This window comes from Anopheles stephensi, chromosome 2 (assembly GCF_013141755.1).
Source record: "Anopheles stephensi strain Indian chromosome 2, UCI_ANSTEP_V1.0, whole genome shotgun sequence".
Classification (NCBI taxonomy): domain Eukaryota; kingdom Metazoa; phylum Arthropoda; class Insecta; order Diptera; family Culicidae; genus Anopheles; species Anopheles stephensi.
In genome coordinates this window covers 79,741,858-80,286,071 of record NC_050202.1, presented here as the reverse complement: position 1 = coordinate 80,286,071, position 544,214 = coordinate 79,741,858, and the positions used below count along the sequence as shown (strand labels likewise).

General features: G+C 45.8%; 45 protein-coding genes, 3 long non-coding RNA genes and 1 pseudogene across 108 annotated transcripts; 28 read left to right on the top strand and 21 right to left on the bottom strand.

The window, feature by feature from the left end:
- Window positions 1-4,035: 4,035 nt before the first annotated feature.
- LOC118505501 (angiopoietin-related protein 1-like) lies at window positions 4,036-6,894 on the bottom strand. Its single transcript, XM_036041362.1, has 3 exons — window positions 5,194-6,894; window positions 4,473-5,096; window positions 4,036-4,402 (listed from the first exon to the last, which is right to left on the bottom strand). The coding sequence occupies exons 1-3, from the start codon at window positions 5,667-5,669 to the stop codon at window positions 4,156-4,158; spliced, it is 1,347 nt and encodes a 448-aa protein (XP_035897255.1). The 5' UTR covers window positions 5,670-6,894; the 3' UTR covers window positions 4,036-4,155.
- A 59,743-nt stretch (window positions 6,895-66,637) lies between these two features.
- Window positions 66,638-67,598, top strand: LOC118505500. Its single transcript, XM_036041361.1, has one exon. The coding sequence runs from the start codon at window positions 66,716-66,718 to the stop codon at window positions 67,397-67,399; it is 684 nt and encodes a 227-aa protein (XP_035897254.1). The 5' UTR covers window positions 66,638-66,715; the 3' UTR covers window positions 67,400-67,598.
- Window positions 67,599-119,054: 51,456 nt separating this feature from the next.
- Window positions 119,055-122,388, bottom strand: LOC118505499 (nuclear RNA export factor 2). The gene is made up of 4 exons (XM_036041359.1): window positions 121,253-122,388; window positions 120,484-121,176; window positions 119,518-120,321; window positions 119,055-119,443 (listed from the first exon to the last, which is right to left on the bottom strand). Exons 1-4 carry the CDS (start codon window positions 122,282-122,284, stop codon window positions 119,249-119,251), a joined length of 2,724 nt encoding a protein of 907 aa, XP_035897252.1. The 5' UTR covers window positions 122,285-122,388; the 3' UTR covers window positions 119,055-119,248.
- Window positions 122,389-122,803: 415 nt separating this feature from the next.
- On the top strand, window positions 122,804-124,264 carry LOC118505498. Its single transcript, XM_036041358.1, has 2 exons — window positions 122,804-123,641; window positions 123,712-124,264. The coding sequence occupies exons 1-2, from the start codon at window positions 122,930-122,932 to the stop codon at window positions 124,062-124,064; spliced, it is 1,065 nt and encodes a 354-aa protein (XP_035897251.1). The 5' UTR covers window positions 122,804-122,929; the 3' UTR covers window positions 124,065-124,264.
- Window positions 124,265-125,559: 1,295 nt separating this feature from the next.
- Window positions 125,560-128,347, bottom strand: LOC118505497. The gene is made up of 4 exons (XM_036041357.1): window positions 128,204-128,347; window positions 128,058-128,119; window positions 126,859-127,987; window positions 125,560-126,781 (listed from the first exon to the last, which is right to left on the bottom strand). Exons 3-4 carry the CDS (start codon window positions 127,907-127,909, stop codon window positions 126,420-126,422), a joined length of 1,413 nt encoding a protein of 470 aa, XP_035897250.1. The 5' UTR covers window positions 127,910-127,987; window positions 128,058-128,119; window positions 128,204-128,347; the 3' UTR covers window positions 125,560-126,419.
- A 5,355-nt stretch (window positions 128,348-133,702) lies between these two features.
- LOC118505495 (Kv channel-interacting protein 1) lies at window positions 133,703-164,366 on the top strand. Of its 5 annotated transcripts, none has more exons than XM_036041352.1 (7): window positions 133,703-133,827; window positions 135,322-135,538; window positions 156,969-157,772; window positions 158,215-158,284; window positions 158,355-158,425; window positions 159,866-160,060; window positions 160,125-164,366. In XM_036041352.1, exons 3-7 carry the CDS (start codon window positions 157,617-157,619, stop codon window positions 160,248-160,250), a joined length of 618 nt encoding a protein of 205 aa, XP_035897245.1. In that variant the 5' UTR covers window positions 133,703-133,827; window positions 135,322-135,538; window positions 156,969-157,616; the 3' UTR covers window positions 160,251-164,366. The 5 variants fall into 5 exon arrangements, with proteins under 5 accessions (XP_035897245.1, XP_035897243.1, XP_035897248.1 ...); XM_036041350.1 differs by having other exon boundaries at window positions 135,107-135,538; XM_036041354.1 differs by lacking the exon at window positions 133,703-133,827 and adding an exon at window positions 133,880-133,897.
- Window positions 164,367-164,474: 108 nt separating this feature from the next.
- On the bottom strand, window positions 164,475-205,630 carry LOC118505492 (protein neuralized). Of its 2 annotated transcripts, none has more exons than XM_036041347.1 (3): window positions 205,172-205,630; window positions 166,785-168,547; window positions 164,475-166,693 (listed from the first exon to the last, which is right to left on the bottom strand). In XM_036041347.1, exons 1-3 carry the CDS (start codon window positions 205,194-205,196, stop codon window positions 166,442-166,444), a joined length of 2,040 nt encoding a protein of 679 aa, XP_035897240.1. In that variant the 5' UTR covers window positions 205,197-205,630; the 3' UTR covers window positions 164,475-166,441. The 2 variants fall into 2 exon arrangements, with proteins under 2 accessions (XP_035897240.1, XP_035897239.1); XM_036041346.1 differs by lacking the exon at window positions 205,172-205,630 and adding an exon at window positions 171,587-172,982.
- Window positions 205,631-206,041: 411 nt separating this feature from the next.
- Window positions 206,042-208,561, top strand: LOC118505496 (28S ribosomal protein S10, mitochondrial). Its single transcript, XM_036041356.1, has 4 exons — window positions 206,042-206,187; window positions 206,262-206,509; window positions 206,575-207,091; window positions 207,154-208,561. Exons 1-3 carry the CDS (start codon window positions 206,179-206,181, stop codon window positions 206,813-206,815), a joined length of 498 nt encoding a protein of 165 aa, XP_035897249.1. The 5' UTR covers window positions 206,042-206,178; the 3' UTR covers window positions 206,816-207,091; window positions 207,154-208,561.
- LOC118505493 (interleukin enhancer-binding factor 2 homolog) lies at window positions 206,169-208,577 on the top strand. Its single transcript, XM_036041348.1, has 4 exons — window positions 206,169-206,187; window positions 206,262-206,509; window positions 206,575-207,091; window positions 207,154-208,577. The coding sequence occupies exon 4, from the start codon at window positions 207,162-207,164 to the stop codon at window positions 208,356-208,358; it is 1,197 nt and encodes a 398-aa protein (XP_035897241.1). The 5' UTR covers window positions 206,169-206,187; window positions 206,262-206,509; window positions 206,575-207,091; window positions 207,154-207,161; the 3' UTR covers window positions 208,359-208,577.
- LOC118505494 lies at window positions 208,385-209,744 on the bottom strand. Its single transcript, XM_036041349.1, has 2 exons — window positions 209,607-209,744; window positions 208,385-209,535 (listed from the first exon to the last, which is right to left on the bottom strand). Exons 1-2 carry the CDS (start codon window positions 209,610-209,612, stop codon window positions 208,669-208,671), a joined length of 873 nt encoding a protein of 290 aa, XP_035897242.1. The 5' UTR covers window positions 209,613-209,744; the 3' UTR covers window positions 208,385-208,668.
- A 330-nt stretch (window positions 209,745-210,074) lies between these two features.
- On the top strand, window positions 210,075-211,248 carry LOC118505491 (proteasome subunit alpha type-2). The gene is made up of 3 exons (XM_036041345.1): window positions 210,075-210,251; window positions 210,322-210,654; window positions 210,746-211,248. Exons 1-3 carry the CDS (start codon window positions 210,211-210,213, stop codon window positions 211,074-211,076), a joined length of 705 nt encoding a protein of 234 aa, XP_035897238.1. The 5' UTR covers window positions 210,075-210,210; the 3' UTR covers window positions 211,077-211,248.
- A 25-nt stretch (window positions 211,249-211,273) lies between these two features.
- LOC118505490 (SWI/SNF-related matrix-associated actin-dependent regulator of chromatin subfamily E member 1) lies at window positions 211,274-213,928 on the bottom strand. The gene is made up of 2 exons (XM_036041344.1): window positions 213,853-213,928; window positions 211,274-213,724 (listed from the first exon to the last, which is right to left on the bottom strand). The coding sequence occupies exon 2, from the start codon at window positions 213,665-213,667 to the stop codon at window positions 211,379-211,381; it is 2,289 nt and encodes a 762-aa protein (XP_035897237.1). The 5' UTR covers window positions 213,668-213,724; window positions 213,853-213,928; the 3' UTR covers window positions 211,274-211,378.
- Window positions 213,929-214,703: 775 nt separating this feature from the next.
- Window positions 214,704-298,186, top strand: LOC118505486 (RNA-binding protein Musashi homolog 2). Of its 22 annotated transcripts, none has more exons than XM_036041313.1 (9): window positions 214,721-214,853; window positions 224,544-224,649; window positions 227,632-227,950; window positions 252,183-252,203; window positions 281,792-281,923; window positions 282,188-282,638; window positions 282,722-283,401; window positions 283,502-283,810; window positions 287,982-294,945. In XM_036041313.1, exons 2-9 carry the CDS (start codon window positions 224,637-224,639, stop codon window positions 288,004-288,006), a joined length of 1,950 nt encoding a protein of 649 aa, XP_035897206.1. In that variant the 5' UTR covers window positions 214,721-214,853; window positions 224,544-224,636; the 3' UTR covers window positions 288,007-294,945. The 22 variants fall into 22 exon arrangements, with proteins under 22 accessions (XP_035897211.1, XP_035897220.1, XP_035897216.1 ...); XM_036041319.1 differs by lacking the exon at window positions 224,544-224,649 and adding an exon at window positions 227,061-227,150 and having other exon boundaries at window positions 214,722-214,853; window positions 227,378-227,950; XM_036041312.1 differs by lacking the exons at window positions 214,721-214,853; window positions 224,544-224,649 and adding exons at window positions 215,536-215,679; window positions 226,953-226,976 and having other exon boundaries at window positions 227,736-227,950; window positions 287,982-298,186.
- LOC118505489 lies at window positions 254,159-303,609 on the bottom strand. 5 transcript variants are annotated; one of them, XM_036041340.1, is made up of 6 exons: window positions 303,242-303,609; window positions 301,476-301,548; window positions 301,318-301,404; window positions 281,529-281,617; window positions 281,390-281,450; window positions 254,159-254,686 (listed from the first exon to the last, which is right to left on the bottom strand). In XM_036041340.1, the coding sequence occupies exons 2-6, from the start codon at window positions 301,536-301,538 to the stop codon at window positions 254,594-254,596; spliced, it is 393 nt and encodes a 130-aa protein (XP_035897233.1). In that variant the 5' UTR covers window positions 301,539-301,548; window positions 303,242-303,609; the 3' UTR covers window positions 254,159-254,593. The 5 variants fall into 5 exon arrangements, with proteins under 5 accessions (XP_035897233.1, XP_035897235.1, XP_035897231.1 ...); XM_036041342.1 differs by having other exon boundaries at window positions 303,360-303,585; XM_036041338.1 differs by lacking the exon at window positions 303,242-303,609 and adding an exon at window positions 302,852-303,127.
- Window positions 295,343-301,235, top strand: LOC118505488 (glycine receptor subunit alpha-2-like). Its single transcript, XM_036041337.1, has 2 exons — window positions 295,343-300,573; window positions 300,647-301,235. The coding sequence occupies exons 1-2, from the start codon at window positions 300,300-300,302 to the stop codon at window positions 301,009-301,011; spliced, it is 639 nt and encodes a 212-aa protein (XP_035897230.1). The 5' UTR covers window positions 295,343-300,299; the 3' UTR covers window positions 301,012-301,235.
- Window positions 303,610-305,463: 1,854 nt separating the features above from the next.
- LOC118502474 lies at window positions 305,464-306,219 on the bottom strand. The gene has a single exon (XM_036034706.1). The coding sequence runs from the start codon at window positions 306,217-306,219 to the stop codon at window positions 305,464-305,466; it is 756 nt and encodes a 251-aa protein (XP_035890599.1).
- A 1,064-nt stretch (window positions 306,220-307,283) lies between these two features.
- Window positions 307,284-308,732, bottom strand: LOC118505484 (annotated as a pseudogene). Its single transcript, XR_004905427.1, has 2 exons — window positions 308,616-308,732; window positions 307,284-308,559 (listed from the first exon to the last, which is right to left on the bottom strand). The product of XR_004905427.1 is annotated as an uncharacterized LOC118505484 (transcript).
- Window positions 308,733-308,965: 233 nt separating this feature from the next.
- On the bottom strand, window positions 308,966-328,123 carry LOC118505483 (nuclear protein localization protein 4 homolog). Its single transcript, XM_036041311.1, has 10 exons — window positions 327,914-328,123; window positions 327,484-327,633; window positions 327,309-327,410; window positions 327,032-327,234; window positions 326,243-326,970; window positions 326,005-326,165; window positions 310,206-310,439; window positions 309,953-310,140; window positions 309,753-309,878; window positions 308,966-309,681 (listed from the first exon to the last, which is right to left on the bottom strand). The coding sequence occupies exons 1-10, from the start codon at window positions 327,932-327,934 to the stop codon at window positions 309,669-309,671; spliced, it is 1,926 nt and encodes a 641-aa protein (XP_035897204.1). The 5' UTR covers window positions 327,935-328,123; the 3' UTR covers window positions 308,966-309,668.
- On the top strand, window positions 312,083-325,531 carry LOC118505482. 8 transcript variants are annotated; one of them, XM_036041305.1, is made up of 2 exons: window positions 312,083-313,134; window positions 318,672-325,531. In XM_036041305.1, the coding sequence occupies exon 2, from the start codon at window positions 318,678-318,680 to the stop codon at window positions 321,267-321,269; it is 2,592 nt and encodes an 863-aa protein (XP_035897198.1). In that variant the 5' UTR covers window positions 312,083-313,134; window positions 318,672-318,677; the 3' UTR covers window positions 321,270-325,531. The 8 variants fall into 8 exon arrangements, with proteins under 8 accessions (XP_035897198.1, XP_035897201.1, XP_035897199.1 ...); XM_036041308.1 differs by lacking the exon at window positions 312,083-313,134 and adding an exon at window positions 313,154-313,471; XM_036041306.1 differs by lacking the exon at window positions 312,083-313,134 and adding an exon at window positions 313,501-315,941.
- A 300-nt stretch (window positions 328,124-328,423) lies between the features above and the next one.
- LOC118505485 lies at window positions 328,424-329,305 on the bottom strand. Its single transcript, XR_004905429.1, has 3 exons — window positions 329,263-329,305; window positions 329,053-329,145; window positions 328,424-328,983 (listed from the first exon to the last, which is right to left on the bottom strand). It is a non-coding gene; the product is annotated as an uncharacterized LOC118505485 (long non-coding RNA).
- A 1,065-nt stretch (window positions 329,306-330,370) lies between these two features.
- LOC118505480 (soluble guanylate cyclase 88E) lies at window positions 330,371-358,258 on the top strand. 4 transcript variants are annotated; one of them, XM_036041298.1, is made up of 13 exons: window positions 332,699-332,855; window positions 334,994-335,317; window positions 353,593-353,964; window positions 354,046-354,327; window positions 354,416-354,621; window positions 354,738-354,861; window positions 354,937-355,205; window positions 355,275-355,626; window positions 355,689-355,821; window positions 355,887-356,620; window positions 356,684-356,754; window positions 356,818-357,069; window positions 357,184-358,258. In XM_036041298.1, exons 3-13 carry the CDS (start codon window positions 353,797-353,799, stop codon window positions 357,443-357,445), a joined length of 2,853 nt encoding a protein of 950 aa, XP_035897191.1. In that variant the 5' UTR covers window positions 332,699-332,855; window positions 334,994-335,317; window positions 353,593-353,796; the 3' UTR covers window positions 357,446-358,258. The 4 variants fall into 4 exon arrangements, with proteins under 4 accessions (XP_035897190.1, XP_035897189.1, XP_035897191.1 ...); XM_036041295.1 differs by having other exon boundaries at window positions 356,818-357,485; window positions 357,563-358,258; XM_036041297.1 differs by lacking the exon at window positions 332,699-332,855 and adding an exon at window positions 330,371-330,945 and having other exon boundaries at window positions 356,818-358,258.
- Window positions 358,259-358,652: 394 nt separating this feature from the next.
- LOC118505481 lies at window positions 358,653-362,887 on the bottom strand. 3 transcript variants are annotated; one of them, XM_036041299.1, is made up of 4 exons: window positions 362,684-362,887; window positions 359,550-359,728; window positions 359,047-359,469; window positions 358,653-358,974 (listed from the first exon to the last, which is right to left on the bottom strand). In XM_036041299.1, exons 1-4 carry the CDS (start codon window positions 362,842-362,844, stop codon window positions 358,823-358,825), a joined length of 915 nt encoding a protein of 304 aa, XP_035897192.1. In that variant the 5' UTR covers window positions 362,845-362,887; the 3' UTR covers window positions 358,653-358,822. The 3 variants fall into 3 exon arrangements, with proteins under 3 accessions (XP_035897192.1, XP_035897193.1, XP_035897194.1); XM_036041300.1 differs by having other exon boundaries at window positions 362,740-362,871; XM_036041301.1 differs by having other exon boundaries at window positions 362,695-362,816.
- Window positions 362,888-367,161: 4,274 nt separating this feature from the next.
- Window positions 367,162-374,424, top strand: LOC118505479. The gene is made up of 5 exons (XM_036041293.1): window positions 367,162-367,832; window positions 371,841-371,950; window positions 373,342-373,472; window positions 373,554-373,837; window positions 373,904-374,424. The coding sequence occupies exons 1-5, from the start codon at window positions 367,763-367,765 to the stop codon at window positions 374,053-374,055; spliced, it is 747 nt and encodes a 248-aa protein (XP_035897186.1). The 5' UTR covers window positions 367,162-367,762; the 3' UTR covers window positions 374,056-374,424.
- A 1,106-nt stretch (window positions 374,425-375,530) lies between these two features.
- On the top strand, window positions 375,531-378,765 carry LOC118505478 (protein takeout). Of its 2 annotated transcripts, XM_036041292.1 has the most exons (6): window positions 375,531-375,673; window positions 376,115-376,393; window positions 376,882-377,000; window positions 377,914-378,169; window positions 378,233-378,385; window positions 378,464-378,765. In XM_036041292.1, the coding sequence occupies exons 2-6, from the start codon at window positions 376,312-376,314 to the stop codon at window positions 378,610-378,612; spliced, it is 759 nt and encodes a 252-aa protein (XP_035897185.1). In that variant the 5' UTR covers window positions 375,531-375,673; window positions 376,115-376,311; the 3' UTR covers window positions 378,613-378,765. The 2 variants fall into 2 exon arrangements, with proteins under 2 accessions (XP_035897185.1, XP_035897184.1); XM_036041291.1 differs by having other exon boundaries at window positions 378,233-378,765.
- A 2,180-nt stretch (window positions 378,766-380,945) lies between these two features.
- On the top strand, window positions 380,946-394,170 carry LOC118502473. The gene is made up of 10 exons (XM_036034705.1): window positions 380,946-381,615; window positions 385,953-386,040; window positions 386,127-386,367; window positions 386,446-386,579; window positions 386,647-386,796; window positions 386,876-387,021; window positions 391,701-391,944; window positions 393,127-393,219; window positions 393,299-393,633; window positions 393,714-394,170. The coding sequence occupies exons 2-10, from the start codon at window positions 385,965-385,967 to the stop codon at window positions 393,954-393,956; spliced, it is 1,662 nt and encodes a 553-aa protein (XP_035890598.1). The 5' UTR covers window positions 380,946-381,615; window positions 385,953-385,964; the 3' UTR covers window positions 393,957-394,170.
- A 6,548-nt stretch (window positions 394,171-400,718) lies between these two features.
- Window positions 400,719-411,769, top strand: LOC118505476 (protein takeout-like). 2 transcript variants are annotated; one of them, XM_036041289.1, is made up of 5 exons: window positions 400,719-400,786; window positions 403,728-404,021; window positions 410,315-410,689; window positions 410,773-410,922; window positions 410,996-411,769. In XM_036041289.1, the coding sequence occupies exons 2-5, from the start codon at window positions 403,946-403,948 to the stop codon at window positions 411,148-411,150; spliced, it is 756 nt and encodes a 251-aa protein (XP_035897182.1). In that variant the 5' UTR covers window positions 400,719-400,786; window positions 403,728-403,945; the 3' UTR covers window positions 411,151-411,769. The 2 variants fall into 2 exon arrangements, with proteins under 2 accessions (XP_035897182.1, XP_035897183.1); XM_036041290.1 differs by having other exon boundaries at window positions 400,731-400,839.
- Window positions 411,770-415,011: 3,242 nt separating this feature from the next.
- Window positions 415,012-420,454, top strand: LOC118505475 (MFS-type transporter SLC18B1-like). Its single transcript, XM_036041288.1, has 8 exons — window positions 415,012-416,076; window positions 416,137-416,418; window positions 417,618-418,266; window positions 418,356-418,521; window positions 418,589-418,684; window positions 418,754-419,089; window positions 419,204-419,329; window positions 419,445-420,454. The coding sequence occupies exons 2-8, from the start codon at window positions 416,308-416,310 to the stop codon at window positions 419,527-419,529; spliced, it is 1,569 nt and encodes a 522-aa protein (XP_035897181.1). The 5' UTR covers window positions 415,012-416,076; window positions 416,137-416,307; the 3' UTR covers window positions 419,530-420,454.
- Window positions 420,455-421,770: 1,316 nt separating this feature from the next.
- LOC118505465 lies at window positions 421,771-458,652 on the top strand. Of its 5 annotated transcripts, none has more exons than XM_036041270.1 (12): window positions 421,771-421,899; window positions 422,901-423,049; window positions 434,015-434,077; window positions 449,577-450,304; window positions 450,787-450,930; window positions 451,844-452,362; window positions 452,443-452,640; window positions 452,714-456,453; window positions 456,525-456,659; window positions 456,716-456,918; window positions 456,996-457,307; window positions 457,384-458,652. In XM_036041270.1, exons 4-12 carry the CDS (start codon window positions 449,706-449,708, stop codon window positions 457,756-457,758), a joined length of 6,225 nt encoding a protein of 2,074 aa, XP_035897163.1. In that variant the 5' UTR covers window positions 421,771-421,899; window positions 422,901-423,049; window positions 434,015-434,077; window positions 449,577-449,705; the 3' UTR covers window positions 457,759-458,652. The 5 variants fall into 5 exon arrangements, with proteins under 5 accessions (XP_035897163.1, XP_035897167.1, XP_035897164.1 ...); XM_036041271.1 differs by lacking the exon at window positions 421,771-421,899 and adding an exon at window positions 421,907-422,040; XM_036041272.1 differs by lacking the exon at window positions 421,771-421,899 and adding an exon at window positions 421,927-422,007.
- A 1,999-nt stretch (window positions 458,653-460,651) lies between these two features.
- Window positions 460,652-482,049, bottom strand: LOC118505466 (transcription factor E2f1). Of its 4 annotated transcripts, none has more exons than XM_036041275.1 (8): window positions 481,693-482,049; window positions 478,157-478,183; window positions 465,843-466,934; window positions 465,571-465,725; window positions 465,017-465,446; window positions 464,725-464,917; window positions 463,805-464,656; window positions 461,092-462,931 (listed from the first exon to the last, which is right to left on the bottom strand). In XM_036041275.1, exons 3-8 carry the CDS (start codon window positions 466,431-466,433, stop codon window positions 462,834-462,836), a joined length of 2,319 nt encoding a protein of 772 aa, XP_035897168.1. In that variant the 5' UTR covers window positions 466,434-466,934; window positions 478,157-478,183; window positions 481,693-482,049; the 3' UTR covers window positions 461,092-462,833. The 4 variants fall into 4 exon arrangements, with proteins under 4 accessions (XP_035897170.1, XP_035897171.1, XP_035897168.1 ...); XM_036041276.1 differs by lacking the exon at window positions 481,693-482,049 and adding an exon at window positions 481,278-481,465; XM_036041277.1 differs by lacking the exons at window positions 478,157-478,183; window positions 481,693-482,049 and adding an exon at window positions 476,257-476,431 and having other exon boundaries at window positions 460,652-462,931.
- LOC118505474 lies at window positions 476,820-478,273 on the top strand. Its single transcript, XR_004905426.1, has 3 exons — window positions 476,820-477,200; window positions 477,327-477,420; window positions 477,521-478,273. It is a non-coding gene; the product is annotated as an uncharacterized LOC118505474 (long non-coding RNA).
- Window positions 482,050-483,159: 1,110 nt separating the features above from the next.
- Window positions 483,160-484,320, bottom strand: LOC118505473 (protein archease-like). Of its 2 annotated transcripts, none has more exons than XM_036041286.1 (4): window positions 484,097-484,320; window positions 483,766-483,839; window positions 483,674-483,698; window positions 483,160-483,604 (listed from the first exon to the last, which is right to left on the bottom strand). In XM_036041286.1, exons 2-4 carry the CDS (start codon window positions 483,818-483,820, stop codon window positions 483,211-483,213), a joined length of 474 nt encoding a protein of 157 aa, XP_035897179.1. In that variant the 5' UTR covers window positions 483,821-483,839; window positions 484,097-484,320; the 3' UTR covers window positions 483,160-483,210. The 2 variants fall into 2 exon arrangements, with proteins under 2 accessions (XP_035897179.1, XP_035897180.1); XM_036041287.1 differs by having other exon boundaries at window positions 484,157-484,304.
- An 18-nt stretch (window positions 484,321-484,338) lies between these two features.
- LOC118505472 (protein SYS1 homolog) lies at window positions 484,339-485,409 on the top strand. Its single transcript, XM_036041285.1, has 2 exons — window positions 484,339-484,745; window positions 484,818-485,409. Exons 1-2 carry the CDS (start codon window positions 484,575-484,577, stop codon window positions 485,133-485,135), a joined length of 489 nt encoding a protein of 162 aa, XP_035897178.1. The 5' UTR covers window positions 484,339-484,574; the 3' UTR covers window positions 485,136-485,409.
- Window positions 485,410-485,563: 154 nt separating this feature from the next.
- Window positions 485,564-488,153, top strand: LOC118505470. Of its 2 annotated transcripts, XM_036041283.1 has the most exons (8): window positions 485,564-485,833; window positions 486,108-486,345; window positions 486,408-486,559; window positions 486,659-486,876; window positions 486,970-487,066; window positions 487,136-487,261; window positions 487,339-487,465; window positions 487,543-488,153. In XM_036041283.1, the coding sequence occupies exons 2-8, from the start codon at window positions 486,258-486,260 to the stop codon at window positions 487,671-487,673; spliced, it is 939 nt and encodes a 312-aa protein (XP_035897176.1). In that variant the 5' UTR covers window positions 485,564-485,833; window positions 486,108-486,257; the 3' UTR covers window positions 487,674-488,153. The 2 variants fall into 2 exon arrangements, with proteins under 2 accessions (XP_035897176.1, XP_035897174.1); XM_036041281.1 differs by lacking the exon at window positions 485,564-485,833 and having other exon boundaries at window positions 485,855-486,345.
- Window positions 488,154-488,494: 341 nt separating this feature from the next.
- Window positions 488,495-494,487, top strand: LOC118505469 (organic solute transporter alpha-like protein). 2 transcript variants are annotated; one of them, XM_036041279.1, is made up of 9 exons: window positions 488,495-488,726; window positions 492,589-492,723; window positions 492,809-492,960; window positions 493,028-493,134; window positions 493,237-493,362; window positions 493,480-493,576; window positions 493,655-493,780; window positions 493,869-493,995; window positions 494,069-494,487. In XM_036041279.1, the coding sequence occupies exons 2-9, from the start codon at window positions 492,615-492,617 to the stop codon at window positions 494,161-494,163; spliced, it is 939 nt and encodes a 312-aa protein (XP_035897172.1). In that variant the 5' UTR covers window positions 488,495-488,726; window positions 492,589-492,614; the 3' UTR covers window positions 494,164-494,487. The 2 variants fall into 2 exon arrangements, with proteins under 2 accessions (XP_035897172.1, XP_035897173.1); XM_036041280.1 differs by lacking the exon at window positions 488,495-488,726 and adding an exon at window positions 488,762-489,038.
- LOC118505471 (proteasome subunit alpha type-3) lies at window positions 494,469-495,889 on the bottom strand. Its single transcript, XM_036041284.1, has 5 exons — window positions 495,732-495,889; window positions 495,364-495,570; window positions 495,030-495,278; window positions 494,840-494,952; window positions 494,469-494,751 (listed from the first exon to the last, which is right to left on the bottom strand). Exons 1-5 carry the CDS (start codon window positions 495,750-495,752, stop codon window positions 494,580-494,582), a joined length of 762 nt encoding a protein of 253 aa, XP_035897177.1. The 5' UTR covers window positions 495,753-495,889; the 3' UTR covers window positions 494,469-494,579.
- A 148-nt stretch (window positions 495,890-496,037) lies between these two features.
- On the bottom strand, window positions 496,038-498,614 carry LOC118505461 (programmed cell death protein 2-like). Its single transcript, XM_036041263.1, has 3 exons — window positions 498,368-498,614; window positions 497,448-498,276; window positions 496,038-497,375 (listed from the first exon to the last, which is right to left on the bottom strand). The coding sequence occupies exons 1-3, from the start codon at window positions 498,473-498,475 to the stop codon at window positions 496,945-496,947; spliced, it is 1,368 nt and encodes a 455-aa protein (XP_035897156.1). The 5' UTR covers window positions 498,476-498,614; the 3' UTR covers window positions 496,038-496,944.
- Window positions 498,615-498,978: 364 nt separating this feature from the next.
- Window positions 498,979-501,944, bottom strand: LOC118505460 (polyubiquitin-C). Its single transcript, XM_036041262.1, has 2 exons — window positions 501,773-501,944; window positions 498,979-500,630 (listed from the first exon to the last, which is right to left on the bottom strand). The coding sequence occupies exon 2, from the start codon at window positions 500,621-500,623 to the stop codon at window positions 499,022-499,024; it is 1,602 nt and encodes a 533-aa protein (XP_035897155.1). The 5' UTR covers window positions 500,624-500,630; window positions 501,773-501,944; the 3' UTR covers window positions 498,979-499,021.
- A 277-nt stretch (window positions 501,945-502,221) lies between these two features.
- Window positions 502,222-503,632, bottom strand: LOC118505464 (polyubiquitin-B-like). Of its 4 annotated transcripts, XM_036041269.1 has the most exons (3): window positions 503,503-503,632; window positions 503,110-503,425; window positions 502,222-503,037 (listed from the first exon to the last, which is right to left on the bottom strand). In XM_036041269.1, exon 3 carries the CDS (start codon window positions 503,023-503,025, stop codon window positions 502,333-502,335), a length of 693 nt encoding a protein of 230 aa, XP_035897162.1. In that variant the 5' UTR covers window positions 503,026-503,037; window positions 503,110-503,425; window positions 503,503-503,632; the 3' UTR covers window positions 502,222-502,332. The 4 variants fall into 4 exon arrangements, with proteins under 4 accessions (XP_035897162.1, XP_035897159.1, XP_035897158.1 ...); XM_036041266.1 differs by having other exon boundaries at window positions 502,222-503,428; window positions 503,503-503,625; XM_036041265.1 differs by having other exon boundaries at window positions 502,222-503,425; window positions 503,503-503,625.
- A 776-nt stretch (window positions 503,633-504,408) lies between these two features.
- Window positions 504,409-505,987, top strand: LOC118505463 (polyubiquitin-like). Its single transcript, XM_036041264.1, has 2 exons — window positions 504,409-504,538; window positions 504,634-505,987. The coding sequence occupies exon 2, from the start codon at window positions 504,642-504,644 to the stop codon at window positions 505,800-505,802; it is 1,161 nt and encodes a 386-aa protein (XP_035897157.1). The 5' UTR covers window positions 504,409-504,538; window positions 504,634-504,641; the 3' UTR covers window positions 505,803-505,987.
- Window positions 505,988-506,106: 119 nt separating this feature from the next.
- Window positions 506,107-507,824, top strand: LOC118505457 (mitochondrial ribonuclease P catalytic subunit). The gene is made up of 2 exons (XM_036041258.1): window positions 506,107-507,366; window positions 507,436-507,824. Exons 1-2 carry the CDS (start codon window positions 506,144-506,146, stop codon window positions 507,758-507,760), a joined length of 1,548 nt encoding a protein of 515 aa, XP_035897151.1. The 5' UTR covers window positions 506,107-506,143; the 3' UTR covers window positions 507,761-507,824.
- On the top strand, window positions 507,817-510,894 carry LOC118505452 (DNA repair protein complementing XP-C cells homolog). The gene is made up of 3 exons (XM_036041252.1): window positions 507,817-510,078; window positions 510,147-510,517; window positions 510,577-510,894. The coding sequence occupies exons 1-3, from the start codon at window positions 507,944-507,946 to the stop codon at window positions 510,861-510,863; spliced, it is 2,793 nt and encodes a 930-aa protein (XP_035897145.1). The 5' UTR covers window positions 507,817-507,943; the 3' UTR covers window positions 510,864-510,894.
- LOC118505459 lies at window positions 510,546-511,664 on the bottom strand. Its single transcript, XR_004905425.1, has 3 exons — window positions 511,574-511,664; window positions 510,981-511,507; window positions 510,546-510,721 (listed from the first exon to the last, which is right to left on the bottom strand). It is a non-coding gene; the product is annotated as an uncharacterized LOC118505459 (long non-coding RNA).
- A 465-nt stretch (window positions 511,665-512,129) lies between these two features.
- Window positions 512,130-514,401, top strand: LOC118505454 (sodium-coupled monocarboxylate transporter 1-like). Its single transcript, XM_036041254.1, has 5 exons — window positions 512,130-512,684; window positions 512,764-512,883; window positions 512,953-513,107; window positions 513,168-513,798; window positions 513,866-514,401. The coding sequence occupies exons 1-5, from the start codon at window positions 512,196-512,198 to the stop codon at window positions 514,364-514,366; spliced, it is 1,896 nt and encodes a 631-aa protein (XP_035897147.1). The 5' UTR covers window positions 512,130-512,195; the 3' UTR covers window positions 514,367-514,401.
- Window positions 514,402-514,497: 96 nt separating this feature from the next.
- On the top strand, window positions 514,498-517,779 carry LOC118505455 (sodium-coupled monocarboxylate transporter 1-like). The gene is made up of 8 exons (XM_036041255.1): window positions 514,498-514,666; window positions 515,044-515,702; window positions 515,770-515,835; window positions 515,929-515,980; window positions 516,046-516,113; window positions 516,191-516,345; window positions 516,410-517,040; window positions 517,120-517,779. The coding sequence occupies exons 2-8, from the start codon at window positions 515,214-515,216 to the stop codon at window positions 517,528-517,530; spliced, it is 1,872 nt and encodes a 623-aa protein (XP_035897148.1). The 5' UTR covers window positions 514,498-514,666; window positions 515,044-515,213; the 3' UTR covers window positions 517,531-517,779.
- A 408-nt stretch (window positions 517,780-518,187) lies between these two features.
- Window positions 518,188-520,644, top strand: LOC118505453 (sodium-coupled monocarboxylate transporter 1-like). The gene is made up of 6 exons (XM_036041253.1): window positions 518,188-518,809; window positions 518,871-518,936; window positions 519,011-519,062; window positions 519,128-519,195; window positions 519,271-520,056; window positions 520,128-520,644. Exons 1-6 carry the CDS (start codon window positions 518,327-518,329, stop codon window positions 520,575-520,577), a joined length of 1,905 nt encoding a protein of 634 aa, XP_035897146.1. The 5' UTR covers window positions 518,188-518,326; the 3' UTR covers window positions 520,578-520,644.
- Window positions 520,645-520,711: 67 nt separating this feature from the next.
- On the top strand, window positions 520,712-523,417 carry LOC118505456 (sodium-coupled monocarboxylate transporter 1-like). The gene is made up of 6 exons (XM_036041257.1): window positions 520,712-521,367; window positions 521,465-521,530; window positions 521,606-521,657; window positions 521,734-521,801; window positions 521,863-522,648; window positions 522,725-523,417. Exons 1-6 carry the CDS (start codon window positions 520,906-520,908, stop codon window positions 523,160-523,162), a joined length of 1,872 nt encoding a protein of 623 aa, XP_035897150.1. The 5' UTR covers window positions 520,712-520,905; the 3' UTR covers window positions 523,163-523,417.
- Window positions 523,247-526,348, bottom strand: LOC118505458 (phenoloxidase-activating factor 2-like). Of its 3 annotated transcripts, none has more exons than XM_036041259.1 (5): window positions 525,259-526,348; window positions 525,099-525,187; window positions 524,922-525,009; window positions 524,422-524,521; window positions 523,247-524,108 (listed from the first exon to the last, which is right to left on the bottom strand). In XM_036041259.1, exons 1-5 carry the CDS (start codon window positions 525,346-525,348, stop codon window positions 523,375-523,377), a joined length of 1,101 nt encoding a protein of 366 aa, XP_035897152.1. In that variant the 5' UTR covers window positions 525,349-526,348; the 3' UTR covers window positions 523,247-523,374. The 3 variants fall into 3 exon arrangements, with proteins under 3 accessions (XP_035897152.1, XP_035897154.1, XP_035897153.1); XM_036041261.1 differs by having other exon boundaries at window positions 524,922-524,985; window positions 525,259-526,346; XM_036041260.1 differs by having other exon boundaries at window positions 523,254-524,108; window positions 524,922-525,000; window positions 525,259-526,347.
- Window positions 526,349-530,210: 3,862 nt separating this feature from the next.
- Window positions 530,211-531,464, top strand: LOC118502472 (putative odorant receptor 83c). Its single transcript, XM_036034704.1, has one exon. The coding sequence runs from the start codon at window positions 530,211-530,213 to the stop codon at window positions 531,462-531,464; it is 1,254 nt and encodes a 417-aa protein (XP_035890597.1).
- A 164-nt stretch (window positions 531,465-531,628) lies between these two features.
- On the bottom strand, window positions 531,629-533,026 carry LOC118502471 (odorant receptor 22c-like). The gene is made up of 3 exons (XM_036034703.1): window positions 532,704-533,026; window positions 531,880-532,642; window positions 531,629-531,806 (listed from the first exon to the last, which is right to left on the bottom strand). The coding sequence occupies exons 1-3, from the start codon at window positions 533,024-533,026 to the stop codon at window positions 531,765-531,767; spliced, it is 1,128 nt and encodes a 375-aa protein (XP_035890596.1). The 3' UTR covers window positions 531,629-531,764.
- Between the last annotated feature and the right edge of the window lie 11,188 nt (window positions 533,027-544,214).

Here is a 544,214-nt window from a genome sequence, read left to right as displayed (position 1 = left end):
CGACGGGGAAGAAAAGTCGACCCCACGGAAAAGAAGAGATTAAAATTTATAATCCTCCCCAGCCGGTAATTTACTCCCGCCGCTCCATCATTACCAGGGGGCCGTGATTCAATCCAAGCTTCAGGTCCGGGTTTGACCTTCTTTCCTGCAGACTGTACAAGCAACTGGCGAAGCGGCACAATGCGGTTGATCGATGGTCCGTCGCAGCGGCACGTCGGGAAAGTCGGAATATTGGACTTTGGGAAACTTTTCCCGCACAAGCTTGCCCCCCCCCTCCCCTCGCTCGCCGTCACCATCGTCTTAAGCAGCATGTTAAGCAAATTAACCTCAAGCGATTGCCTGCAGTCCAGTGGTGTGAACGGTGCAGGCCGAACGCTTGCCAGCGTACGGGCGATGGGAGGTGATGAGTTGGGTACATATTACATTATCCTGAGCCGGAGCGATAAATATTGCTGGGAGGGATGGGTGGATTTAAACTGTTGTTGTTGGTGTTGCTGCTGCTGCTGCTGCTGCCTTGATGTTTTATGGGCCGAGATGGAAAGTATTTGGAGTTGGGGAAAACTTAACGCCGCTGGCTCGGATGACCGGTGGAGCTAAAGATAAGATAAGATTCGAGCACAAGTTATTGTACATGAATAATGCATATGGTTGATTGAATGATTACATATTTGTATCCGAACTTTAGTGCTGGTATGCTCTGGTTGATGGAATAATTAAATTAAATTTCCCATAGCAAGACCATCATTAAGAGTAAAGCAATAAATTCGTGGAAAATATAGCCTTTAAATCGTTTATTGCAAAGTCATGTAGATGAATTATTATTCGATTGAATACACATGCTGATAAACTATTCGAAACCGTTTTAATAATTAAAACATGTAATTGCATACTTTTAGGCAACGGTCTTAAAAGACTAAGAAATGGAGAACGTTTTACCTAATGGAGCTCAAACAGTTCACAGCATCTATTTTCTTCTTCTTCTTCTTCTTCTGTGGCACTACAACCTCGAGAGGTCTCGGCCTGCCATTTCTGGCTTTCTGTGACTTAATTTTACCCGTAGAAAAGTAGTCAGCCTTTCGTACGGGGAGGCGGTCTGGATGGGATTTGAACCCCGGCCCTGCCGTGTGAAGACCGGCGCCGCTGTCGCCTCGGCCACCGGACCGCCCCTATTTTACGGAGCATCTATTTTACGGCTTTTAATTGTCTTAGGCCTCTTCAACCTATTTTTTACAAGCTCCGATCTATATTTAAAAAATTACAAATTCTTTTTACAAACCTCAAAAAGAAAGAAAATCATTGCACACATCATTAAAATAAATGAACACGACTACGAACGAGTGCGCGTCAATAAAAAACACACTACATTTTTTTCATCAAAAAAGACCAAAAGACAACATTTACCGTCACAGTTCACAAAACATTCGTCTCAAAAATATTCTTCAAGTCATCCAACGTTAACAACCATCCGTCGTGCCATCCATGTATATGCTACAACTCTATGTTTTCATGTAACAAGTCTGATTCCTTTCCACCGGCTGCCCAAAAACCTTCGTTAAACATGCTCATGCTTCACGCCGGAAAATTCCAACCTTTTAATGATTCTGATTTGCCCGGCCCGAAAGGCGCTCGGGCAAAATAGGAGCGGAAATAAAATTAAAATTAAATGTGCTAAAACGTGTGGCATTAAAACGAGTGAAAGAGAGAGAGAGAAACGTCCCACCTTCCGCCAACTATTCACTCGCAACCGAAACTTTCATACGACAGTAAAATCAAAACCGAAAATATGTGGGACTGGCGTGTGAGGCTCCAGCAACAACACCAAACACACACACACATACACACACAAAACAAGCCGGTACGACACGGAACAACATGCAGGAAAAAAAAGAAGTCTGTTCTCCCTGCGGGAACATAGAGCAAAGCACCGTTGCACCGGCTTTCGGGTTCTTGAGGTTTGTGTGCTGTGTGTGCCAGTGTTCTGGATTAACATAATTTGCTAAATGGAAAAAGTTTAAAAGCCAATTTAATTTTCAGCCATTTAATGTGTGTGTGTGTGTGTGTGAGGATGCAAAACTAACGGTAGGGGTGGTATGTTCTTGTATGCTGTGTCGTTCTGCATTCGATCTCGTCTCCCGTTTTGAGCCACGCTTTTGGGTGACGGTTGTCCAAAATGTTGTCGAAACTTTACCAAGCAAGACACAAAACAAAACAAAATAAAATTGAAGAGAAAAATCACACGACACAGAACAGGACGACTAGTCGAAAATGGTACCCAATCGCACACGCTTCGCTTCATTTTCAACCTGTGCCACGAGCCACGAGCTCCCTTGGTGAGTGGACCATACGGTGACGAAGCATCTGATGATGCAGACGATAATGATGATTATGTTGAGCGACGCTAGAGCAATGATAAGAAGTGCACACACGTACATATAAACAAAAATTACCACCACCGCACTCCAGCGCTCGGCCACACCAAGGGATCAACAAAATGCAACCGAAAACCTGATGCTCGGAGCATTTTGACGCTAATGCAGCGTCCCAGTTTCGTTCAACAGATTTTTCGTGCTTTCTTTCGTGCATTTCGGCCAGCAGCTGCAGAAATTGCAAAGCACCAGAAATGCACCCAGCTGACCCACAGTGCCAGTGTGAATGGTAGTGTGTTTGATCGTGAAAGGGAAAATTTCGTGCCCGGGTTAAAACATCAAAGTAAAACGCTCCCGAAAGCCACGGCTAGCCTGGCATTTGCATCCCTTTTCCGGAAGCTACCCGGTAAAGGACGTGAAGCATATTTCATTACGGAAAATATATTTCTTCACCAGGTTCGGTTGGGCGAAAAACCGTTTGCCTAATTTGGAAGTGGCATTTCGTTAAAAAGGTTCAAACAAGCTGCAACTGACGTTGAACGCTGTGAAAAGAGGTTATGCCGGTTTCTGTGCGAGGTCGCAGAACTTTGTACTTTTCATAAGGCATTTCGGGTTTGTTTTACTCATTGCTGGGTATATTAATACTGCAGCTGAAGTCCGTTTGCGAATTTGCACGTTTCATTTTATTCCATAAAATTATGTTATGAGCTGTAAAATTTACTAAATAACCCAGGACGTAAGTTATTGGCACCTCATTTGTGGTATAGATTTTCCAAATTAATAAACAATTCTCAATTGCGGCTCGCCCTTACTTCAATGAATTGATATTGACTCACTCAAATATTCCACAAATGGATTAATAGCCATTAATGCAGAAATGCATTTTATTAAAATTTATTTCCATTTCATTCCTTCTCGGAAACATCTTCTTCCCGCAAATAAGCGACAGAAGAAAAAAAAGCTCTCGTTCTACGCTGCTTCCGGGCATTGCTCCAAATAAATCACTGCCCATTTCGGAGTGGGAAGTGGGTTTGGGCGCAGTAATAAATAAAAATAATTTGAATTATTCACTCGAAATTCACCCTCGCCCTGGCGATCGCTTGGACCTTCCTCCTTGTGGCCTGTGTTTTTTTGATGCTGTCCGTGGTATGCGCCTGTAAATGTCAACCCCTTAAAACGACCAGTAGATGACCACAACATTGACGAATTGTGCCGGAGATTCGCATCGGAGCGATGGGCTTTACCAAGCACCGTACTTTGGTACAGTTTGGTATCATCAACCAATGGAAGGCCTGGGTTGGAGAAAGAATATTTATTATGACAGAAAATAAATTACACAATATTAATATATGTATTGTGCAACATTTGACTAACGCAATCGGTGTGAGACATCAGCGAAGGGAAAATATTAATTACATTATGTAAGCGAGCGGAGGTTTGGAGCAGCAAACACTTCATCAGTGTTAGCCGTACTGTCAATAATATCTACCATGGTAGCAGCATTATTTTGCTAATGAAATAATTACCACTTTTGTTTCGATTAATTGTCCCATTTTATCAACGAACTGAAAAGTCGAAAGCTCACTCTTGCAGCTTGCCATAGCTGCGTCCATTGCGTCAAGTGCAGTTGAAGTGAAATGAAAAACAAAACACGCACCTCACAAACTAATTGCATTGTATCAAGTAGTGTAATCGAAACAAATTTTATTGATGCAGCGCTTGAAAGCTTTCGGTGCTATAAATATGATAAGCAATATAAATAATTGATTCACGATTCCAACTCGTTGCCCTAGAACTCGACCTCAAAATCGGGCTCGAACTCTTCCTCCTCATCCACCTCTTCCTCACCATCCTCCACGTCTATTCGGTGGTAGCCGTGATGCTGATAGTGCGGTTTATGATGGTGTTGGTGCTCCTTCTTGTAGCGGATCATAATACGAGACCGCTTCAAGCTGTAGTTGAGCCCGCGGAACTCCTTCCAGAACATTCCGGTCAGATCGTGCGAGTACTCCTTCCGGTACGCACCGTTCAAGTTGCTAGAAAGTAAACAGCCCATGTTCAATAACTCCGCTCCACAATTCGTTCAATGCGGGCAAACCCTCCTACCTGTCACCGCACGCCCTGTACCACCAGCCACCGTGATTCTCCTGCGCACAGTTGGTCGGCGATTTGTCATTATCCCGATCGTACGCGGAGAACTTCATGCCCTCCGCATCCTGCAGCGAGTTGCCCGCGTTGCCAATGTAGCCGTGCAGCTTGGCCAGCTTGTAGTCGTCCTTTTCGCCCTCGATGCGGAAGTACTTGTACTTGGCGTACGCAAACTTACCATCAAAGTCTTCCAGCAGTATCAACAGCTCGTACTCCCGGCCCGACATCATCGTGTAGATGTTCTCCAGCCCGAGCCAGTACTCGCCGTACCCGAAGTACCCGAACCCAAGCTTATAGTGCTTCCACGGCCGGAAGAACGTTTCCGACCCATCGAAACGATTCTGAATCACCGTCCATGCGTTCTGGCCAAAGTCCAAGCTGCACAGCACGTACATACTTTTGGTGATGTTCACGTACACCTTGTACACGCCCGTCTTGATGATGCGCCGATCCTGACACGAGCTGTACACGATTTCGTCCTTCTCCTCCAGAGGCGGTGAGTCGGTGGACGTTTTCACCGGTCCTAGCGCTTCCACCAGATTCTCCTTCGTCACCAGCTGCACCACACCGGCCTTTGCTCGGCTGGATTCAATGAGAAAGAAATCGGGTAGAAACATCTCAATCTCTCACCGGAAAGTAGGTCAGTATAATCGCCTATCCAATTGCCCACCTAACCTACCTTAGCTGAAGTGAAATTGCATGCGTTTGATGTTCGAGGAAAGCGATCTGGCTCTCACTGCTCGCAACGTAACCTCCCAGCGTGGTCAAGCTCAGGTCGATGTTCTTCAGCATGTTCTTAATGTTGCGCAGATCTACCTGCACCTGCAGCAGCTTATCAAATGAGCTGACCACCGTCAGCACCTTCTCGCGCAGCTTCTTCATCTTCTGCACAATCACGTCACAGTTGCACTGCTCGTTCTCGTCCTGCAGCCACCGACCGTTCGACTCGAACGGATCGCCAAACCCGTACACCATGTTGTGATGGTGATGATGGCCGCTGTGCTTCTTCTTGTGATGGTGATGGGGCTGGTGATGATGGTGACCGTGGCCGTGACCGTGGTGACTCGACTTGATCGGTTCACCGTGCACGGTCAGCAGCATCGCCATCATCAATAGCAGTACCGCCCCGACCAGGAGCAGCTGTAGTTGCCTCATTTTCGTTCTGTTCCTGAAACACGACTGTCGACCACAGCAGCACGCAACCGAACCGATACCGATACCGACTCAATGCCCAGCTCACCCATACACGGCGAAATGATGCTTTCTAAACTATTCATTTGGCAACTTACCGAATCAACCTGCAAGAACCGTTAGATCGAGCGCTTGAACCAGCAAGGAAGCTTTCGCGGTATACTATAGGAAAAAAACGCAACACAACAGAGCACCACCAACAGGTTTGTCGTTTCGGACGACCCAAATCACGAATGCTAACGTCGATTGCCCAAACCAACCTGCCCACACTTTCTCGTCAGGAGGCGATGTTTGGTCTTGTTTTGCTTATTAACCCGTGTGAATCTATTTCTAGATTTTACGATTCTTCTTCTCTCGCCTTTTCTTCTTGCCGAGTAGCGGAACATCAACCTCACCAACTGATCGTTCAAACATCAAAAGCTCAAATTACAACGCCCAGCCGTATCGAAATCGGATGTCCGCGCTCGCAAAAGAAAGAGAAAGTGTGTGTATGCTGATGATTAAATAGTGTCACCCGAAGGAATCGAAACACCTCGCGATAGCAATTTGTCCCCAAACGGATCGTCGATCCGCAAACATCAACGCGACTAAACTGGTTTCTACGCATCTGAAATCAGCTCGACCCGAGCCACCCGAAAAACCAAAACACAACCACCACAAATCTTTAATTTGCTAATTCTCTTAGTGCCTGCTTTTTTGGGCTAAAGTCTTTTGCAGCTTAGAAAACCAGTTCTACCCTCAGCACCACACATCTGTCGGCAATTTATTATGTTTATCCTAACCCGCACTGGGCAGCCCGCATCGCCGAACGGTCGAACAATTTAATCACTCCGAAATGTAGATTGCTGACGGTGGTTTACATCAATATGCAAATTCAGGCACAAAGCGTGGTCAGCTGTACGCCAAATAGAAGAGAAAAAAATGAAAGGAAGAAAAGGAAACGAGAGAAAGAAAGCGAAAAAAAACAGGCCCATTCAGCATAAATATGGATGACACACAAACCGTTCGGCGGTCGATGCACCGACTTGACGTCAGTGTAGGATTTATGACGCGGTCGTCTTGTTCTATTAAAACTGTCTTTGATATTATGATATAAAAAGATGCTCCTGACCATAATGGCATGTCCGGATGTTAGTCACCAGAACCGTGTCTTTGTGGCATTTCCTTTGAAACATTTCTGTACCAACATCGATACCTGGTAGTTCTTATCAATCTGCTTCATTCTATTCACCCGTTCCACTGCTGTTACTATAAAAACATGCACTACGAAACAAAACCAGCTTCCTTTGCAAACACCGTCGCAATCACACGGTCATCAGGGTGATGAAAAGCTTCCGATACGAACTGCACAGTACAGTACAGTGGCTGCGGTTCGCCGTTTACCAAACCACAGAATGTTGGCAAAACGGATGAAAGGTAGCGCGAGAGAACTGTGCCACGCCACTACAGAATGTCATGAAAAGCGTATCCGTGGTATTTTTACTTTCAGCGAATGCATTTGACGAATCAGATCTATCTCTGCTTACCGGTACCGGTGGGTACCCTTTGATCAGTAGTTGTCGTTTCTTTGCCACATTTCCTGCAAAGCTCAGGCACTGGCGCCAGGGAAAAACATGCCAACCCGTCACGCTACTCCCTCGGGGGGCTGGCTAAATCGTAAGTACATTCGAAAAATTGATATGTGGCTTAATTTCCGGTTGTGTAAAAAAAATCGATGCAGCCTGTTGCTGGAATAGCTGGAGCTCAGAAAAAAGCTCCACTTTCCTAATGGGCATTGGGCGCTGAATGGATGGAACCCATCGGGTACCGGGAAATGACGTGCACGGGCACTACAAAGTACGATGTACAGGAATTTCTTGAGAAAGCCGAAGTGCTCTTACTCACGTTGTTTCTTGGAATGTTTTCTAATTTCTCTTGCTTTAGAAGTCGCTTGCTTTGTTAAGAGTATGAATAAGATTATGAGTGTTTAAAGCAAATCATAACTATGCATTATGGTGGAGGATTAAATTAAATATTCTTTGGGCAGTGAAGTGGCCGAGGCAAAAACAACACCGGTCTTCTCAAGGCAGAATTGGAGTTGAAATCCCATCCGGACAGCTTCTCTAGATGCTACGGTTTAAATCAAGTCACGAGATCTTTCAATGTTCCTGTACCATGATAGAAGAGGGAACGTCTTAAGATACTTTATAGCTTCAGAATGCAAATATTGAAAACAAACAAACACAACTCATAAATAAAGTAAACTTCTTTATATGTCTCTCAACACAATACAGCATACAACCGCTTGAAACATTGTTGAATTCCCCAGCTCGTTGAGACGATCGGACTGCGTCTGGTCTGACAGCTTAAAAAAAAAAAACACACACCCGACGTGAGACGGAAATAACTAATTAAACCTAAATATGCTCAAAAATTGGTACCGGCACGAAAAATATGTTCCTGCATGAGAATCTTCTTCGCCGGGACAAAGCAAAAAAGAACGCTTCATGACTCTCCTTGAAAGCCATGGCGCACTGAAGGCTATGTGCAAGTGGGAAGTTATTCACATTCCAGAACAAAATATAGTGCTACTATCTTGCATCTGCTCAAAGCGGCAAACCTCGGAGCAAAAGTCGTTCCAGCTGTGCTGTGTAGCATGGTAAAGCAGTAGGTCAAAAGTGTCCATTGCTCGGGACGACGTAATTGAATCGCATGCAACCTGGTACGGATAGTCAACTCCTTTCCGAACCGGGAAAAGAGATGTAACCGGGAACAGGAGGCATGAATAGGATTCGCTTATAAAGAGGGCATCCCGTCCAAGGTTCCAGTCCCTGGGTCGTGCTGCGGAGAGCGGATGGCAGAAGCGTGGAATAATTTATCGTGTCATAATAACTGTCGAAAACTGGACGCTTCCTTCATTTTTCCAATGGTTTCCATTGAATGTGGGGGACGGGACTTACTCGAAGGTCCAGACTCTGGATGGGCTCCAAAATGGAGGACCAGTACCGGTAGCATGTAACGAATTTGCATGTTCAGCATTCGCCGAAGGTTTACGGGAACGGTCAGACGATGGCTTCAGCAGGGTGGATGCGATTGGTAAGGCAGGGAGGTTTGCGAGTAGCGGTGCTACATGTACGGTGTTCGAGTTTCCTGACCAATGTCAGGTTCATGGATCGTTGCCGAATGCACACCGCCAAGGAAGTGCTGCTTCATGCGGTGGCATTGGAACAGATTCCATTTATTTTTACATTTGCAACGCTGGACTGGGAAGCACAAAATTCGCATCACCAGAGGGTAGGCAAAGTGCATTAAAATTAATTGATATGAGTCCCAAAATAGTTCACTAACATGTTTAACAATTCCATATCGGTTGATGTATCATCCTGGCGTGCAGATTTATACTTTACAAAAATCTTTTCCTTATTCTTCAGGATATTTCAGGACTTCAGGACCGAAGTAAAAATATTATATCACTTATTTAAAATGAAATCCTCCCTTTATTTAATAATGTTTTAAAAAACATATCCAATTTATATTCCAGCTTACCACAATTTAAAATAACTGTGCTCTTTATCTAAAACCCTCAACCTAATATCTATCACGATTCCGCTTCCCGTTTACTTTGTTATGGCTACCATTTAAGCAAAAGAGCTAGAAAATTCAATCCCATCACTCAGTTCCAACGATAAAACTTCGATTCAACATATTTCTACACGGTTCCGGTTTGACCTAATCGTATGAAACATTGTACCTGATTCGTAAGTCAATCTGAAAAATAGCGTAAAACATGCTGCATGCACAATACTGCACCGTGCACCTTCCACCCGATGGACCGTGCCCTTAATCGATTGCGCTGGCAGAGCTTTTGTTGCAGAAAACTTTGACCAATTGCATTACAGTGCAGCGTGTCTGGCAAAGGAGAAAAATCGGGCAAGACAAACTCCCTCAACCCTTAAGGATGCTGCTTTGTTCGCGTATGCATGGGGCGCATAAAGGGGGGCGAAAAATCGAATCGCCTTCGCATACTTTTTGGGCTATTAAACCACACTGCTACAGGAAGCACTAGACGCTCGAAAATGATTACATAAAGGGATGTAAGTCACAAGACCAGAATGTTTCCATTTCTTCTCTTTTTTTTTGTGGTCCTCTTTCCATACGCCTTCGGTGGCGACCAATTGTCCGCGGTAGGTATTTACCCTTGACGAACAAAGCACACCGTTCGGATTTTGAATCCATTTTCCGATGCCCGCTGATCTTCCCGTTCAGGCGACCACTCCTTAGCCCGACAACGTAAGCAAAATTGTGCTAGAAACGATTCCAACTGCTATTGCTCAGCTGCAACTTTGCTGGAAGAAAGTCCATTCACATCCTCTCAGTAAGATATCAATGCAGGTTTCGTTTTCTTGTTTTTTTCTCTCGCTTTTCAAACGACTTCTTCGGTGTTCTGGCAAACTTTTCCGACGAGCTGCTATTTTTCTGGTGCGACCCCATATCTCGATCGTCGTGGCGTCGTGGTCGATGACAAAAATGGAAGCAACCTCAATACCCACCATTCGCTAGCCCCGGTATGCAGACCGTTTCATTCCGCCGGTCGTCCATCTTGGGAAATAATTTTCCGCCATCCTTATCCACCCAGCACGATCTCTATGCAAAACAGCGTGCGATTGCGCTTGCAGTGAAGCGATAAAGACGATGATACTGTTATTAGGGAAGCGTTTCCCGGGCCGAAAAGGGACACACCGTGAAGAATGTAATGGGATAAAATAATGTCCGACGACGTAATCGCCCTGGTCGTTGTCAGCGCCATTCTGCTCCGGCCACCAGCAGCTCTCGGAGCACACGGGGCCGGGATGATCGTACGGTGGTGGCGTGGCCCTATACATGTGAGCCAGAAGTTTGCAGTAAATAATAGTCAGCTTCTTTTATTTTGGTTTTCCCTCGCAACCACATGCAACACGTTGTGTGTGTGTGTGGACAGTGTAACATGACGGTGCAGCATGGGAGAAGGAAAAGTATCGATAAAGGGAAACATAAAATGGAAAACTATCCCACCACGGGAGTAACAGTTTGATAGGAAATAAATGGTTTTATTGATTTAATTTCTAAAACTTGGTGCTGTGGTAGGAAACCTTAGTGGGAAAACTTTCGATCGGTCGTTAAATTTACACAATTGTGTGATTCGGTGGTCATCGCAAGAGCTGCTGATAGTGGTGAAATCGGTTGCAATGTTTATCGCGAAGACTGTGAATTGCATAACTTTAGGCGAGTTATATTTCATGGCTGGAATATACAGCTGTGTCTTATGCGTTTTTGTAGTAAGCTTCTGATACACTTCATTTGAATGTTTTAGTAACCTAAATTGTATGGCTTAGACCACTGAAATCAAAAGTGCATCGATCCCGGTATCGATCGAACCTCGAACGCATGTAACAGTTTGAAGATTTTATCGACCGATCTCTGTCCCCATAAACACGCTCGGCTAAATGAACGATAAAGTGGGAAATGTAATTTATCCAAAACAATAACAACTCCATCACAGCAACGTTCCACCGTCCGTACTGCACTGCGCTCAACGTTACTGCGCTCAACAACTCTCCAAACACTGTCGAGATGTTCCTTCGGAATTGGTGCCGCAGCTCGAATTGTATCTCATGTCCGCAAGAAAGCAGTAGCAGCTTCTTCTAGTCAACTCAAACAGCAGGATTTAAGGACGATTACTAGGACGATGGCAGCACGATGGCACGAGATATGCCGGTCAGAAGATGCACCGGATGAGATTATCGGGCTCAACACTTCGCAGCGACACCGAGCAACAGGCACCGGAGGCATCGCCGGCGAGGGATGGCAACCCGGTCGGTTGAGTGTAATTGAATATTTGATGCATTAACGCCCAGCTTCGATTGCGATGGGGAGCGTTAGTTTATTGATCGATGCTGTTTAGTTTTGACGGCTCGTTTGGTGTAAAGCGTCGAACCGGTTGTGAGTGAGTAACTCTTCAGTGAGGCAGTCGGTGAAGGTTGAAGGTTGCATATTATACGGGAAACCGAGAATTGTTTGATGCAATTCAATGGACGTTTGTTTCGTAACATATTTTCTCAAGAATTGATGGTCGTGTGAAAACAATTTCCACGTTAAATACATTCTGTTATTTTTCAACACTTATTTTGGGGACCTACCTTTACCTCACGAATATGATTAGTGTTGAGTTGTGAGCTACTAGAAGGGAAGGCTTCACCTCCAGTTCACTGAGGTCATTGTCATTTCATCTCGGAGAAAGGGATTCAAGGAACCTTTGAACTGGGCCCCTTGGAACATGCTTTTCGGACTAGGCTCCTTGAAAAGGTAATAGGCTTCTTGGAGTAAATCTCTTGGATTAAAGGGTCCAAGAAGTCTAGGTCTTTTAGACTAGGACTCAAGAACTATACCCTTTGGATAAGGCTTTTTGGAATAGGCTCCTTATACAAGACCCCTTACGAAAGGCCTCTCGAAACACGTCCCTTTGACTAGAGCCCTTACATTAGGGTCTTTGGAGCAGGTTTCTTGAACTAGTCACCTTTAACTAGGACCCTTGGAGCTGTTCGCCCTCACGAGGTAGCCCTTTGACCCCAAGAGGTCAAACTGTTCACACTCTTCAAACTGTTCGCCCTCAGTGAGCGCGGAACTACCGGATGCCCTCACCTCTCACGTGTTAGCGTGCAGCTGCCCTCTCTGAGCTGCTTGACACAACACAAGACAACACAGAACGTTTCTTTGTGACACACTTAACAGCGTTCCTTTCAACAAAATCGCGCCAACAAGCGCGCCATTTTCAACGAGAAGAATGCTTAGTGCTCTTTTAATTTGACTTCCAACTTGTGCCGGATGTTAGACATGCCGGAAACCGCACCGGGAGGGAATAAACATATCTGCCACACCAACACAAATGTAAACCCGCTACGTTTCGCTTACAGTGTGCTGCTTTAGCTTTACAACCACGTGCAGACAAACTAATAAAAGCTCGGAATGTTTAAAATTAATCTGAGTAATCGTGCTTGGTCGATTCGTTCGTCGGGAGTGCTGTAGGACGAGCTGGGGTGAACATTTTCCTGGGAACTTACAATGTCAGCTTATGTTTTCATATAAGTGAGGCGAGCACTGTACCCATAACCTGCCCAAGGTGTACAAGGATTGGAAAATGGGATAAAACTAGAAGATTTCTAAAACTAGAGTCTGTAAAAAAATAAAAGTAAATGTTAAAGATCAACGTATACTTTGTTGATAAAATAATCTTTTACAAAGCGTAATTTTGAGATGAATACAGTAAAAGTGTATGTTTGCTCACAAAGTTGTGGAATAACTCAAACCAGCCCCATCGAACGGGCTTGTAATGGCAATGCATTCATCCTAATACTCTAACAATTATTCCTGGACGTCGTAATTATCTCCCATTTAAAAACCCCATCACCGATAATTTCCGGACACCATCAGCAACAGTAGCGCAAGTGCCTGACCGTGTGTGGTTCAAACTCGTACTACAAACTACTAGGGTGGAACATTTAATTGCTTCGGCCTACCAGCCGTAATCCCAACGTCCGGACCTCCTGACCGAGCGTATAAGCTCCTTCTGCTGCTGCCCCTTACCCAACTCATCCACCCCGGAAGCATGATGAAGCCAATAAGACGGAAGCTGGTTGATGAACTAGCTGCGGAAGCGCACCTGAATCCAACGTAAGCGAGAAGTGCTAATGATCTTATTTTCCGGCCCGAAAAGCGAAACGGACCGGAATAACTGTAATTAAAATATTCTTTCTCCCTCTGGTGCCTTCTCCTGGGGCCAGTATTTATTGCTCCCCCCCGGTTGTAAGTATTTATTTATGGTGCATGAGGTTCGAAGCTTACGGCCTGTGGATGTCCAGCGGTACATGGGTTTTGTTTTTATTTCGCAATTCTTTTTATAATGCCGGTAAACGAATAAACTGGTGATGAATATAAATTGTTCACCATAGTCAGGTGTGACGTAAATGGTTTTCTTCTCTCCTGCACCAAATCATAAAAGGAGTCCAACGATTCCCAGTAGAAGGCCCCACAGTTTCATTTAAGCTTTGCCCTATGTTTACAGTCAAATTAAATACAGTTGATCGTATTTTTTCTCAGCCTCAAGTTGGCACACTGCACGAACTAAAACGTCATTATTATGTTTGTGCTTTTTTTTTTGCTTATCGAAACAGTGTCTGTATATCCTCGGAAAAGCCTTTCATCGAACGGTTGCCTTCGATGTCTGGTAAAAGTGTCCCTTTTGTGCCACAACACAACACGACGCTCTCGATTATCTACGGATCGTAAAATTAATTATTGCAGCATAAATCAATCATTCATGGTATTCCTAATTCATCATTCGGTTGGCTGTGCGTTGGCTGCTCTCATTATCATTTTACTGTCCAGATTCATATTTACCATCCCATCCATCCGCACAGTGGGCCACCCTTAGCTAATGAGCTGTTCGTGCTGTTGAGAACTTAAAAGAAATCGTTACGAAGTGATGGATAAAAAGCACAATACAAACACAACAAAAAACTGTCCCCTAACGAGACCCAACATGCACCGGGCGCCGAAAGCGCCCAGTATCGGTCGCTCGCATCGTACCGATCGCCCGTCAATAAGCCGTGCCTCGGGCTAATCAATCTGGGACGCACCATGTAAAAAAACCTTCTGGTCTGCAACCGGCTCTAATAAAGTTATTATGTCTCCTAATGAAAATGGGCTAACCGAATGGGTGTCCAGATAGCATCTGCTTTGGGTCGTAGTTTATGTGCTCCATTAGAGTGTGTTTGCTGAAAAGTTACTGCCTAGACACCCGTGTGGCACAGTTGGCACATTACGCACCAGATCGCTCGGTCAAGATTGGGGCCCGATTGTTGTTGAGTGCTTTGATTGCGTTGGGCTGCCCCGATCCTGGTGCCTGCTGTATCGTAGTATCGGTTGGCGTCAGACGTGCACGAATGATGGGAGTGGATTTTCGATTCATAAATCATGCAATGATTACTGATGTTGATCCAGTGGGCGGGAGCATTGGCATACACAGCGGTGCCTACGCTGGGTTAAGATTTATAACAGAAGAATACAACTCGAAGCAGTAATTAATTCAGGAACCGCTGTGATCGGGGTGATAATGCTCGGAAAAGGATAATTGAAGAGTCCTTAAAGCTTTAATCTTCTACCTACCTTTATGTTACTTCCCGAAATGAATTTAAATTATTTTATGGCAGTACAAGAACAAATTTAACTTAAACAATTAATGGTATTATTGATCCTTTATGTCAAATCAATGATGGAAAAGATGTAATGGATTTTTTTCATTGCGTACCTCAACGATGAAAGATGACACACGGGTCGTTACTACCTTTTTCTGGCTGTTAAACACATTTTTTCTCACGATCCCAACATTAATACCGTTACGCTGAATGTAACAAAAATTCTATCTGCATTCGTTACGCTAGGGATCCCATATACGTGTCCGCGCTACGTTAATATTTAGCATAAACCATGTTCCTGCTAATTGAACTTTCATAATTAATAAGTTTCGATAATGAATTACTTCATAAGTAGCGTAACAAGCGTTGGGCAAATTTATCTCGCAACCCTACCCCATGTAGCTGTAAGCTCGCACAGCACCCGAGCAGTATGCAGCCCGCGTTCAGCGGGATTTGTTTTACGATCCACAAGTCCCGAATCTCTATCCTTTATCAAACCCAACCAAAGCGAGTCATTATTCGACCCCGAAGGGTACACGTGCAAAGATATAATTTTCACCCACCAAAGCCCTGTGCAGTGCGTGCCCTCCACGGCGCAGTTGCTTATTATTCATCAGGTGTGCTGCTCTGCTACGTACACCTAGTACGCCGTCCGTCAGTCTCATAAGCATCATTACTAGCGGAAATCTTTCCACAATTTCGTAAGCCCGCACCGAAAGTGTGTGCAAACCAACAAACAAAACTCTCTACAAAGAAATGCGATTAAAATATTATGTTTATTTATATTAGCATAATTCATGCGATATTAACCACACAGCCTTTGCGGCGAACGCGTGAGTGGGGGCGTAAACGCAAAGCGAAAGCGACCAACAACAAAAAAATCCGCAACTCAAATTCTCCACATACGAACATCAAAACCGCACGAGCGATGTGAAAACACTTTTGTGCGAGTTTTGTGTTTATTCAATGTTTTATCCTTACCCACAGAGACCACAGACGCAACAACAACAACAACAACAGCGGCAAAAAAATGTCCACCATTTTCCTATACCTTAGCTGCCGCGACTCAATTATGCCTAGCTCAAGCCATCCTAGGCGGCTCGCATTAGATACGCGAGCTGGCACATGTGGTGGGACCTTGCGTTACTCGCCCCCTTTCCGCTTGCCGTGTTGCTCGCGCTCTACCATGTGCGAAGAATGTCTGATGACGGAACGCAGTGGTGGGAAAAATTGAAAGGCAAATAAATGAAAGCCCCCCCCCCCCCCTTTCTGCCGAGCACCAGGTACTTATGGCTTAATTCCTTTTAGTGGGGCAAAGCTTGTTATCGTGCTAGATTGTACGACGCGCGCGTGTCAAATGAAAGCAATGGTCGCCGGTCAGGTTCCGAGGGGAGGGGTCGCAAGTATTCATCACATTCATCAGAAACCCTCGCTCATTACCAGGTGTTCATGGATGAAGGGTTTACTTTATGTTTTAGCGACTCGGCCGGCGCGGTCACAGCTGTTTCCGCCCATTATTCCCTGTATGGGCGAGTAGATTGTTTGTTCCTTTTTTGCAACCGCGCGTTAACCGTCTGCCCTGGCAGGACCCATACCATCATTGCCAGCTACTCTCTACTCGGGTGGGAAGGCGTCGCCGGGTGATATGTGGAGGAGTAGAAAAGTATTTTAATTACATTCCTCACTCATACGTTTTCTTTAACAGTTACAGCTTTGTTGCGGATGGCGGATGACTTCAGCTGTTATTTTGTTGGGTTTTCTCTCTACGCTTTGCATCGTTCCAAAATTAGTTTGTATCTGTGTACTGTCAGTTCAGAGATGCCATATTTACCCCCTGAAAGTATGCTTTTGGCATCGCACAGTAAGTTAAATTTTGAAGATAATTTCCTATTTTATATTTTGTACAATCAGCAAGTCACAGGATCTCAAGGTTGTGGTTCTAAAAGAAGGAGAAGTCTTATCACAAAATCTTATCTTATCTTGTTGCACCAAACACGCTCGGCTATTTTAATCCCTGCGAGCCTTAATTATGCAAAGAAAGTGCTCAAATTAATTAAAACAGCCAACCTCCATCAGCATTCGCCGGGAAAGTTGGGCTTCACGTCGCCTCACGCACAATGCAGTCGCACCACATAAAACATCGCCCGGTTGACTAAAATCACACAATATCTGACATGCTGACGTTTCGTTGACTGGTTGGCATAGGAATTTGTCCTCGTGTGTGTGTGCGAGTGTACAATTAAACAAAAATGTCTACCACCTGCTGCTTTCATTACGCGAGACAAAAGCGCTGCTAGCGGGCACAAACAGATGCTGATGCATTATGTTTACGTGCTCACCTCGTACCCTGGCTATAACCTTCAGGTGCAGGTGACGTCCAGTGCTCTCTGCGGTGACCACAAGAACAATAAACAAGCTCAGACGCCGCACGGCACTCTGAATGGGCTTGCCTCATTCTTGTAAAACAGCGGTGAAAGTTTCTCATTTGCGTTAGAGTGGACCGAATGAATGCTGAATGTGGGATGTGGATATTTTCACGTGATTGCAGGGAAAGCTTTTATTTTCATTTTTCACCACAAATGTGGTTTATTGGACATGTTTTTAGCAAGAAACAGCAAAAACCATAACATTTAATCCAAGCATTATCTTCGAGAAGGAATTCATTGTAATTAAAAGAATTGAATACATCGCCACTTACGAATATTGCTATCTCAAATACATTATCATTAAAATTGTTGAGGTATAGAATAAATGTTGAACGTCTTTTAACTATCCTCTGTTAAGTAAGACACAATTAAATAAAAAAAAATCATCAATATTAAGAAACAAAACCGGTATAAGATTCCGTTAAATAGAAAACGCCTTAATGAATGCAATTATGCTTAATGATCAATTACTTCAGCAGAAACTTCTTTAAGTATTGAATTTGTTTTAAATGGTTGCTTATGTATGCTGCAAAGAACCAATTTCTTTATAAATCTACATGTTGTTAAACATGTTTTGATGTCAACGACAACATTCCTCAATAAACAGCCCTATTCAGCCCTTCCTTCCCACTGTATATCATTGTGCTTTGCACCTGACCCCCGCAGTAAGACTTACGTCAAAGAAGTTCCGTTTGAACTCGTGTTTCACCTTAAGCATCTTTTCCTCAATGCATTTGTTCCGTACCAACGGGGCATCGCTTCAGACAAGAAATGCCTCAAAAACACGGTCGTCTACGGCCACGTCAACACTCGCTCGCGATGATGAAATATTTATGATGATTGATGGCATCGTATTTTGTCATGCTTCGGCTGCCCCAAGCCAAGCTTCATTGTTCACCAGCCCATCGTCGTGTTTGTTTGATTTATTCAGTTATTTATTTATTTAGTTATGGTGGCCACACAATCATGTTTGCGTGGTGCGGTGCGGTTAAAGATGTGTGTTCAGGACGTCCATCGCGAAGGTCCAGCTCCGATAAGTGCTTCTTAACGGCTTTTCTCCGCACATGGATCATTTTAGACGGACGTAACGTTACAGCTGTCCCATCCTGTTAAAGCTTTATTTGTCTTCTCGCTGTCATCACACCAGCGAGCTGGAACGTGCAGCGAGTGACAGCAGACGCTAGGATGTAGAATCGTATCGTTGCAGGTGGCAGGTGTGGCATTTATTTCCAACTTTCAACACCGAATGCTTTCCACTTTTCCATTTTCCCTTTTTAATCCCATTGGTATGATGCAATTAATAATATATGTAAACTTTTCATACAAATTTACGGGCATTAACGCAAACGCAAATCTGTCGCAGAAAAAAAAAGTTTGATATTCAAATTTGCAGCTTACGAAATGCACGCGTGGAATAAAAAACAAGCTGTTCCCACATAAACTACATCCATCATGGCTCAAGCGAGCGAAAAAAAAGCGATCCAAATCCAAATACTACTCCATCAAAATAATTCCAGCTTATGACGAACCGAGGCAAAGCACACACTATCTCTTACAGGTTCCCATTTTAGTTTTTCTACTTCCATTTCGAAGCGCACTCATCCGTACTGTTTTAAATGCAGTTGCAATTCAAATGTATCCGTTACGTCCAACAAGTTTACCAACAACCATCTGCCAGTTCAATTGGAAGGTTGTAATTTTTTTCTTCTGCTGATCCATTGTGTGCGGCGGCCACCCGAACGCTGGAGCTGGCCGGGAACGATACCGTGTGTTCATGTTTGGTACGCTGTTGCTTGGTGCTTTTTCTCCCTTTTTCTTGCTGCCTAACGTAACCAACGTGTTCCATGTTCATTTCCATTTAAGCTAGCCCATCCCGGAGAAAACGCTACCTCACCTCACAGCGTACCTTCGTTCACATCTCGATCGTAAATTAGAATGTATAAATTTTCTATTCCTCGTGTAACACATTTTCCCGCACAAAAGTTCAATTCAAAAGGGCAACGGTGTGCCGGGCGGCTCGTAAAAGTGAGCAGTGAGCTTGATCAGCTGTACATGGCTTGTCGGTTGCTTGTCTGCAAAGAGTAGTTTTCGTTCGGCTGATGAGGCTTAGATGAGTTCGAGGTGAGCACATTTGACGAGCTAATGAAGAAAACTTAGGCGATAAAATTTTTTTTTTTAATTAGCTTACACAATAAAAATATTTTCCTGAGAATGTCAAATTAACAAGAACTGAACATTTGGTTTAAAATTTAACTTTAACGAAAGTAATAACATTTTGTTATTAGACAATTGTTTTTTAAAGTTATTTAATTTGGTCAAAATCAAATTTCGGACACAGTTTTTCCTTTGTACTTAAAACACTTAAACTTATTAATTATACATTCCGATCCTTTCAACGGACCATTGTGTCTCGACCAGCTTCCTCCAATATGTTGGGTTCCCTGTTTTCTACGAACAAAACCCAGACCACCACAACACCAATGTTCATGTTTCGGTGTGTATGTGTGTGTGTGGGAGGGGGAGAGGTGAGTTTCTCATAAAAATGAAATATGGAACGTTAGGTACCGAAACCGAACAACGTTGCACCGTACCGTACGCAGGAAAGTTTGTTCAAATTGTTAGACCCGAAAAGCCGAAGCAGACGAGAACATGCCTTACTGCCGGAGCAACATTCCACTCACCCGCCACACCGGGGAGAAGAATATTTGAAAAATTTGACAACCTACCTAATTTTGGTGGAAAATGGTCGACACTTACATGCATGGGATTCAGACACGGTTCAGACACTTGCCATAAAATATTTAGTGCGAAGTTTCTACTAATTAGTCCGCGGAATGTCAAAAATACAGTTCCGGTGAAAGAATGTGATCTCACTGGAATTTCGATCAATGCTGGATGCAAAATCAAAAATTTTTAATGATCATTCCAATGTTCTAAATGTGCAAACAGTCATCAGCAATCAGCAATTCGAACCAGATTAGAAATAAAAGTATAAGTGTTCCAAATTCACCATTTTTTTTGCAAAGATTCGATGATCCTAAGCATCCTCATTCGTTGTAAGAATGTTGCGTTAAATAGTGATTTATTGATCATTTGATTGCTTTAGTCATCTATCGAGTGAAAACCAACCCCTAATTAAGATCCTCACCCAGCCCTTAGTCCTTAAATTCCGGTAGCATTTTCATACAGTCAACCGGCTATACATTGTACGATGAAGCCTATCCACCTGACGTGTATTTAGATTGCGTTTGTAACTGCACCATTGATCAACGTCGAATCTCATGCTCTCGTTTACTGCGCTGACTAAGAACCGCACCACGACCGAAGTCGCATTCAATCCACTCGTCAGACCAAATCCACTACTTCCGGACACTTCTAATTAGATTGATTTGCATAAACCCTGTGCCGCGTCATCTGAACCGTGACCGTTTGCACGGATCTCTCAGCAAACACCTGACAGGGTGATGTCTTAGTTGCCTGCAGCTGCACCGTATACTCTACTGTTGTCTCAAAATTTCACCACCTGCATCAAAATCCTCCCTTTGTACCGATGCCTACGACGGCACAGCATTTCAATTGACGGCCTGGTCGTCAGCAGACGCCACAGGAGTGTTTCCACCATAAAATAGGATGAGCATAAAGCACTTTATCGCCGTCGCCTCAGGCAGACACTGCCCGAGCGCCGCCTACTATCCAGCTGCGATGACACGGATGGGCACGGATGTGTTGCCGACTTTCCGAACCGATTTGAGATTTAACTTCACCCAATACAACGCCAACACCAGCGCAAAAGGTTCTTCCCCAAGGTGAACATGTACCGAACCCAAACTGGCGGATAAAACTCTGTGTTGATGTGTGTGTGCGTGTGCGTGTTTAGTGAGTAACAACCATCGACCCCATCAGCTTTTCGGTCTGCTTTTTTTGTTGTCTTCCTACTATCAACGAGGTTTAGCTTTTAAGGATGAGCTACGAAAAGTCTCCACATCATGAAGAGTACACGCGTAGACGAACGGTCCAACAACACAAAAAAGGCACACACACACTCACACGTCACGGAACTCTCCGGCACGATGAGTCGTACTTTGCCCCGTTATGGGTGACACTTGCGTCCCAGTGCCGGAGGCAGCAGTTGTATGTTTACTTCAATTCATATCAAATTTATGGCCCACGGACCTGTTCACACTGTCGCAGTCCCAGCACCACATCACTAAGCCCGTGGTGCTGCAGGGTGGAGACAACAACCAGCAACAACAACAACAACAACAAAAACCCAGATCTGCCCTTCTAGCTCGTACTGTAAACATGCATCACAGGAACGCCTGTAACCGCGTCTAGTCTAGGCCAAGAGCTTTCGTACCGGAACCCGGTTACACAAGGACACAAAAAAATTATCTCAAAAACATACACCATTTGTGGAACGCGTAAAAATCCTTTACGGCATCCGAACGGGTAAGCTTGAGCGGGGCCGAAAACAGTACCAGCCCTATCTGTGGAGCAGAAGCATTTGGTAGACGAAAATCCTGTCATTTCTCTGCGCTTGGGAGCAGCAAAAAAACGCTGTGCAGTCACTGTACACTGTACAGGCTTATTCTAAAGCCTCGTCGACAGTCAGCCTGGATGGGAATGGCTGGCACTGCAGCCGAAAGGGATTATAAAAACTCAAATATTTAGCCCCGTATCGACACTTGTGCAATGCTCACGTGCTGCCCGGTAGTCTCGTCGTTGGGCTGAGTCTGGGCTGAGGTGTTGGAGCTTAGGCATCGTCACGATGCGTCACCGCCAGCGACACTAATTGTGACGTGACCAAAAAAAGTTTCGCCCAGACCAAGCTGCGAGCACACTGTTAGAAAGATATTGGCAATGAAAACACAAGTTGTCTCTCGAAAAAATGAGAGTCTCTGAGTTGTCTCTCGATGTATAAATAATACATTGAATCCATAAAATTACTTTGAACATTGAAATATATATTTTGCATAATATCACACACTGTGTCATGTTGACTTCAAATTGATAAAAAGCACTCAAAAGCTAACACTTGGTCCACAATCTACAATCCATTCCTAAGTCCTTCAAATACTTGAAAACACTTCCCACCAACACTACATCGCGCTTATCGTCCAGTGTTCTACGCCCTTGCCTTCTTCTTGCAACATAATCCCATACGCACATGCGTCAGCAAAGGAAGTGTCCTATTACGGCGTACATTGCCTCGCTCAGCTCCAGCCAACGATAATGCTCCCCTCGAATGGTCGTCAGTCAGTCACCGGGAAAGCTCTCGAAACCGTGAGTTCACTCGTGATGGGAACGTGATGAGTGAGATTTATTTCCCACGAAAACGCACTGCAACATTTCAACACTTCACCAAACCGGCCAAGTGGACAACGCATCCATCACACGACCATGCGCAATGCTGCATCTGCTTTTTTTTTTTGCGACCAGCCATCTCGTGCGCTCTTTTCACACCAAACTCAGGCACCTAACGATCCTTCAGACCACTTGGGCTGGCCAAACATGCCAACACACTGCAACGTGATTCGTTCCGTTTGACTTTGATGGGCATATGCAAATTTGTTTCGCTCGCTCTGCAGGCTGGGTTTGGGTCTTATCCTTTGCCGGTAAACACCTTCGACAGCTCTGGTGTGCGTTCACGATTGATCTAATTTTATTGGTTCAATTTTCATGCAGCACAACCGTAAGAGAAAATAGAAAAGCTTGATAGCAAATTGAGCATTTTTACTGCACAGCTGCGTTTTTTATTTATTTTGTAATTTAAATCGGAAATCAGCTTATCTCATTTAGGATTGAAAATCCAAAAGAGTGATCAATCAAAACCTCTTCTTTAACAAAACAAAACAATTTTGTGCTTCCCATCTCGTACTACTTGTAGTAAAATAAGAACTAGTATTATTAATGTTACACTTACAAAAAAAATTAAGAAAGGATAAGCCGAACCGAAGAAGACAGAACTACATTTCTGTACATTTATTCCTTCCCGCCCCCAGCCAACCGTGAATGGGCAATTTATGTGCAATTCACTCGGTTTGCCCGTTCGGCCTGTCATGTTTTCTGCTGCAAAACATTTTAATAGCCATTATTCTTCATTTTCCCACAGCGTACCGCTCGATGGAGGCGCATGGTCACCCACAATGGATGATCATTTGGCCTTACCTTTTTGCCTTAGCTTTCTCTCGCATCTTACATCATCTTGTGCCTCGGTGGAAAGCAGAAAGGTACATACACACACAAACAAAATCAATTTTCTCATTGCTGCAGGACATTCAGCTACTGGTCACTAGCATCATCGGCCACGGTCCGATTTTCCTCTTCTTCTTCTTTCGTCAGGTACTCCCTGATTGTTAGGTGAGGGTAAAAAAGGAGGATAAAATGAACTGCAAAAAAAGCACATACAATTCGCGTATTCAAACAAACAACATCCTGAAGAATAAAAAAAAAACAGACATGTACAGCGTGTATTCGCCAACAGCAACAAACTAACACCTTGACTGGACCCGAAAGAAAGCCAGCTTTTCCCGTGGTTCGGCGTGTGTGGGAATCCATGGCCCTTCAAACGCCACTGCACAAATTCACTCACCAACACATGGCCATTCATCATCACAGTTTTCACTTTGCTTTTCCGCTGGCCTTTGCTCGCCGCCCCATGACGTGAAGCAAATAAACAAAACCAGAAAAAAGCATCTCCCGAGATACACACCAGTATCTACCGACGGAAGAAAAAAAAATCTCCTTCTAGTCCCTATGCGCCGCACACAAACACACATACACACACTTGTGCCACCCATTTCACACCTTACTACCTTTGCCTTCGCTGCACGCCTCATCCCCGTGGAAAAGCTACAAGTCTCCCAACAAACCGTACTGATCCACGATAGTGAAGTGAAAAAGTGAAAAGCTGCAGCTGTGGCTTTAGGTGAAATATGGAAAATATTCTCCAACCAACCCATCCACGCGCGCACACCCACACACACACACATTCTTGCTGGACAAATAACCTTCACCACCGAGTGGTGTGAAGGATCCCGTTGGGAGCGGGGATGAAACTCCAAAATATTTCACTACAAAACTTTCAATCCCATACAGATGCGCCCACAAAAGCGCATAAACAAACGAGCGTGCATGTGCCATGGGGTGTGGTATGTATGGCACAGCTTACAGTGCGTGTCGTTTGTACAAGTGTAAATAATGTTTGTCATGTTTGCTAAGCACTAGTTACAAACACTCGAAATCTATCATAAACATCGTTTTAGCATAATTGTATCAAATAATTACATTTCAAAAAAACCTCAAACGTACATTTATTACCCGCACTGTACAGCAAAGTGAATTTTTGCAATTTTCAGTTCCTCGGTATTTTGATACAAACAACTTGCAAGTTGGGAGCGAAAAAAAGGTAAACCCCTCATTTTATTACCAGTACGCCCCGAAACCATCCATCCCCCTGGTACGCTTACATTCTAGAAACCTTTCAACGCACCGCTTGCCTACATTCAGGCGCTAGTTTTGCTACGAAAGCCAACCGGGCCGGTGTTCGGCTTGGGACGGGTTGCAAGAAGTCTAGCTCAGGCGAAACCACCGCAGTGCAACCAACGACTATTCGTTTAAAATAGCATACGATCATAAGCGGCAACGTATGTGAGTGTGCCCGCTGGGTGCCAGCTGAGTTGGGAGCCGAAGCCCTAGGTGCAGCTGGCAAGCCAACCCCTCGGACATCGTTCCCCATCGCTCTACCCCGACCGCTGCTGGTAAAAGGTCGGCAATGGAATTTGCCGTCTATCTTCCAGCACAACCCTTGACAAGCGCATACCCGTTAGCGTATTGCCGGGAAATGCTCGAACCGGGGCCACCTACGGGGGCCGGCAGCGGCGGCGACGGCGGTTGGATACGTTTGAACGCCATTTGACGCTGACGACCGACCGAAAACCACCAACCAGTCAACCGAAGGACGATGGATAGTCACGGTAAGTGACATTTGTGACAGTGCTGACAAGTGTGACCATTATGACAGCACCGCCAGCATCATGATGAATGGAGGCTCCCGGTTCGGCTAGCAGCCCGTAACGGTTGCGGTGGTGAGAGTATGGAATTTTAATCCCTCCCTAGCAGAAGGGGCGACCCATCCTTTGCACCTCGCCGGGTCTCGAATGCATATGGCTCGGCATCAATAGCATCGCACTGCGGAGCATGCGAAGGTAGCTTTTGCACATTTTTGTCAAATTAAACCTTGACAAATATTTGCACAGTGCCACCGAGTGCTGCTTGGTTGGACCCGTGAACAGGTGACATTGCGGCGAGTGTGACTTTTTCTATATCATCATCATGATTGCCTAGAAAAAAGAAGGTTTTGTGAAGCTCTCCAGTGGGGGAAAAAAGCGACACTTGCATCCCTATTGTCATTTTGTAGGAGTATGAGAATGTCGTAGGAAGTGATTATAAGTTGAAGATGGTTCGCCTAAAAGTATGCAAACTTCATAACAAGTAGCATTTTTAAGTGCTATTTTAAATGTTATACTTCGTTTACAAAAAACTGATAATTGTACGCAATGAATGCAATATTATATCTTTAGTTTCTTTAAAAATGTTCGCTCATAACATACTTTCTTTGAAGCTGAAAATGTTTGAATTAAACTAACATCTTTTATACATATTCAATTGTTAGAATGTAGCGGGTGCCTCATTTTTAACAAACGTATGCAATAATACAAATAGTTACTCGAGCAATTAAGCTTTCTTCCCTTTCCACCAATAGAAAATCATCTCAAATATGTTGCTCAAAGCCCTTCCAAATTGTTTTATCAAACAACAACAAAAGAAACCAACAAAAAAAAAACGGTTCACGAACTATTCAACAAACCCCCCTTCCGGTTTCCGTTTTCAGTTCAGATCGCTTTCACAAAAGGATTCGCTTCATGCTCAATTACCGCCGGCTTGATGGCGGTGAAAATCATGGGGATTAATGGATTAATTCAATAATCTGGCGCCTGGCAGGCGAGGAAAGTTCACAAGAAAACCCTTTCGGCAGCTGCGGCTTCTGCACCGAGCTGCTCCTTCCCGTCCACCCAGGACCCGGAGGTCGAATTGTTTGCTAATTGATTTGTCATCTTGCCTAACGAAAAACACACCTTGCACCGTACCCGTGTCTGTCGTGTGCCCACGAAACACCTTGCGCAAGGAGGCACTGTAGGCCTCGGGCGCCCGGCCATACCTTGCACCCAAGGTTGTCGTTTGTTCAGGGGTTTCGAGGTACGATTTTCTAGGCCAGTGTTGTTGCCGCTTGCTGTCGCAGTTGGCTGCTGCTGCACACCGAACCGGCTATCCCTCGGCAGAAGCAACGAAGATCAAAGGCATCCTTTCGGGGCTGAAGGAAAACAAACGCTAGGGCAAAGTTATCTAAACTTGATTTCAACCCATTTCGGTTGAAAGTTTGCGCTACCTTACCCGTGCGCGAAGGAACAGTCAGGGAAAGGTTGGGAGGGGCCGTCAGGCGCTCTAGGAAAGCGCTTCGGTATGTGAGAGCCGGCGTAAAAGTTCTTCTGGTACAAAGACCAGACCCCAAAGGATGAAGCGTTTTGATTCCAACCAGTTTCACTTTGATATTTTAATAAATGTTGTCGTGCTGCCTACAGTCACTTATCCAACCAATCAGTCCCCACCCTAGACCGCTTGTCTTAACGGACCCATCCAGCAGAGAAAATGTTTGCACAACGAGCTACACTCAACCGGAAAACGTATCTTTCAAACAGGTCCGTTGTGGCATGATTGAATTGCATTGAAGATACTGACATCAACATTCGCAACGATTGTAAGAAATGGCACCTTTTTGAAAGTGCATTCTTGAAATTCATTAAACTTTAAAAATACTAGCCGATTATCTGCCTGAGCAGAGACAATAAAAAACAACAACTTCAATTTTTTCATCTACTATTGCTCGGTAAATATAATTATCCTAACTTTCACACAATAAACACACCAAAATAAACTTTCCCAGCCAACGGAATGAACCATGCCAGATGCAAAAGTCTTAATTTGAAATTTAAAAAATCAACAAGCCCAAATGCAACGCCCCGACGCACGGTGATAGTTTTTCGGGTGCGCAAATCTTGCAATTTCTTCTTTTATGTATCTCTCTCTCTCTCTCTCTCCTTCTCACGCTCTTTTGCCCCATACAAACACAATACCACACCGAAAGCACACCCGAACGCACCCACAAAGACTGGCGGCGGTGGGCAGCAAAAGAAGTGCAAAGAAACACGACGATGAATGACAAAAACGATGATACGAAGAAAGTAAAATTAAATTATCTTCCACTCCCGTTAATGCCGGGGCTCTAAGCGAAGATAAATAAAAGTGCGATAGGATGCGGTTTCAAGCGCTACAACCCCGCGGCCCCCCCACCACGGGCACCTCTCCCTCTTATGCCACACCTTTTCGCCTGGCAAAGTTTTGTTTCTAGCCAACACGGCGGCGAAAAACGTGAAAAGCGCCCAGCCCAGCCTAACGAACCGGCATTCGTTCGGGTGACAGGCGTGCGGGAAAAGTTTTCCATTTTAAATTTCGCCTCCACTTGAGCTCATTTTCCTTCCGATTGGATACGTGTTTCATTATTCGTTCCGTCTTTTCCTCTTTCCCTGTGTGTGTGTGTGTGTGTGTGCCTTTTTTCTTTCCTTATTCCGGCACACACCAACAAGTGAACAAAGCGTGGTACGGGTAGGCAATATTAGGTGTGTGGCGCCCGATGGAGACGCCTGGTACGTGTTGCTAATAAATTGCAATACACTTCGGATTAGACCTTCATTGTTAAAGTTTTCCTTCGGTAGCAATCCCCTTACGGATTCGGGATTCGGTTGATCGTTGCCCCGTCGACGCTGGAGCGGGTCAGCTGAAGGGGAAGCCGTTTGTGGTTGCAGTTCGTCTGACCACCGAAACGACCGGGAAGTCAAAGGTAAACCGCGCACAGGCCCAAAATTTGCCTCAACTTTTGAGTTATGCACCAACCAATTCATGGTGCTGGTCATATTTTTACCCAGCAGCTTGGTCACTGGGATTTCATGGTGGAAACCGCACGCACCAAACGCGACGGCTCCAGCGTTCGGTGCCCCGTTTCTCGGGCTCAAGTTTTGTCGTAGTGTATAAATCTCTCTAATAGGCCATAAATTGCCCAATGCAAGCCAAACACCAGCGCGAGACCAATTTCGTCTTGTACCGATGCCAGTACACGCCATTTTGAAGGGGGGGCGAGCAGTTCGTGTGAGATGCATGGAACGCGAACTGCTGGTCCCCGCGGGTTCCACACGGGGGTACCAACCTTTCACCAGCGTGTTGGAGCTGGTTGGCGAGCCAGTTTATTTATTTCGCCCCGTCGAGCAGCTTCTGGGACAAGTAGGGGAGCCAATTTCGTGATACAGTGGAAAAGTTGATAATGTTAACTTAATTTTTTCGGTCGCTTGTTGGAGCATACCGGAGCGGCGGGATACCATGCCAGCGATCGGATGGGGCATCGGGAAGATTAATGGGCCGGCTAAATATTGTCCCAAGCGATTAATAGTGTATTTTATTACATATGAGCGTGCCTGTGAGTGTGTTTTATTTTATTTCTTTCTGTGGTGATGGGCGCCGAGATTGCGGTTTTGCATTAAATATGTAAATGGCCGATCAGAATGGTTCCATCCGTTTTTGTTTTATTTCAATTTAAAGAGTATCATCCCTTCATACGGTCTCTTGGAATTGTTATCAGAAAAATTCACTCCATTAGCCAATTGTTCCGATTGCTGGTAATGGAAGAAAGAATCACGAAAGGAAAACGAAGCAGCATTCATGTTTGTTGTATCTCTACATTGAGCTAATTATACTTCAAAGCTAAGCTTTAATGTACCATTAAAATGAATACAGCGTGGAACAAAGAACAAACTTTTTTATTATCATTCGTGAACCTTATTGATGGGTAAATTATAAAGCGACTATCTTGAAAAATGTATACCGTAAATAATTGATAAAATGAAACGGCTCCAAACAATACCATCAAAAATGAGGGAAAAACAAACTTCAATTACAACAAAATTAATGCTGATGGCCTCGATGACTGGAAATATTAAAATTAAATATTATTTTGCTTTCTACATAATTAAAAATACTTCAAAAAAGCTATTAGTATTATTATCAAAGCTAAATATTATTTTAGCTGGAATGAACAGAGGCGGATCATCCTAAAAGTGGAAGGAGCGGTCGCTCGAGGGTCTGGGGAGCCTCATCGGTGAAGGAAATCCTGTAGTTTCTGCCTCAACTGTCATTCCACTCGGGGCTTCCAAATATTTTGACCCACCACTGGGTATGAAATGTTATTGTCCAAAGCAAAATAAATAAAAATTTGAAGAAACACACAAACATAATACAATATGCAAGTTATCTCTTGTTACAAGCACACAAACGGGGAACACCCAAAGTCACTTCAACTTCACGTGTGCACTTCACGAATAGATGACTATCCGCTTGGTTAGTAAACTCCTTAAATCGCCCGTAGTAAACGTCAACATGTTATGCGCCGGGTTGATGCGAAACCAAGAAAAATCTCTCCCTATCTCACTCGCTCGCTCGCTCGTTCAACTCTACGCAATCAGTGGAACGTTTTTTTGAGAGGGTATGTGATTTATTACAGCTGATAACATTCCAAGCATATTTCAGTCACACGGCAACTTGGCTGCGATTGGAATTTTCTGATAAGTGATGAAAAAGGCAAACCAACAACCAGGGTGTGTGCGAGCGCAAGATTGAATGAATGTTTGGTGTGGTGTGGCGGTGGTTGCTACTTCTTGCCAGCGACCCCCGATGTACACCGGTGGCAGCGTCATGTGAAGCCGTCGAACGAATGTCTCCGTTTCCACGCAAAAACAGACTCACTCGGTTAAGAAACAGGCCCGCTGTTGATGCTGGTCGGTCCCGGTCGCACTATTCAACATGCGACCCAACATCAAAGCGCAGCACAACCTGCACGTTAGCCATGCTGGCGCGCTAGTGGTGCGCTGGTACCAGCTCTAGGCGTCTGCACAGATCCTACAACTTTGCTCGGGCCCGTTTGTGCCGGTGCTCTTTCCTAGCAACCGGTGAAACATTTTTGATGGTGGCCATTGCGATAAGATGAAACGATGGCCCCGGTACGGTACGGCTGGTCGTCACCTGACGCACCCGAGGACCGCACACAGGAACGGTCTTGAAAGGGAAACCAGCGCATTCAACGCGCCACCTCAACTCCACACCCACTCGGACCTGTGCGTTGACGCTATCGCGTTCGCAGTAAGATCATATTAAAATTAATTTTTCTCAACCTCTCCAACCCCAAACGCACACACTAAATAGCCCATGCCTCTGGCAACCCGGTCCCAACCACTGCCGGCACTCCGCCCTTGGTGCCGCTCGGTACGCGGCAAACGACCCACGCGGGACACAACCGAAACGACGACCCCATCACCATCCACGCTGGCTGGCGGGGTACGCTCTAATGTCAAATGGTTCCCCTTATCTGGCCGAACGTAAAGTTTGGGAAGATTTATACGATGAAATTATTTCTACGAGTGGTGGGCGCTTGCTTTGTATCACGCCACGATAGTCACCATTGTGCAGGCAGGCAAATGAACTAATGTCCATTTCCGAAACGGAAAGCGATGGCCCTTTTTTGTTGTATCAGGTTACTTTGGGCCGAGCGGAATGGGAACAACGAGAGCAACAGGGCGACGGGCTGACTGGGGGAGAGTTTCATTTGAAATTTGGATGGCGTGATCTGTGCGACTGGAGCGGCCTTGAACGCTTGCCATTTCGTGCTCCGGGAGGGTGTAGCCCTGGTAAGCCGTGGAACAATTAAGAGTGACGAAACAATTACAGCAATCGCGTGATTGCGTCTCCGCGCCAAGGTTTGCTACTGATATTTCAACGAGAAACACACAATCTTCTCCGGACCGGGCACGTGCAGGCGATGAATAAAATACTAATTATTTATGAGAAATGCTTTTGGGCACAACGGGAACGGAATGGTTCGGCGTATTAAAAATTCTCTGTTTGCTGCGAACGGTGCGAGATTTCCGATTGAGCAGTGACAATATTGGCTCAAATAATTAATCGCAGATTTGACAAAGTGCGAAGATGAGGTTCGTATAAATTAATCACTATTAAATGATACTTAGCTGTACGGCGTATAGCTGTCCGTGCTAGGGAATTAATTAAAGTCTGCAATTAGACTGAAATGGCTACCGTTTGTGTAGGAGTGGCGTCTGTGAGCGTCTCAAGAATTCATTTCATTATAACTAAAGAGAGACGAAGCATCAAAGAATAGCGAAAGAAAAATCGTTGTACTAAGCTAAACTCTACAGTCAGGATTTCAAATTGCATTTCCCCTTCGTACACAGGACATTGAAGGGAACATACTTATCTGAATTACCTATCAGGTGTTACAAGCGCTTTGCAGTCTCCACCTGTTGTAGAAGTCCTCGAACTCGACCACAGTGGATCTCAATTTGGACTTAATAAGCCTCCTCTAGCCATGTGGTATATAACGTTTTCGGTCGTCCTCGTCATTATCATGACCTGAACAGTTCACCGGACCTGAGCATGTTTAATTAGCAGCACATCGGTTAGGTGTAATATCTTCCTGTCGGGCGCTGCTCAAAGGATTTCATCAGCTTTGGACCAAATCCTTATCTTAGGAACTTGTGTTAGTACTGTGACTTTAAATGTTCTATCCCAGCTTCGTCCTCCGTGACAGAAGTTTTGAGTGAAGAAGTTTCCTCAAACTGCAGTATAACGTCACGCGATAGTTGCACTTGATGAGGATTAAACGCCTGTTCAATTCAGTTTGAAGTTGCCAGAGTTAACATCGATTAATAAGCGATCTGAAAGTTGAAGACAAAGCAGAGTTCAACAACGAGCGATTTCAGTCTTAGCAGTTAGTGTCTAAGCAGATAAAGAGAAGCTGTAAGCAGCAGTTAAAATTTTATATTATTTCTTTTCACTTGAATAATTTAACACGAATCGCTGTCTGCTTTATATTTGCTTTTACCTTGTACATTTATGTTCGCATTCAAATTCAAAGGCATTCAAATGTAAACAAAACAGCCCTTTAGCCGTTCCAGTAAAAAAGGGCAACCATCGTCACGCCGCGCTACTCGAGCCCGATGGCTCCATAACCGATTGGAACAGCATGAACCTGAATAACTTTACAGGCAGCACCAACATGCTGATCGATCGTCCACCCTTACTTACAGCAAAAATTATCCTCTCAACCATCCACAGAGGAAGCAACAAAAAACGGGGCCACAGAAATGAGCGATCATGCCAGCAACGGATGGTACGCTTTATGAACTCGGTGCGACCGAAGCACATTGAGCGAGAGCCCTCGTGGCTATTGCCTTATTAAACGCTTTCGGAACTCTCTTCCATTCCGTCCACCCGCGGCCCCACATCAACCTGGATGCCTTCCGGGTGTGGGCCCTGCTGGTGCCAAGCGTGTGGCTCACGGGCGTAGTGAAAAAAAAAACACTCCCAAAAAAGAGCTAAGCAAAACCATTGAATCATCTCGGCCGCACACTCGGCTGGCGTACTTTTGCCAGCCTGGCTGGGGGTCTTTCGAAAATCTAGTTGTAAAATAAAAACATTCCACCATCGGTTTACGCTGCCCACGCTTACCAGCTGCTTCCTACTTTCCCACAGAATCCGAAATCAGTAGCCACGCCAGACCGCCAGGCTTCCGATGGAACATTCAAAAGTGGAGAATTTATTATTCTTTCTCGCGATGCTCTTCGACATTGGGTTGTGGTTTAACGGTTTTGTTACCGTTTTTCTCGGGTTTTTGTTCGTATTTTACAAACCACCGTTCAGATAGATCTGCTTTCTATTCGCTCTCTCTCGCTCGCTCTCGCTTTCCCACGGTTTTCAACTTCACTGCCCGACTCCAGTCCCCCCCAGTTCGCCTTACTTCCTGATTGTCCTGCGTAACATTTTTGCCAAAGGGAAAATCGCTCGCTCGCTCAACAACGAAAACCAGTGCTTTTTAACGCACGCAAAACGCGGCCCAAGATGAATGGTATTTTTCTTTCGTACTTTGCCCTTGCTTGCTCGCTGCCTTCCTTCGGCACCAACAACACCACCGGCTTGTTTCGGGAGTGCAAATTCGTAAAACTCACCGAAGGGCGCCTTATTCTTGATTTACCGAGAACAAGAAAAACTCCATGTTAACAAGACTCTCCCGGCAAGTAAGATGGATGCGTTGCGTTTCCTCCTTTTTGTTACTTCCTTGTACCGCCTGTGCCTTTTTCCCTCTCTCTCTCTCTCTCTCTCTCTCTCTCTCTCTTTCTTTCTCCCTCTCAAAAACCTGCGGAACGGTCCAAGAAAGTGCGCTGTTCCTTCGCTCATCTCACAATGTTAAAGTGCTCGAATGAACTTAGTACCGGCATTAGCAACCGGCGAGAGACCAAAAAAAAGCATCAAGAGATCAGCCCTACGAGGTAAAATAACCATGGCAATGGTAGTGCAGCAACATCCAAGCAGCGAACAGTTAAAAGGAAAAGTGAAAACCAAAGAAACAAAAACGGCGACCCGAAAACAAAACACCAACAAAAAAAAACAGCCAACCATCAATTTCTGATCCTTCGACTTCGGAGGCTTTAAAAATTCACAACCCAAAAGTCAATAAATTCTAATCAAATAACAGCACCATCCGAGCCGAGCGTCTTTGAGTGTTTGTGCCACTTCCTGCGCCACTTCTCGATCATCGTCGTCGAGCATCGATAAGAAATTATCGCGTCGCGAACGCCCCCGTCGATATCGTGCTGGGCGACGGGGCGAAAGCAAAAACTCTGAACCGTGCCTAATTTAGCTCGAAAGCAATGCTCGCTCGAAGGCTGTCATGTGTAAAGGCATCAGATTTCCCAGAACGAACAGAAAACAGCAGCGAACACTTCTTACCCGAGCGAGATGTGCTTGCAAGTGGCACGGCACGGCGTATCTTCGATAGACGAGCATGTCAATTCTTAATTCCTGCACGGTGGATGTGTTTCGTGTTCGGTGCTTTGTTTACAATTGATGAGCCAAATTATTTATCAGCAACATGTGGTAGAGTAACGCTTGATGGATCAAAAAACATTACCATAGGGATAAATAGCTTTAAAGCAGAAGGGATAAAAATCTAAATAGATTACCGATTGAAATCAGATCAAGACATCAATAGATAAAACCTTTTACATGTAAATTTGTTTGATTTCGTTGCAACAGACTAATATTTCTAGACGTAAAACGCATCTTTTTTCATTTAAGTGTAATCATCTTTGTAGAGTTTTTTTAAAGTGATTTTGAGGGGTTTAAAACTTTTTTCATCTCATAAAAAATTATGATCATATCCATATTAAAGCTTAAGCATTATTTTCAACATAAATAAAAATCACCAGCACAACAATTGCCGAATTCAATTGTGCTCCACCATCAACCCCTCATCCCGTTCATCATTATTTATTGACATGGTGAAGTCTCTCGCCTTCTCTGTACCTCTATCTCTTCAACATGGCTCATCACAGCCTCCCTTTGCAACAACACTATTCTCCCAACAGTGGAACCACAGCCAGAGGGCGGCGGAAATGCCCTTGCCCCGTTCCGAAACGTTACGGGACGAATTACTCATCAAATTTGCAGCGTGCCACTATCGTTTTCTCACACCTCGTTCAATAATGAAATCATCGACGAAAGCGTCTCACCGATCGGTCGGGATCTCCCTAAACTATATAAAATTCCATATTGCTTCCAAGTGCCTTCTTTTTGCTGGCGTTTTTTGTTCGCCTTGCCCGAAGTTGCCCGGCGGTGAGGTGAAAGTTTTTCATCCCAACATCTAGGTTGAAGGAAAACCCAATGGAAGCGCGCTTTCGCTTCGTTATGCTGTCCAATTGATTGTTGTCCAACTGAGAATGAATTTCATTGTGAATTTAAGTAACGATTTTTATAACATTCAGACCTTTAACGTTTTCTGAACTTTGTTCAGGATTCAGTACACTGTTGAAAGTATTGTTCTTAAGCCTATTTGAACTGTTCGAAATCTAAAATCGTTTCAAAACCTTATTTTCAAATTATTTAAAAAAACTCATACATTTCTCCCAATAAACTCACTCATTGTAGAACGCTTTTTCATTTCACACTCTTTTTTTAGACATATTTTCATCAAACCAATACAACCGGCATACGACAAACGGGATCCTCTCTTTCTTGCACACACAACAAACAATCATACAGCAAGAACCCCACAGTGGGAGCTTCAGCAAATGAAGGCATGAATGATTGAATCAATCGGAATGAAAAATTCAACTCCACTGAGGTGTGTGCATGGCATCGCAGCGAGCATTCTGCCTGCCTTGGTGTGGCTGTCTTGAGAAAAACGTTTTGCTCCATTGCGATTGGCTGGCTGCGTTCGCAAGCAGAAGGGGAGAAAATTTAGCAAAACAACAACTACAAAAAGGGAAACGCCGCAGAAGAAACACATGGAGTGAAATTTCCCAACAGCAAACAAAAAAAGAGAAAACCTCCCAAGATGCGAGCTGATAAAACCCACGGCCTATGTCTGTGGCTCGCTGTTGAATCCTTCCGCATGCAGTGTGGCTTTTTTGCACCGACCATGGTTCCACTCAATACGGGAAAACTTTTACCGTCCGATAGTGCCACGCCGATAGCAGCATACAAATGGCACTTTTGTAAGCGTTCAAGCCGAGGACATTCTTCGCCCGTTCCAGGCTCCCGTTTCGATGTAAGCCGGAACTGGGGGAATGGAAAAGCAACAAAAAAAAAAAACAATAACCGCCCTACTTGTCCTTACGATTGTGTTCGCACTCGAGGAAAAATGGGGGAAAAACCCGCAGATAGCGAGAAAACGGCGAGTGTGCAGGCTCATCGACTCAAATTTTCCAACTATCGACATTGGCTGGAAGGAATTCCTTCATTTTGCCCTCACACCGAAGCCAGCGCTCAGACGATATGACGAGTGCATCACGGCCGCATGCTAGTGCAAGTAGGTCTCTCCGGCAGACGCAATATGAATAGTTTAAATAATTTGCGATCCTTGCCGCCATCCGTCATTTCCACTGTACGTGGTACAAAAGGGCAGCCACAGCTGAAGCGTTTCTTATTGTTCGGGTTGTGCGTATGTGATGTAAATATAAATTGCAAAAGTGCAATTCTTCATTTTTACACCGGCTTTTTTTATTTCTTTCAGTACATTGTCATTTAATGGATATTTTGAATTGAAAACATACATTTTCGGGTGAATTTTCATTATCAAAACATTTTTTCATTTTAAATGCATATGATATATTTTTAACAATTTTAAACCTGTGTAATGAATCATGTAATTTATCTCGATTTTTGTTGAAATATTTCAGAAAATCACTCAATTAGTTTGCCATATTAAACATTCCTTCAGCAAACATTGTATCGAAAATAAGTTCAATAACGAATAGGAACATTTTTATTTCATAAAACACCCTTATTGTCATGCACCCCATTAATTCGTCCGTTGTTTTCCATTACAAAAAAATCACTTAAAACACAAACATTCTACGCCAACGAAAAAGCGCGCACCAAAACGTGATAACCATGTTTCACATTTATCAAATCTTTTTCTTGCTTCACGACAAAACACACACACTAACGTCGCCTGCGCTAATAGCAAATCCATCCATCCAAAGAATCCCGAGAGTTTTTGTTTGTGTCAAATTGGTAAATTAATCAACATGCTACACCACTTTCCGGACAGAGAGCGAAGTTTGCGCGAGGTGTAGAAACTTTCCAAGAACTCCATTTTCATTCTGCACGCTTAATAAAAAACTTTGCAGCTGGCGGAGGAAAAATTTGCATGCACCTGATTATAATTTGCAAAGACACCTTCTTTGCATGTTGAGTGTGGCTGTTACGTGCCTTAGTTTGCAAAAAAAAAAAACAGCAGCTGCGCCCAGCCAACAAACACACCAAACAATGCTTGATCATTGTCTTTTGTGCGAGCATTATATTCAACGGACAATCATTAAATCCATTGCATGCAAAACATGACCAATACGTGTTTGGACACTTTTTTGTAAAAGTTTTACTGCCTAAATAAGGGCATTTATGGTTTATCATCTTAACCTAAAAGTATAGCCGTGCTATTTGAATATTTAATATCTAATTAACAGCCTAAAAGTATGCAATACTTTGTTCATATGTTGGCTTTGCCTGTGGAACTAGCCAAGCAGCCTTTTAATAGAAGTGAAAGCTTCACCAACACCCGATAAAAATCGAAAAGCTGCTTCTTGAGTGAATCCTGTAAGTCGTTTCAATTATAAATTTGCAGTCAACCGACATAACACACCGTTTCGATAGCTTTTCTTATGGGTTCACATTAACATCTATAAAGGTAACGATTCTATCTATAAGTACTTCCAGCTCGTTTGTATTTTTCTTATTTTTTCGAAGCAACAGTACACCTCCTTCCAAACATCTTTCTCCACACTATCCTCAAGACGCAAGCAAACAAAGCTTGCGAATGAGCTGTTTGATCACTGATACCGTTGCCACTCATAATGAAGAGACCATTTCTTCCAACGACCTGACGACGCTGCACTATCGGCAGCAGCCAAATGAAGTTAAAACCATTCTCCCGCAACCGACTGGCCGACTCCAGCCGACCGTCCCGCCCGATCGTTCCGTGCACTGCATTATATTACATTTAATTAGCTTCAATTAAATTTTACTATCTCCGGACCGACGGCAAACCAGAGCGGACCGGGCGCTCTGCGATGTTTTTGTCCGGAAGCAACGTACATTCTTATGCCGTCACAGCTCATTGGAACGGTTTCTTTGTGTGCGGCACGGTCGATAGCTTTCCACACTTTCCTCCGACATGGACCCCGAATGAGTCTGGTGTCTGTACGTGTGCTTGGATGTGCGTGTGGGTGTGTGCTGTAAGTCCAACCTGTCTGCACGGATCTGCGACGGTGAGCAACACTCAGGAGTCATCTTACAACGGCTGATGGAAGCCAGTGCGCATGGATATTGCGACGGATGTGCATTGGTCGGGCAAATCCGAATGCATCCTGAGCGTGGGGGGCACTACTTGCGCTCGATTCCAGCCGAATGATTATGCAGCTAATTTCAAAGTTCTTGTCTCTCGTTTGGCGTGGAGTAAAGTTTCACTTACAACCGTATCGCACCACATCCACATCTCGGGAGTTGAAATGGCTCGGGACTAATTCCAATATGTTCCCTTCTTGAATGAAAAGCTTCCACTCACACACACACACACATACGCACGGGTATATATTCCTGGAAGAGGGGCAAATTACTTTAATTGAGTGTTCGTGGAAATGGTTGGAAAAGTAATTTCGCCCGAGAGCCATCCTCGTACCGGGGTCTGCAAACAGTGTAAACAGATCATGTGTCGAGAGCGTGTGTGAAGGAGTGATTACCTCAGATCGCACCAGGGATGGTGTGTCATGTAACAAATTGGAAAAAAATAGTGCATCACAACCACCATAAATCAAATATACCTATTTACACTGTCCATTACACCAGCCGGGCAGAATGAACCGGTCAACGATTAAACTTCGAACCCGGTCACGAAGCTGATTGCTCAATGGTAAATCAATTAATGACTTACTACGTCACAAACATCTCAATATTGAGGTGTAATTTATCTGATTAGCCCCTCAGACATTACCAGTTGTTACTCCAGCAGCTGGAATCTCTGCCATCGTTGCTTTGGGTGCAGTGCTCTCTTCCTAATTGCTTCAGAAGCATTTGCTCGCTTACGTATGCATTTTTTATGCCGCTCACATCCCATCAGACTCACTACCCCGGTGCGTACGTACGACAAGCTGTTAGAAATTCATAACCGAGAACCCGGCCTTACCTTACCCCCCCGGCCACAACGCTGGCGATGCCATCCGATCCGATCGTTTTTCCCGAGCGCCTAGCGCCAAGCATAAACAGCCCATAAATTATCCATGTTGGGTAAATCGAGCCAGGAGTGCTTCTGCCGCAAGCACACGCAAGACCTTCGGGTGAAAGTTGTCGAGCGAAGCCGAGTAGAAAAATGGACTGGCAGTCTTTGCCCGCACAGGAACAGGAACTGCTGTCTAAGGACATCGGGTGCTTGGCCTCTGTGTCCTATCATTTCCTCCCCGCATTAGACCATTATCAATATGTGAATATGGTAAAAACCGTTCACCACACACACGTACGACGTTCCGATGCGGAACAAACACTAGCACCATTGATGCGTTTGCAGCATGGCTGTACGATGCGAAGAAAACAAGGGCAAAACGAAAAAAAAGCCGAACGAAGCTTCCTCGAATCAGCCCCGGAACTCGAACCACCACCGAAACCGGTGTGCTTTCACCGGAAGAAATGGCGTAAATAAATTTCAATTAAATTCAATTTACGTTATGAAAATATTGAGCCATTCTTCATCCTTCGCCCTGCAGGCACCGGAGTCGACAGTGGTGTGTCGTGTCGGTGTTGGTGTTCAGATTGACCCAAGCGATCCTGTGATATGGAACCGTTCGTTGCGTTCGTTCCCAGGGCAAGACGCATCGTCACACGGACCGTTTCTTTTCCCGGACGTTTGCTTACTGTCTTGCCCCAGACACATAATTTTACTTCTCCCTGGCTGTGCATGATATCTCTCGCATTGAGGCCAACTGGTGCGGACAGCAATGTTAAAAATCGTTTTGTCTAGCCACAGGAATGGGACCGTTTGCGTTTGTGTGTCACAACCACGCTCACACACACACGCCCGCTGAAGATGCATCAATTTAAATCATAAATGATAAGGTTGTAAGCGCACTGGGCTGTAGCTTTTGCGTGGAACTTTACTGTGAAATTATCATTCCCACCAAAATCGAGTAACATTCAACGTGCAACAATGTTAAAACTTTAATGGACAAAAACTAACTCGCTTTTAGATTGAACATTTAAGCAGTAATTTAACACACTTCAGTATGTTAGGATTTAAAAGCAATTAAAATCACACAAGACAGCAAATTCTGCAGACATTTTAATCAAACCTTGTATGTCCCGTCTGTACTACAATATCAACGATTTATTTTGTACATACTTCGAAAATGTTTGTGAAAGATCCTCTAATTATGAATGCCCTTAACTAGAATTTTACACTGTCGATCACATTCATAAAACTCTACATCCCTTGATTGCTTTTGCCGGCACTTTCCACTGAACATAAATATTCTACCGGATCAGATATGCCCTTAAACACAAAACAAACTAAACAGAACTTATGTTTTTTTCTCCGAATGGTAATCAATTCACACGGTTAAAATCACTCGATAAATTGGAGCATTCAATATGAAACGCGATAAAAATAGTTCCTTGAATAGTTTCACCAGTGCTGCAATTCATGCTGCAACCCAGATGTGTTTACTTTACCATTATTCGTAAATGATTTGCAAAGGTTCCATTTAATTATTCTCGGAATATAGTAGTGACCGTAGTTATTGGGAAAAATGTATGCACCTTCTTTCCGGGAAAAAAATACTCCAAAACACCGCTGGAAAACATTTTCGGTTCAGACAACCATCCTGCAATGTTCGACCGAAAAAGTGAATAACATTTTAATTAACAAAACATTGATCCTGTATTTTCGTCAGACATTTATCGGACGTTCCGTCCATATGAATGAAGCATTCAGACCCAACTACAATCCCGCTACGTGTGAACAGCTAATCAAGTGTGAATGTGTTGATTATTGTCTCACTACCGGAGGCATAAATATCAATCATCAAACAGCCTGATACCATTATCGGACCAAATCCGCTATCCTGGTCGATATTTGCTGATGCTGTTCACATGATTATATTTATCCTGCGTCGTGCCTTAATATGATATTTTTAATATCTGGTACCATGCCGGGAGATAGGACAGAGATATTTTTCCCCGGTACACTCTGTCCCCGAAACAGGTGTCCAACGCGAAAGCACAATGAGGTACGAGATAATCGCGACTCTCCATTGAGGCTCCCCATTCAACGCTAGCTGGGTGGACGCACCTGAACGTCACCCTTACATGCCATACCAACTTCCATGCTGCCGATCCGCCACCAACATCCGCTGAATAATGATGCCACCGTGTAAGTAGATTACTGCCACTAAGACGATTGTGCGCTACTTTCTTATTATGTACCGACCGGTGTTCCGGGTACCCACCGCCCATTCCGAGCAGCCAGCCTTCGAAGATTTAAGCCACGGAACAAGATTTATGTACCGAAACGTTTTTCTTGCGCTCACTCCGGGTACTGTACCGAGGCACTGAGGGTAGATGGGGAAGGACGCCTAAAGATGGATGGGAAACGAGCATAAGACGCTCGCCAACATGCTGGTTTGTTTTGGCGATGGCTGACTGGCGAGTGTATCTGTTGATTCGCGTTATGATAAATTACCCGCCGAGGCAGCTTTGGTGCTGATGGAAATTTATAATTCACCACTGTCCCCGGGTCTGATTGTCACGCTACCAAACGGACATTTTGCTAGGTACCGCTTGTCTTTCATTAATGGTGCAGAAGGACGGTTTTGTTTGTGCTAGTGCTTCTTTTAATCACTCACTTACAATTTGTGATGACGATTGTCAGCAAGTTGATTTAATATTTTATCAAGAAAATTTCTACTAAATTGGTTTTTAATAGTTTTCTTTGTGTGTGAAGGACGTTTATTATCGCAAACATTTTCAATAATCTAGGTTTCGCTTTTCGGTTTTTGCTCGCTCTAGGTTTTATTATTTATGCTAGCATTTGAGCTTTGAATATCCCAAGTATCCTTACTCAAAAATATATCCTAAACTAAGAGATGATATATTTTTCATAAGACCCACACTGACCGACCTTCAAAAACATTTTTCCTATCTAAACACCGATAAACTTTCCATCCCCAGAATGTATGACATTATCGAAAGCGGAACCATTTCTTGCGTACGGGACCTTGCCGATGATGTATGAGATGAGGCCAATGCGCGAAAAAGCTTCCGTAAAAATTGCTGCATCGGTACAAAACAACAAATACAACGACGAAAAAAAAAAGAACGGGACATCTCACCAACGGATCCGGATCCCATCTACCCGCACAACACTTATCACCCCAGAAAACCGTACTGATGCGAGTGCCATTTTCATCATTTGTCATGTCATCATTGTGCACGGACCACATGGACCGATCGTCAACAGGACCGCACACATAGGTGAAAGGAACGAAACGCTGGGGGAAAAAAAGTTCACACACGCACTCACCGAACGACCCGTCCGAAGTGTCCTCTAAACGGTGCCCCATCGGTTGCCCCATCATTCGCTGTCATCGTTATCCTTCCGCTTTCAAAGGTCCTTCGCGCGCCAGAAGCGGGTTCTCGCTATCCGGCCACCCTTCACATTTATGACCCTTTTTGGGCCAAGTGATGGGTTCCTTCTTGAGGCAGTTCCCCGTATGACGTCGGAGAAAAGAAAACATCACCCGAAAACTTGGCCGATGCCACCTTGGGTAGATAGGTGCTCGGTGGAGAAAAAGCATCCGGAAAAAATTGAACCATCCGGACGAGGTTCTTTGTTTCTTTGTACATCATTAGCAAGCGATTGTTCCGTGTTCGGTGGACGGATCTGGTTACGAGCGTGTGGGTATAAGGAAACGAGCCTTAAAAACACCGAATAAAAAAGTGCAACAATAGCACCAAACAAAACCCTAAAGGCCAAGTGAGTCGTCGTCTTATCCCAAGAGGCACGAACAGCAAGGACAGTAGGACACTGTTCGCCTGCCACCTGTACGGGGGTTCGGTACGGTGACCAACTTTCTACCCATTTCAGACACGGAACAGAACGTCGGGACGATCCAGGCCGCTAGCCGGACCCAGCCGGAGGACAATTTATGCTCGTTTTCCTCGCCTAACAAAGCATAAAACGATCAGTAAACGAGTCCGGCAAACAAAAACAAAACAGAAACCGTAAAAGGGGAAGGACAATCTTATTTGATGTTTGGTTGAAGCCCTCTTTTTAACAATATTTAGGTTTGCTTTTCAGTTTTTTTTTGTGCTGTACTTTTTGTATGCTGTAACAGGGTCGATGCCTATTTGCTTCATCAATAACAGTTTTCGTTGTTTTGTGTATCATTCTTGTTAAGGAAGGTTTATCGGTGATGAGCATATTAGTAACATGTCTCTTCGATTTGGAAAGGTATATTTGTTATAGTTTGAAGAGTATTCCGCCAACAGGAAACGTACTTTGGTTATACATTCATCCATTCAGAGCTTTTCTTCTAATATTTTCTCTGCATTAAAAAGTTTATACTGTAAAATCAAGAAAACTTTATAATGATTATGAATTATGGACATTATTCTTAGCTTCATACTGTCCACAACAATTTATCGTCCAAACTCTCTGCGTCTTTCAATCGAACGTCACCAGCATCGCTCTGCTAAGCCCGTCGATATGCGTTCGTTCAGTGCAGTCATTTATATAAAAACAACATCGTACCTCGAAGCGATGAGGCGGAAACAATTTATGGCTCAGAGTGGAGTGCAATTTCTGGCAGAAAGCTTTCGCAAAAGCTGCTTTCATGTTCCGCCTCGATCGTCTTACACTGACCTGTCCAAAGAGTGAGCTACCGCTCCATCAACTCCTCTTACTGGACTGCCACTTCCGACCACCGTACGACAGCGTGTCCCATAATGAAGAATATTGCTTCTGCGGGGAACATTCTACCAAGAACGAGGATTCATCTTTGAAAGCGTCAGCAGAAAAAGAAACCATCTGACCCTGGGGCATCGTGTGGAAGAAAACAAAAGCCGTCGGCACTGATCATACGCTTTAAAGCTTTCATTGATTTTTGTTTCGTTTTGTGTTTGGTAATATAGCACGCAAACGAACGGAAAGTCACATCATCGATGGTGCTTGCATTTTTTTTCTCTCTCGATACGATAGCCTTGCAGTACATCTGCATCGATGACAATGTTAATGCTTGAAAAACTTTCCAGGGCTCATTGTGGCAAAGATGGTAGAGCGAAAGGGAATGCAATGAGAAATGTTGATGCATCGATTTATTTGGCAGTTGTGATTGTATTAAAAATGCTGTAGGGGAATTCACGTTGAAAAATTTCTTGGAATCAAGCCAATGACTTGATTGTGCTGAGCAGATAACAATGCGATTGTTTAACAATCGCATCTTAAATCAGCAAGATTCATGGTTCTCGCCTTCAGTCAACACTGATTTACGTTTGAAGGAGTTCTTCAAGATGTCTTCAAACTACAAACTTTAAGAAAGATTGATGTCCAAAATTTATGATAATTAAAAGTAAAAAAGTAAAATAATCCTATGTATCTTAGTAGATGGACAATCGATTGTAGCATGCTCTAAAACGTCTCTTGAGCATCTTTCATTCATCGTGCAATCGTTTGTGGGCGTCTGTCATGCTTATCAACAAATAACGCTAGTGTGCTTATAAGCAATCTCCATTCCAGCACACAGCCACGGGGAAAGTGTTCTATTTTAATATCCGCATACAAAAATAAACGCCTGTCCGGTAGCATTTTCCTACCTCTGAAAAACGTCAGTGTCCAGAACATTTCTTTCCTTCAATGAAGTCTTAATCTTGTCCGCAAGCAAAAACAAAACCCCCAATGTTCATCCGAGAAAGCTTCTTCAATCTTGCGTTCCAACAGCACAAAGTGTGCTAGAGCAAGATGAGGAGAGTGATAGGGAAGAAGAAAAGCTATTTTAAAGTTTAATGAGTCGAATTAATTAATCATTGATATTATTTTTAAATTAGCTGATTTTTCATCTCCCTCCTGTGCAGTGGCAAGCCGTAGCAGTGGCTACGAAGGCGACATTGATAACCGCTCTGTCCGCTTCGGCGATGCGCCGTCCGATGAAGAATGCCAACCTTCTTTACCTTGAGAGATCCCTTCCCGTCCGCGCAACTAATTGACTGCTTCTTCGGTGTAGCGGTGAGCGTACCAGCAGAAGAAACGTCCCAAGATGGAAGATGGTAATGAAACTATTAGATTGAAATGTGATGCAAAAGCTACCTTAAACGAACACTTTTCCCTCCGACTCGAGCGAATGGTGGAGCTGCGAGATACGAGCAACAGAAGATAAAGGTGAAGAGAAACGTTAAACATCCACTACTGAAACAACGAAGAACGGAGAATGATCTTGATTTTGATGGCGCTCGTTTTTTAAATAGTTTTTTCAACTTCTTGCCGGCCTTTCTTCTTTTGTACCGTTCCGTTTGCAACCCTTTTCACTCTCTACTCTTACGCTTTCCCTAACCGTTAGGCGCTTTATCCTCACTGAAGGTGGTTCATAGTTTTTAGCTTCCTTGCCGTTTTCTGAAGACGGCAGCCCAAGGAGAGAGACACACAAAAAAGTGCCTAGCTTATCTCACCACGCTCGACGTACGTCACCTGCATAATTAACCGACGGAAATTGTGCGCTAAAAGCGCGGAAATTAAAACTGATAATTGAGACGGAACACTGCCAGCCAGATATATTCAGAATTAGCATAGTATTGCTTTCCGTGCCTGGTTTGTGCGGCGGCTGCTGGCAGGCGCAAGGAACCTTTCACGATGGTATTTCGTGGCGTGGAAGTTTGTGAATCTACTTGAGGCTGTTAAATTGATTAAGGCTACCGTAATCACATTCAGCCAATTATGTCTTTGATTTTAAAGTTCATCTCCTGTGATGAAAAACCACCGTGGGTCTGCGCTCTTCCTTATAACACGCGTGACGTGACAATACCTGACGCACTCTAAGCTGGCGATACTTTGATGCTTCGAAGCGACTTGAAAATGCCGTAACAGCACAAGATCACCAGCCCAACTGCGATCGGCACCAGCACAAGGTACGTTGTCAGCGCACTGTTCTGCAACGGCACCTGTATCTCTTCCATGTCGAGCGGCAGCTTACAGTTTGCCAAATAGTCGCACGTCTCATTCGCATTGCACTCTTCCGTCTCCTGCGGATAATACCACCAGTCATCGCGAAAGCCCGGAATCTTCATCGCCAGCTTCCGGGTGTCCTGCAGTATGCTGGCACGCTTCTCTGCCGTTGCGTTCTTATCGCCCAGTATCCAGGCGCCGATGACGATGGGAAGATGTTCGTCCCGCTGCCAGCACCCGTACACGAAGATGTATTCATTCTGCCGGTATGCGAAAATGTCCAGCGAGAGCCACCGTTCCACCGTTTGGCACTCTTTCGCGTTCGGGTTCGTGAGCAGCTTCAGCTGCCAGCGGTCATTCTCGAGCGCAATACTGAACCCGGGACATACCAACCCATCCCTGCTCACGGATGTCAGGTACAGATCGCCTAGGATGTACGAATCTTTGCGGCAGAAAAAATCAAAGTTCACGCAGTTCAGTCCCTGGTACGGGTTGTGGAACATCGTCATGCTTCTCGCACCGCCGGGGATGTGTGCCAGCGGAACGAGTCGCCACATGAACTGCCACAAGTCGCAGTCGTAGTCCGAGGTGTAAAGCATGGAAATCTCGGGACAGCTTTTCCAAGGCACAATGAGTCCGTAGCTGACCCGCTGGAGAAGCAGTATCGCGACCGGGTACAGTGTGGTTTTACCCATGGCGGAGCTGTTGTTTCGGGAACACTCTGTTGAAAACTAACAGCAAGGAGAAGGTATTTGGAAAAGAATCAAACTCAAGCCACCGGTATTTCAGTATTGCTACATCTTCTAACGACGTTGTCAAATCGTTAGTCGCAGCCCGTAACCGATAGCTAATCGTCATGGTTAGGAATGGAGCACACAGTTGCTTAACGCTCATTTAACAACAGCTTTAACAGCGTAGAAACCATCGTGCAAGCAGCACCAATCGCTACATATTTAATAATGGGGAGCACTTTCGACTTCTGCATAATTCATACGTCACCAGCATCCTGCGGGCTGGTAGCCGGTGCCCATTAGCTTTAACTGAACGGTTATAAAAGCTTGTACGTTGGCGGTGCTTCGATAGATCGTCTATATGTTTGTTCACATGAGTCGAATGGTGTCAAGATGGTCGAGGTACTGGTTTTGTCTCTTAAATCCTTGATAGAACTGCTGAATTAATCTCTAAATGTAAAAATTTAGCTTATAATTAAAACAACTAGTATTATATTACTAATAAGATTATTTTTTACGATTTCCATGCAAAAACTGTCAATTATCCCGTTTCTTCCATGGGAAACGAAAAAAAAATAATGAAATGTTCCTCACTACCCTTGAAGTGTTTATAATAGGGCAGAAAAACTGCGACCAAGACTGGCGGTTCTTCAAACTTTCAAGCTCACTTCTTCATAACCAGTGGAAAATTCTGTCGAAGTGGTTTTATGTCTTCTTCAATCCTTATTCAAAGAATGGATTGAACTCAGCTTTACACAATAAGGGAAAAAATACTCCAAACACACAAACACAAACCATCTCACACAGCACAACTTCAAACTGGGACGGTGCTGACATATCCTATTCTACTCCAAAGCACCGACACTGAAAACGGCGACCCAAAGCGCGAAAGTAGATAAAGAAAAGTTTATTTCGTGCCAAACGCTCACCATGCCTGTGTGTGTGAGTGTATGTGCCACCACAGTTCTGTTGCTAGGCAGCAGCTGAGTTCCGTGCAAAGTTGAGCTTATTTTTTCCCGCCACCACGCTCTTTCAACGGTTGGGAAGCCATTGCTTTTAACTTTTCATCGCTGGATATAGCGCCATCGCCACCAGCAACCAGCGCGCGCCCCCTTGAATCCTGCCCGCCGTGCCATATTCTTCCTTCGTCAGCAAGTACAACTTCCAGCCTTATCCGTGCTTCGATCCTGCACACCGGAAATCTCTGGACAGCTTCTTAAGCGTGCGTATGAAACAAGCAGGGAAAACAAGCGGTTGAACAGGCAAAGGAAAGAGAGCGAGAGAGAGAGCGAAAAAACAAAACTTTCGCCTAGCAAACAGAGCGACTCCCAACATTAGCGCAGTGCTGCTGCCGCTAAGATTCATTCGTCCCAGTTGACCCCCAGTATCAACAGCCCGGCATCAACCCGTTCGTGACCGTTTTAATCGCTTTAGAGCAAACAAAAAACCGATTAAATGTTTCGACGCACGCAAAAATTGTTTACCTTGTCAGTGTGAAGTGTTTACGCACGATTTATATCTGAGTAACATTGATGAGAAAGATCGTTTGGGCGGAGTTCGCGGAATCGGTTACGATCTTTAAAATGATTTTGATTTGTCTTGGAATTTTACTCTTTTTTTAATCAAACTTAGCGAATGAAAACTTGTACAAAAATAGCATTACTCGTACAATTTTCTTTCAAATTTTGCTGGTATCCCAAAATTGGTCAAACTATCATAAAATGAACCTCAAGTTTTGCTGATTATTCATTCTTTGAAAGAAAGAAACAGTTAATCATATCTATTTGACCATGAAAATCTGAAGTTGTTATTTTTTGCCAGGGCATTCTCATACGTAAGATGAAGTTCAGCTGCTTTGAGAAAACAATTCTTTTCGTCCGCATTATGTTAACTTCTCACTCGCCCAATGTTTACACCTTATTTCAACCACTCTTGCGTCAATATGCATATTCATACCGTCGGCGTACTCTACTTTAAGATGCATGTACTTATACGCATAAATTGTAGCCTCGTTGCAAATGTAAACCATACTCACAACACACACACAACGACTTGTACCAATCGATACGCACGATCATCGAGAACATCCGTGCTGGCGGGATATTCAGCTCAACCTCCGAAATTGCATCAAACCCAACCAAATACCGGTACCGAAATCGCCCGACCGAACGGGTACGCCAAACAGGGCACCCCGATATCCTGCTGGGCACTCACGGCACTCGGCCCAGGATGATCGTAATCGAATGGAAATGTTTGTATTTCAGCTTCGAGTCTCGCAAACCCGGCAAACGCACCGGGAGCCATCTTTTACGCCAGTCATTTCCATTCACCATCAATTTCTATGTAAATTCGCCCTCCCGGTGACCAATTTACCTGTCAACATATGCGTTTCGGCTATAAAATAAGCAATAAACATAAAAATCGATTTCATTTATAAGACCAACCGGGCTCCTCCAGCTCTATGGTGCGTAACCGAGTCTCCCGTCCAACCCACAATCTCGGCACTCGGAATGTGCCGATTTTCGATTCGGCACCGAGCACGCCACGTTTTGTCTCCAAATCGGTGAGGCGTCCGATTCGAGGACACTTTTTCTACACCTTCCCCGATCAGACCGAGCGACGATCCAGGCAAAAAAGGCAACACAAGAAACAAATCAGTAAGAAAAACGGCTTTCAGAGTGTAACAAATGATAAAACAAAAATACACATTCCATTCACACCAGCACGAGACCGTTCCAATCACTAACGCCCGGCAACATCCGTGGGGGTACCCACGCCACTAGTGTTCCGCTCACACTTCACCAACCAACCGACGCAACCGACCGGAAGATGACAAAAAGTAAAAAGATAAACACCCAGCAGCACGCGTAGGTACAGTTTCCGCCACCGCGGAGGGAAAACTTTTTCCCTGCACGCACTTCAAATCGCATCTGCTTGCCGCGTACGGCAGTGCTTGCTTTTGATTTATAGTGTCATTCCATTTACCGTGACATAAAAATTGGTAAAACTGCCGTCGCCGCTGTCGGTTTACTCTCTAAGGCAAATCTCGCGGTGGCACCAAAATTGGGGTTAAAGGCGCCCGTTCAAGTTGGCGGATTGTGCGTGAGCTGTGGGTTGATCAAACAGTTACTGGAAACCCTGTCTGAAGTGGGGGAAAAGCACAAACCGCGATATCGGAGTAAATAAACGATTTAAACGACTCGAGTCAAGTTATTTTTTTTTTTTGTTAGCAATACAGCCAGGCCATCCTCAACGAATAAAAAAGTGCAAGACAATAAAAATAATAACATCAACAAGAGTAATTCAAATAATTATATTTCATTTAAATTTGAAATATGTAACGCCTAAAGTTATGCAATTGCTTTAACTACGCTTGCTTCATACAGCCGCATTTAAATACAAACGCTTTCCTGTTACTTAAAACGAGTCTTTTTAACCAAACCTTTCTGCAATACAACGCACTGAACAATATTCAAGCCTTTAATCATGAACCGTCGTCAATAAATCAGTGAACGTAGTAAAACGTCTGCTAACGTCTCTTTTCATTCCACCCAACACCGTAATAATTCTTCTAGCGCCACCGCCATCATCAACTCCATCCTCAACGCTGCTATCCGGCTCCGTATCAGTGACCCACCCGCCCTGCTCGAAAAAAAAACCGGCACGCAACAACAAGAAACCGGCGGTAGACCATTTTTATGTAGATTATTTATCAAATTTTACGATAACAACAGCCAGCGCATGCCACTTATTTGCTCGACCGTTTTTCTTCGCACCAGGAGTGCGTCAGTCAGAGTCAGAGTCATGATTGAAATATGGCAATGGAATTGTTTTTGCATTTTTCATGCCCTCCAGCCATGCCTAGCTCCATCGTACGGAGCCAGAACGGTGGAGGATGTTGTGTCTTTTGATCCTTATGTGTCCTACCTACCAGTATCTGTGCAACGCACTTTGACGTTACTTTGAAAATGAGTTTCTCCAACCACTCGCTTCAAGAACCACATCGGAACATTGGCATTGGCTGTGTTGGTGGTGATGGTACGGTAACGGATTAAAAGCCCTATCTCCCCCCCTCTTGCAGACGATCGTCTGATCCGCACGTATCTGGCACACGGCTGTCCAAGATCTCTGTGACCGGGTGACAAAAGCGCTTGAGCTTTGTGAGGCAAAACTAAGCTTCGGCTTGGCCGTGCACAAAATTTCGGAATACGGTTCGTGCAGCCAGACGACATTCTTTTCCTTTCCAGCACAAACTATCGTCACTGGAGTGGGCTCGGTGCTACGACGAAATGGGCACGGAGCAATTGTCCAGTCTGCTTTATGGTTGCAAAAGGGTTTCTTTCGCTCACCCGTACCACCGGCCTTATGCATGACGGAGCATCCCTATGTGCAGCACACTTTGTATCGCAACGTTTGCTTCATGGACGGTTGCAGAGTGTGCTCCATGAAGTAGTTTTCTCCCTTTTTTCTTTTCCCATCCTGTGTGACGGAGAGAACTATTGCGATTGTGCTGAAATTTGGGAGACATATCCTGGAAAAGGCCAGCGTGCGGGAACGTTGCGTCCCTGCGTCCGGGTGCATTAAACAACAGTTGTAGCATGTAGAAAACTTTAACACACGGGAATGTCAAGGGAATGTTAAGCAGGTGAAAAACTTTTCAAACTTAACCTTCATTAAAGTTAGCCTTTCGGAAGCGGCAAGAAAGAACGCTCTAGACCCATTGAACATTCCAGAATGTTTGAGATAACTTCATATTAGGTATAATACATTTCTGATTGGTGTAAGTATATGAACTCTCATCACAACTTACTTGGTGAGATTGGCACACAACTTCAAAACTGTTAAGAATGGAAGACATGTTTAAAGATTCCCTTATCATGAAGGTACGTAGGGTTCTGTGCGACTAAAATTTATTAAGACGTCTATAAAGTGGTTTACAAATACTAGTTTAAGTGCTCTAAAAAACTAGTTTAGATACTAGATTTTATTAAGGTTCAAACAACATACGAATTTTGACTGGAAATAATTGATAATCTTCCAAACTAGCATTGTGAGCACATTCAAGGCATAACAACAATGATATTCACTCATTTAAATCATCATTCCGAAAAGGTCGTAGACCAAGAGCACAGAGCATAGAGGCCAGAGAAAGACACAATTTGTTTAGCAATTTGACAAGATCATCAACCACCGGGCGAGCAATCTCTGCCATAAAATACTAATCCTTACGTGCGTTACATCATGTACACACATACACCGACCGAGACTGTTATATGGCATCCCACACTTCCGCCCACCACACTATACATCCACCAATCTCATCTCCGCACGGCCATTAACCTTATGCCTTTGTTTGCTTCACAACTCGCCGTACACACCCAAGCGTCTCATCCTCCCGCTGAACCACATTCCGTTGATGACCACCGGCGCTGATAGTTCATTAGGTATAACTCAGGCTTCATTACGACCGCTTCTCGGAGGTGGTGTGTGGCTTGTATTCAACTAGTCGGTAACTTCTGAAAGTCACATTAATTAGAACCGAAATTACGACCGGTCCGTTCTCTTGGCGGGCGCGTGCATACAGCACCCGCGAAACTCCCGGTGCCAGTCCCGGTACGGTACTGTGGCTTTGCGTGGAGGACGGAAAAAAGCAATAAAACAATTCCTTTCCACTGTTTTGCATGCTTATCCCGGACCAACCATCCACACCCATATCGCTACAACACCAACACCCCCGGGCGGATTCGAAAGCAATACAAAATGGGGTAAAACCTGCAGGGGCGTGAAGAAGCTCGAGTCCGGCGCGTCCAGAGCGAACGTTTAAAAACTCGCCTAATGGGCCGGTGACCGAACGGGAAAGCCAGGTCGTAAATATAAAAGGGCACGCAGTGCCATAAAATACATATTAAAAATGTTCCCCGGCGAACGACTATTCTAATAGTTTCGGCGAGCTCGCTAACGCGTCCTGTTCCGACAAATCACGACCAGCCGGAAGTTAGGTCCACTTCCTAAGTTTCCTTTCGGGCTCGCTACAACAAAGCCAACACCCAGTCGTTCGTTGGTGTGTATGTTTTTTTTTTCTCTGCAGCTCTTGCCTTTGTCGGTTCGTCTTTTGTCCGGGATGAACTGTCCTGTCGTTGGAGCAGCAGATTATGAGGCCCAAAGTTGTGCCTGGAGGCCGACCATTCCATTAAAAGTTATGGGCTCTTGGGCGGACCCGTTCGGGTGGGGCCGGTGTTGCTCCTTCCCAAAACAGCTTGCCCGGTAGGGTTGTGTGCCTGTGTGGAGCGCAAACGGAAGTCATTTTCCACGTGCTTTCATCGTCCGCAAGACCATACACGATCAAATCTCGAGACTCCGGCTCAGGCTAGGATAGGATGGGATTACGAGCCTTTACCGTACCCGAAACCCGTTCACTGCGGTTCGTTTATTGCCATCTTGCTCCCCGCACTGCTTTGTGCGAAATGGGTGGAAAATTTTAAATTTGCTCATCCACAATCACAGTAGCACGGAGGAAGGCTGCACGGAGAAGCTGCCCAAAGCATCCCATACGTTTCTTGGCCGGAAAGAAAATAAAAGAATTTTGGAAATTATAAAACCGAAATCATTTTACACCGGCCCGAATCGGTCTGGCTCCGTAGTCTGGTCGCCCTAGCATTCGCCACCTTCAACGCACCATACACGGTGAGTTTCTTTTCCTTCAGCCATCCAGCAATCCAACAGCATATCCATTTCTGACACTGAAATCTCATACACAAATTGGACCGTTGGGAGGAGTCCTCCAAAAACCGGGCCTGCGTCCCTTTGAACCGTGGTATCCTAACGGGCCAACAAAGAGAAAAAAAAATGGTCGAATAAGCCCCATCTGATACCTCTCGCAACACAAACAGCAACAATGGCTACAAAAACTTCACGCCACCTCCGTACGTGCACACTTGAGACCGTGAGAAATTCGCAGCGCGATGGGAAATTCACGCCCCTTAAATGGATATAAATTACACACAGAGGGCGCACTCAACCGGTAGGAGCAGCAGCGAATGATCTGCCACACCGGAAAGAAGATGTACGTTAGGTCGGGTTTCACTCGCTCGCAAAAAAAATCGCCTGAACCTGAAGCTCAGTGACTAGTAGCATGCAACAGCAACAACAAAAAAGCACACTTCATCCAGCAACTGCACCAGATGAAAATAGTAAAATATATACACGAGCAAAAAACATCCTCCCGGAAACATCCGACTCATTTCCGGGTTCGAGCTAATGAAACTTTTTGCCAGCGGATGCCCTTTTAAGAGTGTGTGTGAAGCGGGAGGTTTTTTTTGTTTGTTCACTCCACCCGTCCGTTTGCTTCCCATATTAGTCCGCCCTTACTGTCATAAAAAGAGATGATTTTCCCGCGAACCTAGACAGGTGGTAGGGATCGGTTCTGGGATCATCAAACGAGCAACCCGGTACCCGGTTGGTGGGTGAGTCATCATATTTTGCCACCGGAACTGACCCATGCTTTTTATATACATATAAATACATGCCGTCTATGCGTGCAGCATACGGAAACATCCAGGGTTTTTCCTACCATAATGTGTATCATATAGCTAAAACTGTAAAACACGCAAAGCTACCTAAGCCTAACCGAGCACTAAAAGAGAGCCAGCAAAATGGAGACTCTTTTTGTTGACAGCTAAAATTTCTAACATTACGTTTCTACCGAGCAGTGCAAAACAAACATGACGTTTCCATCGACTAAAGCAAGTAACAAAAAGGCAACACACACACACAGGTTTGGATGCTGAGAGTGAGTGGGCAACTAATATTCCACTCGGCCCCCATCAGTGCCCACTTCATTGGAGATGATAGTGGTCAAACCGGCAAAATGGTAGGCCTGCACACGGCGAAATGAATATATGCCCGCCAACAACCAGCTCATTTCGCATCGGTTTCATTGTGAGGATTCGTTGAACTGTAAACTTTCCGCCACTGTAACGGGTGCAAATAATAATGGAGCGCCGAATGGAAACGGTTCCGGTTCCTGCCGACGGTGGAACGGTTGACCACCAACAAACATGACCACCACTATCAGTTACGCTAACAAGGCTGGTTACACACCGTTCCTGAGCAGGGTAATTGTTTTGCTCTAAACTTTTCAAGAGCTTTTCAGCCATTCGTTACGAAGTGAGCCGATGTATCGCGCACGGCATAACAAACTGCTTTTTCTGCTGCTGCTCGAGACAAAAGGGGTTTAGTTTGCTCGCTAGGATTCATTTAGCGAGCTGTTCAAGTCGTTGTTACACCTAACCAATTTTCTCGTGGCGGCAATCGCTATTGAGTCGTGTTGAAATGCTCCTAAAAGTAGGCAATTAAAGTATGTGGGAAAACGGTTTTGCTCTATGTGCGGAATGCAAAATGATGACTTGCACTCTTACGCTCCAGTCTTCCAATAGTTGTGTTAAAACACAAACGGGTTTTAACGAATTTATTTCACCATTTGAGCAACATTCACCTCTAATCATTTGTACATTAGATTATACCGTTGAAAGGTCCGTTTCAGTGGCGTATAATTTCAAACGCTCGCCCTATTTCCGCACCCGTACCATTACAATATATCACCAAACAATTAGCAATCCCAGCTCCGCAAAACCATTCGTCCGTAGCGAGCAAATCGCCAAAAACTACGCTTCACCATAATTCCGCAAATTCATTACTCATTAACACTTGATGAAGCGTTTACCGCAGGGTCGAATATCGCGTACGTACGCCAGAATATGATTTATACTCCAGCACTGGCTGTGCAGCAGCCGAAAGTTCGCATCCAATTTCCTAGCTTCGCTTTTTCGACCGAACGCTAATCGTACCGCTGATATCAAAACACGTACACACCATAGAGCATGCTATGAATTAAACGCTTTCAACTCGCACCCGAGCATGGAGGACATGCACACACACACTCACAAAAAAGAAGCAGCCATGAAAGTAATACTGAGATTTTGGCGGCGATTTATGCTCCGGACACGGGGAGGAAACAGTGTTGAATTAATTTAATCAATAACTGCACACCGCAACGTAACTGCAACCGCACAGCGACAAGGTGCATCCGTATGCAACTGGCGTATCTGTGCCTGACAGTAATGTACTGTGTAATGAGGTGCGTGTTCCTTGCTCGGGAAGTTTATGTGCCTTCTTCTTTTTCTTCTTTTCTTTGGCATAGCAATCTAGAGGGATGTTGGTCCGCCGATTTGGGATACTATGACTAGTGTTTTCCCCTAGCTAAATAGTTAGTTCTGTATATGGAGAGATGGTCCTAACGAGATTCGATACCAGGTTGCTCAAAAAATAAATTGACTTTATGGCTTCCTTAGCTTGATTGCATCCGTCACCCCATTTTATAATACTAATAAGAACGCGGTCTGATGTCTGAGGTGGTAGCGGGATCGGTCTCCACATGGTAAGACTTGTACCTGTAGAGCCAAAACAGAAAAGAATAAGCGAGAGAGAGAGAGCGGGAAAAGGAGAGAGAACATTTAGTCAAATAAATCTTAAAGTAGGCGTAGAAGAGTTAGCGACAACGTTGGCTACCAGAGATCAGGAAGAGTCTAATCGATCGGAGAACGGATTACAGACTTTTAGGCATTTAACCAAATTTTATTACAATTACTAACACCATACGACCCTAGCCCTTTTCTTATGAATTATTTCTATGTTACTTAATACTAGGGAATCAACACGATTGACATAAAACACCATAATTTTAAATTCCTAATAAATAACTCATGTTTTACACACAACAAGATAATTTGCACATTTCCTCCAAACCAGCACAGTGAAAATTGTAAAACATTTCAGAAACAGCTCCCTTCAGTTCTACACTCACCGAACCGAACCCCTACGGGCAGTTAGCACTTTAACTTGAACTGCAACAAATCAGAATACAAAACCGATACAAAAAACACCGTTCGGAAAAGTTTTCCCCAACGTTTTACAATCGCTTTTCAACCACCGCATGTACATGTTAAATCAAATCCCTTCCAGAAATGAACAATTGTAATTGCATAAATTTGCAACCAAACACTGCTGCGGGTAAGTTTGAGTTCGTTCGTTCGTTCATTCGCTTCGCTTTGTTCAGTTTTTTTTTCTCTCTCTCTCTCTGTTAATGCTCCATCCAGTTTTCCCAGTGTGAGCTTGCAGTTTCCTTGCAGTTCCAGCGAATGCACCGGTCCGGAGCTTTGAATTGGAAAAGAAAAGAATGAATTGAACTTTTGCAAAACGCAACAGCAATCCATCCCATCGCACCTGTGGTAGATCTGTGTGCTGTTGTCGTTATTTATACACCGATCGGCCAAAAAAAAAACAAGAAGCTCACAGCACACCGAAAAAGCTTTCCCCAGTGCGGGGGAAGTGGGTCCGGCTGGAGGGACCAAATCGTTGTCTCCCGGAAAGGATGTGGTGGCCATTTTTATTGCTTAACAACGGCCCAACGACACCCAACGGTACAGCCGCGTTAGTTCGCTGTTCTTGCACCATCCAGCAATCAAACCCACCGCCACTGCGACGATCCGGAGTTGTTATTTATTTGCTCTACTACACAGAACTTCTCCGTTTGGCGGTGCCCAACTCCACGCCCCAGTTCAGTTCATTGTTGCCACCGAGATGGGGCTGGGCTATTGCGCCTTTTTTTTTTGCTGCCCTTATTCCACGATCATCCGAGCCAAGCGCCCGAAGGGTTGTACACATAACCTCAAACGATGCCACATTGGGTTGCCAGGTGAGTTCCCATTATGAATAGGAAATAAAATGCTTCCACAAACGCTCGTATACCACCATTTGGATGGATGTGTGTGTGTGTGCGCCGTTTTTTCTCTTGCTTCCTTCCTTGCGTCCCGGCTTACCTGATAGACTACACGCTCGTTAGCTTTTTATTTTCGTTTTTCTTTGCTTTGTTGCCTCACCCGGACACTGCCGAGTTAGACAGATAGTTCATCCGTCGCAGCTTTATCCCATCCTCCATTGCATTGGACGAGACGGAACGCGACATGTGGGCGGGGTGGTAGATGTATTTGCCCCTAAGCCGGAGTTTACATCGGCACCGGGTTTCCATTACACCAAATGGGAAAGCTCTCGCTCCCGAGTGAGTTATAATTACGGTGCGCAGATGATGGGTCTAATAAAACATTTTATTCATGTGTGTGTGTGTGTGTGTGAGGAGTGGTTTTCGCCATGGTTTTTTGTGAGCGATGGAAGAATATAAAGTGCAAGCATGATAGATGCATTTGGTGTCTAAATTGCTATTTCAAACATTCTGTAGAGTATAAAAACGGAAAACATTTCTATTCGTGTCGGAGAATATGCACTTTAACCACTAATAGCTTTGTGAAAATAACAAACTATTCACGTGTTTGAAAACATCGATGTTTTCTTCAGTGTATGGGCAAATTTTCGTCATTAGTCGCAAAATAACTAAGAGACACGTTAGGTAAACAAAAATCCATTAATATAATTCAAAACTTTTTCAAATTAATCAGCCACTGTACTACACTGAGTCCTAGTTCACAAATCTAAATTTTAAACTGAAGTCATTACAAAATAGCCCCTCAATGTATGCAATCCACATAACAATGCTTGGCAACGCAGTCCTCTCACAAAAAATCATCTTTTCATTTGCACTCATTGATCAACAAAAGCTTAGAAAAAAATAGTTTTAGAAGTTTTGCTTCATTTTCTAAAAATTAAACTCATCCAAACGCTTTAGTCTGATGCGAGGTCGCGAATGCAATCATCATTGTACGTAAGCTCTAATTAAACAAAATACTCTTTTATCTGCTCCTTCGTACAAGCTGGCAAGCATTTTAAATCGTTTTCCTTAATCTTACCAAAACGTAAAACAAACTACACATTAACAAGTTCATTAACAAACACCCTGTTTTGATGGTTTCATGCAACCCAACAGCACAGGAACCAACTTTTCCCATGAACCTCGGACACTCAATTATGCGTTGGGCACATTCAATTTTCCACTTTCTCTCTCTCTCTCTCTCTCTCTCTCTCTCTCTTGCCCACTCAACGCGTTCGTGTTTTGGTTAATATGATCAAATTTAAAAATCTAACTAAATTTCCATTTTTACTTCTCCGGTCGATGGTACTAATAATATTTTCCATGTTCTGCACGTAAACCATCAACCAACGCTGGCTGGAAAAGTACCATTCTTAAAACCGAAGCCTACGAAAGATTTTTTTACAGGAAGTAGAAAATGCACAAAGACACGCAGTAGATAGAGAGAGAGAGTTGCGAAAAAAAACTCTGACTCATTTTCGTAATTGCTTTTCACACTGCCCAGCGCCGGAAACGAATGATCACGATGGAAACATGGCCAATTTAAAACGGAGGCCCACCATCAAGCAACACTGGAACTTTTGGGAACCGTATCTTAACACATACAGAGCCGAAACAAGAAAAAAAGGAAACATCATGCACACCGTACGGTTCGTACCACATTAGAACCATTAGAAGAATCCCATGCTAGCCATGGCGCTTTGAGCAATTTTGACCATATCCCAGTAAGCAAGTTTGTATCACACAAAAACCATTCCATGGCCACGGTTCCCCGTAACGCTGTAACGAAGACAAGCAAATCATCCGACCAAAACCGACGACAAGCAACAAGGGAAAAAATCTGTCTCGATGTCTGTTGCCCGGACAGACGAGTCCAGGGTCCCAGGGAACATGCCAAAAACAAAGCGGAAAGCAGAACCATCCCAACGGCCCAGAAACACACTACAGGCACACACCCTGCCAAATCATGGCTGATTAATTTTGTAGCCAAGTTTGCGCTTGCATGGGCGGACCTACGTCGGATTTGCTCGGGCGTGACCTCCATTCTGCACTTCTTCTTTTTTTTTCTTTCGCATGTCCATGTTCGCATCTTCCCGCGGGCAGAACTTTAAATTAAATTCCCCAAAGCAACTGCCACTCTGGTTTTGTCTCGGTGGAAAACGGGCCCCGTGGACAAAAGTTTCGACCGTGGTGCCCGCCTTGACGCCTTGAGTTTCGGTGCTCTCTAATTAATTCACTTAAGTTATTAATTTCTTCACGGAGCTTAAAGAGGTGGTGCCGAACGCCGGTCTCATTACGGCAGGAGGACACCGCCCGGTGACAACGATTTTCGGTTTGCTTTTGCGTTCGCCCGTTCGCTATTGTGTGTCACGCAACTTGTGGAAGCCACGAAAATGGGCCGGCCAGACGGTTCTTGGGGTAAAGCAGGTGCAACACGGTGAGATACCGGCCGCAGAAAACTTGTGCCCTGACCGCTGCGAGGGTAAACAAATTCACCGGGCGAAAAGAAAAGCTTCATTTGCTGGAACGACACTCATAACGGGTGCGTGAAAAGTTTTACGAGCTTTTAAACTAATAGCATCTGAAGGAAGAGAAGGAAACTCGATCTGAAAATTTTCTATTTAAAAAAATGTTAATTAGAATATTTGTTTTCATAGTTGAAGAAATAAATATTCTAATTAACTTTTCATCAACAAAATCTAAAAAATAGTAATTAGTAAATCTAAATAACCAAGCAATAAGAATAGTGGCTCAATTCCTAGAACGATTGTCACACAGTTGAAATGTTTAACTAAAATCGGAAAATTATCGATCAGAAATCTTCAGCCCCCTGCCCATGCTCTTTCACTGACATAAACCCAAACCAAATGAAAAAAAAAACCAAATGCATTCCATTGTACCGTAAAATGCCGGTAAAACATCCGGCTCCGATGTGTGTTTGCTCAATGTTGGCAAACAAAATAAAACATGAAAATAAATTCACGTTTCCCCCGTCCTGTCCCTGGCTGCCCGAACACCGGTGGACGATGCTGGAAAATGATAATAATAATATCGTTGGCACACGATTCATTGGTGGTCCGTGCGGTGCTGGATTGATGATTTTCCCACAGGATATATATATCCATATTACGAGGACTAACCATTCTGATGATTTTCTTGCCCACTTGTTTTTTCTTTGCTGTCACGCTATCTCTTTTTAAATATATTCCACCGGACTCGTACTGGGGACTCGCCGGGAAGAGCGATATCCAAATCGATACGTTTGCACGATATGTTTGCGCTATTTTATTGTCGGCATCAATCGGCACTCGATTTGCATTCCACTGAGGATCTGTTTGAGCACAATCACCTACACGTACTACAGGCGAAAGGGACGCCATTGGTCGTCGGTGCTCTAGCTTGCTGGTGAAATGCACTGGAGATACTAAAAATGGGAGAAATAGAGCGAGAGAAAGAGAGAGAGAGAGAGGGAGAGAGAAAACAAGTTATTGAAACCACATGCATCGGGGCAAAAGTTTGCATCGAAATGTAGCAAATGTTTGTTTGGCAGGTCAGCGAATGTTTTGTTTGCATACTATTTCCAAATAATACCTACTACTGTTTTCATTGAGTTATGGGCGAAATTGTGAGCGTGTGTTTTTTTTTACTCCCTTTTTTGCAGTTATCACATCCTGGCTCAAGCTAATAATGCCGATGCCAACAACAAAATGAAATAAACAGAGGGAAAAAAATTCCTCCACATCGAACGGGCTTTACAAACACAGAACTTCTCCATTTAAACCCGGCTTCCTGCATCAAATTGAAAATTCACCGAATCGACTCTATTTGGCAATCATCTAGCTCTGTTTGCGATGGTAAATTTGCCATGTCACAGGTGCAGTTGACGCATGTTCAACCGTTTGAACCGGTCTTTACCTTCAGGAAACGTCTGTTCATGTTGGAACATCAAAGTTCACCGGGTTTACGGTCAATCTTTTCCGGTCGAACGCACACACACCGAAACGATGAATCTGATCTAGTCGTACTGTTGAACGATTGGCAGCGAACCTGCTGGAACGGCCTATGCTCCCAGTATTCAACGCCGCCGGTATAAAGTTAAAGCACCCGTCACGGTCATTGCGAGCCGAATGTCATTGCCAAACAGTGCTGAAAGCAATCAATCGATTGTAGGTTGTAGTTGTATCCTAAACCAAAAAACCCATTTTCCCTAGGCTACAATTAGCATTGCACTTTTATAACACTACATCCCTGTCCATATCCTTCGATATCGCAATAGTTTAAGCTATACAACTGCATAACTATTCGTGTAACGACAATCGCCGCGCCACTACGCAAATACGTCCCATGCACTGGCGAAGGTCAATTCTGTTTGCCTTGTGCATCGTCGTTCGCACAAACATTCCGTCCAGCCGGCGACACCGGCATTCGATCCTAAGCGCTTCCGTTAGCCGTCCGCCGTACGCCGTCTCAGCATCGGGACCGGTATTAAAAAAACTCGTTGGCCAAGGACCGGCAACAAAGAAGATTAGCTCCCATACCCTGGACGGCCGATGCCATGCCATGGGTGTACCAGGCGCCAGGCAGCAGAATCGCTTGTGTCATGAAGCAGTCCAAGCCATCTTCACAACTGCATCATCATCATCTTGACGCCAAATCGTCAAGGCAATGGCAAACTGGCATAACGGTGTGTGAATTTATACTACGGATCAAGGAATATGGTTCACTTAAAAAAGAAGATAGGAAAACTAAAAAATCACTCTCTAAACATTTAAAAAAAAACCTACGATATCCACTCAACGCAGGAAACTGCTGCATAAGTGCTGTCGGTATGTAGGCGTTTTGCGTGGCACGAGAAAAGCTTGCTTTTAATCAATCAACATCAAGATTACTACGTCGATTGCGAGAGCTGTATCGTGTAAAATTTGTGTGCTGTTTTGCTCATGTTCTATCTCTAGACTAGAAAAGCCGAAATACTAACAATTGTCTCTTGGAAAATCTATTAGCATCCATAGGTGAAACTGTAATGAAAAAAAAAACCGATCTCTTTCATTAACATGCATGCAAACATCAACAACACATCCGATCCGAGCCACTCTAATTCATGCGGAAGCATTTTGCTCTTTCGCCAGCTTACGCCCGGCTATGCTAAACCCTTCACGAACAGTGAGCGGACTACGAAATTTGTGTACACTGCGCCACGAACAGGAAGCGGGTTCAGCTTCCATGCGGCGAGTTAGCAAGCGTTCCAAATCCTGCCCAAGAAGCGAAAAGCGATTAGATCGCGGAAAGGACCTCCGATTGATGATGTATGGCGTGTAAGACCACTTCCGCTTCGTCCCTTCGTTTGCGAACCGGCGCGAAAGGTTAAAGTGCGATGTGCCGTGGTAATGGAAGCTGACGCAGGATCATGACGCAGCGGACGTGATTCGGAACCGGGGGTCCGCTCGCTTCCTTCCCGCCCAGCCACATGCGGCATGTGGTGGTGATGGTGCAGAATTAGGGCCGGCGCTCCGTGCACTGAAGGGCTCGCGCTTATTCAGGCTGTCGTTAAAATTTCGCCATTTCGATTGCACCAAAACCCGGAACGACGATCCGGATCCGGAGATGAACTAGATGATTGAGCATGTATTTGGCGCGCCGTCGTCGTCGTCATCCGGCACCAAACAACGGCGAGTGCTGAATGTGAGCTGAATGACTGCCACTGAGGAAAAACACAAAATTATCTCTTTTTCCTCGTGCCCTGCTTGCCTCGTGCGAGGCCCGTTAAAGGGAGAATGGGAAAGGGAGGTTCAGTCTTTTTTTTTTTTTATTTGTTGCCTTCATTCGGATGTGCCAGTGCCTCAGATTGCGACACAGACAATCTGTCACCGAATGGATGATTTCAGTTGGCGGGATGCTTTTTTTTGTGCTTCTTTGCAGCAGAAAAGTAGGAGATAGTTTTTGCCCCTTGACGGTGGTAACAATGACCACAGTTGGAGGACTTTTCACTGAGGTCTGGCAACGGATAGAGGTTATGCTAAGGGGTTGCACGATGTTGAACGAACTGTGTTCCAAGTATGAAGGATGAACTCACGATCGATTTTCCATCGAAATGATGAGCGTAAACAACACTAATAGTTGTCGGAATGGTTGCACTAGGAGCATGGAAAAATCGGATAAGTTTTAGAGCAAGTTCAACGCACAAAAAACTGATATCATCTGCCACGATCCATTACCAGAGAAATTTATTTTAGATTATAGAGAACTAGCAAACTTCATAACCAATCAGCTCTCATTTAACATTTGTTTAAGCGAGTAACTTTAGCTTTATCAATACTATTCGATTCACAATAGCAATTATTATTTGTTTATGTTTAAAATTATGTAGCAAGATTATTATTCAGATTACTATTAACGATACAAACACTGTAAACACTACATTCACCAACTTATGATAACTGTCCTTAAAGCTCATCTGCAACATTGTTATCGTTGCCAGAAGCGTTTCTCAATCCCATCCCAGTGTTCAATGCCGCCTTCCAACCGGTACGCACAAGGGAACGATTAACGAACCTTCCCCCTTTGCTAGCGGACAACTAACAGCTGTCAAAAATTTAATAACGCTAAGTGATTTTTCCTCACTGCGACCACCGCCGGGCGAAGCAGCATTTCCGGGGCGAAAGGGTGCTGGTAGCGACAGCCGGTAAAAATGATTTTTGCCACAATGCCGGTCCCAATGAAACGATTTTTCACTGCAAAACGCGACGTTGTGCAAGCTAGCGCAGGAATGCAAGCGATGCAGCCATCGGTGCATCCGGGCATTCTGCCAAACGACGGCCGCGATAAGCAAACTCGAATCGAAGCGAACGCATTCACCACTCGGAAGCAACCCGCTAAGCTCGGTTCAATGGGATTTGCGATTGGGTGGTGGGGTATGCCGCGGAATGGTGGTGACAAGAGATCGCGAGTCACGCACTGCTCATTGCCACCACCAGCTGTACCGGGCCCAAATCCTTCCCGCAACCCCAAGCCCACCGAACCCACGGTAATGCCAACAGTCGGCGAATGTACCACTTGTGACATGAATATTAAACATGCCACTACGATTGCAACCCGTTTCGATCCGACCGCTTCACCCACCCACCCACCACCCGTGCAGTTGGACGGCACAGGCAGATTATCAACTATGCGTACGTTTCGGAACCGACTCAAGCCAGTGCGTTTTCGATTATAATTCGATTAAAGGTGAAACATTCGGCGCGACTTCACAAAGTTGTTCGGCCACTAAAAGGATGATTTTGAGAGGAATGGGGAAAGGGCAAAGGGCAAGATTTATCCCTTCGGCCTATCTTCATACAAAGAGCGGGATCAAGGCGAGACGCCAGAACTAATTACCAGCTTACATAGCTGCTGACCTTACACTGCGAGATTCTAGGCGAATAGGACTGATTCGATGTGTAGTAATTAAAAGGAAGGAAGTGTACTAGCATTTAAATAGGTCGTATAGAAACATAAGTTTATAAAACGCTAGGGTATATTGTTTAAATAATTGTGGTGAGAACATTCTGTACACTCAGACAGCAGAAGTAGCATGACATAATGAGTAACTGCAAATCTGCGCCTCTTAATTTAACGAAATTCTATCTTAGTTTATATCATCTCAGGAACTATTTTTACCTACGGAGATTTTGGTCTAAATTCACCAAATGTTTGGCGCGAGAATCACTCTCGAAGATAACCGTTGCTTGTCTTTTTGAACGATAAAAATGTACGGTTCCAGACATGATTTTTTATCTCTCTTCAATAAGCGAAATATAAGGTTTTCGGACTACGATTAACATTCCATAAATTGATTTGACTAATCGAATAGCAAGTACGACTGAAATGATAATTCTTTTAGCGTGAGTAGCAGAATTTGAAACAAAAATCCAGCTGTGTCTGCGATAAAATTCCCGCCCGGCATTGCATTTGCCCCAATTTGCACAGCATAACCCCCCGGTTGGCTCAAATTTGCAACTCAATTTAGCTCTTTGCTACACTTGCACAGGATGGTACTAATGCAAATAGACGAACAAAATATCATACAATTACGTTCATTTCTAACCTCCAATCAAACAACGTGTGTGCCAAACGCTAATCGGCATTGGCATTGCCCACTCCAAAAGCAAAAGCAGTCCCTCACTCACAGCAGCAAAAAAGTCCCTCACTCTGATCGGCATCCATCAGGCCGGTTGACAGATCGAACAGCGTACCGCGGACACCGGGCAGACCTCGAAAGACGCGTTTTATGGATGTCCAATTTTATGAGTTCATTTGCTTCCGCACACACACACACACATAGGCAGCACATCCAGCGATCACGGTCACGGCGCATGGGGGTCGCCGGGGTACCGAAATAATCGATGCGATGCGCTGGAAACGGGTTGGCCGAAAACTAAATGCGGCTAGCGGTGACCCTGTGGCCGAGGACGAACACGACCCGCTGCCCGGCAACTAAATGGGTCAGTGTCGATGCCGATGTGCCCGGCCAATGTCCTTCCGGTTGGTGGTGGGATTGATGTGAGGCTTCCCTTCCTTGCATACCTGCACGTGACGCAGGCCGGTAAGTACGCATGCAAAACGACCACAGCTGACGTTCGCACGCGGTAATTGCTTTTCGGTTGACACCGTGACACCTTCACACCTTCCCTTCGGTTTTCGGGGCGGGTGGGGATGGGCTGGCGATGCCACTCGGGGCGTAGCGTGCGAATCGGTTTAGTGGGCACCACAAAACATTCCCCGGCAACATATAAAAGCCGCCCGCACGGCGCTTAATCGATATCAGTTTCGGTTATCTCATCAATCAATTAATTTCCTGCTCCCTCAAGCGTGTTTGCACCCTTTCGCAAGAAAACATCATCACTTAGCAGCAGCATGATTCGTACCGTTGTCCTGTGCGCGCTGGTAGCTTTGGTGGCCGCCGAACCACCGTTGCGTTTCCGACCGCGAGCCGCCTTCGGCGTGCAGCGTCCGAACACTCGTTTCGCACGGCTTGAGGAAGCACCTCCGGCACCGCAGGAACCAGCTGGATACAATTATCCTAAGCCGATGTCTTCAGGTTATCACTATCCCAAGCCGGACCAGGCGTTCCCACTGCCCGGGGAGGAGATGCCGCCTTCCTTCACCACCGAACCAGCACCAGCCGCCGAAACAACGACCCAAGCACAGGAAGAACAGCCCACGACTACGGAATCCAGCGATGCAGTGACGACCACCGCTGCCTACGAAGATTACGAGGACTCTACTGCAGCGTTGGAACCAGCGGCCGATTCCGACACTAGTGCGAAACTGCGCCGTCGACAGCAGCTCAGTGCACGGCGTCCAGCTCCGCTAACACTCATCAACCGTCAAAGTCAACGTCTGGAGGACCTTCCGGCCGTGTATGTGAACGAGCAGCAGGAACAGCAGCTGGTGCGTCCAGTCTATCTCATCAATCTTCCCGAATCGACCCTTCAGCAGCTGGTTTTGCTTAACAACGCGCAGCTAGCCGGCCTGCAGCTTGCTCCCCAGCCCACCGTCTACCTGTCCGAGCTGGATTACATCTACAAGAAGAAGTAGAACCTCCGACGATCCAGCCTCCCAGATACCGGTTTCCCCGTCTTCTAATCCTATGCCCGTTTTCCACACGCTAGAATTAGTAACGATGCACCCGCGTGGGACCAAAGAGACGACCTTTACGGAACGCTACTGTTTCGCGTGATATCCGTGCAATACATCTTGTACCATAATAAAACTTGTTACCTTTCGTCATTGAATTGATTGTTGCATTCCTATACTCTCTTGGTGTCAGTATCAACGACAATAGACACATCACCATTTGATCCTATTTTTAGTATCAATTCCAAGAACGCATCGCTCCGGGTATTTCTTCAACACGATTTTCCAATATTTCTACAAAACAGATTCCTTCCGCGGGTAACACTATCTTCCCTCCAACACTCAACGCTCTATTTCGGTGGCTATTGAATTTGTTGCAGAAAATCACTCATCCATACCCGTCAAAAGGACACTTCTTAGCAAGCATCAGTCTACTCGATAGCAAAAGCACTCACAACGCTCTGTCACGATATTCTGTCAACTCACCTAGCTAATTGAAAATTGATGGTTCACCTAGGAGCGTGCAACTTGAAAGTCATGTCGTCCGTTGATCGCAATGTCCGCGATCCGAAACTGTTGGACGTATCGACGGAACATATTCCGACTCAACCTGGCAGGGGGGAAATGATTGGAACCTTTTGTGGAGGGTTGTTTGAAAATCAATCGGAAGACTCCCGCTTTTCTCGGAAAGCAACCGTGAAATCTTGTCCATTTAACACCCAGGAACCAGCACGTGGGGAAGGTTTTAACAACTAAACAGGACCGAATGGTCCCCGTGACGGTGTGAAAACTGTTTATCGAAGGTTCCCCACTGTTTATCTGTTGCAGAGTTATAAGGAGCAGTACCTTGCTTGGTTCTAGATCTTATAATCCGGCCCATCGGAAGGAAAGTTCGATCCAAACACTCTTTGTTACTTTTTCAACATGTCCTTTTCTTTTTTATATTTGTCCGGTAGAACATCGACATCTAGCGCAATACCCTTGTTTGTCTTTCATTTTTAGAGAGCGGTATTAAAAGCTCCGAGTGCTGCTTCGTTCGGCACTTTATTGCCGTGGGTAAGAAGCTAGATAAAAATCTAATCCGTTCATGGATTTCGTAAATAAATACGAACGTGGGAAGAAGAAAGTATTTTCTGTGAAGCAATTTGCAATACCGTATATTGTGTGTTAAATTGACGCTGCTCCTGCACACAGTCAGCAGGAAAATTTTCATCAACGTGCAAAATATTCCGAATTCGTCTCGCAATGCCTTTCTAAATCTGATAAAACCACAACTGTATCTTTCGATGCGACACATGTGCTCCTTAGGGGATCAAAAGATACATGGCCACTCGAGATGACTTAGCCTGCAGCTAAACAGTCCATTAGGTTAGAAAGGATTTCTCGACGGGAAAAATTGAACCTCGCACTACTCTAACTGCTTCCAGCAACGATTCCCGGATGGAGCCGGGTGCGAGCCACTCGAGGCATCCTGTGTTCCTTTGTCCTGTGGTGCTCTTTTCTGTGTACCAAACTAATGTCGAGTGTCCACGGTGATTTGTAACTACTGCTGGTGCTCTCGGGCAGTTGTTGGACTATTGCAGCAGTCGCATTGTTGCATTATAATTCCATTAGCCTTTCGCAGCATCCTTCACGCTATTCCAAATCCTGCCATCAAATTACATCAAACCTAATCCCGACGAATGTGTTTCCGTACCTAATGGGACACGGAACCGCAAAAGCATTCCCACAAAAACTGATCATAAACCTTCAACCGTTACTGTGTTACCCTTAATTCATACACCACTTCTTCATGCCAAGCCAGCACCATCGAGACACTGAATGCAATAAGTATAACATTATGATGCCTTCGCTTGTACTCCGCACAATATTGCACCGGACCGGAAGGAATCGAAGTTACAGCATTCGCCTATAGCTGCGTGCACAAAAAGGGCCGTAACGCAATCGGACCCTAATCATTGAGATAATAAAATTAATCTCATCGTACCAGACCGGATCGCTACCGTCACACTGGCATCACGCAGAGTTGCGCCACCATCATCGCGGCACGGCACGAAATCCAATTTCAAAGCGCGGTAATTCAAACAGGTGGATTACGGCGAAACAGGTGAATCAACGTAACCGTAACGAGGGACGAATCTTCGCCAGCCGCAAGGAGTTTCAAATTACGATCCTTTGCCGATATCGGATCGAGCTGATTCGGTTAAGAAAAAGGGTCTAGCCGGTGGTGTACAGGTGTCGGTTGGTTTGATTCGATTGATACGTTAGACCAGTGCCGAGCGTCCGTTGGGACAATACGGCTTGGAAAGGATGCTAATGCAGTTTTAAGCAGTCGATGGCACAGCAAACTCAACATCTATCACGTTTGGATCATAAATTCGGATACTTTTGGAAACATTCTCAACTAATAAAATTACTGTATATCTGCTACACGTGGCGATGGATGTTTTAGCACCCTTTTCCTGGTTTCCTTACGAACTTCATTCGTCTCTTCGTCATTATAACGTGCTTCGTAAGACTTACACTTTGCATACTTTTAGGCGTTTTTTGTTTCAGTTATCGATTTTGAGGTTCTGCAGTTGCATATGAATACATGTTTGATGTACATAACATTGAAAAAAAATCCTAAATAAAGCGTGTATGAAAGCATTGGTAAAAGACTCGAGAAGGCCCCCCCTAGAATCTTTTGTGTGCAGCACTGTGGCCTGTCATTTTTGTTGTACGGTGGGATTTCTGTATGGTTAAAACCCATTTGATGTAAACATTGTGCATTGTTCCTTAATACTGTTAATAGACAGCGAGTAAAACTTGATACAATACATTGTAACAAGTGGTTTGAGATTATGATATTCTTATGTTTCCTCCTTTGCTAAATATCAATGCAAGGTAACAAGTATTCATCGAATTACTGTTCCGTTACCGTCCGAGAACGCCGTGCATGTTTTAGGCCCGATTGTTCACCCCTAGTGCGACCGAAAATTAGTACGAAGCCCCTATAAGCCAAAATGAATGGTAGGGTTAGCGGAGAGGGGATTTTAATCAAATAATAACAATATTTTATTCGACTTTCTTCAACCAATTTTGACCACACTGAAAGCACACTGAAAGCTCACTGTGAAGCTTCCGCAACGTGTACTGCGGATTGCATACCTTTAGGCGTAAATCCTACAGCGCCTAACAAATTTTGTCAGGGGGGGCCTTCTCGAGTCTTTTATCAAAGCATTTATTGCATAGCTTATGATGATTCGAAAGAAAATGCTGTTATTGAAGTACATAAATTTTTCCATTTGTTAACTCGCTTGGTTACAAAATGTATTTTATATATTCTGACCTGTGCCACACATTAATTCAATCATTATTGATGCAACATTCCGTGCTTGGTTCGGCTTGGACCTTTGTTAATTGTAAATAATGCATCGATCATGAGATATGCTCATCGTTACACATTCGCCGCGGTGCATCGCCCGTTACTACCAGAGCTCTGCATACAGAACACGGTCAAACAAGTACAGCGAAGTACACCGAAATGTAAGTAAGCACATGGAAACCCGGCACAAAAGAAATCCGAATCGTAATCCGAACCTATCCGTTTTACGTTTCCCCGTTAACGGAACGAACGAGTTCGCGGAACAATTCACGTGCATTTCTGTGCGTAATCCTATCCCGATCGAAGCGCGCGATTCCAAATCTTGCCTGTGTCCGTGTCTCCGATGATCGAAACGTTGTTTGATATCCAATCCCCGAGGGTAGGACACGTAATCTGGTGGAATCCATGGGGACCATTTTTAACCGTGAACGAGCTTCACGTAGAGTGGTGGTGTTGATTTCCCCCGAAACAGTTTGCGTAACGGGTGAACTCGATATTTTGTATGGTGAAATTTTTCACGTGCGTTCAACTCGAAACAAACAAAAAATCAGTTCGTCACTATTCCGTTCCAAACAGTAAGATTTGAGCCTCAGGATTTTTTTTTTTTTTTGGTACTCACTGTAACTTCAAACATTTCGGTTGCTCGCTTGCGTCATAACTTAAACAAAGGTTGGCCTTTATTCAAAACATATAACTTCTTACACAAGTTTCCTTCATTTCTGTATGATGGTTCAAGTTCCAGTTTTTATTATATAAAACAAACACCCTTACTTTCATCCAATCATTTGCAAGGGCATCGTTGATCCGTAACCGTCAACGATTTCCATCGCTTTATTTGTTTGCCTTTCGATGGAATTAAAAGTGTTACGCTCAATTATTTTTATCCTACGTAAAACGTGAACAAATTAAAGTTAACATGAATATATAGCTGCAATTACAAACAAAAAACTACATTTTCTATATTAAAAATTGGATTTATTCATCGAATAGAAAGTTTAATGGGGTGTCGTGTTCTTCTGCTTGCATACATTTAGGCGTACCACACACACGCAGTATGAACAACTTGTTGTGCATCTCTTCATCCAATCGAAAAGGGGTTCTACGTTCATTTTGCCGGATCGCTATCGTCACACACGTACCATTAGCTTCAACAAACATTAACATTAATCGTGCATCGTAGATATGAAGCTACCTGATACGTTGGTAGCTTTCATCAGCTCGCTTAGCGGTGAACCATTTAAAACCGTACTGCCGTAGCGCAGAACACGGCCAAATCGTTTAATCCAAGCGCCCGTCAAATGTTTCGGAAATCGATAACATCCTTCACACTGCCTACAGTCAGCTCAGTGCCGGTGGTCGTACAGGATCTTCAAGGTAAACACGGTTCATTGATTATTCTATCAGCACAGCACTGTCCAGAACGCGCCGAGAAGGGGATTTTTTTGTTTTGTTCTTTTTTTGGGAGGGAGGGTTTTTACCAAAATGAGAAACCACCCGGGACTCAGGACCCGGGTTCTCCGAAGCGATAAGTGAATGGTTGCCTACGGGCACTACTTAAACCAATTAATTTTAACCCTTTTCAATAAACCTAGCCAGAACAACAGCAACTGCTGGCGGGATCGTAATTTGTAACGACGGCCGGACCCCATGTGAGAACCAATCCGTTTGGGCCATTGCGTAACCGGCCATAACAACTGTAAAACCTACACCCCGCCACACCATAGGAACCATTAGCTCGCGATGAACCATTCCTGCCGCTGCCGGAAGTTGCTGCTGGGTGAAAGGAAATCGAGAAAAACGACCAACTAAAACGTGCGAGTCTCCCGGTTGGCGATGGCAGATGGGACCTTACAGGGGTTAAAAAAACGCTTCCCCAGGAGCTGAAGTCATCACACGGAAAGGGCTAATCTACCCCTAATGAACCGACCAATCCCGTGACTCCCCGGGAACGATTAACCCGAAATTGAAAGTCATAAAAGAAGATCAAAAATTAAATTGAATCTTGCTCCACCGAGAACACGCGCCCGTCGCCCGGATGTGGGTTTTGTGTGAGTTTTTCAGATTTTTATTACCCTTCTGCCTCTGGACACAATTTCCCCTCCCCACTCCTAATGCAATGGGAGGCAAGCATACTGCTAACTGTTGAAGACTCACCTTTGCTACTTTAGTACAACACCCCCAGAACAACGCCCAGGCGAAAGTTGTACCAGACAGGCCGTACGGATACGATGCCGATTAGAGCGCCTGAAAAACGTGTCCACACACGATGCCGTACCGTGAAGCGCCAGTGCGCTCCGTTAAAGACCTACGCAAAAGGTGAACGAGACTCCATACATGGAGCGGAATGTGCCGGAAATTGCTCCGGTTTTTAGCTGGCCCAGCCGTAGGTTAGCGAGCCCGGCAGGAGATGAGTTTAATCCTACCACCACCATCAACACGAAACGCCTGCCCACTAGCAAACGATAAACCCGGACCGGACCGGAAAGCCTTGTTTTTACCAGCGCTCGATACAAATCCCCGAGACGAGAGCGTTTGCCCAAAGTCGGGTCCGAGATTCTTCCCTCGAAATTTGACTTTTATCAACTGACATAACATAACACCGAATCGTATACGACCCCGGGGTTGGATGCGAAATGTGCCGGTTCCCACCACGGCACGGATAAATTGTTGCGGCTCTGGCCGAGATTGGAGGTCGTGAAATGGTTGGCTACCAATTGATTTCGCCATATCGACGTGTCTACTACCCGAGATAAGCTAAATCCTTGCTCACCTGTGTCTGTAGCGGGTGGTGCTACGCCATTTTGTGCGATGGTTGGAGATCTTTCCCCACCATTGCCTTTCGTCCGCTATCCGGCCAACCTTAATCGGCCCGTTTCGGTCCATATGCCGTTGCTTAACCCGTTGCTCCCGGCACGGCTAATAGCGTTACTACCAACGATTTTCGGTGTGCTTCCGTGTGTGCCGTGCTGTGAGTGTGGAAAACATTATTGAAATTGCTACCATCCATTCGTTGACCCTTTGCGTCTCGCTGAGCAAAAAACAAAAAGGCACAAGACGAAACCGAACACACCGTTAATGTAAGCCGTATGCTTTATGCTTCCCATCGGCAACATCATTGCCGGAGAGATGAAATTAATTGTTATTTCTTTCCTTTCGCCCGGCTTGCCGTACGGTAAGATAAGAAATTGAGGCACCAAGAACGATTCCGGCAGCTACACCCGGGTAGTGTTTGCAGACAGGATCCCCCATTCACGGCGTGTGCACGGTAAGGTGTATTGACTCAAAAACACTCAATCTCAATCTTTGCAATATCATCAGCATACGCCCGAAGCGTACCGTTTCGGTACGATCCTAATCTCATTTGTGAGCATACATTAACATAATAAAACTGGCGTGTACCGAGGGAGAGGGTGAAAGGGGCCGAAAAAACAATGGGAGTCGAGGCAAGAAGCAGGAAGTTTATCGTCGACGAATCTTTACACACTTTAAACTGTTGCGCAACATACGAACACACTCATCCGTGCTCATACGGTACATACGTACCCTGTTACCAGTTTCAGGGTGCAGATGAATATTCATTTGCGTCTGCAAACGCCCGACGAGCTGCTTTGGAAGGGCTGGCAACACTGTAAATTAGCTGCTAAGTTAATCATTTACACCGGACGTAAACTTGAAGCAAAACTTAAAGCGTTTCAATCGAGCGTTGGAGAAAATAGACACGAATACTGATAGAAAGAAAAGAAAAAGTTGAGCAGAAAACAGTTAATTTTATAAGCTTCTAGGGCTTCTAGCTTCTAGGTAAATTACTCACACTATTTGAACGATCTCTATGCAACAGGGTTTATAATTACTGTAAACTGGAATTTAATTTCAAAGTAAAAGCCTCTAACAATTCTTTGAAAATGATTTCTTCTTACAAATCACATGTATGAAGGGATGCACATTTGCATTGTGGATTGCATACTGATAGGCGCGTAAGCAAAATTGGTTTTTAAAGAAAGCATTTTCATCAGATTTGTACTTCATTGGACACTCTAGTATCCTAAACCTCAACAATGAGTGACACCTTCCATTGAAACTATTTGGATAAATCTTGTTTGGTAAGATTCTCACAACTCGCTTACGTCCTTTAACAATCCTGTCATGTCCAGACCTATCCCTTGCCACAGTTTATCCAAATTACACAGCTCCAACATACACTCCTTCTCCGGAACGTTCGCAACATGAGAGCAATTCTAGCGCACATCATCACTTACTGCTAATCTCTCCCGTGCTTAATACTCATCACCTCTACAAATTTCACACTCAAAAAAACATGCAATCTCTGCTGCCAAGTGGCTCACACGTTCCACCGAACTGGGCTGGGAATTCAATTTGCTTTCATTCCACAGCTAACTACCATCAGCCACGGCCGCTCAACATCAACCATTTTCAACCCCAGGCACAACAATTCCCATTCGTTTCGGCATTTGCATAAATCGACTAAATCGCTCCGAATCAACAGCCCGGGATGAGTACAACTCCTTACCTTTCCGGGGAGATGGGCGCAGACGACCTCCCCCGAGCTGCCCGAAAGGCTAATATTTTAATTTCGCTATAAATTAAATCACCTAAATTTAATTTTTCACTCTGTAAAATGATATTTCATCACCGTTTTGCTCGGCGTTCGTTGCCGCTGCCACACGGCCAAGACTCAGGAAGTCGGAAGCGGTACTGCCGGAGCTTCCTCCGAGTCGTCGACATCCTAAATTTCCCTTCGGAAATCATACTCCCACTGGGAGGAGGAATCGGATGAAAAAGGCTCAAACCACCACGATTTGCATTCCTGGAGCGGTTTCGGGGACGGAGAGCAGCGAGGAACGGGAATGTTTATAATTTCTGTCATTCCATCCACTTGCCACCGCCAGCGCTACGAGGCCCTTGTCTCCTCATTCCAGCGCCAGAGCCGTGCCGGGCGGTGTGAAATCAGCAATGAATCTGGAGACGTCCAGCGCAACCCTCGGGACTCTCCGGTTCTCGAGAACTTTTCCAACCGCATCATCACATTTTACTTCCACTTCATGGCCCGCTTTTCTCAACCGCCCACTCTGCCAGCTCGAGGGTTTATCTGTCTCGGACCTGTTGGATGCGATTGTAGCCTTATTTGCCGCATCAGCTCGGCAGGATATTCACAGGTCATTCTGTCCCGATTTTATCCCGTCTCGGGCTCGGGCGCCGCACATTAGCCCACAGGACATCCTGCGAACCATACGAACCGCTCGATGAAGTCCCGATGAAAACCTCAATCGACATCTTGCCTTCCGTTCTGTCGAACGGGAAACCAACGTTGCGTTCATAAATTAAACACGGGCCACGAATTTTGCTGACTTACTACCTCCCACCGAGCCTTCGGCGTGACATATGCGTGGAAAAGTGTAGCACGAAAAATTAACAACCGTACACACGTATGACCACCGGTACCACGGTGGTCTACGGCGTGAAGTGGAAGCGGTTTTGGTTCCAATTTTGCAATTTAGTTGTTCTTTCTCGTTATTCTCCCAAACCTCGAGCCCCACGAATCCGAGTTTGAACCATTTTGTTGATGCTGCTTCCATTTGCATACATTATAATGTGATTAAAAGTAAATTAGTTCTCAGCGGCAGTGTAGCGCACCGTTGCCGGACCAGCGTACGGTTAAGTTGGGTTGGATGGTGAACGCTTCCCAGCTTCCGGCTAGCCGACCAAATTCTTATTTATCTTGCACCGGATGTGGTCAAACATTTTAACCATACGGAAGACGAACGGTATCCAGTTTAATGCTCGCATTCCAGCAAGTGTGATGCTGGAATGGTTGTTAAAATATCTGGTAAGCTGATGCGAAGAATGATCTGGCCCAAGAATGCCGGTGAATTTCTCAAATTAATTAACGAGCTGTTTTTATCATCAAATGCACCTAAAAGTCTTATTATGAACACGTTAAACAACTTGACTTTTTTTCTGAAAATAGATTACCTACATCAAGCTGCATTAAAAATATTCATCCTATAATTTCATGGCTGATAAGGAGAAAATGAGTGTTACATTCATTTGCATAACTTTAGGCTGAACCTAGGTAGATTTTTTATTAATTACAAAAAGGGGTAATTTATTTAACTCTTTCAAAGTAATCGGAGGGAATCGTAATTAAAATTATGACTTGATATATTGCACACGTTCGCAATAGTATGAACTGTATGTAACAATTCCTAATGTATAAAACTAAAGCCTGCAAAACATAACTTCCCGCACGGATATCTGTAACACGAGCAGAAAACACAACAAAACGTGCTGCTAGGGGAAACATACGATTGGACCACACTCACCCTAAGCCTCACACTACCCCCGAAAAGAGGCACCAACAAAAACACATCCGAAAGGTAAAACACAACACCCACCAGGCAAAGCATCAAACATTCACGACGAGTGTATCATTTGAAATTGAATAGAAATTTATTTTTGCTACCAGCCTCGGCCACGATCACATTTCCTCCGCTTATGTATACAGTTTTTGTCTTGTTGTTGGCCGTCGATTCGTTGGCAATACGGTTGTTGTGCCTTGGTGCACGCTATCGGAGCAAAATGAAAAGTCAAGCATTGCGAGTACGCGGAAAGTGAAGCAATTGACAATTGCCCGGGAATGCTAGCGAAATGTTTACCCACGGACGATGGGGCTCGGGTTTGATAGGTGCAAGAAACAGGATCATACCACACAAACACACACACACACACACACACACACACACACACACACACACACACACAACAAAACGAAATCATCCTTAGAGCATCGGATCTCGCTTTCGGTGGAAAATAAATAGTGAACAAACGGGATCGAGCTGCTAGCGCTACTGCTATTTCCTTCTCCGTTTTTTTGCTCTGGTTGCTGTTGACGAGGACTGTTGAATTTAGATATGGAATTATGTTTCCAAATCATGTTCATCCACTTTGCTCGTGTCGCGAACCGGGCCGGAATACGGAACGAGCGAATAAAATGATTTTGTGGAAATTTGTATTTTCGTGCTAGGGTTTTTTTTTTTCTTTTTCGTTCGCCGCATTCGTACCACTCATTCGCTTCTGCATTGACATGTTACGAAAGCCCACACTAACGTGACGTTGCGTTCCTGTGTCGCTCAAACTATCGATCGTTGATTAAGACGTCAGCGAATGAATGAAGCAATTGATGACGCTATCCGTTTAGTTTGGCTTTATCGTACAAAAAACAGGCTGACGAGTTCGCATGAAACAGATACTAAAAATGAAGCCTTTTGGGCCTTTTTTCTGTTCCATCCATTTGTTGATGAACAAAGTTAAGGAAAAACGATTGCCAAGCCGGTGGAAGCTATTTCAGGTTGATGTGAATGATTGGCTGTTCGATTAAACTATTATTCATGGAAGTTTTTTGAGTTATACTTAATAATAAAAAACTAATAATACTTGAAATGAAATACAGTGAGCGAAAAGGGTGGTCATAAAACGTTTAAACTCTTCCCAAACTGTTTGCAAGTTCTTAGCAACTGCTATGGTTACAGCCTGAAAGTATGCAATGCACTGCATGCATGCTGGGGAGCATCATATAATCGTACTAACTTAGTTGAAACTCGCTGCTACCATCTTTGACAGATGATTCAATCTATCGGATACATTCTTGCAACAGTTCTACATTGGTACCATCTGCGTAGGTTCATAATTTCCCTAAGCCATAATCTTGCCCCAAAGCTCCGGCATGAAAATCGATCAAGCATTGATGTTAACGGACACTTGCCGGACGGAAGTCAAAGTCAGTCGCCATGAAGCTGTCGTTCGCCTTGTCCCATCCTCTTCGCCTTTCCCCCCACGCCCAACTTACTGAACCGATAGCCCTCGTCAAACTAATTTGCGGTTCAAATGCATTCACCTCGCGTTAGAATGTTACGCCAGTCGCCAAGGATGTGGGCAGCGGGAAATTGTTGGTGAGTCTCTCTGCGCTGCATTTGTCTGCCGTGCATGCAAGCAAGCTGCATGATTAGTTAATGGCACTGTCGATGGGATTGTGAGCCCGAACGCACTCACTCAATGGCGTGCGTGGGCAAGCCAGTAGCGAACCATCGAACCACTTCTAAACCATCCCGCTCAAAGCGTCTAATGAGTGTGATTTTATCAGCTAGAGCAGCCGGTCGGCCGCCTGCAAAACCCATAAACACTAACCGGACCAACCGGCCGAACAGCCCGGATACTTCCGCCCGATTGACAGTCATATTCTGTCGGTTACATTATGCCGGGTGTATCGAACGCCATCGTGAAATGTGAAACCGCATTCGTCCCTCCATCAGCATCTGCCTCTCTCGCAGCTGCCCCGTAAATGTCCTTCGTTTTCCTTCCACCGTGTGCCAGTTCGTGTGACACGTTAGCACGTCTGTGGATACTGGCGACGAATTTATAATTATCGACTGTAATGCATCTAATGCATGCATCCATAATTAGTTCACGCTGCGCCCGCAACAGCAGCAGGAAAGAAGACACGCAAGAGAATGTGACATACGTGCCCAGGTACACGCAGCAAACACGGTAAACAATTTCCCTCGTCAGCAGCAACCTATTTGCACCGCACGGGTAGGTGGGTTTCGGGGAGGGAAAACGTAACAATAATTGAACTACTAGCAAATCGTTTTACGACCTGCAATAGTACGATTAAATGGATGACGCGGACCATTTCTGGAGCTAAATGAACGTTGACATAAAATGAGATGCGCTGTGGTCGAAAGCGGTCCACACTCATCTAAACCCATTAGGGCAGCACATAAAGCTCTGTCAGACGATCAGCTAGTTGTGCCAGGTATATAAGAAACGACTCTGTTGTGATGTATGCACTGGCACTTTAATTACTAAACACACCCAATGGATGTTCGTATTGATTCATTTTGAGGTAATTAAATTTAGAAAAAAATGTGATGCTCAAGGATTTACCCGCATTCCTTGATACATAAAGATAAATATACAATTTCACATTACCAAAAAGTTAAATAAATTAAATAAAATCGCATAAAGGAACGCTCGGCCAATTAAATCGATGGCTATTGTCACGTTCTTCTGCATCAAATATTTCCCCCAAACAAAGTCATAATCGATCGAATTTTCCACTTTCACATGCTTCAACCCGTATCTTAATTTTCATCTACCTGAAAGCTGTTGAACTTCACCATTACTCACTTGCCAAATCGTGTCAGAGGATGAAAAAGTAATTAAACAGATTGCCCTGTTGGGGAAACTTTTCACCCGTACAAGATATCACACCGGCCGAGAATAGAAAGATGAAGTCAATTTTTGCCAGCTCGCAGCAGAAAGCCACCACCCGAGAGTGGAGTTTGATTGAATTCTCATCCGCACGGGGTCGGATTATGTTCGAAATTTGCCAACCCAACCACATCAAACGCCGGCCCCGTTCGGCATCATTCAACCGGGTCCGATTCCGATTCAGCGTTCAAACTTCAAAAGAAAGTACGACACCACGACTGTTAAGCGCAGCGATATGTTCGATATCAGATCCACCCACCAAAAGATGGTGCTCCATCCATTGTGACCGAAGGGGATGGAAGAGGGAAAAAATGATCACCCGAAAAAAGAGGTAGAAAATCGGGTGAAGCTTCAACACCAAAGCATCCTTAGCTCGACGGATCCGACTGCTTGTTTCTGCTGGAACAGGCTTGCTGTCGGTTTGCTCCATGAATAATTTCCACCAATATTAGAATGCAACCAACGTTAGTCATCCCGCCCGGTACCGTACCAGCCACTTCCTCGTTCATTGTACAAGAAAAGCTCGCACATACACGAAAACCTCCCATCCCGCTATCCTATCCCATTACGAGCGTAGGGATAGGGATGTTTCCCACCCCGGCTCTCGGACACGGGGGGTAGGTGTCATGGCAGGCCGCTTTATCGGTGTAGGAAAATTACACTAGCAATTTGATATGAGCTAGCGTTGAGTGGGGTGGGACTCGCAAGTAATGTGCAAGAGATGAGAAACACAAACAAACTCGTTCGTCTGCTGCTGCCTGTCGTCGGGAAAAACGGAAGGATGAGAATGGGAATTTTTTCGCCCGAGTCCACTTTGCATTTTTTTATTTTTCTTTACACTTTAAGTTGTCGGTACATGGGAGTGGTACATGAAATTGAGCGTTGCTTGCCGGTGACGTGAGGAGTTATGGAAACGCGTCAGCCAGCCAGTGCATGGACTGGATATTAGCTTGTGTGGAATTTAGCAGAGTGTATTGTCCTTTACGCGAGGTAGTTCATAAAACCTTTTGCTGTTTGTTTTACAATATTCATAAAGGAGCCACTTCTTCCAGAGCGGGAGTTTCAATATTGTAAAGTAGAATTTAAGACGACAGTTTTATTTTGTCTAAGCTTTCGATTAACTGGTTTGAAATCTTCATACTTTTGTAAAGCAAATTGCATAGCTTTAGGCGATTTTGCCTGTTGTTCTTAGTTTTTTTTTTTGTTTTGCCTTTCCCACACTCTGCAAGAAAAGCACATCTAACCTCCGTGCTGTTGAAAAATAGTACCAGCAAGCTTGTGTTATGATCCCTACCAGGAATTGCCTTCACTCACCGTCTGTTGTGTTATCAACAAAGCTCACACTTGCATACCGCACACCACTTGTTAGACACTCCGACAAATAGTTGCAACAGCGGCCAAGGACAGAAGCAAATACCAGGAAAACAACGGCTCCAAAACATCAGCCCTGCTGCTGCCACCAACGTCTCGGCAGGTGCACGAAGGCTCCCACACGGTCCCGGTGTCATGCACATGTCCAACCCATCGGGCACAAAAAAAGCGGGACACACGAGACAGGGATATGGTGTAAGACGTTACAAAGAATTCCCGCCCGACCCGGATCGACCTTTGATGGTTGTTGGCCCGCACGAAGCTAACCGGGAAGCAAATAACCTGCCTCGCCGACGGACCAGACCGAAAGCAACAGCCAGGCGAACGAGCGGTACCGAAGCCGTAACTAGCCTCGGTCGGTTGCGCAAGCAACACCATGTCTCACTCGTCAGCTCGAGTGAAAACATATCGAGTGTAGGAAAAACACAACGGCAGCAAAGCACAGACGACAGAGCAAAAAAGGCGACCACTCAGCCAGCGCTGTGCACCATAACAGCAGCACCGTTGCCAATAAGGTACTTACAGGTAATGAAATTCTCCTCTAGGCCATCCCTTCCGGTGCCACACAACCGCACGTGTATGGTGACGCGAACGAACGGACGGACGACCGGGATGCTCCTAGCTGCAGCTAACGCCACATCGTACCGTACAAAGTGCACTACGACGACATGAAAATCGGCTGATAAAATTTACATTTTAAGACATACCCTTCAGCACCCGGGAGTCCTCATTTAGGCGTCGAGACTTCCGATCCAGCCTGTCAGCGACATCTTGCGAGCGACTCCGTGCGGCCAAAAAGCGTTGGTGCTGATGAGCTTTTCCTGGTCACGGCACCAGCTGCAGCGGTGTCATCATCACCAGCAGATAATTTACACGATGGACTTAATACTTCGCACTGGCTTCCTGCCCGACAACGCCCCACCACTCCATTGTGACACGCCATCGAAAGGGGCTTTAAGGATGCGTTTAAGTGTCAGACCCAAAGAATTAGGAACTGGTTGGAGATGGGTCTTCCTTCTTTTTTTTGGGGTTGGTTGGCTCTCGGTCACCACTCATTTTGTTTTTGCAGATGATGAAAGAAAACTTTTCCAATTTTACAGATAAACTCGGGCTTCCTTTGGATGTGTCTTCCGTTCCAGTGCGCGGCGCAGTACCAGTACCAGCCATTCGAAATCCTTTTTGCGACAGCCACAGCAAACAATCAAAACTGTCACCAGGATTAGCGAACCAGTCGTCAGCTCGTACACTCGATCGGGGCTAGTTAAAGGTGGCAGACCGAGTTGAAACTTTCACCAGCCCGGAAAGCCTCCCCCACTTTGCTTCCCATACCCCCCTTCCTCCGCTTCCACCCCTCGTGGAAAGGATGGAAAAAAGCCCCGGTTGGGAAAATAATCTCACATTGCGCTGGCTTACAAAGAAAAAGAAACGGAACGCAAACCCGCGACCAACAAACGCTAAATTCTGTCAATCTTCCATGTAATGATGCTTTAGCTAGAAAGTTAATTTCCAGAAAGTAACATTTCGAATTTCTTCGTCTACAACTTCGGCGGAAGAGCTGTTGCCGGAAGATCCTGTCGTAACCGGCCACCCGCGTCTCACCGCGCCGTTCGAACGAAATCCGAAAACTTTCTCCCTTCAACCGACCGTACAGTGCAAGCGTTGGGACAGCAGATGACCTGCTCCTCAGCCGGGGGTATCCCAACCCTCGATCCACCCCTCCCCCAACCGTTCGATTCCGACAAACCTCTCGACAGGAAGTAGCGTTTGTCTTCCGGTTCGCTTCATCCCGGTGGGACGAGCTTTCCCCCTCCCCTGGACCGAAGGGTCCAGGTTTTGTCGGCGCACTGTCCGACGATCATTGCCATCAACGCCATCGGTGCCATCAATTTCAATTCTGCAACTATTCAAGAAAAACAAACTTCGACACCCGAACTGCAAAACCGGGAGACGAACCGACGCGCACAGCCCTTTATCTTTCGCCTGGGAACGATTCCAAAAGTGCTACGCTCAACTTTATGATAAATGTTATTTTTCGTTCCCTTCTAGCTGATCGCCTTTTTTCGGGGTGGGGTTTTCTTTCAGGAAAGCAGACAAAAAACTGCACCAGCAGAAGGACAAGCGTATCCTCTACATTCAGCCGATTTTTAACAAAAAACGACTTCAGCCAATGAGCTTTACTATTTACAGCAAAAAGAAAATATAGATCTTGCAAGAAAATACAACCATGCTGAAGTTTGATTCGGGCAGGCGGAAAGAAATTGCTTGGCAAGGATTAGACCCCGTGCCGGATACAGTGTCCGCTCCGCTAGCGCGCTCCCCGCACGATCAAAATACGTGCAATGATTTAAAAGTGGATTCTAAGCAAATGTTGACGCAGCGTCTCCATTCGGTCGGCATTAGCATCAGCGCAAACATGTGCATCCGAGGCACGGCACTTTGAAAGCGTTCAACACTGCAGAAACTTTTCCAATTACAACCCATTACGAAGAACCATTTATTAACCATCTCTTCGCTAAAGGGCATTTTCTTTTGATGATCAACCCCTGACGATGAGAGGGAAGAGCAATGTGCTTGAATTATATTTTTATCGCTCTAGCGAAGATTTATCTCGAGATCACTTATCATCATAGATTGATTTGTAAGTTAGTACACGTATTATAAGTTTTAAATATGTTATGAAGCACTTGTCATCTTTCGATAGAAAAACATGTTGATAAACAAAAATCCCGAAAAAGCGTCATAAAATTGCATAATTTTAGGCGTTTTTTTCTCCTTATCCGTTTAAACAGCTGGTACTGTTCGCCTAAACCTAAGTGAATCTGTGTGTTTTTTCCGTATTGTTTAAACGTTTCCAAGTGTTTTAAGGAATAAAAAAAACTCAACGCCTAAATTCATTCACTATGCGTTGCAAAATAGTTGAAACTAACGCGTAACGCTCATCAATGCAGTTAAAGGGCTTGTTCATGCTACTACCCGAAGAACGATTCTAAGAAGATAGATAATTAAAATTGCTAACAAAATAATGGTGTTTCAACAAGACTGTCCTAAATATGTTTTGGCACATACGGCTTATAAACCAACATGTACAAGAACACATGCAAATGTATTTTTAATTTAAATATACCGATCAACGCTGCACTCAGCGCATTTATTGCATATTCTTGGAACTGACTACCCTTCCATTGCACGAAGCTTATTTACAAAATATGAACCGTAGTGAAATCAATTTCATCTTCTATCAATCAAAAACTAGTTATAAACCACCCCGGTAAACTATGCTCCGCTGTAGCTATAGCTTCTTCTTCTTCTGGAGGCCATGTAAGCCATTTTGTTTTTTTCTTTCTCCTTCCTCTTATGGCAATCTAAACCTGATTCAAAAAACACAGCGTTCGTTCAACCCACACTCAGCCCGAGGTTTATTTGAATGTTACCCGTTCACCTGATTCAATCGACTGCAATCAAGCAAGTTCCAGGAATGGGAGGAAAACTCCAGTCCATGGATTTCCTTGCACCAGAATTATTTGTTTGTTTTATGGGCATCGTGAATGCAATCGACAACGCTCAATTGTTTTCGAAGCGAACGGGATGAATTTGTTTAGTTTCATCTTCAAACTAGGCTTGATATTTCAAAAAAACACATCAAGCCGATGCCCGGTGGCGCTGGGCAAAGAAAGAAGTAATCCTTTTGTTGTATATCTATTTCTCTGTACGCTCTGTTTTTTTTCACCTTGCAACCTTATTGCCATGTTTTATGGTGGTAGCCTTACGGTGAATGGAAAATGGTAAAGTTTTTTTTCGTCCCCCCTTCAAGAAGCCACTGAATCAATTTCCTGTGTTTCCATAACCCCTCCACAAACACACACACACTCCTCACAAGTACATTTCCCCGCATACGGAAGACAGTCGACTCCAGCGCCGAGTGGTGCTGCGACCGTATTTGCAAAGCATTCATTTTCTTTCAAGAGTTCACCTCCTTTGGGCCGTTTGCTTGTCGTTTGGCCGCGCTGCTTGGCAGTTATGAAGCATAAGTTTTCCTTATTTTACTTCCAGTGCTTGCGCATCCCCGCTTCCCGGAAAAAAGCATGGCCCGATCAAAGATTTTCTCTTCCCGTAAGCCTTTTGACAATGGAGCGCCAGGCACAGGGCTCGGCAGAACGACGCTGCCGTGAGGGTGATTTTCGCAGACCAGGCCAAGGCAGAAGATACTGCAAACATCCAGAGGAATTCCATGAGCTCTTATATAGTCTTATAATAAAAGTACACACACACACACACACACACATTCACCACACTCTCGCATACGCACACGCCAACTCTCGGAAGGAGCGGGAACATAATGCGGATATCGATATGACAATGATGATAAAAGTTTTGCACCAGCTTCGGCACCAGAATCGAAATGGGATCGGTAAACAATAAGTAAAAGTTTGACGTTGACGCTAAATCGAACCACCGCTCAATAGAGGCAGCAGTACCGGCATTATAGCACCGCACCGGGTTCTTTCGGCCGTCTCGTTGGGAGTGGGTTGAAAAGTTTACGTTTCCTTCACTGCTTTTGCTATCCATCGTGTCACAGATTTTTCGCTACTTTCAGTTTAGAAAAGGCGTCCATCCGAAGCATCTCACCGAGAGAACAGCGCTGGTTGACTACAGGGTGACACATACGCTGGTATGTGCAAAAGGGAGGAAGCAACAGCAGCAACAGCAGCAGCAAGTAAGAAAAAGTATAATCGAGATGGCCACACGGATATATTTCGATCTTGCCTTCACTCGAGTGTGCTTCAGCGTTTCGGACCCGAGCTGAGGATGGATGAAGAGAAAATGATGCTCAAAGATAAACTACTTTCCGTCCTTCAACGGTGGTTTCAACAGGTTCCCCTCAGTATCAAGGTAAATCAGGAAAAGTTTTCCGATTCTCCCTCCATACGGCTTATTTGAGATGGGTAGTTCTAGCTTTCGCCATTATTACCGGTTTTTTTATAGAATTAAAGTTTGGTCAGGAATAAGGATACGAGATTATGAACTCAAAAACTAAAAAAAAAGTCTTATAAAGTCTGCATAAGCATTTATTATGTATTACATTTATTGTAGATATTCTGGAAAACTTCACTTCGGGAGATATTCAAAATTCAATCCTGACCTACCTGGTATAAAATATACAAAATTTATCATATCTTTCTCTAGGAAGCTTTTTAAGACAGCTGTCTAGAAAATATTAGTCGTTTAAACCATCGCACCCTTCTCATTAACTTCACTATCAGTCGCATTAGTGTCTTAATCAACTCTAAGTCATACACTGTTCACAAAATGTTTTATATCCCACTCTTCATTACGGATATAGGAAAAAAAATGAACCACAAAAACCATAAACGACACCACCATCAAACGTCCCAATTTTCACGCTGAAACTGACACAGAACGACACACAAAAAAACCCTCCCATTTCTAACTGGCTCAATGCTTCATCTAAATTTTAAATGAACGACCCTCCGACGACTGAACTAGCACCATTTCTCGCTAACCCATCAGTCGGTGGCAGAAAATGGATTGATTTTCCAACGGTTTCCCTCCTATTCGCCAGGCCTCTCCCATACACCCCCACCATTGGGCAGCAGTGGCAAAAACTACTCAACATTTCAAATCGTTCGATAGGTTCTTCCCGTGGTGCGCCAGCCCACAAACAAACGAACCTCGGACAAATGTCATTCAAATTAATGCCCCGGCGGGCAGCTGCCATAATGGGCCAGTTCATCGAAATGGGTCAAATTGATCGGTTCGAGATCCGGCGACCAATTTGCGATCGTTCTCCGAATGACATTCCGTACGCATCCGGGTTCGAATGCGAGAGAGAGAGATGAGTTTTTTTATGAGCAATCGCCATAAACACACTTGCACCGAACAGTGACAGTGTGATAAGCGTACCAACTCGTCATCCGCTAAATATGAACTCGGTGCCCCATCTCGGAACGTTGAGACGAGTTGACAGAGGAAAAGTAAAAAAAGAACTCACTCACACACACACACACACACACAAAACACTGGAAGCTGATTTTTAATTTATCCTGCTTCTCACCCGAAAAAGGATAATTCACACAATGAACCAATACCGGTGCCGGAGTGCAGAAAATGACAAAGTTGGCAGAAAATTTGCTGAAAATGAACGCGGGAAAAAAGGATGCTACAACCCGAGGGGGTGCCTTCTAGCCTTCGGGAAGGTGGGACAAAATTTGCTCACTCAAGCCATTTCAACCGCGCAGTTCCAAGCATTTTCAAAACTGCTTCTTCGCCTCGACTGGAACCGGGATGTGAGTAGCAGCAGCAACAAAAACAAGAAAAAAAAGAACTGAAAGCAAAAGTGTGCTCGATAAAGAAGGATGAATAAATTAAAATTTACTTTGCATAGATTAAAAATAGCAGCCCGCAGGAAGCCAACACTTCTGCCACGACAGACACACACACACGCTGCCTCGGGTGTGCCGCGTTTTGTCTTCAATCTCCAATTGGCGAACGGTGGTTGTCTGTTTTTGCGAAACATTTGCTCCGTTTTCCTCGCTAACGGGTGACGTTTTCATTTTCACGTTGGCACAACGGCGTTCACTGTTTCGGCGGTACTTGGCCGGGTTGGTTTTCGAGAATTTTTAATCAGATTTAAGTAGGCGTCACTCGATCGAAAGATGAACGGTTCAAGCAGTCTTTACTGGCGCTCTGTACACACTCACACTAGTTCGTTTGGGTGAAGCAAGAGAATAAAAAGCAAACACACACACACACAGCGGTGAACGAGTTTCAAAAGCCAGTTCCGTAAAGTTACTTCCCAGAAAAAATAAGGTGACATAAGATGCTGACCTTTGCGAAAGGATCAAGAGCGAAATGGAGTTTACTCGGCGGAACGATCTATGCCGCAGCGTGCTTATTATGATTGATATTCCCCCCGGCCGATACCGGTGGTTTTGTTGTCACTGGTTTAACGTTTGATAAGGGTGTCCGAATGTGGCGGTACGGATGCCGGCAACGATGATGATGATGATGATCCATCCATGTAATCTATCGCACCGTTGTGAAGGAGATACTCATGCTTCTTGATGTATTGTAATGAATGGGAAGCAATTCATCGACGCTGTAATCGAACGGCGTCTAGTCAAGTGATCGTACGTCACATTGCGGTCGTAAAAAAATGCTAGATGTCCTTAGAAAAATTTGGTCTGAAAGGAAGACCGTATATGTGACCCCTTGAAGACACCGAGCTTATTTATTATTGAACATGGACAAGTGTAAGCTGGACACTTACTTCTATGTTTAACACCTAACATTCATAAATGTTAAACCATATGTGATCGATTTTTGTGTCTATTTACCAGCCGAATCCACCAAATAAAAGCACGATTAAATGTTTATACCTGGCTGAACGATTACGCCACTCAATAGCGAGCCGGAAATTACGAAACACCCTGAATCGTACTGCAAGCTACTTCGTTTAACCCTGTCTTCCTATACTACCCCCGTGGATTGAATCGAAAATACCTCTTAAAAAAAAAATTTCCACTACTTATTCCTTATATGCTCTAGACATTGAACTGATCCTTCATCCTTTTACTAGCAAAAAAAAGACGAAACGCTTCAACAAAGCATACACTCCCGAAGCGCTAAGTGAAATCCGACACTGCATGGCAATACCCTTGGCACCGTATCGCGGATGCATTCAATTTCCTTTTCAGTCGGCCGTATTTAATATATTTACGACCAGCATCATCACTATCGCGTCATCACCATCGCCGGCTGGCATCGGGTGCAGTGAAGTGTGAGCAACCGCGTTTGAAATCAAACACCCGGTCACACCGGTCCTCGCATTCATGTGTGTTTGGGTGATCCAAGTGGAATAAAACGAATCTAAAGAAAAAGGATTATGAACAGTGGAGAATAAAAAAATATAAGCAATAGTTCGGTACAAAAAGGCCTTGTTACTATTTATTTTTACTTTAAGTTAAAAAGGAAAATCATAAAGGAACTAAAGCGTCTTTTTGTCAAACGAATTACTAGACTTTAAAAGGTGTGAAATGCGTATTGCATACTTTATGGCGTCTTTTACAATTTTCCTGTAAATAAGCATGATTATCAATGTGTTGTAGTACTTCCGAAATAAATTTTATACTACTCACTGTGCAACGAACACTAAATCAGTTTCTCCTTTTAGTTACCTTACTAAACGTTTTGCTATTTCCGATTGCACATTCCGCAAAACATCATCAAGTAAATACAAACAAAAAATACATCCAAACCACCACACCGAAAGTGGAGCACTGGAGTGGATGATGATGATGACGATTTTCAGATATTAATCAAAAATAAATCTCACAGCCCCGGGACGCTTTTCACACATAATCCACTGTTCATGGTCCACCCAAGTGCAACCGGCGATAGTGGCACTACGCTATCTGCCATTCCGATGTGGAATGTGCACATTACAGCGCATATGTTCGGTGGCACACGTACACGCCGGGATAGAGTGCAATGCCACGCGGAACGCAAGAACGCGAGAACGCGCTTAGCCTTTATGAACATGCACTCGCTAGGTATTTCCTGCTGCTTGCCCCCAAAATATAGCAGATAAAATATGGAATTGGAAGGAATGGCAAAGGGCAAACGGCGCCGCAGGGTGGCTGGGACAAGGAATGAAGGATATAATATTACGACGAAAGCTCCTTTTGCACCGTGCACAAGAATGTGCACGATTCGCAAGCACACACAAATAATTTATTCGATCCATTATCGAATTAAATTGTTTGCAAATAGCTGCTGCAGAGCCCCGCTCGGTAGAGCTCCCACCCGGCAATCGGTATGGAGCTGAACCATCATTTTGGGGTTGGCTTATTGCTATGGATGCTCTGTATATTCGTGGTCGCACCGTATCACACACACACACACTCACACCCGACCGTACCTCGGTGTTCGAGATAATCACTACAAGCTGATGGGGAAAATTTTGAATTGATTATGCTCTTCCAAGGTTAACATACTGTTTGGTTTGCAATGTAAATTGGTGTGCTGATTGTTATACTGTACATTTGGTGAGCAACTGCAGCAACATTATCTTTTTATTTATTAATTTGCATATTCTTCTGTTACGATAGAGAATCTATCAGTTTAAAGCTATAAATATTGCTTTAAATTTAAATTATTTTACAACCATTTGCATACTTTCAGGCGAATTATTTAAGACGAAACAGAGCATCTACACTATTTAAATGTAAATATTAGTTAAAATAACAAAAAAAAACTTTAACTGAATCCAAATTAAATGAATTTTCAATCAATCATAATGAAGTTACTAAAAAAAAACAAATGAAACGTGCTGCAAACACGGCTATCCCGGAGAGACATCCTCACCGACTGTCATGACGTTTCCGTAACATGTCGTTAATAATACGATTCAATTATCCACAGTCAATGAAAGTACCGCCACAGCGCCACCTTCCTTCCTCCCTATCCTGTGTGAAACTGAGTTCGGGTTTCGGAACACAATACACACATCCCGCCCACCTGATGACATAAACGGAAGCGACGGAATCATACATTAATGCGCGAAATGCAAACCTATAGTTTGGAAGAAAATTATCAGCTCGCAAGCAAACCCGACAAACAAAAGGATGAATGGCATTGTCTCGCCCACCGGACGATCGGGGAAGGGTGGGATACGGCAACGGCACCGAACGAATGGTGTCAGGAGGCCAGTATTCTTTTCTGCCGCTGCACATGCTGCTTCATTGTGCGTGCAAAGTGTTTTGCTTAATTTCTCAATTAACGCTGATTGAAGCGATAACGGCGATCGCTACACAGCATTTCCATTTGTGTGGTAATTTAATTCTCGCCCGGGTAGCTCGGCACGGACACTGGCGACTTGTAGGCTGGAGTACAAACGTGCAGCCGACAGTGGTGGAACCTTTGCATATGCGAAAGGAAAAAGGAAAATTAATTCATTGTTTACGCTTTCATTCGATTGATTAAACATTTGGTTTTTAGTGTATGTTTCGTTGCTTTTTCCTTGCTTTTTGAAACTATCATTGTGACAAATGTAGCCAAAATTATCGTCACTGGATAATGAAAATGCAGTTATTATCCACAGAAACCACCAAACTGTGCCATGTTTTTATTTTAAAATGGCTACCAACACGCTTCGAATGCTATTTACGCCTAAAGGTATGCAATACATATGCAATAACTTCGAAAAAGCTTGTTGTGCGTTGAATGCTTCACATGGTTGAAGTACATTGTATGACTGAGACCTGTCACACACTAACATTAGGAATTTTCGTACAATTAATCACGATGCAACAACATTCTTCTCTACTTGAATATATATGAAACCATTTTTTTTTCTCTTCCAATTTCAAATATTTTTTTTATTGTGCTTTCATAATACGTTGATTAAATTGTATGTGTGTGCTTTAAGTAAATAAATACACACTCATAAACAGCTCACTCGTTTCAAAGCCCACCTCCCTCCTCCCACAACACATGCTACACGTCCCCTTCTCTTATCCCTGCCAAGTGTTTATAACGTGAAATAAATTATCCACTCAAGGGCATTATTGACCATAATCGATTAAATATAGCCTGCACCGTACCTCATGTAAACCATTTTTCCTGGAAAAAGTGGTCCTTCACCATCGTTGCACCGGTTTTTTCATAAATAATCGCCCCGACGAGTGCATCATTTGTAAACCACTAAAATTATACAAATACCAGCTCCAAAATCCCATCCATCCTTATCGCAAACTACGAACCCCAAAAGGCACCCGCAACGCAATCACAACCTAATGGGCACCCGCTACACAATACCCACTACTGCTAGTGCAAAACATTTTTCATCGAAATATCTTCCCGCCTTTGCCCCTCCCATCCGGGCGCGTCTGTCGCAGCAAACTACAACTCATGGCTTTGCCCCCTCTGAAAGCGCAGGCAAATGGAAGTGGTTAAAAACGAGTTTCCCGACCCCGAAAAAGGTGCACGAGTGCTAATTCTCCTGTTTACCATCAATCATGTCAGGGCAACCGCAAATTACACCACTCGGTACGGAACTGCCGACCCAGAGCCTCCGCCAATCGGAAAGAACTCAAATCCTACGGCTAGGGGTTATGCATTTTTATGTATCCACGCACCGCGTATCGCGGAACCTCGGTACACGTAACCAGATTCGATTTGCACTCGAAATGCAATCGGTCCCAGGCGACCCGGATGCACAAATTCATCACCGGCAGCTAGTTGTTCGGTACGCCCTGCTTATCGATTCGTACGGTTACTTGCGTGAGCCGGAGACCGGGAGATAAGAGAGCCACTAATTTGAAATTCCCACTGCGGCAAGATTTTCTCTAACCACCTGACAAAGTCACTTCGGTACCGGGTACGGTACTCGCACCGATCGGAATTCAAATGTCTACGGATCGAGCCCGGGTGCATGATGATTATTAGTCACCGGCGCGCTGTTCCTTTCCACGATTGGCCGTTGTGGTACCGTGGGTGGTACAAATAAGTGCATCGCTGTGTCGTCCGCGCAAAACCATATTCGCACCAAATCGTACGCACCCCGTACGAACGCCGGCACCGCGGCAGACGACATCTAGCGGTGCGCGAAGGTGATGAATAAATTGAAGCACAACCTAATGCATAGGAAATATGTCGTGCATCGGGCGAGAATGCTAGCAAGGTGCCTCATGAATAACGGTTGAATGGGGCGGCCATCATTCTTCCTTAGAATGACAGTCACCGTTACGGGGACACCGCTGCATGTTCATGGTGCGAAAATGTTGACGGCTGATGTTTGATTTCGGACCCGGGTGCAAACTTAGCGGGAAAACGCATTTTAAGCGATATACATTACTCAACGAAATTTAATGCGCCAGGCGATGGTTTGCTGCACCACCGAAGGAATAAGACGATTATTAAGTGCGCAAAAGTGGTTTGCAAAATGCAGCATAGATTATTTTAATGTCTCGTCAATCGTTAAGTGCACTAAGGTGGGTAAAAGCTCCATCAAACGATTCATAGAATGTTTGTGATACGGCAGCGCCTAAATGCATGCAATCTGTAAGGAAAATTGTATTAATATTGCTCAAACAAGTTGCTTCCAGTATTTATTTCTTTAAACGCCCAACCTTTTTTACCTTTCAATACATTCTTTACTTAATTATAAGTATGTTTGAGCAAAACAAAGCAGAGATATTTCTTAAATTACCAGCAGCAAAGAGTACTCCAGCAGGAAATGTAAAGAGCATTCGTGTTGTGTTATTTTCTATTCATTCACGTAAGAGGACAACCTAAAACCGTTTCGCTTAGCATAACCCTTAATAACCCACCCCCACAATGTTGTGGACAAACACGCACACCCACAAACACCAGCCCGCTGAGCGACAGACAAAGCAGTGCGAATCCCGCACAGTCTGTTGGAATTATTTCGGAGAAAACCAAAGTCAACCGCCCCCTCCCCGCCAAAACCCGACAAGACAATGGCACACTGTTGATTCCGGAAGGGCGGAAGTCCGCAGGCCCAAAAACCGATGGCTGACTAACTCGGTGCCCGAGACTGCTCGGGAAAATGATGGTGCACGTAATCCGCCTGCCGCCCCCGGCAGTGCACCGTTGACTGCACCAGCGCAGCATGTGCACCCGTTTAAAAACCCTCTCCATTGGAGGAATGTGTTTATCTAGTGGGGGGGCTCGCTCGCATGCCGGATGGTCGGGACCGGTCGGGACGGCCTGCCAGAGTAAAGACCTGCCAGAACAATTCCATCCCGAACGGGACAGAGCCGCGTCCGTGGAACGGCACGACGACGAACGTTTCGCTGGAAGAGACGATTGTTTATGCATACAATAGAATTATGTTTCCAAATTTATTAGATGCAATTTATTTACCCACTCTGCGGATGCAAAACCCATCCCCTCTAAGCATTGTACGCGATGCACTCTCTCGCTCGCTCTCTCCCTCAAGGGATGATTTTCTTTTGAGGCAGTGTTTAAAACGGAGCTGTTACGGAAAGCAAACCCACTTCTACCATCGTCATCTATCTTCTCTCGGGACTGTATAGTGCCCCGGTCCGTTTTTTTTTCGAGAATGCATTCACTTAACGTTACCAACCGAAGTGCATTTGTAAAAGCGGTGAATTTAAATCTTCAAACGAGTACATTTCACTCTGCCACATAACACTCGAGCGCAGGCAAAGCAAGGGCATGCAATGAAAAACGAACGAATGTTCGCTTCCATACTCACAAACCAGCTGACTTCCCAACAGTGGCTCAGTGGAATCAACTATAAAACTAATCAAAATAAATAAACCCTTTTTTTCGTACCCGTCCGCTCGGGACAACAAAAACACAACCTCTCGTAAGGAATGTTACTTCGGTACGCAATGGTTCGCTGTGCATGCCACAATCTATTTGCGATTTATTTACATGAGAAACGTTTCCATGTTGACCCAGTACAGGCGGGAAAGGAGCAAATCCTTTTCAAAGACTGGAAATTTTCCGAGCTTTAACTAGATCTCTGCCTGGTATTCGCTGGAAATCTTCATCTCGAGCACGATACAAACTTGCCGCAGAAACAGCACTTCAACTTTAGCAACCAACCGGTGGACATCAGCTTACCGTTCGCTTACCGTCTGCAATCGATTGAATAAATGTTTTCCCTACCACGTCAGGCATATAGTTCTCTTCAAACAAACCGGACTCACCTTCCGTCTTAGCTCCCTTTTCCCCTGTGCCCTTCGAATGGTCACCACCACCGTGCCCGTGAAACGACCTGTCAGCGTCAATAAAGTCAGCGATTTAAACACAGCTAATCCTATCACAAGGCTACGGCCCTTCCGGCCTGCCCGCCTGCCCGTCCGCCGTGATCTTCCCTCGGGATGAATTGAGTTAATATTTTTGCACCAGGCCCGGGGGGCCTTTTGTTTGTCCTTTAGCGGTCCGCTGGTTGCGCTCGAGCTGCTCCGATAATTAGAAGCACTACTATTTATCTTTCATGCTCACTTTGATCCTTTTTCCACCTTTGCTGCAAACCGTGTGCCGCATTCGGCCGCCATCGCACCATTTTCGCGATGGCGCTCCAAAGTCAACAACGGGCGCGCCCGGTGGCCCGGTGATTCTGCACTGAAATTGACCTGTGCGCACTACAAACAGCACGCTACGAGATACGGAGCGGAGATTGATTAAACATTAAAATAACGTTAGCATGGCCGGTACCCTGCGTGCTAGAAGAATCAATATGATTAAGTGATTCTATTCTTTACGCCGCGCAACACGGCACTGCGCCTAATTAATTAAACAGTATGCGGTGTATGGTTGGCGGAAGGAGGGGATGGAGGAGGGAAGAGTGGACAGGGGTGTAATCACGCATTGCACACAGCCAGATGCATTAATCTGCATCGCCTTGTAACCGCGGTCGTGATTGGTGAAACGTAAACGGATGCATTCAGGCGCAGGATTTACTTGCAAGCAAGGTTTCTTTATTTGCTGATTGAGTTTAATCCTTTAATGTTTTTGTTCGGTAACAATGTCTGCCTTTATCTTTATCTTAACAGTTGACAGTGCAAGTTGATTGGAAGACGAAGAATCTGTGTACGAAATTAAAGTTAGAACTTCTCCGCCGAACTCAGCATAGTTCTGTTTAGATATGACACAGCCTGAAAGTATGCAATATCCAAGTAAATACCTCCTCAAGGAGCCCGTCGAGAGCACTGACTATCCAGCTATGTGTTATCCTTTAGTCTAGTAACCAATATCCAAAACATAGGTCTTTACGTTCAAACCGACTTGTGCACAGCTTTAAACTTAGTACCTAGTAAAAACAACAGTGCATTATCCAAAAGAAAAGCATAAAAGGAAGTAAAGCAACGCCAAAATATGTATTGCATTAACATCTTGCGCTCTGTTTGCCCTACAAAACCGACCAATAACTTCACGAGCCTCTCGAAAGCAACGATTCCTTATCATTGATTACCTTTTTATGAATCAATACAACCCTCATCATCGTTCGCTCGGAGTTTCGCTCAAGCATCGCTTCCTCAAACCAATCCAACTAGCGAACGCTTCCCGCCAACTCTACTGTGGAATGAATCTTTCCTATTAACTTGCCCTCTGCCAAGCACTTTTGTAAACCAGCATTGCGCATCATCATCCAACAAGGTCAGATCCCTTTCGCTTCCGTAACGAATATTTATCCAAAGGCAAATGCAAACAGTCGTGAGATTAAATCATATTCTCAATATCGCGATTCTGAATCTGCGGGTATCTTCAAAACTATCCCTCAACCAGGGCAACGGGGGCCGAGCCTTTCGCGCCAAGCCTCGAATAAGGGGCGAACGGAAGCTTTATGCCTCGACGAATCACTTGGGATTCGCTCAACGCAACTCGCGCAAAGCGTCTCCTGAACCCGATGGCCCCAAACCAAATTCTGTGCTCAGTGTTTGCCGAACAATCGATTAGTTCGTTATCCCTTCGAGGTACGTTTCGGCTCTCGCTGAATGCTAGTGCGATGACAAAGTTTCGCACAATTTCCCACTAGCCCACAGGTTCTCGTTTTGTTGCCCGAGACAGTCGTCTTGCCAGTCTCCTTAACGAAGCACACCGAAAGCGGATTCGATCCGCACGGACACAATGCTGCCACTCGACATGCGATTACAGTCGTCCATTAATTAGTGCTAATTAATTTGAATAGCGAACCGATCCCAGACACACTACTGACCGGCCCCGAGTGAGAATGTGAGCGATTCCGCATTCAAGTGCTGATGCTGGTTCCCCCGCCCCATTCATCCGATGCACATCCGGACGTATCCAGTTGCTTACTCCGACCGCTTGAGATGGAGGAAAAATTCCAACCAGCAGCTCGTCAACAACCACAGCAGCATTGATCAACTGCGACAGGACGTGTAAGCTTAGCTGCCCGCCCCCTGCTTGGTGTGTTTGTTCACGATAAGACAATAATAGAGAACCTTCCAGCAGCACTAAGGGCAGCAGCGCAGTAGCACACGGACCATCTAGCTAACCTTCAAGACATACGCCACAGTTTACATCTGTTTTCCTTCACCTCTTCCATGCTTTGCGGACAAGCTAAACAAAAGCATCAACCACCGCCATACCCGGAGGCTCTATTTCTGTTCCGCCCACCGAGAAGCTTTGCGCGATACAAACAATGTCGTCTTGCGCGCACGCACATCACCACTACCACCACAGCGCAATAAACAATAACCCTCGGGCGACTAACGTTCCGGACAATTTGTAACTACGGTGAAACCTGGCCCGCCAAGCAAGGTGTTTGGGAGTACGGAACCAACCACACGCAACAATGGTCTCGTTGCAGCATCTGACACGCTTTTACAACATTAACTTCCATCATTTATTTACTCACCGTCCTTGCTGCCGTTGCTGCGCACTCAGCTTTCCTCCCTCCCGTCTCGCGGAACGTGATGTGCGCTTTGGTCGCGAGATTTGTGGAAATCGGGAAAACGTGTGTAAATACACAACCTCAAACCGCACCGGGGCACAAGGCTAAAAGATCGGGCGATGGTGCAACGGTGCATCAGCAAGCGGTGCATTAGTGTGCTAGACGTACGCGGGATAATTGCTTGACAGATTAGTTTGAGGTGAAGATGAACGTTCGACCTGAGCTGAGGATAAAGCGCTGCAAAAAAAACATGACGGATAAGTTCGCTACAGAAACCATCTGCCGCTGTGCGTGGAAATGGGCAAAAAACTGATTGATATCTTTATTGAGCGTTTATGTGCGGTGGTGTCACGAACAAAGGCTTAGCCGGTGCTGATTTCCGCCATTAGAGCACAAGGCGACCATGATTGTTTTGTTTGCTATGCATTGCTTTGTGACGACTCTGATGTTGGTAGTTTACCAGGCTGAGAAGGCAAATATTTCCAAGGCCTTTTTGAGTCTAAAATTGTCTTCATTGTTCTAGCTTCTTTCTAACAGGGTTGTTGTATTTACGCCCTACTTAAAATGCAATTTAAATGCGCTAATTCGTCACACATATTTACCTACACTTAACACATTCTCAATTTATATGTTATCTTTTCTCCATCATCAGAATATATTTCCAGTAACATACCTCAAACAAAAAAAAATCTATGTAGCACACACAAAAAAAACATAAAACATGTTAACCTGCTAATATACACTGTACACGTTCCTCTTCAGCTCTACAATATCCGCAACGCCATGATCGTAACCAGAATTTCCATTAATTAGTCATGCAAAATCGTCACTTATAATTCCATCGCCTCCCTGTGTACGGAGAGCATACACTTTTTCAACCGCACTGACACTCGTTTCCGCATCGCAATCGTCCTTCGTTAGCTTTATCATGGTTTACCATAAAAGATTTTCTGTGGCCGTTCCGGATAATCTGCAACAGGCATCGCAATCACTCCTCAATCATTACTGCACGAATGGATGCAAATAACAATCCCCTTAGCGCCGAGAGTGAATGAAAACCTGGTGCTTACAGTTTTGTTGGGCAATGTGTTTTGTTTTTCATGTGTGCATTGCATCCGTTATTACATTAATGTCACTGTACCGTCCGTTGGATTCTCTGCCTATATTGGCAGCAAAACAAGCTCACTGCGACACTGGTGAGTGACGTGGCGCAGCATGATAGATGACAGCATGATACTCAATTATCTCTTTTTTAAAAGCAACAGCAGCAGCAGCAGCAGCAGCTCATAAAAGCACTGCATCACACATTGCACTCGGACTTCGGGGGAACAGACAGCGTGTAACTATGTTGCAGCTCTGCTAGCGCAAAACAGTATTTTAGTGCCTGCATATTGTACTGTGCGCTACGAAAATCATATCCTAATCGAATGTTTCAGTCATCCGTTCAATTAAAAGCTGATGAAGCAATTAGTGGCTATTAGTTGTGCACACTGTTGGCAAATCATGAATGCATTATTACTGTGAAGATACCATTGAAAACAATATTGATTGATTTACCGTTTACTTTAAGTTACTTTAAAGCTCTTTTTCTAATCATTTCAGATCTGGCTATCTCAAGAGACCTGTATTATTGAGTTTAAAATATTCAACTAACTCACCTTAAAATAACATCATTTCACCCTACGCCAACACACCACATCGTTTTTCTTCTGTATCGATAAACATCTCCACACCCATCTACTGCGGAAAAGTAACGAGATCATCAGCATACACCCCAAACGTGATCCTTTAGGGATGCACGTTTGTTAGCTGGAGGCGAAAAAAAAATACACACACGCGCGCACGAGCCCAACATCAAGCGTCTAGACGCGGTGTGTTATTTGCACCGGGCCAATTTATTCCTTCTCCCCAAGGTGACCGAAAACAGAGCTTACGGCGGGATGGCTGCTACTCGCGCGTGTCAATTCCCAAACTGCCACAAGCATACCGTTTAGCACCTGCCGGTACATTATTGGCACAAAACAGGTTCAGCTGACAACCGTTGGGGATCGAGCGATCGTGTAGGTGAAGAAGATTTGTAGCATGGTAGCTCCAATCGTATCTTTCGCCCCGACCGTATTGTGTTGTGTAAAGGAGCCCGACCGACACGTTACTTCCACACTGGTATTAAAAACTTATTGTGTAAAGAAAATAAAGCCGGTGACTCAATTGAAACCAGCTGGTATGGTTTTTCATGGCACGAAAACCACCGGGCGTCTCCATTCGGAATGAATCACCAGGCGTCTCCATCTGGTGCAAACTACCTACAGGCTCGCATTCGCTTATTTATATTAAACCTGTTCTAATCAACTGGCACCATCGTAGGTTTTAGGGGGTGAGCTTTCAAAACGGGAACCCTTTTCCTTGCCTTCGTTACATTTTCACAGCACACGGTGCTTGTGTGTTCATGGCGTGACACACGCGCACACACAGGTAACGCTTAGGGTGATGCTACAAAACCACAACACCCTTTTGGCCAGGTGCTAGTTTCCAGGAAGCCTTACTCAGTCTCACACAACTTACACGTTTTTATTGCCAGTGGTTTCTCAATAAAAGAGCACCGCAATGTGAGCTTGTTTGCCCGAAGCTGCGGTAAATTGATCCACACCGGTTAACAATGAACCAATCAACATGTTTCATTCATCCGTTCAAAAAAAACTCAAAACGATAACTGGAACAGATTATGTGATGTTTTGTAGCTTGATACGGTTAAGAAACCAGCCCCCCAAACCACAACAACCATGCACCAGCTTCAAGACGCTCGTAAGCATTTCAATCAATCCCTCTTTTGAACTGGTGAAACCACTAAAACGCAATACTGTCCATCACAATTATCTCCCGGCAATTTCATGTGTCCCGATGGCAGCCACCTGCTTCACCAGCATCCCTACCACCTCAACCGGTTGATGTTGATGTTTCCGTTGCGATTCCGTTCGCTCGATGCTTTCTGCTGCCGGCACGCAAGACATTGATTTTGCTCGCTTCCCAAGAGACCCTCTAAAGATGCAATTGCAGTTCACCCGGCAACATTAATGCAACAGCTCGCTGTTGCTACCTTCGACTCCTTGTTCCGCAAATGTCCGGTACCCAGAACTCATTGTTAAACCGAGCGATGCAATCAAGCAAAAACGTTATTTTATTCGATCATCCGTGGCGAGCGATGGTGAAGAAAATGCGATCCGGCCGGTACATCGGAAAGATGCAATCTAGATTGTGCAATAAAGCGTTCATTATTGTCGTTCGATTGAAATATTCTATCTTTCATATTTTCCGGATTTTATGCCGGTTCGACTGACAGAACGGTTCCAACGGCAGATTAAGTTCAATTGTATCGGTTTAATGAAACTGAATCGCAATTTTTTCTTTCTGTGGTTGTCGCAATCAACCATGCACAGGCGGTAAATGCAGTTATTATAACAAATGGAAAATCATATTAATTATTTAACTATTTTGCATTCAAAAACTTGCGTATAACCCTACAATAATGACTTAAACTTTTCCTTTTCAGCACATATTTATTATAACAAAACCCCGATTTATCCATTCGCTTCAAGCAAAGCACAATCCACATCATCCAACGCAATTGTTGGACAATTTTAATATAAAAATTGCAAAAACCATTACACATTGTTTCATATTAATCATGCGTATCAGACAATCCCGTCCCGTGTTTTTTGTGCTGTTCCCACACGATAAAGCAAATAATATGAAAAACACAATCCCGTCAACACAACAGCGATAAACAACAAAGGAAGCAAATCCTAACGCAAACAGTGAGACCGAACCTCGCTTCGCAAATGCTCAGTGGTGTGTATTTTACTGTAAATTAAAAAATTCACTCATCCACATCCACCGGTCACTAGGCAGTGCGCCGCGCCCATAGATGACCATGTATTTATTCGCACACCATTTTTTTTGTGTGTGCATATTCTTTACCGCTCTCTATTTGAATATCTTACATTCCATTGGGCAAAAAAAAATATGTTGCGAGAATACAGATTTGAACCGAATATTACTTTACCACGGTACATTTTGTACCGCTTCCATACGCGGAATCACCATCCGGCATCGGGGCTGAACTCATAATACCGTGTGCTTGGCGTTTTTTATTTCACTACTGCACGTACAGCTTAGTACCGGGCAATGATGAATTTATGACCAGACGGTGAAGTATCCCGGTATTGCTACGAAAAAAAAAACTGCGTAACTCGGTGCATTTGAGCAAATATCAGCGCTTACCTAACCATTGAACAGAATTCGTCGAACGATTCACAGCTGCAGTTACGACCCGGCACAACGTGTCGTGTTGCCTAACATGAATAAAATAAAATAAACGAAAAAAAAAACAAAGCAAAGCACCTGGGGACCATATTGTTGACTTTTGTAACGAAGACAATTCTAAGAATGTTAAACGGATGGTTTTGTTTTATATTGTTCCTAGAACACATGTCTTTTTCAAGAATGTTTTATTCAACTACTCGCGTCAGCAGATTAAAGGAGGTTTGCTCTGTGAGTTAATACATTTGTAACAGTTGAGAAAAAAATTTGATACGATTTTTTTTTAAATGTGTAATAATAAAAAATTAAAATTAGTAAAGAACATTTCAACCATTTTTTATAAAATAAACTATCAATTTATTATATTCGAAACCCAACCCAAACCAGACAACAAAAGAGCAGTTCTTACAAAATAATAAAAAACCATTTCTTTCGAACCTAGCATTCGATGTTAGTTTCACAACAATTCCTACCCTGCGTTGACCTTTCTACGGACCAAACAGGCCATAAGATGGATTTTTAACATCCGGCTTATGCTGTGCTTGTTTGACGGACAGGAAATTGGTCCAAAAACGATGCTCAAAAACACACACACACATACATGCGTACCGGTGTCGGTAAATTAGGTCTCAAAAAGTGAAGCTGCACAAAAAAATGTTAAACCTTGCCAGCGAAAAAACCATCATAACGCCCATCATGACCGTCGTGTGTGTGTGTGTCGATTTGTGTACCCTGCATAAAGCGAACGAAGCACGAAGTGGAGAGAAAATGGTGCTGTCCGGGATTTTTTTGTTTTTTTATGTTCTACCTTCCTGATCCTTCGGAGATTTTGAGCTGGTTTGTACCGTATATGTTCCTCTCGTTCTGATTTTTCATTAAAGAGTCGGCAATGTTCCTTTTTTTTCTTTATCTCTCTTTGTTTTGATTATCTTCCATTATTTACTCACGCGAAGCCGGACCGGACGCTAAAGCAAACTGAAACCTAAGCATTTTAATCTTTAAGCTATTTTCTCCTCACTGTAGGAGTGCCTGTGCGGATATTACGCGTAAACTGGAGAAAATAGACATGCACATGGCAACGGCAAAAACCTACTTCCGAGCGTACGAAAATGGTTCACGAATAAGCGCGTTTGAACTGTACTATTAAAATCCATATTGCAAAGCAGCTTTCATACAGGAATCGCAGTATAAAGGCATTGTTTTATGGAGGTGATCTTTGACCCGAAAACGAAAACAAAAGCATCAAATATCAACATCAATAAAGCGGGGTCAGAAACATATGCTCACACACGCACACACACACACAATTTGACGATCTTCCATCAAAGCCAAACGGGACACGATCCCTGCTGGTCAGCGTTTTACATCGGCAGCCTTAAAATGTTTATTGTTGCCTTCCGTTTTACGGCACAGGAAAGGTTCACTTCCGCGTCGTTATCCTTCCAGCAGAAGAAACATGCCCTCAAACACACGCGCAGATCAAGCAGCGAGGAAAGTAGCAGCAAAATCATGCAAAATGAACGATGTTTAAATCAGACCGCTAATTTGTTTTCCCTGTAAACATCCATCACGGTGCTCCGTCACGAGGTAGATGGATTATAAAACCCTGTGCGGGCCACGGGTCCACTCGCTATTATGAAGGTTCTTCTGTAACGGAAAAAATCCTCACCAGTCGTCCATTTTGTTTTGTTTCATACGTTCGCTCACCAAGAAGCGTACCGCGTGTGAGATATTCGGTTCGGAGCGATTCATTTGGGCCATGTTTGGTCAGCGCTGCTCGTGCGACGACTTCTGTCGCATTCAATACAATATTCATGTCCGTCATGGTACGGGAAGCACACACACACGCGGGAGTGTCCCATGGGTCCCATTGTGCATTGCACCCGAAGGAGTATTTTATTTTTTTCTTCGCAATATACGGCCATATAATGGGGATGGGCTGGTGAATAATTTAAACCACATTTGGATTATTTAATACACAAAAATAATGGACAGAAAATGTTTACGTCATGTCTGTGGCTGGAGTCAGGTTTTCAATATTTTCCAATAGAAGACAACACTGTTTACGGTTGACTATAAAATGTGTTATCTACTGCCATGAGAGGATCAATGCCACTCGGACGGTCGTCACGTACGCTAGATAAACTATCCAACTAAGGGTGTTTCAAGTAAAGGAAGCCAGAAATGATAGATAAAATTCTCCTGGGGTTGTACACTGAAGACAAGACTCAAGAAGAATACGTACGCGATAGTGTTTTATTCATACTTATTCGATTTTTTAGCGAAAAGCATTCCAATATTCACAACTTGTTCATCCACAATTTTCATAGCGTCTACACCATTTAATGGCTCTTTGATTCTTCTCGTTAATCTTGAATAACTCTTCAAATGTAAAGATACAGTAAAAGGCAATTTAAAACAATAATATTCTAGGTGCTGCATACCGCATCATATTGCAAAACAAAACCGAAGAATACAAACCAATGTTCAATGTTACGACCGAGCACAAGGCATGCTGCTGTTCTGTCCTTCCGGCAGTAAAAAAAAACAAACACACACACAAACAAAAACCAAACAACAACGAACAAAGATAGCGAGCAAGTGCTTAGTAGCTGTGGGGCAAAACAGCATCAACCAAACACAACCATAACTAACGGAAATGAATGACCGGTCAGACGAGGTCGCGCAAAACGAGAATTAGAGAAAGAAAACGAGTGAAAGAGAGAGAGAGAAAGAGAAATGGAATGCTGTCTTTTCACTCACCGGACCAGGTGGAGTTTGGGTTGGGCAACCATGCGTGACAGGACACAATTAGAAACACATGTTAACTGTTGCATGCGATTCCTCGGCGAGAAGGAAGAACGAAGCCCGCTCGGCCACGGTGACGAGTTTTGCAGAATGCGGAAGCAAAAGTGCCGTGCAAGAAACGGATGGAAGCGATCCAGAGGTTTGGTTACAGCGTGCAACATTTATCTCTATCAATTATGCACGACACTTATTAAAGACAATGGACAATTGGAAAGCGGAAACCAGAGGGCCTTGGAGGTGGAGGGGGGGGCATGTAGAAAACCACCCAAACAAAGAAGGCAACATAATAGGCATATGGGGTTTGCTTTTTACATGTCCTTTTTTTTCGCTTTCGCTCACACACACACACACACACCCTCGTTGGTCTGTCTCGAAGGATTGGGACGTCCCGTGCAAGTGGGCAGTGTAATATGCTCGATGCAGTTACCATACCGACCGAGTTTAACCAGCTGCATGCCATGAATCTCCCGGAAGCCAGGTACCAGAAGAACAATGCGCCCGGCGAGAACCAACATGCGCAACCACCATCGCCAACTGCACCGAGCCAGTTGCAGTTCTGTTTCCGGTCGGTCAGCCAACGGCGATGAATGCCGACTGTCTAGGCTTTGGGCCATCATGCAGGGAACGGTTGTGTTGCATGGCATCTCATACCCTTCCAACATGAGCACTCTCACACATACACACGTCCACCATATTAGACACAAAGGCCAGGCACAAAACGCCTGTGAGAACGCCAGCCATCCTGCAGTGCAATTGTAACACGTGCGCTCGGCTCCTCACGGAAACGGAACGAATACAACTATGCTGTCTATGGTCGCCGCAGGATAATTCTACTATTCTTGTGATTCGGATGTGAGCATACGTTCCACTTCCCACCGATGGAATCGTTCGCACCGCCCGGACGGTGCACGAGAGGTTTGCCCATTTTTATGAGCTTCCTCACTCTACCCGAGAAAGCTCGGTAGAAACGGCATAGAAACGGCCAGTGTGCTGCAGCAAGTTTGCGCACATGATAAGTAGCACCGGTAGGTGAACAATTGAACCCAACGGGAATCAATTTTCAATTAAAATTAGTTCTGTCTTCTGGGAATGGTTCATTCATGAGCCGCGTTACGATGCGAGAGACAGACACGCGTCGAAGGAAATCGGGAGGAGCTATCATACCGGGAAAACACAATTATTAAAAGCCATCAATAGCGAATGTGCCTATGTGTGAGGATTTTTGCATAAGATTTCATTGTTTTCTTTTTATCTGTGTGTGAATGTGATTTTTTATTCCGTTTTAATTAATAATTGTGACGATGGGTTTAAAAATCTCGCTTAAAAAATAAATTACGACTGGTCGATAAAGTCGTGCGGTAAAACGTATTCATTTTACCAGCATGATGCCGTCAATCATTATCTTGCTTTACATGATGAATATTTCATTACTATTCAATGAAAGCATTATCAGAACCACAACGGATTTTGCTCACAAAAACATAAGCAAACCATTTTTAATAAATTTATATCCAGCTGATTTTGCCATGCCATTAGCATGGCAGCCAGCATTGGTATGTGCGTTACCGCTATGCAGATTGTATACTTTCAGGCGCATTTTTAAAATGTTAGCGAATAAGCGTTACTTCTGTCTGTTCTGTACTAGGATGCTATTTGTTTCTTTTTTATGTTTCCTTTTTTGTTCAGCAGGTTTCGCTGCGGTAAAGGAAATGCAATTTACAATTTGTTCATTTAATACAAAAATTGTCACATTACACAACACGTACAGCACAGCTGCACTGAAAACGTAACAATAGACAGTTCCCGGTATGCAAGGTGAAGCCAGAACTGTTACCTACCCATCGCACAGACACCCTTACTTGCATCATTACCGATACACGCTGCTGTACGGTACGTATGAAACTGTTTACGGTCAAACTTTGCACATTTGCATCAATGCTAAACTTTTTTCCACCGCTGTCCTGGCGCTTCGCATACGGTTCCCATGGCGTTGGGGTTACCGAGCGGCACAAAGGATGCTATGTTGATCGGGACCGCTGGAAAGATAAAGTTTGACTGGCCCGTGTATCAACTTGTGTCACCCGCCCGCCAGCCAAAGGTCAAATGCGAGACCTGCGTGTCACCGGGCCGAGAGAATGCATGCACGGCGTGGATCCATGAATCAAAAGCTCAGGCAGTCAAATTAGATTTTCTGAAAATGAATAACTAGCTTTGCTGTGCGCCGTTGCTTCGACAGGACCACTCAGTGTGATGAGAACTACATTGTAGTTATGTTGTCACCTTGACAATCATTCTTTTATGCTGAAACCTGGCGGAGCTCAAACAACAGATGCAGACTGAGAATATATCTATCGCTTCCTCTAATTATTAGCAGACTTTTGTGAGATATTACTAATTAGTCAACAAATGTGTAGCAAGAATTTTACTTCAGGGAACATCCCTACTCATCGAAAATAGCCAAACGAGACCAATTTATCCGACTGCAAAAAAATACCCCTACGACTGCGACAAAAAAACCTACAACCCTCCCATCCACGAAAACCACCATGAAACCCAAAACCGACGATAGCACATCGACAACTTGTCCGCAGAAGAGCAACCACAAACTAGCAATTTAAAATAACCATTGTAATAAATAAATAGTCACATTCGGATGCTACTCAATTCCCTCGCCACCCTGCATGTTTCTCCTAGTAAAAGATCGTGTTTGAGGTTGACAGCCCGTCCCGTCTCGAGCAGAAAAAATAAAGCCCCTTGCACGGACGTGACTAACGGACGGACGAGCTTGACCAAAAACGCCGGCGTACGACCCAGCGATCAACCAACCAATCGAGGGTTTGGTTGCCAGACCCGAGAGAGGCCCACCAGCCAACCTATCCCCACCGAACTCTCTTCTCCCGTGAAGTACAAAATGGGAAAACTTTATCCCCCACACACGGCCACCTTTCCGTCCATGTGTGTATGGGGACATTTTTTCGGTTGCTTCCTTTTCTTTTACCCATTTTTGTTGTTGATAGCATGAAAGCTCAGTTTTGGTGCGGGGGGCGGTAATGTTAAAAAATTGCAAACTACCGCTACCACAGCACTGTGGTGAACGGCTACGAGCGATGGCCGCTTATTTATTGCGCTGTCAACACAGCTCCAACAGTTCCCCCGGCTGGAGCTGGTTCAGCCGATCGGTAAAACAACAACAGCAACACAACCCGAGCTCATTTTCCAGTGGTTATCAAATTAAAGTTTACCTGCTCACTTTTGCGTCCTTCGCGTTAACAATGTGGTCCGGGCTTGCTGGTCCCGCTGATGGAACGGTCCCAGGTAACTGGTGACAGTTTGCAGCACAAACTGCAAGAAAACAATGCCCGTCTTCGTACCGCCCAGCTGCTGTTTGTCCCCGCTCCCGAATGCTCTTCACTGGAGTGTGCTGGTGATAAATTTCGTCTAGAGTTTCGTGCCAATATTTAGATAATTGGTAATTGGTAAAATTTGGTTCTGGTTTGTTAAGTAATTACTCTGCACTTGATTGGTGGGTCGCAGTAACCGACCGGTGTTGCATGTAACTGATGCCCTTACGCTAGACACCAGTTGTGTAGAGTGAATAAACAATTTGAACCGGTTGGAATGTATCCTTCTACAACGAAAATCAGCTACAGTACCTAAAGTTTTCACCGGGGTGGTGAGTTAGGTGTGAGAATAAGTACGGTTATTGTTAGAAAGGTATTTTCCGTTCTTGGCTTGTTCAATCGATCTTTTTCATTCAAATGATTCAATGAATCTGTCTCTACGGTTCATTTATATAAGTGATCAAATTCGAATTGTAAGAGCCATTATTAAGCCATTTTTAAGCCCATTATTAAGAGCGGTACTTGCAATACTCTCAACACGACCCAATAATTAAGAATAGCATCACACACCTGTCTAGGCACCTTTCCTGTATTTCCATGTTTAGTCTTAGTATTAAACAAGATTCAATAATCAGCTTTAATTCAGTCTCGTCTACATCTACAGCTAGCTCCATCCGTACCGCGTTTTCAATTCACAAATGTTAGCCTTGTTTGCACATATCCTATGGCTATGACCTCGCCCCCCCTCCTGTGGGAGTACGTTTCGCTCCCATGTTTGCGAATAAATCGAGTGGAAAAAAGAGCTCCCACTCGAGCGGGCGGGCCAGCGTGCAGCGTACACATTTATCAGCCAATCATCAATATGATCGGCTGTATCATTGTTTTCTTTCTCTCGCTTCCGCCGTGTCGTTTTATGCTTTTGGGGCCACGTTAGTTTCTAACCTGCAGCTACACCAAAAGCGAGGCTGGCTTGAAGCCAACCAGCGAGCTCCCGTTTGCTTGCCTAGTTCGATCAATATTTTATTTGAAATGTTCCCTCGGGGCTATGGGGGAAGGGTGGCGGTGAAGGAAGTGGTGGTGACATAGGCGTTGCATCGTTTGCGTGTGTGTGTGTGTGTCTGCCAATAACACCACCACCCACCCAATTCGACCCAATTCTCACGCTTGTCTAATACCGTCATATCGCAAAGCTCATAAAACCCAGTGCTCATCAACTCACGTTAAATTTCGTTGCCCCACAAAAAAAAACCATCCCACAAACACACACTCACACACGCAAAGCCCAGCCACAAAAAAGTGCTCTAAACAGCATTTAGTTCCAGCGTCAATGTGCGCATACCATAATATACACCGGCCCGGATTGAGGTGGGACAGCATTTGCATTTGATTTAATTACGCCGATACTGCACGTACGCAAAATGCAGCTCAACAATCGAACCTAAATAGTGCACTCGAACCCATCTCGGCCCGTAATCGATGATGTGTTTGGCCGACAATATTTGCTCAACATTGTGCGATGTACACACACACACACATGCACACAAGCTCTCAACCGTTAATTGAATATTCTGACATTCTGGTCAGTGGGGAAAGGCGATGTTTCGCCCGGCACGAAACCCAACACGTTGGTAATTATTTTTCTACCTTGTCTATTTTTTGTAGCTGTTGCTGTTTTGTTTGGTTTGGCGCGCTTTTACTTCCACATATTTTGAATAATTCTATGCCCGGGCACGCTGTTTACCACAGCCGACCGCCATTACGTTATTAATTATTTACACTTTGCCGGGTTTTTTGCCGGGAATCCGCCTGGCTGTGCAAACGCGACAGCGAAAGAAGTGCAAAGCTGCTGCACAAGTCATACATTTGTCACACCAGCGCCATTTTTGACACGCCATTCCTCGGAAAGTTCTCATTCCGAGCGAATCAGTTCACTTATTCCGAAAAATCCGAAACCCATTTTCTACATCAATCTGGGACTGCGGGGGTTGGGGGCAGTTATTTTACTTGGTAAAACATTAAAATCCAATATTCAATGCTGCATTTTTACTTAAATTTTTCATAACTTCACGAGAGCATGAGTGCGTGTGTGAGAGAAAAAGAGAGGAAGTATGTGGCTGGCCTTCGTTGAGAGTGTATCGTTATAAGCTGCCAGTGTGATAATGTTGAGCAGTGAAATTACACTTCTCGTTTTCGTTCCACAAATCGATTTCGATTCAATATGGAGTACTCTTGATATGAATTTTTGTGGAACTCACCAATTGTTGTTAAACAAATTTTCAAATAAATAAATGGAAAGTTATCGATACGTTCATAATATTGCTGACGTACAAGCTTTTAATTAATCCCAAGAATATAACGGGGCCTGAGGATTCCAGGGCCTAAAATTTAAAATTTCAAACCTTATAATATACAAATCAAACCTTATAACTCAAGAGCACAAAACATACACATTCTAGCATTAACACCAAAAACCATAGCACACACTCCTATCCAGAACGGTAGCTCTTATATCCGGTTCCCGCTGGTACCGATGGACATACAGAGAAGAAACAACACCCCGGAACTTTATCCTCACGAAATAGAACGATTAGTTGACAGCAGCAAAACTAATACGAAAATTCCTTACCAGTTGAACCAAGCGGGGGATTGCACTCTCCCGTTTCCCGAAAGCAATTTCATCAGCGCGGTACCTTTGATGTTGCCACGCGGGACAAGAACGATGCAACTTCGGCGGGCCAGTGTATGGTATCAAAATGAAGCACGATGTCCGACACCAGTTTTCCCCCGGCAGGTTGACACCGTCCGAGCGGGCACAGTCTCGCTCCCACTTCGTGCTGTATACTCCATAAAGGAGATTAAATTTTTAAATAAAAATTCCCCGAACAGTCTTTCAGGCAGGTGTTCCCGTATCGCTGGCGGTGACTTGATGTTAGACTATACTGATACTGGCGCACGAAACAAAGCTTTATTTTGTATTCCTCGCTAACAAGCGCTTTGTTGTCACTGATCAGCATAAACTAGTTGCGCTAGAAAAATGTCTCTCTAAGCCCTCTTCTTACAAGTTTCGCTTCCTCTACTGCGCTTGTATGTTTTCAATTACATTTGCAGAAACCCAGTATTTGAAGAATCCGCCTCACAGCAACACCTGTGGTCTGAAGAACAGTCCGGAAGACATATCCGTATCGAAATGTGTTGCACCTTTCGACTTTTTTGCTGGTACTATGGTTTTGCTTTCAATTGCATCTCTTGAAAAGTTCAAGCTGGCTGGGTGAACTTTCCAAGCCCCAGTGGCAATTACCGGCGTGGGTCTACACACCGAGCTGAGGATGGTCTCAAACAACCAGAGGAATCAGATTAACGGGCGCAGGTACTGCACCCATTGGTGACAGCGGTTTGTAATTGCGTACAAGAACACACAGACACACAAAAACGGCAAACCCATTTCCCAAGCCATGTAAAGGAAGCAACTCGATTGCAATATATAAACAACCTAACAAAACATAACGCGGGGAAGAATTTTACATTAGAGCATAACAAAATAAACAAACAAAAAAAACTTCGAACCAAGTCAGACACGTAGACACACTCGGTAATGAAATATCCTTAATTACAACACAAATCCACACACACGCTCACAGAAACAAACGACATTTTCCTGTGTGTTTTCTGCCAGCTTTTGCTTGCTTCTAGCACGAGAACGGTAAAGTTGCATCCCGGTGGCAGAGTGTTGAAGAATGGGAACAAGCTCCGTACCGCCCGTGCCCGTAAAAGGTTGCATATTCTTAATGAAATGAAAACTTTCGTCAAACTTTACCTTCATTGTTGCATTCACAGTGACGCGTTCATTTTGCTGCCTTCCCTTTCACAAGCACGAGGTAAGTCACATCGTTTCGTTTAATTGTATCTTGCGCACGGTTACATGCCCTTACAAGCTGCTGTGAAAAATTTAATTATAGGCTGATAATAATTTAAAATAATGGACCAAATATTGTCAGCATATTGAAATAATTTCCGTTGGGTAATTTTCCTCATTTATTTTCAAGCCCAGCTTATTCAGCACAACTTCTTCAACTTTCCCAACCACAATGGAGGCGCCCGGTGTCCGGTGACACGAAACGGGCTGTGTCCGGAAACACACAATTCATCAAAAGCACAACTATCTGTGGCAAAGAATAAATTATTCGCAGAGCAACCAAAAATAGGCAACTACGGCTCTGGCATCAAACTATCTTATTTTAATCAACTGATAGTTCCTACCCACCCGGCGAACTATCCCCGATCCTGGCATCCCAAAAATTAACCTCTACCTTGCCCATTGCCAGCAGCAAAAAAACAACATTCAATCAGTTCCGTCGCTAAACTTTCCGCCATGATGATGGTGGTGGTGGTGCTTTAGTTTCGCAATTTGTCTGCATTCCGGAAATCAGTTTCCCGATGCTAAAGTTTTATACCCGTACCCGGAGCGGGATACACTGTCACACGTACAGCACCAGCCAGCGCAGCAGCAGTAACTGAAAGATGCGCCCACCATGTTTTGCCATTTTCTTTGCTCATTTACCATCTGACCAGGGTTGCCAAATCAAGCAAATAATCAAGATTTACATCCACCGGCCGAGGGCGGATCGGTCGGATAAAATACAAAAAATATAACTTTTCATTCATTTTCTCGACAGAAGAAAAAAAAGCCTCAACCTCCGATTGACAACTTTGAATGGGAGGGAGAACAGAAACCGATCTATGGTTTAAAATTTCACCGATTTTCGGTATTGCAGCTCATTTCGCATGCCGAACTCGAATGGGAAAATTTTCCACCCACCCAACCTTTGTAAACCTTTCCCTACGAGCTCGAGTGCGCGGTGGGTTTGCTCAGAAAACGAAACATCCGCCGAATTATAAATGCAACAAAACCTACAATCAGTCAACCGCAACTGCAGCAACCGACCGCATGCGATGCATCCGGCTGATGGACATCTTAGCAGCAAAGCCACAAAACCGGAGGAAAACCCGGGTAAAATCGTAAATGTTTTATCTTGCGGAGGGTTTTCTTGTGCATCCGCGTTCCGCGTCAGCACCGAAATGCAGTTGACTGTCGGTATTTGATGCTGCACAGTAGCAAACCGCGACCGCGACAGTGCAATGGAGCGGGTCGAGATTGCTTCTTGCAAATGACTAGTCGTGAGGAGAGAGAGAGGGAAAGCGATTTCTACTTTACCGCATAAATTGGATAATATTCCTGATAAACTCAACGCTGCAAGTGAAGCACGGACGCGAAACCCACAGTCATACGCTTAATGAGATGCAGTTGATGTTTGTCATTCCCTGCCGGGGAAGCTACATTTGGTGGTTTTTGGGAGATAAGCATTGTAGAACTTTTACGGTAAAACCGCTCGTTCGCATTTCTTTTCATCTCGGAAATGTCGGTGAGTAGGACGGTAAGATGCAATTTATTTTATGTTCGGTAGGATGAAAGAAAACGGTTTACTTACAGCGTCATGTGCTTGCTTCAGCTTAATGTTATGGAAAAAAAATTTCAATTTGGTAAAGAGCAAACTATAACATATTTTTATAGGCTCATATAATTCTAAAAGTGCCACTCCATTGGAATAAAAAAATCCCAAAAATATCCTACAAAAAGCAAATTATTAAAGGTGGATAGTTAAGGTATAGAAACCCTTAATGTGGCAAATGCACCAGGCAACAATCCGCGAGAATTAATGAATTTGACGCCTTCTTTACATCCGTGAATAAGTGTATTTTTTGTAAGTTTCGGTTACACTTTTAGCAGATAAAAAACTAAACGTCTTCTTTCTCTAGCTTTTTGGTTGTTATTGGCGTGTGTAACGCCCTTTCCCTTCGCTCTCTTTCTCCGGCTCTCTCTCTCTGGCTAGATTTGCTCTCTTCGGCTGCGCTCGTGACTCATCCTTAAGTGGCTGCGTACTTCCGCGGTCGGCTGTCATCGTACTTGACGTTGACGTTGTATTTTGTCAACACTTAATGAATAGAGAAATACAGAAGCATAAGAAAGCACAAGTAAGTAGAAACTTGTAAAAATACAGTCATAAAATAAGTGTCTTCTTGATTAAAACATTTTGCTGTAGAGCTGTCTAGAAGGTAAAACACCGTCAACAGAAATAAAATGACACAGATCCAGTCTAAAATCGACAGCAAATAGTTCATACTATCTATCAACTTGCTGTGGCCTCCACTATGGCGAACAAAGTAGCAACTAATACCAAAACCCATAAACCCGGTACGCAAGTAAATAATAACTGGTGGAAATTATTTACCAGAATCGTTTTCCAAATACTTCTCTCATCGGCCCCAGCACCACAAAAAAACCCCAGCCCCAGTTCGAACACCATCGAACGTTACAGTGTAGGCGATGGTAAAAACCTTAAAAACAACTTTACGATTGACCAGGCGAGAACTTTTTTTTTATTGAACTTTCACCACTGCACCGCTGCTGCCCAAAACCGAACCGAACCAGCTTTGCTACTCCTTTTTTATAGCGCTATTTGCTCGCGGAAGAAGCAAAAGAACAAAGTTCTTTTTTTGTTTCTGTTCCTGCCTCTGACAGTAGGTTCGGGCGACTTGGCGTCATTTGGCCTGCTGTCGAAACCAACAAACCGCAATTTCCACATAACTTTTTTGGGGGGAAAAGAAACGCAAAAAATAGCTTACAGGTGGCAGAAGCGGCACAGCTCCACCCGTCGCGCGTTCACGTACGGGTTTCAATTGGTGGTAGGCAAAAAAAGGAGCCAACAAAAAAAAAAACAACAACAACAAACCGTCCAAAACCACCGAATGCAGTGAACAAGTAATTAGAAAACGTCTTCACAGTCCATTTCTGATCCGTACACGCGATACCTTACCTGAACGCGCCACCCATCCGCAGCACATTGCTCGTGTTTGTTATTACGACGTACGACAGATTTTTCCCTTTTTTTTGGTTTTCCATTTTCATTTGATTTTCCACACACCCACCCAACCACACGGTGAGCAACAAGCTTGTTTTTCATCACTGCACCTATGTGTGGCGGCTGCCTGCGCTAGCGCGCGTCGCTGGGGTTCCCTTCCTTTTTTCCCATTTTATTGTTTTTCTTTGGTTCCATTTATTTTGAAATTGCATTCCTTCTTCAAACGGGGGCAAGAAAGACACCCGGCGCCCACGCCCCCAAACCAAGTTCGTTTCGGTGCGCGAGTAAGCGCAAGTAAGCAATGGTCATACACGCACAATCAAGCAGCGTAACTCCTTTGCTCGGTGAAACCCATTTTCAAAAGAACCTACGAAACGCGAAGGTGCGCTAGAAAAGCTGATCGCGAAAGCACAACACACAGAGCTATGGGTGGAACGGTACATGAGTAATGCTGCTGGCTACCAACCACCACGAGGCAACCACGCTTCGCCACGAGCTTGCAGCAGATACAGTCCTACGCACGCAGACGAAACTTTTGGCTTTGGGTTTTGTGTTGAAACAGTGATTTGGTTTGTTGGCAAAACAGCCGCTCACATTTGCCGAAGTTGCTCAAGAAGAGTTGCGTTAGTCGAAGGGTGGAAAAGATTTTTTGGTTGTAGAACCGGCGTACAGCCGGTTTGAAAGGTTTTAAGGTTACGAGTATTTTTTATAGAGATTCGATAAAAGAGAGCTTTTTGTTTAAAGTACTTTAAGCTAATTCAATTTAACTCGCAGTATTTTCTTGCTGGCTTTCTAGCCAAAAACAAAATAAATCATCGATAAGCACCTTCATGAAGATTTGCGTTATGCAAATTGCATACTTCTAGGCGATCATGGCAAAAAGACCAAAATCGTTTCTCATTTTCATTGGATACGAAGCTTAAGCTCCAGTGTGCTTTGTAATCTAAGAATACCCGCTAGACCAGTGAACTCCCACATTCCCAAGGAAAAATAACGAACCATGCACACAAACATAAAATAATACTACAAAAAAAACGCGGCGAAGCTGTCCGGATGGAAACCAACATCAGCTTGTTGCGAACCAGGTGCATCTGAAAGAGATTGCGAAAGCATTCTTCCGCTATGATACACGCCACAAACGGGCGCACAGGTACAGTGCAGCGCGAAACGATTGACAAACCATCGGGCCGGGATGGTTAAGGATAGTGTGCAATCAACTGCTTCACTTCCCCAGTGCAACAGGTTACAACCGTACGGAAGTGCAATAATACATGGCCCTGTACCGACCATTTCCTGCTTGAACGGGCATAGGATTCGGTGCTTGTTTTCTCGTCTGTGCATCTCGTGTAACTTCCATCCGTTACTAGGATTTTACCCCAAACCGAACGAACTATATACTTAGTTCCTCATTTTTTCAGCAAACCAAAAGCGCGTTCTAAAATTAAGTTAACGAATCGGTTTAAACCATTCTAATTCAGTGGCCTCATTGTTACTTGCCTATTCCGTACATGCGTACACAGCACAGCACGCTAAAAAGCGCCCTAAAACAATTAGCTAATGATGCATGATTCGTGGAACGAACGTTGCACTGAAATAGAAATGGCAAACATAAGCAAAGCCCGATGCACACGGTTACCTCGACAGCGTGAAGCTTCAGCGGCGGGATAGTATGTACGGGAATAGACGCTGCAGTGCCGAGGCTTGCGAATGCAACACGTCCACAGCGTTTCTAATAGAGTGTGTTGAGTATGGCGGAACTATTTGCATAGAAATGTTACCGAGCTGAGTAGTACGTAGAGGGGACGGTGAAACACTGACACGTCGCAACTGAAGAGAGAAAATCAAAGCACATGCAGCTGTACATAACATCTAACGCTTTGTTTCTGTGTAAATACTTTTATACGACTGTATTTCGTTTTAACCAGTTATTTTGGTATAAATTTTTCAAATTTAAATTTCATAGCGTTCACAATTTTCCTACTAAAATATTCAAACTTAAATCGAGCTTTTCAATACTAAATTTGCATTCCATATGATAGCGTCGACAATTTTAATACAGATTGCACAAATTAAATGAAAATATTCAGTCTCTATTTCCGCCCTTTTCCCAATTCCGATTGATTATTCGCTTATTTGCTTCTCCTTGTCTACGCCACAAAATTTAGCGATAATTCGTTCCTCCTGAACAGAGTAAAGCTCCTGGTACAAATCCTCCTATATTTCAACTGTTCACCATAAAGTCCAGTTAATGAAACACCAACACGGAACAAGCTTTGAAACAAACCAATCGTCGGCGCACACGAGTCCAGAGGAAGCATAATCGATGACGATGACAGGCGAAAGAATGTTCCGTGCCGGTGCGATGCAGATGTGCCGCTACCGGTTATGAAAAACAAACAGACGTTGGCGTTGCCGGTTATGTTATCGTTGGAAGTTTCCCTTTTTTCCCAAAACCCGCACGTTGCGCTGCCAGTCTGTCAGTCAGTCACTCGAACCCGTCAGTCGGTTCCCATCGCCAGTAGCCGGAGGATTCGAACCTTTCCGCGTACCTTCACTGCAGCCCAGGCTTCTCGCGTAGTTTTTTTTTTTTTCTTCGACCACCTACCAGTTACATCCTACTTATGCAATTTCATCCCAGGGCGAGCGCTATCGCGTGTTATCGTTCCCAAACGATCCGGATCACAAATCGTCCTACCGCACCGGTGCTGTGCGAATGGAGTTAAGATAAAATGCATATGATTAGACGTGACAACAATATTGTCGATCGACGGATTCGCTGACGGAACCATGCCCCAACCCTTGCTGGCTAACCCCGTTTACCGGTGGGGTGATGCCCTCGGGCTGATGTGCGAACGTCAGTGCGATGTATCGCGGCGTATGGCAGCGCACGTCAATCCCCTAGGTACCCGGGGGGGCTGTTATTGTAATGTGAGTGGTCAATTTTACGATAATTATTATAGTGTGCACACCAACCCACCAGTACGGTACCCCGACGCCCCACGCCGCGCAGGGGTAAGGGTTCAACTACTTCCGGGATGGTGCGCGTCACGAGCGAAAAGCGTCCGCTCTGCTTCACCGTTTGATTTGATTCGATTCGCATAACCGCAGGGGAAAACATTTGTTTTATGCTCGGTTGCTTCCACTGTCAGTTGGGTACGTTGCCAATCAACGCGCGGCTAGCCAGCAGAGAGCATCGAACACACAAACACACACACAGCTCCTCACCCTGTGGCCATCCGTTGAAATGAACCAATACAAAAAAAAACCTCACCAACCTATGTGTGTGTACACCGACGAAATTAACCTTTTGTGTCAATGCGTGGTAAATTCGGTCGCTCGGAGCGGAAATTAAATTTTCCAACCACCAAAACGCATCCTCCTTGTTGGGTGGCAAGCGCCCGCCAAGGATGAACTTTAAAGTGCGCACACACACACACACACACCCGTCAAAGCGGGGGACACGAGCTGGTGCGTGTGAGATTATTAATGTGGCTTTCCCTTCCCAATGCGCAATGATGCACAGCGACGAGCACCATTAATGTCAGTGCCGCGGACGCCATAGTATGTCCATTTAGGCAGAACGCTCCAATGTTTCTGCGGTGGTCGCATTTTACATTGTTTCGAGTACCATACATTACGCCAAAACCCCACTTGAGCGTCCGCTACTTGAGCTAATTACATGCTGTTTGCTAACATTTCGTGTGCCTCCCAGCCACCCTGCACTTTCTTGACATGCAAGGGCGCTTTAAAAAGGCACCTGAACAAACACAAATGATTCCACCGTCCAGAGTCTTGCCTTTATTCAGTGCGTAACGCTTCAATTCACCAGATCACTCAACAGCTCCCCTTATCCACACATCTTATTTTCGATGGCATGCAGAAATTAATCCTAAGACTGTTCATGAAAACAGACACTATGCAACGCAAAATCGCATCGCGTATACTAATTTGTACATGGTGCTCTTCCTACTACATGTCATCCTGGAAGGCAATCTTTGGGATGCGCTTTGATTCGTACAGCTTCAGAAATACGTTCAACGCCACTTTTAAGTTCCACGACGATTCCTCCAGGCATCGTTTGGACCACTCCGTATTTAGCTTTGTCAGTTGCTTGAACACGATCAGCGCATTCTCACGATCATCGCTATCAGAAAGAGTTACATCCTGGAATTGGTGGGGAGAAACAGTATTGTTAGCAAAAGCAATCAAATTGCACGTACACGACACGCCAAGCTCACCATTGGACTTTCCTGCTCTGTTGCTGTTTCGGCCGAATTACCGAACGTTTCATTCCTACCGTTCACCACGTCGTACATATGCAGCATATCGTTGTGAATCTTGTACTCCAGCGCCTCGTGAAACAGATTCGTGCCCATACCGGACGGTTGAATGAGCCAGGTGCGCGTAAAGCCCATGATGTTATTCTGGCCCGGCACAGCAAATTCATCCTCCCTCATCCGACCGTTCACGGTGATCAGGACGCGTTCCGGCGTGAACACGGGCACATCGATACGGAACGAATAGAAATCGAACTCCGTCTTCGGAAAGGATGTTAGCACGTACCCGATGCGTTCGTTACCGACGATCAGCATGGACATTGCTCGGTTCGGATTTCCCCTGAACTTGAGCAGATTGCGGCTGTGCTGGATGTAGCTGACCTGTCGCAGCTGTTGCGAGTTCATCTGCTCCTCCGAGGTGTGCGCCGCGTCGATCTCAAAGTCGCACGTCATGGAAAATTGTGCCCTCGGATGGTACAGCTCCTGCAGGTCGGCACGCTGGAATGAATCGAACAGCGCGAAATAATGCTTCACAAACGATTCGGCAAACTTGTACGCTTCCGGCACACAGATGTAGTTCTGACAGAAGGGGAAATTTCCCAGCAACGATTTGCCATCGAGCTGTTTGAGCATGCCGAAGAACTGCTTCACATTCCGCACGTACTCCACGCCGGTGTGTGCCGTTCCGCACACGGGATTATTGTCCAAAAAGAGCTCGGTAACGTTATTCCATGGAATGCCTTTCAGGTCGGAGAATTTCGAAATCTGCCAATTGAGAAATAAATGGATTAACGTACTGATATTTCAAATTAAATTTGAATGCTTGAAATATTTCATAATCGCCGAAATATTTCATCCTTCAACGATGCTGTACTAAAAAGGATGGAAATTTCAAATTCAAGCATTCAAAAGCAAACCGAGGATTACCAAATTGTAGCGCAGATCCAGCGATACTAGGCTGTAGAACTTGGACAGACTTTCCAGCGCCACACAGTTCTTGAGCTCGTTGTGACGCAGTCGCAGCACCAAACACGCACTCCCGAACTTCCGGGCAGCGTACTCCATTATGTACCGCAGCGTCGATGGACTTTTCGCACAAAAGTCTACGTACCGACACTTGTTCAGATCCGTCTGCATCGAGCAGAGATCGAGACAGCTATTTTGGAACCGTTTGCCAACGAACCACTCTAGCCTTTTCAACGGCTGCACATCTTTTTCGCCAGCCTCGGCAACGTTCATCGTCAGCGACAGCTTCAGTACCGCGTTTTTCGCTCGCATTGGCAGTTTTAGCTTTTGTCGCACCAGAACGAGCAGCGCGTCGAAACAATTCTGGACAAGAAATTCATCCTCCTTCGAATAGGTTTTGTAGTAGCAGGGGAAGAACGTATGCTTGCCGAGCAGGTTGAACAGCGCGTCCAGTATGTCCTGCTTGTTGCAGACTCCGTTATGTAGCACCGTCACCTTATGCCAGTGGGGAGTCATGTTGTACTTCTGGAACGCGGTTACATTCATGTCCGCTTCGGTGATCAACGTTCCGGGGGAGGTTATTTCAACTTCCTCCTCTTCTTCGTCGCCATCACGCACAACTTTCGTTACAACCGGGCTCGTTAAGTTGGTATCCTGAAATGCGAAAAACAACAGGGACAATGAGAAACCCCGAAGTTGTGGAAGCATTTGTCGCGGGGCCGCTTCTTACCAGCTTCAACAGTTGTGGGAAAATACTGTGAAGAACTTTCTCGTAATCGGGCACCTCCGTTAAATTATTGCCCAGCACGAACAGCTCCAGTAGTGGCATCTCTCGCAAACCTCGTAGCGAGCTCGGATGCTTTATGCGATTGCCTCGCAAATCCAAGCTTGCGATCCTCAGATGCTTTGCGCTGGCCAGCACCGATATGTGGCTGATACCGTTGTTCGAGAGGCGCAACGTATTGATGCAACTGTTGTCATTCAGCACCTGCACAATGGCCGAACAAACGACCTCAAACTGTGCACGATTGCCGAGATTAATGGAAAGCTCCTGCAGACTAACATGTTCGGCAAAGCTGTCCAAGTTCAGCAGGTTGCTGCTGCCGTACTGTGCCGCATTGTCGCACCGTTCCTGTACCGCCTTCGTAATGGTCTGGCGCGGGAATATCTGTCCGTTCTGGAACCGAGCCGCTCCGAGCCGCACGCTAACGGCCAGCTCCTGTGTGCCACACTTGAGCTTCATCCCTTCCTCAAACATCTTCATCATCACTTGGTTGCACATTCGCAGCAGGAAAAAGTCCACGTTTACATGCCGCCGATACGCTACCGGGAAGAAATCACAGTACGTAAACTTGTTGAACAGCGTTTCCAGTATCTTCGCCTTGGAACAGCCGTTTTCGTGGTGCACAATCACCTGATGCCACACGTCCGCTCGGTTCAACATCGTTCGATCGTACTGGAGGTTCGACCCATTATACAGACGGCTCGCCAGCTTGGGCTCGAGCACAATATCCGATTCGCCCGTGCGCATTTTCAACGTCTTCGGCAGCACGCTATGTATGTTGTAGAACACGCTTTCATCGTGATCATCCTGCCGCATGCTTTGGTCGGTAACGGTTGCGGCTCCTTGTGCTTTCCTTTCACGGTCCTGATTTTGCAGTTCCTGCACCATCTCCTCGATGCAGCTGTTGGTTGCATCGCACAGTACGTTGCTATCGATTGCGGGTTCCGCCTTGATGCGGACGGGTTCTTTCTCACTCATTTCAACAGCTCGTCATACAACTTTTGTAGGAAACTATCACAATAAACAACCACTTTGCCGGCGGTTCATTGAATGGCACTGGTGGAATTCGCTGAAGCAAGCAGAATGACGTTTTGCTTGCGGCGGTATCGATACGTACAGTGTTGCCAGCGGGCACTGTTTTGTTTTACAGTGAAGCAATCATATTTTTAAAATTTTAATTTTGCTTTATTGCTCATATCTTGCGTAAATGTAAAGGAAATCAATGCCGTTTTTGATGATACACAATCAAAATCACTAAAATTGTGGGGTTCATTTAAAACCAAACGAAATATTTGCCTCTTTCCTTCAGCTCTGCTCACACTGGTAACTCCAATTGACATAGTATTTGTGTGTTGATTTTTGCTTTTTAATACGTCTCTTTTACAAACATCTTTAAATAATTATAGTTTCATAATAAATACATGTATTTATAATTGTTTGTTTAATTTAATACCATTTCATTGAAATTATTGTTATAAAATGTCATTAAAATAGTCCCGCCTATACCGGCCATTCGACAGTGCAAGTTTGTTTTTATTATGCACGCCCCAATCGATACACTTTATTTCACAATCACACACTATTTACTGCGCTATCCGTAAATTTGTGCACCCGAAAAGGAAAATGTTGTTCCTAAAGGTATCCAGAGGCGCAATTGCATCCTGCATAAGGAGTCGCGCCCTTTCCACGGCCAACATCAGCTTCTCCGCCATCAAAACGGTACAGGAAAAGGTTCATCCATACTCGAAAATTCGCATCAACTGTGCTTACAATCTGAAAATTGTGCCGTACGATTTGCTAGACTGTCCCGATTCCAACATTCTCAAGGCAACGGTAAAGCAGGGCAGCAATACCGACGGCTTGGCGGTAAAAATATCCGACAAAACCGTCACCATTACTGGCGATCCGACTGCCGGTGGAACGGAATGTGTCCTAGAAGTTCCGATCAAGGCAGATCTGCACATCCATAACAATGGTACGACCTCGATAGCAAACCTGTACAGTGATGAGATTGAAGTTGTTGGTACCGGTGACATAGAAACGCAAAGTCTGCGTTCTACGAACATTACACTGAACAGCACTGCCGGAAGCATTGCCTGCCGTGGTATAACGTTGGCCGAAAATGTGTCTGCCACGACCACGGGCAAAGGAAACATATTTCTGGACAAACTGCAGGGCGGATCGGTTAGCGCCAGCACCGAGACGGGAAACATTTCGGTTAACGCAAGCTACTCGAACAAAAGCTCCTTTCAGACGAGGGATGGAAATTTGGAGCTGAAAAGCATTCACAAAGACTGCACCGTACGATCGGCCGGCGGCAAACAGATTGTTATGAGTACGAGCAACACATCGAGATACTTATTTCCGTTACAACACAATTTCATATTTTTATCCTATTTTTGCAGATGGCTTCTACGGTACGCTGGACGCGGATGTGGCTAGCGAAACCGTAACCCTTCAGCTTTCCGAGATGGTTGGTAAAAGTACCATTAAAGCGGTGTCATCACATGTTTTGAACCTGAATCTCGCCGAAACGGTGTACGAAACATCCGCCCTCACCGTGAACTCTTCAAACTTAACGCTCGACAGCACGGTAGTCGACATGGCCCACCAACGAAATGGCAGTAGTACTACATTTGGCAAGTCCGATGCGGAAAATACGCTGATCGTAGAATCAAACGGTGCAGTGGTGCTGCGAAAAATGTCCTGGGCGGACAGTTTTTCCTTCGGCAATATGAGTCAGGCGGAGCAACAATAATTTGGCATCCCGTCTCACACACACTCAGGGAAGCATTTCTATAGCGGTAGGCTTAAAAGTATATTTATTATCGCAAGCAATAGCGTCTTGTTTAATTGGATACCTCTCAAAAAGAGAATAAATTTGTGTAGCTGATTTGATGCAAAAGGTTCCAAGTTGATGTTATTAGTAAATATAGCTAACAGTTTGCAGCAGTGTAACCACCGCCTTTCAGTTGGATTTTTATTGCGGTCCATGTACATGAATCAGCTAACGAGCTATCCTCCCAAATTTGTACTACAATTACTTTCGCCTGTAAAAATTTAAAATTTAAAATTTAAAAATTTAACCATACACGGCAATTACTATAATAACCAAGCACTTCCTACCGCCACCAGAGCTCACCAGAATCGTGGCAATCCGCTCGTGTGAAAGAAATCCTCCCCGCACAGATCGGTACTACACTCAAATCCACCGCCATGCACACATTTGCATACGTTGCACTGGCGGCGAAACACTTTACCTTCCGGGCACGGACGACTTCCGTTCTTTTGCCGTTGTTCGATTGCTTCCAGCAGGCCGAGGTCATACGAGCAAATTCGCTGCGAGGAGTTTCCGATGGCAAGACAATTAATGTAGCTACCGCCAGCACCCATCGTGCGCCGTACACGACGGTACGTTTCACCACGAAGGTTTACTACACGGGGAGCGAAAATTAACATCAACCTTTGGATACTAAACGCAAATCGGCACTGTAGAACGTCACTCTTACCGGAGTTGCTGAGCATAGCGAGGGATAGAAATACTATCAAAAAGAGGACCGTAACGGAGAACTTCATCGTGCTAAATGGCGCGAAAGTATGAAATCTAACGCTAGCCGGTTGAGGTTGAGAAAGGGATGATAAGCATTGGAATCGCGCACGTTTTCTAGGCTATCGCAATTGGCACGTTCGAGTCTCTCTATTTCTGCATAAAGTAGAACACGAGAGATAGTCAAACCTTAATAGTTTCAGCTATTAGATCATCTTGTGGTAGTGTGGTCATATCATGTTCCACATTCCTTAATACAATCTGAACGACTTCCCTTGTCTGAGCATTGACTTCCGGTAAACTCCGGCCGAAAATACAAACTACTTCCACCAAGCGGAAGTTGACTTCCGAAATGTGTCGCGATGCGTGTGGTGTTACAAAAATAAATCAAACCATACCACACAATAAGCAACAGCTTAGTTCATCCCTCCATTCCGTCTGCTACATGTGTCTTCTGTCACAATGACCTATTTAGGAAACAGTTTTTATTGCCTTCTCGAAATCGCACTACTTATGCGAGCTCGCACCCTTATTGCGAATGGGACAACTGTAAGTCAATAACGCAACACGTGGGTTACATTAATTCCACCCCTGTTTATGCTACTACACGCCATGATGCAGCTAGGAAAAAAAAAGAGAGAACCACCAACTGCATTATTTTTAATGAGTTCATAGCATCATGAACAAATTACGAAAGCACAGACTATTACATAGAAAAGTATACCATTTTTTATTACAATTTACTGATTCCTGTACCAAACATGCATAACGACCCAATTGCTGTTTTGCTTAAGAATCAATTACATTCACATTTCTCCTGACGATATCCTATCCAGTCAGTCGTCTATCCAGCATCGGTACCTTATCGATAACAAACAAACATGAAATTAAAGAATTTTAGCCCTAGTGGCTAACTAAAGTCCTGAGAAATACCGTCCCTATAGAACAATAGTATATTAACAATCTTTTCGCATTGCACAACAATTATGTATAGAACAGGCCGTGTGATCTACACACGGCAGAACCAGTTATCAAATCTCGTTCGGACGTTCTTCCTGATTGACTGTCCAAATAATCGGATAAATTAAGTCAAGGAAGCTAGTAATGGCAGGTCCAGACCAAGACATCTTGAGAGGTTGTAGAGCCAAAGAAGAAGAAGCAGAACGGAGGTGCAACATGACTATTTCTTAGGTTCAATTGCACGCTACGCAAAACACATTTAAATGTTCAGCTTTTGCACGTGCATTTGAAGCACGTGAAATTTAGAACAAGAACAATAGACCTCTATCTAAAACATGCATCAAACTATGGCTGGATCGAACTTGAAACAATAAATAAGTGAATGAATAACATCCAAGCTGATCTGCATCAAAAGCCATCATATATGAGGCTGTAATTTTGAAAGGTGTTTGGCCAATCGGCCAGAAACCGCTCCACAAACACCGATATCAGGTGTAGAACGGTTTACGGAAAGCAAACATGTTTGTACACTATATTACAGTTTAAATAATGATTGACAAAGGCACCTGAATCCCTCCTCCAGCCGCACTGCTACATGGCGGGCGGTTAGAAATGGTAGTCCGTCTGCAGTTCTGCCATTGTGCAGGAGTTTAAATTGGCCACCAGCGCTTTCGTGAGCATGTTGCAATCATTCGACACCAGCACCACCTGTACATCGCCACCAGCGGCTACCGATTGCACCTGCAGTGCACAGTTTATGATGGAATCGTCGGGCGAAAGCACTGGCATCAGCTCGATGGTGTCGTCCCACGGATGCTGTCCCTTCACTCGAGCGTCCTTGGCACGTAGCATTTGGTGAAGAAATCTTACCACCGGAGTAATTTTCGGTGCCAGTTCCGGTTTTTTGTGCTTCACTGTGTCCAACTCGTGCAATACTTTGTACGGCACGACAACGATCGGTTGGCGGCCTGCGAATATAACAAAGCGAACACGTTACATCAAATTAGAGCCACGGCAGCTGGGTTGACACTTCCCTTCAACTTACCCACATATTTTTTCGAGAGAAAGCGCTCAAAATCCTTGTAATTTTCAATGAAGATGTTGGTGTCTATTATGCAGTAAAAATAACTCGAATACGCTGACAGCCCATCCTTGTACTTGGTCTTTAGATCAGTGGCAACTTGCTTCGAATCTTCATTCGTATCCTCTTTCGCGGGTTTCTTCGTGTCATGCTTTGCTTCCGCCGCCACCAATTCGTTTGCATTCTGATCAGGTAGTTTAAACTCCGTAAAGCTGTCGCATTCCATACTATCGGGATTGGTTTGCACTGTGGGAGGAAAGAACCGTGTCACCGGTTCGGGACTGCCCATTTCTACATCATCCACGTCCATTTCACAGCTATCCTCGAACTTTTCTGTTGCCGTAGCAACAGGGGCGATATTAATTTGCTTCACACCTGTAGCAGCGGGGACAGCCTTAGTTTGCTTTACCGCTACAGCTACGGGAACAGATCTCGCGTTTGCTTTAGAAGTTACACAGGTAGAGCGGGACTGACTGACACTTGGAGGTTTTATTGCCTTCGCTTTTGGAGGACTTTTTCGATCTTCTACCCGTTTCGGCGGAACCTTCGAGGCGGCTTTGGCTTTCTTTTGCTCTTCGACTTCTTTGTGTAGTGTGGCACATAAGTTTTCTAGCCTTGCTTGAGCTGAACCAGGCCGTGGACCGTACAGCTCCTTTCGCCATGCTACGGGTAATCCGTTATCTTTTTTGTGTTTTGCCTTAACAATGTTGGAAAGCGTTTTATCCGGTTTATTCCACGAGTTGCGGTCAGGATTTTGGGCAGAGCGCCGTATCGTTGCAGCATTGGACGCTAACGATGTTGGCTTAGTTGCCGGTGTTGCTGGGATTGTCGCAGTGAACGGAGCGATTAGACGTTTCGATAGTTGTGATTTCGGTGTTGCCACCTTTCGCTCGGAGGCACCTGAAGAAGTGCTCTCTTTGGATCTGTTAGCCGATCGTGGTGTTGCCAATGATTTCCTTTCCCTCGATGATGTCACTTCCGAAGAAGCGGCAGTGGTGGGCTTTTTAGAGCTCATCTTGGCCTTGCAAGAATTCTTTCGGTTCGCACTGAATACGGTTCGCTAGCTCGACGAGTTGATATGATCGTTATTTGTCTAAAATTATAAAACAAATATGCATTATAATAACTGTATGTATCCTGCATTAATATGTTTTTTTACGAACCTGCATATTACGGTTAATCGTAGTCTGCAGCTCCGCCAGTTTGACCATGAAGTTATTCGCACCTAAGAAGCCAGCAAATAGCGTGTATGTGGTAAAATTGCAAACGATGTTAAAGGAACGGGGATACACTCTAACCAAAGACGCACTTATTATCTACAAGTTTCACAGACACAAACGTTCCACCACTGCCGGAAAACACCAACTTTTCAACATAAAACCTCACGAAAACGTTCGCTCCTTTCTCTGTACACAAATAACAGGTTTATTTTGCGACAACCCAGAATGTAAACAAAGCTAAACTGTCAAAAGGCTCACGTGCCTTTCAAAGGTTTACAACGAGCCCGTTCAATACTTCAACTCGTATAGTTTCTATGGTTTGTGTATTCGCTAATTAATATGAGTTTTGTTTTGTTTTATTTTTTCCCATTTCATATTTTTTTAATTTGCTATGATTTTATGTTCATACATCCGATTAAATGAGAAAACTCTCAAGATAATGCGAAATTATCATACATTTTACATTTCTTCTTCTTCGTCATCTTTTTTAACTCCGTGTCCCCTCGAGTGATGTTGGATTATCATTTCTGGCCAACCTCACTTGTTTAACCCGTGTCTGGATAAAAAAAAACCCTCATGCGTATAAGAGGAAAGATGGAGGATAATGAGTTTTGAAACTGCACCATTCGTGCTAGCAACTGACCCCTTTATGGGTCCTACCTACCCCTACCAGATGCTCATTACAGCACCGTTAAACCCATCAATAGAATAAAAGGTTTTCAAAATGAAATATGGGCCACATCACAGGTCTCCTCCACAAGCTCCTTTCCACCAAATCATAGTTTTTGTGCTGCACCTAAAAGCTTCATATTCTCATTGCCTGTCTTAATGGCACACAAAGCACAAGTAACAGCCAATTCGACGTGGCAGTGACAGTATGCTATTACAACCGGCACACGACCTCAAATAACATATGAACAGCTAATAATCAGAGTGTTGCGGTGTGAATATGAGCCAGTTTCGCCACACGTGTAGCACACATGGCGCTGTACCATTCAAATCGTTCCCTTTCGATATTGAAGCGTTCCAGAGTTGGGCTGCGATAAGCTCACAGAAACGAGGTTGTGATTTTGCATATCACCGTAGAATGCTAAAACGGTTGCTAATATTCTGGGGACCAAAGCAGCAGTTTTCATAGTGCGGTGCGGCTGGGACGGGAAGCTTCCACCACAGCACCACAATCTTGAAAAGCAAAGCCATTGAAAAGTTAATCCAGTTTCAATGCTATTTTAGTACAGCCCTTTATGCATCCCCACACTTCACTATCAAAGAAAGTTGGCGTAGGACGGTGTCTATCGTCATTTTGCACCCAACGATAAAGCTTCGTTCCTTTCTGACCCGCCTGCCGATGTTCAACATGTTATACTTTTATTATTCACTGCTGCTAGATTATGAAAGCGTCTAGCGCCTTCCTAAGCCACAAACGTCCCCTACCACCTTCTTCTGCGTCTGTCCCCAAACATTCCTGCTCCTTCTAATCCTTTCTATTCTATTTGCCCATAGCGAGGCTGTTGAGTTTCCCGCGTGCAGTTCAGCTGTTCTGTTTCGCATGACTTGTGGTTTAGTGTGTTGCCACACTGGTCCAGCATTCGCTTGAGGCACTGAGCAGGGCACAAACACACACATACGATGTGTGTCCCGTCCTTCACGACACCATTGCGATGAATATTTTGTTTAGAATATATTTATCCTTTCCCACGCAATCCGTTCTTCCCGAGTTGCAGGCATTGTGCAACCGATGCATTAAAATTCAAGAGCATATTCAACACGCTCTCGACGGCGACTCCATCTTGCACTCGGTGCACCCTCCATTAGCGGCCATTCTCGTATGATGGCAGTGTACATGCAAAGGATTTGTGCTGAAGGAATTTATAAATAGTTCATTATGGAGCCAATGGAGACACAGTGGTGGTGGCAGTGGTTGCATTTTTAAAGCTTTTTTATTCTTCAATTTTAAAGCACGGAAATGGATTAGGAATAAATTAGAAAGAATGAAACCATAAGTAAACTAGATCAAACTGAACAAAAGCATTTCAAGCAAGGACTTACAACCGATAAGGATATAACAATCTTCACAGTTTCTGCTACTGTGTGCCAGTTTCTACCAAATCGTTCAAATGCCTTTTTATGTTCTTCTCGACGGCCAAGGTCAAGCTTTCTAGTGATGAATCCGTTTCAACGATAGTCGTAACATTTCTATTACCATTTCAGCAACAACAACAGCAGAAGAACAGCAACTGTAAGCTTGGAAAAAAGCTTTTCATGGTACCAAACACGAGAAGGAAGCCTGAGCAAATAAACAACAGAGACGTAGACAAGGCGTGTACGTACGTACGGAGCGCACTTACCAACGCTTCCATATGGATAAAGTGCCTACAATTTATCATTGCTTCCGTTCTGATTGGTCTAGTGTTGTGTTTTTCGTCTTTTCGCACCCAAACGTAACGATGCTCCAGCACAGAATTCTTGAGAGCTCGTGTATTGTTACAGTTTCGAAGCAAATAGAAGTTAAATCAGTAGAATACACGTTTTTACCGATGGAAATGCAAATCACTAATCACTTTCGCATCATTATTTTGAGTTCATCGTTCAATCGTAACTTTACTCTCGCGTCTAATTTGCAATTTTTCTACTAAATTTTGTCCTTCATTCTCTCTGTTGATTTGTGTCTTAATTTATTCTCTGAACGAGCCATTCTCGTTTGATCGTTCTTACCTTCGTTTGCTTTTTTTACCTTGCCATTCAGCCCCACAACGACATTTGACCCTCAATCGGAAATCCATTCTTTGACATTCAAACGTACGGACGAATTTCCACCAGTTCCGGCTCATTTTGTGTGCTTTGGTGCTTTCGTTCCGTTTCCTTCTCTACTTTTCCATGCTTGCGAATGTTCATGTCTCTAAGGGTATTGGCGGAAGTGCCGAAATACAAAGAAGACGTATTTTGCCAGTGTTTTTTTGTTGGTTCCAGTATATGGAAGAAAAAAGGAATCTTCAACTCGAACACGGAAAAGGCATTCTGTGTCTGTGAAGCAAAAATGGGCAGTGGTTCCCGGCGCCACCCATAAGAAATGAAAAGTGCTACGGAGAGGAAAATTGCTTCTTGTACACCCCCCACTATTGTGCTCCTTCTTCTTGGTTTCCGAAAAAAAAAGAAAGACTGGAAAATAAGAAGCCAAAGGGACGCTTCCTTCCCGAAGCTAGCGAGCAGTAAATCGTAACGATTATTTTATCGCTCGTACCACCATACACTACCGCTGATTGTGCTACATTTGGTGTAAATTTTTCTTTACCCCATCTTAGGGAAGAAAATCCAAAGGAGCAGAAAAGACTAAACTTTTACATCGCAGTTTTCCCACACCGAGCGACTTTTTTTCCTCCAAGAACGGTAATGAATGGTGGAAAAGCTAAATTGTATAATTTTCTCATGCAGCTCAAGAAATTGCGTTTCACCACCATACGGTATTCGCGTCGTTGTCGTCCTTGTTGTCGAATATTTGCTGCCAACCGCGCGCGGCACAGTTTACGATTATGAACGCTTGTACGCGCGTGTAGCAGAGGATTAATTTGTGTGCAGATGGTTTTGGCGTGCCGATGGCGAATAATGTGCTTGACATGGAGCAAAGCAAAAACTTTCCAAACGACCCATCAACGCTTCGAATGGTGCGGTAGTGTACAATCAAAAGCAAATGGGCATTAGCCATGGACATTGAGCTTAAAATTAAGGTGCCATTTTTAGCGATACGGTTACAAGCTTTCCTACAAGCTCATTGCTCATTAAAGTTACCGAAACAATCGTTATCGTGCCGGCGTAAGGTGTTAGCAGAACCACTCTAAAGCGTGCGCTTACAAACCGCTCACAGAGGCGCATACGGTCATACGGTGTTTACTTTTTCGGAACGGCACCTCGGCTTGGTGCGAACAGTAAGTGCCTCACCATCATTAATCAACCTGCTTGAACAGCACTAGAAAGGACGGTAAGCACACATGCTCGGGAAAGGAGTAGACTATCCTCCAGCATCACAGTACGCACTGAAGCAAAAGAAGGGATCGCAAGGATAAATGACCATGGAGTTGCGTTGCTGTGACAGTACACCAGAAAGAATGTAAAGTTTACACTTTTTACGGTAGCTTTTTTTAGCGCGAGAATGTTCGAGTTAATAATTTATTATAATGTAGACAAATATTTTCCAAACCTACCAGGCGTCTCCATTATGGTGTTAACAGATATAAAGTTAACATATAATAATCTATCCTCGTTTATTTTAACCAAATATGCTGGAACCGAAAAACAGCCTCGCAAATTTATACAAAAGAAGCTAAACAAAACTTATATCTTATTTTTCATATTAATCCGAATCCATTCGATCGGATGGAGGCGCCCAGTAGCTTATAAAATTAACTAAGAAAAAAATCCCACACTGTAATGTAATTCGTAAAGAATGTTCCGTGTAACATGTGAAATATAATTTCTATCATTCAGCACAATTTAAACAAGAAATTAACTAAAAATTAAACTATATATCTTTCACATTTTATCCTATCAAACACCTACTGTCCGAGCTAACACACATCTCACCGTAAACGTCTGCTATCCACTACAACCAAACAACGAAATACAATCTCCAATTTAGCAAATTGTCAATCCGTTCGATTGGAATCTCAAGACCAACGGGGGATGATGGCTGGCCCCAGAGAATGGTGAAGAAAGCGACACAGAAAGAAAGCAACATATCACAGCTTTTCGTTTCAATCTGTTCCTCACTACTTCATCCTATAATTGCAATCCATACGTCAAACTGCCGAGGTCAGCAAAACAAAACAATCTCTCCTGGCATTTCAGCACGAAAAAATAACACAACAACAGACACAAATAAATAACTCACCTTTCTGGTGTCCTGAATTCATACCCCTCCCAGCCACACAACGGATTGTACACCGGAGCCCAGCTTCAAGCAACGTGAGCATGAGATGAGATTCGTGCATGCCATTCATCGTGTGCTCACATCCCCCCACACACAAACACAATTCATCACACGTTGTGGAACGCTTGAGATCAAAACAACTCTCATCACTTTCATTCAAAATCTGCCGAGCACTTTGCGTGCGCTGCCGCTCCTTGTGTTGGTGAGTGCGAGAGGCTGATAATAGTGTAAGAGAGGCTGGAAAGCCGGACGAAACGACAGGAAGTGTGGCAAGCCTGCCGTCCATCATGATAACGCTTCCCGACCAGGTGGCGAAACGAAATCGGCGAGAGATTTACTCTCCATTGTCGGTGAGAAGAATACATCCCTAAGTGTGTGTGTGTGAGTGAGTGTGCTCGCTCAGTCTTTCTCCTAATCACACTCCCGCTTTATCACGTGGAAAGCGTGATTTTACCTTTGTTGTAGCCCGGTTGCAACCTCACGCGAAAAAGCTCATCAACGCACAACCGTGTGAGCACAGCAGGCCGAACGAAAGAGCACCAGTGTTTGGCGAGCAGAAACTTTTGCACTCACGCGACGGGTTCGCTCTCGTTCCCCGTTTGGAGTGTTTCGGGGTTCGGCTCCATCAAGTGGTGAGCTCTGGACGGTTCGCGCGGTTAGACCTTCAGTTTCAGGATCGACGCTGGGATAGAACGACCCTTCGAGGCGTTCGGAACGGATTTCGCATCACTGCTTCGATTCGGCAACCGTCAAAGGGAAGGCCGTTGTGCGTTTCGGTGGAGCAAGAGGGTAAGAAGTGAAACGGTCACCCCAAAACCCCGGAAAGAAAGAAAGTGAAACCGTGGGAATGTGTGTGAAGGTAGTGAAACTCAACCCAGCTAGCGACTGTAGGTGGTTGAAAGCGTTACGCATTTTTGTGGGGAACTTCCCGATTTTCTTCCCGTCCAACAGGCGTGGCGTGTTGGGAAATTCCGTACACTAAACCATTGAGGTCATTTAATTGAAGGACTCGATGCGTGTATTCGCGTGCGTGTGTAAGTGTGTGCGATTACTATCAGTTTTACTTTAGCTGCTTATTTCACCCGAACGTGTTCCCGATACGCGCCGTGCTTCGAGTGGAAAAATCGTTCAGGTGTAAAGCGTGACGAGAGTGCATGGAAAATTCCCATCAAGTGTCCACCACTCGGATCTCAGATTTCCACCGTTGTATGTGTGCGTTATCGTCCCAGTTCGTCCAGACACCGTTAGCACGATAAGACACCGAAGGTGCACAATCTGGTAGAGTGCAACCATTAATCCGAACACAAGTCCCCAAAGCTCGGAGATACTTTGCTGACAGGTTGCCGTCAGTAGTCCGCAGAGAGATTTTGGTGTGCTTGCTTTCACGTCTTTCAGGGATTAAGAAAAGTCATTAAAACGAACTAGCACTAACAGTTGTATCCGTTTGAAGCGAATTAATGTTGAACAAGGCCGATTCGCAAGGGAATCGCGAAAAGTAAAACCTTTCAGTAGCTGAACTCCTTTCTGCAGTTCAAACACGACAGTCCATTTCACCATTTGCTGAAGCTGGTGGCTCAACCTTACATTCAAATACAAAACACCCATACAAAGGAATACCCACTCTGACACAGTAACCCACCCAGTAAACCCCGCAGGTAATAGAGTACTCGACCTGATCCCTTAAACGCTGCTCCCGTGCTCCGTACTATCAAAGCCCTTAAAGACGTGTGGAGATAAAGGCACACAAATTAAACCGTCCCTTATGAACGTGTTTCTGAACGTTGCGCTCGGTCTTATCGGCTTACCATTATGGGTAGGCCAACAGCACACCCGCAGCAAGGAACTACTCACTAGCGTGCGAGCAAAATTTTCCTAGGTCCTCGGGAAGGAAATCCTGAATCTCCCGGGGGTTAGATTGTGCTGTAAGTGAATGCTTCACATCATAACATGAGCTAAGGGATGAGGATGCGAACTCGGGCTTGTGGCATCACAGGTGTTGGTAGTTCAATATGTGTAAGGGGCGTTGGATAGAGGATTGATTTTTCCGATCTGTTTTACTTTTTGAAAGAAAATCGGTTGGCTTGCTTTCGAGGTGAAACATTGAGTGAAAAGATGGTGGTAAAATTTGAAAAAGGAAATGAGTGACCCGTGAAAAGTGAAGTTCCACGCAAACAACAGTGCATCTTATAACAAAAAAAAAAATCACCCATTGCATTAGTGCCACGATCGGTTAACGCTTACCGTTCCGCTAACGCTCCATTTATCTTCTTTTGATTTCTGAAGTTCGTTCGCGTGTTTAACCTTACTTAGGCGGAGGTGTGCTTAACGCCTGCTTTACCGTGTAACCGCCGTGCGTGTGTGTGTGCTACCAGTTGTTTGTCTTTGTGATTGGATGGCTGTTGCGAACGGTTCACTAAAAACAACCCTAACCTTGTGCATCAGGAGGACGGTGCCGATTCCACCCGTCAACATCATCCAGAGGTCATACCGATAAGCCGAAGTAAGTCATATAAGGTTACAATGCTTGCATGGTAATTTTAGTTTAAAAAAGGGGAGATATCTTTTGGTGTGCTCACGTTTCAAGGATGCACCGAAGGTCCTGCCCGTGTGCGGTTAGAGTCAGCTATCTATAAATAGACGGCACGCTGGAACATGTATGAGCTACCCATACACCTTCCACACTGTGTACGGATGCGTGTGTGTGTGAGGATGAGTGTGAGAAAAGGTAGCTCACTATAGACACTACCTGTGGCCTGTGCTCCAATCGGGCCCTATGCCGGGAATTTTGCATCGGTAATTTATTTTTCCACCTTCAGCATGGTATCTCGGTTGGTAAGGCACACTAGTGTATGAGTTCCCCACCATAGTGAAGAAAGAACAGGCGGTAGTAGATTAACAATTAGTACTATAAAAAATGCAATAGTAGCAATCATGGCTCAAGAGTGTAGATTTTTATCCATTTTATGACCCACCCACGTCAGGTCAGGAGTTCTCCCAACACGATTCGCACTCTCACCAACGCGTCGCGTACATCAGGGATTTTATTCAAAGCGTTCTCCTTCAACAATATTTGCAGTCCTCTTTTATTCGTTTGTGAAATGCTCGCTCTCTTTCTCTCTCTCTCTCTTTCTCTCGATTACCTTTAACCAACCCGCGTTATAGGGAATCTCTCACCGCGGGGTTGAAATGTAATCATCTCGTCGTGCGTTACGACGATGTTAGTAACGACGCGCCTCGCCAGCAGGTTCCTTCCGAGTAAACCGAGAGCGCGCGCGGAGGATGCGCCTGATTTTGCACATCAACCGCCCTGTGAGTGGGTGTGCGTGTCGGTACGCGTCTCAAACGTTGCCAGCTGCATAGTATTGGTGCCATCCCGTTATCAGTTGATCCACCCACACTCCGTCCTATAGAGCATTTGTGTGTGTATGTGTGTGTTAGTGTTTCACGGGCAAAGGAAGCATCTTCGTCCCGTTCGGAGTGGCAAGAGTGCTTTGTTGTTTTTGTTGTTGTTTTTATTGTTACTGGTGGTGGTAGTAATGTGGTTCTTCGGCAACCTCCCAAGGGGGTTGCGAAGAGACAGAAAGCCAGACCAGAGCATAGGCAAGAAAATTGCCTTCTTTTCGCCACTTTCCATCGGGGTAAGGGCCTACATCGATCGGGTGAGGATTTTTTTTTTTGTAAAGAGATGGAAATTTATTCCAACACTACCACCACACACACACACACACACACACACACACACTGGTCCGTGGTTTGCGATGTAAAGCAAATATAACTATCTTTACGATGCTTTATTTCATCGTTTCTCATCATCAGCGTCATCAGCCTGACGCCTTGGCAGGGTAGAGCTGCTATAAATCCCGGAGCCCGAGGTTGCACTAATTCGATTTTAAAGTACTCTCGCGTACTTTGCGAGAATCAAGAATCACCGCACGATAACGCTAAAGTTACCCCACTGTGTGGTGGCGGCGATGGGCGAACTTTCCGCCGTTCCTTAATTCCCTGGCAGAGGGGAAATTAAGCTGTGGCCGTGTTTCCGCTTGTCGTTGAGGCGGTTGCTGTGGTCGAATGCTATTCGGCTACGAAATTTTCCTCGCATTGTGGGTACTTTTTTGCAGCTGTTTCTCTGCTGGCAAGCTTACGAATCAAAAACTGTGAAACGGTTTAGGGTGGTGTGTTTCGGGGAAAATTTCTTTCCCCAGCCAGCCCAAACGGTTCTCGGCGGTACAGTGTGCATGGAATGCAGCAACGTAGTTAATGATCGTTAGATAATGGCCACATCATTAAATCACAACGGTGCTGGTGGGAAAATGGGAAATGCTCAGCGTGCCGAAGGCGAACGACACGAATAGTGCACATTGCGAACAGGGCACGGAATGTTAATATTGTCGTGCTGAATATTTTCCATTGTGTTGGCACGTGTATTGGATGCATCCAAAAAGGGCGAAGGAAATATGAGTTAAACATTTCTAAGCAAAATGTTTATCGTTTCTTTCGCCAATACACTTGTTGAATGTTCTTTAAAAAACCTTAAAATTGTACAATGATCCAATTACAACTCATTCGTCGAATGTTTCCTTGTAGGACACAATCTTCAGACCTTTCTGATCCTCTCGACGAAAGCATCATCCACCTCAACCATCATTATGCATCAGTAAAACGAGCATAACTGCAAATTCAGTCACATTTTTCCTCGCAGAAAGCTACCAGCAAAAGGAAGTGTGAAAAATTAAATTAAAAAACCGTTGCCATATCACCGTACCACGGTCACCGAGACGCTTCGGATCTTGGCGATGAAAGCTGCTTTCTGCAGGTAGACAGGAGTGTTTATGATCATTTCATAACCCACCGTCACCTTTCGCTCTGACCCTCGCTGGACGCTTCACGAGCGCATAATCAATTGACACCTCTTGGCGTTCGTTTTCGTTGGCATTTTTTATGCTGCTCGGACGTCATCACGCTTAGCCCTCGAGGAACGCCTTCGAGCGTTAAGACCGAGTGTATCCGGCTGTGTTGAATGAACAAAAACACTCAGGTATTATGGGCACGAGCTTTTTTTTCCTGCGTCTGTGTGTTTACGGACTTTCATTTAGTGAAGAAAGTTTAGCTTTCATTTTCATCCTGCTACTTCCATGTTTGTCTGCCTTTTCTTTCTTTTCCGCACTGAAAGATGGAAAACTCTTATTATGCGCGAACGCAACAATTCCTTCCGCCGCCCAGAAGGCGGACACTGTTGCTTCCCAAGCGCTCCCATTATGAAAAGCAAATAATTCTTCGCCAAAGCAACACGTCCGACGCGTCCGGATGGAGAACGCTTTTCCGCAGCAAATTGTGCAATTTAGGGTAGCGGCCGTAGTGGCGAGCAGAAAAGGCGAAACCTACACACGCCGTTCGCTGGCTTTTTCGGAATGGAAGGCGCATACCGAAACGTCCGAGTGTACGCCGTTGGTCAAAACACAGGCTGGCTGGAAAGTTTATTATTTAACGCACCCACCAGCAAACACAGCCCGACCGAGCGATGAACATGTTTGCTGCGAATTTGCCACACAAACAGAACGATTCAATTCATCCGAAACTTTGTGTTCCGAAAAGCTTCCATTCTCGAACCGCTTGGCCCTGCTGCTTTTCTTGCCAAACGGAGAATGTTGTGTTGTGTTTTCGCCAACAATATGCTGTTGCGTTTTCGTCTTCTTCCTCGGCTGGCCTGTTTGCCATCATAACCTTCGAAAGCATCATGGCACCTCATCTAGGCAAATAGTGCGATTATTTTATCGCGCCCGATATAATCCGTGAACCGTGTGCGGGAGCCCCATGAGCTCTTTATATGCGACATCAAGGAATCGCGGGTACCATACAGCGAGCATGAACTTGTATGTCTGGAATTTTGTCGGTGCCGTGTGCCGTTCGCCTGATAAATGGCGTTGTTTTTCGAGACAATCTGTCTCCTGTACGCCGGTTCATTCCCTCGATCGGGATGGAATTGAAGCGATGGGTTACAAGGGAGGGGAAGAGGGGATGCCAGGACTGGAAGATGGGTTGATAAAAATCTCTGCCACCCATGTTGTGTTGCTTCAGCGTCAAACCAGAACGACTACTGTGGCATGTGGTACGGGCACACATAAAATTGTCCCAACCATCTTCCCACGCTTTCGCATTCCATGCCACATACCATGCCAACATATTACAAGCTTCCGGTTCATTGCGGCTTCGTGCCGTCTTTTTTCCCCTCCCCCGGGTTGTTATCGATTTGAGTTGTTGATTTGCGTCTTTTTTATGAAACTCCACGAAACACAATTGCACTCGCTAACCGTACGATGGTGCTGTAACGTTTGTAAATGTCACAAAGCGTTACCACAGAATGTGTTTACCGTTTGGCTTCCCTTGGAAGCACGTCGAGACGTGTGGCGTCATGTTTGCCGTGTGACTGTGAGAGCCTATGTATGTGTTACGCATTTTCCCATGAATTATGAACGAAATTGATTTATCTGTACGTGTATTACCAGACGTGCAAGTGCGATTTTGCTTTTCAAAGTGCGAAGTGTAATAAAAATTTCTGATATATTACGTTAAGAAATGTTCACACAGCGTGAAGCTACCATTTTATAGATTATTGCCTATAACGGAAACGATTCTTAGTACACTTTGAATAGTTGCGAAAGTTTAAATCATGTCAAAACGCTTTAAATTATGCAATAAACCACAGCAATATTACCGTGTTGGAAGAAATTAATAATCGAATGGCATGGACTTTGCACCGAGCTACACCTCTTTTTTCAATCTAATATTCTACCAATAAAATACCTTTTTCTAATCAATATTTAGTTTCCTCCTACTTTCGGGATGCATAACTAGATTTTTTTTCAAGATTAATTCTTAAACCCTCGAACCGTGCAAAAAAACATTTAGATCGAAAACATTTCCCTAAACTAATGCTTTACTACATTCGCCCTGCTAAGGGTGCGCCATTCTCACCCACCTGCAAGAACCAACCCTGTCCCCATCGTAATGAACCTTTCGAGCGTCTTCGCTTTGTTGCGGCTAACTGCCAGCGTTTGCGAACGCGTCCGGACCCGATGCGAGTCTGCGGTGTCCGTCGTCGCCCTGGGGTAACCATGTGACCTTTTAACGATTCAATTTATTTGCTACTCATAAAACCTGCCGATACGCACCGAAACGATCCAATCAACCGTTATCAATCCCGGCACACGGGCAAAAGATCCGCACCCGATCTGGGATGGCGGGGGGGGGGGGGTAGGCAAGCAAGAAAGAAAATATGGACAGCATGGAATGAAGGCAAACAGAGGAAAGAAAAGTGGGAAAATATTTCCCCGGGATTCATCGGTCGATTTCATGTGATGGAAGGGAAACAGGAAGGAAGATATGGGGAAAAGGGGAAGTGAGCGAGGGGCCCATAAACAATGAGCCCGCAAATGGATGTATGTGAAGCGGCCATATATGGGCTGGCTACATGCGCGATAAGTCAAATGGAAAACCTGCTGCAAAATGGGCCCATCGAGAGCGCCGAAGCTCTCGGAGGCTCATTCAAGGTAGCTTAATGGAATATTCTAAGTGATTGACGTCATAAATTTGGTGTAAAGATTTTCGCTGTTTGTTTTAACTCACTTTATACATTATTGGACCATTATAAATAGGTAGACAGACTCGTATGCGAAGTGATGTTCAATTTTAAATCCTATATGCATGTGTGCCTCTTGAGAAATTGATCAATTTGAACATCATAAATCGTTAAAAAGTCAATGTGAAGATTAAGGTATTCTGTATTAAGTGGAATATCATCTGCGGAATATTGATTCACCAAAATGATTTCAGACAGATCGATAAGTGAATCAATGTAACCTCTGCATTCAATTTAAGCTATATAAATAAAAAGTAATTATGATCAACTCCACGCTAGTATTATGAGAGTACTTTCATAATTCAAAAAGCAATTCAAATAAATATGCTCAGCAAAACGAAAATTGCAAAGCAAACGTGGCCCCGTTAATGATGTTTACAATCCATTTCGAATGCTACCTGCTCGACCGAGATACACGTCACCTCCCTACACTTAAAACACAACTCCATTCGAATCGAAAACAGATATCTCTATTTGCACGACGAACATCATAAGCAGCCAGGTTGCAAACGGCGCTGGAAGAGCTCGTTAGTTTATCGTTTACTTCCATGGTTCCTCGGGATCCTAGTGATACGGTGCTCAAACGGTGCTCCAAACCGTACACTGTTGGCAACACGAAACGAACGAAAATATCCTCCGGAACTGTATCGATACCCGTCTGCTCAGCGCAACAACCTATCAAACAATATAGAAATAGAAAATAAAATACAACAAAAAATGCTATCCACACACTCACGTTTGATAGTAGCGAGAGCAAAAAAAAACGCAACAAAAACACCACAAAAAACCAGCAACAGATGCCATTCTTGTTACGATTTTGGACACGGCACGGTTCAAGTCATGCTCTCGACATGCACGAGCCTTACGGGACTCGTTCGCTTTCGGCACTTCATTTCCTGCCATTTTTACTGCAGCCTGTACTATGGTCGCTGTGTCGCTATCGCTTCTCGAGCACCTCTCGTGCACCTTCATTCAATCATAAATCGTCTAACGTCCGAACGGACCGGGCAGCACGTTACATCCCATTGCGATAATTCCTTCCGTCCAGTGGCGGACGGGTTTTCGGTGTAATTTTTGCTCCGTTTCCGAGTGTTTTCTTCTTCGGCAGAATCGGAAGGTCAGCAGCAGGAGCAGCAAAGTATCCGGCACCGGCAGGCACAACAATGTCCGGGCCAAGAATGGAAGCTTTCTTCCATGTTTCGGCTTTTGTGCGATCCGTGCATGGCCCGGAAGCAAACACCAATCACCGAAGGCACTGACCTGGATGCGAATAACATGTACGAGATACGATGGCATTATCCAAACTATCATCCCATCGTTGTACGCCCTCGCCTCGTGATGTTGCTATTTGGGTTAACAACACTATCGTTCTGAGTGGGGGGTTATGAGGCGGCAGCTTTCTGCTAGAAAGCTTTCCGATGTTTCTTTTGTACGTTGAGCCCTTTCAGTATCTTTGCCTTGCTAGGGGTACGGGCATGGATGGGAAATGGAATTCTCAGGGCGCAAATAAACAGATTTGCAACTAGCTGCTCACAACTGGGCTGCTTCGTTTGACCCCGATGTAAGAAGGTTGTACCGGGAACGCTCAATTGTACTCGTGGCAGCAAATCATCGCATTAAGTCTGTGCTGATGGTTTGTGTATGCATTTCACAAGTTGTTCGGTTTCCTTTGGGTGAAAAACATGCATTGTTTATGTTTCATTCTCTTGTGAAATTCATAATTGGTATTTATAGTTGCTGATTTTGCTTGTAATCAAGCAGTAAACTACATCCAGGATATATTTTTTGTGTTGCAGAAGACGAAACAGTAAGATGAAAAACCAGGTGCCTCAATGCAACTACAGCAAGTACCGTGAGCTACCAGGCGCCTCCATTAAACTTTCAAAATTTTGATACTATTTTTCTTTATCTTCAATTGAAACACACTAATGATCTACTCATATTTTATCGATGATTCGTAAACTTTTTTACGCACCACATTTTATAGCCGCATCTCCATCTGTTCAACATGTTTCCTCCAATATTGAAATATCATCTTGCTATTGCACTCAATCTTGCGTTGAAATAGTAAAAACAGCATCATGATAGTACCATAAAACATCTCTTCCACGACAGGCGAGCGCTCGGGACAGCACGGGAAACGATCTGTCAATAAATTATCCAACTTGTCACTTTTACAACCCTTGATTCCGGTTGTCGATGGCAGAAACCAATTAAGACGCGAATCACTGCTCCAGATTTTCATCAACTTTACAATCCAATCGTCCTCTCCAGAAGGAGTTAAAATAGCACACATACAAAAAAAGAACCCTACATTCAAATCTCGCAGCATGGCAATAAACATTTACGATTTCAGCGAAACCCACTCCCATCCCACTAGATTCGATCTTCCAAATGAAATAACATTCAATTTTCAAGCTCACCGCACAACGGATTCTAACTCGGGCAATGCATTGTTTTGGTGCTCGCTTTAAAATCTAACAAACCAATAAGTAATCAATCAACCACACACCGGAGGCACCGCCGAGAAATCACTTACCGCTTGGTTGCTTTTAAAAAATGATACCTCAAAACGAAAGATCGTCCAGCAAACGGCCACGATAACCCGGGCACACTTAGCCCCCGGAGCTTGAGGCATCATTAATTTTCCATCCTTCCACAATGTGGCCGAGCGCTTTTCATCGCAGGCAATCCAACCCAAAACGGGAGGTTGATTGTTTCCTTTCGATGTGCTTATCCTCGGCTGGAGTCTGTTTGGGGAAGAAGCTGCAAGAGCTGGGAATGATTTTCTAAATTATTCACAACAAATGAAGCAATAGGAAGCCGATGCTGAGGGCACAAATGGTCACCTAGAACGAAAGCTTTCTCCTTCCAACGGCAGCGCCTTAAGTGAATACGGACCGGCGTGCCGATCAAATATTTACGGGCCACGCTACTACATTGGGCGTTGTGTGGTTTCGGCCGTCACCTCCAACATCCATCACAAAGGTAAGGTTCCCTTATCTGGACAGAGGCAACTCCGGTAAGATTGAATCCTCGGGTAAATGTACGCCATCCTAAGTAAACAACAGCGGCGTCCAACACGCCCAGTAGCGAGGGCAGATGATTCTTAATGAAGTAACTTACACCACTTCCATCAAACGGGGCGAGACTTTACTCAACACGAGAAAATGGCGCACTTTGTTCCGGGTCACTGCACCCACCGACCGGACCGCTTTCAATTCTAGCCGGAAAACGCAAACGATCACATTCGATACTGCCACGTGCGAGCGTCGATTCAGTCGGGCGAAAACAAATGTCTAAATTGTACAAACTCCTACCGCATACGTAATGTCAATAGTTGCGGTCGCCCCGTGTACCATGTGGCTAAGAAATTCAATCAGATCAAATTGCTTCTTCAAGCTGTGTTCCGTCGAAAATTGGAAAGCAGCATTCCTACTGTGGGACACGGGGTATTCCATCCCTATTTTTCATTCCGAACAATTTCCATCGGATGGATTCGTTTCGACAGATCTGCTGGTTGCAATCGCAAGTATTCGTGGCTTACAAATTGATGAAGCCTTCCACAATCGACACGAACCTCGGCCTGGCATCCGGGACCCCGACGGAACCGACCGACACCATTTTTTCCATCGAACATTGGCGGTGACAATCAAAAAAGTTCTTCTCTAACAAAAAACAAAAATCCAGAGCACATACACTCTCAGCATTATTTGTTTCCTCGCCTGTTTTAGCTTCCCAAATAATCTCTGTACCATTTTTCAAACATTGCCATCCGTGGCTGTTTGCACCGGGGCAAAAGTTTGCTCGTCCACTGTTTGCCGGCTACCATTTTTCCGATTTTACGTCACTTTCACTCACACCTCGCGCCAAACAAGGTTCAGGGCTAAGTTCAGCTTGGATTTAAGTGTGGTTTGGGTGTGTGTACATCCTTCTCCTATAGCTTCGTTTCTCGATTTGCTAAGTGTTTTTGCTTCACTTTCCACTCCCATTTTTGTGCCATTGAACCCTCGGTTGCGGGGAAAATGGGAAAATTGACACAAGACACTCGTCGATTTGTACTTGCAAGCGACCAGGTCCCGAAACACACACACCCACACAAAAAACAAACTCGGTGAAATAGAACAGGAATCGATATGACTTTCAGCGACGCCGAACCCGCACGAATCGACCCGGATCAGGAAGCCCGCGAGAAGTAGTTTCCAGTTGGTTTGGTTTTCCCTTTCGCTTTGTCGTCAGACAACAGTCAACGCCACCAGGACGTAGGAGGACGCACGGCTCAAGAAGCCTTAAAACTTTTGCTCTGGATCCGAATGTACGGTTCGAATGATTTTCAGTGAAACAAAAAAATAGAACGAAACGAAGCATTCTTTTTCTCTTTTCTTTTTTCTGTGGTACTGTCAGGCCCGTGTATACGAGGACAGAAAAATGAACAAGTTCGTGATCGCATCGTTCGGACCCACTTCATTCACCCACTTGAGCGAGCGTTGAGATTTTGCTTTCTGGATTAGCTTCTTTTTTACGATAATGATCGGTCAATCGATTCTGATGGCTAACTGGTTGAACGAAATCGGGAAGCAATTGGTTTTATGGTAATCGAAGGATGAAGCGAATCAACGGCAATCCCTTGCCAACGTCCGTTCAACATGAAAGGATTCGAAGCAATAAGAGTTTTTGATAAATGAGCTAACTTTAATGGACTTGAGCGTATTGTGTGAGTACGCTTTTAAATTGATTTTATAATTTGATTTTCCTCATATTTGATTTATAACAAACTAATATTTCCGATTAAAGTATCGATTGCCAATATTTCTTTAATATTTAGCATAATTTATGTTTTTGACATGTAAATTTTCTCCTTTGTTTTATTAAACTCTATCTGGATGCTACATATAAATTTAAATAAAAAACTAATTACTCGTCAATTGTTTGCCACACCCCGGAATCGACACGCTCATTAATTCCTTCGAATTAACCGTCAGAACTAATCCAGATAAGCCTGCCGAGAACAGTACCGTGCTTGATAGCGTGATGGCAGCTGGATTGTTGGAACCGCTGGTACGGCATCAATTTCATGCCATTAAACATTTAATCGTCAATCCAACGCCCATCACGAAGTAAAACACCATTTGCTATTCATCCGGCTAGTTGTTGCGTGGTGTAGCACCAAAAATCAAACCACTCTCCCGCACTCCGTTCACCTTCCACCGGACACACCGTAATGGAAAACGCTTGTTAGCAGCAAACCACAGTCCAGCGACGGTTCGACCGTTCGCGCTAAGCTACGCGGAAGCGACATGGAGTCGATGGGCCGTGGATGGTGTTTCTGGATGTGGGGTGCTGTTGCTGATACCGGGTGCTTTCGCTTCTGTCAAATCGCTGCATCGTTTTTCGGTCAATTAGATTTTCTACCACAGCTGATTGGTGACGTTTTGGTGGTGGGTTAGTGTGAAGAGAACTGAAGCTTTTGATATTATTTAATTACAAAATTTAGAGCATTACTGATTTGAGCTTGTAAGCGCTTCCACAGAATGCCGCAAATATTTTATATTCAAACAATTTTTGAATAAAATGAACATTTTTCTAAGCAATGTACAGAGAATTTCAGACTCAACATCAACCCTGTCTACTGCTCATTCGTCCGATAAAAAGCAAACTAAACAATGCATCTTTCAAGAAAGGGGAAACCAGCTTCACAACACGCTTCCGCTCTATCTCATCGTCTTGCTTCTTTGGTTCAATTTTAATATCACTTCAAATCAACAACCCGAAAATATGCACCATTAGCTGCAAAACACACAAACAAAAACAACTCAAACTCCTTCTTTTCTTGTCGAACTGCTTGGTGAAACGCAAAATAACAAAAACAAAGCAACAAAAACCCACTCTCATTCCCACCCGACGTGCCAGCGTGGAGCTGCACCCCAACCACCCCATAAACTATCGTGTCGCAGCTCAACGTGCTTGAGTGAAGCTAACTTTTTCATAGTTTTTCTCTCCTCAGCCGTTGGACTGATTTGCACCGAAAGAAGAAGTGAGAAAAACTGCACGCTCAAACTGTCGTTCGTTTGCAAAGTGTCGACGGGTGACGGCTAGTTGCAGCTGGAAACGCAAAGTTTGGTGATGGTGTGTACAAAATAAAATTAACTTCATGATTTGTCCACTCATGCTCCCTATCAAGCGGTGCCGGTTTGTTATGCAAACTCAGTGTCTTTTGTTGGAGTTTTTGTTGAACAACTTTTAGTTTGTCCTTTAAAAATGAGGTCCACTTTATTAATTTCGGAATTTTATTAGCAAAAATAGAAAACAGAAAAGTCACGCCAAAGCTTCACAATTCTCGTTATCCAGCATTATCCTGTTATCGAAAGCCAATCGCCTGCCACAGCGCTTTCCGTATTCCTCGAAAAGGGGATTTCATTATAATTAACAATCTTTCCCCATCCTATCATCGGCTGACGTCAGTGAAGATTACACTCAAGATAGGCTTCGCGCTTCACTTACACGAATGGCTTCCATTTCTGCCCTGTAGTAATGCCCTACGCCCTCGATCGAAAAGTCCTGCTAGACAAGCTGGCCAGATTTTTGGCCTGGCGCTTCAACGCCCCCCCCCCCCCCCCCCACTCGCCCGGCGGTTTCCCCACAAACGCCTACCAACTCTTAATTATATCACAATTCGGCAAACCTCGACCGTACTTGGGACCGGTTCTCGTCGAGCATCGAGAAACCCGCCATGACGCACGGCTGCTATGCCTCCCGAATGCCGGAATCTCATCGCCCGGATGTCTCACGGGTGCAATAAGCATCTTCGAACGAACCTTCATGTGGCTGCCAGCTGTTCCACGGCCGCTCTCCGGACTCGTCTAGGCTCAGGGTGCTCGGTGAAGCTTTTAATGAGCTTTTACGATGTGCCAACTGGGAGTACATCGGAACCGGCGCGCGTTACATTACAGCCCCATGTAATGCTTCGTGTAGAGTTTCCCGGTCCCCATTCCGGATCCCTCGCCTGGCCTGATGGACCTGCTTTTTGCTCTGCAAAGGACACACCGGAACTGTTCCAATTTCCGCTATGATAATGGTCCGACCGATGGTGCTCGCGCCGATGCTTTTATCTTTGTCACATTTTGAACCCGGCTTATCGTGCCCCGAATGTGCACGAAAATGAGTCCCTTATCGGATACACTCTTGAGCTTGGGAGAGATGAAAAGTGACAAACCATTTATCTTTCGTGCATTTTCTTAGCGTCGGTAATGGAAAAGTTGGCACACATTCTGATCGATGCCATTCAGCGTGGTTTGTGTGGAGTATATTTTGTTTCGAGCTGTTTTATTGGCTGAACGTTTTGGGATATTTTATATAACATTTTATACACACTTTGCAGAGAAAACTTTTCAAGAGGAAACAATTATTTTAATACCATGCATATTGCAAGGTGATAGTGAGAAATAAAAATCTTCTTTTAAAGGAGTCCACTTTATTCTACAAAATATGGAATGGTCTGGTATTTGGACAAACAAAACCTACATGATCACACCAAGCAAAGTGAGCAATCATTTTTGGACTCTTCTCGAAAGACAAAGATAAGATAGGACTGACCCCTCTTTCTCTCAATTTCTCTGTTTTACGTTCTTTTTCTCCCTCGCTCTTCTATGAAGTCGCACGGTCCCCGAAGTAGAGTTCATAAATCATCAATGCGACTAAAAGTCGCCTTCCGTCGTGAAGCTTCCAACAAACAGGTCACTTCCAAAATATGTATGTCTATCTGATGGTGTGTGTGTGTGTGGATTTTCTTTTCTCTGCAAATCACATCACATGCTGGAACCATCTTTCCGGTCTCTCTGCGTGTATCTTTTCATCGCCTGTTCTTGACTTTCTTGGATAAAACTTCAAAGTGGGGGACGACGATTCAGTTTTCTTTCTCGGAAAACTCATCATCTGCACTCGTGGCGAGACAACCCGCCCCGGGCAACCTCCCCGAAGTCCCAAACACGCTGTGCTTTCTGCTGCGTCATGTGCTGCGAATGTCATGTCAAAACTTTCATCATGAAAAACCGATCCGTGATCGTGTGGACACAAATAATCTCGCTCGCTCATAATGCATGTTAAGTCGGCATGTGGTAGGTAGCATAGGGACATCAAAAAGGGGCTTGTGGAAGGTGAAAAAAGAATGTTCTTACTCATCTCAATTTCACCTGGTTTGGCCACCTGCTGCTGCTGCTGATGATGATGCTGAAAATGACGAGTGAAAACCCCAAAAAATAGATCTTGCAACGCAAGCATCCGGCCGAATTTGACAGAAAACCAGCGGTGCATTTTTATGAGAAAGGATGCCATATCCTTATCATGCCTTATTCTCAACGAAAAGTATTATGCGTATGTCACGAAGGTGATCCTTTATGCGCTATACCTAACCCAACCGTACAATCAACCCGGTATCGGTTTCGTAAACGAAAGGATCTCCCTTTTTTATCGGGTCGGGAGACGAATCGTGTCCACTTACTCTCATATCTTGTCTCTGTTGTTTGTCCGCAGCCTTGCGGAACTGTGCTCGTTGCGTAATCATTTTCTTTCGCCTCCATTTTTCGGTGCAAAAAATATGTTCAAATGATTTTTTTTTTTTCAAAAAAAGGTTCACTTTTTGACTCTCGATAAAAGCGATTTTTTCTCTTTCCCGGATTTTATACTTTTTCGAAACCGTCAGCAAAAATATAAAACAAGAAAAAAACGCTCCTCGTGGATCGTATTGCCACACTCAAAAAAGCAATAAAATCAATCGTAAGCTACCCGAAACACAAACCATCAATCAACCGGTAGGTGAATGTAAAAATATAATACACCAATACAGAAGCGGGTCCGCGACAACAAGTAACGAAGGTGGCCAAAAACCCATACTTCAAAAGTCAACCGGAACTCATTTTTAACCGAAGCAAATATTGGCGACCGTGGATCCGTGGTCCAAGGACACCGAACACCGCACTAAAGCGGCCTTGCCGCGCGAGCGAAACCCTACGGCATACAGCTCTTCTTCAGACACCTATTAGCCAGCTTACGAACATTAAAATGAAGGATGTAAGGTCGGCAAAATATGCACGATATAGCAATAAAAAACGGACTCTTCCTATATAATCCTACGGGACGGACGGATAACGTGCACGGAAAAAATGGGTGTATGTGCACAGTGGGTGAGGAAAAAAATTACCATCAAGCCTATCACTGGCACAGGGTGTGTCAGAGTGGAAAATTAAAAGGCAGGATTTAAACAGTTGCGATATTATGTGACATATCTATGATGATGTTGGCCAAGTAAACGTACTGTCTCACTTGTGATGGCTTTTTTGACAAGTAACACTTCCATCTTATTAGTTTTTGATAAATTACAAATAAATAGAACCTAGTACTCCTTATAAGATTCGCCTATGCTAAGTTCATATAAAACAAACAAAGCCCAGCCTGATAAAATTCGTTCAGGACTACGAGACGAGGATTATGTGACATTGAAGAAGAAAATCAAACGGATGGAAAACATTTTTAAAGTCTTCAAAATATTGCTGTACACGATTACTAAAACATACCGTTCTTCTGGGATAACAAAAACTTTTTTTTACTAAAGTGAATAATTTCCCTTTTCGCAACACCCTGTAAAACCAAAACACCTTGGACACACATTATGATTCACGCTCTGGCGACTACACCACCCATCGAGCCCGTCGAGATTATGCTTTAGCTAGCAGGTCTGGTCGTCCAGTGTTTTAATTTTCTGCACTCCATGCTTTTCCTCGTATCTGCCCCCTCTCACGGCCCGCTCCTTGCCCTCCTTGGCTTTATAAACCAAGGGAAATTATTACAGCGCACACCTTTATTTATTGCCAATTTGATGCACTGACAGGCCTGACGGTGGAGGTCCCTCGGTCCCGATAGGTCACGCCTGGCTGATATGGCGTGTCTTATTAAACCGCGGGACATGACGTTTCCCGATAGCGATAATAATAGTAGCAAACGTTAGCAGTGTATGAAAACGAGGGAGTAAAATGGTAGCATGACTTACGTTCTTATCTTGACTGTTGTATGAATTAGCTGTCTGTGTTTCCTACACCGCCAGCCAAGTCCATCGCATGCAAGCTGATGGGAGGGGGAAAATGCTATCCTCCCACCAGCTGCGTGGTGTATCTTTAATCCTTTTCTCTTTTATTCATACTCGAAGAAGACATACAATACGAGCTAGCTGTACCAAACAGGCGGAAGAGAAAATAAAGACATTACGGGGTTGGAATTCGATTTGCATCTCATTGCGAAAGGACCTCCCGACCGGATGAATGATACGGTCGGCCGATTGGAACCGCCGTGGACAAGCTTCCCGGAGTGCGGACCACTTCCCGAAGCGTTACGGCAGTGGCGTGTCGCCTTAAAGAGTTTGCCAACGAGTTTTGCCATAAAAACAAAACGATTCCCTTCGCAGAATTACAGCGTGCTGTGGATCCACGACTGCCCCACACGTTTGAAGGGTTCGAGGTGTGAACAATAAAGCAGTATCGTCGTACCATCGCAACAACCTCGGCCATAATCGTTCGTTCGTTCTTTCGGTTGGAGCTTTCCCGGCCGCTTTGCATAATGTCTCTCCACGGGGGAGCCAAGAGTTTTCTTTTATTGTTGCAAAAGCATCTTAGTTCCCGCATCGCCACGGGTAAACCACACGGCGTTAGGCCCTTTGTAATGTCTCTATATCTATGCTAAGCGCCACGGATAACTTCTGTTGACATTTGTTTCATTTTTGGTCTTTATTATAGCGCATGCCGGTCCCTTTGGCCCGCCAATTGGCCGCTGGTCGCACAGTGCCGACGCTTGGAAGCAATGGTTAGGTAGATGCATAATGAAGAGCTTTTTTTCTGCCGCACCTTAGAAATCCTTAACCTGGTTGAAATGCCTTAAGGAGGTTTGTTTAGTCCAGCTGGAGTGAAGCTACCGGAGGGAATTCGCTTTATCTAATCTAGTCCAAATCGTAGCGAACTGGTTTGCTGAATGCATAATGCGGATGGATGAGACACGAACTGGAAGTTTGCGTGTAACATTTTTTTCCAACTGGCAATCACTATCAGGAAGAAAGCAAAATTCGATTAGAAGTTTTCTAATTAGAAATATGTAAATCGTACTGGTCCCCGTTAGACATCGCTGTTCTTATGTCTTGTTTCTATGTGGTGGTGTATTCTCAGCGGGTCGATATTTTAGTAGCAAACAGAGTATACTGTAATAAATTAATGTTATGGTCATAAGTTAAAGAGAAAATTACACGTTTTACACCAGTAATCATGGCAAATTGTAATCCAACAAGGACACATCTATAAGAAAAGGCCTAAAATACATTCACCAGTAAAATAAGCTAACAGCATGTAACGCTTACTTGTGCTCAAGGATTAAGTCTACGCTAAACAAATAAGAATGTCCTCTTTACACAACCTTAAAAATCCTTGCTATAGTCCCACCAGCGACAAGCTTACAAATCTCAAATTTCACCCACAATGCCACCGTGCAGCACCCCGGTTTGCATTGACTTCCATTTCTGTGCAAAAGATATCGGATGCCACGCTTGTTACCTTCACTCGAGAGACACTTTTCTGTGTGGCATTCGTTCTCGTTAGTGCCGGCGAGTCCTGGCCAAATCTCATACATCACTGTCACGAGAGTGATTACGACATCATTCCTACAAATCCGCTTCCCGTTTTGTGGACTGTTATTTGAATAGCAAGTAAGCTGGCCATCTGCTGCCGGGAAAGTGCGTGCACCAACGGGAACCATCACAGCACTCCGACTCGGGCACATCACAAGCGCGCACCTTTCGTCGTAGTCCGTCTTAATCAAGTGCAAAACATGCCCGGGGCTGCACGCTGCACATTTATGGAAATACAACCTTTTTTTTTGTGCCATCCGGTTCCGTCAGCGGAAAACCTTGCGTCCATTCAAATTTTCGAGAGATGCACTCAACCTGGCACTCCCAAAAATCCGTACGATTCACTCGTTTCGTAACAGGAACGAGACCAGACCAGGAGCTTTATGTTTGCCCACCCCCCGTTGAATGTCCCAGAACACAAATCACATGATGCGCACAGCAAACATTCCGCGTGTTGCCTCACGTGTGTCACCATCGTTTCGGATGAAACTTGAGCCGAAACCGATCCACAAGCATTAACAACCGGAACATGGCAAATGGTGTCCAAACTACCATCCGCTCTACCTACCCTAGCAGCCCGCTCCCCATCCTTGCACGTTCGCAATGGTGCCAATTGTACATGTCCATTTGCTGTTCGTCGATTCGGTGGTCCGGAAAAAGGCGGTGGCAAGGTAACGGACGACATGGAGGATTGTGGAGAAATCACTGACACATATGAATGCGAGCGTGAAGTACACACCTAGGTGCATATTTTCGTGTCACATCGGGTGCCATTTGGTGAATGTTTTAATGTACGGTGACGCAACAGTAAGGTGGGCATAAAATTTTCATCCAAATGACGAGTGGCACAGGAAGTTTGTCCGCTCGTAGAAAGCTCTTAGCCTGGCTTAACACAGGCTACGGAAAGAAAATGGAAGGCAACAAAAAAGGCAGTAAAACAATAAGGTTGTCATGCATACAGAACACAGTCATTAGAGCGAATGCTTTTTAATTCAGTCTGCATCATTAGGGAGCTGCACATGCATGTATGAGTGGCTATGGGAGTGTAAAACATAAATTTTAATTACTTCTGAATCTGATACGATGGTAGCCGTTCGAATGGGTGTTGATGTTAACAATTTTGTTCATAAAAACAAAATCCTTTATTTCAAAAATAATGTAACGAAAAATTCTCACTGAAGCCTAAATGTATGCAATTGTCATTTTTGTAGCTATTCAATCGTTAAAAAACATTGGAAAAAATTCTTTTTCTCTTAAAAAAATCCTTCAAACCCATTGATTGAAATAATTCTATCAACACCGTTTTGATTACTAGCCAATTCAAGTTAATTCCCATTTGATCTTTCACATGGGAAGCACCCTGCTGCACGTGCTAAGGGCAGTTAACACCCTTCGTACAGCACCGCTTAAGGAACGCATTTTCCATTTCCTTTCAGCAAAGTGTAATGCAATTTGTTACTCAATTTTTACCACCAACGGCACGGCACGATAAACGGTCGGCCCTTCCATTCCGGTGCGTGTATTCGATTATCGATCTGCTGCTAGCAAGCCTGTCAACAGCGCATTTTTCCGATGGCATTTAGTGCCAACAACAGTGCCGTCCCTGGAAATCGCGCCCACTGCAACCCACAGTACCGTCCATCGCCATTCGGTGTGCTTGAGTGATGAAAATTAAAACACCAAGCTGTGTGCGAGTGAACCTTTACCACCGGCACAAATGGTTCGGTGATAATCAAATGAAACGTTCGTTTAACTTGATTTTCAATTTTCAAACGCTCACTTTCCTTTTCTCTATTTTAACGCATTTTTTGCCTTTCCAAGCTTTCCCTAGGCTACCTTCTGTTGCAAAATTTTCTTACAGCAAATGATTCCGTGATTGGTTTTCAAGCTTCCCTACTGCAGCCATTTACTGCCCGGCAAGCACGAGCGAAACGGTAATTAGATTTTGTTCGTTTGCAGGGAAAATATGAAAACGGTGCAAAAGGTTTCGGCACCGGTGAATTTCCAAAATTGCCCACGTGCGGTGCAAGTGGAAATTTTAACGCCGAACAAACGCTATTACGTTCCCAAAATGTCGGTATGTGTGTGGGACTGGCCAACAATTGGAAATGCCAACTTCGGGGCTAATTGAGATCTATAGTTTTCCCTTCGGAATAATTTAGTAGGAGCACACACAGAGCAAGCAAAACAATGAGGAGGTTGGTTGTGGTACTGTGGAGAAAGTACGCCGATTTGATGTAATCAATGTTATCGAAATGTCGTGTACAGTGTTAAACGAAGCTATTCATATTCGATGTTTCAACTTGGTAAATAGAGCTTGAAAACATTATGACGTCCTAGAAGCAATTTAATAGCTGTGAAAAGTGCTTCGCTATTAATAATCTTAAAATATTTTAATTTACGTGAGTTTACTTCAACACTCCTGATGGAAATCGGTTTTAAACACTTTAAACCTCTTTAAAAGCTCGTTAGTGGTTGCCAAAAGACTTGCCATAGCAACAGACGTACAATAAATTGCATAAATTCAGGCAATGTAACCGGCAATTCAAGCATTCTAATTAGCCCCTAAGAAGAAGTAATGACTGCCCCAGATTAGAATTTGCAGTATTTTAAACACAAACCCTTGGCACACACCCTCCAAGGTAAAGATTAGGAGTGTTAATGAAGTGACCGTGGTTTGGTTGGAAAATGCCTTCGTTAAGCTAATTAATTCATCCTAATCGGCTCCATAAATCAGTGTTTAAAGATCCAATTATTGAATGTTGCGCTTCGACTAGCCGCTTCAATAGTCAAAGCAATCGCTCATTAGCTGTCTACCTCTTCAAAGCCATCGGGACAAGTGGCTATGCAATTCCATGTAACTCACTTCCACCATCGTCGTTAACATCGGTGCTTTCGCTGGCAGAGAGCGAGAGAGAGAGAATCCCGTTGGTTGCCAGCTTGCGGTCGACTCCGATAACGAGTGTGGTCATATCGAACGGTGCAGTTGCGTAACACAGATCATCCCGCTGTGCCCGATCACGTAGGCGCATTCGTAGTGCAACAGAGCACTGGCAGCCGTGCGATCCCGACATTCATCCAACCATGATAAATGGCTAAATCTGTTTGGTTCGTTTGGTATGTTGTTATCACGTCCCTATGCATAACTAGCACTGAAATTAGAACTGGCCGCAGCTCTCACTCTCCGGTCATGGTTTGTGGTGCGTGTGTGTGGTTTTGCGATGAGGACCCACAAAAGGCTCGACCCTTGTCAAGTCGCTGCACCTACTCTCCTTCCTGTCTCAACCCTGCGATGGCGCGTGGTGTACGTGTGTGCAGAACGACCACGAGGCCATAGACTACACATGGCGGTTGTCGATGTTTGCAATTAAAATCAAGCTCTCGAAACCATTCGCCCACACTCTGGGCCTGTGTTTTCGGGAAAGGACAAAACGGTCGGACACATACATACATTGTTCCGGTTGGTCCACGGCAAACGCTGTGCACGAACGATCAATAAGCTCGACGCTTTGCAAGAGGCGAAACGGTAGATTTGTGGCTTGTGTTTTGGCCTGCCGCCGCCGTGCAGAACCCAGCGGGAAAGGTTGTCTGATTTTGTGCCTCGTCAAGCGAGAACTTCTGCCGCTGAAGGACAGCCGGCTGGCACCGCTTCCGCTTCTGTAGCTATGCCGACACCTCGCCCGCGATGCGGAAAAGTTCGCGAAATGAAAATGGGAACGTTGGAAACTTTCCAAAATAGTGCTGGCCCGGTTACACTCTTCCTTGCTTTGTTGGACGTTCGTATGAGTGTGTACGTGCGTGATGTATATGCTATGGGCAATATGAATAGCTCCGATGCTTTAGAGCTGGTCCCAGAAACCTGTGTTTCCACATCGTTTGACTGAAAGATCGCTTTTATGTTGGCAAACGATCCAAACAACTTTGCAGCTCCATCCCTTCTCGTGTTCTCCAACGATGTAGAACACATTAAAAAAGCTAGTATGTAATTCTACGCTACGGGCCAATGTTACTGGCCACGGTTAAGTACATTTGCCGGGGTTTTTTTTTTGCCAACCGTCTGCCAAACATGCTTCAATCCCCAGCGTCAACTTTAATGGCCCACTTTAAGACGTAGGTAGGACGCTGTAGACGAATCCCGGCACAGAACCTTCGGCCAACCCCTGCCAGTTCTTTACGTTTTGATGAGCTTTTGCCTTAATAAATCTTCTCCTGGTTTAAGTGAACTCGATTTCCCATTTAATCTCCCCACGGTGCGTCCCTATTTCTTCGTGCCGAGCGAGGCAAGATACTTGAAGGCAGCTGCCGGGCCAACGACTTCTCGCAGGAACTACCACCATCGTGCACAGTCGGAGAAGCCAGCCTGGGCTGGCAATCGGATTTAATCATTTTCATAAATTCTAATTTCCCCGAGATATTAGAAGCCTCCCCATCGTAATTAGCTTGCATTGCGAGTGGTACGATGGGTTGGCGACGGTCATTATTTCAATCTGGCGCAAAACGTTCATTTAGTATAATTTGCGGTCATGCGCTTATTAAAGCAAAATATGTGCACTATTTGAGGTGTGTTTAGTACATGTTTATGATACGGTAAGGTTTTGAAACTAATCACTCCCTTCTCCTTTTCTCCCATTTCAGAGCTACAGCGATCATTCATTCGATGAAGTTGTGAAGTCATGCTTCAATAATGCATCAAGTAAAATTGTTTCTTAACGAAAGCAACGGAATCTCATGCTGCAAATCATATCATAAGCTGTAGAAAAGTTCCGTAAAAATCTGAACCCGGCACATTGTACGTCGTGAAGGAAATACATTGAAACAACTTCATCCGATAGTGCCATTCGCCCGTGTTACCATCCTGATCGAGACAAGTTTGACAGTTCGAAACTTAAACTTAACACAGTTCAGTTCAATTTTAATACATTTACGATACACAGCAGAAAAAAATTTGCCCGCGCTACTAACAGGGAGAAAGTTTCCATCCTCTTCACATCATGCGCGCTTTTTTACCCACCCGAACCGGAAGCAAGCTGTAAATTCGCACTTCGAGCAACGGTTAATACAAGCAAACCACAGAGCCTGTAAGCTGGTTGCCCGTACCGTGCCCGTTGGTCAACTAAAAACCACACACAAGTCGAAGCAAAACGGTGCAAAATCGGCTGACAAGTTTGAACAATTTCTCCCAAACTCCCACACTGAAAACTATCTCGACCGGTACCCTGGTGAACTGGAAGCGCATCCGGAAACTTCGCTCCTGCGGTCGCTCCGTTTAAGGTCAATGAAAAGATGGCTACCCCACCGGACAGTCCGATTGAGGAGGTGGTGTACGAGCTAGAGCCTGCCCGGGCACCGAAACCGATACCGGTCGCACTAGAGGATCTTTGCCGACTGACAAAGTTCACCCGCCAGGAGATACGGGTCATGTACAGAGGCTTCAAAACGGTAAGTGGAGATGGGTTCGAGAGTAGCGCCCTAATGAGAGGGAGGGAGGGACCATGTCCTTTATCCGCTCTGAAGGTCATCACTACAGTTTTTTGACTGATTATTGCAATAGGTAATAGGTCCTCACAGATTTCAACTCTTTAACTTTTAATTTGAGTTACACATTGACTTTACTTGGCGTCAGTCTTTTGAAAGATTATCCTGCAGATATTGTAATTTATAGTTAACTGTTGTAACGTTGTTAACACCCCGGTAACCCGTAAAGGTCCGGGATTAAACAATTAACACACATAAAACAGAAGCTATTCGCTTCCTCACGTTAAAGAGCATAAAAAAGAGATTGCATACTTTCAGGCTACACCAATCAGAGCAGCATCGAGACAAGACATAATAATTATAATCATATGCTTCTTCAAATTCAAATTCTAAATCCTTCTTGCAGGAATGTCCAGACGGGGTTGTGCACGAAGATAGCTTCAAGGATATTTATGCGAAATTCTTCCCACATGGAAGTAAGTTCCATACTTCATAATTCATATTTTTCCTATGCATTTCATGCGAACCTCTCATCTTCCCTTGCAGATTCCAGCCTTTACGCGCACTATGTGTTCAAAGCGTTCGATGTCAACTGCAATGGATCCATTACCTTCCGGGTAAGTGCCACCGCAAACGTGTACCGTTAGCGTTAATGTGTGCTTGCCGCTTTCCCACGCTCTAAATCCATCGATCGTCAGCACGACACAGCTCCCCAATCCTTTTCCACACGCAACGGTAACCCGATGCGCTTTCAGGCATTCACGAGCACAGGCTTTAACGCCGCCAGCGAAAGATGAGCTCCAATTCTTGCAGGACGCAAAATTACGCCAAAACACGCAACACGCCTCCCCACCCCAAGAAGGTTGTTGACGTTGTCGTTTGTGAATGGACCAGCTCGGGCCGGCTGTTGACGCGTCGCTTAGATCCGGAAGTGCGTGTGACCGTGCACACGAGCCGAACGGGGCACCGGGAACTGATGAAACGTAAAGTTCGATTTAAGTGACTCGGCTATTAACACCAATTAATTATTCAGCCGTACGTTTAGCCGCACGTTCAGTTTTCGGGGGCCCGGGCCCACGTTCCGGGACGGGATGGGTTTGAAAATTAAATTATTGTAGCTCTCTCATCGTACCCGTCCTCGGCTGGTGGTTAGCGATGACGGTAAGGAGCCCGCTGGGAATTGGCCTCGTCCTTACGGCGTAGGTTCTAACGGAAGGTTCACCAACCATCAAACTCAACCGGAAGCGAAAGAGAGCGAAAGCGAGCTAGTGGTTGCGGGAGAGAGATGAGAGAGAGAGAGAGAGAGTGAGCACCCGTAGCTAGTTTTCCCGCCCCATAATTATAAGCGTAATTAGTTTTCTACCCCTTGTTGCGGTTGGTTCTCTTGCAAACTCGCTGCCGGACAGTTTTGCTTGCCCTCGATCTCGGGCTGGCTGTTTGTTTTTGTGCCTCCTTACGATTTGTCGGTTGTTTGCTGCTTCTCACTTTCATCGCTGAGTTTTATTATTTATTTGCGAATGAATATCATTAACGCCACTTAAGTCACTTCCGCGATGGTGACCGTAGCGCCGTACTCTCCATGTACGGGTTCCGGTGGCGAATATTAATGAATACAAAAGCGCTAGCTGAAAGGGCCGCGATCATCACGTTTGCATGCTTAATTGCAATTTGTGCGCCGTGTAGCAGAAGCACTTGAGGCTGAGTCTGAGTGTTATGCTAGCAATCGTGGCCATTTATTGGGAACGAATAGTTTGATTAACAAGCATCTGCATTAATCAAACAGGCGGGAATGAGCTATTTAATTCGTATCATTAGCCTGCCTATCAATTTTGCCATCGAGGCATGTTACGATTTATATTTTAGAGCATCAAGATTCGTACAATTGTTTCTTTTTATTATTTAGTTGAGAACCATGCCTCTATCTCAATTTGCCACATGGACTGTCTCAAATTCAATTCAAGTTTAGAGTGCCATTTTATGAAACAATTATGAGACACTACTACATTCCAATGGACGCTAATAGATGCTTTTTACACCCCATTTATTTCCATTCACAGGATCTTCTCGTCACCCTGTCTACTCTTCTACGTGGTTCCGTTTACGAGCGGCTACGATGGACGTTCCGATTGTACGATATCAACGGCGACGGTTGCATTAGCCGAGGAGAATTGGGAGAAATTGTGTCAGCCGTACACGAACTGATGGGACGGCGACCACACCAACCAGACGATGACCGGAAGGCCCGGGAACAGGTAGTGCATGTCGATCGATATCTTTCCTTCCTCCATTCTGACACCGCTTGCCCTCTACTTTCAGGTTGATAAAGTGTTTGCAAAGCTAGACCTGAACCAGGACGGTATCATCACGATCGAGGAATTTCTCGAGGCATGCCTGAAGGATGACGTCGTCACGAAGTCCCTGCAAATGTTCGACTGTCTTTGATGACCGTCGGCCGAAAGTGTCTACGCGGGCTTGCGCAAACCCGATCTAGACCGGTTTGCGTTAATCCATCTCTAAGGCAGGCAGGAGGACCTGATCTAAGGGCAGGATGGATGATGCTCGACACATCCCGCCAAGGATCAGTGCCCTCGGAAACTCCCGCGTGGACGGATAGGCTCCTGGTGTGAGCGTGGTTAAGTTTGTTCAGAAATCTAACAACCCATCAACAACTAGCAGGAACTTAAGGTCTCTACTGGGCGCTCCGGTGTTGGGGGCGAGTAAATAATCCGATTCTTCCAATGCTTGCACTCGATTCCAAGAATCCTCCCCGAGTAGGAGGCGATAGGCGAAGGGGGCGTCCCGTCCAGCTGCATCCGGACGGTTGCCACCGTATTGCTCCGGTCCATATCACGTTCCAGTACATCTACGAAAGCAATAACGTTATGTTGATAAGATGCTAAGAGAGAGGGCAGGAGGCGCAAACAAACAAACCGACAAACACTAACGAACCGTGATCGTGCCACAGTGGCAACGGACAAAAACGCGGGAAAAAATGTTTTTAATAAACATGTTTTTATATAGTTTGTATTGTAAATCGCTTTGGGTTCTTTGTTCTTGCACCGATGAAGAGGGTCAGCACCAGGATTTGGTAGGGTACGATCGTTGCACTTACCGACACCGGTCGGCACCGGGTTACAATAATAACGTTAGCAGCGAGCAGTAGTCTCTAGGATGACTTAGATGCGGGCGCTTAAGTATAGGCACACACACTTTGACTAATCAAACTGGCATACCCATTGCTAGCTGTAGCTGCTATCTCGAGTGTAGGGTGTAAGCAATCTTATCGTAAACGAATCTCATCCTTTCGTTATCTAACATTCATTCACTTCCATCGCATTTTAATCGCTCAGTCTCGGTGAACGGGGTGTGGATGTAAAACACAGCTTAGTTGACAATAGACAATCGTTTACAGGTAGTAGTTTCGATTAGTAGAGAAACATAGGGACTTTGTAAAAGGCAAAAACGGCATGAATCATACATTATTTCAAATCAATTCATAATTTTACGGAAGATCTTCGTGTCGCATCTTCACGCTTACGCCATCAACGCTCAGTTATGTTTTTCACCGGCAGCTATCAGTAACTACATTCATCACCAAAGGAGAGTTAAAGCGCTATCGAAGTTTAAGTTTACCCCCTTTTCGCAACGAAACTAGCCATGTACAGTACTGCACGTTAACTAACCAATATATGAAACCAGTATTAGCATTCCATCGTTTAGTTCTCTTTGTGGTGGCTCTCTAGATGCTGATGTGTGCTGTATCATCTGGCGCAGAAAGCAAAGGCAAAAGAAAAAGGCATTTAACAAAATACGCATTGAAGCATTGTAAGAAAGGTAACTAACAAAACACCAAAAACTACCAATAAGTCAAACAAAACCCGGTAGGGAACGAACCCCCCCATGGCCAGTACGAAATCGTAAGTAGACTAGCGCAGAATGAATGGACGAGTTCGCTAGTGGGAGAGATGAGTGAACGTGGCGAAAGGAATGTGGAAGCATTTTAAATTAATTAGCAATTTTAAAATTAATTAGCATAAGGTGACGACGAGTGAAAAAATAAAAACAGCCAAATTGTAAAGCGGAAGGCGAGCGGAAAAAAACATTTTAAAACCACTCACACCAAGCACATCCATCTCGGACTGTTCTTTCCGTACCCTTTGATACGCGAGGGCGTGCGGCCAAACGCGAGGCGAGGCGAATCTCCTATCCGTTTATTAGTGTCTCTTGTATGGATGTATCTCCTCGATTATGCATGTGTGTGTGTGTGTATCGTACGGAAAAGTGTACACTCTCTCACACTCAATGCCACTGGAGCTCAAAGATATTTGGACACGACGATTTGCATGACAGTGTTCCTTAGTGTAGTCGTATACTTAGCTCACTCTCGAGTGTACAGCGGATGTCGTGCAGACATTTGCTCTGACGCTTCTATACTATCGTTCAGCTACTAGAACCAGGGCGTTATAGGTAGAGTAAATGGGAGGATAGCCTACCGGTAGCGATGTGATCGGCGTGATACTGTTTATAGCCGGCAGTTGAACACGATTCAACGATACACTTCACTCCTCAACTGCTTGCCCACCGTTTGACGGTGGATAAAAAACTTAACCCGTTACGAAAACGAAACTATACATACCTAGAGCTGCATTAAGTGTCTACAGTTTATGGAGAGAACGAAAACATCCACAACTAAATGCTACCTTACCCATTTTACCCCTTTTTGCATTTGTTGGAAGGACGCACAACTCACTAACATACCTAGCACTGCGAGAAACACTCATTTGGATTAATTGATTTTAATTTAAAATCCTTGCTGCTTGAGTCGAAATTCGATCGATAAAGCGATTGCCGCTTCGTTTACTCATCAGAGGACATTGCATACTTTGAGGCGCACATTTCGCACCGAAGTGTATGTGCAACAAGCAGGACAAAATAAAGTGGATTTTCCCACAAAAACCGTTATCTGAAAAGTTATACTAACATTACACATACTCATTACTCTTGCAAGGTGTCTATTATTCCATCATTCATCGCATTTCTCTTCGGAAAAGCCACAATCAAACTGGAATTGTTGTGTCGACTACTGCTACCCACCATCACCCCAATACGACGTAGAAACAAAAGCCCAACACAATCAAAACGATCGATGATCGCTTCATCGTTACACACAACTACAAAAAAAAACAATCAAAAACGAAGCCAGTATTGCCTGTGAAACCAACACCTCAAATGAGCTCTATTTTTCTAGCGTAAACCTTTAAAACTGTTATACATTGTACTGAATTGGGTAATGTTGGTGATGCGTTTTACTCCCCCATTCTCGCTCTCGCCGCACATTTTTTTCCCCAACCAAACTATTTTTGTTGTTTCCCCACCCCCAAAACGATCGCATCACATTACATACTACCAAACCAAAAAAAAGGAAATCATTCTGTCAATTACCGATTGCCAGCAGCACCTGGATGGATGACTGCTTGCGCTGTGCAACGAGTTCGTGTCACGTTGTCTTTCCCTCAGTTTTAACTTTGCTCACTCAATTCACACCATTTGCATGCATGGTTGTTTTTTTGTGCACCATTTGGTAAAGAATCGAACACCTCGACTGCGGTCGGTGCGTGGAGCCAGTGAGGGCATAAGCATTATACCTAGAGATACCCAGCTGCAGCGGAGAAGTCTGAACGTTCAACAAATACCCCACTGTTGCTGTAAAAGTCGAGACAAAAAGAAAATCTGTTTTTAAATGTACCTGTGTATAAAGTAGCGTTAAATTGAGATTGAGATTTAAGAATTTGGGGATGCATAAGGGCGATACGGAAAGGCAAAGGTACAGACAAAGAAATATTCTCTCCCACCAAAGTATTAGCAACTAGGGCCATCGTCTCGTGCTCGATCGTCCTACCATGGTAGCGATCGCGTGCTGAGCGGGCCGGATAGTGATGACCGATTAACAGACGTCCCGAAAAGACGAACTTATATATAAATGCATGATGTGAAACAAATGAAAGATATATATACACATATACATAGGCAGAACAAACAAACAAACAAACAAGCAAAACAGACACGGAAACAGCACTAGTAACGCGTTGAACAATTTAACTAATGATCGGTAGTGTAATTAAGATGCAAACTATGAAATATGAACTAACAAACTTTGTTGAGATAAAACTAGCCGGCAGTGAAACCACCTAACGGTTCCCGCTTGTAAGGAAAGGGGGGGGGGCAAAAAGAAGGGGAAGGGAAGGAAAAGCAGGGAAGCATACGAAGAAGAGTGAACACGTTGATTTCATTTTCTTACACACCATCGTCCATGTTCTGTTCAAATCACCTTTCAATGATACCGAGTCGCTTAGCCGCTCGTTAAGAGGCTCCATCGAACACTCCGCACACGGTTCAACTCTCCAGGGCCGGCCATCTACATTCATTTTTACTTTCTCAATGTTTCCCCCCCAACAAAAAGGTGTACTGTACATTGTGAGCAAGGAATCATTCTAGCGCACCGCTGTTTAAATAAATGAAACTGGTTATCAATAAGTGTTTACGGCAATTGAAAACAAATTGGTCAATAATTTTATTTTTACTAAGGATACAAACGATCATCCGAAACATATGTCCTGAAAAGTGTGGTAAAATGAAGCATAAATCAAAGAATCAAGTGCGTTTGAATTGTTTTTCAAGTTAGTTCTGTATTTCTTATTGAAGGTTTCTGTTTGTTCATATTTGTTTTGCATTTCTTTAGGTAGTAGCGTCACAAAACAATGAGAAAACAACAAAGGGACAAAATGTACAGTTGAATCATACCGCCTGCGCCAACCTATGTAGCAATAAATTATCTTTAAAGACTGTACCGAACGCACAAGCAGTTAGCCCATCTTATCTTACATCTGCCGGCTATTCCCGCACCTTCCGCCTTCTCACTACTACTGACTGACCAAGCGTCCATTTTTCTTTTCTGCCCACCCCGTGCTAAGTGTTTGGCAGCTATGTTCAATTCCAGCTCCAGAGCATGGATCCTGGACCCCGAGCTCCAGGAACAAATCCAACCGATTATTGCCCACTATGATTGCCTGGCGCACAAAAGTATCGAACGGAAGTAGAACCAACCAAAAATAGCTAGCTATGAGACGTGTGCTTTCAGGTTAAAATAAAATTAAACTCAAAATCGATTGCTGGTTTAAATAATAGTCGCGTTTTCGCTTTTTTAATATTTCTTTTCCTCATTCCATTTCCGTACACAACTATATAATTGTATGCTCGTAATCCGAATGCCATTGCTTTGACTATTTGACTAGAAAATAAATTATTGAACCGATAGCACGTTCGGCACGTTTGCAACTAGAACAGTGCACCGAACGAAGCGCGATCACGCTCCGTGAGTGCATTCGGGACAGAGCTCCTACCTATCGGCCCATCGTCGCTTGAATTATTGTGGAAAAAAAAAAACCAATGCTTTAAAAAAATCCGTTTTACACTATCATACACTGTACACGAGGTAATGAAGCAAGAGAGAGCTATTCGGAAACCTAACAACAACTCGACCTTGTCAGTTTGTGTACTTATTGCCCTATCGATCGAGCTAACCTTTTTTCACGATTATGTACTCCTGTACGAAGCAGCGCATCCTATCTGGAAGCGACATTTGTTTCCTTTTTTTTTGGCAAACTTGTTCCCCTCTCTCTCTCTCTCTCGTTCTCTCATTTTAGTGGCCATTAACAGTCCCGACATCGGTCATAGGAATTGCCACTGATCTGGAGGATATAGGTGTCGAATTGACTATTTTGTAAACTAGAGTGTTAGGGGTTTAAAACAAACCCACCAAGCAATAACTGGCCTCGTTCGATTATTGACTGACGCATGGCTAACGCGCCCCTTCCCACAACTGCTTCGTGTAAATGCAATGAAATGCCTTCCCTTCCGTTACACTCGGTTTTGGTTTTCGCTCTCTAACTCAATTCACTCCCACCGGCCGTTTTTCTCCGCCGTACGGGTTTTCTTACACACTAGTCAATTGTGTTGCTGCATTCGGTAAACATACTTTCTACTGCATTCCTCATTTCGGTTATTTTGTTTTTGTTTTTGGCTACCATCATCACATCGCATCATCGTCTACCATCACCGCGCGTTCCGCCTCCGTACACCGTTCCGTTCCAGTTCGGTCCATAACGAACGCTTGCGGTTTGTTTGCTAACCTAACCAAAAGCCTAACTTCAGTGCCCCAAAAGAAACTCGCATCCACTGCGCCAGTGTGCGTGTGACTTGTTCTGCTATAAATTTTGACTACTCAATAGTTTATCTTGCAACCGATAAACTATCAGTGTTAATTTATGTCCCCACCGCTATGGGCGTTGGAGGGATGCGCTGGAGGACCGGTTCGCAACAAACGGTGACGGAATAACGTTACTTCCCAACCGTTACTTCCTACAACAAACATCAACAACAACTGGAACTCCTCGCTAACCGACGATCGCCCTTCTTTCTTGTTTTGCTCTTCCTCTTCCTTCAAATCACAACTGTTATGCACTGCCTGCTTAATCACATTTGTTTGGCGCGTGGAGTACACGCACGGGTAATCCACACGGTCCATTTTTCGGTTTCTTTGGCTATGCCCCCATCGGTATGTTTTCACCTGGCGTCTACGACTTGTACGTGCGGATGACATCGCGAATCACGGCCCGGCACAGCGGGCAGTGTCCACCGCCGATGCCACGCCACTGCTTGATCGCGCAATCGTAGCACATGCACATATGGCCGCACATGTACAGCACCGAATCGATCGGTTTCTCGAAGCAGATCGTGCAATCGACACAGTTGGTCGAGCTGTAGATGCCGTTGGCGGCGAGGGCTGCAGTCGAGTAGTTGGCTGCGTTGTTGTAGTTGGACAGTGACTGTAATGTGGAAAGGAAAAGCAATGCGTCCGTTAGTTAAACCCTTTCCAGCAGCAAAGGTGTTGCTTGTGTGTGTGCGTAAGACACTTACCTCAGGGTAGGCAGAAGAATTGCTAGCAGCGTAGTTGTTGCTGTTGTTGTTGGTGGCCATCAGCTCGCTGGCCGTTCCCGTCGAGCCAGTATGCGACGAGAGCGAAAGTGTCGACAGTGGGACGGACAATGTGGAAGCGGAAGTGGTCATACCGCGCGTCACGAGCGTGGCTTGTGCCTGCGTTTGGGACGATTGTTGATGCTGCTGCTGCTGCTGCTGGCTGAGAACGTCGGCTGGAGGCAGATTGACGACTAGCACCGTACCGCCCGGGTTGATCTGGATCATGTCGGGACGCACGGATGCGGTAGCAGCGGTATTGGCCGTCGCCTGCTGAACCAGGGCGCTCGTCGAAGAACCACCGGCAAGCGTCCGACAGCTGCCGGTTGCCATGGAGGCGGATTCCGCCATCACCTGTTGCTCCTGATGCAGGCTGCGAACCGATTGACTAGTGGCGGCTGCCAGCGACGAATGTGACCGGGCCATGTACATGCTGGTGGCGCACGACGAAGGCACCGGCGTAGGCGGAAGCGTGAACAGACGCACACTCTGCGTAGAACCGTACACATCCAGGAAGGCCCACAGCTGCAACGACTGGTCGATGTGCATAATGACCGACGGTGCACCACCGTTCTTGCTGATCTGCACCTCCCCGTTGACGGTGATGTTGAAGCACAGCTCATCGCCTCGTACCAGCGTAGACGCAACGTCCTTGCTCACCACCCAGTACTCTGGCCGATCAAGCAGCATGTCCGAATCGTCGGGCAGATCGTTCAGCTGCAGACTGGCCGGATCACAGGACGTCAGGCCCAGCGCTAACGAACCCACGAAGATCGAGTCCGTCTTAAGGATCTGAATGATCAACCGTTCGCCGATCTTGACCGGTCGGGGCGAGAACACGTACCCTTGGCAGAACTCGGTGTCGGCACGGGTCGCCACGTACCGGTCAGCGGAAAACTTAATGTTACGACCACGTACCGGATGGAAGGGCAGTGGCAACAGTCCCGGCGCTGGACTGTGGTAGCGTACGGAGGTGGAGGGACTCAGGGCACCGCAAGTCACCGGGCGCTCCTCCATCAGCTGATGGTTGTGCTGGTTAATGCTGAGCGATTCCATCTGTGGCATACCGATTTCCGGTTCCGTCGGTCGTCGCGTTTGGCTTTGCGCGTGTGGATGAGCGCCATGATGCTGTTGCTGCTGGTGTTGCTGCTGTTGGTGTTGATGTTGCTGCTGCTGGGCCTGGAACATGTAGATGCGCGAGTCGAGGAACTCGATCGCGGTCGAGTTGCCGTACACATCGATCACGGCCCACAGCGGTCCGCGTGCATCCACATCGGTAATGAACACGCCCTTCTCCTCGCCGTTGATGCCGAAATGTACATCACCCGACGGCGTGACGTAGTAGAACAGCACATTGCCCCGGTAGCAGTACCGTTCGTTCAGTGCCTTCGCCCAGAAGCCGGGTTTGTTCGTCAGGTCCGGGCAGGCATACTTTGGCAGGTTACCGCGCAGCGAGGACGGATCGTTGCAAGTAAAGCCGAACCGAATCACACCGCTCCAGTTGTTTGAGATGTCCAGGAATTTGACGCATACGCGCTCGTTCACGCGCACCGGCCGTGCGCTGAAGGTGATGCCCTTGCAGAACGATTCGTACCGCTTGGCGACGGTACCTTCGCGCGAGATCCGAATGTTGTCACCGTGCACGCTGTGGAACTGTAGCGGGGGCAGATTGTTGGGACCGGGACAGGACGATGCACTTCTCGTTGCTGAAGAGAAAGAGAGAGGGCGAGAGAAACACAAACGGTGATCGATCAGTAAAACACGCGCTCAAGATGATGCCGCACAGCTGGTGCGTTCGTTAAAAATAAATACACACTAAATCTGTTCCCAATCCCTACCGACAACGAGTCACGAAACAGGGAGGCAAAGCTACCGGCAGGTGTGGGCACACGTTTACCGCGGCCTTCCGGTGCGCTACCGGTGGCACCGGAACCGGATGTCCATTAAACGGTGGTAAAATGGAACGCTCGGTACGTCCCGAAACAAAAACACACCTTCAACAAGAAATGTGGAACGACGGAGAAGAGAGAAAATCGATGCGAAGGAGAAAATGAGTTCAAAAAGTATGACGAACAAAAAAATGCATCATCGGAAATGGGACTTCCGACCCGGGCTTCTGCCGCAGCTAATAACGCGCGCTATAATGCCGGGTTGGTGTGTGCCATCGTGCCGAAGCAGAATTCCATCATGTGTGCGGAGTTCGACGGTGTCGGTGTGCACGGTGACATTGCCCGCCAACAGGCGACATCCGGTATTCCAAGCCGTGCGTTTAAACGTAACGGTGAGCACATGGGACGCCGACAACGACGACACGATGATGATGATGATTAACCCTTTTTTTCGGGACAACAAATTGGTGCACTTGAGACTGCACTTGAAATTACCATTTCTTCCCTTTACCTGCTGGTTCGTATATGGCACACACACACGCACACATTCCGGCAGCGATTGTCGTGCATTGGTCTGGCGGACGCTTGCGTCTCGCTGCACACGGTGCCGATCAATTAAAGCGATGTCGATCAACGGAAGCGACGCAGCTCTCGCTGTGGGGGTATACCACCATACAATACAGTCTTAAGAGTTTCCTTCCGTTCCCGTTTCCTTATGCCTTCTGGTGCCTCCTCTTCCGACAGCTGCAGCTCAACATGCAGCTCCTGGAAACATCCCCTATTTATTTTCCCTCCAATTCCCTCTCGATTCCCGTATCCTGTTGAAATCATTTCAGCGACAGAAGCACAGCGCAAGGATACGACGAAGCAACTTATTTTTCGTAAATAAATCGAACTTTTTATAATAAATATTTTCTCCATTACTCCCTCGTCGTAATGTCCAAGAGGATTTACTTTTAATTATAAACGCTTGGAAAACAGCACATCTGGCCTGCTGGCGGCGTATTTGTCGCGCACGTAAAAAGGGGGAACGAAAATCCTTCCAACCACCCTCACAATTCATAATCGGCAAACTACACCCACAACGATTGCTGTTTTTCCCCCTTGACATGTCTCCCGATTCTATTTTCCATTTCACGCCACAAATACACAAAATCCCCGAAGGAAATCGGCCCGAGAAAATGGCCAGATGGCCGTATCGCTCTTTGTCTAAAATGGCAAGGACTCGCACACACGTAGTTGTGTGTATTCCTTCGCTTTTCGAGACCGATTTGCCCGTGTCCCGCCTAAGCTTAAGAGAAGAAATGCAGAACATCCGATTCGTCTCACGTTTCGGGGTGGGCCACGCGATTCGTCTCACGCCATGGAAAGGACGAAAGGAAGCATGGAAGAAACAGCTGGCTGCGTTCTTCGCTTGGCGTGAAGAAGTTCTAGTTTTTCGTTTGTAACGAAAAAAAGGGAGCGAATGAAAAAAAAGAGGACGAAAATCCCAAGACAGCGTCCCTGTGCGGCAACAAACGAAACTAATGGCAACGGGAAATGCAATGCATTTTTACTGTAAGCTGAAACTCCCGAAAAAAAAAATCCCTTCAGCCCAACGTGTGACAATATTGTTACAGCGGGGATGGAAAATGCAGTTTTTCCGACCCCGGCGACGCCGCCAATGATAATTGTGCGACCGAAAGCGAATAAATCTAACGTCGCGACAAGGCCGACGGCAGACGTTGCTTGCATATGATGGTCAGCCACCGCCAGCCGCCGTGTGCCGGAATGAGACCGGAGACGGAATAATAATTGATCGTACACCGCCGTGATCGTAGTAAATACATCTTTCAGTGAAAGAAATGGTCGAGCATTACAACAACAACAAAAAAAGGCACGTCGGGACACTCGGTCGCGGTGGCAGAACCACCTGGCGCCAAATAAACCGGCCCTGATAGTTGACGCCGCTGTCGTCCCCGGACGGTGGGAAAGCAAAGTGAAACGCTAAGTGAAGTAATGAAAATTGTTGTAATGCCACACATCTTCCCGCCCCCCGTTCGCGGAGGCAAAGCGGAAGGGCAGCTTGAGGGCTGGAATTAATTACTGTCCGGTGGGGTTTTGATTATTTGCCGATAGGATGGCGACGGCAGGCGTCACACAATCGGGTTATCTTAGTAAGCAGGAATCACGGTTGAAAGATCACACGCACGCGTATGCTACCACTTTTTCCAGGAAGAATACTTTCATGCTGTCGCTCTTGATCGGTCGGAAGGTGGTTACGGTGGTCGATTTTTATTTGTTTCAAACCAACGGAGTGGAATATGGAGATTTGTGCTCACGGAATGGCCAGAGGAGGTTCAGCCAACCCTAAAAAACTGCCCAGTGGAAAGAATGGCTAGCCAGGCCGAGAATGGCTTCCTTTATTCTTTGGCAGCCGTTACGGCACACTACCCATCATAATAATTTTTAAAACACAAACCCGTCTACTTTAGGTTTTGCATTAGCAGAGCCAGAGTAGACGCCGTTTTCCCCCTTTTTTCCCGTGTATGTGTCCTCTCGACTGTGACGCAACACGATAACCTCCTGTGTATATTGTTGCTATGGTGAAGGTTTTCCAACGAGGGAGAAGAAGCGAAAGAGCAGCAAAAAGTTCGTTACAAAACGGTTACGCGTCGGTTGCGCTTAGGGGTTTGGAAAATGGTGCAGCTGCCGCGTTGTGTGTGTTTTATCCCAAGTGCAGCGCCAAAAATCTTACCCTAGAGGTAGGGTAGCGAGGACTCTCTTGTAACGGCCATGCAACGGACGAAAGTGTCGCGTAAGTGTTTGGAAGCGATTTACCTAACTTATGGTACGTAAGATCGAGATGCTACTAACCTAGTCCCATGCGTTTCTTAATCTTCTTCAGCACCTTCATCTTGTTCTTGATGGGTGAGAAGATTGTGTCGTTTTTCTTGTTCTGCTGCTGCTGCTGCTGTAGCTGGCACTCGACGATTGCGGCACCGGAACTGGTCACGTTCAGTACACCCATATAGAGGCCTATATCGTCCACCCCTTGGCGAGGCGGCACACAACGGTCTACTAGTGGAACGTTACTACTGCACCCTTCACTACTTCACCAGGTATCCAAGGGCAGTCTCAATTATGCAAACTTTGCGCACATAATAAACCTGAACAGTGGGTTCCTACTCTCTGCAATATGAGACCCGTGCTCCACACGCAACTTGAAAAAAACTTTCACCCGTTTCCGTTCTCTGCGCGAAAGTCTTTTATAGCGGTCCGTATTTATTTATGTTTTTACGCCCCGGCCACTAACGCTAGGCTGGCAAACAACACACAAACACACGCTTAAGCCGAAAGCACACGGTTGCACACATAAACAGAAAGCTAAATTTTTGGGCTGGCTCACACGAGGTGAAACGAGGGGTGGGTGAGAAGTTCGCGAAAATGCGAAATTGGCGATCGCGAAGAACGCGAACTTTGGCTTCTTTCAACTTTCCGCTTCTTCGACCGTGCTGACTCGCGCTGTCTCGCTCAGGCCTTTGCGTATTTTTAATGCGTCCGATGTTGTGGCTATCCTTTCACGTAAACTGGGAGCCTCGCTTGATCTTTCTCTCTCTCTCTCTCTCTCTCTCTCTCTCTCTCACTCAGGCCGCCTGTTAACCGCTTCTTCACGGGACCGGAATTTCGCGATCGTCACTGATTTTTCCCACGGTTTCAAACTCGGCACACACCGATACACGCACTACACACACCCTCTTTCCTACTCGCCACACAATGTAACGTGCCTGGCTGGCTCTCCGCTGACTCGCGCTGTGTACGCGAGCAACACACCAAATATCTTGCACCGAGGAAGAAAAACAACGCACAGACACACCAGGGCAAAACTGAGGGCGAGAAGTTGTTTAGGCTTTGTTTTGCTACCTCACACCTTCTACTGTTGATCTATCGATGATCGCGATCGGTGGGGAAGCGGCCCCGTATAAATAAACTTTTGCTAAGCGTCTTAAAAGTATTGTACGTTTTAACTACACTACTGTTTGTGTTGTCGCTTTTTGAACGATTAAACACAAACGAGACGAGATTACTGACGCAAGCTTCGAAACGCGATCGAAGGACGGATTGGATTGCTAGCCCGAAGCGGACCGGGAGACACAAACGAAATAGGTCCGTACCGGAGAACGGCGTGAGATGAAGTGACTGCTATGATGAGCACGACCTGCGTATGTCGACTCGCCGCCTCACTGCGAAAGATCACTCTCTCGCTTCTGCCCATTCGATATGTTGCGCGCTTGCCCTCTCACTCACTCACTCTCGCTCTCTCTCTCTCTTTCGCATGCGCTCTTTCCCACCCCTATTCTATGCACATTTTATGTGAGATCTTCCCTTAAAAGCTTCTCCAACTGCTGCTGGAATCGGAAACACGAGCACACACAGCCGGCCATTTCCGTCTCGCTTGCACCGCTTGTTGGTAGAGCTCGCTCTCTTTCGCGCATACCGAGCATAAAACCGACCTGCATGCACGCATATCCCGTGCCGATGCGCTTCGAAGATACGGCCGGCCGTACCCTTCACCCAACATACCTTACCCTGCTCACCCACAAACAGCCATAGACACACCGCGCCAAGCAGAGTTCCATCTGCTCGCTTTCATTATGCTGTCTCTGCGTGCGCTTACCTTATTTTTAATGTCTGCCGTGGAAGGTGCGGTACGTATTCGTAGGTGATCTCTCTTGCATCCCATTCCCTCGCATGTGCATCGTTTTGGTGTCTTTCTAAAATTGTTTTATGTCTGTCCATTCCTCGATTCCCACCGTCCCTGGCGCTGGTATAGAATTGCTGCGGATCGTCTCACGCCCGCCAAAGGTACGTTTGGTTTGGGGATTCCCTCGTTAGGCATCTTTCCGGCAGGGAGGTGGATACACCAATACTACCACCCCCATCCAAGGGGGTAATAAGGTCTGGCCTTTTGCTAGTTACTCATTCTAAACAGCGAAACGCCAAAACACACCCCCTTGCTGCAACTCCCGGCACACCACCAAGCAGAGCGACTTCTTTCTTTGCCTATGCTGGCACTGCACGCTGATGATCGCGATCGTGATCGAAACTTCAGCCTGTGCTGTTTCTGGTTCCCCGTCTGTGGAGAAAGGCCCGTCAGCTCGACTATCCTTTCTCACATGAGGTGCCGTTTTGTGTGTGCCTTTTTTACCTTTTTTCCATCGCTTTCGATGATCTTTCTTCTGTTGGAGTGTTCCCACGACGGGTTAGTGGCTTTTGTTGGGGCCCGAGAGAAGACATGCGCCACTGAGCTGTACTAACGGTAACGATGCAGTATTGCTAGAACTCGCTTGTGGACATGCTGTTGCAGCAGGAGTATATGTATGACCTTTGCTTGATTTTAATTGATCGCTGAAGATGCATAATAGCACATTAGTCTACGCTCTAACGTGGTCGTAAGATAGTATTATCTAAGCAGTTACAAATTTTATCCGACAGTTTTAATGTCACACAACCTGTGACACGACCTCGAAGACCACCCAACAAATTTGATATCCCAAGACCCTTCAACCCATTAACAATCCAAACGTCTGATTCATCTTCAGACCGGCGCGGAAGTCCGCGGGACCGATGTAATCTTTAATGTATCGTTTCCCTTCCAACAGAACCATTCCTTTTGCTCACACATTTATCGTACTCTCACTGTCCCACTGTTGCGTCCAAGACGCTCGATACACACTTAACCAACGACCCTAACGCACGGAGAGTAGCCAGATTGTGCCGAAAACCCAGTCGCCCCAGCCCTTGACCACTTACAGCGACCACCATTCCGGTTGCTACTTGCGGTTCAAAAAGCCGTGTGAACATCTTCAGATCATGTATTTCTCATGTTTCTCCCATAAGGTGAACCGAGCTTCGTGACCGACCGACCAGAACCATACGCTCCATATAGTACCAGCTAGCTAGTACCAGAGCATCTCCTTGCTGAAGCCGCTCACGGATGTCTACGAAGGTGTCTTTCCGAAAAAAAAATTGAGTCGTTTTCCTTTGTCCGCTGGAGCTACAATTTCCCAGGCCCTTACTAACTCCGCGGCAAACTTAATTCTGTTTCAGAGATGCGTTAACCAAAAACCTCCTCTTGCCCGAGAGCGAAGAGCTCTCTCAATGCGTGATGAGAAACTAGCAGCGGAAGATGATCGGCAGGAAAAACAAAGCCCCTTTACTCACACCCAACCACATTACACCATTGCAGGAAATGGAGGAAACTCGACCCTGAGAAAGTCTTTCATTTAATGGTGGTGCCTTTTTTTCCAAACTGCGAAAAAGGTCTAAGGTGACTCCACCAACGTTGGACCACGCTCGCGGGCGGTCGGACTAACCTAGATATTGGAGGAGGACAGGAAGACTTACCTTCTCTCTACCGTTTTTCTACCAATATCGGGGTGCTTAACGCAAGATTTGCAGCACTTCAGATAACCGGACGTGGCATTTAATCGATTCCTCCGCTTTCTTCCTTCTTGCAGGTAGATCTGTTTCAGGGGCAGGCGATAGAGCAAAAACGCTAATGGATCTCGTCTGTTTAGATCTCTGTGCTTTGCGTTTTGCTCGACTTTGCACCACTAGCGTTCCACCGTTCCACCTGTCGGGAAGACATATATCGATCTGATCGATTCTATGAGATCGAACTAAACGTTTAGCTCCTCTCCAACAAAGTCAGCAACAAGCCCAGACAGACCTGTGGTGAATCATCTGCAACGGGATGTGATAAATCTTGTCTACCGTCAGCCCCAGCCGGCGGTTGATCCAACAGCGAGATCATATGATTTTATATCGGATTTTACGAACTTCTAATAGAAACATGTTCATCCCGTTCGGTTCCCACCGGGACTCATCGAACTCTCGTGCGACATCTTCATCTACTGCTACCCACCAGATCAGGTGAAGCTGAAGCGATCGAAAACATTTCCGACTGCTGTAGCTCGAACCCTGCAGCACCTACTTTCCCACGCTCTGAGGAGGAGTGCGAGGACCTCGTACGATTGCGTCAAGTTAAACGCTGGCACCGCTGGAGTTCTCTACAGCAGAAAACGGTGATAATCGCACAAAAAATCGTCCACAACGTCACTTTAAGCGAGGCCATGTTTCTCTCAGCATAAACGAAACCTCGTTTTGTCATAGGTAATGATGGAAAATTGACTCCATCATTCCATCGATTGATGAATGCGCGTCTCGGGACGGGGTGAAACTGTTTGCGCAACAACAACTCGGGAAAAAACGTTCAACGAGAAATTAGTTTTTACCTATTGCTCGTCAGAGAGGAAGTAGTAAAAAACAGAACCTTGGAACGTAATGGATTGTTTATGTTGTCTGCGCAAGTTTTTTTTTCTTTAGATTAGAAACGAACGATTAATATTGCAAATTGCACTCCGAGACAGGATAAATTATGGACGAAACAGCGTCCAGGTCGTTCAGATATAGTGAAATACACAATTATAGATAAATTGTACATCATTAGAATGAGGATTTACCATAAGGATTTAAGTAATCTAACCTTACCTTTTTTGTAGATAAATGTTTACAGCATTTAACATTTAGCTTGGCTCATTTATTGCCTTATATCAATAAATTCTGTAAACACACGACTTCAAACTCTGCTATCACTGATAAATATGAGTTATCGTGCAATTCTAATAACGTGATCTTGAAACATAAAAGATATTAAGAGGCAATGTAAAACTACATAGAGCTGTAGCAAAGAACAGATAAAAATGCTTCGACTCATATTGTAGCATAAATCCAGAATAAATGAAGAGTTTGAAGAACGAGAACCTTATTAAAGAAGAACAACTACCATATTTAGACCCCTTTTAAAGGTAGAACTGTGCATTTAAGCCACACCTTTCACAGCTTGTTGTAATAATTATTATCACCGTGCATATCATTTCTTCAGCTGCATTAATGCATCCCATCGCTGCATTCGGAGTGGTTCAGCTAGCTAACGGGCAACCTTCTTTGCTATTCTACCGCCATGTATGTTGAGTGCTTTTCAATCAAACGGGTTTTTTTTTGCTTGTCAACAAATATTGATTTTCCCATATACCCAGCTGCCCCGTGCGTATCGGTTGTCGCACGCTCAATGTAAAGGTGTGACATACCGGCCAGCCAAACTACTGCGTACGCCTACATAAGTTTAAACACATTGTCACGTCACAACTTCACCCGACAAGACATCTGATACGCGCGCGTTTGTGTGTGTGTGTGTGTGTGTCTGAACCTTTTGTTGGTAAGGGCTCAGTTTTATTAATGGTGATTTTAAGGGAGATGATTTGAGAGAAACTGGACGGCCTTTACATGGTGGTAAAAATGACACCCGATATTTGGGCTATAATCACTCACATTCCCCGGGATTAAAAAAAAAACACCTCTCTATCACTTTTGATGCTACATATCGCAACTGGTGGCTACGTTGTAACATTTTTATTGCATTCATTCGAAAGATTCGGTGTCTGGAACTCCCTGGACAGAAATTGACACTTCCGACGCAATCCATGTGTGTCTGTTGCCCAAGGGGACTAAGCGTAGCGTCTTCACTTGGAGCCTACTTTCCCACGCGACCTTAGCACTAGCCCGTGCTGTATCTGTATGTTTGGGGAGCACCGTGTTGCATACCGAGTTGGGGTATTATAAAAAGGGCCCACACCTACCCTTTTGCTGCCTGCGGTGGAATACGCGGGCGTGAAGGACCCATCATCACGAGTTCTTCCTGGAACGAACGTCACGCACGTTCCGGAATTCCATTCAGCGGCAGGAATGTCATGGCAAACCCACGATAGCCCGCTGAATCCGTTGACCGATAGTCCACACCATTCAGTCAATGGAAGCGTTGAAGCGAGGTTGAAGTGGTTTGGTGGTAGATGGACACATAACTCTCTCTCTCTCCACCCGCAAACACGGGTACATGGCATGGAAGGCGCACAAATCTTCCTCATCGACACACAAGGCAGTATTTGTCGAAGGAAAGGCGTTTATTCTTCTCCTTTCTCATCAATACTCAATTTTCAAACGCCCGCTAAATGTCGTGGACCCCCACATCATTAGCCCGCCGGGGGTGGGTTGGTTATGTTTGTAGAGACACTATCCCTACCTTCCGCATAAAATTGTCTGCACGCTTTGTTAAAGGTGTACGCGTGTGTGTGTGCGTTTTATGTCTCCCACTACTTCTGAATCATTATTCAATCGACCATCTCTAAATACCGTTTCGTCGAATGTTTTAATGTTGTTTTACGCGCCTGCCATCCGTCCGTTGTGGTGCGATGAATGGAGATGACGAGCATACGATCATCTGGAGATCCTCGTTCTCTCTCTCTCATAGCAACACTTTTATATCGCTTTATTCGCGAGATTATACACGAAAAGTCTCTCTTCACAGACGAATGTTTTTTTTTTCGTTTGTTTCTTCATCCCCCAAACTAAATCCAACCCCCAATCACGACCAAACACCAAAACAGCTCACGAACAAGCCCCCTTCCCCTGTTGGCCGATCTTTACCAGATCAAACTGTTGCGCTCAATAATAAACAGCGCGACTAACACGCGAAACAAACACACTCACAAAAAGGGTAAATCTCGCAAATGCGCATCGGATCTGGCGTACCGCTTTCAAAGTTTTCGCGTCCAAAGTCCACCAAAAAAAAAACCTCTAATTCGAGAAAGCCAATCAATTAATAACGATTGCAAGATTTGATCGTCTTACGATGCTTGCCTTTTATGGAATTTGGGGAGCTGAATTGGGTGGTTTTCTTCATTGATCGCTGATGGAGATGCAATTTAATGCTAAAAATTAGAAGATTTCAGCAACTATACTGTCCTACATATCTGATTACAATAGGTTAGAAGTCTCTTGTAGTTTAAATAAATAGGGGAGCATATTTTGGAAAACACATCGAACTCAACGAAAGTCTCTCCGATGAATGAAATTGCGATCACATGTCTTTATCCCTCTTTCTCACTCTCTTGATCTGTCTCGCTCTCGTTTCCTTTCGTATATCTTGCGAACATCTCTCGCTCGTCAGACGCCAACCGTGACCTAACAACCTATACGCGATGATTCACCAGCCACAATCTCGCCACCATCATGAATGAGTTCTGGGGAGCGGTGGATGCAGGATAAGATGCCAGCCGTTGCAAGTTTTTTTCATTGGTCGATCCAGAGAGAAATCAAGTTTCGTCGTGATCGGCCTGAGAACGGTACAACACGGAACAAAGATGTGTCCCGATGACCAACCACCTCGCAAGCGGAATCGAGAATATCTTGCTTTAGAAATGACTTCATTCGTTTGTTTTTCCTACCACCCATACCATGCAACTCGCATGCTCTGAAACGATGCGAACATTGCTTTAACTGTTGTCACAATTGTAATATTAACTGCTCATGATGCAATAACTTTGCTACGTTTCGGCTACAGCTTTTAAACATCAAACCTTCATTTTGTTGTGATGGATTGAGAATCTTCTATAAACTACCTCAAACTATCCTGCGGTGAAAACAAACTGCAGATCGTTCCCAGACGTACACTAATGACAACACGGAGCACAGCATGACAATATGGTTAACGATTGAGTCATTATTGGTTCGTTTTCTGCTCGTTTCAGCCATAACTCTCCACTCGTCTCCGATCGCTTGTTCCAAGATCGAGAACGATAAAATATGCTCCGCGATGAAGTGGTTCCTGCTTCTCATCCCATAGTAAATTACTGTGCCTTTGCTGCTGCATTTTGGGGTGGTGGAAGCAGCATCGTCCCACCGGCCTAACCGTAACGACCTGTAACACTCATCAAAATATCATTCGTGTCGGTCTCACGCGACATGTGAGAATGGGGTAGAATGAAGTTAACGGAGAACGAATATCAAACCCATCAACCGACCCACAGAGTTGCATGCCGGTGCACCTCACTGCAGCCCTAACGTAGACCTGCAGCGGTTGTGCCTCTTATTATTCTGTTCGCTGAAAATCCGAAGGAAGACTTCGCACGAAAACGCTTTGTTCAAAATGAAAGTACACCACCGGCCAGACCTGGTAAAAATGAGAATCGGCACTGGTGTTACCACATCACGCTTTTCTGCGTCACCTTCCTGTACCGCTGCCCGAGGCGTCCCATTGGCTTTCGTTTACCACGTGGTCCCATCAGATCCACTGTGGGAACCTCGACCTACCAATTCTTAGACGTCACCCAGGGAAATATACTGCAATTGCTGCATCTATTGCAAATGCTGTGCAAAGCTGTGCCCAGAAATTGTTTCCGCCGTCGCAAGGTCTCGTACGGCCGCAACCAATATATCGACTCACACACATAAACCCACACTTGCACAGTTCAGCGCCGGTGGGGGGGGGCTATGGATAACCGTAGGTGGAAACGGACTGCAAAAACGACACCTTTAGCAGCGTCTGGGGGCAGAATAGTGAACGAACGTGTAAACACACTGGAATCCTCCTCCAACATCGATTCTGTCTCTTGCACTCTCTTCTCCGATTTTACGTACGACGTGCCTACCGTGGACGTGCGATGGATAAAATTATACCTTTCAACGTTGCCAACGCGAGGAAGAGAAGTGCTGGAAGGCCCCTTAGCAAAGGCCGAGGGTAAGTGAGCCACCCAAACCACCCCCACCCAAAAGCATCCCCGTTTTCCATTACTGTCACTCCGACAAGGGAATGGGCAAGAGGAAAGGAGCGAGTGAGTGTGTGTGTGTGTGGAAACGCTTCGGGAAGACCTGACAGTAGCACGGCCTGAAGCCTCATCGGTTTTATGCATGGGAAAATATTTTTAATGGACGAATCGTGGCAACCGGAGCACAACGGGCCAACGGAAAGGCAGCAGGCAGCGCGAGAGGACAGCCCGCGTAAGCACATGATTGATTTTTCGTCCACACTGTCTCCACACCAGGCCGACTTGCCTGGCTGTGGTTCCTCGACCATTCTGCCGTACGTTGTGCTTGTCAATGGCAAAGTCTCGACTGCCATTAAACTGAAGCCCGGTTAACAGAGGAGGCTTGTGGTGTTAGTGGCCTTTGGGACTTCGAACGACACACTAACTAAATCACTTTACGCGCACTAAACTGTCCTCTTCCTCTGCCGGTTGAAACCGGCTGTAATCATGGCTGTAACGAGTGAGATTGGTAGTTTGACAATTTCTTTCATCTGCTGGATCTGCGCATCTGTGAGATGCTTTACAATTAAAAAAATAAACCTTAAGGTAATAATCCAGCCCCTTACTAAACATACTCGTGCAGTAAAATCATATTTTCTTACAACCAGTTTAACACGCTCCATTGCACACTGGTGAAATGTCCCAAAGTGATGTCGGTGTACTTGCAGCGAAACCCATCGAAGCGTCTGCATGTTGGGGTTAGCGTTAGGCGATGCACGTCGCGATGACATCAAATTTTCCCGATCTCAGTAGAAGAGCAGAAAGGGAAGCTCTCGCTTAGCTACCTGGACCTTTTTTTTCTCCCTATTAGAGGCAAGGTTTCGTAGTGTATGCGTATTACGTAAGAGACGCCACGGTTCCCACGCGATTCGCATTGCGGCCGCTCCAAAATCCACAACACCACCGTGACACTTCCCAGGCCTGGGCCTCACTAAGTTCGACTGCTTTTTAGCTTCGTGATGATGATGCCAATGCCGGTCTCACTAGCGTCGAATAATAAGTAACTCTAGCGACTTGCTGTACCTTCCCCTCTTGCCGTCCGCTTCTAAGCCAACAACATTTCGGGACGTTCTTAAGGTCCTCGCGACTACTAGGCACAGAGCGCAGAGCGGTGGTTTTGAGCCTTCTCACTCATTTTGATTGGTGAAATTGGTTTTCATTACCTGTCAATTAAGTTTCTCAGTCGTGTCGAAGGTCTTTGTCTTGGGAGTTTCGTGTGCATCTTTAGCGTGGGGGCTTACTGCTCCTCACAGTTGGAAGAAGCTTTGGAGGGCAGATTACGACCGAGTCATTCCTTCGTTAGATTTGACAGTCGCTTTCTTGGGTTGGGAAGAAAGAACGCAAACGATTTGATTAATAATACCCCCTCACTCAGCTGCTGTTTCAGTGTGCTAGCGGAAAGCCACATATTTGACAGCCACGAAACGATGAGTGAGCGAATGAACGGGGTGCTATGGATGGATCATACTGATCAGCTTAATCGGTCGGATAATTAGCAATTAGGTCGTTTCGGCTCCCGCTTCTGCTCCATTCGTGCCAGGAGGAAGGAGAAGAGGCCCGTAACTTCCGTGATTCCGCCATCCGAACGAACCAGGCACGATCACGACGATGATGAGGAAAGTGCCGTGGGAATATTCGGGCAACGTGATGATGGGCAGAATAAATCTGCCACCGCGAGTTAGCGATACATGGAGGAGCACTGGGGGAAAAAAAACCACCATAAGATACATAGTGTGCGTGGTTTTCATCGCTTTAAGTTTCATGAAGTTCGGGGCTGGTGAGATGCGCTACTTTCACTCACGGTGTAGAAGCGATGAAATACAAAATGTTAAAATTCCAACATTTTTTGCGAAACATCTTCTGTGTGTGTGTGTTCGTTAACTAAGTTTTTTTTGGGGGGGCGATCTCAACCACAACCTCCCACGAACTAGTTGAGAAAGTGGCCATATCACGAATTCGTTTTCGTTTCGAAGAAAACACCCCACGCTTGATCAATCAAATCTGAGCGAAACCCGAATAGAAAGGGAACTGATTAGCCTCGACGCATCGTGCTGCCCTTTTGAGCTTTTTCCCCCTTTTTTGGGGAAATGTAGCTAGCTCGATTGCTGATTAATGATGAACTGGGGCTTGGTAAGATGGAGAAGCTTAGAGAAACGTGTAGTTATTGTAGACACACACACACACACCGTAAACTATCTCGCTGAAATGCTTCCATATTGTGGTTGTAAGTCTGAGTGGTATGTTCACTCTCGCGTGTGTCACCTGAGCTAAATGTAAAGAATGATAGTTTCCTATTATTAATTTGCCCGGTACACGGCATTGACTCACCACAGCCGCCACTCGCCATCCAAGAAACGTGAACATATTTGCATGCTAGGCAAAACCCTCCCGCGGGCACCTAAGCTAGGCTAACCGGTATGCACTGAACCATCAACAACAACAGTAGCTTCAAGCAACAACAACAGCAACAAAAAATGTCACCACCAGAGATATCCACCTCACCGTCCCGTCCCGCGAAGACTAAATATCTACGTCAAAATATAAATTATTTACCACTTGGTGCTACCGCACCGATCCGGTTGGTGAAACTAAACCCCCAACGTTCAAAGTCGGCGGGACGGTACCATTACACTGCACACCATGCAATCCAGCCAGCCGTTGGGACAAATGGGGACAAGCATTCCGACTCCACAAAGCACCTGTGTGCGGTTTCGTTCACGTTCCACCGCACCAGATTGTAGGTCAAACCGGGCCCCCAAGAGAAGACCAGGCGACCAGGTGCTAAAGGCTTGCGGGACCAAGTGCGCTTTTGCATGAATCATACGTAATGGAGCACCGCGAAGCAACAGGGACTCTTAGCCTTTTGCTCAAGCCTCGCTGGAACTGGTCTCCCGCTAGTGGCAACACTGCTCAACAAACTTCCCTTTTACGATCAACATTTTCTTCCAAACCCGGGTTTCGCTTCTGGTCAAGTGTCCAAACACATTCTACAGCTACTTCGCGACTTCAGTTGGCTGAGCTTCTAGCACCACTCGGCGCGGCTATCTGTTGGAAGGTTTTTGGCACGTGTTGATATCCCTCGCGAGAAGTACGCTGGGTGGTGGGGTGAGATGGCAGCATTATTAATAACCAATCTCCACTACATTAGACCGCGCGGTAAGTGCCTCAATCGAAATAGCGTGGCGATAGTTGATTGGAATGTTGTTCTGGCCGTGCGCAGACTGTTGCGGTACGTTGGTGCCCTTTCGGTGCTTTCGGTGAAGTATTCGACGGAATGCCACCAGACTGCCTGTCGATGGTCAACCCCACCGTCTGTCTACAGGTGTCCAGCGCGGGAGGTACCACGATTCGGGAGTGCTACTTGAGCTAGCGTTTTTGACATCTTTCCGCGCAAAGCAGCTCTCCACGCTACGGTCTCGAGTAGAGCATATGCAAGCAGCATCGCCGGAATGTCTAGAGATCGGTACGAATTCCACAGCACAGTTGAAGGATTCCAAGAATTGTTTTGTTCTTGCAGCTCTCCTGCGCTGTATGTCTCGTTTTCAGCAAAAAAAAAAGACTCAGGAATACACTTTCCACCCAACTCAGGTGACACTTTACGCTTATAAGCAGAGCCATCCTAGCAGAGCTTCCAGCTACAATGTCCGACCTGACGCAAGCAGAAAATCGATTCGACATCTTTTCAGGTTCATCAACTTGTGCAATGGTTCATCAACTGTGCATCCCTCTATTGTTATCGCGTGCGACCGACCGGCAGGGTGACCTGTGCCCTTCCCTGTGTAGTGTCGTGTGGCCAAAAAATCTGCACAAAAGAAGTGCATCTTCGAATGCACAAAGGACATACCCATTTTCTTCCAAGCTGTTCATCTCCATTCACTCGATTTGACCAAAAGAAAAAAAATGTGCAGAGATTTTTATAGACACCAAAAACGGAGGAAAAAAAACTTATTACGAACAAGATCGAGAAGAATACATTTTCTGTTTTCTTTCTATTTCTTCTCGTCAAGCTTCAGACGCATGACATGTAGCATTTCATACTCCAACAACACTGAGAATGATATCGGGATGTCTGTTTTGTACCTTCAGCAAGAAGCAACGAAATCAGGGATACTCGGAAGATCTCTTTCGCTCTACTATTGAACGCGATCCCAAATTCTGAAGCACGAATCGTAAAGGATCGCGCGACCTTTCATGATCACCAGCAGCACACCTTGAGCATTTTCCCATGGATGCTCGTCCCTGCCCGGGCCGCTTGTTTACTTTTTCTGTTTTGATTCCAGTCTGTAGCTGCATTGTTCTGTTGTTCCTGCATCGGATTGTAGGAAAGTGCATCCATCGGGAAAAACCTTCCTACAATCGGTGCCGGGCGAATCATTAATATTTCGAACCATTTTTTTTTTTTTCTTCAACACTGCTCCGTGACGGGACCGATTGCTCCCGAACGCTGTTTTTGGCTTTATGTTGGTCTGCACAAAACGGGGAAAATGTCATCAAAACTACAGTAAGGGGACGGGCACGGGCACAATGTCATGGGCGAATAATTTATAGCGTTGTACCTGGTATTGGAGGGAAAAACGGTAAAGGGAGAGACACACGTTGTGAAGTTCACCCAGATATTTAGGAAATTTTAATATTTTTTGTGTTTTAGAAGTTTTTTTTTCTTAAACTTATTAGACAAATTCAAAGAGCCAAAAGACAACAGCTGATCATAGCTCAAATTTGTATGAGAAACAAAAAAAGGATGACAGATATAAATGAATCGCAGGGTTGGGCTACAACATGAAACGAGAGAAGACACAGAGAAAAAAACCTCGCATTTCCTATTTTCCCAGGATATTAGGAAACTCCCTCACAACTTCCCCTTCATCTGGCGCTACGGGACCAATGCCGAACGGTAATACAAAACCATAAAACCAGCGCCGCTCACTGCTAAAACAAACTTTCCCATCCTTTGTCCGCCCACCATAAACACTAAGCAAACTCCCTATCCGAGTCGAAGGTTGCGCCGGTATAGTCAAACACAGGGGATGCAAATTCCACACATCTGGCCCAAACTGCACACGGGCATTTCCGGCGATAGATTGATTTTCCCAGATACCATCGAGACCAAGGTGGCCTGGCTGCTTCCCATTTGCGGGGTCGGGGGTCGGGGGATGTGCAATAAACACGACCCCGGCACAGTATCGATGGATGGTTTGAAACAAAAGGAAATTACACATCCTTCTGTCAAAACACGACAAATCGGCAGCGGTCGAACTCTGGGCGAGTGATAATCTTCGGTTTATCCTGTTTCTAATTATCGTGTCCCTTCTTCGTGTGTTCCGAACGAAACCGAACGGCATCGATCTCGGATGCGATCACAACACAGCACAGCTGCTGCATGGTTGCATATCATTATCGTCTAACTACGGTGAAGAAAACAGCACAAACTGGGTTGGGCGTTCAGGTCTTAGGAAAGATCCTTCTAGGATGTAAATTACCCCCTGTACCTTTTCGCTGCCAGATGTGTGGTTTTTTGTGTTTTCTTTTTCGCTTAACTTCTCACTTTTCGTTTTCTAAAAATTACCCATAATTGAAGGTGCAATCAGTATCACCTTCCCGCTTCGACATCGCACAACAACATCGCATCTCTCATTGACAGATCCTGTCCGTTTGCATGTGTACGGGAGGAGGTCAACAGACGGTGCAGAGCTAGAACGACCGGAAACCGAAATTTCGATGGTCATTGACGATCGTCGAATGAACCCTGCAAGGATGCGGAAGTATCGGAATCGATTCACCGTATCAGCAGGAAGAGGAAAGGGAACAAAGAAGTAAAAAAACTGCAAAAAAGGAAGTAGAATGGAGGGAGGAACAACGCAACGAGAGCAAAAAAATAAGTGAGCAAATGCTAACACCGATCTATCGACCTTTACTTCCGATCTTCGTCTGCGTCTGCCAGAACAGATCGTCTTTCTTCCTGTTTTTTCCTTGCGGATGTTGGGAAATCCTTCTTCCTTTCGCTGTTCCGTTCCTTCGTTCTTCCGTACAGACCTAAAAGGAGCGTAGCGTAGAAGCAAACATAAGGAAGGACCAATTTTACATCTGCGTTCACCCAATACTTTGCACACAGAATCCTGCACACGATCGAAAAAAAAGCGGAAATTTCCTCTTCCGCTCGAAGCATTAATTTGATTTCGAGGAACAAACGACGCACGTAAAGTGGAACTGACAGACAGGCGAAAGCGAGGGAAGAAAAAAAGCAGATCGACTCACACAAAACCTACCAAATGGATAGGAAGGAAAAAGTCTCAAAAGCATCTCGCTGGATTGAGGGTGGAACACGTATTGCCAGCACCCGCGCAGTAGTATGCATAGGGTCCTGGTTTTAGGTTCCTTCTAGCATCGCCAGATGTTGGTGTGAGGATCCTGGATTGCCATCAGTCCTGTTCCTGGTTCGAGGTCGATTTGATGTGCCCTCGCTGTGTGATGCCTGTGATGCAGTGCGGTGGCGTGGGAATGGGCTCAATTTTGAATTTCTAACACACTAGGGGCTTAGCGTAGGAGAAGAAAAACTTTCATCACCTTGCTCTGGTTGATGCGAGCAGAGCCGGATGCATGGTAAATTGGGAAAAAAACGTTAATGAACTGATTCGAGACATGGAACAAAAACCCGTGGACAAGGTGCAACCGGATGCACTAACGTATGAAGAAAACCATGCAAGTTGTTGTGAAGAAAGTTGTGGGAAAGTTTGAATATATGTTTCTTGCTGTTGTATGATATCATTTGCTGTTATATAGAATTTACTACATTTTTGACGAACAATTTAGGACATAAACACTAGTTAATTTCTCAAAATCAAAACTTGACTGGTTCACAGCATCGCCTTCGACACAACCAACAGTCCCAATGTTATTTAAATTACATCAACAACAGAAGCATGCTTACAAACTCCTCAACACAAAGAGCACCATAATCTCATTCACTTATTCACACTCGCTCAATTGTAAGCAAACTCATTTGCGTAGAATCCAACACAATACGATTCCCCATCTCTCCAGTTCCTCTAAAATCTCAACTGCATTATTCAGCAAACCTGCCGCGCATGGCACTACTAAACTAGCAAAATAATTTGCACCGTACGATACGGTACAGCGCATCCCGGACCAATCGGCCGGAATTAGTTTCTCAAATTAATTATCTCCCTACACACATAGCACCCAGTCGAGTTGCTTTTGGGCGTTGCATTTTGCGCTACCTGCGCGCCTTTGCAGGTCAATTAAACGCGAATCAATTAATTTCCTCGCTTGGAAAATGAACGTGAGGACGCGGGCGCGCGCGAACCAATTAGCTTTCACTTGGTTAACCATAGAGTGGCACCAAAAATACAGACAAACTCACGTGGCCACGAAAATCGAACTGCCCATGGAGAAGTGGTTCACGAAGCAAATGTGGCACCGCTTGTGGCATGCAAATGGATTGATTTACTTTCGATACGCGTACACCCGGTTAATTTCGATCGTGCCGATTAGTAGACAAATATGACGATCACGACAAAAGCCAGAGACTACTAATTAGGTTGTTGGTTAAGAGTAAACTATTGCTGCGTGATGTCAGTGCTAGGCGAGCGCCATTGTAGGCTGGCTGGTTCAGATACATCTTAGTGGCAACGATTCCCACAGTGATCATAAGATGGATTACGTATCTTTCATTTTTTAACCCGTTTTTCCTTCTTTTAGAACGCAAAAAAAAGTATCCACCAGGTAAAAATATTTCATCGTAATATAAATCCCCAATACAATCGAAGCTTTGTGCGAATTTCAGCAACCCCGTAATGAAACGCAAACTTTTCTTTTACAATCTCCAAGAAACCCAACAGAGTCTTAGAAAAACGCAAAACAAAGCCCAAGATCGATCTTGCGAGCTTGCAAGAACTGTTCAGAACGCCACATTCGCACAGAAAATCTATTTCGTAGCGTACAAAACGACTTGCAGCAACAACTACAGCGCTCTCGAGACGGAAACCCAAAACCATACCTTTGCCCTCTAAAACATATCCAGTCCCAGGGACAGCTGTTTTTTGGGATTGCGTTTTAATGAAAATATTCTCCCTTCGATTTTGCTTCCCAACGCAGGGAAAAGGATCTGAACCTTTTGAGTGCACTGTTCCTTGCAAGAGTACGGCGGACGGTCGTCCTTCCACAAACGATCCTGCCGGAGCGAGTGTATCCTGATCGGAACATAACACTGGCGTGCGACCGATACCAATCAATTCGCTCGAAAGGGAAAAAGGATTCCCCGGACCAGAACGACCGTAAGGACCTTTGCTGGAGAAGTGAAACGTCTCGCTATAAGGCATATGTGTGCCCGTTTCTCCTACAAGAAGGACCAAGCAAGCAAAACGAGCTGCTAAAGGACGAAGCCACAAGAAGAACAGAGAGTGACAAGGGAATGGAAAATAAAACTGATAGCAGCAGCCGGTGGTGGCAGCAGGCCAGTGAACAAGGAAAAAAAACTCCAGGCCACAATTATACGCTGGCATCGTCCGGTGCCACGCGACCCCCGACCAATCAGGAGCGAGCATTTCGGACCCGGTCGCACTTATGCTGTTCGGGGTCCCTTGGTCCCTTGGCCTAAACGGCGTCCCACGGGTTCGCACCGTAGGGAAGTGGATCACAGTCCTACAAGAAAAAGGAAGAAGAACATCGCTTTAGAAAATAAAGCGGATTGCTCTAGAGTGCGTGTGCGCGAGTTAAAACTTTTCTTTCTGAATAGATAGAAAGAGTCTTTTACAGTTCGGTGTCTTGAAATTAACTATTTTATTGAATTCAGCCGATTCCGTTATCGGCCCATAAACGGCCCAGCAGCGATCGCCGCATCAGCATAACTCGTCGCGTTGGATACAACACGACACTCCCAATGCTGATTTAGCGATTACCGACGCTCGTTGCTAACTCGCCCCCCCTCAGATGTGAACGTCCACGATTCACTGTGTTTGTTTAGGAAATGTGACGTAGTCGGGTGTCTGATTTGGTGACGAATTATGTACTGTGACTACCGTTTGCGTGTTTTTGCACCTCTTTGTAAACCAGTAAAGCAATGCTACTCCCAGTATAATGAGAGGAAAGATGATACCTCCGAAAATGTTTATCGTTGGCCAGGTTATTTGAAAAGAGTTGTTTTGTAAGCGAATGTGCTCCAATTCTTTACGTGTCTCGATGTGCAGATTATGTAAATCTTCCAGACTTATGTTCGAAATTTCCAGCTGTCTTTTAATAAACACTCCGTCGAGTGGATATAAGTTCAACGTTCCAACTAGATCGGTGAGTTTGGATGAGTATCTCACGTCGTTTATGTAAATATCGCATGTGTTGAAGCTTATTACGAACGATCCCTGAAGTGTTCTGTTGCTTATACCACAGTTGGAGACGAGTGTAAATTTCTCTACAGAGTTAATCAATATGGCGTGATTATTAATCTGTAATATTTCAGTTTTGGCTGGACTCTTCGTAAAGTTACATTCTGCTTCTCGACCTTCCATTAATCTTGGAATGCAATCTGATTCATCCAACTCTATTTCATTGATTTTATAGATTTTCGGGGTTAGAGTGCTAACACGGTATCTGATTGCTTCGTGAGTTATGAATCTGTCATACTGGAGGTGAATCTTGCCGTCGTGGTACAGGATTGGATAAATTTTTATCTTACGGAACGTTCTTGGGTCGAGTTTGGGTGTTTTTATGAGCAGCATTATTTCTTGGCGGTTGGTGGCGATAGAGGCGTCGGCGTAGGAAAGCGCTTCTAGAGTTGTGTCGAACGGAATGTTTTCTGCTGCCAGGTTTTTTTCCAAACAATTGATTTCATATTTTGACAATATTTTTTCGTTTAAAATATTCGCTTTCGTCATAACTATACTATCAACTATTTCCTGCAGTGTGTCTATCATCTTTTTTAGGTGGAGATAAATATTGATGGAATGAATTTCTAATGATTCTGATCTGAATTGAGTTATTACGTTACGAGTTTTTTCTGTTATTTCTTTAATCTGGTTGTTAATATTCCTATTGATTGTAACTTGTGCATTATTGTCATCGATGAGATTATTAATTGTTTTGTTAATAACACGAAGATCGTTTGCATCTGGTGTTCCTGCAATAAACTTCCAAATTGTTCCTATGGAATCCCAACGTTTGAATCTTTTAGTGGGAAGCATTCTTTTCAATATGGTATTCAGTTCTTCGAATTGGTTTTGGATAATACTGGAAAATTGATTATTGCTCATTTTTTCGAAATCGTCCTTAATTGCTTGAATATAACCCTTATACGCAGTTAAATTGTAATGGTGTATGTAAATATGGCTATCTATCCTTATTCTTGCCCAACCTTCGTCCATTGCAACTATAGGTTGGTTGTCTACCTTCAGAATAGAGATCCTCGGCTCAGCTAGGGTACATACTACAAATAGAAAACTGTAAGAAGAGAACAATGATGTTAGAATGACGGTATTGTTAGCTATCTTATTTTTATATCGTTTTTATGAATTTTTCGTGAATCATTTGTGTTTATAGTGCTTTTGTTTACTTTGTTAATCTTGATTTTCTTGTATCTCGGCTTGTGTTTTAATCTGGCTCTGGTTTTTTCATAAACTGTCATATCCTCTTTTATATTTATTTCCTTTTTTCTCTTATTGTAATATGAAATATCTTTCTCCTGTTTCTTTGTTAAATTTTTGTAAACATTTTCACAAATATCTGATGAACGGACAGACGGTAAAATTATCTCATAAGGAGTATATTTAGTAGTCGAATGAATGGATGAATTATATTTGTGAAGTGAAAGCTCGATTAGATCAGAAATAGTTAAATTGTTGTTCTCAAATTTCGTTATTCGATAAATTTCTAATATGGTAGAATGGAACCTTTCTATTACTCCATTCATTTCACTTCGACCTGTAGCTGTTAAATATATTTGGATTTGGTGAGTTTTATAAAAATCTATTAGATCTTGTGTACCAAAAGATTTTTCGCCGTCCATTACTAATATTTTAGGAGGATGGTGTACGGGGATTGGAGTTTGTTGTTGAGGATACCGGATAGGGTTTCGGTCATATTTGTTTTCATTGCAGATACAGCAATTGGAAACAATTTTTTTTATCTTGGCTAGCAGCTTTGGAAAATAGTATTTACGTAAAATTTGCGACTTATTTTCCTGGGCTCCACGATGTGCCCTATTGTGCTCTGCCGTGATTATTTCTCGTTGTTGATCTTCGTCTGTAATGTCTTCCAGAAGATTTTGAGTAAATCGAATCTTAAGGAGCTTCTGACTTCCAAAATACTTCCTATAAACCTCTTGAAATTTTCCCATTATGTCTTCACTCGTGAAAAGTCCGTTTACTTTTGATATTGTGAAATGATCCTTTAGAATCTGTAAAAGAGATGATTCGGTTATTATTTCGGAGTAAATTGTTGTACGTTTAAAATTTTGGAATGGATATTCAATTACTGTGTTTGGTTTCCCTTTTTTCAACACGATCTGGTTGTGAAAAGCATTAAGTGGTGCTTCTGTAGAGATAATGTAAAAATCGTCACTAGTTTGTGATGAATGTTGCGTACCAGTCATAGAGAAAACTATTCTGCTGAGGGCATCTGCTACAACATTGCCTTTGCCTGGTTTATACAAAATCTCGTGGTCATGCTCCTCTAAATATGCTTTCCAACGTTTTAATTTTGCGTTAGTATTTTTTTGGGAGAGGGCAAAAGTAAGTGGTTGATGATCAGTTAATATTTTGAGTTTAGCTCCATACAAATAATTGCGGAAAGTTTGTAGTGACCAGAAAATTGCAAGCATTTCTTTCTCAGGGGTGGAATATTTCTCTTCAGTTTTAGATAGTGTTCTTGATGCGAAGTGAATTGGTTTATCTTTGCCTAATTCACCTTGAGAAAGAACGGATCCAATTGCATAATCTGAAGCATCGGTTGTCAAAATAAATGGTTTGTTAAAATCTGGATAGATGAGAATATCGCTCGATGATAGTATTTGCTTCATTTTATTGAAACATTCGATTTCTTGTTGATTTAATGTAATTTTCTTTTTGGATGTGTCAGATCCCTTTCCCCTTAAAATGTTTGTCAAAGGTTTAGCAATTTTGGCAAAGTCTTTGACAAATCGTCGATAGTAGCCCATTAATCCTAGGAAGGCACGCAAATCTTTAATGGTTTTGGGCACAGGGTATTTATTTATAACTTCTATTTTTTTATGGTTGGGTTTTATTCCCTCTGTGCAAATAATGAAACCAAGAAATTCAACTTCTTGGCGAAGGAATTCTGATTTGTCTAATTGAATTTTTAGTCCTGCATTATTTAATGTTGTCAAAATTGTGTCCAAATTTTTCAAATGATTTTCTAAATCATCGCCAAAAACTATTACGTCGTCTATATAAACGTAACATATTTTTCCAATAAAATTTCGAAGTACATCATCGATAGCCCTTTGAAATATAGCCGGTGCGTTTTTTAAACCAAACGGCATCCTAGTAAATTCGTATTTACCGTTATTAATAGCAAAAGCCGTTTTTTCAATATCTGATGCTTTCATCTTAATTTGATGGAATCCCGAAGCTAAATCTAAAGTCGAGAAATATTTTTTTCCTTTTAATTGGTCTATCACATAATTTATCTCGGGCATTGGATATTTTTCGGAGATGGTTTTAGCATTTAACATTCGATAATCGATAACCATTCTAAATTTCTTTTGTCCTGATGCATCCGGTTTTTTTGGCACAATCCATACCGGTGAAGTCCAAGCTGAGCGAGACGGTCTGATTATTCCATCCGCTAATAGCTTGTCAACTTGCTTATTTACTTCGTCAGCATATGCTGCAGGATATGGATACACTCTTTGATGGATAGGTGTATCGTCTGAAGTGTGTATTGCACATTCCACTTTGGTTGTACATGTTAGTTTACTGTCTGGTTTGTAAAATGCATCTCTGTTTTTATCTAAAACCTGGTTTAGTTTTTCTAGCTCTAATTTGGATAGATGAGATGTTCGGATCAAATTGTGGGATGACCGATTATGTGGAGAATAGTATGAGATTGGGATGACGAATCTTTTAGAGTTTCTACTCAATGTGATTTGGTCATTTTCTAGATCAATTTTAGCTTTCAATGTTTTCAACATGCTATTTCCAATGATTCCATAAAAAAAATTGTGAAATTTGTGTAACAAAAAGCGATCTTCAAAATCAATTTTGGGATGGAAAAAATTTATATTAATTGCACTAGTAGGAGCAAATGTACTATTTGCACAACTTATTTGACCTACTGAAAATTCGTACGGTTTACTGATTTCATATGCACGTGCCAATTGTGGATGTATTAAATTAATATTAGCACCTGTGTCTATTAAAAACGGAAAGTTTCCAATGGTAGTTTTAAGATAAATAAAAGGAAGGCTGGGAACTACCAACTCATCTTCCACTCTAAAAAATGGTTCTGACCATCGCGACTTGATCCCTCCAACGGATCATGCTCGTGTTGCAAATTTATGTTTTGTAATTTGTCAACAAGATTGTTTTGCTCTGTGAGCTCAAATTCATTTATTGTTTGTCCGTGACAATACCTTGCGTCGTTGGCATTTTTATTCATTTGATGAGCATATAATGGGTGAGCTTGCCTCTTTACCCACGCTTCTTGACTTGATGGTGGTCTTGGTCTTTTTTCGCCATATGTGGGTCTGTTACCATAGTCAATATGACGTGAATTTATACTTCTATCTACCTCCATTGGCTCGGGCTGTTGCCTCTGTGGGGTATATTGCTGATTAGGCAGGTAATGGGAATTGTATCGTGGAGCTGGACGAGGCGCTGCTCTAGGAGGGGGTACTGGTTGATAAACAATTTTTCTGGGTGCTACCCTAGGGGGTTGAGGCTCGAAGCCTAAATCTCTTGGCTTGGGAATATTAAGAGAATTTTGATTTCCATATTGATTTTTAAAAGGTGCTGATCGAACGTCCATATTAAAGTAATCAATGCAAAATTGATATGCTTTGCTAAGGGTCTTCGGGTCAGCAGTTTTTAATAAAGTGGATAATGGTTTTTCTAAACCTCTAATAAACGAATCCAAAGCTTTCTCTCTGAAATAGTTTATGTGGACATTTGCATGCAGAGAGTACTTACTGTCAGTTTGAACTTGTGCTATTATAGCGGCTAACAATTGGTTAACCCTGCTATAATATCCGGCGAGGCTTTCCGAATTACCCTTACGAATACACGTCAATTCATAATCCAGGGTCTTCACGTCACGCTTATCTTTATAGTAAAGCATTAGGATAGATTTTATCTGATGCCAACTACATGTTGCATTATTTGCATTTAACACATCGGAAGCTTCTCCACGGACTTTCCTTCTGATTGTTCGTTCGATCAGATGGAACTGCACAGAGTCGTCAGGAAGATCTCTATACATGATAAAAACATCTTCCACATCCGAAATCCAATTCATCAACTCATTTGGGTTTCCATCAAAAATAGGAACATCCCTCAAAAAGTCAGGGGTTTTTCCCATCTCCACGAAAGATCGTAGAACCATTTCAGTGTTGGGATTGGTCATTTTTGTGTTTTAAATGCTCACTTCACTTAACACTTGTCACGATCACGATTCACCACTAACAAATTACAGCAGAAGCTATTTAATTAAACACCAAAATTTCACTGATTTCGGATTTTTTAGGTTTTTACTTACAGTATGGTTGAGTTAATTTCCATGGGCATCTGACTTCTTTTTCTTCGGGGGAAAATTGGGCAGCTACAGCAAGATGTTCCTTTTTATCCTTCTGATGACTGGGGGCTCGCTGGCAGCAATCGGGAATTAACCACGGTGTCCCAAAGTTCGCTTCGTTATTATGATGGCTCCTTCAACCACGAGATTAGCCACAATTTTTAAATGGCTAACTTTATAGGATTTTTTTTTAACTTATACACTTCCCGCTGATTTTTTTGTCAGGTCCCTATTCGGGCGCCAGTTAAAACTTTTCTTTCTGAATAGATAGAAAGAGTCTTTTACAGTTCGGTGTCTTGAAATTAACTATTTTATTGAATTCAGCCGATTCCGTTATCGGCCCATAAACGGCCCAGCAGCGATCGCCGCATCAGCATAACTCGTCGCGTTGGATACAACACGACACTCCCAATGCTGATTTAGCGATTACCGACGCTCGTTGCTAACTCGCGCAGATGTTTTACATACACCGATTCCCTGCCCTTCGTTCCGCGGAGTCCCTTTTTCCGTCGCTCAAGGAAGAAGGAAATGAGATAAATGAGAAAAATACGATTGATGACTGAGGATGGATCAGGATGATACCTGAAGCGCGGCGCAGTGCAGCGGTGCTGTGGTTCCTTGGCTGAGGATCAGGCCCGTCTCGTCCTTGCACTCAGAAACAGCTGGACCCTGAGAGCAGACAAACAGAAGGGAAAACAACAGAAAGCCGAACAAAAAAAAAAGAAGCACAAAGCAGGAGAGCGCAAAAAGCACCTTGCGCCTCGTAAGTCAATGTTGCCGATCGTCAACGGTGACGAGGACGATCGGGGCCGGCTGCTGCGCGTCAAGATCCCTCTTATACGATCGTCATTAACGGGACACCGATGGGCGCACGCCTCTCATCAAATTTACTTTGGTTCTTTTCTTTGGCCTCGTTCGGTTCAGCTGATGCGCTTCTTATGATTTTATGTTGCTCCGCTTCTGAAGCACCGGCGACACGCGCCATGTGCAATTTCCTTTGCCACCGCCGCCACTACCAGCCAGCCGTCCGGCCATCAAAACTTCGATGATATATCGGAACTCGGCCAACAACGCCTCGCTTAAAATTGCTGCAGTGAAAAAAAAAAATGTAACCAAATAAAAACGAAAGAAAGATACAAAACTTAAGCAACCCGCAGTCGCGTGGGTCGTTTGCCGCCTGATGGGCCGCTCCGGTTCCGGGGTCGAACAGCTGCCGAAAAGGTGTGCGCGTGTGTGCAAACATTAACCCCACGAAAAAGGAGCGAACCAGGCGACGATGATATGCCAATCGCGTCAAGCTGCGCCTCGCAAACATTGGCGTTGCCTTTTTTTGTATATAAATGTTTCAAAGTTTACATTTTTTTTATCGCGCGCTCCCGCTGTCCCGTCGCTGCTGATCATAACCATCGTGATCGTTTAGCACCGGGCTTCCTATGGACGAGTTCTTTGCACCGGGCTGATAACGATGTGACAAGGTGTACCACCGTCCGCATAACAAACAACGTAACCGTCTGCCGGCAGGCGCATCAACGCGACCCACATCCATCCATCCATCCACCATCGTCAGTTTTTTTATATGTGCACAGACCATTTTTTTACACAACTTTTAACGCATTTTGCTTCACTTCTCGATCGCTTTCTTCGTCTATTTATATTTACTAAAGGGAGAAATAAATATACTACTAGAGCCATGTCTTGTCCCGCATACCAGCAACATGATATCAGACGAAACAAAACTAAAAACACGAACCGCCCTCAACAAGCACTGCCGACACCTTTCCAGACTTGCGGCCGCCCCACAACGCTAGAGGAAAATGACAAACTATCTACATCGGGTAGGGAGGGAGCGTTTTTATTTATATTTACCCCATATACCCGACGGATAGCATCAGAAACTTATTCTAGCGCATCAGCACACTTTCACTCTAACGGGCCGCTGTTTTTGCGAGCACATTTAGAGGCGATCTATTTTTGGGGACACGTTTATGATACATGAGCACTAATAAGGCAGGAAAGGCTTCCGAGAAAGGGTCCATCAACGCGTTTCCCGCCCCAGAACATCGTTTGGAGAGATTTTAATTAATGCGTGACTGCTTCAGCGGGATGAATAGTGCTAAAAATAGCAATGAAGGGGGTGCAGCATTCAACACCACGCCAGTTTTGGCCCCATAAATGCTTTGTTGCTTTGTATATCTGCTACATAATGAGGTACAGATACAGAATATTGTTTATACATGTTTTTATAACCGTTCTGGACATTTCGGCATATAAAAGTTTTTTTTCTAGTTACAAAGACGTATAAATGATGCAGTTCAGAGAAGAAAACGTAGGTAACCATATAAGCACAGTTATCATTTTCTATACAACCCATAATTACCTACATAACATAGCATCTTCAAGAAACACTTTAGCATACCGATGGTCTCCCATTAGCGATCGCTCAACAAACGATCGTCCAAATATTTTCAACACCTTGCCAACCAAAAGCGCGAACAAGGGGCCAAGTTTTTGTATGCCAGCTCTGGCAAAATGCTAACAGATGCCACCGCACCTAAAGCCCAACAATGCAAACCGAAATGACACATGCTGGCCATGTTTCGCCAAAACGATCGCGCAGCATTCATTTCCGCGTGCCGTGCTGCTGTTGAGTGATGGATTTCCTTTTCACCAAACGCAATCAACATAAGGATGCTGCCTCATTTCCAACCCGTCAGCATCAGCCCACTGCCAAAGACGGCCACCATATGCCGCGGTCGACTGTGTTTCGCTATTTGTGCTGCTGCACATCCCGAAGGGAACTCCTGAAGATAGCCGTCCCTTCCGAGCATCAAGATCAATCAATAGTATTTGCGGTTTTGCTTACGTGCGCTGTGCAGCTTTTCTTTTCTATGCGTCAAGCTCAATTTACTTTGCAAAGATCTTATCCTCTGCGAGCCTACATCTTCGGGATCGCTGGGATCGCCTCAGTTTGCCTGAGGAGGGAAGGCCACGAGGGAAGAATAAAGAAGATCAGTGAACCTCTGGCGCACGCCAGAAGGTGTCAGAGGTACGTCATTAGGGTTTTGAAATTTTCGTTCGTTTCCCTTTGCTTCATTTTCTTGTCCATCTGCTCCTACTGATGTACTGACGATCTAGGATTTCAGGACATTTGAGTACAACTGACGATTCTAGAGACATATTGTGGAAATGGGGTTTTCCATTTTTTATCCTACAAGAGAAAAAATAAAAAGTTCGCCCACTATATAGTTTATCAAAACTCTATGTTTGTCAAAATGGTTAAGTTATCAGACGATCCTAAGTGTAGGCGATCGATTGAAATCCTATATTAGCAACATTCAAACTAATCTCATTTGCAATTTAATACTTTATCCTTAGAATCACAATATCATCACGTACCAGAAGTCCTTCCGTAATAAAAAAGGATCCTCTTACTATTCTTTCCACTTTCCCAAAACTGTCGGCGTTGGGCTCAAACAACATACCGAAAAGCCGGCTCGAACGTAAAGAAGCAGCCGCACGCGTACACGACATGTCGAGCCGAACGCCTTCAGGAGATGATGCAGCTCAAGAAACATCGACGAAACTGCACATATGCTGTGTTCCGAATTTCCTACAACCGTACCGCTGCGGATGCTGATCTTCCGATCTATGCTAAACCATGGGGCACGCACAACAGGAAGAAAAGAGGCTGCGAAACGCAATGAAAAAACATAAAGAACGTAGCAGCAACGTGCTCAATATGCCGCCGACAAAGCTGTGAACTCGAGTCCCTAGCGCAGCTACCGAAAAAGCCGGCGACGGATGAATGTCGGCTTTGGTCTTTCCTCCTTTCCGGCGTTTGCCTCTCCCTCGTTCGTTTTCGTTCGGCGGTGAAAACCGTGGCGAATTGCATTATGCTTTCCCGAGAGTAAACAGAAACCGCGCGGGCCTGAACGAGGCAACGAAGGACCGGCCGCAAACAGACACACCAGCTGGAGGCACAAGCTTCCGCCGGTACGCGTGCCATCGGTTATGCTTGAATCAGTTTCCATATGCTGCACCGTCGAGTGAAGAGTCTTCCGCGTGTCGCTTACGCACGACAGTTTTGGGTCAGCGCACTCGAAGGGCACTCTTTTCGGGTGGGGAATCATTTGAAGGGCATGGTAGAACAATGCAGAAGAGTACGCAGAAAGCCCACCCAACGATCGAATTTCCCCCGTTTGGGATATGTGTTCGCTGCACAATGAATATCACGGTCACGTTCGACAGAACGCGCTGGTGACACGCGTAGAGAACGGAGCTGAATTTAGGCGCTGCCTAAAACCCCGGAACGAAACTTCCGGACCCACGTGCCACCTAGCACTGTTTCCACCATCCAAAAAGGCCACACCATTCGTTGACCTTTGTCTCTAGTACATATACTCTCCACAGAACCCCAAACCAAACCTCAGGCACGCTTCAGTGCGGCTTAACAAGGTTCCATATTCAAGTGCGACGAAATGGAACACCGTACTGTTCCCGCTTCCGTTTGGATGTTGCCGGTAGAAAGGAAACTCTAACATCATCATCACCAGCAGCATCGACCATTCGCGGTGTGCGTGCGTCGGTCGCATTCCATTATGCCTCTCCATTGTTGGTTCCTCAAGTGCAATTAACCATTCATAAACGTTCATTCATTCGCGATCAACCCAACCGCAGATAGGCGCGCATCGGAGCGCAGTGACGCGACACGCTTTTCCGATGTTCTGGATGTTCCGCCCCACGGACCCGGGTACTACACTGTTGACCGAGCAATTACGCAAGCACGTGTTCTTGGTAAACATCGCACTTGCAACGCGACTCACTAAATTACACCCTTCCGGTAGGGCGTGTGTACTTCAAGGCACGCACCGTCACAAGGTTTCGGCAACACTTGGCACCGGGCTCTAGTGTTTGCTGATACGTTATGACCCACCGGAAGAGTCCGACAGACCAATGCGCGAATCGTACCACCGCCATGGCACCGCGCACTTGCACTTGTAGTCTGATATCTTCAACAACAAAAAAGCGACACCCCATCCGTGCAAGAGTAAACGGTGGCGCGATGTTGTTTTACAACAAAGAAGCGAACCATAAATGCGCACGCGTTAAGGCAAGAGTTTGGAGGGTAGCATTAACGCGAGCGACCAACAAAAAAAAAAGTGCCATCATTGATAGCAGCAACATATAAAAAAAAAAGAACGGACACATCAGGCGACCGTCACCCAGCTTAGCCAGCAGATGTTGCGCTAACAACCAGGAACGCGCGGCGTGTGGTGATGATTCGCTTTTTTTATGCTTTGCACCTCCAACAAAGCGAATTCCGCATGGGGTAATAAATGCAGCCGGCTGCTTCTGGTCGGACGATGGAATGCTTTGCATTACGCACTCGGGTGAAACGGTACTATAATAGTGTGTTATGATCATTCCGGTAGAAAATAAGTTCCTCCTTCCAGGGTTAATAAGGAAACAGTTTCAAAAAAAACGCCTTGTAGCTTTACACTCTTTGAAGTTAGATTGAATGGCTGAAATGACGGATGAACACGTTTCTTCAACTGTAAAAACTCATTAAAATGCTTCTCCTGTCAACTTTAACTTGCAGCATACGATCGTCATTTTTGTTGCCTTCGTACCAGTGAGAGGATTGTTTGGTGCAGATGCAAAATGTTTGCACGGCTTAAACAGCACGGCTAAAATCAGCCACATTAACAGCTGCTACTGTCCCCATGAAGTAACGCAGATCGCTGAACCCAAACCATCCTGTGTCTGTTGGTACACGGTTCGTTCTACACCTTCCTCCACGGTGTACGACGCTCCATGACCTTGAACAATCCGGGGACAAAGAAAACTCTCCCCAGCGAGGAAAGTGCAATAGCACGGAAAACATACACACCAACCCAAGAGAGCAAACAAGAAACCAAAAAAAAATCGCGTGAAAACAGACGCTGCACTTGCCTGGCTGTGATGGATTGGATGGTGAACAGTGTACAGAAAGTCGCCGTGCGTTTTGTGCGCATCTTGTAGCCCACCCAGCCAAAAAGCAGGGGGTCTGGCTGAGTTTTTTTTTTTTGCGATCGGCCAGACGCTCCGTTGGTAAACCGTGCTACCAAATACAACAAAAAATCCTTAGTAACCTTAAAATAAACAACTGCTTTGCCTCTGGCAAGATGGCCTCCCCAAGCGCAGGCTCGTCTAGCGAGCAATGCTGGAATTCACGAAACAGTCCTCCCTGTTTTTCCCTTTTGCCTAATGTTTCGTTTTCTAAATTCATCCAGCATATAGCTTCAGCAACTTTAAAAAACACACGCACACCGAATGACTTAGTCACGGTCAAACCATACCAAAAATCGCGCGATCACACAGAGAAACGCGCTCCACTAATCGCGCGATGTTCGAATGTAAAATTAGATTTTTCGCTCAGTTTGATTGGAATTCCATACGATCGATAGGGAAAACCGTGTGGCATGCGTGATACACTCCCAAAGGGGGGAAAACTGTTTACAAATGAATTCCGAAGCGCGGCTGAGAAGCGGCACTGATTGAGATTTCTATCGGAAGCGGTGCGGATGTGATATATGAACGGCGATTTACATTCGGTCAATGATATTGATGATCTAAAGCATTTGCTTGGGTGGAGCATAGATGCCGAATTTAGAATGCTATAGCTTGATGAGAGAACCGAAATGGAAGTCACATCGACAGTTATGTTAGGGAAAGGAAAAGAAAAACACATTTCAAGATCATGGATCATTGGCCCTTCGCAATCATTCATCAAGCTATAAGCGTATCTGCAACCTTCTCGTTGGTTTAGAAAGAAAGAAATTCCAACCTCCAGCGCAAGTATGCGACTCATTTTCCCTACCAGGACCCTTTGGTCCTGCCCTAATCCGAACAAAATACTGGGGTGTGAAAAATAACACCGCTTACACAGTCATCCTTCGCTGGAAATGGTAAATGCAACGTCCTTTCCCCAGAATAACACCACGACCAGACGGTTTGGAATACTCATTTCCAATTCAAAACTGTCCTCATCATCTTCGAGGGGTCATTTGCGGCACTTAGGATGTGTGTCTGCCATCTGCAGGACGCAACAGTAGCAGAATGACTGCCTTCATGAATAACAGACATGCTTTCCTCGCATGCTTGCTGTCCAAACATAAACATCCTCCAAATCGGTACTCCGCCCAATGTAATGACCTTCCGGAAAGGCAACACTGCAACACACATACACCGCTCTAGCTATTCCCGCTAAAAAGAAATGCGAAAAGAAAGAATCGTATTAAACTGTAACGAACCACAATCAGCTCACAGCTATAGCATGTTGCTTCTTATCCCATTCCTCGGTATAATATCGTCAACCAAGACTTAAACAATGTGGTTCTTTCTGTGTGTTGCTGTTGTGCGCGCACATGCTTTCTTCATGCCGTACAATCATTCCATTTTCGCCAGCTGATAATATTTTTATCGGTTCGTCCGATTTAGTGTCCGGCGATTGTCCGGCGACACGTTATCAGAATCATTCACACACAACAGGCGCGCGAACCATATGCAAAGCCCTTTCCGAAGGCATGGCGTGTAAAAAAGAAACGCAAAAAGGGAACAGCTGAACGATCATCAGGCATCAGAAACCTTCTTGCCGATCCCGTGCTGCGTGCCTGCATATGTGCATCGAATCTCCCCCGAGCACTGTTGGGTGTAGAGCAGCAAGGATCGGTTTTCTTGGTACACTCAACGCCTTTTTTGACCTGCTTGTGATTGCCACAAGCACAGCACGATGGTTGTAAGGTTGTTTTTGTGTTGTTTCCATGTCCTTGTTGTAAACTGGTAGAAAGTGGTATCCGCACAGATGATGATAATTATTCACTGGAATCGAGTGCCCAAGAGCAGATGTCAACTAGGGTGCTTTTGGCTTTTGTTTTAAGGACTCGTTCCTGCCCGGTCCGAGAATATTGGGAGAACATTTGATTTTCTTCTAGATTTCTATCACCTGTTTGTTTTTATTTTTAATGCAGTGCTAAACACCAGTGGATAGTAAAACATCTTTGATGTCTAATAAGAAACTGTATTCTTCGAAGCAAAATCCGTTAAATAGTTTAAACTAAGTTAAAAATAAACTGATCTCGGATTGAATCCCATTGCATGTCTCAAGAGAGATTAGAAGCACTACTCGATGTCTTGTTAGGCTCGAGGATAAATCAGGGCATAAACCAATACCCAAAGCCAAGAGTAAATTAATTTTAAAACTTTTTTGAAATTCTTCCCAACAATGAAAAAAAACCTAACAAGTATCTGTCCACATACTGAAGCATTTGTAGAGAAATTCAAACACACATGTTTACTTTAATTTTCACTCTTACTCGCTATCGGTCGAATCCATCCATCCTCGAATGCCGTCACAGTTGAAATCCAAACGAAACAGTTGGAAAATTGATTTTAGTCCGACAGATAGCCCACAGACTGGTCTCGAAACTCTAGCCAGGGAGCTTGTGTGCTTGCCTGCTGCTGTCCTTCATTTTTCCGATCCCGGTCTCGATCATGCGCTCCCATAGGCGCACACACAGGTAAACCCCCTGAAGCACTGTTTTGCTGCCTTGTTCTGCTTGTCGATCGATTGCTTTTCACCCTCCTTCTGAAGACAGCTGATCGAGCTGAAGCGATCCCCCTACTGGCGGAACGGAATCGACATTCAAAACGTACCAACCGATAGTACCGACCGACCTCCGATACCTCCGGGATTTCTTTACTGGCTGACAGACGCTGGCAAAAAGGGCAGCGAATGTTTCTCATGGCTGCTAAGGTACGTAATCGCAGAACGAAAAACGCTGATGGCGTGTACGGACAGCGGTGTTCTCCCACATGCCGGGCGTCCATTCGTTACGGGAAGCCTTTGTGTATGGGTACGCTAAACGAAGCCTATTGTTTCTAACGATGTCACACTGAATACGATTCCAATCAGTCGGACCTGCTCCGTGTGAGTCCCAGTAGCAGACACCCGGTGGACACGGTTTCTCAGCGGTTATGAGGCGTGCATAATAGTGCTTCACCATTGCAGCTATGCTCCGCTCACTGTGAGACTGCGGGTGGGCCACAGGTGACAAACATTCGAACAGAACCTGTCCCAATGTTCCATGCGGGAGAGTGCGCCGCGAAACTTAGTCTCTGCTTAATTATAACCGCACAACAACGGAAGCATGCAAAACAGTAATCGCATCCTCTGCCGGACGGACCCCGGCAATCATTTCCACCGGATGGAAGCACTTTCGTTCCGATGAAATGGGAGAAATTTCGCCAGTTCCTTTGCGCAAGGTGTAAGCGATTAATATTCGTATGTTTCGGGTACGCTCATTTACCCGTTCGCAAGCGGTCCCAATTTCCGTCAGCGACAGCGAAATACACTTGCCACGATGAAATGCGGTTCACGCGAAGGTGAAGCGTTCCCTTTTTTCGGTGGATCGGTCTATCTTTCGTGCAGCTGCGTGCAAAGGAAGGACAAAAAGAACCGTTCCACCGTTGCTTTAGATTTCTTTTCTTCCGCTTCCTTATCCTTGCAGGCGTTCGCTAGGTGATGATTCTCAATTTCCCCCTACTTCCAGCAGCGAGCAGATTGAGTCTTCAATTCCATTAATGCTTCACTTCCTCATACTGTGTGAGTCGGGGAAGAACCGAACCGAACAACCTGCCGACAGGTGTAGTATGCTCATGCGACGTGTCTCTAAAACGAAGGAAAAAGGATTTCGACCCCTCGAAGGAATCGACCGCTTTACAGACTTATAGCGAAGCCAACGTGAACTGTCTTAGAAAACGGTGGCAATTGCGTTGGCAACCACCGTGAGAATCAGCCGGTCCTGCTGTCCCTCCTGCGCTTTCTTCCGGGCGCATTGTTTACATCGTCATACATTCGCTTCCGCCCTTTTTGTCCTTCCTTGCTGAAGTAACGCTCCCGCCCATCCGATTGTGGTTATGTAAATTTGCAGTTCATATCAGAGTATCGCATTCTACTTACATGAACCGCTGTTAGTTTGGCCCATGTTACTATGCGGGACGCATTTGCCGTGTCCTGTCCGGCGGGTGTGTATGCTTAACTGGAGGTTCTTCACTAATTCTCTCGCACTTCGTGTTCCCAGCTTCTTGCTGCTGGGCTCCAAAAACCTAGTAAGATGCACTCCACTTTCTGGCACACGCGTGCGGCAAAGGTGTCATCGGTTCTGCACCATACTACACTAGCGAATATCAGACGGGCTTCGACGCCTTCCGCTTACACTCCACCTGACTAACATCGTTCAACTATTCCAACGTTGCTAAGCCCTAATTCTAACCTATATAACTAGATAACTATGTTGCAATTTGTGTATATTTTGTACAATGTATTGCCACATTTGCCGACCCGGAACGGATTTCGCACTAGGAACTGTAACTATGTGTGTGTGTGACTGTTTTTTATAATACAATCATGTTGTCTCTTCTTCACCCGCAGGTAAAAGTCAATAAAGTTCTACCGCACACATCCTTGTCCTGTTTCGCTGGAATGTCCTGGAAAATGGGATTCCGCACCACATGCGCACAATTATACCCTCCGTACTACGTGATTCAGTAACAGTGCAATATTAGGATTCCGTTAGTTTCGGCTGTGATTAATATTATTAAAACCCCCGGATGCCTAATCAGCTTACAACCGATCACATGTTGATAAAGGCCATATTCTGTACATTCACTTCTCTGTAATTTGGTTTAAAAGTTTGGATAGTACATTATTGAAGCATCTCATTAAGAAATTGTTTTATTATACTTCAAGTTACTTCACAAACACCATTTGCATGCATAAAATTAGCCTATTTCATTGTTTTATATTCAAAATCACATTTAGATTCAAGATTTCCAATCAGGAACAGCAATTCAGCAAATCAGCTGAGAAATAGCATCGCATACAAAATAACATCGAACGCAGCGCCTACTGTCAAACTGACATTGACATGTTTGTTTGCAGACTGTTGTTGAATAACACGATACACCATGCTGAAGGTAAACCCGGCATCAAAAACCTTACAAAATAGGGTAAATTACCCATATTCCGTTGCTACTTCTCCCCCCTTTAGTGGCTCAACTTTACCCGCACCTTAGTGCCCCTGGTGCCGCGACCGATCCACACCGTCCGATGGTATTCCGAAGCGGGTTCATCTACCACCCAACCAGCCGTCGAACAGCCTGTTCCCGTCGGTGTGCCGGATAAATTGTACAGCCGGGTAGAGCTACAGATGAAAGGCATCGACCCGGAAGTGATGAAAAGTTATGCATTGTACGCTAAAACAGCAGCAGAACATTTGAACATAGAAGTTGGTAAACAGTACGTATTCTGCACTGAATTCACGGTTCGAACCCTTGTGTAACATAATTTGCTTCCCATTCCAGCTGGGTACTACGGAAAGCGGTAAAGGATCGTTTGACGCTACTGAAATCGGTGCACATCTACAAGAAACATCGAGTGCAGTACGAGGTTCGAAACTACTATCGATTTATGCACTTTCACAAGCTTACCGGATCGACGCTCGACACGTTCCTGGAGTACATTGAACGCAACCTGCCGGAGGGAATTGCGTTGAAAGTGACGAAAGTGGAGCTACAGCAACTGCCAGAACATTTACGGAAGTAACAGAATGGTTGAAAATTAGTTATTAAAGCTGTGCATTGCCTAGTAAGACAAATTGTTTTTTATTTGGTAAAATTCGAACGAGTCGAACGATGCTGAAAACATCGCATTGTTGTGGGATATTTTTCGCTCCGCTGCAAGGCAATTATAGCAAACTAGAAGTTGCTATGGAAATGTCAAAAATTTTCAATGAACGCTTCAATCGATGCAGCTTTTGTTTGTTTGTTATCCGGCATTGAACCACCAGCCGCAGATATCACAAAAAAGCCAATTAAAACTGTAAGTATTGTATTGGTTAACCTTGCAAAATGCTAATTTATCTTCCAATGTGTTGTTTTCAGCGAAAATCATGGTTCGTCCCGGGCTAATGCGTGGCGGTGGCCGTGGTGGAATGGGAATGGGTATGCGTGGTCGTGGTGCACCGTACATGAACAAGAAAACCTTCCTGCCCCGCCATCCCTTCGACCTAACGCTCGCGGAAATGGCTTTCCCCCGAGTGCATCCCGCTCCAGACGATTCAGCACTGACCAATGCACTTTTGAAGCGAAGCCAAGATCTCACCCCAACCGCGGCAGAGCAAACCGCAATCTCGAACCTCGTCGCCAAGGTCCAAGGTGTGCTGGACAATATCGTGATTGCGCCCGGTGACTTTACCAAGTGCCAGCTGGAAGAGGTACGCCAAGTAGGATCGTACAAGAAGGGCACGATGATGGCTGGCAATAATGTTGCCGATATCGTAATCATCTTAAAATCGCTCCCTACAAAGGACTGCGCCGAAGCACTCGGCAAAAAAGTGGAGGAAGATCTGCAAAAGTCAATGAAAACGGAAGTCGTTCCGAAAGCGGAAGCTCTATCACTGACCTACAGTGAGAAGGGGTTCGAAATAATGAACTCGCTTGCCAAGGTACGCTGTCTGATCGCAACGCTGCCGCAAAACATGCGCAAACTAGAGACGGAGAAGCATCTCGATTTCAAAATCATCCAAAGCCACCTGGCCGCCATCCGACACACGCGCTGGTTCGAGGAAAATGCACACCATTCTACGATAAAGGTGCTTATACGCATCCTGAAGGATCTGGCCCGTCGTTTCGATGGGTTTAAGCCGTTAAATCCATGGATTTGCGATCTGCTCGCACATTCCGTCATCATGAACAATCCGAGCCGACAGGCACTGCCCGTGAACGTTGCGTTTCGGCGCGTGTTTCAGCTGCTCGCTTCTGGGCTGTTCGTGCCCGGATCGGCTGGTATTACGGATCCGTGCGAAGTGGGTCACTTCCGGGTGCACACGTCGATGACGTTGGTCCAGCAGGACGAATGTTGCATGACGGCACAGACGCTGGTGCGTGTGTTAGCCCACGGTGGATACAAGCACATCCTCGGCTTTGTAGAGAATACGACCGTTGCGAAGGAAATGTCCGTGTGGGATGGGGTCGTAGTTTCACCGCTGGAACCGGCGTACGAAAAGCCATCGGAAAAGAAGGACGGCGAAGAGGACGACATGGAGTGTGTCGAGGGCGAAACCATCAACGAAGAGCCGACGGAGTGAGTGAACTCCCAATGGCCTTTGGTGAATGGCATTTAACATTATCGGGTTACACTTGGGATTTTTAATTATATGACTTTAGCATAGACGTTACATAAACTCACATAACGATGTAATTTAACAAAATGCAATAGCTGCACGTATGCTATCTACTCCCTTGCAAGATTTACTCACTAGAATGAAATAAAAGAAACTACTTGAATTTACCCTTCCTTTGAGCAACTACCGCTATAACCGATCTACTACTACCTCTAGCAGGGCCGATATGTACGCTCCGAAACGCTGCTAATACTGTGCTTTTGCTGCCCCACGTCTACAGGCACGGATTTTCCTTGGCGCTAAAATGGGCACAGTTTACGCGCGCGTTGTGTGACTTCGGTACAGCCATGCGGAAAATGCGGCCCTGAGGATAGCAAACGCACAGTTTGTACTGGCTGGACGATCCTGTCCGTGCGCCATGCTCGCTCTTTACCACGGGCAGATTGTTCACGTTAACCCACACCCCGTTCCCGCCCATCAGCATGGTGCTACCGTTGTCCGACTTCAGATAGATGTTCTGATCCGCAGACCACAGCAGCTCTTTCGCCTCCATTCGAATGCCCTCGGTGCCCTTTAGCGTAAGCTTGTTTCGCGTCTGCAGCTTTAACGTATCGTTAATGGGCGATGCAATGCGGCCACTGTTGATGAGATGGGCCTGCAGGATCATCGCTCCCTGGGGCATGTTGTAGTGAGGTCGGGACGTTCCGAACACCTGCCTGCCCGTGGCCGGATCCTTCACGTCGAAATGGTTTATACCCTTCAGAAAGCTGCCCGCCCTGGTGAGCTGGATTTTGTTGTGCGAATGTCCATTCCGATTGACCAGATTGATCGACACATCGCCATCGTCCCCGGCAATCTCCAGCGGCTCATCGTAGAAACTTTCCAACAGACCGTCCTGCTTGTACACACGGTCGAAATCAATGTTGCCGTAAAACTTTATCGCGTCCGCGTCCTGTAGCAGCTCGATGTTTTCCATGCCGCGATAGATCCGCAAAATAGCCGTTATGGAAAGCGTGAGGCAAAGATTACCCAGCGCCAAGCAGAACAGCAGCACCAGCACGATCCAGAACGCGAAGGAGCTTTTCTCATTGTACGCGTGACACTTGGAGAGATCGTACTTTTGTTCCATTTGTCGCATGTTCTGCAAGGAAAAGGAATTTTAAAATTTGAACAACGCACATGCTACTCACACCCGAACACTCCCGCACGTACTCCCATTGAAGTGTTGCAGGAATCGCAAACGGCCGGGAGGAATTTTCCGACTTTCGATTTCCGTGAAAAATTCGCTGTACGAGCAGGTGAAAATTTTTGACAATCGAACACATACACACACGCACACGGAGCAGGCGTTGCAATGTTTTCCCGTTGTTTGTTTTTTTTGTTACTGCTATCGAGAATAACAAATGAGAAAATTCTTCACTACCCGCGAGTTGCTCTCATTCTCACCAGGTGAGATGCTATAAAATATGAGTAGCTGAAGGGATTTTTATGGGTTGATAAACTTTACCGTAAACAAAATGGTGTTTTAAAAGATTATTTGACTAGGAATAATAATGTTAGGCTAGTTTTAGAACAAGATGCATTTTGAAATAATTCTGATTGTTTTAGAAAGATTAATTTTAATAAATAAAAGCCGCTCTGCCACATTTCGCTGAATGACACATTTCGCTCGCTTGTGATTTCGCTTCAGCCGGGCGAACTAGCTGTCAATGCCGGTGAGCAAGCTGTTTTGCCAAGTTTGTTTCATCCGCACTGAATCCATTTTCTGAAAACATTCTCCTGCGTGTGGGGCATCGAATAAAACTGTGTACGCGAGATGGCTTCGGAACGGTATAGTTTTTCGCTGACCACCTTCAGGTAAGTCGCGATCATGCTTCGCGCGAAGACATTTCTACTAACGAAAAAGGGTCGCTCGTTTCGTACGCAGCCCATCGGGAAAGCTGGTCCAGATCGAGTATGCCCTGGCAGCGGTAGCGGCTGGAGCCCCATCGGTCGGTATTAAGGCAGTGAACGGAGTCGTGATTGCTACGGAAAACAAGCAGAAGTCAATCCTGTACGATGAGCACAGCGTGCACAAGGTCGAGATGGTGACGAACCATATCGGCATGATTTACTCCGGCATGGGACCCGACTATCGGCTGCTGGTAAAGCAGGCCCGGAAGTTGGCCCAGAACTACTACCTCACGTACCGGGAACCGATTCCGACGTCGCAGTTGGTGCAAAAGGTTGCCACGGTGATGCAGGAGTACACGCAATCGGGGTGAGTAGGCAATGTGCTTGCTTGATAGTGCAAACTTCCGGATGTCGACTGACGAGCTGGTTTTTCTTTTAACATTCCTCTTTCCCAACAGTGGCGTGCGACCGTTCGGAGTGTCGTTGCTGATCTGCGGTTGGGATGACGGTCGCCCGTATCTGTTCCAGTGCGATCCGTCCGGTGCCTACTTTGCGTGGAAGGCCACGGCGATGGGCAAAAACGCAAACAATGGCAAAACGTTCCTCGAGAAGCGGTACAGTGAAGATCTCGAGCTGGACGATGCGGTGCACACGGCCATCTTAACGCTTAAGGAAGGTTTCGAGGGACAGATGAACGCGGACAACATCGAGGTGGGCATTTGTGACGCGAACGGTTTCCGCCGACTGGACCCATCCGATGTTCAGGATTATCTGGCCAATATTCCATAAGCTGCTGTCTTTGCTTGCAAGACCTGGAAACAAGCCGGCAGGTGGCGGCATTTTCATTATAAGCGTGTGTCCATGAGCGGAGGTTTTTCTTTTTCGGTAAAATAGAGTTACTGTGGGATGATACTTTGGAATAAAAACACTGTTCTTCTTCATGCGAATGGAGCCCAATCTAGCCCGACTGGCAATCAAAAACGGGATTAACTGCTGTTGTGTGGAGGTTAAATGAAGGTTTATTGAAAAGCTTCCCTTTAAGTTACATTCTACATCAATCGAGGGGGTTTTATCTCTAGCGTAAAATACGATCAATCGTCTTTCTTGTCGCCATCGTCATGTTTGGCGGCTGCTGCGCCACCCTTCTTGCGCTTCTTGGACGCCGGAGTAGATACTGGTGGCGTAGCTGGTGCTACCGCGGCCGGTGCTTTTTCCGGTTCAATCTCACCTGGTTCCGGCTGTGCGACAGATGGGACCGCCGTCGGTGGCGTTACCGTAGCCGTTGCTGTGACCATTGTGGGGGTCGGTGGTGGTGCACCGGGTGCTGGAGGCATTCCGCCGGGCGGACCAGCACCACCGGCTGTCGGAGGTGGTGGTCCGTAGCCGTGATGTGCTTCCGGATGCGGATGCACCTCCCCGTAGTGTCCCATCGGTCCGGGAGGTCCACCGGGTGGACGAACCGCTCCCGTGACGTAGCTTCCTGGCGGTGGTGGCGGAGGTGCATACTGCTGATGGTACGGATAGTGTCCGTACTGACCATACGGTTGCGGATGACCTCCGTACGACGACAGATAGTACGGTGCACGAGGGGAACCGGCGTGCGGATAGCCGGGGAATGTCGGTCCGTGTGCTGGCATGCCCGGGTGTGGCTGCATGTGCGGTGGCATGTGATGGGGCGGAGGATGGGGTGGCTGATGATGCGGCACGGTTACGTTCGGTGGTGGGACCTGTGCTTCCGGTGTGTGCGATGGTGGTGGTGGTGTCGGTACAATCGGTGCTTGATGTGGAGCTGAGCCGGACGCTGCGGAGGTTACTGGGGCACCATGAGGAGGGTAAGCTCCATGAACGACCGCGTGGTGTGCTGCCGGTGGCTGCGATGGCTGCTGGGCAGGACCAGTATGGTGCACGGTTGATGAAGGCGGAACTTCTGCTTTCGGTTCTGCTGCTGCTGCTGCTGGCGGCGTAGAAACAGCAGGCGGCGTTGCTGGAATTGTTCCCTGTGCAGGGGCAGGAGGAGCGCCGGGAGGTACCACCGAAGCCGGTACTTGCTGATCAGGAGCTGGTGCAACATTCGGTGCCGGTGAAGCAACGGGCTCTTTGGCCACTTCCGGAGATGCTTTCGACACTGTGGCGGACGCTTTTTCATCCTTCGCTTCCGGTTTAGCGTCGTCTGTAGTATCCATCTTCTCAACCGGTGGCTGTGCAGGTGCACCGGCTGCAGAATCCTGTGATCCTTGAGATTCATCTGAGACCGCACCTGCCGGCGGTGACCGATCTCTGGGCGCTTCGGTTGATTCTGCATTTGCACCAGCTGGAGTGTCACTCTCCGTAGTGGTTTCGTTTGCTACGTTTGCTTGTTCTGGCGTCTGTTCCGACTCAGCTTTCGGTGGCCCAGTGGGAGGTTGTGTGGAAGCTGGGGCCGGAGCCGGTGCCGGTGGCTTCTGCGCTTCCTCGAGAGCCCGCAGACGGTCTCGCTTCATCATCTCGTACTGGCGGTCAACCATCTTCTGAAAGGTTTCTTCATCCACGGCCGGCTTGCAGTGCTTCTTCAGCTCGTCTTGAAATGTTTCGCTCGATTCAACAAACTTTCGCTTGCGTGTTTCAAACTTTTCCTCGATCAGCTGCAGCTCGTGCTGCAACTTCATCTGATGCATCGTCAGCGACTGTACTTGGCGCTTGAGAACGTGCATGCGCTGCGTAGTGACGACCGAACGAACATCCGGCACAACCGCGTCCGAGAAGATTTCATTGATCAGCCGATGGTTGCGAGAGAAACGAGCGTATGCTACGTGCTTAAACGAGTACCCATCGTCCGGGTCATCTTCGTCCTCGGCCGGCTGAATGTCAATTCGACGATCGGCTTGCGTGCCCTTAGAGCTCGACCGCGATGACGTCTCGTGACCATCGCCATCACCCGGCTTTACCTTGTTCCGTGCCGTCAGATAGGCCAGATAGGCCGGTGAGTTGTGGTACGCCTTCATGTTCTTCTCGTGTTCCGCCTTCTCCAGCTCATACTCCGCAATGTACTCCTCTTTTTCCGAGTCCGGCAACAGGCGCCACTGCTGCCCGATAATCTTTCCCACTTCCCACAGCTTCAGATCGGAATTGGACGCTTTGATCGAGTCCCACACCTTGCGCGAATAGCGCATGTACGGCATCAGTGGTTTCTCTGGCGGTTTCGGTGGCTTAATCATCTTCGATTCCGACGCAGCCGAAGCTTTGCCCATCTTCTGCGGATTGAACGCCGGATTACCATGCGGGTTGTGCATGAAGGGGCTCGAGTTGTCCTTCCGGTCAGCACCCGAGCCCGATGGACGTAATCGCTGCGGTGGCATCGACGGACCCGGTATGTTGTGTTTATAGTTGGCAGGGAGCGCCATCTTGAATTTCCGATTTCAATCAGCGTCGGCAAGCTCGAGGTTTCGAGGTGTTTTTATCTGAAAATGTGATTCACCACAAGCACAAATTAGTTAGAATTGGTTGAAGAGATATCAGTCATGGATGAAAACTATGTAATAGCACTCAAATGCTCCGATTTGCATGAAATAAATGCTTTCTTTCTTACCCCAAGCAACGCCAGACGCTAGTTTTGTTCTTCAGCAAAAATTTGACATATCGATGACAGACACGGAGTCAGACGTATGGTTAAGACGTTTGGACATGGGAAAGGGAACGGACAAACAAAATTTGAAAAAAAATTTTTTTTGGAAATGTATCTAAAAAATAAGATTTTAATAACGGACAATGTACATGAAGAATTATTACATATTCATTGACGGTATAGCCTAAATTAAACATCTGATATGATGAGAATGTTGTTTATTCTATCGCCATAGTGAGAAGCTCGGTGAAGGCGTCCATTATTAGGTGAGAATCTGTTTCCATGTCGCATGGGAGTTCGGTGAGTTTGAGCAAGAGAACGATGCTGAGAGAGATTCCCAGCTGCCAGCCTTATTAAAAGTAACAAATAAGCTGTTAAAATCGTTGGATTTTAAAAATGTATCGAGACCTGTGTGAGGAATAAAAAATCTGCAAATACCTTCATTATGGTAGTAGATAAATTTAGAAAAACTTATTGAGTTTCACCAATCAAATGGATATAGGTGCACCAAAACCCTAGTTCAGCCTAGAATCCAGACGAAAACAACTCCAAAAAGCTGCCGGTCCATCGCGTGCTCGCGCATTTCCGATTCTTGCTTCTTTGCGTCCTGGTCGAACCATCAATGAAAACAACAAGCTGGTGAGAAGAGAGAAGTGAAAAGAGATCGTCCCAGCGCTCGCAACGAGTGAAGCAGACAGCGATAGATGCGAACCGATGCGTACTCGCTTGCTCACGCGTATTGCTGTCAGATTCTGCCAGTTGAACACGTTCGTGTCAGCTTTTCTCCTGGCTGGCCGTTCTCGGCGTCGACGCTTACTCTCGCTCACACTTACTTCCAACGCTTGCTAGAGTACAGACGTGTTTGTTTCCGCGGCCCCTGGTGAAACCGATCTTGGAAAAAAGGATACCCAGTCGAAGGAAGAAAAGCATTTTCAGTGCTCTCGCGCGCCCCCGTACGAGTGAATGTGAGTGATGGTGAAATTACCGTTTATTTCTATATGGGCTGCAAATCAGAGTTCTAAAAGCAGCAGTTTGTGAAAAAAACCTCGTCGCACGCTAAAGCATAAATCAAACGAAAAAAAAACTAATGGTGGAAAGAATAATAACAATACCTGCAATCCACTAAATCTCCTTCCGATGCGGGCTTTGTGACAATTGTTCGCTTTTTGTCTGGTTCAGTGAGTGTGTGTGAATGAGTGAACGCGTAATTTCTTCCCCAAATTTATGTGCTTTCGATAGGTAGTCTAACGCCATGTCCACATACTCGATGGCGTACAGATCTGGACTTTGTGCTTCCATTTTATACAAACGGCCACTGCTGGGTGGTGCGTCGTGTTTCTTGCCGACGAATGGAGAATGAGCATGGGTAAAATTCCATTGCGTTCCCTCGTTATAGGGCCACTTCGGTCCCTTTTTTTTATCCCGAAGCCGGGAAGTTCTTGCAAGTAAAGGGACGCGCATTCGTCCCCGGTTGCCATTTGTCAATCGGTGTCGCCATTTGTCGTTCTTACTGTCTTCATTTTAGTGCGTATGTTGCTCTTCACATGTTGGCAATTTTGTGCCCTATTCCGTACACAGTATCCTGCGGCGCGACGAACTTGGTGTATCCTGTTGTGCACAAATGTATGGGTGCGTTTTTTGTTGTTTTCAAGTCTCTTTTGAAGCACAATTCTAGGCTTTAGTATGTTGTGTGAGTGTGTGTCTGTATGTACGCATTTGTCGGCAGCAGGGCCTCTTTGCTCAAGGATAATGATGGAGCGCTCCAAAATTGAAGCGAAAAAGCAGGCAATCGTAAGTCGTCCAAGTAGCCGGCGTCTGGATGCCAGCCGGAGAGCGTACGTTTGTTGAAGCATGGAAGTAACCCGAAACGCAGATATTCTTCGAGATCGAGATCCCGGAGACAAAGCAGACGAAGCGTAGGGCAAAAAAGCACACACAAGCTGTGCTCCAAACAAAAGAAAATGAGTAAAGAAACGAGTTTCGAAAAGAACGGCAAAAGGATACGATGGAGAACATCGAGCGAGAGGCAGATGAAGTATGCTGCTTAGGGTACGCGGTTGCATGGCGAAGACCATCACGCACCAGGAACACAGGGAAGAATAAGAGCGAAAGCGTTGGAGAAGCAAAAAGTGAAAAAGTGTGTATGTATGCGTGCGTGTGTGTGTGTGTGTGAAGAAATATCATCGCAGTGTTCCCTCCGCGTGTACGGAAGCAAATGAAGAGAAGAAGAGCAGAAGAAGCCGCATTTGGTTCTTGTTTTTTTCTGTTCTGCTTATTCTATACCCCGTTTCCAGCGGTGGCTTTGATGGGGGATGAAAATTGTGATGCTCTCGAAGCAGCAGCAGCAGCAAGAGAAGGATGGTAGCATAACAAAAGCAGCCAAGCACTGAGCCCCCGAAGCCTTTCTGGTCGTGGTCGAACAGAAACAGCGCACAGAACTTCCCGACGAAAGGAAACGCGCTTTTTTGTTGTTTAATTCATGTGTGGTGCGATTCGCGTCTCTCGTGTGAAGCCTGTTTAGTTGCCCGTGTGGCTCGGTGTGTGTGTGTGTGCATGTGAATCGTGGAGATACTCTTTACTCGTTCTGCTTTTGTTCCGTCAATCCGCCTGGTTTATGTTTTTTTTCGTTTGGTGGAGAATCATTTTAACATCGCGCGCGAGCTAGCAGAAGTGAATCGAAGGAACGCGTTGTGCTAAGATGATGGCGAACAGTGGTGCTAATGGTGGTGGTAGTAGCCTTTTTACACACGCACACACACACATGCGCGCGCGCCCTCTTGCATACGCTACGCACGATCAAGAAGCCGCAGCTGCCTGCCTGCCTGTGAGAGAATCGAAGTCGCGATAGAAACCGCGCCGTGTTGTGTGAGAAGCGCGTTCGGTGTGTGAGAGCCACATTGAACGCATGTCCCCCCTTCCTTGTTCTGGTGTGTTCGTACCGAGCAAATACAAATGAAAAAAAAAAGAAACCAAAAATCGGCTGCTCCAAGCAGAGCAGAAGTTGCAGGATATAAGTGTGTTGTGGCCAACGACAGATGTGCTAGGGTTTCGTTGGTCCCTTCAGCTGCTGTCGTCGCCCTTGGCAAAAGTTTGTGTGTGTTTGTTTGTGTGAATGTGTGTGTGTGTGTGAGCGCTCTTTCTTCCCTGTTCGTCCGGTTCCTTGGTGTATCCTGTTTTTTTTGTAACCCTCACTATTCTACTAGCAAATGTGTTTGTGTGCGTGCCACAAATAGGGCTGCTAACTGTGAAAATATCCTGGAGGGAACGAGAGAGAGAAAGAGAGAGCACGAGAAAGAGCGAAACTGCATTATAATTGTACGAAGCAACGAAGCAGAGCAAGCGAGATAGGTAGAAAAGGGATAAGGATTCCAGAATGCGATTCAGAAGAAGCAAAAAGAAGAAAAAAACATGGAGCACAAGAAAGGACAGTGCCTTTAGGGTGTTTTTTTCCTCAGCTTTGCCGATCTAACTGAATGGGTGCCTTCCTCAGAAGCATTGCAATGTGCGAATGAAGCAAAGAAAGAAGTTGAATGGATGGAACCGCAACCGATGCATGCCAAACCAGTGGTAGTGTACCATCACCGAAAGTATCGTCCAGTAGTAAAAGATGGAATCGAACATGAAGGTGTACCGATGAAGCCGTGGGAAAGGATGTGTTACGCCATTAAACCAATGGTACAAGCTCACGATTGGCAGCCATTACGCTTGGTAAAATCCCGCATAAAGTAGTCATTGGAGATAAAATGTTCGTGCCAAAACACCAAGAGAAGCAAATAAGGGGTGGAAAAAAGAAAGCAAGAAAACCTTCGCGGGGTCTCCTTTAGCCGGTTTTGTCTGCTGCATTGCAACACAACCGTTCAAATATGCTGATGTTTTGCCGATTGTTGTGTTGGTGACTAGAATATGGATGCGAAACGCGTGGGAAGAAGGGCATATCCTTGGCGGCATGTTGTTTTCCTCGGTCGCCATGACACACACATACACCCTCTCTTTGGAGTCCTTTTTTGGAGAGCGAGCGAGCGATGAGAGCAGAGCAGAAGCGAAAATGGCGTTTTCGTTCTGACGTTTGTTGGTGTCGGTGGGAGCTTACTGGAAACTCCTGGAGCAAAATATCCTGCAGGATACGCTCGAAACCAGCAAAAAAAACTTGATTACTGCAACCGAAAAGTGTCCCTTGCAGTTGATTACTAGGAGTTTCAGGATTTGGTAAACAAGTCAAAATCATGTGCATTTTTTAAATAAACCTCTCTTCACTTTAATGATCTGCTGAGGTGAGCCCTTAATGCATTCTCCTGATCGCCTGGTGTAAGGTTACGGTTTTGTGGTAGTAACTTTGCCTGAACCAGAAAGTAAGGTTAGCGCCATCCCTGGGATACTCCAAGAGCGAACCGGATCCCGGGATGCCCAGATTCCGCTCATTCCTGCCAGGGATGTGTATGTGTTATATCTCGATGTCATTTTTGCATCCAAACCCCTCTAGTTCAGAACCCCAATCTTTTTGCGCTCCGGGGTTTGTTTTGTGTGTTGTCTCTTTTGTACGCGTATCTTTCCGCCGCTGCAGCGACATGCGATGCATGCGCGAAAGAGAAAGCTTAACACTAGCGCAACAACAACAAAAAATGCTCATCAAAGGGAAGTAACGCGCGAAGACGAGCGGTCGGAAGAGGTCCAGTGGAGGTTCAGAATTTTGCTGACGCAAAACAGTAAAAGCGGTGTGGAAGTTGGCATAGAAAAAAAAAAAAAAGACGCGGAGACGCTGGTTGCGAAAGAGCCCCTAGTAGAGCAGAAAGACGAAGCGGAAAAGATCGCTCGGTAGAAGGAACGATTAAAAATTGTATTCTCAAGTGCGCTGATTTTCTTCTTTTCGACGGGGAGTTGGTACTCTTTCCCGGCTTGGCTCCAGCGGAAGGCAGCACGAGTAAGTAGAACGGCGGACAATGCAGAAAGCGTCGTGGGAGTTCCTGGAATTTCTCTTACCGCACCCGTTGCCTGTGGCGAGTGGCTTTGCAACTACAAAACTCTCCACCCCGAAAGGCTATTCTCGCTGTTGGGTGGAAGAACTCTTTCCAAATTGCCACCGCTATTAGCGTAAGCGTTTGGGTTAGGCGCCACCATTGATGACCTTTTTTTAGAGTGCTCGCTTTCCATTGAAAAAAGCAACAAATGGTGTTCTTATGTAACTTCTTCTTTCGAAGGTAGTAAACCTGCTGCTGCTTGATTGGGAACGGAACTAAGCGCCACAATTGGCCAGGTCACTTTACCTTACAGCAATTAATTAATGACCTAGAACCGAAGTAGTACTACGCTAAAATGTGTTTACCAATGTGAAAATTCAAATGAAAAGTAGCAAACGGGAAAATTCGCAGCTAAATTGTGCTTGGAAATAACAAATCCACCCGAAATAAAACAACCAAGCGTAACGCGAAACACAAACAAAATAAGGGAAAACGTTGCAAATAATAAACAAACAACAAGACAATAAGACAGTTATTTATTTGAAGCATCGCTTGAATGCAATTCGGACGGAACCGGAAGTTGTACCTTTTGCCTGCCTGCCGCTGCAACACCCTCTAGGTGAGCTCGATGTTTGTTTTCTGGCAGAGCACATCGGAAGTTGATGCGTACCTTTCTGTGTCTTTGTGTGGCTGATCTTCATAATCATCATTAAAATAAACACATGTGAGGACCTATAAATAACGCAAAAATAAAGCGAACAGCATAAGGGCCCAACACAGCAAGAACAGAGCCAGCCCTTTTTTACGCCCTCTGTGTGTGCCTGTGTGTTGCGTGTTGGTTCGTTTTTGGTTTTGAATTCTGAAAATGGCGCAAATGGTTGCTGTTCTGCCGAGGGAGCTTGGAGACCCTCTCCTCTATCCCCAGACGCCCCGCGCCTAAAAATCTCAATATCCGTAGGGGGATGATGATTATGCTGGAATATATACGTACGGTTGGGATGAAGAGAAAGCCATTCGTTTGATGGTTAAATCTACACGCCAGTTAATACAAAGAGTGGGTTTAAGTGGGAAGCAGGGAAAAGGGGAAGAGTGTGTGCAACGAAGGGTCTTTTGCGAACGTCATCGATTTAACCAGATGCCGACACCGCAACGCAGTAATATTATGGGCCGATGATTAATGGGGTTAACTGAATCGTTTGCATGAACAAAAAGACGGAAACAGCCCGAACGCAGGGCTCCAATCGATGGCTGCTAGTGTGCTTTAGGGGTTCTAAAAGGGGAAAAAAGGGTTATGCTTTGATTGGGTGAATATGGTTCCTAGTTTACACGTTTATGTCTAATGAAATGTTTCAAAGTTTCTTAAATCGGCACTCTGGTCGAACCTTGATAAATGGCGTGACGGGTTTTAAAACTTGAGCCAGAATTTAAAGCATAATTCGCTGTTGATTCACTTTTTGTAGAATTTTCATCCAGCTATGATGTGTTTTAAAAGTCAAGCTAACCACTTAAACCCCACTTTGTTCAATCGCTCGGCTACTCCTCGACGAACTTCTTTCAACCGAAACGTTCTGATGAGTATGCTTCATAGCAAGCAAAAAAAAAAAGCAAAAGTATTATAAATTCGTCTCGCGACTCGCGTGTATAACAACACCCAAAGCCTCCCTGCTACTGCGCCACAAAGACCTCCGCAGCTCGGTGGAAAAAGTTAAATGCATATTATGCGAAAAAGAAACGGGCGCAGAATTTTAATTACAATGTTATTGTGTAGCGCCGGTGGCCGATTGAACGATTTCCGGCAATCCCGGCGGTGGCGAGTATGGAAGTGTGTATGCGCGGATTGTATGTTGAAGTGAGAACAACGCCGTTCCATTTGCGTGTTCTCGACCATTTAGTACTTGTAAAACACTTTCACTTACTGCAAAAAAAGCATGGGAAAAATAAAAACATAGCCCCGCACATGGGTAAGAAAGTGTTTCGACGTTTAAAAAACACTTATAAAACACCCTAAATCACACTTCCAACACAACCTTCCAGAATTGGCAACGGCTTGACAAAACGCTTAATGTTACCCTTTCTTTTTGCATCTTATTAGCATGCAACAACGGAGTTCCAAACTCACACTGCCCTTCTATAACGCTCATGGCGGTGTAACGGATATGGTGCAAGTGTTGCGTTAATTTTAGTTAGAACGTGATCTTAACGTACGGGCGTTCGGTTTTAGGAACGCTACAGTTGCAGTAAATTGCCTTATTTGTACATGCAATTAACCCCCGCCGCTAAATGGGACAAAAGGTTAAACGGGGTTCCGTTTAGTGAAGTTTAATAAATTGACTTTTTACACAAGAACATGGCCGGGGGTCTTTACCAGCCCTGAGTAGAAGAAACGTGCTTTTAACTTTATGGGGAGAAGGAGATTTTTTATTCGAAACTAGCGAAACTCGAAACTTCTGTTGAGTGATGATTGCTCACAAGCAACCGGCGAACAGTGTCGCCAGTTAGCGCGAATTAAAACTCAATGCATTTAATTTGTGTGTCGCATGGGGTCGATTAAAATTGAGCGTCACTGTAATAATCCATTCCGGCTTAATGCTACCGTATCGCGGACTCGCTTGCGTGCAGCCAAGAGAGGCAAGAGCATCATCTGTCATCTCCATCTGCCAGCCGACGTAAACAAAACCATGGCAACGCCACGGGCACACGCAACCGCGCGCATCTTTCCCGCGACGCGTCGCGTATCTGTATGCTTGCCGTGAGCATGTGTGTTTGTCGACTGGACTGTGGACTGTAGTCGGCGGCTCCGACTCCCATCGGTGCCCCCCCACCCCCTCCCCGCCTCTCCCTTTTACTGTTCCGCCCGGCTCGTCAGAGGGGGACTTGAACCTTCCCGCGGGGCCTTGTAGTTTGACACGCTCGAGGGACGCAACTTTTGCAGCTGGTCCAAGGTTATGGACGCACAAAGACACACACACACAGAGGGAGAAACACGTTCGTCCCCTTTCCCGATCGGTTCCCGCACGATCGTTCGTTGTTCCCGGGGTTGCTGTGCTGTACAATAAAGCGGACTGTATTCATTTGCGTCCATCATGTGCCACAGTTTTACGTTCAGAATCTTTCACAAATGTTGCCATCTTTTTTGTCTTGCGTTTTAATTATTTGCAAACAAAAAAACCAAAAAAAAAAAAACGCGCCCCGTTTGCTCCTCATACATAGGGGGAACGAACCCGATTCTGAACCCCTGTTTGGAAGTTTGGGAGTGATCAAAGTGGACGAAGAACGTGGTGCAAGAACAGTGTTTGGGTTTCACGCTACACAAAGAAACGGTAGGTGCACGAGGATCGTGTGGAGATCGCACACCAGGCAAACAATCGAATGTGCATCCAGCATACAAGTGGGTGTATGTGTGTGAGTGCGTTGTGTATGATGCGGGTCACGCTTTTACATGTGGGACGATTGTTGTTGCCGCTGTTGCCTGGAGCACACACACGCGTACGCGCTCATTGTTTATGTTTTCATGTGTGTTGCCCACTCGCAAACACGTTCTTTCTCTGTCCTGTGTGTGTGGTTGTGTGCTGTCTTATCTAAACTCTGGGAGCACTGCGATGAAAGAATCAAGCGTAAAGTGGGATGTTTTTTTTTTCTTTATTTGAAAGCATCGTACAGCTGGTTAGCGTCAAAAGTGACAGTTGCTCTATGGAAAGTGGCTGGAAGATGCTTTTAGAACACTTCTTCCTGTGAAGTAGGTGGTGGCTGTAAAAAGTTGATATATTCCACTTCAAAAAACTAATCCTTAAAATGTAAACGATGACCAGGTGAATTGCACCTGACACACCTTAAGATACTCGTTACATTATCTATTTTAATCGATTTTTCTTCCCAGAAAACATGGTTATTTCAATCGCCTGCAGGAGCAGGAGTTGGCAAAAAAAAAGAGCGAGAGGGCAGAGAAAGAAAGTTTTCCAATTCAAAAAAGTTACCAAACTCATCACCCGCGGTAAAGCAGTGGGTAATGGTCAAGGGCTTACACAAAATCCTACATTTACAATTTAATGCCGGATATCGTGTAAAAAATAAGCGTGAGGGAATTAAAACTTTGTTTCCTTTTTTGAATTTCCTTTTTTTTTCTTCCGGTTGTCGGCAGTGCGTTCGGCGATTGCTGTAAATATAATAAAATTTAAATTCTACCACGGTTGCAATCCCGTTTTACGATTGCAATCACTTTATTCGTGTGCTCTAGTGGTGCTCTAGTAAAATCCCCACTTTTCCTAACGAGAAGACAAGAAACGAAATGGAGAAATTTTCCTCTTCGTTTTCCCAAGAACGTAGCCAACTGCTGTTTGGGTTGGCGGCGGTGGAATAAGTGTCTCATTTTTAATATACACTGTTTTTTCTCTCTCCAAAGCTCACATTTTCGAGTGAGGCAAGTTTGGTCCCACCATCACCGAAGGACGAAGGAATGTGTGTGTGTGTGCGGTGTGGTTAATTTCGTTCGAATTATGTCTAATTGACGGGCGTCGGCTTACGGAACATCCCCGGTGGCCCTCCCGATCGGCCACCAACCTCGCACCTCGAGGTTGTTGAATATGCTTAGGAAGCATTTTTTTTGCCGGACTTTCGTTTGCACACCGCCAAAGGACGGTAGCCTATCAATGAAGACGAAGAGAACGGCAAGGACGACTAGGCAACAAAAAAAAAAGAGTGAAGAAAAACCTAAAGGTGTGTTGATGAAGTTTTGCTGTGGCCGGGGTCCGGCTTATTCAACTTTTAATGAGTACGGTACAGAATTAATTTGTACTATTCGGTATTTTTTGACAACTGGTATCTCCTCTCATGAGCAGGGCTTTTTTTGTTGTTTTCTGCCGTACGGTTGTGTAACCGGAATTTTTCATTAAACTTTGGTTTTCTTCTTCAAAGACCCAACCCCCGATCGGGTTGTGACGAGCGCCAGGGTTGACGATGCTGTAGGGCAACGTATTAAATTTGAATAATTATTTAACACTGGTTAATTTCGGAAGGATAAAGGCGGGATTTCTGCTTCGGGTTAAGGCCTTGGCCTTAGTAACACCCCGTCGTTTGATCAGCTATTGCGAATATTGCACACTTAAACAACAAAAAAATGGAACTTTTGTAACTGTGTTGATTTTTTTCGCGTTTTCGTTCGCGGAAAGCGTGCTGCGAGATTTAAAATGCAGATAGATCTGATAAGCAGCATAAAAGTGTCTGTGTGTTTTTTGCTTCCTTCATTGGTACTTGGTCCGTTACAGACTGACTGGTTCAGTTTTTATTGCCGGCCCTTTTTCGGTGGAAATGGCATCAATCCCCGCGATTCGATTGAGCATCGCATTCGAAGCATAGCGTGAGCATCGGAGGGAAAATAGCAATTTCCACCAGTGCTGGTCGATTATCGATCATATTACACCGATGCTCGGTCGGTTGTTTGTCTAAATGGGTGAATTTTATTTCCCAAGAAATTGTCTGCGCAGTTCCTAATGGTGGTTTTATCGGAACGGTTTCCATTACATTAAACTTTCAATGTTTGCTTTCGACGAGTTTATTATTGTGCCCAACGAAATGGTGCTATGCAGAGAATAATAAGGAAATCAAAAGAAAAAAATGCAAAACAAAAACATTAACACAATATATAAATGAGTAAAAAATTATAAAAAGTTTACGACAAACGATATAATAACACACAACGTTTAGAAACATGTCAAGCACATGAAAGGAAGACGAACAAGGAATTACGCCGGAGCGAGAGAAACCCAATGATACACGATAACGAGGAATATCCTGAGTATGCCAGCGAAAGGTGGGTAACTGCAGCGTTCAGATAAAAATCCGCTAGAGTAGAGACTGAGTATTGGCCGTGCATCATTAGTCAATAAGCAGTCAAGTACCTCATTACTAATAGGATTTAAGTAAAGGCCAATATAGTAACTCTTAAATCACACAAAAAAATGATAAAATTCTTATTGGAGTATACAAGAGATTTATTAATTTTCATTCCCAAAATGCCATAAAAATCCAGCAAAAAGTCCAGTAAAAGACTAAAAGTTAAACATTTGACATTGGAGCCCTTATGTAATTTTACCCCCTGCTGAAAACTGTCACTATCGTTTGTATTAACTTGCAAAGCAAAAAAAGAAAAGGAACCAATAAAAGGATGCTTTTTGTTTGCTATCTGCCATCGTGCATAGCGCTTACAATTCATAAACCATTCTGTGTTCTTACTGTGCTTCCCCACTGTGCAGGGTGAAGCACGATTAACTCCCGTTTGCCCTTTTGCCTTGAAAAGGGGTCCGAAAAGTATACATAGAACCTACTTTTATACAAATATGTTATTTGCATTGATTGTTTTTTTCCGTTTTTGATATAGAAAGTATTAGTTGAAGCAGATTTCTTTAACTTAAGAAAAGTAGCATACCGAACCACACATTCTTTCTTTCTGTCTATACTCTCGTACTTGCGCATCCTTTCTCGTGAAAGTTTAGCTTAGACATTCTTTATGCATTTGGTAACCTGTCGTGTTGTCTTCTTTTGTTTTGGTTGTTGTTGTTAGGTCTAACGATTTGAATATAATGTTTGATATATAAAACACCCCCCTCTCCCCTTTTTTATGCATATAAACCAACTATAGCGTAATGGCAGCGCCTAATAAAACTGCGGGGAACTAGTTTTGTGCAAATACTTATACTCCATGTAACTGACTCCAGTTTAGCTTATAGCATTGGATAGATTGCTGGAACACAGATCTAGGTATAGTTATCGTTAGAACGCAAGACGTGCATCGCGTGCGCCTATCATTATACTGCATACTATAGCGAACGGATCCTTGGCGATCCGCTTAGTACATACTACCCGTTTACTATGCCTTGTACAAATGTACACCGAAACGGAAGGTTTTCCTGTTAGCTTTAGTGCATTGTGTGTCAGCTGGTTAGCTGGGCGTTGTGTGAACGGGTGCTGTCGTTGTTTAGTGCGAGTAATTGTAATTAAACAAAAAAAAAAAAAAACATTAGTGCAATAACACACTTACACCGAAAGCCGTAAAGGCTGGATCACACGTTGTCATTAATACCCCCAATAACGGAAGTTCTAGCCGCGTGGGACATACATCGCTCCCGCTGCTCATCCATGATTGTTGTCTCGTTTGCTTTTCTCGTTACGTGTTTTTGTATCGTTTGTTCTAACGTTAATCTTATTTCATTCATCAGTTCGGTTCGTTTCGACTGTCGAAACGTATTGATTTCGTTTAACGTATGCTTTATTTAATTTCTTATGTACAAAGTTTGATGTTACCTTGTTGTATCATTTTGTGTCAGTATGTTAGCCATTAAACTTACGGGTGGTAAGGCAGTTGTTTCTAGGATAAGGCTTAGATTTATCACACAAAAAAAAAAACAAAAACGATATATTTGCCTTATCAAATGTTCTGTTTGTCTAACGTACTGATTATTTTGATACTTCAGAATAATATGTAAGAGAATGTGCTACATCATAGCGGTCTAGAGGCTTAGGATGCATTTACCTTAAGAAGCGTATAACACTTCTTGGTTCCCTTTTTTCATGCATTATACCCACTCTCTTTCTCGCTCTCTGTTAGTCTATCCCTCGCACTTTCTGTCTCTCTCTCTCTCTCTTTCTCCAGTATCCAGTTCATGGTTAGTGGACGTTTGTTGTACACTGTTGCTGTGTCTGTTAGTCGCACGGTGTATGTATGTTGTGTTAAAGGACACTCGGTGTATTGCCATGCTCGCATCCAACCTAACTGGCAAGGACGCTTTAGAACGCGCGCGGATGGATGTGTGCCGTGTTGGAAATAGCTGTAATAATTAACCAGTAAACGGTGCCATGTGTGCGACCTACGGAGGTTGCATTCGTAGATAAGGAAACCTATTCTATGCCAACGCCAACGTTTTGTTTTATCATCTAGCCCTCCCCCACCAGTAAAAAGCGAATAGATGAGTTATAGGCACATGCTCCCTATCTCGCCTGCGAGCCCGTTTATCCTTTTCAACTTAGTTGTACTCTCTGTACCATTGTCTCTATGTGTTTAGCTACTCTCACCTTATCTAATGGGTTTACTTTGTGCGATTCTTTCTGTATCGGTAGTGTGAAGAAAAAAAAACATCAAGCGTATGTGTGTGCGTGTGTGTGCGATAGTGTGATATAAAACAATCCCCCGGCAGATTATACCACCAGTATACCTTCCACATTTAGCGCGGAGGATAATCCGCAGAGCAGCAGAATCCCCTATCGGAAGTTAATAGCCGTGCTGCGACTCTAAGCGTTCGTTACATTGTGCCACATGTAATTATGCCTTTAATATGATTTAGTGTGTAGTTTGAAACCGAACGGAAAGTGCGTTTCTAATTAACTCTACTATTACCTAGGCGCACCACCGCATTTACTCACCCGTTTTGTACCCTCTCTCTCTCTATTATTGCAATCCCCCTATTGCTGTACAGTACTGGAATCTAAATATTTTCGTTCTTATTTGGTTGTGTGTGTGTGTGTTTTTTTATTCTCATCCAAAGCCGGAAGTGTAGTTATCATTCTTCAGAATAATAAAACGAACTAAGTAGTGTGAAAAAAAAGAAACAGAAACAAAACGTAAAATAACAGAAAGCAAACAACAAGTAGTGTGTGCTATCATTAGCGTGAGAACAGAAAAAAAGCAAACAAAACAAGGACTAAACAGTTTATAAAGCCCATCACCACATCAACGTAGAACTTATCCTCTAACTAGAGTATCTAGTAGTATTACTACCATTTCTACTACTACCTTTAGTGGCAATTGTAGAGAACGAGAGAAAGGCAGTAAACGAAGGAAAAAAAAGAAGTGGAACAATACTCCACAAGTGTATCAAAAATTGTGCCCTTCTCCTTCTCCAGTACCGCTTTCTCACTGTTGGTAGTGTATTGTTGTGGAAGAGTATAGAGAAAAACAAAAAGCAGCACCACATCTACAGCCCAGCGGTGATCGAACAGGCAGCCGAAGAAGCAGAGCACGGAAAAATGCTGTTTGAAAGTATGTCCGCCAAAATGTATCCCTACAATGTGCCTCCACCGCTACAGGGTCCAACGGCGGTTCCCGTACCGAACATAAGGTTTGTGCTACTTTTATTGTGTATTTCTCTCTTCATTCTCAATTGTTTTATTATATTGCCTTTAATTTTGTTCATCCTTATTTTGAAATAACATTTTTGTTTTTTTTGGAAACGTTTCATTTTTCTCTCATTCGGATTCTTCGTTTACTATGTTTGGGGTTGGGTTTTAAGGTATTTTTAACTAAACCGTGTTAAACACATTTCTAACCGCACCAGGAAATCTACTGACTAATCTCCTTTAGCTTCTATCTGTTTACGTTTGAACTAATTGTATCGATCGATTTCATAAAAGGGGGACGGGTTTTGTTGTTTTTTTTTTTGCTACTTCGCTTTCCTTTTCGTTCTCCTCTCATTTGGCTCCCCGTGTGTGTGTTCTGATGGTTTCACGTATGTGCTTTAAAATGATACTTGCCAAATCTACTAGTGTGTGCATTGTTTCATATTTCTTTTGCCCTTCGGTTCATTTGCATTAGTTTTGGAATGGGGTGTTATGGCTCATTAGATGGATGTGGTCGCGCATGAATTTGTACCACCGGTTTGTACAGTGGGAGCGATGCAAAATGCGTGTGATGAATGTAATGAAAGATCCTTGCATGAGTGTACATTATGTGATCCTTCCTGGTAACTCCGGAGTGTATTTTTCCTTGTTATATTTTTCGTTTCGTTGTATGGTTATTGTTGCTGAAGCTACAAAGCGATAAGTTTAATCAATCGGGAAGAGTACCTTAAATTTATGATCAAACTTTTATCCGCTTGTTCAAGAAAGACCATCGCAAATCTTACTTCCGGAACTTCTTCTAAAAGCTAGTCATCAACCATCAAGTACATATTTTTGTTTTATTTTTGTGTATATTAAGTGATTTGAGGATCACTTTTATTGGTTTTCTGCTAAGCTCAAAGTACTAACGCAACGGCAGAACTGCTGCCACCCCTTGCTGGAGCGTTGCTTGGTGCATGTTAATAAGCAGCGCCAAGAAATAATTATTACTGAACCATCCTGTACCCATGCTACACCATCTCTCCAGCTCTACACCGCATGCTAATTGGATTTCGCTGAAAAGTTTGTTCCTTCCTTCGCACGGGGGAAAGAGGGAGTGTGAGCGCGCCTTGGGGTTGTGCGTTTGTGCAGGCGGCAATGTCATTACCGGCGATGCTAATGGCAACAGAAAAGCGTGAGGACCTTGCTGCAGTTTTCTCTTCACTCGCCACTTCTCGGAAGGTGTACGGGAAAATCGTTTCCCCTCCAGTCAGTCAGTGGCATCTTTCCGTGACAAGTTGTTCAGCAGATCTGTGCAGCGTGCAGGAGTGTGAATCCAATTTTCAAACTACTTGCTGCTTGAGACAGATAATTCGTTTGCTTTAAACTTATCGCAATACGACAGCTTGTTGCGATTGCGTTGAACACAGAAGTATGGCGGCGGTGCTAGAAATGAAAATTGAAAATGGCCACACAATAAAATTGCAATTGGTTACAAAATAAAGACATCTTTCGGGCAACTGTTGGCAGTGTCCTTCGGAAAACGGTGGAAACAATTCCGCACGTAATCGGCCACAGAGCGTATTTGCAAATCGAAATTACAGCCACCAAACCGACCGAATGTTCGGCGGCTACCCTTGAACTAGTTGACACGAGTCGGAAAAAGGCTTTGCTGTGAACTCCGGCCGGAGAGCGGCCATTTTTACATTGCCCTCCAGAAACGGGGCAGTCTCCAATGCCACTTGCACAAGCGTACGAGAAAACAATTTCGCTTCCATGCCTGCCATTCGGGTGGCTTTTCGTTGCTCGATGCCAAATCGATTAATGTGCATCTGCTTGCCTGTTGGTCGTTTCGAATTGCGCGAGTGCGCTACCAATGGTCCGATGTGTTGTAAAGCAAATGAGAAACAAATTTGAAACGATGGACGACCAGAAGCTGAAATTATGCTGCCAGTTAGCCAGATTTCCCTGGACGGCCTTGTGGATGGGGAAAATGACACGTTCAAAGGTATGAAAGTTTGTTGAAGGTTGTTGTACCTGGGCGAAGGTAGTAATAGTGTTTACACCTGCACGATCTTCCAAACCTCCTGTTTGTCCTCAGAAGACTGTTGAGAAAAAGTGGGCTCTATATCGAGGTAGAGGCAATTTCACCTTGTTTCGGCAATGGAAATGGTTTTACCTGATGGAATTCAATATCTTTACAGAAGGGAAACCTTCAGCAAATGCAAAAAAAGGGTCTTCCTATTTTTTCTTATCTTTCCCATGAACCGTGCAGAACCCTCCCACGAGCAGCTTCTACGGACTAATGTCGTACCTGCAAACAGGATGTGGTTAAGCGACCCTGAAGAAGAAAACGGACCAGATGCAGCTTTTTTGCCTGAATGCCGAAGGATTAAATATAATGACAAACCAGCTGTCCGAGGGAACTTGTAAGTCGTGCCTCAGCAAAACTTTGTTTGCATACGATCGAATAAATTCGCCGTGCTTGTACAATTACCTAACAAAAAGGTCAACTCAAAAGTCCTTCCCCAAATTGACAGTGACAAAGATCAATCGTATTGCTGCTATTTGCTGCTACCAACTCATCATCGACTTTTGGCAAGAAGAACTTGGCAGCGAGTGAAGAAACCGTGCACGCAAGATAAAATTAAACGAACTGCGAATTGTCTTCTAGTAAGCAGCTTCCTCCCTTCCGATGAGTTGCCAGATTCTTCTCCGCGCGAATGTAAGGAATTGCCTCGGAGACTGCTGCGTCACGTTTCATTCCCCATTCCCCCCTCCATTATTTGGAGGTCGGTTGTATCCGGCAGAAAAACGTGGACCTCATCAGTAGATCGAATCACAAAATATTCTCTCATTAAATTCTGCTAAGGACGAACACTTTGAACACAGGGCAAAGGAGGGGGGGTCTCTTGTCGGGTGCGTGGATTCGCATTAGGAAAACGAAGGAAGGGTAGCACCCCAGTGGACGGGAAGTAGTGGATGGAAACTTTTTATTACGATCCCATCCTTGGGCGATGGTTCCCCAAATCGACGCGCGGTTATGGTTAATGTTGCGTGTAGAGATGGTGTGTGTTTGTAGGCAAAGTGTAGCTAGGAGATGAGGAAGAAACCACACAACGACTTAGAGATTAGTTGCACGCCATTGCTGCTGTCCGTAAAGACTTTTTACTCTCCGCCCGAATAGCTTCATTTGAGTTCCTCGCGTCCAACAGTGGTCGTGGTCCGTTAAGGTGGAAGCTGATTTTTTGCCATTTGATTCTAGAAATGATTTGGCTAGAATAGCTCCAAAAGCAACACAGGCACACACACACACGGACACGCACGTACTGTTCTGGAGAGCAGTTCGATGGCACCATACCGCCACAAAGTTGTTTGTTTTTTGTTATGTGGTGCGAACCGAGATCGTTTCGATTCAAATCGTTGTGTTTTTTTCTTCAAGATCTTCCTCTGCGTTTTTCTTCTTCAAGTTCTGCTCCGAGCGGGCTCATGGTTGTTGATTAAATTTCTTGATTTCCATAGCGTCATTCTTCGTTGTGGAGCAACCCGTAACCCCCTCCTCGAGATGGGTGGGAACCATTAGAGGTGGGGGTTGGGGAGGTTACATCTCCAGCAAAGCGCGCCGAGAGCCATCACGGCCGGCCTCGGTTCTCGTTCAATGTCGTCGCTAACGATGCTCCGAAAAGCGCGCATCGTTAAAGCGCTTTTGATGCTGGAACGCCGAGAACTCGCTCTCCGGTGTGGCTCATCTGTTCCGAAACGGGCAGGAAATACCACAAAGACCACCAACCAAACCAATCTTGTCTACCCGTGTTTTCTAGTATGCCTGCTGTACACTATGTACCACTCGGGTTCTTCCGTGTGCGCGATACCGGGAGGGAATGGAAGGAACTCTCTTGGTGCCTCGACCTCCTACCGCACACGACCGATCCGTTTTTTTATATATCGCGTCATTCACCTTCTTGAACCGAAGCCCAACAATGACGATGAAGATGAGGTCTCACGCGCACACCATGGCAGCGTGTGTGTGTGTGGAAGGAGCAGGAAGTTTGATGTTATTTTTTTATGTGCGTTTTGAATGGTTCCTTCAGCCCATCACACACAGTGTCCGTCGTGTCGAGAAGCTGGAGAAACACGAGAACACGAGGCTATACGAGCCACACTCGAGCGCTGAAAGGTCGGTCCGTGCAAAGGTGTTCTAGTGTTGTGCCTGTGTAAAAGCCGGTCCTCCGGGTACCTGAGCGCTTTTCATAAATCCGCTTACATGCGATTCGTTTACTTTCTTGCCCTTTTGTTCCTGGAGCAAAAGCATCGGTGATTTTTCTCGCTCCAACTCCAACTATCCACGATACCCGGGCTTCAGTGTATTTCTTTCAATGATTTCAAGAGATCCAGCCAGGGGTTGAAACTCTGAAGATACCAACTACAAACCTTTAAAGTTTGCCAGAGGCCAGAGAAGCCACCTATTAAAACGCTGAGCATGAAGCTTTAACCTCTCCCTCTCTCTCTCTGATAGGTATGCACAGAATCAAAGTTTTAACTCTGATAGAGCAGGATAATTGAATCATACCGAGTATTATTAGGTAAATTTTAAACGTGTTTGCCCTTCATCCGCTGAAGAACGTTCACCGCAAAAAAAAAGGAATTAAACTAAAACGAGTCACCGTTGCTAGTCTTCGAGCTGCGGAGGTGCTTTCTAGCCCCATTTTTCGATAATTACATTTCGCAATTGAATTACCATCGAGTCGGCGCTGAACGAACCCCAACCATCGAACCCTTCGCAGCGATCGCACCCGGGACGGAAACGGTTGTGCATAAGAATAAACACTTGATTATGATGACAAAGGCGCGTGTAGCCCTGCCTTTTCTGCCTGCGCCACAGATACTAGTGACTCGTCAAGCTCGGCTGGGTTAGCTATGGATTATGCGTTCCTTGTGTAAAGCCGACGCTTTGGCAAGAACACGATTTGGAAAATAATCAGTTTATGGATTGTTTCGCCCTAAGCCAAGACGAGCTGTGGTGTCTGTCGTTGCGACACGTAAAAAAAAAACATCTCAGTCCCAGGAAGAGGCACAGTAATCAGTTTATCCAGCGGTGTGCTGCGTTCACGAAATTCGCAGAACATTAATGATGGAATCAGCAGTACGCCGGTGCCTTTCCGACACGGCCATGACCAATTCGTTCGCTCGTCCAATGGTTTTAGCCATCACCCATTTTGTGGTCAAGGACACATCCCGGGCCTGAGATGCAAAGATAGTGGACAAGTATCTACCTGTGTCGGTCGGTGGTACCTGTTGGACGATCAGTCTTAAACGCGCTACCTGTAGCAACGTCGGAAGACCGACTTCAGGGAAGGCCACAATAATTGGTGCCCTGGCTTTTGGCTAGGCTGTGGCGACCTTCTGCACGGAGGCAACAATTTCCCAATCGCTCGAATGCGTCTTTATCTTTGCCCCCTGTACTGTGGTACAGTGCAAGAGTCCCCAACTTCCCAACACCACCCCCCAACCCAGTATTGAATGGCAAGAATTTCAATCAAGTTTTGAAGGTTGAGAAACCAACGAACCCGCGCACCATCACCCCCGGCCAGTGTTGGTGTTTGTCTTGGTGAAGGTTGCAGTGTCGCGTCAACGCTAAAGGAAGCCTCGTCGGAGGTGTGCGTGTGTGTGTGCATAATATGCTGGGGAGAGAGGGAGCGGGGGGCCATGAACCTTTATAAACATTCACCCCCACCCCACAGCAGCGAGTGTGTGTGTGTTTGGTTTGGGTGGCTGAGTTTGTAGTAAAATTTACGCGCTTCCGTACCACTTAAGCACCCCCCCCCCCTCCATGTCACGACCCGTAAACGTCTGCCAGAGCCTTCTGTTGCTGGGAAGGAAAAAGTCCTCCTTCAACTTGAACGAGCGATTTCCGTGTCTGTGGTGCGATTCGTTGCTCCTTTCGATGCGCATGTTCCCCGGTTGTACACGACTGTGGATCTATTCTGTATCACTGTTCAGCAGCTTATGTTCCGATTTTTTTGCCTATGCATACAAAATCAGATTAAGATCCGCAGGCGGTGACGACTACTACTAGCAGTGCTCCAGCGTCCAGCGGATAATCAACGGCATCGCGTTCCGTTCACGCGCGAAGTCAACGCCTGTTCCGTGCGCAGCACGCTAGCAAAAGGGTAGGGGATAAGATATTAAAGCCACCGAGACTAGCGCGGGGATAAACGTGATGAGGTGCTTGAAGCTATACACACATTCACCCTAGTGCCCCCCCCCCCATGGGTGTGGGGCATGACGGTGGGGATGAGGTGGTGTTTCGGAGATGCCGGTTGGGCTTCAAAATTGCGCACTTGCGGAGTTGGAACAAGTCCGAGCGATTGGAAGGAAGCGGCGAACGGCGTGGTTCTGGGTGGTTATATTTGCAGCAGTACGGGAAATCACGTTTTCAAACCACATCGTTGGTGTGGAGTAGAGAGAGAGAGAGAACCGTGTTGGTAGTAGTAGTAGTAGTAGCAGGTAACGATATGCGTACAGTGTGTAACACACTTTAGTCCCATGCGAGTCTTAAAATCCTTCCTCGAACATTAACGAATAAAAAGAGTAAGACTACAACAGTGCCAACTTAGGAATTGAACAAGGACTTCCCGCGAATTCGCTAAAAATCTTTAGCATCATTAGTTGACTAACTCTGCCAAAACTGGTCCATGGTTCTCGTCTAAGGTTAATGCATTGGATAGTAGATAATAGGGACATTTTTCCGAGCGCAACTGTGCATTGGAATCAAGCAGCAGCACTCCCGTTCACTTATTGTCTACTATGCTGCAGCCGTCCGCCGTTACTACACTAATGCCACGCTCCGTCACCAACCGCGCTACGGCAGGGCGCATTTGTTAGTAATATGTACGCCCAGCCGAGTTGCGCCATCGGGTGTCATAGGGTTTCCAACAGGGCGGAAGGGGGTTGCATATCCAATTCCTTCCCCCTCCCTATTCTCCCCTCCTTCCTCCTCCCCGCCACAATAAACAAATGGCGCGGTTCGAATGGTTTCCGTCTGCGAACTTAATATCAGCGACGCACGGAGGAGCCTTTTCCCGGTTTTCGGTTGTCAACCAATGCGCCCCGGATTTCTCCGATGGGTTTTGTGGGTGTTTTGTTTACTAGCAACCCTGAGAGAGGCCGTTGCTTTCCCAGCCCAATAGAACACATAAATACGTGCACAAACACACTCAGTCGTATGCTAATTTTATTTGGCTCAATATAAAACCAGTCCAGGAGGATTGTTTTTTTCACTCTCTCTCTCAGGTTTTCGTTGGTGTGCTTTTCTTACAAATCCCTGCAAAATCCTCCAGACCCAGACACCATTAGTTTAAGTTTCTCCCACGAGGTTTGCTGGCAGGGCGGGTGGAAAAGTGTCCACGGAGAGGTTGGAGATGGGGAAGGTGTTAGCATAAAGTTACTGTTTTCGGTACGCTGGCGTTGAGCCAGTCTGGTACGATCAATACTTTTACTATGCCACTACTACTAAGCTGCGAGCTGACGGGGTAGTACTACGACTAATGTCGCTTCCCAACCACGAACGCAAGTGCCAATGAACTTACGATGTTTCAACACCCGTTTTGATTTTTTGTCAACCATTTTTAGCTGATTGAAGTCATCGAAGTCTAAACAGCTTTCGAAAAGTTGGCGATTTTTGTGTGATTTGCTGCTCACTTCTCGCACTGTGAACGATTAAATTGTAAAAGTGACTTTTCCGTGTCCAATAGCATTTTCTTCTGTGTGTCAGAGGGTGGAGGGAGGGATCTCCTCCCAAAGACAACCACACACCGCCAGGGAAGCCACATTCAATCAAGTTTGCAAAAGACCGGGAAGGGAAGGGCGAGCGCGTTGTTAGGCGTAAACGAAAATGTGTGTTTCCTTTCCGTTTTCGCCGCTACTGGTGTGTGGCTCCCTCGGTAGAAGTGTGTGTATTCGTTCCAGAAGTCACGTTTTCTGTGTTTTCTTTGGTGCGTATATTTTTCTCCCCCTCTGTTTATTGGTGTGCCGGTCTGCTCCCGGTACGCTCCCGGGCACACGATGATGATGACTTTCGATCGATTTTATTCTGGCCCAAAGTGAAAAGTGTGAGGGGGTTTTTCTTTGGTTTTTATTGATTGCTTTACTAACTTCAACCCCACTCAGAAACCTCTCCCTCACTCCCTTTCTCAGTTCTATTTCCCCATCTCGGTCGATCTCGAGTTGGGCACGTCTACCTTGCTCCAAATTGTTGCCAACTAACACCCAGCGAAAGGTTACGGTAGCGTAGCGTATTTTGTGTACAACTTCGGGCTGCAGTTCTGAATTAGCACCCATCAACCTCGACCATCCTTTCCGCTCAGTAGTAAGCGTTCGGTGTCCGGTGTTACGGTTGTTAAAGTTCGTCGTAAAGTTTTGCTCTGCTCTTGCCCTCCTCTCCTCCGAATATAATTACATTAAACCTTCAAGCTTTTGGTGCGAATTAAAACACACACACTTAACCGAGACTGCCGCATACACTTAGTTGAGAGTTGATTTCGGGCAAGATATGCCCCTCAACTAAGATCGCCTAGTCGCTCGCTTTCGTGGGGTCGAACACAAAGTTGTGCGTGCTCTTATTAGTAGTGTGATTCTTTTGTTGGGTCGATTTATGCTAGACGCCATCATTGTGTAGATCGGCTCACGGGAGAAGGAAGTGGTGGTAAGCCAAAGCAGACTGCAGAAAACAGCCCCTGCCAGACCTTGAGGGTGGTTTGGGCCACACGCGGTTTGGTAAGCGTCACGTGCACGGGATCCAGGAGGAAGGGATGCGGGGTGGCATTGAAAGGAGGCATTTGAAGAGAATGGTAGAGAACAGTGGTGTGATCGCTGGGTGGGAGTTTAAATTGAGATAAACGGTGTTATTATTATCGTTTTCGCCAATGTGTCGACAGACAGAGCGATGAAGAGTGTTGGACTGTAGTTGGGAGCTTTAAACGATATTATTTACTTAGAAAAAAAAAACGAGTCTTCTTTAAAAGTTGAAAGTCTGAATTAGGTAAGGATTAGTCGGGTTTAAGCTCAGAAATAAGGAAACTCCTCAAATACTAATCCCTAACTAGTACAGTGTATCAAAGTAAAATTGAAACAAGATGGTAAACATTCAAAGGTGTCTCACGCGGAGTCGTAAAAGACATGATCGATGGCTGGCCACCATCTCGACCCACAAACGGAGCAGTATAAGTAGAGTCACCTCTACGCTTCTTAAGCGAGTAAAGTGCGAGGAAAACGCATTGTTTTCTGCATGCCACGATGTTTTTTTTTCTCTCCTGCTTCTTTCGATTGCATCACCTTCCCACAGCAAAGCACCCTTCTATAGCTTGAGCTTCGAGGTGGAGGTGAAAATCTAAGCAAAACCCAATCTCCATACCACCGACGGGTAGGATTGTGTTGGTTGCGAGAAATTGCAAAAACATTGCTTCACGATCGTCGTACATACGGTGGCGCGCCGTACGAGCAGGCGAAAGTCACCACGATCGAGCATCGGAATCGGTTTGTTTTTATGCCCGTAAACACTCGCTGCTCGAGATGCTCGAAAAAATTGGGGATGCTGTTTTTCATGTGTTTTGTTTGATATGAAGCCCATTTTCATGATGAGTAAAACTTTCGTTCAACGCTTGGTTTTTTGAGCTGATGATGGTTCACAGTTTCACTTCCTACTTGTTGTAACGCTCGAGAGTGGTGTAGTATTTATTTATTTTTTGTTCGTTCCCCCTTAGCCCAAAGCATCATCATCGGTTAGAACCATGCCCCTAATTGGGAAGTACATTTTCCATCCGCCACGAACCACGAATTGGGGGCAGCCGAAAAAAAAAAGATTATAAATAAAACGCTCATTGTGCCCTCTTTTGTCTATCGCTAGTGATGAATATGTTGACAGCCACCAGAATGGCATCAGGGCAGGAAGTTTGTACAGCCAGCCAGCCTGACACAACTAACCGTCATCCTTTTACCACCAACACAATACTGCTTCCTACCATGGCAGCTAGCCCTTAGTAGTTAGCTGCCTGCTGCGTCAGCATGAGTTGGTTTGTTATTTGCGGCCCCATTGTTTTGGTGGGGTACATTCATTTGAATTCGGTTACAGCGGAGAAACCGGGCAAATATGCAAAATGAGATAGTTTTTCTCGCATTTTCGTTTGGTTCTTTAGTAGTTGCCATTTTCGTGCATTGCTTTGTTCTGGCCGTTCACTTGGAGTTGGACTAGGGAAGAGAAGGGAAAGAGAGAGGGAGGAGGGGCTTTGGGAAAATGGAGAAAATTTCGTACTTTGTTTTGGACTTTCCCGGAAAAACCTCCTCGAATGGAACCGTGGGGGACAGCAGTAGTATAGGCGGAGGTGGGCGGTGGCGTTACTGTAAATTCCGTTCTTCTTGTGGGGAAGGGGTTGAAGTTTAGGAATGGAAATTGAGCTTATTTGAAGCTCGATGGTGAAGTAGAGCGATACTGGCGGACGTTCTCTTAGTAGGAGTAGGGAAAAGCGGTAAGAGATAGATGGACCCTGAGAAGACAATGAAAAACCGCAAACAGCAAAAACAACCCTCCATCCCTCACTGACCAACCGCGCTCTGGTTTGTTGGTGTGTCTGCAGAACGGAGCCGAAGGTTTTAGTTCAATGTCTGCACGCTTTTAGGCTTTTTGTGTAGGGGAAAGGGAGTTGTCGGTGATCTCGTGTGTCTCTCGCATGTCGGTGGAGCAGCGCCAAGCGTTGGGGGTTGGAAATTAAGGAAGAAGTAAAGGTAAAAATGGCAATAATGGGAAGGCCAGGAAGACACACACACACACAGACACACATGGATCAACCCCTTCTCTGCTCTCTCTCTCTCTCTCTCTCTCTCTCTCTCTCTCTCCAAAAAGTCTGAAATGTCCAACGACCTAGCGGACACCACACAAGAGTGAGCGATGTAAAAAAAAACGTGTGTCTGTCTCTCACTGTCCCTGCTCCATCCCTTAGTCCGGAGCGTGCAAAGGGGCGTTCGGCGAGAGACGACCGGAGGGTCATTCTTCACGGTCCACTTCATACCACACCATCATCATCAGTGTGATGATGATCAGCAGAATGGGGAGTATGGACACCTATTCTGCCCTATGAAAAATACAGGCCTGTGGAGGCTCTTTCTGCAAAAGTTGTCAGTTGCCTGTGGGTCTCAGCGCCCCAGCAACCGCTCACGAAGCAATCACCGATCGTGAATGCAGTGTGCTGTGTGTGTGAGGCCACCCTTTTTTTTTTTTGAAGGGTGGTGCACAGAGTGCAACGAGCCTCTCCTCCGAACGTACCGAGCCGGGCGTCGTTTGTTCCGACTGGTAAACTGACTCGCCACTGACCAGCATCCAATATTTTTTTTACTGAAAACGAGCGAGACCGACAACGGTCCTTGCCGTCTCATTTTCTTTCTACCGACTCGCCATGGATGCAGTTTCCCTCTTCGTGGAGGATGCATTCGCTTCTAAATGTGCAAACTGCGTACCCCTTTCAAACGGTGGTCAGACTCATGCTTCAGAGCTTGCCTTTGTGTGTGCGTGTGTGTTCCGGCATGATGGTGCGGCCGAACACTGAACTCCCTTTATTATCGACCACACCGACGGTTTAAGCATGTCCAGAACACATCCCACCACCACCCGGTATAATGTTTGCGTTCTGTGGACCGGTTTGTGCCAATCGATAAGTGCACCGTATCGGCGAGTCAATACGACGACCGGTACGGTTTATTTAGATTAACTTTACAGCTAAAGGTGAACAATTTTCTTTTTGCTTTGCTGGCCCGGCGTGCAACGACGAGACGACACATGTGCCAGACTGGTCTGGTGCGGAGGTTAAAGTGGTTTTATTGTCTCATCCTTTGACTGCTCTAGGCAGACACGTTGCTGGGGTAAAAGTTCTTTGATAAACAGACCACAACCAGCAGACGCGCGCACACACACACAGACACCACACAATCCCAAGAAGCAACAGTGTAAGAACGGCTGAGACACGGTGTGTGTGTGGATAAAAAGCATTTAAAATCCGTGAACGAAAGTGAAGTGAAAACGACGGGATTTGTGTGTGTGTGGGTAGGTGATGATGAACAGCGGGAGGAGGTAGATGCTCTGTGGGGTGATACTTGAGCGTACTTCCTGCGCTCCATCGAAGCGTAACACCTCAGCCGGCATTTGGGGCTTTCCCCTGACCGGAACACACGGGAGAAGAAGAGGCCACCCGCAGGAACCAAACCCTTGATGGGAAAAACAGACAACAGATCTGACAAAGAATTACCACAAGAAATGTAGAATAAAAGACGACATACACCGTGGCAAATGGAGGAGACCTGATAGGCACAACAAGCGACGAACACGCTCTTCTCGCACGCTCGTCGCTGGGAAGGTGATCCGGCTTCACGCGGCGTCCCCGAACCACCGAGAGAGGGAGAGGAATGGAAGGAGACGATAACCACCATCTGGATTCCGGTTTCAAGAAGTTGTGTGTGTGTGTGTGTGGTTTTTGGTTTAAGATGGTTCGTACGTCTTGTTTGTTCCGTACCGTGAACAGGAACAACCCATGATGCATTGGCACGTTCTACAACAACCCTAAAAGCCGTTCTTTTCGCAATAAGTAAGGCTTCCGTGCAAAGATCTCGATCGTCTACCCCGATGGAACCCGTGCAAGAGAACGAACTTCAAATTAGTGCAGAATTATTTACGCACATTTAAATGGGACTTTGTAAAAATGAGCTTCAACTATATCTAAATTTAAATTCTAACCGGGAATCACTCCCCAAACAGCAGCTCACCTTATTTTTCCCACTACTTCTCGCACACACACACACAATCGGGCGCCCCTTATTACAGGATTGGATTGGAAAACTGTAGTTAGTGAGTGAAAGAAAATTACAAATAAAAAAAAATGGGGAGAGGGAAAAACCAATCAACCTTTCTTTCCTTTCGGTTGGAAGCTGGAGTTGATTGCCTCGGTGGAGAAAAATCGCTAAAGGCAGCAACAAAAAAGGGCTTTCCGATCGCATTGGTATTGTTGGAAGCTGTATCCATCGGTCGTTGATTAGCTTGTCGTTCGTTTGATATGACTTTTTAGTGGCTTGCATTATACTTTGCGCCGTTGTGGATGCCCCACACAACAGGGCCAACAAACATTGTAACATTGCGCTTTTTGAATTCGCACACGAAGTGACCGAAAAGCCATGTTGATATGAATATTTAGCTTGAAAAGCGCTCGATGTGGGTTGTGGATTTATGTATCGTATCGTACTACTACAACTACTACCCCTTTTTTCCCGCCATTGTAAGAAGGGAGTGGCCGCCATGTTTTGTGATTATGTGGTGCAGACTTATCCCTCTATGCTGTGCCCCGTGTCTGTTGTACAGTACAGCATCTTACCGGTGGGGTTTGGCTGTAGCAAGAGCTAAAGCTGTGTCTCGACGTCATAAACAAATTGGTCCGATTCGTGTCCGAGGAGTGAGGCACGGGCTTTGGTTTGGGCTGCCTTGCTGCCCGTTGTGGCCCTTTCTCTTTGCAGTTGCTAGCGCCGGCCGCTCGTTAGCCTGCCAAGAAGTGATTTTACACTTTGGAATATATTTTAGCTAGCTTTATGCAACATCAGCGCGTACACCCCCGTCGGACACACGCACACACACACACAGACATTTCCAGTTGGTCTGTGGAGAAGAAAATGAAACGAATTCCATCGGGTTTCTCTTCCCAAACCGTGTTCTTCGGCGTGGCCGTTCGTAGAAGAACCGCTTCGGAGAGCGCATAGCCACTCCACGCCAGGTTATGCGAACTCACCCATCTCGAGAAGGAAGATGATGATGGCGATGATGATGATGATGATGGGTGTGGATGGTATAATTTTCTTTCTCACGTCACAACGGTCCTCACAGGGTCACCCAACCGATGATCTGTATTGCGATTGCCTTCTTACCGAGGTTCGAGGTTCCACTCGAAGCTGGAGGAGCGTACCTTGGGCAATTCGCGCACCACATTTACAGCCTCGATAGGATACAGCGTTAATAGCTGCTACATTGTTTGCAAGTGCCAGAGCTACAGTTTGACCGGCGAATCCCAGCGGAAGAGGCAAAGTTTTCCGTAGCTGTGGTTGAGAAATTTGCATAAAATGTAAATATTCTTCCGATCCACCACCACCGGTAATGAACTCCAAAGAGGGGTTTAGTCGAATTTAAGGGATGTCCCGCCCAACAAAGGGCACAATTGATTGATTTCTGTGTCGCTGATGTTTTTGAAGGCTTTACGGAAGAGATTAATGTTTTGTGTCATGCAGATTGAACTGATTTGCTCGATAGGGGGAGATTACTTTTCGCTGCTTAAACGAAAAAACACGACCGATAGAGTTGTAGAGACTAGGCGCTAGCGCTTTGTTTTGCCGCGAATTCCGGTTTCCTTTTATAGCTGTGGTAGAAGTACAAGGCCCAGGATGGGTGTTTGCTTTGCAGTTCATTAGCAAAGTGTGGCAAATTTTAGCAACTTTACACATTAACAACGGGCACACAATACTAGTGCTGCTGCTGCTGCTGATGATGATGGCGTTGTTGCCCAATGTGTGTCCATGGAAGGTGACAAGCAGAATACGAAGCAGAAAGTCGGAACAGAGCTCCCCGGCGAACCACGGGCACGATCTCATCCTATCGATAATCAAGCCACGATTTATTGTGCACCTAGGTGTACGGCTTCGAAAAAAAAAACGTTGCCCTAGGATGACTTACGCTCGGTAACCGCATTGATAATGAACACACGAACACATCACATCCAATCTCGCGACGTGTGTTTCGCCTCTATCTACGAGTGATCGAATTACCAGCCACTTATTCCCCACTTAGGGGCAAAAAGATGGAACATGGAGATAGGGAGGAAGGTCCAAGTGGGTGAGATGACATTCCAAGGGTGACTTTTTGTTTTTTTTTCCCCTTACCAGATCGGAACTGTCGTCGTAATAGTTCTCCACTGCCAGTTGGAATTAAATATTAAAGTGCAGAGAAGAAAATCATAGTACACCGATTGGAATATTTGTTTCTTATGCATTACGGCCCCTGGCTCGGTAGTTGCTGCTAGAGCTTCACCCACTTCCAGGCGTCCACTTCTGCACGTCTTAATTACATAAAATAGCGTCCGGTTAGTGGCGATGGTGGTTCGGTCGCTTGCTTGGAAAGAAAACGAAACATGCTTGTCACGTCGGCAGTGACTTCGTACCTGCACGTGGAAATCTGTGATTATCCCCGCCTGGTACGCCGTTTCCCGAGCGTTTCCCTGTCGTTGGTGATTGCAATCATATTTTCCTATGTGCTTGCGTACATCCGTCCCACGTTTCGATGTGTACAATTTTGAGCCGTGTGAATGTAGTGTGTAGGTCTTAAACTTATTTAAACTAATTTTTTTCGATAACTCTTTTTAGAACAAATTAAAGAATATCTTTACAGTCAGGAGTATTCTTGTCACTTTTTTTTAAATTATAATTCCTATCAAATATTGATTGTCCTTGACAGAAATATTGGTACACATCGTAATAAATTATAAAAAATCGATCTCACCAACTCGACACCATTACATGGTGGTCGTCGGCACACCGGCAAAAGAAGCCTCCCCTAATTCCTCCCCAAAGTGTGACGAAATGAGCTGTTTTGTCTTCTTTCACATTTTATTCGCGATCGCGCCAAGCCAACCACCATCGGTCGGCATCGGCAGCCTGGCACTGGCAATTATTAATGGCGATTCTATGAACCCACCACCACCACCACCAACGGCAGCTGCAAATGCAAGCACAACAACACAAACAACAACAAAAAACCCCAAGCTACATTTATTGCGCCGAATGGAGAAGAAGCCCCGTTCGGTGAAGCCCGGGTTTCGGTTTGATCGATTGAAAAATAAAATGCTTTGATATTGCTTCACGGTTTTTCGCGGTGCTGTGGCTGGCCACATTGCCTCTTTTGTCTCTCCCTCTCATTTGATGGCGTGCGAACGCGATCAACATTTCTTGCTTCTCCGGGAGCGAATGATCAATTCCGTGTGCCGGACAGCCAGCCGTGGATGTTGAACCCGTGAACCCCGTTCGTTGGTGGGTTCTTCTGAAGCGCTTAAGGCTGCTCGTTGTTTTTCTGTACTTCGTTTCAAGCTTGCTGCTCGCACCCCATCAGACACGGGCATGAGGGATGTCGCGTTCCCGATGCTCGTTTTGCGCGTCTTTGTTGGCGTACGGACGCCCGTAAGTGTTGTTTTGCTGCGTTGCCATGGGAACGAACCGTGGAAGGCGGACGACCATGTGAGAGATGAATTTCGTTTGTTCTTCTCCTTTTGAGCCATCTTTTAGTACAACCGTTCATGATCGTGAGTGTATTGCTGGTTGTTGTTCGTGTACAATTATCCTTGTGCAAAAATAAATAAAACTTTTATTATTTTTTTCTGCCATGTTTTAATTGACGACGGATGTGAGAAGATGAGCAAAGAATAAAAGCAAATGAAAATTTTCATTAAAGATTCACATGTTTATACGATAGCTTTCGTAAAGGCTCAGAAATCCCTTGTTTGGGGGCTGCTCATCTTGACCGTCGTGCCATAAAAAAAAATCAAAATTTATAGCATCTTACTTCACACCAACCGAGGCACGATGAAAGCTTAGAACTGTCATAAATCGCGTTTCGTGACGATTAGAAATGAATTGCGTTAAGCCCGCTGTAGGGGCGCTCCATCGCTAAATTGCTCCTCACAGCTGCGTACGTACGTCACGTTCTTTGTTCCGTATTCCGTGACACTCATAGCGCGCGCGCACGCGGTCCGTTACACACAATGTTGGATTGGATTGATCGCCGCAGCATCACCATCACCCGATTGCCCTTCAACCGGTTCAAGCGTGAAGCGGGTTACTCTCCGCTTGCATCTCCCTTCACCCCACTAGCGGGGTGTGTGCTTGTATGCGTATCAATTAAAAAAAGCCAGCCATAATGTTTAATGTTTGCACCGCCGCCGCCACCGTCGTCGTCGTCGTCGTCGGTGTGTCATTTCTCAATCCGGCACAATGCGAGTGGCAAAAGCACACACACACACACACACACACACACACACACACACACAGGACGCAACTTAATGTTTGACATTTCCAGTGTTTCGTAGTGGCGCGCGAAACACATTTGCGTTCACTTCACCATCGCGATGATCCATTCCGAACCGTTCGGAATGTAAGAGTTAAATTAGACTTTTCAAGACATTTCTATGTGCGATGACACAATCGATCGCTGCGTGCGGAAACAATAGTGTAACAATCGTCGTGGTGTTCGGCTGTTCGAGCCGAGCTTTGTCTGGTGTTAATGAAGCAGCATTAGCAGTAGCTGTAGTACCCTTATTTTCCTAACAAACCCCTAACGCCGAACCAAGGCCGACCCGAATGGCTACGCATGGGATCCATTGAGGTGGTCCCCCTCCCCCCTGCTAAACGCGTCACTAATTCGTAACACACAATGCTGTGTTGATGCTGCTGTCATGCATTTTTTTACTCGAGGGTCGGCCTTTTGGGGCATTCCGATCCCAATAAAAAGGTCATCGGCTAACATTGGAAATTGGAACCAATTTTGGTGTCGTTTTTTCTTTTTGGGTTTCGATACTATTAAACTGTTACTGATTATACAAAAACAGAGTTCGATTTAGGAGCGGAAATGAGGAAATGCAAAACCGAAGGCAATTTTACCATGTGCACCGACACCTTTCACACTAGCCCTCACCGCACGCACCATGATCCCGAGGTGTGTGTAGGCATATAATTAAACTCACAGAGCTAGCTGGTCGTGACGAACGAAAATCGAATCCTCTGTGCGGGAGAAAACTCTTTCGAGGGAAAACGTTCTCGCATTCCGGGGTAGGTGTTTGCCGAATGTGTACCTTTCCACGACCCTTTTCGGGGCTGACTTTTCAAATAGACTTTGGCAAACTCGGAAGAAACATTCGGGCCGCCATTGTAGCTTCTTTTGCAGATTGTTTATCTTTCGGGTACGCCTACCGTGTTACGGTTCGATGAGAGTGTGATCGACGTGACGATGTGCCTCCAATTTCTAGACGAGACCACCGCAGGAAAAGGGATCGGTACTGTGGCATTGGAACAAGTTTGTTAACAGAAGTCAAACATTAAAGTAGACGGTGGGAAGTGTGTGGTGGATGTGCTCTTCTTTCGGAGAAGCATCTTTAAAATCACCTCTCTAACCGGTGTGTGTGTGTGCGTTCGATTTGATACGTAAACTGCAATAGGAGGAATAGGACCAGCTTGCACAAAACACATATTGCCTTTCCAGCCTAATCATAAAGAAGCAGCTGGGCTTTACTCAATCAGGGCTTCCATTTGTTGTATTACCCAGCAGCACGCCAGCTTATTTGTTCACTATTTAGCTCATTCTGCCGGGCAAAACCAATCGGCAAATCCAACCCAACAACAATCAGTGACTTGACTGACTGTTGTTGTTGTGATGTGTGCACCATGAAACCAACCAAATGTGCCGGCTTGTTACTCCGGTAGTAACGTTGCAGATTACCGCTCTGCCAGAAGAAGCGGGCGTTTAGGCGTTCACGCAGAACAAAAATAAACCAATCTATGCAGTACAAATCCGATTTCTTCCCACCCCTTTTTTCCCGGGGTGTAATATTGCACTTTTTGTACTCGAAACGAGCGATGGGGCGACAGGGAAACGGGATGTTTGTTCAACGACGACTACTATGTGCTCGCATGCTTCGATGTGTAGTGTATTCGACTTCCTCCTCGGTGCGTGTTGCTACCGTGCTGTGCTACTTGGATGAAGCGCAGTAAGCAAAGCGTAGATGGAAATCACAGGCACAGGATGCACTTGATTAAAGGTAGCTTGGATTGGATGATGGAGCCTAGTTACATGTCTCTTCCATTACACGCTCCTGTTCGGCTCCGAAGGGTTGTTTCCTTTTCAAAGTAGGACACGGACCGGGGGCGAAAGTTTTGCTTTGGTACCGACAAAAAAAAAAAACGAAAAACATCGGCCCAGACTTTTGCCCACCGAGATTCGACCATCCGTGAGCGCACAATTCTTCCGTGCGCTTCATCGAAAAGCCGTGTGCCTTGTGTGTTGTTTTCCACGTTGGTGGGTTTTTCAGTGTGCATGAATTTTGTTTGCTCGCTGTTGTCTCGGCGCTCTTTCATTTATTTTCCTTCGGGTGGGTCCGCGGGGAAGGACAAGGGGAAATGGTTTGGGATTTGGTCGCGCGCTATTCTCAATTTGGACTCGGCAAACTTTTCATCGGAATGAAAATCTCCCACAAAAGCAGCAGCAGCCGCCGCCGGTTGGTTTGGGGCTTTTGATAAAGTTGCACCATATCCGGCTGGGAGGACGAAAAAGACGGGTGGGACGAAATAAACAATACAAAGAGACCATCAACCCCGGTATCCCTCACCCGCATTCCCTTCACTCCTCTTGACTCAATATCCAATACTTCGTTCAGAATATCCCGTGAATTGCGATTTTTCCGGGTGGCTTTTTTCCGGTCGTTGGCGCGCACTTTTTAAAGGACCGCTGTTGTTGTTGTCTTTTTTTTCCTCACTTGCCACCCATTCTTTGTGGTCGGTGGCCAATTTGGCAGGACTGTGTTGTAGAATTACGCGGTTGTTACACGGTTACGCGAGGAAAGAAAAATGTTATTTTTACTTCGCGCTCCCCGGTTTCCGATTTTCCCTTTTCCAGCCAAAAGCACGCGTTGACGTCAGTGGTGAAAGCATCCCGGGCGGAAACCGAACTCATCGGTCATTGTTGCTGCCGCGTTTTGGGATGGGTGGGTTGGTACCGGAGCGGGGGGGGAAGAAAAATCTCCTTAACTCTTTCTTTACGGCATACGCCCGAGCCGCGCACCCCCGTAACCCAGTGAAATTGTTCTCAGTCACTTAAATTCAAAGCTAACAAGAAGAGCTTTTGCAGCAATTTTTTTCAGAACAAAAAATATAATTTGTTGCTTTAGAAAAAAAGTTCAGAAATCTTGTCCAACATATTTTCCACATTGTAAGCTTTAAAATGACAGCCAGGCAATGCCTCAAGAGCACGAGTTTGTGTGGCGCTGTGCAGGAAACGCTCTTAGCCCATCCGGCATTGAGTGCCGTATGATTGAATGGCACGTTTTGCTGCAAGAAACGACAGACTGCCCGCGGGTCGATATAATTTCCGTTCTACTTTGCCGTTTGCAAAAACCGCATTATCCGAGCACCGGCATATGTTTCGTGTACAGATGCGCTTAACTTCAGCGGGCCCAGCGAGGCAGGTGCGGCAGAACACCAGTTTGGCTTGTGGTGAAATTGAACGTGCGCTTCAAAATACTGTACAAGAACTGCTCGATGGTGGCACCACCACCTGGCAAGAGACCACAGGTGGTTTAATGTAGGCTTTATGTCCAGCTGCCTTACCGTTACGATGGGATGCTATCTCTCCGGGTGGAGTCAGCCAGCTGTGAGGGAGACGGAGAGTGTCGTAGCAAAGTATATTTAATCCAGCTGCCTGGGCTGCTGCTGTTTCTGTCGGGTGAAACCCCTGACACTGTCGAAATACGACCGTGATGAAGGTTCATATTCGTATGTCCCAAGCGAAACGTCACTCGTGCTCTGGCACGACATACAAGGGTACAACAGTTGGGGACGTGTGCCTAGCAGCATTAGGATAAGATTTGTCTCCGTGTGCGCTCCGATGGCTTAAGACACAGGCAATGAGAAGGGATAGCTGTCGTTAGAATCTGGACATCATTTTCTTTGATAGAGACAGCGAGCGTGGTCATCCCCACTGATAGGGGATGTCTTTTTAAGACGTGTAAAGAAATGGAAATAGAATTAGAGATTGACACTTTTGCGCCATTGACACAGGGTGGACATCGATAGAGAGGAGTTGCTTTAGCTAACGATGACATCTGTTATCCAGGATCAACCCCCCGAACAGAGGGATGAACCAAGCTCTTTTCCAATAGCATACGGGAGCTTTCTTTCCCGCTTTAAGGAGTCCGTTCGTTTCGTAGGAAAATGTTCGGAATGAATAAATAAAAAAGATTGATTAGATGCATTCATTTACGAAGCATTGCTAAATAAAAGCTCGCTCGCTCGACAGATCGTTCCAAAGGTTGCTTCGTCGGGGTGGAATGAGCTTTCATGCATTATTTATTGAAATTACCGCCACACACACACACACACATCAGCATTAAGCGCAGCTGCCGTATTTCTTAAGCAATTTGCACGATTTATTATTGATGGAAAGGAGCGATTTTCTTTCTGCTTTCCCGATGTTTGTTTCTTACACTACTTTCACCTCTCTCTCTGCGCGACCATGCTATAAGGACATTAGTAGCGAGATGCTTTGTTGAGGCTTATCCTGCTGCGAATTCTTGTCCGGGCGCGCCACACGAAGCGAAATAAGTGTAGCAAAGCTGCTGCTAATGTAATCATTGGTCGTCTGGAGCTCTGGATGGAATGGAAAGAAAGCTTTCCACGGATCAAATAACCTAAAGGGGGGATGAAAAAAACAGCATCAACATCGGCGGCATGAGGACGAAAGGGAAGCAATGTGGAGAAGCAAACGGCCCGGCCCTATTTATGGTGTCACCTTCACGTGTTGACTTTTTATTGCTACCGCACGCGCCTTTCGGTGTCGCATCTGCCACTGACCGTGCGAGAAAGCATGGGGCTAGCCGGTGTCCGGCAGGTGCGATTCTATTTGTATCTCGGGCGGTGTGTGGCGTAAGGTGGCAAATGCTTGTTGCGCCCGGGCGAAATACGATAATTGAATTCCAATCTGACTGAAGTTTTTCCTTATTATTTTTACAAGGAGAATCGTTTATTTGTATGTGCGTTTGTGATTACTATCACTGCTATCACCATCAGGAAAAAGCTCGTTGTTGTACCGGGTTTTGGTATGGGCTAAAGAAGAAGAAGAAGAAGAAGAAGGACTTGGAGGACCCCCTCCCATTTGCCGGCGCAAATTCTGCGAAGGTGAGCAGCGTGTCCAAACGTTTGCTTACTTGCTCTCGTAAGTGTTGAATGTGTCGAATCACTTTGAACTTGACACGCAGAAAAGGGCCATTGATGCGTAACGACAAAGCTTTACCTTCCCGTTCTACCGGTGTGTCTGTGTGTGTGTGTGTGGTAAAGCTTTCAATTAACGCTTGATCAGTTTCGCACAAAAGGCGCATTTCCAGAAGGAATGATTCCAATGAAACAAGATGGCGCGCCATGGCCGTTGGCTTTCCGTATCATCGCAATATATTGATTAGAGCAGAACCGCAATAGGGGAGGGGGGTGGGGTGGTGGAGGCAGAGACAGAAAAAGGATGAACTTTTCTGTAACAGTTTTTCCTAGCAGTCCGAGGCTGGGCTTTCCTTTGCAGAGATGGGTCGTTTCCGACGCTCAGCTTCTCGGAATAATTCGCCCTAGCAGTTGATCATTAGTGCGGATCAGAATGGAGCGGATCCGTGGCTGTGTCCGGATGTGACAAATGTTGCTTCCTGTCCCGAAGAATGATGATAGCTTTAATCGATAGCCTAAAAAGTGGCTGCTTTGTTTTGTGTGGGGTTCACAAGCGTAGAAGGAACTTCTGTTGTACCGAGCTAGATGGAGGCGCCTGGTCGAGTATGAGCTACTGCTAGCAAAAAGTCTCGTGTATCGTAGGTTAAACAATAAAATAGTATCTTTTCCATAAATATTATAGCAGTATTGCAAGAAAATACATAAATCATGCCGTAAATATTGGCAGTTTCTTCGAACGTTCTCGATATGTTTGCCGGGAGAGATGAGATTGCCTCGTCCATTGCTCCCTTCCCCATTCACGGTGGCAATTAACGCTTAATTAATGTCGTCCATCGGGGTAGGATGAACCAAAAAAAAAAAGAGGAACCAATTTTCACGATGCTTTGGTCTGGGGTGTAGTCGTTGAAATCCGTAGCGAGAAAGACCCCCTTCTAGTAGCACATTCTGCACGTAGAAGGTAAAACGAAGATTAATTGTTAAACCACCTAACTACAGCACCTGGTGCAAAGGGGGGGGGGGAGAAGTAGCCGGTATGAATGTGTTCAGAGTGCGCCATTCCCTTCGGGCGTCGGTAGAAATCGAGGACCATATAAAAGGTTCGCCAAATTGCATGCCTGCTAATGACCATTGCGTGTGTTGATTACGATGGTGAGCCGTTCAAATTGATTCTTATTAGTTTTGCGTGACACGCCCGGCAGGACATTTGCGCCGTCATAAGTGAGGTTGAGTAGAGCGTAAATCAAGCAACTAAATCACTTTTTTTGCTATTTGCTCTCCTTCGGTATGTGATAAGGAAAGGAGTACGTATGGAGAATGAAATTTAATCCTTTCTAGATCTTCTTCTGGGAAGTGTTTGTCCCATCTTTCGTTTTGTGACGAAAAAATTGATTTGTTTTCGTAAAAGGATACTTTATTTTAATCGTGCTGTTTGTAAGCGTTCGTGCGAACTGTGTACAAATATTACAATCTCCCTATCCGTTATTTCTGCACCTTCCGGCTTGCCCATCCCTGTGTTTTGCTCATGCTACCGACCCAATCTCTCTCTCTCTCTCTTTCTCTCGTTGCATAAGCGTGCCTGTTTGTGTAGTTTCACACCAATTTATTTAAACCTCTTTTTTGTTGTTGTTGTTGCTGTTTTCACCTACTAACAAGAAGCATAATTTAACATGGATTAATTAATGAATTGCTCTCGAATCGTTGCTGGTATCGTTGCTCCTTAGCGTAAATGGCATGTGGTCTCTTCACCGTGTCTCCCTCTTCCCGGTGTGTGTGTGTACGTGGGTTTTGGGGGTTTTTATTTTAGCTCTGTGCAGATGGAATCGTGAAGTTATTAGTTTCCTCTTTCGTTTTGTTTTACTCATCCTGTTTTGAGGGCTGGAAAAATCACACACACACACACTTACACTTATTGTAATTACAAACACACGTTCACATACTCACACACTGTATATGTTTACCGTGCCCGGTTTGTTGCGTTCTGGAACACGAACCAATCCATCTTTAGTTGCTACACACTCCCGTATGCATTCAGCGCATAAAACTTCCAAGCCCTCCCCCCCCCCACATCACTTACACTTACACACAACACCGAAACTCACCAGCCAGCCAGCAAAAACACAAAAAACCTTCTCTTTACACGATGGCGTTCCACAAGAAGACAAACTTGTAAAACATTGTCCGTTCTTGTTCCTTCTTCTCTTTCTCTCGTTATAGATTGCACGGAGCCACTTTTGGGTAAGTGAGGAGGAAAGGAAAATGCGAAAAATAGAAAGGAAACAGACAGACACCCAAGAGTAAGAGTCTAAAGCCCCCCCCCCCTTCATCCCCTTCCCTCCCATCCCTCCCCGAACAGCATCCAAACCCTCCGATCCGCGAAACCACTGGAAAGAGACAGAAGATTGAGCTTAGCACGCGCGTAAGGAGAGGAAAGGATATATCGTCACGCAAAAAGAGAAAAACAGGAGCATTCCCCCTTTGCTTTAGTGGGGAGAAGATGATGCTGGAAATGAATCAGAACAAAGTGTACCGTCCCACCCCACCATCAAATCTCCTTCACCACTGCTTCGATGATTCTTGTCCGTTTGCGTTAAAGACTATGGCAGTCCTGGTCGTAGGTTGGAGGCTCTGAATTATGGTGAAAGTAACGGGCAGAGGCGATCGCAACAAAAAGCTGATGAGCAAAGTCGCTCGTTTGCCGCTTCCTCGGACGCGTTAAAACCCTTGAGAACTAGTTTTTTGTTGTTGGTTGGTGTATGCGTGATCCTTTCATCAGCATATCGTTGGCTGATGTGTGGTGATGAAAAGCGCCCTGTCATTGGAGGTGGAAGAGGTGGCAAGAACGCCCATAATTCCCTCTTAACTTTTGTGCTAAAGTCTTCCCTTGTTTGAAGATCAAAGTGGAGTGCGAGAGCTGCATGATGGCCACACTTTTTTTTCTGGCAGATATATTATGTCAGAAGGATTTGCAAAGTTGGTGAAATTATCAGCACAGCAAACAGTTATACATTACGAAGGGGAAAGAAAGCAATTAATACAACTGAATGTACCACCTGCCTTGAGCAGGAAGTTTTCTGTCAAATGATTCATCAATCCCAACCAAGTACAGCAAACAAAAAAAAAAAGGTTTATTAGCATGTCAATCAATGTTTTGAAAGACATTTCATTAACCATATTATTCAAACGCACGACGCCTGACATTTGGCATTTGTAGCGTGAGCAGTGCTTGGCAATCGTTTTTTTTCCCGAGCCCTGCCCCGGGGCACGCCATCCTTCCGATGAAAGATAATACGTTTGGTCTCATTTGGCCATCGCGCTGAGTGACAACGTACTGATGAGATGGCTCACTAAATGTTTATCATTGTGCAGTTTGAGATCATCTTCTGCCACACACGCACATGCCACAGCCATACAGCGGCAGCAGCCAGAATGCTGCTGTTGACTGAATCTGTTGAACTTATCAACCGATGCTGCTCATCTCGTGGGCTCATCGAGGCAGTTAATCGATCGTGGCTGGATTGTGGTGATGGTGGTTCTCTCACATGGCCCCCTGGTGCACATACCGGATGGATTAAATCATACCAGCAGAAGAGAACCTCCAAACTCGTGCTGGTGAGAGGTGGTGCATCATCCTGCGCTTCCGCTACTCTGCGGAAAACGATGTTGACACCACCGACAAGAAGAAACGCCCCGACTCGAAACGTTCCCTGATGATGCTCTTGATGATGATGAGCAGTTGTTCTTAGCCTTCTCCACCACGGCACAATCGAGCGCCTTTGTCGGGAGGGTACAACAACACCAACGGGGTCGTCGGGAGTTTAGCTTTGCGGGAACTTCAATCAAGGGTGCTACAGTGCACTGTTGACTTCTTGAACACACACTGCTAACCTCGCATCGGACTTCCCCGGGCGTCACCTTATCTAATATATATGTATAACTCACCAAGGAATGTGCCAGTGGTGGCGAGCGGCACAGTTTCTGTTGCTGCCAAAGCAGGAAGTGGTGTACTCTCGCATCAATCGATTAATTCATTCAATTTGCAGTGACAGTGTGGCACACAGATGCGCTGTGTGGATGGTCGTGACTGTTCTTTTGCTTCTTACCCTCCCCCCCCTTTTCATTTGATGTCGATCACGATGGTTTCTTTCTCTTCGAGTCGTTGTTTAGCGCGGCGCATCGTCGTGCACACTGTGTACGGTGGTTGAAACATCGATTTATATTTATTGTGGGTAAGGTTTTTTTTCTTCTCTATAGCACGCTGCTCTGATAGTCACTGGCAGATGCGCGAGTGCAGGCACACATGCATATTGGCTGATGCAAAAGCGTTCTAAATGCAAATGCATCTCTGCTGCAACAATTAAGCTTATTCAAGCGATTCTACGTTGTTTTTGCTACACTCAACATCCAATAAAACATCAAAACAGTCCCAACGGGGGGACACGCGGGATCGCCCTGTGAAGGGTAGCGGATCGATTAGTTATATTTGTTCATATGCGTTATGTGCGAGATGTGTCTGTGTTCCGCCGTTCATCCTGTCCCGTGAGATGACAGTGGTCGACTGATGGTAGGGCCGCCCCGTTGGCGATGTGTCAATCCGCGTTACGGTTGTTACTGTTATCGATCTACATCTATTTATCGGCCAATTTTTGGTACTCTTCACGGTAGCTGAGTGCCTCCTTCAGTTCCGGGTTCGGTTCGTACTTTTGGTTGAACACAAAAATCTGCAACGAACGAAACAAAACGACGCAATTAAAATACAATCTAAGGGACAATCAATTTTTCAGGCTCGAAAATGTTAGGCTGGGATATCGATTAGAAGAATTTGATTACAGCGAAACACTAAATAATCAGTGACGCAACGACCACTATTCTTTACAACCTTTTGCGCAACATATTTTCCCACGCGATCCTGCCGCGATTTTGGCAGTGTCATTACATCAGCACAAAATGTCAAACAGAGTGCGACCACTGTACGCCGGTCCTTTGGCAGCGCTTTATGACCACGCAAAGCCATACAAATAATCGTCCAAGGGATGGGATTACGGAGGGCGCAGGAAGCGGACGTTGAGTCACACAAAACCCACCCAGGAAGCCTTTTGGGGATGTGCTGAACTTGACGTTACACGATAGCAATAAAAGTCCTACCAGTCGGTCACGACTGACAACAGAAGAGGCACTAACCTGCCCGCCCAATCCCATCCAGTGATCCAATTGTCAGCGGAAAATCGGCTCAATGATGTGATGCTTCAATACGCAAAACAGTCCCACACACACTGTAGGGGTGGTCGTGGGTGGATGGGTTATTTTTCCGGGTCGCGGTATTAGTGCGTTGGTATCGAAATCGGATTTGTGCGATTCCAGAACACACAGCGTCAGGTGTGGTGAAGGGGGCGGGTTGAGAAAATATGTTGTATAATATTGTGTGTATGTTGGGCCTCGCTTTTTTTTGTTGCTGTCGCTGCAATCAATAACGTGTGACCCTGCGGCCCAAAATTATGATGATCGCAATCCTTGGAAACGAGAGGCAGCTTTGAGGGGGGGGACAGCCATCAAAATACAAAAGTCTCCGGCCCGAGTTGTTGAAAGTACCGGCGCAACTATCTGCAGCATGGGCAAGTTTGTTTATCGGGCTAAAACAAATAAATAAATTTTGATCGCTTGAGTAAGTGATGGTAAGCCACCGAAAACAGCGGGTGGTGGAATGAAACACAAACTATGATGTGTTACCAGTACCGACAACTGACATGACAAAAAAACATTCGCCATCAATACGCTACAGTTTCCTTGTTATTGGGTGAGAAGGTGTATTGCATGATCGATTTTATTTGATCTAGTTCCAAACCGTACGAAGCAGGTCATGCCGATAGTGAAGATAGCTTCATATTAACATACCGAGGAAAAGCTATGGAAATGTTTCATACCAAGCAAAGGATGGAGTGAAGAGTTGAGTAGATACTGCAACAGCAAATAAAAAATCAACAACGGCAAGGACAGAAGAACCACCGACCGACAATGTGACAGGTGGCAATCCTCACAAGCGACGGAAAACGAGCATGCAGATTGCATACTTTCAGGCGAATTTGTAAACGAGGCTACTAAAGCATGCAAATCGCTTGCACGTTAAGATGCCTTAAATCCGGCCCAACCGCATTTTTATGAGCCGTTTAATAGTTTGTTAGTCCCACGTAACAACGGCCGACGCTCAATGCATCACATCTGGGGTTATTTCCTTTCCCCGGTGAACTTTAAATTATGGGCACGTTATCACTTTTTTTCGTTGGATTTTCTGTTAATCCTTTCTTCCCAGGATCAACTGTCCTTTGTAAACTTCGCTGTCCACGCTGTATGTCTGTGTCGCGAATCATCAAAAGCGTTTCCACATGAAAGGGTGTTTAAATTACAAAGGGAGAACAAATAAACCGTCCAGTCACTGTGATCGATAATTCGCGGTTTTTATCATCATAAAAGTGAAGTCCTTTTTATAGCATTTCACGTACAGAAGGCACAATTTGTGGGTGCTGCCGGTTTGTGTGTCGGAAGAGGGGGCAGAGCGCCACGATGAGCGCTGTTTCCTGCTCGCTTTTTTATGAGATTAAAACTTATTAGCCCAGAAACTGCTGATACTCCTCGTGGACCTGGACCTCCTTGTGTGTCCATTGTTGTAGAAAGGAAGTTCTATTCTCCTGTTCTGGGTTCTTCTTTTTTTTTTGTTGTGTTGCCCCCACCTGGGATAGAGCACGTTGCCCGTCGTCGTGACGAAAACTTACAAGTGTGTACCTTCCGAGTACCACTTCTTCACTTGCTAAATGGCGAGGAAACCTCACAAAAATGCGCCCAACAAACGGCGCAGAGGGGGTAGTGTGTTCCATCCAATAACTAGCGTGCTGATTGGGTAACTTAATTCCAGAGGTCGGTGGTAAAGGCATCGGCGAGCTAAGATACCTTTCGGGCAAGTTTCGCTTCCTTTTCGCGCAGTAAGAACCGATGAAGGTTCCGCTTTAAATTGGATTATTATTTCCATACATACATACAAAGAGCGAGCGACTCAGCGGACGAGCGGTAAGGACGTCGATAGTGCGGGGCAATGCAGGAAGCGTGAACCTTATCCATTTGGTTTTACGCCGGATGGATGTGGATGGGGTTGGGCAGGATGTGGGGGTGAGCACACTCTGTATCTCGTCGATCCTTTTGCCGATGTCGTGCAATGGCAGAGAGGAGTCTAACAAACCATAAGCAATCGGGGTCGTCGATGGTTGGTTGATTTTACAGGTGGATGTGAAATGAGTTGACGTTCTTTTATTTTTGCCAGTGGCCTTCGGCTTTAACGCTGTGCGAGCCCAGGTTCTCGTCATTGTCAGCCATGTTCTACCGAACGCCACGTGAGGCGGACGGATGGATGGATGCATGTCGGCCGGGCTGCAGACATGGTAGGAAGGGGATGTAAGCGAAAATTTAATTACCGGTGCATTGGGGGGAGCGATGCCGGAATTGAAAATAGGCACGAACGAGGCACGGTGGATGGCGTGCATGGAATGGAAAGTTTTTCCGAAGTGCACTGTGTGGATGGTAGGATGTTTTTATCCTCGAGCATAAACGCCTACACAGCCGACAGCTCCGCCCTGGCTAACTGTGTGTTCCTGGTACAGGGAGGTCGTTGTTGGCTCGCTTCTTCACCGCACTTTCCGCTCTGTCGGGTTACATTGCCCTTAGCGTCCCATTTCCTGTGGTGGTGTATGTGGGGCTCGTTGCTAGAGTGCAGTTGGCAAGCTTCCATTAGCCGATTATCGTTCGACTATAAGCGGAGGTGGTAAAGACCCCACAAGTTCTAGGCCGTTCTTGTAGTCACACATCGTCACGAGTAAGAACATATTCGTCTGCTGTATGTGTGGCTGATTGCGCGTGTGTGTGTACGTGTGTAAATATGGTAGGCTCTAAAAGGAAGAATGTGTCTTTTCGTAAGGTTTCCCCTGGAGATCTATAAATACATCGTAGCGTCATCCGTACTCTACCGCCGTCACATGTTCTTGAAGTAAACTTTTACATTTTCAACTGAGCGATGACTAGATGACTTGCCTGGACCGGGTAGGCCTCTCTAGCCTCCGCTCGCGTATTTTAGGTCAGCATCACTGAGCCTAGCAGCGTCTTCTCGTGTCGCGAGCAAACGTCAGACTTCTTTAAAGATTAGTACAACGTTGTCACGTCATCTCATCTGCTGGTGGTGCACGATTGAAGTCGACAGCATTAATGTCTGTCAAAAGCGAACCTCACATACCGGAAGGGACGCGCTACATCTGAGGATGGGAAAGCACAACTCTCGCACCCGGCCGACAGGTATTCCGTGGGTCTGATGGGTGGACAAAGCGGTTCACATCATATTCCATATTGTCCGCTACGTTCAGGATGTTGATGTATAAAGTTACCGTTTCCGGTGAGCCAGACTATTCTCGGAAGGCTCGTGGCCGTGCGTGTGTGTGTGTGTGTGTGCGTGCGCATGCGAGAGACATGGCAATATGTATGGATTCTTCCAATTGATTAATCGTATCGGTTTACGCTGATTAATCACTGGAACAGGCTTTGCGATAGACCCCAGGGAACCATATGGGGGGCCCCCCTACGTTGCCTGAGGTACTGTGCTACTAGATTACCACATCCGACAGGCTTCCGACAGTCCAGCCAGCCGATAGCTTGGATTCACCATCCAGTATTAACTGAATGTGGTTTCCGGTTACGCAGAACGTTAAAGCTGTATCCCGGAGCTTTCTAAACGGGAACTCGTCGCTTCTCTTTAATTCGTATAATATTAGATGAGCCTTTCGTTTAAGAAAATCAAACCAAGTCAGTCAAAAATGAAGCTTATATAGCTTCTCTAAGAAAATAGCTTTGACAGCTCGTTTCCTTTAAGCTAGCATGCATAATGGTATGGAGAAAACCATTTTTTTCGCTCTGTTCCTGTTGAAACAATAAGCCAGAGAACGTGACAGTCAACCACAGCAGCAGCGCGCATTGTGGTGCTGCGGTAAAAAAATGAAAAATCTGTTCCCTCCAATCAATTTGATACGCTCCATTACATCCAGAACCGTTTTCGTGCGTGTGTGAAACCTTGTGCGGGATGGTGCAGGGCTGCCGCACATTCGCCACCGCACCGCCAAAACTGTCAAGGACAACACACACACATCATCATAAGCATCCAAGGATTGTTTTTGGGTGCGTTTTATTTCTTCTTACTGCTCATTCCATCCAGCTCCAGAGTTTAGGTGCTTGAATGCTGGGCGATGCTTTTAGTTCATAAGGCAGAAAGGAGCTGCTTCCTATGTCACTCCCGGTGCGTGAGGGAAGGTAAATAGGCGTACTCGGTGAAATATTTCACCATTTGGTGTTTTACGGTTAGGTGCACATTGAAATGAAAAACAAGAACGGTAGCAGTCCGCCTATTTCCTCGACTGCGAAGCGAACGACTGCGTACTGCGACTGGAAGCGAGGCGGCACCGGCCGTCTTTCAAATCAGAAACAACATCATTTGTGGAAAATTGACTGTGAAACGGACTGAGAAAATAACTCCCTAGACGGCAGAGAAATCTTAAAGCCCTGACGCCATCTTGCTGCACTGCTAACGACGGTGCTGTACAATTTTATGTGAGAGTCAATTTTCCAACGATACATTTTTCTACCTCCACGATTCTTGATCTGATCCTTCAAGACGTTCGCATTGCGATAAGCCACTGGAAGAATTCTGTTCCGTCCTTCCCGCCCGACGGAATGGTCCCAATCCGAAGATCGATGACATTGTGGAAAACACGGTAGCACAAATGGAATTTCGCCATGCCACTCTGCACGCTCTACGAGCAACGTGAGCTTTCTTTTCCTTTTTTTTTAGAATGTCATCAACTTCCACAGCACAGTTTCTCTTCTTAATCCCGTGTACTCTGTAGATTTGATTTCGTTGCTTTTTTTTCTAATATTACCTTCATTCAGCCACTTTGCCAAATTGTTCAGATTGAAGTTGGCTGCACAGTGGTATGCAGGATTGTCTCGAGCTTTCGAAGTGGGTAAGGCTCCTCGAGACATTGTTCAGCACAAGGTAGTGGGGCTTAAAGTCTTATACGTTCTGACTGCATCAGCCTGCAGTACTTTCTGCACATGTCGGCACCAGCATTATTTTTCCCGTGTGTGCCCATTTTCGAGGAGAGATACCTATCCCTGCCAAAAGTGTAAGGAGGTTCGATTCGCCCAAGCAACAGCGAATCATTTAAAAAGCGGAGGTTGCCGAAACAGTTTTTTAGGTCGCTTCGACGTGCGAGACGTTTTTCAAGTGCAACCATAAATCAAGTCGCAAAGCCGTGAGAGTGAGTTGGTTGAAGAAGGACGACCGCGACGACGACGTTTGAGGATTTTATTTGATGGCCGGCGGGATTCTACCTTTCCACGACGACCGCCCTTCAATTGCAATTTTTCCACCCCTTTTCCCCCCCGAAGGCGTTCAGGGCGTACGGGTAGAGTTCGACGCGAGTTTAGCTGAGATAAATTTATATACGAAATCATTTCTTCGGTTTTGCCGGTACCGCCGAGAATCGATGGTGTCCGTCCGGAGGTGTGCTCCTAGCCGCCAAAGTTCGACGAACGTTGACGATGACAACGATGATATAACGACCCCGCCATCAGTTTGAGGTTTATCCGTCTGTTTTCTGGCTGCTGGTTGGTTGTGATCATCCTACTGGCGATCCCGGGGTTTTGCGGAGACACACGGAAGGTGGCATGTCTCCTGTCAACTTGGCAGTGATTCAAAAAGCATATACTGGTCTCCCGTCATGACCTCACCGCATCTTCCCGTTGCGGTATGTACGTGTGTCTCGTTCGGGAAAAAAGAGGCAAATATTGTCGAGTAATATCTAAATGGATGTTTCGTTTGTTGGCTTTTGGTTTCACTTCGCCCTCCATGTTGACAGTGCGGGGTCGAACTATATTTTCTGCACGGGGTTGCGCTACGGTCCATCAGCAGTGCGAGCGTTATAGATAGATTCCTGCCCAGGTAACGCTAGGTATCGCTATTTTTGAACTCATACCGAACCGAACCACTGTGCAGCTGAAATCAATTCGAATCGTTCTTTCCTCGATTTAACGCCCTGAACCCGGTACACGGTCGCCCCAAAACCACAAAAAATCACTACACCAAAAGAGTACATTGTTACGAGCGTCTCGTGAGTACGGGACAAAAATTAGTATCCATATTCCAGGGTGGACGATTTTATGATGGTCGTTTTGATGTCCATGTAGGGGGCAGATAGTTTACTACCGTTGGAGCAATGAAATATGGTTTTATGGAACCTTCTTACGGTTTTATGTGGTCTTTCGTTTTTCCACTGAACAGAAGCGGAGAATAGCGCGGCATGAGGGGGTAATGCTCGAAAAGGATAGAAGCAGGCGGACAAGGAATGTGGGAGGTTAAAAATCGATAAAGTTTGATCGATTTCATAACCGGTCGCAATCGTCCGAACTGTCCTCGCGTGTTCCCGAGGAAGTAGTAGCAACAGCATAATTCATGTTGATGGTTTATGCTGGTGGCAGTGTGTTAGTGATACGATACGTCTAGCTCAAAGCTGTTATCGTAGCCGTCATTTATCCATTCCTGCATATGTTGATACTCTGCCCTGAGGGGGGTGTAGAGTATTATCATGGATGTTTTCCTATACAATGTACGGAACAAAGATCCTTGGTACAATAATGAACAGTATTTCTTTTGCTAGCTCAAGTTTCACGATCTCCGGCCATTGGGAAAACTCGTTAGTTTGCTACGTCGAGTGCTGAATGATGAGTTTGGAATTCAATTATAAACATGTCAAACCAAACACTTCCCACAACCCCTCCTTGCAGTTTCCCCCATGTTCAGGGTGGTGAAAAGAACGCCACGTGCATTAATAAACATTTTATAAAATTAGCTTTCAATGAGGTGGGTGGTGGTACGGCGTACGGGGCGCAACATTTTTAGCCAATTTTCACTTATCTTTATGACAACAGGCCGCCTCCACCACGGAAGGTATGGAAAAGTTTACCGAGCGTCGATCGGTTCGGGCTGCGCGCGAAAGCATGTCGGTGCAGTTGCACAAAACGGACGCGGGTTAGGTTGCATGGTGCCGTTTCGCGGAAAATGCCTTGCTCGATAAACAATAGTGCAAAGCAGAGGGAAGAAAATGTGAACCTCATTAGAGCGTGCAAGAGAGGAAAAGTCCTTGCGGGTGTCTGTGTGTTGTGATGGAAAAAATCAAAACCTACACGTAATATCAGAAGCAATAATGATAATGCTGAAACTGCAATAAAATGCGCAACTTAACGCGTCTCGGTGTGTGTGTGTGTGTGAGCATTCGTTGGGAAAATGCAACCGAAACATATCCGTTCTGTGTCACCGGTATGGCGGATGATGTCTGCACAAATACCGGGAAAAAAAGCCCCGGTCCCAATCTATTACCGGAGCGGAGTGGAGGAGTTGAATGTTCTGAACTAGATAGCAATGAATGCAAGGCCACAAAAAAATGTGGAAAAGGAATGATAGTTTTCAACACGAAAGCACGTACGGGTTGGAAATGCTCTGCGTGTGTGTGTGCTCGCGTTCCGTAAATGTTTAATTTCCAGTCCTCCCCGTCCTGCTCCTTGGAACTATTGGAACCATTTTTCCAAAGCGTTTGTACGGCGACGCTGTAGAACCGTGTGCTTTCGTGTTGGTGGACGATTTTTTCCCGAAAGCAAACAAAATAGCAAATTTCCTCTCCCGAGTTGGTACATTTTTCTTTGCTGTGTTTTCGGTTCCAGCTGTCATTAACGAGACCACACGCTTATCGGTAGAAAGAAATGAGGCCAGTTAGATTGGAAAGTTTATAAATGTTTGATGATTTCTCGTTACCCGCAAGAAAAGTAAACCCGCAACTGTTTTACCGTATCGTTTTGCATGTTCAGTATGTTGTAAATTATCGCAAACAGTAAGTAACACAAGAAGATCTTTTGTATAAATTTTACTGGACACGTCCCCTATATACAGCTTTATCTCGTTAACAAAGCGCCTAAAGTTATGTAAATCCCTTGTCAAAATTATCGGATTATAGCAAGCTTTATGGCACCTTTTATTCGTAAAATGAATATGGCACAAAACGTGTACCATCATCGATGAACCAATTTCTACCTCATTTCGGGAGCCCGGTAACAAAAAGGGTCAACCGTGGTCTTAACCGCCTGGCCTGGAAAAGTATAAAATGTGACGTTGGATTTCGTTCGCAACAAATTGTTACGTCCCAAGCACGAGAATCTTGTCGGGGAGGCGGAAGGCTAGAGCTGTAAAGGTCTTAATTTGCGGTTTCGAGAACTCTACCGCACCTATCTCTCACCTACTGCGTTCTTAATCCGTCTTAGTTTAGTGCACGCTGCCTGTGTATGTCCTTTTTGGTGGACTTGGGACGGGAGATGGGAGACGCGACAGAGATTGTGATGAGACCACATGCCAGGTACAGAGACAGGGCACAAAAGGTACCGCCCGTCGTCAGCTGTGGTTTAGAACTGTCACGGCGGCTCTGTCTTTGCGCTGGGGCATGCGGATAGCGTGTAGATAAAGTACTAGATTATTTGCATTTGCGTAGGCAGCAACCTGTTGTAGAGTTTGTTGATGGGTTGGCATCTTTTTTCCCCCCCATATTGCTCCCCGAACGATAGTATGCTCTGATAGAGTCGTACGAGACCAGCAAAATACTAGCCGTAAAAAAGGAAAGATCCCTAGCAAGAGAATGTGTTTTGCACACAGTGTCACAAACGCAATCAGAAGCACCAAACACACACACACACGCATGTAATTTTTTTCGGAGAAGAAATGAGATCCGTGGTCGACTGGTGCGGCGGGTCGCGAAAGAGAAGCCTTCCGAGTGATTTTTCCGCACGAACGACTCTGAAGGCTGCATTCAAGCTTAATGTCTTTCATTTTTTCTCTGTGAACTGTGTGTATGTATGCTTCTGGGTTGATGTGCGAGTGTGTGTGTGTGTGCATACAGGAAAAGGAAAAAGGTTTCCACAGCACCACTGCGTACACACCCCTGCCTGTCGAAGGATTAAGAAGGATGCTTGGGTACAAGAAGCACATACAAGGTACCGTGTATCCACGCAGCGTTGAAAGTAAAGATCCTTTCAATGTCCGGTCCTATCTTGGTTGGAATAGATAAAAAGCCGGCCAAGGAGAGACGCACAGCGGAGGGATCGTACGGGGAGGGATTTTAATTTTTTACTCACGTCCGACCGGATAGACGCACGTAGCAGAGCATCCGATGCGCACGAACACAACGGTCGGCAAAGTAATGGAAGGATTAATGTAAACCTCATCCAAACGCGCTGAATCCAGCCACACAGTCACACGGCGCTTCAAAGTCTCCCCGTCGTATATCGTTGCTGATGAATGCTTTTCAGTTTGGAAAAGCCTGTTGAAAGCACATCCAGACGACCACCACCCGGCGGTCCCCGCTGTATAAGCTCACAACAATCGAGACCCAATTAGGAAAGACATTTCCACCATGCCACGACGAACTGTTGCTTCAAACGATTATTTCGACACGCGCTGTGTTTGCAAAGTTTTGTTTTTGCATACTTCAGTGATCTCTCTCTCTCTCTCTCTCTCTCTCTCTCTCTCTCTCTCTGTTGAATCCTTTTTACAAGGAGACGGATGAACAAAAAAAAAAACACACAAACCAACCGGATTCCAAACCAAGACGTGTTTAGCGAAGTTTGCAGAAATACTTTCAGAAATATGCTGACTAATCTACGCTTTTCTTCGCCTTATCTCGCTTACAATACTGCTTCCCTTTTCGGTGAAGGGTTTTTTATGTGTGTTCCCCCCCCCCCCCCCCCCCCGGCTAACCAAACGAGTGCTTGGGTTCCCAAACGAGTCAAAGCCAGCAGCATAAAACTCACCCGTCCCAAATGGGTAAGAAATCATGAAAGGATGGATGGATTCGTTTATAGTCACTCCCGATTTAGCGGCCCACCAGTGTAAAGCATCACGCGGCTCGAAGAGTTGACTGGTACTGGTGGGCTGATCGCTATTAATGAAAGCTTACACAATTCTCCTTTTTATGATGAACACGCGTGAGAAACGTATATTTTCGTGTAGGCGTCGTGCGTAATCATATTTTTGCCCGAGAGGAGATCCCCCTTCGACTGCGCCTGCCTCCTTTGGCGAGGTGTAAAATGAACCAGACGCGGACGGATAGCAGTATGAATAATTAAAGAGGATGAAAATTAAACGGACTTAAATTGTGGCGCACTCGAGAGCGAGATGTACTGCCGTACGGATCTGTTTTTTTGCTCCCCTACCGTTTCAAGGCTTGATCAGGAGGAGAAGGAAAAAGTAAGAACAACACAGAGGACGACGGCATCATGTTTCCCCATTCGCAGGTGCAATGTCCCCAGGTGGTTGCGTTAATTGGAGAAGTGGGAGATAAATTGATCCCACAGTGGTATCAGTTTGTTTTTACAACTTATAACTTAATCCTCGCCGTAGTTCGATGAAATCTGAAAATCAAATTATGAGCGATGGTAGAATCGTGCGGCAGTGCGAGAAGCGGATGAATGGGAAATCCCGCAGTGGAGAGAAATTCGGAAAACAGGCAAAAAGGTTCGTCCCCTAGATAGGCAGGAACGCAGTGGGTTGTGTTGAATTAAAATTATTTCACATTACTTTTGATCTATCGTTTTGATGAACCTCTATCTGTGTGATGATTTTCTCTTGCTCAGCGGGCGAGTATTGTGCGTGCGATGCATCACTTGAATGTTGTAAATCACATATTGAATTCGAAATCACATATGCTGTGTAATTGAAAGATTGGTGCATTATTATTGCGCATTGCTTTTCATTACAGCAACATGATCGTAAGCTTTGTTCGGAAATTCAATGCCGATGTTACTTTTATTCTACGTAATTGCCTTCACTCAGGCGTTTATGATGAAATTAATGTATTTTTTCCAAATTTTCGCCTACTATTTCACAACAATTCTTCATGGTGTGTTTTTAGAAATGTTTTTGAAATCATCTATTGCCCTGTGATAGCCAAAAGGTTTAATAATGTGCAAAAATTGCATACTTTCAGGCGGTGAGCATTTAAAATACAATCAACCGAAATTGTATGCTCGCCAGCTTGTATTGTTTTTTAAGCCTAATGTTTGCCCAAACCATTTTGAGGTAAATGTTGTACGGTAAAACAGGCTACAGGATGGAAAAATTCTTTCGCCCGTGTACGGTCGGGAAAGGTCTCTCACCACACGCACAGCTGAAACAAATCAATGGAAGCAAATCACGCTACACTTTCACTTACATTTGAACATTAGAGCGTATTAATGAGCGGGAACTAGTCGCCGCGTGTGTAACGTTCCCCGCCACACGTTCGCTTTTGTATCCTTGCGGTCGCGCCGATTGCGTGTACTTGATGGAGCGAATCGTGGAGGGAAAACCACATCCCCCGTTTTCCAACGGACTCCCAGGGTTCGTTCCCTTCATCGCTGGTGCTTGTGGAAGATTGTCGAAGCATTGCTTAACATCGTCCCAGGAGAATGGGAGCCTTGTTCGGGCAAGTTCCCTCCCGTTGTAATCGTTTCGTTTTGGAGTTCTCCATTCTTCTTTCCCCTGTGTCGATTTTGTTTGTGTACCTGCTCCACTACACTCCCCCCCCTCCATCTCCAGTGATTTTCCGGTGGTGTTCTACTACATTACGGTCCTTACACTTTTTCCCGCTGGATTCCCACGATGGAAAACCACCGAAGTGTGGTCACGAAAAGCTAATCTACCCCCATACCCGCGCCTGCCACTCGTCATTCACGGCCTTCATCGTTGGTCGTTGCCGTCGGTCGAATGTCGGTCGCATGCAAAGGCCAACCATCCGGTGCCCGTAACGTAACGGCTGCCAGTGCCGTGGCGAGGGACACTCTCGTGCCACCATTCCCATGGGCACGTAGTTTCAATTCAAGATCAATTTGTTTATGTTTATGTGGTGGCTGCTCCTTTCCCGCTGCGCACTCGGGACTCACACCACACCAGTCATCACAGTCCTCCGTCATTATGCTCGTGCCAATGGCAGGAAGAGCGTCGTAATATGTGCGTGTCGTGCAAAATCGTAAAATGGACCAAGGAAGTAGACCGCGCAGAGGGTAGAGAGCGTTGGACATAGTGGACGGGCACCCGGGCACTGAGACGTGGTCAATGTTGTGTTTATCCAGCTGATCCTGGTGTTGCACAAGTCGTTGAACCGTGTTTCGTAAGCCGTTCTGACTAAGACGTAGCGGAGAAACTATGTTATGCGAGACGTGAAATGTGATGTGTGAATAAGCATATTCACCTCCCGTGCAAACCAACAACGGTATAATAACAATTTTCTGACATGTGCCAATTGCATAAATTCAGGCGTTAGAAAAAAATTCCGCTTAAGGTAAACGCAAGTCGAATTCGTTTACTAGCTCTTCGAAAACGACTGAAATACAATCCCAAAAACCAATCAAAAAATTTTCCACGCTTAGCGTACACATTCCTCTAGAGAAGGACGAGGAGAGACAGTCCTGCGTCGCATCCCTCATCGTTGGCAGCACTGGGGGGAATTAACTGGAACGATTACAAGTTGAGTTGTTTCATTTTATTGTCTTATCACTCCCATCGCATCAAATCATGTGACGCAACTCCGTGTGAAATGAACGTTCGCTGGGTTTTTTTTATTCGTTCCCTTGAGGCGTCAGACGATGGTAACTTCATCAAATCGTGTTTTATTTTTTATTCCCTGCGTACTTTAGGTGTGCTGGTTTTTGTTTTTAGGCAGCAGCAAAAAACGAATAAACGATTGGGACATTAAAGTCCTTAGCCTCACGCAATCCTAGTCCTCCCCGTGGGCAGAGAGTGAGAGACCAGAATGTTTACGCAAAGTGTACAATTAAGATAGCAACAAATAGATTTCTTCTGTTCGTCCAGATTAGGACACGAAGACAAGCGGGCATATTTAAAAAAGGATTTCCCTGTCAAAAGTTTGGTTGCCTCAATTTACCGTTTATTATGCTTTCTACAAATATGCAAATTAATTCTCCTCCGCCTATTGGGGAATGGTCTATCTATATACGGGGTGCGCTTCCATACTGTTTTTTATGGTTGGTCTGTGCGCGCATATAGTCGACACTTTTACATCGTTTTTCAGTTGTATGTAGCGAACTTACAAGGCACATTTGCGCGATTTGCCCACGGGAAAAGTTAAAGTTTTCGGGCAGCGAAAGGAACGAGCTGCAAGAATACGCTCCGAGTGCCGCGCGACAGCTGAGTCTACTACTTCGAACATCTTTCCGGTTTGGCGAAAGAAGCGCGGGAAGAAAAGGACAACTCCGAAACCCGTCAAACTTTCGAACCAATACCAAGCGTCCGGGTAAATGCGGGAGCACCGAGTCGGTGGGATTGGTGGTAGTGGCGGCGGTGAGTGACAATTTTTCCCTCAAGGATATTTTTCTTCCGACGGTTCTTTTCTTCGGTTGGGCCGTGTACGAAGAACGCCGTGGGCATGGAAAAGTTCCCGACGTGCCGTTGGAGGAAGAGATGGGGCTTCGGACGGGCTTGGAAAGTGACAATAAAATTCCCTTCGCTCCCACGACATCCACCCCGCAGATGCATCACCCACACACACACACACGTATGGTGAGGGAAAAACGGCTTACAAAGAAATGTCTCCGGCCAAGGCAAGAAGCAATAGGTCTTTCAGTCGCGTGTGTTGTGCCATTGGCTTTCTTTATCGGAGCGTCCAACCATTCATTGTGCCTTGCGTAACTAGCAGGTTTCAAACCATATAAAGGTTCCTTTACGTAAAACCGTGAACCAACAGCGAGGAGCAGATAAGGCACAGAAAGGTTTCCCAAGCATTACAAGCCAACAAACGTTAGGAACGCGTAAACGGGCGGGGCGGCATGCCTGCAAAAGAATGCCAGTTTCCGTACCACCGAGGCCTGAGCAAAACGAGCGTCAAAGAATTGGTGTGCGAAATGTGCGAACAGAGTTGATGGAAAATCGGCTTTGCTCGTGCTTCCTAGTATACGTGCACGTTCGGGTAGCCGTGGGAGCAGTTTTGAAGGATGTTAACGGATGTCGGCGATGTGTAGGTGTACGGGTGATACGATGCCTTATGGAAATGGGAGGAATAAAAGGGGAGGCAGCATCTTCCACTTCCCTTGCACACACCATCAATGCCCACTGAAGATGCACTTGATTTGACGCATTTTTGTTACTTCCAGTACTTTAAGCTGTTCAAGCAAAACACGCTCACTGCTCGCCGTCAACAAAATTGCACAGCAAAGATAGATAACTCTTTTGTGTGGCGTCAAAACCATCAAGGACCACCGTACAAGAAGGGACGACAAAAAAGGGCAAGCTTCATTAGTCAGTGTCGTCGGAGGAGGGTTACCGTCTTTGTTGCTTGATTTTGCAAAGATTTATCAACGCCATTGTAAGTGAAATCCGTCTGCACCGACTGATCTGCCAGTGGACGGTGGAGAAAGATTAACGATTCCACGTAGAATCATAATCGCTTCCATATCAACGCGCTCTCGGTGATTTCATTGCTTATCCTTTTCGACACACACACACTGTTTCACTTCATTTTCCATACTGCTTAGTAAGGAGTCGACGCTTCTTTTCATGGAAGCAGCTTAGTTAGAAATTATAGAAAATCGTTTCGTGCGTTACGGGCTTATACGCTGCTAGCAGATTGACTTTCACTCTTCGCACGAATCGTACAGGGAGCAATCTAGCCAAAGCAACTGCTGGTGCGAGACCGAGCCATGTTTATTTGTTGTTACAGACACTTTCCATCTCACGTTCCCACACTTCAGAACAACGCATTCTAAGTAGCGGCATTGTGTGTGTGGGTGTGTGTGGGAGGAGAAATGTTGCGTTGATGGTGGAATTTTTAATATCATAAATCAGATGATATGCTGAGATGAACCTTGGGCCAGAACGACATTATCCTCTTATAACCTCTCTCTCTCTCTCTGTTTTACTCGGTCTCTCCATGACGCTCGCTCGGCTTTGTGAAGCAAAGTTTCTCAAACACAGGGGCTCTATCATTTTTGCATTCACCACCACCACCACCACCACTAGCCAGTCACCACAGCCTGCAATGCCAACAAAGTCACAGCTTTGCCATAGAATAAAAACGATCATAAACATAAGCTTATGTTGTTCGGTGTTTGCTCGTAATGTGAAATAATGCTTACATCCTTCACCCGCGTGCAATAAGGTAGGCAGGCACTAATGCTTTACGGTTTTGTTTATCTCGCCAAAGTGTTTCAGGAAGGCGAATCGTTAACCCATGGAGGCGCCTGGTGGAAAAATGTCACCCTTTATACATGCTTAGCATTTTTGCTCGCTCTCTCTCTCTCTCTGTCTTTCACACCAATCTAGCATTAGTGACTGAAAGATAATCATGAGGGGAGCCGAGTTTTTTCCTTCATTCATAAAAGAAGGTTATCTTCGAGAGATTTTCGAAGATAAAGAATACACTTTTTTGCAGAAAAGTTATCCCGACAAAAAAAAAAGAAAACTTTTATTGGAATCCTTCTTCACGAAACAGGTCTTAAATTTGCACATTGTAAGCCCGGTTTTAATTTAATCCTTGTGCCGAGTGTTTTAATTGTATTTTGTAACAATTAAATTCTTGCTGGCGAGCTTCTAACACTAAAAATACATCACCTACATGTACGCGTGGGGAAATGTACGCAAAAAAGCTTCCGGGCGGGCTTAAAGTACCTTTTTTTTGGGGTACGCATTTTTTTCGTTGTTAATTAAAAGTGGAGATTGCAATGCGAGAGATAGAGACCGAGAGTTTGTGTGTGTGTGGGAAGAGTGATGAAAAGGGCGGTGAAATGTTATTACATCCTTAGTACCTGTAGCGAACGAAAGACGTATTCGCCAGGAAGTAATTAAATACCAAACTCGGCTTAATTATGAGAAAAACTTTAATACACATTTCAAAAATCGTTGGCTCTTGTGTATTCGAGCACGAAACAAACTTTTTGTAAACTATTAATATTTACTGAGAAACTACTTTAAGAACGATTTATAGCAAAGAAAATTTCGTTCGCTCACTTTCATACGATTGTGTCCTGCCCGGCGCAAGGATTCGCTAACATCATTAATTAATGAACCGGTCCGGGGGAAAAAGAGTGTTCGGCACAAAAGTTGATGACGCTTGACAGTTGCCAGACGCGGGCGCGGACCTGGCGTGGAGTGGATTGTCAACCCTTGTCAGTGTAACAGGAAGTAGCAGCGAAAACTTATTTTACGATAAACCCAATACCATGAAATGGATAAAATGAAACCGTTGTTTGTGATGGTTTTCCATTAAAATGGACGAGAATTTATCGAGAATGGCGTCCGCCCGTTTGGCAACGGTAAAAGCGACGGTACCGAGAAGTTGATCGAAACATACTTAGCTCAGCATTGCTATTCCCCTCTTGCTGGATCCTGTCTCTCTCTCTCTCTCTGTATGTGAGTGCGTGTATGTGTAAGTTTGTTTGTGTATCAATCGCTAACATAATTGCATAATCCTGTTTATCGATCAAGCGATGAATAAATACTTTGATTATCCTTCCCCACCAGGCGGATTAGAACGGGCTTTTTTGTTGCTGTTGCGTGAAGTATAAACTCCCAGAGCAAACAGTCGGGCGGTGAGGAATGATTTGTTTTATGGATGGCGCTGGCTGGCGAATAAAGAAGCATAAATAATCGTCCACACCGTGCCCGGCCCATTCCTGTCCATTGACTCGTCGATCAGAGAGCCATCGGGGTGGTGATGGCAACTTTTCGACAGGATACAATTATGCTGACACACAAATGTTTGTAAATCTTCGGCGCTGGGTGCGCGATTCTTGGAACGTTGGTTTTTATCCAGCCCAAGAGCTTAAAAGCGGTTTTGGTCAATGTTTTTCTTACCGTGGGCTAGGTGTGCGGTACTTTCCCGGGCAATATGGACAAAACGAGAGAGACACCACCGGAAAGTATCATGCAACCGATACAGGATGGACCATGAGGAAACCCTGCTAAGATGTTGACGAATTAGAAGCCGTTCATCATCTTCAACCGGATAAGGATGATGGTGATGATGATGACGCGAGGGATTGTGGAGCCTTCGGGTCGTCCGGTGCGTTGGTTTATCGCCAGCTTGGTTGGGAGCCGTGCTAGGACACGCGCACCGGGATGTTTGGTCGCCTTTATCGCTCGGCTAATCCGTCTTCCTGTTTGAGGATGCTCTTCACCTCGGCTTCATAATCATGATGAAGGTGATCATGGTGGTGATGGTCAGCAGGCTAAGGCTTTGGAAGTGAAAGAGCAGCAGCAACCCGGAGCAAAATCACCGAGTGTCTGCCCTTCCATCCTGGCTACACCCGTACGAATGTCTGGCACAGCTCACAACCAGTCTGCCAACGAGGGTGGAAAAGCGGAGGAAGCGGAGTGTCGTTGCCGAAGAGTGCTTCCGATTTCGGCCCGAGCTCTCACCCCCTTAGGGAGAAGGAAAAGGGAAAGCGTTTTCACCTTCACTTGCTCTGCTCGGTTCGAGGATAAGCGGAGTGAGATGCTGTTTCACCAGGAATATCAACCAGAAACGGAAACAGGATATGGCGGCGTCAGAGCAGCCCGAGTCTTATCTATTTTGCTTCAGCTGAAATGATGAGCTCAAAAAAACGAGCTTTGCACCACCAACACTCACTCGACAGTTTTTGTGTTGCTTCTGTGAGTGTCCCTGTCTCGCTCCCTCTTACTCACACGCCGGTATGTTGTTGAATCCTTACGGAAAAGCTTGGTGGAAGCATTGTCATTAATGTGGAAATGCTAGTTTTCGTATTTTTTTCCCCTTCTTGGTGTGCAATCACGAGATGGATACGGAAAAGCTTGACAGGACTCTGCTTTTTCTGCCCGTTCCACCTCTGATTCTGGCCATATCCTTGGCGTGCGTTTTTGTGCCTCCCTCGCAGTGTGATCGATAACAAAAGAAGGGGCTCGGGCTGGCCAGGGTGTGAGTGTGGTGGGTGCAATGAAATGATATAGCACCGGTGTGTCCTTCCGCTAACCGCTTCTTTTTTTTTTTTTGGAAGGGCTAGAAAAAAGCAATACACACCGTAGAAAGGACGAAACAAATATGGCTACTCCGCGTTCCATACTTTTCCTTGGTATAGTAGTTTTTGGTGCTCTATTCTAGTGCTTCAAAACGTACACTGGGCAAAATGGTGGTTAGTACGCAAAAAGGAGGAAAAAACACACTCACACACACACACACCTACTATTTGTGGGAGTTGGAGCAGGGAAAAGGAAACGTCGCTTGCGAATGTTCCGATTGTGTGCCGCGTTTTCTCAATTGCCAATGTTTTATTATTTATTCCTGTTGTGGGCGTTTTTTTTTCTATTCCGGCGTTATTCACCACCACCGGCTAATACTGCCCGTATAAATCCGGGTCGGTTGGTGTGTCAGGTTGTGTGAGTTTGAGGTTAGCCAAACAATTTTACTGCTGCTACCCCACGTGGTCAGCCATTCGGTGGGAGGGAGAGAGCAGGCGAGTTGGGTGAAGCGAATAAAGGTGAAACGCATGAAGAAGGGCGTGTGGTGGGAAAACCCGCAGAAGAAGAAATATGTTAAGCTTTTTATTTTCTACCTCCACCAGTCGCGCCCGTGACCGGACGGTAAAACAATACGGAACAGAGTGCGGTGGGTGGGTGGGTTAGTAGTTGACAAGAGGTGGGCAATAAATTCTCATCAAATTTCACATAGCTTTTCGCGCTTGCAGAAGAAAAAAAAAACGAATGCACGCTTTTCCTTCCCTTGTACGGATTTTTGTTTTGCTTTTAGTCCTATTGCTGCTGCTACCCATAGAAGAGGCAAAGTGGATCAGAACCTAATGAAAAGATGGAACACATGGTATGGCAGGGTGGGCAAGAAAGGCTTCGGGCGCTTGTGGAAACGGGGAGATCGAATGGATTATTTATGTCATGTTGATGCTGGTCACACACGAAAAGTTTTGGCTGGTCCCTTTTATTCTTTCCCACTGTCTTCTGTGCGATCCACAAGGAATATGAGTGAACCTTGGAACCGAACTACACAGGTCAACAGTATACTCCCGCCGTACGAGGGTGTTTAGTACGGCAATTAAAAGCGGCAATCCATATCTAGATTAGTAGGATACGCTTTTCGCATTTTTATAAGGACACATGCTTCAAATTGAAGAAGATCCTTAGCCGTTTCTAGTAGTCCTCCCCCCTCTTGAGGTTGTTTCGGTTTCGTTTCCTACCGCTGTTTGTAGCTTCATTGCCGAATATTGTATCGATCAAACGGCTTTGCGGCTCGACGTGCTCTAAATAGTTTGATTTATTTGTTTGTTTGATTTGACTATTCCGTGCCGCGCCATCGCCACCGAGCCGCACACACACACATAAAGCTTGTGTACGCCGTCGTGTCGGGTTTTATTTTGGTGCCCCGTCGTAAACGAGCCGACAGAGCATGATGTGGATGCCCCGGGATGGCATGCAAATTCGCAACCGAGATATTTAATTTGTTGTTCCAAGGCAAACCCCACAACCTGCAGCACGTTTTGATACTTTCTATCATCGCGGTCTGTCAAATGTGGAGCGGAGCTCGTGTGCTGTTATGCAAGACCCGAAGCCCTACCCAGCGAGAGGCGTGCATGATTTTCGCTGCAACTTTGCAACAATGCCCACGCTTACCCGGAGTCGTCTGCGCGGGAATGGAAAAATATCCCAAAACAATATCCTCTGCTGTGTACTTTTAAAAGCGCCCTCTATTGGCATCTATTGGAAGCAAACTGAAAGTTTCCGACATGATTGAAGCGACCCCTGGTGGTGAGTGTTGCGAAGCAGTAAACTTCAAAGGACGAATATCCTTTATCATGGACACAAACCGAACGTTCGAAAAGCGTTCGACCTTTTCACTGTAGCGCATGCTAGGTGGTGAAAAAGGAAAGCATTTTTCCTAGTGACGTTGACCGTTTCGCGTACCCAGCCATTTGTGTGTGTATGTTTTCCGTGGTCAACGTTCCTTTCCATTTCTTTTCGAAACAACAGCTAATGAACATACAGCCATCCCCAGTACGCTAGTGCGCATGCTTCTTCCAATAACTGATGAGAAGTAATCAGCGTTAGTTTATTCGTTCGTTTATTCCACGCTATATAAACGTTTCCCGAAAAACCATTCCCATTTTCTCCCCCGCTAACCAACACAACCTCCCGCGACCCCGTCCACCGGTCCGTGGTGGCCGATGCTAAAAATAAAAATCTATTATATCGCGCACATCCTGTGGGCACCGGGCGGTACGCTCATGTACCGGCAGTCGCAAATGCTTCCGATGACACTCGGTCCCAACCGGTAAGAACGATTCCCGGAATCCAGGGCTTTATTCGCCCTGGCCCTCGATGATGATGAATGGGTGGTCCGGAAGGTGAAATTTGTCTGCTGGTTTCGCTTTTGGGGAATAATACTTGGCGAAATGCAACCCAGCAGTGCCGGCGCCCGGTGTGCATTAAATGAATCCCGCTTGCACGGCCGTCTGCAGTGCAGGGGGATGATGATGATGATGGCGACGGGGGCAACAATGGCAGTGAGGTCGGTTTTATCTTTTTCGCATGGGACTTGGTGTGCCGATGGGTCGAGCAGGGAGTTGCGTGCGCGATGGAACTCGTATTTTTGTTTGTATGCGCATCGGCGGGCCCAGGTCACCGTGTTGGAGGGATGGCCCTAATGGAAACGACAAGTCCTTTGATGTTTCGTTGTGTGCGTGCGCGTGTGTGTGTGTGTGCATGTCCGTAGGCTTTAATATTCAATTAAAGGGCCACGCTCTCCCTTACGTCGGCCGACGGGCCTGCATCTCTCGTCGGTACGAAGTTTGTTGAAGTCGGAGGCAGTCGAGGGGCATGCTAAATGCTGCCAGAGGCATTCTAGATCCGAGGAAACTCGGGATGATTGTTTTTCATCAGCATCCTGCTGATTATTCAGCAAAGGGAAACAATAGCTTCCTTCTGTGCGAATGAGCCTGCGAATAAGCGCAAGAACTTTTCGGCATAAAACGCCTCTCGAAGAAAGATTAGAGCGAGCCTAAACCCTGGCTGCTGTTTTTGGTGAGCGTTTTGGGGTGATGTGTTTGGAACGGCGAAAACTCCGCGAAGCTTGCTCGCTCGCGGAAGAAATCAATAACTTTACTACCGCTGCTTCTGTGACGGGGTTTTGTCGTGCCAAACGTTACGCACACTCGAAAAGATATGATATTTTGCAGCGCTTGGGTGGATTGTACGCGAGAAAAGGATATTCTGGGACCGTGTGCTTGTATATGTGAGGGAGGTACAGTTTAAAGTCCTTCGTAAAAGCGTTCCGTAGAATGTCATTGAAATGTCAAAGTTATTAATCTCAAAGTCAGCATCAGAATTCCTCAACGCTGTATCGACCATTAGCGAAACGAACGAGTCAAAAAAAGCGTCTGACACATCCTTTTTTAACCCAGAACACACCAGTGTCTCACATATTCGTTTCCAACTTCTACCGACATTAGCACAAAAGCACACGACATCGACTAACGCACCCCGGTGGTGGTGGTGTGTGGCGAGTATCGTTCCGTATCCGGGTCTCCGGATATAGTAAGAATAGATCGATAATCGCGAGGGTTGTCGAGTGCCGCTCAACCACACGCAGTCCATTGTGTGCCATTGGTGGTTGCATGGGTGGCTGCACGCCATATTCCACTGCATCATGTTCTGCCCTGCTTGCAGGGTATATTTCCAGCAACTGAGTAGAATCTCGAACGGACGTCAATTCCGGTGAAGTTGTGCCTCCTTCACACGAGGACGAGATACCCTTTTTTCCCTCTGACGACGTGATGGGATGATGGGATACATCTATGCTAAATGAAACCCGTTGGAGGGAGAGCAAACGGAACAGCGAATGAGAGTGTGTATGTGGTTCCCTGTGGGTGAGAGTGAAACACTGCGATAGAGTGCCTGTTTCGCCGCCATCTTGAATAATAGGGTTGGTCTCTACGAGCAGTTTTTGGATTTGGTTTCTTCTTTTTCGGTGTCCATACACACCGCCCTGGGTGACATCGTTGTGCTTTTCGGGGGGGTAACCGCTCTGTCATTTGCCCCCCGAATGGTGGAGCCTGATGTCGTTAATCCACAGTGGCACACAAGGGCCCGGGCTTATCTGCATGTCGATCGGGGACTCTACTTTGGCATGTTAGAAGCGCCTAATCCAATTAGAGAGTCGCCCCAAAGCCGCAATCGCCTATACACTACGGTAAGGACGGACAGAACCCGAACACGAGCGATTCTGTTGTAGTGGATGTTTTCTGTCAGGCTTGTGGCTTGTGATTGGAGTGTCCTCACATGGGCATAAACACGCGCACACATTCACGCATATACACGAGCACACATTGGTTGAGCAGAGGTAAGAAGAGACCCGCCGCCGTAATCCGTGTACGGTCTCTCGGTCAATCTTGGTGGCCGAGAGTGGCGATGACGAAATACTCTCGTTCCTGGGGCGATCCCAAGCCGAATAGAAAATTCACAATCGGATGTATCGTGGATGAGAATTGGATGAATGGATGAAAGCTCTAGCGTCGGTGGAAATGTCCCGAAACAACAGTAAACTAGGCAAAAAGTACTGCTGTGACAGGACAATATCATCGACGGCTAGAGGACGTTGCTACAAAACCCGTCCAAAGATCTCCCGAAACTTCTTCCTGAGCGACGCAACTGAAGCACTGAAGATCCTGCACATGACGACCGCACAACGTTTCATTGCGAGCACCTTCGCTTCGAGATGAACCGCGGACGCGAATTCCGAATATCAAATTTGCACTAGCCCACCCCCAGCCCTTCGCCCACCACTTATTGCTGCCCCACGTCACTTATGTACTCCTGTTTTACCGACAAAAAAAAAAGGAAGGAAAATGGCGTTTCGCGTATAGATCTCCTTCGTCCAGCACGGCATTAGCGGACAACGCTTGTGAGTCGCACCTTTTTGGCACTGTGTTTCGACTACTTCTTGGCAAATGGAATTGTCCTGTGATGCTTTCCGACGAAAAAACGCGAGCACACGCCTCCCTCGCCTTTCTCACACAACCACACACATGCACACACACACTTGGAGCAGTGGGACTGGCGTGAAGAAAAAGCTCACTTAACTGCGTACTTCCCATAGTGCACTGTGCAAAGAGAGTGTGTCTCGAGGATCTCGCCACCAACATAGTATAACGGTGGGTGTGTTTGCCACGCGACATTCCCCGGAATCCGGCGACGGTATGAAACGCGCGCACCACTGGCAAGTGTGCGCCTGGTTACGGTAGTAGTAGTACGTTTGCTGGGTACAACCGTTCAATTGTGTGCGGAACACGGTTGCGATGCTTTTGCGCTACCTTGCACCTTACCGACGGCAACTTAACCCCCTCCGGTTCTTGTATCCTTGCGAGGGCGATTTGCTAGGATACGAGCGAATGAGACGCAGAAATAGGCAGAAAGAGGGACAGGAAAAGCAAGGATATATTGATACACTGGGTGAATTTGATAAGATACACATGTTCACCAGAACGAGTCGCTTTTTTTATCCAAGTTTTGCAAATAAATTCCAAATGTGTTAACTAAATGCACAACTATATTGCGATGATCGAGATAGACACTACACGCGGCTCCTGCTCAATGTCTCACATAATTCTGCAAGAAATCAGCCAACAAATGAAGTTATGGACCACACGGAGAATTGTTGAAGAAAAATGGCCTCTTCAGGAAATGCTCCTTCTTTGGCTACTTTGGCAGTAGGTAGCAAATGATTGAGGTGTCCGTTTTTTACAGAAGGATGTAAGAAGATTCCTTTAGGAGAAGAGATCCGCCACCAAATATATCCGCACTGGTCGAGCCAATCCTAACGACTAAAGGGATGGCTACTTCCCTTTATCCGGTACCGGAGTTCCCCGGTGGTGTCATGACAACACCAGCCACACGGGCTTGGTGCACACATACACGCAACCAGCAGTCACAGCGCGCACACGCACGCGCCCATTCCTTTCCAGGACCCATTGGGCAAAGTTCTATACACGCGCGCGCGCGCGTGTGTGTGATGTTGTATGTGGGTCATGTTGTTGTGTGAGTGTTAACACGCGCACCCAAGAGAGGGTGGACTCGTCCAGTAAAAAAAGGGAAAAACTTGTACACTTTCGTCTCCAGGATAATATCCTTCGGGATGCTTTCTGCAATTCACTTACACTAAGTTCTCTGCTTAAAAGCATTTGAAACGATCTGTACTGTGGTAGCATCGGGTTAGTCGTTTTGTTACGTCCTTACTTTCACGTAGACACACACAACTGTAGAAGTGGAAAATTCCTACAAAGCATAAAAAGCACTCAGTGACAAGTGCCATGTCCCGGCATATCGGCAACTGCCTGAGAATGTCTGTTCAGAACGGGGGGTGATTGTGTGTACGTGTGCTTACAATCATCCATACACATACATACACAGAAGTCACGCACACTAGTGCTAGAACCGTACAGCAAAAGTTCTCTCCCCGGACATGCGCAGATCCCGGTGTCAAGTTGGCAGGTTCCTACAGGGATTGAAAAAAAACCCACAAATGAATAAACTAACTGGCTCTCATTTTTGAAGGTATCCGCTCACACTTTCCACGGAATGTGTGTTGGTGCATGTTCCAATCGATGACGTCAAAAAAGGTACTAGCCCGAGGACGCTAGTCACCCTATTTTCCAATGCTTGAATCCCGGTTCTTCCCAGTTCCGTCCCATTCCTACTCGCTTGTCCCGATACGTCCTAGTAAGGATCATCGCACATACAGCGGGTGCAGTGAATTTTATAATCGCAACTGGCAAAATCTCTCCCAAGCAAGAGCTCCGGATATGATGGGTCTTTATGCAGGGACAAGAAAGGGAGAGTTTTTTTCCCTGCCCGAAATAGGGGGCTTAGATGAGAAAGGATGAAAATCAATAGCGTTTCATCGTGGAGAGTTTATGCGTTTGCTGGTACATTGGGCTATTGTTAGCAGTGTAGCCGAATAATCATTAATCCAAATTCGAAACGTTGATCCATGGAATCCGACAATAGGAAAAAATTGTAGACAAACCTGCCATTTGCTGGGAGTAATTCTGCGCCCCCGAAACGCATACATATCGGTCACCAAACGGACGAAAACCGACCTGCTTTCGTTCCGGTTATCCGGATATCAGGTTTTACGTAGAGTATGGGTGTTGCGGATTCTAGGTCGTTCCGGACTTCCGCTCTCGCGCCCGTCCGGTCTCACGCAAGGAGGACTCGCCTCACGCATACACTTACAAACGGGTGGGCATGAACAATAACTGCTATTTGCGAGCACACAGGCACAGCACACACGAACGAATGTGCCCATGTACCACACTCTCTTAAATAATCGCGAGGGTTCGAGTTCAACGCCCTATTTCGGAAGCTCTTCGTAAAGAATTTACCTCTCTCCCTTCATGTCCTGATTCAGGTTTCGCTTGCAGAGAAAGCATGCTGTACCGAGCGTGTTTCGAGGTGAACATGTTTCAACCGAAAGAATTATGTTTCCCAGCCTTGCAATAGATTTAACCCAGCAGAAGGAGAAAAAGAGAGCAAAACGACTTGCTTCACGCGAGTGCAGGGTTTGTTGTGTGCGTTAGTAACCCCGATTCTTCCGATTGTAACCTGTTGTTTTCCGTCGAGTCAATGTTCGGGACCGGACTAGGGAAAAAGGGGGTTTATGGTTTCGAACCTGGCCACGGTATGTCTGCCAGGAGCGAGCGAGATTCATTCCCACCTGTCATGTGACTACTGCCAACTAAGACGAGGGCTTGACGGCTTAATTCATGCGGGTCGGACAAGAATGGCATTGAGCGAGTGTGCAGTGGAAGACCTTAGGATTTTCCCTTCACTGGGTGAATACCTCAATCAAGAAGGAGTAACCAGACACACACACAATCTAGGGCTTGGCCTAGTGTGTTGGTCAATGATGCAGATTATTAAGTGTGTGTTGCCCTGCCCCAGTTGTTACTTAACACGCAACCTATTAAACCCCTTGTCAGAAGCGAGGTCAAAAGGAAAGCTGGATTTGTTACACTTTAGATGAACTGAAGTCGTCCATTTACATAAATTGGGGAGTTTCTAAGAATTTGTTTGTTTTTCATTCTCTTACTAAAGCCATAGTGAACATTAAACGCTTTTAGCCTTTGATTGATGATAAACTTCCAAATGGAAATGAAAGGTAATAAAATGCAACACAATCCCCATGACTGACGTCACGTGACAATGATGCCACAGATAAATTAAAATATTCAAATAATTCCCAGAACAACAGTATAAACCGGAGCGCTTATAAATACAGATTGTCTTCACTTACCTTCTTCTTTTGCGGATGCATCGCGTCCATGGTATCGAACGGGAATACTTTTTTGTTCAAGCTATTGGTTCAAAGAAACACAAAAAAATGATGCTAAGCTGTAGAGCCGATTAGCCTTCTTAATGAAAAACATATTTACCTCACATCCGTACGGGTGCCACTCGAGTAAAGTATGAAGCCGGTGCATCCTACAACAGCCGTTGTCATGATGAGCACCAACGGTATAACCTATAATCGAAACAAAAAACAAGACAATTAGACATGGTAGGAAAACTTAGAATAAATTATAAAATCGTGGGTGTGAAAATTAGAATGGGCGACAGACATGTTGACTTTAGTAATAAATTTAACAAATGTTCACTGGAGTTAATTTTTCTCGCATGTTTTCTGTTTTCATTGCAGTGCCGGAACGCTAGACCCGAATGGACTTCTGGACACACACGAGCTTCACACTACGCTGGTGCCCCTGAAACCTACTCTGCTCACTACTCAGGCAGCCGCCGTAGCAGCTAGCCAACAGCAACAAATCAAGCGGTAAGTGAAGATGTTTTATTTTCTCATCTAGTTCACATTGTACCGAGGATGTACCCTTTGACAATTGGTCTGATAGTTGCCATAGCAGCCAATACATCAGATGCTTCACTTGAAACTGATCATAGTAGCCGTTGCCAACAAAATCGGTAGCATTTTAAAGCAATCGAAGTCAGTCCACAGAAGATTTGAGTACCACACAATGCACCTATCGTCGAACGTGTATTTTACGAAAATGGTGTTCCTTTCTTCCAACTGTGTTTACAGAGAACAGTCGCAAACATCACAGCAGCAGCCGCAGGTACTATCACCGCAGCAGCAACCACAGCCGAACGCAGCCCAGCAGCAACAGATCCAACAACAGATCCAGCAGCAACAGGTACAGGCACAGGTTCAGCAACAGCAGCAGCAGCAACAAGCGCAACAGCAAGCCCAGCAGCAGGCACAGCAACAGGCTCAGCAGCAACAGCAGCAGGTGCAAGTGCAACAGCAGCAGCAGGTGAATGGAGCCAGCGCCAACGGTTGCCCCAAGGGAGGTAACGCCAGCAATGGCAGCTCATCCGGTCGCTCGACACCGAACAATGGTAGCGATCCGGCACCGGGGAAACTGTTTGTCGGTGGGTTGAGCTGGCAAACGTCGTCCGAGAAGCTGAGCGAGTACTTCGGTATGTTCGGCACGGTTACGGATGTGCTCATCATGAAGGATCCAGTCACGCAGGTAGGCGACGGTGAAGAATGCTCTTGATCCAATGCGATGTTATACTGACCATGCGCGGTGTTCTACCTTATTTCCATTTGCAGCGAAGCCGTGGATTCGGTTTCATCACATTCCAGGAACCGAACAGTGTTGACAAGGTGCTGCAGGTACCGATCCACACGCTCGACGGTAAGAAGATTGATCCGAAGCACGCCACACCCAAGAACCGCCCCAAGACGCAATCGAACAAAACGAAGAAGATTTTCGTCGGCGGCGTAAGCCAGGACACGTCCGCCGAGGAGGTGAAGGCATACTTCAGCCAGTTCGGCAAGGTGGAGGAAACGGTGATGCTGATGGACCAGCAGACGAAACGTCACCGTGGGTTCGGTTTCGTCACGTTCGAGAACGAGGATGTGGTCGATCGTGTGTGCGAAATTCATTTCCACACCATCAAGAACAAGAAGGTAGAGTGCAAGAAGGCACAGCCGAAGGAAGCGGTTGCACCGACCGCACAGCAGCTACTCCAGAAGCGCATCATACTGGGCAACTTGGGCGTACCGATGGCAGCTGCCGCGCCGAATTCGGCCGCCGCCGCCGCACGGCTGGTTGGGGCGGCCCAGGCCGGTGGCAACCCGGGACTGGTGAATCCGCTCGCCACCAATCAGCTGATGGTGCAGGCGCAGGCTCAAGCTGCACAGGCTGCTGCCGCAGCCGCCGCCATGCAAGTACAAAACGGTTTCGGCAAAGTCTTCACTACATATCCACCGACACTGCATAGCTTTAGGTAAGGATCATTGGGAGCATTGGCTAAATCAGCCGCTTATTATTATCGTGTTTATCGTGTGGCTGTACTACATGTGTGCCAACTATTTGTGTCTTTACAGATACTCGCCATACTCCATTCCATCGGCAGCCGCCGCCGCCGCGAATGCCGCGGCTGTGAACCCTCTGTCGGGTGTTGCCGCTAACCAGGCCGCCCAAGGCCAGCCACAGCAGGTACCACACCCGACGTCTGTGGCCGGAGCAACGGTGGCTACGCAAGCTGCTCCACAGCAGACGAGTCAACAGGCTGCCGCCGCCGCACAGATGGCTGCCGCCGGGCTGACGAACCCTTACCAGGGATACAGCCTAGCCAATGTCGATATGTCGAGCTTCCAGGGCGTCGACTGGGGCTCGCTGTACGGCATGGGAATGTATGTATAAATTTCATCTCTCCCCACAACCGCGCGCTCTTTCTCTCTGCCTCTTCGTTTCACTTACTCCTCACCATCCCTGCGCTCCTAAAACCCGATTCATCATCCATCACAATACACACTGCTCTGTTCCCAACCTCTACCCATCGTTTATTTACCCGCTGAGATTATAACCTTAGAATCAATCGCTAATAGGCAGTACTGTCAGGGGAGATAATGCAGGACTGTCAAATCGACGTACACTCACTGAGTATAACTAAGCGTACCAGGTAGAGAAGGCTTGAGTGAAACTTTTCGAACGAAAAGAATATATCATTTAAAATGCAATAATAACTCCCGGAAGGTAACATCACCTCTGTAATGCTCTTTCGAATGAAAGAGAACAAAATTGGATATACATGCAGACGTACGAAGCGCATGTAATGTAAGGGTGGGATCAGGGATCGAGAATCGTATCGAGTGCGTATGTTTTAAGCTCATCGCGCTCACCTGTGTCGGGCGTCTAACCAGACAAGCATCTGTTGCAACACCTACACCAGAGGGCGGAGCGATGACAGACAGACAGAGCGCGTTCAGCTCATTTAGCTCCGTGTCCCTGCAAATGACTGCGCGCAGCATAGGTGACACGATTCAAAATGGGTAACGTAATGGTTCGTACCGAAGCAGGAAGATTTTAAGCAAAAGTGCCAGAAAACGTGTGGTGGAATCGAAGGGAAAAGTAACAAAGGCTAAAACTTATCAGCAACAAAAAATGCATGTATGGATGGAAAACAAACAGCACGCCCCGAACCTGCATAAACCCATTCATAGAAATTGAAATAAACAATAGCATTAAATAGTATAAATATGTAATATATGCATCATAACAGGTGAACGGCAGCGATGTCAACGGCAGTAGAACAGTTCAAAACCCGTAGCTGGATGTGTGTGTGTGCGTGTGTATGTGTGTTGGACGTTTTGGAATTAATCGTCGCTTTAGTTTTCGGTTCGGTTCGGTTTTAGAAGATGCTTTTAACTACCTAAATAAAAGGCTCAGCTCTCATGGAAAAATCTTATCGTCATACAACAGTATCACCTAGCGGCTAATTAGTGAGCGAAGCAGCGGCAGATTCGTTTTTGACATTGATAAATTACGTTTTCGTTAATCCGTACAACGATCTTTTTTTACGAGTAGATTTTAATTGAAATCATTATGTAGTAGAAGTAATTTTAGCTTTATTTAGCGTACATATGAATTTCGTCTAAGAGAAGATCTACTTAGACTTGCTCGCTTTAACTACTCACACTGTATCGTTTTAAAACACCATCTGAGGCACATTGTCGTGTTTAGCAGTTTTAAAATTATTTTTAATTCGTACAACATAAGATTGGCCCTCCTGCTTGTCAACTGGTTTTACAGTACGGTGATTCGTTTCGTTCACACACAAAAGCATTGTGTGTGTGTGTGTGTGTTAAAAAGCAGTTGTAACATAGTGCTGCTTCTTACATTCCAAAACATTCTTTGAATGTGTTCGCATTTCTTTCTTATTATGTACATTTAACAACTTGATGGCAAACAAGGTTATGACAAGGAAAAACCCTTCCTTATAAGACATTATTTTAATTTCATTGTCATTAGTGAGTTAGACAGTACGAAGGACGGGCTGATTCATCGTATTCTATCCATCAATTTAAAAGTAAGAATGAGTTACTGTGCATCGTACATTTAAATGCCTTTCTCCATGAACCGCTTACTGTGTGCGCATACTTAGTGCGTTTGTCGATTGTACAAAAGAAGCAGAAGGCGTTTTTATTTTTAGACATTGTTTTGCAAACCAGTCAAGTGTACGGGAGGCGTCGGGGCTGGTTTCTAACAGAGCACCTAATATTTGCATCCTTTACATATTGGCCTGATTGTAACATTTGCATTTCGATACCGCGCTGCTATCCAATACCACACACTTTACTGTAGCGGTTAAAAATTGCAACCCATTGCGCCACAAACACACACCACACAACATATAAACGGAAACGTAAGCGGAAGAAAACGCTGTGCGCGGTAAATACTAGCTTGTAAGGCGTCGTTACTTGTGAATGAATTTGACACGCGCGCTCCATTCTTTAGTATTATAGTTTTAATCCACATTGGTTGTTAGTTCGTAACGTTCTCATCATAATGTTAAAGCGCATTTTGATTTCTTTCACACCTAACTATATATAATAATCTCTCTCCATATCATCTACTATTTATTAGTACTTGGTTTTAGTAAACCCGTATAATACGCTTTAGTGTGTTTCGTTAGTGTATGATACCGCCCGGGAGGGTTGAATGGGAGTGAGTGGGTGTTGTGAAGTCCTTTTTCGTTTGCATGTGTGGTTTGTTGCTTCTACCCTTTCCAACCCCCCCACCCAAAAGGGAAAGCCTCTAACCCCGTCTCGCACACATAAGGACACAGGGAAGAACCCGTAATCACGGCATCCACTGGCACTCCCGCTCAAACCCCCGGTAATGGCGGATACATAAATGCCGAATGTACTTATGATTGTAATTGATACATTTTAGTTTCTACTGTATTTTAATTTGCATTTGTAAAGCACGAATGACAAACTAATAAATATAACTATTTTTAAAAACCTACCCACCCCGACACACCTAACCCGAGATTCTTTCTCACTGTCTCTCTCTCTCTCTCTCTCTAATGCTTCTGTTTGTCGTTGATTCGTTGTTCCCGATTGTGTTACTTTTCTTGTGTTGTGTTAACTTTTGTGTTGTTGTCTATTTTGTTTTTGGGTTTTATTTTTCTCTTTCCTTGTCCATGTTCTACTCTCGTGTTTGTTGTAAATTTTTGTGGCTTTTCTCTAATTCGTGTTTGAAATGCAAAACATTGGGTTCTTGGGAGAGCTATTCAACATCATGTTGCCGTTTGATTGTTATGCGGTGTAAAAAAAAATTACCCGATTTTTTGAATATCTTGTCTATTGCTTCTTCTTATACGACCACTTTGGAGATAGCTAATGCAGCAATAGCTTACCCACTTGTTTTTCTCAAACGTAGTTTGCGGCCAGAATATTAAAATACAATAGTTCGGCTAAAGTTACAAAACAAGATGTTAATTTTGGATCTGCTTACCGTTGCATAAGAGTACTGCCGGGGAGGCAGCAACAGCGAAGCACTATTGGACAAACCAAACCTAATGAACGGCCACAACGTGCAAGGCACCTTTGACAGGTTCGAAACGTTCCACCTTTTTGGCAGCGCGTGTGCTGGGTGTGTGCATGATTTGGACACGCTGCAGTTCACATGGCCCGTTCGGACGACCCGTTCGATGTCGCGCTCTCATTACTGACATTTAAACCATTCATAAGTGATTGCGGCCATACCACCGCCAACCGTGTCTGTCATGCGGGGAGCGCTATTTTTAAACCCACATCCGCCGCAGGTCAGACCTCATGCCGACGACGCGGTCGTTGTCGGTTCGTCATACACACTTCGCTTGCGTGAGTTCATAATTCATCTATTTATTGTATTTATAGATGGTACCGGCCAGATATTGAAACTGACTTCGGTCAGTCAGGGTCCGTGGTGGTGGTTGACCGGATCCGGTGAACCAGAGAGATCAGCGTAAGGGTATGCCCCGTCCCAGCCCGGGATGCCCGTGTCCTTGTCTGTACCGTGAGTGCGTTTTGCATAATTGAAAACCTTCCTGCATTGGAATGATCCACTGTGTGTGATTCCGGGACCACCAACCTCACCTCGAGGTAGGGGTCATTTTTACGCGTTTGTTTTTTAAGCCGCATACTTTCCATCTATTTCTGTGCCTTTGGACATAGATTAAAATAGGACGCAAACATGGGAATGGCTGATGAACAATGGTTTGTTTCCTGTTCCATGACTTTGGTCTGGACGTTAGAAATAGATAATCAATAAAATTGAAAAGAAAGGGCAAGCTAACCATTGACACTGAGAGTCAATGTGACAGTGCAAGGTCTCTTCGTCGTTATCGATCGACGCTATCCGAACTAGGTGCTGGTGCTTATCGACTAACAACGTTGTACTAGAAGATGCTTTTTGTGTTTGGTAATTGAATTGATTTTTTCTTCTTATTACAGGCATTATTTCGATTCTTTTGATCACTCCCTTGTTCAATTTTTATTTAATTTTTCATTTATTCTCGTTACTGTATCCTTCTAGATTGTATCCCGAAAGCCACTGTTGAGATCTGCGTCCTCATCACGTCTGTCCCTAAAACACACGTTTGTAGGCTAAAGAATGCAACACACCTGTTGCACTCCACATACTCTGAACGCTATCTGAAGCGTGTTCAACAATTTCCCTAAGCGTTAGACCCAGCAGTGAATGGCGAGCAGTGAAACAGGATCATTTATACTCATCTTTTGGTTTAAAATGTACATCATGAAGACTGTTTTAGTTAAGAAACGTTTTAGCTAGGATTATTTTAATTTGTTTTAGTTTTTTTTGCGTGTAGTCCGCAGCTGGGGAAGAGCAGGCTATTGTAAGGAAATCTTGATTTGATTGGCGAGATGTCCGTTCCTCAATTAGGTTAAGTTCCTAAACTCATCAGCATAACTCCAGCCGTTATGTATTAGGTTTCCTTTTTGCGACGAATTATTTTAAATAAGTTATAATTACATTTCGCTCCTCAGATTAGAGGTCCATTCATGCCGCTCAATGTGAAAAACACAACCACAAGCAAAAAAATGGAAGTGTGTTTTCACTCATCACAACAAATGATCATATTCTGACAGTGCAGCTAGCTGGTGGTAGCTTACAAATTGTTCACGCCTAGAAAACCCACACAGCAAAGCAAGCGTACGTTGCAATTTGCCTCTTTTTTCTCTTATTTTAAAGGAGAAAAAAAAACATTCATGTGATTTTCTTTCCGGACATTGAATTTCGGTCCGCTCGGCTGTCTTGGACCCCGTCTTGGGGTTGGTGTAATGGGAAAAGGGAACGTGAAAAACCCGATCCATCAATCAAGAACGATCGTACGTTGGGTTTTGTTTTTTCCCCATTCACCCTTGTCTTAATTTTGCCAACAACCCGGGAGGATTTGGTGTAGGTTGGTAATATTATTGCGCTATTCTTAGCCGCGCAGCGCTCAATGTGTCAGTCACGTTTCGTTTACCAAGTGCCATGCAGTTGGGCGGACGGCTTCTGGGCCTAATTCCTTCACGGCTCGTAATGCTGCCTCCATGGGAGCGTTTTTAACGCGCGAAAGATAAATTATTGAACACCGATCGTCTGGGTCAGTGGTCGGCAAAGACCGTTACACCGGGTAGGGGCGATATGTAATTTAAAATATTTAAATTTTAATCGCCAAACTGTCGACCACTGACTGAGTGGATAACGTTTTGGAGCGGTCAATATTTATAGTACAAAATACCCGTACTTCCACGTTTGTTTGAAGGTGCTTTTGTGGCTGATAAAACAGTAAACCCGTAATCGTCTTTTCCTTTCTCGTCTGGTCAATTAGTTTCTTTACGTATTTGTTTCAAATACCCATCACGTATCACAACTGTGCTTCATTTATGTTTGGCTGAATTTGCTTCAAATTGATATATTTCCTTTCCATATCTGTTTACGCTTTCGTTATGCTCATTCACATCTAATGCGTTTGTATGTATTCAGTGTTATAGCTTCCCACAAAAAAGGGCATAATAAAATAGAGCAAAAGACAAAGCTCGCACATCTTCCAATAATGAAGCCTTGAATGCAAATGGGAATTTATGTTTTATGGTCATGAATTCGTACGAATAGAAAAAGGTGTTGAAAGTATGCTTAAACCGCATGTTATGCCGTGTTTAACGTGTTGAAGTTTTCTGTCACACAGCGTGGAAAGGAATAGCAGCAAGCAAAAAACAAAAAACAAACACTAAACTTGGAATGGTCTTCGATTTTGTTGTTGACACAGTTTAGAGGGAAAATCACATTCAGTAATTGCTGTTTGCAGTAATTAAATATTATGTTGTTTAGTAGCGCTTCAATGACAACCGTTGGTAATAGGAACGTAGCAAGGCTTCAAATCTTAACTCGAAAGGGCTTTAGATTAAAAATATATATTTCCCCCATTCCCCCATTCTGTCTGCTCATGTGTTTCCTCTGGCACACTATAGAACGTTTCCCGTTTCACTGCCTTGTGCTCGGTTTATCCTCTTGCAACAAGTTCAAACTCGTTAGCGCTTGACGGGTTTGCTATTAACGTTAGCATATTAACTCCCACCGCCTCCGGTGGTGAAAAGTTAGCTTAGAGATATAAGTTTGTTTGTTCGTCCGTTCATCAAATATACATATTTTGTAAATTCAGTAGACTTCTGAACATACAAACGTTTTGTATCGTAGTATAAATTTTTCAATGTTACATATTTTAGAAATGCTGTTTTTTTCTTTGGTTTTGTTTTCTTCAATTCCCAACAATATCGAAGCAATGGGCCAGTGGTGGTAACATTGTTTTGAGTATTGTGCTACTTGCATATGTTCACACTGAATGTTTCCAATTTTGCAAGCAACGTACAGTTGTACCATAATGAGGCTATATAGTACAGCAAAACGTATTCCACGCATGCCAAAACTCTACTTATTGCTAATCGTTCCATTCGGGTAATAATAGCCTAGCAAAGATTATTCTAGACGTAGAGTTTCGTTATTCTATCACAAATATGGTTTTTTGTGTGAGTGTATATGTGTTGAGCTCGTACTTCTTTCCATCACACAACAAAAAATAAAAAATAGAAACATAATCAATACCAGAGATGATTTTTGAGCAGGTTTTTTTAATCAATTTTCATGCTATTAATAGAGTTGTAGTGAGCGTGTTTTCTCCTTTTTTCAATCGCCTTAATGTCTTTTCCTTTCCCTTTCACAATGAAATGAACATGCATTTTGCTCGGGTTTGTTCAAATAGCTACATTATGTATGAAAAAAAGTACGATCTGCTAGTGAGAGGCATTGTTGAAAGGGGTTATTATAAAAAAAATTGGAACACAATTTGCTTTGCTTCTACATTTTTGACAATACTCAACCACCGTTCGTAGAGATTCATTTTGTGTTAATAATCCAATTTTTGAAATACTAAGTATAGATAAATTTCACTTCGAAAACCATATTGTAAATGAACTATGAATGAAAAATATTAATAACCACAAAAATAGAGAGAATCGAGTGATCTCTACCGTGTGGAAAAAGAAAACGCTAAAACACAGAAACGTATATAAAGAAAACTAAACAAAAGACAAACATATCGTATTTGAGCGCTCCAAAGCTCAAACTAGAAGCAAAAGTCTTACAAGAGGAGAAGCAAAATTCGAAATACGAATTCAACCTAGTGTTACACACGGCTCGAATGTAGTAATCAGTACGATAAGCTAAATAAGGTAACCAACGTTCTTCCATAACAAAAAACAACCATATATTTATATTAGAGCAATGCTGCAGATCAGAAAATGAAACTGTTACTATAAATGAGTGAAAGTGAAGCAAATTAGATGCAAATAAAGTAAAGCAAACAAAAGGAAAGGAGAAGACACGTGAAAAGGTGTAAAAGGAAAAGAAAACCCAATCCACAAAAAATGAACGAGCTGCAAATTTATATCTCTAAGTGAACTATTTCGAGAGTGAGAAAAACGAGCTAATGAGAATAAAAAACAAACCGATCTTTTCCTCACCTTGAGGAGTATAGAAAGAGGAAAAATTACTTAAAAACAGGTCAAGCGTAACGAGGAATAATTTATGCGGCGGCTAAAGAGCTAAGCTTTTACTTTCGACCGAAATACTCCTCTTATAGATGGATTGAATGGTCGGATTTTCCTTCCTTTTTTTTTTTTTTGAAAAGTTCGGTTTCCGCTTGGTTTCGCATTGAGCTCACTCATGGTACAAACACACGATACAGGCAGACACACCGAGCATAGCGAGAAATCATGTAGTTTTGAAGCATTTTCTACAGCACACGGGGAAAGCTTCGTTCCTACCTCAAAACGCTGAGGTGCAACATAGGGATGTGATGTTTAACGCGTTTTGTTTTTCCTCTCTGTAACGCATTACAAAGGAGACAATGCCGGCAACAAAAAACACGCTTAAGTTCTATCGGAGGTGGGATATAAGGACGCTCTTTTATCAGAACCCTATGAACCCACAAGGCTAGTGACGTACGGCAATGGGACTCGTTTGGTATAGTTTTATGAGTTGTTTGTTTAACGCTTAGAAAGGAAACTGCTGAAACGCTGAACACACCATGTGGACCAATCTCAAAACCGAGATCATTGCAAGTATAGACATTCCTCCATCAAAAGGAAAGGAAAGCCCATCACTGCGAGACAGAAAGCTTCCACCAACACTGTGCACCGACGAGGAAGGTTCGTGATACCGAACACGTGTACTCTATGTAAAATAGGCTTTGTGTGTGTGCAACGTGTTGCATAAGAGAAGAAGTGTAAAATGTGTGTAATGGAATAAACGGGGGCGTTCGTAAAGCCAGGTGCTTACACACACCGCAGGGGCACAAAAACACCTTAAGAAACACACTAAAAATTATCCCATCGAATTTTGAATCTTAGGTTTTGAGCCATTTTTAATACGGAAGAGAAGCTGCGTGTATGTTAGCTATAATGTTACAGTGTGGCTCCTCCATAGGTAGTTTACGAGGCAAAGGGAGAGAGCCGTTCTTGTAGCGAATGTTTGAGCTTGTAAAACTTACTGATGGATGGACAGTGCGGAAGTTGTAAATGTTGTACTAGAAGTTTCCTTTCGTTTCTGTTCAAGTGCATGATGCACGATCGATTAGAGGAAACAAGAAAAGAAACAGCAAATGTACATAGAATGTTTGGTGAAGAAACTGTAATGACATGCGTTGATGTGAGTTGAACAACTGGACAAACTGATCGCCTATGGGCTACCAGAGGCTGGGCAGGACCGACTAATGTTCGACGCTTTACCGACACGGCGAACAGAAAAGTATGATCTACTACACACAACACATTACAACCCTTATGTGCTATGCGCTTCGTGACGAGATGGCAAAAATTTGCAACCAATATGCAAAGACCAATAATTGTTGGCTTTTTATATTCACTTCGCTTTGAAAACCCTCCCTTTGTAACTGAGGCAGGAAAGGAGGTAGGTGTAGGGAAAGGATGTAAGAAGGGGGCATCGTAAGCCTCCCGTGTGAAGAGATATATCAAACTGGTTGTTTGTAAGATCCTACTGCTTCGGTTCCTTCGGTTCCATTCGAGGGAAGCGGAGTCCGCGAAGGATATCTTTACTTCTGGGAAAGGAATACGCGAAAATATCATCGGGTGTGTCGGGACTTGATTAACTGCGTTTTCTTCACCTGTCGTTGTTGATAGATTGCCCTGTTTACTTGATACCTAGGTACCACACTCATGGATAGCAAAGATTTAAACATATAAGTGAACAAAAGACAACATGACGCTTTCAAAACATATATATGACTATATATATACACACATACATACAATACACAATTAGTATTTATATTTTTAGGATTTATACTTAAATCTGTGAATTTTATGCTACTACTCTAAATTTAAAAAAGAATGGCATCGTGGTGTGTTCCCGTGGCTCGATATCAGAGGGACAGACAGAGCTAGCAACCTGGATATGTCTGAACACAAGAAAGAAATGCTAGCGGATGTAAGAAAATGTATTCATGAAAGCAATCAATCGACGAGAAAACAGAGCGAGAGAGAGAGAGAGTGAAATGTTGTTCGCGTATCATGAGGTTAGGTTTAAATTTTAGGTACTTAAACACACTTGGGTAACACATTGTGACATTTATGGACAATGTACAGCGAGTGTTACACACGTGGTTTGCATCCTGTCCGCACAGGATGATACAAAAGCAATATCATACGCAGCACGGTTTTTGTGAATTTAAAACAGGTTCATCGTAACAGTGGTGAAGGGGTTGGTGTTGGGAAATTGAAAGACACGTGCACCCTTCGTTGTGAAAATTGACTGGCTATGAAGGTGGGCAAAAGGGTCAAGCAAAAGTTTAGCGATCTCTCCCAACGTACAAAGTTACTAAAGGTCTAGATCAGAATGTGTACGTGTGTGTGTGAAGCTGAGAGTATACCACTTCTAAACTTACGGCCAAAACCATTACACACAGACACATGATCACCTTATTATCGCCAATGGCACGAGAAAGTAAACACGCGCAGGTACAACACACATCCACACACAAAAAAAAAAGGGAAAAACAAATACTATAAACACCCCTGTATGGATAAGGGAAGGGCACACCATACACTGCCGACACAAGTGAAGTGAACAAAATGGCGCGAACTGGGATCGAAAGCGCGATCCGGTGCATAAACGAGCGAAGCAAGCATCCACTCGACAGACAATACTACTAAAGAAAGTAAAAATTTGTTTTCTAATTTCGGGCTTTGTGATTTTTGCGATTGAACCGCAAAGTTAAGTGACGGACGAGCAGTAAGGGCATAGAAATATGATGCTAGAATTTGTAAGACCGCTAGGACCTGATGCGACGAGTTAGACGATTGGTAGCAGGGAGGAGCACGGAGCGTAAGATGAGTATACTGCACCGAGGGTGGGGAAACAGAAAACTCATGTATATTTCCATTATTGCTATTGCTGTTGCTGATAGTAGTGTATATTTAAGACGATATAATTATACATAAACGGGGGAATGAATGTGGGGCGAACATTTAAAAAAAGACAACACAAACGATCTCTTCCGCGGGACTGGTGGGACACATGTTGTGTAAAGAGGAAAAAGAGATCAAAACTAAGACAAAACAAAACCCAACTGCTATTAATTGAAGTGAGCAAAGGAAGAAAGACGAAGCTGCAAACACAAAACCCAAGAGAAAACGGAAAAGCAATAACGTTAGTTATTATTAAAATATGATAATTATTATTATGATACTTATGATTACTATTACCATTATTGTCGATCATGTGATTTTACTGTTCCAACTAACCAGTAGCTACCATTTTTTCGTCATGTGTCGTCATTTGCGATCATTCCAGCTAGGCCGGAATGCGTGAAGCGTGTGCAGAGGCAAACGTTGGCCAAAAAAAAAAAAACGGAGGCAACAGTGTGCTTACAACGTTACCCGTGCATGATTCGCAAAAGCAAAAGCAAAAGAAAAAACAAAGAAACACATACTCAGAACAAGCGCATTGCGTAAGTGCCGTAAAGCAGTGATTGCATACAAAAAAGGGAAAACGAAAAAAAGACAAAACAAAAACACACACTGAAATGAAGTGAGAAAAAAAGTAATAAAGCAAAATAAAAATGAAAAACAAAAACGAAACGTTATCAATATTGGATATTACCTAGAAAGACAAGATAGTAGAAGAACAAAAAGCAAAACAAAAAACAACAAAAACTACCACCACCTACATAATGAACGTAAAAATATCCTCTTTTGCGTACGGCCGAACCACAGTGTTTCGGTTCGGATCGCACACCGGCTGGATGACGCGCGAAACCACAGGTAAAAACGTAATTAGAACACAAAACATACTCATTGATAAACAACAAACTTGTACGCTAGGCAGTGCTTTTATAGTGATTGTACGTTGATTGTAATGGTAGAGTAGTAGCGGCATTAAAAGTAGAAGACTGTACACGTTTGGCACACGTTTGTATATATATATTTAAAAACAAATGAACAAGTTTTTTGGAAATTGTAAGCGAACGGATTGAACAGCAACAAAAAAACAACCAATAGAGTATTATCATCCCCATTCAGACATAGACGACACACCAACAACTGGACATGGTATATGAAGGGAAGAAGAGAGACATTTGGTTTTAGCTTCCTCCTTTCGGCACTGGTGCGTAGAGTAAATGCGGCTGCCTTTGTATCTTCGGTGTACTACCTTGTAGACTTGTGACCCGTTGTACTGTTGTGTGGATGGAGACATTCATGGGCCCTTTGGTGTGTGACTCAAAATCGGTAGAGTACTTAGAGACATGTACTTAACGTATTTAGTTACTTATCCGGGTTCACAACCGCTTCAGGTCACATAAACGCCATCACTCCGTTTTGGACACTGAATTCTTGCTCTGTCCAACTACTTAACTAAAAACACAAAGTCAAATACAACACTGTATTAGTGTGAGCTTAATATCTCAATCTCTAGCAATCTCCAGAGTATCAGCAAAGCCACCTACCACACAACAGTAAACGATTGCGCTTCGTCTTCAGATATTATGATATCTGTCACAAATCATATCCCATACCAGATACGAACTATTTCGACTACCCACAGCAGTTTACGCTGTGCATACGGGACAAAAGAGACACAAAGAACAGTCTTAACCCACGCTTGAAAAGGAATACTAAGCTCATATTCTTCACTAGTTTAAAATAAATCCCATCCGTTAGAAGTTGTTTGATGTTTTGTAATGATCATTGCAATTGTGGTGTGATATGGCGTTTAAGAACATATGGAGCGTCCCTAGGCGTAGTAGTGCTAGTAATTTCTCACGATCATAGCTGTATTGCTCAAGTTTTTGCAATATAATCCTCATTCACGACTTCCGTCGTTATGTAGTAAGATAAAGCCAATCTCTTCAATAACTAGCATTCTTAGTGGGAGAGATTTAGTTCTTCATTCTAGTATTACTTATTTCACGCTCAAAGTAAAAGCATCATTAGTTTGTACGAGACGCCAGTAGATTAGTTTCATCTATCCCCAACACCACCATTTTGCGTGTATGTGGGGATGCGCTTCCCTACACTCCCAGCTCATTAACATGTGCGCACCATTGCGGCCATTTTGTTTGTGAACATGACACAATCGGACAACTCCTGCTGACATGGATCCTACGCTCCTAAAATCCCACCACTCATCACCACCCATCACCACCCATCAACCACCACCAACAATCCCCTGGAACGATCAGCACGATCGAAACGTAAGATAGCAATAAGCGTATGCTCGTTTAATCGCGTTACGTAGTAGCCATTGTGTTTGTGGTGTAGACGCGATAATAAACACTCGCGTACACTCTCTCGCATACACACACACCAGTAGTGGATCGAACAGCAGTCGATTAAAATTGTAGGACAAACAAATCAATGGAATCAAATGCAACAAGGCAGTAATTATATGCAATAAATACTTTGAATCTGTAGCAAACCGTGTACTAGGGCGTTGCTGAGTATCACTGTTATGAGTTTTGTTTGGTCGTGTGCGGAGGTGTACGTCGCGCCTCCGTTAACGCCTCACGCATACCGTTCAGTAGTTTTGCATTACATGGATCTATTACCTACATATAGAGCGGGGACGCACAGAATACTCGTAGTACACTCGTACGCCAGTGTTGTGAATGTTTGGTTTTGAGTTGAATTTTAGTTATCACATCTTTAACGTGTTTTGTAACTCCTTTCTACAGAGCATAAATAGTTTTTACACAAGCAAAACAAAGCGTGGAAGCTAATGCAAACAAGCGCTAGCACAATATTTTCTATCTTCCCAATTCACCCAAAAATTTGCTTAGCTAGTTGTGTTGTGTTTACTATTTTTTCTTTCCACTACCTTCTTACGTCCAAAATTTGTAATAATTAACCGTATAAACAAATATCATTAGAATCGTATAGTCGATACCACCTAGATGAAACGCATATCAATTTGCAATAGCGTGCTCTGTCTCTCTCTCTGTCTCTTTTCTATCATTGTTCTACTAACTAATCTTCAACACTGTGTGCTAGGTAAAAGCAGTAGATACCATTTTATACGGCCATTGTACACATCAACTAGAGACTTGTCTCTTTCGCCCTATGTTCTATTTTCCGTTGATTGTCCCTAATATTCTACTATAATTTTTCTGTTTTTCGGGGTAAACCGCTCTAAATCGGTGCATGATTACACAAACACGTATACCATTACATTTAGATCGTACTTTCGCATCTCAAACGCTTGTTTTTTAGATTGTGGTAAAGATAGAGTAGATGCAAGTAAACAGTATTGTACCCATGCGTACGTCTGTGAGTTGTGCTGCGTAAGGCAAGCAACAGTACGCAATATGTAATGATTAAACAAACAAATAAATAAATCAATTGAAAGAACAATAACTGCAAAATGTAAGAACTTTATAATCGATTTAAATCACAACACCCACACACGAACCCTCTCTCTCTCTCTCTCTATTAACCCTGCAGCAACGACTAAACAGGGTAGTAAACGAGTGTACCGCAAGCGTCTATATGCATGAACGTTATGAACTCAGTATCTATTAAAGAAAAAAAAACTAAAACAAATCGACAAAGACAAAACATAAAATAATAACCTTCAAACAAACAAAAAAATACAACTATAATGTAGCTGTAGCAATACCAGTGTGATTGTATTACTTGAGAGTAGATTTATAATGTATTCAACAATAAATGCATCTAATGTAATCGGACCTTATTTGTACGGTAGAGAAAAACCACCATTGACACTTACACCATACATTTATATATATACACTCTTAGATGCATATGCAACAACAAAAAAAAAAACCCCGGAAGATCAACCATTTTGTAGTAATGTGCGAATGCAACACTGTTCTGTAACACGTAGTTTCGTAGTAGCGCTTAGTATACTCTGTAGTCTGTAGTAGGAAATGGTTAAAACAAAACGTAGTAACTGTACCATTGTGGATGATGTGAATCGAAATCGCAATGTGCTTTGTCCCACAGCTGCACACGTGCTTGCTAAATGTGCTGCACGTACGGCAGTTATTCTGCTGCAAAAACCAAGGCCAACCAAACGAAATAGAGATTGCAAAAAAGAGATCGAAATATATCCGCTGCAAACCACCATAGTTACAAATAGCTCCCCTCGCGACTAACGTACAATATTATCTCTCTTTTATAAAGTTTGACACCTCCACAATCGATTCGGTTACGAGAGCTTAAAGCTTTTCTAGTAAACATTTGTGGTGGAAAAGGCAAATCATCGCTAAAAATCATGCTAAATTATGCAGGTTCTTAGAACAAGTGGTACATCATGGCAATACTCATCGTTTGTAAGATTTTATGACATAAACGCAACTAATGGAGTGATGGAGTTTTTGCTGTAGGCTTTGCTGGGTTTTGTTTCTTTGTGCTAAAGGCATCCACTACAAGCTTACTTCAAACTGTGGGGCTTAGTTTACGTATATACTTTTTTAAATGCAATTAAATTTCATTTTAGTTTCAGTACTTTAGTGCGCTAGTGCGCTAGATATTTTTGATTGTAAATATTTGACACTGTACGTCGTTTAGTTCCTTTAGTTTCCTTCTTAAATTGTACTATTATGCATTGAGTCGTATGACAGACACTTATGTTGATATTAAGGAATCGTAAATCGAATATTTTTTTTACAAAAAACATTATAAAAAAAATAGTTACATAATCTCATTAGAAAGCTTGTAGCTGTTTGGTTGTACTTTTATTTGTGAGTGTTAGCCACAACGCACTCACGTTTCTTCTCTTCAAAAAACACTCACCTACACACCAACATTTGTTAGTAGACACACTGCATACTAAGTATACTATCTATCAGTACATGTCAGATTGTTTTAGAACTGTAGCTCATTTAGTTGGCGACCTAGACACCTCCTCTCTCTCTTTCGCTGTCTCTCCCGTAGCATTGGGTTGGTAGATGCTCTATCTATGAAGTAAACGTTTTTTGTGTAGTGTGTAGCATTATATTTGTAAGCAAAGCATAGAAAAAAACCTTCGCCACATTCGTGCGAGTGGTTCGGAGAATATATGAAAATATTGAAATAAAGTATTACTAGCGAATAAGTGTATAGTGTTTCGTGTTTTGAATGATTATCTCCCTCACATCACCAAAGCAAAGAACATCCGTTTATCATGCATCGAAACTTTGTAAATTTAGTAAAAAAAAATAGCAAATCTGCGGATTGGTTGTTTAGTGTACATTAAACTGTAAAAAAGGCTTCTATTTGATTCTAGAACTCATCGTAGACATGTATCCAAACTCATCTGTTGAACGATTCCCGAGTTAAGAATTTATCAGAACTCATCCCAGAATGCTGTTAGTAGTCTTCCCATATTCACTGGTATTTTAAATCGTCAGTCACTAGCAATTTTATGGTTGGATAATTTAAAATGGTTGCTTGCATAAAATGGCTGTTTTTGTACAGAACATGTACATTAGCGCTTGTTGTTGTTTTGTGGTAAGTAAACGACACTAAGTCGGTATGGAGTATAGACTTTTTATATAGCTGAGATATATTCTACTAATTTCCTCACATATTTATTTAAATACGTAATTTTAAGTTTCAATTTCAGTACCAAAAAGCACCGATAAAAAAAAACCACCAGACAACGACTTCGCAAAACTTAATCTTTTTCATGATTTTCCTTGACTAACTCTATTTAGTAGCAAAAATAAGTTAATACTTTTTTTTCTCTTTGTACAACACTCAATTTCCCGCTGTATTACTTCCCTGTATCACAGTATCGCACACGGTACAAGATTTGGTGTTCATTTGGAACATGACCGATCCGCTGGTGGTTAACCCGGAAATAGAGCTACCACAGTTGGACATCAGCAACAACTACACGACCGACTGTACGATCGAGTACTCGACCGGTAACTTTACCTGTCTGGCGGTAGTGTTTAACCTGCGGAGACGGTTGGGCTATCATCTGTTCCACACCTACATTCCGTCGGCCCTTATCGTCGTCATGTCCTGGATATCGTTCTGGATCAAACCGGAAGCCATCCCGGCACGGGTGACATTGGGCGTTACCTCGCTGCTAACGTTAGGTAAGTTGTTGGGCATTCCCCCGATCCCAACATCCCGGATCGTTCCACCTATTAACCCTCAACAATTCCGCAGCTACACAAAATACGCAATCGCAACAATCGCTCCCACCGGTATCGTACGTGAAAGCCATCGACGTCTGGATGTCGTCCTGTTCCGTGTTTGTGTTTCTCTCGCTGATGGAGTTTGCGGTTGTCAACAACTATATGGGCCCGGTAGCGACGAAAGCTATGAAGGGCTACTCGGACGAGGATCTGTCCGAGGCGATCGACTTTAACAAGAACGGGTACAACAAGGACCACCGCTCGTCGGAGGTGCCCCGGTACGATACGTTCTGCCACGGGCGGGAAACGGCCCTCTGTATCGACAAGTTTTCCCGCTTCTTTTTCCCATTCTCGTTCTTCATACTGAACGTTACCTACTGGACGACGTTCCTGTAAGGTGGGCCGAACTTGCAGGGACTCTACAGATTTGAAGCATTTTAAGCATCTTTGAACGTGCACCGCGATACGATAAAGGGGCAAACGAAACTAGGCGTAGCATATGAACCGTAGGTGTAAGATATTATTGGCCATCGGAATGGCCGATTGGTTTTAGTGGTTAAAAAAAAGCAGTGGTATATAACATAGTTAATAAAATAGTTCTCCTCCAGTAATCCAATAAATCGAATGCTATGGTTTAGAGTATCGTGGTTGTAATTGAAAGAAACGATGCCCATTTCCCTTCAAACGTAAAGGTTTACTTACAGCAGGATTCTTCTTCATATCTGCCATGGTAAAGCCTCGCAAATCCGAGGCGTAATTGTGGGTTGAAGCGAACCGGTGCTGCATAACCTAAAAGAGAAACCAAGAACGTGGTAAAAACATCCAGTGAACAATTACTAGCCATTTGATAGAGGATGTACCTTGCGGTTGTTTGCTTCCAGCAGACGGCGTACGACCGGCGAAGAGATAGCACGGAAAGACATTTTTGATGAGCTGAAATGATAGTTAGGAAACGTTTGTGAACTAGTTTTTGGAAAAAAAAATCATTATATAAAATTATTAAATGAAGTTCATTTTTCATTTATTTTTTTAAGAGATGCATTAGTACAAGTCCTTTGAAGTGAAAGTAGTCACTACAGTCTATCCTAGATGCCAATCTAAAATGTCAATGTTGCGACAAGCAATAAACTGGCGCCAAGATAGTTTTAGTACAGTCTCTCTCTCTCTCTCTCTCTCTCTCTTCTTGGCCTAACGACCCTTTAAGGTCATGCCTGCAATTTCTGGCTTACTATGCTTCATATGATACCACGTAGTTGGATAGTCAGTCCACACTACGGAGAAACGATCCGGAAGGGATTTGAACTCCGGTCTCTTCATGTAAACACCGACGCCGTTGTCACGCCGTTGTTGTTGTAAGTAAGGCTGACTACTTTTCTACGCGTAAAATTAAGTCACAGAAAGCCAGAAATGGCAGGCCAAGACCTCTCGAGGTTGTAGTGACAAGGAAGAAGAAGACGTTTGAGATGGTCCGGTGGCCGAGGCGACAACAGTGCCGGTCTTCAAACGGCTGGGGTTCAAATTTTATCTGGACCGCCTCCCCATACGCAGGGCTGACTACCTTGCTCCGGGTCAACCTAAGTCTCAGATAGTCAGAAATGGCAGGCCAAGACCTCTCAAGGTTGTTTGCCCAGGAAAAAGATCCTACGTTTTCTGGTGTCAGATACTCAGTAACGCAATATGGATTTAAATCCGTATTTTAGCTAATTTCACACTGTGTTTCTCCGATTTCGGTACATGCAGAAAACATTTTTACGGTACATAAATATTCAAGAGTTCAACACCGGCAAAGTATAAAGTAAAAACTCCTCATATTTCATAGAAATTCAGTTCATCAAAAATATATAAAAATGTGAATAACTTATTATGGAAAACCCGTCTTCGAACGGCTCCCTAGCAACAACTTGTAAGTGGAAAGAGCCACCTAACAACAGTCTCAGTGTGCCTCACACATTGCACATTGCAAAATCCACCAACCAAGCAATAAGTGACCAAAAGACCAAGTGACGCGCCTTACTGTCTCCTTCCAAATCATATTGCGTAATCACCAAGAAAAGAACACACACACGCACACACACCAAATAGCACTGAGTTCGTGAAGAATATTCGCAACCCTTGTTCGTTTTGGCACGGATTTTAACCGCTTGAAAACCCACCCGAGATGCACTTTCCCTTTTCTTTTCCTCACTCTCACCGGTACAGTTTGAACCACGTGCTAACGGCACACACACCCACTCACCAGGCCAACGAAAGACTGGAACCAGAATGGCAAGGAGCTTAATCACGCAAATGACGTTATGCAGATAATGGGACGGTTCGCGAAAACGCAACCAGACCGGCCGGTGATACGGTATCGAATGCTGCAAATGTGCTGCGGTGTGAACCCCATTAGCCGGGTACCGCGTGTTTGCAGATTAGAAATTGCGAAAAATAAGAAGCGCAAAAAAATAATAATAATTGCGCTTAGCTCACGTACGCTATTCCGTACCGTTCGGTATGGGTTGGTCCGGAACACATAACCCACCCTTGGCGTACACCCTTAACGGTAAGGTAAACGGGATGGGGAGGACTTAGATAGACACTTATTGGTTTGTTTTGTATCATTTGTGCAATGTGCGATATTATTCACCTGGTCGTTGCTTCGAGCGCGATGGGCTTAGCAGCTTCGTTAACACCCGGAAATAGGCGCGTAAATCGATGCACTGGATGGAATTTGAAACTGAATTTTCGTTGAAAATGATGCGTACCGGGAGTTCAAGACGCGATTGTTCCAACACTCTGAGGTCAGCGATTACTGTGATGAGGCTTTTATGGTTTTTTCCCCCTCAGTCCCACAGACGGTTTGTCGCCGGTTACTTGGATTGGTTTGAATTTCAAATGTACCCTTTCGCTCACAAGGACAACGTCAAACGTCAAGGAATCGTGCGGGGACGAACGATAAGACGAACCGTTTGGGATGCTATTTGAACGACAACTGGGCGCGTGTTGGGTGCGAATGGACTAGAACTGGTGGCGAACAAGCCCAAATCCTCATGCCCATCCATTTGGCTTGCCTGCCTGTCCGCACCACTCTCGACGCACGAATTTTGACCTTTCCCCGTCCTTTTCCCGGTGGTTCTGGTAGCATTTAGGTAGGTAGGAGGAGGTGGGTCGTTGTGCGCGGAAGTGTATCGCGTTGATGCCGGCAACGATACGTAAAGGACGGGGATACACACCAATGCTAGGCAATCAGCTGATACCCACCCCCGAAGAAGGATCTCCGGTACGGTTTGTTTCGGTGCTCAAGGACGTCTGAAGGTCGACTGGTGGGAAAACTGGGCCACGAGCGATAGCCATTTTTTATCCTTTTTTTTTGCTTCTCCGGAGTTACTACTCCGGGTTAGATAATAAGAATTAAAAGAAGAAGCATGTAACAAAATTATTACAATTTTGTTTGAAGCGAAACGCCACCATCAAGCCCCATCATTACAAAACCTTCATCAAGCACGGGGGATTACAAAAAAAGGAGCGCATTCGAGAGCGACACGACGGAAGTGCGAAAAAAAAAAGAATCTGCAAAAACCTTTCGTCCGTCCAATCTAATCTATTCACTTTCGCTTATCGGTAAACTTGGTCGGCTTTGCGGTGGTTGCGTTATCTTTCCCGGGTATTTTTGTGTGTTTGCGAATTGTATCCCCATTGTTGGAGTGAGGGACGAGGGAAGGGGGGTTGGGGTTGCGAAGTGCACGTAAAGTGCATCGATTGATTGATTAGAGGCCGGTTTTGGGGTGGCTCGTTTCGAGTGGGGCGGTGGTGGAATGTGTTAAATAAATTTCCCCCCAGAATGTCCAAGCTGAAACGGCTTCACTCACGGAAACATTACATCATTGCCATTCTTGGGTTGATGTCGAGTGGCTGTGATTGAAGCAACACGTGTGGATTGGGTTTAGGGTATAAAATCGTCATTTCCGGATAGTCACGTGCTTCGTGATTGGGTATGGAAAAGCAGTGTCCAAGAAGTTATCGGTTAATTGCCGAAACAAACGAAGACAACGTTGGCATAATTATCAAGAAGGTTATAATTTCTACTTAGTGAGACCAGCTACTTAGTGAGGCGGTCGAGGCGACAACGGCGTCGGTCTTTACACGGCAGACCCGGGTCTCAAATCCCATCCAGACCGTCTCCCCTTACGCAGGGCTGACTACCTTGCTACGGGTGAAATCAAGTCACAGAAAGCCAGAAATGGCAGGCCGAGACCTCTCGAGGTTGTAGAGCCAAGGAAGAAGAAGAAGAAGAGACCAGCTCGAGGGCCTATAACTACCCAAGTGGCATTTTCACGTATTAAAGAATTATTGTCCAACTTTCAATAACCTAAACAATAATCAGAAATATTAAACGGAGAATTCGATATAAACCTCAGAAGATGAGTTATCGTTTCCTCCGCATCTGGATAGTTCGTGCTAAGCTCCAGGATGCTAAATGTCGTTCGGGCTAACGAAGGGCGCTTAATTATTTCATGTCATCCAGCGAAGTTTTGCTACATTAGAAAGGGCTAGGCTGTATTAGAAAGGGAGTATCGTACATTTCACTTAGTTCTTTCTAATACTCACTGGGACCTCCCTGTTCGGGTCCCGTTCAGCTCAAAATCGTTCTGAGCTTTTTTCTTCCCTGACGTTCAAATCGAAATAAGACCAGTAATGGACAGAGTCCATCTTGCAGGAAAGAAGGGTTATTCGCTGCACTATAGCGCAAAAGGGCTTTATCATCCTTGGACAAGTTCTACGTTGCTCAGGCTTTTGAGTTATCTTTGCACGTTTATTCCACACCATTTATCAGGAATTGATCCATGCTGGTCTGCTACACACTGGTTCTTACTTATCATACTTCGTCACAAATTCTCCACTTTTTACCATATCATAGCCTGCCCTACCTTCCTCGTGCAACATCAGCGGCACAACACAGTAGACAATCACGCTGTCCGCATCGAGCACTAGCTTCTCGCCTTTCGCGTGTGTCCCGTCGCGCACATACTTATCGATGATGCTACGAAACTCCGTGATCAAAGTCTCCACCGTTCGGCGATCGTTAGTTTCTAGCTCGCCCGCAAAATTAACCGTCGCCAACGCGGCCAGCTGATTCGATTGATACTTATCGATGTCACCTCCGACGCCATGCCAAGCGTTTGCGGCACGAAGCACATTTTGCGTGTGTCCGATATAGTTTTGCAACGCTCTGCTAAGCGGCTGACTCTTTTTCTCGAGCTTGCTGTTAATGGCGCCGACGTGTATGATGTGCGCCGCATGGATGGTTTGGCCGAGTCCACTGGACTGATCCTGAAACTGGCTCGCTCCACCGGTCACCAGCTTATCGCGAGGGATTTCCGTCTGCTCCGAAATGGCTTGCAGCATGCCACCGAACCGGAAGTAGCGCACCAGTCGGGCGGAGATGTGTTTGTTGGGATCGCGCACACGCCGGTAGTACAGATCGCGTGATTCATACTGTCCCTCGGTGAACGAGCTCGAGCAGACGTCGGAAATGAGCTCCGACTGTTTTCTGGCGCCAGTCGCCGAGCTGATAGCACCGATGGCCACTAGCGCCACTAGCAAAACGATGCGTAAAGATGCCATGATCGATTGTAAAAAAAATGAGTTGAAACGTACAAATGTGAAAGCTTAAATTATCACTATGAATGCTATATTGTTCTTACGTTCAATATTTTCCTAGCAGGCCCAATTAAGTGATGTGGTGTGGCTCAACAGCAATAAGCAAATGAAATGATAAGACTTGATCGCCCGTGCTTTTATACCGTGCATTACCTCCAATTTTGCATACAGCGTTAACAGCCGAACATCTTTCTCGTGAGGTTATCTGAGAGCTACAGCTGTGTTACAAGCTAATCTCCGCAATCCAATGGCGAGAAATTCCCATCCAAAACAAATAAACATAGTAAAGTGTGAGCGAGGTGATACAGATTTACATTGAAGTTTCAGTACCAACCTCATCCCCTTTCGGATGGGTTCTACTGATTGTGTTAGTAGACGCGAAGGAATGGTCGATCCGGAAACCGCCGCTCAGATTCCTTTTACTTTGTTAGAATCGCTAGAGTCCGGCGGTTAACCTTTTGTCCTGGATAACGAAGAGAAGTTTTTAACGGCGGACTCGCGCATCAACTAACGCAGTGTTGGGACCACAACGGGAAGGACCAGTTTTAGCGGTCAAGTGGGTTAGCCTTTTTTTGCTGGATGACCAGGAGAACTATTTAACCGTGGACCGGGGCTGGCTAGTTTCGCCTAATTCTTCCTACGGAGTGAGGAAACACCAAAGAAGTGCGGGAAGCCAAAGATGAAACATTCCCGGATCTGTAAAAGAAACCCTACTAATGAAACGCACAAGCTTCTCCGTTCAGGTCTGAATTACAAGTCGATTTTTTTTCTCAAAAAATCCTGTCTTATATACTAAAACAATCCCGAAAGTTAGGTTGTTAGAATGAAAGAAAAGGTTCGAAAGAGATAGAACTTCTTTTGCCTGGAAGTAACATAAAACAACAGTGTCGGGCGTATCCAGAACATTGAAGCGACGTTCGCTTATCGGTTTATGTTTCCGAACCGTAAGATCAAGTAGGCGATCCCTTTTTATGACAATCGTTAATGCATTGCGCATCGTCCTATGCACCTTTGATAGGCTAAATCTGTAGCTCAAGTGCATAGGTTTATTCCATATGTCTGGATATTGTCCCTTTTTCGAGATATTTTATGACATACCCTGACACGTTACCATATTGTCGTCTTACTCACGGTATGAGGCCTCTCTGTGATTTAAGGTGGTTTTCCTAAAATAATATTTTCCGGTGAGAATTTATACTAAACGAAAGATATTTAGTTATTTAAAGTTCAATTTGATTTTGTCGCGTTCGCAACAGAGGCTCACCCACTGTTTCGAGACGGTAATCGATGGCACCAACACGAATGATGCGCGCTACTGCGTGGATACTGTTCTCGAGGCCACTACTCCGATCTTCAACCTGGCTGGCTCCTCCTGGCTGTCACTAGCTTGCTACGAGAGATTCCCGGTTTTTTCCGAGATTGCTTCCAGAATGCCACCGAACGTAAAGTAGCGAACCAGACCGAGTTGCGAACTGTTTCTTCTAGCTTGCAACTATTGATCGCGCAGTCTCTTTTTAGTTTGCTGCCTCCTTTTATAATGCGCTTCGAACGTTCCATTCATGGCCATACGGTATCCCATCGTTCCATGTTCAAACAACATTGCCGGTCCTATCAAAAACCCTGTCACCTTGTCGTCTTCAAGCTTTTTTTCCTCGCCTTTATCTTCACTCGTTTTCTTCAGTACGTACTGAGTAATGATTTGGTGAAAAGGTGTTGCTACAGCAACTATTCTATCCCAATTATCGCACAACGTTCCGTTAAAGTTAACTTTCGCCAAAACGGTTAGATTACTCGATTGATACCGATCTAATGCTCCTCCAATGCCGGACCACACGTTAACGTCACGAAGCACGTTTTGCGTGTGTCCAATATAGTTCTCCAACGCTCTGTTCAGTGATTCATTCGCGTCCATTAGTTTACGACTAATGGTTCCTACGCGAATTATGTGTGCCGCGTGCTTCATACCCCCAAGGCCACTAGTCTTATCCTGCAATTGGCTCGACCCTCCCGCCACTAGCTCAACGCGCGGGATTCCGGTAAGCTCCGAAATTGCCTGCAGAATGCCACCAAACGTAAAGTAGCGCACCAGACGGGTTGAGATGTGTTTGTTGGGATCCCGGACGCGATTATAATATTCCTCGCGTGTTTTATTGTCCTGCTCGCTGAAAGCGGTCGAGCAGATGTCGGATAACAGTTCCGTTTTCTTTCTCTTCGTACCGTTGTTGAAGTTGAATGCGCTAACTAGCAACGATGCCATGAACAGCATTCGGACTGCAGCCATTTTCGCTGTCGCAGATGAAGCACCTAAAAATAGAAGGTTGGTTCATTAGATTCTTACAAACAAGCATCAATGCTAATACCTTCTGCTTAGAATGCTGCTACAGCCGTAAGTAACAGACGCGAATTGTACATCATCTTTATATACAGCTCAGCTTACGTTGTCTTCTGTTCCAATGTGCTGTTGTCCTTAGGGAAATCTGATTGTGTAGCTGGAAACTTCTGATTAATAGGTACAGCGACACATGGAAAACTTAGTAAATACAGTTCAAACAGTTACATATTTGTATTTGTATACTACAAACGACCACTGCTTGAGAATGGGTCTCCCCTCCAGGTCGAGAATAATTACCCCTTGGATAGCTCAGCACATTCCAACCCCTGTAACATGCCGTCATCATCTTCATTCAGCACGGACCTTAACGCAAGCAGGTGCTTGTATGATGGGCTTTATTTGAATCAGTTTACCTTGCTATCGATTTATCAGTTTTCTGTTTGTGGTCGACTTCCACCTTCAATGTGATCATCTCTGCTTTAACCTTGTCTGGACGCTGACACCGGATGGGGGTGGGGGAGGGGGGGGGGGGGTGAGGGGGTGAGGGAAACCGGGAATGGCTCACACCGTAGCCAGATGCTGTTGTTGTTGAATAAATAATTTAATCATTTCCCTACGCTTAGGCTCACCGCTTGCGCTCATGTCTTAGCTGCTGCTTTCATGCACCCCTCAAGAAACAGTGTGACGTAGAGAGAAATAGACTGTGTTTGAGAGAGAGATAGAGAGAGAGAGTGTGTTTGGGTTGACCACTCAACACCTGCTCAACTTGTTTCCATCCTTTCCCTCTGGTCTAGTCAACCGAAGTGTTATTCGTTATGCATTAGACTAAAAAGAAAGCCCTCCCCAGCTTATAGCTATATGTGGTAGCCGTAACGCTGCATGATAATGGTTGCCTCCCAAAGCACATTTGCCGCTCCAGTGGTATGTTCACCGATTGTAGGGTGAACTAGAGTTAAAAGTTTGCAGTGTTTCGCAGGATCTTTGTCGATGAGCTGATGATGATGCTTGCCGTTTTTTTTCCTCCCCGTTGGTTTTATGTGCCTAGCAACAGCATTGGGCATTGGGCACCAAGCTAAGCTCTTCATTGTCTGGATCTGGAATTAGGTATTATTCCATGAAGTAAGTTCAATCGGCTTCGACTTAGCGCAATCCCTACGCAACCTACCTGGGAAGATTGCAAATCTCGCACGCCGGCAGCTCCCGGCTGTTGATGAACGTGCAGAACGTACAGATCCAGTTCTGTTCCGCATCACCGCTCGGCACAAATTCGACATCGTTGCTCATGCTAGAACTGGAGCGAGACAGGTTAATAGGGAAGATCGTTAGCTATCGTTTGCCGTTGAATTGTCGCTAAGTAACGCTTACTCATCATGATTGGAGCTGGCCTCAATTAGCTCTTCGAGCGTTTTCCACACCTCTCGCGATTTCCACTCATTAGCCTTTGCCTTATCCTTGGTGCGGACCGCTTCTAGCAGTGGGCCCAGCTGGGATTTCATCGGCAGCATATCCTCCATGCGGTACAGATAAAACAGCAAGTGAAAATCGGACACAGCCTGCGGGAAGTGGAACGAAATGGGATGTAAAATACGCTTCAACGAGAGTTAAATTGCAAACGTACATCCAGGAAGGGCAGCGAACGTGATTTTGCCAAATAGTCGGCAAGGGCCGAAAAATCCTGTATGTGACCGTCGATCAGTCTGTTCTCGACCGGGAAGTACTGCTTGGCATCCTTCCGCTCCAGGAATGTGTACAGCGGAACGAGCGGCGTCGACGCCGGCACATCGACCAGCAGATACTCGACCGGCAGGGGTCGCCCCAAGCGTTGCACCTCATTACCATAGACATCCTTTTCCTGGAAGTGAGAAAATTGAAAAACAGCTTAATGCAACGAGTTTTTGGATACCAATTATGATAACGAACTGAATTATTTATTTGATTGATAAATTTATTATGTGCGGGAAATTGTGGAATGTGACTCAAGTATAGATGAAAATTCAAATAAGACATCAATAACAGATCATCATCACCATAAACAGTACGGCCGGGTGGAGCGCAATTAACTCACACAATCAAGCTGATCGAATTGAGTGTCATAAAAATCCTATCCGGTTTTACCGTAAAATACTTCCCAGCGCTTTTTTTAGAAGTTCCGTAAATATAGTCCTCCGAAACCGGTTCTAACATAAACGGGTTACCGAAACCCGAAGAAGGTTCAATTAACTAAGACCATCATACCGCAGCACTACTACTTGATGTCGGCTCCGGAGATGAGCGCACTCATCGTAGTGAGTAAACGATCGTCACCTAGACACGATGATGAATATCACTCACCAACCGGTCTCACTCGGTTGCTCAATCGTATCTAACGCTGGAGCATTATTGCAGGAAACAGGTGAATTCAACACAGCGAAGTACACTACATTTTTCCTGAGACAATGACTGTGTGTGTGCAAACAACACACAGTAAACAATGCTAAACTATTGGCCTCTCACCTGAGCGAGTGTACTAGCAGCAAAGGAAAACTCTCACCCAGCGTCGTTCTCTCACAGTTTCGGGCAGGTTATTCGCTTGATTGCGGCGTAATTTGCATAACTGTTTTTTTGCTGCTGCCTTCCGGCAGTGTTGCCGGTTTGTAGGCGCCACTTTGGGATGGTATTAGTAATGGCACTAGTTAGCGAATCAATACAACTAGCGGCGATGATTGGTGATGATGATGATGATGCTCATTATGGATCGTGCAGTCACGCCAGTCAGGGTTTTACACGGCACGGCGCTTGTAGCGCGATCGCTATTAGCAAAAGTGTTGTTGTTCCGCGGTTCTCTGCGGCGTTGATCGACACTGCCAGAAGTGCCCCTGTTAGTTGTCAGTGTTCGACAGCGGGTGTAGATGAGCGCGGGCACAAAACGTGAGTGGTACGTGGGCAAACAGAAAAACAAACCGCCAGTTGAGGGAGAAGATGGTTGTTGTCAGCTGTTTGAGAATTTAAACTGACGCACTCCAGTCTGTTTTTTTTTAACCTCGCTTATATCGTTGTCGAGTTTAATTTGATGAGCGGTTCCAAAAAAAATGTAACACTCGTAGAAGTGGTTATTCCAACTGCAAACGATATAAAAAAGCTCCGCTTATGAATGTGCGTCAATTTGCGATGACAAAATGATTGTCGAGCAACTACAGCAACATTTAGATACACAAAAAAGGGCCACTCAAAACAATGACTTTCAGCGACGCCGGAATGATGGCGAACGGTGTAGTGCAAATGATGATGAGCAGGAAAGGTTTTTTATCCACATGTGATGGGGAATCACTTTAGTCAAGGTGGCTGCTCTCACTCACTCGCCATGCTGATAGCCCGCACCGCACAGTTGGGCATGCTTGCCTAATCACTGGAATCGATAATCGATCATGTTTTGGGAGTCGACGAAACCGGTTCGAAAACTGCTTGAGACCGAAGAGTGCCATTTGCTGTCCCACCCTTACGTTTTCTTATCTACCCAGCGCAACCCTCACTGAAGTGAAAACAAAAGTGAACCAGTCGACAGGGGGTAGTAGCAGTTGAAGAAGAAAAACAAAAAAAAAACCCTTAACACAACAACAACCATTTGTGCGAGGAACCGACTGTGAGAAGCTCGCTGGCCGTACACTTATTATTCTCATTCTCTGCTCCATCTGTTTTGCTCGCGTGTGAGAGTGCCGATGAGTGCGGTTTTTGGCGCCCCGAAACACGAGCTCACGAGCGTCACTCACGCTGCCGAGCGGCGAGTGAGGAGGGAAATAACAAAAATACGCATTAAGTTTTTGCAGCCACCCTAAACAACAACAAAGTACGGCACCGTGCGGTTCCAGGTTACATGGGCTTTTTTGATTGTTTCAGTGTGTGATGCTCATCCACAGCAATACAAGCAGCAGCAGCAGCAGTGTTGAACGGAACCGGAACCCAGTGTGTTGACACGATCATCCAAAGGTCGTTACGAGGTTTCGGGTTCCTCCCTACCCAGACACCACGACAGTGTACACACACACATAATCCAGTGTACGGTTGCGGTGAGCAGACGTCCCGAAACACACCGTGCAGCATACAGCGCTATAAGTGATTGCAATTTTTCCTCGAAAGTTCAACCCGATAGTGACCACGAAACGAGCCAAGTGACGATGCAAATGGCTATCCCTAGCAAGTGAACATTCCGCACGATGGGTTTGTACCCGAAAGCATCGAACTGCTGCGGGCTGCGCAAGAAGACGCAATATGAAGTTGCCAGCCGTTGGCGAAGGGGTTGCGTGGGGGTAGTGTGAGCGGGCAGGGGACAGAAACGTGAATCTATCAGCCCAGTTCCGGCTGACGGCGTTCGATCGATTTGGCAAAAATAAACAATTTGCTGGGCCAGTGCGGACACGGAACGCGACGACGGCCGGGACAAAACATACAAACAAAAGTGCAAAAAACACACACACGCGCGAGCGCGGCCACAGTACGTAGTAATGATTCGTTTCGCTCCGTCATTGCCGTAATTATCATTCAGCCGCTGAAAACTACAGCACCAGATAGAGGTAATTTGGGTGAACGACAGTATGTGTATGTGTATGGTGGGTGCTTGAATGCGTGAAGCACCATCCGCCTCCATGGTTCAGAGGGTCGGGTTTTGGAACGGAGGCATTAAAAAAAAAAACAAGGGTTAAAAAGTGTTCTTTAAAAGCGCTTTCGTCGTAGATTTATGGTGCGGTGAAAATATAAATGGGAAGCAGGTAAATTTGCTTCCACTCCGCAGTATTTCAACCATCTCATCAAAAGTGCACCAACACGCACCATGCGCCTCCATGACTATCTCGGCAACGTTTGACACAGGTTCTTTGTACTGTGACAGGACGTTCTTTGTGCTGCAAACTGGTACGTTCATCTTCTAATTTATAAATTAAACTTCCAATGCGTCTGTTACACAATAAACAGAACGCTTTATGCAAAATCGAAACCAACTCTTCACCACCATTGGATGGTTGAAGTAAAAATGCTACAAAAAAAAGGTTACCACCAAACCTTTGCGCGGACGATTTCATCGAGCCTTTTGTCCTTTTTTCACCTCATACATATTCAGTGCTCGGCACGGGAAAAGCAAGAAAATGTGTGTAAAGTGTGATATTGTATCGACCTCTTTCTCGCTCACTCTTTACCGCGAGGAAAAGATTCTTACCGGACGGCAATTGCATCATACAACGGTAGACGTAATACTGTTTTAAAACTAACAAAAAAGGCCTATCAGTGGAATGAGTTGCAACGACCAACCTCATCGGTGGCACAGGAAAGCAGCACTTGACCGGCATCCTTTCGTGCGAAGGTCGAATTACAAACAATGTTGTGATCGAATTGAAATCGGGCTCAATTTGCCTACTCAACATTAGTGTAATCCATGCTGGCTGGATTAATCTTGAGGCAGACATTTGCTTGAGGAAAGCTGGATCAGCAGGTACAAACATTAGCGAATTGTCTGGCAATTTTCCGCCTTTCGACATTAACTGTCTACCGAAGGCAATCATACCACAACAACAAAAAAAAAAAAAAGCCCAGTGCTCTGTCCAAAGCTATTTAGTCACACAATCAGCGCCAACAGGAACTAACATTGACGTTGACGGGAACAGACAGGCAGCAGTATTCGCGCGCGCTTACACCGTACGGTTGTATTTGTTTTCCATCGATGGCGGCGGTTTTTGTTCGAGCGATCGGGTGAACGCGGGATGGAGAAGGATGGGCACCGCTGCAACGACGGAACATGGCAAAGAAACGTGAGGCGTGCAAATGTGTTCCCAGCAAAGCAAGATTATTATTGCCTTGCCACGGCACACCAGATCACAAGGTCACGGTCAACACGGTGTGCCGTCAAACTGCGCGCGAGAGCGAGAGACTGAGTGCGAGAGACCGAGCAAAAACCCGTGCTGGTTGGGCACGAGTTCTCGCGTTCTTATGTTAAGCAACACTCGGGAGTAGTACACCGTCAAAGGGGAGGCTTGTGAGATGACGCTGAACGTGGCGTCGATCGCTCTTTTCATGGATTTTGATCCACTCGTAAACTGACCGACGAGCGTGAGTTACCATGCATTACCAGCTGTGAGAAACTGTAAATAGAGCTGTGAGTGAATGCCATTTGAGACGTGGGATAGTAAAACATCTTCGGTCGTTTCAAAACCATCGAAAACATGTAAATAAAGCATAGAACATCGTCGGAAAAAGAAAAGGAAAATTTATGTAATTTGAACATTCATTTGAAGGTAAACAAGCACCAAGAATATCTTATCAAATATGAGGAAGGACAAGAAAAACTGAATAGAGTTCTACTCCTATTCCTGCGTAGAATGCTTGTTGACAGGATAAAAATAACTAACCCTCCACCCACAGCTTGGACGTTCAGTCACAACACTCGTAACAAAACAACAACAAACCTGCTCGAACATGAGCTGTCCACCACCTGTCGGCGTAACACAATCTGCTCGACAAACTGCTCGAAAGCAAACCACGGACAATAACACACAGCATGTGAGTGACGTGCAAACTTTATGCCGCTCCGATCGCGGGTACTCATTTTCACGAGAGCCAGTGTGTGTTGCTCTGAGTTGGGGAAAACTCATCCAGCAATCCGCTCACCACATCCCGATGTCTGTATATGTGTGTGTGTGTCTTGGTGTGCGGCTTTGGCTCTGGATTGTTCGACTCGAGTCATCCGCACCTGGTGCAGTGTGGGCCAGTCGAACAGCATGTCCACAGCGCAAAGGACAACGGCGACTAGGGCGATCCTCATCAAAACGACCACCGCCGCCACCAGCACCTTCACCGTCCCGACGGGCAGACACGACGACCAAGCGAAAACACCCGGATGATTAGTGATTACGTTTATCGGGCGGTGCTTCCAAGCTGTTGCTACCGCTGACAGCCACAAACAGGGGCACACAACACCCCCGAGAGTACATCCCGCTCCATCGTATCCTTCCTGCCGAAAAGGAAGAAACATCCTGTACCTCCATCCGTTCATGATGCGCCAGTGTGCGTGCGTGTTTATGTGTGTGTGTAGAAGTGTACAAATGTTTACCCAAGTCCTCTAGGCAGAGACCTTCTGCCCAAAAGGTTTCTTACACAACACGGAACAAGAGCACAAAACACATCTTCGGAGTGAAAAGGAATCAAACAAACGGGGACATCCTACTCCCCCGTCATTCACACCCCGGGGGAGGAAAATCTAGTACAATCCTTGGTGTATGTGTGTGTGCATGTGACTGTTGTTGTAGGCCAGATTTTCCAGCAAAGCCCCGCACTACTAATACACAGCAAAGCTTGCAGCGAAAAGTGGTGAATATCATCGCATCTCACGAATGTGCGTATACCAGCAATACATCGGTTAATAGCATGCCAAGTCTTCCAAGATTTCACCAATATCTTGAAGCATCCTCTTTGCCACTGAATTAACTGTTTGATCACGGTTTCGCGTCCTCTTCGCCGACTCCTTGGCCGTTCGACTTGATTGCTTCCAGCTGTGGAGCGACCAGTTCTTCTATTGCGGTGTCGTCGCACGTAACTTCAACCTAATACGCAATACACCCAACTTGTGGGGTCTTATGTGGGACACAGTGTCACATACATTTTCGTTCCGTTTTGTGGTGACCCTTTTTGTATCATCTCGCTCCAAAGCGACGGCAGGGACGGAGCGTTTTCAGCGGCCTGTTATGCCCGAAAGCTAGGCCGGAACCAGCAAAGGGAAGATATGATCACGCGTAAGGCAGACGAGGCAGAGTAACGCACGCTCGTAGTCTAAATTTGGTACCGGATTTTTCCTCATTTCCATTCGATAGAAATTTGCGAGAGCAGCGGTGGCGGTTGGTGGAAATTTCGGGGGGAACAGTCCAACACAGCTGCTGACCGAGCCAGTACAAAAAAAAGGAAAACAACGGTAGAAAAATTAGAGGGAAAACAAGAGACAGAGAGAGAGAGAGAAAGAGAGTTGAAAATGAAGCCGTGAAAATCGACCGAATTTATGTCGAAGGATAATGAGCCGAGCGAGAGAACCTTGCGTTGTGAGTGCAAGTGAGTGGCGGGAAAAGCGAGAACGCGCGACCAGGCGCGAGTGTGAAAATGAGTGAAAGAGAAAGTGCTTCCCTGCGAACGGAAAACAGATACAGAGGGTAGTGGCATCGGCATTTCAAGGGGGGGGGGGGGGGCATATGCCCAGTAATAACAGGCGGCGCGTGTATGTGTGCAAGTGTGTGCGCGTGTTGGTGGAGAAGGAAAAACAAAAATCAACAGATATACGTGCGTCATCGAGAGAGTGTGTCTCGGTGGGGGCAAAACAGTTTTGGATCAGGCCCGCTTGCCTCCCAGCCTGCGTTGGCTGGTCCTGGCCCCAACTCACTTCGACCGTACGCCTGTCGGCATTCCATTCTACGCATCGACCAGGCGAGGACGGCCGTCGACGGGCACGGGGTACGGAACACACTCTGTTTTGCGCGCTTGTATCGCCGAAGAAGCAATCGGAACTAAACCATTTCCCCAGTGCAGTCGAAACGTCGACAACAGATAATCATCCCGCTGCTGCTGCTGCCGCTGGGAGGTTTTGCGTAGGCAACTGCTGTCCTAGTGTTTTCTTAGGCAGGTCGAACTTCAAGCGAAGTGCTGGGTTTCGGTGTGTTTAAAGCTGCCAAGCGGACGCTCCATCTTCCATCCGTGTGTCCTTGAGCCGAGGACGAGCGCGTGTTGGTGTGCATGTGTGTGAGTTTGCGTGCGTGTGACGCACTCAGTTCCAAGTCATTGCCCCAACGTTACACCAGTGACTCCCGAGTGACAGAGCGACAGGGGGCGCGAGCGTGTAGCCGCGGATGCAACGGAGCACCGTACGCTCATAATTGGTGGCCATGGTGGTAGTGTAGAAGCCTCTCGCAGGTGTGTTTGACCACGCATAATTCCATCGGGTGGGCTCTAGCGCGCGTGGACGATTTATTGCCGTGCCCTCGCGCGATAGTCCGACCGAACGAAACCAGGGCCAAAAATTCAGCTGGATACGGTCGACGTTCGCAGTGACCTTCAGGAGGATTTTCGGGAAGCAGCGCGCAATTTAGCGTTTTAGACAAAGCTTCCTGTTTTCTAAAGAGGAGAAACCATCCCTTCGAGTATACTAATCAGCGCCATAAAAAAAACAAAATCCACAGTAAATAATAAGCTGTGAAGTGTGTGCCTTTAGAACGAACAAAAAGAATTGTTCCCAGGAAAAAGGAAAACCCATCCTAACAAGTGTAGGACCGATTACCTTTGTTAGCGGGTTCATCGATCGAACGCCCGAACTTTCAATTCGTCATCCGTGAGAGCCCACAGCAATACAGCGTTTGCTGCAATATGTTTTCCATTTTCTTCGCCCGGCGGCAATAACGGAAGGGCAATCCATGGAAAGTGGACGGTATATCCGTAGGCTCGGCTTCCAACGCAACCGTCCCAACCATCACAAAACGCGTGAGAAATGTGTATTGAATTAAGAAAAAAAAACCTCAAATTATGGTCCAGCGGAAGGGGCGCCGTCGCGCGTCTTTTCGATCGCTTCTCGAACGGGAAGTTATAGCGACTGGCGTGGGTCATTATAATCGGCTCAATTTTCGAACGAACGGTGCGCGGTAGGCACGCCACGGTGACAATCGAATTATGGGACCTCACCTGCTGAAACACCCAAATTCGCCCTCGGAAACGAGAAGGCAAACAGTGTAAAACCCGAACTCGCATTACGGCAAACGATAACAATTTGTGCTACTTAGAGGTCACGCTCGGGGATGATACTGCCGGTGCGCTCGTTTTTCGTTGGTTTTCAAGTTGAAAAACCACACACACAAACATAATTGCACTGGGGATGTAAGGGAAAAGAGGCAGTGGAAATGTTGCGGAGGGAACGTGGGACCGTGCAATTAAATTAAATTAAGGATCTAGTTACACAGGGGCGGCAGGATTCGTCTCCGTAGCAAAGATCCCTACCTATTCTGGGAACGAACCCTCTAAATTCGATCATATTAACTTATCGATTTTCTTTTCCTATTTCTCGCGCTCTCTCTCTCTCTGTCTCTCCCGCCAGACAACGATGGATTTTACGCCGCTACCATCCGAGCTGGAGGAGCTGATCCTCTGCAGCTGCTGCCATCTGCCGTTCAACGAGACGGACGCACTGCCGAAGCTCTTCTCCTGCCGGCACTACTTCTGTCTCAAGTGCGTCAACCAGGTGCTGCTGAAGGGTAACGAGCTGTACTGCGTGCACTGCTGGAAGCGCACGGAGCTGACGGGGCCAGACATGAAGCCGGACTCGCTGCCGACACACAACGCCATCCTGTATCTGTCGCAGAATCTAAGCATGATCTCGAGTGGCAGCGCCACGACCACCAACAAAAAGCCTCCGGACAAGCCGAATGGGGGTGAAAGCTGCAGTACGGTGGCCGCCACCACCTCCAGCACAACCAATGGTGGCGGGTCGTTATCTGTGGTCGCGGGCAGCTCCGTGACGACGGCCGGTGCGACGCCGGGCAATGGAGCTTCCGGGTCGGGCATGAGTGTGGCCGTGGGTGGCGGTAGTGGTAGTAACACGAGCAGTAGCAGTGTGGGCAGCGGTATTAGTGTGGTCGTAACTTCGGGCAGCAGTGTCGGTTCTTCGGTGGCCTCGAACGGATCCACCGGGATGCCCACGAACGGGGCGGGCGTGATCGGTAGTGCGGTGGTTGGCAGTGGTCTCGGTATTGGTGTCGGTGTCGGTGGTGGTGGTGCTGGGGGCAGCGGTAGCGCTGGTACTAGTAGTGCGGGTATAGTGAGTGCCATCGGTTCGGGCAAGTATCGTAGTAAGGGTGAGAACTGTCTCACACACGCCATGCCGAACGCGCTGTGGTGTTTAAAGTGTAGTACCGCCGTCTGCCGGGCATGTGCGAGCGGAGACGAACATCGGCAGCATCCGGTGAAGACACACGCGGAAGCACGTGACCAGATACGGACGGACATCGCGTCCGATCTGCTGCTGATGCAGAAATCACTCGCCGAGCTGCAGCATTTTGTCTTCAAGCAGCGTGACTTTCTGCTCAAGATTCTGGAAGCGTGCACCGCGCTCAAGACGCAGGTAGAGACGGAGCTGATCAATCATCTTCCCACGTTCGAGGTGGCTGAAATTCGAAGCAACCTCACCAAGGCGAAACTGTTCCTGGGCATGCTGGATCAACAGTCGCCAGCGGAAGCGTACAAGCTGTACGCGAACCTGCACATGGAGAAGCAACGCTTGCAGTCGAAATACCAGGAGATGTTTCTGCAGTGCAAGCTGGACGATCTTATCCAGCACTACGGTGTGCTGTTTGATTTCGATCTGATCAAGCAGGCGCTCTCGAACCTCAACACCATCGATCCCATCTCGTTCGGCAATGGGACGGTGGCTGGTGCGGCCACGATCAACGGTCATCATAACTCCATCCTGCTGCTTGCCAACTACTGCATCTCGCAGCTGTATTCGCGCCACATCCTTACCACCAAACATCATCCTTCGCAGCAGCAGCAGCAACACCAACAACAGCATCAGCAGCAACAACACCACCAACAGCAGCAGCAGCAACAACTTCATTCGCAGCTCGGTCCACTGGACGGCATTAGCCTCAGTGGACATCACTACGTCCATCAGCAGTCCCCGAATCACGTTACGATGAATCATCTGCATCACCACGTCGCCCAGCAGCTGCACCACCATCAGCAGCAGCAACATCAGCAACAGCTGGCCGGTTCCGGTACGTACGCAAGCCAGCTGCACGATATGGCTTCCGCAATCCTGATCGCACCGCCGCAGGACCGTATGGCACCCGGCAGCGGACGGACAACGGGCGACGGTGGTGGTTCCAGTTCGGCCCGCACCTCCGGTTCCGGTTCAGGCTATCTGAGCGAGATCCTGAATGGGGCCGGTAGTTCCTCTGCCCTCCATCAACACGCTCTGCAGCAGCAACATTCCTCGCAGCTCGCCTCGCCCGGAGGGCTCATTTCGTCGTCGTCCTGCTCAAGCGTCGTGTCGCTCGTACCCGCACCCTCCTCGTCCGCCGGATCATCCTCGGTGGTGGTCGGTGCGGGGAAGGGACAATCGTCGAGCTCGGCGGCGGCTGCCGCTGCAGCTGCTGCCGCCGTTGCCGCCACCCTGCTCTGCAATCCGTCCGTGCACGTGTACCCGATCTACTTCTTCAGCATCGAGATCAACGGTCAACCGTTCGGGCGCATACTGATCGAGGTGCGCAACGACGTGGCGCCCAAGATGGCGAAGAACTTTGGCGCACTGTGCACGGGTGAGCTCGGTTTCGGGTACAAGGGATGCAGCATCTTTCAGTGCTGGGAGAACGAAAGCATCATTACGGGCGATTTCGAGCTGAACAATGGGCGCGGTGGCCGGTCCGTGTTCGAGGAAGGTTTCTTCATGCCGGATGACACCAAGATCCTGGCGATCCGTGGCTCGGTCGGTATGCGGCGCAGTCAAAAGCGTCACGATAACATGGGCCTGGTGGGATCGCAGTTCCGCATCATACTGCGCGAAATGCGTGGATTCACCGGGATTTTTGCGTTCGTCGTGGAGGGTTTGGATCTGGTGGAGAAGATTAGCCAGGCGGGCGATTCGGCTGGCAAACCGCAAAGCACGGTGCTGATCGCGAACTGTGGCAAGTGGCAGTAGAGACTGCCGGATGTTGCTTGATAAGGTACCGGGAGATGTAGGGTAGGGTGCCTTCTTTCGGAGGCACGTTTCGTTGATAGCTTGATTCTGTTACTTATATTGGGTAGGAAATGGGAAGGGTAGGGGCACACACGGATAATGGCCAAAGAGCAATGCTGTGGAAGAAGCTCAAAGCTTCATATCCATTGTTTGTTGGTAGCTGTAACAGCGCGTTGATAGGTTTTAACTGTTCGTTTTGGCTCTATGACGCAATGGAGCAATGTAATAGAACACGGTAGTACAATTTTTGATTTCCTCTGTTTAGCTATTGCAAACAAACAAAAAACACACCCACAAACTTCTTGCTACTAGTATTTGTTGGTTAGAGTTATACTTGGTTCCTGTTACGCATTAATCGAATCACGCTGGTTTTGTTTTTACTCCACTCGAGTTCACTGCACGCACTCAATACGCGGGATAAACGGGGCGCTTTAACGGACCAACCGATTTCGCGGTTCTACTAATTCGCGGTAGTGGCGGCTTCTACACTAGACTGAACGGCGCACGCGCACGGTAGTAGGTTAGGGATGGGCAGGGTAGCGATTTAAACCAAACTCGGAACGGATTCGACACGGATAGTTGTAGCTTTTCCTTAGGATACGAAGACGATTACTATAGTATGCCGCCACGACGGGAGAACGATTTTTAAGCAACGCAATGACGAACCCAAATTCATATACAGAGAAACGATCAACACACCGATCGCGTGATAGTAAGAAGAGGCGCAGCAAAGGGAGCATGAGAAACCCAAGAGAGACAAATATTTAATCCAAACCCCACACTACACAAGGGCGTTTACGGGCATGCAGAGCATTTCCGTTACACGGTAGTCGGTTCGCTTTACTTTAACGTACTTCTGTTAGTAGCGGAACACACAAAAAAACAAGATGGAATTACCCCCTCAAAAAATAATTTCACCGATGGATAGGGTTTGTAAAAGTACACCACACGAGTACACAAGATCTTCCCTTGTTTGATGAGTGAAGAAGTGAATGCTAAGCTGTCAATGCTGAGCTAAACACAGTGCATTCGTACAAACGTCGCATGTATCGATACACGGGCTAGTGCAAAAGAGGACGCGAATTAGAATTAAAACATACAAAAAACAACAACACGTCTTTGAACAAGATCGGCATTGCGAAGCGTCTAGCGGTTACAGCAAACGCGACGAATATATTGTGAAACATGTAAACAATTTTAATGACTTCAACAGCGACAAATATGCTAGCGACATTATCTTTAGCCGATATCATCGCAAAAAAAACCTGCAAAACATGCGAACAAAAGTAATTAAAATCAGAACAACAAATGAAAGATAAAGAAACCCATAACTATAATACGCGAACGAGTTAAACAAATCATGAAAACGCAAACGAGGGTATAAATCATGAACGTAAAGAAAGTACAATGCATTGTATTAACTGTTAAATGTTAGTGAAATCGTGTAACACGTGTGAACAGCGCTAAGCGTACGGTGTAGTAAACGTGGTAGACTTAAAGCAAACACATAGAAACAAAAAAAGATAAGAAAGGATCAAAACAAACATGAAAAGAACGACTGCGGGATAGGAGATGAAGATGAGAAGAGAAGAAAATACTATACACGCAACACTCACACACAAACCAGAGCGAGAAGGGCGGACGAGTTTTTGGCACGGAAGCGAAACAAACACGTGTGTATAGTCGAGAAACTGTATAGAAAGCTCTATATATATATTCCTGCGTGACCACGAAGCGAAATATTATCTGCAGAAAGCTATATTTTTATTGTGCAGTAGTTGTGAAACAATTGTGTGAAAAAGAGACAAACAAACAAATATATATATATATAAATGTGTTACAAAACGTTAACTTTACCGGTACACAAGCCAAGCATGTAAACGAAACATTTGTGGAACGGAAACAAAAACACAGCCATATCCTTTATTCTCTGCTCAAGCATGCGAGAACATAGAACGCAAAGCGCACTTTAACGTACGAATGTAATGGCCGATAGGGACGCCATCTGGCACGTCGGCACATCGGCAAACCGTTCCCGACGGTTCTGGCCGGTGCTGCGCTGCGCTGCTTAAGCATTGCGCTGGCAAATATAAAGCGTTTCTCGCGAACAAACCAATCAAAAGTAAGAACACAAACAAGAAAACCTATTTAAACTTTTACTCTCCTCCCTTTCACCATGTACGTGTGCGTTTGTAGGAGCGATGAGCGATTATTTACACTCGTTATGCAAAGATGTCGAAGAAAGCGTATAGAGGTAGATGAGCAACCCCCCCCCCCTCCCCCCTCCCCCAACAGGACACACCCGATCGATGTGCGATCTTGCGAAAGCCTATATTGTTAGCATTGTATAGATGTCAGAATGAACTGTGAATAGACTGAATGTTTTGGAATGAAACCGTTAACCAACCCTACCAATAATACAAACACGTAATCGAAAAGAAAAAAAGAAACCTAATGTATAAAACGGAATCCTACAGCAACAATGAGACACAAAACATAGCCAACCATTCAAACGGTGGGGCCGTGTACATCAAACACTAGAACTAGACGGGGGATCACGTGTACCTTCTACTGTGTGTAAGGGTAGTATTAGCAGCAGCAGCACCACCACAACCCATACACACACACTATTATTTGCACTTCTGTACCGAAAACAAAGCGAAACCAAATCCTTCCGAAGAAACGGCGCGAAGACGGGATGATCGGAAAACGTGTCGAACTTTAATTAGGCAGCGAGAACCAGCGTTACATACGTATATCTATTTAAACTTCGATACAGAATCGCTATATTGAACACGAAAGGCCAGTGTAAATGTAAAACAAAGAAAAAAAAGCAACACGTTACAAAGCAGTACAAAATCGACGACAAGCGGAAACAAACGGAATCTGTGAAACGGTGATGGTTTTAGAGCTTGATGCAGACGTAGCACGGTATGTTTGTATTAGAAACCATACGAGTAGCATGGCAAAACGAAATGCACTGATTTTCCGATACAGCGGATGATAGACAAGCACCAACAAAATTTTGAATTTTATTTTCAACGAACGCTTGTTTGTAAAAGTTTTATAATTTTGCAAAGTGTTCTCTTCGCGTTGTTACACCACACCAGCGATGTACGAAACAATTAGCATTGTGGGAAATTAATTTATCAGCGACGATAAAAAAAAAACATGCAAGCACCTTCAGCACATAAGTCACAATGGAGCTCGTTAATGAAAAATAACATTTTCACGGAGAGTAAAAACTCATTCTAAAATAAACTTGGTAAACTGTCGAAAAACGTAAGGGATCAATGTGCAATTGATGAAGGTAAGAAATCTCTTCTTTATCTACTTTTGTTACTTCTACTTGGTTGCTGCTACCAGTAACGATGTGAAGGTTGAAAACAAAACGGATTAGTATCTATTTTTGTTTACCGAAATGGTGAACAGCCGAGCCCCACGTCGTGCCGATTGCAAGCGGGCAGCAAAGGGAGGTTGCAGATAAGATAAGCTTTACCAGCTCGAAAACGGAATGCAATGAACCATGCAATGGATAACGAAAGTACAAGCAGCAAAAGGGAACGTAACGCACCTGGGCTTTCTTTTGCAACGGGCGTTACATCCTGACATCGGGGATTGTGTGCTTTTTGTGGCAGACAGTATTCTATAGGAAACGAACACACACACACACACTCACTCTCGTATAAACGTGATCGCAACATGAAAAAGAAAAGGCGAAAATATCTAACCTATCGTTGCCAACATCAGCCAATAACAACCAGATAACCAGCGGATTTTCCCAATCACGACCCACATCAAACACAAAACAAAAAAACACAAAAAAAAAAAAAAGGTAACAAAGGCAACAATTCACCACATTGGCATGTGTTTGTGTGCGATTATGATAAGCGAAGAGCAGTTAGTCCGGTGGCGGTGGGAAACCAATGGGTAGAAATCGATTTTTATAAGGATAAGGAAATATGGCAAACAGGTACAATCGACGTACGTGCTCTCGTGACGGTTTAGTAGTTGTTGAGTGTGCACTCTTTACGTGTAATATAATGCAGCGGCAGGCGACGGTAATGCGAGCCGAGGGGGGAAAAGGGAGACAGAAGCGAACATGCGAAGATCGGGTAATTTCTTTAACAAAAAACCACAACAAACAACAACAAAAAAAGAACTATAATAAACGGATCAAGACCCTTCAACGGTAGAACGGCTAAAATAAACGGTGAAATTAGGTGGGGTTTGTTTTAAGTTTCTTTTGTCCGAAAATATATTTTGATTTATCTGACTTATAGCAGATGAAACTAGGAGAAAAATAGATAATTTCACCATCCCATTCCAAAAGAGTTCAGCTCTCTCACGTGATAAAGGAATGTTCTAGGAATGGGGTTTCAACCCAAAAACCTATTCACGTAGATCGTACAAATCGTTCTAAGACTGTCTACAAGGACAGAGAAGATGTTAAAACATCCACAATGAAATTGAATATTTGTGTGGAAGTCCTCTAGAACGAACAGGGAAATCGCAGATAGTAACTGCGATCAATCTTCACCAGTTTTGGTTCCTGCTACAGCAAACAGTGCTCCACACAGATTCTTTGCGTGATGGTGGCGTCTGATACTTGGTAGCCTTTTGCCACCCTTTGAGGCAATTTGTAATATTTTTCAATTAACAATGATGAGTGAAAGGAGTGCTAAATTTCACCTACCTTGTAGTAAACGTCCGGAACGTACTGCTTATCGGACGACTCGCGTATATATCCTAGCTCGGGCGCATCCTTCGTAGGAATGAGACAGTTGTCTCGCACCAGCGCCATACACTGTGCCGATACGGCATAACCTTCCATGTGCACTTGTTTCTTCTCGTCACCTAAAAACGGGTAACCACGGGTCGGTTAGAATCGTTGCCATTTGCCCCATTGCATCGTCAACGGCTGCTACACTTACCGGTCACACAAACTGTCACAAATTTCGAACCAAAGTATCCGTTGGACGAGTCCTTGCAGCGGTTAGGATATTTGTTCTGCAAATGTCCTGCCAGTATGCACTCCTGCGCGGTAAGAAAGTGCGTCTTGATGTTGCGCACGTGCTTCACCGTCCCGCTGGCCAGATTCTCACTCAACAAATCCGTAAAGATCCACCCAACACGCTGCAAACCGAGCAACCGTGCCAGCTCGTCTACGTCCGCATCGTGCGGATCGTCCAGCAGGCGTATCGAGTCCCGGTTGCTCTCCTGCGGTGGCTCGTAAATTGCGGCCACACGCGCCCTGATGCCGAGCGGAACGTCGGGGTGAAGTTCGTACTTGCCGAACAGGAAACCGATTCGCTGATGGCCGCTCGTTCGCCAGTAGTTGAGGAACCGCTCGACGATGCCCGTGTTCTCGAACATCACGTTGTCGACGTGCCGGTACGGTTGCCGGTTAAGCGTGATTGCCGACGGTTGGCACTTCGAGCAGATGCCTTTCGGCCACGGCGGATGGTCCCGGCAGCCTGACTTTATCTTGCAGTTCAAATCCTCGAGCGCAACGAACTTTCCGCGGGCAGCGCCGGACGTTAGCTTCTTCAGGTAGGAGTGAAAGCTGAAGTGCTTTATCTTTTGCTCCTTGAGGTAGTTTTCGTCCCACGGTTCCAGTGGTGAGCAGTGCACGCAGCATCCGTTCGAATTGTGGCGGCAGCTAAAACGGTCATTGCAAGTCATTTCAATCGTGTGACATATGGAAGGCAAGAGAGACTTACAGCTTCGCGTCACGGTTACGTTTGATGCGGCCGTCCTGCTTGTATAGCTCCAAGTCGACAGCATCCTCTAAGATGGCGAGCTCTGCTGCTGCTGATGTGGATGGTTTGGAACTGGTCGACGGGGTAGCCTCTCGGCTGAATGTCGCACTGCTCAGGGAGGAACTGTGGCTTGAAGCTAACGAATTAACCGACGCACTCCGTTCCTGTAACGAAACAACACACGCACAACAACGTTCATAAGCGCTGCACATCACCGTACCCCTCAGTACGATCTTACCGCGGCCTTTGAAGTAGAAGGCCCCTCTACTAGCCGTAAATATACGATATCACCATGTTTGAGACCAATATCTTTCACTTCCTGTGAACCGCTGGAAACAATCTGGAAAGGTAGAAGAGTGATTCGGTAATGTATTGACCACGTCAGTGCTCGCGATTGTCAACGCATAGCTCACCTCCTTTGTGTAGTTTCGCTCACGGTACAGTGCAAAGTCGTAATGATCGAACCCACATGCTGCTTTGACCAGCTCGTACAAGCCTTTTGTCGGAACCGTTTGCTCTGTTTCGATGCGCTTCGTGCCATCAGCTGATTGGATTCGCAGCACCTGAATAGAGAGTATCGTTTCGGTTTGAGGTTAGAAAGAGGTTTCGATTCGAAAACATCAGCACCAACTTCTCGCGCCCTTGAGCCTCGCACTAGCCGACCGGCATGCGAGTGACCCAAGGCGAGCAGCTTCCTTTATGATTCATCTGCTTGCTGTATCATCGGCCGGGAATTGATAAACATTCCCTTCCGCGACAGAAAAACAACCAACATGACAAATCACTTTCCGGGACACTGCAACCCTTAGCGGGACGGAATCAAGCGAGCGTCCGGATACTTACAATTTTATTCGCTTTGGACATCGTGTCCTGCACCGGCTGCGGTAAGCTGTAGCTGCGTTTTGAGTCCGTAAGCAAGTAATGTTTCGGTTCGATATGCGGATGGACGCGTTCGGGGTATAATTTTGGCTTCCAGAAATCGCTTTTGCAAGGGAAGATTACGTTGTTGTTCTTTTTTTGACAGATCAACCGCTTTTCTTCCTGTTGTTGGTTGTTTTGTTTGACAGTCTAGCAAGCGAAAATTGTCATTTCATCGTGAGCTGGGGGTGAGTTTACAGCATGGAGGTGAAGAGTACGCATAGAGTTGAGCGTAATGCTTTTATAAATTTAATTTATAACACATTTTGAAACATTCCACTATGAATTTATGTCATGAAAATAGGTAAAATAAACGATTTGTGATTGAAAAAATAATAGTTTATTTGGTATTATGTTATATAGCTTTTGGCGCACTTGCGATAATTTGGGGAAGATTAATTTACAGTGTAGAGCGAAAAGCTTTGAAAATTTCAATTTGAATTTTAGAGCGAGCGACCGTTAATATTCATTGAAAATCTGAGGTTTCATCCAATTTTTAAAAAAATTGAGCCAACGAAGGAAATGTGAAAAAATTTGTCTGGCAATTGAATATTTCACTAGGCATAACTGAAGACATAATATTTTTTATGATCTAGAAATGTTGTAATGTTATGTGCTCCACCACATAAGTTTGAAGAAGCTGTAAACAAATCGATCGAACGTGCAACACCTTCAACATAAAAATCAATCGCGCATCGATTAATGGCGCACAACGATTGTAACGAAATGGGTCATCCACTCAGAACTTGTTCGACTTCATAACGCATCACTGTGCTTGTGTGCTATCTGTTGCTATTGCAAATGCATCTCCACCACCAATGAAGTGAATCTCATGACGATCTGTACGACTTCCTTTGGACGTAGGGCGTCACATTCGATTGCATCCGACTGGCGTCATCTTTTTGTTTGTGGCATTGCGCTCGTTACAATCAGTAGATGACAATGTTGAAGTAGCAAAGCGGCAAGCTAGTATACGAGAAGGTGTGAAGGATGAGCTGTGAAGCAATAGAATTGCGAGAGTAATGTACTGAGGTTATTTTACAACGGAAACTTCATAAACCCACCATTGGTTATTGATATGGACTGCAAGAATGCGGATTTGCTCAAAGGATTGTAAGCTTCATTTTTACTAGCAGTCACAGAAACTTTTCCGAAAGCTTGATAAACCAAAATAATATCATTTCTTTACCAACATAAATCCCATTAAATTTAATGGTGCTTGTTATCCCCCACCCAAGGAATGCATCCGAACAAATCCACTACATAATACATACCAGCACAATTGCACACCATTCGTGCCATTATTTTTCATTCCCTGCCACATTAAGTTTTGTGATCATAAAAAGGGAAACTTCACTTCTAGCGCGCAACGGCAACACTCTGTCCTGTGCAGCATTATAACGATTTTAAATTCCCGCGCATTGATGATGCCTCACAGCCAGCGGAGCACAGGAAGAACACTTGAAAAGGAAAGTCAATTTATAGAACACAACGAAAAACTTTAACACAGCATTGCGTTTAAAAACGCTTTACAATTGCGCCACGAGACAAGTTAGGAGAGAGCGAGAGAACTCGGGATTGGAGGAAAACGAGAGTGTGTTTATGTCTGCCGGTGACTTTTCTCAAGAGCACCTGTACAGCAGCTTACGCGGGAAAAAGGACGAAAAGGTCGTCATTGAGGATGACCGAGCAGGGAACTGTACCATTTTTCACGTCACAATTTAATAGACTGGATCGTCACATTACCCAGTGGATATCTTCCAAAGTTCCTTATAAACGCAAAAAAAATGATTTAAATATTTTTTTTTAAATCTTCACACTGATTTCTCTTTGAAGGAACACCCGCTTTTCTAAGAACCGTTTACGGTTCAGCACCGGCTGCTGTGGCTGCAACGGTTTGCGGTTGCAAAACGCATGTGCGAGACGGCGAAGGCGCACACCACCACTCGACGAGGACACTTTTGCTTCCGAGCGAACAGCCCGAGCTTGGCCAATTATCTCCGCGTTGGTGTCCCATCTCCCATCAACCCTCATTCCCTCATCTGTTCCAGCAACAAAACGACAATTGGACAGTACAATCCCTTTTCACCCTCACAGATCTCTCGCCCTGTATGGTCCAACTCATTTCGTTTGCCGATCGCTGCAGTTTATCAGTGTCGTGTTTGGAGCGTCATTGGGTTTCGCTGTTTTCCCTGCCTACCTCCCGCCCCCCCCTCATCCTCCCCTTTTTTGATTGAACTCCCGTTGCGTTCCAGCCGAGGGAAACAGGCTTCCCAGCAATTTCACCCTTCCAAAGCCAAACACTCTCCGGGGGGAAGTTTTGAATCGTTTGCAATCGATGATGCAGGAGGCTCGGCACGAGTTGGACGCACAAACTAATAGTGGCGTATGGTTTGATGTTCGACATTGAGTCAGTAGACCGGCGGGATATGGGACGTGTTTGTTGTGTTGATTAGCTTCGTCAACAGCGCTCAGGACGAGGACGCACGGGATGGAGTTTAGAACAATCTATTTGTACAAGCTGATGTGATCTCTCATCCATCTGCGAACGCACGTGGTCTAAAGCAGCTCGAATGTAATTGGAAAATATGATTGAAATTTAATTAACGCACACGTTGTACGTTGGAAAAGTGCTCGGTTTTCCCGGTTGAAAATTCGCCAAACATACGGTGATGCGTGCACAACGGTTTTTTGGTGAAGCCTAGCAAGTGGTTCCGAATAGTGTCACACGTTTCGGACCGCTCTTTAACCGGTCGCTGGAGGTCCTCGGAGGAAAGGTGATGAAAAAGTCACCTACCCAAACACGGAGACACACACACGCTGCAGCACGGCAACGGTTTCAACGAAATTCGGCTGAAATGTGCGCTTCGGGAGGATATTGTGTCGTACGCTTTCGTTTCTGTCTACTGTCCTGTATCGTTATAAATATAAACACAAACTCATAGAAGAATCCGAGGGTGAGTACGAAACGAAGGAAGAAAATTAGATTGCTTTGCTAGGCTATTCGAAAAATCGTGCGAAGGTCGGGGTCGTGATAACAGTGAGAGAAAGAGAGAGAGAGAGAGCGAGTTTGCTGTGTTTGATCATGTAAAGAGTAGAGTGGCCAGGGAAAATCCGGCCAGGGTAAGTGGAAAGGAAATATGATTTTCATGCTTTTTTCCCGCGAGTGATATCGGAAACGTGCGGTTAGCGCGAAAAGCATAGCAGATCGCTTATCATCACGTTAACATCATCACTGATAAATACGGTTTATGCGGGTGGTTGTGCTTCTCACCTTCTACTGCAAAGGTTTTGCATAATGTAATTTATTTACTTGATTGGAAAGTCGGGGAAGTTATGAATTTGAAAAATGATTTTATTAAGCTAGTGCGGCTTAATGAACAACAAGCGGACGATGCTGCCTGCGAACATAAAAACCACTTAGTGTGGCTTATGCTTATGAGCATAAGAGCACTGTCAAATAAACCATTCGAATTCTAAGCGTGTGTCCAATATTTTGCTGTCCAACAACAGCACATGCCATACCGGTGCGTGGCTAAATTGGCGTGATAAATTTAGATACAATGGTGGGTCAAGGGGTGCAGCGGCAACAGGAGGAATGGATGCCCTTCACACACTCTCTCTCTCGCTCTCTAAGCGCCAGTGCGTACACTTAAAAACAGTGACAGTGGTACAGTGAGTGCCTTATTTATTATGCCTCTTTTTTCTATTTGGAATGTCCACTGATGATTTTGTCCTAAATTGTCTACGCTTTGGAACGCTTACTTTTTTATAGTGTATCTACTAACTACTGTTAGTATTCTTCTTCTTCTTCTTTCGGCTAAAGTCTGAACAGATGCCTCCCCACTCACGGCACTCACTTTTCGCTACCGAGACACCTTAAATTTAGGTAAACGTTGAGCAAAATTGAGAAAAAATTTCTAATAATAATTTTTAATTATTATAAATAATAAATAAATAAATAATTATAGTAAAAAGTCTGAAAATGATACACTTTTGCGTAGCTCACTAGTAAAAATGAGTGCCCCTGAGTGGGTGGTGGGAGGGGGGGGGGGGGTCATCTATTCAGACTTTAGCCCTTCTTTCTTGGCCTAACGATCTCTTAGGTCATGCCTGCCATTTCTGGCTTACTTGTTCATATCGCATTGTTGGATAGTCAGTCCTCACTATGGAGGAACGGCCCCGACGTAACTGCGCCACTGTCGCATTTACTACCGGACAGTCCTGTTAATATGTCTTCAATTAAGGACCTATGCCTTTGTGAGGTGCCATGCAATAACCCAGTGAATCGAACTAAAATGGCTGCCAAATTAACTTGCGGTTTACAGTCCTATGAATTTTGTACGTTGCCCTTACTATCATTCTCCTCACTGTAGCATCTAGTAGAGACGAATGATGGGCGATGGAACGCAACTGGTCGCCGGAGTATCATCATCTGCTTGCCACGCCAACCGCTTTCTCGCTCGCACACTCTGTTATCAACCGAACGAACACGCGGTCCGACTAACAGCCCCGGATGGAGACGCCAAGCCAAGAACGAAGAAAAAAAAACCAACGCCAAGTCGGAAACATCATTCACCAAAGGCAAAGAAACAATTTCAACGCTTGAGTTGCGCAAAACAGCAGCATCGGAGAGAGTCAGAGAGAGTGCGAGAGTTTTCGGGGGCTTGGATCGGTTCTGATCCTGGTTCGGGCCGGTCCGTGTCAGTTGTCGAACGGCAGGCATCGGTTGTGGTGAACACTAGACGGAACACCCCCAAGCGAGTCAAACGCATCATCATCATTCGCGAATCGACGTGACACCCGTACGGTTCGCATTCGATCGTGCACAGGGCGGTGTGGTTGCTGCTGTTCGCGATTGCTGCCGGTAGGGCTTGTGGAGTCGTTTTGCTGGTGCAGTGTTTTGTTTATACGCACACACACACACGAGTGTGGGAAATGGGTTCTTCAAAGCGAACCGGGAACCGGGAGATGGACAGCAGGTTGTGTTGGGTTAGGTCCGGTGTACGCGTGCGGTTCAGTTTTGGCAGCTGAGCAGGCAGCGTGTGTTTGCATGACCTCAACCACGGGTGACAACAATTGGTCTGGTTGGTGTGTTGGTGCGCGCGCGTGTGTGAATAAGTTTGTTTGTACAAGAGTGAAATGTGCTGAAAGGCTGGACTCGTGACGTGATGAGAAAATCCCACTTGATCATGCCACTTGCGCCTCCGCTAATGAAAACACAACCCGCCTGGTGGGCGAACCTTTCCCGATAGAGACATTCGAAATTCTGTCTGAAATCCTTCGCATCACTCGGTTAAGAGCGAATGAAACTGTTGGTGAAATTGTCGATTGAAGCACTAATCATCGCACGAAATGTGGTCTCGTTCGGTCTGATTGTTCTCCTTTCCCTGACTGATGGTGATGCGGGGGCGCTGATTGGTAATTAAATAATTTTCTTGCTGTATCACGACCAACAAACAATGCTCCATTTCATCCGTAGACGAACAACTGCTAACCGAGCTTAGTATTTTGATTGCGGTGGAATTCCAGATTCCGGACGTATCAACTGGCGATGCAACAGAATCGGAAATCGGTTTGACAAGGGTTTGACAGCTGGCGGTGGGTTGTTTTATCGGGCGGCAAATGGGGGCTAAATCCGGAAGATGTCACACAAACGGTATTAGAACTGTATATTGATTGGGGAAGATTTGCAGGATAAGCCTGCCGTGCGATGTTTGGTGGGCAATTTAGTGGAAACCGTATGTCAAACGATGCACCCTACCCAGCCCCAAACCCGGTGGAACCATCAATCTTCGTTAGCATTCATTAGTGATCGGCAGCAGTTTAGTAGCAACAGCATAGCCAGAAAGGTTCTGGGTGGCTTAATTTATCATCGAGAATTTATGATTTCTCGTCTGCGTTTTATGAGCAGCCGACGTGCGTGCCCGCGTGGATCATCGTGCCCGGAAAAGAGTGGTTTTGTTTGTGGCGGTGATTGAGTCAGTAACCTCAGGCGGCTTGTTGTTGTTGCCCGCGGAAGACCTTCCCCAACCGCACTTGAGTTGTTGGGGGGAGCTATTTTTGAACTCAATCCCGAACAGGGGCACGATTTTAATTGAACGTTAATGAACAAAGCTCTATTAGCGAAAACACTTCCTGCCCCATGCCCTGACATTACTACTTCTCATTTTGGTTCTGGCATCCCACCGTAACCACTTCAAACGCCCGTTGCGTTCCAGAATTACCCTGTATAATTTGCAACTTAATTTGATCCTTTACTTACGTTTCCTCTCGTCGCGCACACCCGTACCTGCGAGTGGGGGGTGTTTCGGTCCAACGAGACACATCCCGTAGAGTGTCCTTCGGGAAAGTTTCCACTAATACCCTGCTTAAACTTTCGCAACCAACCAACGACGGGTACGACGACGGGTTTTCCAATGGTAGGGTGGAACTTTAGGTTAAGATGCTGCAAAATGCGCTTCTTCGCTTGGCTGTGTGTCGTCAGGTTTTTTACTCCTATCTTCTTCACCCGTAATTCCGCGTTGAAACTCTCCCATCCGAACAGTGAGCGCAGGTTTTAGCATTCGTTTGGCCCTCGCAAGCGTACGGGAGCTTATCATCAGTATCCATCTGCGTTCTGTCGCCAGGGATCACGCTCGGTATGCGCTCGGGGAATTTCACTTTATTTCGAACTGTCAATTTGACACCCTTCGCAGGATGTCTTTGTGAGTGTGTATGTGTGCGAAAGGAGCTCCCAAGGAATCGATACATGCTGGGTTGCTTCTTTAAGAAAATTGCCCTAGAAAAAACAAGAAGAATCGTAACATATTCTACCCTCCAGGGACACGGTGCAGAAGAAGATGGTTCGCTTTGGTGGGACGAGATATCGGATGAAATTACACTGTCCTTAGCAGGGACGCTTGGTTCCTTTTTTCCCCCCATATCTTCGTAGCTAGTAAAGCTATAATATCGCTTAAGACCGTACCAGCTCTCACTGACGATTTGTACTTACCATCACCGTAGGGATTAGAAAATCACACAACCAAGAGGGAGCAAGATCCTCCAATAACAGTTATGCGTGTGTCACCGTTTTTCGGACCTAAGTGCAATCGCATTGTGCCCACCAGACGCCGTATCGTGCCGATGCATGAAAATGTGCAGTGATTGCTGGTGTTCGTGCGCTACAGAGACCGATTGCCGGGTGGCAAGTGCTGTAAAGTGATCCCATTGGAAGAAGTGAGATTGATAACGGCATCATTCATTCCGTCGTGGCTAGATCCAGACGCCCGAGGTCCTAGGTTGCCGTCGTCGCAGGAGCTGTCCGCCGTGGGAGTACGGTCCGAAAAGGTAAGTAAATTGATATCACTCGGTGCGAAGGGAGCACGACGGCACGACGTTTGTCATTACTCATAATTTGATCCTGCCCGAGAGGAGGAACGCGGTGTAAAGGTTGCTGCCACGGTTATCCATTTGTTGCTGACCCTGGCTGACACGGTAGGGGACCGAGCGGAAAGCTACATTCGGTAGCTGACACCTTCAACAGTCATATCGATCAATCTCTGACTGACGGGATGGAAGGTATCGTCTCGGGAATATTCTAGTACGCATCGAGGGCGTGGGCAATTGTATCCTGCGTCATGCTCGCTTTAGCGGTTGCCCTAGTCTTGCACGGAAAAGCACCCAACGAAACGACAACCACACTCGATCGTTAGGATGGAAGAAATTTAAACGATTTCTTCACGACATGCTTCTATCTCATTGAATGGCGCTTTATTGGGGGAAAAATTTCTTCTCCACATGGGGTTGACGAAAAAAAAAAAACGGTTTCCTTAAACGGGGCGGATGTTGAGGCTTGTGAAATTAGTATTTGTCTTGGTGCCGCTTTTTTCTTTTCTTTTCAAGATTCGAAGAATTGAGAACAGCGTCATAACGAAAACTCTCGATTTAGACGCATCTCAGCGCCCTCCCCAGGGGGAATATAATGTTTGGGACGTTTTGGGGGGAAAAATCTTTGAATCCTTGTTGATTCATTCAGCGTTTCCTTTCTGTTTCATGTTAATGTGTTGTTTATCGATTGAGCCGCTTCTTAGAATCAGTAGAAGACCCGTGCAGCACAAAAAGAAAAGGAGATGGCGCAGATAAACAGCCGATATATTCATGGGACAAATTTGCGAAACAATTTGTTTTCTACCAAATAGAAACATTTGGCATATTTTCCCAAGAAGCACGTGTCCTGGACGCGCTGTAATGGCAGCTGCTTTGGCAGTTGCTAGCACCGAACACAGAGCACAATTTAATTAAATGAAAAACTAAAATTAAATTCATCAACACACACTGTCAATCGTCGGTCAAACGGTGACAAACAATTGAACGGTATGAGTTCATACCGTGACAAGCAACCGATCCTATCTATTTCAATATTTGGAAGAAGCAAAAACAAAACGAGTAGCACAACAACACCAGCATGGCAAACAAGCCCACTCAAATCGTGCAAATATTTTCCCATTCATGTTTGACGCGGTGGAATCTGGGATGGCAGCAAATGTTTGTCTGCCATGTCGATACGATGTCGGGCTTGCTTGTTGCTTTTCGCGAGCAAAGAATGTGTTTTTGTTCAGTAAGGAGTGCCATACTCTTCCGCTTTTCAACTGTTTTCAAGGATACGTGGAAGGGTTTTATTTGCTTTCTAGGAAAATGGGATAAAAGATAAGCTTCAAAATTTGTTTGCAGGAAAGTGTAAGAGTACCGTGCCTTGGAACACTTAGCCCGGGCTGATGGGGCTGTTGTAATGAGACACAAATGATTTTATTTATATTTGCCCCCTTTTTGAAGAAAATCCGCAGCCTGGAGACCTTGTTTTAAAACTATAATCGTCAAATTTAGTTCAAATTACGATTGAGACATTATTTCCCACTGGACGCGAAGACGTGAACTCGTCAACAGGCTTAGCCTCCAGAATTAGTCCCTCAAAGCGAACAAACGCACAAAATCACCAGCACTACAACAACCACAATCTGCTATTCCTTATAACTTCACTTCACGGATCAAAACTCAGCTTCCTCACCTTAGAGCTTGGCGTTCATATCAAGCGCGATATGAAATCCTTTCAACTGAAAACTGCTTTTATCCCATTTTCGCCTTTCGCCTTTCGCCCCCGACACCCCGCGGGAAGGCATATCCGGGCTAGAACAGGGGAGGGAGGTTTTGTATTCCCTTTTAAATATTCAACATCTGCAAGCCGTCGGAGCAGGGAGACCGGCGTGATGCGAGCTCCAATCAACCGAACAACATCTCGAACAGGGCATTAGCCCAATGTGTTCGCCCGCTAACGGCAAGATAACTTATATCCCACGCGTCCAAAAGCTGTCATTTGTTACTGCTCCTTAAGGTATGTGCTTGTGAGCGTGCGCTTATGCTGGGAAAAGGATTTTGTTTCTCCGTGTGCTCCGTTTTCGCAGAATTATTGGGATTGTAGCTGGTGCTGCACGAACAGCTTCTTAAAATATGATGCCTAGGTGTTGAGACCACCGCATCACGTGTAATCCTGGTGCTTTGGTCGGTCTCCCGGTTATTTTTTCTGGGACACGATGACTTTTTTTCTTCGGAGAAAATGTGATGTTTTGGTGGTGGCAAAATGAACGAGTTTGTTATTTGATAGTGACAGTGATAAAAGCGGCCAATTTGTGAGGAAAAGTCTTGACGCATGAAGAGTGTGTACGGATTAAATCGAGTTTCGCATAGCTTTAAGATTTTGCACTTATTTTATGCTGGTGGGGCACCAGTAACTGTTTACTAAATAAAATCACCCTCATCATATCGAATCGAACACCCATTTGTCCATCCGTTTGATTGAACCGCTATTCTAAACCGATCTGTAAACGGTCGTAAAACAGATTTCCCGTCAGACTTTCATCGCTTTCGCAAATTGTAACGATAAAACCAGGGCCGAGAATTATTTATGAGCTCCTGTTTACAGCTCCGTCCCGGTGCGTGATTGACTGAATATATGATTGCGCCAAACGTAAACTCAAACAGTCTAAATATGAAACTCCGCCGGGGTCGGGTTTAGCCGGAAGCGGTTATGCTCCTGACAGCGGTGAAGCTAGCCTCCATCGCGACCGTGCGACCAGATCGGAAAATTCAACCCACTGGCACACTTTAATAGGCCACAGTTTATGAGTTTTTGCAGCTGAAATGACCATCAGTGTCGTTGGCGGACCCTCACACATGTGTGTGTGTGTCGGACATATTTCATCAACCAGTAACCATGATGGCTTTGAAGAAGTTCGAAGGAAGTGTTGGTGGTTTTATTATTGGAAATCGATCAGCATCCAACACACGGTTGGGCGAGACTGGGGCGGATGCATGGGCTGATTGTAACAAAGGACAATGTGTGTGTGTGTGCGTGTGCGTCTGTTTGTTCGACTAATTTTGAACATGTAAGACTTCAGCTGCGGAAGCTATGTACTGATTGTGACGCACGCTGTGGGACAATCGAACAAGGACATCTCGAGCAGACTGGCATAGTATAATGCAGTTTGTAGAGGCAACTTTATTAGTTTAGAATCAATTTAGTTACTTGAGCGCAACAGGAGATTGAGACTTCTACCAAAATAATGGAGCTACAAAGTTCCTTCAGGAGATACGGAAACAATTGAAGAATGTTTTATTTTTCTACAACATTGTAGCAAACAAATTAATCTGTTTCACATAATAATTGAAAAGTGATTAGAGGTTCAATTAAAGAAAATTTAATTATTTCATTATACCTCAGTCAACGGACTATTTATTATTGTAAATTATCGGATGCTAATGCGGCTATTAATTATGATATCTGGTAGAGCGTACCCAAATTCCTACCCCCATATATCAAGTGCAAAATTTGAACTGTTGTGAAATAATTTTATGCTGAAACGCATGCACACACTCTCCATTCGTTTGCCTGCACCATATGACACACCACAGCATAGTAATTTACTCTGCACATTTACAAGAGTCACTCAGCAACACATTTTAGTAATAGCAGAAGCCTCCCGTATCTTGCACATTTCCCTTTCTTTTTTGCACATCCTCAAATCACCGTAAAAGCACATAAAAATGTATGCTTTTTATCAACATGACTGCAGAATATGCCACGAACCCCCAAAAAACGCACACACGTATGAGTGGTTTCGCTCCTAGAGTCACACATTACGGGCGTCACGTTTTGCGAGGTAACAGCATACGTTTTACTACCAGTTTGCGGGTGCGTTCATATATTTTTTGTTGTTGTTAAAGCCACCACGCGACATGCACCGCTGCCCCATTGGTAACATAATTTAATAGACGGTTGATACTTCAAAACCCGCTGCTACCCGCAATCCTCGAACGAGGAAGCAAGTTTTCCTTGCCTTTCCGTTGGCTGATCCGTAACGCGGAGATGGATGATGTAAGAGGGTGGCTGTGGTAGTGATAAATCCTGTACCGAAAATCCCAACAATCCCCCGAGAAGGGGATCGCGAACTGCGCCCGGATGGAGACGGGAATCCGACCCGAAAATAGACAAGCTTGGAGATGTTTGGATAAGAGATTCCCGCTCTCTTTTTGTTTTTTTGCTAGGCTCGTGCCGCTTGTCTTGTTAAGAGCCTTTCCCGGCCTTTTTTTTTGCGTAGAAAAGTGTATCACCTTTTGTTTTTCTTTGCTTGTTAATGCACGGAAAAACCTTCCCTTGCAGGCGGAAGGGACCTGCTGGGCGGAAATGTAAGCTTGCTGTTCAACCCCTTAATTTTGAAACGATAGCTAACCCACGGGCATGCTATTTGCTTAGCTTTTAAGCATCACCCAAACTTGGCAGCAGTGTTTAATAGCATTGTAAACGGAGAATGGAGATGTGATAATGTTAAACACAGCATAGAAACACACCAAAACACTTTTACCCTTACCCTGAAGCCCTGATCTACAAAGTTCCTTTTGCCGATGGCATAAGCGAGAGGAAGGAAGAAAAAAATTGAGCAAGAATAATGGTTTATTGGATAATAATCACACGCTGACTCAGCGGCAGGCCAATCCATTCCGAACGGCTCAAACGCAACCCATGGCACCCAGGGCTGGAGTTGATTAATTCAATTAATTAAATAAAACTCCACTTCCGCGACGATAGTGTCGTGTGCTAATGGATAAGATAAAGTCTCCGCATGTACCACGCTGTACTATCGACGCCGGCCACCAGCGCCGGATACAAGTGTTTGAGATGTGTTTTATCGTTTGCCAACGTTTTAGTAAAATCGTCCCGGAAGTGGATAGGGAGCGAAAGCTGATACAGGTAAATTTACAGAGGAAAGTTTCGCAGGTTTATTTTCGCAAGTTGTTGAACGAAAATTATTGTTTATGCTCGCGCTGCTACACAGTATTCGGCACAGGGGCATTAGTATGCCACAAGCGTGCGGTATGGTAAAACGATGAGCGTCCCGAATTTACCCTAAAGGACGCTGCAAGATAAGCTTGGCCCTACCTCGCACGTGATTCGTTTCGCTAATTCCGGCTTTTGACAGTCATCGGAAAATGTGGTGCCAGCAGTCAGGTGACGTTATACTCTTCGCAATTGAATGACTTACCTTGCAACGGTTAAATCATAACGATGTTTGGTAAAAAAAATTACTCACAACCTGAATGTTTTTTCTCGGCCAAAAATAGAACCAAAAGCTAATTTACTTCACTTGAGAACAGTAACACTTCGGTAGTAAGTTTCATTGGCTCAACGCTTGGGACATCGGTCGGTCGGTTGGACAAGATGTTTCTCATTTTACAAAAAAAAAGAAGCTCAATTCAGTCCCTTTTGCAATGCAAACCGACGAAATTTATGCGACCCTTGGTTTATTTATTTTCATACCATGTTTTAACTGTCCGCTAGACCATACTCGGGAAGGAGTGCAAAGGAGAAAAACTTTTTCTCGCAGCTTCGTCTCAAAACAAGCTTCTCCTGCTGTGAGCTGGGATGTTGGGAAAAGGCTCCTGTACCGGTGCTCGCCTTTCCATTGTAACGCTCTGCACACATTTATTGCTAATGCTAATGAATATTACATGCGTACTGTATTTTCGCGCTATATTTTATTATTCTGGCAAATCTTTGCTTTTCCGGTAGAAAGTTGCAAAATCAACAAATTTCCATGAAACATTGTCGGACGGTTTTGAAGAAAGTAAACGTCAATCCGTAATGGTATACCGCTCCTCGAATCTCCTTCTTAATGTGATCTCATTTGCCAAATTCCACGCTGGGGGTTTTTTGCGCAGATGACGATAAAACGCATCATGCCGAATCAGCTTTATGCTGCTTGCAATGCAGGATCCACAGAAAACAAGCAATTCCTATCCAAATCACTGCGCTCGGTGGATGGATGTTGATGGAATGGATTGGGAGAGAACCCTCGAGGAAAATAAGCGTTTAATACGGTTTTTGGATGTGATTCCGATTTGCAGAACCACAACCATGCCAGAATTACCTGCAATCAAAGTAGATGCGTCATTTCGTAAATTAATACTGCACATCAACCACAACATCCCATACCAGGATGATTGTTAGCACGTTGAAAGTGAGGTTTAGCTTTTTTATTCTATTTCCCCCGTACGCATACAGCCAGTAAAAAGTAGAGCAAGCATGAGAATTCAAGAGTTGATTTGATTAAAAGCATTTTCTCACGAGGGCAACAAGCGTGTAAGCGGATTAGCTACGGTGCTTTACGGTATACCGGAGAAGAACTCTTCCCGATGGCTTACTGGCTTAGTGAAATTATTCAAAATTGCAAACTAGAGGAAGTGCTCTAAATTTTTCTCCAGCATTGGCATAAATGCTACCTTCTTCCTTCAAATCAAAGCCTCCCCTTCCAACCAGCGCCGAAAAGATTGAATTTAAGCTGCCGAAAGCTTTACGAGGACGTAAGGATGTTAAAAAATAAAATTTAATCTCACACTCGTGCCTTCCACAGTCAATCGTAGGCCGTAAGACTCTATTCGCTCGGTTTTACAACCTTCGCTTCCGGGGAACGTTACTGGATCCCGCCTGTAAATAACCACCACGCACACAGCCGCCGTAATCATAAATGGCGTTTCCGACCTCTTTCAACGACAGTACACGCAAAAGAAAAATGCCTCCGGGAGATCGCCTTTAGAATCGCCTCGCCGCACTTTGATTTTCAGCAACACTCTTCTCGAAAGGAATGTAAAAGGAAAAGTTGGGCAAATTTATCGGCCGTTAATCGGTTAATGTTGAGGTCGTAATGTATCACATTTATTGTTAATAGTATAGCGGGGCAAGGCGTGACGATAGGGCAAGAATGGTGCCCCATTTGCGCCAATACTGCATAACTTGCGGCCTAAAAACTCACTAAACATTGTGAAATATAATTTAATCCTTCATCACCAGCACAGGACGAAACCCTCAGGAGGGGAGGTTACGAAAACAAAATCAATCAATGTTTTCGAAATAATGTTGGGCGGGTGCGGCGAGCTCGGTAGCCCGAACAGAATGCTGATAGGATCTTTTGGCAGTGATGCGAAACGGTTGCTGTGTGGTTTGGTGTTTCGCTGATTTCTGGAGAAGGAAGAGAGCGTGCGAGAGACCGCGAACCGGTGGGTGTTGGTGTAACATAAACTTTGCCAACATGGTCCCAAACGATGTTGCCTGTTGGGCGGTAAGATAAAAAGGACATTCGCGCAGCCCGACACCCGTGATCGGTGGTGCTGGTGGTTTTGCATAAATGTGTGTCACTCATGTGCGATTAAGCTTACACCTTCGGTAACAGATTGGTGTGCTCGCCGGTTTGGTGTGTGGTGGTTTATGGCGTTGTCAGACCGATGATGAATCGATGAACGTGGGAGAGTTAATCAATTACTTTAATCGCAACCGAACAGCGGGGGATGTGTCATCGGAGCGGGTTTTTGTAATGATGCACACAAATTAGTCTTATCTTTCAATTACCTCATTTGTTTCTCTTCATCATTATAATGATACGGTTTTTTTTCGTGGCATTATAGCTTTTTAATTAATCAACTTATTCAAATAACCTTAAGCAGGATATTTCGTTCACCTTTAATTTTTCTACGTCTTACTTTTCTTACGCTGAATCGTCTCCATTACCGGATGTTTCCAATACCAACTCCCTGCTGTACACATTCCAGGTATTTGCACACCAACAATATAGGCCTACCTCCCGCATCTGTCCAGAAGACGATTTCAATTAACTGCCGGAAGAAGCTTTCACTTCCGCACCGAAATCGCTTTCAATGAAGTGCGCATCGCCGACGGGCCCGCGCACAAGAACGTGCCAGGTGTTGGAATTCTGATGCCAAATTCGAACGCTCCTATCTAACAAACACATGGCACCTTGCTGCTGTGCTCGAGATGTGATCAGAACCTTCGCATCGTGTACTGGAAGCAGTTTGGCACCAGCATACAGATGGTGTTCGCATTAATTACCTTCCAGCTCGGGTTGGTTGACAGACGGTCTACTGAAATTGCCCACCACCAACTGATCAAAAAGGATGCGTCCGAAACGAAATGCGAAACATTTTGTAATAATAATAATCACCTGCTTATGTTGCAGGTTTGCATCATTATTTACTTCAAAGGGAGGGTTGTTTGGTGCTGTACGGATAATGGTCAGCAGGATGGGTTGCAGTAGGTATGCTCATGTTTTATGCATCGTCCGTCTGCGAAACCGACCTACCCCGAGCAATCCCTAAACAAAGCACACCGTACGAAGCAAATTGAATCACCACAAACACCAGGCGCCTCCATTGACTGGCACGGGCATATGTCATGATGGAAGATGGGGTGTGAGTGGTAACATATCTCACTCTCCGTCCCGTGGGGCAGCAGGTGTTTGCTGTGGTTGTGGTGGGAGGGAGCGGATATTAAGAGCTCTCGTGCTGTCCTGAAGCGGGGATTCGTTATACGTCAAGCATCCTCGAGCACATTCCAAGTGGGGTTTCGCTCCCAAGCACCGCGGTGAAGAAACGTTTGCCAATGTCGGATCAATCTCTCGTTCGCAGCAGTACGACATCAAAGGAGCGTTACACAAATGGCAATGTCCGATAGTGAAATATAAGAATAAGAAAGAAAGAATGCTTTGGATTTCTGTCGATTTCGTACATCCTTACATCGATAATTAGGAGATTTTCTGATGCTGTAAATGCGTTTGAATAAATTCAGGGAATTTTAACCATTACTTATACATAGAAGATAAATACTTTCATGCAGTCTTTAGCAAATAAATTATTTAAACATCGTTATTTATCTTTAAAAGATACACAAAATCAAAAGCTATTGAACCACAATATTTTTCCCCAAGGCGGTTACCATCGTCCCGTTAGCTTTCACAATCAGGCAAAAGATTAGACTGGCGCTGCAGTAGAAGCATAAACACTGATACAGAATAGAAGCCCAGCCAGCAGCATTGAAGACATCGAAGAACAACATACAAAAAGTCCCATACCAACGAACCCTCCGCAACAACGACACTAAGACTCTGCGGACCGACCGACCGACGGTGCTCCGACCCGAGCGCTTCTGTGGATGCTATAAAAACCACGCTGCGTTGGCCGGTAGTGATTGTGATTTGTTTCGCTGGTTTCGCTTTTACATGTTCTTCCCGTGCTTGGCAACCGCCAAAGATAAACTTTGTGTCGAACAAGTTCGTGAACAAGCATTCCAGCACGGTTGACAAACTGTTGTTCAAAAGCTACTTTATGGTCGTTTAGAGCCGGGTGTTTCTTGTTTTTTGCTTGTGTGTGTGTGTGTGCATTGTGTGGCCAACGGGAGGAGCTATAAAAATACACACATGTAGGAATATTTCATAATCGATCGGTTGGTTGCGATTCGTCGTGTTTTTTTTTTATTGGTGGACTGTGGATGTTTCCCACCTCGACACTAAAGCTAATCCAATAGACCAAGCAACAACAGCATACAAGGTACATGGGATAGGTTCATGTCCTTACGGGCCAATTCCAAAAGTTGCTCCAAAAGGATCAAAGTATTGAGGTTAGGTTTAAACGATGGATGATAGTATCAGCAAACGGAACGTAACCTCAAGCACTCTTCTCCAAGGACACAGGCGATCCGTCTTGAGGCCGCGCTCAAAGAGCAAACCGATTAGTGACATTCCTCATGACAATCTTGATGATGATGATGATGATGTCGCATGATAGAATGAGCAGCAAAATCGATCAAATCGAAAAACAAAACAAAAACCCTCCAATTGTTACAAAGAAACAGCAACTTTTTTTTGTATTCTTCAGGGGGCGAATTGGATAAGAAGGGCGAAACATTAAGTTTTATTGCTCCCAAGAAAATTATCGAAACGCAAACTAACCTCCTCCAACACGACTCTGCAGGGGCGAAAACCACACGCACACACACACACACACATCTATCCAGTTGGCTTTCATTGGCTTTTCTTGATAGCAGTCTTCCCTTACCATATCTTCAAAGCCCAAATACGAATACCATTTTTTTCTATCTACCGATTACCGATTTCCGGCGATCGCTTTCCGGTGCCCGGGTTTCCCTCCGGGTCGACTTCGGCTCCTCAACGATTCCCAGTGTCGAAGTGATCAACGATATTGACGTTGTCATTGTCATGATTGTCTTTATCATCGATCCCATTTTCCCTTTCCCGTGTGCCGAGTCATATTCTAGCCCCCGTAGGTTCGAATGTCCTTAGCGATGCTCCGTAAAACAAAACGCAAGGAGCAGTCCGGAGTCCGACGGATGGGGATTATTCTTCGTTTATTGACTATTTGCTCCAATGACAACGGTCGAACGCGGTGGCCGGGGTGTCAAGTCGCTCGAACGTCCCTAAGAAGGCCGCCGCCGTCCTTCCCTTGTTCGTTCCACACTTTGCGTCCACTTGCGTCTTATTATGGATGAAGTAGACACCGGGGAGCACTGGAATGACACTAGCGAGTGCGTGAAACATGCGACAAGTTCGTCACTCACAGGCGAAAGTGACACTGACACGAACAGGGCGTAATTTACGGCTCTCGGAAGATGGAAGATGGTGAGCGAACCAACAGCAACAAAAAAAACCCACTCGACCAAGCAAGAAGACATTTTATCTTGCTACCCTGTACAGAGTTGAAGGAACACGAATTATCTTTAGCTAGGCACCCCCTTCTCGGAAGACATCAATTAAAATGTGTGCTTTTTTACGTAAAGCGTTCTCTGACACTTTTCCTACACTAATCAAAAGGAATTGTACTAAACTTTCAGGCAATTTGAAATAATTTTTACTACAAAACTGCTCATTTTGCATTCACGATAGAAGACGCTTCGAGAACTTTTCAATAAAAAGCAGCAAAAGACAGACGACAGCAAGACCTCATTTCTTAATTGTGCAAATGGAATCAATTTAATTGATTGGGGCCCCCGATTCGATTCGTTCACCGTAGCTATTCCAGCCGAAGCAGTAAGTCGCGATGCAAGTCGTAGGGTGTTGAGAGAAAGAAACAAAAAATTAACCCAGGCACAATTAGCCATCCATAATTTATGACTCCGTTATGGGTTTTAGTAGCTTCCCAACGATGCCATTGCACGGGTGCTTTTATGTGCCAACGATTGAAACTGAAATATGTACATCTTCTTCACCTTCTCGAACGTCTTGGTGCACCTGCATCGAATTGGAAAAAGGTGAAGCGAATGTTACAAAGGTTGACCGAACTGCACCGCCAATGGTCGCATCTACAGTTCGAATTTATTGTATTACGAATCGATCTACCGACGAATGTCCGAGACGAGCTACCTCATTTGAATTTTAATAGAGGTTTACATTTCCATACAAAGTGAAGATTTTTATGGACTCTTGCGCACTCTCATCCTGTTTCAGTGACAGTTTGGAAGATTTCTGGTAGCCTCCCCCGGTAGGGAGTCGATTTAGTCGATAGTCGTTACCGAGCCCTGCCTGAGGGTAAGTTTATTTATTTTCACTTCCAACCGTACTAGTTTTGTGTACGTCTTAAAGCTTTGGGAGTGAAGGGAAGCAAACAAAAAAAGGGATGAATCTTGTTGTTGTGTGAGCAAGAAGAGAGGAATACATCTGATTGATGATCGAACCAACAGGCGCAAAGATTTAAATTTGCTCCAGCACTCGATACGCATGTTGATGGATTTGTTAGGGTCACTCGTTAGAGTTTCCATCGGCTTTGGGGAGGGAAATTTGGATTGAAAACCGTTTGAATATACTCTTTAAGAGCTCTAATTTAATGTAATAATGCTGAAAGGTCGATACTTGCCAATTTTCAAGGGTGGTTTTCTCATAACTGAGTCATGTAATAATTATGATTTCTGAGGTTTAGATCAAGCTGTAGGTATCTTGCATAGTAATTAAAGTACTTCCGACAGCTTCAATTTATTACTTTGGACAGCTAATAAATTGTATTTGTCACATGATCCCAGCTTGATGGAGAAGCATTTCCAGGGAGATACAATACTAAATGTTTCTCTTTATCGTGAAGAAAAGGGCTGGACCTATTGCCGACTGTATTATTTGCAGGTGAAATGTACTGTCCACACATCCTGACACCCTTTGAGAGTAATAAACATTCCATCCAATAATACACCCATCAAGCCTAGGTCACTGCTTCTGACCACAATGACCATCCATCCACCCCTAAGGACATCAACCATAAGCGTACGGCAAAGTATCCGACACGGTCCGAAACCAATTCGCAGCTGGATTCCATTTAATCCGTCACAAGTCCACGGGCGCACGACGTTGGCACGTCGTTTATTATTTCATGCATTTATTTATTTATTTTAGCTTTCGCTCTCGGGGAACGCGGAACGCTCCAACCCGGGTCCGCGTCACGTAGCAGTGGTTGCGAAACTGCGAAAAAAGTCTTGTGACGTCCGGCCGATTTGTCGTTCCCCGTGTCGCCTTGCAGCTGCAGTACGCCAACCGAATGTCCCGCGGACTAGGACGCGAACATGGACGTGAACGAAACGAAAAGTGGTCACGCGTATATGACAAAATACATTCCTACGGCTCATCGCAAAAATGGCGATAATGTGTGATCATAAAGCGATATAAAACCAATTTTATTACCTATACGTCCGGCCACTTTGCGGGACAGGGGGAGGGCAATGCCAATGGCACGCCATGGTGATCGTGATGAGCGGGGAAGGGAAACCCCATTCGGGAGGTCACTACTGGCCGTTCGGAGCTATATTTAATGGCTAAATGGTCGAAAAGTAGGCACAAAATTCGTCTCGCGCAAATAATGGGCAGCCGAGCTGCCGGTTGCTGGTGACAGTCCTTGAACAGTGTGTTTCCCCGGTGGTACACTCGCCGGGCGGGATCATTTGGCGCCAAATTTGGGCTGTCTTTACGGCCAATGCTCTTATCATTTTCCTCTTTGTACTGGTGTTTGTTCTGGAGAGTTTTTTTGTTGTAAACTTTACCTTCCAAGTTGAGCACGTTCCGCTGTGCAACGGTTACATTCCAGAGAGTTTGTTGTCTGTTTCGCATGTCTGTAATTAATTATAGCTCACGGTGTAAGACAGGGTGAGGGGCAGTTTTGGCAAACCAGCTCGAAGATAATGAGCTACGAGTCGCTGTTGAACTGCAGTTCCGTGCGCATATTGCAAGGGGAATTATGGCAAGGGTTTCTAATGGGAAAAAAATCCAATTGAAAGAATACCACGCACAGAGGGTTACTGTGGAGTGCTTCAGTAGCATTTTACTGTGGAGTTAAAAGAATTTAATTCAATTCAAGATTAATCTTTAAAAATACATTTTATGAGCATTTACTCCAGATGGAACATTTATTTTAGTCTGATTTTGGCCCAGTTCGGCCCGCAAATAATTAAACACTCTTAAGGAAAATTGCATTGCATACTTCTAGGCGTATTCTCTCCAAGCATAAGCTAGCGAGCTTTTAAACTTCGAAGGGAGTAAAGAAAACATCTGACAGTGCCACATTATGATTCCAAACAAGTTCGAAATAGAACACGTTCAATATCTTCATCAATTTCAAATAAGTAAACCCATATTAAAGCTTCTCCTTCTGTTCCCATATTACACTGAAGCTAGGGCAAAATAATGACCTTGCCTACTTTTAGCGAAAAACAATCTGTTTCCATTCAGAAAATTAAATTTTCTACCTCTTCTCTTCCCAGCCAGGAGCAATGTATCGCCCCATCAGATGCTTGCTTCCATTCATCATTTATCCTACCGGCTATTGGACAACATTCTTGAGGCTCAAACTCATACACTCTCGTCCCTGTTCTGTGTGCTCACCCTGATTAGCTTCATATATATTGCTCCGTTACAACCGGAAGCAACTCACACACCACTATTATTACTGTCCAGGAAGGATGAAGCCCCTGACCCAGCAAGGTCAGGTTGGCAGAAATGAAAGAAAAATCTTAGGATATTTTCCAATTCATCTCGGCCCGCTTGCAATCTATCTCTTGCAAAAGGTAATTCGATAAACTCGATACACGGCACAACAGTCCTGGTCGTAGGATAGGTTCGCAAACGATTGCTCTACTGATTGGTGCAGTGCACCTTACAACGGGACGGTTTTTGACCTCCCGTGCTTCTCGAGCTGAAGTTTTCCTTTTATTGTGCTCGAAATTACATTCCACCAGTGTTGCCAGCTGGTCAGTGAAATTGGTGAAGCGTATCCCGGACCCGACAGAACCATAAATCTTAATCCAAATCAAATTATTTTCCTTCGTTGGCGGTACACTGCTGCTCGCTGCGCCAGTGAAGAGAATTCTGAACGTTTGCCAAAATGGGGTCCAGCTTGGTTTTACGAGCAACCATAACAGGAGGGTAGGGCTTTTTCCCAGCACCACATGCACATGAAGTGAACAAACTTTTGGGGAGCAGCATAACATTATCATCATTTATATATTGTATTCCTTCCAGTTCATTAGCACACCCCCACTGCAGCGCGTGTACCATCGCACCCCCAAGTTGTCTGCAAAAGGAGCAGCTTTAAATTACGCAATTGCTAATTATTTCCTCCGCCGAAGAACAACAAGAAGCCGGCACATTTCGCTAACCTAACTGATGCCTGAGGGCACGCTAGAGAAGGTTTTTGTTTTCCCATTTTTGCCCCTCTTCCCATTTTCAAGTGCAGCAATAGGAATTAATTAACGCCAGCGTGCCATCGCGGTGTAGCGGTGGTGGAGGAGTGTTACTGAAAGAAGCGCGAGCGCCAATGCAAATACCACCTTCCAGAAGATGCTGGCCACGCTCGGATGCTGGAATCGGAGCGGCTTTATTTGTGTTCGGTGAACGCTTCCGAAGGTCATGAGATGCGAGACGATAGCGATGGTAACCGTAACCGGTGGCTTGTGATCGGAATGATAAGATGTCGTCCTGAATCAACATTCCGTTTTGGGGCAGAAGTTTTTCCTACCCCCCCGTTACCGGCCATCTGAGGTTGGGCAATTGAAAGTTTTCCCGCACACTCACACTTATTAAGAAGCTTATTTTGGCTACGAACCCGGCCGGAAAGGACAACCGAAGGAGGTGGATTAGGGTAGGGCGCGAGTGTCATCGTTTGCTTGTCTTTCCCATAGATCATATTGACCGGAACAGTGACATTGGTGGGCGATCGGACCATGCAAGCTGGACAGCTTTTCGGAAGCTAAATTGTCCGTGAGCTTTGTCCGTGAAACTGTTTGCCGGAGACCGAAAGTTTTATCATCACGGCAAGGAAGCAGGGGAGGTGATGTGGCAAACATATTATGTGCCTTCGCTGACCTAGTTCGGAAAGGGCAAGTTTGACCCATCGGCGAAGGACATAAAGCAATCCGGATGGCGAAACTGACAAAAATCAGTAAAGAATAGCCCGGCTTATGATGGATGTGCTAAAGTTTGACCGCTTCTGAACGACACCCCTAACGCACACACGCGCACACCCTTAACCGCTGGTGGAATGTTTTAATTATTTGGGACTAGTTTTACGGGGACAAAGTTTGATTGAATGCATAAAACATCCGCCGTATAGATGATGCAGCACGAAAAGGGGTGTTGAGCTAATGCGAAAGCTTTTTTTTTGTTTGCTTCTGGGTGCAGAAAAATGAAATAATAGCTGCTTTTTGGAGATTAAAAATTATTCATTCCCTTTTTTTCTATTCTTTTCTTGTTTCATCATCAAGGTGAAGGTAGTGGGAAGATTAAAAAACTTTTTTAATACAACTTCATAAAAAAGGAAGAAATATCAAGTGTCACAATAAAAGGAGATATAAAGACATCGGAAAAGGGGCAGGTGAAAAATAAAAAAAATCACAATCACAATGAGGCTGTATGGTCCACGGAATTGTCGGCACCCTAACATAGCCATCACGGCACAGTTCAAAGTCCGACGACAGTTCGCTTCGCGACTGACTCTCGTTGGGACAATCATTCATCGAAAAATCTTCCATTAATCTTGTCGCCTGGTCGCTCTTCTGTGGAGGTGTTTTTTGTTGATGTTTCGTGTTTACTTCCTGCACTGGATACCATTTTAATGAGCAATCACTTCTAAACGTTTCCGTTCTGTGATGAGCGTTCCTCGCGCCACAGGGTGCTTCAAATTTAAGTCTCCTCAATATTGCGGTTTTTGTTAAACATTTAACTTAAATCATCCCTATCCTACTAAAATAATAATTTTTCAACATCCTTTTATCTGTTTCGCACGTGCCATACTCATAAACGCTAAGTAATCGCCCGCCGTCCATCGAGCATTACAAAACCTCGGAAGCGAGACGTTATCCTCTATTATCTCATCCAAGCATCGTTTGTGGTCTGTCGGTCGTAAATGAATTACGCAAAATATGTCCAAAACGATTTCACAATTGTTTCCAAAGCTTTCCGACGAACAACTAATGCCTGGCTACCAGGGGACGAAGAGACACACTGTACCCCCGTCGTTTGTTCCATCGAACGACAAAAGGACAGCCAAAAGGACTGAAGCCTCCAGTAAAGCGGTAGCAATCATTGAAATGGTGGACATTTTCACGCAGCCATGAATGGAATAGTCTCACTGCCCGGGACCAGTTTTCCACCATCCAGTGACAAAAGGCGCAAACCGAAGCCAGCGGCAACAACAACAAAAAAAAGCAGCCGAGGCAAAGCGAAACAATAAACACATTCGAAGGATGCTGTGAATAGGTAGCAGACAGGCAAGGAAAAAAGCTGCGTAAATGATCCACGCGACAATTCGTGATTGCCATTTTTCAGTGCGCTTCGCTTTCACACTAAAGCATTCGGCGCTGCGGAACGATTCACTTCCAGTGCTTTTGGGGTTTCGTTATTTATTCATCTGGGTTTGGAATTTTTGTGTGCCACCGAGTAAGGCAGAGCTTGCTTTTTTTGCTTTGCTTCTGCGAGGCCGCTATCCGATGGAGCTCTTTATTAAACTTTAGCCATCCGGAATGATGAACTTATTGGGACGGGTGCCGGTCCCACGGTGCGGCCGCATAAGAGACATTGTGGGGGAAATTGAATTGACACACCGGGGACAATGAGGTGGAAGAAGTTTTTGATTATAATTTGTTGAACAAAAATGTAATACATTGTTTAGAGATGGAGTAGAAGTTCCGTCCCTAACGCTTCCCAGGGTTAACCTAATTTATTAATTTATGAATAAGTTACGACTAACATATTATGTCCTCAAGAGCAACTGAGGGCTTGTTATGGAAAGCGGATAGAACTCCTGTACACATTGAGGTTTCTTAAATAGACTTTGTTCATCTTCTTCTTGAATAACTTAGTTATAGTTGGTCGTTAGAAGCGAACATTCTTTCTCGCTGCTGAACTGTGTTTCCAGAAACTCCTGTGCTGTGTAAAAGATAAATTTAACATAAACAAGTCACTTAAAGGACTCAGGAAAGGAGCCTCAGAGCGATCAAAATTAAACGGTCCTACCTACGTAAACCCTACCACCAGAAACCAACAATGTATCCCATTACTTCCACCCTTTCGCTCTTCGATTGGACTCTTCATGTGATAATACTAATTAGATCTCGTGATCCCGAAGTCCCTAGTCGTAACACCTCCTGGGAGCACATGCCATCCGATTGAAACTTTATCCAATTTACAACTATCAACAGTATACCGCACGGCCTGGTGCGTCTTTTAATGACGTTCTGTTTCAAATCGTATTTACGATACAACGGAAGCTGCTTCATTTCGTGGCACATTTTCAATTAACTTATAGTGGATTTTGTCGGGATAATATTCTTACCCCAGTGCAGGGTTCCTGACGCGCGCGAGCTAGGTTCAGGGAGCCACACGTTGTCTTGGTTTCTGGTGGTGTTTTGAAGTGTGAACCCAAAGTAAATAGCTCGAGCGTGACTCTGGTGGATGGCACGGGTAGCCGCGAACTCCAATCGAGCTGTACGGTACGCTTCGAGCTATCTGTGGCCGGTAATGGAAGACATTTAATCAGAGAGAGAGAGAGAGACAGTGAAACGTGGCCCGGGATAGACACTGGAATAACATTGCCAGTTGCTTTTTGGCTTGATGATGACCACCACGCCACTGTCCCCATTTTGGCTAAACGGCGTGGATAAAAATACAAATAAATCAATTGACGTCAGTGCCCGCTCATTGACAGGTTTATGCATTTTCCAAATCGCATTTTCGTTGCAGACATTCGAAGCAGCCGGGATCGTTGCGCGGTTTCCGCTCCTCAGGAAGTGGTAGCACATCGAAGTCAAGCGACAGCAGCGCTCACTGCCGGGGCGTGTTGGTGGTAAACGGTCGGGACGATCGGACGCGTGCGGGCAGTGTACGTGACGACCGTCGGCGGCACCGTCGGATGCGTCCGGACGACGCCGGTGCCACGGTGCGACTATGTACGGGCTGCTGCTGGAGAACCTGTCCGAATACGTGAAGGCTGTCTACGGCGAGGACAAGTGGGATGACATCCGGCGCCAGACGGGCATCTCGTCGCCCTCGTTCAGCGTCCACGATGACTACGACGAGAATCTGCTCAACGTTCTGGCGACGAAAGCGCAAGAAGTAAGGAACATTTTTCGGTGTGACCTGTACCCTGTAATGCTACCTGGTTTTGTTTTCTCCCGGTGCTTCACTTTGCTGCAGATTCTTGGAATATCGGAGCGTGACTTTATGGACCAGATGGGGGTGTACTTCGTCAACTTCGTCAGCCAGTACGGGTACGATCGGGTACTGTCCGTGCTGGGCCGTCACATGCGCGACTTTCTGAATGGGTTGGATAATTTGCACGAATATCTCAAGTTCTCCTATCCGCTGATGCGTGCGCCAAGCTTCATCTGCGAGAACGAAACGCGCCACGGACTGACGCTACACTACCGGACCAAGCGCAAGGGCTTCGTTTACTACACAATGGGACAAATTAGGGAGGTACGTACCGCCGCGGCCACCAGCCACCCCCCAACAGTACAATCGCACCTAACTGTCTAACGCAACACCTTCGAACACCGTCGCACAGGTGGCACGTCATTTCTACCATAAAGATATGCAAATCGAGCTGGTCAAATCGGATCTGTTGGGCGAAACGAATCACTACACGTTCCAGCTGACGTTCGACAACCGGGCCTTCTCGTTGGCCACGCTCGCGATGACGCGGGAGGAGAAGCACCTGCCCATTAGCGCCTCGGTACTGTTCGAGATATTCCCCTTCTGCATCGTCTTCGGGTGAGTTGGTCGCGTGGACGTCGTTACTGTTGCCTTTGCGTCAGTGGCTTCATTCATCAACAAATAGGAAGAGCTTAATGTCCCTCTTGGTGCGTCCGTACCACCCTCCATTGCAGGTCCGATATGGTTGTCCGAAGTATAGGCAACTCGCTGATGGTCATTCTGCCCGATTTACTGTCGAAAAAGATCACGGATTGGTTCGAGCTGAGACGGCCACTGATAGCATTTAAATTCCAAACGGTAATGATGCACCGAACATGGCGCACTGGGAGGGCATGATTAAGTTTGTTGTTTTTTTTCCACACCCTCTACTAGATACTCAACCGCACGAATAACATATTCGAGCTAGTGACAGTGCAGTCGGTTAAGAAGCGACCCGAAAACCAACGAAAAACGGAGCTCGTCCTGTCGGAGGATGAAAACGAGGAGGAGGTCGAGAAGCGGTTGCGACTGAAGGGTCAGATGATCTACATGGAGAACTGGTACATGATCATGTTCCTCGGGACTCCGGTAATGCCCAAGCTGACTTCCCTCATCAGTACCGGCCTGTACATCAACGATCTGTCGATGCATGACTTTAGCCGGTAAGCCACATCTCTTTGCTTATGGAGTCCTCGGCGCACTGACCCTCTACAACTGTCCCGATATTCCAGTGATCTCATGTTAGCTGGAACGCAACAATCAGTCGAGCTAAAGCTGGCCCTCGATCAGGAACAGCAAAAGTCGAAAAAGCTGGAAGAGTCGATGCGAAAGCTGGACGAGGAGATGCGCCGTACGGATGAGCTGCTGTATCAGATGATCCCGAAGCAGGTCGCCGATCGGTTACGGCGTGGTGAGAACCCGATCGATACCTGCGAGATGTTCAACAGCGTCTCCATACTGTTCTCGGACGTGGTCACGTTTACGGAGATCTGCTCCCGCATCACGCCGATGGAGGTCGTGTCCATGCTGAACGCAATGTACTCCATCTTCGACACGCTTACCGAGCGGAACAGTGTGTACAAGGTAAGGACTCGGCGCGAGATCATGGGTGAGAGATTATTCATTCGGTTGGAATATCGTCACAGGTCGAAACGATTGGAGATGCGTACATGGTGGTATCGGGCGCTCCCGCCAAAGAGCAGAACCATGCTGAAAAAGTCTGTGATATGGCCTTGGATATGATCGAGGCAATAACGGATTTGAAGGATCCCTCCACAGGTGCTCTTACTGCCAGATGTGATGCATACTTCCGATTCTTACAAAGCGCCCTCTTTTACCTGCAGGATCTCATCTTCGTATACGGGTGGGCGTACACTCTGGTGCGGTGGTAGCCGGTATCGTGGGTTTGAAGATGCCAAGATACTGCCTATTCGGAGACTCAGTCAACACCGCCTCCCGCATGGAGTCGACGAGCCAGGCGATGCGGATACACATATCGGAGTCGACCAAGAATCTGCTCTCGTCCAACTATCGCGTTAGCGAACGGGGTGAGATCGACGTCAAGGGTAAGGGCACGATGAAGACGTACTGGTTGGACTATCGCGAGAATCGGCCCCCGCTACAGCTGCTGGACGAAGACATCAAGAGTCCATCGATCGAGTACATCGAAGCAAGCAAGGACCGGCGCGTCAGCATTCCGTCGTACAATTTCGTGCAACAGCCCCACAAGCAATCGCTCGGCGGTCTTAGCTCGGCCGGACTGGAAGATCGACGCGTATACTCACCGGTAACGTTCGAAGATGTGGCGCGGCGCAGCATAGCCAACTCGCCGGTGAAGCTGCACGCGTTCGGACCACGGGGTCGAGAGAATCGGTCCAACTCTACGGGCCATGCGTTCATGCACAGCGTGTCGGACGTGTTTGGTTCGCTGGTGAACGACACGGAAGAGTTCCTGGAGGATCTGCAGCATCGGAACTCGCTCAGCAACACACTGTACTCGGGGTCCACTCCATCGCCGTGCCCGTTTAGCCCACCGGCCCAGTTTCGCACCAAATCCAAGTCGTGTTACCAAGCGCAGGTGAGTAGTTGCTCGAGGGCGCTTTCGAGGATGTTCCTATAATAGTTCGTCGTTTCCTTCCAGTTTATGGACAAGGACCATGAAGTATTATCCGGAGCTAGCAACGCGTTACTGCAGGAAGCACCCAAAAAGCCGTAAGCTACACTCCTCAATATACTCGCATCCCACGCTACAACTATAGTTCTCCCATCTTCCAGTAAAGGCATCCTGGCGAAAGCACAAACCGTCGAACACGCGTCCGTCGCCGCGTACGAACAGAAGGCGAAAGTACGCAAAGCGAAACTGGACGCGGTAAAACATCAGCAAACCAAGGCACTGGAAAAGCTCGACCAGATGGTGCAGGAGATCTACGATGCCGATCTGCCCGGCATGTGCTTCGTCAATCCGCCCGGTTCGCGGTCCGACGGCAACATCTGCCAGTCGAACAATTGCACCCTCGGTAGCAGTAGGTCCGTAGTGGACGAACGCACTAGCGACACCGCTTCCTGTCACGCACTCTATACACTCAACCTTTACTTTCCCGTTTCATGTCCACCCGCGTGTGTCTGTGGCCCGGACGGCAGCCGATCGCAAGCGGTCCCATCGCATTCCGGTGCGGTACCGGGCCCGTCAAGCGGTCCGGTACCGGTCTGCGAACAGCACGCCCATCTGCCACCGCGACACTGTCACGGGTGCGAGCCCGGGGCAGGGCCCGGCCCCGGAAAGGTGCCACAGAGCATGAGCTTTTCGCACCCGAAAGAGCACAAGTGCTGCCCGGCGGCGTACGCTACCCATCACCAGAACGGTCGGCACAAAGTGCACTCGAACGCCTGTCACATACTCTAGAGACTGATCGAGACGCAAAGCAGCAGATCGCGCCGGCTCGGTAGATTCTCGACAGTGTCCCGTGGTCGTAGTTGTGCACCGTACACCTTTACCTAGATTTTTTGTTTGTTTTTGCAGCACGCCATCTGTAGTGTAATGGTTTCTCGGCGGCCCTCGGCAACACTAGTCTAGCCAGGCACTGAGCGTCAGCTGCACTCGGCCGGGCTTCGACGAAAGCTTTAACCGAACGTCAATAGGTGTTTGTGTGTCGTACGTGTATTCGTTTTACGTTTTATACCTGTGGTGTTTAGCAGCAGCAGAAGAGGCAGAGAACTCGTTAGTAGCCACCGAAGGTGTATGAGAGCGTTGTGTACTTCATGTTGTACTTATAAAGTGTAATCGGTAACTTAACCCATCGGGCTTCATTTGTACACGGTACGAATTAGTGTAGCTTAAGCGAACGTTTGGTCTAGCGAAATGGAGCGCGGGTGATGCAGATATGGAGTGGAGTTTATTTATTATCTACCTGTTTCCCTTTACGTTCCCAATCCAATGTCTATAAGAACATTGCGGGAACGACTTATATCAACACCGCGAGACAGTGCTCTAGTGTGCGTGTGTGTTTGAGCTACGGATACTTAACACAATCGTTGACTGTTAGAACACTCTCAATCGTCCAGATCGGCACGGCTACACACTCACCACTGTCTTGTGTTTTCGGTGATCTATTTCATCACTAGCCTCTAGTCTATTGCCACCAAAGTAGTACCGGTGTTGAGCAGGAACATTGTTGTAGTAGATTTACACATTCAAATTACCGCACACACACACACACACACACACACACACACACACACACACACACACAAGATGTACGATTAAGCGGCAGATGTTAGGTAAAAGGCTACATATACATTCGTTGTACAGTGAGTAGAGTTTTAACGAGATCGTGGGTCAGGAAATCATTTACACTAGTATCGTCCGCTCTAGGAAGCAACTTACATTCAGGTTCAATTGACAATAAACAGAGAATGTCCACAGTGTCCACCGCCTGTCCAGTTGCAGGTGCCACGAGCAGTACAAGTACTAACGCCGATATCAACAAGTAACCCCGTTTCAAACAATAACTCCTACCCCCGCCCAACCAAAACTTCTCGCGTCGCGTCTTATAGTGATCGTCTAGGTGTTGTACATACTTTGACAATAAAGCAAAAACTATACGTGTATGTATGTTGAAGATACCTCACAAAACGCCCGCTCGTGTACTCGTGTAGTCTAATTCCTTTTATTACCAAAACATACAAAAAAAACGGTAAAGCTTATCACATGAGTTTTCGCAGTCCGACGAAAATGGCGGCGAATGTCGCGCTGTCTCGATCGCTCTTACCCCCTGGCTTCCTAGCTTCGTATCACCTGATCGAGCGGGAAGTATCGGAAGGACTCGTTGAAGATGTCCGTAAACGCGACGCTAACGAGATCGTTGATCAGTGGCTTAATGAACGGGAAGCTCGGTTGCCACATCGTGTTGATGAAGAAGTCAGCGATCGATTCTACGGGAGAGCAAAAGAACACATCAGTGAGATAATAACTCTATTCCCTGTTGAAGAGCGCTTGTTTCTTACCAATAATTTTAGACCCATGAAACAGGTCCGAGATGTGCAGCTTCATATTACCGATCTTGTCGATCTCGACGCGCACCTTCAACAGTCCGCCAGGTCCACCGATCCGCGTCACGGTCGTCGTCTGGCTGTAATCGTACAGTGTCAGGTTCCAGATGCCTCGCGTGTGTCGCGGCAAGCCAAGAATCTTCGCCTGAAAGTCGTAACTGCCGTCCAGTGATTTCTCCGGGAAGAATTGCGAGTACACGATGCGGTCGTGCTTTGGCTCGGTCCGGTACTTTGTCACCTCCGACTGCGCCCAACCGTACTCGGACACGTTCGACAGCAGCAACCGATAGCCACCGAGACCGCCCAGATCTCCACGGCGCTGTTCGATGAATTCGGCCCGATGTGGATCGAATGGGGCAACGTTAAACTCGGGCAGACCTAAAGAAGATTCCGAAAGGGAAACGAAAAAAGGGTAATCAAGTCGTGTGCCTTTGGAGGCAAACGTCAGGGTTTTGTACCGGTCTTAAACCATGGCCGCAGTGCGTTGAACGCTTTTTTGATGCACGGATCAAAGTTGGGCTTTCCGAAGCGACAGTTGGAGAAGAGTCGGAACACTTCGCGCTGGCACGCACACTGTTCGATCGCCAGCACTAGTAGCACCGGCAGCAGCTGTAAACTGGACCACCTCATGTTGGGGCTGAAATGACGCAAATTAATATTGTTATGCGTTTTTAATGGCTTTGCAGAGGGTGATAGTTGTCAAAAAAAAAGACCTGTTCAAGGGGATTCATCAGCAGAAACTAATTAGAAGCTTAATTATCTAGTGGTGTGTGTGTTTGCTCTTTTATTCAGCTTGTTATTCTATTAAATTAAAAAATCTATAAGAAACAAGGCTCTAAACCGCTGAGCTATTAAAACTTGTCTCTTACAGCATTGCCATTGCACACGCAACATTAGCATTCCACCATACTTCATGCGAACCTGTTTATGCAGCAACAAAATGGCACTTATTTGTGTAATGTGTCATGCCGCCTGCAAGTGGGCATGACCTTCGCTAAACGCTGCATGCATTTTGCACCCTGCAGTGATTCGGGGACCTTTCAATTCCTTTTACAAGACGATTCCCCTCATAAGCATAGAATTAACCTCTGGGAAGCATAATCGGTAAGTAAATCACACCAAGCACCAGTAACCATCCGACTGCGGTCAAGTGCTTCGACCGGTACGGAAGCTGCCAGTACGTTGTATGCCAGTTGACAACCTTCAGTTGCGATTTGGCCGAAGGAAAAGAGGGGAGCGAGAGTGGTGTGAGTTTTATGCACGGCCCATTATGCAATGCAATAACGCTAATGCTGTGAAGCAATAGCACTGTGCCGTGAGCGTGAATCGTTCAAGAGCAAGTGTTTTTCACGAGTCGTTTACCTTCGGGCGGGTAATGCGACTGGCAGCGTGGTCGTGGTCTAATGACAAGCGAAAACATACACCCAGGTGCTGTCTGGTGGCAATGTCAAATATGCGCCCCGTCTTTTTTTATTTCGATGTTGTTCCCTGAACGAGCTTTATGACTTTTCGTATGTGTTAAGGAGGTTCTTGCAAGCACTCATACAGCTGCTAGAGCATAAACAAAACGCTCTGTATGAGGCAAGGCGTATTCTTTTTATAGTGTTTGTACAATCATGACACCATGCAAGAAAAAGAGCTCCAATTTGTTTGCCAAAAACTTGCATCATGACCCACCCCGAGGAGGGATGACCCGAATAGAAAGTAAAAGCCAATTCAAATCACAACGCACAAACACACACACACACACACAGCCCGGCTCAATACAAATTGAAAAGCAATTATTGCTCACACCAGCCCGACCCCAAAAACACGTGCGCATCGTTCGGCATGCTCCGCGGACTGGTTTGGCCGGCCAAAACGATGCCCGCCGGTGGGCTTCATGCTTCGGCGTGATGTTGGCGCTGGTTGGCGATGCTGATTAAAGGTCAACACGGTACGGTAACCACCGTGACGTTGTTTTGTTTGGTTTACTAATGAACGGGTAAGTATGAGCGAGTCGTGACAATGCGATAATATATCGTTTTATGAGAAAATGATAGGCTCTTTAGCTCGACACTTAATTAAACAATTAACACCAGCTAGAATTGATGTACAGAGACTTGAGCTAATCCTTAAAGCGGATAAATGCGATGCTCTGTTTATTAACAACAAGCTGTTAATAAATGGCCAGAAGATCAGAGTTGATTTTGAATTATTTTTTAGATGTATTTAATCAGATTAATACTTATTTGAATATAATTTCAAAATTTACAAAAACTATTTGCCAATAAAAATTAGATCATTTAGTATTGTTCTAGAAAATTTGAATAACGCATTGATTTTGCGCCTAAAGTTATGCTAATTTTTAACACGTTCAAAATTATGTTCTTAGCATTGATGAAACAAATAAAACAGTTTCAAACAATGCTGAAAGTAGTAAAAAAGTTTATCAAGCTATGGAAAATGTAATCGAATAATTTAATGAAATAGTAATCGGGATATGGTCTAGATATCAGGCCAATGTGGTAATTAGAGCGTTTCAAAACAGCAAACACCCTCAACACCTGCTGGATGTTTGGCAACTGATTGTGATAATGCTCGATCCAGAAAGAAACCTCCGATTTTTAACACACATTACTTCTTGTCCAACAAAACGGTTGCCTGTCCATTGGCGCCACAATCCGACCACACCGAGGCACACCCTCCAACACACGGTCGATGATTATAATTATTGCATCAAAATTCGTTTACGAGCGTCATGAAGCATAACACTTGCAGCAATCACCGATCCGTGAACGCAACCGGGCCCAGTCACTATCGATGCAGTATCAAGATGCGTTGCGTTAAAATGGCGTTATTGCACCGTGTCAGTGGTCAGAATTCGCGCTTCGTACCATACGCGCGTTGCTGCAACCGATCAACCCATTCGGTTCGAAACACGCGGCACTATTTTTGTTTAGCCGAAATCAATCAATTCCCGGCAATAATAACAGCTCATCGTTTATGTGCATACTTCAAGCGAGTTCCAAGCGTGTCTGATGGTAACGTTATTTGAACAAGATACGATCAAAGCTTGCGAAGGACGTCAAGCGAAGTGAATACACTTTGGAACGAAAACAAGCCTCCGAACTGTGTCTAGCTCCAGCTTCACCGCGGTCGATCGTGTTTTTGGGCGTTTGACACACACATCCTACCGTCAAGCACCGTTCGCCGGCTTCTGGTACCGTAACACGCGCTTTAGCAAACAAGTCAACAACATTCAAATTTCCTTGGCACACATTTTCATCCGAAGGACACCACGGCAAAGCATAGCCGAAGCGAAAGATCATCGACTGCTCGGCCTTGCCAAATGCAGACCGGCGCTTCGATCACTTCGAGCCAGCCCCGGGGAAACTAGTTTCGCGTTTGAACCGCAACGAGCACACTTTTCCTGCCGCGTGCGTTCTGTGTTTCGCTTTCGAAAAAAAAAAACCGCATTCACAACCTACGGTGTGTGCACTACGGAACGGTGCAACGCATACGACCGAATCCGTTTCAGGATGTATGTTAGCAACAGTGCCTTTTTGGGGGGTTCGTCATAGCAATGCACTTAAGTCACTCGCTCACTCACTTCACTCTCACCGTAAAGCCAACCGTTCGAAGGCGAAGAGACACTGTTACACTTACAGCTCGTGTGTGACGAATTGTTGGACCAAAGCGAAAGAATCTCGATGAGCCTTCCGTTGTGTTGATGTCTGTCTGGCTCTTGGTCTTACACACGAATAACTGCATGTTCCGATCGAGAAACCAAGCTGGGCTCTCGACATACGCGATCGAGACCGTGTGTGCGCCATGTTTCGATAGGAAGGGGCGGTCAGGTCAATTTGGCGCATAACAATCAGGGCTGTCAAACTCGACTTTGAATGAGGTATTAATGGTGCCGTGAAACATAAGTGAAACATTTGTTGTTAGTACGCAAACGCTGGATTTTTTTTAATAAATGGCGTACTGAAAGTTTTGTGCACTTTTAAAAATGTTATAGTAAGTAATTAATTAGCAAAATCGATAAACAAGCAAATAAAAAAGAAATTACATTTAAAATGAATTAAAAATTCTCCTGTCTGATTTCGTAAGCTTACTGTCATTCCTATCTGTGTGTTTTATCTAAATTGGAATTTGTATAAATTTTTCGAATGTTTGATAACCCGTGCTGTGCATGAGCTTTTAACAACTGGTTGAAATTACATAAAATTTTTGAATGGGGAAATTATAGTGCTTAACGAAAAATAAATGTATTTATCACAAAAGGCAATTTATTATTTATTAATTACTACGGACAGATGCCGTTTTTCCTACAAAAGGCCATTCATGGTTTCATAAATCAAATACGATTTAAAAAAAAATTATTCAAGCAGAGTGGCCTGGCCGTATTGCTTATTTTTTTCTTATGTAACACTATAACAAATATTTTAAAAGTTAATAAAAACCTAAAGTTTTTTTCATTCGTTCAGGACAGTCACACTTAGATAAAGTTATAAATAGAATTCAATTTACATTAGTTTGGAGACATTTCCTTCTGTAATCTATGAATGTGCCCAAAGATAAATGCTTTACAATAAAAAAATACATTTCATGTATAAATGTTCAATAGCAGGCTAAAGTCTGAATAGATGCAAGCCCCCCCCCCTCCCCCCACCCCGCCTCCTTTACTCATGACACTCCCGTCTCGCTACTGAGAAACCTTAAATTTAGGTTAACGTTGAGCAAAAATGAGAAAAATAATCTTATAATAATTTTTAATAATTATAAATAATAAATAAATAAATTATTATAGTAAAAAGTCCGACAAATATACCCCTTTGCTTAACACAGGTGCAAAAATGAGTGCCCGTGGGGGGGGTGGGGGGGGGGGTCATCTATTCAGACTCTAGCCCTAACCCATGCTTTGCATTGCATGCATTTTTCAAATATCTGAAGTGTAAACACTAAAACGAAATCTCGAAACGATTTCAGAAACACTGACAACACGTTACCATTCTCCGAAAGCTTGCAACGAATGTAACGCGTTACGGTTACATGGAGCGAAAGCTCCACTCACGGCTCATGTATCTTGAAATTGAAACAAACCCAGTAATATTTCAGCACTGAATGTATGAAACGTATGGATAAGGAGGATAAGCAGGAGGATACTAATTAAAGTTTAAACAAATATTAAACACAATAGAGGGATAATATCGTGGAATCGCTAAATTGTACTAAGCTTTAATAGCGTCCAGCACATTTTTATAGGGTGTTTTCTACTTAGTCGCCAGAAAATAAATGCATTTTAAATTTTGTCTGTTTTTTTAGGCAATTCATAGAACATATACCAATAGAGTGGTGATGTATGCAATTAAATTAGAATCGCTTTCAAATAATATTTTACACTCAGTTCCTCAATTAAAATTTGCGAAGCGTCAATGCTAAATCCTTTAATTTAATCGTTCTTCAAAATCATTCTTGGCGAATCGATCGATCTGCAGTGGCGATATAATTTAAGTTACTAAAGCCCATCCCTCCTAGCCCTCGGTCACTAATTCGGCTCGAAGCTAGCCAATCATATAAATAACGGCAATTACTGTCCCATCAGTACGATCGGACAATCCTCGCAGGGGCCAAACCTTGGACAAATGTCGAACGAAACGAAGCAACACATTTCACTCGAAAACCCTCACACACACGAAAAGTCGAGCACAATTTGGCGAAGGATGGCCATGCTATCCAACTAAAAGCGCGCTTAGGAGAATCAAGGGAAAAGCTTCGCCGCACGCCATTCACCTGGCCAGCGCACCTAGCATTGATCTTGATCTTTGCCAACATTTTAGCTGATTGTTTGAAGCCTTTTCGAATAACAATCATCTAAATAGATCCTTCTGCCCAAAGCGGCTGTACAGTTGGATGTTGTGCTGCCGTCTCCGTTTCGCATTCGACGCGAGCCTGACTCGAAAGCGCGCCGTCACCTTGGCGTTTGAAGCAGTTTGGCTACCGTCACAATGCTAAGTGGACGCTTTTCTTCCTTCCACCCTGTCGCCGGTCGGAGGTGGTGGAGCGATCAGACAACGGCTCGTCCTGTTACGGAACGAGCCCGAAAGGAAGTGGGCACGATACTAATGCATTCATCAATTTATGCTCGAGCGCTTCGCCACACGTGCTGGCGTTATCTTGTGGCCCTGGTCCGGAAATGAATTCATAGGCTTCGATCGGCTCTGAACAGTTGCTGTGCGCGGTGCGATCGGGTGATGAGATGAGTGAAATAAACTAAAATCAATATTTGATTCATTAATGACGCTGTCGATGAGTTCATTTGTGTACGAAAAAAAGTTCTAAAAGTCTGATCTAATCTACCCAAAAATTTCAAAGGGTTCACCCTAATGGCAAAGTTGTTTAAAATGAAACAAAATGTTGATTTACTAATCCTCTCCAACCGGTTTTAATGTTTGATTCATTTTCGTTCGAAACACAGCTCCACCAGACCAAGGACGTCCGATCGTTTGCAAAACTCGTTCGAAGAACAAACAAAACCAAACAAACAAAAAAAAGGAAAACCCCAGCCAGAAGTTAAGAACTCAAAAGGGCGGATTACTACCATTCCGCAGCGTCTAGCATGGGTGCGTGGAGCGTTACTTCCGGTCCGTTTGAGGCTGGTCACGCACCTGATAGCATTGAGTAATCGCTTTCCTTTCCAACTTCTTGGACGTTCGTTTTGCGTGCGTACGCCACAGTTCAAGGCACGGAAAATTTAACCCCATTCTAACCCTCGCGATCATGTGAATCACCTGTGGCTGGCGTGATTTTGTTTTTCTTACGCCCATTTCCAATCATCCGTTTTGCTTGTGGTCCGAATCGTTGGCGTCAGCATCGACCACAACCGTAACCTTCAATGTCCTCTATGAATTTCCAACTCCACTAAAATGAAGCTCTATTTTCTTTTTTTCACTCATCCTCTTCCTTAAACGTCATGGGTTTTCTGTTGCTGTCGTTTTTTTTTTATTTTTCTCCTTCCATGTAATTTTCATCATTTGACCGACATGCTCTAAAGTTGCAAAACACAATTGGCGCTAAAGACGTACACGCACGGTACACCCAATAAGGAAAACAAAAAACAGAACAAGCTTACACTGTGTGAGATATCTGTTTGGCCGGAAATGATGAGCAAGAGCATTCGCTTGATTGCTAATTATTTTCGAATTCTCCGAAAAATCAAAATAAATACCGCTGGTAAGATCGGCCTTGAAATCGAATCAAACCGCGTCTCTTTGTGTTGCCGATACTGTCCACTGCCAAGGCCGACCGGCTTGGCATGGCAGAAAGTTGAGGACATGAGAACATGCAGCTGATTTTCACAGCAAAAAAGCAACAGTTAAAGTTTGACTGCCTTCCGTCGAACCATTTTGCGCAGGACCGGGTTCATGGAAGCGTGAACAGAATTTTGCGATTTGATTTATTGCACAAATACATATTTTACTAAGAGAGCTAAGACAACACGGGGGTGTTTGCTTTGAGCTAACTTTTAAACTTTCGACGTTCGAACGTGATACTGGAACCGGTGCGATGTAAACACCGGGTGTATTTTTTATTGTTTACATACGTTTACTACTTCAGACGATGTGCGAGACGTCTAGTCCGATTAAAGTCAGTGTTGGGCAAGCAAAATAGACGGAAGGCTGTTTGATCGTTTTTCTTTGACAATTACCACCTGGTTTTGTTTGTAAACAAAAATGCCTTTGTGGTAGTATACAGTTCTATGAGATGTTGATTATGTTTTAAATTTATACTGCTGCACGACTTTCAATTATGAACAGCGGCATTTATGAAATAATTTAATAATAAAGTTTTTGACTAAATATTAGTAATATCGCTCCCACACTCAGTTCAGTTTTGTTTTATTTATTAGACTATTATTTATCTTAATAAAACAAAAATTCAAAAAATTATTCAATATTGATTTACTATTCTAAATAAATTGATTAAAGGGTTAAGTTAGTCATCAAGTTTTTTAATTATTGACACACACCTTTCCTCTGGCATTATATAAAATCATGCATCAGCATCAGTGTTCAGAATCATCTCAAACTAAGTACTCCTTGGCAACCGCCAACAACACCATGGGTAGCAACCGAACAAGCACAAAAAATAACACAAAATCCGAGTGAAAGAGAGGCAGCATAGGTTCCCTCCACTCCACGCACGCACGACGAGAGCACCGTCTAAGCGGGCAGGTCAACTGGTGTGGGTCCGCGGACCGTCCGTGCCGTCGCTCGAGCCCGGCTCGAAAATCATTAAAAGAGCGGCTACGCACCACGCAAGCTAACAGACGTTGTAGCGAACTCACCGATCGCGGACGTCCGTTGATTCCTTAGTGTTCTGCCTAAGGAACGATCCTCTAGGGCTGTGTGTAACTACTCCGTGGACAGAGATCCAATTCGCTGGGAGCCAAACGAAAAACAAAAAGCCAAGCAACAGTGGAAGTGCGCCGAAAGTGGCCAAATAGGAAGTGTCAACACATAATTCAATTGATTCCAACCGTCGACGACAGCGTCCGGCCTGCGTGCTACCACCGTGCTATTCCCCGCTACGAGTGACGAAGTGTGTGTGTGTGTGTGTACGTTTGTACGTGTGCGGCAGTGATATTGTGATCCGTACGCAAAGCCCTTAATTCTAATCAAACAAAATGATGCTGAAGTTTGTGACCGTGTTCTGCCTGCTGGCCTGGACCGGTGCGACTGTTGGGCAGGAAATTCGTAAGTACCATGAAACATAATTGGCAGCGTACGCGGATGAGCATAAGTAAGAGTTCATGCATCAACTTAACCGGTTTAATCGCTTAAATTCGGACAAGGTACGGTGCGTGAACTTGCCCTTCGTGCGTACGAACACGATCGAGGATGACTGGCTTCCTTTCGTGGCGCATGGGACAGTCAACAACAGCATGGGATGGGTTTGTTTGCGTAGGAATTCTAGAATCTAGCAAAGAGTCCTCCAATTCTAGATGGGAATTCTCTACCTTAAAGTCGAGAGCATTGGGAGGCTACCAGTGGAATATTGATGAGCACGGTAGTGGTCATCAAACTCATTAAAACCCATCATGACACAGCATGTTTAGAGCTATCGTGAATCATTTGCCGATAAGTGGATGAGGGCGTCTACCTTCTCATCCATGATGTAACCGCCAGCAAGTACCGCTGGACTGAAGGATCATACAAACCCTTTCTGTTGCAAGATACGCTGATACGTTATTAGTCATCCAAAGTCATTTCGCAAGGTACAGCTTAGATCCTCCAAACCCTTCCGTAACCAGGCAACAATGCCACTTACGATTGCACCAGGCTGAAACGCAACGCACGCACCGCATCCGGTGTTGGCAAAGTGCAGCTGCAGCAAGCATTGCATCCACATTTGACATTCCTGCCCCTGCCCCTGTGATAATCTGATGTGGTGCACACAAAGCACGGTACGCTCGGTTGTCTTCTAGGCTTGGGTGAGTTGTGTACTAACCTCTCTTACATCGAGCGAGTAGATCACGTTGTCGATCACGATAACGGATGGCGTGAGAAAACTAGCGAGTAGCGGAAATAACCTTTCAAGCCCTTTCGCGTAGGGATCTACCTACTCACCGGCAGCTACTGGACAAGTTTTTGCACCTAATTGATATTCCGTGCGATCGCCTTTTTTTTGCTTCATGCCAGAGAACGATCAAAGGTAATGACTATAGAATCCGATGATCATGAGAGTTTGAAGTTGTATTTGCTAGAAGATCTCCGACGAGTTCTCTGGACGACTTTTCCAAGCAAGCGCTTTTGAGATTTGACCTACCATTTTTGGGGCCCCATTAACCTATCTAACAGCACTTTGTCACATGAACACATTTTAACGGGTCTTTGATGGGTTTGTGTACCTTGTCTGACATTGACATCGCTTCTCTGCTCGGCAGAGAACAGCTCGCCAGAGAACAACTCGCCGTTAAGTTGTAGAGGAATGTGCATTCAGAGACAGAAAAAAAGGGGTAATCCATGTTACACATCATTTTCCTTCCCCCCCGAGCTTTATGTCATTCTACCATAAGATGTCATTAAACACATCTCGGTCGCTGTGGGATGTGAGCATTTTATGAGCCTTCTGCTTCGCCACCCTAACGGGGGTAATCGACTCCCGACACGGCGAGCGCTACAGAGCCGAACTTAATTTATTATTTCACCCCTTTAGGAGGCTTTGCGCTTTATTTTACCCTAGCAAGGCAAGAGCCCGAGAGAGGTGTCAGTGGGTCAATGTCGAGGCACCGATGTGCGCCGCAGATGTGCGCACCCGCCCATGACCAAACTTCTCCCCATTACCGCTCTTCAAGGTCAGCCAAGTGGCCGAATGGGCCGAAGGTTCCTCCACAAAGCTCAACCAAAAAAAACGGCCCAAGATGCCAGACATTGTAGCTTCAATGCTGTGTTGTTGATACGGTATCTCTGCATACCGCGCGGTATTGGTTGCGCAACTTTATCCCCGCAAACGAACCAAATTCCCATGATTGTTCCGTGGTGCGTACTTACACCGCGCGAGATGGTAGTTTTCCGCTTGCCCTTCCGGCAACGCGATAAAAACTGCGAAATGTGTGAATGGCGGCAGATGCTAATCGAGGGAACAACACGAGCATTGCATTCGATCTTCTAGAATCCCGACCCGGAGCTCGCGCCCGGCTAGATATATTCTGGGAAGTACGAATATAATCGTACAGCCACCCGGAACCCAGCGCCATCTCATTACCAGTCGGGTTCTCCATTTTATTGCATTTTGTAATCGAAAGATCACCGATCGTTTGGCACGTGTTCACCTACGGCCGCCGGGGTGCTTCTGAGCAAGTCGGACCAACGCTCGGGAACTCCCGGCAGGTAGGCAGGGTTCAAGAAGCGAATGATAAATATTTGCAAAACTTGCCAACCTAATCAACCTTTGGTGGATGAGAGAGAAAAAAAAGCCAACAGCCCAACGCTCTCGGCTTGAGGTGGGAAACGGTTAAACAAACCGGACCGCAAAGTGACATGTTTTGTGGTTGTGTTTGCACGTACTCGTACCAGCGGTGCAATGTTTTCGTGCCGATGTTATGCAACACGCTGAAGAGCTGGACCCCCTCGCGCTGGCCGACGATGTGGGAAAAATGGTGTGGAGTGTGAAAAATGTCGGCTCGCGCGAGTGAAAGTGAGGAAGTGATGTTGGGGCCTAATTTGGTCCGCCTTTGCACCTACCGGTGAGAGTGGAAATTGCGACCAATGCACACTGCTAGTGGTACTCCACACGCCAAGAGGGAGTTCCCATTTTGTAGGTTACCGTGAGCAAGCGTTTAGCACAAAGACCCCATTTTAAGTACGACTTAGACAAAGAATCCCATTTAGCTGGTGACACTTTGATGGGTACGGTTTAATAACCTCTAAATTCTTGTGATTCACTAGCCCCCGCGATCATGTCACTGATATGCTACGTCTTGCAACCGTACCGGTCGTCGAACCGTGTCGTGTTGTGCTCAGCAACCCCCGCACACCCGGCTCCCCACTCTCTCTCTCTCTCTCTCCCGTGGCATTAGGGAACCGAGTTTGGCTGGTGATGTGTGCTGTTCCTCTCAGTAAATGGTATTTACTCGCTAAACAGTTCGGCCGAGTCCTTGGAACGGTCCATGAAACCATCTTCATGGCTGCCGTGCGCATCAGCTTAATGGGCAGGTTAGGCAACAGTGATTTGGCTCGGTTGTGTCGTTCTGTGTCACACCGTGCGTCTTCAACCGAATTGACTAACCTTCAGTGCGTCAGTCGCACAAACCGAGTTAGAGGTGAGATGTCACACGTTAACAGCTGCCCAGCAGGCACTTGATGGGTTTGAGGATCGTCCCTCGCCCAGCAAAAGCCAGTTTTAAGTGTTCATAAAAGTGGCTTGCCTAAAATTTTGTCCCACTGGCCCCCTCCCCCTCCTGACGATCCCCTAGCTCGCACACCGGAGCTCCGTGGCTTTCTTTCGACAGCTCCCAACCGGTTTACTTCATGACGAGTGCGGGGCGCACTCATTGCGACCGCAAATAGGTAAAATCGTAGCAACATTTCTTGTACTGGTTTCTGTAGCAAAAGGAGCGAACCGAACCGCTGTTTGGGGTTGGTGTCGTTAAACTTTTGGCGCAAGACCTTGATTGTCGCAGCTTGATTGCAAATTCGTACGGTTGGCAATACGACGAGTTTGTTGCCCGGCTGAGTGCATCTGAAAATGTGCAACGGGTTCGAAACATTTAACCGCATCGATATGACTGTTTTTGAAAGGAGCAGGAAGTAAGGATCGGATAGCAGCACTTTACTCTTATCGACTGTCCGTTGCTTGTTCCGGGTTCTTGCAGCAATTGCTGTCAACATGAAACATAATTTGCCTGCTGCATGACTTTCGAGACTAGTAGGATGTGATTGTACCTTTGACCGTTGTTGTTTCAAGGATTCTGAGAGGAGAGATCGTACAGCAAAACAGAGACATTCCACAATTACCGAACAGCCTTTAGAATTTTAGAAGTTAAGCAAGAAATACAGGCGAGTGCTCTGGGGGTTTTTGAGCCATTGGACCATCTTTTCTGTCCACAAAAGACACCCGCGACAAATAACGCGGATACGGTGCCTTAAGAATGAATGATCGGGAAATGCCATTGGTTCAAACACATTTGGCAAACCAATTTCACAACTAATGCAACATTCCTGCATAATATTCTGATTTTCGTTCTCCGTTCCATTTGCCAGCGCCTTACATCAAGCAATGTCGCCGCTCGGACCCAGCCCTGACCGACTGTTTGAAGGAAGCTTTGCAGCATCTGCGTCCCTACCTATCCAGTGGTATTCCCGAGATAAAGGTAAGTGTGGACGGCCTTGAACGCGGCGGTAGGGGTTCCTTGCTTCCGAACAAGAACCTGCTCACTCCGACTAAGGCCAACCTGTCCCTGTCGACTCGTTCCCAACTAAGAAGAGCGTCACAAAAAGAAAAATGGTACAATTCATTTGCAATCGGGAATCGAACCGGATCGTATCGCATAAAAAAACGCCTGACTGGCAATTGCCTCGGAAAAGAGAGAGAGGGAGACAGAAAATTCGTGGGCAGACACATAATATCCCCAATCATTGAAATCACTTTCGCCGAAACCAGTTGACTGTGAGAGCTCCTGCCAATGCTTGGTTTTCATCTTCCCCCCGCTAACACGAATATGCTACGCAGACTCACGGCCGTATGTGACGCACGCGCCTGCAGCCATTATGCAACCGCGAAACTGAAAAGTAAATACTGACCACGAAGACATGGCACCTTCGAAAACGGAACAAAAAAACACAAGATCCCCCCAAAAAAAAAACAAGTCAGCTCCAAACTCACTCGCCGATGCAACCTTCACGGTGAAGGCGAAGTTCAATGTCAATGGCGTGTTGCCGGTAGCAAAAGTAGGGGTAGCCATTTTATAGCAGCTTTGGAACGAGTTGTGCGCCGATGAGGGCCAACAGGATGGCACCAAAAGCCATCTTCCGTACCGCACTGGTGGACTTCTTTGCGGTGTAGTAAGGGTGTGTCACCAGATTATGCTGGCAGTGCTTTGATGCTTTGAAATAGTTTTTAACCAATTATAGATAAAAAAATCAAAATGTTTCCTTTCGATTGTTAACGCACGTGTTTACATATGAGGACAACAACTCATGAACTTCGATTACTCATCGATTGACCACAAAACAACTGCTTTATTAATACTAGGAACAGCGGTAAACAACGCAATTAAGGCATTTACAATGGCAGCCTTCAAGACACTTTGTTTACGCCTGCCCCTCGTTCACAGTACTTCGACAGGCTACCAGTTCAACTACAGCCCGCAAGTTCAAGTACGTTTAAGTGCATCGAAACCGTCACCAATTAACGGAGTGTCCAACCGACGGCAAGGTTTCCGTTTTCGGAGGGCGCAAGCGTCAAACCTTACCGAGCGCACTTTATGTTTTCCTTATTGTCTTCCAATTGTCACCCTGGTGTCCGGTTTTCTTTTCTATGGCAGCTAACTAGCCGGACACGCTATTAATGTGTCGTATTAGCTATTAATGCTAACGTAGTTGTTGACACTGAAAAGTGTCCGCTTTATCGCCCTGGTGACCGGTGAAATGTATTGGTTCGGCGACTTTCAAACCACATGTGGAGCACTAATCACACTAGTCGCTAGTATCTAACGTTTGATCCATTTTCCTTCGCTTACTGTTCTTTTTCTCTGTCTTCCAGCTACCCTCGGTCGAACCGTTCGTGATGGATCAACTGTCGCTGCAGCTTACCGGAGGACCTCAAGGATACCGGATTAACCTGAAAAACATGGAAGTGTTCGGTGCTAGCAATTTTACCGTCCGGTCAATTAAGTGGGTGACATTTTTTGCTTCCCTTCTTATCTAACGCGATGCTGACTAACAATCTATTTTGGGGTTGCCGCTATTCCACAGGCTGGCTGACGGTAGCAAACCGTTCGAGACACGGTTGACCATTCCCAGGTTGACGATCCACGCCAAATACACTAGCAGCGGTGTGCTGATCATCATTCCGGCGAGCGGATCGGGAGACTTCGATGCCGTGTTCGATGGTGTCACTGCCGACGTTAAGGGGCTGGTGTCGACGAACGAGAAACCTTCGGGAACGCATCTGCGCGTCGAAAAGCTCGACCTGAACCTGTCGATCAAGAAACCGCGCCTGAGCGTGTCGAAGATCTTCAACAACAATCGCATTCTGAGTATGTGTAGTCCTATCTCAACCTCCTTCTGATATCGAATACTAATGGAGCTGTTCTATTTCCTAGCCGAAGCGACGAACCTCTTCCTGAAGGAGAACGGACACGAGGTACTGCGGGCGCTGCAACCGCAGCTGCAGAAGAAACTGTCGGCCGAATTCACTGGCATCGCCAACCAGCTGCTCGATAACGTTCCCATTCGCTTCTTCATCGTAGACTAATGGTCACGCGCGGGATATTCTTTGTATCGGGACGGGCACTATGTGATACTGTTTGTTATAGAATTAAGTCTCCCAGACCAGACTCTGTCGTCGTTTTTAAAGCTTGTTCGCATTTCCGTTTCGTTTCATGGCAAACACAATACTGTTGCTACTGGAGCGTGTTTTCTTGAGCAAGAAAGACTTTTAGCATGGAATATCCGTGGGGTTAAGGAACCAAGAACTATCTTGCAGTACAAAATAATCACCGGAAAATCTTCAGGTTTTGTCTGAAACATACTACCCCACCACCCCACATCAAAATATGGTTGTAATTTTATTAAAAAAGTGCAGAACCCTACTTCTTGGTATAATAAACAAAAGTAAAATGTATATGAAGTGTTTTTTTCCTAATCTTTCCGATGATGACGCTGGTTTGCATTAAACTCGCTTCCATCTGAACATCTGATATGGCAACAATATACATGAGTCAAAGGCTCTATATATTTGCCACAGGCAAACAGTCCTGAAGCTGCATTCTACAATTATACCAAAAGTCTACAGTATTCCTGTATCACCTTGAAATCGTCGCTATTATTTTAAGTCCCCTGTACATGATTGTGATAGATAAGTAGCCATTTTCATAGCTTACACCTACCATCACCCATAGGTTGTGGTGGCTATTGTTGTAAAAAGTGCTTCCTTTACATTCTATCTACTGATCTACTGGATCTATCTACTGTATCGTATCCATGGTACATCAAATTACGATTCAAGAAGCCATTACGCAAGAGGCCATGCGTTTATCTTGACATGATCACCCAGAGAGCATTACTCTTATAATATTCCAATCCCATAACAACGAGATTGTACTTAAGCATTTAGTTCATAAAACATTGGAAGTTTCGAGCATCAAAAATAATTACAAAATTAATTTAGAAAACTACAATACGGCATCAGTCCGTAATAATTAATAAATAAATAAATAATTTAGAAAACTGCTTAAGTCAACATGATTTTTTCCCACTGTGCTTCCTTTTTCCCACGAGGTATGCAATCAGTAATACAACTATCAAAGCCCAGCAGAATCATTAATTAAAAGAGGTGGTGAAGCGCAGCTCGAAGAGCTTGACGACAAACCGACGATTTGATTCGATCCTCGTAAAGTTAACGTCGATAAAGTTACGTCGATGAAATGCGTGTGCTGCGTGTTGCATACATTTTGGCGTTCTCAATAATCCTCACATGACTCTTGCGTTATTTCAATGGAAAACCATAGAATCGGATTTTATGACGGGTAAAATATGAAGATAAAAGTAATTATTTATCCACTCAACGTCCACTGTACGTTGAAAATGTTTTTATTATCGCCTGAATATCACAAAAAACGCACAACCCTCAACAGGAACATCATCCCGGATAATCCCATAGTGATTGCTTCACGGCAGACGCACCTTCGTACGCAGCGGGCAAACTCTTCAGCTCGACTTCTCTCACGTGGAGAAAGTGGATAAAACAAACATTTCACCGCACACCGCAAAACATTCGCGAGTGAACCACAGTACCGGGAACATCGGAACGATCCTCGCGTCCAGACCACGATCGCCGAAGAAGCGCCCGCAAAAGAAGTAACAAAGCTGAAGTAAGTAAAATACTGTTTTGTGTTTAAAAAATCGTGGTTGATCGTTGAGTGCTTTCAATAAGTGTGTGTGTGGTTTTGAGTGAAGCAGAAGAAATAATGCTGAGGGAGAAATTTATAGCAGGCCGGTGAAGTGCATACTTTATATGCGGTTATGCCGCGTATTGAAGCTTAATGTCATGCCCTTCCAATAAAGTTAAGGGCGACAGCAAGTTTAGCATGGTACAGCAGTGAAATTTATTGTCATCGCCGGAAGTGAAACGAAACGCGTTGTGCCATTGTGGAGCGTGCTTCCAAGCTCCCTAACTTTCCAATCGTGTAGCAATTCACTGTGTACTGAATCACTGTACATTCTATAGTCGTTTCGTCTAGGAACCTCATTTATGTACGTTCTTGTGCGCTAAAGTCCATCCTGACTTGATCTTCCACTTGACTTCGTTTCAGATTATCTATCGCTGACGTGCGTCATCGCTTCGCGCAAAAACAACAGTCCAACGGTACCGACATAACAGAGCGAAACCGTCCCCAACCGGTACTACAGGTCGCGGCAAAGAACGCGTTCTGCTTTACACGCTGTCTGCTCGCCCCGCTCGAACCGTTGGCCATTTTCATTCTCATCTTCCAGCGCTCCCAAGCAAGCGATGGCGATCGTCACCGTCCGTTCGTTGACTTTGCTGATGCTGCAGGCGGTCTTCCTGCAGGCGGTTCTCTCCCAAGACATACGTAAGTACGGGCCGGATAATCACGGCACCAGCTCATTATTGTTCCCCGTTCCTGTCCGAACGGCCAGCTCAGCTGTTTCCGGACCTGTCCACGGCTTCAGCGCACTAAAGCTTTCGACGGACGAGAGAGCACGATTACGAAATCAGATCCTCCGATGTGAAGAGACCGCTTCGCCCTGCGCGTGGTCGGAGCAACTTCACTTCTTCAGTGGTCTTCTTTTGTTGTCTTGTAGCAAAGAGTTCCACATCTGTTATTCACCACAATTCGCCAATTGCTTAACTTTCCTTTACGCGCGTTTTGTCGTTTCTTCCCCTTTTGCTCGCCCCGTTCGTTTTCGGTGGCCGAATGCGGGCTTGACGGAAAGAAGAGTTTTTTTATGAGCGCGCACCGTAATCATTGCGAATAGTAACGCTGAAACGATGATTGTTCGGTGAATGGGAAAAAAATATTGCCTGTGGATTGTATGCCATTTTGTTGTTGTCTTGCAGCGTACTATATGCACCGATGCGAAAGGGATGCGGCAGATGTGAACGATTGTCTGCGGTACGCTGCCAACAAGCTGGCGGGTTACATACGTCGTGGCATCCCGGAGATTGGTATCGTTGATGTGAGTATTTGGTATTTCTATTAGGATATAAGGACTCCAAATATGTAAAATGGGTTTACCTCTTCAAAAACTAGATAAAATACTCAAGAGAAGATGAGATGTAGACAAGAGCTTATCCTGATCACGACCTTAAGTAGGTTATGTTGGTTGTTCTAAGTGTGGCTATCTAAACCAGAACACCCCGTAACACCCTAGCAATTTCCAGCCTCAGTTGTCTCCTAGTTAATACAGTGTTTTCAATTATCACCTGTACAAAATCGCTTCATTGCGCAACGTGAACACAATTACCTTTCCTCGATAATTATACAACCCATCGGAATTATTCCACTAAAGCAAACACGTTCATCGCTCGTTCGATCAATCTAATCAAATCAATCGTGTCATTCTGGCTACCGACACTAGATAGCTTCCATTTGTCGCGAAACGCTGCCCACTCTCTGGTGACGTTTGAAATGGTGGAAGATTTTCCAGTTAATTGATTCATTTACATTGCCCACAGATGAAGTAGCTCGGCCGACCCGAGCGGTAAATCATTGCGCCTTTGTTCGTCATACTAGGTAGCAAGCTTTAACCAGTTAATGAGCGCCTATTAACATGTGGAGAGAAAGCTTTGTCGCGTTGATATATTGAAAAGTAATTAATGAAGTCAAAGGCACTTGACAAGTTTAATCACGCAACCAAGCGAACAAATGTGCGTCTTGGCGTTTCTCTGAAATGTTCTCCCTCGGTTTCACGGAGCAATGAGCGGTGCTTGGAATACAAAATGAATCGTTCTGATTCCCCAAATTCCCCTACGTAAGCTTCGGGTTAGTGGGTCAACAGGAGGAGCGCTTTGGAAGGCTGTTAGTTGTAGTACGTTGAACTTTGGACCTAATAAGCTTGATTTTTGCACCTTGTCGTTCCCGTTTGCCAGGTGGAGCCAGTGGTGGTGGATGAGATCAGCATCGCGCTCGGCAGCGGTCCGGACGGTTACCGTGCCAGCTTCCGTAATATCGAGGCGTACGGCGTGAGCAACCTGTCGATCGTGAACGTGCGCTCCGACATCGATTCGATGCAGTTTCAGATGACGATCGAGATTCCGAAAATCAAAGCCACGGCCCAATACCAATCGTCCGGTGTGTTGCTACTGATCCAGGCATCCGGTGCCGGTGAATACTGGGGAGAGTATGGTAGGTAGACGCTCGGTATTATTGAATCGTGTGTCTTCACGATTCTTATCGTACTGCTTTCAGAGGGCGTTAAGGCAAAGACCTACTTTAAGGCGACCCCGTACCAGGGTGACGATGGACAGACGTACCTAACGGTCGACCAGACCAAGATGGACTTTAGTGTGAAGGAGATCAAGATGGGCGTAGAGAACATCGCGAACCAGAACGCCATCATTCGTGAGTATGACGGGTTCGTCGTCGATGCGATCGATCAAGTCATTCGTTTTTTGTTGCTTTCTCCTGTCTGTTTGCCAGATGCCGCAATGAATCTGTTCATCAACACTAATGCCCAGGAGCTGCTGAAGGAGATGAAGCCCCAGTTACGGACGAAGCTGACGGAACATTTACACTCCTTCCTGCAGCAGCTGTTCGATCGCATTCCGGTGGAACAGTGGTTGGACTGAGAGCGAGTTTCTGTGTGTGTGTGTGTGCGAGAGAAGCAATGCTCATACACCTTTGTGCTAATATTTATTGTATTTTGTAGTTATACCAATCAACACGAACGAATAAATTGAATGTTCCGTGTCGCGAGTGACGCGATGACTGAGATTGACCGAGCCGTATAGCTTCACTTTTTCATTCGGAAATCGTTCCAGACCGTCAATCACTATGCCTGTCGGTGCTCTGGTTCGGTTTTACTGTCGTCAATAATATTGATTCGCTTAGCACACGGTTACGAGCTGCCGGTAACGCGGCCGTAAGTGGTAGATTATATAAAGGAAGGTCATGATGTGTGTGATTTTGCTTCCGTAAAGGGGCTCATTACATCGAGCGATTGAAAATGGTATGAAGGAGATCGCAAAAAATGATACAATTCATTCCTATTGCACCCAGGGTGGATGCGGCATCTTTGCTAACCTTTTGTTCTTGCTTTCGATGAGATCAAGTGTCAATTAGTGATCTTTAAGGAATTAATTATTGGTTATGTTTCAGGAACTTCAAAATGATTAAAAAGTACAATAAGCTATTTTTTCCTACCTATAAAAAACTATCCAGTAGAACCTTCACAATCAAAATAATGTATACGACTCCTTTCTAATCTAACCTCACCCTCGAACTCTCGCTTTGTGCAGTCATCAATCATTGCAAAATGCAAACAGTGTGTGGAGAAATCAATCAGCAGATATAAATATTCAACACCATTCTCCGACGCAAGATTCATCTTTATTTAGAAGGAAAAACAACGAGTTTCAACTGGATCCCGAACTGCTAGACGCAAGCAACAATTTGCCTAATCGTAGCTACGTTGCCCCGAACGGGCGTGTTGATTAATGCCTGCGCTCGGCCAGCATCACGACCGGTGCTGGAGGATGACCGTCGGACGCGCAACGTACGTTTCCAGCCCCGGTCGTGAAGGTCAAAATGGCGCCGATTTTTGTGTTTTTGCATTCCATCTTCTTCCAAAAAAAAAACTCTTCCGATATGGGTAATTAGCTTATTAATTTTTGTGCTACCGGATTCTAAACAGTGCAAATGGAGTTGAGAACCGAAGTCGTGACGTCAACCAATGCCCAAAACAGTGCTACAAAATGAACCCAACCGGTCGGTCGGTAAACACTTCAGCTTCTGTTTGTTTACCATCCGCGGTCGAAAACGATGCTACATCATCGCGGAGATTCTAAATGAAACGCATTGGAAGATCAAACAGTACAGGTGTACACGCTGGCTTTCGATTTTTACGACTCATCCGTCGTTCACTTGATAGGCCAAAATTCTGTTTTAAGATTTGAACAAGCGAATCGTGTGCAGTCACATCTTGTTTAGTAGCGAAACAGCTAAAACCCCTCACTGATCGTTCGTCCGTAATTGTTGATGCATAGTTATGCTAATAAGTAGGAGGTTTGAGCTTCTCTCGTAATGGCGGTGCATTGGAGTGCCAAGGGTTAAGTATAGCGATGCAATGCAATCATGACTTTGGAGTATGGCAGATAGTTTATAGAAAACAAACTTGTCTTCAAATGAGCTTCCTCGATTGATTTGAGGTCTAATTTTGAAAAGGTTCTCTTCAGATCCTTTCCAAACAGTTGCTCCTTCTCGTACTACTGTTGCTTAACACTACGCCTTCCGACAGTTTAATTCATTCTGACACGGAAGACATTTAGAAATGGTGTCATTCGGTTCCGTGTCACGTACCTTAAAGGTGGCCACCGTTCGCATCCCAGCTAGCGGATGCAACACTGCAACCTACTGGAATGTGACGTACGATCAGCACGATCTCGCTGTCGGTAGCACACCTGCAAACCCGGTCCAGAACCCAGAATCACAACCTCACTGGCAGCATTACTCAGCCACCGTAATGTATTCCGAAAACGCAACTACCGATCACTCGATCGTTCGGTCGGACGGACGCAGAATATCCTAAACCGAGCGCCAGCATTCGACTCGTGTCATCCGATTGGTGTCACCATCGCTTCATCGCTCCCTCCCAAAGCCTCCACCAACATCCTCCCGCCCCCCCCCCCCCCCGTCCCCTTATTCCTCCGCTATGCTCGTGTGCAGTATGTGTCGATAGGCCGCCAACCAGCAGCAGCTTGTTCTCAGGCCCATCTCCCCCTTGCTGCAGCCGGTGCAGGGTTCAAGAGAGAGAGAGAAAAAAAAACGAAAGACTGCACGCCGCACGAAGCCACGAACCCTCAGCTGTTGTTGGGGTGTGTGTTGGGGGTTTTTTGTTTTTTTTTCTTCAACCAGTGCTGCCTGCACTGATTGGCCTGCACGGTTGTCTCGCTCCGACTCCGGCTGCCCTTGCCACGGTATATAAAACTTATGTTGTCGATTGCCACATCCAGTCGATCGCTGAAATTCTCACCATCGTTCCGTTTCGGGCATTCGGACATTCATTTGCAAAAACGTCACCGAACCGTACGGACACGGCCAAGCGGCGGATCCGTCACCAAAAACCATCCTGCACCGCAACCTGGGTGAAGTGAAGTTTGCCGAGTGGAGAGCTTGCGTGCCTGTGTCCCTGTGTGTTTGTGTGTGTGTGTGTGTGTGTGTAGTTGTGCGTGTACATTTGTTTTGCTTATTTTGGTTGGTTGCTTTCGTTGGCTGGCGTGTTTCGGGTGTTTGGAGTTCACTTTATCGGTGTCAGTCGTTTTGTTTGCGAGGTGCCGAACGGTGTGACTCGATGCAGACGCTACCCCTGTCCGTAACGCAGTAACGCTGTCCCAGCAGCATTCCCTCTCTAATCCTAGGCCCGTGCCGTAGGGTTAATCGTTGATCACCGTTCGCACTACTGGTGATTATTGCGCGATCCGTGTTCGAGTGCGGTTACCAAGTTTTCCACGCAGTTGCATTCGTGTCATCCAGGCTACCACAAGTGCTGTTCTCTGAGTGTGTGTGGCAAGAACGCGAGGAAAAACCGGCCCGAGATCGTACACCGAACCGATAGCTTTGACTCTTCTCGACAGGTAAGATTGGATGGGATTAGCACGAGTAGCTTTAATGATCAACTTTGCACACAAATTTTCGCGCGGACTCAAACTGTCCCTCTGCCATGGGACGCATGCTGTCGGACAGCCGCCCCCATTAGATGGCGTTTAGAGGGAGGCTTTGCGGCGACGTGCAGTCGCAAGACGAAAACGAGCATCAGTTGCATCAACTTCGCGCGAAGCCTGGCGCGTGCACCTGCACCTGTTTCGGTGCGTTCCAAGGCGAACCGGTGCGAATTTTCGCGTTCCATTGCGGCGTTTGATCGATTCTCGGGCTGTGCTGCGGTTGGGCCGTTCGGTGGTGCTGGGTGATTGCCGCCTGGCTTGCGACGGCCGAGATAGCGAAACGCTGGGACGGAACGAGCTTTATGCTGCACGGTGCCGTTGAAAGGGTTGCTGTTTTGGGGTTGCGAAACTCGGCCACCGGAATGATTGGTGCGTCCGATACACGGGTTTCGCTCTCCGGTGGAGGCGCGAGGTGGCTTGTGACTTGAAAGTGAGTGAGTGGACGGATTGGGGATTCTACTTGCTATCTGAGCGACCCCGTGAGCTGGCTTTATGAAGAAATAATGTAATGTGTTTGAGAAGTGCATTTTTTGGGAAACACCTAAAGCAAAACTTAATTTTATTTGCTGTACTAAATACTTCAGGCAATTACAAAAATGCTATAAAAAAGCACTAAAAACCCACAAACTATACGAAAGTATAGGAAGATCGTATCAAGCAAAAGCTTGAAACAGATTTCATCTTGCCCCTCAAGGATAATATTCTTCGTTTATCATTCCGGGTGTGCAAACAGATGTTTTCTTCAATGTTTCTTTTTTTTCGCATCGACATTTGAAACCAAACCCGTCCGAATCTCTGCGGCAGGGAAATTTCAATGACCCGCTTTAACATTACCACATCACATTCAAAGCAGCATCGCATCACCCAACCATACTAAGCCACCCGGTCGCTTGCTCAAGCTGTTTTGTCTATTTTCGCCACATTTCCCTAGCGGAAACTCGGAAGGTCAGCTCATCGAACTGGGGGTTTACCGTCGTTCCAATAGGCCCGATTGCAAACATCAACTCGATCATCATCATCATCATCATCATCACCATCTACGATACGGCGCCCGGTTGCTTTGAAAGGGAAGAAAAATCCGAAAGCCACCGGTACCTGCCGGGTTGCTGTATAAATCGATCCCAAGAGCCGGTTTAACAAATTCGTGGCGTGACCTTCCCCGCGCAGAGTGTTTGAGCGTATCGGGCAGACGCAGGTCCAGCAGGTACCTCCAAAAACTGTAAACCGCTCGGTGTGGTAAAAGGGGAGTCAAAAACACGCAACGTTTTTCCTCCGGTACGGTATTGGAAGCGCAAGATTCAAGATCACTAGGCGACACCTAAAAACTGCATTTTCAAGGTTACCGATAAACGCGGTATTCGGTGGGTTTCGCACGACAAAACAGCCCAAAACCGTGCGCCCGCGTTGGAGGAGGGAATGCACATGCAGCCGACTGGGGTGCATTTTGGTGCTTGGAGGGAAGACACGTGCGTCCACGATGGGATGATGAAACGGTTTGTGGTGGGGAAAGGAGTGATGGGTGGGCCGTGGCACGAGGTAACAGTGTTGATAAACGACACCGAAAGCGATAAATCGATGTAGCAATCCGGAGTCAAAAATGTAAAGAAGAAAAGAGAGAGAGAGAGGGAAAGAGAGAAAGAGAGTTGATGCCCAAACAAACTTAAGCCAAACGGTTTTCCAAGGCCTAGTGAATTGGGCTTTTCTTCAAGCCTTTCTCACTCTCTCTCTCTCTCTCTCTCTCTTTCTTTCTTTCTCTGTTTTCATGATCAAAGGCACTCTGCCTTTCTTTTTCTTTCAGGCTGACTTGTGCTCCAATCACTTCTTCAACATATGATATTCGGCATGGGGCTTACCTATCAAAACCGGTTGCATCTCGATTTACTAACTGCAAGCCGTTTTCGAAAGGTTTTCAGCCATCAATTTTGGTTGTCTGGCAAAAAACAAAAACAAAATTGCAATTGCTTTTGTCTTTTTTTCTTTAAGTGCAGTTATTAATGAAAAACATGCTATAAAAATCGCACTTTAGCCATTTTTATGGATATGCTTTTGGCTTGGGATGACCCGGTGGATTAGTGGTAGTGACGTCAGTTGCTGACATGAAAAGACTGACGTCAAAGCCCATCCAGCGCTGGACTTCTCAAAAATTGTGAAGACATCCTGTTGCTCAGCTGTTGCTTGAAACAGTGTAACTTCAGGTACAATTGCTTTAACTTTCAGCCGCTTGGAGAGCACCAGAACCGGATTAACCGAGGTAAGCTATCGAGCACCAATCGCTCCCAATTTCTATAAGAACGGAACGATCAGCTCGACACTCGACTTACCTTGAAGCTGGCAGTACGTTCTGCTGGCAACGATCAACTGTCGTCGTTTACCGATCTTCTGATGCAATCTCCTCCGTCCGTTCTTTACCGTTCTTTATCTACCCCGAACCTGTTCCTTCAGCTTCGTGGTCCTTCTTTCCTCACCAACGCCGGTTGGTAGGAAACGACTAACTTTCGGTTTCGTCACAGCAGCACCACCAGTACAGCAGCTCGTATCGATTTCTAGCACGGTGCGATGGCACCGACCCTATGCTTCAAATGTACCGCCTTCGAACCTTGAAACAGTACATGACTTCAACATCCGCCAGTCGGGTTGGGCGAGCGGTGTGCGGTTTGCCAGCATCTCTGTGACACACGAATGCCGGCCGTTGGTTCGGTGCTCGAACCGACCGAACCGAGATGGTGCAACCGTGGTGGTTTTGCAAAATGTGAGGTTTTGTTTTACTTCTTTGGGTAACGCTATCGAGCGACCCCTCGCGCTAGCTGCACCTTGATATTTACTGTATACGGTGTGATGAACGAGAGATCCGGAGGAAATTTTGTTTCGTAGAAGTTATAATGCTGATCAGATAGAAACAACCAACCAGCTGCGAGTGATCAAGTGTGGATATCGTCTCCGCTTTGAAGGCCGTTAAAGGGTCACTACATTCTTATAACATTATTTATTTGAAAGTTTTATGTTACAGCAAGTTAGAGCGTAACAATTCAATAACAAAGAAGCATAGATGGTGTTTGCTAGAATGCTACGGTCGCAATCCTCCAACAAAGGAAGATACCATCAATACGTTCAGATACTTAGAATGCCATAAATTACCATTCTAATAATCCAGTCTTGCTATTTCGCTATCATCCTTGAACTCTCCGTTGCAAACACTCCCAGCCCGTGGTACAAAGTTCGCAGGATAATTACTCGTACTCGCTGCAAGAAAGTAATCCAGTTTGGCATAATTGTCCGATCAATGTCAAGTTTCTGCGCAAAAATCACCACCCTGCAAGAAGGATCAAGAACCCGTTTGTGCGCCTCGTACCGTAATAGATTAGATTAGACACAGAAAACCACTTTCCCATTCGATCGATCGTGGCAATCGGGAGGGGGGAGCGCACACCAGAACCTGTCCACTAATTATCCGCCCCCTTGCGTATCATTTGAAGAAAATTAACCCTTTGAAAAGAACGGCTCACTCCCCCATTCTCGCCCTTCAAAGCCTGTCGATTGGCTTTGTTTTTCCTTCCCACACGCTGACTCACACGTTCCCATTTTCGGAACAGCAATTAGAAGAAGTGTATGGTTTTAAAAATAACCATGAAGCAAGCTAACTAAAGCAAGAGTTCGTTTTACACTCGATCGCTTACCCGTGTGGTTGCAATTAATACAATTAAGCGTAAGTATAATACAAAAATGAGAACACTAACTGCAGTAGCAGTAACCTAATGACCGGGGCGGATTACTGCACCCGAGCTTTCGGTGCGTGCTAACGATGGCGCTCGTTTCGACGGAAACTGACGTAAAGCGGTGGAGGTTAAGTTTAAGGGGTTAAGTACCCTGCGAGACAAACTCCATTGTGGCAGAGCCGTCATTGACCCCCATCGATTAGGGGGGGCCTGTGACCTTCTGCTAGGCTCGGAGAAGCTCCGGAAGCGACCACGTTCGTAGGGCAAAACAAATGGAAGAGGTTGACATTAATTGAGGAGATTAACCATTGCACAGAGGTGACAGTGATTAGAGAGTTGTTAAGGCTTTAACGAGTTATCATTTGGGCTGTAAAATTAGTTGCATCAACTCAATGTAGCTGCTGTGACTTATGTGGTTACAGATTTTAGGTCATCTTTAATGTCTCAGCTACTTGGCTATAATTTTTAACTTCAGTATCGCAATCGAGCAAATAATTAATGCTCTTATTCAATCCTTACTCTACTCCTTCTCGTTAGAACAAACACATCATGAACAAACTCAACACTTCGTGGCTGCTGGTGGCCCTGGTAGCACTCGGTGCAACCGCTGAGGCAGTCGATCTCCGTAAGTATTACGCCCGGCTACCATATTCGTACCGTAGCACACTTACCCACCGGCTGATCCTTGTCGCTCTGTGTTCCCCCCTTTAGCCGAGTATCTGCACGTTTGCCATCGCGAGGACCCCAAGCTGACCGAATGCATGAAGGAATCGATCGAAACGCTTCGACCGTACCTGGCCCGAGGCATCCCCGAGCTAGACATTCCCTCGATCGATCCGATCCATCTGGGCGACCTGATCGTGGCGGAAAGTGTGCCCGGCCAGGGCGTCAGTATCTCGGCGAAGGACATCAAGGCGTACGGTCCGTCGAACTTTAAGCTAAAAAAGCTCAAGTAAGTCTAGCAGAAAGCGTTCGATTGGATTTACTGTGGCAGCTAACGTGACACGATCATTTTCGTCTCTTTTCATAGTGTGATTGAGTACGGAAAGATCTACTCGTTCGAGTTGGAGCTGCCGCATCTCTACGTCGAGGGACGGTACGTTGTGGATGGAAGGATTCTGCTGCTGCCCGTGAAAGGGTCGGGCAAGTTTACTGGAAACTTTAGTAAGTAGAATCTTCCACGTGACCATCAGCACAACCGGTGTTTTCAACGATTGCTTTCCTTGTACAGCTCAAGGTATCGGCAGTGTGCGCATCAAGGGTGATCGGAAGCGCATCAACGGTAAGGATCATCTGTCCCTCAACAAGCTTGACATCAAAATTCGCGTCTCCGATGGTCGGTTGAAGCTGGAAAACCTGTTCGGTGGTGATCGTGTACTAGGCAAGTCTAGCTAACCGGGATTGAGCCGTGTCAAAAGAACACTCGCTAAAACATTGATTTTCTTTTCGTCTGCTTGCAGGAGAAATCATTAACGAAACCATCAACCAGAACTTTAACCTGCTCAGCACCGAGCTCATTCCGCTGATCGAGAAAGCGCTGCAGCGGATATTCAAGCGGACGGGCAACAAAATTCTCGAACGCTTCCCCGAGGAGGTGTTGTTTCCCTAGGCAGGGAAAACGGGCCCGGGAAAACAACTCTTATTTGTGATTAGCTTCTGTTTAAGGGTGTATCGTTTAGTGTTCGTTTTAATTTTTATCAACAACATTTGCGCTGGATTAACTGTATCTTTTCTATGCTCTTACACTACGTCACTTTTTTTTCCCCATCTGTGCTTGCGGGTTTCGAACGAATGAAGCATACGCTTAATGCACCGCTGTATCAATAACGTGGAAGCAAGCTTTCATTTAAACGGAACGTTCGTAAGATGCAACGCAACGCAGCAAATCGCACAATGATGGTACACAATTTTACGTCCTGTACATAGTAAGCTTAGTCAAATCTGGATACGAATTGGATCGAAATGGTTGGTGACAAAATCGTAGTTGTGGTTTTAATAAAGAAAAATGTTTCTGTCTTTGATCCAAACAACCAAATGGAATTTTTGAAGTTGCTTTTTCGATGACAATAGTAAAACATGCACTTTTTCCCCGTAATAAACGTAGATTTTTTTTTATCCTTACTCATCGTTTGATTTTGCTCACAATTCAAGAAAGAAATGCTGGGTATTGATTCGTTCCATGAAAAAACTTGACCGAAGTTCTACATGTGGTATGTGTAGGTAAAATTAATATAATTTTTTTATAGTAACACTCTCTTTTTATTTACATTCTTAAATCATTTTCAACCCATGTGCAATTTTGCATAAGGAACCGCATAAAAAATTACGCTATCTTGTCCAACGACTGCTCTCACCTTACTTTATGGCATGCTGAAGCAATCCCATAACACATTTTATAGCAAGCTTTGCTATAACGCGTGTTTGCTATACGCTATACGTTGAGCTTTTGAAATTAAGCTTGAAATAATCCGTTACATTTAACGCGTATGATTTCCATGCTGTCAGGGTTCAGCAACTTTAAACTGTACATTAAAATTAACTAACTGTACATGAAACTGGATTTTCTGGATTTTCTTGTAATTTTAACTAGTTGGTTTTTTAAAAAGAAGCTCAGTAACAATTGAACTGTTGAAAAACATTTATTGAAGAGCTCCTGAAATAATATGTTTTCTTTTAATATAAATAAAGTTGCAACTACTTGATCATCGGTTTACTTTGGTACACGGTAAAGCAACTAAAAAAAAACAAATGAATGATCATGAATCAAAATACTAGGAAAAAGTATTCTGATTACTTTTTCCATTACAATTCATCAGCACTGCGTGTGATCAATTACACCTCCACTAAGCTTTTGAAGCTTCTCGTTGCCACCTTTCTAAGGGCGTTATAATGTTCTGCTAGCACGCTGCACCATTATCCGTGCGATACCATTAATAGCATTTCCTGCTGCCGCACTCCCTTCTCCCTCAAGACACCTCGAGCATAAGCACGAAAGAAAGACCATTCCAGAAAGCAGCAACATAAAAAAGCATAACGCGTGACATAACGTCGCACGCACGCATGGACGCAATTCAATCATGCTTGGGACGAATTTTAAATTCCACACGAAACCGTTCCACACCACCATCGCATTCTCTGCACCGATCAACGAGCAAGCCCTATGATAATTCTTACTGTGTTGGATGAAAACGAAATGAACAGGAACAAAAACAACGCCACGAAAAAATATCTCACGTGAATACATCAAATTTAATTTGCAAACCAAAAGCGTACTGAGGCATGGCGAAATCAAACACGCCACGCCAACTGCAAACGGGCGGTAGATTAATTGTTCAACATCGCCAACTTAACACTTTGACTGTAACGTTTCAATTGACTGTGAGGGGAAAAAGGAGCAAAAACAAAAGTGTGATTTTAATCTCCTGCAGATGAATAGCACAGGAAACAAATAAACGGTTTGTTGTACCTGGAATGCCTTTAAGGTGCGGCGATGAAGAATCTGTTGGAGTGGTTTGTTGGTATTTAACTAATTACATCATTTGTTGATGGAATCTACCTGCATCATTTGGGTCTACTTTTTTTAAATTTTGATGCGCATTTGCCTATCGCTTACTGGAAATTGTGCTTGCGCTTTCAAACGAAATATATTTATTTTAAATTACTACAGTCAGTGTTTAATTCCTTAAAACAAATTATTAAATTTTCCTTAACTTAGTTAAGTAAATTCTTCCAAATATAAAAGCTTTTCAATGCGATAATAATGATTTTAAATAAATGATCTATTCATCCTCTTCATCATGACCATCATCTCTTCTCTTCGGCAAACCACCTCAACAACCCGGTCCGTTTGAACCTAACATCAACCACGCATGCCGATCTAATGTTTCCGATAGATTCATAAGATTTTTCGCATCTTTCCATCCGCACACAACGTCGGTTAATGATCATGTCCATGCTGGTGTTCACCTCTTGCTTCTCACGTGCTTTCCACTATGTCCGCCACACGCGGATTCGTCCGACGAATGATGGTCAGTAGGTGAATCCCCACAGCACTTCGCATCTCCCAGGTACTTCCCTTCGCACGCGCTCACACACACACACACACACTACCGGTCACTTTCGCTCTTTCTCTTTTCCCATTTTCTTCTTGAAGGTAAGACGAAAATTATGCAACACCCACAACGGCACCACCGGCGCGCAAAACTGGCAAACCCTCTCTCACTTATCACCGGCCACCTTCCTACGGCACGTTTCGTAAGCACTTATCGTCATTATCGGTCCCCCGGACGGCTGCTGCAGGTCGACTCCCCTGGCCTATGGAGCTTCTGGCAGCAGGCAATCAGCAGCCGGTGGGCAGGAAGGTGCCGTGTCGAGCTTTTCCAGCTTCCTTTGCACCGCTCCCAAAGAAAGTTCACCCACGGTCATGATGGCCGCATCGATGGTTCGATCATGATACTACCCAGCGATCATCCACGTTAGTTACCGCATCATCCAGCGGGTACTTCGTTTGTGGCCGAAGCCTGGCTGCTTGTTAATAAATCACAAGCCCGTCCAAAACTTAGCAGGAAGCACCCGTTCATGTTTGCTTCCCCAAAATAAAAATAACATCTCCAACCTCATTCCCGTTCGATGGTTCCCTTGGTTGAAGATCGTTTGTTTTCATGCGCATTTATGTATAGCTGAAAGTTCACTGCACGCTACCGATCGCGCTTGCATGGGATTGGGGTTGCGTGTGCACAAAAAGGCGTGCAAACGATCCACCCCAAAAACGAGACCAAAACTATTGGGGCTTTAGTGTTTTATTTAGCCCGCACGAGGAAGTGAATTATTATCAACCCGCGTTGCACAACGGTGTGGAGCGCGCGTGTGACGGGCGCGCGTGTGTGTGGTGTAGCGACGGGTGCTTATGTCTAATTATGGCTCGTCTAGCGTGCCACCGATGTAACCGATGCGGGGGCCATCTGTCTCTCCCTTCCATCGGTCCACCGGTGGTCTTAATCGCTTTTGCCAAATCCTTTTCGCCGGCTCGTGCTGGGGAGAAGACGATTGTGCCAAATCCATTGAGAAGGCTGCGAAAACTTCATACATTCATTAAATACAAAAACACGATTTTAGACTCACCAAATGGAATGATCGAGCTATGTAAGTGACAATAATAGTTCAAGCAATTCCAACAACTCAAGCTGGTTCCAGATCTCCTTCATCCAGCCAGTATTCTCGAGCAAAGTCCAACCATATTAACATTCCTTCGCACCCTTCCGAAAGGACAGCAACATCCAAGAGGCTCTCAAGCGTGCCTTTCAATTCTCCCCGGGACCCGAAGAACGGCTTATTTCCGCCCTTACATCCTCTCAGCGCGACTACTTTTACTCTCGTTTGAGGAACGCACGAAATATGTAAAAAGAAAAACATCGAAACAAAAGCCTCCAAAAGTAGGAAGAAGCTGACTCGATGTCGGGATTTTTCCACACAGCAATGGTAAATAAAAACAATCGCTTAAGAGTTTACGCGACGCTGTGGTGGGGGGAGGGAGGGCCTGCGTTGGTACCCACCACCATCCACCAGCACGCGTTCCTTTAGCGCTCCTTGCGGCCCGAAATTCCAGCTCGAAGCGCCGTGTGCGAAGCGACGAGCTCACTTTCCATTAATCGTACAGCCCTCGACCGCAGCGGACGGATCTGTCGATCGTCGTGCAGGATTGAGCAGTTGCAGTTGTTGCTGTTTGGTGATCGTAACCGTTCTTGCATCCATCCGCGTGCTTGGGTTCGTTGTCGGTGCGCTCGTTGAAATCATTCGTCAGTACATTCAGCTATCCAGTGCGAACCAGTGCTGCTGTATCTGGTGCTTTGAATCGTGCGAGTGTGAGTGCGAATGTGTGCGCGGCTTTGATCCGGTGCTGTATCCGTTGCGAAGTTCTACACTCGAAACTTCGGTGATTTGACCAGGCTCGTTTGCATCGTGGGCGCCCTCCTCCATATTGCGCCATTGCGAAACGGTGGTTGTGCGAAAAGTCGGCGAAACCGGCACCTGACACATTGCCAGTGTGACGAAATTCTCGATTCCTCTACTGCTGCTGCTACTACTGCTGGCTCAGTAAAGCTCCCGCCGTTAGTCGTTCGGTTCTAGCGCTCTTCAAGCGACAAGGGCCGCTCGTCAGTGCGATCGTATCGCAAGCAGGACGACATTTTTCGATTTTACGAAACCCACCGTACAACAAAAAGAACTTGCATCCTTAGGACGGGCTGCAGTCTCGCCGAACCAGTGCAGGCGTACGGAGTTCATTAGCTCGGGTTGTGCAAGCTGTACCCTCAACGTGTTGCAAAAGGGTCGCCCGCAATGGATCGTTCTGGAAGTGCATCGGGTCATTCTGACGGAGGCCATTCGAGGGTGACACGGTTACGTCCGAACATGGGCATCGGTTTGGCGACGGTCGCCGTGTTCGGTTTGCTGTCGGCGATCGTTTTCCACGTGGCTGAAGCGAAAGAGATCGTCATTAGGAATAAGGACGTGCCGCAGTATCAAGAGAAGCGTAAGTAATGCCGTTAAACAGTTGCTTTGCTTTTTAAATAAAGTGAGATTTACTAGTTAGAATACTAAAAAAAATCAACCTAACTCAGCCTAAATTTTAAAATAAAAATTAATATAAAAAATTCTACTTCTTACCCTAAATTCTCCCTATAAAACATCATCAAAAGCTAACCTTATACTCAACCTTTGTAAAGCTGCTGTCCTTAAAATTGAAATGACAAATAATTCACCGTAATATTATGGCTTTGTGAAGTGCACGTTAAAGCACGTAGGGTCGTTTAATTTCCAGTATTCTGTACACCTGAACAAAGCTCTCTAGACAATCCAGGATCTTTGCACCGTCCAGATTAACGCCCATACTTATTCTGGTGGCGATCACGAAACGGCAATTTTGACTAAAATAGATACTTGACATTCATACCTTTGAGCGGTTGCTCTTAACACGCGTCCGTTTCTAAACCGGCATACTAAACAGTGTCGTCTCACGAATGTTCACACAGTTCCCCAAAATAGCCCGGTGGTCCAACCAACCAGTACCGGGACACACCGGCCACACATGCCTACTCCACGCTGCTACTCCACACCATCCGAGTTGCGTCATTCCGAAAGGCCCGATGGGGGTATTTTTGCACGTTGCATACCGATCGATTTTTCGCATCCAAATTACAACCTGACAGGAGCAACCCCAACGCGTGGCATTGCATTTATGCGCTGCGTCACGGTTGCGTGGCGTGGATATGCGCATACGCGAAGAAATGACCATATCGAGCTACGACGGGTAAACGCCGGGCAAGAAGATTTATCGGTCAGTAAGCCAACCCCCCCCCGGTGGAGAAAGTAAACAGGCAATCCAAAGGAATATGAAAACCGAAGAAACAAACGTGGACGCGACTGCTTACGCTGCTGCGCTCCGTGTGTGTGTGTGTGATGTAATATGGCGGGGAGCGTTATGTAGGGAGGCGTGTGGGGATTGTTGTGATTTTGAACTTCAAAGTTTTATGGGACAAATGAGTCTTTGGCTGGGGTTTTTCGATTGTATAAAGACGAGATGCGGTGATTTCCTTAAAAATTTATGAGATGGTTGCTGTTTATTGTATATAGCTTTTCCTGGAAAGCAACTTGAGTAACTCAACTATAAAAATACATTTTTTCTTCATTTCCTCCATTTTCTCCATCCGTCTAGCTGAGTGGCTGCGAGTGTGTAAGCGAGCAAACCCGAACGAAGATGACTGCTTTAAGAAAATGTTCGAAGGAACCTTCCCGTACATTGCTAAGGGTACGTCCACCACGAAACCAGCGTGTAACGACCTCGACCTCCAAACGTTCCCGATTTATGTGTCTCTCCCATCTCACAGGTATCCCGGAAATCGGTGTTCAACCGTTCGATCCACTGCGGATAGAGTCTATCCAGGTGTCGCGTGGTTCCGGTGGCCTTACGCTCAGCGGTGGGTTCAAGAAGCTAAGCATCAAGGGACCATCGAACACGACCGTTCGTCGGGCGTTTCTCGACTTTGACAAGCAAGCGCTCAGCTTCGAGCTCGAGATTCCGAAGCTGCGCATCGATGCCAGCTACAACCTGAAGGGAAACGTCCTTCTGCTGCCACTGGTCGGCGACGGGGACGTAACGATGTCGCTGAAGAACGTCAAGACAACGGTCGTGACCAAGTTTGCCGTGCGCCCACTGCCGGAGGTACGTACACTATCATCTTTGTTCCCATTGCTACGATCACCTTCCGGGCTTTATTTAATTCCGTTCCGCCCTAACAATAGGATGCAATCTTTATCGAGGAAATGAAAGTGACCTTCCTTGTCGGCGGCATGCGCATACATCTGGACAACCTGTTCCAAGGGAATCAAGTGCTGGGGGCGTCGCTGAACCTGTTCCTCAACCAGAACGCGAACGAAGTCATCGCTGAGCTGCGGTCCGATCTTGAGCACGGGCTGGCCGACATCTTTACCGGGCTCTGGAACGAGCTGTTCAACAAGCTGCCATTGAAGCTGTGGATCGCTTAAGTGCAAGGACGTCGGTTGGCTAGGGTCCTGTGTAAATAGTAGCGAATAGTTTACCCGGCAAGCGTTCGGCCCGTTTTCTTAAGTCTAGACGTAACGCGAGGTGTTTACACGTGAACGTTCAAATAATAGTGATGTTAGTATAGGAACTGCTCACAATGCAGTAACCGTGTAGCTATGTAAGTTTTGTAAATAAGACAAAGTAAAATAAATTAATTCTCTGATATGTTCGTGTGTATTTATTGAAAGCGAATGAATAACGTGTTGAATAATCACATTTAGTATATCAACTATATCTGTATAACTTCTTTTTCCATAAAAGTCGTTCATTTATTTTATAAACTTAAATCAAATGTGATACACTTGAACAAACTTAATGATATAAAATTTCCCAACTTAACAAACAATTAATAACTTCCTTTTGAATGATTGCTATCAAACCCCTTGTTTGGACGGCTTAAGTGAGATGATTGTTTTGGCATTAACGAGCGAAGCGTACATTTAAGCCTCATTTAAAATATGCTACAAATTGAACTATGGTTAAAATGAATACACAAACCAGACTAGAAAATCAACATAAATATAAAAAAGACGATGTTTCGATATTTTTGCGTACACAAACATGGGACTTTTAACATCTTTTATATCTTACAACTATAATTAATTTATGTTTAATCATAAATTTTCACTCTTTTGCCTTTGCTTGAATGTGAAATTATGTATATTTATACAAAAAAAAACAATAGCGAACCTACGCCAATTGCAGAAGGCGCGAGATTAAAAATACGTTAAAAGATCCGTTCGAATTCAAATAATGAAGTTTCCCAGGCTACAACCCTGGCGTTATGAGCGTTGCATACTCACCGGCGCTTCATAGTATTTTGAGCGTTTCACCCTCAGCTGAAAGCTGCTTAATGCGTTTCATGGTATTTTCATTGTATTTATTCAGCTTTTTCAGTATGCATCGTATTTTTCAGGCATGACTACCCAGCTCTACGTAAGTTGATGTTTATCTTCTAGATAAATTTCGAAATTCCTCGCATCACGTTCAGAGCAACGTTGAGCTGTCGGGTGTGGTTTTTAAATCAAGCGTAAACAGCGCTGAAGCCGAAAGCACTTTACCCAAGTTTTGCAAACCAAATACACCTGTTTCTGCATACCTTCCCGCCAGAGAGATACACACATTTAGTCTAAGCAAACGATGCGCGAGAATTACAGTGCAGTGCAAGAAAAGACACCATCAGAAAGATTTTTCTTGAATTATTTTATTATTTTAAAAATAAATAAGTAATTACCGATCAACTGGTTCCAGTTCAAATCAAAGGTTACAGCACGATGCCATAATCATACAGCCAGCAATAAAACATACATCACTGGCGGAATGATGATCGTTTATTGCCTCTCGTGCCTCTGGAACAGGACCACATGCTAACCGCACCGTTCATCAACGGCTCCAACACCGAAGGCTCGATCGCCGTGAGTCGAACGGTCAGAGGATCATATGAACGGTGAGGCTCGACATTGAACTTTATTGATGGCGAATGCACAATTAGAAAACCGCCGGCATCACGTTCTGCGAGCTTTTCGCCCACCTTGGTCACCGTGCCGGGCCGGGCGAGGAAGGTAGAAAGATTAAAAATAAAACATCAATCCAACGACTCACGCCCGCCACTCGAGACAGGTGCGAACGTCATGTGCTGAGCCTCTAAGGGGCCAAACTAGTATCACTGCAAACAAAATAACTTTTTTTGCGTGTCCAGCGTGAAGCCGGGTGTCTAAAGTGTTCCACACAAAGTAGCGAAGGATCGTCTCGAGCAGGTGCGATCAGCACGAGGCGTACATTAGTGCGATCCACTCAGGCTAGGCAAAAGAAGGCAAAGGCTTTCAATCCTTGAACACAGTGAAAGACTATAATTTATTAATTGATCTGATAATGAACAATTCACTAGAATAGAAAAAAAGCAATCAGAACTAATGCCTGTTTCATGCACACATCCAACTAACAACTAATGACCTTTTATTCGGTCCTATTCTACTGCTAGGAGAATGCGACATTCAATGCACACACTGCACACATGATAGGATCAAAATTCCACCAGCACGTGCCACGATCAGCGCCCGAGGTCCTTCTGCAAGATTAATGTGAGCAAAATCAATGCCTTCCGATCACGGCGGAAAGGGTCACAGTCGTGTCACGAATAGATCCCTCAGCGGGGTTGGCACGACAAGCTGCACCGGTACGCTGTGGGGCAGGAACGTAAACTCAATCACGCTCTTTCACTGCTTATTTATTTCGCTTCCTTCTTGCACATTAATCGTAGCCAACGAACCTTAGCGCACGATTGCACTGTGTAACGCTTCAGTTGGGGAGCGGTTTTTTTTTTATTCTGCTCTGCTTGATGCGTTTTAGATGCGCTCTTTGACAACCTGCCAGTGGACAGGAGGTGCCTTTGCCACGAGGAAGCATAAGCGACATTAGCATGCATAATCAGCCGTACCGTGTCATTGAATTAGGAAGTAGAGCAATAATTCTTTATCTGCGATGAGAACTGCATATCAGATTAGAAAATTGGCAGACGTTGTATTCTTGTATTAGTAATGCAGCTGCTTTTATACTGTACTTACTTTAATATTCACACATAGATGGCGCTTATTAAATTGCTATCTCTCGATCACCTTATCAGAAATATTGCAAAACAACAAGTTTACAGTTCGCTTGGACTAAATTTATAGATCCAACGTACGAATTGTAGTCAGGACGCATCCTACACTTTCAAGTTATGTCATTCAATCTAGTACATAGGAAGGTCATGGATCGATTCAGTCGGACAGGCCCCTTAGATACAAGGATATACCATTCGACTAGGTGCCACTGTGCTATTATAACACAGCAAGCCTATTTTAAGCTTATTAAACACATTAAAAAAAACGCTTTTAAAACAGACCAAAACGAAAGTTTAAGTTGAATCGAGCTAAACAATCAGTTGGTCCAAAAAAAAGAAACGATTCAGTGTTTCGCACTCACAATGCAAAATTTTCCACCTCAATCCCACTCCTGCTCTAAAAATCCACCTCTACCATCAGCCACTCATTCCAATTTAACTCCACACACACATACACTACCATTCCACAATTCGTCTGGTACAATGATACGCATGCTCTAGCGCTCTAGCGCAACCTTGGCTCGCACGATTCTCTGCAGCCTTCACACCACTTATCAGCAGCGAGCCGGCCCGCGGCATCTGGATAACCATGCCCGTAACGCTACAGGAAAGAAAGAAAAACAACAGAACAGAACAGTTTCTGAAATCAGTTCTGAACCATTCATTTGATTCGATTTCGCGCGGAAAGGGAGAGAAAAAGGGAGCAATAGAAGAAGCAAAAAAGTCTCATCCGGTTTCCATCACGCTTGTCAACCGATTTCAGCTAGATGATGATGGTACGGCGAACAGAACCTAGCTACCTCGCTTGCAGTAGCCTTTTTGGCGGTCATGGTGCAACACTAACAAGGACATAATGGTTGCCGGTTAGTTATAGTGTAGGGTTTAGTTTCCGATTAAGAAAAAAACTAATCGACGTTGGATATGATCGTGGTCGTGGCCTTTTAACTGGCGGTTGGATAAATTCAAGATCAGCTAACTCCATTCAAATCAGTTCGTTCTTAGTTGTGACCCCCAACCCATACCCGAAAGGGCGTGTCAAAATGTAAGGACGCCGTAAAATAAGAATGAACTCATTCAAATCTGCCCAACTGCCAAGCGGACCGCGAGATTAGAAAAACCAGCGACACATTCGAAGCTCTACTTTTGTATTGTTGTTGTACCTCCAAGCGCTTGTTGCACGAGTGGATGAAGTTACAAAAACAAATAAAATTTGGAAATTCTCATTCCACCTGGGAACCGGGGTTTCAGCTTTCGGTTTCACTCGGAAAACAATTACCCATTTTCCAGCTGACTCATAAACAGCTACACCTTTATCGAACCCGGGGCCTGGGGTGGGAAATGGTGCAAGGTAGGGCGCAAGCTATGGGAATTCCTTAATCGATACCTCAAACCCTCGAAACCTCAGCTGTGCAATCGGTGTGTGCAAACTGTAACTGCGGTATGGAATTGCTTCAATCTGGGCGCTAAACTGCTCCTTTGCCGGCTTTAGAAACACATTCGCCTGAGAACCACAAAACCCAACACTGGGAACTGTGAGAAACAATGTGAAGCCAGGTGAGAGGGTCTGAGCGCGAGTCTGTCTTTCTTCCAACACGAATCCACCAAAAAGCTTCAACGTGAATCAGTTAAAAAAGCATGTTTTTTCAAAACTTTGTTTCTACAGAAATGGAATGAAATTTGCATCTCGTTTGAAAATGTTGGAAGTTAAACATTCTGTTGGCTTTTCCCGGTGTAGTGCTACACAAATAACTAACCGGAATAAAGCAAAACCTGCTGATCAGGATTATAGCTTACTGCCGTTTTTTCACTTTTGCTTTATCATAAACCACAAACGTGTTCTGTTTCCGGAGTCCAGAAGATTGGCGACCATTCTAGAAGGATTGAATTTATTATGACTGTAGCCCGTTTCATTCCTACACCCAAAAACCACCGTGAACCGAACGTTGCTTTGGTGATGTTGTGCGTGCTGCGTACCGGGACAAAACAACCTCCAGAGAGTCAAGCTTTTATCGTGACTTATAGGTTATTAGCATCGAGCAAGGGACACCTCCGGGTTAGCGTTTTATTTTTCGCTTTCGTTCAGAACCAGCCCACTAACAGGAAGAATTGATTACATTTTTGGATTATGGTGAAGCAATATTCGAGTTTTGTCTTCTATGGCACCTTAGACTTCAGAGATCTTGTTCTGCCCTTTTCGACATCTTTGATTTGACATTCACAGAAAATGAGAGCTACTGAAACGTCCCATTTTTTATTAGAATTTTCTACCTAAACTTACCGAAAGTTTTAATGTGTCATTCTATCTGTAATCAAATCATGTTGCGAGAGGAAAGAAAAACACTCGTATGCTACCCCGTACACTAACTATTGTCCATTGCGTGCGTCCGATTGAGGGCTGATAACTTTAATGCTCCATTTACGCGAAGGGCACGCATTTAATCGATTATTGTGGCTCTCTGCCGTCCTTGCCTCTCGTATACGCTACCAACACCCAGTCCACCTCATATCGGTTGAATGATTTTATCTTATGCAATTAAACGACGCTACCTTGACTTAGATGTTCGCGTATAGTAGATTGTTTTGCTTTGCTTTGTGCACCCTTAATCAGTGATGCTGGTGAGTTTGATTACGCTTAGACACATCTCATAACATTGGGGGTTTTCGGCTTAAAATTTGGTAATCGAAGCAAATCTATTGCCAAAGGGCTCTGAAACAGCGAAAGCATGCGGAATTTGGTGATGAGCAGAATGTTTAATTAGCAATTTCTGTTGCCATTTTTCGCACTAATGTGGAAATACATTTTTTGCTTGTTTCTAGCTTTTGCAAAGCAAAGCGTACCAGCTGTAACACCAGCAACTTCAACACGACAGCAGTATTAGTGCTGTATCAAAAGTCCACACGCCACACCGTTTTTGGAGATCTTTGCTCCGGTACAAGGACATGCTTGCGATACGATACGGCAGAGCGGTGGACGAAAAATCCTCCCGCTCGAATATCTTGCCTTTGTTTCTCGCATCGAATACGCTAATGGATAGGCCGGGCGGCCTTCAAAGTTCGTACTCTGATTAATGCACTTCCGCTTCTTCGGCCGATGATAACACAGTCGGGTGGCTACAGCCGATCGGCCTGTTCCTTGTACTATGCCGAAAATCAGCCAGCCAAACCGAAGTCGGTTTTCTGGCATTGGCTACCGTGAAACGTGGCAAAATCATAATTTGACTACGCACACCGGTGCACGATTTAAATCAATTAGTTATTCCCGGTTCGTTGCACAGTAGCCGGTGTGACGGCCAGATATAAGTGAACCACGGACCAATTGTTTACTACTTCCCTTTTTGTGCCCCACCCGAAAACGGTTCCGATGGCACACTATTTTTAGGGCCGATATTCAGATTTTGTTGATTGCATGCGGCAGACGGGGCGCGCGTGGAGATGAGTATGAAAATATGATAATTTGAGGTCACTCAAATGAACAATAAATCTGTTATCTGATCGTTTCGGTCAAAACGCAATCGTGTGACAGCATAACAGACCAAACGCAAACGATCAACCGGGAACGATGGTAACTGTACGAAAAAGGCTTCAATCTGACAACCAGGAACATGCTAGCGGAAGCAGTGCTGAGAGAATACGTTGAATACCACTCTTGGAACCGGTATTTTGCAACAGCAAAAAACCTTAAACCGGCTCGAGAATAAACCACACGAAGCTTTCACGTACAAAGAACTTGTGCGATACGGTCAGCGACGAACCGAACTGCTAATGCTAATGATGGTAACCTGCACAACGATGAAGGTTGAGCTACCGAGCGGGTAAATGATAAAGTTTGTAGATGATAAACATTGTTGTTGGAGTAGAGGCACATCTAACATCAAGAACACACCTTCACTGATAAAGTACGGTAACTCTGCAGTCACTCACTCGTGGTGAGCTGAGCGACGATCGTCGTTCTTTTATCGATTGTTTTGCACACTCAGTGTATACTAAACCACTTAGGCCGAAGGAAAATGTTGAGAGAGCTGCGAGCGAGAGTGAGCTTTCGGTGAGTTGCCGTGTGAGTGGAGCGAACAAAAAAAGCACAGCTCATATAAAAGTGTGCCGCGCCGAATGCAACGGCTTCATTCGTTCGCGCAAAGTCGCTCCGGTGCGTAGTGCCAGTTTGGTAGTTTGGTGCGTATAGTTTTGTGGCTAGTGGCTAGTGCTTTTCTTTTTCTTTGTGTATCGTATGTGCGTTTTTTTTTTCCTCAACAAACATCCTCCATGTGGACTCTTGCCGTTAAATATACGACCTTGTGAATTATCACCTCGTGCCACCGTTGTCATGGTGAACGAAGAAAGAGAAAGCACACAGTGAGGCATAAAATTGATCGCAAATACTTTACGACACCTTTTTCGATCCATTCGGACAGTTGGTGAGCGTGTTGAGTGTTCGTGTGTGCGAGTGTGAAGTCTGAGAGATTTAAAGTGTACTAATGCGTTGTTGTCTCCACATCGACTTCGACCAATTGCTTCGGAGGGTTGTGTGCTTGAGCAGAAAATCATCCCCAATTGTGACTAAATCTTTGAACGAAACCTTCCAAAAGCGTTCGCGATGTCTTGAGAAGCCCAATTTGGATGACCGTACGCACGCAGTGGCATCGAAAGAGAGAAAGAGCGAGCGAGAAAGGGAAAAGCTCTTTCCCTTTCCCGGTGTTAACCAACCCACGAGCTGGAGCTGGAAGGGATGGGAATTGTGCAAATATCTCTAACGGGCGCATGTCTTGCCTTACACCACCGACAACCGTGTGTGGTTGTGCGCCGAGGCTGCGGACTCTTGGGCAGCATGGGCAGACCAGCTGCACGGCGCTGCTCGAAAACCGAAACCAGCCCGATATTTTTAAGCTCACAGCAAACTGGGGAGTGCCATTTACGATCACAGCGTGCTGGCACGGTGAATTTCACCCGTCCCTAGCATCCCCATCGACATCCAGTCCGCCAGTCGTTCGCACTGCGTTATCCAACCGCACTGCGTGCCGAAACCGAACGAAAGAAACGCGTCGTCGCTCACCCTCCTTTACCTCGACCAGAGCGGCTACGCGCATCCCTACGATGCAAACTTCAAACTTCCATCCCATAGCTAATTTAACCTGAATTGATTTTTTTGCTGTCCTTCCATCCAACACTGACACCATTTGCTTGCAGTCCAAGATTGAGGGTGTCATTTCTGTGTTGAATCGAACCACCAGTATCATTCTTCCCTGCGAAACAACCTGGTCCTCCGGGTGTCGTCATCTCCCGGGTGTCGGAAAATCTTTTGCCCGTACCCACGCACACACACACCGAGAGATGGAACGCAAAATTGAATAATAAACAAGGCAGAGACAGAGATTCTGCTTATATAATTCAATTACTACGTTACCAGCTGGCTTCTCAATTTCTGCAACACAACCGGTGAAGACGCTGGATGCTGCCGCTAGATGGTTTCTGCTTCGTCCAGAAGCTACGGCCGGGGCCATTTCGGTTTGGCTTCAAACCTCCACCAGCAACACGGGCTGAAGCCTGCAAGTGCTATAAAAGATCATCCCTCCTCCCCGTTCGATTCGGATAGGATCGGTTCGGTGCTTTTCGTTTGTTTTTAGTTCCCTGTGCGACGGCGACCGGGGACCGTTTTGACAGCTCGAACACTCGCCAAATGCATTCGGCGCTATTGGCTGGCCTACGGGGTGAGCTGCTGGTGGTGTTTGTTTCACCTTCTTCGAAATGCAGAAGCCGGTTTTTCCTGCTATTTTACCATCGATGGTAGCGAAATCGGGTAAAAAGAACTGGGTCAATCCGAAAGAGTCCGTCGAGAGCGACAGTGTCGGCTAGCTTTAAGCAGACACTTCCCAGGGAGAAGTTAAGTGCTTCGATTGTCTGAAAGGATCAAGTGGAAATAGGGTGCTAATATGACGTCTTAGTGGCTCCAATGACTTGTTTTTTGCGGATTTGAACTGAAAAAGAAATTACCTATTGTTCGACAAAGCTCCGACAAATATTACGTAGTCGGAACTTCCTAATTAAGGTTGGAATCGTTCAGCTCGTCTGAAAATTTCAATTTAATTATTGCAGTTAGCAACATTCAGTAGAATTTTCCCAGAGCTCATGTTTTTAGCATGTTTCTACAGACTATTAGGCTTGCTTGGTGGAAAAACAACACTGGAAGAGTTTCCTTCCCTTCCTACAGCAACGCCCTTATGTCTTCCGGTGAGAAAATACTTTCAGCTCTGTAGATTCGATTAAGCTACCACCTCGCAACACAAATCACCTCACCCAGGCTCGACTATCGTCCATTATCTCAGAAACCGGACGCTACCCGCGTTCTAGCCGTGCCTTGATCGCCAGAAAGCCGTAGAATAAATCAAGATGTGTGTTTACGCAAGCGAACAGCGAAATACTTGACCACACTGCGAAAGGCAACCCGCTCGTCGCCTGCCCTCTAATCAACAATAGCCTCCACCTGCTGGTTGCTTGATTCCTTGCCTGACGACCTGTACCGGTCGGGTAATATTAGCACACTTACTGGAAGCCACAGCAGGGTGGCACCTTGTGAGGTGATCAATTCTTCGACACATTAGCACGTATAACACTCCTCTGAAACGCCAATTTGGCAGTGAAGTCTCTGTTTCATATCGTTCCATGGGCGAGAAGGGCAAAAATCACATTAAACAGTCCCCTTTTACAGAGCTTAATGTCCCCGGTTAGCTTGCTTAATCTTCCCCGTGAGCATATATAGTAGTACGGAAAGAGCGCGTTCTAAGAACGCGCACGTTCCAGTAATCGATCCTTGTCGGGGTGCAGGGATGGGTTGATCGGTTTATGATCGCTAGTTCGTGTCCCGGATGAAGGAGAAACGTCAAGGTTTATTTCCGACCCAGACGCGGCTGCCCACTAATTTACGCTCGATGATGTCAGGGACTTAATCGATCAGCGAGCTAATCATATGGTAGTGCTCCAGCCGGGAGGAACCGCACTCGAAATCGGGACCGATCGTCGATTGCGTCTTCCTCGTGGGCAAACACACCCGTTTTTCTGTTTGCTGTTTGTTCGATGCTTCAACAACGATTCTCTTCCTCTCGGTTGTGCTATAATACAGGGGTAGGTGTAACCGAATGCGTCAAAAGTGTTGAAGGTTTAAGTGCATACCGACAGTTTGGGTCCAAAGGCTACAGCAGGTGACAACGGCCGCACTACAAGTCACCCGCAAGGACGCTCCAGCAGCTCTCGCTCCAGACGCCCCGCTTTGTTTGCTTTTTTGGAGCGCCGTCCGACCCGCCTGCCCGAGTGTCCCGCGGTCTGCGTACGTTCTTCACGATGGCCGTTCGAAGTCTGCTAGTTTGGAGCTTGCTGGTGATGGGCCTCACATACGTCGCGGGAGCCTACGAAAGACGTAAGTGTTTACTACTCTAAGCTTTCCTTCTTATCCTGCGTGGCTGGGCGGATGACCACAGTACAGACCCCGTGCGTTATATTTTTCTGCACACAACCTTCACTGACCGCCTCGGACGGCCTTTGCCCGGTTTTGATGCTTTGTTTGCTCTCCGATTTCCGTTCGGCGAGGTGGAGACGAATTTAAATTGTTAATTTCGGAACCCCCACTGTCCGCGTCAAGGTTAGTGTTTACCGAGTGTGGTTCCCTTTCTTGGTAAGATTGAACGATGGAAGACGAGTTAAGTAGCGTCACTGGCTTCCGAAAAATATGTTGCATCCCCCCGTCTCCCCACATGTCTTTTGAGTTCAAGGTGATCCGCTCCAGTCTCCAGTGTTCGTAACATTCCCGGTGCTCTCCCCTACGGATCTCGGCAACGGGGAGATGATCTTGAAACCTTGTCTGCTTGCGCCGTTAATGTGCCGTTGAAGACATCACATTTTTTGCTGGAGCACTCGATAATGGGGACAGGAAAGGAACCCTGATTGCCTGATAACAATGCACCCACCCAAACTACGCGCAAACACCGGATTATTGCGTGCGCGTCCGCGTTCAAGCGAAAGTGTTTCGGTACGGTTGCCTTCCGTGCCTGACCCGATGCGGAACCGACCCGCCGGGTGCATTAATAGTTCTGCGTTTCGACTTCACCCGCCTGTTCATTTCCTTGATTCCGTGCCAACGGCCAAGCGATGGGAGTGTTTTGTTTTGTTTTTTCTTCTTTTCGCCCAACCAACACTAATTCATTCCAACTGAATTGAGGCCGTTTCTTGGCGGTGGTTTTTCCTGCGCTGCATTACACCGCTGGAGGCCATTTCTTTGCCGGTGTCATCATATCTGATTATGATGGACGGCGAAAAAAACATCCAACCCCCCCTCCACGTTGCAGCCGCAGCCAACGAACCGCTTTCCCAGTGCAATCGTTTTCGATTGGCACCACCGGTGTGCGTGTTACATCAGATGTGGTGCTCGCTCATTTCATTACGTTTGAAGCGTTTTGTTAAATTGGCGCTCATCCGTACGCATAAAACCGCATCCAAAACAGACCCACCTAAAAGGCGGATGCGACACGTGTTGGCCGTGTAGTTCATCTAAATGCAATGCTTTTCGGTGTCCGGTTAACGAAATCGACGATCAAGAAAACAACAGATTCACCACATACATACTCTTGCCTGTGTGACAAGGTTCGTTTTGCTGAAGTTTTTTTTTCCCCATGTGGTCTGCTTGTTATCTCACTCCGTGCAGGCTCGGCTTGGTCTTCGTTGAGGTTCGTTGGCTGAGTTCGCGCAACTCTCGGCCCTGCGGATGGCGATGGTGACTTGAGCGAGAGTAAAAGTGAGAAACCGGCGGAGATTCCGGCACCTTCACTCGGTCAGACGGACACGGTTTCGCGCATTGGTCCGGCCGCGGCGTGGTATGCGCATAATGGGGTTTCCCTTGCATGCACCCTGCCCGCGTGACCTATTTTCAACCACCCAAGCGGGTCGCCGTGTCTGCGCTACTTAGGATCGGCACGAGAGCGACATTCACACCGGTTCCGATGGCTCGCCGGAGCCTAAAGAAAGGGTTCGCTCGTGCTGCAGCCTTACCGTCACTTTTTCTTTCTCTTCAGCAACAGCTGATCGTTGCTGTTTACCGCTTTTCTTGGTATTGCAAATAGAAAAAAACATTTTCTCAACCTTTTTAAATTTTTATTTTTATTATTTTGGTTTTTAGCTCAAAAAATCAATAATAAAATAAGCTGTTTTTTAAGCTACTTACGCATACACTTTTTTTCCAAAATATAAATTCTTGAATACAATTTGACTGCAACACTTTCATTTTCCAAGTGGAACCACAGCACTAGGCGTGACAAAAAAAACTTGTCAATAAACCTTGGCAAAATATAAAACATACAAACAAACAAACAAACAAACCCCCAAAAAAGACGTTATTGTGGATCTGCCATACACACACAACATAAAAACAATATCAAATCAAAAAGAAACAGTCTGCGTTGAAGATGGCCGCACTGTGCCACTTTCCAGCACCGGTTACGCAAGCACTTGCCCACACAGCCAAACCCGTTTCAAGTTCACGAAGGCGTCTTTTCTCCTTCATTTATTTATTTTTACACTCATACACGTCCCCATCGCAAGAGTGAAACGGTTTTTTTGTTTTGTTGTTTGGTTTATCAATTCAGCTTCAGAAAACACACTCACGGCGCTGTGCAATCTGCGCACGTGGCTGTGACTGTCTGAATGTGCATTTATCGTTGTGAACTTGAACCATACTGCCGGTGGCGTTTGGGCATCCCTTTTTCGGCAAAAGGTTTCGTCGTTAAGCTTCTAAGACTATCCACCCTGCTACTCCAACCTCGCAAAGTCCCTGAAACGGCCCCCGGGGGAGCTTTATTATTTTATTCAACACCACACCATTCAATGTCGATCGTGAACGTGCGCTGGTGGAACGTGGTTTGGTATGAATGAATCATGCTGGACGATGGGGCACCATCTCTCGCAAGACTAGACCGTGGCTAATGATAAAAGGAGTGTGATGAAACGGACACAGTGCCCTCGATGCTGCGGACACCCAATCGACACCGATTGCTTGAACGGCCCAGTGGGGAAAGGTGCTTCAAGAATCCGCCCAAGAGCCCACCACAGCCAAGCAGCTGGCAGGAAGCTTTCGGGGGTCCGGGGGACCTTTTGAAAGGTTTCCAGCATGGGTGCACAGCCGATGAATCACCTGACTCGGCAACCAACCCGAAACAAGCGGTACCCGGGAACGGGCACGATGGTGTTGGATGACGAAAGCGTTTTAACCTACTCGCCGAACCGCACCGTATGCAGCTTGGCGCATGGTGGTGACGGAAAAGTGCCGACTTTTGCAAGTCCCTGTCATGAGCACTGGGCGCGCTGCGAGAGTAGGGTGTATGCTTTTGCTCTGTGTATGTGTGCGCCGGGTCCGGACTAGGATGCTTTCGTCGCGGCCTTTTGCTGCTGATGATGTTGCTGAGGGCGCAATAGGGTGGCATTGTTTGTCCATTCTGCACAAAACACTTCACACGAATGGATCAAGATCGAGCAGTGACAGCGTGTGGGGAAAGAATGCGCCAACCACGAAGCAAAACAAACAGTGGCCCAGAGCATTGTTTTGAAAGCTGTCCACCGGTCAACCCGAAATGTACGACCCTGACTTCATTCGAAAGGAAACACAGCACATCAGCTCAACATCAGCTGCGGTTCTGTTAATCTGCACAAACGTTGTTGGTCGGATTGAGAGGGTGATTCGCTCGGGGCGAATGGAATCTGCGATTTACACTTTATTTTTAAGGAGCATAGGTTTGACGCTTTTTTAACTGTTTGCATCGACAGTTATGCATTTTAAACCGCACTTCTTGATCCGTAGGAAACGATTACAGATTTTTTTACAATATACAATAGTACAGAAAACTACCATTGGAAATATAACATTCTTGGAGGCAAATGACGTTATCGATCATGTTTCATCGCATCTTAATCATAGTCTTCAACCTATCTTTATACTTAATTGTTTCCTCCAGAAAGTTTACGCCCAGAAAATTTTACCCAACCCTGTGGTTGTACACGGTACAATAGTCTAATAACCTACCTCAAAAAACGCTCCTAATTTTTCTTTTAAAACCAAACACCCTAATTCACATCAAACGGTGAAGGTGAAACGGTTCGCGTAATATACCTCCCAGGAAACAGTCGTCTGTCAGCGCCCAGCGTGTCATTGTTTCACGCACCAGCCCGACCGAAGAGTCGCACAACATGTCCTCAGGAAACGGCACACCAGCCCCGGCTACCCCAGTTACCACGGCCCCGATACGCATTCATTCGCATTCTGCCCGTGCAGAACCATTCTACCAGCCAGCCTCCGCACTCTCTTTTCGCGTTGGTTCGCTTCGAGCGCTGTCTGCCGTGCGGGTAGCGAACGCGACTTATCCGTCCCTAAACCGAACCGAGATGGTCGGTGTCGAAATCGGTGTGTTTGTGTTTTTAATTGCAACCGTACGCATTGCGCTCACTGTTCTGGTGCGCTCCGGTCGTCAAGAATGGTGTCTTTCTTCGGTGCGACTGTACGCGACCCTGCCGCGACGGCCATCCAATTCGTACGGGTTCGTCGCCTTGCTCTGCAAAAGTCTCCACCGTCGGTGCGTGGCGCAATCGGTGGCAGGTTTAGCCAATCGCACTGCACAGCAACGGGGTGCGAATCGGTGTTCTGCCGTCTTCTTTCTCGTAGGGCTGCCCGTGCGCGCTTGTGCAGGCCCAATCGCTTCAAGGGCCCGAAATGTGCAGCGGCATGGATACGGGGCAGCACAAATGGGGCGGCGGTGGCAAGGCCAAAATCACACACGCACACATACAGATGCCTGCACGCATGTCCCGTGGCGCTGGCTATTTAGTAATCGTACGCACTGCAACACACAGTCGGAGTCGGCAGAATCGGCACCAAACACTAGAACATGGCGCATGCGTAGCGCGGTACAAATTGTTCATCTTCTATCGACTGTTGCATGCCATTTGCTACCCTACACTGGAGGACGTTTGGCTTCCCATTTAAGGGTGATCTATCCGTGAAAAACCGGCCACTGAAACTGGTTTCCCGATTACACACCTTTTTGCAGCCAGATATTCGACCGCTCGCGAGTCCTTTCCAAGGAAATAAGCTATACACACACACACAAAATGCTTGACACTTTCCGCAACGCGCCAATAATATCGTCAGCCGCTCGCTTTGCATAATCCAGCCCGCGAACAGAGGCTTAAACAAGCGCCCACCACCCCCCGGCATCTGGCCAGAACGTTTCAATTATCCTACTTTCCTACCGCTCAATTAGCTGGAACTGGTTTCCCGCATTCGAGATCTTTCTCTGCCCCCTTGACAGACTGGCGGCCATTTTAAGAACCAACTGCCTACTAATTATCGCCGACGTCCAAACTTTTACTTCCTGGATCTCGGTCGGTCTCGGTCAGCGTTGGGCAGCCAATGCGGTGGACTAGCACCAGCGTATGCAAACGAACTGGACCTTGCAAAAAGCGTGCCAAGGATCGTTTGGAAATGGGGACAGTTCAAGGTCCCTTCGGTGGGCTATTGTCAAATTTCAACCGTACGTCGCACTTCAAAGTTCCGCGTGATCGTGGTTAAAGAGATCGTGTTAAGAAAGTGTCGAAAAATCAATCAACCATTAGCGTTGGGTGGCGTTGAAGAGCACATCGTGCCGTGGCATAGGAAACGCGCAATCCCGGGCGGACGCCAGCGGTCCTGCTGGTGCAATCGTTTTATTTATTTTCTTTTCGGAGGTCATTTTGCCACCACTTTGACTCAACCACAAGACGTGTGCGTAAGAGGGGCAATGAAATGTGCTTTTTCTCTTTCTTACTCGATTTCTTCTGTCCGCCGAGCGTGAGCTTCCTATTTTGCCGCATTTTTTGACGCTCTGTTACATGCGTTACCTTGCACCGGTCGTTATCTTTCCCGCGCCCGTCGATCGATCGGAGCCGTAGTGTTCGGTGTTGCAATGCATAGTGGTAGCATTAGTGTAGCGGTCAAGCGACAGATCACTGCCACACAGTGTGACCGCACGTGGACATATTCACACACTGCTAATTCTTTGGCAGCAGGTACTGCACCCTACCACCGTGGAAGCGAATTTTCTGATTATGCCACAAAACGTAGTAGTCCACTCCATCCATCATACGTTGCCATCGATGAAGTTGATCTTTCTTCATTTATCATCGCCCATAACACAAAAGCCTTGACCAACACTGAATGGTACCGAAATAGGCTTGGCGTCTTACCGTGTGCCTTCACCGTGGACGCTTTGCAAAACGGAAACCTCACAGCTCGATGAGCAAGTTGCAGCAGAATCGCAACACGGTCGAAAGCCTTCGCACCCTCGAACGGATGTGATGCACACCGCCGGATGTGTGATCCGAATTAATCCGGCTATTTTGATTGCTTTACGCTCCAAAACCCTATCCACTATTGCTTCATTCACTGGAAATGGGTGGCAATAAATTTAATTTGCTTTAGTTTGAATTTCATGCCAACACAATCGATCGGATCAACGATAAGCGCCTGAAAGTATGCAATTAAAAATGTTCACATGATATTACAGAGCAACGTTGTCTCTTTGGGACTCTTTTGAACATACAGCCTAAACAAACATTCAAAAGATATTAAAGCCTTACAAAATTGACCAAACACTAGCCTCCTTTTCTAATGTTATGCTACCCCTTTTCCCACAGCCTCATACATTTTGCCCTGCCGACGAAACGATCCAGAGATCAACAAATGCATCCGGAACTCGCTGAACTTTGTCAAACCGTACGTTTCCCGAGGACTGCCGGAGCTCAAGACACCGCCACTCGAGCCACTACGTATCGAGGAGCTGGCGATGGAAAACAATGCCGGCGCCGTGCGGATAAAGGCACTGTTCACGGACATCGTAGCACAAGGTGCCGGTAACTACACGATCAAGGAGGTGCGCAGCGATCTGAAAAAGCTACGCATCGACATGAGCATCGCCATTCCGCGGGTAGAGTCGCGCGGCAAGTACGAGGTGATCGGCAACGTACTGCTGCTTCCAGTGCGATCGAACGGCGAATTCTGGACGGAGTTCTGTGAGTGAGAACATTACGCACCGGAGAGGCTGTTGCGTTTATTGACATTTTCCTTTCCACGTCTGGTACCCCGTTTTTTGCAGCTGACATCAGCGCCATTGCCAAGATCTATGGTAAACCTGTCGAGCGGGACGGAGAATCGTTTATGGGCATCGACAAGATTAACGTTGACTTTACGATGAAGAACGCCCGGTTCAAGGTGAAGGACCACGTCAACACACAAAATGTGCTGGGTAAGTGTCGTGTTTTCCGCTCGCTTCCGAATTCTGTCACTAAAAACCTTGTACAATGCACATCTCTCACTAGGTGAAGCAATCAACCAGTTCCTCAACCAGAACGCTAACGAGCTGATCCAGGAGATGAGACCGGCGGCCTCCCAGAGCATTGGCAAGCTGTTCCGGAAGTTCCTGAACGATGCCTTTACCAACCTGCCGACGCGGTTGTGGCTGCTGGACGACTAGGCCCCGCACCAGACCGTTCTTCCATCCGTAGCATTAGCATTCGTCGTTAAAGCATAGGTGATATACACAGTATAGTCTTAAGGATCGCGTAGCTGTGCCTAGCGCCACAAATACAAATCGGAATCATCTGTTATGTCCTTATCCAAGAGCAGTCCCGTGCTGTGCGGGAGGACAGCATCGCACGCGACCTCTTTAGTTTGTACGGAACTACAAACACAGCAAAACGAAAGCCGAGAAAATTGTACCGACATAACAACAGCCTAACAACAAAGAGATCAAATCTCTTCTCAACGTACAACTTTGTTCACACAATTCGATCTTTATTTGATCCCGCAAATCACCACATTGAGGTTGTGCCTGTGGTTTAGTGTGTAAGCGAAGGGCGAAACTGTACAAAATCCCCTCACCTCGGAGGAAACTAAATTCTACCAGAACCCTTTTGGAACAAAAGAAAGTAGGCAAATGAACAAGAAATCAGAAAAGCGAACGCGATTTTCCCTAGATTTAAGGTGTAAATATTTCGTTGTGATGATGCAAAGCGTGGCTGCAAAAGCGATTTTCAAAACACAAAACCACAATTTAATAAATCGAAAATAAAATGAAACCTTATTGTACTTTTGATCTTCGTCTCGTTGTTGGTGATGTTACATATCACCATCATATACAGCCTTAAAGTATGCAATTACTATTTTTTGTGTGTATTTGGACGTATTTAGCAGGATATTTAGTAAGTAAGGCGTAGAACATATTGTTGAATGAAACTTCCAATCGCTCCCACGGCTTTCACGCCTTCTCCCTCCGTTCGGACCATCTACGCGTGCCCTACAAAAAAAGGAAGCGACACTGTGTCGCTACTGATTACGGTTACGGTTCTCTCGGATGCGTAATTGTCTACGTTGATCGGTACGGCTCTGCAATCTGCTCCACATCTCGGAACCCCGGTAAGGAGGACTAATTTTTCGCTCAAATTTATTGTTTCCGTTCCGTGGCCATCTTCGACGCGTTATCAGAGCGCACCACACCAGGCGACGACTTCTGGCGCCTTCGGTCGTCATTAGGGCATGCAGCAGGGCGCCGAAGAAGCAAACCCATCGATACCCCCAAACCGTGCCCGAGCTGGTCTATTTGCGAGCCAGCCTATCGAGACGAAAGTGAGAGAGTACCATCACAGGCGACTCACTGCCACATACGGCGGACCGACGTCGGCTGCCAGGGCGAAGTTTATTTTTAGCCGAAGCGCACTGTTGATCATGTGGCTGCATGCATCCCGGCTATCGGTGCTCCGGTTCAACGTAACGGCCAGCACAGGACGGTCCGGTTCGCACCGGTTCGGCTGGTCGACGCACCAGATGGGGCAGCGTGTGGAACGAGAACAGCCGGCCCTTGGATCTTTGGCGAGACAATCTAAGAAGGAAGAGGAACGCGTGCCAGCCCTTCGGCGGTGGCCGCCCTCGAACGCGCCCGATTGTTCTGGACAGAGGCAAGGGCCCGCGAGGGTTCCTCTTATCGCAATGGAACGATGCATTGAAGTGATCGAGTAAACGATCATCTGGCTGGTGTTGCGTTGGCCGATGCAATAATTATGTGGCGGTAATGTTGTGTCCATAATGAGCGGAATATGTACAACAGATCTTAAGTGCCATCATCTCTTGGCTCAACTCATAATGTTAAATATAATATCAAAGCGCCTGTGTTAAATTATTTAATTACTAAACAAATTATTACATTACAAAGTTTATAGTAATTCGTACGACAATTAGATCACAAAGAATTAATTGCTAAACAAAACAACTGTCCAGCTAGTTTAAAATATGCCTATCAATATTCTAATTCTACTGCCATGAAAACGAAACGTGCAGTAGCACAGCGCGCGCGGAAAACGTAAACACTCCGCAATGAAGGTCACCACTCCGATTAGTCTTCTATTTCAACCCGAAAATTACCCTCCCCTAACTAGCCGACACCACCGGCAGGCAACCGTGTACACTAATTTTTGCGCAATTTTGCGATCACTGACCGGCAACCAACTGCGTCCTCCCGATGGCCTTCCCGAATCTGTGGCTAACAAAGCGATAATGTTAATTGCCCAATCGCACAGTGCGAGTAATTTATTAACGGTCAAATTGCTCTGCCCGTGTTCGGCAGCTGAGTCTGAGCCATCGCTTCACGTCGCATAAACTGCCAGCCCACAATCTTATGCTGTCCGGCGTAGCTGATAAGCCACGGACAAACGAGAATTTAATGAAACGAGCTTCTTTTGCGGGTGGTTATCACCGAAATTATTCACGCAGTTCAATTTCTAACCGTGAGAAAATGCTGTTGAAACCCGCGCCGGTAATCTACTTTGAGTCGAGATAGTTTGCAAATTGAAGAAAGTTCTGCTACTTTGATCATAATACCCAAAGTACACAGTGCATCATCGGTCATGTATCGTACGCGACATCCTTCATGTCTATCTCAATAGTTTTCCAATTGAACTGCCCACACAAGCTAACAACATCAACATCAAATTAATCAACCGGGCACCGACATAAATCCAACAGCAATCTTCTCAACTCACTATCAACATTAACATGCTCTAAAAATAAAAGACAACCACTACAATCACCGGAACGATCCACAGACACACACGGTCGTAGGACAAATCAATGAAGTGAAGCAAAAAATAACTGTCCCAATGTAAGCGACATTATGTCGTCTCGTAATTTCAGACCCGACAGCAGCAGCATCACCAACTCCAAGCAGCCGTACTATCAGCGAGGCGGGCGCTACAATCAAACGTGCTTCATGAAATCCTTCGCCACCTTTGGCCTTGCGTAAGTTTGCTGCCCAATTCACTCGCAACAAAGAGCGTTCGGTAGCGCACCACCATCCACCGCCCTTGGACATGTTTCTGCACAGGAACAGCTGCAAACACACCCCAAACGGAGAACTATTTGTAAGGAGCGCTCCTTCGAGCGGCGAACATACTTTAGGGAAGTGTCTTTTTTTTTAAGTCAATTTTTGAATGATTTCGAAAGAATGACTATCATCCTGGGATTGTTGCATCATCTTGGGATGCTTCCGAACGTTCACCGTTGTTGCTAGTTGAGATAGGAAGTGGACGCGGGACGGTGATACAGGAATGCCAAAAATGTCCTTCTTTTTTTCTTTTTTTGCTATGGTTGCTCGTTTGTGGTAAAAAATAGAACTTTTTTTTATATTCACTGAATCCAATATTTTTTAACCGCACCAGGGGTTCGGTTATCAATCTACTAATCAAGCATATATAACTCGCTAGTTCGAAGTGTAACTACCAACGTCATAGCCGGTGCGAAGGAAGAACGTGCTATTTGGCACGTTTTTCTTTCACTTGGGTCAGTGCATCATAATGGGCAGAAAATTGGGAGCCTGTATTGCTTTATGCTGCTGATATGCTTCAGGACTCTCGGAATGATAACATTGTGGGTGATGATAACACGAAGCTTAACCGGCGAACTCAGATCTGAGTCGTAGGCGAAACCCCGCCGCGACGACTTGCTGTGACTTGTGCTGTTGGAAGAGGTTGTCTCAATCTCAATGAACTTACTTTTTACTTAAAACAATTTTGAATACTCTCCTTTGCATTAAAAATTAACTTAGGTTTTGTACAATAAAGTAACATTGACGAAGTACTCTCCCAATGCTCTTATGTCAGGATTCAGGAATTGTGCATAAGAAATGCTGAAGGTAATGATAGTTTTAATCTGTACAAAAAATATGTGAATTTTACGCCATTTTATTTTTCTTACAACTATTCTATCAATTGTTCAATATTTTTAAATAATATGCGCCTTTGCTGAACACTTCATTTTATATACTCCAAACCAATATTTCAATCCACAATCTCTCCCACAGTGCGGTGGCGTCCGTTGATAACGAGTACCTCTCGCACACCGCTGCAAACTGATCAATCCGTAACGTCGGGTGCGCAAAACACACGATCATCTACAACCATTCTCGAAACTCGAGCTGATACGCAGTAGCGCTCATCTTCCCTGTGAGCTGCACGATCCCAGCGCGATCAGTCCCTTGGCAGACGACGACCGAACATCCTCCCGACAGGCTCGCAAGAACCGTGGTGCTTACCCGTGAGCTCCCAAGCACCAAGCGAAACAGTGTTCGCGCAGTGTCCTTTCAGTTTATCCCCGTATCTACCGTACAGCTTCTACACGATCCTGCCGAACAAGTGTTTGCCGTGCATCAGTGCGTTCACCAAAGATGCTGTGCTCAGTGTAACCAGTAAATCAGCACCAGGCAAAGGTCTGTAGCCAATACCTCTAGCGACGCCCATGCCCATCGCTTGTCAGTGTACCGGAGCAAACGGAGCGCAGTGATTATCGTGCTGGGAGCACCGATTCCCGACACGGTTCGAACTTCTCCGCTGTGGTTCAGTGCATGCGCGCCAACATCGAGCCAAAGTGTGCTGATTCTTTTGTCCGCATCGTGATTCTGCTGCTGTGGTGTGCACGGAAAGTTTACCGTATCGAACGGCTCCACTGATTGGACGAGAAAGCGAACTGGCCGTCAGCGGTCAGTTATCAACGTCGATAGTGCGAAGAGTTCTCGCCTTCTCCAGCTTCCGAGGCACAAGGTGTGTTGCTGGACGGCGGCACACAGCGAGCGCAAGAGAAGATGCTTAATCCCGTGCTAGGTGCCGTGTCAGCATTCTGACCCAACCATCGACGATTGTACGGCGAGGCAACGTCCTATACAGCTAGTGTCCGTGTATGTGTGTGTGTGCGTGTCCTTCGTGTCCTCAATCTGTTTGGTGTGTTTTTTTTTACCGGAACGAAGGAAACTGCTGTGTTGAGTGGTGGCTGTGGGACACTAAGAACGGTGCGCTCAGATTAAAGCCCGCATCGCAGTGTGAGTGAGCATTCCTTCAGCAGACGAGCAAAAGTGAGAGTGAGTGAAAATCGACAGGCTTATCGACAGTATTGATTGCATCCATTTCGGACATTTCAGCTAGTGAGCTAGTAGTGTACGCGACTTTGTACACTAAGGTACGCTAGGGCAGTGAACAGTGGGCAAATACATACTTACACACTCATCAGCTGAGCCACGACATCGTCCGGTTAAAACATCCGCCACCGAAAAAGAAACCCCACACGCACACACAAAACACAAACATACACAATGGCGTTAGACTTTACGCGCCGTCAGTGGTTGACGCTGATGATTATGGGACTGGCCGACTTTTGTAATGCGATCTGCGTGAGCTTACAAGCACCATTCTTCCCGAACGAGGTACGTAGCACAAAGACGAATGCAATTCCCTAGTAGACGCAAACCTCGCGGACCAGGCATGTTTTGTAAATATACAGCATAGACAAAATGGAACAGTTTATAAATAACTTATCAACAATTATGGACCTTCAATACACATTTGCGAAATAATCTTTAATGATGGATTTGTTAAAGTGATGATGCTTTTCCCGCAAATTACTTCATTTACTACTGCTTCTCTCGAAACAGATGTTTCTAACAGTTTACTGATAAGCTTCTGTGTAGATAGACAACCTTGAAGTAGGTTTTTGATTCACCATCTTGGCAACCCCATCGTCACCACTCTACTGCCAATTACTCAATTACTCTACTACCCTCTCGGGCAGAGTAAAATTTCTTGCAATTCTCATAGAATAATAAAAGATGAAACGGATCCTGAAACAACGAGCATTAAGACTATAGTAGCGTCTTGTAAGAAGTTGTAAAATTCTTTGTAGAATACAATTAAACAAATAAGCTCTCATAGCACTAATTGTTATAATGTCTCCGTAAAGCATAATTGTGAATAATAGCAGAACATTCTATAGCTATTCGACTTCAATTGATGAGAATATTGATCTTCAAACGTTCTGTCTCATCTGTCTTCTGATCTTCCCAATTTCGAATCTGGAACTGAAATTTTTACAAATATAATTGTCTAATGCTCTTAAATGCTAAAATTGTTAAAACTTGGTACATCAAGCGTCTTCCGTGGGAAGCCAAAACCCCCATCAAGATCAATTGTCATCTGAACACACGTTTTCCGCCAAATCTGACATTGAACTGTGTCCAATTTCGCAAACCAACGGGCAGGACGCCCCCGCCAGAATCAAAACCTGGATCAGCGCCACACATATTGATAACAATTCGCAAGTCGTTGAATCATGGCAGTTGTCGATTTATTGGTTCGAAGCGTAAAGCGCTATATAGTCATCCGGGATCGATTAATACTTATGGCGTGGTAAAAGCAGTGTTCCGTGATATATTTACTGGTGACGATGGCGACCGGGGTGTCGCTAGAACGACTCATATTTCTCGATCGCTCGAATGTCACCAACACCGTTATCTAACCGTGTCTGTTGGTTAGGCTACGAGGCGCCTTGCTGATTGATTCCTACTCCGCTCGCCTTGCTATCACACATTCCTTACCCGTTCTGTTTCATCCTACCCCTGCCGTACAGGCTGAATCGAAAGGAGCGACGGCCACCGAGTACGGGCTCGTGTTTGGCATCTTCGAGCTGGTGGTGTTCATCATCTCGCCCATCTACGGCCAGTACATCAACCGGATCGGGCCGAAAGTATTATTCAACAGTGGCATCTTCACCACCGGCACCTCGGCCATCCTGTTCGGGTTGCTGGATCGCGTGCCGGGCCACGTGCCCTTCATAACGCTCGCATTCGTGATACGCATCGTGGAGGCGCTTGGAAATGCCGCCTTTCTGACCGCTTCGTTTGCCATTATTGCCAAAGAGTTCCCGAACAATGTGGCTACCACCTTCGCATCACTGGAAACGTGCTTCGGGCTGGGATTGATCGTTGGACCGATGGTTGGCGGAGCGCTGTACACTGTCGGTGGCTACTATTTACCGTTTGTCGTACTCGGATCGGCTCTCTTCATAACGGCCATCTTGACACTGTGCATTCTGCCAAAGCATCCGAATGAGGAGCCACCGAATCGGGAAAAGTCTGCCTCACTGCTCACCGTGCTGAAGATACCTGGTGTCGTCGTCTGTGCGCTTGCTATCTGTGCCACCAGTGCATCGATCGGATTCCTAAGTGCCACCATGGAACCACACCTGCGACAGTTTGACCTCAGCCCAATTCTTCTTGGTAAGTAGCTCGGATATAAGTAACTTGCCCTCTTCTAAGCTCAAGCGTCAGTTTGAATCGCACTGTGTATTCATTGTCCATGATTGCAGGTGTCGTGTTCGTCATCAATGGAGGAGTGTACGCTCTAACAGCTCCCATCTGGGGCTGGGGTGTGGACAAGTTCCTGAACCCGAAAGTTGTCTCGGCCGTGGGATGCTTCCTGGTTGTCGGTGGGTTCTGCATGGTTGGACCCGCGTCATTCATCCCACTAGACACGTATGTCACACGTTATCTTGCCTGCCTTGTACGGTGAACTTCAACTCTAATCTTCTGTGCGTTTCAGGAACCTTTCATACGTCATTACCGGACTGGTGCTACATGGACTAGGGATTGCAGCGGTGCTTGTTTCCAGCTTCACGGACGCACTGAACATCTCAATGTATGTAGCTACATTTCCATCCCTAGCATGACGGTCAGCTCAATCGATCTCATCTATCTCGATCCACAGCAAAAAAGGACTTCCAGACAACATCGAAACTTACGGACTCATATCGGGTCTGTGGACGTCGACGTTCGCGTTTGGAGCATTCGTTGGACCGTCCGTCAGTGGGTTTCTGTTCGATGCAATTGGGTTCCGCGCATCGACCGTGTTTATCATCGGGCTACAGCTAGTCGTCGGCATCATCACCATTCTGTTCCTCTGTTTCGAACGAACACCAGCGCCCTACAAAGAAATTTCCTCCGCCGAGTCACTGATCAAGCCAACCACCAGCTCACAGGATGGTGATTCGCATAACGAGAGCAGTGCCAGCCGTACCAGCAGTCTCGACATCACCTATCGGGGGTGAGTTGTTTGTGTGCCGCCGCCTGCGAAGGCCGGCTCGGTACGAAACTTACAATACAACAACAACAAAAAACTCATCTTCCTGTTGCTCTCGACCATTCTTACCGCTTGCAGCAACAAGTCGGGATTCTCCGGCAGTCAGAGTTCGCTCATCGGTTCCTGGCGCCCGTCGGTAAACAATCTGCTAATCAGCAACAGCTATCAGAGCAAACAAGGACACTGGGCACGTTCCGTCACGGAGTAAGTAGTCACATGAGGTCAACAAACAAACCTCAGGTCGAGGTGTGGCATTAAATTAGTAACCCGTTACAATGATTTGGGGTTTGTGCTTTTACCTTTCTGCTCCACTCACCAGGCTAGAGACGAACAGCGGCACACAGTACGGAACGCACTACGGAAGCTTTGACGCCCGGCCCGGTTATCACGATACGATGGCCTAGTTGCCACATGCTGCTGTGCATCGTGCGTCCCATGTTCCGGTCAGCGTCGCTGCCGAAGGCTCCGATGCCGGCAACGGCGATGCATGACCTTGCGGATCGGTATTTTCTGCTTGCTGCCTTTGTTTCGCTCACCCAAGCGCACACTATACCTGCCAAAAGACAACCAGCTTAACTAGTTGTAACTACCTCCTGCGTGTCAGAAGCGCACACGTCCTGCGGATGGACAATTTTCTTACGTCGTCACTTACGCTACACGGACGGCACACCATACTCTCTTCAGTCCAGCGATCCTGGAACACTACAACACTCATTCTCCACTAAACGGTCTCACTCAACAGTCGACGGAAAAGCTCCCCTTGCTGACAGACGATATAGCTACAGAGGTGAAACAGACTGTTGGCAGGTTTCAACAGCTATCAGCTTCAACGATAAGACTCTTCCAGGTTTGCAACTGTACGTCAGACCACCCAGCAAATCGTGCCGCCCATTTCACCGCTCATGCGTTCCGAACACGAACAAGATATTCATTTTCGACCTTTATTTTTAATGCAACCCTCTCCTGTGCCAACACTTCCCTGTGCCCCCTTCGCTCTATCCTGTCGCATGCTTAGCGTCGCTTGATTACTCGCTCCTGCCCCTGACCTCTGGTGCCTGCAGTCTGCAATACCATCGTTTTGTATCAGTAGCGTCCAACAGTTGCACAGCTGCGTCTGAGGTAGACACCCTGTCCAAGCAGCCTGACCTGCAGTTGCAATTTGACGCGTACGATCACGACGGTTGGCATGGAGCGAGCGGCAGTGTAATCTAGCATTATGTGTGATGTTGATAAGTTTTGTGCGGTGTGAAATGAGAGTATGTTAGATAAGGCATGTGAGCAAACACACAAGTAGAAAGGAAATAAAATATTGTATTTATAATCAACAGACACGGGTTGGTGTGCAGACGTTGGGTTTCTGTGTGCGAGTGGGTGGTATGGTTGGTTGAGCGAGAAACGAATAATACACTCGAGAAACTTCTTCTTCAGACGAGAAATTCAGACTTGTGAAAGAACGTTACGCAGACAGCGGTAAGGCTTCGAACTGTGCCGGATGATCTCTTCTTTGATGTTGTTTCAATACAAACAAATGCGTTGTAGTAATACCGAGCGCTGACGTCGCCGTAATACCTATTGTCGGTTATTCCTATTGTGACAATGTGCAACCTCATCTGGCTGCAAACATTCTTATCGATGGTTTTCATGTTTTAATCAAACAACATCTCCGCTCAGTCAATCACGTTTCATTAATGGCATTTATTGTTTAAATTTTAACGTTTAATACGTAGCTTACAGCCTCTTTCTCAATGGTCTTTATTAAAATAATGCTTGAAACATCTTTACCGAAACCAGGATCATACTCGCAAACGGTAATTTTAAAAATATTATAGCGTCATCTATGCGTCATCTTAAGTACTACTTTTTAAGAAGCACAAAAATACGTACAACATTAATTCATTCTAGAACTAGACTTAAAGTATTAAATTTCAAACCCTCTCTTGTCTAAAAATAAAGCTTTAAACTCAACATTCGCAAAATTATGAAGATTTTAGAGCAAAGCGAACGTAAACGACAGAATTTAAATTCAAAGCAAAGAAAGCGCCACCTTCATGTCAGCTTATAGAACTAGTTCATCAGAAACATTTTCGCCCGCTTTACAGTACTTGGCCAAAGGTGATAAACGATAAAGCTGATGACTCGCTAATTTAACTTAAAAACTAATTTGCTGAACTAAACTAAACTACAAATCAATAAACATATGCTAAAAACCAACCCAAAAACGTTATATAAAAATCAATTCAACCTTATATTAATTATAACTCGTTGACTAACTTTTAGATTTGCAATCCACATGTTCGTCATCTCACTATTTAAGATGTAAAGTGTACAATTTCTTTATCGGATAAACAATCTTTCTCCTTAACACTACCCAAATACCCATGCGCCGGCTTTCAACAGTAATCGAACGATTTGAAAGCGCAAGTGACGACGAACCGGTCACCCAGGCCTGCCTATCTGCTATCCTACAATCCACAGCTACGCTCAGCCTCGAGACTGGGTAAAAACCATAATCTTTCTCCATTGCATGGTGTCACATTGCTTTTCCGCGTTCACGCAAACATACGCCGCAGCGGGCACACGGCACCACCGTCTGCGCGCTTCCATTCGTTGGTTTGCGTTTGATTCGCGGCGCTGCGTGGCTGCGCAGCGAAAAAGGGCAACTTCGCTGGCTTCGGACCCGGCCCGGTTGCCGATCGCAGCTTAGTAGCGTTCCAGAGCTCGCAGCGCATGGTAGCAGTTGGAGCACCTCTGCGTTCCGTGTTCGTAGCAGTAAGGTAGGGATCGTACACTACCCACAACCGGTTATCGTTTTCCTGCCCACGCCGGGGAGACGAATTTGGCAGTGAGCAGGCGGGTTGGCTGGCTGACTGGCTGGCTGGTGGGTCCGTTGTCGAAGGCGCATGCGTTTTCCCAATGTGAGTGTCAAGTGTCGCGCACAGGCTGGGTGTGTGTTTGCGCAACCCGTAAACTGCAAGACGTTCAAATGTTGGTACGATTGATTCGTGTGTGCAGCCGTTCCACTCGGTTCCACTAAGGTGGGCTAACACAGTGGAAGGTTACTCGGAATATTTGACATCCATGTGATCATTAGTGGCAAAGTGATGGTAAATCGTGATGGCAAAAATATAACGACGAAACAGTCCCGATTTCTACTTTCTTCCGTTAAACATTTGATCCACATTCTAATTCAGGCTAGGGCAGCATCCCGAACTAGATCGTACTCCTAAACGTGTTGCTAATTTGCAACATTCCCAAAGGTGTCACATTTCATGATCGACCAATTTGTTTTCTACACCTTCTTAGATTCTATTTCAAATCCATGATTTGTTTGTACGCCTGGTCCACAATCTTGAAATGTTTCTTCGCGGATTTACGAATTTCTTCTGCTGCATTCATTCGCTTGGTTTGATCGTTTTTCCTCTTCTTTTTTCCCTCGCTTCGTTCGCGTTCGTTTTCGCGAAACTCCTGCGCACCAATACACTCGTACCGGCATCGAACCGTTTCCATCTTGTGTGCGGGACAGTTCACGGCAGGATGGTAATTGTTCGCCCGAAAAGAGCCCCAAGGAAGTGATGTGTGTTGAGTGAAGCGAGAGGAACGCTTTTGCTGGATGCTGGATGGAGTGCGAATTCGCTTCACAAACACTCAATAGGAGCAGTTGGTTTTAAGTGGAAGTGATTTTAGAAAAAAAAAACCGCCAAGTGTCGCCATGTGTAAAAGAAATAAAGTGACAAGGTTTCTTATTCCAAAATTTTATTCTGTTACAATTCTACAGGCAGTGAAACGATTGTTGTGAATTAGCAGTGCAGTGAATTGTGCAACAAATTTGATATAAAACTGTGTACGAAGTGACTGTGAAAAGTTGAAATAATACATAAAAGTTCATCGTCATCCAGCTCCATATAACGGCAGCAACACTGAAGGGTAAGAATGCAAGCAATGGTTTTATAAATTTTAAACATTCTTTAGCAAATATCCACATCCCACTACAGTGCCAACGCAAGTGCAACCCCCCCATATAAAACGGGGTCAGCAAAAAGAAGGAACGGACTTAAACTCATTTAAGCAAGCAAAATCCCCTCCCGGACGGCCTTGTCAGAAGTATAGAAACGAAAGATTTAATCGGCTCCCAACGCCCGCAGTCGCAGCAAGCGACGAACCCCGTGACACCGCACCGGTGAGTCAGCAGCGCTGCGCAGGCTCTCGAATTTGGAAAGGAACTCAACTTTATGACAACCCGTTCCCCTTCTATGTGCGCACACACTGTCAAGAACGCGGGTACGTGTTTGAAGCGAGCGACGAAAATATGTTGTCTTGTTTTTCGCCAATAAATCAAACATTTTAAGCGTTCAAGAATGCAGCCTGTGCCCGAGGGAGAGGGCGCCGGTAAATATGAATATACTTTTAAGCTGTTGTCTAGCTGCTTAAATCTCGCGTTCGAAAGGTCGTCCAAACAACCGAAACTACCGATCGCAAGGTTCCGTTTTCTCACGGACTTCCTCCGTGCCCCGGCCGTTCGAGGTAAACACAGCCACTCGAAATTGAACTTTACTGGCAAAGCGTTTAATGGAAGCCGAGCTCGACCGTCTTTCGTCTCTCGGCCCGACCCACAGCAGAGACGGCCGGCTGCATGTTCACTTGCCCAGCTCGATCTCATCCAAATTAAGAGCGACACAAACAATTATGCAACAATATGCCCGGTAACGGTAACTTTCTCCAAACCGGGATATCAGTGAATCGACCACGATCGACGCTTCCTTCTCCCACTCTTCGAGACCGGGGTGCATCTTCAGTTTAACCCTTCCTCGCAAGCGATCCTCGCAAAACAATCCTCGTAAATCATGACAGCTGAAGTGTTTCGATCCACGAACGCTTGCTGGCTGGCGTAATCGACGTCGAAACGATCGAAAATTAGTGACACAAACAAACGGCACACAAGCTGTCGCAAGATGTGCATCGCATGCACACGCCAACTTTCGGTGTTTTTTGAGAGCTAGTTTCACAAAGCCCAACCGCAGAGACGAGAGCAGGTGCCAACCGAAATGCTATCAAACCAAACAACAACACTTGCTCAACACTTGCTAGCTAATGGTAGCTTTCGGGTGATCTCAGCCCACCTTAATCGTCCATTCTGCCTGGCGCGGAGCAGTGCAGCCTGTAATCAATTGCGTAGTTCGTCTCGCACAGAAGGGCTTTCGTGGGAGTTGGCACACGACACCTCGTGACCCTAGCAGCAGTGAGAAATGTGCGTTGCAATGTGAGAAATGTGATGCATTATTTATTTACCACTGCTCCAGTTTCTGCTCCGTGCGCTGCTTTGCGTTGCGTCCCAGTGAAGAGGCGCGATGTCATCATATAGCACCGTGTGGGACATCCCGCATTGCTGGGCGCGTTAAACGGTTCAACGATAAGGCGGCTCAAATCACTTGCTACCACATTTGACCACATTCGGGCTGGTAATTTCGTGAACGGCCTTGAGCTCGCTAGGCAATCTTCCGTGTCTTCGGTCCGCTGAAGACCGAGGTGCAAATGGCCGGAAAATGTATACAGTACGCCCCGTATCTCGCCCCGTAGGTCATGATCGTTGTTTACGGTAGTGAGACGTTCACGATTCCTCTTCGCTTCGATCTGTTTCAGCTTCTTTGCCGATCAGGAAAGTGTTGCTTTGATTAAACATGCCATTGCCAACGCGAAGCTCACACCGGGTGAATGTGTGGCTTCACGATTGGGTGATACGAATTCGCAGCTAAAATTTCGACACAACATTCCAAAATTTTTGTGCTCCAAGATTGCATCTTATCATCTAATCGACGGTCGCTTGCGTAAAATATTACAACCTTCGTGAAGGTCTTCTTCCGGGTCGGTCTTGTGGTCAGACGCCGAATACAATCATCGAATGTGTGCCCTCGGCTACCTACCGCTTCCTACTTGGCAGGATCAATTTTCGACTCGAACCGGAACACCGATCGTAAGAATCAACACGCAACACGCGTCATATGTCGATCATATTTTGGGGCTTAATAGTTGCTACAACTTTTTTTTTTGTTTCTGTTGATCAACTTGCCATTGATCGTCATTAGTGTTGCGAGCCAGGAAGAGTCAGTCAAACTTCATGACACAGTCCGCTGGCTACACAAACAACACCTTAAGCCCTTCCCTTTCAAGACCTGTGCGAGAAGGGCGAGCTGGGGCAAAGCTGCTTAGAACACAGTTTAATTAGTTTCACCAACGGGGAGGGTGCATTCGGAGCTGGAGCAAAAATGGAGACAAAAATTGTTTTTGCGTGTCGGTCGATTACGTGCTTCAAATGAAGAACTCGTCAACAAACCGATTCTAACTAACGCTTAATAGTTTATAGAGGTGATCCTCCTTTATTTGTCACGCGATGTTTTGAAGTGGATCTCAAACCGCAGGGTATGTTTCGATAAGTATTTTTAAATTTGGACACCATTTAATCTGCGGAAGCAGAATCGAATAGTGGTTTTAATAGGAGTTTAATCATAGAAATAATTAAAACACACTTGTATAAATTTTCTAAGGACTATTCTGGTAAAATACTCATAAAAATAATTAGCAATGGTTATCAACACATGTTTGAGTTCAATAAAATCGTAAAAAAATAGATGATCTCAAAAACCGCCTATCTAATTTTATTGCCTCATTTCAAGTCATTTGAAGGTTATCCCTTTTACGGTATATAACCACAACCCGAATCAGTAAAATTTGTTCACAATAAGATTTTAGTTGAAAATTAAATGAGAATGCACGTGCCATTATGAACAATGTACTTTACAAGGTATTAAGTATTCTACTATAAAATGCTATAAAAACGTTGCCATAAAATTAATTTCATCCCAGTTTTAATTTGTGGAGCATGCGACTCCTCACTAAATGTCTTGTATTTTTAATCAACAAACACTTTTGTCAACCCAAAATTTTATCAGTGTGTCATAAAAAAACTTGCTTAATAGTTATACTCTCTAGATTACACAAAAAAAACCACTGAGTGTACCACTCGACGGTCAACCTTCAACGACCGTTGCAAACATTCGAACCGGTCGCTCGTTCCCATCCCATCTACGGCGTACGTGAAACGAATTATCATTCAAATATTGGCGCACTTGTTTATCACATTTCCATCCCGCCAAAGTGCGGGTTAAGTGCTCGAACGACAATAACTGACCCTCCCGGCACCGTCCGCCGGCTCACCGAGCTCCACATCGTTCGCCATTAATTAATTGCAACCGGTCATCGGACAATTATCGCTCGCTCAGCCAAACACGAGGTTCGATTTTCCTTCGAGCGACAAATAGAAAAGCGACCTTCACAGTTCGCACACATAATGCGCATCGTCCTTCATCATCACCCGCAGCATCATTTGCGTTTGATTGATCGATTTGTCCGGTAACTGGTGGTTTGTTGCGGAGGTTGAGCAATTGAGCCTCCGTTTTACCTTCCCGCAACACATCGTGGAGGAAAGCGAAAGTTTTTTTCCCCCATCACCCGGTGTACCCACCTCGCGGGCAGCATCGTTTACCCCTCCCCCATCCGAAGGGGAAAGGTGCGACTTTCGACGAGCGAAAGGTTGGCTGGAAGCCTTCCAAAAGTGCACACGAATTCGGTTCGATTTCCTTCCCTTCGGAAGCAAATGACCTTACTGCACAATGCATTTCAGTTGCTGTGGGCAACCACGCAGCAGCACGAATCAATTTTCATCCTCCGAAGCTCAGATCGGTGACGAAATTTGAGCTGCTTTACAGTGGAAGCAACATCGATCGTCAGCTTGCGTATCACGAATGTCACCAGACAACATTTTCCAACTCCGTGCGTGAGTGTGCGGTTTTGTCTTGTTTTTATTTGTTCCTCGCCGTGTCCGCAGGGAAGAGTTGTTTTTTTATGTAAACCAAACCCACCCATTATCGCGTTTGATAGAAAACAAAGTTGTTTGTACAATTAACAGTATCTCGAAAAAGCACTCACACACGCATGCTTGTGCCGCTAGCGGCAAAAACCTGCTTCAGAGCATAAAAGCAGCATTGCAATAAATAAAAACGGAAACGGACTAAGTAAAATTAAATTCATGTCCCGGCTCTACCCACGGACGGTTCGTTCCTGCTGGGGCGGTCAAAGTGACAGGTTCGGATGTTTTTTCGGCGGGGGAAAGAAATAAAACACCGATGCCGAAAGAAAGTTCCCATTCCGTTCCCTCCTCTCGGTCTGGTCCACACGAGTCGGCGAGATCGCCCAGCAGCAGTGCTCGAGGAAAGCGAAAGTTCGACCCGAAAGATGGGTACCCGAAATTCCGGTGCACACAATCACTTCTCGAATTTCTCGCACCGGGAATGCAGAAACCGAACGCTTATTGGGAACATTATTTATTGGGACAGTAAATTATTGCTTATGATGGATGTGGCTTTGTGGCGCGTACGGTGTAACACATCCTCCGATCTGTTTCGCCATCTAAAGCAATCGCAAATTTGGTGAACAAAACGATGGTTTAAACTCTCGCACAAATCAACATTTGCTTCAGCCAATTGTCCAAAATAATTCGTTCGCGGAAGTTTTGCTCAATTTCAGCAGACACATCGCAAAATACTCATGATCGAAACTCATGATCGGTTTCACTTTTCGTGTAAGTTAAAGTTCAATTGCAAAACAATCACAATTTCGCACATTTATGACCGAAATTGGCTTTACGGCAGAGGTTCAATTTACCGCTCCGTTTACCGTGTGTGCCGGTAGTATTTGCTCTTTTGCAAAACTACCTTTCTGCCGGCAGCGATTTAAACGATAAAGCTCCGCACGCAGAAGTTAATAAACGTCCTTCGGCGTATGGGTTTCTTATTGCTCCTGCCTTGTCTTTCCTTAACCAACGCGGGAGGGAGGATTAATAACAGCAAAGCCCGAGAAGTATCGGTACTAAACAGTTAAATTCAATTAGCCCACTACCGACCGGGCTCGGGCCAAGGCTAAATTGTGGCGAACGCGAACACAAAACAACCATCCATCCACCTGAAGCAATCTACACGTCCCGTCGAGGAAGAAGGTAGAAAAAAACTCTTGTTGATGGAAATTAATGATTAAATGAAAAAAAAACACACAGAAGGTTCAAATAATGTCAACCTAAGTGGGTATGTTGCGGGATAAGTCGATAGGATCGGGAGGGGGGGGAAGGATGCTGGCGTAATGGCGAGGGTCGACGGTGTCCCTGAAGCAAGATGCATTGGGTACGGTGCATGCTGCGCTGCAGTTATGCTGATGAACCGACACAACCGATCGATCTGATCGCATAGCTGGATGCATCGAGCGTGTGTGTATGTGTGTGTGTGAGAGTGATATGTTGCGAAACATGCTTGAATGCATTATTGATCGTGCTGATTGAAGCCAAACCTTCACGGATGGTTGTAGCTGCTTTTCGCACGTAACAGTGTCAATAGTGTCAATAAGGACAGGCATGTGAAGGTGAAAAGAAAACAAATGCTTAACATGTTTTCCTATTATATGAGTTTCAAAAATTAAAAATTATGTTGAGTTTCGTAAATATAGGAAAATTTTAATATTTAAGTAAACTCAGACATTCACAGATTCCTTGGAAAAGTAACTTTAATCTTTCGAAATGCTTCAGTCGGAGTAAAGCTTATTACCCATGATTAGTAATTAACTCCTATAGAGTGCTTGTCGAGCTTACCGGATTAGTTAGAAAAACAAATGCCAATATCACATCCCAGATACAGAGGAGCAGGAAACTCAAAAGGTCATATCTTAGAAGCACAAATCTCGGTCCAAGGAGGATCATCTATAACTTGGAAAAAAAACTCTCGTATCATCTTCAACAAGTCAATCTGCCCCTAGCGTCAACTAGCCACACATTAATCATTGCTTGGTTACGTCATGAGAATGATACCCTATCATTCTGCAAAGTTCTCAAAAGCCACCAACAATAGAAACATATTATTTTACGAAAACTCTCTGCTACGACATGAGGCACAATGCAGCTCAGACTTCTTTATAGTTACGCTCAGCAAATTTTGACAGTCTTAGCCTAGGCTAAATATCATTCCAAATTGCCTCAGTTCGATGATATTCAGAAGCCTCATATACCTCATGCAACATCTCCTCTAAGTCAATGTAATAGACGATACCGCTAACATACATTACAGCACTCGAACGACGCTTCCACCATCTTGTCTGCACATTTATAAACTTTCAATTTAATAATACATCACCTTGTGTAATGCAACATTCACCGGTTATCAGGTAACGTCTCCGTAAACATCCACTAGGAAGCTCCTAGGTAAATAGGCTTACCCAGCATCAACTTTCCTTTCGGGCCGGCAATCGATGACGAGCGCACGGGTCCATTTTTCATCGCACAGCATGCGCTCGCAACCAACCGGCGTAATACGGCAGCGGCCAACAGCTGCTCCTCATTTCCCTACGGAACACTCTAATTGCTTTCGAAATGCTCATCAACCGTCATCAGCATATGTCAAATCGGGTGAAAACACATCCCCACCGGCTCCCCGTACCCCCTCCAAATGCCAGTGTCATGATCGCATTAGCTCGAGTTAGACAGCTTAGGAGGTTGTACGCGCCGTGCATCTAATTTATCTTACCCTTACGATAGTATCGTCCCGCTCTCGCTGGGGTCCACGGCGACAAGGTTGCACGCGCGGTACAAGATGTGTTGAAATTTGAAATTAAAAGCAAACCCGACCGACGACAACTTACCCCGGCTCCTCCGAACTCACCCGGCCAGCGCAGGGTGTGCGCTTTTAAAAGGTGACCTGCGACAACCGTCCCCACCACCACGTTCGCCCACCCACCTGTGTCACCTGGCTGGCGCCCGAAAGTGGTCACGTGCCTACCGCGCACTACATTCCGGTGCCAATTAACCAAGAATCAACTCGCACAAACACAAGCAAGTAAAGCGGGCGCAGAAAATGGTCTAAATGGCTCGAGAAGATTTGCCAAACATTTGGTTCCGAAAGCGTACAGTCCCGGTGTTGTGTGCCACTGGCAAAATAACTCCGAGCGCCCTTCGAGGGGTCCTCCTCCACCGACAAGCCCTGTTTCCTTTTGCGGGTGGCTTATTCAAGCTTATTAGGTGGGATAAGTGGTGGGCAAGTTACTGGCGGACAGGTTTTGCTAGCAAAGAAAAGCGAAACCCCGGTATCAATTACACGAGGGTGACGAGGGTTTCCAGCGTTCCCGACTTTCGTTGCACAATCGTTGCACCGGGAACGGTGGTAGAACGTGGCCCAGTGCCACCTGCCAGCGTCGGTTGCTCGCTTTATTTTTGCTCGCTCCATGCTCCGACTCCAACTGTCAGCTGATGTGTTGCAACGTATCGATAAGGCTGAGGAATGTGGACATGGTTGATTTATGCTACGATTTATTTATTCATTGATTCAATTAGCAGGACCCGGTGTGATGGAGGTTGATGCAATGAACATTGGTAACATATTTCGATCCTGTATGCTTGTGTTAAGGAGCGAATGAGCTAAAGGAAGGAAATCTTTCCCATCTGTTCGGTGTTTTGTGAGTATAGCCAAATGATGATAGTTTTTGATGTACTTCGATGATAATTTGCTTATTCATGTCCCGGAACAGGGGAAGCTAGGTATAAACAGTTTTAACAACCTTCCCAATTCAAAGCACCTAGTTAATTTAAACGGCTCTCTTAAGTACAGCTTGTATGAGAAAAGATTTTTAATTAATATCAGACCTAATCTAAGGTCCTATCTCGAATAAACTAAACGTCTTCAGCTATCCACCCAACCGACGAAATTGTCAAATTAATAAAGCAATTATACAACTTCTCTATTATCACCCCCTAAACATCAGCCACACAATAACCAATAAGCTCGGAAATTCGCATACATTTTATCGCTACACACCTGTTTGCAACCGCAGCATTCCGGCCGATACGATCGACCGAACGCAACACCACCGATTATTGCACAACAAATTAATAACAGCTCCTCGAAGACGTGGTGGTGATGACGAGTTTTCTCCGACAAGGATTTCCAGACCAGACCAAAAGTGGCAACATCCCCTACCCGCACCGTCCGAGCGTGGTAGTAAAACCCGAACACACGCAAAACCCCGCTTACTCACCACAACCACACTCACACGACAGTGAATTCCACCCACCTACCAGATTCCTTGACGTTCGGCACCGGTTTTCTCAATAATCGGGAGCGTATGCATTGAATATTCAAATTGTGCGAGACGGCGTATCGTAAGCGAAATGCGTCGCCAATCGGCCTCAGCTAAAAAGATCCAGCTCACGTGGGGATTTCTAGACTGTGCGTGGCGCTATGAGCGAGAGCAGTTTCTCATTCTACCTGGTTGATGATCACTCGATCAGCGAGTTTGAACATCACACCTCTCAATACAACCCTAATCGAGACGAATCTGCATAAAGCGCCAAAGCGCGATCCGACGCCAAAGTCTTGAAGGTCGTTCAGCCATTTTGAGGGGGGTAAACATCGTTCCGAAAGCTGCCTTTTTTGCCTCTTTTTGTGGAACTCATTTCTGTTCTATCTCTTCAACCAGGCAGAATCGCTTTGAAGAGAAGAGATTTTTTGTTTAATGTCTTTTGCCATGTTTCGAACACGGATGTTCGCTAACGTTCGTTGACCAGGCGCGCTGGTCAAACATTAGGGTAATTATTCGACGACATTCTAGAACTACGGACATCAACACAAACGAAACCACTGTAGAGTAATGTCCCTCAGCAACAGGGCGTTTGGTATTCGTTCTCGGCTAGCGAACCAACATTATTGCCGTTAAGCCTGTAATCAGTTGAACCAGCTCATGCAGTGAAACTCATTTCATCTCATCAGTGCGCCCGTTTGTCTTGGGAAAGGAACAACACACATCTAAGACGAATGAACGATTTCGTGGATTTTCTCACCAACTGAAGAGGACGGACCAAAACTTCATTCCAGAAGTAGCAGTATCAGCTAACTGTACAAACACCTTTTCGATTGGATTTTTCAAACCCCCGTCCGAAGTTTGGCAATCGAACAAGGAAAAGCGCAATTTTCTTCTTCCCCCTTCACAAAACTAGACCACGTTGTTGGCGGACATGAATGAAACACTTCGACACTTTTGAAGTCGTCAGATGAGTTTGCACAACTACCGCGGTGGCTACGCTTTATCTCTTTCCTTTCTGCCCTTCGTTTGTTTAATTTAATAACCAATCCATTACTGAATCGCAAGTTTTGCGAATCGGTAGACGTATTGGTTTGGTTCCAACCGGTTTTTCTTTTTTCGCTGCTCGTTGTCCTCTGTTTGGGAGTTCACAAATGGGAGCTCCTACGGAGGGCGGAATCGCACTTAACGACGCACAGCTGGCCGTTGAATGCCTCCAACGCAACACGGGTCGAATCGATCAGCATGAGTAAGGGATTTTTCGGATGATCGGTACACGACCTGTTATGGGCGGTCAGTGTGTGTGTGTGTGTGTGCGCACACCGTTACCCGTAGAACCGTAGGCCTGTGACCTTTATATGAATCAGAATTAGAAGGCATTTTTATGCTAGCCATCTGAACCTATCCTCTCGATGTACAGTTATGCGTCCTGCAACCCGAAACAAGGCGGGTAGATCTTTACACCGGACACCGGAAGAGAGGTGATAGTGCGGTGAAAGGTAAAGGAGGGAATCATAAAAATGCCTCCCCAAACACACGGGGTAAACGCACTTGCGACCAAAGCTGGGAGTGGTAGTACAACAGCAGCAACAACAACAAAAAGGCAGCCAGCGTTCCCCTATGCGATCGAGTGTGTGTGGCAGTATTCAAATGAGCCAGCGCCAATCCGGCTTCCCGATGGTTGATTCCGTTGGATGATTATGATCATCGACGGCGACAGTGAAGACGATCACCCGTATCGATGACGCTTTCTGACGGCTATCGTTCGATCGTGCTAAGATCTGCTCTTCCCGGGAGAGAGAGAAATTTCCGAAGCAGATGAGTCCGGCCAGAGAGACCAACCGAAGCCAATCGGAAAGGGTCACCAGTCGAGATGCAAACAAATCAACGTCGGATAAGATTTTGCACCGTACGCCGCTCGCGTCTAGGAGAGGAACACGGTCGAGTGGGTGCCTCGATCGCACAACATAATTCCCCCTGGTCCGAGAGAAACGGGATTCCGTTAAGATTTTACATTCGGTGCCCCAAACTGGTGCCATGTTGCCTGTGGATGTCAAAAGGTGAGGGACAACACCGGATGGAAGCTGGCGAAGGAGAAATGTTGACATTCCTGACGGTGCCACCACACGGTTGAAGATGGTGGTTTCAATCGGTATGTGGAACTCGACACGACGCATCTTCGTTATTGCATCACCAGAATTGATGACCTTCTTCTCGTTTGTTCGGAGCTTCGGAGGTCCACTTGGTTGGTGTGGTGGTGAAATTTTATTTTCAAACTTATGATACCGAATTTACATGAATGAAATGCATGAGGTTTATAGCGGTGAATTCAAAAGCTTATTAATAGCATACAAATATTTACATTATTTTGATGAAAAGGGTTAAAGAGATCATTTAACAGAAAAATACAATAAGTTGTTATAACGATTGAAACCATCCCCCATACGAATCAGTTACTTATTATTTTTAATTTCTTCAGTAAACATCTTGAGCCTCTTGAGCTTCCAGATTCGGATATTCAAACCAATACATTCCTAAGTACTTGAGCGCGATTTATCCGTTACCTACTGTACGATATAAATCACGCCGATACGACACACCTAATTAAGTAACAATTCATTTCCAATCGACTTCATTTAAGGAACAATTGTTTCTTCTAGAACCATTCTCCATTCACTTTGCATGCCATATTCATACCCGGTCTTTATTTTCTTTTCCCACTTTCAGCCCTCCCGTTCGATGACTTCTGCCACAGCATGATCCCATGTCTGTTGGGTTAAAATACATTCCGTAAGTACCGGCACGCCAGAACCAAACTTCCTGTCTCCGTGCGGTCCACGTTCGTCCAAGCAAACAGACACGGTGGCCACCACCAGCAGTCAAAAAAGGGGAAAAATTAATTCGCTGCAGAACGAACGCAATATTATTTTACGTTTATTAGCCATCCGCTGTCCACCGTCTCTGCGACCCTCCCTAATGCCCCAACACCGTACGCCGATCGAACGTTCTTCACTCCAGCTCTTCCACTCGACGGCTTCACCAATAAATCAACACTTCTATTCAGATGGAATGCTCAAACGCTCGTCAATACCGGGGGATGATGTAATGGTGCTCCGACGGTGCTCCGAAACGGACAGCACGTTGCACGTTAGTGCCATCGGTTGTGTTGTTCCTTCTTGCCGGTGGATCCCTCGTTCTCTTTTCCGCCGTTGCGTCTTGCAACCGAAAATCGCAGACGTTGCGTTTCAAATTCGTCTCGAATTCCAATCACGTGAGCCGTAACGAAGCTGCCGATGACTAAGACAAGATTATGGGAACTCACACAACAAACAGCAACAACAACAACAACAACAAAAACCGTGGCCTTGTTGGGCCAGTTTTTCGGACAGCTTTTAGCAATGTTTGTTTTGTTCTTCCCGGTTTTGCTGTTGCCTGGCGTGCCGTGCTTTTGCTTCTAGCGCGCCTTCATTACATCCTAAATGTATCCTTTGCTCGTGCTGGTTTCCAAGAAGTGTTTCCACCACGCTGGGGATTTATTAAAACCGAAGCTTGGGATGCATTCTGAAGGCTCCGGACGGAAACAGGGTCATAATTTATCGAACCGACATTCGTCCCGCAGGAAGCGCTCAAAGCTGCCGTAGTTCGGGAGTTAATCCTGCGGTACAACAATCCGCACGGTTCAATTTATTTCCAGCCAATTTTTCTGAAACTCCATTTTTACCTCCACAAAGGAAAGGCACGCACGCTACTTCAATCCCGCTGGGGAAGAATTCGCTCGTCAAGTGTAGCGTACCAGACCACCACTACCCCCCGGGGGTGACGTGTCCTTGAGCTGAATTATGTTGCACGATCGGGCTGCAGAGAGCTAGAGCGAGCAACATTTGTTTTCCGCGAATTCGGCGTGTTCATTCCTGCCCGTCACGAAAATTAAGGAGGGTTCGTCGCTTACTTTTTTCTTCCCGCTGCCCGGCCGAAAACCGAGCATTGAAGTCTTTCGTATCGGTTTCAGTACCGCGTTCACAATCTGAACGGTTTTGTTCTTTCTCCTTTCTTTCGTTCGTCGTTGTTCCTGAGGTTGTGTGTGTGTGTGTGTGTGTGAGAAAGATTACTTTCCGAAAGATAACCATCCCCGTTACTCAATGGATCGTGAAGTAAATGCGTGTCCACACTCATGGAGAATGGGTTCAATTTGTTAAATAGATAAGCGTCGCTCCTCTTTAAACACTAGCGAACCAATGGCAACAGTTGACATCGCACTAAACACGATTATTACCGTTGCGATGCGGTTCGAGAGATACATTCTGAGCACTGCCGAGCGCTGCAAATTGATTCCAAAAACGGTGTCTTGTTTCTTATTTTTAAACACATCACAAGCGACGAACCCCGTTCCCAGGATGATACCGATGAGCTTTAATTGTTTTAATTACACCAGCCGGGGTGAAAAAGGCTTATGCATTATGAAACGGATCACCCCCTTGTCATCTGTCGTTTCGAAGGGGGTTTGCTGACGGGGGCCATTGAGCGGTGACGGGATGCTGTCGCTAATTCGATTACAACGCCCATGATAATTGCACGATGTGCGATGCGTTACCGCGCCAAACCGCTAGACTGCTAATGTGTCTCGCACTGAACCGGCGAGACAGTTTTTGACCAGACATGACAATTGCAAACGACTCACCACCGTGGTGCGAAAATGATTTTCGTGTCACGTCAACCGATCGTCAATCTCTCTGGTGGTGCAAAGGTGGTGCACCCAAGGCGTGACCGTACTGCTTCGGGTGGAAGCAACTGCACAACCACCGTGTGCCGTACACACCACACGCGACAACAGCGAAAAACCGGGCCTAAACTTGCTCTCCTTGCAATGCCGGAGATCCGATCGACGATCGGTTCAGCCCCTGTAGGTGTTAGCTCACTTTTACTTTCATCTTTCGTGTGCCGTGGGGGGTTGCCCCAGAACGGGAACGCTAGTAAGGTGCCGAGAGGTGCGACATGCGTGGCGACACCATCCGTTAACTAATTAAATAGTACCGTGCGCCATATGCGCGTGGTTCGGGTTTCGGTACGGCCCGCGGGTGTGTCCTAAGGAGGCTGAAAGCTGTAACAGTGCTGTAACTCAATAACTAAAAGACGGATCCGTTCGAAAAGTTTGGTTCAAAGTCCAGAGGGAGTAAAAATATATTTATTGCTTTGATTTTGTTACACTATACTGAGCATTCGAGGGACATTGTTTAGCAGGGACTGAATCACTAAACGGCAAACATTTGAAAGGATTGCCCTTCAAATGGTATTAATAAAAACATAAGATGTTTCGGGTATTTTCTATAAATTGATCATCAATAATAAAATAATACTTATTTTATGATAAAAATAATAATGGGTACGATACCACATTTCATTAAAAGCAACATACAAACCCTCATTTATTGATTTAGGCTAATTTGACGTAACCACCTATTACAGTACATATTATTTCACTCTGATCATTGCAAATAATTTGCCAAAAAAATTCACCCATTGCATCTCTTGATCCGCCACACGGTAACGTAACACCGGACCGGTAACATGCAGTAATCTCCCGGCGTTTCCAATGCTCAGTACACGGTGCAGCTGACGGGATCGATTATGCCGCACCGATCGGTAAAATTGATCGAAAGATAGTGAAAACTGCACGATTGTCCGACCTTTTTTGCTCAGCGTGTTACCACGATGAACCAAGCTCCCGGTGGCGCTAACACAGCGCCTCCTTCCTATCGCACCCCGGCAATTAAAGGTGTGCGTTGTTGTTTGCATCTTAGGCCGGCCGATGACTAGCCCGAAAGAAGAAGGGAAACAAACGCGCGCTTCTTCTCATCTCACAGCGATTAGACACGGAATGCAAGCACGCGTTGCCTCAATTTGTCTGCACAAGCTTCCCACACCGCAGCGCGCCACAACCACTAGTGCGGGTTAACTTCCAGTCATATTTACTCGGTGCAGATCACGCGCATTCCGATTTTTTTTCGCAATGAAGAAATTATCATATTTGCGAAAATGAACCGAGACGCCCGGCCTTCCCCTTCATCACACCGCCCGGCCCGGCTGACGCACATTACAGCGCACCCCAAAACGATTGCGCGATCGAATGCAATTTTAAAACGTTTTTTCCTATTGTGATGGCTTCCCCTTTGCATTCCGGGGTGAAAAGAAGGAGCGAAAAAAAGCCAGGCAGCCACACGGCTTATTACGCATCATCCATAGTTTGCGAGAGGGAAGCAGCCTCTGTGAATCTCTATGAGAGAGTGATAGGGAGAGCGATACGCAAATCTCTGCTTTTCCTAACCCACTGTCGGGGATTTTCTATCCAGCCGGTGTGGAAAATCGGTCAAACACACAACGACCACATGTGCCTTTGACCGCGCATATGTGCGTATGTGTGTGTGCAGAAGAATAGTGCGCTTGGTCCACCATCTACATGTGCACTAAACGAGATAACATTGTACCCCGATGATGTTGCCACCCTGCCACTATCGCAAACACGCTGTCGGGGAGGGAGCTGTTGATTGGGTGTTGTGGGTCTCCGTTTTTTTTGTTGTTGTTTGCCTTGTTTAGTTTTTGCCACTCTCATTGCAACTGATTTACATAAATGCATCCCCAGCGCGAATCACGCCGTGTGTGTGTGTGTGTCCCCGTTTTCCAAAACAAAAACTCTCTCGCCCCGGTGGTGAAATTACATCATCGCCTGTGTCGGTGGTGCTGTGTTTTGCGGAATAATTCGCCTTTAGTACCTTTTACTTCGCCTACACACACAGAAACTCGGTACACGACCGGTGCTGCTTTTGTGTTGGATCCGTTTTTGGAGCACCTTTCTTCGGGTGGATGTGAAAAGAAAGGCTTATGTCATAACCCCAATTATCTAGCCAGTAAGTGTCAACTAACGCGGCCGTCTTTGCCCTTGGAATGGAACGGAGTGGTAACGATACGTGCTCCTGTTCTCGGTTGGCATGCATGGCAGGCAAGTGGTAGCATTTTTCACTGCAAACCATGCACGAAGGTGCCGCATGTGACCGTTTCCGGGTGCTGGCAGATGCGAGGTGCGAGACGGTATTTATGTGTTCTGAACGTGCAAGACAGTATGGTAGGGCTGGGGAAAACATAAACAACCTTACCTCGGTGGTTGCATTCCTTCCGATCAGGGATCCGTTCAACCGACAACGGTGTGTTTCGTCTTTTGCAACATTTTAACGCCCCAAGCTGGTGTCATAAGGCGCAAAGTCAATCAAGAATCCTAGAGCTATAAGGGAGAATGGTAAAATTCCAAATTTAGTGTAAAGATAGATAGAAGACATCCTTAGAAGAATGTATGTGCTAAGCTTTCCAATATCATTATCCTAAGATGACCAGCAGCCTATCGGGGCATGTCAGCATCTAGAACTGTTTATTGTAGTGTCTTCTCCATCATTTCTTACTTACTTATCAGGCGCTACAACCGCTTTGCGTTCTTGGCCTGCTGCAACAATCCTCGATACCGCTCACGGTTTAGCGCCGTCGTCAGCCAATCCGTTATTCCGGCCGTTCTGGCGGACGCATCAACGCCATCACTCCATCTCCATTTAGGCCTATCGCGCCTCCCTCGTCCGTGTGGACGGCCTAAAAGGACTTTACGGGCAGGGTCGTCCGGTGTCATTCTCATGACGTGACCAGCCCACCGGAGCCTTCTTCTTCTTCTTCCTTGGCACTACAACCTCGAGAGGTCTCGGCCTGTCATTTCTGCCTTTCTGTGACTTAATTTTACCCGTAGTAAAGTAGTCAGCCTTACGTACGGGGAGGCGGTCTGGATGGGATTTGAACCCCGGCCCTGCCGTGTGAAGAACGGCGCCGCTGTCGTCTCGACCACCGGAGCCTGGCGAGTCTAATTTGCTGCACGATGTTGAGATCTTCGTACAGCTCGTAGAGTTCGTCATTGTAGCGGCTCCTCCATCGGCCTTCCACGCATACGGGGCCAAAATTACTTTTCCCTCATTACTTCATTTACATATTTCACTTGCGCTTCTCAAAGTTGGCTAATTATTATTTATCATATATTAACAGCAAAACAATGGCGTGATCATATATTCGGATAAAAATCTAGTAGGTGGCCTGAAGGTCCATCAAAATTTTGGGACTGTCCTTGTCAAAGGCATATCTAACCCAGCACCCTAGCACCATATCTAACCCACGGAAAGCAGCCCCAAAACTACCTCCGATTTCTAAGCCATCGTTAAAACAGAAAATGTATCATCGCCACAACCCTGTTACACATTTTAGCCCAGTTATCGTTGCCGCATCATCCACAGATCTGATTTAGATTATTACCAATACCGTTACCGGTATCTGCTGAGAACAATCGCGAAACGCTCACGGAAGAATGAATTATTTTCGCACTAATTTTTGCTTTTTTCTTAACCCCACTTCCCCGAAAAACCCCTGCACTATCCGTTGCCGGAAGGAAGCGCAGAAAAATAGCTTATCCCACGCAACCCACGCAGCACAGGGCACGCGCCCATTTACAAGCTAGGAAACGAATGGTCGGAAACGAATTGTGCACAAATTTACGCACGTTCATCTCGTTAAATCTCGTTTGCCAGCTGACCTAGTGGCTTTGAAGACGGACAACAAAATGCAAGCAAAACAGCACACCTTGCCTTTGGTTCATCAGCCTCGCCGAAGAAGCGACAAAGGCCTCCAATCAAAAATGCTAATAGCCTATCGGGGTGAGCGTCGCCAGAAAGCCTTGCCCGCCGAATGGTTCACGCAAAGGGAAACCGTTTGAAGATGCTGTTTTCGGGGCCCGAAGATTGTGAGGCAAATTTCTCCAGTGTATTCGTGCCGGTGGTGGAAAATGCACGGTAGCAGCGCCAGCTTCATCAAACATTTGGTTCCATTTTGAGCATTCAAAACGCACCGCATTCGTTTCGGTTTGTTGGGCAAATTGGATGTAAGGTTGCGCTCAGATGGGAGTGCTTGAATCGATCGAACACGCCATTACCCTTTTATGGGTAGGCAAGAAAAACTCACCAAGTCGGGCGATCGTGGATCGTGGTTCGATCGGCCCCCAACAACCCCAAAAGACAGACACCAGCAGCCTCCAACAAGCAATAACGGACGGCATGTCGCAAACTGTGCGCGTTCTCTGATACTGAGAGTGAACCTTTATTGCAAACGAATGTGCCAAAGTCGATCGATTAGACTGAAAGGTAACGCACCGTGATGCTTTCAAGCGAAGAGAAGGGGGAACTACCTTCACTCCAAGCTCAGTCCATCGGCTATGGTGCACTCACCCCAACACAGACCCTTAACAAACAGCTGGTACGCCGAGCAAAAGGCTAAAGGAGCAGCAGTCATTTTTTTCGTATTTCTTTCGTATGATCCATTCACCCTGGGACAGGCAGTTTGCTAGACGGCGATATTTCACGCGCAAATACAAGTGCATGACGATCGAGGAATCGTACGTTCTAGAGTGTGAGTCCTCTCCACGCTCAATCGAGAGCTCCACCAGAATTGCAAACGATTGCGCCCAGTCATCCACTCAAAGCTTGACCACGTCGTTCCAAATCAGTATTCCACACGGATCAATGTTCACGGCGCACACGCAACCGCTCGACCATGATCACTGATCGTCACGTCCGTCAGCGTCCCCAGATCGCGTTCCGAATCCTTCAAATGAAAACGATTTAAATAAATTAAATAATGACAACTGTTGGTGGATAGCAATTTGGACGTTTTTGAACTGCTTACCTGAGACCTTTAATTAACTATGGACGTGGCATGGTTGCAGAATCCTTCCATGGTTGTTTTTTTGTCGTGTGCTACTCCATAATGGCGTGGTAAATGAATATCCTTAGATACTGATCATCATAATTAAGAAAACTAATCGCTTCCCCAACAGTTTAGAGACTAGTTACATATTTTGTACATCCTCTCCTCAAGCGTATTTCCATGTCTATGCGTTCTGATCAAGTAACGATCACGACATGTTTAGTGTCTCCGAGAAAGCAAATATCTATGATTAATTAAATATCACTATGATCTTCGTCCAAAGTCCGCGCACGAGATCTCCGAGGCAGCCAGTGCGAACCTAATGAGCTGATTATAATTTCAATCACTGTACGTCTGACACGCCACGTCACATCAACCAGTCACTTTGCACTGTTTTCCCCGTGCTTCAGCCAACTCCCTCAACAGTGTGACACTTGAGCCCCAGGACAAAATGCAATATGCCAGCCTACAATTGCACTCCAAACATTCAATCACGATCCCCACGAGTTCAATGATGCAAATGCAAACCGCAACGAGACGTCGGTTCGTCCAACGTGCATCAGGCAGCCAGCCACCCGTTTCTTTACCACCATCGACGAACCCCTCGCGAACAGCCGCTGGGAAAAGTAAATCAACTCAGACACTCATTACCCGACACCCTCCTTCTACGAGCTCCAGCGGGATAACACAACCCACAAGCGGCCGTTGAACGCTTCTCGAGCGTTTGCTTCCCAGAGACGTTCCCCCAATCACGAACGACGAATGCCGGTGACCCTTGGAGATGCGGTGCTTTGGCCGCATACTAAATGTCTTCCAGACATGAGCCTCTTCTGCACCGACCGTAACTTCACATTCACAGGCTGTTTTGCAGAACCTTTCCATGCACTATCTCGCTTTAGTTGTGCTTCATTTTGCATGTGCAACGCACCCGTCTTCTGCGTGTCCACCGAAAGAAGCGCGTTCTGGTCGTTTGTTGAACGAGTTACGCACAGCGCAAGCTCGTACGCAACTCCCACCGTCTGCTCCCCACGCAATGCATTACGAGAAGGAGACAAACCACCAACTTTCCGTTTCGGTGGGCTCCAGTCGGGTGGTTCGATCGAGCGACACTTCATAAATCATTCAACGCGCGGGCCGGGTAACATTCAAATGGCGATCAAGGTCGGCACGGTGATAACATTAAATACCTGACGGGACTAAAACTAAAGATCACCACGATTGCGCCTGGTAAACCAAAAGACCATCGGTGCGTCATGGATCGTATAATTTGCTTTTATATCAATTGCAACATTCCACTTTGCTACGACACTCGTCGGATTGTTTTGACATTCACATTTTTTGTGTGTGTCAAAAAATGATTCGTTTTACGTCATTCACCGTGAAGAATTTGAGTTGTCTATTCGCCAACTCCCGTCAGCCATCAGGTCCCCCATGAAGGAACGCATCTTTAGCAGATGAGCTTTGCTGTCTGCGCTAAATTACAGCCTACAGCAGTCCCTCCGTGTGCAAGAACACACGCCGCTTCAAGTGCTCATCTCATCAAATGGTCCAATTTCCTTCGTGCGGCGATGCAAAGCACTTTACCGCAGTTGGACAATTACATCGACTTCCATCTCGTGCCCCCAGGCTGCTAGGTAGCAATCTTCACCTAGACGGGGTTTTCATCTGCTAGAGACGGTCGGTCGGTCCTATTCTACCGCTACTACGCAACACGAGTCAAATAAGCGAAGTCATCATTCGGGTAGCATCAACCAGCACGCAAACGCCAAAAGTTCAGCTACAATTCTCGATCCACAATTTGATCGGGCCAGGCCGGCTCTATCCGTCTCCCATTAGCCCACCATGGACCATCGAACAAACAGTGGGTCAGTTCATCAATCACAAAGCACGTACCCGGCGCGGGTAGGCTATAACCTTCCGATCTTCCGACCCACTAACGATGGCAAACACCAGCTGTGCCCTGGCACGGTTCAATGGCGGTAACCTACAAACCTTCTGCACTCACACAACCTGATCGTTTTTGGAAGTTCTACTTGTCACAGTGGTGCCAAACCGTGTCAAAGGGTAAGGCCGGTCTGCGCGAACCACAGAAGGGTGCCATGACGTGCGTTGGTACTGTGCGCCAAGCAAACAACCGTTCAGCATCGATTACCACCGATGAGATGTACTTTCAAGCTCTCACGCAAACTTCCGGTTCCATGGTTGAATGAATTTGTTTGCCGTGCGTGATTCAGACATACCAAACAAACCCGTTCCCATTCAACGCCCTGCACGAAACGAGCTGTGTCGCGGAATGGTGGAGATTTATTGACATTCTAAAACCGGAACCAACCTATGCACTACCAGCAACAATATTTCATCTCGAGAGGCAAACTGTCCCGGATGGAAAACCCCGGAGGAATTCAAGTCAAGGGAAGTTTGTCCTGACAAGAGTTTGTCATACTTCTATCAGTTTGATGAATATTCTCCCCCAAGGGTGTAAAACCAACTTCACCTTTTTTCACCTTCAGCATTCTTACGCCGGACGGTGTAAATTTTTCAATTTATTCATGCACATCCCAAAAGGTTTTGTGGCAGCATAAGCCTAATTCCGTTAGACAGTCAAACGTGTCCCTCGCAGGCTGCACATTGATCAAGGTGCCGTACTGCTGCTGCTGCTGCTGCAACACAGATTGGTGTAGCAACGCGAAACGTACACCTTTGTCTCGTTCTGTGCAGCAACCCACCGCAGGGTTGTGCAGCCGAAACAAGTTTTCCAGCGCCATGGCCACAAACACACACAAAGCACAGCTGCTGGAATGCACCCACTTCTGCCGAGGTTTGCCGCCACAGATCAACCTTGCACTAAGCAGGCAGACAGAGTGATGAGAAAACTCGAGGGTTTGGTACGCGAATATGCACACCCATTCTGCTACACGGGGCGAGTTTGAAGGAGTGACATTTCGTTCCTTATTGTCATATTGTCCGTACATCCGTTGGAAAATTCACAACATCTGCCACAGTAAGGTGGTGTTAATGTAAAACAAAGCCACTAATTCTCGAATTCCTTACAACCCTTTTACACGCCCCATCAATAAGCGACAACAACGGGCATCATCATAATGCCATCTGTCCCTAAGCTAATTCCACAAACGCTATTCACAATTCCACTCATAAACTCGTTACGTAGCCAGTAAAAGCCCACGCCAGCCATCCGTTAAAACGGTCTCGATCGCAAAACAATCAACAACTCCCCGTAACAACAGGGCGTCGCATGTCAACACTCGCCCCGCTTAACCAAAACACACCAAACGTGGTCAACGACGGCTCGGAGAAACAAAAGCACAAACCTACTCTAAATGCACCTTTTTGCTTTTGCACAAGCGAGCCCGGTTGTTGATTTTGGACCGTCGTTTACATGGCCGTTCGATCAACACAAACAGCAGCATCATATCGTCACCGGCATTGGAACCGGGTACGGCCAATTCTTCTTCGGAAACTCACTCACGTTTCACTGGCGGAAGCGCAAACCTCGCAAACAACGTCTCCTCGTTCAATGTTTATGCATTATTTCAAGGCTTAGGTTAAGCGCGATGCATCTCAACGCTTGAAGGCAAAAGCCAATGAATGGACGCACCAAGTTGTTATTAGCTCATCTCCAAAAGAATGGCCCAGTAGACGTCAGCTTTTACAGAAGCTGACCTTAAGAATAGTATTCACTACTAATTTTACACAATTCCGCTTGCTCCGGAAAACTTTAGCTGGCAATTAAAGCAACGATCAAGTGCGTACGGGGTGGAGCCTTGCAGCGAACTCCCTGCTGTTCCACCAAGAGTCTTCCACACCCGTCCATCAGAGAGTGACTCTTTAATAGAATTACACTGCACGTCGTGCCATCTGCGTAGTTCTTGATCCGAGCATAAATAGTACCGCTAACAGCCATATTTTATGGCTAGAACAATACAATTCTCACACCTCACTCACCGGTCGTATGTGGCATGCCTCGGGAGGTCTACACTATCGCTAGCGTATCTTATGACCCCCGGTGGATCCCGATACCATCCACTAAGCAGGTTCGTCCAATGGGTTCTTAATGAAATTTAAATCTGTCTCTATTCTCCCATGTCAACATCCCGCCCCACGGTACGTACCACTTGCTTATTCCAATGACCTAAAACCTGTCCGCCCGTGTTCCGTCTTCTGCCCGAGCAGGTTCTGGTGAGCGGGGCCCACAATTACTTTATTTCCCCATTAAACGCGTTTGACGGTGGTGGATGGTGGAAACTTTTTTCGCTAACTTTATACAATTGTTTGACCCATCGCGATGCACCCCCGCCGGACATCGCGTGAGACAACGCCGATGCAGTGTGCCTTTGGACATGGGCGGTGTGACGAACGCTGCACCACTCCATCCCGTGTGTTATCTCATCGCAGGAAGTGTGAGTGTGTGCTGTAAAGCCAGACATCATTATGTGGTGGAAGAGCGAAGTTGAAGTCAATGCCAACCGACAGACACGATGCGCTAAGGGTTTTGCGGCGTCTGCACCCGGTTTATGGCAGGTTTTATAACCTTCTGCAGGAATTGATCCTCCAGCAGATCGTTTTATTCCGCAATGTATGTCTTTCCACGGCTTGCGTGCAGTAACACCTTCGTTAAGCGATTTGGAACTTCGAACTTTCTCGTCACAGGTCGTGGAAGAAACACTGCCCGCCCTGGAACTACTGTTTAGCTATCATACCGGTAGCATAAGTCATGTTGACCCGAGACAGGCAAATATTTGCCCCGCTTGCTGAGTAATGCACCGACACCTTCACCGATTAGCCACCGCCGACGGGTAGAGGCCTCCTGTCGCCTGTCGAAGGTAGACAAATTCGCTGCACCATTCACCATCTCTTTTGCCTTTTTAACGACACCACCACAAAAGGACGCCTGCCTTCTATAAAACGGCTACTCAACCGGACGCCACAAACGCCACGCGGTGCGATAGGAATCGGTACGCCTAATGACAGGCGCAGGCACACGTTCGGTCACCCAGTCGCACCCGTCGGTCGGTCGCAAATTATGGCACCGACGTTTCCGTCCATTTCCGATCCTAAGCGACCGGCTCCCGGCGACTGACGGGCCCAAAATTCTCTCCCAATGCGTACGTCTTCCCCGTTTTTCCCACTTACAACTTACACACCGCGCCACCTGATTCAGAACGCACCGAGAGCTCCGTTCGCAGTCAGCCGGAAACATTCGCACGGAGCAGATATACTGTTGGTAAGATGTCGTCATAACTTTGTCCGAGTGCGGTTTGAATTTTGAACCGCGCGGTGAGTCCGTCCCGCATCTGCACCCCGAGCGATATAATTAAGTCGAAACGATCAAGTTCGTGCAAGCTTCAGAAGTTTTTCGCCACGCCTGAGAGCACAAAGTCGCGGTACCGCTGGTACGCCGCAGAAGGAAGTGAACGAGACAACAAGTTCGCTTGTTCTGTTCTAAGGCTAGTGGTTTTGAAACAATCTTCTAGGGGGGAAACGGTCGTAAAGCCGACGGAAGCATTGGGAATGGTTAGTTCAATTGTGCCAGAAACCCAAACAACCTCGGTGTCAAGTGAAAGTGAACGAGCGAGCCCCAGAAACCAATGCGATTGATCCTCGGCATTGAACGGCAGTGCTAGGCACGCTGTGGTGTTAGTTAGTTCCTGGTCGTGGAGTGATTTTATTGCCAGCAACAGTTCGTTCCCGGTGGTGTAAGAAGCGTTTTCTGCATTCTTTGTTGAACAATTGCATCGTAAAACGTGGAGAGCCAGTCGCGGTTGACTTCATTTTAAGGTGTGCGAGGATCGGTTCGAGATCCTCTTTGTAAATGTGAATTGAAAGACATCATTTGGGAATGAAAAAAAATGCTTTCGTCCTTTTACTGGCTGTAACGAGCTGTGCTCAAATGGCTGGCATCGGTGATAACAGTGTCATTACATCACCTGTGTCGTAGATCAACTACAAGCCTTCGAAGATCGTAACGAGTGCAACTGCAGCCCAGTGTTTCACTTTCAATGTGATCACCCTTTTTTCGTCCACATCGTCCTCATCTCTCGTCCCTAACCAGTTTTCGTGAACAGGAAACTCTGCCATCTCGTTCGCTTGTTTTCTTCCGGTGCGTGTGCTTTCACCGCGATCATCAACTACCACTGTGCGGCTGCCGAACTCTAGTGAACGTGATGACGGCTGATCGATGAGTGTGTGACGTGCACCTGTCATATCCGAACTCGTTTCAAGCACGTGTGAATGCGAGGGGAAAAAGCAGCTTGATCACGAGTTATAGGAGTAACTAACTTGTGGCTTTATCTAGCCCGGTTTCGTGAAACTGTTATTCGAAATTTAATTCACCGCTCACGAAACATTCCACCGGAGAATTCACCCATTTTCGAAATGGAATTCTCTACCGTCCAGAACGTGCAGAACCGTACCAGCTGCTTCTGGGCACTAACGAATTCAACTTTCTGGCGACCCCACCGCCGGTTGCCATTATTTCCTGATCTATTTTACTACTGACCGCATTCCGCGTGTTCGGTTCGATTTGGCCACACGGGTGTTCACTTGTATGTGTATCTACACCACTCCCTTTCTTGGCAGCCATTGCTGCAGTGCACTAGCATCTAGGGACCATAAACGAGTTTTTCAACAAACACCGCCCCCAGGGTAGCCTCTCCGACAGGCTCGCCTTTGTGTGGTCGCACAGATGTTGTTTTATTTTCGCGCAAATGTCTACATTCATCGCAGTGCAGTGTGTTGCTCCGAAACAACAACTAGATTATTGTCTGGCAATTGATTGAACAATGATAAATTGTATCGTACCGCCAAGAAATCTGGTGCTGATACGCGCCCAAGAAAGCGGGCGAACGGGCTTCCCTTATTTCAAAATTAGGCCGCACCAGGCGCCCTTAACGACAGTGCGCAAACATCCCTTTTCGGTCGATTCGTGTTCGTTTGTTTGAAAACTGCAAACACACTTTCGTGAGACCTCGATTCCCGCTCAAATTGCGTTCGCCGGAGAGCGGGGTTTAGTTGAAATGAAAAAGGTTCCATTCTCGCTTCATCCTTTCACACGAACCTTTTGCGAACCCCCTGTGTGTCGGGGTGACGCATACCGGCACAAAAGGGGTTTTGTGGTGCCGGTACCCACCACTACCAAACCCCTCGGTGGCCCCACCTGCAAAGCCTCAAGGCGATGGTACGCCGCCAGGGGGTTCGCAAGGAAAGACACAGACAAAGAACCTGTTTCGCAGTAAGAGAGATGCCCAAGACTTTCCCTCTCTCTGCCGTCTGGATCCCTTTGGAAAAGTGGTGATCCTCACGTTCTTCCCTTGTGTTCTTCCCATCCTTTACACCTCGCTGCACACATACAGGCACGCACCGACAGTCAACGATACGCAAGCAGCAATAACGCCGCAACGAAACGTGCCGCTTGGTAGGATCGTGAGCCATCGTCCGTACCTGTGGGGACAGAAACAGACGCTCGAATATACAGCTGAGGGGTGGTTCCCATGCGGCAAAGCAAATGCAGAAATATTTCGTCAAAAGCGAAAACCTGTTTTCGTTGTTCCACACACTCCTTCGCACGGTCGATTGCCGAAGGACCCACCGGCAAAAGATCCCCGTTTTGTGTGTGAGCGATGGTGACGGTCATTCTCTTGCGTTGCTGCGCTTCCTTTGGTTCCCTGTTCGAGGACGCCCCCATGTAATCAACTCCTTGCTTACCGTACATGTAACGCAGGACTTCACCAACACTTGCTTTCTTCTTCTTCGATACTCCCGGTAAGGCCACACGCTCCTGTGTTGTAGAAGGTGTGCAAACACATTCCCGGGCGGGGATCGGCTCGTCGGGGCTGCAGTTGCTTGCCAACAGCAACACAACAACCTCACCGACGCCGAAACAGCACACGCTCTCCGAGAGACTTATTGCCCCCTCGCGCCAACGAACGCGCCCAGACGCGGCTGACAAATGGAAGAAAAACCAGATCATAACGACCCGAAAAGGCGGACGCGGCGGAATCCGAGTGCGCGCGAGCAAGAGTCATTCGCTTGTTGTTGGCAGTCGCCGCCGTGCCAAAACGGGCCGCAAAACCGCGCACACTGGGTGCGACAGGCCACGTTTGGGGTCTTATACCGTGATTGCGCCCGTCCTCGAACGGACCACGAAACAAACGAACGGGTAGTGCCGTTCTTTGCGTCAGTTGTAGTAGTGGTAAAGGCACGTACCAGTTACCAACGATTTTTGCAAACAAACCTCAAGCAACCTTTCCTTCAGCAACGCCGGTTGAGGTGTCCGTGACGTCATCGGCGGATGTGGTTTGCGCCACCGTAAAGAGCATTGAATACCACATTCCCAAATACGTGTGCGTGTTGCACTCTGTGATCAGAGTTCAGTTGTGCTACGGCATCATGAGTTTTCCCTGTGGGTGGTTTCCTTTCCAATTGCAGGCGAAGGTGTGAAGGTGTACACCTATGTGGCTAATAGTGCCTTTTTTCCTTCTATCTCTCCCAACAGAACCGTGCCCAAGAAGTGAAGTGTCTGAAAGGGTCGACCAAAAAAACAAGAGCGCAGTGTTGTAGGAACTCTCGCCCGGAGTCGAGCATCTTGGTGGAGCTGTGAAGGGCGGTTAGACGTCTCGCCAGAATGGACGAGTCCGGTTCGTCCAGCAACGATTACAGTCACCAGCAACCGGTCGGCAACACCGGCGGTGACGGTGGTGATAATGGTGCCTATGCCTACAAGAACGAAATATCCCTCTCGATCGGGGATGATGATCAGAACTCGCGTACAAACAGTACCGCCGTACCGACGCCCTCGCCGCGCCATATCGAAGTCCCGATCGGAGCCGGCAGCCCCGAAGGGGAAACGAACGAGTACGCTGCATTGAACCGTAGCAGCGGGTCCGGAGGTTCGCCCGGTGGCAAATCGAACGGGCTGGACAATCCGGGCTTCGAGCTCGAGCACGACAAACGCCCGCTAAGCTCGTTCGGCCATACGGCCGGCAAGGACGAAAAGTCGCTCGGCGTGGTGTCGATCAACGGGAAGACGGTGGGCGAAAAGCCACTGGCCGAAGCGGTTAATCTCGAGCTGCTCAACATGTCCTCGAAGCCTTCGAACGGCCATCACCAGAATGGGACGAACGGGGCCAGCGCGCTGCCGGTCAAGAAGGATACCGAGGTGGATCTGGGCGATCCGTACGACGAGTACTTTGTGCCGGTGAACGAACACCGGAAGTTCATGAGGTAAGGGCCACGCTTTGGGTTTTGGCTGGAGCGGAAGCAAACCTAACTTTTGCGCGTGTAACACGGTTATAATTGTCCTCCCGTCATCCTACCCATTGTCGTTCCTTCTTCCAACCCAAAAGTAATCCTCTAATATCCTCTGTTTTGGCATCATTCCCCTCCCAGTGCAGTGCCTTCAAACCTGGTTCATATTGCGGCTATAATTGCAAACGATAACAAGCCCCACTAGTTCCTCCTTTCATTTCACGTTCTCTTATCACCCTTAATGCCCTATTTCGCCATCACTCCTCCCTGTCCTTCCCTTCTACCAATGCACCACCATCCACCCCAATGTGTGTAAGTTTGTGAGTTTGTGTGCGTGTTTCTTTCACTATCCCACTGTGTTTTGTTGTGTTTTGCTCTCTCTCTCTCTTTCTCTCACTCGCTCCCTTGCTGCGTCCTCCCAAAACCCCACCTTGCTTCTTGGCGGTGTGGTGCGGTAGTGTCTCCTTCCAAAAGTCGCGCCACGGCCCAGTTGGTCATCCCGTGTACGGACGTCATGGCCGCGGTGTCGACTACACCGGGCACTCGGTTAATGAGCCCGCCCCCGGAACGATGGACTATAAACAGTGGACCAAAATCACGAGGTACCCCCCCGCACATACACACACACACTCTCTCTCTCTTTCTCTCGCTCGCTCAGCCATCTGAATAATCCGTCACCCAACCAACAACACCAACCATCACCATTTAGAGCTAGACGTCGTTAGTGTCTCTCTGTGCCCCACTCTCCTCACGGTCATTTCGCTACTGCTACTGCGCTACTGGTGGTGTTTGCGGGCTTCAGTCCGGAAACTGTGACTGGCACATTCGTCATGTCCATGCGCCTCCTTTTTCCGTTGCTTTGGTTCCGCGTTGTTTTATTCTGTTCCGGTTCGGGCTTCTTCACACACGCACTGTACAAAGTAGGAGCAGATAGAGGGAAATGGACGGAACCGGCTAGGCTTTGCTCATACTTGTGTAAATATCAACACATGGCACACGAACGGGTTGTTTTCTCAAAACGATCCATTGCCCCGGATCGGTTTGATCCACGCGAGTGGGAGACGCATTCGAATTCGACAAACAGGGACAAACACCACGACACAAACCCTCAGACCACCATTTCCCCCCCACAGGAACACAACGCTTCACCGGGACTGTCACTAAAACCAACCTTCGTTGAGCATCAGACTCAACCTAACATGAATCGCCAGCAAAAGGGAAGAACATTTGGAACTGGCCTCCTAACACTACCATGTACATTGACTCATACGGAAACACGTGGTTACGGTTGGGGGAGGGGGGGGGGGGGGGGAGGGTTGATTTCAATTCGCTAAACTGGAGCTTGCGGGGCTATGTCGAATAATGATACAGGTTTGATGGAATCACCTATACTCTCGCTCCCACACGGTCGCTTTAATGGTGTTCAAAAGTTGTAAATATTGTTCATATGTACAGAGCAAAAGGACCGTTCGTCCAATGTTAATCCTCACCTAACCATTCTGATCTCCTCCACAGGGGTGAAAAACTATACGTCACCAAGGACAAACGAGAGAAAAAGCGTAAGAACTGGCCTTTCTGGTTGCTTGGCCTAGCGGTACTGCTGGCCGTGATCGTTGTGGCAATCCTTGCCGGATCCGGAGTCATCTTCAACGACAGTCCTACCCCAGTTGAGTCACGTCAGTTCGGCGATAAGGTGGCGACAGCCGGTGTATTCGGGGGAGGAAAATCCCGGCCAGGAAATGCAAGTAGCACGGTACCGACCACGAGCACTAGCAGCGAGTATCCAACGACACCATCGCCCCCCAGCTCTACCCTACCACCGGTACCGCCATCCACCGAGGAGATTACCGTGTACGTACCGAACACACTCGAGGGACAGATTACGCTGGCGAACGTCGAGTTCTTGGACGACTATCGCAATCCGAACAGTTCCGCTTACAAAACGTTAGCGATGGAGTTGGAGGAAGAACTGAAAGACACGCTCAGCACACCGGACGCCCGTGGACCCATTTACGTCAAGATTCTAAACATGAAGTAAGTGTCCCCGATCGAAGTAGACTTTGCCCAAGCTAACCTTTTCCTGTTGCCCTCTGTAACCTTTTTTTCCCCCGCAGGCCCGGTTCCGTGGTGGTGGACTATCGTGTCAGCTGGGAGCCGAACACGATGGAAATGTCCGAAGACACAATGAAGCTCCGGTTGAATAGCTTTTTGCAGCAAAACGGAAACTATTTGTCCACCTACATCGTACCGACGAACACGATCCGCGTCGCACGGTTGCCTGACGTTTGCGTCATGAGAAGCTCTGGAAAGAAGTGAGTAGGATGCTTAAACGTTGGCGAACGGTTTCATAGTACATGCTGTATGCTTGTGTTTTACGTTTTGCAGCTGTGAATACGGTTGTACGTTTGATGCAAAGGTTGGCGATTTCATGTGTACCTGTCCGAAGGGAATGCTGTTGAATGATGAAGACGGGCGCACGTGCTACACTCCAGTTCCTGCGCTCAATGGCGGAGAGGAAGAACACGAGGAACCAAAGAGTGAACCGGAACCTGCAAGCGAGCCGGAGCCAGCGAGTGAACCGGAGCCAGCGAGTGAACCGGAGCCAGCGAGTGAACCGGAGCCAGCGAGTGAACCGGAGCCAGCGAGTGAGCCGGAACCAGCGAGTGAGCCGGAACCAGCGAGTGAGCCGGAGCCTGCTAGTGAACCAGAGCCTGCAAGTGAACCAGAGCCTGCAAGTGAGCCTGAACCCGCAAGTGAACCGGAACCAACTAGCGAGCCCGAACCGGCGAGTGAACCAGAACCCACAAGTGAACCGGAGCCTGCTAGTGAACCCGAACCGGCCAGTGAACCCGAACCTGCAAGTGAACCAGAACCAGCAAGTGAGCCTGAACCAGCGAGTGAACCGGAGCCTTCAAGTGAACCGGAACCGGCAAGTGAACCCGAAGCGGCTAGTAAACCGGAACCCGAGCCAGAACCCAAGAGCGAACCTGAACCAACGAGTGAACCTGAACCTTCATCGGAGCCTGAATCAAGTAGCACCAACACGTATACAAAAGCTTCATCCAACGATCATGCTGCCAAGCTGATCATTTCTACTGAGGCTTCTACCACCGAGACAGAACCCAAAAGTGAGCCAGAACCTACGTCGGAACCAGAACCTTCAAGCGAGCCCGAACCATCGAGCGAGCCAGAACCAACGAGCGAACCGGAACCGGCAAGTGAGCCCGAACCGGCAAGAGAACCCGAACCGGCAAGTGAACCCGAACCGGCAAGTGAACCCGAACCGACTAGTGAACCTGAACCATCGAGTGAACCGGAGCCAACGAGCGAACCCGAACCATCAAGTGAACCAGAGCCTACGAGCGAACCTGAACCTGCTAGTGAGCCAGAACCCGCCTCAAGTGCCGATACCGAGGAGAAATTGACCGAATCCGATAAACTACTAAGACAAGTCGTACAGTCCACCACGGAACGTGACACTGGTGTTACGACCACAACGACGATCGGTCACCTATCTTCATCACCATCGTCTACCGCAACGACGGACGATTCGCAACTGCCCGATTTTATGTTCGTCGATAAGGAATCGATGCTCAAGCACTCGACCACGATCGAAAGCTCAACACCGCACGAACTGGTTGTGTCGGTAACGGAACAGGCTGGCAAAGACGAGACACCGGCACCCGTCACTGAAACGATTGTAGACGACACTCCAATGCCGTCCACGTCCAGCTTCTTCGTAACGCCAAAGCCGACGACCGCTTCCCCACCGAAAGCATCCACGCCGGTGAACGGGTTCGAGGGACGTTCGCTGTCCTCGAACGATACGGCAGAAAACACGGTGTACGCCACCTCCAGTCCAATTTCGCTAGAACAGTGGCGCTCGTCGACCAGCTTTGCCACCTCGACCGAAGCCTTCGCACAAGACTCGGAACGACAGGATGAAACAAACCCTTTCCTGCCATCGATTGAAACTTCGAGCACGCGAAACCCTGTCACAGCGTCGTATGCCGTAACGGAAACCGTCGTTGAGGCCGAAACAACCGCGCCCATACTGGCGGTACATAACGAGTCACCGTTCCTACCGGAGACGGAGAACAACGCTAGTTTGGTGAAAATACTGCACGAGGGATTGGATCGCCACGAGGGTTATGAAATCGAAACGCAACCACAGTTTTTGGATGTGGTTCCACTGTCGAAGGAGAGCGATAGAAACGAGTACAAGAAGCAGCTGAACTCTCACGTCACGGAGACGATCTACATCACAACCACCATTCGTAGCCCGGTTCCGGTTACGCCGGAATCTCTGGAGGAGCTGCTGTCGGTTGCCAGCTCTAGGAACATTGTCGAGCAGACGACGGCTAGTGGGGAAGAGATGGCCACCAGTACGGAGCGTGAAATGGAAGAGCCAACCACCGTGATGGAACAGGCGAAGGAAGCTACGATGGAACAGACATCCACTACTGAGCGTGCAAATGAGAACTCAACGATTGCCAGAGTTGCATCCGAGGTAGAAACTACTTCGGCTATGGAACAAACGGCTGGAAGTGCCACTGAAGCTGCAATGAATGACAGCACCGAGAGAATGCAAACGACTACCGATAGTGAAGAGGAACCACAATCCACGACAATTATTGCTGTGGAGAGAACTACTTTGACGGACAACGTCGATGCTAGTCCGAGATCTCAGAATCTAACGGATGCAACCACTTCCGAGGGTAGTACATCGACAACGACCACCACTACAACGACATCGGAAGCGCCAAGCACTACAACCACTACCACCACTTCTTCCACTTCGACCATTCCACCGGTGGTGACTGAGGCACTGGAACGCATCACAGCTATCGAGAAGGACCTGATCAGTCTGAAGGAGAACGATCTTGCGGACGACAACAACATACTCGATAACGATCTTCGAGTAATACCGCTCAACTGGAGGAAAGACACCTCAACAACTGCCAGCCCAGACCTGGGCTCCAACTCTGTCGCCGATGCCGAGCCCAACAATCCGGCCACCCTCATCCCAACCACGACGACCGGTCATTTTTTAGACGAAACGACGTTTCATTTGATTAGATCAGAACGATCGAATGGAACGTCGTTAATCGGAAGCCGTTTTTCTGAGGAAGACCAGAGCCAAACCCTCCCGGAATTGCCGAGCACTGCGAACGCTCCGATCGCCGGGGACAAACAGCTGGAAACGATACTGGAGCGTGCGGCGGCAGCCTCGACCTCCATGTTCACAAAGTGCGCCGTAGGACAGTTCGAGTGCATCAATGGCACCTCGATCAAGGACGGCAGCTCGTGCATCCAGAAGTCGGAACGATGCGATTCGGTATCCCACTGTTCTGACCACTCGGACGAGCAGGACTGCGAGCGGCTCGGTTGTCCGGGTCACTTCCAGTGTCAGGATGGTGTGTGTCTAGCACGGCAGCACGTGTGCGACGGGATAGCACACTGTCACGACGGTTCCGACGAGCAGAACTGTGGTGAGTGGTTGTGCAACTTTGACGAGCTGTCGTGCAATCCGACCACCGGCAATGGGCCGTGCCTGCCGGCGCTGTGGAAGTGCGACGGGTTGGAGCAGTGCGCTAACGGGTTCGACGAAAGCAACTGTCCGGACACTTGCACGAACGATGAGTACTTCTGCGCGGGGCAGCGAAAGTGCATCCCGGAAGCGTGGCGCTGTGACGGATCCGTCGATTGCAGCGACGGTGAGGACGAACGGCTGTGTGATTGTCCGCTGGATAACTTCAAGTGTAACACCGGTGGCTGCGTGCCCGGGGCGTACGTTTGCGACGGACATCCCCAGTGTCCGGATCAGTCGGACGAATGGAATTGCTACCAGCTGGACCGGAACGATGGAACGTTGCGCGTGAAGCGTAACTCCTCGGACGCACTCACAGTTTGTGGCGATGGCTGGAACGGTGCGCTAGCGACTCAGGTTTGTGCTGAGCTGGGTTTCGCTGGCGCTAGCAAGGTTCTGTTCGCAAAGGTGGCCACGGGCAATGGTTCACTAGTGGACAGTATGTACCGGGTGACCGAGCAGAACCGGCTGGAGTTTGAACCGATCCACTCGATGGAGTGCAATCAGGGGTTGAAGCTGTACTGCGAGGAGTATCGTAAGTTGACCGGACAACAGCTCCACAGGTCTGTTAAATAACTTGCCTATTGATCGTTCGCACCGTTACAGGCTGCGGTCGTGAGAGCATTCAGCCAACGTTGGAGCAACGCATCGCGGGCGGTGTCACCTCGGACCCGAACCAGTGGCCCAGTTTAGCGTTAGCCTTCAGTAATAATGCTGCCATCAAGTGTACAGTCAGCATAGGTAAGACCCTTTCTATGCGTCCCCAAGTCCACAGTCGCTAACAGGTCGTTCCACAGTTTCTCCCCGATGGGCGCTGGCCAGCTACACCTGCATCATGGGCAAGACAGAGTTCGTCAACAACGGTAACTTGGGTGATATGAGCTGGAAACTCTTCGCCGGAAGCGCTCAGTTTAATGCCTCGCTAGAAGACGTCTCGCTTCGCAGTGCGGACGCTTCGTACCAGATAGTGGACGTGAAGCGTGTTGTGCCGTATCCGCAGGTAAGATGACCCTCACTGCCGCCCTTCTTTACAGCCGCTCTCTTATCTCTTATCTCCTCCCCATCGTCCACCCACAGTCGAAGTACAAACAGTTCATGTACACCGGTGATGTCGCCCTGCTGGAACTGGCCACACCGCTCAAGCTGAAGGAAGCGGTGGGCAGCGTTTGTCTGACGGAAGGGGCCCACATCGATTCGGAGCAGTTCTGCCTAACCGCCGGCTGGGGTTCGGATCTCGAGAATACGGCCACGACGGAACAGTACCTAAAGTATCTGCCCGTACCGACGGTACCGACGGAGCGTTGCAACTCTTCGGTGCACTACAATGGTTCCCTCCCGGAGAACGCCATCTGTGCCGGGTATCTAAACAGCAACAAAACAACATGCTACGTATGTATTCCGCAGTCTGTCACAACTACCAACAAACGTTACGCTTACGTTTCCGCTCTTTGTCCCGTGCTTACAGAATGATGAGGGTGCGCCACTGATGTGCTACCTGGACGGTTCGGGCCAGTGGCAGCTGGAAGGCATCCTTAGCTACCACGGCAACTGTGGCAAACGACCGCACCCGGCCATCTACAATTCGATTACCTCAAACATTTCCACCTGGATTCGGAACACCGTTGGAAATGATCTTATGTTCGAAAGGGTTACCGCCTCGGGGACGGTTGATGCAGGGGTAGCGTCAACCACTACCGACACCACCATTGCTGCCGGCAATGCTTCCTCAACGGCCTTCTCCGCAACTACCACGGCGGCGACAGCAACGGCCAGACCGAGCGAGGACGGAACCATCGCCGGTAGCAGCACAGCAACGGCATCCGTCTCCATCGAACGGTAATCCGGACCGGCGGGTTACTGCTGCTACCATCCTGCTCCGTTCTCATCAGTAGCAGTAGTAGCTATAGCAACCGTACTAGTAGCAGCAGCAGCAGTAGTAATAGTAATTGACGGACTCTTCTGAGCACGTGTTGTACATAATATCTACCAGTTAAATAGTGCGGGAGGGAAAAACAAGCTTATGAATGTGAGGAATGTCGGGCGAAGGAAGGGGGGAACTGATAGAGGGAACTGTTAAAAACTTACGCGCAGAACATGCAGGAAACGCCTAGTCACAAAAGTCGAATATTTTGTGCCAATATTATTTGAAGAACCGTTCTGCATAACCGTTGCACATCAGCCGAGCGGAAAGAAGGAAAACCCACAAAACCCGAAGAAAAACATGGGGGAAATTTGTACAGTGAATACATGCTTCCTAAGGCAATGCGAGCAACCGAACGTTCTACCGTATGCGGAAAGGATGGTTCAAATGTTTCAGCCATCCTTTAACAAGCCCCCCACCAACAATTTGCATACGATTCCAAGTGGTTCGAAATCGAAAGCCACCAAACGCGTATAGAGATGATAAAGGAGGATGCTTATAATATGTTTTCTATGTGTGTTTTTGTGGTTGTGCACTTGTACAAGCAAAAGGGATAGAGAGTCGTACGCGTGCAGGTGGTTGTATTTCCATACCACTTGCAAGAAGCAATATTCGCAATTCGTGTTCTTTTTCGTGAGCAATTTTTAAATCGTTTGTACAGGAACAGGCAACGGACACGCGCACCGGCCACAGGGCGGCGGGGAGTGAATGTTAAACGGAACGGACTGTATTCGGCTACTCTTGGGGTAACGGAAGAGTCTTGTGCAGTTTGTATGTAAAAGCAATAAACAATTTATATCTAGATACGAATGATCTCACGTGTATGCTACTTTCTTCCTTTTTTTATTTGGTCCGCGCTCACGTCATGTAGAAAAGGTTCGTTTTTCAACAGTGCTGGTTCACTGGCTCATCTCTAACAGGTTCGCCTTCATTGAAATTGGATGGTTTGCAAGATGCGCGAGCAATGTCCGAGCCATTTCTGGACTCTCTGTACTCTAAAATTGGGATCTAGGGGGGATTGGGAACTCTGACAACCTCTCGACATACATCACACATCGCAGCTCATCCTCAAGCCGGCGGATCTCATCAGCATACTGTGCCTGCGCTGAGCATGTCTTCACGGTTCTTTCTTTTACACACCCATTAAGCACATTCAAAACAACGGAGCGTACAATTTTAGATAACCTTTCTCACAAATGTATTTTTTGTTTTTGTTTTGTGTGGACAAAAAGGAAAAATACAAAGTTTTACTTCACTTTACTACTCTATCCTCCACAGTGTTTGCTAGGAGGGGGGGGAGGACTGGTTTCCCCATATTGGTGGCTTTTTGTGTGTTTGTGTTTATTTGTTTAGATTAACCGCACCGGAGGCACCCGTTGCTGTGTAGGTGCCCGAACTGTTGCCTCTAGACGCTAATATGTTCAGGATCAATCCTATGCTCTCCTCCTACGGCACCAAAGCACATATCCGGGTGTCTTACTTTTCTCTCTCGCGCGGCCACTTCCTTTCCTCGGGAAGGTTTACTGTTACCTTGCAAGGTGTGAGTTAACTCTCACTCACTCTTGTGTCTCTCTTTACACAGTACTGCTGGCTGTTGGCTCGGGAGGAGTGGTGCACTCACGGCAGCACTTTTTTTTCCCCGCCCAGCAGCCCAGGACGACGATATCAACACAGAAGCAAAAACAAAATTCCATTTCTAAAACAAACACTTCAGTTCCCCCCTATTGTATATTATTGTGGTATTAAAATAAACACATCGGTTCTCAATTGCTGTTGCTTCCCTGCCCCACCCTGCTCCCCCCCCCCCCCCCTATCCCTGTGCCTCCCTATACTCCCTCCCTCATGTTTGCTTTACATTTAACTACTAAAGAAAATTTAACTCAACCTCTATCTAGCACTTTGCTAACACATAAAATTATACTAGTCCGTAAGATGATAGGTTAATTGAAATAAGTTCGATTACGATTACGCCGTCGGGTGGACACCACGACGCTGCCCTACTATGCTGCTGCTGCTGCTGATGTGTGTGTGTGTGTGTCTATTGTTTTGCATCGAAATCGGAAAGGGAAGCGAAAACCAGTATACATTCCTGTTCAGGAGGGATGTTTTAACGTGTGCTTCGTGTAGCTCGTGGGTTTGGTAAATTACAGTAACAAACATTTACAGTTGTATCGTACGGGTCCGTAAGCAGAGACGCTACGCTAGAGTTCATTACAAAAAAAAACAACAAATCGTTAAACCAAAAACAACACCGTCGTGGTTTCTCGTGTGTGCATTGGCAATGGAACGGAGTGGCTTCGTACAATGAAGAAAGCGTATTACATTGTTGTTCACTAACGATGTGTGTGTGTGTATGTGTGTGTCACATTATTTCCCCGACAACAACAAAAAAACCTGGACCCACATATCGCGCGCGGCTAAAAACACACACACACACACACACACACCCATCCTAATTGTCCACCACGTGGGAGAGGGATTTTCCTTAAGTGCTACTACTACTACCACTACCACTGCCGTCTTCTCGTGAGGTTTGAATCTTAGTAGAAGGTGTTTTGTTGTACATTCTTTGCATGGGCTCTGCTATTTTGTTAAAAAAAAAGCATTGATTTCAATGACACTGATACTTTCTCACTCGCATGTTCTCCCTCCATCCCCCACTGTTGTCTACCAATTAGGGGGGCACGTTTTTAGTTTACAAAAATTTAAACACAACTTAACAAATCCAGCTCACACAGTACAAGAATGAATGAATGAATGAGTTCGCGTTAAATCATAATTGCTTGCCTCCTTTACCTTGCCATTTGTTTTACTCCGGTCGCACTGTTTTGTGTTTCGTGTCTGTGGTTGTGTCCCTCCCCAGGATCATTGATTCGCGGTCTCTACTATACTCTACACGCTACACACACACACACACACACACACGTTAACGTTATGTTGTTCTGCGAATGTTTGCCGGGATGCGCCGTGTGATCGTATCACACCCCCTCCTTCCCTCGCTCTCGCCCTCTTCCCCCCCCCCTCCCCCCGTGACCTCATATGAGCTTACGTGCTAGTATATTTAAAATATTCGACTGAGCCTACACCCACCAGTCGTTTACATCGGATTCTTTTGCTTAACTTTTGTCCCTGCCAAAACCCTATACTCTCTCTCTCTCTCTCTCGATCTCTCTCTCTCTCTCTCTCGGTGCAACACGATGAATCCCTTTGGTGGAAAATTCTTCGAAGCGAGAGGTTTGCCCCTTTTGTTACTTTTTTTTTTTGCTCAAAAATGCTAGTATCTGCTTCCTTTACCCCTACCTTCCTTCACCTATCCTCACCTCACTCACACAGTTTTGCTGCATTTTCTATTCTCGTTCGTTTTAGAACGAGAAAGAGAAAGTGTGGAGAAAACCTTTGTCTTCATGCTGTGGTCATCTTTATCCGTCTACTAGAGATTGTTCCGTGATTTTGTATGTGTGTGTGAGTGTGTGAGTGTTTTTTTCTCTCTCTCTCAACAGCATCGGAACAATGTTTTATTTGAAATAATTTACAAGCCTTACGCACTATATGTACAATCATGGTACCACGAATAAAAATTACTACTATGCAAATATAAGTATGAAAAATCATAAAAAGTCTTTTCCCCTTGCATTTTTTTTTTGTTTGCAACACATGCACCTACCCGCCCCCCTCCGCTCCCCGCCATCCCCCTCCTCTCCCATATACGCACCGCGTACAGTGGGTGGGAGGAATTCGAAAGTCTTGTATAGCTCATTCCAATTCGAATCAGATGAATTGCTTCTTGCCACTCTACTATGCCACCGTGAGGCGGAGAGCAATTGTAACCTGTAACTGAGCGGCCACCAAAACACGTTGCTGCTAAAGCTACCCCCCTGGCCGCACACTCAGTTCTAGTAATATCGAAGCAACGATTGCCACGGCTCAATAACACACACACACACACACGGCACAGCAAAACAAGATCCTTATCCGGATCAACGAGCGGCACTTGTGGGGGGGAAGGTGGGGGGCGCACCCCCTTACACATCTAATATTACACAACGGCTCAGTTCTTGTTGAGGAAAGCCCAGAATGCAGAACTAAAGAAAAGAAAACCACGAAACAATTAATTCAACAAAAGAAAATACTTATAAAATGAAATAACGGTGTCCTCTTGGAAGCAAACACTCCACACACAAAAAAAAAAAAAATATATATACAGCAAAACAAACTTGTTAACAATATTGAGTAACAAAACACACCAACCGCCCGCCCGCCAGCGTATGTGCTCTGTGCTACGGCGACCGGGCGGAGGATACGCTAGTAACACCCCGGGGGGGGGGGGGGTCCTCTCCGGGGTTGGCATGTGTGTTTGCACTTTTTTACAACCTATTTTGCGAAAAAAAAAACAACAAAAGAGCTTTCAAGGGCATCATTTGTGTGTGTGCCTTTTTAAAAGTGCCGTGAGCAACCATGCACACCCCTCCTAATAGATAAGAGGGTTGTGTTGTGGGGTTTTGTGTGTGTGAGTGTATGTGTGTGGGGCGGGGGCGGGGGACTGCTTTTAGATACAATAATGCTAATCAAAAACGAAAATCTGTTTTGCCTTAAAATTACTATCCTTATGTTTGCGCACTACTTAAAAAAACGTAATTTACCACCGCCTGTTTGCTTGTTTGTGCCAATTTCGTTACACGCGCTGCTCCATTCGACTGCCTCGCCGTTCTGCTACTGGCTGGCTGTGCTTTGCTTTTGCTCTTCTACGTTGTTGTCACTTTGAATAATGATATTTGTTGTAGCAGTAGTGAAGCGCGTTCCCGCAGCACCACACACACCGCAGCATCGGTGAAAGCGTATTGTGTTTTGTGAAATTAGACCATCATGATGATGATGTTGCACCGATGCACAGCGTTGACGATGGGCGTATCTCATCATCAGCGGCGCACGGCGAGTGGATGATCGAAGTGCCGCCGGTTGTGTCCTGCTGCAACCTACAGCTTCCGCCAGCAGCTTCATGAGTTGAAATCGAACAAATCGAAAACGCCTTCAGATTCGTTCAGCGACAGCGTGTAGTCGGCGGTCGGTTCCAGCGGTAGGAATATGTCCAGATCTAGGGAGGGGGCGATACAAACATCGACATTAATACAATGCAGCAAATGTATGTAAAATGTATGTAGTTATATGTTGTTGTTTGCTTCTTAAAAACTGTAGTAAGCTAATGTTTTAATTTGATGTGTGGTGACTTTCAGCAAGATTTAAATTCCTGCCACACATTCGAACGTATATCACTATGAAATCGATGTTAATGTTTGTTTAACACACATATGCCACACTTTCCCAACAACACAACCATGAACATACACGACGCAATGGCGGTAGATTGGCAGTTTCAGCAAAGCACAGTATCAAACACCAGAGCTGAATCTCATGGTGCTACATGAACGATATGGGCTTGTGATACTGCAGAACCACGAGACTTCAGCGCCGGTATTGATGAGATGATGGTGTAAAACATTGCCACACGGAGCTAAAGATTCGACGAACAGAAGCACACACTCAGAACAACCACACCTCAGAACGAGCACACGAGCAACGGACGATTACCCCACCGATAGAGAAAACACCTCCCAAACGTCGTCCGTTACATTTTCGTTATCGCCCACCTAATCTCGATGAACTCATATACAATACATACCAAATATCGCATGCCCACCACACACACACACACACAGCCACACGCTTCGTTGATTGTGCAAGCCGTCCAGCAAGAACTCAGACTGTGATGTGATGCTAAAAAACGGACGGCTACTTCCACACAGATCACAGTGCCAAGTTCTTGCTAGATGCAGCTCACCGCTCATCTTTTCTCCACGTCCCGGCTAAATCCCGCAACAACAACAAAAAAAACAAAATGGCGTTCCACCCTCGACCGAACCACACTCTAACGCCCCGAACCCCCACAACGAGTAGCGCAGAAACTCACCGTCGAAATCGGAAAATCCGTAGCGGTGGTGCATATTCTCCGGCGAAGACTTGGCGCTGGGCGGCTTTAGCGCCGACATGGCGAAATCGTACTGGAACAAGTTGGGGCTCAGTTTCGTATCGGACAGGGATGCGTTCTTGTTGGTGATCTCCTCCGGCGTCACTTTGCCACCGTTGATGTGGTTGTTGTTGTTGTTGTTGTTGAGATGGCTCAACACCCCACCGGATAGCATGGATGAGGAGGACGCCGTCGCCGAGGACGTTGCCATCCCTCCCACACCACCACCACCACCACCACCACCACCGCCTCCTCCTCCATGGTGGTGCGGATGATCGTCACCGTCGATCGCACCGTCACCCCATACGAACACGCCGCTGTCCGCGGATATTGCGGATTGCGGCAGTATATCGCTACCTCTACTATTACTACTATCAGGCACATGTTCGGATTTAACTCTCACGCCCGCCTTCGACGTTACCGTCGCGGGCCCGATCATCGTCGTCGTTGTCTGACTAGCATCGTAATGCAACTCGGATTGTTCTACTCCCACCGCTGGGGATGGGAAGTCACAACCATGGCAGTAGCCGCTACCATTGGCTGCACCGGACGCGCCACTCGTCGTGGCCAGCATGTTGCACAGGGGCGATTCATACCGCTCCGGGTGCACTACCACCTTCTGCGGTACGCTCGTACCGGACAGGTTAAACAGTGACGCCACCGCCGTCTGTATGCTGTTGTCCCGACCGGTTACACTGCTTCCCGAAGGGTCGCCGTTGCTCGGAGTTCCTTCCTCTGCCAGTGCACGGTTGAGATTGCGCTGCGCTGCGTATGGGGACGGTCTCGCTAACGCTTCTGCACGGACAAGAAACCCATTAGCATTGTGTCGTTTATGGGTGGGACAGCCGTCCAAGCATACTTACTCCTTGGGCTAGACGTTCTATCCATCCGCTGGAAAGGCGATAGTACAGGTTCGAAGTTTTCCAGCAGTGGATCGCCGGCAATCACTGCCGGACTATCGACTACAGCCGGATCCTCCGTTGGACAGATAAACACATCTATTTCTCCTTTCTCCGACTTTAACACTATTTCCCGTTGCATCTTTTCGTTCATCCACTGCAAAAGAGAGAGAAAAAAAAGACAAAATCCGTCATTATCCACTCATGCCCTCATACCAACATCGACATCGTGCCCGCCAGGCCGTTGGTTACCCACCTCCAGCTTAGCCTCCGGTGGCGCCTTAATAACAACGATCGTCTGCTCGCGGAACATCTCCATCGAGCTCAGATCCTGACAGGTAAAGTAGCCGTGCTTCGTGTGCGCCATCTCGTCGTTCGTGGCCGACCGCAGCTCGACGATCATCTCCTCCAGCATGTTTTCCTTCTGTTGCAGTCGGTACCGTTCGCGCTGTATTCGCGTGTTGCGGTCGATATTGCACACGGTATTGCCACACTTCCACTGAATGTTGTTTTTCGATTTCTTCTCCAGCATACCGATGCCCTCGAGCACGTTGGTGATGTCGTAGATGCGCCGCTTCTGCACCTTCAGCTTCGTCGAGGCAATGTTCAGATCGACCACCCCGTCCGGCGATTCGTTCAGCAGATCGATGAACTTTTTCGTCAGCAGCCCAAGCGACGTGTCGTACCTATACGTTGGTGTGCGTTGTTGTTTTACAATTAAGTTAAAATTTAGAGAGAGATCCAGGTTAGTAGACTAATTCACACGAGATTCACAGAAGAGCATCTGCCGGCCCACAGAGTGATTCGCACCTAGTTCGTTCCGAGTAGCGCTTCTTCGATGAAGAGGACGATATCGACGAGGTTGGCGTGGAGCAGGTGGAGTTCGGTGTCTTCACATTGCTGCTCTTGGCAATTTTGGCCGGTGTGGGAGATATGCTCGACGACTGTGACGATCGCTTAATGGCCTGCATTCAACGAGCAAATTATAGGTTAGATTCGCAAACACCTTGGTTGAGCAGTGCAATCTTTTTTTAAAAAAACTTTATCCCAAAAAATAATCCTTCAAAGTGATGATCGCTTACCCTGAAGAAATTGGTGATCGGTGGATCGGCCGCATTCTGCTTGCTGCTGCTGTTACTGTACTGGTGTTGATGAGCCTGATCGTGCTGCTGATGCTGTTTTCCCCCGCCGCGTGTAGCTGTCGCGGAGGACGATGGCATGCCAGTTGAAGTGGGCGTACTGTGATGATGGCTGCTCCTCCCGTTGGAGTGATTGTTTCTACTGCTAACATTACTGCTAATGTGTTGATGGCCACGCTGCTGCTGCTGCTGCTGCTGTTGCTGCTCGGACGCAGCATGATGCTTGGAGGTTTGCTGTGCCGCCTGAGTGCCGGACATTGGCGGCACGGTCGGAAACGAAACCACCCCACAGCCGTACCCGTGATCCAGCAGGTGCGAGCTGACCTGCAGGTCGGGTTTCACCTCCTCATAGTCATCGTTCGACACGTCACTACTGTTGCTGACTACCGACGCTTTCCGCGCGTAAACTGTACTAGCTCTACGCTCCACACCGGACACACCACTAACCGCTTTGCCGCCCGGCTGATATTCTGCCTTTATGCTCTGTCTACCACCACCACCCCCGACCTTTGCATGGGTTTGCTTTGCGTACATCTTGGACACGGTGGCGCGCACTAGTGTTCTCGCCGGATATTTGGCTGTTTTTCTTCACACGCGACACGTACGTCTCCGCCAATGTCATACATAGACACACACAGTCCAGTGGTACACCATGCCCCTACAGCGCAAATGGATGAGCGCGCGCGCGCCCGCCCCTTACTCTGTGTGCGTTGGAAATGGTAATTTCTTCAAGATGAAGATCCGCGTCTACTGCAGGACCTTTTCTACTTTCCTTACCCTGCGCGCAACGTCGATGGCAACACGGCTGTTTGCACTATTATCGGTTTCACTACACCATACTTGAAAAACTGGATGGCGGGTATTGGGTCGGCGGCGGGAGGGCGTTCGGTTTCTGGTGTTGTGCGAGATATTGTTCACCTTTGCGGAGCTGGTAAAAAGCACTCTGTCCCTCCGGCATTCAGTCAGCTCTGTGTGCATAAACTAAAGGCATTCTGTGGCTATTACTACACAAACCGTGCTTGTACGATCGAACATCTGTGTAGGGTGAGGAAAATAGAAATAAACGCATTAGTTAACAGTAGCGAAACATGTCTAGCTATATGGGCGACTCCGAACAAGACACCGGGTCTCGGAACGTAAGAGAACCTTGCGCGATCGCCCAACGAAATGCAACTGCGCACTTAATGCTGGGGGGGGGGGGTGGTTCTGGTGCTCGGTGCGCCCGTCCGCATCCTAATTCACTCAATTCTGCGTGGCGTCTCTCTGGTTTTTGCTTCGAATCTCTCTGGACCTACTATGACTGCAACCTGCATGACGACCATGAAAGCACGCTCTGTAGCTTAACTTCTCATCAGTCCTCAACGAATAAAAAAAAAAAGAAAAACATAGCAACAATGTTCTCCCTGGCCTTTTTTTGCCGCTCAAAAATAAAACTGTCGTGTTTTGCTGACGAAAGCGCGAAAACAGCTCGTGACCTATATAAAGCCAAGAAAAATGGCAATATTCCTAACCCATCCGCAACAACTTACAGTTTGGACATTCGAACTGGGGGAAATTGTGGTGGGCAATGTTGCTTCCCTTTATGCGTATCAATCCGGAAGCTGTTTTTTGTTGCAAAGTGTTGCCCATAAAAGGAAAAACAAATTCTTTGAACTGATACACATACATACAGAAACACCACTAACAGGGAGTGGTGTGTGCTCATGGGTCCACTTAAATTGCCCAACATAAAACAACACCTTGCTGTAATGGTCTGATTCAGCGAAAGTTTTACATATCCGGAAGTGTAACGGGTAAGTAAGGTTAACAGTTCAACGTGTACCTAACTCGGCGGTGCAAACCGAAGTACCCTCCCTCTTGAAGACACCTTGACCACGGGAATACGGGGAACAGGTATTGCTTTATCGAACCTTACATGTATTTTCAATTGTTCTAGAATTTCCCTGCTCCACAAAATGTCGGCCACACAGCGAAAGGATGTGCGTTGAGCAACACTGCTCCCCGTTGTGCACCGTGAGATAACGTACACACACACACACACACGATACACAGGTGAAATTTTCCCCCCATCAGCTCAGCAGGGATGAGACGGAGTTAGAACTCTGCTGGAAAAGCCGGTTAAAAGAAAGCTCCTACTACCGGAGGTCCGACGTTTGGCTGGTATCTGTGTCCGGCCCGGTCGTGCTTGTGGGGTGTGTTGCACAAACGGAGAACCCACTTTGACACACAATACTCCGGCGTTGTGTGTGAAAAACATTCACACACAGTAAGTGTAGTCGAACCACGCAAACAACACCACCACCAGCAACCAGGCGAAACGTCAAGTACGACAGTCGGCACATCAGCGAGTTGTAGTCCGCCCCACCGTGACACTACTATGCTGCGTCGAGTGCGCTTTTGCGGTGTTGTTTTACAAGGGTGCATGTTGGTGTTGGTGTGTAAAAAGGTTCTTGCCGATCATCATGGCACGCGCGCGCTTTTTCCAACCGCTCGAAGCGTCGCTTCGCTTCTCTCAATTTTCTCATCTCATAGGGCGCTATGCTGCCTGCTGACCGACACTTGGAGCGGACGCTCCACCATGACGACGGCGGACGCAGCGAGCGCGCAACCCAGTCAGCGCGAGCTCCAAAACCGGCAACCGGGTGGCAGCATACTCCAGCCATGTATGTTTACACAGAGCCAGTCTAACAGCCCAGTCAAAGGGATGCTCACTCTCACTCTCTCTCTCTCTATACGGGTCACGCACATACAATTTCGCTCTCATCCTTATTTTCCTTCTTCCGTGAGCATACTCCCGGTTTATGCTCGGTATGCTCTACACACTGCGGCTGTTGTACTCTCGGCCGTGTATTGTCTCGTTCAATGTGTTGGGGGGGGGGGCGCACAATTCTCGCGCCCCTTTTGCAACGTCAAACAAACGTCAAGTTCAGGATGACGTTTCGTGAAAGCTTCGATAAACCCCATCATCATCAGTATCATCATTATTGCGCGTACGCGGTCATCCTTTCACTATCACTCGCGCCGCCGATTCGTTGCCATTACTGTGTGGGTTTCGTTCGGGAAGAAATGGCATTTGGTGAACGATAGTTGATTGCTGCCTGCCCACTACTGTCGGCAGTACGTTATCGTGCATGCAGGAGGACGAGCAGAAACCATCTGACGGGTACAGTACAGGGGGGTACAATCCTGGAAGCTGAAGTTCAATGACAAATGTAAGCTGTGCACATACACCTACCTACACCTTAACACTGTCGCACAAACCACGGTCTAAATATAAATCTCCTTGACAAAGAAAACGGCATGGAAACAGCTGAATGGTCGCTTGCCAGCATATACGGCATGCGCGAACATTCGGCAGCCGCAATTTTCTCCACGCAGCGAAACACTTCGCGTTGCTTCTCGCTGCTCTTCCTGCTGTTGGATAAAGTTTGACATTCCACGATCGGGATATGCCCGGAACGCCGCTGCCAGGGTGGAAACGCAACGCAAAATGGATGGTGTTGTCTGCATCGCAAATGGGACCGTCTGTTGTAAAAAAGGATGCAGGCAGACGACACCACCACGGGCTGCACACACATCTCACTCAACACGGGAATGCACATGGCGCGCATGCATGTCGTCGTTGATGTGTTCCACATCCTCCCGCTCCTCACACGGCGGGGCACATGCACATATAGTCGGTTTATGGTATGAAAAAGCTGTCCAGGACAAATTATATGCTGGTTGGCGAAGCGCGGCGGAACCAGACTGGGGCACGCACAAAAAATCATCTTATGATTGACAGTGATGCATGTGTGTGTGTTCCTCTTGTTACGCAGCTGGGGGTCTTCGCCCTTGCTGGAGATTTCGGTCGCCAGTGTCATAATGGCCTACTATGTACGATTTTTCGCACATCCCCCAGCAAGGCTCTCATCAGTATCATAAGCCTCCCGCTTCCCGAAAAAAAAAAATGCGGAAAAGACAGTGACCTCTCTGACGACCACACATGTGAGACGCAGGTCCGTGTGTAAAATGCATCACAAGGAACAGATTTGTTGCTATCTGCAACCAGAGTCTGCCACTGCGCTGGGAAATCTTTGTCCAGCATCACGTCAATCCGAGGTGAAAATCTACTAACGAGGCTGGAACTCGCCATTAAAAGATGGGACAGTGAAAATCAGACGCACCCTTCTCTGGTTCAAGTTTTCTTATACATGTATTTTGCTGGCAAATTTGTCTTTTCGCTCTCGATTTGTGTTCCTCACGTTTCAGCCGTGAGTCATAGCAGCTGAATCGAAATGTGTTGGATAACACACACCCGTCAACATAAATAGAAGCTGAGATGGAAGTGCTGTAGGATTGTACAAAATAGTATTTGCTTGCCGGCTTCTCTTTATTGTTCTATGTTGCCACATGGTGGAGAGTTTTAGTTTAAAGCTTTAGTTTAAAGGTTTCCTGATTCTTTCGGCCGGAGTTTCGTTTCCCCCTGGTCCATTCTTGAGGTCCATTGATTTGGTCCTTGTCCCTCTGATAACGTAAAACTGATGTATTTATTTAAACTTGCAAAGCCTTTTGAGCCTTTAACAAACAAGTAAATCACAGAGCTTTTCAAACAACAACTTACTAACGTAACTTTTCTTAAAAAAGTTAATATTAATACGCTGCTACTTGCTTCCAACATGGCGCATAGTAATTGAGCAATAATGTGGCCCACCGCCGACAGGTCAATCGAAACAACATATGATTTTTCGGCTTTTGCTTGCTATCTTTACGTTTCTCCTTCACTAAAATCACACACACACACACAAACTCGTCTTTCTAATCATTAATTCGTACAAGCATCCGGTGTGGAGGAGCAGCGCGCTAATGGGCAATTCATCGCATACATCTCGCACCCTAACGTAAACCATACCACACGCACACATACGTGCGCAGGCAAACGGCCACCGGATGTAAATGTTAAAATGAATGATGTTTGGAAAGCAGGTTTCAAAACAATTTCATCTCCTGACCAAAACCTCGGCCGCTTCCCTCACGGGTCATAACTATCTTTGTTTGATCACGGCGAGGAGTCATTCCTTTCGAAGGGCCGAGAACTTTGGCGGTACTCCTTTGGGTAGGGAAAAAAACGAAGAAACAGCTCCCCACCACCACTCCTGCTGACAGAGAATCCTGTGTGGACGTACATAAGCACACACAGTCAGCAGCATCATACATAACGCCAGGCTCACCCTCCCCCCCCCCCTCCCCCACACATCGCGAAAAGGGAGGAAAACGAGAGTACAAATACGTCTAACGCCCATCTCATCAGCATCGATAACGGCGCGATTTCAATGGCGCTGACGCACCACCAACACCCAACACAGCTCCCCACTGGAGTGTGCGTGTGTGTGTGTGTGGTTATGCTTCGCAACAAACACGAAAAAGATCACGCGAAGGAAGCATACCAAATCCTACCTACGAAAGTCAGCACTGCCAGCCCCAAAAGCAAGCCGCACAAAAGCTCTTTGGTTTCGGTATTTTTTGGAGCATCGGCTTGGCCTTCCGAAGATAGACCGACATCACACGCATAACCACAAACACACAGCATAGCGCCAAAATTTTCAGAGGGAGTCCACCCAAAAATGCTTCAACAAATGGAGCCGCGAAACAAGAGAGAGAGAGAGAGAGAGAAAAACCGAGAGATTTGCCGCCTATTAAATCCCCCCAGAGGGCCCTGCCTGGGTTTGCATGTACCGCGGGATAAAATATGCGATCAATTCCAAACCACCTCCGAACGAAAGTTGGTCACCATGTGTGAGTGTGTATGTGTGTGTACTACACGGTGGGGAGAAGGATGGGGTCCTGGTGAAAAAAGCACCCAACAACAACAAAAAAAACCTCGACACACTAATGCTCCAAAAGATCTTTGCCCTCCCGAAGAGCATGATGATGGGGTATTGTGTCGGTGGTGGTCACCACCATCAACACCAAACACAAACACACACACATAGAGACAGCACAAACGGGATCATTGAACATGAAGAACAATAAGAATGCTACTAATGATGAAACGTAGCGGCCGACAGCGGAGCATAATAAAATTCGACCATCGATGAGGCAACACAGGGCAACGCGAACCCACAACTGCCCACACTCATATGCACGCACCCCGAGAAGGAGCACTGGTACGGGGCAGGGACGTAAGGTTCTGGAGAGAGCGGGAGAAAACGAAAAACAGGAAGAAGCTCGCTGCGTCGCCAGCTGCGAACGAGGGAACGGGACTCGCAGGAACAGGGCAAAAGCAATAAGGAAACATAGAATGAAAAAAAAAAATACGGACACCGAGAGCGAGCGATAGATCGAGTGAACGAGCGAGAGAAAAAGGCAGGCCCGTTTTCATCACAGAACGCCAAAAAGGATCGTGTGTCCCAAACGCGAGATTCCTGCTGGACGCGAAGCGGGACGAGAACATGGCCAGCAACAACATCAACAACAACGCTGACCATAAGAGTAAAAAAGTCCGAACGCCCGGGTCCGGGTCAGCATTAAATGGCAGTATGGGGGCGCGATTGAAGAAGCAGGATCGCCGAGAAGTCGAATAATGTAGTGCCGGGAGCCGGGAAAGAAACAGCACGGTGGCAATCCACTCTTTTCTGGGTGATTAGATGGGATGAGATTGAGAAAATTCACCAGCCGCTGTACCATCGCGGCTGCTGCTGCTGCTGCTGCTGCTAAAACCCCGATTCCCCGGATCAATTGTTGGAAAGAAAACAAATTTTAACCTCTTTTTCTTGTGCGCACACAGCACAACAAAATGGCCACCAGTTTCCATATCCTGGTACGGGTAGGTAGCTGGGTACATATATTGGACCGGCAGTAATACCTATTCGGCCGCCTTATATTATGAAGGATGTTGGTAAAACATATGGAGCAGGCATTTTTCCGAGGGCAATAATTTGGTAGGATTTGGATAACGAATTTTATTAGTTAGCCTGCTGCTTGTGGGTTTCTTCAATCATTGACCCTAAGTACGTCAGGTCGTAATTTGGAAGATGACTCGTCGTCTCTAATCGAGGATTAAAGCTTATTTGGATTGTGTTAGAACACAAATTCTTTTTAGTGGAGCTTTAAATCTGTTCCTGTCGCTTCTCGACTAGAGCCATCAGTAAAAATTGACCCTTGTGGCAATAAACTGATACAACAAGCAGTATATTATATACCCGCCACCCTTGTACAGAGGGCACGCAAGTTGACGGAAGCATTTGGTTCGGCGCCAAGGAACGCCATTCAACCATACTTCCGGCCTGCTAACTGGTGCTTCGAGCGTTAGCAAACTATGAGGGGACTGGCGGGAACGAATTGGGGAGGACTGCGGGGAGGGAATGAGCGGAGGGAAAGAGATTTAAAGTTCTCCACAATGTTGGCTTTAAATGCCTTCGCGCGTCGCGTCTCGTTGATCATAAACGTGACGAAATAATGCCTCCGCTCTCTCGCAGTTCCTCGCAGATCGTTTACTGCGTACTACACACACGCACCGTACACAACACACAACGTGCGATGATGAGATGGGGGGATTGCGCGCATACCACGGGCCGAGACCACCACAAGCAAGAAGCATCGCGCAAATTCCCTCCACCACGGCGACTCTGTAGGTAGGTAGTGGTGCAGCAGCAGTCACCGTCGATGTTTTCACAAAAAAAGGTGATGGAAAAACTAACTTCAGTGCTTCGAGTGCACTTCACACACACTCAACGTGAGGTGAGATTATTCTTTGCCCAGTTTGATGCTTAACCAACACACACTTTGGCTGCTACCCTCCGTAGATTCCGCCCAAAGCTCGCCCTGGTCCAGCGCCAGAGTTCGAGACGCAGAATGGAGCATGTGTGGGGACTGCAATGAAAAATAATATCACTGTAACTAAATCTGTTTTTTCCAGCCCCAGAAGGTGAACACAACCATCATCACACCACCATCATTCTATTGGGAATGCCATTTTTGACAGGTATGCCACGAAAGGGTCCAGAGCAAGCAAAATTGTGTGTCCCCCTGGCACGCAAAAAAAAACCTTTTTTCTCTTCGATAGCAGCTTTCGCTTTCCGGCCATGTCACAAGAAAAGGGATAACGATGCGGTGCGGCCGTCACCGTTCAATTCCAACCCAAAATCATGGCGACCGGCTAAGGCTTGGTTGGTTGCGGTGTGTGCGGTGACTTATGCCAATTTCGCCCCTTTTATGTTGCCCAAATTAATCCGCGAATGTATTGGCCTTGTGCATGTGTCTGTGTGTGTTTTTTTGCTCCCTTTTGCTACAGTACCTTCGTTCTTCGCACCACCCGACACATGATCCGAAACCTTCCAAACGCCGTAGGATTATTAGTTAAGCTATCCCAGCGACTAGGCAAGCAATGCACCCGCCGTTTTATGGCAGAACGGGGCTGCTGCGTGCTACACACACATTTTGGGCAAATTAAACAAATACCATTCCGAAATGCTTTCCTGCTTCTAATTCGCAGAAGGGTAGCAGGAATGGGTTGTGTATCTCGCCCGTTGTAGTAGCTACACTGCTTCCAAAAACACCACACACAGATAAGCGCACAGGCACACCGCAGCAATCGATGCCATCCCCACACGGATAGTGTGTGCGCGCGTGTGTGTGCGTTAAGACTGCATTCTGATGCACTCGGTGCGTGTTCCGGAGAGACGGTTCACGTCAGCTCCTGCAGGAACGCACTACGTGTACATGTGCCCGGGACCAGGAGGGTTGTTTATTATGGAAATGTGGAACGGAATTTTGTGCGTCTACTTGCAAAGGCACCATATCCGTCGTCACGATGGGAACAACCGTGTCTTGAACGGACCCTGCGAAGTACGCGCAGCTCTTTCCAGAATCGGGGAAAAAGAGGGAGATTGTTCCCTTGCGTTCGCACGGCCATCCTGGCCAACAGCAGTCTTGATTTACCCTTCGGTAGAACGCCGGCCGGCTCAAGACTCCCTTTTGGGTAGTGCGCGATCCTTCAATTAAGGGTGTGTTTGTGTGCGCGTTTGCATCGATTTCAATCGTCCGTTCTTCCTCTTCCTAGGGCGATTGGGCGAGTTTTCGCTTGAAGAAGGGAAAAAGAAAGGCATGTAAATGTATGTATGTGCAATGCAACAGTGATTTGTACACGGTCACCGAACCGCACAACTAATCATCATCTTTCCCTGCACCGCGCACACCGCTTCTCGCTTACTCACGTGTGTATTTTCCCAGTGTGTGCAATTTATACACGCACACATCACCTTTCTCGATGACCTCTTCCCAGAAGTAGCAGTTTTGTGCTGGCTCAGCTACATCTGAACACCGAGGCATGCGGATGGGATGAGAGGTATTTTGCATTACTGTTCAATGGTGCATATGCATGTACTGAATGCTGATGGCCGGAAGTTGTGTTATCAATTATCACACACCACCAATCAAACCAATCGCCGAATGCAGAGAGCGAGAAGGAGGGAGGCTAATTATCCACCTTTCGGAACAATACGGTTGCCAGCCGTATTTTTCTCCGTGCGTAAATTTCACGTCCAACAAACACCCTATTGCGCTGATTTGCTAGAGACGAACGCAACAGCAGCTGTCACTTTTTATATTCATGGGGAATGACATTTCGGGCTGTTCGATTGCTGCGATTGTCAGCAGCAGCAACGGCAACCAACGCATCTCTCTGTGGGTGCGTCTCTCAGGAACATTTTCTCTTATTTTTGGTTTTTGCATGCAGTACACACAACACTGCCCCGGCCAACCTGGGAACCGGTGAATGAATCCGGGGGTAATCGAGGTGATCGAGTTTTTATACGCCACAATTACACCCCCGCAGAAACACACGCGGCGTTGCCTTACACAGTGAGACAGGTCACTACACACAGCAGCAGAACGCGATTATTCGTCTCCGCAGAACAAAATCAGCACCAACTAAATCGGTGTACACCACACTACCCCCGACTCGGTTTATAGAAGGCACACGGCCACAGAGGAATCACACGCACGCACTCACATACACAATCACACGCGGCTAAGCACATTCGTTCGTACACCGGAAACAGTTACTCCCAGAGTTTACTTGCCGTTCTACGGTCCCGTGGTGCCGTTCCTGGCGATGACCATGATGTTTCAGACATGATCGCTATAAAGCGCGGCCACAAATTCTTCCTTCGAAAAAAAACCGAAACCTTCTATAGCACCCCACAAGCCACTGCTGTTCCTTACGAACGCGAACCACACGCACACAACAATTCCATGCTTTTTCACGCTGTCAAAATTGTGCTGCACCGTTCGTCTGCTGCTACTCCTGGTCCAAGCGAGCGAACCGCAGCAGCAGCAGCAGCAAGTATTATGCGTACACCGAGACAGAATCACCTACCCGACAAAACCTCCCTCCTGCTGATTTGCTTCCCGGGTTAGTTATCGGTGCACCGTTTTCACGACATTCCCGGTTGTGACACAATGGGGAAAACAATAGTTTTTCCTCGCGTTGGGTCGCGGGTTTGGGATCGATTCCCTGTATTTCCCGGGGTTCTACTCTATGCAAGAGAGACCTCTACCTATCGAACGCGGCAAGAACACTGTTGGAGAATGTGTGTGGCTGGTATAGGAGCGGTGTGTCTGACACGACATCGACGTCGATTCACCACCGTTTTGCCTTGGCCTTCGTCGATTATTCTGCGCTGTATGGGGGGGAAAAAAAAGCACACAAGATGCAGAACGACCTACACACGCACACAAGCTTAAGATGATCCCTTTCCCTCTCTGTCTCTCTCTCGCTGCGTTTCTTCTTCTAATGCCGTTTTCTTCCGAGCTGACTGTCGTTTTCTTTGCTGATGTCGCACGCACCAATATGCCCCTTCGGAGACCATCAGGCAACCTTTTTTAATCACCCTTTGCCTGACTACATCATGCACTGGTTAAGAATGGCCATTGCTGCCATTACCTTGGGGTTAGAGGAAAATGCCTACTGCTACTACTGCTGATGGGTGCTACTGACTGACATCGCTGGTCTTGCTGATATGCTGCTGGTAAAACAGCCCGCTCGATACGGTCTTGTTCTCGCGCGCGCACGCTCTCCCTCTCTTTCTGTTGCTTCTCTCGGCAAAAAGATCGAGATTCGTTGTGTGTGCGTTCTGCTGGCCCACAGAGACACAGCCCTGTATGTGTGTGCGCGCGCGCTTTTACGAAACCGAAAGCGGGCTCAGCCAATCGATTAACGCAAAATTCATGGCATTCCTTCAAAAGCCGTTCGTCGTTTCGTCGACTATTCGGCGGCCTGTCAGCAAACTGTCTACAGGAGTGTCGGTAATAGGTGAATTGGTGAGGTTGAATGGCTTTTAATCGCCTGACCATTTCAAGCAACTGCAGCAGCAGCACGCTAACGCAACGTACAGTCGACGAGTGACGGTTTCCGTTTGAATTTTGCCTCTTTGCACAACCAACCAGGGCGCAGTTGACGAGCCTCTATTTCCGAACAGAAACAACAGACAATAGGAGCTGCAACGCGAACGCTTCACTTCTCCCTCGGAAGGAAATTAAGGTGACTTTTACCTGTGCGCGTTTCCTTCCCGAGGAGTTTTCCCCTATGTGTGTTTTTTTTTTTATTATACAATTTCTCTCTTCGTCCTGTTTCGCTGCAGCACCGCACGTAACAACCATCAGCCGCAATGCAAAACCATGCACACGGCACCCTTCTGCCATGTGTGTACCGAAAAGGGGAATAAGACGCCAGCGAGTTACGCATTGTTGCATTGCATACACATCTGGGAAGGTAAAAGGTACAATCCGGAAGAGAAAACGAAGGAACCCCCGTGGAAGGAATTGATGGCAGCAAAAGGACTTTCCCGTCCGTGCAGGAAGGTGAGACATACAGCGGCAACATGCAGCAGATGTGCTGTTATCCTGCCGTTTTGCTGTCCCACTCGCTTCGTTTCTGACCCTTCCTATGGGAGATACACCAAACCCACGTGGTTTATTAAAAATGGAGCACACTGAACGGAACGCTGCAACTGCATCCCGAAGAATTACTGTGCTTCCTTTTGTTCCGGGCTGTTTGTGCTCGTCGCCGTGTTTTTGGCGATTTATCTCCAGTCTGTGCACGTAAATTACCCAACTGGTGACCTTGTACCACCTCATCTCACCAAAGCTTTTCGTTAGCAAAATGTCACCAATTAGAACCATTTGTGCCGAAAATGGTGATGGTCAATAACGGCAGATGCAATGATATATACCATTTATCATTAGCTATGATGCTCTACTTCTCTACTGCTACTTACTCATCAGGAAACGTTCAGTTTCTAGATCTGCAACGAAAAATATAAGGAATATAAAATCGAAGAATTAATATAAATAACCAGCAAGATCGACCAGTACCGGTCAAAATACCTTAAAAATTGTTATTTTTAAAATGTTGATGTCGGCTTTAGTATCTGACATAATTACGTCTCAATTGAAAACAACCTTTGAGAAAAAGCACCTTTACAACGATTCCCAAACAGCTAACGGTCAACTTGTTCAAATTCGAACCGTTTGTTTACACTGACAGTCAAGCATTGAAGCTCCCTCTGGGGAGATTCGATGATCGATTGTGTACAATGTTGATGTTTCGTGCTCGACGGCTACGCGCGCTTCTCGCCAACTGTCAAAATCACCGAAGCAAGAAACGCGCTTCCACGCACACAGACGCAATCCTCTCTCATTTGCTCTAGCTCTCTCTCTCTCCCGCTGTCGATGCGCTGCTGATGTGTTTGTGCAAACGCTCAAACGCCAGCCGAACCGAACTGTCAAACGGCGACAAGCGCTTGTACGCATACGGCCAAACAACATATGGCAATGACAACAAAAGCAACGACCGCTGCTTGCCTGCTCCCATTCTCTGGCTCTCGCTTCCTTCTTACCCCCTCGCCCGTTATCCATACACACACACACAGTCTGCGTTTAAAGGTTTCGCTTTACGTGTATTTCCGCGGATAGGAGCGTAGCATTCTCTTCTGCGTAACGTAAGCAAACGGAGCGTTGAAGCAGGACAGCGTGCAGGACACGATCCTCGATCGTTCTTCCGTGCACGTCCTGCCTTGGCCGTCTCCTTCCATGAATCGATCTCGTCATCTGTTTCCATTCAAAACTCGATCACACAAACTCAGGGCTTCGCTCTCTTTCTCTCTCTCTCGTGCGCGCGCTCGTCCATGGTTAAAAAACAACAACGGTATCCTACGATTACGGGAGTACCGGGATGGAATTTGTATGTTAGCATACATACATACACGCGCATGGTGGTGCTCCGCTTATGCTTTTACCACCACCAGTGTTTCTCCCCCTCCCCTTCACTTCCACGGCCACATTTTCCCCCATCGCCCCCGCGAACAATTATTCAAGAGGGCGGCGTTCTAGCAATAATCGACTACGCATCAGTTCCGACCGAAAGGTACTGTGGCGATTTGGAGCATTGGCTAAAAATACCGACTGATTCAGCATTACCCCCCCCCCCCCATTTTTGCAGGGACAATATCAATCCACCAAAGCAACCATATCGATGTTTTTTCGATTTTCGATCTCATGCATGCGAGCATGATAACCGGTGGATTCCACCACGGGAGTCACGCAGTTAAGCTTTTTGCCCGGAAAGTTTCCCAAATATGACTTTTCCTTGCATTTTCTTTTTCTTTGCAACGACAAAAAGCTCCCGCGAAAACTGAAGACGATTGTTGGAAAATGAAAACGCAGCCACTTGTATGGTAATGTGCGTGTCCCGAAAATAGGCTGGGCATCATTTCAGCACCGGGAGTTTTATACGATCTACACGCACACACGCACGCATCGGAGGACGACCAACAGAGCGGTGGTGGTATGAAAAATCCTCAACCCTGGCCTACTTGTGTACGGGAGGGTTGTTAAAAAGCTTCCTTTTAAGAATTTTCTCTCGCGCTATTGCTCCCTCTGTCCGGTCCCCGTTGCCGTTGAGATCCTGGCGTTAAGTTAAAGTGACGCACTCGTCGTTCACACCGCGCTCGTCTTGCCTCCCCTCCCTACTTCTTTCATTTCTCTTTCACTCACGCTCTCTTTTTCTAGCTGATGCTGTTGCAGCAGCACCAGTAACCCGGCGGGGTCAGCAAGGATGAAGATTTTAAATGAAAACGATCCAACATGGCAAGCAACAGTCGGGGCGCGCTAAGGATCCTCTCGCTATGTCCCCTGAACGCGGCTGCTTGCCTGCTTACGCACACGAGCGCGCGCGAGAGAGGCCCCTTGCTGCGATCCCATCATTTAGCACCACCTTTTCAGCATTCCCTTTCGTGGTGTGTGCTGTGTCTGCGTTCTTCTTGCTGTTGTAGCACCGTTTACGATCCGCGAAACCCAGAAGGCAGAAGGGAGACGGAGAAGCGTGAGGGAATGAGGCCCTTTTTTCACATAGAAGGAAGAACCAACCCTCCCTCCCTGCCCTCTCTCTGCACGGTTGCACCACCGACAACGACGACGACGGCGGCGGCGGCGACGTGTTTCGCGTACGGTGCGTGTGTGTTTGTGCTAAGGGGTCTTGTGATGTGGTGTAGAAAACTTATTACAAATCGACCCTCGCTAACCGTCGACTTCTTCGTCCTCTTTTTTTTCATCACCAGTAGAAGCCGTTCTTTTTCACATGGTCGCCTCTTGCCTCTCCCTCCCCTCGGCCCGATCGGTTTCCGCACACTAACCTAGAAGGCAAACGTACGTCACGGAACGCATTCCTGTGCCGAACGGACAAGGAAAACAGTGCCCCACAAGCCCCATCCGGCTACTATCGCCTCTATCACTAGTAGCTGCACACTCACTCTCTCTAAGCAACGATTGCTTTTCGTGATGCAGCAGTGTCAAAATTGTAAAATGCAAAACCGTGAACAGACAGCAGCAGCAGCAGCAACAGCAGCCGCACAAACTCTGCTGTCATAAAGCTCTGCTTGCTGTGTCAAATAACAAGAGGGAAGGAAAAAGATCACGATATGCCACATAGAAGTTTATCAGCATTAAAAATGTTGCCCCCGGGGCAGTAGTCACACACCCCATCTACAATCGGAGTGCCCGTTTTTCTCTCCGTTTTCCACCATTTTCACCACTGCCCTGGCGAAAGAGTGGCCTCCTCTTTGCCGGGCGGCGTTTTTCGGCTGCAAGGAAAAACAGAAGAAAACCTCGCTTTGCCGGAATCGAAGATGAAAATGACACATCCCGCTCGCATCGGGTGTCAGTGCCGCCATGAGGGCCAAGGGCGGAAACTTTTTCCTACATCAAAAAACCTAGTTGGACCTGTGCGCCGCCCCATCACAGACGAACAAGGCAAGACGACGAGGAGTGGGAGGGAAAGGAGGAGGAGGAGGAGGAGGAGGAGGAGGAGGAGAAAAGAACTTTTCATTAGAATATGCGTACCGAACTTTTTCTTGTCCCGGCTTGTTCCCTCGCAGCCTCACACACAAACACACATGCACACACACAAACGGTCCTATTTCTATTGGCACTTCCGTTTCCGCGTCACGGGGAGTGAAAAGGTTCAAAAAAGGTTTGTGGTTCTTTGCTGCTGGCTGACAATTTTCCTACTACGCCGCATATACGACGACGCACAACTCGCACAACTCGCTCACTGCTAGCGCGGTCAGACGTTTTCTTGACAGCAGCAACCGAGCACCACCGCCAGCGGGAAGTCTGACTTTGCACTACTTGTATTCTTCTATCATCATCATCATCATCACCGTCATCATCGCGGGCAGCAGCATCAACATTGGCAGCTCGTTTGGGGGCGCCATTATCATATGGTGGTGGCAACTCCAATCGGATCCCAACTTACCTTGCGGTCCCTTCACGGCATCGGTATCCCACCCACGGGTGCTGGGTGTTCGAAGTCAGGCATGCAGCGAGCAAACGTTCGCATTCACTTTGCACAATTACTGCACGATTTCTGGTGCGTAAACAGACGAGGACCCGCTTACAACGCGACTGTGTTTGCGCTGTTTGCTGTCGGGCTATGACACTACACCGAACGAAACAGATCCGTCAACCTCTCGCATCGAGCGACCCGTTCCGGCGTTTGTGCGACGCAGCAATGTTTGAACGTCACTTTTATTGTAGATCAAATGCACAGGATTGCATCAAATTCGGAACCACCAACAATTCACGGGTGTTTCGGGTTTTTCTTGGCGGCCCTGGCAGGCGGATTTGTCGCTGAACGTCGGTGATGATTAAAATTTAACGATCAGGAATACCTATTCAGCACGGTACGACCATCACTAGAGTGTTGCAAACAATCAACTGTTGATGATGATTGTGCCCAGGTAACAAAGTTGCCAATGGATTTTCGTCGCTTTTTTCCCATTTTTTTTTCTATTGGCAGACACAAACTTCAGTATCGACGATCGACAATGGTATGGGATCTATCCGGATATTACTTTCTTGCATCTGGATAAATTAGTTGAACAACAAAACAATTTGTGTGTTTAAGAATAACATAATTATTGCCTATTTCCTTGTCTAGTTCATGGAATTAAAAATTAAATTTTGCCATAAGCAACATTCTCGTCCATCCGACGTTTGTTCACCCGTTGACAAACTGGTGTCATATTGTTGCAAAGTGAAATGTAAAATTTAATCAAGCCACAAACTTGAACATCACCGGTTCATCATAAAGGGACCTAAAATAATGCTGTATGCAGGTCTGGCTATGCAACCACGCGTAATTTTTTTGGGAAATCTAGCATCAACAAACCGAGGTTGTAGCGGCAAACGCGTTTGCAAGAATTAGTGTTTTCGTTTCGGTGTGGTTTTCATACAAATTAAATAAAAGATACACAGTAAACCAGCGAAACCATGAAACCCACAGGTAGACGAAGCGAGTTGTAAATAAGATCAAGGTCTAATTAGATGAAGCTATGATCTTAGCCCAATTAGTTTTCCTTTATTCATTCAAGAGCCGACGACCCAATTTGAGCAAAACTACAAAAGGTTTCGTGGAAAAAAGTGTTTTCCATGAACGAATTTTCTCGTTTGATGAAAACTCTTGTAAATTATGCACATAACGTCGATTTAACCGTCATTTTAAGAGACTATTAGTTTGATCGATCAAACCACGTGCGTTTCCTCGAATCGACGAAAGTGGGTTATGTTTTGATTCGACTCGCTCTATTATCCGGGCGCGGAACAGTTCGCGCCCAAACGTAACTGTCAAAAAGTCATCGTCGCACAATGGTCGGTCACAGCATCTTCTCGTCGGACTGCATTTTTTGCAATTCAAATTAGTCGCATATTTGCTTCGTTCTCCTCCAAATTTCACTCCAGGAATGTTGAAAAAGGTCAGCGCGTAATTTAATATTCAAATATCAATTATAACAAACACTTCGTTTTTCTCGTGCTGCGGCTTTTGGTAAATTTGCATCGCAGAGTACGTTATCGCTTTCACCTCCGTACCTTGGGGATGTTTCTGCAGGTCAAACTCTTCCCCGTAGCAATTACACTCGATGGTAAACTGTTCCAGGTCGAACTTTGTTATGACGAGCTTCTTGCAGATGAGGAACGGTTCCGCCGAAAAGAGAAACAATAGTTCATCGAGAAACCGGAACAACATGTTGTCCAAATCGTCCGTCGGCTCGGTAGTGATTTGATAGCATTTCTTAATGTCCACCGTCGGCAGCTCCGTCATGTAGCCAAACATTGCCATCCCGCACTGTTCGAACGCTTCCTGCAACGTTTCTCCCCAGGCATGCAACCTTGAAACGGGAGTAGTAGATTGCATATTTCATAATCGTTTCTGGTATTTTATCATACTCAGTACTTACTGCACGTCAGCCGTGTGGTCAAGATCTAAAAAACAAATCAGAAATCGGTATTAAACATACAGTAAATCTTGAGGTTGGATTTCGATACTCACATTCATATTTCACCTCTGGTAATGCATGTTCCGTGGTCTCCAGAGGAACTTCCATGTTAAGGCGCGGGAGCGTTCTAATAAATTGATCAAAACAATTAGTTTTTAATTAACACTTTTCGCACGGATAGCAGCAAAAAGGCTAAGTCATTCGTAAGTGATCGATGGTGGTATGGTAGTTGTGCTCAAATTTATGATGAAGATTTACACTGCCGCCAAGAAATGGTTGTATCCTTCTCGTTGGAACACGTGACGTATGAGTCATGTTTGCAAAAGGCTTGCTTTAACTGATGTTATGATATAGTACTCTTCACGCAAAACCACTCAAAAGTACCTGCGGCTAACTTTAATCCTTTATTCTTCAGAAAGGAAGGGTGTTTCCGATTCTTATCACCTTCTTCTTCTTCTTCGTCTGTGTGGTTATACTCTGGTCAACCTGATGAATCCAGCTTCCTGGGCCTTCACAAGGTAATCCGTAAGACTGAACCACGAAAAAAGAGACCGGCAACTAAGGCCATATGTCCCTTATCACCTTCACCGGTTCCACATTTTCTACACAAATCCAATGTTTACATTTTCTCCCACAATTGACAGCAATCGCCATCTGTCATCTATCCTGCAGTGACAGCAAACTGCAAGCAAAACAACAAACGCAACTTTCCTTTCGATTTCTCAAAACGCAAGATGTTGGCCCACAAAGGGCCCATAAACTTTTGTGATATCGTTTAGTGTCCCGTTGGCATTGCTCAGCATCCCGTGAAGCGAACCCCAAAACTATCCCACTGGTGCCGTGCGGTAAAGGATCCGCCAGCATGAAGAAACTCACCGGAACGTTTCGCAACACGCAATGGGATCCGTACCTGCTCATCACCCAGATCGTAGCGATGCAGGCCCTGCTGTACGTTAGCCTCGGGACGATCATGTACGTGATGGATTTTTTCGCCGAGGCTAACCACACACTGGACCACATATTTGAGTATCATGTAAGTAGCGTAGCGCTAGATCCGCACGGACCCAGGTCCTTTCTCTGACGCCTGTATCCATGTTGCCCGCAGGAAATACACGTAACCGATCTTGGTGGACGATTGGTTATCGTTGCCTTCATACTCAACTCCCTAGTCGGTGCCGGGCTGCTGTGGTTCATAGTGAGGCGGACGAAGCTGTGTTTGGATTTTAGCTTTACTTTCCATTTCACGCACCTGGTGATATGCTGGTGGTATAACGAGGCCTTCCCATCGACGATCGGCTGGTGGATGCTGAACGCCGTCTGCACCGCGCTCATGTGCGTGTGCAGCGAGTTTCTCTGCCTCAAAACGGAACTGAAGGAAATTCCCGTCGGGTACACGGCACTCAACCAGAAGGTTGATTTGTGAACGGCCGTGGCCGTGCCCGGACCAGGGCACGAAAGTGGTTTCCAGGAGTAGAGGAAAATGGTGCGCACGTTCCATAGGTAGGGTATTTTGACGCCATGGCTTCAGGGATGTATAGCAATCCGGGAGGAGTGTATGTGTGTGTGTGTGATTAGTGCTGTTCGATTTGTGTTGTGTACACTACTCAAGCTTTACAGGTAAAAACTAAAGGCTAAGAAGATTTTTAATTTATGTTGCGTACTAAAACAAACAATAAAGAAGGATATAAGCAAACGCATGGCGATGAACCTTTATTCAATTAGCAAGCGTCTAGAGCAAGTCTGGTGCAGATCGATACGAACCGACCGAAGTTCAGTCTTGTTTGATTCCGGTTCCCTAGAAACAGTCCAAGTTAAAACAAACCCTCCAAGAAGCACAGCGCACATGTGCTACCACAGCGCCCGTTCTTTTCCGCCTTGCGGGGAATGCAGAATTGATAGATACATCAAACCCGGTGTGGACTTTGAAACCGCACGTTTTGTTCACCCATTTAGCACATCCGATCGATGGACATCAACACGCTTTATAAAAGGCTAGACCACCGGCTACCGACCGAGTGGTACGCCCAGTCGGGAAGCTACTGTTGACGGTTCAATATTCAATCAGGGACGAGTCCCTCGGATCGATCGGATCAATAATAGCTGGCAGCTCCGAGCTCCGAAGTAGGTTACTAGACAAGCTGCCCGTACGGTAGAGTGTATGTGCGGTGGTGTATTCAAATACGGGTGTTTGTTTTCGAGTTTAGTAAATACGGTTTACTAGAAAAAACTCTCCCCAGATTACACGGTCTCTGGAGGAACATTCACACTACAACGGAATTTTTACAACCGCTTGGAATAGAAGAATTATTGCAATTCATTATCTTTATTTGCCTTTTTATTAATTAACTGCCCGCAACATCCGTGGTCGCTTCATTGGCGTCCCCTGTTTGCGTAGATATCCTCACCCGATAAAGAGACCGTTTGGCCGGCACGCTCTAATTGCTGTTCGAGCGTCGCCAGTTCGCACGCTGCTCTGAAGCACGCCTTGGAGTAGACACGTGCGTGATCATCGCGGTGGATTGTAACTGGATCGGGCCAGCACAGGATGAATTCTACCGAAGAGCTAATTTCCCAGCCGGGAGGCTCGATCGATTGCAGAAACTATCTGCCACCGTTGCGGGCCTACTATGCAGGTGAGTTTATGAGCGAACCATCTTGTCCTTTTTTGCGTGAACTAATGTGAACAACATTCCAGAGTATGCCATACCCTTGAGCTTATCGCTGGCAGCCGGCTGCATCGTCTGGCTGTGGGTGACGTACGTGTTTGCAGAAGTAATCAGACGCATTAAGCGACACACCGAGAAGGGCCAAGTGATGGTGCTAATCATTGCCAATACGGTGTATTTTGTAAGTCATGCGGCGATGATAAAAGCGTTCGCGGAGTGGCGGGAACAGCGTTGAGAGATTTGGTCTGACGTGCAGTGCTCTTGCATCTTTGCCTTGCAGACGGTGGTGACGTTCAATGTGGTGGCACTGGTGGTACCGCACGTTGCGGTCATCTGCGACATAGTCCCGTTTGTGGCGTTTTGCTGGTGTATTTTGGTGTTTTTTCGCTATCTGAAGGAATCGGTGGGAGGTGATACGGCCATCATTCAGCTGTACGAAACGAAAGCTATCGAACCGCCCCAGGTGTGCCCATGCTTTCGCTTCATCTATGACAAAAAGTGAGTTTTGTTTTTTTACTATTGGGGTGGTCGGAGATCCCAGTGTCGGAGGTGGATTGCACCAAAAAACAAATTCAAATTCTTTTTTTTAAGGAGGCAATTACGTGCTATACGATTCGGAATTATGCAGCTTCCTATTTACAACAGTGTTGTGGCCAGCATACAGCTACTTATTTTCTCCTATGATAAGGTAAAGGTGTGCGACAAGGCTCAGCGTGGCTCTAGCATTACAAACAAACTTTCTTGCGTGCTTTTTCAGGACTTATTTTACGATGTGTTTTACGTTATTTTACCATTCATAATCACATCGATCGTATTTTACGTTGGATCATCCGTTTCTTTCATCAAAACGGTTGCCCCACTTTATCCGGACAATCCGATCTTCGTAAGTAACGTTTAATCGAATGATTTGATTTTGTTTTTTGTTTCACGGTAATGGTAGAAATTTCGTTCAATTTACAGAAACGATTCTTTCTGCTGCAGTTGGTGCTAATCATCACCAAACCACAGATCATTGTCCTGGAGCTCATCTACAACCTGTCCACATTCGAATGTACTGAGGCTGGCGAGCCTAAAGTGTACATGAACAGTAAGTTTATATCATGCCCATTGAAAAGCAAGACACAAGTAACTAATCTGTACTTTTTTACATAAAATTTTTCACAGTTATTAAACAAATGGTAATACTGATCGAGGTGGGAATAGTGACCGTTTTTTCGTACAAATTCTACACCAGTCAGCAGCAACCGGCGGGCGAGAAGTCGTCGGGCGTAACTAATACGGGATATGAGGCATAGAACGGCGCGGAAAATTGTGGCTAGATGAGATGAGTGCATTTGATTACTTACCTGAATAGTGCGTACTTAATTTATAATTAAGCTGAGTAAGCAAAAATATTATAAGTAACATGGAAGAGAACTCAACTGCCCCCTAGAGAAATGGTCCAAATGAGAAGCAAACATAAAGAAAGTTTATGCAAGGTGGCAACTGCAAATAGCATTCTGTCGAGAGTTGTAAAGTGTGGAACAATTTAAACACCATTAAGCTGTGATGGAGTTCAAACAATCGATCGCGTTGCGAATGTACTTAGCATTAGACGCTAGCTTTCAGTGGTGGATGTGCTGTGATGGTACTCGTTACAGAACGGAAACACTCAACCAATGTGGGCAACTGAGGTAGAAACTGTACAAATTAGAGTTCAACATCTGTATCTAATAAATTTAATAAAAATTCCAAAAAAGGTGCTTAAAAACAGAAATAACATGACAAACATGTACATTTTCTATTACGTGAACAATTTGAGGAGCATCGTGGGAAACAGTTAACCGAAAAAAAAACACACACACAGAACGCATTCCCCTTTTACCATGCTGTCTGTGCCAAAGCGTGGTGGTTGGGCGCGCTAATGTTTGTTTGCAAACAAGCCGCGCGCAACCAGTGCAGCAATCCATCCGCACGCTCTCAACGTCGTATGAAACGTGGTAGAAAGACCAAATTACAAGCGCGCGCGCGCTGAGAAGCTATAAACAGTTGCGAGCGTGAGGAGAGCGAATGCACTAATGCTTCTGGATTTCTCAACGCCAACCCTGTCATGCTTCTTTGGTGGGGTTGCGCGCGTAGTAGCATCGGCAGCACCGAGACGGGCACGGCGGGCTCACGGGGTTGTGCGATCGACCCACACGGGATCGGTGGAGTTGAGCAGCGGTTTAGTTGTTGTTGAGTTCGCACCCGATCCGGTCCGGTGTATTGCGATTCCGCGTCGATGCCACACAGATTTGCTCGGCATCAGTGCGTTTCGTAGGCATCAGCCGTCCTCGGGGAAGCATTATTGGCCGGACAGTATTTTTTTGGTTAGTGTTTTCCACCTTTTACCAATTAGCGTAGCGAGTTGGAGAGTGTACCATTTACCAGGAGGCTCAATATCCAAATAATACGGAAGCCACCCCAACGCGCGTGTGACTTTACAGCAGCAGGATAAAACGTGCCGATGACATAACTGTGAGCTAGAGACGCGTATCTTAGCAACCACTAACCTGTAACCAAAGTAACGAGCGTTAGCGTGTGCAGTGCCTCGGTTTCACACCGTTACCAGCCGAGTGTCTGCAGAGTGTGGGGTTCGGATGCTGTGGTGAAGAAGAGTGGTGCCTTGGCGTGTGACAACAGTGAGTGTACATTTGTCTAAGCGTGTGGTAGCGATACACGATACGCTAGTGAGAAAGTAAGTTTTCCAGTTTCAATATGACTGGAAAATGCAAGTTTTCACAGATCTGCCCCAGCATGGTGTAGAAAGTGCATTACACTGGGTCGAAGTACAAGCAGTGTTTGCGTTCTACCGGACGAGTGGCGCGCCAGCTGACCCACACCAAACTGGCTCTGTGCCTTTGTTGAGTAACCAGCGGTGGAGAGCGGATTATTCGGTGGCCGTTTTTCCCCTACCAGCCGCCATTTATGGCGAAGATCGGGGTGTATTAGATGCAACGCGATTGAGCGAGCGAATGGAGCGATTATAGACCCGGCGATGCTTGAAACCGGCTCACAATTAATTCGTTGACCGGATAACGTACTGGAGTTCAGGGATAAATTATGCAACTGGTTGAAGCTACCGTGAGTGTACACCAAACATAAATGTGTGCCTTGAACGCTCGAGAACAGCACAAGACAGTTCGAAGTGTAGGCCGCCTGTGTGCGGCACCACTACTCCAAGGACGGAGTGACACATGTAATTTGATCCTGTTCGATTAGATAAATAGCTTTCGAATGATTGATTGGAAACAAGCAGGCAACAGAGTGATAAAGTTCAGCATGACCAGCCCCCCATCAGGGCTTGGGTAATGGATATACTATTACACCTGCTCTACCGACAGAGCGAAGGAAAATGTATTTTCACGTTGGCATGAAATCGTATCAAACGGTTTTATGTCATTTTCCTTTCATTTCACCATCTAACGAAGTCGACTTGGACAAACGGCAGCAACAGACCTGCGTGATTCCTGGCGTGTTTTCTATTTTTTCGCAACGGTCTTACGACAGACGAAAACAGATGAAACGACACGAAACAAAAACCTTACAAAAGTAACCCACCTCAACCGACACTAATCTCGGGCGCGATTCGTTTCAAGGCTGCCCCAAAACAGAGTAAAAGCCGTCTCTCTAACGTCGTTCACATTAGTAGCACCGAAAAAGTGTGTTTCTTCGGCAGAGTTAGCCCAACATGGCGGCGGCACTGTCGTCCTCCTTCGTCACACACACGCACAGAAGACATGGCGATCACTCTCTGCGCTGAAGTACAGCAACGCAGCAGAGAAGACGAACGCTAGGGTAGCAATAAAGTAACACTTTGCCAACATCCACAGCGCACGAACGTTCCGGAGTTGCGAGTACCTACGCGGACGGCCTTAGAGCAGAAGACAGGGCTGTGTAGAGCACAGAACTGCCTGCTAAATGTGCGCCAATGCAACGATATTAATTTATGCACACTCGATTACCAGCTCCCTCCCTTCAGCGGTATGCTCAAGAACGAGCGCGGTCGAAGGTTGCCGTACCGCCGTTAGACGGCCATTACCGGTCCGTGACCGTCCGATGATGCTCCGATTTGTCATTCAACACAGTCACTACCGATTGGGCGAGCGATCGAGTTTCAGTGCGAATCATTGAGGATCGTATGTCCCAGAAGTACGTCGCTCCCGAATGTTAACCTTGACTTCGAAGGCATCGAAAAATATGCACCCCGTGCCGGAGATGGAGACGTGACCGGTCGTTACGCAAGGGGGGCGCGTTATACCAACTCCGGCCGCACTAAACCTTGCTAATGAGCGGTGCACAACCAGGCCTAGGGTCTCTCTGTTCGATCTCTTCAGATGTTGGGTTCGCTTTTCTTCAGCGCTACAAGCGGAACGTTAAAAGGGGGTTTTAAGAGAGAAGAAAGTGCAACTTACGATACTAAGAAAACCACCCATTAAAAGGCTCATCGGGTCTGGGTCACTTGTTTGCGCATGACCTTTAGTCGTGCAATAAATATCAACGCGTTAATGAATGGGTTCGAGAAAATTATTTCAATGCTAATGGGAATTTCCATTTTATCTTATTTTTATCTACAGCGTAGAAAGAATAAGAAACTGGAAACTTAATGGCAACGAGCTCTTCTAAGGATATTGGGTTAAAACCTGCTTATCAGAAAGTTCCCCGGTGACTAAAATAAGCCTGTTGAATGTAGAATCGATAGATTGACAAACATGAAAAAATGAATAAGGAACTGGCGCGAAACGATGAGCGCATAAATGTATCCCCTCCATGCTCCTTCTCCGTAACCTCTCCGCTTGCAACATTCGACTTGAAGGTCGTTCCGTTTCAACCCCCTCCAAGCCCAGGTGGTGGGAAACACGCTCAACCCACCAAAAAACCGGTACCTCACAACAAAGGAAACCGCGTGGCATCTTTGTCCACACAGTTGCGAGCAGCGTTCATTGATAATGACCTCTTGGTTGGAGGACTCTCCACGTCTTCTTTTTTTTTGGGATTGCATATTGCTCCCGAATAATTTCAATGATCGCTTCACAAGGTGTGAACACAGGTGCATATCCTTAAATTGCTAACTTTTTTTTTGTAATAAAAAATGATGTTCACACGCAGCGATTTGAAACAAGCCCACGTTCAATGGGCATATGGCAGCGATGAACGAATTGTTGCTAAACCATTTGCTTTGCACATACATTATGATTGTTTTCTCGCTATGGTAGAATGAGCAGCGCTAATTTGTAGCCGGCAGTAAGGTGGTGCAATTAGTATCATGCTTCACAGCTTTTTGTTGAAGAAATCATTGAAGTTCAGTTGTCTTAAAAATATTGCTTTCAGTGAAAAACATATTCTATGTAACTGTTGAACAATTGTACCTTCTATTCGTGAAGCACTGGATCAGATCCCATCTAGACCGCCTCCCCGTACGCAAGCCTGGCTATCCAGCTGCGGGTGAAATCAAGTCACAGAAAGCCAGAAAAGGGCAGGCCGAGACCTTTCGAGGTTGCAGTGCCAGGGAAGAAGGAAAAAGATTCGTGAAACAAGTTTGCCGTTTGTTACGAGGGAGCGAAGCAAATATGGGCTTAATTGTATGTCTAACGGCTGTGGGATCATCGCCAGTCACTTCACTTCCCCAGGACTCAACCCAAAAGTGATCATTTTTGTGGGTCGCATTTCTACCGAATCTTTTGTGCTGGATTTCATGTCAATATCGTACAGTTTCAGACATGAAATATAGCTGTTCACAATTGGCAAACATTAATACGTTTTTTTCTTTTTTACCAAAACAAGATGATCGTAAAACTCTGTTGCCATTCACACATCCAATCCGCTAATGCATTATGATCCGCTTGGCAAAGATGATGTGTGATGGACAGAGATCACATCTTCAATATCCGCACAACGCAAACCAATCAAAAACTGAAATTCCCATCCGTCGACGAAGTGCGGGTTGGGTGGTTTGATTAAAATTAATAGCTCTATACGAGAGAGCCTGTTCTTCCAACGCCATCCAGCCTACGTCACGCTACGTTACGATCACGTGGAAGGGCAGCTAATGCATGCGCGTATGGTGATGGAGAGTGGAAAGTGTAGCTATAAATATAGAAAAATATCTTAATGGACGATGAACAATAAACACTGTTCTACCAATAAACAACTGATCGTTCTAATGGATGTTCTTACACCTTCGCTTGCCAGACGACGGTTTGATCGCACTGTGCAAAATGGAGAGCAACGAGTCGATGGTTACTGATGTCCTTACGGAAGAAAATCTTACCGTCACGGAACGCGATTGCACCAACGAGCTGCCAACCGTACAGGAATATCTCGATGGTAAGCACTTCGCAATGCCTCCAAAAGTAACTTCAACAAGCGCTTCAAAACGCATTTTTTGTACATCCATTTTTGTTTCAAACAGGCATAACTCTCCCACTGGCGATAATTATCGCTACCACTGTACTGCTAAGTATTGCGACCTTTAGTGTGTTCTTCAAGAATGCCTACCACATCCTGCATCGAACGCCCAAACAGTTCAAAACTAAATCGATCCTGTTGCTGACAATTTATCCGGTAGGAATAATGGCAATGCAAAGTTCATCCCCACATGTTATTAAACATTCTCTTACCTACATTCTAGCTCGTAACGCTGTTCGGTGTGGTGTCCATCTCCGTGCCGCGTGCCTTCTTCCTGTGCGACACGGTCATGCACGTTTACTTCATGATCTGTGCGTACGTTTTCTTCAGGTTAGTACTGTCGATTGAAGGCGATATTCCACAGCCATTCAGAAAATGATCTGCCAGTAATTAAATCTAATAGTAATACATGATTTTTTACCCTACCCACAGCTTGTGCATGCAGTATGTCGACGGGGAAGATGCGCTCATTAAATCGACCGACTCGCAAACCTTTTCCCTTCGCACACCGCCGCTGTGCTGTTTTGTGCCGCTGTTCAAACGAGCCCCCGTAACAAAGTGAGTCATTATACGGAGATTAATTTGCGGAGTTGCATCGTCTCCTATCATTTTATGCTGATGAACACGTCATTTGCCCATCATTTCATCTCCTCCTGTACGCTTGCTTGTTTGCAGGAATCGATTACGCTTTGTGCGTATGCTTATCATGCAGCTGCCGGTCGTTCAAACCGCTCTCTTTCTGGCTTTAAATGTCGTATTTGTGGAGGATTATGTAAGTACGAGACCGGTGAGGCTGTCGCGCTTAGTGATCTGACCAAATGATACACACCCGATGACCTGCTCTTTACAGCCCAACTTCAACCGCATCATCCTGTACTTTGTGCCATTGATCGTCATCTCTATACTGCTCGGTGTGTGGGGATTGAACATTCTCGTGCGAATGCTTGCCCCACTCTATTCGGACCTTAAGTTGATGGTTTGTGATGGTTCAGCTTATAACGCAGCAAAATAGCAGATTTCTAATGCACCTGCTCTCTCTCTCTCCCTCTGATGTTCTTTTCCAGGGCAAATATTTTGTGTTGCAAGCAGTGCTCATACTTTGCCGGATACAGCCGCTCGTCATAGCGGGTATCGTGAGCAGCAGCATTTCCGAATGTGTCTTTCCCATCACGCTGCAGGTGCAGAAAAATGGTCAGTTGCATTTCCAATCATACCACACACCACATTACTTAGTGTCTTTTCCTACTTTTTTCTCTCCAACTAGCAATATTTCAACTGTGTTTGAGCTTTGAAATGATGGTACTATCCTGTTGGGCGTCTCTGCTTTACAAATCACCCTCCATTATCGGTCCCGGATAAGCACACGAAGGGCAACGGGCAACATTTGAATCTGGTTCCTTGCGACAAACAAGAATAGCATACACGGCTACCTATCGGCTGATGTAAAATTATCTGTGTTTTAATGTTTATGTGTGATACCAAACCCATCCCCATCGTACCCGGCAAGCGGAATCAGAACCGGGGAAGGATGCTAGTTGGCAGAAACACACTTAGCCATTCTTGCCCCTACATCTTTCCCAGTGGTTCGCTTAGTGTTCGGCGGGCTATGAAACGATGTGTATTATTTCGGTGGAAATCTTACAGAAAGAGCTAAATAGAGTGAGTAGTATTTCAAACCAACCATCCACAGTTTTTACTTCCTTCCGCAAAGAGCAGTTCATGATGACAAATAGAACATGTTGCAAAACCATCGTACCTGTGCGAAGTGCCTTAACTTAGATTTCGTTATCACTATCGTCCTCATCGACCGCCTCCTGGCCAGCACGGTTTGCTGCGGCGTACACCTCCGCCGGTACCGTCTTGTGGATGCCCTTCGAATCCTGACACACCCAACTCAGCTCCAGCTTGAAGTCTTTGTCCTTCAGTTCATCGTGCACCTGGTAGATGCTGTGAGGCAAGAAAACGGGCAGCGTTACATGGCGACTTTTTTTTATCACAGATGACAATACGGATTCATCACGGACAATCTACTTACATTTTGCCAGCCGTAAGCACGAGGTCTCTGACAGACATGTCGGAAAGTTTCAGCTTTTCTATTTCCGTTTTGGCCGTCTGTTTGGCCTTACCCACAGCGCAACCAAAGTATCCCTGGGAACGATTAAGGTAAGGGTTAACAATTCGATTGCCTTCCAACGATGGCATTTGCGTAGGATTGGGGCACTCACGCAAGACACTCCGGACGGATCAATCATGTACATTTCGGACCCCTTTTCTTCCGACCATGACGCTAGAATGACGCTCACTCCGAATGGTCGCACGGCACTGTACAGCGTGTATGCGTGGAAGTAGCTCGACAAACGATCGTTCAGTTGTTTGAGCGGAATGGGACGATTGTTTTGCTGTCGGTAACTGGCCGCTTCCTGGCGAGCAATGTCCACCACAGCTCTGCCATCGGTGATCATTCCACTGATAGCCTACGGTGCAGGGGAGACAGCCAAAAAAAAAACACGATCAACAATCTAAACAGACATACTATGGCAACCATTTTTGTCTGCTTACCATTCCGATGGACGTATCGATGGTAAAGATTCTGGTGCCGCAGTCCGGCTCGTACAGTTTGCTCGTGATCAGTTTCTCTACGGCCAGCACAACACCATCCTTGCCCCGCAGACCAATAACCGTGCCACTATTCTCGACCGCCTTTGCCGCGTACTCAATCTGGAACACGCGTCCATCGGGGGAGAACTGTGACGCGGACAGGTCGTACTGAAAGACAGAACCGAAAACCAGCGTAAATGGAACCGGGAAACAATTCTGATGATTCTTGCCCGAAATGAAAACAGAAAACAGCGCCATAACCTCAAACCAAAAACACATACGAGCTTTTAAAACAGTTAAAAGCCGCTGAATTCATCGCATTTACTTACACCGGTGCCAATCGAACTCATTTTTGCTGAAAATAAAACTGATCACACGCAACCACTACGAGAAATGGGAAATTAACAATCGCTTGCCGGATGAAACAGCAGAAATTTACGTTCGCGAGCGATGAGAAACAAATTCACTTTGACAGTTCCGCAATGCGAGAGAGCTTCTTTCACGCACGCATGACAACAATAGCAATGTACGTGGGCTAGTTTCACGCACACGTCTTAAACAAACGTCAGTTCAAAATGGGAGTTATATGAATTTTTGTATTCGATGGAAACGAAATTAAATCGTTTGCTCGACGGTTAGTTTTATTTTGCATTTGTATTTGCTTTATTCAGAAGTAGAAGAAATTTTTGAAGGATGCGAATGAATTCATAGCTAATCTTTGAAATCTAAGATTTAAGATCGTTACAAGTGGCGCATCTCCTACTGAATTGCAACGAACGTTTACTTCGTTTCGCTTCTTTGGCCACTAAAATCAACTTGAAAACTAAACTGGTCGTATAACAATATTACGGATACGGAGCCGTCCTGGCACGTTTCTTCCTGCTGTGGTTTCATATTCGATTGGTAACCAAACTGTTGCCAACGTACGGTACAACGAAATAAAAAGTTTGCCGCAAAGTATATCGGACGGCATAGCTAAATCGCTGGCACTCGGGTGCATTCCATGCACGATGCGCGCTTTCGTAGAGAAACGGAATATTTACGCTCGTACATTGTCGCATACGATAGTTGTAGTTTTGTTTGCTATCACATTAATCGCTACTTACTGTATAGAATAGGGATAATTATCATTCCAACACGTTCCTGCTACCAGCTATCGATGCTACTAAAACTCGAGCCGAACAATTCATTCATATAAAACACGATAAAATATCTACCGGGACTAATATCGCGGGGTACATCCGTTGTATGCTGTCAGTGTGGGCGCACATGTCGATTTCGCGTTTTAAAATGCTGATACGTTTCCATTTCCTTATCGGCGGTCAGAGTCACAACAACGCGACGGCGGTGGCTGCGGCAGCGGCTGTGCTGTCTAAGGTAACGATCCGAATTGACGATGGTTTCAGTACGCGACAGAAATGCCTTTGCCCTACGGGGTGGCACAAACCAAGAGACTCTGCCGGAACCAGCCTGTTCCGTTCCAACGTTCTCCCGAAGGCATATGGAAGATTGCTTCACTTTCACTGCGCCACTGCGGCTGCTTTACGCTTCATTTTGCACCAGCACGAGCTCCAGGCGCATTTTGTCCGGCGTGTCCCAGCAGCTTTTGCCGCAGGTCCACACGAGCACGTTGCCAAAGTCGATCGGCACCCGTTCGCCGTTCACCTCAAACCGCAGCTTCTCGATCATCGTCGGAAGCAGCTGAATTTCACAGATCATTTCATTCTTGCAGTACTGACAGTGGGGCGGAATGGCAATTTCCTTGATGGGCGCTATCAGCAACGGTAGAGCGTTACGCGAGTAGCGCAGCAACTGGCCAGGATTTTCCTGCAGCTTGCTCAGAAAAGAATGGAACATCAGATCGCCGTGCATGGGAATGCCCTTCTCGTACAGCTCTTGATCGTGGTTAGCTTTTGGCTGTTGCTTAGTTCCCGAAGCAACATTCTCCACCGTACTTTCGGGGCTAGTTTTCACTGTAAAATAAATAAAATAAAATAATGAATTTTACACATTCGCTCTAACTGTTAACAATTTGGCATTCTAACCATCCTCTTGTCTCTGATACTCGGCGAGCAGTTCCCGAACGTGATCCGATGCCAGCGGTGCAACGTATCGCTCCTCATCTACGCTTATGTACAGGCCCCTCAGCGTTACGTCCACAATGTTCCGTGGCACAACCTGGGGCTGCTTCAGCAGTGCGATTAGATCACGTTTCGGTGAGACGGGCGTATCCACTACAACGACCTCCGCTTCCAGTCCTTCAATCTCGGCCGACGCTCTCGTTGTGTAGAGATTATCGATCAGTTCTCCGCCTCCGGTAGCTCCACCGGACGGTCTACCATCACCGCGCGCGTTCGCATTCGTCTCGTCTACCCGAAGGTTTTCGAACCCAGGTATAGGTTCCGCTTCCATCGAATTGCTTTCGTCGTCCTCGTCGGACACCTTCTCGTACTGGATCACATTGCCATTCTCCTCGTTCAACAACTGTTCCGCGGCTACGCTACTCGTATCAACACGCATAAAGGTGGAGGTACTGAAATCCTCACGCGCCTCCTCCATACCCTCCTCCTGCACGTCCTCGTCCCAATCGTCGGCCCCGCTACACCACGATATCGTGGAATCCTTCGTCACCACCTTGCCGGACCGAATCTCCGTTAGACCGTCCGCGCCCGGAGAGCTCTTTTCAAGCGACTGTATCCGCAGGCACGTCCACGCCTGGGATTGCGTCGAGCAGGGTGCATTTAAACACGCGAACACGTACAACGTCCGGTGGAACTGCGAATCATCCAACGGTGCATAGATTTGCACGATCAATGGTCTTTGCTGGCCGCAGAAAATGCACGGTTGAACGTCCATCGCACCAGCAGGCCAATCCTAGGGCAGCCAGCATTGGGCAAACAAAGAAGGCAAAAATATCGATCGCAGTTATGTTCTGGGGCAGTGGGAATAGCAGCACCTTACTTACCGCATGGCCACCGATTTTGTTTGTCGTGTAGGATAGATAGGGTCGGTCCCTCTCCGCGATTGGTTCATCCTCGAACCCTAGCAGGACAAGCGTTTGTTTCTTGGCCATTATCCCGCAGGAACTTTGGCGTGGTAGTCAGTTCTTCAACGGGATCAGCTGGAAACAACTCTTCTTGAGCGAGGAGGATTGATTTTTTCTCGCCCAGTCTGTGGGAAACAGATTGTACTGACATTTTTAACCGTCAGAAACGCGCACACGCGCATTGACAACCACCAGCAGCTGTCAAAATAAACAGGTTTTTTTTTTATTTTGATCTTAAAAAATTTTTTGAAAAACTCGTTAAACGGAAATATACATTTGTTAGTTTATCGTTTCTTTTGCGAAAAAATACATTTGTTGATGTAAGCAACTTAAGCTGATATTACAATCGTATGTAAAACCCGTTTTAATAACTATTTTATTAAAGACAACGATGTTTATGATGCCGAACGACCGAATATTCAGATTTTGCACATAGCACAAGAAAGATGCGTTCACCTAACAAGTTCATAAGCTGCTGCAAATCCAAAACGTGTGATATTCCATGGAAACCCAAAAAAACAAGCTTTAACTTATGATGCTCAAGGAAACTTTTAAAATGCTTTATTCATACATTTAAATACCACCACGCAGACGAAGGACCAGATGGAGGGTGGATTCCTTCTGAATGTTATAGTCCGACAGGGTGCGGCCGTCTTCCAGCTGCTTGCCGGCAAAGATCAGACGCTGCTGATCTGGCGGGATTCCCTCCTTGTCCTGAATCTTGGCCTTCACATTCTCGATGGTATCGGATGGCTCAACCTCGAGGGTGATGGTCTTTCCGGTCAGAGTCTTGACGAAGATCTGCATGCCACCACGCAGACGAAGGACCAGATGGAGGGTGGATTCCTTCTGGATGTTATAGTCCGACAGGGTGCGGCCATCTTCCAGCTGCTTACCAGCAAAGATCAGACGCTGCTGATCTGGCGGGATTCCCTCCTTGTCCTGAATCTTGGCCTTCACATTCTCGATGGTGTCGGATGGCTCAACCTCGAGGGTGATGGTCTTTCCGGTCAGAGTCTTGACGAAGATCTGCATGCCACCACGCAGACGAAGGACCAGATGGAGGGTGGATTCCTTCTGGATGTTATAGTCCGACAGGGTGCGGCCATCTTCCAGCTGCTTGCCGGCAAAGATGAGACGCTGCTGATCTGGCGGGATTCCCTCCTTGTCCTGAATCTTGGCCTTCACATTCTCGATGGTGTCGGATGGCTCAACCTCGAGGGTGATGGTCTTTCCGGTCAGAGTCTTGACGAAGATCTGCATGCCACCACGCAGACGAAGGACCAGATGGAGGGTGGATTCCTTCTGGATGTTATAGTCCGACAGGGTGCGGCCATCTTCCAGCTGCTTACCAGCAAAGATCAGACGCTGCTGATCTGGCGGGATTCCCTCCTTATCCTGAATCTTGGCCTTCACGTTCTCGATGGTGTCGGATGGCTCAACCTCGAGGGTGATGGTCTTTCCGGTCAGAGTCTTGACGAAGATCTGCATGCCACCACGCAGACGAAGGACCAGATGGAGGGTGGATTCCTTCTGGATATTGTAGTCCGACAGGGTGCGGCCATCTTCCAGCTGCTTACCAGCAAAGATCAGACGCTGCTGATCTGGCGGGATTCCCTCCTTGTCCTGAATCTTGGCCTTCACATTCTCGATGGTGTCGGATGGCTCAACCTCGAGGGTGATGGTCTTTCCGGTCAGAGTCTTGACGAAGATCTGCATGCCACCACGCAGACGAAGGACCAGATGGAGGGTGGATTCCTTCTGGATGTTATAGTCTGACAGGGTGCGGCCATCTTCCAGCTGCTTGCCGGCAAAGATGAGACGCTGCTGATCTGGCGGGATTCCCTCCTTATCCTGAATCTTGGCCTTCACATTCTCGATGGTATCGGATGGCTCAACCTCCAAAGTGATGGTCTTTCCGGTCAGAGTCTTGACGAAGATCTGCATGCCACCACGCAGACGAAGGACCAGATGGAGGGTGGATTCCTTCTGGATGTTATAGTCCGACAGGGTGCGGCCATCTTCCAGCTGCTTACCAGCAAAGATCAGACGCTGCTGATCTGGCGGGATTCCCTCCTTATCCTGAATCTTGGCCTTCACATTCTCGATGGTGTCGGATGGCTCAACCTCAAGGGTGATAGTCTTTCCGGTCAGAGTCTTGACGAAGATTTGCATGTTGAAGCTGTTGAATAAAACAAATAAAAAACATCACAGCGTTAGTTTCAACTTCGTTTGTATACAAGCTTTATATAATTTTATCATTTCATGTGCAGCCCGGGACATTGAATGTGACATAATATTAGGTGGTAATATATAATGCTGTCATAATATCTTTTCCCTGAGCGAGGGAGCTCTAATCTAATTATACCATTACGATTTAACTTAAGCATTTCACAACCGACGAGCTTAGTGTTGACATAATTCGTCCGGCACTGTGCTTGTTTTTGCACGCATTACCATTTGGAACAATCTCGAACTATTTGCTACAAGCTTGTGACGGAAGCTTCTAGATGCAAATACTTCTGTGACCTGTGCTAAAAATATACTGATGACGAAATCCGACGTGTAAAAACATCATACATGATTCATTCAATTACGATAATTACATTTGCATATCGCCCTGAATAATGAACTACACTAATGTAAATTATTTATGCACCAGTAGTGAATCACAATGCACTTTTCTATTAAAATAATACTTATAAATCAATGAGTGAACAATCACATGCCGATCAAATATCGGAGAAGATTGAACGAATGCGCTATTTGCTCGCTATGGCGTTCGCAATGTGAAAATTAATTGTAGTCTCACAATGACGTCATCCTTTTAAGGGGACTAGCATTTACGTTCGCTTTGATGAGGCGTTTTCGTCAGCCGATTGGAAATTCGTTTCTGATGTTTGAAAATTTTCTCCCTATTGTTCTAGAAAGATCAGATTTACGAAAGCTCGCCTATTTGCTTCAATTGCTTCTGAACAGATTAAGCTCACAGCACAAAAACATTTTCTAAGAAGGAAACATTGAAAAATTACCACAATTTGGAACAAGGTGAACCACAATTTTGAAAGCGCTTAGTAGTGCTGATGAAACGAACGAAAGAAAACTGAATCTTAATGTATCCCAACTGCACAGCACAATTTCGAAGCAAAAGCAACGAAGCATTTCTGAAAGGGTAAATTAGCTGCCTGCACAAGCACAGCTCACTGCGTCATTACGCCATCTTGCAACCCAACAGGCACAGCAATCGCGGACTGGTTTTTCTTAACTTTTCCACACTAATTCATAAGTTCCGAACTCCAAAACGTTATTCTATGGTGAAATTACCTTCTTTACTATCAAGTTCACAATAATATTCTTTTATGCACTTAACACAATTGCAATTTTTTCCACTTTTCGTTTCAACACACTGCACGAACGTGAACTGCTTGCTAGGTAGCTATTTTCTCACTCATGCCAGCTTTGCCCGAGTCATCGCTTTTATAGACTGACGCGAGAAGAAAAGAAACAAGCAAATGTCATGACAGATGATATGCTGCGTCGACACGTTACAAATGTAAAGGCGAGATAGAAGTAAAAGTTTTTTTTTAATTTCTCAGTTGAATAATTTTTTTTTTAGTTTTACTTAAATAAAGGTGAATTAGATTTTTTACGGTTCTGTAGGTGAAATAATATTGCAACTCGTGTTTTCAACAACCATTCTTTCAATATCCCAAAGTGTACACGAAGCTGCTTGCTATACGTGTAAATCGTCATTAAAGTTTACACCGATTGTGCTCGTTCAGCTTTATACGATCGTTGTGTTTATTCAATGTACGTAGCAATAAAAAAAGGACATGCTGGGTAGAAAATAGGACAATGGGCTTGTTTTCTCGAACAGAGCGCATCTAGAGGCCTCCTTTGAGTCGCAGTACGAGATGAATGGTCGACGCCTTGATGATGCTATATTCCTGCAGTTGACGGCCGTCCTCCAGCTGTTTCCCGGCGAAGATCATTCGCTGCTGATTTGGTGGGATTTCCTCACGCTCATCGATCTGTTTCTTGACACTCTCAACCGTTGCCTCAGGTTCTGTGTCCACGGCAATGGTCTTGCCAGTCAACATTCTAACAAAAATCTGCATGCCACCCTTGAGTCGCAGAACCAAATGGATGGTAGAGCCTTTGATGATGCTGTATTCCTGAAGCTGACGACCGTCTTCCAGCTGTTTGCCAGCGAAGATCATACGCTGCTGATTTGGTGGAATTTCCTCCCGTTCATCGATCTGTTTCTTGACACTCTCAACCGTTGCTTCCGGTTCCGTGTCAATGGCAATTGTTTTTCCCGTAAGCATCCGCACAAAGATCTGCATGCCACCCTTAAGTCGGAGCACCAAATGCATCGTCGAACCGTGCTGAATATTGTAATCCGATATAATCCGACCATCTTCCAACTGTTTGCCAGCAAATATGATACGCTGCTGGTCCGGTTCAATACCTTCGCGTTCTAGGATTTTGTTTTTAATGTCCAAAACCGTCTCTGACGCGACAACATCAAGAGTGATCGTTTTTCCGGTTAATGTTTTCACGAAGATCTGCATCATTTATTGATAAAGCTGTATAAGAGAACAATGGTTATTAAGGTTTCATCTCCACAATTCAATTGCTTTCGACGACCAATCAATTACATCACGCTTGAATGACAAGAATTGCAGCCATGATCAAGTGCTCGTCATGATCGATCATGCTTTCTCTTCCGCGAATGGTTGCAGCGTCTTTGTTAGAGTATTTTTACTACAGCATCTGATCTTCGTTTGCTTCCCTTTTTCCTATCGTCAGGTACGTCACGCGTACATGAAGCGTGGTTAAAAATAAAAGTTCGTTGTCCAACGTAGAAGGTTACTAGCTATAGATACGTTGCACCGTATTTCCCTCACGTTTACAACTATTCGCACAGCCATGTGATGTCTGGTCGCGTCTTGATGTCGGCGAAATGTACCCCATCTGCTTGAATGAAACGAACATGATCATCGCAGTAATGACCCAGAAAAAAGGTGTAGGAAAAGAAAAACAAAGCTCACCTTTTTGTGGTTTTCCACTATCGCTTTTTTCACTATCGTTTTTAAAAGCAAGACTTCGAGGCTTAGCGAAAAGATATAAAATCACTTGAGCAAAAGCTTTGTGATCGAGATTGTTGCCAAATCAGACTGAGCCCATAGACAGCACGCTGAAAGCTTTTTATAGTATTAAGCGAGTGCGTCCGACGCATTACACGATTAGAATTCGAAAAGGCTTGCGCGTTCTATCAAAGAATTTTGGCAAGATGTAGCACATGGCACCTTCCGCGTTATTGTTTTTCTCGAATGCTACAAAAAGTAAGTAGCATATAATCAGCAGATTGCCCTGCGGTTTTCCATTTTTAAAGGCTTTAAACAACAATTTCAAAAGCAACTGATAGAAACCGTTTACCACTATTGTTTCATAATCAATAGAGGACCAGCACGTTCGTAGTAGTATAATTCGTCTGCTGCTTCTCTTTGTGAGGATATAGCACGGTTGGGCAAGGAAGTCCAGCTTCCTGGGCCCTTCAACACTACTCCGCGATTGTGAGACACGATCCTCTATGAATATGGGTCGGCAGCTAAAGGTCATATGTCCTAAACAGTATAATAATGTAAATTAAAACCTATTGACGCTATTTATTTATAGTTCTTAAAGTTAATTATTTACTGTTCTTCAATTATTTACTAAATAGTTTAATTATTATAGTTCATAAAACCATTACATAGCTAAAAGTTTTTGCAGGACAAGACAGGATACTGGAACAGCTGATACATACCGACGATTATATCAGGTTGGCCGTTGACTCTCGTCTTGGCAGAGAAATTATTTGTCTGCGGTCAAAGTCAATGCCAAAGACTTGGTAGATTTTGTGTTTCGTTTTTGTTTTGGCAACATGACAACATTGGATTGTTTGCTTGCAATTATGTCACACACACAGGACGATCGACACTATAAAAACCCTCGATCATTGTTCGAAGGACTCAAACAAGCAGGTGTCCTTGGGCAGAACTAGTGTTAATTATCGAATAGGGTTAATAGGAGCTGAGTTAACCGGTAAGTTGAGTTGAGTCCTGTTGAGTTTTGAGAGAAAGAGTTGAGCAAGATAACGCAGAACCCGAATGTGTATCACACTTTGATATCTTTCACAGGCACAATCATGCAGATCTTCGTGAAGATGTTGACTGGCAAGACCATTGCCGTGGACACTGAACCAGAAGCAACGGTTGAGAGTGTTAAGAAGCAGATCGACGAGCGTGAGGAAATCCCTCCGAACCAACAGCGTATGATCTTCGCTGGCAAACAGCTGGAAGACGGTCGTCAGCTTCAGGAATACAGCATCATCAAGGGCTCTACCATCCATTTGGTGCTGCGCCTCAAGGGTGGCATGCAAATCTTTGTGAAGATGTTGACTGGCAAGACCATTGCCGTGGACACAGAACCGGAAGCAACGGTTGAGAGTGTCAAGAAACAGATCGACGAGCGTGAGGAAATCCCACCAAATCAACAACGCATGATCTTCGCCGGAAAACAGCTGGAGGACGGTCGTCAGCTTCAGGAATACAGCATCATCAAGGGCTCTACCATCCATTTGGTGCTGCGCCTCAAGGGTGGCATGCAGATCTTCGTGAAGATGTTGACTGGCAAGACTATTGCCGTGGACACAGAACCTGAAGCAACGGTTGAGAGTGTCAAGAAACAGATCGACGAGCGTGAGGAAATCCCTCCGAACCAACAGCGAATGATCTTCGCTGGCAAACAGCTAGAAGACGGTCGTCAGCTTCAGGAATACAGCATCATCAAGGGCTCTACCATTCATTTGGTGCTGCGCCTCAAGGGTGGCATGCAAATCTTTGTGAAGATGTTGACTGGCAAGACCATTGCCGTGGACACAGAACCGGAAGCAACGGTTGAGAGTGTCAAGAAACAGATCGACGAGCGTGAGGAAATCCCTCCGAACCAACAGCGAATGATCTTCGCTGGCAAACAGCTAGAAGACGGTCGTCAGCTTCAGGAATACAGTATCATCAAAGGCTCTACCATCCATTTGGTGCTGCGCCTTAAGGGTGGCATGCAGATCTTCGTGAAGATGTTGACTGGCAAGACCATTGCCGTGGACACAGAACCGGAAGCAACGGTTGAGAGTGTCAAGAAACAAATCGACGAGCGTGAGGAAATCCCTCCGAACCAACAGCGAATGATCTTCGCTGGCAAACAGCTAGAAGACGGACGTCAGCTTCAGGAATACAGCATCATCAAGGGCTCTACCATCCATTTGGTGCTGCGACTGAAGGGAGGATCACCACTTAACGTCGACTAAGCGCATAAGTGAATGGTTACTAGATCAAAGAAAGCATGGAACAGGTTCAACCCCATTCCGTTGATAAGACAATGTGCAACAAAAAACGCAAACAAACTGCCAAAAATATTGATGAAATTTTTCAAATCATGAACGACCTCTACAAAGTGGAAGTGTACCTGATAATAAAACTTTTTGTTGAATAATTTTCTGTTCTAATTCATCTCTACCAACCTTGAAAGAAAACGAAGTTTCTATCTTGTTTTTGAAATTTTTAACGAAACTAGCGCAAAAGCTGTCAATTGTTTCGTCAAGTTGAATGTCAATTTTCCCATAGCTCGCCGGTGCTGTTTGTTTACGAAATGTGCTTCAGATCGAACGTGTTTTGGCTGCGAAAATTTGTTTTCCCTGAAAATGTGCGCCATTACGCGGGTATTTATCAAAAAAATCCGCAACTCAAACCTGCGACAGCAACGATTGAAACAATCAAAGCCAAACTTACCGCAAGCGATGTACCATCGACGGAAGAATGGAAAAACATTCGGTTGAACATATTGAATGAGCGAAGGTTCAACAGTACAAACGTTGATAGCGTGGTGCTAGGACTCTGTCCTAATTTGCGACTCGGCCAATCGTATATTAGCTTTTTGCAACAGCAAGGGCTACAAACTAACCTGGCGATTGTTGGAAAGTTGTTACGGCTTTACCGTCTAAAGGAGGATGCGATAAGCGAGGAAGATGAAACTGATATTTGGCGCATGTACCAAGAACTGCGGGAGCAGAATGCAATCCTCGATGCAAATACCTGCGAGCATGCGATCAATGCTCTGACATTGACTAAGCACTGGCGGCATTGCTTGGAGCTGCTAGAAATGATCAAAATTTCCGGTACACCGGATAGTTCGTCGTACAATTGCATTGCTACGAAAGCTTTCCAGACAGGTGACGAATCGACGGGCTGGCTGATGCTGCAAGAAATGTGTGAACACAAGCGCATCCCAAACGACGACAGCTTTCTAGCGTGGATAAATTACAGCCGTTACCAGCAAGGTCAAAGCTTTGCTGCAAATCTGGAACGAATGCTCCAGTTTACTCAGGATCACGCAGTTTTCCTATCCAAACGTATCGGGAAAGAGTTGCTTCAGCTACCGCAAGACATCGGCGTTAGCGCGCATGAAACGCGCATCACGGACAGTGGACAATGTTCTCACTGTAAAGGAAGGCTATCCAGCATTGTCGTACCGAAAGACATGTTCCAGAGAATGAAGGATAAGTTTCTCGAGTCGGTGCTGATCAATAAGGAAATTTTCAATCGCACCACTCCGCAAGAGCTGAACCGTTTCCAGGCGTTTCTGAAGAAAACTCTCCCGTACGACGTGGTAATCGATGGGCTGAATGTGGCTTTCTCTACGGGCAATCAAAAGAATCCTACCGTATACGCGCAACAAGTGGCCGCCGTCGTTCGACACTATGTTCGTCAGAAGCAGCGAGTGCTCGTTATTGGCCGAAAGCATATGGACAAGTGGCGCTCGAAGGAGATGAAGTACATTCGCGAAAACAGTTTTCTGTTTCTAACAGAAGATTTGTACGTATAGTTGGGGTGTTTTTTTTTTTACTTCCAGAAACAACACTTATAAGTTTCGTATCGTTTTAGGTCCCAAGACGATCCGTTTCTGCTGTATGCTGCATTGGAAAGCGGGCCAAAGACAGATTTCTTTTCGCGAGATCTGATGCGAAAGCACTCGTTCATGCTGGGCAATGAGCTGAGCGGTGTGTTCAAACGCTGGCAACAGGAGCATCAGTACTCGCTACTTTCCATCATGCCAGATGGACGGGTTATTATAAAGGCCCCGTTCAAGTACGAACTGTACGCGCACAAGTCCTGTGATAACCGCTGGCACGTACCACTGGTGGAGTACGGGTACCGTATACCAAAGGTGGAAAAGCAAACCGATTGGCTTTGCATGAGCATAAAATAATGTGAGCAACGATAGAGCTAGAATAAAGCAGTGGAAAAAATGCTAGTACAGTGTGAACACCACACGAGGCACGCTTTTTGTTTTTTTGTTGTGGCGGTTGGCAGCATGACAGCTGTTTTTGACAGTTAATTCCACGGTAGCTGTTTACATTGCAAAACAACAACAAAGCCGGTGTGGTGCCTGATGAACGCAGTTTCGAGAGGAAAGTTGGGCAATCTTTTACTCAAGAAAATTATTTCCAATGTGGCCATACAAGAAAATGTATCAAAATCGAGTGAAAGAGATGGCAGTAGCTTGGCACCCCAATCTAGTGCACCCAAAGCTAATAGTCCAGCAGTTGCAGCAGAGGATAAACACATCCATGAGCAAGATGAGCCGTCAGACAGCGAATCGGATGCAAGCAGCGTTGGCGATCATCTGGTTGACCCCAGTACGATAAATCTGGATGAAACATTCTTTTCTCAACCATTGCATGAACATCCTACTGCCAAAAGCGAGGATGCTGATTTAGCTTTATCGGGAAAAGCACACGAGCTGTCCGAATCGGAGGATGAGAACACCCCTGCCATCGAAGAGGACGACCGGATGTACCAAATATTTACTCAGATATCCGACTACGATAGGATGATGCAAGAAGTGAACGTTTGTAATGAGTCGCACGAACAAAGAAGAAGAGAACTAGGACTGTCTCAAGGGACACAGGCTTTCGACGACTGTGATGTCCCGTTTATGCTCACTCAAACGGAGGATATTCAAGAGGTCGCTGCGTGCGCAGGAGACAATCTCGACTGGGAGTGTGTAGCCGATCAGAACGCTCAAGCGGAGTCGCTCAACAACATCGAAATCATTGTTTCTGGTAGCAAGCAAAAGTCCACACGTGTGCTAAGTGCAGCCGAAAGACTGAAACGGTTGGAGCAGGAAAATACCAGAAAATTGTTCCTAGCCACTCACAAAACGCATCTGCTGTTACTGATCGCGTATGGCATTAGGGTTAATCAAACAGCCAATCGGAGCATGATCCAATGTGCCTCGGAACTGTATGAGCTGGTTGCGAATAGCGACTTTTCGATGTACGAAACAGTGAGTCTCGATCTTGTCCAATCCATAACGGCCTACTACAATACTGTGATGAAGCTTGTGATAACGGGTCCACGGATAATGAAACAGAGCAAAGCTTTTGAGCGGCAGCTGGCTTCCCGTGAGGTAACTTCCAGGAAAATGCTAAATATTATACTACTGGCACTGTTCCGCTTTTTAAGCGTTCGTGCAAGACTTGTAATGAATCTGGACGTGGTACCGAAACATCCACCAGCCGTTAAACCTATACCGAAGGAAAAGCATAAGAATGATCCAACGAAAACAACCGACGGTTCTGCACGGTACGGCAACGTTCCGCTTACTACAGCGGAAATATTAAAGCGTAAACCGGAAATACAGAAAATGTTTCAGCTGTCTCAGCTCGACGGGGGGGATGATGAGATCGTATCGAACAAGAAAGCACGCATACAGGTGACGCATGATAAATCAGAGCTATCGAAATTAAGTTCACCAGCTAAAAATCCAAAAATTTGCAAAAAAGCGGAGAAACAATCGGCCAAGCAGAACTCCAGCGAAGGCGAACAAAAAGTTCTAAGATTGATATCTTCTAAATACTTCCCGAAAAAGGCTGCCATGAATCAAATGGTCAGCGAGCGCGAGAATAAAAATCCCACCATTGGCAAGCTAAATTTTGCCAAGCTCCGGAAGACACCACAGGAATCAACGGTGAAAGATGATTCGAAATCGGAAGAAATTTCGCTTAAGTTAACGTCTTCCAAATACTTCAAGAAACGAGCTTCATCTGAACAAACCGCGGTATCGTGCGAACATAGAAAATCTAGTAAGGAACGGCCCAATTTAGCAAAACTTCGACGCCAGACGTCACCAGCTGCCGGCGAGAGTGTGAAAAGGGCGGAAGAAAAACACCGCATACCGGAGCTCGATACGTGGATTGAATGTTACCTCGAAAAGGAACGACGTTGGACCGTGGTGGAGGCCGCACTGGGGAGCACCGATTGTTTGGAGCTCGTGATCGATCGCATCCTTGCGCCACCGTTGTATGCTTTTGCCTGGGAAGCGGATGGTACTATCGTCGATGTTTCGCCACGCTATCGATGGAGCAACGAGCAGCTTGCATTAAAAAACCGTGTCGATACAAAATGGCTTCGAAAGACGCTCTCCAAGTATCGTCCTCGAGAGCTGGATGAAGCACATCTGCACGAGCAGACTGAATTCCGACTGCTTAAGCTGCGTGCACCAAGACCGATCACCATTGCTCAGTAAGTGACGGTCGTTTAGAACTGACCGTTCAACGCCGACTAATGATCACTTTGCGCTTTCCTTTCAGGTGCAAAAATCATCCATCGTACTGCTTGCGTCGACATCTGCAAAAATTTCAAGCGATCTACCCGCCAGATGCACCGCCGTTGGGCTTCGTCCAAGGAGAACCACTTTACGCTCGCGAATGTGTGCATACCTTACATTCGCGCGAAGTTTGGCTGCGGCACGCGAAAGTGATAAGACATTTCGAGCAGCCGTATAAAATTGTCCGCACCAAGCTGAAGCGGCAACCTGCCGATCTGGAATTGTTCGGCTACTGGCAAACGGAAGAGTACATCCCACCGGAGCCCGTCAACGGTATTGTGCCACGCAATGCGTATGGGAATATAGAAATCTTTAAAGCATGTATGCTACCCAAAGGCACGGTACACTTGAAACGTATGTATTCACGGCGAGGTAGCGGAGGATTGTTGTCGTCATACAGTTTTCAATTGCAGAGTATGGACTGTCGTACATTTGCCGCAAGCTTGGAATCGACTATGCTGTTGCGGTGGTTGGATTTGGGGTGCACGCCGGTGGTAACCATCCCGTGTTTGACGGCATTGTAATATGTGAGGAGCATCGCGATCGTTTGCTGGAGGCCTGGCAGCGGCATCAGGACGAAGCGGCACAGAAAAAGATAGAAAAGAAGCAAAGTGCGGTGTTGAGGAATTGGGTGAAGTTGGTGAAAGGTTTGCTTGTGCGAAGGAAGCTTAAACATAAGTATAATTTTGAAGGAATGTAGGAAAATTGTACAGTAGAAATGTTATTCGTTATTCCTGTCTTGGATGGTGTTGTTAAATTATGGACAATACTCAGAATTTATTTATGATGACCTATGCCTGCCCAATCAAAAGCTTACCAGATATGTTAGAATGACTATGACCAACATTAAATGCCAGTTGCAGTTGGATGGATAACCTCAGCGCCGATTGTGAGCCACCAAGAAGCTGTGCCGGATAGGGATCATCTTTAAAAAGTTTTTCCAGATCCTGTCATTGACGCGGATGACATAGACATTACTGCTTTGAGGCTCTCTTATGTAGTAGCCTAAGCTTACCAAACGATCCAGCATGCGGCAATACGCCATGGTTTAGATATTAATAAGGGGAATACCCAAATGATGGGGGTACCACCTGCAGTCCTGCTAACAAACACTGATTTACGCAGGAATGATGACCAGATAGAAGATCGTATCTATGAAGTCGTCAAGAACTTCACCCACTTGGATCTTATGAACCAAACCTTTCCTCTCAAAATACCTGTCGCAATGGACAACGTTGACCCGGTTTTCAAATATGGTAGTAAGACATGGACTCTGTCCACAACTGACGAAATCTTCTTTTTGATGCGTTTGAGAGCAAGTCTGAGTCGTCTGAGGTTTTAATGCTAGAGAAAAAAAGAGATATTACCAGACACGTACCATGTAGCTGATCTACGGATAATCAAACTCACAGCATCTGATGTTACCAGATTATGCTACACTTTTTCGTATCGCAAAGAATGCTCCGTTCCTGAGGTGACGTCATCTTTCATACTCACACTCCATTCTACTAGTATAGTGCAGGTTTTGTGCATGTAAAGGATATCCGAAAAATATTTAATCTCTAGTACGATCGTGTTGAGAAAGTCGAAGTCCTATGTCTCTTCTGAAGTCTCAGATTTGACCATTGCCAATAAAATGGCTAAGTTACCTAAAAAGGAACACCCTAGATTGAACATCCTAGACAACAATCTTGCACCAAATGTCCACACCTGTGCTTCACATGATTCATTTTCCAGAGCGATGTAAAATAACGAACGTTTTCTAATTTTACGTTAGTCTTATCAGCCCATGAGCACGCTTCTCCATTTCCGTTTTCTAGCGGCGTACATTGCATACTGGTCCGGATAGAGATTTCGCAGGATGCGAACGATTCTCGCCATAAATAGTTACGTTTGCGCGGATTATATCTTGACAGCTTCTCACGTTGATTGTTGTGGAGATATATAATTCCCAACCGAGCTGTGCCTCACTGCTGCAATCCGGCTCGTGGTGGGATGTTGCTGCCCCCAGTACGGTTAGTTCATTCATACGATGCAGAGCGCAACGATGGGCTCCTCGAAGCTTACCGTAGCCGAAGTGAGCGAGTCCTTACAGCGGTTTGGCATCGCGGACTATATAGTTTTCGTGGCTAGCTTGTTAGTATGTGTAGTGATCGGTGTGTACTTTGGGTGGAAAGATTGGAGCGTTCAGCGGGAACGGAAACAGAACGTAAGGCGTGGATCGGAAGCGCTCAACTATCTGGTCGGTGGGAGAAAGATGAAAATTTTCCCAGTTGCGATGTCCCTGATTGCTAGCTTCATTTCCGGCATTGCGGTCATGGGTGCGTCTACCGAGACGTATCTGCACGGTACTCAGTTTTGTTACATCTTCACCGGGATCATGCTGATGGCGGTTAGCATGAACTTCATCTTTCTGCCTGTGTACCAGGGACTGGAAATAACGTCTGCCTATGCCTACCTGCAGCTGAGGTTCGATCGCAGAATAAGGTTGCTTGGCTCTGGCCTGTTTACGCTGGCAACGGTGAGGATCAGCGGATGTGGTGTAGTTATTGATCATACAGATACTAACAGTTGCCGTGTTTTGGGGGTGATCGTTTCAGCTTCTTCATCTTCCAATCGTTATTTACGTCCCGGCGTTGGCATTCAATCAAGTGTCTGGTGTAAACGTACACATTGTATCCACCAGCGTTTGCATGGTGTGCATATTTTACACCTTGGTGGTAAGTACTATCAGCAGACAGGATATCCCAGTTCCGATGTTAGTAGTAACCAACCCGTCTACTCTTAAGGGTGGCATTAAAGCGGTCGTCTGGACGGATGTGATACAAATGTTAATTATGATTGGCGCCCTGATCCTGATCGTTGTCAAAGGAACAGCCGACATAGGTGGTCTAGGTGTGCTGATCGAAAGGAACATGGCAAGTGGACGGTTTGAGGCTCCAAAGTACGTGCAGATTGAAATGCTGAGAGTATCCGGTCCATTACTCACACCCGACTCATTCAGTTTCAGCTTGGATCCCACCGAGAGGCACACAATTTGGGCCATCTTTATTGGTGGCGGAAGCTTCTGGATGGGCAAAAACGCTATCCATCAGATGATGATCCAACGCTATCTGGCGCTGCCTACGTTTCGCGATGCACAGAAAGCCCTGGTGTGCTTCACGGTGGGCATAATTCTACTCCTGATGACCTGTTTCTACAATGGGCTGCTGATATATGCCACATTCTACGACTGTGATCCACTGACCACGGGATTGGCGAAGGCGAAGGACCAGCTGCTACCGGTACTGCTGATGAAAGTGCTCGGCAACTATCCCGGACTGGCGGGACTGTTCGTATCCGGCATTTTCAGTGCGTCGCTTAGTTCACTCTCCACCGGGCTTAATTCGCTATCGGCCATAATGTTGGAAGATTTCGTGAAACCTTTCGCAAGGCAGCCGTTGAGCGAACGCAGCACACGGTACATCATGCGTGGCACCGTGCTGGCCTTTGGCATCGTTGCGGTCGTGCTGGTACTGGTGGTAGAAAAGCTTGGTACCGTGCTGCAACTTTCGATGAGCCTGGTTCCGATTTCGTTAGGCCCACTGTTGGGGTTGTTTCTGCTGGGAATGTTGCTACCGTGGGTTGATTCGACTGTAAGTATTGGTATGGGTATGGACCGTTTGAAAAGAGTTTAAACGATGTTTTCCCCCCCTATTGTAGAGCGCCCTCGGTGGAGCTATATGTGGATTGTTCACCATGTCGTACATTGTCATTCGAGCACAAATAGCGGTAGCTGCAAAAGAGATGCCAATACTCGCGAAACCCGTATCGGTGGAAGGGTGCGAGTATGAGTTCGAGCTGCCACCAGGATACAACACAACCTCAACGCTTCCTACGCCACCGATCGAAAAGTCTATCCATCACGTGTCCTACCTGTTCTACACCTTCATCGGTGCCGTGACGACCGTTCTCGTGGGTTCCATTACTGCCGCCATCTTGCGACGTCAGCAGCCGGGCAAACTAGATCCGCTGCTGCTTGCTCCGTTTGTTAGAAAGATATATTTCCCAGAGTCCATACCACGTACTATCGTCACTACGCACACCTTTAATAAAGAGGATACCGAACTGTACGTTGTTGTTGTTGGTTCTCGAGTAGCATGCGTCATGCCTTATCCATCTCTCGATCGGATTACACGTGAAAGTGGCGTTCGGTGGGGATGATCAAAAGTCAAGAGGTTGTCTTATCATATCTGTTTAGCTGGGCTGGTCGGTTGACCGTTTCCGTCTTTGGTTGATGGTGGAGCTGCAACCCATGGGCACAGTTGACATAGGGACATTATTTATGCACCTTCTCATTGGACGCTTATCTCTCTGTCCGTCTCTGTACAGCTTGAGACAATGTTCGTTAGAGGGGTGCGTGTGAAAGTAGGCGTTTAACTCTCGCTCAGTTGTCCAGCAGTTGGACCGCAGAACGTTGTGCTAGTCCGCCATTCGTACATTGGAGCATCGTACCGTTTTAAGGTTTGTTTGCTAGTTCTTTGCGTTTCCTGATTCGGTCATTTTTGTTCACCAGCAAGTCTCCCTGCGTTCCACATTCGGAACATGGTTACTTGCAAGTATCAAGTGTGCGGTATGGTCCCACCTCTTTCGATTACGGTTCAAGCTAAGGCGTGTTACATTTTTACTGCAAATAAAAATATCTGGTGATGCTGTGAAGCTACAAACAGATCGTAAATTCAATTCACACGGACAACTCAGAGCTCGCTCTACTGAGAGTACACGTTTTCCCTCCATCTACGTCACGATGACGATCGCAACGATAAAGCTGCTTATCAGTGTTTACTTTCGTCTGGAAAAATGTGACCGTTAGTTATCGGAAATAATTTACTATCCAACAGCCGTGTATCCTAGTATAAGAGTGCTTTACCATCTCCGGTCGGCTTCGGATGGTTTTCAGTCGGTAGATCGTCCTGCAAAGAGGCGTAAGTCTAGCGCCTTGGAACGGAACACCCACCCAACAGGTTTGAAACAAGTTCGGCCTCGGAACAGACAGCGCAATTGGGGCACGATGGCTGATGTTACGATTTTGAACGGCAACGCACAATCGGTCGAGTCGATAATCAATGAAGATGGGCTGTTTACCACCGAGAGTGTAAAGCGGCCTGGCCCAAGCGTGGAAGACATCAGTCGCTCGCTGCAACGATTCAACTGGCCCGACTATGTAGTGTTTGTGCTGATGCTGATCAGTTGCATGGTGATCGGTGTCTTTTTCGGCTACAAAGATCATCAAAAGCATAAGCGCCAGAAGCATGCACGGCGCGGTTCGGAAGCGCTGGACTATCTGGTCGGGGGCCGGAAGATGAAAATCATTCCCGTAGCCGTGTCGCTGGTGGCGAGCTGGATCTCGGGCATCTCGCTGCTCGGCACGTCGACGGAAATCTACGTGTACGGCGTGCAGTACTGTTACATCGTGTGTGCCGTGGTGCTGATGGGCCTGTCGATGAACTACATCTTTTTGCCCGTCTTTCACGATCTTCAGATAACATCCGCGTACGAGGTTTGTGGCAAAAAGTGATGGCAGGAAAACTGCAAGTTCTAACCGTAATTCTGAACATCGATTTCAGTATCTGCAAATGCGATTCGACAAGCGTATGAGATTGGTCGGTTCTATACTGTTTACCCTGGCTAGTGTAAGTAAATTTCGGGGTGCTCTGCTTGCAGTTTGAAGTCTCTGTGTAACATCGATTTGTGTATGTGTGTGTGTGTGTTTTTCTGTATTGTAGATCCTGTGGTTGCCTATAGTGATTTATGTTCCAGCGCTTGCATTCAATCAAGGTACAATTAGAGCTACTAACCGTACTCTTCAAGATCATCACCTGAAGCCTGTGCTCTATTTTCAGTTTCTGGTGTGAACATTCACGTGATTACTCCGATTGTCTGTTTGGTGTGCATTTTCTATACAAGTTTGGTAAGAATGATGCCACGAGACAGTATTTCTTTCGTGCCTGGTACCTCTTTAACACTTCCTTAACGCTTCTTGAAAAGGGTGGATTGAAAGCTGTCGTATGGACCGATGTTATTCAAACCGGCATCATGGTTGGTGCAATGATTATCGTCATCATCAAAGGAACGGCGGACGTCGGAGGGCTTAGTGTAGTGATCGAAAGAAACTCGGCGGGCGGAAGATTCGAAGCTCCTGAGTAAGTGTAAAACGGAAATAGTTGCCAGCATTACTCTATTGTGACGATCGTTTTATCTACCCAGCTTCAATCCGGATCCTACGGCACGTAACACATTCTGGACACTGCTCATCGGTGGTACCTTCTTCTGGACGTCCACCAACGCCATCAACCAGAACATGATGCAGCGCTACCTGTCGCTACCCTCGTTAGGATCCGCGCGAAAGGCGCTGGTACTGTTCCTGATCGGAACAACCACCTTGCTGGCCATGTGCTGCTACAATGGGCTGCTCATTTTCGCCATGTACCACGACTGTGACCCGCTGACGACGGGATTGGCAAAGGCGAAAGATCAACTGGTGCCACTGCTCGTGATGGAAGTTCTGGGAGAGTATCCCGGACTGGCAGGGTTGTTTGTGGCGGGCATATTTAGTGCCGCGCTAAGCTCACTCTCTACCGCGCTGAATTCGCTGTCCGCCATTGTGCTGGAAGATTTCTGCAAACCGTTCGTTTCGAAACCACTGACCGAGACGCAAACGCGATACATTATGCGTTTTACCGTGTTGGCATTCGGTGCACTGGCCGTAATGATGGTGATCGTTGTGGAGAAGATGGGCGCTGTGCTGCAGTTGTCGATGAGCTTGGGACCGGTCACGTTGGGACCACTGTTTGGTCTGTTTCTGATGGGTTTCTTCTTTCCGCGTATCAATGGAAGTGTAAGTCGCGTTTGGGGATGTTGGCTTTTGATAAATTTGATAAACTACATTACTGACGTTTCGTCCCTCACTTCCTTAGTGTGCCATCGTAGGAACAACGGCAGGGTTGGCACTGATGTCGTACATCGTTATACGGTCGCAAATTTCGATTGCCCTCAAGGAAATCGTATTCGCCGAGAAACCGGTCACCGTGTCTGGCTGCCAGTATGAGTTTACCCCGAAGAATGGATCGTTGTTCGTGGAAGACTCAACGCCCGGCGAGAAATCGCTGCACCATGTGTCGTTTCTGTACTACACGATGATCGGTTCGGTGGTGCCTACGATTGTGGGCTATCTGTCCTCGTTCGTACTACCGCGTTCGAAAACCGACGACATCGATCCGCTACTATTGGCACCGTTCCTGCGCCGTTTCTATCACACTCGTGACAGTAAGGCTAATCACATGACAGAGGTATTGCATGAGTTCGAAACCAAAGACATTCAGCTGTAAGTAGCGAGCGTGGCCGAGATCATGGTACAAACCGAGCGCCACTATCACTGTACATTAATTGTTCGGATTAGAGTATTACTGAGAGGTTGGAGATTGTAGTGTAGCCAGTATGATTACAGTGTTGATACGCGAGTATGTAAAAGAGTTCACAACTAGTTGAATATTCCGTTCTGGCAAGAAATAAAAAAGCTATTCAATAAACAACCACCTTACACGCCAGTCTTGTAATGTGCATTGAGGAGAAGCGTAGTTTGGGAACAAAAAGTCATTTACTGTAACACGCTATCACAATACACAGCTCCGAAAGCGTCGCCAGTATGACCTACTCTGAAACCATCTCAATAAATCATGGAGGCGCACGCCTATTCGAGAGCTACGTTTTCATTGTTTAACGTTAATCTTGAGGTTAGGGTGATGTCCACTGGAATCCGCTTACTACCAGCAGGAAGATGACGCTTGTGACTAAAGTGTTACTTCCTAAATTCGTAGTTTGGAAACATTCTACGCTTTTTTGTTCAACGTGAAGCATCATGGACAAGCCACATGGCCAAGGAAAGTAAAAAATAAATATAAATACACAATTACTCGGGCTATCTTGACACGCGGCGTTGTCCGACGATCATATATTATTGCTTATCTTTGTTGATGAAGGGATTCACGGGGCACTGGCGGTAGATAAACGGTCGTCGGTGGAAACCGGGTACAGCGGTGGCGTCATCAATCGTGTTGGTCAGTCCCGGTTACATTGGTCGGTTGAGTACGTCGTACAGTGGAGGGTTCGTCGAGCGGCTCAGTCATGTCGAGTGATTGGTTGTTGAACGGTAACAGTGGAGAAGATTATTCGAACGATGAAACAGCGAACTACGAGGAACAGGACTCATCCGGACAGACAATCGACTCGATCAGTCGATCGTTGCAACGGTTTGATTGGCCCGACTATGTAGTGTTTGTGCTGATGTTGCTGATCTGCGTCGTGATTGGGATATTCTTCGGTTACCAAGATCACAAGAAGCATAAGCAACGCCGAAAGGAGGCGCGCAGAGAGTCGGAAGCGCTGGATTATTTGGTCGGTGGGAGAAAGATGCAGATATTCCCCGTATCGGTATCGTTGGTTGCGAGCTGGATCTCGGGCATCTCGCTACTGGGGACATCTACCGAGATTTATGTGTATGGCACGCAGTACTGTTACATCGTGTTTGCGGTCATTATAATGGGGTTTGTGATGCATCACGTTTTTCTGCCAGTATTCCACGAGCTCCAAATTACATCGGCCTATGAGGTAAGCGTGAGCGGACATCAGGAGTGCAAAATCGTAACGCTGTTTCCACCTTCTTCCGCAGTACCTGCAGCGAAGATTCGATCATCGAATGCGACTTTTTGGATCAATACTGTTCACTGTGGCTTGTGTAAGTATTTGTAGCTGGGTCTGGTAGTAGTGAAATATACAATTGGATGAAGTTTAATCGATATTCTCCCGAAGTTGCTTTGGATGCCTATCGTTATCTACGTCCCAGCATTAGCGTTCAATCAAGGTATATTTAATCGTAAAAACGAATCGTACGAGGAAGGAATTGTAGTCATATGTTCTAATTTTTAGTAACTGGACTGAGTATACGCGTCGTTACACCGATCGTCTGCATGATCTGTGTGTTCTACACCAGCATTGTAAGTACATTTTGGCTTATTCAAAACATCCCAAAGAACTGACATAGGATATCTTCTACTGCTCGAATGCTTTAGGGTGGCCTAAAAGCTGTAGTCTGGACGGATGTGATACAGTCCGGTGTGACGTTGCTAGCGCTGCTGGCCGTTCTAATCAAAGGCACTTACGACGTGGGAGGACCTGCGGAAGTCTTGCAACGAAATATTGCCGGCGATCGGCTGGAAGCTCCAATCGTCGATCCCGATCCTACGCTTCGCCACTCCATCTGGATCATCTTGCTCGGTGCTCCTGTTTGGTTTTGCTACGGTGTATCCTGCAGTCAGGACATGATTCAACGGTTTCTAGCATTACCTACACTTCAAGATGCTCGAAAAGCCTTGAAAGGCTTCGTGATTGGATGGATAGTAGTTAATTTATTATTCTTTTTAATCGGTATGCTCGTGTACGCTACGTACTATCGATGTGATCCTCTGACGACACAGTTGGCCAGAGCGAAGGATCAACTGCTGCCCCTGTTTGTGATGGAGACGTTTGCAGCGTATCCGGGCATGACGGGAGTGTTTGTGGCAGGTATCTTCAGTGCAGCTCTTAGCTCGTTGTCATCGGCACTGAATGCTCTATCGGCTATCACACTGGAGGACTTTTTCAAGCCATACAGCAAGAAACCGTTGACAGAAAAACAGATCAATTATATTATGCGGGGCTCTGTGTTGGTATACGGTGCGCTATCCGTGTTACTATCGATGTTGGTGGAGCATCTAGGTACGGTGATGCAGTTAACTATGACCCTTAGTTCAGCCTCTGGAGCGCCCCTTTTTGGGCTGTTTGTTATGGGTATATTGATGCCCTGGGTAAATGGGACGGTAATTCCTTTTTTTTCTGTTTAATTTTTCCTGTTGATTATGATCGATACATATGTCTCGTTTTATTGCAGGGAGCCTTGTATGGTGGCGTTACTGGCCTGCTCGTGATGCTGTACATGTGTTACAAAGCGCAATATTCGATCGCGACGGGGAGCCGGACGTTCGACATGAAACCTGTTTCGGTGGAAGACTGTCCCTATGAGTATTCATACAACTCAACTGTTGGGTTTACAGATGCAGAGTCCGACCTCGACCAGGTAGAAAAGTCAATCTATCACATGTCATACATGTACTTTACACTGTTCGGAACGAGCGTCACTTGCCTGTCAGGCACTATAGTAAGTTTTCTCACGAAACTACGAGGCAAGGATCGTCAGAAGTCGATCGATCCGAAGCTATTAGCACCGTGTATAAGAAAGATGCAATCGGGTGAAATACCGCTTACCTTCCAAGCAGTACCAACAGACAGCAAACAGGCTGAGACGAGCGAAACAGCTTCGAAAGAAGCTGAAGAAGGATGAGTTGTAGTTGCTGGTAGGATACCTACTTTTTTAGTAGAAGTATGAAGTACACGAAATTCAAATACTTCTTGGAATTGAGCTTACTTGAAACATTTCAGAAAGAAACATTGCACGGCATCTGAAACAAACGACCGTACATCATTACAGCCCATTTTTGAACTTATCAGGACGAGCTTTTGGACAGTGTGTCATAGGCACTGCTTATCACTTAAAACAAAAGTTGGCAATCGAACAGGCACAAAAGGGAAAACTGGCTCATTGAGCGTTATCAGGTTGAGCGGCTGTGTTTTAGCTCGCTTCACGGGGTGTTCTTCAGTTTGGTGCGATTATGGCAAGTGATTGGTTGTCGAAAAGTGACAGTGCGGATGCATTGCATAATGCAAACAACATTTCCAGGAAAACGATCGACTCGATCGGTCGATCGTTGCAACACTTCGATTGGCCAGACTATGTTGTGTTCGTGTGGATGTTGGTGAGCTGCATCATGGTAGGAATATTCTTCGGGTACAGGAATTACCAAAAACACCGCAACGATTCACAAGCGACCGGTAACGAAACGGAAGCTCAAGATTATCTAGTTGGGAGCAGAAAGATGCAGATTTTCCCCGTCGCCGTTTCGCTGGTGGCAAGCTGGGTTTCAGGTGTTCCAATGCTGGGGACTGCCACTGAAATTTACCTGTACGGCACACAGTTCTGTTACATCGTGATCTCAATGGTGCTGGCAGGTGTTCTAATGCACTACCTGTTCCTGCCAGTATTTCACGAGCTGCGGATAACGTCTACGTTTGAGGTAAAGAATGAGGTTAAAAATTATACTATTCTGTTTGGATAGATTAGATCATTGCTTATCGTACTGAACATGCTCAAACCTAAATTCTGTTTAACAGTATCTTCAACTACGCTTTGATTCGCGGATGAGACTGCTTGGTTCGATTCTTTTCACATTGGCTTGCGTACGTATTGAAGTCAGATTTAAAAAGTGTGTTGGATAGCTAATGTATATCACCGTTTGATGCCACACCGGACAGCTGCTTTGGATGCCAATTGTAATCTACGTTCCTGCTTTGGCGTTTAACCAAGGTACCCCAAGGATGAATGAAGGATGCTAGGGATGGTAAATAATAGATCAATTTATGTTTTTCTTCCTTGTCATCAGTGACTGGGTTGAGCGTTCACATAATTACACCGGTCGTTTGCATAATTTGCATGTTTTACACCAGCATTGTAAGTAGAATTTTCACTGACCAAATTAGTACCTAAATATATTGATCTCAAAAATTCTTAGGGTGGCCTAAAAGCAGTTGTTTGGACGGATGTGATACAGTCTGGAGTGACACTGTTAGCTTTGCTGGCTGTGCTGATCAAAGGAACGTACGATGTCGGAGGACTAGAGGAAGTTTTGAACCGAAACATTGCTGGCGAACGACTGGAAGCTCCTAACCTCGATCCGAATCCAACGCTACGCCACTCGTTCTGGATCATGTTATTTGGAGCACCAGTGTGGGTATGTGAAGGTATAGCCTGCAGTCAGGATATGGTTCAGCGGTTCTTGTCTCTGCCTACTCTGAAAGACGCTCGAAAGGCGTTGAAGGGGTTTGTGGTTGGATGGATAGGTGTAAATGTGATATTCTTCATGCTCGGAATGCTTGTCTACGCTACGTACTATCGGTGTGATCCTCTGACGACACAGTTGGCCAGAGCGAAGGATCAACTGTTGCCCCTGTTTGTGATGGAGACATTTGCAGCGTATCCGGGCATGACGGGAGTGTTCGTGGCAGGCATCTTCAGTGCAGCTCTTAGCTCGCTGTCATCGGCATTGAACGCTCTGTCTGCTATTACGCTGGAGGACTTTTTCAAGCCATACAGCAAGAAACCCTTGACAGAAACGCAGATTCGTTATATTATGCGGAGCTCAGTGTTGGTATACGGAGCGATATCCGTGTTACTATCGATGTTGGTGGAGCATCTGGGCACGGTGATGCAGCTAGCAATGACGTTAAGCTCCGCTTCAGCCGCGCCATTGCTTGGGATGTTTGTTATGGGCATTTTGATGCCTTGGGTCAATGGGACGGTAAGTGCTTCGTAGTGATACAAACACAATTCTAAAGGAAATAGTTGAGATTACACAGTTTTATTCTGTCCTGCAGGGAGCTCTGTATGGTGGCATTCTAGGAATGGTTACAATGTTCTACATGTGCTATAATGCACAATATTCGATAGCTTCGGGCAGAAGGACGTTCGACGTGAAACCTGTATCGGTGGACGACTGTTCTTATGAGTTTGCTTACAATTCAACCCTTACCGAGACCAAGCAAGGCGAGCAAGAGCTGGAGCAGATAGGAAAGTCCATCTATCACATATCTTATATGTACTTTACGCTATTCGGTATGATTGTGACTTGCCTAGCAGGGACAGTTGTGAGTTTGCTTTCGAATGCACGTGGCAGAGGGCGTCATGGAACCATTGATCCGAAGCTACTAGCGCCGTGCATCAGAAGCACGCAGTCTACGGGAAAAACTCGTACAGTACAAGCGATAGATATCAGGCGAACTGCGATAAACGAAGCTATTGCCGAAGGATTGTAATATAGGTAGAGTTCTTCCGCTGCATCTATACATGTAATACATATCGCTGTCGGATGTCTTATAGTTGTAATATTTTGTAGGCGTCAGTTTGTAGCGTGGTAAGTACGAACGGTTTATTATCTAAAGATGAGAGTTGTATGCTAAGCTTACAGCGAACTACGCATCCGTGCGTTTAAAATTAGAAAGCGGCTAACCTGTGGCGAGTTGAAGGCCTAAACGAAGATATCAACATGATACATCTTTTCGATTTCCCCATCGATCCAGTCGCGATAGTGAGGAACATTGACGTAAACTCCCGGCACACCCTGTGTACCACACTCGTACCCGAACGCGACCAAACCGACCACGTAGTACTGATTTTCGGAATGTGGTATGGGACAGACGAGCGGAGATCCACCGTCACCACGGCACGCATCCTTACCGGACTCGCCACCAGCACACAGGAAGCCCTGGTGCAGCCGGAAGCTTCGGTTTAGCAGATGGCGACGGAGTACTCGCTGGCAGTGGCCGTTCGGTACGATTGGCAGCTTGGTGCGCTTGAGTACGGACGAGTTGCGACCACGCTCGTCCTCACCCCACCCGGTGAAAAGGCACCGCTTGTGATCGAAGTTAGCGTTCTGCGGTGGCAAACAGGCTATTCCGACTACCTCCGTGAAGTCGACATGCTCGTCCAGGAACAGAATGGCGATGTCGTTTAGCAGTAGTTCGCTGTAGAACTGAGGATGCGTTACGCTTGCTATGACCGCACGGTCTTGTGGGGGATATATCTCGACCATGTGCTCAAGATCCCATTCGCCCAGGCGGACCCGCAGCTCGTTGCTGGTACGATTCTCGATGCAGTGTGCGATCGTGATGACTACCTTCGAGTGAACTAGTGTACCACCACACAGGTACAGCTCGTACTCGGCCTGCGCGGTGTACACGAATGCCATCCAAGGGAATTCACCTGTAAAAATAAGCAGATTTTATTTACCAATGACAGAGACACAATGCTTTAAAAATACTATCCCCATAAAAACAGTGTTCCACAAGAATAATTTGCATCAGTACAGTTGCTCGTCAGGAACGAAAAGCAAATCTTCAGATATCAAAACAATGCACAATAAACCAAAACTTAACACAGCCCATGATATGGCTACAGTAGCATTGCACTGTTGTCCAACGGATAACTTTTACCGCGGTTGGGGCTTTAAAATTTGTGACACTAACTCTTGGCAACTTTATGCCAAAAGTTCTGGGCGTTCCTCCCCGCTACCCACCATATTTGGCGCGCGTTTTATCCTTCTGCTCGACGTGTCCGATGCCGTTGTTATTTCGTGCTGCACACACAATTTCGTTCTCGTCTGGTGCTTCGGTGTCCTGCAAAACAACATGGAAATTGTAAGAAAAAGTCAAGACGCTCCCGTTGGCGTGATGCTGCCTGTACGAAAGGAGGTCATGCAGCAAGGTACCGTGTTCGAAAGCTTCTAAAAGTCAAGGGTCATTTCCGTGCAAAAAGTCCACATTTTGGCATTTGTTTTGGCGATCGTTTTTTTTTTGGTGCTGTTGTTGGGTGTGTTATGAGACCTCCTTGAGACTCCGTCCCATCTTATCAACATTCGCAAATGAAGCGCTTGTTCGTACATGGTCGTGCTTGCCCATTCATACTCGCCTGCAGGAGCAATGGTAATTTGTGTTGTTTTTTTTTGTGGCGTAAAACCAAAGAATTCACTCTCATTCACACGCATCAGGGACATTTCTAAACACTAGCTCTGCTTACCGGTGCACGGACGATACGGTCGAATGGACAACACTTGAGATGTGGTAACCGGCACTCGTCGGAGCTGGAACGATCGAAACTTGACACGCTGAGATTAAAGAGGATCGCGATGGTGGCAGCTCGTACCGAGGAAGAGTTGGCATCGTTGCACTGACATCCCCACCCAACAAGAATTACCTGAAAAAGTCCAGATGCACCTCATCGTACACGTTGACGCTGACGGGCCGACATAGTTCGGGCAAGATGCACAGTCCTCCGCTGCAGCGCTGAAAGAGGCGAGGCAGTACTCTGATAAGTGTCAAACCGCTGGATAATGCGCCTTGAGTTGATCATATACTCTGGTGGCTGGTTCGGTTGCTTGCGTAGATGCGGGTAGTCGTTGGTGGAGCCAAAGCAGCAGTAGCAGAAATCCCGACCGTACCGGCATCGATCTGGTCACTTTGCAAATTCGGATAGGTGAGCGAAGGGGATGCACTTGCGGTGCAGAAAACCACACACCGTCACATAAACGTCAAACGGCACTAGCGAATACACTCCAGCTGGGCGAGACTTCCGAACGCACACTGCACTTATTTCTCACGCTATTCGATCGACCGTGGCTTATCAGCTGCTGTGTGTGTATATATGCCGTTGTTTCTCGGCTACACAGCATTCCCATCGGACAACAGCCGCACCAGCAACAATAGTAGTAGCCGTACCAGCAGTGCTAACAACACTGCTGTTACTCCATCCGACCGGTTCCGGCAGACACACGCTTTACAGACAGAGTGCCGGAGAACTTCTTGTTTTTTGGACCAACCTAGTTTTGTTATTCCCGCTGCCCAGCACTGGCAGTCCGACGACGAGAGGGATTTGGTATTTTTTTGCTTCTGCATATGACCGGAGACTCGAGTCTCGAGAAGCCGGCATACCGCCCAGAGCACTGGCGGTGTGGTAGTCCATGGCGCCAGCGCTGCTTCCGTGTTGTTCCTGGGGATTGCGCGAGAGCGTGAGATAAGAAGGAGCAAATCGGAGAACGGTTGGGAGCACGGTTTCGCGTGTTTGGCTCTCGTTCTACAGCTTCTCTTGTGGACCAGAGCCAACAGAAAAAGGGCCTTTCATTCATCTCGTTCATCTTGGGTGTGACGAAACGGGCGGAAGAACGGCAATTTGGGAGCAATGACGTGCTGGATGAAGCATCAACACATTAACCGTAGAAAAACGCACGCACGATCCGAGCACATGGGGAGAGGTTGGAACCTGGAGGTCAGGCACTGCTGCTGGTGAGCTGTCGGCAATCGCAGGACGCGATCGGATTCATGATGCGTCCGAGACGATCCACGCTGTCTCACGCGTCACGGTTCTTATCGCTCCTTTGGACGTCCGACTAATCTGAACAGTGTGGTTGTCACAACGTCACCGAAATGTTGAATCGAAGGCAAAACTTATAATTTATCGTGTTTTACGCTTCTTGGTCATAGTTGCATTAAGGGCGAGTCGATGAGTTCATTTTGCTCCTAAGAGTGTTCTGAGTGTTGTGATCTGATTGTTTCACACTCGTTATAGATAGATATAATAAGTACAGAAAACGATAAGTTAACTCCTAATATAGAGCATGGATTTATAAACATGTTTTATGTCTTAAATACTTAAAGGATTTATGTCCTTTATTCAAAATGAACCATGAAATATTTGAAATATTTCATGGCCGTACACTACCTAACCAAGGGCGACAAAACGTTGCGTACAAACTTGTGTGCAAGTGTACCTGGTCAAATCCCACTGTGACTTACATCGTTGGCTTAAAGTTGCAACTCAAAGCTATGGGAAAAGCTGGACCTATCAATAATGGTTGTCTGGATTTTTTATTTTCTCTGAGTTGGATTAGTCCTTTGTATGCCGTCATAATTGTGATGTGTTTTGAAATTGACATGTCGTCCACTAGGTCGTCCGACTTTCACATAGCGTTTGACATTCAAATTTGAAGTGTAATATTTCATAAAACAATCGAAGAACTCGTAACCAATATTAATGCAAATAAACAATCACCAATATTCTCCCAGTTATATCGAAATGGTAAATTGTTCTTATTTTTGGTCCACGCATAGCAATGACGTCTTTTGTTCATCAGGACATTGCATAATTGAAAATAAATAAAGTTTGTCCCCAGAGAGCGACAACGCTCGAAAAAAACATTTCCTTCTTGCTCGATTCTATTCCATTTTCAGAATTGGACAAAATAATCTCTATAACATCGACAGCTCCGAATGCCACTAATCGAGAAAGAGAGAGAGAGGTAGGTAACTGAAGCGAAAATTTATTTACATTTAATTTTCTGTTGACACCACCGGCCAACCCTACGCCCCGGAATGAAGAATTACGGTGTAGCCCTGCCCCATAGCGCTACAAATTTGCTAATGACTCGTCGTTAAAATAAACATTACCATTTCCCGTACCCATTAGTCACATTTTCCCACCCCCGGAAAGCCTGCGAGCGTGCGTGATGCGTTCGATAAGAACGGCGTAGGAAGTAACACGCAGCGTCTTGGCAAGGATAAGCTTCTAAGTTCCCGCCGCGTATATCAAACCATTTTTCGAGCCCAAAGCAACTGCTAAACAACTGGTCGCTAGCAGATTATTAGCATTTAAATTGCCACACACGGAATAGTTTCACACGGCGAAGAATAGTTGTGAGGAGGCGCTAGGGCTCACGCTTCAGTGACGCTGCTCATCAGTAAAGATGTTTATACATGTCGTTAAGATCCTACCAGATTGGGTGGCAAATGGAAGAAAAACATCAAAAGAAGCAAACCGATGCTGATCGGTGTACACCTTGCTCTTATCGGTCAATTGTGGTGCGAGACTTTTGCGTGGGGGAATGGATATAGACGCACGCTGCAAGGAATTGCCTTCATCTTCTTCACGATTGATTCGCTGCCATAACAAAAGGAAAAGCAATCTTGCCCGATTCTGCAATATTTACCTAGAGTTCTTATTTGATATTTTTGAAATATTACTTTCATGATAATCGTTTGCCCCCCGCACCAGCATTCAAATTATGCTGCAATGGAAAGCCATCCTTTGCCTTTCGTAAATCCCTTTCAACGCGCGGAAGCAAAGAGCCCTGTTTTACGGTCATCACGGCACTTCTTTTGTTAACGACGACTGGCATGGTGGAATTGTGCCTTAAGTCAAACAATAAAAAAAGGCGAAATATGAATAGAAAACAGAAATCCATCGAGTAGCAGCACGAAAGGAAAAGAAAGGATGTGCATTATTATCGTAAAATTTAATAGATTTGTCCTGCAGAATCCATAATTGAATTCACCGCGCCCCGCTTCTTACAGGACGTTGAATGGGCGGCTTTCTTTCATTTTTCATGGTCTGCCTTCGTTCGAACGCGATTGAATCCCGAGCGCGTTGCACCGGAAATGTTTATTATTTATTCATCAAGCTTTGTGCGTGGTACGAAGGGCTGGCGAAATCGAAATCGAGATTTGCCTAAATTGCCCTCTAACTGAGAATAAGAGTGAAGCAGTGCATAATGATTGGTGGATTATGCTATTTAGCGTAGAAATTGGGTCTTTAATGTGTGTTTGGTTTAAATCATAAAACAGTTCGGTAAGGGTTGTTATTTTTATTTTTATTGTATTAAATTTCTATGCCTTGAAGCTGAAAAAGATTTTCTTAAACGTTGTTTATTTTATGTTATAAAAAGCCTTATCTATTTATGTGATTCTCATCAAACTGATCCAACAGAAAGGTTTTAAAAATATCGCCCAAGTCACCCATTTCTTAAACACCCGATCAATCAACTCGTCTGAATGGCGTGACTTTCACATTCCCGATTCGACAGCTTCCACTGTCTTGAAAGTATTCATGTGTAACATCAGCATCTTCACTCTACTCACACGTACCAACCCAGTCATTCATTACGATTGCTTATCGTTTGTAAAAATCAAGACAAGAATTTTCACTATTTCCAGCTTTTCCTTGGCTCAACTTGAAGTTGGCCTCACCCTTCTACCCAGTTTAAAACTCATAAATAAGTAAGACACAAGTTTTCCTCGCGATATGTGTTTGCCTCTGCATCCGGCATTCAATTCTATTGAGTTTTTCACGCCAACACACACACACACTTGGGACGAGATAAAATTAGAAAAGTTTCGCATGACACTCACTAGACGCGCATCATACGCTTCGGTGCCATATTGTGTGGGCTTGCATGAAGAAAAAGCCACCACCGAAACACGGTGGGAAAATGTGCTTTTGCATTAAGGATATAATTTCATTAAGGAAAGATTTAAATTTACACCATATCAATGTGCTTTTTAAAATTCATTTTTAAATTTCAAAAAATAGCTGAGTTAGATTCTTAATTAAGGTAATAAGACTAACTAAAAAGTTATTTTAAATTTATTCTAAACTACTTTTAAGGCTTTTTAGATTTTTAAATTCTAATTATTTAACGCTGATCATTCCATTGTGCTGAGCCGACTTGGTTGTTTTAAAATTGCGATTGATTCCCTGCGGGACACTACGAAACGTCACGCCCGGTACGCCCAAACAACCCCTCCATAAGTCATGATTATTTATTCATATGTGAAATTCTTTCTTCCGTTACCGTCCTTGTGCGATGTATCATCATCCCCCTGTATCGTTGCTGCTAAAGGGTTGCCCGGGTATGGGCGGACGAAGAAGGCCCATCTTTTTCTAACCCCTTTTTTACGGTGCTCCTCGCATTGCCACGGTTGAGCGGTTGAAGGATGCTGTATCGCGATAACACGATTGTTAATTACGACTGCGACTATCCCATCTATCCCCGTCTGATTGGTGGAACCGTGGGAGTTCCGGAACGGCAAACCTGGGCAACACTTTCACCCGGGCATATTCCGGTTGCTGGTGGCATACGTCGAGATGCCGGTCGCTTCAGGCGGCCTCAGTTTCGGCGGAGGCAGATGAATGGCATATCGAATGCAGTGCTCGTGTCCTGTGACACAATGGCAACATTGTTTTCTGAGTGTTGCAAAGCCTTTGCGATGATTTATCTACCCGGCCTTGTTAGTGGTGGCACGTGATTGCGGTGATTTATTTGCAGCGGGTAAATAAGTGTTAACGAAAAGGATGGAGCAAATTGTGGCATTAGAGGGATACAGGTTGGGACACAGTATGTGTGTGTGTGTGTGTGTGTGTATCGCACCTGCTACAGCATGGTAACGGTTCCCAGGCTCTAGGGAATGTGCATGTTCTCACGGGGCTCACTATAAAAGTGAGACCCAGCGGCGTGCAGTTCCTGTAGAGGACGCTATCATGAAGAAGGTCAGTACGAGTGAAGCAAACCTAGAACGCATGTTTGCGCTGATCGCCAAACACATGGAGGTGTTAAAGTTGAACATTTTTAAACCCGAGTGGCGCTTATCTCTGCGCACCGTACTCGTACTCGTAGCGATTGGGTTTATGCCGATTTTAACAGCATTCTCGGTCAACAAGTACTACGAACACTTGGAGATCAAAGTCGAGTGCTTCACGCAGGCCTGTACCGGAGCGCAGGTGTTCATTCGATCGTACTTCTATCTCCGCCAGCGGGACCAGTGCCGGCAACTTGCTACTGAGATCCGTCGGCAGCGAATCTCGTACGGTGTCAACGAACACGAACGGATGGAGCAGTTGTTCCGGCGTGCTACAGAACGGATGCTGATGCTGTATCGCCTGATGTACGCGATGTACTGTGGGTCATTTTTCTTCGTGTTGGGACCGCTGATAATGCCTGACTCGCGGAAGGCTAGCCTGCCGTTAGCGTTTCGCATACCGTACCTACCGCCGGATGAAAATCTTCTCTACTGGTGTCTAAACTACTTGCACCATATCTTTCTCATTGTTGTTGGTATCCACCATTTGGCCCCAATCGATGGGATAATCGTGCTGGCATTGATTAGCATCTGCACTAGGATCAGTGCGCTGGAGCTGCTGCTGAACGAGCTGGACGGGAAGATTACGGAATCGAAATGGCAGCAGACGGAACACCTCGAACCGTGCCTGGATCGAATCATCGAGCTGCACACCGACATGAAACGGTTTGCGGAACTCGTAAGCAGTACGTTTGAAATGCATTTCTTCACCATATTCAGCATGATCTGTTCGATCATCTGTATGTGCCTGAACGTGATCGCTGGCCAGCCGAGGAACTCGATCTATCCGTTGCTGTTGGCCTCCGTCTGTCAGCTGTTTGTGGTCTGTCTGTTCGGTAATGTGCTGCTCATCGTGAACGATCGGCTACCGAAAAGCATTTACGGGATTCAGTGGTACCGGCTCACCGTTACACAGCAGAAGAAGATCCTGTTTTTGCTCGCCAATGCTCAAACGGACATAGTGATGAGTGCTGTGTTTAAGCCGGTGAACATGACTTCGTTTGTGGCGGTAGGCGAGAAGGTTATAACGTCAGACGAGGACCATATTAACTATTCCTATTTTATTGCAGGTTTGTCGGGCATCCTATTCGTACTTCACCATACTTCATTGAAGCGTATGCATGCTGATGAAATTTATATTGATCCGAACCGATAAATTGTCTAACGATTACATTCAAATACAAGCACATATTTTAGTAGCAGTTGTTGCAGTATGGCTAGCGCCTAAAAGGCACACTGCCACTATGCTTCGAGAGATGGAATGACTAATGAGGGATGATAGATGCAGCGACTGGCGAAGGAATTGTAGCTCTAACAAAGAGTTTATTAACACTGCTTCGTAGTTGGTCTTGTGCACCTGGTACGCAAATAAAGGCTTAATTCTGCATGAGTATTGGTGTGTCCCAAACGGTGTAAGCTAGCGAGATATCCATCCTCCAGCGTTCGTTCAAAGTATTTAGTGTAGCAAGGTGAAATACGAATAGCTCGCCTTGATCACCTGCTCGAAGATACAGACAAAAACATATAAAAGAAACCGTTGGTCCTGCAGACATTGCCGAACCAGCACTTACCGACATAAAGCTGGACATGATCAGTGGCATGAAGATGCCGCTCAGTTTCTGCGGTTTTTGCGAATGCGCAATCATAAACATCAGCATCTTTTGCTCCGGCACCGGCATCACATGCCAATCGATGGAGTACGCAACGTTCGATAGGGAGTCGCTCTCGATCAGCAACAGATTGCCACAGAAGCAAAGCAGAAACAGCTGAAACGCCACAGCTATCAGATAGACACCGATCGGTTGCATTACATCGACCGCGATCACATTCAAGCCCATGCACAGAATCAGACAGACGAGACCGAAGTCCACCAGCAGATCTAGATAGTACGTTTGATCCAGCAGGCGGATAAATTGCTTGATGCTTTGATGCGTCTTACAGATACGAACAAGCTCCCGCTGCAGCACGGACTGCTCTGCCCCGGTATCGAGCTCCTGCAGGCATAGCTTCAGTCCCTTAATCTGATAGACAGCGGCCAGGATGGACAGCACGAGTGTGCCGTCTACCGCGAACAGGAACATCACACAGATCAAGTTCATCACGGTGTGATAGACGTAGTTGACCTGCCAGTACGGTGCAACATCGTGCGGCATGTGCGGAATGAAGAGCGCTAGCGGTAAATTGCTTTTCTTCGGATCGGGATACACGATGGGTATCAGCTCGAACATCATCGTCGACAGATACATGACGGCGATCAGGTGCACGGATACGGACACAACTTTGTTGAATTGGGTCGCAAGTTTCTGGAAGCTTTCGCTTCTCCTAAAAAGATTGCTAGAACGGTGGCGGTGTCAGAAAGCTGGTTGAAACTCTGCACATTAAACGGCACACTTACTTTTGATTTCTGATGATCTGTACCGTTTCATTCAGCAGTTCGCGGTGGTAGAGGAGCAGTCCCATCCGGATCGCTATTTCCAGCCCGACGGCCGATGTTGAAAAGCATTCGGTAAACACAACGAACGCGTCGAGGTGTGTTGTTAAAAACCAGGCGCTAGCGTAGTGCTGCAGAATGAACATGCCGATAGTGAAGACCGTGCGGGGTGTCAGTTTCCAGCTCGGATCAAGCACGTCCAAGCCCAACAGTTGTAAGGGACGCCTGAGAAAGGTGATGATTCGGTCTAGTTCTTGGTCCATTTCTTTCCGGTGTTTTTGAGCCATCCTGATAACTGACCATTGGGGGTGATTTTCGTGAAGCATTTATATAGAGTTTAGACCTAATAAGCAAAACGATTCGATTGGTTTAGTGTATTATTAGGACAACATACAATCAGGAGCTCCGATAAATTGATTATACCCTAAACAGCCATTATCGGCAAGCGGACTTAGGTTGATGTTAAAGTGATGGCTTTATCAGTGGAGTTACTTCATTTTACTTATAAATGTTCAATTTGAAGCATAGGGAAAATTCTTGTAGAAAATCCTTCAATCCATAGGTCGCGATGGCTAGATACTTGTGTGTAATAAAGTGATTAAATCGATCGACTCAAATTTGCGGCTATAATGTAATGCAAGTGTTACAATTCGCACCTCTAGGTCAGTAAGAGACCAATTCGTCGGGTTTAAGTGCCAGCACAACGTTCGGCTCGTTGCAAGCAGTTTAAAATATTCCCAACCGTGTGCTACTTCAACGTTGTAATGGATCCTTCTCTTGCACTATAGCAGTTGTTCTTGAATTTCATACCCCGTCCCCTGTTCTCACCCATACCCCACCCATCCCGAACCATCTTTGAGTGTACAGTTCTACACGGTGACGCATCTTCATCGCATTTGCTGTGGACGTTTCGGGCGCGCGTGTTGTACATGGCCGCAAAAGCGAGCAGCTAATTGTCATCTTGGTTTCCTGACAGCTCGTTACAATCAGTGTGCGCGCCCGGGCCCGGCACCATTTCCGGGAGGGCGTTTGTTCTTGACAGGTAGCGGAAGATGGCTTTAATTAAAATCTCTACTAAGCACTCGGGAAAACCTGCGGGATCGGAGCGTCCGCATGGGCTGAAAATCGAGTGATATTTGTTTGCCATTTGCTTAACCAATCTAGCCGACACCTCCGGACATTGCACCCTCCCGTCCCGGTGTTCCTTTCCATCGGTGCAAGCTTGTTTGAAAAAAAGGAAAGAGTTAAAAAGAACTACCCTTTACACGGCGTTAGATTTTCCTGTCGGGGGTGAAAGGGCGCCAAAAATACAACCCAAAAGGTGCCGAGTGAAAGTGCAAACAAAACCATAAACTGTATGGCAATATGATTCCGAGTGGTGAAGTCGAAGAGGGGTAAACCGTCACATTCAGCGACACACCACCGGGTGAAGTGATTGCAACGTGTCCGCCGCCGTGGTTTTATGGGCGAAAATCGGTGGTACGGTTGGGGTGTGCTGTGTGCTCAGCACTCTTGTCAAAGTCGTTTGATGTAATCTTTGCCTGGCAGCAGCATTGAGACGGGGCGTTTGGGTACGCAATTGTTGAACGATGGTTATGGTATGGTTTCGTGGCCAAATCGTGGCTTTCGGGATCGGGTTGAAAAATCCAAACCATTGTAAAGGGCCAGGACAGCGTGTTTCAGGTGGCAGGAGCAATAGTGGGCGAGAAAGTATTGCCTTTCACCCTTAAAGATAATGATAAAATTATGTTCATCTCAATCATCTGTGCAAATAAAGTTCGGGTCGTTTTAATTAAGCAAGATTAAATTATCTCTCGGGCTCGTCGTTGTACCGAGGTTGACTTTACGCGCACTAAAACGAACGGATTAAATCAAATGAAACCCGTTGACTTTCCCGTTGGTCTTGGGGGGGGGGAGCCGGGTGCGCTCTCCGAAGAGTGAAACAATATTTAAATAAGTTTGTAAAACAAACCCGGACAGGCCCCGGTTCGCCGTTGTCTTTTAAATGTGTCAGCGATGGGTGAATATCGTTTAATCAGCAGCATTCCAACGATGCTAGCCCATCCAGCTACCAACGCGTCACATGATTACACCATCAACGGAACGGCCTTCATCCGAACGCGCGGAGCGTTCTCGATTCTGGTTCAATCGGAAAGCCGGATCCGCCAACCTGTGGACGAATAGGTGGCCATAAATCTTTTGCCAGCCAGCCATCGGCTTCCTTTCCAGCCGAGCAGCACCGCGAGGGCCGGAAATTAATTTGACTTTCCTTCGCTCTTAGCCGAGGCGCGTTTCCACATTGTTGTGCTGTCAGTGGCATTGCGAATGATGTGTTCGCTATTTGCGATTCGATTATTTATTTGTTTGTGGCAAAGTCGCGAAAAAAGGCGCCCAACCTACTGGAAGGACTCACGCGGCCGGGTGGGATAAGGGGTGTAGGGGGTTGGGGAAGAAAATTGCGCTGAGGAAAACTGTGCGCGAATGACATAAATCCCGCCCGTCTGACAGTATCGGCTTCAATGTGGTGTTTGGCGGCGTTACGCATATGGGAAGGAAGCACAAACGTATGGGTCTGCTTCCGTACGGGCAGGCGAACATGTACTCCCGCCCGCACACACACACAGTAGGGGAGCATTTTCATCCCCTCGGTGCTGCCCACCCGGTTGTTGATTTATTTTGAAACCTATTTTTCCGCGAGTACCCTCGGGCGCTACGGTATCACCCCTTTATGGGTAAGTGGCCGGAAGAGAGCTGACAGGAGCAAGAGCGTCTTGAGTGGTGCTCACTGCAGCATCGCACGCTAAATAGCTTGAAATGTTGAGCAAAATAGAAGAGAATCCAATCAACTGCTTCGGCATTGTGTTTCGGGAGGAGTCTTTTTTCTTCCTTCTAAACGCGTTCGCGCTCAAGAACCAATTGGTGGAAAATTAGAACGAAAAGACTAACATAAACAGTAAACAAAAGAAGAGAAAAAAAGGATAATATAAACACAACAATGCACAAATAAAAAAAACACACAAACACACAGTCGAGTCACAATAGTAAGGCAAAAAAGAGAGTAAACTATAAAGTACATTGCTGAAGAAAGCGACCGGAAAGGGTATTTTGTTTTTTTTTTTTTTTGTTTTTTTTTCAAAATCGAAACAAAAGAGATCCAAAATCAGAGGAAAAAAGAGTGGTAATGTTGATACCCGAACTGCCACCAATCGTGTCACGCACCAACTGTTGCCATTCAACCCTTTTCCTTACCAACTTCCAACCCGCTTCGCATGTATCGGGAAGCAAATTAGCGAATGAATTAGTGCCCAGAGGGCCCCACAAACAATGTATCCTTTATTCAACACGCTGAATGAAAACAAATTTTAAAAAATTACAAAACTTTAAGCCATCCGCCGCCAACCCAATACGGTTTAATCCGTGACTGAGGAGGTACACCGGGGACTAATTAACAGTTTCACCAAAACCCAGCGCTGTGCTGCCTACTGCGGGCTTTGTGCTTTGTGTGGGCGCGCATAAATCATATCACTTTCGCAAAAGTCTGCCCCTTTCCGATAGAATGGGGTGATGAGTGAAATTGAAACTAGAAAAAAAACACAGAGTTTTTTTCCTTCTGCCCGTGCCATTTGCTTACAATCCTTTCTCTTGGTGTTTGTGCTTCCCGGTGTATTTGCATCTCATTTGCATAAGAAAGTCCGGATGCTTTATTGAATATTTGTTTCCTTTCGGGAAGGAGATTTTTTGTTGTTGCTAGGTACACTCCAATCGCTTGGCTTTTGGATCTGAAATTGTTTTCTTGCGCTTCATTTCCGAGCAGCTGGTTCAGTTCGTAGAGGTTTTTTTGTCCCCGATTCAGTGGAGCATTTGGGAGAGGGAATTGTGTGTGCTTCTTTTGTGGATTTATTTGTTTCCATGAGATGGATAAGACATGTTTTTGGCGAAGCATCAGGTGTTTTTGGTAGCAGAATATATAGAAAAAAATATATCAAATTTGCAGTTAGATTGCATCACACTTTTGACGATTGCCTATAATTGGATATTCTAAATTAAATTCACGTAACCGAAAAGTTTTTTTTATAATATTTGATTTATAGTAAAATTTTTACTTTTGTCAAGAACTAATTCTCTGTTCAATTTTCAACTTTTTCAATTTCTGTTTTTCAATTCTCTGTTCAACTTTTTCAATTTTTTGTAATGCGTTTTTAATGGTCAATCAAAGCTATTGTATGGTAGGTCCTTATTAATTTGCTTTCTGCTTTGGCAACTATAACCTCGAGAGGACTTTGACCTGCAGTGGCATACTGGCTTCCTTCTCTTCTTTAATTGATTCTTCCTAATACAAGTGATTTATAAAGATATCTTCAATTTATATTTTTGTTTTCCTATCAATGTCTACTAAAATCTCGGCACTATAACGACTATATCTCAGGCCTACGACGCCTTCTCTGTACGTGTGGTCGGATTAAAAGGACTCTATGGTGTCATTCTCACGACATGAAAGGCTCATCGAAGCCTGGTGAGTGTGATTCACCTCGATATTGAGGTCACCAAACAGTTCTTATAGCTCATTATTGCTCCTTCATTGTCTTTCCACATATACGGCTTTCTGGCGTATATACAGGCCCAGCTTTGTCCGTCGCGTCATACTAGTCGGAGTTTTCAGCGGCGAAGTTTCCTCTAGCTGTAGAATGATGGATCATATTAGTTGACAGCCAGCATCCTTGAAAATAAGCGTTGGTAATAAACATTCTGATTTCATTAAAATGTTTATAGCAGAATGGAACTGAACTTTGTTATAATATTCGAATGCCGATTACTACGAATTAAAGTATACGTATTGTACTAGAGATTATCTTTCTCTGGGACAGGCACAACTCATCGGTTTTAAATTTAAGGATTAAACCTGTAATCCAATTTTGTTTCCTATTTCCTTGACGTTAATCCTAAGCCAACCAATGCTTCCAAAACGCTTCCTTACCTTAAGACTTACCGTCCCCGTCGCATCAACGCGATTGGCTTGTAATTGGTTACATGCGACACAGTACTCACCGTGTAAGTCCTCCGGTGCGTGGTTTGCACGGTGGTGAAAATAGGAATTAAAAATTCCTTCTACAAATCACGCCGACAATGGCTTAAGCGCACCAACTTTACGACCATCGGTGGAAGGAAAAACGCCCCACCGACGCTCATAAACTAACCGCCCACAGATAAGGACGCGTGGTGGGCTGGCTCAACCCCAATGCGAAGGGATGCGTTCACGCGTCTTCGGAAGCATCGTATCGTCTTGGAAAGTTTTTCCTCCTCGTCGGTTCCTCGATATCACGCTGATTAAGAGGATTTTTATTCGATTCGCAGCAAGAAGTGACGGCCGTTAAAAAACCCTTTCGCTAAGCCGTAATCGCTTTCTTCGGTTGGCTGGCGTCCATTGCTTACCCTTTTTTCACCCGCTTCCAGCGGACACCGTTTTGTGGTATTCGGGCACTGCAAACTCAGCATCATCGGGTTTTGGGTGGGCGAACGGGTAGATTTATCTACCGGAAAACCTGTGTTCACCGCCAAGGGAGTTGCCGTAAATTTTCCGCCCCGTTCCCTCCTTGCTCCGTCTTGATCGAAGATGGGCCGAGAATGTGCGTTAATTAACTTCTGATCTGCGGAATCGTATCGTCTAGTGCAGAATGTTCGCCGGAAGACAAAGCCTTGGTTGCCGTTCCGTAAGAATGGCAAGCATTTCCCATTTTTGTAATCCTTAAAAAATGTGTTAATTATTACGTCGAAGCATTGAGCAGCGCTAACGGCAAACCAATGCTTGGAATGAAATATTTTAGTCGCAAGTAAGTTGGGTTAAAAATGTGGCATGTATTCTAGAGGCAGAATTATTCTGGACGTCAAGAAATACGATTTTCTCCAAGATAGCAGAACCGCACCGTTGCCTTGGGGGAATTTCCGAAAAAAAAAACAAATCCCGAATATTATTTATCTGCCAAAAATGCTAAATACAGACATTTATTTACCTCCTCACTATCTTCCAGGCGGAGGAATGCTCAAATATCCGATGCCGAAAATTCTTCAATGGAGAGTTTCGTATCACGGACACTGCCAGACCTACGGACACGTGAGAAGTGAGAATGGTTAACAATCTATAAGCATTCGATAAACATAATCTTTGTGCCATAAATCTTCCCCGTTTGCTTTGCGTGCTCGATTTGCGCAAGGAATTGGAAAGGATTTCAATTTTCCCGATACCCAAGTGAATTGGAAAATACGTGAAATATGTATCGGGATTAGATGCATGAATGTTTCGGAGCAGCTCTTGGTGTGGTGGGACCTCTTTTTTCTTTCTTTCCCGTGACATGTTGGGTCGAGATGATTTGAATAGAGCTAACATGATAAACGGCCCTTTACTGTGCACCTCCGAATTTAAAGCGGATCCTCAATATTGTCTACCTTTACGACATGTTCATTTTCCCTCTCCCTGTTAATGCATTAATCCCGAAACCTCAGCCATGATGCAGTGTGTGTGTGTGTGCGTTGGTGGTGGTCCAATTTGTTCGCAATTGAATTTCCTGTTTCCATTATACTCAATTTCCGGGAAAAAAACTGGGAGAGCAAAAAAAAAACAACGCATACAAGGTGAATTATTTTTGAGGGGACTTTAGTTTTGAAAAAAACTGTCCACAGCACCATATGTGACGGTGACAACATCAAACGGGGAAAGCCACTCAAGAGCACTAACTCCCGTGGATCATGGTGCAAGCTTTCGTGCGGTTCGGTTCAATTTAAGAACGTTAATCAAAAAATTATATCTTTCTGCCCGCCGCTTATCCCGGTACGGTACAGTACCAGCCGGCGGGATGATGTATTGAATTTCGATACGTACATTTTGATATTTTTAAACAATCCTGCCAAATAATGGCCAGGGTTGGGTTGGTTTTCGTGACCAGTGCCGGTTCGTATGCAATCACGATTCGAATCGCCAAAAAACGGTTCCCTTGTGTGAAGGTTTTGCCCTGCGTCACACAAAGCGTCCCGGTGTGTCAAATTAATACACCAGGGGGAAAGTCGAAGCAGTAATGTTTTCTTTATGATGGGTAAAATTTAAAATAAATAATACCATTCCCTTCAGGTTTACTTTTCCAGCCCGAATGCGATTACTGGCGTATTGAATTACCGGTTTCCGATAAACAGGATAATGGCAGCACCGAGAGCCATTTCGGTGGTGAGCAACCGCGGACCGTACCGTTGGCCCTTGAACGGTAATGGGACGGCTTCTGCTTGGTGAATGATACGGACGCTCATCAACCTGTCCGCTAATCGGGAAGGAAAAAGGAAAAGTCACCCCAACCACCATCACCGATGCTTCGATTCTACCAACAGTCCGCGTGAATGAAGTCAGCGATCGGAAAATAGGCATTTTATGGTAATTTTATGGCCACTGGGACGAACGGAACATCCAAAAGCAGCCGGAGCTGAAGGTTTTTATCATAATTTTGCAATATTCTTGAATAGATAAAGCCACAACCCCGGCTAGCAGCGGCTGCTATCTGGCGGGGATTTATTCTTCCCTGGACCCATTTTAGGATGAGTTGTGACAATTTCTTCGCCTTTTGGAAAGGAATGTGTTTTAAGTAAGTTTAAGCTGTTGTTTATTAGCCTTCCGTGCAAGGAACTGCTTCACAGCGCCGTTCTTGGGTGATTATGACAGTAATAAGGTGTTATTTAGGGTACCTCTTTCGAGGTAGGCTTAAGCAGCAAGGTCTTACTTTCACCACAAATCACATGATTCATGATCGACAGTGGGTTAAAGTGTTAGAAAATTTTTGCACCGGAAGACTTCCTTCCACTTGGGCGATGCCATGCCCCCGGTTGGCTTCCTCTTTTCGGGATCGGAATTTTTAATTACAACCACAGCATCCGCATCAGCTTTTTAAGCATTCGCATTCGGAGCTCGCCATTCGCTGAGCATACGGGATTGACATTAATCAAATTAAACTTTAAATGCGCTCGCGCCGAGTTGTTCCCTATCATCAACCACTTGCTCATTAACCACGGGCAATAAAATTCGAATAAAAATAATCCCATTCCGTATCTGCCCGGAGAGGTTCGCTGTTCGACGCCGTTTCCAAAAACCGTCCCAGACTGTAGGGCTGCGCAGCGTCGAGTAATTAAATCAATCTCATTTGAATTCCACCGCTCGAAGAAGCACACAATCTACCCAATTTCTCGTCCGTCTCCCGAACTCCCGTTTCCAAGGAGATTGGGCGGTTCTATTCTTTTTTCTGCGTGTGCATTCAACAATATCCTTAGTACGGTCAACTGTAGGCCACGTGAAGGATATTCTTTTTTCACCGTAGTCTCACCGGCCGGAAGGACGAGCGTAATTTACAATCTTGTTAATCAGAATTTTACGTCTTTTTTATCTTTTTGTACTTCAAACTGGCATGGTGATAGCATTCGTGGGTTTTTTTTGTCGGTTTGGAATTCCTTCGACGTATCCATCCATCAGCATTACCGTTAGCGTTCGAGTCGCTCCGCAGAATGGAAATGCTATCCGCACTTGTGCCGGAAATAAAACCATAAAAACTGGAATGTCCATTGTACGGCTCGACGGTTGAACAAATTTGAACGCGTACTGGTCTAATTAGTGTTTCGTGGTCAGGAGGACAAGTGCCTACGGTCTACGACCATCGGAGAATGTGCTCCTAGTCGTAGTAAAATGATCGTAAACCAAAAAAATTCGACTCTTAAGCTGTCGTGAATCGTAAATCGCGCATTTTATAAAAATTTTTCTTTTCACCGCGAAAGTAACAAGGGCATATGGGCATACGCGCGCGGGAGTCGAACTGTTCCCCAATTCTTTGGTGTGCCGACTTCCCGAGCGGCCCTGCTCTTCAATGCTGCTGATTGATGGTAATGAGAATTGGAGAATTAGAGTATGTCCGTTGTACTCCTGGTACAAAACTGCGTAAAATTAATCGTCGTGCAAGAGCTTTCCATTTGTGTGTCCCTTTATAGCTCACTTCGGTGTAAGTGTCCAGTCCTTGCAGTCTGACATTAGCTTACCTTTCGAGCCAGGTCCGCCAGAAGGGAGCGCAGAGCAATTTGGACAATTTATTTGATTTAATAGCTGTCGCTTTTTTTTCGCGTTGAAATTAAAAGGGAAATCTCTCCTTTTACTATACACCCTGGTGTCTGCGACTGACGTGTCAGCTGGGGACATCTTGCCGAGTTCTTCAAATGTCAATATTTCCCGACATTTCCCGTAAACTTGATGGCACTTTGTTAGCGCAAAAAAAATAAGCAAAGCCAATGTAGGCACTTGTAACAACTCTTTACCAACCAAAAATCCAGAGCCAAATGCGGTACACGCTGCACGTGAGTGTTTGCTTTGATTTTGGAAAAATGCTTCACGGCACTCGTCCACCACAAGCACAGCAGGTTCGGACCGTGTCGGCTCACTCCCTCGAAGTAATTTATTAACTGTATCAACATGGTGGCATAATTGGTAGGAGCAGAAGTAACGTCCGACGCAGTCCGATGGGGCCTCTTATCAATTCAATCGTCATCATCATCATCATCCTCGTTATGGTTGTGAATAGTGCCTGAATGCTGGCCAGAAGTGAAAACGCTACCCTCGCTTCCATCCCTCGTGGTTTTTACTTTTCCCCGTTCTAGAATTTTATGAAATGTTTACTCTTTCTGCGTCAGGTCACTCGCATTCGGTTCGACCCCCGTCGGTCGGAGGGTATTTTTTACAATTTTACAAAATCTTCAAGTATCGGTTTGTTTGATCAGTTTTGGTTATTGCGGCTGCAGGCCGGGGCAAAATTTATTTGCACAACCACACCACTACTGGTGCTTGGAAAAATCTTTCGCCACCACAGGAAGGATATCCACGGCATGGCTATTTCCGCTCACTGCAGAGTGGAGAGTCTAAGGGAGAGATAATAAAAGTGGTCCGCAAACGCACTATAATTTGCTCATATTTTACTAGATTTAAGAGCGATCGCATACAATTAGATAAATGCCCACCCTCCCCTATTTGGAAACAGCCTCCAACACGGGATGGTTTTTTCGGATGAAAAAAAATGGGACCTACCGAAAGGGTGCCCTTTTCTCGTGACTATAGAATGGCCACCGTTTGTCGTATGTTTACACCCTTGATAATGCTATCGGACTAGCGTAAACAGGGGCGAGCAAAAAATATGAGTTTCATTTTTCGGTGGCCGACTTCCATTTCTTTTTAAACGGTTACATGTTTTCGGAACATTAACGGAGGGTTAACTACCTGATAGTAGTGGCGCATAGTGTCCCTTTTGGTTAGCAGTAGCATCATCCTCACACCAAACGCTCGACCGATGTAATAGTAGCCATTAATTCGATATTTAATTACAGTGTAAAGTGCTCCTATCGGTCCCGAGTGTGCGTGCGTGCTGCCGACGGTGAAGTAAGGCCGCCATATCACATTCGATCACTTCAATTAGCTCCATCGCCATTCGTTACGTTTTATGTTTTCACAGCTTGAAAACATCGTGTTGGATGTTGTGTTTAAAAAAGAGTCCCTTACGGTGGCCTTTTGAAGGGCTGGAGGATAACGGAAGAATCGTGCGTGTGTGTACGAGGACAAAAACCAATTTTCTATGATAAATGTCAGTAAACCCCTCGTTTAAATTGATTTACCACTGGAAAAAAAGGAGAATGCTTGGATGTCCTCGGGACCACTCCGCTGAAGATTACATCACTATCTACGCACGGTAATAGGCATATGTGAGCGATGCGTGGCGCAGTTTTCCATCGGCTCGCCGTAAGTCATACGCTCCGTTCTGATTCTCATATTTTGTTTTTCTACCCCCTGTTCCACCCCTAATAGTCGTTTACGTCACCCAGCCAAACCGTAATGGCTTCTAGACATGGTATCCGAAATTGATGCGTAAGATACTGTACTGTGTATCCTTGCCACTCCCCCGGGCCGCCAGCTCGGGGAAAGTATGCGGAAAAGCGCGTGCCTAACGGAGTCTTCGATGATGCGTGAAAAATGTTACATGTTTTGACAGTTCAATTCTAACGTGAATGAAGCGAAATGGGCAAAAGAACTTGTGCTTGGAAGCGATGGCTGTGTGTCTGGTTGAGTGTGGTTAGAGTACTTGACGATTGATGGATAATTTGTTGAGCCCGTAGCATTGTCCCTCGTACGTTCATTGTGCAATCATTGACGGTTTCCCGTCAGTTGGGTGAATGGTTGGCAATTAAACGCTTCCTTTGCGTGGGGCCACCAACACAGCCAGGACCAGCAAGTGGTGGTGGTTCGGTGAATGAATGCGAATGCTCTGTACGCACCATTGAAGTGGTGATCAATAGCCGACTGACAGTTAATGATCTGAAGCACCAACCGCATCACTTATGGAAGCGACGGTCCGGTGCAAAGAATTCCATCAATTGCACGAAATTCCTGTTGGTTTCTTGTTTTTTTCTTCTTCTTCT

What these genes read in the sequence shown, in the direction of transcription:
- LOC118505479 (XM_036041293.1), top strand. Translation starts at nt 367,763, where the DNA reads ATGATGCTGAAGTTTGTGACCGTGTTCTGCCTGCTGGCCTGGACCGGT. An exon ending in GTGGTATTCCCGAGATAAAG is followed by an intron (nt 371,951 to 373,341) that starts GTAAGTGTGGAC and finishes TCTGTCTTCCAG; the next exon opens with CTACCCTCGGTCGAACCGTT. An exon ending in CAACAACAATCGCATTCTGA is followed by an intron (nt 373,838 to 373,903) that starts GTATGTGTAGTC and finishes TCTATTTCCTAG; the next exon opens with CCGAAGCGACGAACCTCTTC.
- LOC118505472 (XM_036041285.1), top strand. Translation starts at nt 484,575, where the DNA reads ATGAAGAAACTCACCGGAACGTTTCGCAACACGCAATGGGATCCGTAC. An exon ending in ACCACATATTTGAGTATCAT is followed by an intron (nt 484,746 to 484,817) that starts GTAAGTAGCGTA and finishes TGTTGCCCGCAG; the next exon opens with GAAATACACGTAACCGATCT.
- LOC118505496 (XM_036041356.1), top strand. An exon ending in AACATAGAAGTTGGTAAACA is followed by an intron (nt 206,510 to 206,574) that starts GTACGTATTCTG and finishes TTCCCATTCCAG; the next exon opens with CTGGGTACTACGGAAAGCGG.
- LOC118505466 (XM_036041275.1), bottom strand. Translation starts at nt 466,433, where the DNA reads ATGTACGCAAAGCAAACCCATGCAAAGGTCGGGGGTGGTGGTGGTAGA. An exon ending in CACCGGAGGCTAAGCTGGAG is followed by an intron (nt 464,918 to 465,016) that starts GTGGGTAACCAA and finishes TCTCTTTTGCAG; the next exon opens with TGGATGAACGAAAAGATGCA. An exon ending in CGGATTTTCCGATTTCGACG is followed by an intron (nt 462,932 to 463,804) that starts GTGAGTTTCTGC and finishes CCCCCTCCCTAG; the next exon opens with ATCTGGACATATTCCTACCG.
- LOC118505478 (XM_036041291.1), top strand. Translation starts at nt 376,312, where the DNA reads ATGGCGATCGTCACCGTCCGTTCGTTGACTTTGCTGATGCTGCAGGCG. An exon ending in GGTTCTCTCCCAAGACATAC is followed by an intron (nt 376,394 to 376,881) that starts GTAAGTACGGGC and finishes GTTGTCTTGCAG; the next exon opens with CGTACTATATGCACCGATGC. An exon ending in TGAATACTGGGGAGAGTATG is followed by an intron (nt 378,170 to 378,232) that starts GTAGGTAGACGC and finishes TACTGCTTTCAG; the next exon opens with AGGGCGTTAAGGCAAAGACC.
- LOC118505501 (XM_036041362.1), bottom strand. Translation starts at nt 5,669, where the DNA reads ATGAGGCAACTACAGCTGCTCCTGGTCGGGGCGGTACTGCTATTGATG. An exon ending in GCAATTTCACTTCAGCTAAG is followed by an intron (nt 5,097 to 5,193) that starts GTAGGTTAGGTG and finishes CATTGAATCCAG; the next exon opens with CCGAGCAAAGGCCGGTGTGG. An exon ending in TACAGGGCGTGCGGTGACAG is followed by an intron (nt 4,403 to 4,472) that starts GTAGGAGGGTTT and finishes TTTACTTTCTAG; the next exon opens with CAACTTGAACGGTGCGTACC.
- LOC118505497 (XM_036041357.1), bottom strand. Translation starts at nt 127,909, where the DNA reads ATGAGCTCTAAAAAGCCCACCACTGCCGCTTCTTCGGAAGTGACATCA. An exon ending in TCTCTCGAAAAAATATGTGG is followed by an intron (nt 126,782 to 126,858) that starts GTAAGTTGAAGG and finishes TTATATTCGCAG; the next exon opens with GCCGCCAACCGATCGTTGTC.
- LOC118502472 (XM_036034704.1), top strand. Translation starts at nt 530,211, where the DNA reads ATGAAGAAGGTCAGTACGAGTGAAGCAAACCTAGAACGCATGTTTGCG.
- LOC118505452 (XM_036041252.1), top strand. Translation starts at nt 507,944, where the DNA reads ATGAACGCAGTTTCGAGAGGAAAGTTGGGCAATCTTTTACTCAAGAAA. An exon ending in AGACCGATCACCATTGCTCA is followed by an intron (nt 510,079 to 510,146) that starts GTAAGTGACGGT and finishes CTTTCCTTTCAG; the next exon opens with GTGCAAAAATCATCCATCGT. An exon ending in AGGCACGGTACACTTGAAAC is followed by an intron (nt 510,518 to 510,576) that starts GTATGTATTCAC and finishes TTTCAATTGCAG; the next exon opens with AGTATGGACTGTCGTACATT.
- LOC118505453 (XM_036041253.1), top strand. Translation starts at nt 518,327, where the DNA reads ATGTCGAGTGATTGGTTGTTGAACGGTAACAGTGGAGAAGATTATTCG. An exon ending in GTGTGTTCTACACCAGCATT is followed by an intron (nt 519,196 to 519,270) that starts GTAAGTACATTT and finishes CGAATGCTTTAG; the next exon opens with GGTGGCCTAAAAGCTGTAGT. An exon ending in TGCCCTGGGTAAATGGGACG is followed by an intron (nt 520,057 to 520,127) that starts GTAATTCCTTTT and finishes GTTTTATTGCAG; the next exon opens with GGAGCCTTGTATGGTGGCGT.
- LOC118505471 (XM_036041284.1), bottom strand. Translation starts at nt 495,752, where the DNA reads ATGAGTTCGATTGGCACCGGT. An exon ending in TCGATACGTCCATCGGAATG is followed by an intron (nt 495,279 to 495,363) that starts GTAAGCAGACAA and finishes CCTGCACCGTAG; the next exon opens with GCTATCAGTGGAATGATCAC. An exon ending in ATCCGTCCGGAGTGTCTTGC is followed by an intron (nt 494,953 to 495,029) that starts GTGAGTGCCCCA and finishes AATCGTTCCCAG; the next exon opens with GGATACTTTGGTTGCGCTGT.
- LOC118505492 (XM_036041346.1), bottom strand. Translation starts at nt 171,740, where the DNA reads ATGGGTGTACTGAACGTGACCAGTTCCGGTGCCGCAATCGTCGAGTGC. An exon ending in TAAGAAACGCATGGGACTAG is followed by an intron (nt 168,548 to 171,586) that starts GTTAGTAGCATC and finishes CTTTCTCTTCAG; the next exon opens with CAACGAGAAGTGCATCGTCC. An exon ending in ATTCTTCTGCCTACCCTGAG is followed by an intron (nt 166,694 to 166,784) that starts GTAAGTGTCTTA and finishes TCCACATTACAG; the next exon opens with TCACTGTCCAACTACAACAA.
- LOC118505464 (XM_036041269.1), bottom strand. Translation starts at nt 503,025, where the DNA reads ATGATGCAGATCTTCGTGAAAACATTAACCGGAAAAACGATCACTCTT.
- LOC118505458 (XM_036041259.1), bottom strand. Translation starts at nt 525,348, where the DNA reads ATGCCGGTACGGTCGGGATTTCTGCTACTGCTGCTTTGGCTCCACCAA. An exon ending in CAACCGAACCAGCCACCAGA is followed by an intron (nt 525,188 to 525,258) that starts GTATATGATCAA and finishes CGCCTCTTTCAG; the next exon opens with CGCTGCAGCGGAGGACTGTG. An exon ending in ACCGTATCGTCCGTGCACCG is followed by an intron (nt 524,522 to 524,921) that starts GTAAGCAGAGCT and finishes GTTGTTTTGCAG; the next exon opens with GACACCGAAGCACCAGACGA.
- LOC118505469 (XM_036041279.1), top strand. Translation starts at nt 492,615, where the DNA reads ATGGAGAGCAACGAGTCGATGGTTACTGATGTCCTTACGGAAGAAAAT. An exon ending in CGTACAGGAATATCTCGATG is followed by an intron (nt 492,724 to 492,808) that starts GTAAGCACTTCG and finishes TGTTTCAAACAG; the next exon opens with GCATAACTCTCCCACTGGCG. An exon ending in TGTTGCTGACAATTTATCCG is followed by an intron (nt 492,961 to 493,027) that starts GTAGGAATAATG and finishes CCTACATTCTAG; the next exon opens with CTCGTAACGCTGTTCGGTGT.
- LOC118505473 (XM_036041286.1), bottom strand. Translation starts at nt 483,820, where the DNA reads ATGGAAGTTCCTCTGGAGACCACGGAACATGCATTACCAGAGGTGAAA. An exon ending in ACCAGAGGTGAAATATGAAT is followed by an intron (nt 483,699 to 483,765) that starts GTGAGTATCGAA and finishes TTTGTTTTTTAG; the next exon opens with ATCTTGACCACACGGCTGAC. An exon ending in GACCACACGGCTGACGTGCA is followed by an intron (nt 483,605 to 483,673) that starts GTAAGTACTGAG and finishes TCCCGTTTCAAG; the next exon opens with GTTGCATGCCTGGGGAGAAA.
- LOC118505486 (XM_036041312.1), top strand. Translation starts at nt 215,572, where the DNA reads ATGTTGTGTGAGTGTGTGTCTGTATGTACGCATTTGTCGGCAGCAGGG. An exon ending in TTGCACGGAGCCACTTTTGG is followed by an intron (nt 252,204 to 281,791) that starts GTAAGTGAGGAG and finishes TTTTCATTGCAG; the next exon opens with TGCCGGAACGCTAGACCCGA. An exon ending in TGAAGGATCCAGTCACGCAG is followed by an intron (nt 282,639 to 282,721) that starts GTAGGCGACGGT and finishes TTCCATTTGCAG; the next exon opens with CGAAGCCGTGGATTCGGTTT.
- LOC118505483 (XM_036041311.1), bottom strand. Translation starts at nt 327,934, where the DNA reads ATGTCCAAAGCGAATAAAATT. An exon ending in CGTAACCGTGACGCGAAGCT is followed by an intron (nt 326,971 to 327,031) that starts GTAAGTCTCTCT and finishes TGACCGTTTTAG; the next exon opens with CTGCCGCCACAATTCGAACG. An exon ending in GTTCGCTGCCCTTCCTGGAT is followed by an intron (nt 310,141 to 310,205) that starts GTACGTTTGCAA and finishes CACTTCCCGCAG; the next exon opens with GCTGTGTCCGATTTTCACTT.
- LOC118505465 (XM_036041270.1), top strand. Translation starts at nt 449,706, where the DNA reads ATGGACGAGTCCGGTTCGTCCAGCAACGATTACAGTCACCAGCAACCG. An exon ending in GTCAAGATTCTAAACATGAA is followed by an intron (nt 452,363 to 452,442) that starts GTAAGTGTCCCC and finishes TTTCCCCCGCAG; the next exon opens with GCCCGGTTCCGTGGTGGTGG. An exon ending in GCTGTACTGCGAGGAGTATC is followed by an intron (nt 456,454 to 456,524) that starts GTAAGTTGACCG and finishes GCACCGTTACAG; the next exon opens with GCTGCGGTCGTGAGAGCATT.
- LOC118505456 (XM_036041257.1), top strand. Translation starts at nt 520,906, where the DNA reads ATGGCAAGTGATTGGTTGTCGAAAAGTGACAGTGCGGATGCATTGCAT. An exon ending in GCATGTTTTACACCAGCATT is followed by an intron (nt 521,802 to 521,862) that starts GTAAGTAGAATT and finishes AAAAATTCTTAG; the next exon opens with GGTGGCCTAAAAGCAGTTGT. An exon ending in TGCCTTGGGTCAATGGGACG is followed by an intron (nt 522,649 to 522,724) that starts GTAAGTGCTTCG and finishes TCTGTCCTGCAG; the next exon opens with GGAGCTCTGTATGGTGGCAT.
- LOC118505488 (XM_036041337.1), top strand. Translation starts at nt 300,300, where the DNA reads ATGACCGATCCGCTGGTGGTTAACCCGGAAATAGAGCTACCACAGTTG. An exon ending in TACCTCGCTGCTAACGTTAG is followed by an intron (nt 300,574 to 300,646) that starts GTAAGTTGTTGG and finishes ACAATTCCGCAG; the next exon opens with CTACACAAAATACGCAATCG.
- LOC118505454 (XM_036041254.1), top strand. Translation starts at nt 512,196, where the DNA reads ATGCAGAGCGCAACGATGGGCTCCTCGAAGCTTACCGTAGCCGAAGTG. An exon ending in GCCTGTTTACGCTGGCAACG is followed by an intron (nt 512,685 to 512,763) that starts GTGAGGATCAGC and finishes TGATCGTTTCAG; the next exon opens with CTTCTTCATCTTCCAATCGT. An exon ending in GGACGGTTTGAGGCTCCAAA is followed by an intron (nt 513,108 to 513,167) that starts GTACGTGCAGAT and finishes CGACTCATTCAG; the next exon opens with TTTCAGCTTGGATCCCACCG.
- LOC118505491 (XM_036041345.1), top strand. Translation starts at nt 210,211, where the DNA reads ATGGCTTCGGAACGGTATAGTTTTTCGCTGACCACCTTCAG. An exon ending in TTTTCGCTGACCACCTTCAG is followed by an intron (nt 210,252 to 210,321) that starts GTAAGTCGCGAT and finishes TTTCGTACGCAG; the next exon opens with CCCATCGGGAAAGCTGGTCC. An exon ending in CAGGAGTACACGCAATCGGG is followed by an intron (nt 210,655 to 210,745) that starts GTGAGTAGGCAA and finishes CTTTCCCAACAG; the next exon opens with TGGCGTGCGACCGTTCGGAG.
- LOC118502471 (XM_036034703.1), bottom strand. Translation starts at nt 533,026, where the DNA reads ATGGCTCAAAAACACCGGAAAGAAATGGACCAAGAACTAGACCGAATC. An exon ending in CAGATCATCAGAAATCAAAA is followed by an intron (nt 532,643 to 532,703) that starts GTAAGTGTGCCG and finishes CCACCGTTCTAG; the next exon opens with CAATCTTTTTAGGAGAAGCG. An exon ending in TCATGTCCAGCTTTATGTCG is followed by an intron (nt 531,807 to 531,879) that starts GTAAGTGCTGGT and finishes ATCTTCGAGCAG; the next exon opens with GTGATCAAGGCGAGCTATTC.
- LOC118505463 (XM_036041264.1), top strand. Translation starts at nt 504,642, where the DNA reads ATGCAGATCTTCGTGAAGATGTTGACTGGCAAGACCATTGCCGTGGAC.
- LOC118505475 (XM_036041288.1), top strand. Translation starts at nt 416,308, where the DNA reads ATGGCGTTAGACTTTACGCGCCGTCAGTGGTTGACGCTGATGATTATG. An exon ending in TCATTCATCCCACTAGACAC is followed by an intron (nt 418,522 to 418,588) that starts GTATGTCACACG and finishes TGTGCGTTTCAG; the next exon opens with GAACCTTTCATACGTCATTA. An exon ending in GACGCACTGAACATCTCAAT is followed by an intron (nt 418,685 to 418,753) that starts GTATGTAGCTAC and finishes CTCGATCCACAG; the next exon opens with CAAAAAAGGACTTCCAGACA.
- LOC118505461 (XM_036041263.1), bottom strand. Translation starts at nt 498,475, where the DNA reads ATGGCCAAGAAACAAACGCTTGTCCTGCTAGGGTTCGAGGATGAACCA. An exon ending in ACAAAATCGGTGGCCATGCG is followed by an intron (nt 498,277 to 498,367) that starts GTAAGTAAGGTG and finishes TGGCTGCCCTAG; the next exon opens with GATTGGCCTGCTGGTGCGAT. An exon ending in GTATCAGAGACAAGAGGATG is followed by an intron (nt 497,376 to 497,447) that starts GTTAGAATGCCA and finishes TTTATTTTACAG; the next exon opens with TGAAAACTAGCCCCGAAAGT.
- LOC118505476 (XM_036041289.1), top strand. Translation starts at nt 403,946, where the DNA reads ATGGCCGTTCGAAGTCTGCTAGTTTGGAGCTTGCTGGTGATGGGCCTC. An exon ending in CGCGGGAGCCTACGAAAGAC is followed by an intron (nt 404,022 to 410,314) that starts GTAAGTGTTTAC and finishes CTTTTCCCACAG; the next exon opens with CCTCATACATTTTGCCCTGC. An exon ending in CGAATTCTGGACGGAGTTCT is followed by an intron (nt 410,690 to 410,772) that starts GTGAGTGAGAAC and finishes CGTTTTTTGCAG; the next exon opens with CTGACATCAGCGCCATTGCC.
- LOC118505495 (XM_036041355.1), top strand. Translation starts at nt 157,617, where the DNA reads ATGGCTACCCCACCGGACAGTCCGATTGAGGAGGTGGTGTACGAGCTA. An exon ending in GAAATTCTTCCCACATGGAA is followed by an intron (nt 158,285 to 158,354) that starts GTAAGTTCCATA and finishes CTTCCCTTGCAG; the next exon opens with ATTCCAGCCTTTACGCGCAC. An exon ending in ATGGATCCATTACCTTCCGG is followed by an intron (nt 158,426 to 159,865) that starts GTAAGTGCCACC and finishes TTCCATTCACAG; the next exon opens with GATCTTCTCGTCACCCTGTC.
- LOC118505499 (XM_036041359.1), bottom strand. Translation starts at nt 122,284, where the DNA reads ATGAGTGAGAAAGAACCCGTCCGCATCAAGGCGGAACCCGCAATCGAT. An exon ending in TCCCACAACTGTTGAAGCTG is followed by an intron (nt 121,177 to 121,252) that starts GTAAGAAGCGGC and finishes TTCGCATTTCAG; the next exon opens with GATACCAACTTAACGAGCCC. An exon ending in TGGATCTGCGCTACAATTTG is followed by an intron (nt 120,322 to 120,483) that starts GTAATCCTCGGT and finishes CTCAATTGGCAG; the next exon opens with ATTTCGAAATTCTCCGACCT.
- LOC118505470 (XM_036041283.1), top strand. Translation starts at nt 486,258, where the DNA reads ATGAATTCTACCGAAGAGCTAATTTCCCAGCCGGGAGGCTCGATCGAT. An exon ending in GTTGCGGGCCTACTATGCAG is followed by an intron (nt 486,346 to 486,407) that starts GTGAGTTTATGA and finishes ACAACATTCCAG; the next exon opens with AGTATGCCATACCCTTGAGC. An exon ending in CGCTTCATCTATGACAAAAA is followed by an intron (nt 486,877 to 486,969) that starts GTGAGTTTTGTT and finishes CTTTTTTTTAAG; the next exon opens with GAGGCAATTACGTGCTATAC.
- LOC118505455 (XM_036041255.1), top strand. Translation starts at nt 515,214, where the DNA reads ATGGCTGATGTTACGATTTTGAACGGCAACGCACAATCGGTCGAGTCG. An exon ending in TACTGTTTACCCTGGCTAGT is followed by an intron (nt 515,836 to 515,928) that starts GTAAGTAAATTT and finishes TCTGTATTGTAG; the next exon opens with ATCCTGTGGTTGCCTATAGT. An exon ending in GCATTTTCTATACAAGTTTG is followed by an intron (nt 516,114 to 516,190) that starts GTAAGAATGATG and finishes CTTCTTGAAAAG; the next exon opens with GGTGGATTGAAAGCTGTCGT.
- LOC118502473 (XM_036034705.1), top strand. Translation starts at nt 385,965, where the DNA reads ATGAACAAACTCAACACTTCGTGGCTGCTGGTGGCCCTGGTAGCACTC. An exon ending in GCCGCAGTATCAAGAGAAGC is followed by an intron (nt 391,945 to 393,126) that starts GTAAGTAATGCC and finishes CCATCCGTCTAG; the next exon opens with CTGAGTGGCTGCGAGTGTGT. An exon ending in CCGTGCGCCCACTGCCGGAG is followed by an intron (nt 393,634 to 393,713) that starts GTACGTACACTA and finishes CCCTAACAATAG; the next exon opens with GATGCAATCTTTATCGAGGA.
- LOC118505490 (XM_036041344.1), bottom strand. Translation starts at nt 213,667, where the DNA reads ATGGCGCTCCCTGCCAACTATAAACACAACATACCGGGTCCGTCGATG.
- LOC118505481 (XM_036041299.1), bottom strand. Translation starts at nt 362,844, where the DNA reads ATGCAGTTATTCGTGTGTAAGACCAAGAGCCAGACAGACATCAACACA. An exon ending in GGCTTTACGGTGAGAGTGAA is followed by an intron (nt 359,729 to 362,683) that starts GTGAGTGAGCGA and finishes GCGTCATTTCAG; the next exon opens with CCCCAACATGAGGTGGTCCA. An exon ending in TCATGGGTCTAAAATTATTG is followed by an intron (nt 358,975 to 359,046) that starts GTAAGAAACAAG and finishes GCTCTCCCGTAG; the next exon opens with AATCGATCGCTGACTTCTTC.
- LOC118505460 (XM_036041262.1), bottom strand. Translation starts at nt 500,623, where the DNA reads ATGCAAATCTTCGTCAAGACTCTGACCGGAAAGACTATCACCCTTGAG.
- LOC118505493 (XM_036041348.1), top strand. Translation starts at nt 207,162, where the DNA reads ATGGTTCGTCCCGGGCTAATGCGTGGCGGTGGCCGTGGTGGAATGGGA.
- LOC118505500 (XM_036041361.1), top strand. Translation starts at nt 66,716, where the DNA reads ATGATTCGTACCGTTGTCCTGTGCGCGCTGGTAGCTTTGGTGGCCGCC.
- LOC118505498 (XM_036041358.1), top strand. Translation starts at nt 122,930, where the DNA reads ATGTTGTTCCTAAAGGTATCCAGAGGCGCAATTGCATCCTGCATAAGG. An exon ending in CGGCAAACAGATTGTTATGA is followed by an intron (nt 123,642 to 123,711) that starts GTACGAGCAACA and finishes CTATTTTTGCAG; the next exon opens with ATGGCTTCTACGGTACGCTG.
- LOC118505480 (XM_036041297.1), top strand. Translation starts at nt 353,797, where the DNA reads ATGTACGGGCTGCTGCTGGAGAACCTGTCCGAATACGTGAAGGCTGTC. An exon ending in CCCTTCTGCATCGTCTTCGG is followed by an intron (nt 354,622 to 354,737) that starts GTGAGTTGGTCG and finishes CCTCCATTGCAG; the next exon opens with GTCCGATATGGTTGTCCGAA. An exon ending in TCGATGCATGACTTTAGCCG is followed by an intron (nt 355,206 to 355,274) that starts GTAAGCCACATC and finishes CCGATATTCCAG; the next exon opens with TGATCTCATGTTAGCTGGAA.
- LOC118505489 (XM_036041340.1), bottom strand. Translation starts at nt 301,538, where the DNA reads ATGTCTTTCCGTGCTATCTCTTCGCCGGTCGTACGCCGTCTGCTGGAA. An exon ending in TGGAAGCAAACAACCGCAAG is followed by an intron (nt 301,405 to 301,475) that starts GTACATCCTCTA and finishes TTTCTCTTTTAG; the next exon opens with GTTATGCAGCACCGGTTCGC. An exon ending in TGCATCCGCAAAAGAAGAAG is followed by an intron (nt 254,687 to 281,389) that starts GTAAGTGAAGAC and finishes CGTTCGTTGCAG; the next exon opens with ATTTTTGTGTTCAACCAAAA.
- LOC118505457 (XM_036041258.1), top strand. Translation starts at nt 506,144, where the DNA reads ATGTGCTTCAGATCGAACGTGTTTTGGCTGCGAAAATTTGTTTTCCCT. An exon ending in CTGTTTCTAACAGAAGATTT is followed by an intron (nt 507,367 to 507,435) that starts GTACGTATAGTT and finishes GTATCGTTTTAG; the next exon opens with GTCCCAAGACGATCCGTTTC.
- LOC118502474 (XM_036034706.1), bottom strand. Translation starts at nt 306,219, where the DNA reads ATGGCATCTTTACGCATCGTTTTGCTAGTGGCGCTAGTGGCCATCGGT.
- LOC118505482 (XM_036041302.1), top strand. Translation starts at nt 316,814, where the DNA reads ATGTGTGCAAGTGTGTGCGCGTGTTGGTGGAGAAGGAAAAACAAAAAT. An exon ending in CGGCCGTCGACGGGCACGGG is followed by an intron (nt 317,045 to 318,671) that starts GTACGGAACACA and finishes CTCTCCCGCCAG; the next exon opens with ACAACGATGGATTTTACGCC.